The 557,690-nt window shown below is 40.8% G+C and overlaps 5 protein-coding genes, 2 long non-coding RNA genes and 1 pseudogene across 24 annotated transcripts; 2 read left to right on the forward strand and 6 right to left on the reverse strand.

Moving 5' to 3' along the window:
• Positions 1-44,348: 44,348 nt before the first annotated feature.
• LOC140714558 (myosin-4) lies at positions 44,349-74,726 on the reverse strand. The gene is made up of 41 exons (XM_073025849.1): positions 74,711-74,726; positions 74,012-74,062; positions 71,347-71,562; positions 71,101-71,244; positions 70,848-71,004; positions 70,695-70,722; positions 70,489-70,603; positions 69,960-70,052; positions 69,746-69,809; positions 69,543-69,641; positions 68,249-68,352; positions 68,022-68,160; positions 63,972-64,090; positions 63,716-63,865; positions 61,905-62,075; positions 60,189-60,492; positions 60,011-60,081; positions 59,666-59,753; positions 59,339-59,456; positions 59,090-59,213; positions 57,549-57,685; positions 57,193-57,448; positions 54,382-54,624; positions 53,964-54,140; positions 53,734-53,879; positions 53,560-53,650; positions 53,067-53,456; positions 52,858-52,984; positions 52,646-52,764; positions 51,789-51,985; positions 48,795-48,978; positions 48,531-48,696; positions 47,679-47,803; positions 47,258-47,566; positions 46,178-46,381; positions 45,944-46,069; positions 45,693-45,863; positions 45,506-45,610; positions 45,302-45,397; positions 45,054-45,182; positions 44,349-44,493 (listed from the first exon to the last, which is right to left on the reverse strand). Exons 3-41 carry the CDS (start codon positions 71,548-71,550, stop codon positions 44,470-44,472), a joined length of 5,814 nt encoding a protein of 1,937 aa, XP_072881950.1. The 5' UTR covers positions 71,551-71,562; positions 74,012-74,062; positions 74,711-74,726; the 3' UTR covers positions 44,349-44,469.
• Positions 74,727-85,763: 11,037 nt separating this feature from the next.
• On the reverse strand, positions 85,764-104,398 carry LOC140714925 (uncharacterized; annotated as a pseudogene).
• A 57,572-nt stretch (positions 104,399-161,970) lies between these two features.
• LOC140714559 (uncharacterized) lies at positions 161,971-178,030 on the reverse strand. 4 transcript variants are annotated; one of them, XR_012095909.1, is made up of 5 exons: positions 177,852-178,030; positions 177,544-177,677; positions 177,279-177,423; positions 163,182-163,330; positions 161,971-162,102 (listed from the first exon to the last, which is right to left on the reverse strand). It is a non-coding gene; the product is annotated as an uncharacterized lncRNA (long non-coding RNA). The 4 variants fall into 4 exon arrangements; XR_012095908.1 differs by lacking the exons at positions 161,971-162,102; positions 163,182-163,330 and adding an exon at positions 167,203-167,414; XR_012095910.1 differs by lacking the exons at positions 161,971-162,102; positions 163,182-163,330 and adding an exon at positions 169,353-169,828.
• Positions 178,031-233,074: 55,044 nt separating this feature from the next.
• LOC140714560 (protein SCO1 homolog, mitochondrial-like) lies at positions 233,075-254,690 on the reverse strand. The gene is made up of 7 exons (XM_073025851.1): positions 254,512-254,690; positions 247,565-247,690; positions 246,676-246,766; positions 243,403-243,600; positions 238,414-238,506; positions 236,988-237,103; positions 233,075-233,303 (listed from the first exon to the last, which is right to left on the reverse strand). Exons 1-7 carry the CDS (start codon positions 254,677-254,679, stop codon positions 233,172-233,174), a joined length of 924 nt encoding a protein of 307 aa, XP_072881952.1. The 5' UTR covers positions 254,680-254,690; the 3' UTR covers positions 233,075-233,171.
• A 1,945-nt stretch (positions 254,691-256,635) lies between these two features.
• Positions 256,636-286,458, forward strand: adprm (ADP-ribose/CDP-alcohol diphosphatase, manganese-dependent). Of its 5 annotated transcripts, XM_073025854.1 has the most exons (6): positions 256,636-256,704; positions 258,669-258,774; positions 263,045-263,135; positions 271,876-272,522; positions 277,084-277,206; positions 284,971-286,458. In XM_073025854.1, exons 4-6 carry the CDS (start codon positions 271,910-271,912, stop codon positions 285,264-285,266), a joined length of 1,032 nt encoding a protein of 343 aa, XP_072881955.1. In that variant the 5' UTR covers positions 256,636-256,704; positions 258,669-258,774; positions 263,045-263,135; positions 271,876-271,909; the 3' UTR covers positions 285,267-286,458. The 5 variants fall into 5 exon arrangements, with proteins under 5 accessions (XP_072881955.1, XP_072881956.1, XP_072881953.1 ...); XM_073025855.1 differs by lacking the exon at positions 263,045-263,135; XM_073025852.1 differs by lacking the exon at positions 258,669-258,774 and having other exon boundaries at positions 256,649-256,704.
• Positions 286,459-292,986: 6,528 nt separating this feature from the next.
• On the reverse strand, positions 292,987-302,975 carry tmem220 (transmembrane protein 220). 2 transcript variants are annotated; one of them, XM_073025867.1, is made up of 6 exons: positions 302,765-302,961; positions 300,560-300,589; positions 299,055-299,115; positions 296,922-297,045; positions 296,157-296,216; positions 292,987-294,353 (listed from the first exon to the last, which is right to left on the reverse strand). In XM_073025867.1, exons 1-6 carry the CDS (start codon positions 302,882-302,884, stop codon positions 294,224-294,226), a joined length of 525 nt encoding a protein of 174 aa, XP_072881968.1. In that variant the 5' UTR covers positions 302,885-302,961; the 3' UTR covers positions 292,987-294,223. The 2 variants fall into 2 exon arrangements, with proteins under 2 accessions (XP_072881968.1, XP_072881970.1); XM_073025869.1 differs by lacking the exon at positions 292,987-294,353 and adding an exon at positions 294,357-295,464 and having other exon boundaries at positions 302,765-302,975.
• An 82-nt stretch (positions 302,976-303,057) lies between these two features.
• On the forward strand, positions 303,058-315,776 carry LOC140714565 (uncharacterized). 2 transcript variants are annotated; one of them, XR_012095912.1, is made up of 4 exons: positions 303,058-303,594; positions 304,312-304,881; positions 311,545-312,310; positions 313,603-315,776. It is a non-coding gene; the product is annotated as an uncharacterized lncRNA (long non-coding RNA). The 2 variants fall into 2 exon arrangements; XR_012095913.1 differs by lacking the exons at positions 311,545-312,310; positions 313,603-315,776 and adding an exon at positions 305,880-306,728.
• Positions 315,777-322,891: 7,115 nt separating this feature from the next.
• On the reverse strand, positions 322,892-463,101 carry map2k4a (mitogen-activated protein kinase kinase 4a). 9 transcript variants are annotated; one of them, XM_073025859.1, is made up of 14 exons: positions 462,784-463,100; positions 462,317-462,459; positions 409,213-409,245; positions 396,571-396,679; positions 390,409-390,507; positions 376,261-376,435; positions 373,949-374,068; positions 368,960-369,079; positions 368,166-368,217; positions 365,568-365,695; positions 336,591-336,668; positions 336,264-336,412; positions 329,666-329,711; positions 322,892-325,291 (listed from the first exon to the last, which is right to left on the reverse strand). In XM_073025859.1, the coding sequence occupies exons 2-14, from the start codon at positions 462,402-462,404 to the stop codon at positions 325,178-325,180; spliced, it is 1,311 nt and encodes a 436-aa protein (XP_072881960.1). In that variant the 5' UTR covers positions 462,405-462,459; positions 462,784-463,100; the 3' UTR covers positions 322,892-325,177. The 9 variants fall into 9 exon arrangements, with proteins under 9 accessions (XP_072881960.1, XP_072881961.1, XP_072881958.1 ...); XM_073025860.1 differs by having other exon boundaries at positions 396,571-396,676; positions 462,317-463,100; XM_073025857.1 differs by having other exon boundaries at positions 462,317-463,100.
• Between the last annotated feature and the right edge of the window lie 94,589 nt (positions 463,102-557,690).

The following is a 557,690-nucleotide window of genomic DNA, read 5'->3' on the forward strand; positions in this document are numbered from 1 at the left end:
AGAGTTCCAGAACATTGCACCAACGATGAATCAAACACAGTCATCAACATATAACTATTTCTATAGTGGAATGTGCATAAGACATCAACTTCAGTTGCAGCTATGTAACAGTGGCAGAATTTGAAGTCTGTGCAGATGCCAAGATTTGGAATATCCCATGGGGAGAGTTAATTGAAAAGAACTTGAGATTGACAACGATGACCTCCAACTGTTGTTAGCTTCTCTATCCCCAAACATGGACAACTACAGCTGGATGCACTCTGGCTTCAAAGAGCTCTGTTCATGAGCATGATCCTGATGGAGTTACTTGAAATTTCCAAAGGTTAGAGCAGAGGAACTGCATGGGGCAAGAGCAGCTCTCCCATTCACCTAGTGCAATAATTGCAGAAGCACCATTTGTTACGCTCTACCCAGTGAGGGACTGTTGGAAAATCTGAAGTGTAGTAGTGTCAGGAAATGTAGAGGACACTTGGCCCAAAAGAAGAGCAACAGAAACTATTTAGCAGTGAGTGATAACTTTAATATAAGCAGCAAAATAACAAGCTACAACGGCCACAAAATGAGAGAACATTTATTAAACACAACAGGCAACAAAGTAACTGAAGGCTAGGAGCAAATGGTTGATGATGACTGGTTCAATGAGTGAATAAGGACTGTGGCTGAGATCTAGGTTTAAATGGGCTGTAGGTGATGAGTTGGAAATAGGTGGCAGGTGACTCCGGTTAGCTGAGTGGAGATTGAGAGGTGCCTGCCTGTGCAGGTCTGACAAGAACCCCTTCCTAAGGCCAGCACCTGATGGCACAGGACAGTTTGGATGGCTCCAGTGAAACTCCTCAGAGTAACAGATCCAAAATGAAACTAGATGGTATCCAAGACCTCTCCTCCAGACTGTACCTTACACAGTCAAACAAGTACTGCACACCCCTTCCACGATTATGTGAATTCATCAACCAGCGAACTGTATACACTGGACCTCCTTCTACCATCCTAGGTTCCAGAGGTGCAGGCTCAGGTGGGTTGAAAGGCCCATAGACAACAGGCTTGAGGCAGGACACGTGGAAGGTAGGTGTGATCCTGAGTGACGGTGGCAGCTGTAGATGGTAAGTGACTAGATTGATGTGATGTACAATCTTGAACAGACCAATGAACCCAGGCAAAAGCTTGTGGGAGTCAGTGCACAAGGGCAGATGTCTGATGCACAGCTGGACACAGTTCCCAAGCCAGCACAGTCTCACTGAGCAATGACAGTGGTTGGCAGTAGGTGCGGCTAGCAGCTGAGAGGGCCTTTCTTCCAAGCATTCTGGCAGTGATGAACCAGGGCCCTTGTAGGCAAGACCTCCACCTTTGTCTCCTCCTTGGAGAATAACAGGTGTTGGTAGCCATGACGCACTTCAAAGGGTGACCTACACATAGGAAAGGAAACATGCAGATGCTGACAGTTTGGCCCAGAGCAGTTACTTTTTCCATGTGAAAGGGTCAGAGCTGGTGAAGAATTGCAGAAACTTCTCCACTACCTGGTTGGCTCTTTCAGGCTGACCGTTGGTCTGTGGATGATAGCCAGAGGACAAACTCACCCAGGAGTGGAGGAGGGGGCAGAAGACTCGCCAGAATCAGGAAAGGAATTGTGGGCTCTGGTCTGACACAATGCCCTGAGAAGAGCCATGTAGGTAAACTACATGTTGAAGAATGAGGTCCACCATCTCAGTGGCCTATGGAAGTTTGGGAAGGCAATGAAGTTAGCTGCCTTGGTGAACCAGTGCACCACTGTCATGATCACTGTGGTCCCATCGGTTGATGACAAACCCATGATGAACCCATGGCAATGTAGGACCTTAGGCATTGAAAGACTAGTAGGGATCGCAGGAACCCAGAGGGCTGCTGTACAAAGGAACTAGACTGAGAACGTTGACGGCAGGAAGCGGCAAACTGACATACATCTGTGATTATAGTGGGCCACCCAAACTGATGTAACAGAAAATGGTTGTGTCTGAATGGCCAGAGCAGGTTGAAGCACTGGAGTGCTTTGGAGCGCATAAGCCATCAGCACATAGAGGGGTTGTCAGGTGTGTTGGCCAGTGCAGTTTCCTGCTGTAGGCCCTGTCAGATCTGGTTCACAAGTTCGCAGATGAATGGGAGAGGATCTGCAAGGATGGAATGATGCACTGAGAGTCAAACTCTTTATCAGCTGGGTCAGTCTGTCATGTCAGGGTATCCACCCTAACATTCTTGCAGCCATGTCAGTTGAAGATGCTGAAGTGGAACTGCTCGAGGAAAATAGCCTAGCGAGTTTGACGTGGATCGAGTTGGCAGGTCTGTAGAATGGGTATGAGGTTCTGCTGGTCAGTCAAGATCAGGAAGGGCTCGGTATTTCCCACCAGCCAATATCTTCTTTCCTCCAATTAATGATGAGTAGTTCCCTGTCTCCTACTCCAAAACAATGCTGTGTAGAATTGAACCTGTATGAAAAGAAGGCACAAGGGTGTTTCTTGCCATCTGGTCTTCGCTGGGAGAGGATGGCCCTGGCACCTACATCAGATGTGTCCACCACAAAAGCTCTAAAGGGGTTTGGATGATGAAGAAAGGGTAGCGGTGGTGAAGTATCTCTTGAGCTCCTCGAAAACGTGACTGGAGGCGCCAGACCAAGTTATACATGAAATAGGTGATTTGGTGAGGGAGGTGAGGGGACCAGTGATTTGGCTGTAGTTTCTGATGAAACAGCGACAGAAGTTGGAGAAGCCCAAGAAGCACTAGCTGTTTGGGAGAATGCATTTGGGATCATTCAATGACAGCACGCACTTTTTCTGGGCCCTTGCTTATGTCTTTGGGGTGAAAAGACATAACTGAAGGAGGAAACTAATTTATGTGTGGAACTAGCACTCTTTTTTTTAAACTTGCAGTACAGCTGGTTTCCAAGGAGTTGATGAAGGACTGAATGGACAGGGCAGACGTAGTCTTGGGTATCCTTAGAGAAGCTGAGGGTGTCATCGAGGTAGACAAACGCGTCTTGGAGGATCTCATAAATGAAGGCTTGGAAAGCATCTTGATTGTTGGAATATTCAAAAGGCATCAATGGGTATGTATTTGTAGTGGCCAGTGGGTGCTATGAAAGCTGTCTTCCACTCATTCCCCTGGTAGATGCAGATCAGGGTGTACACACTTGTAGATGCAGTTTGGTGAAGATCTGGGCCCTGCAGAGTGTTTCAAATGCGCTATCCATCAAGGGGAAAGGGTAGGAGTTCTTAATGATGATATTGTTGAGTCCACAGTAGTTGGTGAAGGGACAAAGACTCCCATTTTTCTTTTTAACAAAGAAGAACCCTCAACAGCTGGGCACTGGGGTTGTCAAATGACACCGTACTGTGGCATTTCAGCGATGTAGTCATTTGGCTTGGGTCTCAGGATGGGAGAGGTTGAAGTAGAACCTCGGGGAGGGGTGATGCCCAGGAGGAGGTTGATTGCATAATCATGTCATCTGTAAGATGGTATAGTGCTGGCTTCCCTATTACTGAAGGTGATGGCAAGGTCATGAAATTCCTTGTGAGGTTAGTGAGAGTTCTCTCCATCTCCACAGATTTCGAGGATGATTTCAAGTGAGGTTCCAGTCAGGTGGTCAGCAAGGAACTGGATGACCAGACAAAGTGCGGGTCATGAATGGAGAACAAGGGCAATCAAGATGAGAGGAGTGCTGGGTGAGTTTATCAGAAGGAAGTGGATGGACTCGCAATACTTATCTGCATAGGCCATGTGTGCACTAGGACCATCCCAGACCCCAAGGGATGTCCATCAATGGTCATGATGCAGAAGAGGTGAGAGATAGGCTAGGTGGGGAGTTCAGGCAGCACACGGAGTCCAGACCAGAAAGTTGCCAGGTGCTTGGAATCCTCCAGAGCTTCCTGTGCTCTCAGAGCCATTGGGGTGTGGAGGAGGGCAGAGAGAGTGAGTCAGGCTATGGTGCTGGAACACGGGGCCGGAGGAAGCTTACCAGATAGGAGGACACTCGTCTCTGTCTGGTGATAACACTTTCCTGGATGCCACGGGCATGTGGTGGTGTTCAGCTACTCTGCAGTAAGCGCACTAGCTATTTCTCCACCATTGCTCACACTGTTGTGGGGTTAAGGGAGCTAACTCTAACTGCCTAGGTTCTGCAGGCATTACTGATGAGGATCCTGCAGCCTGATGTGGCTCTGGCTGCAGATCTGGATGGTCGCTCCTTAAGATATTTGTTAATATGGAGGGCCAGACTGATGAGGCTTTCAAGATCGATGGGCATCTCCCAGATAGATAGTTTGTCTGTCAAGCTCTCTGAGAAACCGTGATGGTAATTGGCCAGCAGTGATTCAGCATTTCAGCTGCACTCTAGCACAAGGGTCCTAAATTCCATGGGGTGAAATCCAGCACTGAGCATGAGCCTTGATGTAGCTGATCTACTGCCTTCCTCCCACTTCCTGGATAGTCAAAAACCTGGCATATCACAGCAGTGAAATCCTCGTTTTTTTAATGGGGGGGGGTCTTATTGTCCCAGTTAGCAGTGGCTCAGGTGAGAGCTCACACAGTAATGAGAGATGATGAAGGTAATGGTGATGACACAAAGGTTGGAGGTGTTGTGGATAGTGTTAAGGGCTGTCAGAGGTTACAGCAGGACATTGATAGGATGCAAAACTGGGCTGAAAAACAACAGATGGAGTTCAACCCAGATAAGTTTGAGGTGGTTCATTTTGGTAGGCCAAATATGATGGCAGAATATAGCATTAGTGGCAAGACTCTTGGCAGTGTGGAGGATTAGAGGTCACTCAAAGCTGCTACGCAGGTTGACTGTGGTTAAGAAGGCATACAGTGCATTGGCCTTCATCAATCATGGCATTGATGTTAAGAGCCAAGGGGTAATGTTGCAACTATATTGGACCCTGGTCTGACCCCACTTGGGAGTACTCTGCTCAATTCTGGTCGCCTCACGACAGGAAGGACGTGGAAACCATAGAAAGGATGCAGAGGAGATTTACAAGGATGTTGCCTGGATTGGGGAGCATGCCTTATGAGAATAGGTTGAGTGAACTCGGCCTTTTCTCCTTGAGCGACCGAGGACAAGAGGTGACCTGATAGAGGTATACTAAATAATGAGAGGCATTGATTGTGTGGATAGTCAGAGGCCTTTTTTTCCCAGGGCTGAATTGGCTAGCACGAGAGGGCATAGTTTTAAGGTACTTGGAAATAGGTACAGAGGAGATGTCAGGGTTAAGTTTTTTTTTACGCAGAGAGTGGTGAGTGCATGGAATGAGCTGTCAGCGGTGGTGGAGACAGAAATGATAGGGTCCTTTAAGAGACTCCTAGATGGATACATGGAGCTTAGAAAAATAGAGGGCTATGGGTAACCCTAGATAGTTCTAAGGTAGGGACATATTCAGCACAGCTTTGTGGGCCAAAGGGCCTGTATTATGCTGTAGGTTTTCTCTGTTTCTATGTTTCAATCTTGGCCCGGTCTGCAGAATATAGAGATGGCTAGAGCTCAAAGTGCAAGATGCACTGGGACAAAAGGTCGCAGCTTTGGTTTGGGAATCCGTCAAGGTGTTCTGGCACAGGAATCTGGAGCTCTGAGAGAAGATGTTGACTGAGATAGAGAGTTGGTTTGAGATTGGTCAGCAGATGGTTAATGTTTCCCTGCTGCTTCTGGATCGTGTGCTCGTGTCGATGGATGAGTTCCTTTAGGCAAACAAACTCTGCTGGATGCTCCCTCATCCTGTCAGGAAATGTAGAGGAGGCTTGACCCAAAAGCAGAACAGCAGAGAAGACTTGGTGCTGAGCATAACTGCAAAATAATAAGCCACAATGGGCCACAAAACAAATATAAACAGGTAATAGACACCATAGGCAACAAAATAACTGGTGGCTAGGAACAACAGATTAAGGCTGGCTGGTGCATAAGTAAACAAAGACTGTTGTTCTTCTTCTTGTGAAGTTTAATGGCGATTGGCAGACCAACAAGGTACATTACTGCCACCTACTGAGTTGGAGTGTTAAGTAAAGAGACCGTAAATGTTCCCACTAAATTCCCCCACCAAAAAAATCAAATATTTTGAAGTCTAATACTTTTCATTAAGTCAGATATGCTCTTGTATATGTTAAATAGCAGTGATATCCTAACAAACTTTTCATGTTAAACTCTTTGTCCCATAATCACAATTTAGCAAATAGATATTTCCCTTGCACCTTGATAGATAGATAGATAGATAGATACTTTATTCATCCCCATGGGGAAATTCAACTTTTTTTCCAATGTCCCATACACTTGTTGTAGCAAAAACTCATTACATACAATACTTAACTCAGTAATAATATGATATGCATCTAAATCACTAACTCAAAAAGCATTAATAATAGCTTTAAAAAAAAGTTCTTAAGTCCTGGCAGTTGAATTGTAAAGCCTAATGGCATTGGGGAGTATTGACCTCTTCATCCTGTCTGAGGAGCATTGCATCGACAGTAACCTGTTGCTGAAACTGCTTCTCTGTCTCTGGATGGTGCTATGTAGAGGATGTTCAGGGTTTTCCATAATTGACCGTAGCCTACTCAGCGCCCTTCGCTCAGCTACCGATGTTAAACTCTCCAGTACTTTGCCCATGACAGAGCCCGCCTTCCTTATCAGCTTATTAAGACGTGAGGCGTCCTTCTTCTTAATGCTTCCTCCCCAACACGCCACCACAAAGAAGAGGGCGCTCTCAACAACTGACCTATAGAACATCTTCAGCATCTCACTACAGACATTGAATGACGCCAACCTTCTTAGGAAGTACAGTCGACTCTGTGCCTTCCTGCACAAGGCATCTGTGTTGGCAGTCCAGTCTAGCTTCTCGTCCAACTGTACTCCCAGATACTTGTAGGTCTTAACCTGCTCCACACATTCTCCATTAATGATCACTGGCTCCATATGAGGCCTAGATCTCCTAGTAGGAACTGCATTCAAACAATATACTCTACACCATTTCTTGACAAATGCATTCCCTACAGATGCCAGTATCATACATATTAATTCTGAACTGGGAATTATCCAACCTAGTATATCCAATACATAAACATGTAAGTATAACTTCTTCTCTTTTAACCCCATCTTCCAGTTGAGTTCCCACCATCCTTGCAAATTTTATATAAATGCCACCCTTTCTTTTCCTTAACCCAACTTTGTCATCACAGTGGTTGAATAGACTTCTTAGTTATGGCTTTCTTCTCCTCCTTTTGCAAAGGCACCACTACATTTATATCCTTAATTTTAAGTGATTGCTTGTCTCAAATGTCTGTCACCTTGTTTCCTTCAACCCCAATATGGGCAGGAAACTACATGAAATGTATACACACGCCTAGATCCTGCAGCTTTAACAAGTTACAGCAGGAGATAGAAAAAGCATGTCAAAAAAGTAATGTTATGTTATTCATGGAAGATTTGAATATGCAGGTAGATTGGGAAAATTAAGTTGATGCTGGATCCCAAGAGAGAGAATTTGGGGAGTTGCTCTGAGATGGATTTTTGGAGAAACTTGTGGTTAAGCCCACTAGGGGATCAACAATTCTACGTTGGGTGTTGTGTAATAAACCAGGTGTGATTAGGGAGCTTAAGGTAATGGAACCCTTAGGAAATTAGTCATCATTATCTGGTAGAATTCACCCTGCAATTTGAGAGGGAGAAGTTAAACTCAGATATATCAGTATTACAGTGAAGTAACGGGAATTACACAAGCATGGAGCTGGCCAAAGTTGATTGAAAGGGGACACTGGCAAGGATGATGGCACAGCAGCAATGGCTGGAGTTTCTGGGAGCAATTCGGAAGACACAGGATAGATACAGCCCAAAGATGAAGAAGTATTCTAAAGGGAGGATGATTCAACTGTGGCTGACAAGAGAAGTCACAGCTAACATAAAAGCCAAAGAGAAGTCAAGAGGATTGGGAAACTTTTAAAAACAAACAGAAGGTAACTGAAAAGCCATAAGGGGGGAGAAAATAAAATATGCTAGCCAATAATACCAAAAAGGATCCAAAAATTTTCTTCAAATATACAGAGTAAAAGGAAGGCAAGAGTAGATATTGGAATGGACCACTGGAAAATGAGGCTGAAGAGATAGTAACAGGGATAAGAAAATTGTGGATGAAATGAAGAAATATTTTGCATCAGTCTTCACTGTGGGGTGGGGGGGCGGAGAACTACTAGTTACCACAGCCAGCTGTAGAGGCCAGGTCACTGGGTGCATTTAAGGAGGACGTTGATAGGTTCTTGATTAGTCAAGGTGTGAAAGGTTATAGGGAGAAGGGAGGAGAATGGGGTTGAGAGGGAAATGGATCAGCCATGATGAAATGATGCAGCAGAGTCAATGGGCTGACTGGCCTAGTGCTGCTGCTATGTCTTATGGTAATCATCTCAGAGGCAGTGGCACATCCACTTGAACCATAGAACTTGTATAACCTGATAACCTAAAGAAACCCTATCTGGTAATTTTTTTCCATCAAATTTAATCAACACGAATAACTGTATGTTCTAATTCCACCACAAAATCCTTTTAAACATTTAGCATCCACAACTTTTAACCCCACTAAATTATTTTTAACTTGGTCCATGGATACATCTAAAGGCACAACAGAGAATATTATCCAAAACCACTGTTGTTCAATGTAATTTCTTGGTGTTACTTTCCTTCCTCCCACAGCTCTTAACCCCCAAGCTTTCTCACATTGCTTAATATCTTTACAAAACACTAGAAGTGCCCCATCTCTTAAAGGTTTTGTGTCCACAATATCTCCTAATGCTGTTTTCCAATCCTTAGTTAGAATAATTGGATTGAAATCAGAAACAGGGCCTCATTCAAAACTCAAAAAAACTTAAATTTTCATTGCTTTTATTTAACTCCTACCTGCCTTCATAATTGGATGATAAACCACTACTATTCTGAATTGGTTGCTTATTCTTCAGTTTCCCAGAGATTTGCCATTCGTCTTCCTTCGTACAACTCCTATCATTCAATACCACCTCCCAATATAACTCGGAGTCCTGCCATGTGCAGAAGTTCGCTGATGACACAGCTATAGTGGGGTGTGTCAGGAATGGACAGGAGGAGGAGTATAGGAAACTGATACAGGACTTTGTGATATGGTGCAACTCAAACTACCTGCGTCTCAATATCACCAAGACCAAGGAGATGGTGGTGGACTTTAGGAGATCTAGGCCTCATATGGAGCCAGTGATCATTAATGGAGAATGTGTGGAGCAGGTTAAGACCTACAAGTATCTGGGAGTACAGTTAGATGAGAAGCTAGACTGGACTGCCAACACAGATGCCTTGTGCAGGAAGGCACAGAGTCGACTGTACTTCCTAAGAAGGTTGGCGTCATTCAATGTCTGTAGTGAGATGCTGAAGATGTTCTATAGGTCAGTTGTGGAGAGCGCCCTCTTCTTTGTGGTGGCGTGTTGGGGAGGAAGCATTAAGAAGAGGGACGCCTCACGTCTTAATAAGCTGGTAAGGAAGGCGGGCTCTGTCGTGGGCAAAGTACTGGAGGGTTTAACATCGGTAGCTGAGCGAAGGGCGCTGAGTAGGCTACGGTCAATTATGGATAACTCTGAACATCCTCTACATAGCACCATCCAGAGACAGAGAAGCAGTTTCAGCGACAGGTTACTATCGATGCAATGCTCCTCAGACAGGATGAAGAGGTCAATACTCCCCAATGCCATTAGGCTTTACAATTCTACCGCCAGGACTTAAGAACTTTTTAAAAGCTATTATTAATGCTTTTTGAGATAGTGATTTAGATGCATATCATATTTTTTTTTTACTGAGTTAAGTATTGTATGTAATTAGTTTTGCTACAACAAGTGTATGGGACATTGGAAAAAAAGTTGAATTTCCCCATGGGGATGAATAAAGTATCTATCTATCTATCAGTTGCTACCTTTGTTTTCTCTGTCATTTCCTGCCATTTCTACCCCATCCCTATCTTCCAGCCTGAGAGGAAACATCCGGCAGCAAGCTCAGTCCTTTGCTCCAACCCCAATCAGCTTAACTAGTTCCTGTGACGGTGTCTTGACTGTGGCTGTTGAACCATTCGTTCTTTTGAACATGGATTGTGGGTGAGAGCTGGGTTTAAATAGGCTACAGGCGATGAATTGGAATTGACTAGCAGGTGATTTCTGTTAGCTGTGCAGGCCTGACACAAGAATTTCTTCTCACAAAATCTTTGGAAATCCCTACTTCAGATGTAATGAGCTCTCTGGGGCCATGCAGGTAGCTGGAGAATGTTGGGCTACAAGGTTTTTATAGTACATGAATTATTTTAATAGTCATTTTAATGAGGGTTGTTGATCCCTGGTGCTTTCTGTTTAACCTAAGTTTATTTTCACTAGCATGGACTTCCTGGGATCTGCAACTATTTAAGCAGACTTCCGATTAGCGCTTATAACAGGGTTCAAGCTTTGAAAATGCTATGTTGCATGGTCTTGCTCTGTTGAGCTACAGATGCTTTCTTGGAACGCTTATTAATAAACTCTGCTCGTCCTATCCACATGGGAGTCCGTCTTTACTCCCTACTCTGGTTCAGTCATTGTCAGCATAAGCTATGACAGGAGGATCCTGCGGTATAATGGACCTAGCAGAGGTTGTACAGCATCATTTTGATATTGAACAGCTTCCAAGTCTCTCTAGTTCACGTTCAAAGTTTCTCTTGTTTACATTCAAGGCTTTCATCAAGGTTTTCAAGGTCAATGTTTCCATTTTTCCCTATGGCCCTCCGAGTTTCCAAGGACTATTCTGTTTCCGGGATTTATTCCATCTGTCCTTGGTTTATTCGAGGTTTCCAATATTTATTCCAATGTTTCTAAGTTTTATTTAATGTTTCCAAGGTTTATGCAAGTTGCTGAGTTGTATTCAATGTTTCTCAGGTTTATTCAATATTTCCTAGGTTTAGTCAATGTCTCGCGATCACCAGCCCCTCTTGGGCCATCAGGTGCTGGCCATAGAGCGGGAATACAGTAAAGAGCTCTCTAGGCCTGTGCAGGGAACCAGAGAGAGTTGGGGCTCTTAAGTTCTTGCAGCAGCTGAATTTGTTAATTGTTGTCTTAATGTGATTAGATATGGCAAAGTTATTTCCCATGGTTGGGGATTCTAGGATAAGAGGGCACAACTTGAGAATTGAAGGACATCCTTTTAGAACTGAGATGCAGAGAAATTACTTTAGTCAGAGGGTGGTAAATCTGTGGAATTTGTTGCCACGAGTGGCAGTGGAGGTCAAGTCAGTGGGTGCATTTAAGGCAGAAATAGATAGGTTCGTGATTAGCCAGGGCATCAAAGGGTACGGGGTGAAGGCAGGGGAGTGAGGATGACTGGAATAATTGGATCAGCCCATGATTGAATGGCAGAGCAGACTCGATGGGCCATATGGCCTACTTTTGCTCCTCTATCTTGTGGTCTTATCTTATGGTCTGCTCCATTCATAATTCCATCCATCTTTCCCCTCCAAATTCCTCTTGGCATTCAATGACCAATCTTTCTGTTAGAATTCATGGTTTGCCTAAATCTGTAGTTTGGTAATTGTTGATTCCTTCCTGTTCCACACCTAGTGGAGAATCCAGTGCTAGGGAGACTATGAATAGGAAACATGCCATTCAATATTTTGCCTTAGTAGCAGCAGTTACTAACCCAGCCTAAAATGAGGCTTAAGCATCAAGTGAGTCAGACATGGAATCAAACAGTCTGACCACTTTTTTATTTATTGTTTGAGTACTTAAATTGGTGAATATTCCAGTTGCTGATTTCAAAATTATTTTGCAGAGGTTGCTGGGATTCAATTAATTAGACTAATCCACTCCTGAAGGTACATCTATAGAAATTTATGAATGTCTTTGGTGACATATCAATTCTGCTCAAATTCCTAATGAAATATACCCACTGTCATGTCTTCTTTGTAATTACATCAATATGTTGAACCTAGGATACTGTAGATCCTCAGATGCTGACACCTAACAACTTGAAACTGATCACCCTTTCCACATCTGATCCCTCAATGAGGACTAGTGTGTGTTCCCTCAATTTTCCCTTCCTGAAGTCCACAATTAATTCCTTGGTCTTACTGATATTGAGTGCAAGGTTGTTGCTCTGACACCATTCAACCAGCTGATCAATCTTGATCCAGTACGCCTCCTCATCTCCATCTAAAATTCTACCACAATAGTTAAGTCATCAGCAAATTTATAGATGATGTTTGATGACATTTATAGATGCCGCACAATTTTGGGTGCAGAGAGGGAGAGTAAATAGTAGGCTAAGTACACATCCTTGAAGTGTGCCAGTGTTGATAGTCAGCAAAGAGGAGATGTTATTTTCCATCCACACAGACTGTGATCTCCGGATGATCCAGTTGCAGAGGGAAGTACAGAGGCCCAGGTTTTGGAGCTTGTTGATAATAACTGAGAGTATGATTGTATTGAGTGCTGAGCTGTCATCAATGAAATAAGTATTGCCATTGTCCAAGTGATCCAAGGCTGAGTGAAGAGCCAATGAGAATGCATCCACTGTAGACCTATTGTGATGATAGGCAAATTGCAGTGGGCCCAGGACCTTGCTTAGGCAGTAATTTATTCTAGCCATGGCCAACCTCTCAATGCACACAGTAGATGTGTGTGTCATCTTTCCAGACCTACAGAAAAATTCTAGAGACATTCCAAATGGAAGCTTAAAGGATTTGCCACATTTCCTACCAGACAACAACCAATCAGAAAGCAGAAACAAACAAGAAAAAGACACACGGCCTGGCATAATTCTTTGTATTATTTTATAACAAGGAAGTGATATGCTGGCAGATGCTTAAGAAAGATGTGAGGGACTGATTTTAAAAAAAATAAAATACAGCTGGAGGCTAAATTGAAGGAAGCTAATGAAAGACTGGAAGATGAAAAGGGGATAAATGTTGAAATAAAATTCAGGGGGTTACTAGGTAGCACAGCTCGAAGGGCTAGAGGGGCCTATTCTGCACTGTATCTCTATAAATTTTTTTTTAGATGGGGATTGGATGACGTATGGGATTCAGTTCTCAAGTTAGTTAACTCAACCTCTTTATGTGTCCGCCACTGCCTGTTACAGTCCAAGGTCGTACACAGGGTCCATATATCTAAAACTAAATTACCTCGCATTTACCCAGATGTTAATCCCTGCTGTGACAATTCTACGATCTCAGACGTGCAAACATACAACAGTTTATGTGTTAGGAAAATACACCATCTCTATACCAATACAGCTCTGTGGGGATAAAGGTTCTGTTTAACCCTTTTTGCTAATGCAATGATGGCTTGGAGATGGGAATTGGGAGGGGTAGGTCGAGGCAGGGAGGCAACCAAGGCATGATTGTACTATGGGTGCATCTTTTTCATAGATGTGAATTGTACATTTGTTACAAGTGTTATGTACTGCACAAACCTCCTTTGTACTATGCTTTCTTGATTTTAAAAAAAAACAATAAAAATATTCCTGAGAAAAAAATGGGGATTGCAAGCAATAAATGTTTGTAATGGGTCCTATTTAAGGAAACATATTAAAGAATGCATGCATGCTTCCATTGTTGCAAATCTTTATATTAAGGTCTTGCATTCTAACAATTGTTTGTTACAAAGAGGACAGTCAATTACAGATGGGCTATGCTTGCAGAGGCCAGAAAGATTTGAAGGAGCAATTGGCCATGATGGAGTGTAGAAGCAGCTTGCAACAGGCTGAGATCGAAGAAATGAGAGCAGTCTGGAACAGGCAGGCAGATCTCATAAAGAGCTGGTTGACATCAGTGAGAGAGTACAGCTGCTAGACTCTCAGGTTTATTCATAAATTCACATAAATTGGCTGTATAATTTTATTTACAGTTCGCTTATCCTACAAAATATGCCAATAGATCCTTTTCCTGCAGAACACAAGCCTTGTCAGTACAAAGAAGTCGAACTCTGACCTGAATAATCACCAGTCTGATATGGAAAGAACTATCCATGAGACATGAAATGTTGAAGAGAAAACCAAGAAGACTATCACTAAAGTGAGTCAGAGGTTATCTTGATACAGTGGATTCTGGTTAATTGGGGCAGCAATTATTTTGGGACAACTGCTAAAGAACAAAAATTGATGGAGAAAATAGCTAAGCTTCCCTGTGATTATTTGGGACACTATGCCACTTAATTGCGACAGGAGACTGTAGCTGAGCAGTTTCTAAATTACTTCAGTCACATGCACTTATGTGGCCCTTGAACACTATTCCATGCTTAGAATGAACAGTTTTTAAATAGTATATTCGTGTTCCAAAAGCAGCAACTTTTATCACTGACTGATAGTTGCCAAGAAATAAGAGTAAGAAAATTCAGAACTGTTTTGCTCACTGTGGTTTCAAATATTCAGGCTTGGATGCCAGAGATGGCCGGGAGTGAAAATGAAACGTTGTCACTACTTCAAGTACTAACTGCAAAGAATTTGAAGGATCAACAATAATTTCAAATGTTACAATGAAAATGTAGATTTGGAAGATGCAATTGTTGAAAGCATTGTATGAAGGCAGTCCATTATCTGCACTGGATGTTTGCACTGATTTTCTTCATTTACAGTGAATCAGAAGAACACGGCAAAGTACTGTGCACTGGATGAATTCCGTTGGTAACTATTAGGAAATAAAACACTCTCTTACGGCACAGTAATAATATTGACAATGCTCTAATTTGTTCCGTATTTCACAAATGCACATTTTGTTACTCAGTTAAATGTTAGTTTGTCTTTTCTATACTTTTTAGTTATTTCCATAAACTTTGGCTAATTAGGGCCACTGTATAATTGAGCCAATTTGTACCGGTCCTGATGTCTCCCAATTAACCAGAATGCACTGTAATTCATTTATTCTTTTTGTTTACAAACATTGCCTCTCTTTAATTACATTGATAGAATTTCAGTTTTGATCTTGAACAATGATTTGTTCAATGGTGTTAAATTGCAAGGCTGCCATGATGACCGAAGAGCTGAAGGAACGGGACATCAGAGCTTACCTCGAGAGAATGAAGAACTTACGGCAGGAAGTGAAGTACCTGCAGCATCACCTGAATGAGCCTGAGCAGCTGGGAATGAAAGGAGGATGGGAACAACCCAAGAAACTGAGCTCTGCTGCTTCTTTCTTAGATATCTCTTTTTTTTCCTTCCAAGGTTCTTTTGAAGACTCTAACCTGGAGTTACACTCTGACTTGGGTTCCTTGTGGGAATGGGACCCGCTCTCAGGGCCTCTTGACCGGCCACAGTGTGCTCTAAGGGTGACAGATTTTCGTGGCTCTGGAGACAGGCCAATTCTAGTCTTCTAAATCTGTGCCTGTTGTCTTAATCAGATAGCCTGCTTACTTCAATGTCAACCGTGTTGCTCAGCATTTAGAAGATCCGAATCATGTCCTTCAAATTCTTTTGATTCAATAAACGGCTTGAGTTCATCCTCATAATGAAAGAGCCCTAAGTTACCACTGTCCTATTTCACTTTCCTGCAGTATTTTTGCAGTGTCTTAAATTGTGCTGTTTTCTAAACCCCGCCTCAAAACTTTACAGGAATCAGACATTTGATTCTGAGCATAAGGAATCTCCTTTTTCATGAAGCACTCCTAAATGCATTAGCTGGTCTTGTGAAGCATGGAGATTTGTTGGACATGCAACTTTCTATGTGTATTAAAGTAGAAAGAGTGCTGATATGATAAAATAGTTGACCTGCAACTAAATAATGCAAGCCTGTAAGCAAAGAGAGGGAGAGCAAATACAGTGAGATCACAGCCATTGTTGCATCAAAAGACACATATATAGCTTCAAGACTTCTCCATGATTCTATCCACGACTTTCAAAGCAACAATTGCCATGTTCTTGCTATTTTTCCCCATAGAATGTATCAAAATTGTGAGTCTATGAAGCAAAACATTAATTAAAATTTTCCCCAGCTTGACAAAGCCTTGTCATGCGCCTGATGACCTATATCTCCATAATTCATCGGATCAGCATGAATAATTCCAAAAAGTTGCAGTTAGGAAAGAAATTTATCCCATTTTCCCCATAGGTCAGCCTGAAGGCTACCCATCCAACATCTTAAATACTGTGCAATAATCTTAATTTTTAAGACCATAAAATACTTTAAATACTTTCGCTATTTCTGATTTCAGTATTTGCTAGGATAGTTTCCATATGCATTCTCTTTAAGAGGAGCAAGCCAACATTCACTTGCCCGAGTTCAGGAAAGTCTAGCATGAATTAGATGAAGCTGAAGAGCATATGGATATGGTAGAATCTTAAGTCAATGAGCTTGGAGCTAAAAACTGGGATGTTGGTGGCAAAGTGATGCAAACACTTTAAAACTGCATGTTATACCAACATTTCCAAATCAATGCAAAGCCACTTTAAAACAGAACAACATAAAATCAGCAGTGTAATCTAAGAGTTAGATCTCTCATTTGACTCTCAAAAACAATAAAGCAATATTTTCATGCTTGCAATGTGCTCAAGTTCCATTCTGTTACCCCACAAGATGCACTGGGACAGAGCCACTGGGAAATCATTCCATTCAATAAATGCTGGTGTGACACTGATATATTTTTGGGTAATTGGTCGTTCAATCATTTTTAAACACTCCAGGTATTAGTTTACATCAGTTAAAACACTCTAGATATTAATTTACAACATAGCACATTACTACATAGTACAGGCCCTTCGGTCCATGTTGTGCTGACCCTTTAACCTATGATCTAACCCTTCCCTCCTCTATAAACCTCCATTTTTCTATCATCTGTGAGCTTATCAAAGAGTTTCTTAAATACCCCTAATGTATCTGCCTCTGCCACCATCCTTGGCAGGGCGTTCCACACACCCACCACTCTCTGTGCAAAGACCTTAACTCTGAAACTCGAACTCGAATCTCTAGCAAAGCTCCGACAGACTCTGGTCACTGGTGTCATTGCCTTTGTGGAAGAGGGGTTGCTGCTCTGCTTTAAGTTTGTCCAAGGAAGGATGGCTTTTGACTCCCAATATGAACCATCTTGCTTACAAATGCACAGTCTCTGATAAATAAGATTGAAAATCTCACAGTTAGATTGCTTTATCAGAGGGACATTAAAAGCTGTTATGATTCTATTTCACAGAATCTTGGTTATCCCCTACCATTTTGGATGCAGATATACAGCTTGATGGCTTCACAATATACCACCAAGATAGGACTGCTGAGTCTGAAGGCAGAGGGGGTAGAGTATGCTTTATGATCAACTCCTTATGGTGTCGTGGTGCTATCCCAGTCTTGCTCACCCAACTTGGAGCATCTGGTGACCAAGTGTCGTCCATTTTATCTGCAGCAGGAGATTTCAGCGATCGCAGTGTCACAGTGTACCTCCCACCTCAGGCCAACATCAAATAGGTTCTAGACGAACACAAACTAAGCGACGAAATAAACGTACATGAAACAGCACATCCTGATGCCTTTCCCATCATTTTGGGGAGGTTTTACCTAGGCCAGCTCGAAAAAGTCTAAATAATTAATACCAACTGTTCACTTATTGTACCAGGGAAACCAACAGACTGGACCACTGTTACACAACCATCAGCAGTGCTTACCATGCTATTCCACACCCACACTTTGGAAAGTCTGATCACCTGGCTGTAGTTCTATTGTCTCAGTATCAGTAGAGACTGCAGCACCAAGAAGGTATGGACAAGGGAGGCACAGGAATGCTTGCAGGACTGCTTTGAATCGGAAGACTGGACTGTATTCAGGAATTCATCTTTGAGTCTGAATGAGTACACCATGGCTATCATTGACTCCATTATAACCTGTGTGGAAGAGTGTGTGCCTGTGAGAACATACCAAATCAAATGCCATGGATATTCAGGAGGTTTGTAATCTGCTGAGGGCTAGATTTGTGCCTTTCAAGTCTGGCAACCCAGGTTTGTACAAGAAAACCAGGTACAACTTGCGGGGGGCTACGGAACAATTTTGAATGAGATTAGAGGCAGAATCGGATGCACATCAACTCTGGCAGGGTTTGCAGGCTATTACTTCTTACAAAGCGAAACCTAACATCATGAACGGCAATGATGCTTCCCTCCCAGATGAGTTCAATGTCTTTAAGCACACTTTGAAAGGGAGAATAAAACTACAGCTATCAGGATCCCTGCTGCACCTGGTGACCCTGTGATCTGCCTCAGAGGCCAACATCAGGTTGTCTTTCAGAAGGGTGGACCCTTGCAAGGTGCCAGGCCCCAATTCAGTACCTGGTAGGGCTCTGAAAAACTGTGCCAACCAACAGGCGCGAGTGTTCAAAGACATTTTCAATCACCAGAAGTTTGAGAGGAGGGAATTTGACTCAGGACAGTAGAGATGCCAGCAGGATAACTGAATGCTCCTCTGGTGGGATGTGGGAAGGCAGGGAGACCTGCTGTGTCCCTGACCACTACAATTGCGAGAAGTGCATCCAGCTAACAAACTGCATTAAGGAGTTGCAGCTGGAACTGGACGAACTCCAGATCTTTTGAAGGGGTGATAGTTTGGACATATAGAAAAGTAGTTATGCCCAAGATGCAGAACATAGGAAATTGGATGACTGTCAGGAAGGGGGAAGGGGTTAAACAGCCAGTGCAGAGTTCCCCTGTGGCCATCACCTCAACAGCAGGCATATCACTTTGGATGCTGGTGGGGTGGTGGAGGGTTGACCTAACAGAGGAAAGTCAGTGGTCAGATCTCTGGCCCTGATTCTGCTTCTGTGACCCTGAAGAGAAGGGAAGAGAAGAGGTACACTGTGGTGATAGTGGACTTATTACTTAGAGGAACAGACAGAGGGTTCTGTGGGTGAAAAAGAGATTCCCGGCTGCCAGGGCTCAGACATCTCGGACTGAGTCCTCAGCATTCTTAAGTGGACGAGTGAACAGTCAGAAGTTGTGGTCCACATAGGTACCAATGACATGGGTAGGACGAGTGATGAGTTTCTGCATAGGGAGTTTAGGGAGTTAGGTGCTAACTTAAAGGGCAGGACCTACAGGGTTGTAATCTCAGGATTGCTACTCATGCCATGTGCTAGTGAGGCCAAAACTAGGAAGATTATACAGTTTAATACATGGCTAAGGAGTTGGTGTGGGATGGAGGACATCATGGAGTTAATGGATATGTGAGGGAAAGCTTTGTAGGAATATAGAAACATGAGAAGAGGGATAGGCTAATGGGATTGCTCTCCTGAAAGCTGGAGTGGACCCAATAGGGTTGATAGGCATCATTGTGGACAGTCTAATAAGGATAAGAAATAGTAACAATCTATGTCAGCCCCTTGCAAAAATAAGCACTACATAAGCTAATCTTCAAGTAATTTGATTCACTCTAGAAATGACAGACATCACTGGGCCCTAATAGTGTACTGGCATGGTGCTGAATAGTTGTTGTGACACCTCTAGCCAAACCATGTTACTACAGCTATAACATTGGCATCAAAATTGGAATGTGAAAAGCTATCTGCCAGCAGCTGGAAAAATCCATTCTGGACATTTACCATAGCTGAAACCATACCAAATCATCAACAAAGTTAATCAGTGTTATCAAGTGCCCCTTATCTAACTACCAATGCTCAATTCAAGATATAATAATTACAATCCTGGTCCAAATTTGCAAAAAAGTGCTTGATTCAACCGTGAAGTGAAATTAATTCTTCTTAAGATTAATGGATATTGGGTGGGTGGGGGGGGGGGGGGGGGTTGGTGTGGTAGAATTCCCAATAGGTTGGAATTGGGAAGTATTCCAAATTGGTAGCCAGGAAGGAATTTAAGAATGTACAGGAGAGCTAAGAGGGAGCATGAGAAATCCTTGGCAAGCAGGATTAGGGAAAACTCCAAAGCATTCTACATATACATGAAGAACAGGAGAATGACTAGAGTGAGGGTAGAACCAATCAGGTATAAAAGAAGAGACACGTCCCTTGAGTCAGAGGAGGTAGGAGAGGTCCTTAATGAATATTCATTATATTAACCTGTGAGAGGTTCCTTGGCAAATGTAAGGACAGTGTAAAACAGGCTGATATGCTACAATAAGAAAGAGGATGTGCTGGAACTTTCAAAAAACACTAAGAGAGATAAGTCCCTACTGACAGACAGATTATACCTCAGGTTACTACAAGGAGTGAGTGAAGAGATTGCTGTGCCTTTGGCGATGATCTTTGCATCCTCACTGGCTGCAAGGGTAGTACCAGAAGACTGGAGGTTGCAAATGTTACTCCTTTGTCAAGAAAGGTGAAAGGGATAATCTTGGAATTAAACAGCATTAAATTTTACAGTATGCCAATGGTAGGCAAATTATTGGAAAGGGTTCTAAGAGATGGCATTTATGAGCATTTGGAGAAACATAGTGTAATTAGGGATTGCCAGCATGGCTTTGTGAGGGGTAGGTTGTGTCTCATGAGCCTGATTGAATTTTTTGAGGTATTTGCAAAATATAATGATAAAGGTACAACAGTGGATGTGGTGTATATTAGTAAGGCATTTGGCAAGATTCTCTATGGCAGGCTCATTCAGAAAGTCAAAAGACATGGGATGCAGGGAAACTTAGTCACATGGATTCAGACTGGCTTATCCACGGAAGTCAGAGAGTCGTAGTAGGTGGGGCAAATTCTGTCCAGAGGTCAGTGACCAACAGTATTCCATAGAAATCACTTTGCGACTCCTTCTCTTTGCGATTTTTATGTAGGAGTTGGACAAGGAAGTGGAAGGAGAGTCAGTTGACATGAAGGTTGGTGGTGTTGCCAATAGTGTAGATGGTGTCCATAAGTTACATTGGGACATTGATAGAATTCATAGCTGGGCTGAGAAGTGCCAGATGGAGTTCATGTCAGAGAAATTTACACTGATACACATTGGAGGGCCAAAATTGAAAACAGTGTACAGGGTTAATGGTGGGATTGCTATTAGTACGGAACAACAGAGGGATCTTGGGCTCCACATTCACAGATCCCTCAAGGAGGCACATAAGTTGAAAGGGTGGTTAAGAAGGTGTATGGTGTGTTGACCTCCATTAGTTGGGGCTCTTTCATGAGCCATGAGGTAATGTTGCAGCTCTATAATACTCGGGTTAGACCATATTTGGGGAGTATTGTGTGCAGTTCTGGTCACCTCTTTATAAGAGGATATGGAAACTTTAGAGAGGAACAGTGGAGATGCTGCCTGGATTAGAGATCATGTCTTATGAGAATAGACTGGGAGAGCTAGGGCTTTTCCCCTTGCATTGAGGGAAGATTGGAGGTGACTTGATAGAGATGTATAAGTTGTAGATAGCCACAGACTTTTTTCCAGGATAGAAATCGCTAATACAAGGAGGCATAATTTTATGTTGATTAGAGGAAAGTATATGGGGGATGTTAGGGTAGGATTATTTTAAACAGAGTGGTTAAACAGAATATTCTTGCAGGTAGGTTTGCTAGAGAGGCTCCAGTGGATTTAAATTCGATACAAGGGGGGAGGGGAACCAAAGTGTAGGAACAGATGTATGGGAGAAGGAAGAAAAAGACAATAAAGTTCTTTGTACTGTTAGAGATAAACAGAGAGGAAGAGGTGGAGAATGTCTTAAATGCATTTATTTTAATGCTTGGAGCATTGTAAGAAAGGTGGATGAGCTTAGGGCATGGATTGATACCTAGAAATATGATGTTGTAGCTATTAGTGAAACATGGTTGCAGGAGGGGTGTGATTGGCAACTAAATATTCCTGGATTTTGTTGCTTCAGGTGTGACAGAATCAGAGGGACAAGAGGGGGAGGTGTTGCATTGCTTGTCAGAGAAAATATTACAGCGGTGCTCCGGCAGGATAGATTAGAGGGGTCATCTAGGGAGGCTATTTAGGTGGAATTGAGGAATGGGAAAGGTGTAGGAACACTTATAGGGCTGTATTATAGACCACCTAATGGGAAGCGAGAATTGGAGGAGCAAATTTGCAAGGAGATAGCAGATATTTGTAGTAAGCACAGGGTTGTGAGTGTGGGAGATTTTAATTTTCCACACATAGACTGGGAAGCCCATACTGTAAAAGGGATGGATGATTTGGAGTTTGTGAAATGTGTGCAGGATAGTTTTTTGCAGCAATACATAGAGGTACCGACTAGAGAAGGGGCAGTGTTGGATCCTCTGTTAGGGAATGAAATAGGTCAGGTGACAGAGGTATGTGTTGGGGAGCACTTCAGGTCCAGTGATCACAATGCCATTAGTTTCAATATAATTATGGAGATGGATAGGACTGGACCCAGAGTTGAGATTTTTGATTGGAGAAAGGCTAACTTTGAGGAGATGCAGAAGGACTTGGAAGGAGTGGATTGGGACAATTTATTTTATGGGAAGGAGGTAATAGAGAAATGGAGGTCATTTAAAGGTGAAATTTTGAGGGTACAGAATCTTTATGTTCCTGTTAGGTTGAAAGGAAAGATTAAAAGTTTGAGAGAGCCATGGTTTTCAAGGGATATTGGAAACTTGGTTAGGAAAAAGAGAGATAACTACAATAAATATAGGCAGCATGGAGTAAATGAGATGCTCAAGGAATATAAAGAATTTAAGAAGAATCTTAAGAAAGAAATTAGAAAAGCTAAAAGAAGATACGAGGTTGCTTTGGCAAGTAAGGTGAAAATAAATCCGAAGGGTTTCTACAGTTATATTAATAGCAAAAGGATAGTGAGGGATAAAATTGGTCCCTTAGGGAATCAGAGTGGACAGCTATGTGTGGAGCCAAAAGAAATGGGGGAGATTTTGAACAATTTCTTTTCTTCGGTATTCACTAAGGAGAAGGATATTGAATTGTGTAAGGTAAGGGAAACAAGTAGGGAAGTTATGGAAACTATGACGATTAAAGAGGAGGAAGTACTGGCGCTTTTAAGGAATATAAAAGTGGATAAGTCTCCAGGTCCTGACAGGATATTCCCTAGGACCTTGAGGGAAGTTAGTGTGGAAATAGCAGGGGCTCTGACAGAAATATTTCAAATGTCATTAGAAATGGGGATGGTGCCGGAGGATTGGCGTATTGCTCATGTGGTTCCGTTGTTTAAAAAGGGTTCTAAGAGTAAACCTAGCAATTATAGACCTGTCAGTTTGACGTCAGTGGTGGGTAAATTAATGGAAAGTATTCTTAGAGATAGTATATATAATTATCTGGATAGACAGGGTCTGATTAGGAACAGTCAACATGGATTTGTGCGTGGAATGTCATGTTTGACAAATCTTATTGAATTTTTTGAAGACGTTACTAGGAAAGTTGACGAGGGTAAAGCAGTGGATGTTGTCTATATGGACTTCAGTAAGGCCTTTGACAAGGTTCCGCATGGAAGGTTAGTTAGGAAGGTTCAATCGTTAGGTATTAATATTGAAGTAGTAAAATGGATTCAACAGTGGCTGGATGGGAGATGCCAGAGAGTAGTGATGGATAACTGTTTGTCAGGTTGGAGGCTGGTAACTAGTGGTGTGCCTCAGGGATCTGCACTGGGTCCAATGTTGTTTGTCATATACATTAATGATCTGGATGATGGGGTGGTAAATTGGATTAGTAAGTATGCAGATGATACTAAGGTAGGTGGTGTTGTGGATAATGAAGTAGGTTATCAAAGCCAAAGATTTAGGCCAGTTAGAAGAGTGGGCTGAATGATGGCAGATGGAGTTTAATGCTGATAAGTGTGAGGTGCTACATTTTGGTAGGAATAATCCAAATAGGACATACATGGTAAATGGTAGGGCATTGAAGAATGCAGTAGAACAGAGTAATCTAGGAATAATGGTGCATAGTTCCCTGAAGGTGGAATCTCATGTGGATAGGGTGGTGAAGAAAGCTTTTGGTATGTTGGCTTTTATAAATCAGAGCATTGAGTATAGGAGTTGGGATATAATGTTAAAGTTGTACAAGGCATTGGTAAGGCCAAATTTGGAGTACTGTGTACAGTTTTGGTCACCGAATTATAGGAAAGATGTCAACAAAATAGAGAGAGTACAGAGAAGATTTACTAGAATGTTACCTGGGTTTCAGCACCTAAGTTACAGAGAAAGGTTGAACAAGTTAGGTCTTTATTCTTTGATACGTAGAAGGTTCAGGGGCGACTTGATAGAAGTATTTAAAATTATGAGGGGGATAGATAGAGTTGACGTGGATAGGCTTTTACAATTGAGAGTAGGGGAGATTCAAACAAGAGGACATGAGTTGAGAGTTAGAGGGCAAAAGTTTAAGGGTAATACAAGGGGGAATTTCTTTACTCAGAGAGTGGTAGCTGTGTGGAATGAGCTTCCAGTAGAAGTGGTAGAGGCAGGTTTGGTATTGTCATTTAAAGAAAAGTGGGATAGGTATATGGACAGGAAAGGAATGGAGGATTATGGGCTGAGTGCAGGTTAGTGGGGCTAGGTGAGAGTAAGCGTTCGGCACGGACTAGAAGGGCTGAGATGGCCTGTAGTTGCTGTAGTTGTTATATGGTTATATGGTGGGTGCATGGAACACTCTGCCAGTGGTGGTAGAGATATATATGTTAGGGACAGTATAGGGACATTTAAGAGACTCTTAGATAATACATAAGTATAAAAGCAATTTTGAGGGCTATTTGGGAGAAAAGTGTAAGGTTGATTTTAGAGTAAAAGATCGGTACAACTTCTTGAGCTGAAGGGAACAAATACCAAGCACTGTGACAATCCCTTAATATAGTGTTGTAGTCATAAAAATGGTTTAAAATATTATCTTTTGCTTCCTGCCAATAAGCCAAATATGGATTCTATTTGCCTCTTCTCTTTGTATCCCATTGGTATTTTTAATTTGGTGACGAGCCCGCAAGTTGGACGTTGTCAAAAACTTTGCTAAAATCCAGCTAAATAACATCTCTGGCAATGCCCTCGTCAATCTTTCTTGTGTCTTCATCAAAAATATATCCATCAAGTTTTCTTTTTAAAATCTATAATTACTTACAATTTGTCTAAATGAAGATTTACACGATCCCTGAGAACTGATGCCAATAACTTTCCCACCACAAACTGACTTGTAGTTACTCAGTTTAACCATTCCTCTCTTTCCAATCAACGGTGTAATGTTAACAGTGTTCCGATCATCTGGCAACCTGGGAGTATTAAAAATGACAATCACAGATTCTTCTTACAGTCTGAAGTAAATTTCATCGAGGCTTGCTGATTTATTCATTTAGAAAGATACTAAAACCCTTAATACTTCCATCCTTTTTATTCTATCACATCCAATATTACACACTCTTCTTTTTGAACTATACTTGACCACAGTCCCTTTTTAACCACTTTCTCAACTTGGATTACTTTACTGTTCTTAATAGACTCCACTCTTTCTTTAGTTATGATCTCTTTATTTAATTTTCTTCACTCCCAGAAACTATCAACAGAAATGTCAAGTTAATTTTAGAAGGACACAGAACCAGGACCATGGAGCTGTCTCTAGGTGACATCACAAAGAAACCAGTGACCAATCACAAACACGGCATGGGGGGTGGGGGGGGGGAGGTGTGGTGTGACCACATGGCCAAGTTGTGCTGTGCAATCTGAGCATGAGCAGACTTTTTAAAAAAAAATAGAGCATCAATGCCAATATTTCAGGATCTTGAGGAAGATCAATGCTTGAATTATAGCACTGATAATCAGATCATGATAAAATATATACTCTTCACAGTATAAATAAAAAATACTCATATCAGGTACAATACAGGTTAAATAATAAAAGTAAAAATCCTTATACTGTATATATTTCACATTAAAAAAACAACCAAGTCAGGTAATTGATTGCTTAAATAAATGCAAGAAGCTGTTGTTGCATTGTACTAATAAGAACGTCTAGGCCTGTTACAACAATGATGTTCTTGCAAGTATTTATTGATGTCTGCCCTTTTTTTTCCAAATACTCCTTTTAGTTTAACCCCTACACTTTCCATATTCCTGTAATTTTTCCTTTGTAATGGACTCTCACATTAATTCATGTACATCTCAGCATCACATTCTAGCAAGTGATCACCAATCCACATCAAAGGTTGAGTCTGAATATTTATACTGTCCTGCTCCCCATCATCACCTGTGGAAAATGCATTACTAATAGGGTTCTCAGTGGATTGTACAACCTTTCCAAATATTATTGAAGCTCTCTTTAATTTGCTTTCCATGCTAATTGTCTTTTATCCACTTGATTCAGTCTGTTAGTTAAGCCAGATTTTCAGTTTCTATTTGGTATGGTGACAATCGAATTTTTATTTCTCCAGTTTACTCAGATTTTCTTCTTTCAAAGAAGCTATCAACAGAAATACTTCAAATTGATTCAAAATGATACGTAACCAAGGGCATGGAGCCGTCTCTAGCTGACATCACAAAAGAACCAGTGGCCAAACGAAAGCACAACCTCAAGGTCACATGACCAGCCTCTGCTCTTGCTGCGCAATCTTACAGCATGAACAAACTGTATAAAAATAATGTGCATCAGTCAAGGTCTCAGGTTCTTGACAAAAAACCAATGTTTGAATTATTGTAACAATAATCAGAACAGCTATCAAAATCAATATTGGGTTATAGCATCCTCTTCACAGTCTAAACGATAATAATCCATGTCAGGTACTGTATTTCACAGGGATCATAACAAAAGTAAAACTCCTTCTGTATTTCACATTAAAAAACCAAACAGGTCAGGAAAATACTTAAGAACAGAATAAAGCTATGCTGCATTGTACTAATAATCATTTCTAGGCCTGGTACAATGATGTTCTCAGAATTTACTGATGTCTGCCCTTTTCTTTCCAAATACTCCTTTTAATTTAACCCCTACACTTTCCATATTCTTTGTATGTTTTCTTTTGTAATGGACTCTCATATTAATTCAAATACATTTCAGCATCATGTTCCAGTGAGTGGTCACCATTCCACATTAAAAGTTGAATCTAAATTTTTATATTGTTCTGCTGCCCATCAATGGTGAAGCTCTTACCTGTGGAAATATTTCTAATGAGATTGTCGGTTGATTTTGCCTCCTTTCCAACTATTAGTGAAGCTCTCTTTACTTTGCTTTTCATGCTGATTGTCTTTGTCCCATTTGATTTATTCTGTCAGCTCAACCAACTTTTCAGTTCCTATATAGTATGTGACAATTACATTTTTATTTCTCTGGTTTACTTAGATTTCTCTCTGTTCACAAAGCCTATCAAAGCAAATGCTTCAAATTGATTCAAAATGGTAACTAGGGGGATGGAGCCGTCTCTAGCTGACATCACAAAGTAACCAGTGGCCAGTCATTAGCACATCCTGAAAGTGAGCCCCTCTGTGCAATCTTGATGAACGTGAACAGACTGTATAAAAATAAGGGACATCAGAATCAAGATCTCACGATCTTGACAAAAATTGATGTTTAAATTGTTGGAACAATAATCAGAGTGGCCGTTATAAACAATATTGGGTTGTATATCCTCTTCACAATCTGAATAAAGCTCTTCCATGCCATTTCCACAAAGAAAATTTCCTTCTGTATTTCACATTAATAAAACAATGTCAGGTAATACACAGTCTAAATACAGAGTTGCACTGCACTAACAAATGCATTCAAACCTACCACAGCACTGATTATAGAACAAAGATTTCAGAGGATCAGAGAGCACAAGCTATGGTCAAAGGGCCAGGGTCTTTGGCAAAATTTGGCTTGGGCTATCAATAAGGAGTTCTCATGAAAAGGAGGCTCTGATATTCCACTGATCACAAGGGCCATGGGGCTTACTGTAAGTAGGATTTTCCTCTGCTATTGGCATTGAGGATTCCAGGGATAATGGGGAGAGTATCACATCTGATATGGAGAATAGGATTGTAAGGGAGAGGATCAGTAGGGTTAGGTAAGGTATCCGGGAGAGGATCAGTAGGGTTAGGTAAGGTATCAGGGAGAGGAATACCAGAGATTTTGTTGGGAAGATGGATTGGAAAATGCAGTTTGGAAAATGATTGGAAGAAGATACTCAGGCAGATGAAAATGGGGAAATGATGAAGTGGGGCATTGATAGGGTAATGAAAGGGTCAGATAAATTGAAGACAAGGTCAACAAAATGATAGGGGTGTTCTGGAATGTGGGAACTGAGGATAATTGTTGGGTAAGTAGGCAAAGGGACAACTGTAATGATGGAAAGTTAAAAATGGAGGAGACAGACTCCTCATTCCAGGCAGTCCATTCTATCTATGCCCCTCATAATCTTGTAAACCTCTATCAGATCTCCCCTCAGCCTCTAATACTCCAGAGAGAACAACTTGTTTCTCCAGCCTCTTGTGATAGCACATGCCCTCTAAACCAAGCAGCAACCTGGAAACACCTCTTCTTCACCCTTTCCAAAGCCTCAACATCCTTTCTAGATGACCAGAAATGTATGCAATACTCCTTTCTTGATCTTTCTGTTTCCATCTCTGGAGATGGCTTATCTACTAATATCTACTATAAGCCTACGGAATCTCACAGCTACCTGGACTATTCCTCTTCCCACCCTGTCTCTTGCAAAAAATGCCATCCCCTTCTCGCAATTCCTCCATTTCCACCGCATCTGCTCTCAGGATGAGGCTTTTCATTCCAGCGCGAAGGAGATGTCTTCCTTTTTTTAAAAGGGGTTTCCCTTCCTCCACCATCAACTCTGCTCTCAAACGCATCTCTCCCATTTCACACACATCTGCACTCATCCCATCCTCCCGCCACACCACTCGGGATAGGGTTCCCCTTGTCCTCACCTACCACCTCACCAGCCTCCAGGTCCAACATATAATTTTCCATAAATTCTGCCACCTCCAACGGAATCCCACTACCAAGCACATCTTTCCCATCCCCCACTTTCTGCTTTCTGCAGGGATCGCTGCCTACACGACTCCCTCATCCATTCTTTCCCCCCCATCCCTTCCTACCGATCTCCCTCCTGGCACTTATCCTTGTAAGCGGAACAAGTGCTACACCTGCCCTTACACTTCCTCCCTCACCACCAATCAAGGCCCCAGACAGTCCTTCCAGGTGAGGCGACACTTCACCTGTGAGTCGGCTGGTGTGGTATACTGCGTCTGGTGCTCCCGGTGTGGCCTTTTATATATTGGTGAGACCCGATGCAGACTGGGAGACTGTTTCGCTGAACACCTACGCTCGGTCCGCCAGAAAAAGCAGGATCTCCCAGTGGCCACACATTTTAATTCCACGTCCCATTCCTATTCTGATATGTCTATCCATGGCCTCCTCTACTGTCAAAATGAATCCAAACTCAGGTTGGAGGAACAACATCTTATATTCCGTCTGGGTAGCCTCCAACCTGATAGCATGAACACTGATTTCTCTAACTTCGTTAATGCCCCTCCTCCCCTTCTTAACCCATCCCTTATTTATTTATTTCTTTATTTATTGATCTATCGATCTATCTCCCCCCCCTCCTTTTTTTCTCTCTCTGTCCCTCTCACAATCACTCCTTGCCTGTTCTCCACCCTCCTCTGGTGTTCCCCTCTCCCTTTCTTTCTCCCTAGGCCTCCCGTCCCATGATCCTTTCCCTTCTCCAGCTCTGTATCACTTTTGCCAATCACCTTTCCAGCTCTTAGCTTCACCCTTTCCCCTCCTGTCTTCTCTTATCATTCCGGATCTCTCCCTCCCCCTCCCACTTTCAAATCTCTTACTATCTTTTCTTTCACTTAGTCCTGACGAAAGGTCTCGGCCCGAAACGTCGACTGCACTTCTTCCTATAGATGCTGCCTGGCCTGCTGCGTTCCACCAGCATTTTGTGTGTGTTGCTTGAATTTCCAGCATCTGCAGATTTCCTCGTGTTTGCAATACTCCAGATGTGGCCTAACCAGAGTTTTATAAAGTTGCAATATAACCTCTTGACTTTTGAACTGAATGTCTCAACTAATAAAAACAAGCATTCCATAAGCCTTCTTAACCACCTTATTGACCTGTGTAGTCACTTTCAATGAGCTATGAACTTCAATCCTGAGATCTCTCTGCTCAGCAACACAGTTAAGGACCTTGCACTTAACAGCATACTGTCTCCTCGCATTTGCCTTACCCAAGGTGCAACACCTCACATTATCTTGGTTGATCTTCATCTACCATTTCTCAGCCCATATCTACAACTGATCTATATTGTGCTGTATTCTTTGCCAGCCTGCTACTCTATCCACAGCTCCACCAATCTTGGTATCATCCACAAACGTACCAACCCGCCCATCTACACTTTCATCCAGGTCATATATATACATTTAAAAAAGCAGAGGTCTCAGCACAGATCCCTGTGGAACTATACTAATTACAGACCTCCAGCTGGGTTAAGTCCCTTCAACCACTACCCTCTGTCCTCTATGTGCAAGCCAGTTCTGAATTCAAACAGCCAATTCGCCACAGATTCCATGCATCTTAATCTTCTGGAATAGCCCCCCATGAGGGAGTTGTCAAACACCTTACTAAAATCCATGTAGACAACAGCCACTGCCCTACCCTCATCAATTTTTCTTGTCACCTTGTTAAAAAATACAAGCAAGTTAGTAAGGCATGACCTGCCTCGCACAAAGCCAGTTTGGCTCTCCCTAATTAGATCAAGGGTTTCATATATCCTATCCCAAAGGATTTTCTCCACCAATTTCCCTACAACTGATATGAGACTCGGCGGCCTATAGTTCCCAGGATTTTCCTTTGTTCCCTTGTTAATTAGAGATGCAACATTAGTCACTTGACAGTTCTCCAGGATCGCATTTGTGGCTAGAGAGGATACAAAGATACTGGTCATATTGCTTGTCTATTGATTGTTTTCACATTGTTAATCTTAAACCTACCCAATCCTGTTTTATTCTCATCATTATCAGATTTTTCATCAACAGCATGCAGATTAGTGCTCCTTTTGAAACTGCAACTTGACTTTATATCTTTTTCTCTTCCCTGTTCAGTCTATATATTTTTGTCTGCTCAACATGATCTTGCTATGTACCCAATTTTGTTGCATTTTCTGCAAATTTTGCCTTTAAACTGGCATTGGTCTGGCGTATGTAAGCCCTTGACACAAGGGTAACACAGTTTGTTTGGCCAGGCTGCTTTCTGATTAGGCATTACAATTTTATTTACGTTCACTTCATTCCTGACAGCAACTCAATTGCACCTCAGTCTGCAGTTTCCATCGATACACCAATTTCAACTACTTTTTTACATGTGAGAAGTGCTTCAGTTAGGAACCATTTTTAAATGCTTTCCTTAAAGATTCCACAAACTAAACAATCTCTCTGTGCATCATTACTGAACTGACAATGCTCAGATAATCTCTTCAATTCAACCAGATACGCTGAAATGTTCTCTCCTTCCTTTTGATTCTACTTATGAAACCTAAAGTGTTTTGCTATCAGCAATGGTTTCCGTTTTAAATTTTCCTGCATTACTTACACAATATCAGCAAAGGTAATTTTGGCTGGTTTGGTTGGAGCAGTTATATTTCTAAGCAAATGGCAAATGCCAGATGGAATGCTGGCTTTTGCACATAATGTGCTCAGCAAGACTGGCAGATGTTTTTCATTGGCTATTTCATTTGCTTCAAATACTGTTCAATTCATTCAGTATACAATATCCAATTATCTTTTGTGCAATTGAATGCATCTACCTTTCTGATGTAGCCAGCTATTTCTGTTTTTTTAAAATTTATTATTATCACACAGTGCTCACTATTTATGAAACCATTTCACCAACTTTCTGCCACTTTATAATACAACTGTCTCTGTCCCTTCCCAAAGGAGCAGGTGCTTTTTTTTAAAACTTGGAAGTCTCGCTGTGCATCCATATGTGGGTAGTCATCTTGAGTTTATTTAAAACTTCCCCCATTGCCATTATTATGTTTTGTAACTCCAAGAATACATTGAAAGAAAAACACGGGAAAACGGGATAAATGTGTCCTCTTTGTTTTTACCTTTAGGAGACACGTACATATGACATAGTTGCTTAATGATGTATGGCACTCATGTAGTTTTACATATAACCCATAATTAATTAAACAACAAAAAGGCTTTATCAAACAATATATTTACAATACTACTAAAATACGACTTAAGTATTAAATACACAATAGAAACCAACTACAAAATTCCATTTACATATGAACGATTAACTGCGTTTTTGAGCTCTTACTCTAATAATACATCTCAGTTTGATAAAATTAATTTAAAAATCCAGACAAGATTTAGCGACAAAGTTTACTAGGATCCAGAAAATGGCTGAGGAAAAGGAGAAACCTGGAATGTGTGATTTGACGATAAGACCACATATATTGGTTTGATTGAATGTGGAAGTGATTGAGTTAATGGAAGGAGTACAGTCTTTTACTAATTGAAAGACACATGTAATTGGTGATATACTGCGAAAACAGCCTGACAGAGATAGCAACAAATCTAAAAGGCACATCTTTGCATAAAATGAACGAGGGAAAAAAAATAACACTTTAATTCAATTCAATCACACACACAAAATGCTGGAGGAACTTGTGTTGCTCTGCATTTCCAGCATCTGCAGAATCTCTTATGTTTTTAATTCAATCAAAGTACATTGTTTGGGGCTGAGTAACAGACAAACATAGAAAAAACACAACTGCGACTTTGAGTGGGTGGTCCAACAAGTAACACTATTGCTGGTGTTCTGCCCAGGAAAGTACCTACTTCTGAAGCTTCATTTGAGGAATTGCAACTCACATTTGACAGTATCCCGAGACAACGACACCATCTGAACTCTGAGGAATTACTGGATGGACATGACATTGGCTCTACTGTGGCCCCTAGTGACACAAGTGAGGATGACACTGATGAAACAAGAAGAGTTTCAGCTATGTCACAGCTTCCTCCAGTAAGGACCAAGGGAGTGAAGACACACACAGTACTGAAGATGAAATCACTGTCAATATTTTTACTAGCCGGGGAGAGATTCATCCACTATTGCTCAACCACTCATTGACCTGCTGAAGGGCAATACGTGCTCAGACAACCCTAAAACTCTTAATGAAGAACAACTGAAAGTGCGTAAAGGTGACATTATGTACTGCACCTACACTAAGAATCCCTGACACAGGTAAACCATTTACCCTGTATGTTAACAAGAAACACATGATGGCAGTCTTAATTCAAGAACATGGTCTATCATGGAGACCAACAGCATCCTATCAGTTATTACTCTGCCAAAGAACTGTTTCTGAGCACTGATGTCTCCTCAATGACTGAGAGAGGAATTCACAAGATGATATCTAAAACTGAAATGTTGGCACCAAGAAGTATAGCTTCTGTTACCTCTGTGCAATTGAAGTCTGTAAGCTGGCAGAAGGAAGATTAGTTTATATCTACACTGACTCTCAATATATATTTTTTTTTAGTTGCCATCAGAAGTTGTCATATTAAAATGTAAATGTTACTCCAAAGTGATTACAATGAAAAACCATGGAAATACATCTGTGGATGAAGCTGCAAAAATGGCAGCTTGAGAAGAAATAAAAGTATCAAGAACATATGCAGTGAACCCGACAAATGGAGTTATGGAAACAAAGCTGAATTCCGTATCACAGACAAACATGTAAGATATTCAGGAGACGTAAGCTCAATGCTCACCACAGGAAAAATGATTTTGAATTGAGAATCATGGGAAGTTAAACAGTGATGGAGTATGGAGATATGACACAAGCTACACAGTCTGCTTCTCAAACAGTTTCGGCCACTTGGAGTGATCCAACAGAAGGAGGATACACCCCGAGTCCTGGTGAATTGGTCCTGATTAAGAAACTACATAATGAACCACAGGGAGCTAGATGGGAAGGTCTTTCATCAATCAAGTGTTGTTAATTATTAAGTCAACAGTGAAAGTGGAAGGTAGTAATAAGTGGACACATATCAGCCACCGCAATTGAGTTAACGTGGTATCCACTGAAGACAACAAGCACTGTGTTTAATGTGCTGGTAACCGCTTGGTCACTGTGCCTATGCTGCTGGGCTACAGTGAGCAAATCATCAAACTTCCAGAAGATTTCAAGCAAGTTGCCAACCACTGGACATTATGAAGTTTGTTCTAATATTATTAGTTACAATATAATTTTTACCAATTTTCCGTATTCATAATGTGCTAGCTGAGATGACTCATAATATATACATGTATTACTAATAATCAGAAATATTACAATTCAACAAAGCTCCTGTCAAGTAATGCAAAATGGTCTAAGTTTATGAAACAACACATACTTTATGTGCAGAAATGGACTTCTCTTCCATGTAACTGCTTAGGATCTTGCTATATACCCTGATATTTCTTAACCTAAACAGTTTTTGATTGTTTTATACAAAACATAGATACAACTATTTTAGCCTCTGAAATTTCAGACATAATGATTCTTAACGTGTGACTTAGAATTGGGGGCGGGGCGGGGGGGAATGATTGTTGGACCTGACTGTTTAATTTTCAGATTAGACTGTTCAGTTGTCAATTTCTTTGCAGCTTAACAATTAATTATCTGCTTATATTTTATATAATTAGTTTTATAGGAGTAACTGCTTACTATGATTCCTAGTATGTACATATATAGGAGTGTACTATGCTTCTAGTGGCTATATAAAGTATAATTCTGGATGCTTTTTCATTCTGCATTAAGTAAATAAGTGTTTTCTCATTGTTAATTTTTACTGCAGTATTGAATAAGTATTTTCTAATTGGTTCATTATTATCTATAAATTTGAATAGAATTTTTCTTATCTCTACGGATATAAAATAGCTGTTTGTGCTAGGCACCATCCTTGCTCCTTTCTCTCTCTCTCTCTCTCTCTCTCTCTCTCGCTCTTTTCTAGTAGTCCTTATCACTGTTTGTTTCAATTTCCCTTTATTCTATCAACTCATAATAAAATGATCAAGAAACAACAATCTTAATGCCTCTTTTCTGACTGCTAAAAGAACCTAGGATTAAAACATCAAATTCCATCAAGTACTAGAAGGCATTGTAACCTTTTTAATATACAGTATATTTAAAGTTAATCCTTCAAACGCTGGAGAGCTGCAGAGCTAGGCAGTCCGCTTATTTACAAGTATTTTTAAGAGGTGAATCAAATCTCACATCTACAGTGATGAGTGCTTTGAGAGATTGGTTATGGCTAGAATCAACTGCCTCAGCAAGGATTTGGACCCATTGCAAGTCCACAATAGGTCTACAGCGGATACAATCTCATTGGCTCTCCAAGCAGTCTTGGATCACCTGGTCAATACAAATACTTATGTCAGGATGCTGTATATTGACTGCAGCTCATTGTTTAACACCATCATTCCAAAAGTTCTAATTGAAAAGTTTCAGAAGCTGGGCTTTTGTACCTCCCTCTGCAAATGGACACAGAACCCCCTAACCACAATATGTGCGGATTGGTAATAACATCTGTGCCTCACTGACAATCAACACTAGCGCACGTCAGGGATGTTTGCTTGGCCCACTGTTCTACTCTCTCTATACCCATGACTGTGTGGCTAGGCATAGCTCAAATGCCATCTATAAATTACTGATGATACAATCATTGTTGACTGGTGACGTGGGGGCATAAAGGAGCAAGATATAACAGCTATTTGAGTGCTGTCACAGCAACAACCTCAGCACTTAATATCAGTAAGACCAAAGAACTGACTATGGACTTCAGAAGAGGTAAGACAAGGGAGCACACACCAGTCCTCATAAAGAAATCAGAAATGGAGTGAGTAAGCAATTTCAAGTTCCTGGGTGTCAATATCTCTGAGGACCTAACCTGCCCCAATATATTGATGTAGACAGTCAAGACAGTGGCTGTATTTCATTAGGAGTTTGAGGAGATTTGGTATGTCACCAGAAGCACTTGCAAATTTCTACAGATGTACCTTGGGGAGTATTCTAACTGGCTGCATCACCACCTGGTATGGGGTCACTACTGCACAGGACTGAAGTAAACTGCTGAGAGTTGTAAAATTAGTCAACTCTATCATGAGCACCAGACATTATCTTCAAGGAGCGGTGCCTCAAAAAGGTGGTACCCATCATTAAGGACCCTCATCACTCAGGACATGCCTTGTCCTCATTGCTACCATCAGGAAGGAGGTACAGAAACCTGAAAACACATGCTCAATGATTCTGGAACAGCTTTTTCCCCTCTGCTATCCAGTTTCTGAATGGACATTGAACCCACAAACTCTACCTCACTACTTCTTTATTTCTATTTTTTGCACTATTTATTTAATTATGTATATTCATACTATACTTCACAGTTTTTTTCTCCATTATTATTTATTGCAATGTACTGTTGCTGCAAATTTCATGACAAATGCCAATGATATTAAACCTGATATTAAACCTGATTCACCTTAAATTGTATGAAATCAGAGCATTAAAATACAGATTTGTTGCAAAGCATTCCATCACAGTTCTGTTTGTCATTTGAGACAACTAAATTTTAGCCACTTGTAATTAATTCATTATAATAACAGCATTGCTTATTTTTGATTCTATTAATTTTATGCGATAATGAAAATTAGATCAAGGTGATTAATTAGAATTTCCTGCTTATAGATGAATGAATACACGAATGACTGGATGAAGGAATGAACCAGAGCAGTATTCCTACACTGAAGAAATATTGCAAAGGTACGTCCGTTTCTGTCACATAATGATGCTGAATACTAATACATACCTTTATATTGAACAGACTAGATTACCGCAATGCATTTTTACTGGCCTTCCAAAGCAATCAATTGACAAACTTCAACTCATTCAGAACGCCGCTGCTGGGGCTGGGGACTTTTAACTAAAACCAGAAGAAAGAAGCATATCACTCCTGTCCTAGCTACTCTGCATTGGTTTTCTGCTTCTTTTAGAATTGATTCTGAAGTCCTCTTATTGCTTATTTTAAATCCCTTTATGGTCTGGGACCGGAGTACATCACAGTACATCACTTTTGTTTTATAATCCTGCTTGACTTCTCAGTTCCTCTTCCTCTTTGAATCTCTCTCAAAAGATAATTAGGAGGACAGCTTTATTGAACTATGCTCTTAAATTGTAGATTGTAGAACTCAATACCTCAATAAGGGATGCAGATTCAGTTGACACTTTTAAACCTCAGATCAAAACCTATTTATTTAACCTTGCTTTTTGCTTTTTTGATCCTTTTATCTTCATGCTTGCACTTCATCCCATTGTAAAGTACTTCGAACTACAATGAAAAATGACCTATAAATAAGTTATTGATATTATTATTTACACATGAATGGTTAAATATAGGAATGAATGAATGACAGCAAGGCTAAATGCATGAATACATACTGTTAATGATATGAATGAGCGAGTGAAAGCACAAATGAATGAATCTATGATTGAATGGATGATTGTATATGTAGCTGAATTTATGAATGAATGCCCAATCCATTTGATTGATGACATTTTCAGCACCATTACACAGAGTTAGAACCCTTGGTCTTAAATCTTTATCTGGGTTGACTAATGACTGAAAGACTTAAAATTGCTATTTCACTGGTCATAAACTGGGGACTGCTTCATCAAGCACTTCCACTCCATCCTCCACAGATGTTTAAATTCTTATTCCCAAACCTGTTCTGATATGTCGATCCATGGCCTCCTCCTGTGCTGAGATGAGGCCGCCCTCAGGGTGGAGGGGCAACACCTTATGTTCCGTCTGGGTAGCCTGCAACCTGATGGCATGAATATCAATTTCTCCATCTGGTAAACGAATCTCACCCCCTCCCACTTTCCTCTATTCCCCATTCTGACCTTTTATCTCTTCTCACCTGTCTATTACTTATCCTGGTCCCCTTCCTCTTTCCCTTTCTCCTCTGGTCCACTCTGCTAACCTATCAGATTCCTTCTTCTCCAGCCATTGACCTTTCCCATCCACCTGGCTTCACCTATCACCTTCCAGCTAGCCTCCTTCCCCTCCCCCCCACCTTTTTATTCTGGCATCTTCCCCCTTCCTTCTCAGTCCTGAAGAATGATTCGGCTGGAAACATCGACAGTCTGTTCATTTCCATACCTGACCTGCTGAGTTCCTCCAGCGTTAGTGTGTGTTGTTATTTCATTAATTGATTCTATGATAACTCCACAAGGTTGTCTATGTGAATTTGTTCAACCGATTGCTATCTAAAAATACAATTACCTGTCCACTGTTGTTAACATTCTACACAAACTGTGTGAACTCTAGTAGAGGAGTCATAGATTAGACATTCCTCAGCATTTGGAAAAGTGTTTTAAATGGGCCTGGTGCATCATGCCAAGTACTGCTTTCTTCAAGAGAAATCTGGCCAAATTTGTACATAAGGTAAAGAAGGAATTAATTAATTCATCTTTGTCAGGTCAACAAAGGAAACCAGACCTGTCACATGTTCCTGCTGCAAGTGGCAGGAGTGGGTGGAGGGAAGAGAAGTTTAAGCAGAGTGGGGAGTGGGGATTGGGGGGGGGGGGGGGGGTTCAACCAGGAGCTGAGGGATTGTTATCACGCGGAGACCCTTGTAATCGTAGTTGTTGAGGTTAGGAACTCATTCGGGAGCAGGATAAGAGCCTAAAGAGCCACACAGAGGACCCTCACCAGAAGCTGTTCCTGATATCCTGCTCAGGCAGACCAGGAATGACCCAGGCAGCTTTTCATTCTCACATATGGCCTGTGTAACGCAGGTTAATTAAACCCAAAATTGTAATATTGGAAAGTTCTACCCGCGGAGGGATGAAAACCAGGTTTCCCGATGTTTAAAAAAAATTAAAAAACGCTACGGCGAGGGAGGGGTGGGACGGACAAGGAGCTGAAGACGTGAACTGTTAGGAGTAGAATTAGTAGTATCTTTACCCTACTAACTTGAAACCCTTGGAGAAGAGGCAATAGTGATAAAAGATTTATTGAAGCTACAACGAGACAATACCGGCAGAGACGACTGTCCAAAATCCCTGCCGTGTAGTCGGGAATTAGTTCTGCAAAATCATACCAAGGCATTTGGTCAAGCGTTGTACAAGTTAGTGAATTGACTTACTGTGGACGATCCAAGGAACCAAGATGGCGAACCACCCAGCTGAAGAACCAGCGCGGGAACGAAACGTGTAACGACGCGCAGGATTTAATACCGTTTCATTCGAAAAATCAGAATTTGATTTTCTGCAAGAACTGATTATTTTTGCAAAGACTTTGATATGTTACTGAATGAGATTTACTTTGTTTAAGAGTTGTGACGTTAGGAGAATTGTCGTGAAAGGAGTTAAACTGTACATAATTTTTGAATTGAATTTATACTGCCTAGAACTGAAACTAAAGTTAACTATAATACTTGAGAATAGGAATTATATTTGGTTTTCTAACTACTAAACAGGAATTTGGCTTTTGTTGATATCTAAGATTTCGATCCTAAACAGGATGTTTGAATTCTGAATTGTTCTTGCTCATGTAAATATTTTGTACATATTGGTTTTTTTCTCTTATAAACAAAACCTTATCTCCAGAAGTGTGTGGATTTTCTCAAGGAGTTTGACGACTAGTCATAGGCAATAAGACTGGAGAAATAAATACAGGTTCTGCATGAATAGCCCATACCAATCGTGGCTCATCCTTGTGAGAATCTAGTGCATTGCACACTCCTATACATAAGGATCTGCAAGCAAAATCGCTGCTTTTTGTAAATTGCACAGTATTAGCGATAGGTTTGCTGATTACATACTATCATGTGCCATGCAACAAATTGTACACACAATAGGATGTGTAGGCTATAGTTTCCAAATAATCTTTCTTTTATTCACTGAGATATTAGACTACCAAACCCATTTTGCATAAATGGATTTTCTATACCACAACAATAGTTAGACTTCACTGGTATTTGTTTCTGAAGTAATTTTAAGCAACTTACAATGGTGAAACATGATTTATAAATACAAGTCCTTTGTTAATTCTTGCAAAAGAATTGGAAGATGTCAGTGAAGAGAACGCTTGTGAGGAGCAGAAATACTGGTAGTATCTTGCTAATATACATTTATCTTTTCCCTTCTCAGATAAAAATAGAAAATGATTGAAATTAGTGATAAATGGATAAAAGCTTACTAGATTGTAGTAATTTTTTTCATTCGTTCTGTTTAATCACTAAACATATTAAGGTGACATACCTAGGAAAAGTGCAGAATTATTTCAAAGGATATTAATGGAAAGACATCAGCTTTGATAAGTAATTAGCTGGCATAAAAATGATTAGAAAAATGTATTATAGAATTTATTTCATGTTATGCCCTTGGTTCCAAACCATTTTGATCCACAAGAACAAATCAAATTCCCTCAATATGTCCACTTACTAAGTAAATGTTTTGGTCTGTTCAAAGCCAGTTAACAAAACCGATGACCACTGGTTGTCTTGGCCTTCCTTAGCTAATTTATTACAGCCAGAGAAGAAAATATTTATAGATGTTAATTTAGAAAATATTAGAAGAATCAAAATCATTGATTTTCTCTGAGCAGTTGAAATTATTTATTTCATTTTTTCAATTATGGATTTTGATTCTAGCTACACTTATCTGAAGGAGTCATTGCTGTATAATTAAATGCTTATGCTGCTATTGCTGAACAGTCTCTATTAGTTAATATCTTGCTATATTCCAGAGCTTTACCCATGTGCATCCTTGAGTGTATTTTTTTCTTTATGTTGATTCAAGTTTCATAAAATTGCCTCAATTTTGACTTGTGTCACCATTCTAATCTCTGAGAGGTTATATATTCAAGTGTTGCTCCATAGACTTGACTGCAAAACTCAGGTTTAAAATGGTACTCAGAGACTGCTGCACTGTTGGGAATATTTCTTTCTGGATATAATGTTAAATGGAAATTTTGGCACAAATGATCCCATTGCATTAGAAGAGGAAAGAGCAGCTCTTAGCCAATTGCCTGTCTAATATTTATCCAACAAAGATTATCTACAAATTAATGGCCATTTTGATATTGTTGTTTTTGTAGTTTCACAGACTGCTATGTTTCTGCATTACAACAATGACTACACTTCAACCATATTTCATTGTGTGTAAGGTAAACTAGGATGTCCTGATGATATGAAAGGTGATATCAGTTTTTTTAATTTCTGGTGCCTGCCGATTATTAAATCTGGCTTGGATGAAAATATCTTTGAACACAATGTGCGCAAAACAAATATTTATTTGGCTTAAGTCTACTGCTTTGAGCTTCTTCTCTGAACTCCAATCTAAAATCAGGAAACATCCATATCTATTGATTAATTATTTTATTCTAAAATGTACAAACCCTCTTTCATATTTGATACAGTAACCACCTCCACTTATTTATTGAGATATAGTGCTGACAGGTCTTCCAGCCCTTCTAGCCATGCCGCCCAGCAACTGCCAATTTAACCTGAGCCTAATCTCAGGAGAATTTACAATGACTAAGTAATCTACCACTCGGTACGTATTTGGTCTGTGGGAGGAAACCGGAGCACAGGGAAAACATACAAATTCCTTATAGACAGCAGCAGAATTGAACCCCTGGTGCTGGTAATGTAAAGCTTTGTGCTAACTACTGCACTACCATGCTCTTCTCACCCTGTCACCAAAACTATGTTCCAAACCTATTACCTGTTATTACCTAAACCTGTTCTAAGCCTATTACTCCCCAACTTTTCCAATGCTATATTGACGACTGCATTGGGGCTGCTTCCTGCAACCACGGTGAGCTCATCGATTTCATCAACTTTGCCTCCAGCTCCACCCTGCCCTCAAATTTACCCAGTCCATTCTAGACACCTCCCTCTCCTTTCTTGAGCTCGCTGTCTCTATCTCTGGAGACAGTTTATCTACTGAAATCTTTTACAAACCCACTAATTCTCACAGCTATCAGGACTACACATCTTCCCAGCATGTCACTTATAAATATTCCATCCCCTTCTCTCAGTTCCTCTGTCTCTGCCACATTTGCTCTCAGGATGAGCCTTTTCATTCCAGAACTAATGAGATGTTCTCCTTCTTCAAAGAAAGGAGTGTCCCTTCCTCCACCGTTAAAGCTACCCCTACCCACATCTCTTCCATTTTGTGCATGTCTGCCCTCACCCTATTTTTTCAACACCCAACAAAGGATAGGATTACTTTTGTCCATACCTACCACTCGAGTAGCCTCCGCGTCCAGCACATAACTCTCCGTAATTTCTGCCATCTCTAACAGGATCCCACCAGCAAGCACATCTTTCCCCTCCCCCCCCCCCCCCCCCCCCCACTTTCCGCAGGGATCACTCCCTACATGACTCCCTTGTCCATTCATTCCTCCCTTCTGATCTCCCTCCTGGTACTTATCCTTGCAAGTGGAGTAAGTGCTACACTTGCCCCTACCTCTCCTCCCTCACTAGCTTTCAGGGTCCCAAACAGTCCTTCCAGGTGAGGTGACACTTCACCTGTGAATCTGTTGGGGCCATACACTGTGTCCGGTGCTCCTGGTGTGGCCTCCTGTATATTGGTCTGCCAGAAAAAGCAGGATCTCCCGGTGGCCACCCATTTTAATTCTGCTTCCCATTCCCATTCCGACATGTCAGTCTGTGAGGCCTCCTCTACTACCCACAATCAGCTTGAAGGAGCAGCACCTTATATTCCATCAGAGAAGCCTCCAATCTGGTGGCATGAACACCCATTTCTTGAACTTCCAGTAATTGTCCCCCTCTTCACCATTCCCTCTTTCACCTTATCTCGCCTGCCCATCCCCTCCCCCTGGTGTTCCTCCCTCTTCCCTTTCTTCCATGGACTTCTACCCTCTCCTATAAGATTCCCCCTTCTCCAGCCCCTTATCTCTTTCACCTATCAATTTCCCAGCACTTTATTTCTCCCCCCCCCCACCCCACTTTATGGTTTCTCCTATCACCTACCACCTTCATGCTTTAACTTCTTGTCTCTGTTTCCCACTCCTGCTGAAGGGGCTCGGCCCAAAATGTCTCTTTTCCATAGATGCTGCCTGGCCAGCTGAGTTCCAACACAAGCTATTAGCCCTAAGGATGTAATGGTGAGACCCTCTGTACTTGTCATTACTTCAGAAAGAACAGAACTAGAGCTCCCTGCATGCAGATTTCTACAGATAAACACAAGTACCAGAGGTTGCTGATGAGCTGTCCATTGCTTCATAAAAATACACTGAGAGATTTAATATGCACAAAGATAATAAATCTGCTGTATTTACCTGTTATAATGCCACCAAATACATTAGAAACAGTATGGGTCTACACTTATTTATCAGTAAATATTTAATAATGTGATGCATTTAAACTATCAACTAACCTGTCTGAATTTTAAAAAGTTAATGATAGTATAGCCTTCCTTCATATTTTAATTATAGTCAAAAGTAGACTTAGCTTTTTCCATTCCTTATTTTATGACTCTGTGCTTTTCTATGTCATTTAAATTTGCCAAAATGTGCATGAGAATAAATATTTAGATTTATGAAAAAAATCAAAATTTTTGTTCTGCCCAACTTATTAAGGATTTTAAAATCTGATTGGTTGAGGAACAGACTGAAACCTCTTTCACATGCACTACAGACCCCAGTAGAGGTACTACAGAGAGCTTTACTTGCCAGTCAATATCCACAAGTATCTGTGGTTAGTATCAAGTACTGTTACTTATGTAACAGCAAAATCTAGCTCTACATGATCTAGTACACATAGCCAGAAAATTTTACCAAAGTCAAATTACATATAATATTCAAAAGGAGGTTGGATAATTACTTGAAAGGGATAAAACTGCATGGTATTAGGGAAACGGCTGGTGATCAGAACTAATCTGATAACTAAAAAAAACGTGATACAGGAAATATGTGGAGATGACTTCCATCTGTGCTGTAAACAACTACATTGTTCCATGTTTCCAATACACTTTAACTTAAGACAGTCCTTATAAATAATATTCTTACATTCATTTTTATGCTTGCATGTGGTCAGTTGGCCTAGGTTGTGGGGTGCAAGGTCAGTGAGAATATTTAAGCGTCTGGAGGTCACTTTCAAGCTAACACTTTACTGTTTTAACACAAAGAATATTATTTGGTACACTACAGCTGCACTGCAGAGAGAGTATAGCAGCACTGGCTGCGCTCTCCAACATTCACCAGACGATTTTAATGACCTTCCTACTGCAGACAGATTATACTATTTAGTGTGTAATTCAAAATCTCCATAGGCATCTGTCTTGACCACTGGATAAATAACTGAATCACTGCAGTTGGTTGAAAAAATTAGCAACACAGTTGAGAATAACTGTAATTGTTTGTATCATTTTAATAGCTAATGGCACATTTATTGATTTTCTCTCAAATAATTTCTCATTCCAAACAAAATTAGGACATGACAAACCACAGCAGGTTAATACTATCTTTATTGGTAATGCATTACTAACAAGTCAAACTTAATATACAAAAATAAGTTACAAAGAAATGCACATTTTGTGAATTTCTTCGGTGAACTCTTCAAGCTTGTAATTATTCTTCAGCTTTCACTACCATCTGTAAAATAAAAACTTACCACTTAACAACCAAAGGTCCAACAATTGAACACTATAATAGGAAAGTATTTATATCTCTCTACAAATTCCTACTATCACTTCTGGATAACCACTATATTTATAATTGGGATGTGTTCACAATACAAAACAATTTCACCTGTGCAGTCAAGCAAAACTGCTATGCCCCTCCAGAATTGTAGCCTAAATCAATATCAGTGTGAGATTCCACAGAAAGAAATTTCGCATACACAATGCCTGGGATCACAATCTGGTTTACAAATCCTTAGCATTTCAATTAATGTCACCTATCGCTCAACTTTTTAAACAAGCGATTATTTTGTTTGTTTTAGGAAAGAAATGGCTGCGTTTCCCTGTTCCTCTGGCGTCCCAACAATTCCCTCCTGAGCATCATATCCAATTCTGCCTGGTTGAATTCACATTTGAACTACCAGCATAGTTATATCCACAGTTAGGATATGTTGGTCTACATCACATAGACTAATGAGCACAAGATTACCATTTGTTGCAGTATTACTTAACACTATTAAAACATTGAATTACCTTAATATCACGGCTTTTAGCCCTGAGCTTGTTAACCTGGGATTCTGCAATGTCAGCACGCTCTTCAGCCTCCTCAAGCTCATGCTGAACTTTTCTGAATTTAGACAGGTGAACATTAGCCTGTTCTTCCTGAAATGTTATAAAAAGGGTTAAGCTTTGGCATACATTCAAATATATTGCTTTTAATAAATATTGCACTTATTAATAAATACCTAAGTATCTAAAACAAATCACCAAAAATTACTTACAGATTCCTCTGATTGCCTCTTGTAGGCTTTAACCTTCAATTGTAATTTGTCGACAAGATCTTGCAGCCTCAAGAGATTCTTCCTATCTTCTTCAGACTAAAAGTAGTGAAAAGAAGATTGATTGTTCCCTATTGCAAACATATTCAATGGCAAGATATCAGTGCCAATAATTTTCAATGCATTTTATAAATTTGAATTCCCTACCTGATAGGTAAGCTCCTTAACCCTTCTCTCAAACTTGTGAGCACCTTTGATAGCGTCAGCACTACGCTTCTGTTCTGCTTCATATTCACTCTCCAGTTCACGGACCTGAGGTGGGACAATATTGATAAGAGGAAATGAAACCTCTGCAGAATTCGAGTGAGTAAATCGTGTAAATCGTCTTACATACCCTGGCCTCCAGTTTCTGGATCTGCTTCTTTCCTCCTTTCAAGGCCAACTGCTCAGCCTCATCCAGGCGATGCTGCAGATCCTTCACCGTCTGGTCAAGGTTCTTCTTCATTCTCTCCAGGTGGGCACTGGTGTCCTGTTCCTTCTTCAGCTCTTCAGCCATCATGGCAGCCTTACAGTAATTACATGTAATATATTTAGTCATATAATCAGCTTAAATTATCTAAGAGTAACATTCAATATAAAACTTACATCAGTAATTGCTTTTCTAGCCTTCTCATCAGCATTTCTAGCTTCTTGAATAGCATCTTCCACTTCAGATTGAAGGTGGGACATGTCTGCTTCCAGCTTCTTTTTGGTATTGATCAGATTGGTATTCTATTATAAATGGGGGAAAAAAAACACCCTTCAATAACCTGGGAGAAGAATTGATTTTTTTTTTCATTCTTAAACAATGGTGTTCAAATCTGTCAGGCACCAGTGTACCTGAGAATGAAGAAGCTGCACACGCTCACTGGCATCAGTAAGTTCTTGTTCAGCCAGCTTGCGAGCTCTTTCTGTTTGTTCCAAAGCTGCCCTCAGTTCCTCCACTTCAGCTAGAAGAAGATTGTTTCTGCGTTCAGACATAGCCAACTGTTCCTTGAGGTCTTCATTGCTTCTCAAAGCTTCGTCTATATGTAACTGTGCTTCCTTAAAAAAGGGAAAAAATGTTTTAACTAGATGGTAGTTTTGTACACTTTATCAAGCCATTCATTAACACTGTTACTAAGGGGCAGAATTTTCTGCTGGGTTGAGTTATTTACAATATGTTTGCCACTGAGAAACAGATAAAGAATGCACTTAATTTTTGCCTCTGTCTCTATGTTGACTTGCTGATATGTAAATATATAATACAAATTGGAAAAGCCTCATGTGGGGCAAGACCTTCTGCAACCATGCAGATGGGTAAAAACCATCCACCCTTGAATCTGCTGATCTAAACTTCCAAGCCTGAGAGGGACTTTGAATGCTTCTGACTATCCCTGATATTCTTGTTAACTAACTATATTATGAAAGAAGTAAATATAATGTAACTTCTGAGAAAAAAATTGAAATCCTTTTAAATAACACATTAAAACTATTGTAAATAATTGCTATATTTATAATACCTTCAACCTCAAAGTTATACACCCCCTTGCAAATACATGGTTCCAGAGTTCTTGTACCAGCTCTGGCACAGGTTCAACAAGCAGACTCTCCAGCATTACTATTGGGAATTAAGCAAGTTTGCACTCCATTGCTGGACTCTGTAGGGAATCTAACATTGGACTGGATCGGTAAAATCAGTGGCTTAACTCAGCCAGCAAGTGCAGGACCTTCATGTTCAAACAAGAATCTTGAATCTCCTGAAGTTTCTGGTGGAGATGGAGGTAAAGGTTCTGGCAGCTAGATATAGATTTGCATGCATGTTGCAGTAAACTCTAGTCAAATATCTTTTCACCTGCAGAATGCTAATTCAGTTTCAATAGTTATTGCAAGAAGGTGATGCAACGTGATGAAGTAATATGTGCATTAATTTGCTCATACCTTAAGTTGAGCCTGTACATTCCTGAGATGCTTAACAGCTTCTGTTGCCTGACGATTTGCATGGCTCAACTGAATCTCCATTTCATTCAGATCACCCTCCATTTTCTTTTTTATTCTCAGGGCATCATTTCTGCTTCTGACCTCTGCCTCCAATGATGTCTGCAGAGTTTCTACAACTCTCTGATTGTTCCTCTTAATTTGATCAATTTCCTCATCTTTCTCAGCAATCTTTCTGTCAATTTCTGACTTTACTTGACTTAATTCAAGCTGGATACGCAGCATCTTGCTTTCTTGATGTTCAAGAGCTGCCTGCACGTAAAGAAAATGTTTAAACAGTTATTGAAGGCTGCAGATTACACTCTCAACATTTTTCAAAATGATGTAATCTTGTCAATGATAATCCTAACCATTACCAGCATACCTCTGCTTCTTCCAAAGCACTCTGGATTTCAGACTTTTCGGTTTCTGACAACTTCTTAGCCTTTTCCATCTCATGCAATGCTTTACCACTTTCTCCAAGTTGTTCGGTCAAATCGGTAATCTCCTCTGAAGAAAAGAATATTTGCAGTGAAACAGCCATGTCATCTACAACAATCCTTATCACGTGTTTTGGACACATGGAGTTTGTCAGCCGTGGTTGGCAGCTCATCTAGGAGAAGGAAAACACAGATCTCAAACCCTCCACTGCCTTGTGGCTATACCCACTCAAGGGAAAGGCTTCAGGAGTAAACCCCGAGGGAAAATTCCAAAACTGGATTCCCTACATTGAGTTCAATGCCGACTGGCAACTCCTGCGATGCTGCTGGTACCACACTGTATTGGTCTCTTCCATTCCTTTGGTTCATTAGATACGTGGAGAGGGGGAGCTTGCTACATGGGCAACAGCTTGCTCTCCATATCAGACTGCCCAGGCTTCCCTATCTAGACAGCAAGGAATCAATATCCATCATCATCATCTCCAACCGACAGCGGCCCCCACCTCACCTTAACATGTGTTTTAACACAGTGAAATATTCTATGCTTTAACATGATAGTTTCACCAAATAAGATTTGATTCCAAGCAACTTAAACTTGTTTAGTCATGTAGGGTTTAAGTAGAATATTAAAGAAATTAAAGGAGCTAGACAGGCAGGAGACAGATTGTTTATGAAATTAATTAGAGAGCTTAGGGTTTTGTTGGAGACATGGCCAGAAATGTATACATCTACTAAAATCAGCAATACAGAGGAGATTATGATAGCCAAAACTCAAAGAACTTTGGAATATAACATACGTTGAAGATTCTTGTTCTCCCTTTTCAGTGTTTCAAGGTGATCCAAGGATTCTTCATAAGCATTCTTCATTTTGAAGAGTTCAGTACTTAAAGAACGAGACTCCTTCTGAGATGCTTCCAATTCAGACTGACATTCCTCGTATTTTTGTTTCCAATCTGCCAGGATCTGACAGCACACAAGAGTAAACAATTTTCCATTAATCATGGATGAAACAGGATCCAATTTTTCATCTTACTGATTAATTTCAAAAATTTGATTTATACCTTGTCAAAGTTCCTCTGCTTTTTATCAAGAGCAGCTGCAGCTGCATTAGCTCGCTCCACATCAATCATTAGATCTTCAACTTCATTGTGAAGTCTCTGTTTGGTCTTTTCTAATGAGGCACATTTAGAATTCACAGCCTCAATGTGATCCTCAGCCTCTTGAAGTCGCTGGGCAAGTTTTCTCCTGGGAGATATCAATACACGCAAAATTGAACTGCAGCAACATTGCAGAATATTGCACAAACTATTAAAAATATAAGCACTTCTGTTTGTTTGCAAAGAAATTGAATTAATCTTGACTAGACAGAGTAATGCAGAATGTTCTGTTGTCCATTTTAGCATCAAGATGAGGCATAGCAGAAAGTGTAACAAGATTTACAAGAATGACAATAGCACTAAAATGTAAACATCAAAAGCCAACTTGAAGAAATCTCTCTCCAGTTATCATCAACATATTACCTGCAGTCAAGTCAAGTTTATTGTCATTTCGACCTGGTACAGTACACAGTAAAAACAAAACAACGTTCCTTCAGGACCCTGGTGCTACATGAAACAACACAAAACTACACTAGACTATGTGAAACAGCGTAAGGCTACACTAGACTATGTAAAAACAACATAAAAACTGCACTAGACTACAGACCTGCATAGGACTACATAAAGTGCACAAAACAGTGCAGGGCAGTACAATAATTAATAAACAAGACAATAGGCACAGTAGAGGACAAATTACAATATATAACATGCAGCATCAGGGGTCCCAACACACTTGACAACTGCTGTTCTACCATAAGGAATGCCTACCATTCAATCCCTGGACTTCATTTTCTGAAATCAGACCATCTGGCTGTCCCCTCCTACACACATACAGGCAGAGACTAAAGAGCAAGGCTCTAGAAGTAAGGACAATGAAGAGGTTGTCACAGGAGGAGGAGGAGCATCTATGGGATGCTTCAAGTCAGTGGACGTGGCCATGTTCAACGACTATCAGAGGATCTCAATGAATACACCACAGTTATGATGGGCTTTATAAAGTCAATCACAGTGAAGTATGTCCTGTCAAAATCATTTAGAGTCTTCCCCAACCAGAAGGTCTGGATGAAGCAAGAGATCTCAATCTGCTGACAGCCAGATCAGTGACGTTCAGGTCTGGAAACCAAGAGATCATACAAGAGGTCCAGGTATGACCTCCAGAAAGTCACTTCATATGTGATATGACAATTCTGGACTAAAATGGAATCACTGCAGGATGCTCAAGAGCTGTGGCAGGGCTCGAATGCTATCATCTCTTACAAAGTAAAAGCAAGTGGCCTATGTGACAATAAGGTTTTGCTCCCAGATAAGCTCAATGCCTTTTATGCTTGCCTTGATCAACTAAGCATGAAGACACCTTCACACACTCCCACATGTGCTAATGAGCCTGTAATTTCAGTCTCTGAGGTGGACATGAGAGAAAACTCTAGAAAAGCATCTGGCCCAGATGGGGGATCTGGCTGAGTACTAAAGGCCTGAGCTGATCAACTGACTAGAGTGTTAACTGATATCTTTAACATCTCACTTTGGCAGTCTGAGGTACCCACCTGCTTCAAGCAGGCTTCAATTATACAGGTGCCCAAGGAGAACTTGGTAATCTGCTTCAATGACTATCATCCAGTAGCACTTACATCCACAGTGATGAAGTGCTTTGAGAGGTTGGTGAAGAAACGTATCAATTCCTGCCTGAGGACTGAATTGGATCCACTCCAGCCTACATTGCATCACAACAGGTCAACAGCAGATATCATTTCATTTGTTCTTCACTTAAACCTGGAGCACCTGACGGTGAAGATGAATACATCAGGATGCTCTTTCTCGACTACAGCTCTGCATTCAATACTATCATTCCCTCAAAACTAATCAATAAGCTCCAAAACTTTGGCCTCAGTACCTCCTTGTGCAACTGGATTCTCAAACCTCCACAATCACCATCAGCACACATGTACCACAAGGTTGTGAGCTTAAACCCCTGCTCTACTTGCTTTATACTTATGACTGTGGGACTAAGCACAGTTCCAAAGTCATATGTGTTTGCTGATGGCACCATTGCCATTGGCTGAATCAGAGGTGTGGATGAATCAGCGTATAGAAGGGAGATCAAAAATCTGATTGAGTGATGCCACAACAACAACCTTTCACTGAAAGTCACCAAGAACAAGGAGTTGATTATTAACAACAGGGGCAAACCGGAGGTCCATGAGAAAATGAATTTCAGGGTTGTATATGGTTTGAACTTTGAATTTTGTTCAATAATGGGACTTTTTAAATCTCAAAAGCAGAAAACTGAGATGTGAGGATGATGTGCAAAAGATGTTTCCTCTTGTGAGAGAATATAAAACGAGGGGTCATTGTTTATAAGTCAGGAATTGCCCATTTAAGACAGATCAGAATTCTTCAGAATATTTTTTCCCAGAGCAAAAGCAGAGTATCCAAATATTTTTCAAGTAGGAGTGGATAGACTCATGGCAAGTAAGGGGTGAAAGGTTATCAAAGGTAGGCAAGAATAACACAGTCACATTAGCCATGCTCTTAATGAAATGGCAGGCATGAAGTACTTACTCCTGCTCAAACTATGCATGCTGAGAAGTTTGTAAGCTGATTAAGAGATTTGACAACTAGACATAAAGAATTTTCCACTGATGGTAAATCTACAACAAGAACCTGTTAAGTTCCTTGTTATATTTAATCATCAATAAATCTGTAAAATCTGGTAATGCTTCTTCAGCCAGAGAGAACTCAGAAAGTGGATGGCAGGGAATAGTTGAGACAAAAAATCTAGGTAAGTTATTGGAAAGTAAGATAAATACATGAGGCAGAAACTAATAGATACATTGATAGGATCAGATATCTGAAGGTGATGTGCATCTTAAAAAAATTGGCAAAGACTTTGGACTAAATGGCTCATTTTAAGCTGTGTAAAAAAAAAGAAAAGCAAAGAATGGGGTCATTGGAATTTACTTTGCCTCTTCCAGTTCCTCTGTGCGCTGGATTGCATCAGTTTCATATTTCGTTCTCCACTGAGCCACTTCGCTGTTGGCCTTGGACATTCCACGTTGGAGCTCAGCCTTTGCCTCCATCTCCTCTTCATATTGTTCACGGAGCAGATCACAGTCATGGCGGGATGACTGAAGAGCATGTGCCAGAGCACCCTTGGCCTTTAAATAAGTCACAGATACAGGTAAATAACTGAGTGGAAATGTTAAAACAATGTTGTGTTCTCAGAATGCACATTAACTAAAAGTATTTAGGAACCATCATAACCCTTGGGAAAAAGGTTATACAGGTCTTCCCTAGGCTACAAATGTCTAACTTAGATATATGAGTGAGCATTTAGGAAACCAACAGGTTGGATGAGGATGGATTTGTTTGCAGTTGTAGGGCTACAGGCATCTTTTACCAGGTGGGAAAGGGACATTTCTGATCTTCCACTAATTTGATTGTGCTTCTTGTACTTACTGTGAATGCCCGCAAAAAATAATCTTGGGTAGTATACGGTGAGATATATGTACTTTGAAAATAAATTTACTTTGAATTTTGAACTTTGCCAATTCATAACCTGAAAATTGCCTGTATCCATCAATATATTGTAATACATTGAATGTAATAACCTGTGGGTAATAATGTAAGAGTAAAATCAGTCAGAAAAGGCAGACTTCATTGTCTTCACTTAATCATGTCCTGTACTTGCTAATCAACTGATGGCAATAACATGCCAGATTATCCTGGATAAAGCTTGATCATGCACTTGGTATTTCATCTAACAGTTTGCCATTTTATCTCCTGAGCGGAGCAACCAAATTTGCCTGAAAAATTACCTTCATTTCTTCCTCCAGCTGTCTCTTTAGCTCCTCAATCTGCTGAGAAAATGCTTGCTTTGCCCTTGTCATTTGAGAAACCAGGGATTCCTTCTCTTCCATTTGTCGTGCAAATTCACCTGAAAATTAATTAAAATTCAGTTTCAATACAAAAATAAAGGATGCAAATGTTAAGATGTAACTGTTGGAAATTCCTAGTTTTGTTGTGTTACCATTTTCAGTCTGCAGTCGAGCTTTCTGTGCTGATAGATCATTAATTAACCGCACATTGTCATCATTCTTTGCCTTAGTTTCACTAAGTTGGTCCTCTAGGGTACGACAGAGCTTCTCAAAATTTGCCTTGAAGGAAACAATTGTCTATTAAATTAGAGACCTTGATTAATTCTTTATGTATTCAACTCTGAAAGTTTTTAGAACTTACTTTAGCTTTAGATACAGATTCCATATTACTGGTGACATCATCAATCTCCATCTTCAGTTCACTCTTTTCCTTTTCCAGCTTTTGTTTTATCCGCTGTAGACTGTCAATCTGTTCCCCAAGTTCTGCCACACTATCAGCCTGCTTCTTGCGAAGAGCTGCAGCTGTGGCTTCATGCTGGAGGGTAGATTCTTCCAAATCACGCCGCATTTTCTGAAATTCTGCTTCCCGTTTCTTGTTCATTTCAATCTGTACTGCAGTTGCTCCACCAGCTTCTTCCAGTCGCTCACTGATCTCTTCAAGTTCCCGAGAAAGATCGGCTCTCTGTTTCTCAGTCTTAGCACGAACAGCACGTTCAGCTTCAATCTCTTCCTCAAGCTCCTCAATACGAGCCTACAATATATATTTATATGTTTTAATAGCTGCATGATGAAATTTAGTATGGTACACAAAATGCTTAAGATATCCAAAACTTTGTTCTTGTAACAGGACTTGCCTGAAGTTCTTTAATTTTCTTCTGTAGCTGAACACCTAAAACTTGTTCATCCTCAATCTTGCTTAGAAGTTGGCTAATCTCAAATTCTTTTCTGTGGTGCAAATAGATTACGTTAATGTCTTCAGAAAAAAATTATGCAGTGTGGCAATTTAAGCCAATAGCAATAATTCTCACTTTTTCAGCTTCTCTTCTATTTGCTGCTTGTCATTTTCTAAATCCATTATTGTTTCTTGGGATAGTTTCAGATCACCTTCAAATTTTCTCTTAGACCTTTCAAGATCCATCCGAAGCTTCTTCTCTTGCTCCAGAGAACCTTCAAGCTGATTTACATTGATTAAAAGCAAGTTTATATATTCAAAGAAAGTTTGGAAAGAAATGATAGTTCATTTTGAAAAGACACTTACATCATCAACTTGTTGTTCCAGCTTTGACTTGGCTTTGGTCAAAGTGTTGACTTTGTCTTCCTCAGCCTGTAGATCATCCAGGGTCTGCTGGTGGGCCTCTTGTAGGGCCTTCTTTTCCTTTGTTAACTTGACAATGGTTTCATCAAGGCTTGCCATTTCCTCTGTAAGATTCTTGACCTGTTTTCATGACAGTATGTATCAATTAACCCTCCAGCTACTGTGGGTAGAATAGCTGATTAAAGTGAAATATTTTATTGTGAACAAATGAAAAATAATCTTTTTAATCATCCTGTCAAAATTCAGTATTACCATTCATATGCTACAGCACAATAATTAATTATGTACTTTTTTATTACATGGCACACACACACACCTGGAATATGAATATAATTATGTTAAAATTTGATGTTATTTTTACCTTGTTTTCTGTGGCATGTTTCTCCTTTTCCACTTTGGCTAAGGTGAGCTCCAAGTCATCAATGTCCTTCTTCAGTTCTGAACACTCATCCTCCAGTTTCCTTTTTTTGGCCGTGAGCTCAGCATTCGATTCTTCTTCATCCTCCAGCCTTTCATTTGCTTCTTTGAGTTTAGCCTCAAGTTGAATTTTGTTCTTAATGAGCCCCTCACATCTTTCTTCAGCATCTGCTAGAGTTTCACTTTCCTGATAGTGAAAATGTGCATAGTTACTATGTTTTGTAAAGTAAGCATAGATATAAAGCAACCCTAAGGTGTGAATTTTATTTTATACAAGACAAAGCTGAAACATAGTTGATTTGACAAAGATCTGAAAGAAATACAACTTTTCAAATAAACCTATTATACCAATAAATTACTGTGTGTTTCCAGCAACCTGGAAACTCTGTCACAGAGAAATAGGAACTTCTGCAGAATAGCATCTATGGAACAGTCTTAGCTACCTTTGGGAAGAAGACCTCAAAAACAGATGACTGATTCAAAGCCAAATTCAGGAGGTATTCCACCATTCCTCCAACCCCGTCATTGAAACCAGGCATGCTGCCCTCAAACTTTCACCAGTTGAGAGGAACCTATATATTCTCAGGGCTGCTAGAAGTAAAGTTCAGCAAACTGCCAGGCACTATGCCAATGAGTACTAGCTGCAACTCGGTGAAGACATCCAACCCGCAGTACTGATAGGCAATATCGGGGGTGTGATTGTATGTATAATGGCATCAAGAAAGCTCTCAGCCCCTCTCAGAACAAGATTGCTCCTCTCAAATCCATCAATGAGGATATGCTCAGAGACAGGAACAAGTAGATGGAGAGAGCGGTAAAACATTACTCTGACCTCTACTCCAGAGTGAATACTGTTGCCAGCTCAGCCCTGGATGCCACTGAGTGTCTGCTGACAATGGAAGAGCTAGATGCAGAGCTGACTCTAGAGGAGCTCAGCAAGGCCACCAGTAGCGTGGTCTCAGGGAAGGCACCAGAGATTAGTAGGACTCCCTCTCACCTGATTAAGCACTGCATTCCTGCTCCTGTGTACCCTCTGCACGAAGTACTCTGTCAGTGCTGGCAGGAAGGAACTGTACCATAGGATATGAGGGATGAAAAGATCATTACATTCTACAAAAAAAAAGGCGAGAGAAGCGACTATAACAACTAGAGGGACATCTCCTTCTTGAGTGTTGTTAGCAAAATCCTCACCCGAATCTTCTTAGTCCACATATAGAAGTTGGTTGAAGTTGTCTCCCCAGAGTCACAGAATGGCTTCTATGCTGCAAGTTCAGCTGTGGACATGATTTTCTTCCTCTGCGAACTCCAGAAGAAATGCAGAAAACAAAAGAAGCCCCGTTACATTGTATTTATTGATCTCACCAAGGCATTTGACCCAATCAGCAGAGACAGGTCTTTCATATCCTTTCCAAGGTTGACTGCCTGCCATGACTCCAGAGCATGATTGAACCCTTCCACAACAACGTGAAGGGGATTGTGCAGGACAACAGCAGCTCTTCACAGCTCTTTGAAGTGGCGCCAAACAAGGCTGTGTTCTCATCCCAATGCTCTTTGGGATCTTCTTTGCCCTCCCCCTGCATTTGGCACGGCAACAGGTCTCCTTTCACACTAAATCAGAAAGGAAGCAAGGAATTTGGTCCAACTACCAGCCTGAAAAAGACAAGATTGGAGGCACCACCACTCATTACCATTGGATGTTGTTCATCACCTCACACACCTGGGGTCCATCATCAGTGATGCAGAAATCAACAAGCGCATCAGTAATGCTGCAACAACTCTTGCCCGCCTCACCAAATAAGTCTGGGAGAATGCCAAACTCTCAGTCAAAGCAAAGGTGACGGAGTACAATGCTTCTGTCACCAGCACGTTGCTGTACAACAGACGGACCTTGGCAAGTTGGAGAAAATGCTCAACACCTTCCATTTAAAGTACCCTTGTTGCATCGTGAGCATCTCCTGGAGAGAGTACCCATTGCTAAAGTTCTCTCTCAAGCCAGCCTCCCTAACATATACACCTGCTCAATAGGCACAAGGTGGAAAAGCAACCTAAAACCACACTTTAATTCAGATGAGGAGAATTTCCTGAAAGTAGCAGAAGACAACAGTCCCATAGAAAGGAACACAGCAGCTGCAGCAGAGTTGAGACCACTTACAGAAGCGACCTTTGCAACAGAGACTGCCACTCTTGCACTGGTCTCATCAACCACAGATGGTGCTGCACCAAAAACATAGACAGCTAGTATGCAACATCCGTGGTCGACCTTGACCAACAGAGGGACAACTGTGTACTCCAATTGTGATCATTTTCTCATTTTTGTTGCTCAGTGATGTTTAGCTTCTGAGTTCTAAGATCCATTCCACCCACATAGCTTAGATGAAGCAATCTGCAGTTTACCACATTTTTGGAGTCCATGTGAAATGTATTAGTTTTCTTGATCACTCTTCCGAGCCTCATGTAGAATTTCTCTTGGTTTGATAGAAGTTAAAAATACCGCACAAAGGTTTTATATGAATAATTGATATAAAAAGTGGAATTTTCCTATCAGACTACTAACAAAGAAACTGGTCAGTACAAATTAAATGTGATAACTCATTTGGCTGACAATTGGACAAATATATTTCATCTCCTTAATAAGTGCAAAATTATAATAATGTACAGTATTCATTAAATTCAACAAGAACTATTAAATACTGAAATAGTTTATAATGTATATTGTTGATAAATTATTTGCAATAACTTATCCAAGAAAACATACTGCCTGCACTTGAAGAGCCAGGTCATTCTTCTCTTGTACCAGGGATACCATTTTCTCCTCTAGTTCTTTTCTCCGTGCTTCAGATTTGGCTAGCAACTCCTTCGTTTTCTCAAACTCTTCTTTCATGGTCTGCATTTCCTTTTCAGATTCAGCGCTCCTTAGAAGAGGTTTGATCTTGAAGAAGAGTTTCATCCATGGCCAATGCTTGACGTTCATGAATGCACGGATGTTGTACTGCACCGTAAATACTGACTCCCTGGAAAAAGTAGTTTCAAAGTCAATTGCACACCAGTGGAAATTAACATTTATCATTATTTAAAACAAAGCCCATCAACTTGTAGGCAAATGCATTTTACCTTCTCTCCATCATCCGCTTGAATTCAACTCTCATGAGATATCCGCGGCTGACGGCTTGTATGCGAGTCATAAGTAGGGCCAATTTGTCATCCCTCATCTCCTCAAGAGCACCCAGGAGGCCAGCTTTGAAAAATACCTTCAATGGAATGAACAGCTTCAGATTGTGACCAGGTGTCATTTTGTTCATTATAATATAACAGGAATATTTACTTTGTATATTTTTAATTCACATAGTGGATGTGAGTTTCACTGGCACAGTCAGTACATTGCCTATCTCTAACTGAAAAATGTTGATTCACCATTTTCCTGTATCACTTCAGACCTTCTGGTGAAGGTAGAAAGCACTAGAATTCAGACACAGTCTGATTATAATTTCAACTCAATATAACATATGACTTGGAGGGGAACTTGTAGGCACTGGTGTTCCCATGCATCTTCTATCCTTCGCCTCTTTGTGATTAGAGTTTGAGGGAGTTGCTGGCAAGGAAGTCTTGGTGAGTTACTGAAATACATTTTGTTAGTGGTGTACAATTCAGCCACAATACATAGATGGTGAGAGAATTATCATCTCAGATGTTAGATGCTGTTCCATTAAAATAAGATTGTCTGGGTCACTGATATAATTATTGATATTGTTGGAGCTGCATTCAGATGAGTGCAGAGTATTCTACTATATTTTTGATGTGGCTGAAGACTCAGGAAGCGAATCACATGCCACAAGTTCCCTAGTTTCTGATCTGCTTTTGTAACCACAGTTTTTTATGTGGCTGGTCCATTTCTGTTACCATTCAATAGCAACCAACAGAACACCCATGATCAGGAAATGGCTGATTGTAATTAGTGTCTGGCTGTCCGATCTGAGCCTGCCAATGAGTTGGTTTCAGATTGGAGCAGGTGTTAACTCTGATAAATCATTTAGATTTGAGTGCGTTCAGGCAGTAGTAGGGTATATCCTGGACCGGATGATATACTTACAATTAACAGATGTGAATACAGTGCTTGACATTTATGACTGGAGATTTGACAGAGGTATACAAAAGCGTGAGGAGTATAGATAGGGTAAATACAAGCAGGCTTTTTCCACTGAGGTTAGGTGGGACTACAATCAGAAGTCATGAATTAAGGGTGAAAGGTGAAAAGTTTAAGGGGAACAGGAGGGCAATCTTCTTCACTCAGAGGGTTGTGAGAATGTGCAATGAGCTGCCAGCACATGTGGTGCTTGTGAGCTTGCTTTCAATGTTTAAAAGAAGTTAGGTACGTGGATGATAGGGATATGGAGGGCTATGGTCCCCGTGCTTGCTGATGGAAGCAAATGTCCATTAGAAATGTCATTATCCATCATGGAAAGGAGATGGTCATGGCTTGGCACTTGGACAGTATGAACGCACTTGTTTGGCATGCTTGAATGTTACCAAATTTTACCCACATGTAGGTGTGAGTTGTAACATTTTCTGAAGAAGTGAAAATTGAGCACTGTGAAATTGTCAGAAAACATTTCCCACTTTTCATAGATGGAAGACCAACATAAATCACGTCTTACCTTGGTATGACCAAATCTATATTGTGTGCGATCAATATCGATGGAATTCAAGAGTTTTTCAGATGCCTTCTTACTATCGATGAACTGTCCTTCAGGAATTGCACTTACATTCAGAATCCTGTATCTGTTCATTTTAATACAGGAGCATTTAAAAAGGTAAAATCTTAAGCTACAATTCTTTTGTATAATTTTATTAATTTACTACTTGTAACATTTAATAATTCTGTATTTTATTTTAGCAAAACACACCTTTGCTTAAAGTCACCGTAGAGAATTCTGCTTGGAAATCCCTTTCTGCAAATTCTAATTCCTTCCAGCACACCATTGCATCTGAGCTGATGCATGACTAGATGATTATCCATGACACCTAGGATATGCAAAAATTATTTCAAAAAATTGGCTTCTTAAAAATAATAGATTTCCTATGACTTAGACACATAAGTAACATCTAGTAAAATTAAACTGATTTCAAGTTCATTAGTGAACACAAAAAGATCTTGGAAAGGTATCAGAAATACGGCATTTCACTACAAGATATGTTTTTTTTAAAATATTACCATAATCTACTTCAGTTACCTGGTGTTTTTGTTTCATTTGGAATTATACATCGCACAAAATGCGGGTGAGTGGACCTTAAGTTAGTCATCAGTTTATTCAGATTTTCCTGTAGATGACAATACAATTTCAACATTTACTAGCAACTTTATGATTGTATATTATATTGTACTATATTATAATAAATTAATCAATATTCTAATTATTGTTTTAACATTATTAATGCACATAATAAGAAATTTGGGATTATTTAACATGCTTCTTACAGAGAAACACCATTTTCTTTCTTTGGTTAACATACTAACACCCTTGAATCTATTCACCTTTTATCAAAAACACAGAATCCTGATATAAAAATAAACATACCCTGAAAAGAGCAGAGACAGTTTGGAAAGATGAACCCTTCTTTTTCCCTGCTTTCTTGCCACTAGTTTCAGCTGCAAGGAACATTTTCAGAAATAAGTCATTCAAAAATTATGGACAAATTATGTCAATTTGTTAGGATATTCTTCAATACAATGTTTGTGAACTGATCAAATCATACCTTCTGTGGTATGGGTACTGTATAGTGTTTGCAAGAGTTTCAGTGAAGCCTTCTGGTACAGTGTGACAACAGTTTCATTGAGTGGGTCTTTGTTCTTTTCCAACCATCCATTTACATTATACTCTACGGTACCAGCATAGTGGATCAACGCAAAGTGAGCTTCACCCTTTCCTTTGGGAGGTTTGGGCTTCTGGAAGTTGCTTGTCTTTCCAAGATGCTGGTCATACAGTTTATTCTTGAAGGTTATGTCTGTGGCCTTAGGGAACATACACTCCTCTTCCAGGATTGAGAATATCCCCAAGGGCTGTGGAACAAAATAAGCATTTATTGGAACATACAGTCATTAAATTACAAGCATAAGAAGCAGAGTCATCCGAGATTTTACTGCTCTGTGCCTATCTCTTACCAATATTTACCCATTCATATGCAGAAGACTGGGCTGACTTAACCATGAGATTCCAGCATCAAGCAACAGAACCTTAAGTACCTGCAGTGAGGTGGGAATGTCTGAGGAAGCCTTGGAAGCCTTTTAGAATTAGCAAAGTCCTTCTGCTGGTCATGCCAGATGTGAACCACACAGGGTTTATTAAGGTTAGAAGTAATTTGGAATTATTAAAAATGAAGGAAATTACAACTTCTGGAAAAACTTACACTTGGTTTAGGAGTCACTTCTTTGTTTCTTCCTTATGCAGCCCCTCAGGAGTGAGGTTGATACAGCTTTGTGAGATCTGAGACGGCTGAAGGAACCAGTTTGGAAATGACTAAATCTTTCACAGATGGGGACAAACTGGACAGATGAGTGGTTCGTTAGTAAGGTGGAGCGTTCTCTGTAAGTTATGTAGGGATTTTGTGTACTCCCAGTGTAAATCCTCACAATACTCAATATCACCATAATGTTCCTCTCCACCGTGAGTTGTCCTGAGGCAGTGATTGTCAAGAGACTGTGGAGACATTGCAATTCTTCAGTGAAGAATTGAAAATATTCATGAATCTGACCACCTGGTCATCATTTCCCACAACACAGATGAGAATAGAGTGTCAGCTTCAGGGGTCTGGCAGAGGGCATGTGACAGAGGACATGCTAGCCCGACAGAGCCTTATGGTGGGGCGTTATAAATGAGAATAGTTTTAAGGAAAGAGGTTGGAAATTTTAGGGGGTATTAGAAGTTACTCCTTTACACAGAGAGTGATTGATATCTGGATTGTGCTGCCAGAGGAGGTGGCAGAGTAAGATACAATTACTACATCCAAGAGGCATGACTAGAAGGATATGGCCAATAAGGAATGACCAGAAGAATATGCTCCTAATGCAGACAAAAACAATTACTGTAGATGCGCAAAACAGTAGGCATGGGTGTAGTGGGCAAAAAGGCCTGTTACTGTGTTGTACAACTCTATCACTTAATGGCAATTCAGAGCGAAAAGAACCTGAATGCTGGAGAGGCTGCCCAGGAGAGAGCACTAACATGGATTCCTCAGTGCAGCTTGGTAAACTTCAAGCTTCAAGCTTGAGACCAAACTTAAGTTTGGAAATGTCTGGCAGACTTTGGATAGAAAGTTTGGAATTACTGAGTTTGCTGCAAAAACTTACCAACACTTACACTAAGAAACAATGGCAGTTTCTCACAGATCTGCCAGAAATTTCCAGAAATAAACTATGCCTATTGTGCCAATTATTGGCATTACATCGTAAGTACAACACACTTTCTTTCCTACCTTCTCAATGAGTTCAATGCAAGCAGCCAGATCCATCCCAAAGTCAATAAATTCCCATTCAATTCCTTCCTTCTTGTACTCCTCTTGTTCCAGAACAAACATGTGGTGGTTGAAGAACTGTTGCAGTTTCTCATTAGTGAAGTTGATACATAACTGCTCCAGGCTGTTGAACTACACACATAAAGAAAAATATTGCTCTATTAAGTAGCTATTTTTGTTAAAGTCATTAAACTAAATGACTTTCTTCTCATTTTTCTTCAATAGTATAATGGAATCTGGATGAATAGATAGATTTTGTATTTAATATCCCATATAAATGACTCCACCTCCACTGAAGTATCTAGCTGGACTATCTAATGAACTCCATTAAATTTGTAAAGAAATTAAACACCATTTTTTCCATCTTTAATATATTAAATATCCTGTCATATTTTCCCATTTCAAATGCACTCTCATTGTGGAAATTTCCCATGCAAGTATAGCATTCTACAATTGCATCCTGAATATCATACAAGAATATCACCAGCAGGTGGGTACAAATATTGGGTGACAATTCTGACATTATTATGGAAAAAGTAAATTTGTAATTCATGTAAAGCTGATAACATTATGTAGATTGAATAACATCTGAACATGGATTAGAATATCCCTTAGCTTCTGATCTCATTTTAACATAAATTTACTCTTGGTCTTAAAAATATCATCTTCAATAAACAATTCAGCAATGTTTTTCATTAAAAATTCTTATGTCCACTTCTAAAATAAACTGGCAATATAAATTTGCTGACATATGAATGAAATCATGTATTGAATAGCAAATTTCTTGATCTTCTAACAATTCCAAAGAACATTAATCCCATTAAGTTGAGTGTGATTATTGATCTAATGCCAAAAATAAGGCAGACTTTGTACAAAGTCAATAAACAACAAAGGACTAGATAAGAATACGTACACGACACTGGAAGAACTCAGCAGGTCATGCAGCATCCGTGAGAAAAGAGTAGCCAACGTTTCGGGCCAAGACCCTTCATCAGGAATGGGGGGGAAGAGAGGGCCGAAGCCCAGTAAGAGAGATAGGGGAGGGTGAAGGGCTAGAGGCACCAAGTGGAGAACCAGAGGAAGGATAAAGGGGGGAGGGGATAAGCATGAAAGAACTGTAGAGGTAAAGGAGCAGAAAGTTGAAAGGGGAGAAAGGCAGAGAGGGACCTAGGATAGGGGAAGGGGGAGGGGGAGGGAATTACTGGAAGTTGGAGAATTCAATGTTCATACCACCAGGCTGGAGGCTACCCAGACGGTAGATGAGGTGTTGCTCTTCCAACCTAGATAATCTGTTTCCGTGATTTTACTGAGATCATCCCTCAGTCACTGGGGAAAGAAATCCTCTCATTTTCCTTCAATAGTATAATGGAATATGAATAGATAGATCTTGCATTTAATATTCCACCTCCACTGAAGTCTCTAGCTGGATTATCTAATGAACTCCATGGTTCAAAACCAATAAGGATCTGTGAGAGAAGCATGTGAATGGCCATTGAACCATGACCAACACAATTTATTTACAAACAGCATAGCAAACTCCGTGAAGAAACTGAAGAATATAATTCTAGTGAAATTATATTTATGCTCTAATTATAAGATTTTATTACAAATGTAGACATAATAATCTGTAATGAAAATGTTTTTAATCAATAAAAGTAGATGCTTTCCAGCAAAATGAAAATTATTTATGTATTAGCACCCCATCACAAAAGATCATTATCATCATATAGATAGAGAAGGTTAAATATTCCAATAACTGTTTTATCTCTTACATCAAAAATTTCAAAGCCAGCAATGTCCAGCACACCAATGAAATACTGCCTGGGTTGTTTAGTGTCCAGTTGTTGATTGATACGCAGTACCATCCAGAAGAACATTTTCTCATAGACAGATTTTGCAAGGGCACCAACAGCATTGTTCACCTATCAAGATAAATATACATTAGGTGGAAAATACTCGCCTACAGTTTTATATAAATCTGAACAGTTTCAGAAGAATCTCACTTTAGGATTAGGAATGAATAATTACCTGCTGTACTGTCTGGCCCTTTGTCACATATTCATTGCCAACTTTTACTCGTGGGTAACACAAAGATTTGAGCAATTCAGCAGAGTTCAGACCCATCAGGTAAGCAGCTTTGTCAGCCACTAAGTAGACAAAAGTCACAGTCTTAGAATGTTACAACACAAAGAAGAACATCTCTGCCCTACAGGCCAAGTAACTGAAACACTGCAAGGTAGCCAAGATGGTAACACAAAAATAAAACATTACAACTGTTGGAAATGTGAATTAATAAGAAAAAACAACAGAAGTTACTGGAAATAATCAGCAAGTCATGCATCAACTGAAGAGAGAAAAACAGTTAATGTTAAAATCTGAAACACTAATTCTGTTTCCTGCTTCACAACTACTGCCTGACTTCCTGAGTATTTCTAATATTTGGTCTTTAAGTCATGCTACACTTGTACTGATGATGAAAACAGGACAAGGATGTTGACCAAAAATTTGCAGCTCGGTCTAATATCATGAGTGCAAAACTTGCACATATGAGTGATGTTTTGGAAAACATATCTGTCGACTGTAGACATTAATAGAGTGGCAGCGCCGTGGTAATTGGAATTCATTCTGTCGGAATCTGGGGTAGTGCACTTGGTGAGGAGAAAGACACAGGAACATATCTGATGTGGTAGGATACATGACAAATGGAGTGGGGGAAACACAGGTTTCTTTGACTGCAAGGCTATGGACACCTGAACGCAGTGGAATAGCGAGGTAAGACAAAGCACAACCATATTCGTTTACACACCAAATAAAAAAATAAGGAGAATATGCTACAACTGCTCAAAACACTGATAAGGCACAGATTTGTACTCCATAAATTCAGGTCAACATATTGCAGAAATGATATAACAACACTGGAGAGGTTACAGAAGAAAAATGCAAGGATATTGCCTGCAAGTTTAGCTGGAGGGAATTACTGTGCAAACCGTAATTATTTCTTTGGAAAAAGAGTTGTTGAAAAGGACATCTAATTGAGGTATACAGAATTGTTTGATGTGAAGACAAATGGCCTATATAGATCAATAACTCAGGGCCAAAAAAATCAGGGTAATTGATCAAAGGGAGAAAACTGAAGGTAGATATTTTCTGTTGAAGTTCTTGGGGACTGGAATTCGCTGCTTAAAAGGATGATGGAAGCAAAAGCTCTCACCACATTTAGAAAGTGACTGGATGAACATAATAGGTTATATCCTGCAAGACCACAGACCAAGAACTTGGAAGTATATTTAAACAGAATGGTTGCTATACCCAGATGAAGAGTATCCCATGTTGGTAAAAGAAGTAAAAGGAGAATTTGTAGTGGCTCTGACTATAAATTATTTGTCATCCACAGGGATGATTATCAGAAATTATCCAGAATCTATTCTGAAGAAGCATGTAAACCTTCATATATGATGGCACAAATTAATCAGGATCACTGTGGATTTCTCAATTGAAAGTCATTTCTGACTAATGTTCATATTTTTTAAGGAGGGATCGGGGGGTTGATAAGGGTAATGTTTTTGCTTTTGACAAGGCCCTATATGACAGAATAGACTTAAAAGGAAAAGACAATGTGAAACAAAAGGCAAATTAAGTCAAAATTTATGTTAGCAACTTGAAGTAAAGAATAATGGTACATGGGTGTTTCATCCAACTGAAAGATTATTATCAGTGTTTTCCATAGGAAAACAGTGTTTTTATATTCCATGTAGTATCTAATGAAGCACAGCAAAAGCTCCATTATCAGGCACTTCTTTTCAACCAACAGTTAAGAGGGAGCACCAGGAACATATGGGGGCAGCAGTGAGGCAACACCTGGTCCAACAATGGGACAACATTAAGGGAGCAGCCAGACTGGTATTGGGACAGTACTGTGAAAATGCCCAAGCTAGAGAACCCAGGTCAAAGCTGAAGGAGACTCTGGGTTACTATTGGGGCAACTCTGAGAGAGCAGCCAAACTGATATTAGGGCAATAGAAAGGGAGTACCAAAGCATCTTGTGATTTTTATTTTGCCTGCAGGATGGTGCTAATTGCCAAATCACTGCTGAATACTATAGAAAATGTATTTTATTTCTCCTATTCTTTAATATTTAGTATTAATTCCCCATGAATGTCAGAAAGCAAAACCTTAATTTAATATTAATAACTTAATATTATATAATTTAATTTAACAACCCCTAATATAATGTGTAATATAATATTTATATTATAATATAAATATAATTTAATAACCCCTAAATGTGGGGTCAGCGATAAGGAAACATGCAGTGGATACAAAAGTGGTTGGCAGTGAGGAGGAAAGCTAGAGATATCAGATGGTCTGGTCATTTGAGCAGAAGAGTAGCAAATGGAAATTAATCCAGTGAATGGTTAGGTAGTATATTTGGGGAGGTGTAACAAAGCAGGGAAATGTACAATATATGGGAGGCTATTGAGAGATGTGTGGGAGCACAGGGACATTCATTTATACAGTGTATCCGTAGATCCTTAAAGATAGCAGGTTTGGTTAATAAAGTGGTTATAAAGATATATGAATGTTTTCATTTATTAGATATTACGTGGAATATAAAAGCAATTAGATTATGTTAGAATTGTGTATGAATTTAACTGGGCCAAATTTTAAGTCCTAGTCATCACATTACAAAAAAAGATGCTATTGCATTGGAGGGCATGCAGAGGAGGTTTATGAAGATGGTGCTATGAATGGAAAATTGTAGCTTATATGAATCACTCGGTGTTAGTGTTGTTTAATGTGGAACAGAGAAACCTGGGAGTTGGCTTAGCTGAGGTGCAGAAAATTATGAGAAGACGAGGCAAAATAGGTAGAAAGCACTTATTTCATTAGCACAGGTTTGTAAAGCCAAAGGGACCATCAGTAGAAGGACCAGAGGGGAGATGAGGATTTTGCTTTCTACCCAGAGGATCAGAGAGGGAAAGGTGAGTTTCAACTTAATGCCTGACTAGGATCAGAAACCCGCATCTCCTTTAAAAAAAGTACTTAGATGTGTACCTGAAGAACTATGGCTTGTAGTGCTATGGACCAAGTGCTGGAAACAGCAATGAGGATCAATACAACCTTTGTCAACATGGACACGATGGGCATGAATATCTTCCATCTATGTGGTAGTTATTTAATGATTTTGTCAGTCAGCATGATCGTAAGGAGCCAAGAATATCTCTTTTGCAGTACAAGTTAGTATGGTTCTATAATTTCAGGAAGACTAATTGTCCCACCAACCTGGCTATTTCAATTATATATACTTAACCTACTCTTTTTTGAAATTTACTAACAGACCATCTCCCATCATAATTTGTGCTGCACATGACAGATCAGTAAACCTATAGTGCAAAAACAAAGTCTCCTCATTTTACATTACTCTTTTGTTCATTTGCCTTAAGTCTATAATCTTTCATTCTGTGCTCTCTGCCACTAGAAGCACTTCCTCTTTATTCCCTTTAACCAAACGCTTTGTTGCTTTCAACAGCTTTTTCAAATCCCAACTCCTTGATTTGTTTCTACTTTAAGAAAAACTTTAATATGCTGAACATTTGTGGTACTAGCTGTGGACCTTTTCTGCACTATCTTATCATTAACAAGCAGAATTTGTGCAGAAATAGTACATTGACAGCGGAAGTGAAAGAGGATGACATACACTAAATATTTTCTCCTTCTTACAGAGGGCACAGTTATATTCCATTATACCTACAATTAAATTGGCCCAGACAGATGCTGACAAGCAAACATCATTTGTAAACTTATGAAGAATTCTACAGTGAAAATAAAATTGAGGAACAAGAATTGCTAAGCATATGAATTTATTTTAAGATAATAACAGAAAATGCTGGAAAAACTCAGTAGGTCAGACATCACCTGTGGAAGGAGAAAGCACCAAAATCCCTTTTATCAGACCTGAATTGTTGAATCTGTTTCTCATTCCAAGTGACCTGCCAAGTGTTTCCAGCAGCTTTAGTTTTGAGTACTGATTACTAGTATCTGCTGATTTCCATCAAATTGAAATTCATTTAATTTTACCTTCTGTGCCATCAGGCTCAGCTTGTTCCTCCCTTTGCTTTTGCTTGAACTTCAGGTTCCCATAGTGCATTACTGCACCAGTGAGTTTATAGATGCCTATCTTCTCTTCAGCCGTGAAGCCCAAAATGTCAATGGCTTCCTAGAGATCAGAAGGAGCAACCAATAAGTGATAGCTATGCCAGCAAATTGTGGAATATTAAATTCACAGCCATAATTATATAACTTACATCAGTAGCCATCAGTTCCTCACCATCGTCAATACTGGCCACAGAAATCTCCCCTTGGCTAACAAAATGAAAGTCATAGGGATTGTTGGTAATGAGCAGCAATTCTGAAATCAAAGAATGGATTTAGATCGCATGTTTTTCAAATCATGTATCTTATATATATAACACATAATCAACATAATATGGTAAATTAATTAAAAAGTTGTGGACCTGTTTCTTCGTATTAATCCATTGGGTAAAGGCTTAATATCTTTTATTCATTATAAGTTAATGACCTTGAGGTGTGCCCCCTTTGATAAAATTAGAACTGCTTGGGAGCATGATTTAAATATTTCTTTATCAGATGCGGTCTTGGATTCAATTCTTAAGTCAGTTAATTCAACCTCTTTACGTGTTTGCCACTGTCTTTTACAGTTTAAGGTTGTACATAGGGCTCACGTGTCTAAAACTAAATTGCCACAGTTTTATCCTGACATTAGTCCTGTTTGTGACAAGTGTAAAGGGGTGGGGGGGGGAGGCTTCTCTTATCCATATGTACTGGGCTTGTCCTAGTCTAGAGAAATTCTGGAGAGAAGTCTTTTTATCTTTATCCCATATTCTTAATTGCCACTTAGAACCTAATCCTCTGATTGCCCTTTTTGGTACCTTAGGTGAGGCAGACATGCATTTGAGTCTGACTAAATGTTGAACATTATCTTTTACCTCTCTTTTGGCTAAATGCTTAGATCTCCTTAGGTGGAGAGATGTTACCCCACCCACTCATGCTCAATGGCTTAATGATATTATTCCCTGTTTAGACCTTAAAAAAATTAATTAGTCACTTCTCAATTCGGACATAAATTTTCAAAAGGTGTGGGAACCTTTTCTTGAATACTTTCATACTCCCCTTTAGATTAAGTTTATTCTTTTTAACCCCTTACTTTCAGCTTTTTTTTCTCTCTGGAAGTTTTATGGTTTCTTTTTGATGGGAATTACACAATAGTTTTGGTACTAGGCATTATAATTCTTTTTAAAAATTTATATTTACAGCTCTGTGGGGTTGAACTCTCCGATAGATTTTTTAAAACATATTGTAATAGTTGGTCTGGAGTTTTATAGTGGGAGGGTGGGGAGGATACTAACCTTATATGATTTTATTCTGGGTGCTGTTTCCTTATTGTTATGAATTATATAATTGATACGCTTACTTTGCACTGTACTAATCTACACTTTGTAGCTGGGTTTTCTGTTTGTAGTTGGTTTGTAGAAATGCATAAAAAAATTAATAAAAAAAGTTAATGTTATCATTTCTTACCAATAAGTTCTGGTTTCTTGTTACATGTAACCTGATAGAAAATGTGGTAACTTCGTTCAGCTTTGAGCTGGAATGTCACCCTGGACTTTTCCAATAGATCTGTATGAGGCACACAGCAGGACATCAAGAAGAATGTTTTCTCCAATAAACTAACGAGTGTTTCAAATGTTATTATGTACTTTTGAAAGAGCTGAAGCACTTACAAGTTTCAATGTCAGCTGAGGCCAGTTTTCCTGTGGTTCCAAAGTGAATCCTAATGAATTTACCCTTAAAATAAGAATGTTAAAATATGAGTTAGTAGAAATACCTGAGTATTAGCTTGGCAATCGACTATTATTTACTTGTTCTGTAGCTTATTTTATGAGGGTGATATGTAAATGGTTTTAATACTTCCTGTTTGCATTACTGCACACTTACAAAGCGAGATGAGTTGTCATTTCTCACTGTCTTGGCATTACCAAAAGCTTCCAGCAGAGGGTTAGCCTGGATGATTTGATCCTCCAGAGTTCCCTAGAAGTGTCAAGTGCCAAGTATTAGTAGTGAAACATCTGTTCCATCGGATGAGCAAACAATGTATCAATAAAGCCTCGCAGATATGAAAAACTAAAATCACACCTATCAACAAAGGTAACCATGGGGCATTTAGATGACATCAGGAAAATAGGGACCGGAATAAATCAAAATCTCATTTGAACTGTCCTGCAGAGAGGGGAGTCAGAGTTGTGGGAAAGTTGTTTTAAATATTGGAATAGCTGAAGCAGAGACCATCTCAAGGTTTAAAAGTTGCGTCACAATCGGTTAAGTCGCTGGTTAGCGGGAAGTGAGAGATCATGGTCACCACCGACACCGTGGGTCATCATCGTAAGATACAACGGAGCTGTGATTCCCGTGTAATTCTACGCGTAATCTTTTAACGCTGATTCCGCAACAACGAACTTTGGTTCACCTTCAGCGAACTGCTGCTCTGCTCTTTTTTCTTGCTTTCACCACTGGCCGCAATTGATGCGAAGTACTGGATGACACGTTTGGTGTTCACAGTCTTCCCGGCACCGGATTCTCCGCTGGAGGTAGAAAGCAGAGAACTTAAAAAAAAAAGTTTAAAATATATTTCCAGTTGTTAAACAGAAATATGCGAGAACTCAAAAATCTTACGTGATGAGAATGGACTGGTTTTCACGATCTGTGAACAGAAACCCCATGCGTAAGTGATAATACACAATACAACATGCGTTTTGACGAAAGTGAAAGCTAAATCTTCGTGCATTAAGAGGATTTTATGCAATAATTGCAAAGTGACCATGTTACCGGTTGCCATGAACTGATAAGCGTTGTCAGAGATGGAGAAGATGTGGGGAGGAGCTTCCTGACGCTTCTTTCCCCTGTAGCCAACCACGACTTCGGGATTGTACACTGGCAACCACTTGTAGGGGTTCACAGTGACACAGAACAACCCGGAGTAGGTCTAAAGGCAGAGAAAGCAAACGCAACGTTTGCTGTAATATTATACAAAATACAATATTGTGTCTGTGTTTTTTACTTTATCAGAAATTTCACTCACGTATATCATCCAGGCTGCGTAACGCTCTTTGAGGTTAAACAGTACAGCTGGCTCGCTCAGATGGGTCATCATGGCCATGTCCTCAATCTTATCGAATTTTGGGGGGTTCATTGGGAAGACCTGGTCCTCTTTAAGAGTCACAGTCTGCAAGATAACCAATGGATCATTTAATTATTTGGAAACAAATTTGCGATCGCATCTCCACGAAATCCAACCAGAATTAACTTCTCTAACTACTGTACGTGCCTGTTTCTCTTGGGTTTCCACAACCACTTTGCCACCTTCTCTGCTCTTAATGGTGCCCTTAGTGAATTCATTCTTAACGTCGGCGCAGAAGCATGCAGTTTTAGCTTCGAAGGGTCGATTTTGGGCTTCGAGTCTTTCTCTCTCCGGCTTTCGCAGGTATATTGCGGCCTCCCCGAAAACGGCCATTTCAGCGTCCCCACTCATGGTTGCAACTTACTGCAAAAACCGAACAGCGTAAATGTAGTTGTTTATAATGTTCATTAGAAGTGTTTACTTGTGAATTTCAACACGATATGAATCAAAGAAATATAAAAGTTTACTCCCGCGTTTGTCCTTACTCTGGTAGCGAAGGAATGCATTTTTCAACCGCAGTTTGCTACACGCTCCGCATATGCTAACCCCCGTATTAACAGAGCTTCCATATTTGCAATTCTGACACAGATGCGGTGAAGAAGAATGCCCCAAGTGAAATGTATGCAGGTGGAGTTAGTTTGCTAACTGCCAATTCTAATAAACCGCAAAGAGTGGGTTATCTCCAGTGCGACCCTCTTCATTCGAGGTAAAGAGACTGCAGATGTTGGTGTATGGAACACGCAAAATAATGCTAGGAACGCGAGCAAGTCAGGCAACATATTTGGAAGGAGAAAGAAAGTTAACGATTCATGTCGTGTCATTTCCTCAAATTCAGATGAAGAGTCTCCAACCAGAAACATTAAATCCCTTTCCCTTCCTACTATGTGGCCCGACCTTGTTGTGGTTCTCTGATTTTCTACTTTCATTTTTGACTTCCCATATCGATTTTCAATCACGTGAAGTTAGAGCTACGTTTTTGAGGTAGCCTGAACCCACACTATAGAATTGAATGATTATTAATTTGAGATAGACAAAAGGAGAATGGGTGGATATTGTATACTTGGATTTTCGAAAAGCCTTTGACAAGATGCCAAGCCTAAGTTGCATAACAAGTTAAGAGCCCAAACATGATATTCCAGGAAAGATATTAGCATGGATAGGCTGATTGGCAGGAGGCAAAGAGTGGGAATAAACGGAGCCTTTTCTGATTGACTTCTGGTAACTTGTGATGTTCCACAGGGGTCCACTTCTTTTTACATTATATGTCAATGACTTGCAGACCACACAAAGATAGATGGAGGGGCAGGTGGTGTTGAGGAAGCCGGAAGTCTGCAGAAGGACTTGGATTGGGTGAATGGGCAAAGGAGTGGCAGATGGAATACAGTGTTGGGAAGTGCATAGTCATGCACATGGCAGAAGGAATAAAAGCTTAGACTATTTTCTAAATGGAATGAAAATACAAAAATCTGAGGTGCAAAGGGGTTTGTGAGTCTTGGTGTAGGTTTCCCAGAAGATTAATTTGCAGTTTCAGTCAGTGGTGAGGAAGGCATGTTCACATTCATTTCGAGAAGTTTAGAATATAAAAACGAGGCTGTAATGCTGAGGCTTTATAAGGCACTGGTGAGGCCTCACCTGGAGTGTCTATACTATACACTTGGAGCATTGTGAGCAGTTAGAGTCCCTTATCAATGGATGTAATGACATTGGAGAAGGTTCAAAAGTGGTTCAGGAAAATGAAAGTGAAAATAAAAAGCTTATCATATGAGGAGGGTATACTCAGTGGAATCCAGAAGAATGAGGTGGCATCTCATTGAAAGCTATTGAGTGGTGAAAGGGCTCGTCAGAGTGGATGTGGAGAGGATGTTTCTTATCGTGGTGGAGTCCAGGCCAGATGACAGCCTCAGGATAGAGGGGCATCGATTTCGAATGGAAATGCTGGGGAATTTCTTTAGTCAGAGTGGTGAGTCTGTGGAACTCGTTGCCGCAGTCAACGAGGCCAAGACACTGGATACTGGGCTGAGAGATTGAGGCTGAGAGGGAAACGGATTAGCATGATCAAGTGGTGGAGCAGACCCAATGGGCCAAATGACCAAATTCTGCTCCTACATATTATGGTTAGTGTCTTGATTTAAGGGACTAGCAAAGCTGAATGGAGGTCCGGATTTGAGATATTCTAAACCTACAAATTTTTTTGAACAATTGCCCGATTGCGCATGACATGGCAAGATATCTATCTGCTAATGATGTTTCGCGAAGGCTTTGCAATACCAACTATATTGCATCGTGTATCCCTGCACCGTGATTCGTGCTGTATATTCGAGTTCAGACACCAATCAGGGCGGTGCATTTTTCTTAGCGTTGAGGACAACGATGGCCTGTAAGAATGCTTCTCCAACTTACAAAGGGAATCAAACAGCTTGAACATTTTCAGCTATTCTGGGAAACCATCCACATTTATATGAAAATCTTTGTGGTTTTGGATAATTTTAAATGGTCAGTCAATGTGAATAATTCTATCGAGGTTCTTTATAGCGAAATATTTTGGAGAGAGAGAGAGAGAGCGAGTGTGTGTGTGTGTGTGTGTGTGTGTGTGTGTGTGTGTGTGTGTGTGTGTGTGTGTGTGTGTGTGTGTGTGTGTGTGTGTGTGTGTGTGTGTGTGTGTGTATTTTAAAGTACCAATTAGTAGTCATGGAATCTTATCAATAAGAGTCTCTTTTTTAAAATGCTTTGGTTTATATTAAAAGCGTCTCTTTCGTTTTGAAACAAACAAGATTTACTTAAACATCTCATGCATAGACGGTGTAAGAATTACCTTGTTCCGTACAAGTAACTGGATACGTGATTCCTATAAAGCAGCCAGAAGCTGTAACGAAAGAAAGGACAGTAAGTTTCATTAACCAAATTTCGCGAATCATAGCTGCTGAAATTAATCCCTTTCGCGCTCTGTTCAGCTGCCGCGAAATCTTTGGAGCTATGATGTGATCCCGAATTAATGTGTGTTCGCCCACAGACAACTCCCCACCCTCCATAACTTTGATCACGGTGTTTAAACGGTTGCCCTTTCAAGTTCTAACATCTACTGAGCGATATCACCTTAGCCCGCGTTTTAGCTAGTGACTCCACTTTTGTCCAGGTCGAACAGTGTGGTTCACCATGTCGGTGATTTTATTCAGTGCCGCCACTAACGCAGGTAACTGGCACCTTAGCTATCCCTCGATATGTTCGTTAGTGTTTGACCCTTACCCGTCAAGCGAGACATCTCAAGAGAGAAATGAATGGAACCAGTGAAATACGAGGCACTGCGCAAACCATCTTGGAATTTTTCAGAGTGAAAATGTAGTATTGCTTTTTTCAGTCAAAGGGAGATGGGGATTGGGGATCTCATACACTAGAAGGGTGTGTTATTTAGGTATAATAAAGCTCCCGCAGCAGCATTAGTAATTCTAATATTTATATCACGTAACCGTGTTCATTCTATTAGGCATAGAGTGAATGGACCATTAGAACCTACCTTGCCCAGAGCTCACTGGAGGATGCCAAGGGCGCCCGCTACACTCCCTTTTAAAAGAACAATGTTGGTTGCTGAACAGCTGTCTTCTCCACATATGGAAATACAATTGGACCGATTTATCGACCTGGAGAGGTTGTCAACTATCATTTTCACGGGGAAGGGCTATAATTAGTAGAAATGTGTGATTGTATGTAACTCGTGGCCACGCCATAGAAAGCCCTGCCATAAAAGAAAAGACTAATGCCCGCCCACAGAGTCAATCATACAAGGCCGAGAATGATGCTTGCATGAACTTAGCTTGCTAGTGAGATATCTGGAACATTTCATTCTGAATGAACTTGTCATGTGTTAATAATTGCATGTAATTCAGTTATATGCATAGTTAAAGTAAATTTAGTTCTTCAGCAGTTGCGCATGATGCAGTCATACCTATAAATTAAACTTCGGTTTAGTAGATCAGGAAGTTCCCTGACACTGACACCGAGCTGAACTGAATATGCTGGACTCTTTTTAATTTTGTGTTTTATATTCTGCTTATCGCTCGTTTATTTTTTTTTGCCGTTTGAGAGATTTGTCTTTTTTTTAGCGGGGAGGGTGGTGTTGATATTTTTCTTTGAACGGGTTCCATGTTTTTTTTTCTTTGTTTTTTGGCTGTCTGTGGGGAAGACGAACCTCTGGGTTATATACTGCATACATGTTTTGTTAATAAATGTACTTCGAATCTTTATCTTTGAAGATGTCAGGAAAGAGGATTAGCAGTCAAAATTCCAGAGTGACTGTTGTCAATGTGATATCTTGGTTTCAAGTAACTTTACTCTTATACCTTGCTAATGTTTTGATTTAGAAACACAACACTACTTTCGTCTTTGTATTGGATTATTTGCAAAATTACTTGAATTCTATACGTGTTTAAGCTTTGTTGCAAATTTTTTTTCACGTTCAGATTGTAACATGAAAGCAGTTTTTTGCATCAAATATTGACAAGAGTACTGAAGTGCTCAGTAGGGTCTGCAATGATGGCAAAAAAAAATGTTTCATAAGGCATCGCAGCAGAAGTAAGCAATTCGACCCATCAAATCTACTCGGCCATTTCAGTTTTACCTACATACTTTGCTTTTAAATGTAAGAGATCGGGTGAGTGCCACACAGACTCTTTGAAGGATTTTGGATGTGTCTATTGCGAATTCTATTCTTACAAATTCACCGGGACTAACACTGAACCACTGAGATACTAGAACCGGTTTAGAGCAAGAACCAGTTCCAGCACCTCATTCAGTACCTCAGTGAAGAAAACAAAAAGTCATATTAGGACAAAGTTTCCATTAGGATGCGAAGTCCAAAGATTAGGCGACCGCGGAAACCTGCTTTAAGATGCATGTGGAAGCAGGTTTCTATAATTGTCCTACGGCATCAATTTCATTTGCAACTTGAAAGACAAAGTAGCGGGGTGCCCGTTTCGCACTTCGGGCTGCTCGCTTTCCTATAGACTGCCTTCTAGTCTCGATTATTTCTGCCATACTTAATTGCTACTGTATTCGGCTGTACGATTGGCTGTGACGTCACTCAGGTGGGGTAAGTCAATAAAAGGTCCGAGAATTTACCCATTTAGTGTGGTGGCTGAGCTGAAGAGTTGATATTGTCTGTGAATGCAATATAACTTATAACAGATTTGAGGTTTCATTTAAAGGTCGCATTTAAAGAATTTGTTTTATTTCAAGTAAGTAATTAAGATAAAATAGATCATGACAATCTGGGGATAAAATGTTTGAATTTAGAAAGTATTCCAAACTCTGTGATTGCAATGAACGCGATATATCGGTATATCGCTCACAAAAATATATAGTTTCCTTCAACAAATAGACAGAAGTGGAGATGGGTTATCTGCCAATCCGATATACAGCTTCTTTTGTCCCTCGTATAAACAACAAATCGACCTCTAAATACGCGGCTCTGCCCGTTGTGTCGAGTGTTTGAGAAGCAGCCGAGCCGAAACTAAATCCCTCTGCCAAAGTAGATCTCTCATTTCTTAAGAAGCGGGATCAGGCAGATCAAAGCCTTACAGGTCTACCCTTGTCAATGTGAGCAAACAACTGGTTCATTATGAAATTCGGAATGTAAATCTAGGTGCCCGTTTTAAACTAAGCCTTGCTTTGGCGTCGCCGTTCTATTTACCTAAAATCTAATTATAGAAAAAAGTAAAGTACGTTGCAGCTTTAAGTTCCTGTGTTAGTTGCTAGGCGGCTGCCGGCATGCCTCTTGCCTGGTTTCAGTAATTTAGGAAAGATGTTACAATTGCAGAAAATGGAAGAGCAATTATGTTAATTTTTCTCTAATCAGTGATTCATCAGTGAATCTGCAAAGGAAATTTTCATCCCTGTCTCTCAGGATTTTTTTTTCAGGCCAGCCTTGCATGAATATAATCTCCACAATGGTTAAAGGAAACCCCCTAGAGTCTAACTCATTGCAGAGTCGGCATAGAATGCAGAGTGATCCTTAGACCAGAGTTACCCACCCACAAAGCTGAAAGATAGTAGGAGTCTGTTTGTGAGCAAAATCTTTATTCTTATGCTTCTCAAACGGGAGAATTTTCCAGCTTAGATGCCAGTTGCTGCAAAATCTTAGCAGTACTCCATAAAATCCCATCAAATTCAAAGATCCCGTAGCCTCACCAGTCCACATTACAGTCAACAAGTTTTCCAAGAGTTGTCGAAACAGGTGGAAGGGGAAAAAGCAAATATGCTCCACAGAAGTGAGGAAGTGGTCCGGGAAAGATGGATGGGAGAATATGATTGGTGGGACTGATCTGAGAGGAAGCTTGGACTCAACAGGTTGAATGGTCTCCTTGTTCTCTAACTTTTCTGTCTTTCAGTCCTGCACTGTTCCACAAAATCTGATATAAGCTTTTGAAGCAGAACCTTATTTTATCACTAGGCAGGTTGCAATCTTTGAGACCCATTTTAAATTTAACAATCTCAGATAACCAGTATTTCCTGTTAGCATCAGAGTAGCCATTTCTGATATAAATTTCTGTTCGTTAACTCAGTGTTTCTGTCTCCACATATGCTATTTCCAGAAATCTCTTCTGTTCAGATTTCCAGGAACTGTTGTGCATATTACAGTTCCAGTCTGTTATTTTATGCTGTTTTTGATGTATCTAATTGCCATCATTGATCTATTAACTAGATTGCTCTAAATGACTGTGTCATTTGGAGTACCTGGGTCTGCACCTTATCTTAGAAACTCCTTTTCCTAAAGATTATTACATGCTTATATTCACTCTCTGACTGACCTCCCGGTAACGAACCTTGGCATGGACACAACAATGAATCAAGAAAGTGGCAATACGCTTGAGAAGCCAGCATCTGGACATGTTCTTCAGACCTGTAGGTGTGGCTGGACTAAAGTAACATCAATTCGTGATCTTAAAATTCATCAAGGATGGAAGAAATGCTTGAAAATCTCCAACCTAGGGCCCCGCATTGACCAGATTCTGTTAAGAGGAAGGTCAAATCAGTCGGATGAAACTCAGCGGCAGGAAGAAACCCACAGTCCGCAGAGTATCAGCACCCTACGGGATGTGGAAGAAGTTTCAGGCACAAGCAGCAGTCCAAGACACAGCCAGGCACATCGTAAAGTGGAGAACATGCAAGGACGTAAGCCATTGGTGAAATGGCCAAAGTCTAACAGCAAGGAGTGGGAAACCATCAATGCAGATGTGAACCTGATCTTAAGTGGCATCAAGGGATCAGCAGAAAAGAAGTTGGAGAAGATGGGCGACCTAATCTACAGCTACGGAAAGGAGAAATTTGGAGTGAAGGAACAAGTCAGCAGGAAAGATATGCCTCCTCCCCACAAATCCCGTCGTCTCCAGGAAATCCAACAACTTATTAAAGAAAGAAGAGGCCTGAGGAAGTTGTGGAGAAAAGCAACAGCAGAAGAAAGGGAGGGCATCAACCTCCTTCAAGAGGACCTAAAACAGAAGCTCTCGAAGTTGCGGAGAGCAGAGAATTTAAGGAAACGACGCAAAAAGAAGGAAAAAGCTAGAACAGACTTCTACAAAGACCCCTTTAAATATGTGAAAGGCATTTCACAAAAGAGAAAAGCGGATCCTTGAAAGTATCAAAAGAAGAAATTGAAAGATATTTCAGAACCACCCACACCAATGAGCTAAAAGATGAACCGATACTTGTCCCAGCTGACATCCCACCAATCTCACCCCCACAACATCTATTTAACATCAGCCCTTCCAAGCTGAGTGAGGTAAAAAAGGCAGTGAAGAAGGCAAGATCGGGATCCGCACCAGGCCCTAACGGTGTTCCATTATTGTGTCTACAAGAACACCCCGGATGTTCTGAGATTCCTCTGGAGAAACATGAAGGTTGCGCGGAAAAAGCAAGTTATCCCCAAAGCCTGGAGAAGAGCGGGGGGAGTTCTGATCACAAAAGAAAAGAATTCGTCCACCATTGAACAGTTTCGCCAAATAAACCTTCTGAACATAGAAGCCAAGATCTTTTTCAGCGTGTTGGCGCAAAGACTTAACAAAATATCTGAAACAAAACCATTTCATTGACACAGCAATCCAAAAGGCTGGTATAGCAGGCCTCAGCATGCCTTGAACATACCAGCGTCATATGGTACCAAATCCAGACAGTTAAGAAAGAAGGAAAGGATCTGCATGTCTTGTTCCTCAACCTGGCCAACGCCAATGGATCAGTTCCTCATTCCCTGCTGTGGCCTGCTTTTGAATTCTTTCAGGTGCCTGCAACAACAACAAATCTGGTAAAACACTACTTCCAGGATCTGCAAGTTTGTCTCACAACATCAGACTTCACCACAGCTTGGCAACCACTGGAAGTAGGCATCATGGCGGGGTGCACCATCTCCCCATTGGCCTTCACTATGACAATGGAGCTCATTATCAGAGCCTCAAAATGGGTTGCGGGAGGAAAACGGCTACAGTTTGGTCAAAGGTTGCCACCGATACGAGCCTATATGGACGATATAACAATATTGATGACAACTGTCCCCTGCACCAAGAGACTTCTGCAAAAGCTTCATCAAACCATCACACGGGCGAGGAAGAAGATCAAGCCCAGCAAGTGCAGAAGCATCTCCATTGTCAAAGGTCAACTCATGGATCAAAGATTTCATATTGACGGAACACCTGTCCCAACTGTGTCAGAAATGCCAGTGAAGAGCTTGGGCCAATGGTACGATGCTAAGCTCAAGGACACCGAGCAGTTTAAACGACTCAAAAAGGATACCATCACGTACATAGCTCGCATCAACAAGACCTTGCTGCCAGGAAAACTCAAGCTGTGGTGCTTCCAGTTCGGCATACTTCCAAGACTCATGTGGCCTTTAACAGTGTATGAAATCCCCATCAACAAGGTGGAAAAGCTTGAAAGAGTGATCAGCACACATGCGAAACAGTGGTTTGGAATTCCACGATGCTTAAGTCCTGTTGGACTGTACGGGAACGGCAAATTGGAATTACCAATTACAAGTCTTGTGGAAGAATACAAATGCACCAAAGCAAAGTTGGTCATTACCCTCACTGAATCGGAAGATACTGTTATTCGAACAGCGGACCCCCGGGTGGCAATGGGGAGGAAGTGGACCCCATCTGAAGCCGTTCAGAGTGCTAGGTCTGCTCTTCACTTCAGGGATGTGGTTGGCCAAGTCAAACATGGGAGAGCTGGTCTCGGGCTTGTCCCAAAGGCTCCTCAATGGCACAAGGCAACATCAGTGCAGAAGAGATGGCTCGTGGTGGAGGAGGTGAGGAGACAGGAGGAGGCAAAGCGATACGCCAGTGCCGTTTCAATGGCCAAGTAGGGGACAGCCTGGAAAAGAGGAAACTCAGTTGGTGTGACATCTGGGAGATGGAGGGATCTTGGCTAAGTTTTGTCATCAGAGCCACTTATGACCTCTTACCAACACCTCAAAATTGGAACCAGTGGTGGGGAGAAGACCCCACTTGCTCTCTTTGTCAAGCACCTAGATCACTAAGGCACATTTTAACAGAATGCACCATGAGCCTCAGCCAGGGGCGGTATACTTGGCGGCATAACTAAGTTCTCAGACAGCTGGCATCAATCTTGGAACAGAGGCAAACCACAGTAAACGCTCTCCCACAAACATCAGCAGGAAATATCCACATTACACGATTTGTACCAGCAGGCCAACCTCCAGAGCACCAAGTAACATCAAAGGATATAAGCTTTCATGTTGCATGTTGCTCGGGATTGGAAAATGGATGTGGACTTGGAGAAAAAGCTCGTGTTTTCCCCCCAGACATTGCGGTTACAACACTCTGGCCAGACATAGTCCTGTGGTCCACAACAGCCAAGCTGGCAGATATTGTGGAATTGACAGTACCATGGGAAGATGGTGTTGAAGAAGTTTATGAGAGGAAAAAGACCAAGTACTCTGAACTAGCAACTGAAGCTGCTCAGAATGGCTGGAAGACCAAGATTTTCCCTGTAGAAGTGGGATGCAGGGGATTCGGTGCTACATCTATGAACAGTCTATTGAAGAAGATGGGGGTGAGGGGTGTCTCCCTCCAACAAGCAATCAAGTCCTTGTCAAATGCAGCAGAGGAAAGCAGCAATTGGATTTGGATTAAAAGGGAAGATAACAACTGGGCTGCAAGATGAAGACAGGAGGGTACGGAACTGAGGGGGGTGTATCTGGGATGCCAGGTAGCACCGTTGAGTCCTCTGGAGATGTTGTGGGCTTATCAACGAAACATCAAAGAAGGAGGGTGCCCACCTGATGACCCGGATGATGTAGCTACCCTCCTCTCACTACTCCAAGCCACTACCAACATCGAGGGTGCCGACTTTATCATTGGGATTGAAACATCAAGTCCTAGTAGCTCTACTCATACTCCCAGTTCTGATGAAGATTCATTGACCTGATAGCTCTGTTTCTGTCTTGAGCTGTTGAGTATTTCTTGCACTGTCTTTTTCTTTCTGATTTCTAAAGCTGTAGTTTTGCATGATTTTCAAAACCCAATGTTGCCCCAAGTGCTGACATTATTTCCCTCCATTATATTGCTACATATCCAATATCATCGCTAGTTCTTGTTTCTAGAATACTGATTTGCTATGTATATATGTATGTTCACACATTAAAATGGTACTGTGGTGACCCACTTCCCAGAGCATTCGAACCGGCTCACAAAGCAGCACACGCCGGCATCGAGGCAGGTCCCGGAGAGGGCGCCAAGCCTGCTTCACCAGCAAGGGGAAAAGCCCACGCGTGGGACGGGACTGTGAATATACAGCATTCCTACAGCATTCCTGCCCGGGGAGGGCGGGGTCAGGAAGGCTTTAAAGCGAGGCTGCGAAGTTTGAATAAATCTCTTTTGTAACCGCAGCTCACCAACTCCGTGTCGTTATTGCAGCGCTGTGTGTAGCACACTGCTACAGTACTCAATAAAATAAAATACATACTTAGAGTTTTGCAATTTGATCTACAAAATTCAAGGAAAATGCCAAAACAACATTATGAAAAGGGGAATGTTACCTATTCTTACTATGTACGTCAATTATTTTTATATTATTTGTAACATGAACAAACATGCAGACATGAGTTGGTCATTCAGCCCATCAAGAAAGTTCCTCCAGTCCATTTGATCAAAGGTGATCTGTAACTCTTATTCCAACTTTTGTTACTAAGTCATACTTGTTAACAAAGGTGACGATGAAAACAGAAATGCTAAAATATTTATTGGATAATTCTATAGAGAAGATAGATAGATAGATAGATAGATACTTTATTCATCCCCATGGGGAAATTCAACTTTTTTTTTTCCAATGTCCCATACACTTGTTGTAGCAAAACTAATTACATACAATACTTAACTCAGTAAAAAATATGATATGCATCTAAATCACTATCTCAAAAAGCATTAATAATAGCTTTTAAAAAGTTCTTAAGTCCTGGCGGTAGAATTGTAAAGCCTAATGGCATTGGGGAGTATTGACCTCTTCATCCTGTCTGAGGAGCATTGCATCGATAGTAACCTGTCGCTGAAACTGCTTCTCTGTCTCTGGATGGTGCTATGTAGAGGATGTTCAGAGTTATCCATAATTGACCATAGCCTACTCAGCGCCCTTCGCTCAGCTACCGATGTTAAACCCTCCAGTACTTTGCCCACTACAGAGCCCGCCTTCCTTACCAGCTTATTAAGACGTGAGGCGTCCCTCTTCTTAATGCTTCCTCCCCAACACGCCATTGAAACATCAAGGAAACATCATTGAAATTTCAGGTGAAGGACAAAGTGTAGAGATGCATAGCTTTAAGGCAGGTATAGAGTTAGGGAAAGATTAAAGTGGGAAAAGAAATAAAACCACTATTAAGATTTAGGATGATCAGCTGATTGATAGCAGAGATGATGGTGCGTGCCAATGGTAAATAGGGCAAGTAAAGAAACAAAAGTAGATTTGAAAGAAGATATAAATTTTTAAAAATACAAAAAAATTAAACTTATTGTTATGATTTGTTGACCTTAATTTTGAGATCATCAAGCTTTGAAATAACTAGTTAGTACCTCAACATCCATTGGTCTTCATTGGAAATGAGTAGGGCAACACAAGTGGTAGAAACAATTATGATAGAAATCCTATCAATCTTGGTTTGGTTAATTGGTATTGACATAATTGTTTTGTTTACATAACAATAATGAACATTTTTTACCATGCTGATGATACTAACCCTTGCTAATACTGAATTAATGGCTCTAGGATTTTACAACTGAGAGAAATTATTCTGGTGAGCAAGAAAGTGCCAATGAAACTAAACCCATGTTTTTGTGTCTTTAAAGAAGAAAACACACAAACAAAATACTGAAGAGCAGCAAAGATCACAGAAGGGGAGCAGTGAGAGGGGATCTCACTGAACTCCTGTTGAAGAGAAGAAACAGCTCTTTGACATAAAGAAAAATTCTCAGGCTTACAATCTCAGAGAGAAGGGATCAGCTTTTCAGGTCAGAAATAAGAAGACTCTCCCTTACCCAATGTCTTCTGAATTCCTGGAGTTTTCAGCCTAAGAGGATGTTAAGAGTTCAGTCATTGAATATAGTCAAGATAGAAGCCAATAGATTCTTGGATATTAAGGGATCTGAGGCCTCTGATGGTTAGAGTTGACTATGGATATTGCATCTTAGCTTCCTACATGATACACAAGCCAGTATGCAAGCCAGGGCAGGACGATATGGAGAGCAAGCTGCTGCCCATGCGACAGGCTTCCTCTCTCCATGCAGCTGATGAATTCAAAGGAACGACAGAGACTGATGCAGTTTAGGACCAGTTTCCAGTCATTGTTGAACTCAACGTAGGACTGTCTTAGGAATTCCAGATCCAGACTTATCCTTGGGGTTTACTCATGAAGCCTTCCTCATGAACATATATAGCTACAAGGCAGCAGAGGTTTGAAATCAGTTTTCCTTCTCCTAGATGAGCTGCCAACCACAGCTGATGAGCCACATTTGCCTGAAGTGAATGGTTTTAAGACACCAGTAACTTGCCTTTACCTCTTCTCCTGTCAGAAGAACTGATTCCACCAGACTTAGTAGCTATCCACACATCAAGTCCAGGAAATGGACTTGGTTGTCTGAGGCTATTTGAAAAACACACTATTGGGAATATTTAATAGATGGTGGAGCTTATTCCCACTACATTCCCCAGCTATGACAACCTTAAGGAACCTATCAAAGGATATGAGAATCATATAACAGATTGAGGTAAATGATTAGGCATGATCATATATAGCAGTGGTATAGGCATGAGAGACAAATGATCTATTCCAGCTTCTATTTATCTTGTTCTTGTATATTAAAATGTTTATATTCATAATTGATATGCTTCTCAATTTCACTGTCTGACATGTTATAGTTTAGAAAGTTTCCAATTTTGAATTTGAGTTTGTTCTTAAATAAATCTACAACATTTAAGTTTAATTTTAAGAGGGGAGGGAGTGGGAAGCACAGGAGAGGCATTCTGGAATATCAATAAATCAATTGTTTGGAATCAAATGACTTTGCCCAGTGTATCAGGGCTCCTTCTCTGCCACACCCCTCCCAGAGTGCTGCACGCATGCCATTCCAAACATCCTGTGCTCCCAGCCGATTTACTCCACTCCATGTTGACAAATACAATACCGTGCCAGACACCCTAACTATATGCACCCAAGGCTTTTGCACAGTACTGTATCTAATGAACCCTTCGGGATTCTCCTTCTCCTTGTCTGCCGGAGTAACCTTGTGTCTTCTTTTAGCTCTCCTGATTTCCGTCTTACATTTTCTCTCGCTTTTCTTATACTCCTCAAGCACCTCATTTGCCTCCCCTCCCACCTTTTTATTCAGGCATCTTCTCCCTTCATTCTCAGTCTTGAAGAAGGGTCTCAGCCCGAAACATTGACTGTTTATTCATTTCCCTTCATGTTACCCAACCTGCTGAGGTCCTCCAGCATTTTGTATGTGTTACTTTGGATTTCCAGAATCTGCAGATTTTCTCATGTTCATCATTTGTTCCTTGCTGCCTGTATCTGCTCCACACCTCTGTCTTGTTAACCGGGGGCACAATATCCCTCAAAAACCAAGGTTCCCTAAATTTCTTAGCCTTGCCTTTTAATCTAACAGGAACATACATACTCTATACTCTTAAATTTCTCCTTTGAAGCCTTCCCACTTTCCAAGCATCTCTTTACCCATCGTCACACCACCTCTGATTTTAGTTGTTCCATTAATTATGAATAAATAAACCATATTAAATGTATTTCATATTCTTTATCACACACAAGGAATGGCAATCTTTTCAATCATACTGTAGAAACAATGATAAATCCATACATTTTCAGAAACAAATGGAGATTGCAATTAATCATTTTTGTCTAATATTGGATTGTCAATAAAGTTACAAATTAACATCAAATAAAGTGATTAAACAAGTGTATGAATTGAAATGATTTTATTTATCTTTCATTAATTGATAAAGAAATTCACATTATGCTGATTTCCTGGATTCACTCATGAATTTCCATGTTGGACTCACTCTTCACCTTCTAGTAGTTTCTGCAAAGAAAAATTATAAGTAACAATTACATAATGAATAATGTTGCAACTATTAATGATACTTTGACATCTGTTTATAATAATGTTGTCAAAATGAATGAGAAAGATTAAGCTGGGTGTGATATGTGCGTGCACATCAACTATGAAAGAAGGACCACAATAAAATTAATTTCTCCAAGGTTGTTGCTTTAGTTGTTCTTTTTTCTCCCTCAGTTTATCTATTGTCCCTTTTTATTTCTGTACCCAACTAATCCAACCTACCTTCTCAGTTTTTAATATTTCTTTTTACTTATCTTTGTAGTGTCATTGGTTAAGGATTTAGTTCATTGTTATGCTTCCTCAGATCTTAGATACCTTGTTTTTCTATCTAAACCATTATCAGACTGGACTAACCATGTGAGCAAAGGTACTTTGAGATGAATCTGTGGACCAAGTCTAACTTATTGTAGAAACTATTTGCTGCCCAGTTACAGTAAAACCTCGCCAAGTTTTTCTATGTTATTTCAAATCTTTGACAATACTGTATACCATTTTATACAAAGCTATATTGCACCCATTACCTTGCTGACAAAATCACAGCTTTTAGCCTTAAGCTTGTTCACTTGAGACTCTGCAATATCGGCACGTTCCTCTGCCTCCTCCAGCTCACACTGTACCTTCTAGAGTTTGGATATGTGGACATTAGCCTGCTCCACCTGCAAGAGGAAAGAATCATTAAAGATAGCCTACACAAGGAAATCTGCAGATGCTGGAAATTCAAGCAACACACAAAATGCTGGTGGAACACAGCAGGCCAGGCAGCATCTATAAGGAGAAGCACTGTCGACAGGTCCTGATGAAGGGTCTCCGCCCGAAACATCAACAGTTTTTCTCCTATAGATGCTGCCTGGCCTGCTGTGTTCCAACAGCATTTTGTGTGTGTTGCTTAAAGATAGTCTATTGCATTTATGGTTCTGAAATAATTTTTTTTTTAATTTAAATTTAAAGCAGCAACATAAGCTCAAGGAGGAAATGCAATTTTGTAAAGTGACTTTTAGCATTTTGGGGACAAAGATTATACAATATAATTCAACCACTTCTGTATTTAGCAGGGTATAATAATTACTTCAAGAATGTATTCTGAAATCACTTCAGTTTGGTAGTCAGCAGGGCCATATCTTGACCTTCAGCTTTCCAGTGTACCTACATTACAAGCACTATTATAAGGCAGAGAATCAGTCTATAGCAATGTAGCAGCGGCTGCACAAGGTTATCGGGCTGGAATTTATTGGAGAGTTTCAGCATAGCAATGGCATAAGGGCAATTGGTACTATTTTGTTCAGAGTCATGAGTAACTGATACATGTCAAGCTTGCTCTGTCTAGAAGTTAAGCCCCAGTGGTTTTGCTAAACACACTTTATACAGTATTGTCAGTGTGTGACATCCATCTGAAATTCATAGTCATAGATACAGCATGGAAACAGTTCCTTCACCCCAAAGCCGGTCATCAACAACCCATGACACTAACCCAGTCCTTTGATTTTTTTGCTTACATTTTAAAGCAATATAACTTACAGCCTCCTCAGATTGCCGTTAATAGTTTTTAAACTTTAAGTTGCAGCTTGTTAACCAAGTCTGGAAGTCTCAAGTTATTCTTCATCTTCTTCACTCTGTGTAGAGAATTCATTCACATTTCAGTACTGAATAATTGCATAATCTATATACATAATATGCAGAAAGTGTGCATTTGTTTTACAAGGTTAAACATAATTAATAGTTACTCCATTGATTCTGAGCTTTTTTTTATTGTGATATGAAGCAAAAAGATCCTAAATCTTAAGTTGAAGTTCAAGTTTATTTTCATCTGACTGTATAAACATACAACCAAATGAAACAATGTTCACTTGGACCACAGTGCACCCTCACACACAGCACACAACTTAAAATACTACTATCAATAAATTAATAATATAACCCAAAATGCATGCAGTGTGCAGCAGAGATAAACAATAAACAGCTTGCTGTCCTTGTGATGAGACCTCGGTGGTGGCAGGGTATTCATTAGTCTCACTGCCTCAGGGAAGAAGCTGTTACCTTTTCTAGTAGTACTAGTCCTGATGCTTCTGTACCTTCTTCAAGTGAGTCAAGGGGATTGTGGGATGGGTGGTAGGAATCTCAATAGTGCTTTAGGCACCCCTTCTGCAACACTCCTGCTGAACGTCACAAATACTGCGGGAGACATTTTTGATGCTCTTGATGGTTTTTACTATCCTCTGTAGGATTTGTGGTCCAATGTCTTGGAAATTCCATATCACACTACGATGAAGCCAGACAGGACACTCTTGATGGTGCCCTTGTAGAAAGTTGTTAGAATGGGGCAGGGAGCATTGCGCACCTCATTCTCCTCAGATAGTGTAAATGCTGTTGTACCTTCTTGACTTGTGTGGAGGTGTTGTGGGTCCAGGTTAGATCATCTGTAATGTGCACACCAAGGAACTTTGTGCTCTTCACTCTCTCCATGGCAGAGCCATTGATTTGCAATGGAGAGAGGCCATCCTACACCTCCATGAAGTCCACAATCATCTGCTTTGTCTTGTCCACTTTAAGACCTAGATTGTTGTTCTCACACCATTTGACAAGCCTCTCCACCTTCTCTCTCAATGCTGACTCATCACTGTTGCTGATGAGGCCAACCACTAATAACATCAGCGAATGAACTTGATGAAATGATTTGAGCTGAATCTGGCAGTGCAGTCGTGAGTCAGCAGTGTGAATAGCAGTGGGCTGAGAACACAGCCCTGGGAGGCATCAGTGCTCAGCATGATGGAGCTTGAGATGTTGCTGCCAACTCAGACTGACTGGGGTCTTCCGTTAAGATGTCCTAGATCCTGTTTTGGAAAAGGGTGTAGAGTCCCAATAAGGACAGTTTACCTACTGGCCTGAGGGATGATTCTGTTAAATGCTGATCTGAAGTTGATGAAAACATCCTGGTGTACGAGGCTTCTTTTTCTGTGGGATAGGATGGAGTGGAGGGCCGAGGCTATGGCATCTTCAGTGGACCAGTTTGAGCTTGGGTGAACTGGAAAAGGTCCAATGTAGCAGGAAGGTGGGATTTTATACAATCCATTACCAGCTGCTCAAAGCACTAAATTACAATTTTCTCTAAATATTAGCCTCTCTCCATATAGGCTTTTGTTTTACATCTTACTCCTCTCCTAGTTCTGTCTTGTAAACTGCAAACACTCCACTCTCTCTAGTTCTGAGGAATGGTAAATAATCTAAAACATTGCCTGGTTTTGCTTTCCACTGATATTTCTTGTCCGAGTTCCTCCAGTATTTCCGTTTCATTTCTGCAGCAGTTGATTTTGCAAGGGCAATGACCTTACAAGTTAAGGAGACCTCTGCTGTCAAGAGATATACATGAATAATAACTTGAATAGTGCAATATTGCAGGCATTAAGTCATTCTAAACTGCTTGAGGAAGCAGTGAAAGTTGAAAACTGATGAGAAATAGGTAAAATATATGAATTAAGGGCTTTGGATCGGGGATCTCGAAAAAGCAACACTGCAGAGTGCAACATTGAAACAGCAATTTGCTAGCCTCTCCTCTTGCTGTGGCAGGAGTGATATCCCCCTCTCCCTCATTACAGAGAGAGAGGGCCTGTTGGGATGCCAAGGTTTTGGGATGGACACTAGTTTTTGATGGACTTCAAAGTCGCTGGGGGCTTGCTATTGCTTGCATGGTGGGTATGGGGGAACTGATGCTTTTTGATGGCACAAGTGGGGGGGATGCTTTGCTGCCGTTTGTGTGTGGGAGGGGAGTGGGGCTTCGGAGTTCTAATGTTTTTCTGTCATTCATTCTTTGGGGTTCATTTGTTCTCCCTGTTTTGTGGATGTCTGCAAAGAGTAAGGACTTCAGGTTGTATACTGTATATGTTCTGACATTGAGTTGAACCATTGAATCATTGCACCATTGTAGATGGGCCATTCTTTGAAACAGAGTTTCAGTGTGCACCAATCAAGAAAGCCCAAGGTTAAACATTCTACTCTCCTTTTATAACCTCCAATTGAACAGAACAGAAGCTGAAGCTACAAGTTCTCTGTGGCCTTTAAGTAGGGCAAAGGGAACTAAATGGAGTGAGAACCTTTATTCTATGCCCAAAGCCAACTATTAAAAAGCTTAGATTTGTGGATGTCAACCAAGAGCAAATTTGGATCTCAAATGATATGGTTTTAAAAATCTCCAAACCACACTGGGTAAAGTTTCATGAAGAACTGGCACCATTTCAAAAATCATATCCTAGGTGTAATGAACAGTTTTGGAGAAAAATGGGTGGAACTGTACACTATTAATGGAATGAAAAGCAATTCAGCTTAGATCTCACTACCTGGTAGGTCAGCTCCTTGAACTTCCTTTCAAACTTGTAAAGACCTTTATTTGCATCTGCACATTGCTTTTGCTCAGCTTCAAGTTCACTCTCAAGCTCATGTACCTTTAATGAAAATAAATGCATGAAAGCAACTGGAAATATGGAACATTATATACCAGCTTTCGATATTCAGTTAAAAGTTAGCTTCTCTTTAATATCTCATTATTCTTAAGGATAGTAATAGCAAAAGAAAGTAAATATCATTATTCCTTTTATTGCACTAGTTATTTATTATTGTAATTTATACTAATTTTATGTCTTTGCATAATTTCACATTCTGTAAGTCAGTAATAAAGTCTGACTCCGATTCTGTATTTGTTCAAATATCCGTACCCTGGCCTCCAGTTTCTGGAGCTGTTGCTTTTCCACCTGTCAAGGCGAGCTGTTTGGCCTCATCTAGGCGGAGTTGCAGGTCCTTCACGGTTTGATCCAGATTTTTCTCCCCCATTCTTTCCAAATGAGCACTAGTAGCCTGTTCCTTTCTTAATTCTTCTGTCATTATAGCAGCCTTGCAATGACATCATCGAACAATATCATAACTGGCTTACAGTTCAGCAAAGCAATACCCTAAAGTGTTTGAAAGTAGCATCTACTTCAAGTTAAGAATAATTTTATATGATCAATTTCATAGTTTTATGCACTTATAACATTAAAGCAACAGTTTTACATCTGTTATGGCTTTCTTTGCTTTCTCCTCTGCGTTCCTTGATTCTTGAATGGAATCCACAACCTCAGTTTGCAGATGGTTACTATCAATTTCAGGCATCTTCTTTCTGTTAATCAGGTTGGTATCCTGATGGAAGTCGAAAATATTACTGCCCTCTTGTTACCCGAGTATGTAGGAGCTGTACATGTTCACTGGCGTCAATCAGTTCCTGCTCAGCCACTTTGTGAGATCTTTCTGCTTGTTCAATGGCTGCTCTTAGCTCTTCAATTTCTGCAAGCTCCACCTTCTTTCAAGCACAGCCATCTGCTCCTTTAGTTCTTCTTGGCCTCTAACAGCCTCGTCAAGGTGTAACTGGCATTCCCCAAAACCAAATATTAATTGATATTAGCTAATTGCTGACATAATTCTAACCAATAGTATTTTAAACACGATTGGCATCTGTTCCCTTTCTAAAACAATTTCTAGTTTGTCAGTATTGAAATTGTTGAACATATACATTTCTAATACGAGGGAAATTCCATAGGACCATAACATATTGAAGCAGAATTAGGCTATTTGGCCCATCAAATCTGCCCATCATTTCATCATGGCTGATCTGTTCTCTCAGCCTCAGTTTGCTGCCTTCTCCCCATATCCCTTAATGCGCTGACTAATTACTGATCTATCAATTAGTCCATTTTTTGCTAAATGAACCAGATGTCCACTCTTGCCTCTTTTCACTTTATATATCTGAAAGAAACTTATTGTACCTCTTTTACATTACTGGCCAACTTACCTTCATTTTTCATTTTTTCTCTCCTTATTGCTTTTGTAGTTTCCTTTTGTTGGTTTTTAAAATCTTCCTAATCCTCTCAGTTCCCACTAATTTTTGCTGTTATGCATGCCCTATCTTTTGCTTTTATGCTGTCCTTGACTTTTGTCAGCTACCATTATCTCATCCTCACTTTAAAATGCTTCTTCTCTGGACTGAACCAATCTTGCGTCTATTGAATTAATCCCAGCAACTCCAGTCATTGCTGTTGTACCATCATCCCTGTTAGTGTTCCCTTCCAATCATCTTTGGCCATCTCTTCTCTCATGCCTCTGAGGTTACTTTTACTCAACAGTAATGCCAATATATTTGATTTTGTCATCTGTCTGAAACTGCAGCATAAATTTAATCACGTAGCATGTGGAATAATGTAAGAAAGTAGTTATGAGATCTGTTTTATTATCTAGTAGTTAACATAATTAATATAAGTTTCACCTTGGTTTCCTCTTCCAGTTGTCTTTTTAGCTCCTCCATCTGTTGAGTGAATGCTTGCTTCCCTCTATTGAGCTGTGAAATTTGGGACTCCTTTTCTTAAAGCAAATGACTTAGTTCCCCTTAAGTCAGAAGATATATTAGGAAAAGATACTGCTAATAAAGATTAACATTATAGTTCACTGCTGGGGTGCTCTTGGTTCAACTTAATAAGTTCATAACAGTAAGGACTAATGAAAATCATCAATTTTAAATTGCAAACAGTCTATCCACTAACCATGATCCATGCAAGGCACATCTAACTGGTGGATCATGGCAAAACAAGTGACTTGGAAACTGAAAATGATTTAATAAATACAGTAAATGCACGTTTAACATAGAAATATAACACATTTTTCTAGAGACAGTTTTTGTCTAATCAAATTTGTTGTGTTGACATGTCACTCATTAAACGCACATGTTCTTCATGCTGTGTCTTCGTTTCATTCAGTTGCTCTTCAAGAGTTCGGCAGGTCTTTTCAAGAATGGCCTGTAATGCAATTAAGTATCCTTATGATAAATTGCATAAGTTTTGTTAATGGTAACTTGTAGGGGATAAAAATGTAACTTACCTTAGCTTTTGACACTGACTCCATATTGCTGGCAAGGTCATCAATTTCCATCTTCAGCTCACTCTTTTCCTTCTCAAGTTTCTGCTTCACACGTTGCAGTTTGTCGATTTGTTCCCCAAGTTCTGCAACACTGTCAGCCTGCTTCTTGCGAAGAGCAGCAGCTGTGGCTTCATGCTGGAGGGTAGATTCTTCCAGGTCACAGTGCATTTTTTGAAATTCTGCCTCACGTTTTTTGTTCAATTCAATCTGTACTGAGGTTGCCCCACCAGCTTCTTCCAGTCTCTCACTGATCTCTCCTCCAGCTCACAGGAGTGGTTTCCTTCCAATTTTATATAAACATGAATTGGCAGTTGATGATTCTTTTTTATACAAGTAGATGATGTTAAGTCATATTGCTCCAGGAATTGATTCCTAATGGGTTTCTTTTTCTTGTAGGTAGAGGGGTCTTTTTTTGTGTGTGTAAGTTGGGGTTCTCTCTTTTCCTTCATTTCTTTATAAAAAAAATTCTTCATTATCATATATTATCCTTTTGGATAATTTTTTCTCTTCAGCTTTATTACAGTGTATATATATCAACTTGAACTTTTGTATCATTTTATAGCTGAAAAATATCAATAAAAAGATTCCAAAAATGAAAATGAGATCTTGGCTTCTCTGCCTTAGCAAGAGCCATGCGCTCAGCTTCAATTTCTTCAATACAGGCCTGCGTTGTACAGTGGTGGAGATTATATAAATTCTAGCCTTTCTATACCCCACAAGAACCATATTCTGAATACATCTGGTTATGTCTTTTTAAACATAGTTGAAGCTCTTTGATTTTCTTCTGCAGTTGGATTCCAAGAATCCTTTCATCTTCAATCTTACTTTGATACTGGCTTATGTCAAAATCTTTCCTGTAGCACCATGTGATGAAAATACATTATTAAATGCACAAACAATTCAAAAATAAAATCACTCATGCCAAATAAAAGAGAAAATCCTTGACATTTTGAGTAAAAGATCTTTTATCAATACTGGAAAAGAAGATGAGCATGTTCTAAGTTGCAGAGTAGGAGAGGGTTGGAATGAACTTGGAATATCAGTGACAAGGTCCTTTACAGAGTTGTCATGGACTTGATTACTTAAAAAACAGCAATTGATGGAATGACAAAAAACAAATACATTGAAACGGAAGGGTATGGTATTACCCTTGTGGACTCAATAGGGTATTCTGCAAAGCGGTCACTCATTTTGGCTCAGGAACAATGCACAAAATGCTGGAGGAACTTGGCAGATCAGTCTGCATCAATGTAGGGAATGGACAATCAACATTTTGGGTTGAGACCCTTTTTCAGGACTGGAGAATTTGACTGTTCAGTTCTCCCCATAGATGTTGCATGACCCATGTTGCATAAATGCCAAGTTTCCCCAGCATTTTGTATGTCACTCCAGATCTCCAGCAGCTACAGTCTCTCTTGTGTACTGATTCTGTATTTGATCATTTCAAAGTAGAGAATACCGCAATGTGGTCGCTGAGTTAATTTGCTAAATTGGAATACGTGGGGTGTACTTTCACATTGAGGGACTATTTGGGTCCCTGATGGTGGGAAAGGAAGTAAAAGGGCAGGTGTTGACCCTGAGCTTACAATCACTTGTTACTTTAATTTTCTCTCTGGCTCCCACTCTGACTCTCCACTTTCAGCCTCCTTCGATGCTCCAAAAACACCCGGCCCAATCTCAATTTTACACTTTCAGCTAACTGTCTTTATTGTCTTTCCCAGATCTGGCTGTATCTTTCTGGTTCAATTTGTTTCTTTGTACTTCCTTTTTCTACCTCTCGGTGCTGACTTTTAAACTACCTGTTACCTTGACAACATTGCCCTGCACCCTATCACAGACTATCTCTGTGTTCTCCACCTCCCCACTTCCCAGCAACTTTAAACATGCTTTCTTTCTCATTTTTTTCCCCCAATTTGGACAATGGGTCTTTGACTTAAAATGTTGACTCAGGTTTTCTGATCATAGATGCAGCCTGTTTTACTGAGTACTTCCAGCATCTTCTATATTTATAGAATCTGCCTTTTTTTTTGGTCAATTTCTCCTTACTTTATTTTCTCTTCTAATTGCTGCTTGTCATTTTCTAAATCAATTAATGATTCTTATATCAACTTCAAACCCCCTTCAAGCTTCCTCTTAACTCTTTCCAGATCCACACAAAGTTTTTTCTCTTGCTCCAGTGCACTCAGGCTACAATAAATAAGAAAAATCATCATAGTGATCTAGACAAAAATTAGATTATTAAAATGTATATGTTCAGCGACACTGACATCATCCACTTGCAGTTCCAATTTAGCTTTGATTTGGTTAAAGAGTTGACTTTATCCTGTTCAGCCTGCAGATCATCTAAGATTTGCTGATGAAAGGGCTTTCTTCTCCTTTGTTAATTTGACAACATTTTCATCAAGGGCAGACATTTCTTCTGTAAGATTCTTAACCTTTGGTTAAAAACCATTAGCCATTAATTAAACATGCAGTTTTATCCATCAGATTCTACAGATTAAGTCATTTTGTTCCAATGCAAGTGAATACCTTGTTTTCAGTGGCATGCTTTTCCATTTCGGCCTTAGCCAGTGTAATTTCCAAATCATCAATATCCTTCTGAAAAGCAGAGCATTCATCTTCAAGCTCCTGCTTTGTGCTTGTTAACTCTGCATTAACTTCCTCTTCATCCTCCAATCTTTCATTGTATTCCTTCATTTTGCTTCTAATTGAACTTTGCTTTTGATGAGCTGATCACATCTTTCTTCAGCATCTGCTAAGCCTTCTGCCTCCTTTTGGGGATGAAAGGGAGGTTTATTTTAGCCAACCAACACATTGACAAAACATTCAAAACAGGCAACACATTTATGACTTGTTCTTTAAAATATATTTATTTCATAAATACATTACCACAGTTTAAGGAATGTCTCAACCACATGGGAAAGCTACAGCACTAAGAGAATTTATTTGCCTAAAGCATGATGTACTTCCTACATGTAAGATCATATCTTATATACCCTAGTCCAAGAAGGTTAAATGCAAAATAAATGGGGACCTTCAAATGTTTATATACATTGTTTGAGTTAAACCTAAAACTGTAATTTATCAGAGAGGAAAATATCACTTACTCAGCCACCATCTATCCAGTGGGGCAGTTGGCTTGCAGAGTTAACCAAAGTCAACTGGAAAATAGTCAAGTTGTCAGTAAGATGTGAACACTCTGGATTCTGTGATATGAAAGTGTCACGAGCAGGGACAGGAATGGACCCAAATGCAGGACACAGGCACTGAAGTACTAGGGGTGGGTCAGGATGGGGATGCCATGGCATTTAAGGGGTAATGCAGGTGGGGCTCATGGCAGGGCAGGAGGATCCCAGCATTCATGGCAGGGCAGGAGAGCCCCCTGGGGTGGGCACATAATTCCTGGGCAGGGCCACCTCCCAGGCAGGATCACAGAGACCCGGGCAAGACATGGAACACCCAGGCAGGTGTGGGGCACAACCCATAGGGAGCAATGGGTGGAAAGGGTCAGAGTCCTCAGGACAGGCCACATTGATCCCAGGCAGGGCCACCTCCCTGACAGAAACACAGAGGCCTGGGCAAGGGACAGACACCTGGGCAGGAGCAGGCACAACCCATCAGAGATGAGGGGTAAGGAAGGGAACAGAGTCCCTCCACCAGGCAACAGCAAACAGCCTGGCTTACCCAACAGTGGCAAGGGACAGGAAGGGGCAGAACAACCTGCAGGATAACAGCGACAGCCTGGTTTACCCAACAGAGGCAAGGGAACAGAAGGGAGCTGGGTCCAGGGTGAGCAGCAGGACATCCAGGATACACCAGTAAATAGGGGGAAGCAAGCTGACAGTGCAGGCAAGGCAAATACAGCAGGACCAGCACACACAAGAGAAGCAGGAAAAGCCAGACAGAGCAGACAAGAAACAAAACAACCACCCAAGTAGGCTCAGTCCCTGAGCCCCTTATAAACACCTGCCCCCTAATAGGCAACAGGTGTACCTCCTTAAGCCAAGATGATCCAATGGCTCCGGGTGACAGGAGGGCTGGCTGCAAGCCCCGGAGTCCGGAGTCCGCAGACCGGAACAAGCCCCGGAGTCCGGAGTCCGCGGACCGGAACAAGCCCCGGAGTCCGGAGTCCGCGGACCGGAACAAGCCCCGGAGTCCGGAGTCCGCGGACCGGAGCAAGCCCCGGAGTCCGGAGTCCGCGGACCGGAGCAAGCCCCGGAGTCCGGAGTCCGCGGACCGGAGCAAGCCCCGGAGTCCGGAGTCCGCGGACCGGAGCAAGCCCCGGAGTCCGCGGACCGGAGCAAGCCCCGGAGTCCGGAGTCCGCGGACCGGAGCAAGCCCCGGAGTCCGGAGTCCGCGGACCGGAACAAGACCCGGAAGGCGGCTCCGGACCGAACCCCAACAGAAAGATTGCCGAGGTTAACTTCAATAATGAGCTGGAGTATTGTGAACCTATTGAATTCATTATATTACAAGCTATTTGACAGAAGATTGCCAACCTTTAGTGCCTTCTATGCTATAGAAGAGCTCATCATGGCTCTTCTCCAAGCCCAAGGGATAGTGAACGAGCAATCATCCAGCTGCAATTGAGTGCTCAGATGGTGAGCACCGGATACATTTGTTTAGTTCTATTAGCTACCTGTTCAACATCATTTTATTGCAGATTTGGTCAGATGCTTTATCTTGAGTTTACTCCAGCAAGAAAACAAAGAATTCCAATTTACAATGGCAATTAACATTAATGGCAAATAACTTTAATTTCCCCCAGATTCTACCAATCACTTGCACTCGTGGGGCAATTTGCAGTCGTCCTTTAATCCATAAACCCTACAATTTTGGGAAGTGATGAAAAAGCAGAGAACCTAGTGAAATCCTACATAGTCATTGGGAAAACCTGATTGTTTTACCTAAACTGAGCTCAGACATTCAGCTTTCCTTTATAGATTAGTTATTGTAATTTCAGGCAGAGCTTGACTTACAGGTCAACAGTACAAAATGCTATATTCTAAGATGTTCTGAATTACAACAAAATATGACATATAGAACATGAGGAAATCTGTAGATCTGAAAATATTTCTGCCATCTTCATTTAGATCATAGCTAAACTCTATGTTAATTTCCTCCATTTCCTGTAACCATGCATTTGAGAAGGCCAGTTGATTCACTAAGACCATGCCAGCACTCTACAAGAGCAATCCAGTTAATCTCATTCCCCATTTCTTTTCTCATGGTCTTACTTTGTATTTCTTCAAACATTTAATTAAAAGTGCTTTTAGAAAGCCACATTTTAATTTGCTTTGACATTGTGCATTCCAGGCTATAATTACTAAATAAAAATCAAACTCCTTGCATCTCTTTAAATTTTTTTTCTAATCACCCTAATCTGGGTCCTTTGGCTTTCAATCTTTGTACCGTTGGAAACAGTCAAGTTTAATTGTCATTCAGCAACAATACACAGCGTGTGTAGTCACAAGAGCACAAAAGCATGCAGTCAGAGTAACATAATACAGCCAAGTCCCTGAGTGGCATGGGCTGTAGGTTAATGGTACATGGGATGATGTTATGGTCAGCTTGACCTCCACCAAGTGGATACTGGAGCACAGCACTTACGGGAGTAACCAGCACCCCCAACCCGGCAGAGGTTCCAGTGCACCCACAGAGGACTCTGCTCACTCTGGTGTCTCCTCTCCTGGATGGCTGCACTAGGCAACACCGTGGCAGGAGGTCCTGCTCTGTGCAACAACTGAGGCAACACAGCTCCCCTGCCATTGGTCTCACCAATAAACCAGTGAGTCGAACTTGCGGTATTCGACATTACAATGTTCAAGACAATCAGTTGCACTCTTTGCTAGACTGCACACCACCTCTGCACAACAACGGTATGCAACAAATCCAGGTGACAACACAGTACGCAACATGTCCAGCTCCATCTATGTCAAACAACTTGCCAGTGGGGTAGACCTACAGTACTTGATGTTCTTAATTTCTAGCAGTTTTTAGCAATTTTAAATGAAGATGTAAAGGACAAACAATTACACCATAGGTTGGACCCAGAGAGGCCACTATGGCTGTTCCCACCACCATCTTGCCATAAGTATTTCCAGCCATATCCATTTCTTTGATACAATTCCTAATCTATGTCGATTTACATTGTTCAGTCTCTGTTTGAACACTTCCATCAGATTTCTTCAAACTCTCGCTAAGAAGAGCAACCACAGTTTCTCAAGCTATCTATCTAATGAAGACACCAATAGGAGAAAGAGAAGGAGATGGGGATCTGGGGGAAGTGATAGGAAGTTAAAAGGTCAGAGTGAGGAATAGTGGGGAGAGGTGGAATTAATTTACTGAAAGGAGAAATCAATATTCATGCCATCAGGTTGGAGTCTACCAGGAAGGAATATAAGGGGTTGTTCCTCCACCCTGAGGGTGAACTCATCTTGGTACAAGATGAGACCGTCACATCAGAATGGGAATTGGAATCTGAATTAAAACATTTGGTCCTCTCTAAATCCCACTTGTGGCAGATGATGATATAGTGTTTTCTCAGTTTGGTCTGCTAATATCAATTATTGCACATCATTGATTTCTCTTTTCCTACACTTCTCTAATATACCTTGTACATTTTTATGGCCTCAAAAGGTAGAGGATCGCCAAATAAAAGTCCGTCAAGTTCAACTTCCAAGCTCTCAAATGACCTAAACTCAAACATTTTCCATCTCCACTTATGTGAGGTTGTTCTTCCTAACATGAGCTTTCTGAATTAACTCTGCGTCGACAGCAGACCTAGGGGTAGCTTGTTAGATTCATGAAATATTCAGAAACAACAGTATTTTCCACTTAGCTCATCCTTTTCATAATTAATTTGTAAGAGGCATTGTGCATGTTCTATTAATATAGGGTTGGCATTGTGACGTTTGAAATATCCATGTGCTACATAGCAGTCTGAGCCTGTGACTACCCTGTGACTTAAATAAGAAATTCTGGAAACTTAAAGGTGAATGTTAAAATATTAAAAATGAAGTTCATGAAAAAGAAGTGTGCCTACAAGATATTTAATAAAACCTCAATATTTTACCTTCAGTCCCGTCTGGTTCCGCCTGCTCTTCTCTTTACTTCTGCTTGAACTTTAAGTTACCATGGTAACTGTGCCCGTGAGTTTGTATATAGATGCTTTTTCCTCAGAAGAAAAGCCCAGGATATCAATAGCTTCCTGTGGAATTACAGAAATAATGTTTGTTTTTACTATAGCATCCTTAAATCAGTTATTTCATTGTGGCTTTTGAGTCTTAACTTAAATCAGTAGCCATCAATTCCTCTTGATCATTGATATCTATCTAATCTCACACAGTAATCTCACCCTGACTGATGAGTGGGAAGTCGTAGGGATTGTTGGTAGTGAAGTGGAAAAAAAATCAATAGATTTGTAAATTAATTACAAATATCTTTTTTAGAAGATAATCATAAGTTTCAGACGTGTTCCTCACAAATTTCAACAGATAACTTATCGACCCTCAACGATCATAGAAATTATTATTCTGGAGTGTTGAATTAATCATGTAGATACACTAAAAGCTATTTTGGAATGCCAATTAGTTCTGGCTTCTAGTTGGATGTAATCTGGTAGAAAATATGGCAACTTCTTTCAGCTTTCATCTGAAAGGATTTGGTCTTCTAATGTTCCCTAAAATTTGGGCAAGTATAAGCAAGAATATTCACCCAATATCATAAAAGCAGATTAAAATAAATGTTTCAAATTTAGAAGGCTGCGGAAATCTAAGCATTTAAGTAAACAAGGGAATTAATAAGGGGGCATGCACTGAACAGAGAGAAATCCAGAATTTGGCTAGTTTAAGAAGGAAATCAGGAAGCCCATTTATTAATCAAGAGGATATTGGGAATCTGGAATACACAATACTGTGCAAAAGTCTTAGGCACATATATTTGTCAACCTGGAGTGGAGAGCAAATTTGTAAATCTGGTGGAAGCAAAGGATGTTGGCAATGGTAAGAGTGGTGTGCCATGGGAGGGATGTGAGACAGGTGGCAGAGGAGTGCCAGGAGTGGGGAAAGGTGGACAGGGGTGGTGTGAGTGCAAACACATCTAGCCCTGAGACACTAGCCAAAATCGTTTGTTTTCAAACAATTGCTCTGGTGCTTCCTGCTCCCTCCCACCCCCTTCCCCTTTTCCCAACCATGATTCCCCTCGTCCTGCCATCTTCCCACTTCCTGTCCACATTAGAGACCCACATCAGAATCAGATTTATCATTACTCATAAATGTCATGAAGTTTTTTTGTGGCAGCAGTTCAGTGCAATACGTGAAATTCCTACAGTCCCATCCAAGTCTTAGGCACCCTGGCTGTATATATCTGCCCAAGATTATTGCACAGGACTGTAGTCCTAAGAGAAGATATATACATTACTTACACTGAACATTCTCAAAATTATGATGGATTTTTTTATTAAGAGTGTCAAGGAATATAGATCAAAGCTGGACAAATGACACTGAATTATGATTAGATTGAATGGATTACTTGACCCTCAGATGTAAACAGCAAATGCTGAGAATGCTCAGCAGGTCAGGCAGCATCTGAGCAAAGAGAAGTTCAGTCGATACTTCAGGTTAATGACCTTGCATCAGATTGTAGCTGCTGGACCTTTTCCAGACTTCTCGCATCCGCTGTTTTTAAAATGTATTTCCATTTACTTTTGCCCTTCTTCCTCTCTATGTACCATATTTAAGATCTGACTTGATAATTACATGCATTTTAGTGTCTTTTTTCTTGATGGCATCACCACTGACTGAAATTGATGCGAAGTACTGGATGACATGGTTTGTATTCACAGTCTTCCCAGCACCAGATTCTCCACTTGGACAAAAAGCACACAAAGAACACAATTATTTATAAGCCAAATAAATCATTTAAAATAAATAAGCTGTGGTTTGAAAATATAAGATAGTTTTTAAAGGTATTAATTCTTACGTGATCAGAATAGACTGGTTTTCACAATCTGGGAAATAACAATCATATTAAATTGATTTAAAAAAGTCAAAATGACACAATTTGTCTAAAGAGCAAAATGTAAATATTTAAGGTTTCTGGTGTGTAAAGTCAGAAATGTCATTAAAGGATATGTTATTACTTGTTAACCTGAACTGATAGGCATTGTCAGAGATGGGAAAGACATGGGGTAGAGACTCTTGACATTTCTTCCTCTGTAACCATTGACAACGTCAGGTTTGTACACAGGCAGCCACTTGTAGGGGTTTATAGTAACACAGGAAAGGCCAGAGTAGGTCTGTAAAACAAAATATATGCACTTATATTACTTGCATGATTTTGATTTTCCATTAAAGTCATCATTCATAAACTCAAGCAGACTTACATAGGTCATCCAGGCTGAATAACAATCTTTGAGGTTAAACAGAACAGAACATCTCGGATTGAGCCCTCAGGTGGGTTAACATGGCCACATCTTCGATTTTATCAAATTTTGGAGGATTCATTGGGAAGACTTGGTCATCTTTGACAGTTATTGCCTGCACAAAAGAATGTAAAATCGTGTCTGGCTAGATTAAAGTTTGATACACAAGAGATCAATTACAGCATCTACCGATAGACTGTGCAATGTCAGATATTATGTTAGAAAAAAACTAAAAGCAAAAGTCAACGCTAGCTTAACGTTGTCTTGAGATTATAGGTAATCAAATTCCTTACGGAAAATCCTCAAATCCTGGAAATCGGAAATATAAACAGAAAATGCTTAGAACAGTCGGCAAGTTAAGGTGGAAATCTTTCAAGTCGGAGATGCTTTGTCACAATCTTTGACCTGAAAGGTCAAATCTTAATTGCATGGAACACACCCGACTTGCCAAGCGCCTGTGGAGTTTTCTGCTTTGCTTCTCTGCCTCGTGCCCGGTGCCCTTCAAGATACCCAGGGTGGCACAGCGCCTGGTCATAAACACAACAGAAACAGACCATTGCACATATGACTTGGATAAATTACCAAAGGCATCATTTCCACTTTGGGAATAAATTGTATCCAAAATTTCACCTTTTTGAAACTGCTCCCCTGCTTTCTACTCCAAGTCAATGCCGAAGGTAAATACCGGTAGTTCTATGATTCAGTACAATTCGGCTGTACACCAGTGGTATTAACCAATACAAAAATATATCAAGTAGCTAAAGAAACAAACAAAAAACAAATAAATAAACAAAATATATAATAGACTAACAAAACCATCTCAAAGGTGAAATTAGAAATGATATGCAAATATGCAACCTCACTTCATAGGCAAACAGGATTAAATAGATTGATGAACAAATATGGTCCATTTGGCTTAAAAATATTCTTCCTTGACTACTGTCAACATTCAGCAGCATTATATTTTGGTGTCCCTTTTAAAAAGAGTAACATCAAAAAAAAACTTTTATATTTTAACTATTAGTTGTTCAAAGCCTGTTGAATGTTTGCTTCAACTTGAAATCTGTTTCTAGTGTGCTGTTCCTTAAAATACAGCATGGGGGAAATGGAATTAACGTGGGTCAAGGAAATGCAGATAGAATTTAACGTGGACAAAGTGCAAAGTGTTTTAGGATGTTAAACCAGGGCAAGATTTACACAGTAAATGGTAGGACCCTGGAGAGTGTTGTAAAACGGAATGTTCCAGGAGACAAATACATATAGTTTCCTGAAAGTGGTAAGCATGGTGGTGATATACTGTAGGCATCTGGCAAACCTGCCTTCATCGGTGATGGCACTGATTTTCAGAGTTGGAACATCATGTTATGCTTGTACAAGACATTGGTAATGCCATATTGTGTGCAGTTCTAGTCAATGAGCTACAGGGAGTATATTATTAAGCTAAAAAGGGAGCAGAAAAGAAACAAAAAGATAATACAGGACTGGAGGGCTTAGATTATAACATGAGACTAGATAGGATGGTTCTGTTTTCCCTGGAGTACTGGAAGCTGAGGGATAATGTTATAGAAGTTTATAAATTCATAAGGAACATAGATAAGGTGAATGGTCAATTTCGCACCATGACCACCCCACCTCCCCCACCCCAGAGGAGAAGATTCTAAAACTAGAGTGCATAGCTTTAAGGTGAGAGGGGGAAGAATTAAAGGTCAACCTTTTCATACAGAGGGTGGTGGGTATGTGGAACAGACCCTCAGGTATCAGAGGAAGTGGTAAGAGTGGGTACAATTACAACATTTAAAAGACCATTTGGACAGGTATATTTCCTGGTTCTGATTTTGGATCTTTGACCTGATAAATTAATTTTCTTTCTCTTTCTACAGATGCAGCCTGACCTGTTGAATTTTTCCAATATTTTTTGGTTTTATTTTTAGGTTTCTGACATCTGTGATTTCCCCACATACTTCTTTGGTATCAAGTAAGTTTGTTAATTGTTGATCCAATTTATTTTATCTTATCTTTTTATTTCTTGTTTCCACAGTGACTTTGTCACTTTCCCTACTCTTAATTGTGGCTGGAATGTACACTTCCCTTGGGTCAGTGACATAACAGGCTGTTTCGGCATCATGGGTTTATTCTGCGCTGCAATTCGCTTTTGCTCTGAATTCCGGAGAAAAGGAGCAGCCTCCACAACAACTGCCATATCTGCATCAGAACTCATGTTTGTGGTTTAACTGTGTGTGAAAAAAAAGAGCAGATTATCAATTTCAATTTACCCCTTTCTGAATGATCATCACATAACTATTTAGAGTCAAATGAAGTGGGGTGGAAGTCAAGAGACTTGTACTGTTTTCATCTTGTTGCACGTCAAGGTTAGTCTTGCTAACAGTGGTAACTCAAAGTCAAAATTAAGAATGAGTACAAAGGGGCGTAGCCTTGTACATTTTCTCATTTCCCATCCCTGGTTACTGTCGGAAAGTACCTTGTATCCTGCATCACAGAAGGAGGAATGTGAAGGAGCTGATGAATTTCAGTGAGCCTCCATACAGAATTGAGTGCCGTATTTTAAAAAGGATGTGGAGGCACAGCTGAGAGTACAGAGAAAATTTTGTAAGGAAAGCACCAGAAAGGTGCAGGTGTGGAAATCCGGAAGGATAAAGGCAGACAGGTCAGAAAAAGACTGGTTGCTTGGTTGGTTCCTTTGACTTTGTAAGTTGTCCAGGAATAGGCTAGGATTCAATGGGGGATTGGTGGACGCTGTAGCTATAAGGGCCAGAAAGGCCTATTCCATGCTGTATCTCAATAAATAAATTAAAAATAATAATAGATTGTAGCATTTTCCCTACCACTGATGTTAGTTGAGATTGTCAGACTAAGGCGAGGTAGTGGGGATAAGCTCCCACTACCTATTAAATGCTTCTAATGGCGTGCATCTCAAATAGCCTCTGTCAACCAAGTCCAGCTCCTGGCTTCATGTATAGCTTAGTTACTAAGCCCAGTGGAACTGTTTCTACTGACAAGAGAAAGGGCAAAGGTGGGATCCTGGCATCTTACATCCATTCACTTTCAGCAAATGGGGCTCATAAGCTATGGTTGACAGCTCATCTAGGAGAAGGAAAACTCTGATCTGAAACTTCTGCACCTTGTGGCTATACCTGCCTACGTGGGAAGCTTTGGGAGTAAGCCTTGAGGAAAAATCTGGAGTTGGAGTCCCTAAGGCAGTCCTACGTTGATTTCAATGCTTACTGGGAACTCCAGCTACACTTCTGGTGCCAAACTGCATCAGTTTCAGCAATCCTTCTGTCAAGCCCTCAGAGCTTCAGTGAGCCTGTCTTCTGGTTTCCATCCACAGGTCAAGCAGAGTGAGCAAATCGGGATTTGGAAGCAGCACTGCACTGCATTTCCACCAGTAACCTGGCATCCTGGAGCACCCATCTCACTTGGGTTGAGTATGACCACAACTCCTTGGTCACCGCCGCCACCGGTATGTCTCCTTTCGAATGCTCCCTGGCCTATCAACCCCTCTGTTTCCTGCCCACGAAGACGACATCGCTGTGTCTTCAGTTCAGGCCCGTCCTCCGCCAGTGCCGCAAGGTCTGGAGGGATGCACGCTGGGCCCTGCTCTGCTCCTCTGACCACAACCGGAGTCTCACCGATCGCCACCGGATTCCAGCACCCAGCTAGCAGCCTGGTCAGAGGGCTTGGCTCTCTTCTAGAGACATCCCCCTCAAAACTGAATCCAAGAAACTCACCCCTCGTTACATCGGACCATTCGAAATCGAGAGCATCATCAACCCCTCGGCAGCCAAACTCCAACTACCCAGATCCATGCGCGTTCATCCCACGTTCCACGTCTCCCAACTGAAACCTGTGTCTGTCAGCCCTTTGTCCCCTCCTGCCGAAGCCCCACCACCTGCCCGGGTTGTCAACAATCACCCAGATTACACCGTCCGGCAAATACCGGATGTGCGCCACCGAGGCAGAGGTTTCCAGTACCTCATCGATTGGGAGGGATACAGTCCTGAGGAGCAGACCTGGATCCCCCGCTCCTTCATCTTAGACCCTTCGCTCATCCGAGACGTCCATCGTGACAATCCGGGCAAGCCTGGTGGTTCACCTGGAGGCTCCTGTTGGGGAGGGGGGGTACTGTCACAGTGCTGACCGTTAATTCCCCATACTCTCCTAATTCCCTTTGACTGCAGCACACCTGATTCTCATCTAGACCTGCAGCATAAATTTCCCAGCTTTGCATCCACTCATCACCAGATCGTTGGTTTAGCCAGTGTGTTGATTCACATTCCCGGCCGCTTAGGATTATGTATTCTAAATTTTATTTCAGTACTGAGGTTTACCTGTATATCTCTGTCTCTCTCTGTCAAGTATTGCCTGCCGTTTGCCTTTCCACTTGCCATTCAAATTCAGCAATGCTCCGTGTCAAGATTAGAATTGCCTGCCGCCTGTCTCCTGTTTTCTGTTCAGCTCTCGCAACACCCTGTTTCAAGTCAAGTTTTGCCTGCCTCCTGCTTTTCTGTTCGCACTTCTGTTTGCTGTTCAGCTCCAGCCTCGCTCACACCCTCACCTGCATCCTAACTCTATCTCCATGCCAGTGTCCTGCATTTGGGTTCCATGCAACAATACTAACCTATTGGCCTTCAGGGATTTGTGTATAAGCACACCTATTGAACATCAACACTACCCATTAAGCAATGTTAATTTTTAAATATTAGCTTTATTTGTCATATGTACATTGAATCAAATCAGCAAAGATTCTTCTGGACAGGCCACAAATGCTGTCATGTTTCTGGCACCAAAATGGCATGCCCAAGACTCACTAACTCATACATATTTGGAATTTGGGAGGAAACCTGAACACCTGGAGGAAATAAGGAGAATAGGGTGAAATGGGGACACCTGTTTTTCCCTTATTAGGGAAAGAGAGAGCCTGTGGTATGTTGAATACCGGGTGAATGAGTAGTCTTTGGGGTTCTGCAAGTCTGTGTCTTTAATGATGCTTTGCTGCACGCTTGAGTGCTCGGTGGGGGGTGCTGATGCTTTTTTGCTGGTGGGGAGGAGTCGTTGCCTTGCTGCTGTTTGTGCATGGGAGGGGCTTTAGGGTTCTAATATTTAACTGTCATGCATTCTTTGGGGCACTCCTGTTTTAGTGGATGTTTGCAGAGAAAAAGAATTTCAGGATGTACAGTGGCATGAAAAAGTTTGGTCAAAATTTCTGTTCCTGTGAATAGCTAGGCGAGTAAAAGACCTGATTTCCAAAAGGCATAAAGATAAAGATGACACATTTCTTTAATATTTTAAGCAAGATTACTTTTTTATTTCCATCTTTTACAGTTTCAAATTAACAAAAAAGGAAGAGGGCCCAAAGTAAAAGTTTGGGCACCCTGCATGGTCAGTACTTAGTAACACCCCCTTTGGCAAGTATCACAGCTTGTAAATGCTTTCTGTAGCCAACTAAGAGTCTTTCAATTTTCACCCATTTTTCCTTGTAAAAGGCTTCTAGTTCTGTGAGATTCTTGGGCCATCTTGCATGCACTGCTCTTTTGAGGTCTATCCACAGATTTTTGATGATGTTTAGGTCAGGGGACTGTGAGGACCATGGCAAAACCTTCAGCTTGCACCTCTTGAGGTAGTCCATTGTGGATTTGAGGTGTGTTTAGGATCATTGTCCTATTGTAGAAGCCATCCTCTTTTCATCTTCACCTTTTTTACAGATGGTGTGATGTTTGCTTCCAGAATTTGCTGGTATTTAATTAAATTCATTCTTCCCTCTACCAGTGAAATGTTCCCCATGCCACTGACTACAACACAAGCCCAAAGCATGATCGATCCACGCGATGCTTAACAGTTGGAGAGCTGTTCTTTTCATGAAATTCTGCACCCTTTTTTCTCCAAACATACCTTTGCTCATTGCAGCCAAAAAGTTCTATTTTAACTTCATCAGTCCACAGGACTTGTTTCCAGAATGCATCAGGCTTGTTTAGATGTTCCTTTGCAAACTTCTGATGCTGAATTTTGTGGTGAGGATGCAGGAAAGGTTTTCTTCTGATGACTCTTCCATGAAGCTCATATTTGTGCAGGTGTCACTGCACAGTAGAACAGTGCACCACCACTCCAGAGTCTGCTTAATCTTCCTGAAGGTCTTTTGTAGTCAAATGGGGGGTTTTGATTTGCCTTTCTAGCAATCCTACCAACAGTTCTCTTGGAAAGTTTTCTTGGTCTTCCAGACCTCAACTTGACCTCCACTGTTCCTGTTAACTGCCATTTCTTAATTACATTACAAACTGAGGAAACTGCTACCTGAAAACGCTTTGCTATCTTCTTATAGCCTTCTCCTGCTTTGTGGGCATCATTTATTTTAATTTTCAGAGTGTTAGGCAGCTGCTTAGAGGTGCCCATGGCTGCTGATTGTTGGGACAAGGTTTGAGGAGTCAGAGTATTTATAAGGCTTTGAAATTTGCGTCACCTGGCCTTTCCTAATTATGACTGTGAACAAGCCATAGCCCTAACAAGCTAATTAAGGTCTGAGACCTTAGTAAAAGTTATCTGAGAGCTCAAATCTCTTGGGGTGCCCAAACCTTTGCATGGTGCTCATTTCCTTTTTTTCACTCTAAAATTGTACAGAAAAAAAATAATACACTAATCTTGCTTAAAATGTTGAAAAGAATGTTTCATCTTTAACTTTATGACTTTTGGAGATCAGTTCATCTTATACTCACTTAACTATTCACAGTAACAGAAATTTTGACCGGGGTGCCAAAACTTCTGCATGCCACTGTATGCATTTCTCTGACATTAAATGTACCTATTGAAACCTATTGAATGTACAGACTCTTTACAAAGGTGAGAATTGAACTCCAATCAGTGTACTAGCGTAACACAGATTTTCTGCTACATGCACCAAATGGATGGCCTTACATTTTTCTACATTGTATTCCATTTATAATGTTCTTACCCACTCACTCAGCTTGTCCCTATACCTTTGAAACCTCTTTACACCCTCTTCCTCATCCACAGTCCCACTTACTTTAGTATTGCCTGCAAACTTGGAAATATAACATTTCATACTCAGCCAAATCACTGACCAAGCATACATCCGTGTTCAACTCTGCTTGTCACAGCCTGACAATCTGTTCATTCCCACCCTTTACCTCCTGCCAATAATCAATTCTCGATTCATGTCAAAATATTGTTTCTGGTTTCATCTGCTCCAGTTAGTCAACTTCCTGTGTAAAACCTTATTAAAAGCCTTCTCTAAATCTAAGTAAAACACACAGATCTCCCCTGGGAATTTTACTTATTTTCCCACATTCCAAAGATGTGTGGGTTGGTAGATTAATTGGTCACTGTAACTTACCTCTAGTGCAGTTGTTCCCAACCTGGGATCTAATGATTACTTGGTTAATGGTAGGGTCCATGGCATAAGAAATAGTTGGGAACCCCTGCTCTAGTGCAGGTGAATGGTAGAATGTGGAAGGAGCTGATGAGAGCATGGGAAGGATAAAATGTGATTAGTGTAGGATCAGAGTAAATGAATGCTTGATAGACTCAAAGGACCACTGGGTATGGTTCTGTACAGACTAACTATGATATGTAATTGAGCGCTGACCAGCGACCAATCCTGACATCAGAAGTGTGAGAGGAAGGGATTTCAAACGGATAAGATCTTTGGCGACAGTAGAAAAAGGCCGAGGAGGATCGTGGAAGTGTAACTGAGCTCTGACTAGCGACTAATCAGTGTTTGGGATTGATTAGCAACAGCAGGGCCATCATCACAGTAGCCATCATCAGAGTGGGCAGACATAGATTGGTGATCTTGAGACTTCAGCTCTTTGAGGCTTCAAAGAAGAGAGGCTTCAGTTAGAGAAAGCAAAAAAAAAGAAAAGCTCTTGATAAAGTTTTTTTTCCTTCTCTTCTTTATATCTGTTCAGTTAGAACAGTAGATATGTCAGCCAGGGTAGTGAAATGCTCCTCTTGCAGGATGTAGGAAGGCTGGGAGACCTCTACAACTACAACTACAAGAAGTGCATCCAGCTGCATTTGCTAGCTCTCTAATAAGGAGTTGGAGGTGGAACTGGATGAACTCCTGATCATGTGGGAGGCTGAAGGGGTGATAGATAGAACACATGGAGAGGTAGTTACACCCAAGTGCAGAATACAGGAAACTGGGTAACAGTCAGGAAGCAGAAAGGGATTAAACAGCCAGTTTAACAACCAGTGCCCCTATGGCCATCCCCCTTAACAGCACGTATGTTATTTTGGATATTGTTGTGGGGTGGGGGGGGGGGGGAATTACTTAACAGAGGAAAGTCACAGACTCTGTGACTCAGAAGGGAAGTGGGTGGTGGGGTGAAGAGATGTGGTGTCGTGATAGGGGATTTGTTAGTTAGGAGAACAGACAGAAGGTTCTATGGGCAAAAGTGAGATTATGATTAGTAGGTTGCCTCCTAGATGCCGGGGTCTGGGACATCTTGGATTGAGTCCTCAGCATTCCTAACTGGGAAAGTGAACAGCCAGAGATTGAGGTCCAATGACATGGGTAGGATGAGTGACAAGGTTCTGCATAGGAAGTTCAGGGAGTTAGGTGCTAACTTAAAGGGCAGGACCTCCAGAGTTGTGATCTCAGAATTGCTACCTGCACCACATGCTCCTGAGGCCAGAATTAGGAAGATTATACAGTTTAACACGTGACTAAGGAGTAAGTGTAGAAGGGAGGAAATACAATTTTTGGATCTTTGGGCTCTCTTTCAGAGAAGGTAGGACATGTACAGAAGGGATGGTGTGCACCTAAACTGGAGGGAGACTAATATAAGGTTGTTATAACAGGCGATATTAACTTTCCACATATTGACTGGGAGCCCCATACTGTAAAAGGACTAGATGGGATAGTTTGTCAAATGTGTTCAAGAAAGTTTGCTTCATTAGTACTTGGAAGTGTGAAACTGGATCTACTATTAGTGAACGAGACAGGGAAGATGACAGAAGTTTATGTAGAAGAACACTTTGCATCCAGTGATCACAATGCCATTAGTTTCAAAGTGAATATGCAAAAAGATAGGACTTTTTCGCAGGTTGAGATACTAAATTGGAGAAAAGTTAATTGTGATGATATCAGAAACGATCTGGCAAATATGGATAGGGACAGGTTGGTTTATGGCAAAGTTGTACTTGGAAAGTGGGTGGCCTTCAAAAACAGAATTTTGAGAGCACAAAGTTTGTATGTGCCTGTCAGAATAAAAGGTAAAGATAACAAGAGTAGGAAACCTTGGTTTTAAGAGGTGTTGAAGCCCTGGTTAAGAGAAAAATGGAGGTGCATAACCGGTGTAGGCAAGTAGGGATAAATTAGGTGCTTATAGTGTGTTGCCCTTCAGGCATTTATTTAACTTTATTAAATTGCCGCTTTAAATAACATATTTGTAACTATTTCTAGCTAAAGTTAAAGGTTGATAACTACATTACTGTTTCACAAAGGTAAAATTCATTGTCTATGATATATCACGGCATGTGGGTAAGTTCTGGTTTGGAAAAACAGGAAGGTGGGGGCCTGCACATGCGGGACCAACGCGAGAAGCTCCATTTCTATCCACAAAGAAACATCATAGAAGCAACACCGTAAGTTCATATGACAGTTGATATGTTGAAGTAAAAATATTAACACTGATTCTGTTAAAAGAAATGACGGTTGACGAGGATAATTTTCTTGTGCCATTGAAAGCACTGCTGGAAAAATTGTGTTGGAGTCTACCTAAAACTGTTGATGGCTTAAGCAGATTCTGCCTGTATATTGTACTTTAATGAGACTTAAATGTAATACAGTTTGTTCTAGTTTTATTTTTACAAATATTTATGATGCAAATGTGGTGTCAAGAAGGAAACAGACACTGTATATGTTTTGTATTATTTATCAACAGTTTTCACCATACGACGTCAATGTGGAAGAGTGAACAGTAAATGGTTAATCTTATTGCGACTCTGTCTTCATTGGCTCCAATTTAACTTGGTGTTTAGTCAGGGTTTTAACCCACTGCACAAGAACACTACATATAAGAGTGTTCTTATACCTTCCAAATTCATTTAACAGTGGCGTATATAAGAGATGCAAGAAAACTTAAGAAAGAAATCAGGAGGGCTAAAATAAGGCATGAAGTTGCTCTAGCAGACAAGCTGAAGAAGAATCCCAAGGGATTCTACAGATATGTTAAGAGCAAAAGGATAGCAAAAGACAAAATTGGTCTTCTGGAAGACCAAAATGGTAATCCATGCGCGAAGCCAAACAGATGGGGGAGATCTTAAGTGAATTCTTTGCATCTGTATTTCCTTAAACCATGCTTCAGTAAAATGCTATGATATCATGTCTGTGTGTGCACCTTGTTTATTCAATTTATTTTCTTGACTTCTTGCGTTGAAACTTGTCCATTGCAAATTTTCATCCTTTGCTTTGTCTACCTTCCAAATTCATTTAACAGTGGCGTTTTCACAAACCAATTTTAAACAACCATGGTAATGCTGTAGCAACAAAATCTGGGATCCCTTGATACTCTTAATATTTAAAGTCAAGAACCATTGGTTACTTTAGGCAATCCATGACAAAGCTAAGCTTTAAATAGGTCAGATATCTGCTCTATAATATTATATAAGGATAGATGTTATCGTTTTTATGTATGTTTCACAGGAGTTTATTCCACATGCTGAAAAATGTCAGATTCCCTGTGATGAACCCACATATCTCAAGAGATAACTTCTATTTTGCTACGTTAGGTGAAATGTATATGAGTGAGTAGAATGAAGGTGTAATAACTCCATGGGAGATTTTAATATGTGGGTAAATAGAAAAAAGTTCAGATTGGTGCTGAATCCCAAGAGAATAAATTTGCAGAATGACTCTGAGATGGCTTTTTAAAGCAGCTTTTGTCAAGCCCACTATCCAAAAGGAAATTCTAGATTAGGTATTGTGTAATTTAACAGATTTGATTAATGAGCTTAAGGTAAAGGAACCCTTAAGAGACAGTACTCTCATAATATGATAGTATTCACCTGCAGTTTGGGAAGGAAAATCTAAAATCAGATAGATTGGTAATACAGTTGAGAAAAGGGAACTACAGAGGCATGAGAGAAGAGCCGGCTAAAGCTGATTAGAAGGGAATACTAGCAGGATGATGGCAGAGCAGCAAGGGTTTGCATTTCGGGAAGTACTTCAGAAGACATAGGATTGGTTCATCCTAAAGAAGTATTCCAAAGAGAGGATGAAGCAAACATTGCTGACAAGGGAAGTCAAAGACAGCATAAAACAAAACGGCATAGCAAAATATTGGAAAGCTGGAGGATTGCAAAGTTCTTATGAACTAACAGAAAGCAACTAAAAATGCAATAAGGCGAGAAAAGATGAAATATGAAGGGAAGCTAGCCAATAATATAAAAGAGGATGTTAAGCAATTTTTCAAATGTGAAAGAGTAAAAGAAAGGCAAGGGGGCATCAGACGGCTGGAGAGGTAGTAACAGGAAACTAAGAAATGATGGATGAACCGAGTAAGTATTTTCAGAATCGGAATCAAAATCAGGTTTAATATCACCAGCATACATCATGAATTTTGTTGACTTTGTGGCTGCAGTACAATGCAATACATGATAATAGAAAAAACTGTGAATTGCGGTAAGTATATATGTATTAAATAGTTCAATTAGTAAGGCAAAAATATAAATGAAAAAAGTAGTGAGGTAGTGTTCATGAGTTCAATGTTCATTCAGAAAACAGATGGCAGAGAGGAAGAAGCCTTTCCTGAATCATTGAGTGTGTCTTTTCACACTTCTGTATCTCTATCCTGATGGTAGCAATGAGAACCTGGGTGATGGGGGTCCTTAATGATGGATGCCACCTTTCTGAGGCATCACTCCTTGAAGACATCCTGGATACTACAGAGACTGGTGCTCGTGATGGAGCTGACTAAGTTTACAACTCTCTGCAGCTTATTTCAAACCTGTGCAGTGCCCCCCCATCAACCAAAACAGATGGCGATGCAGCCAGCTAGAATGCTCTCCACAGTACATATGTAGAAATTTGTGAGAGTTTTTTGGTGATATACCAAATCTTATCAAACTCTTCTTGAAATATAGCCGTGGTCATGCCTTCTTTGTAGCTGCTGTATGTTGGGTCCAGGATAGATCCTCAGAGATATTGACACCCAGGAACTTGAAATTGCTTCCAGTTCAGATCCCTCTATGAGGACTGGTGCATGTTCCTTCTTCTTACCCTTTCTGAAGTCCATAATTAGTTCTTTGGTCTTACTGATATTGAGTGCCAGGTTGTTGCAGTGACACCACTCAACCAGCTAGTAAATCTTGCTCCTGTACGCCTTCTCATCACCATCTGAAATTCTGCCAACAATGGTCGTATCATCAGCAAATTTATTGATGGTTTTTGAGCTGTGCCTAGCTACGCAGCTGTGAGTGTACAGGGAGTAGAGCAATGGGCTAAGCACACATCCAGTGCACCAATGTAACGTGGAGATGTTATTTCTGATCTGCATTGATTTTGGGCTTCTGATTAGGAAGCTGACCATCCAGTTGCAGAGGCCTGCATTCTGGGCTTTTCAGTCAGAACTGTATGAATGATTGTGTTAAATTCTGAGCTGTAGTCACTAAACTGCAGCCTGATATAGGTAGTTGTGTTTTCTGGGTGATCCAAGGACATGTGAAGAGCCAATAAGATCATATCCAGCAGAGATCTATTGTGCTGATAGGAAAATTACAGTGGGTCCAGATTCTTGCTGAGACAGGAGTTAATTCTGGCCACAACCAACCTCTCAAAGCATTTCATCACAATAGATGTGAGTGCTACTGGATGATAGTCATTAAGGCAGCTCACCCTGCTCTTCTTTGGCACTGGTATAATTGTTGCCCTTTTGAAGCAGGTGGGAACTTCTGACTGCAGCAGTGAGAGGCTGAAAATGTCTTTGAACACTCCCACCAGTTGGTTGGCACAGGTTTTTAGAGCCCTACCAGGTACTCCATTGGGGCCTGTCGCCTTGTGAGTGTTCACCCTCTTGAAAGACAGCCTGACACCAGTCTTCACTGTGGAAGACACCAGCAGCATGCCAGAAGTGAGTGTAGTCACTACTACTAAGGAGAAGGTGCTTGGGAAGCTTAAAGGTCTGAAGGTAAATACAACATCTCGACTGAATGGACTACACACCGGGGTTCTGAAAGAGGTGGCTGAAGAGATTGTGGAGACATTAATAATGATCTTTTAAAAATCACTTTCTGGAATAGTTTTGGAGGACTGCAAAATCACAAATGTCACACCACTCTTTCAGAAGCAAGGCAGGCAAAAGATAGGAGATTATAGGCAAGTGAGCCTGACTTCAGTGATTGGCAAGATGCTAGAGTCCATTATTAAGTATGATGTCTCAGGGTACTTGGAGGCACACAAGAAAATAGGCCAAAGTCAGTCTGGTTTCCTTAAGGGAATATTTTGCCTTACAAATCAGTTGGAATTTTTTGAGAAAGTAACAGGCAGGATAGACAAAGGAGAGGTAGTGATTGTTAGTTACTTGGATTTTCAGAAGGCCTTTAACAATGTGTTGTTTACATGAGCCCATGCTATTACAGTAAAGATACTAGCGTGGACAGAAGATTAGCTGACTGGCAGAAGGCATAGAGTTGGAATAACGGGTGCCTTTTCTGGTTGGCTGCCAGTAACTAGTGGTGTTCCACAGAGGTTAGAGTTGAGTCTTTTACTTTTCATATTATATGTGTAACCCTCTCACCGGGCTTGTATACAAACTTGGCTCAGTAGCTAACTTGGCTAACAGCCACATGACTCAGCAAAGAGAAGGCCATCTTTCATAAACAATTTATGTCTAGTGTTGGTATGAATTGGGGTCCAACCAAACAGGAACTTTGTGATTTTCCGATTAAAGAAACCTCGATTTGAGTGAATGCTGTGTAAATTCTACTCGTACACAATTATCGGTTGACAAGAAACAACAGATCGTATACCACATAAAATTATAAAGGAAGTGTATTTATCAACTTCAGCTTTATCAAACAGTTAATAGGACAAAAGAAGAAAAGAAAAGAAAAGAAAAGGGTCCATTACAGTTAAACCAGTCCAATGTGCACATAACTGTTGGAACTCATACTGGAGTATTTGGGGGTGTATCTCTGACTCACGCATTGGACTCACAGTCTGCGTGAAGACACCAGCCACATTCTGAACTTCCCTCAAAGTCCATCTCAAGCAAACTGGTCCTCTCTCTCCAGAGTATTGCCTTTCCTCCTTGCAGCCATTCATCGACACAAGTACTTCCTGCAACAGGGACTCTCCTTCCAACTGCATTCTGCGGCATCTTCCCTTCTGTCCCTCACCGCAGCTCCTGCCAAAAGACCCCAAACCAGACCACTGTCATTCAGAAAACTCTTCCTCACAGCTCTCCAGAACCTTCTCTCACATCCCACAGTCCTGATTGGCTGACTCACATTCCTAAGCTGGACAACATGGTCTTTATCCTAGCCGAAGCAAAAACACGCTTTCTAGCATGGCACACTGCTATTACAGAAAACTGCTGATATAGACTATCTCACAGCATAGCAGTAGAAATCTTAACCAGGGAATTACACTCTTCCCCCCCCCCCCCACCAAAAATAGTTATATCCTCATGACTTTGGAACTTATTAAAACATTCTTAATGACACAGTATTCAAATGAATTTCATGATTTCAGGATCCCCCCCCCAATCCATTTGTAAATGGAAGAAACATATCTCACTATTGGGATGGACGCAACACACTGTTTCTCCGGTGCATCATATGCCAGCCTATCTGGGGGTTTCCTGACTCTCTGAAACCTTCTTATTGCATTGTCAGTTTCTTAAGCTTCAGGCGCTTCTTGTGACCTTACCTGTCTGCTAGAGGATGCCTCCGCTACATATCACTCATACCTACCCTCAGCTCAGGTCTCCCTGCCCTATGGCTTAAGCAGGTGCAGCTGAACATCTTCAACCTCTGCTGGTGCTAGCCAGTGAAACCTCTCTCTCTCAGAAAGGTGTGTCCTCTGTCGCTCTAATAGTGTGGCAAGTACCCTTGGAGCAACCAACATCAAACTGGTCGGTAGAAAAGACATCTTCACATTCCAACATCTTCTCAGTTAATCTCCATTTCTATCCCTTGGGTATTGGCGAATCACCAAAGTTGAATGAGTTTGATGCAACTTCCTCAATCCAGGAGACTGTTTTTCTTCCATTTTCCCTGGAACACTAGACACTGCCATCACAGGAAAAAGATGGGCAATGGGTATTCCAAGTCTGAGGGTAACATCTCTTCCTGAGGTGTTCCTAATAAACACTATCATCCTGACATTCATCTGATGGGTGATTTGGTTAGGAAGATTTTCATCAATTTTGAAGTCAAGAAAAAGATGAAAAGATTTTTTTTTACAACAGATGATACATTGAATCATGGAAATTTACAGCAGAAGAGACCATAAATTTCTGTGATAGTTAACATTTATTTTTTACTGACACGAGGACCTTGGTAATTTTCGTGGCAATATTGTAAAAAAAATGAACCCGATAAAAAACATAGGGAGAATGATAACATATGTGAAGGGATTATCTTTGGGTGCCTCTAGGTAAGAGACAGTAGAGAAATAATGGGTAAATGGCCTCTTTCCATGAGCTATGGTTTGAAAGGAGGTATAAAGGAGGAAAGGAGGTTCAGGACTTCAGGAAGGGTAAGACAAAGGAACACATACCAATCTTCATAGAGGGATCAGAAATGGAGAGAATGAGCAGCTTCAAGTTCCAGGGTATCAATATCTCTGAGGATCTAATCTGATCCTAACATATCGATGCAGTAATAAAGAAGGCAAGACAGCAGCTATACTTTATTAGGAGTTTGAAGAGATTTGGCATGTCAACAAATGCACTCAAAAACTTTTTTAGATGTACTGTGGAGAGCATTCGGACAGACTGCATCACTGTCTGGTATGGGGGGGGGCGGCGACGGGCTACTGCACAGGACCAAAAGAAGCTGCAGAAGGTTGCAAATCTAGTCAGCTCTATTTTAGATACTAGCCTACAAATAATCCAGGACATCTTCAGGGAGCAGTGTCTCAGAAAGGCAGTGCCCATTATTAAGTCTCTGGTTTAGTGAGTCCTTGTCCAAGTTCCAGGTTCCTAGTTCCAAGTTCCTAATTTCTCGTCCAGGTCCCGCTTTCCTGGTCTAGTCCTAGCCCAGACCCTGTATCCTAGTCTCGTCCAGTGTCGTTTCTTCCCTCTTCCCTTGCTTTCTTGACACACCTATTCCTGTCCCTTGTACTGCAGTGTCTGTGTCTTGCATTCGGGTCCATTCCCAATGCCCTCACCTATGACACGTTGAATGTGTAACTATCACTTCAGATGATCCATATGTGGATTTTGTTGGAGTATCCTGTGGAACCACTTTGGGTAACCCTTACCTGGATTTGGGTGTGTTATGTGGTAACCACTTGTGTGAAGGGATATTCCTGTGACTGTCAACTTGTGATATTTCTATGTGGATTTCGGAATGACTCGACAGATAAGATCTTCGGCGACTTTTACCTCGTTTACCCAGCATGAAATTTGTGAAATTCTTTGTAATTGCCTTCTTTCTACACTTTACGGTGGATTTACAAATCTCTCCCATCATTTATTCCATGGATTACTGGAACTTTTCTACTTTGCCTTCTTCATCTTAGACTTTAACAACTGTTCCTGAACTTGACTGTTTGGGAGCCAAACACACACACACACACACACACACACACACACACACACACACACACACACACACACACACACACACACACACACACACACACACACACACACACACACACACACACACACACACACACACACTACTGTTAACTTCTGTTTATTTCATTTATTTTCTTATATTATGAGTAGATACTAATAAAGATAGTCGTTTTAACATCAAACCCTGACTCAATGTGTGATCTATTGCTTCTGGTACGTTACAAAATTGGGGCTCGTCCAGGATATGAACAAATTGAAATTTATTGATCGATTATCGATCTCATTCATTATTTCCTATTTTATTGACGTGTAGAAACCAGTAGCAATGGATATTGAGGAATTTCTGGCATCGCCAAACACTGAGGCATTAGGGGATGCCAGAAAGGATGACTTGTTGGCCATTGCTAAAAAGCTGGATCTTACTGCAGTAAAGCCGGCTATGAGAAAGGCAGAAATTCAGAGCAAATAGCTGAGCACTGTATAGTTATGAATATGTTTGAAGAGGGGGTGTTAGAAATGTTTCCTGAAGGGGAAACTAGGTGAGATCCAGTTGAACCTGGAACAAATAGAAGTTAGAGAAACTTAGATTAGAGATTGAAAAACAACGAGGACAGCTAGAGGCTGCCGAAAGAAAAAACGAAAGACAAAGGTGATTTGAAGTTGTGGAAAAAGGCAAACAGGGAGGAAGCGGGAGAAAAAAGGAGGTTTGAGCTAGAAGTTAGAGAAACTACAGCAAAGGGTGGTCCAGCGTCTGACTGTGGTGATAGGTTTGTTGTCAGTCGGGAAGTTAAATTGGTGCCTTCATTTGATGAAGCTGAGGTTGATAAATACTTCCAGCATTTTGAGAAAGTAGCTCGGAGCCTAAAGTGGCCAAAAGTTGGTTGGCCTGTCTTGTTACAGAGTGTAATTAAGGGTAAGGCCCAGCAGGCTTATTCTGCCCTATCAGTTGACGATGCAGCTGATTATGAGACAGTAAAACAAGCTGTGTTTAAAGCTTATGAGCTAGTTCTAGAAGCCTATAAGCAAAGATTTAGGAATTTGAAGAAATCTGTGAACCAGACTCGTGTGGAATTTGCGTATGAGAAGTTTGTGTTTGGAACGATGATGCACATCCAAAAACGTGGATGGTGATTCTGACGAACTGAAAGAGTTGTTTTTAGTTGAAGAATTTAGAAGGTGGATCCATAATGACATAAAGATGTATTTAGATGAGAAGGATGCTGCCACCTTGCAAGAATCTGCTAAATTGGCAGATGAGTTTGCTCTAACCCACAAGGTTAAGTTTACCCCAAGTAAGGCCTTCCAAAAGAGTAGCACGGATAGTCGGGGTAAACTAGAAATTAAATCTGGGACTAGTGAAAAAGGTAAGGATGAAGGAAAGCAGTTAAAGGAGAAACATTCTGGTCTCACTTTTCACTATTGTAGGTAACCTGGTCATGTTATAGCTAACTGTTTCCTCTTGAAGAAGAAGGAAAAGGAAGTAGTTCTAGATGCCTGTATTCAGCACTTTGAAATATCTATGAACCCACAGGGTTCTGGACCTTCTGATGAAGTTCTGGCAAAGGCTAAGACGTCTGACCTAGCTAGGAAAGAATTCATTCATTTTATGTTAGAGAGATTTGTTTCAGTGAATAAAGGGTCAACCCCGGTACCAGTGAAAATTCTTCAAGATACTGGGGCTTCTCAGTCACTCTTGTTAGAGAATGTTCTAAAGTTTAGTGATGAGTCTGCCACTGGTAAGGTAAATCTTATTCAAGGCATTGAGGATGACATAGTTTCTGTGCCTCTGCACAAGGTAATTTTGAAGTCAGAGTTAGTTTTAGGACCAGTTAAGTTAGGACTATGACCCAGTTTACTGATGCAAGGTGTTTCTTTGTTAGAGAATGACGTAGCAGGTGGCAAAGTTGTTCCTGCAGTGCAGCTGACGACTATGCCAACCACTGATGATCTAAAGGCGGATTCTAACATGTATTCATCCTGTGCAGTAACTTGATCTATGGCCAAGAAGCTTGCCAATGTGGATGGTTCTGTGCAGAATGCTTCTGCTACCCATGATAGCCTAAATCAGGATTCAGATTTTGATGACTTGTCAGCGACTTTCCTTCCTTAATTTTTGACCAGGACCTTTGTGTTAGGACTGACAACAAAGATTTTTCTCTCTCCAGGAAGGAGTTTATAGCAGAACAGACCAGAGACCCTGAGATTACAGCCTTGAGAGAAAAAGCTCTCCCAAGTGATGAGATTGAGAAAGTGTCAGTAGGGTATTATTTCAAGAATGGAGTGTTAATGAGGAAGTGGAAACCACCTGATATTCCTGAAAATGAAGAATGGGCAATTGTTCACCAGGTTGTAGTTCCTAAAGCCTACAGGAATGAGATTTTAACTTTGGCCCATAGTATGCCCTTGGCTGGCCATCGAGGTGTGAATAAAACTGTGAACAAGGTTTTGAAACAATTCTTCTGGCCTAGTTTGAGGAAAGATGTTGTGAGATTTTGCCAAACTTGTCACACTTGTCAGGTTGCGGGTAAACCTAATCAGATCACCCCAGTAGACCCACTGCAGCCTATTCCTGCATTTGGTGAACCCTTTTCTGAAGTTATTGTGGATTGTGTTGGCCCATTGCCAAAGACCAAAGCTCACCATCAGTATTTGCTAACCATCATGTGTACAGTGTCTAGATTTCCAGAAGCAATACCTCTCAGGAATATAAAAGCCAAAACTGTGTTGAAGGCTCTCATTAAGTTTTTCCCTCTATTTGGTTTGCCTAAAGAAATACAATCCGATCAAGGGAGTAATTTTATTTCAGGATTATTCCAGCAAGTAGTTCACAAACTGGAAGCCAAACAAATTACGTCATCTGCGTACCATCCAGAATCTCAAGGTGCCTTAGAAAGATTCCATTCTACCCTCAAGACCATGATTAAGACATTCTGTATTGAAAATGATAAGGATTGGGATGAGGGAGTTCACTTGCTTCTATTTGCAGTAAGGCAGTCAGTGCAAGAGTCCCTAGGCTTTAGCCCCTTTGAACTCGTGTTTGGCCACCAGGTCCGAGGACCTTCACAGTGAACTGCATATTAATTTGCTAGACTATGTTTTGAAATTCAAGGACAGATTGAAAAGGGCTTGCGACTTAGCAAGAGAAAATATAAAATCAGCCCAGGAAGGAATGAAAACTTTGTATGATAAACAAGCTAGAAAGAGGTCATTTGTGCAGGGGGATAAAGTCCTTGTTTTATTTCCCACACAAACAAAGCCTTTGCAAGCTAGGTTTCATGGTCCTTATGAGGTTGTGTCTAAAGTCAACAATGTGGATTATGTAGTCAAAATACCAGATAGACGAAGGCCAACACAGCTTAAACATGCTTAAATTGTACCACGAGAAATTGTTGTCAATAACAATGAATCTGACCTCTCTGGGAATATATTAGCTGATCCACCTGAGGCCTATTTTAAATCAAACATTATTTCAGTCAGATTGACAAACTTGGCTATTTTAGAAAATCTTGATGAGAAATTGGCTCATGGCAGTAAATGAGGCAGTTAATTATGAAATTTAGGGATTTGTTACCTGATGTCCCAAAAAGAACCACAGTAGCCTCACATTATGTAGATGTCGGGTTTACCGATAAAACAACATCCATATTGCATGAATATTGAAAAATGTAGACTTGCTAAACAAGAAATTGAGTATATTTTAGAAAATGGCATTATTAAGCATTGTACTTCAGATTGGAGTTCACCTTGTGTTATGGTACCTAAACCAGATGGTAGTATCAGGTTTTGCACTGATTACAGAATGGTGAATGCTATAACAAAAACAGATGCTTATCCCATCCCCAGAGTGGATGATTGTGTAGACAAGGTTGGAAAAGCTAAGTTTCTTACAAAGGTTGATCTGTTAAAAGGGTATTGGTGTTTTCCATTAACAGATAGAGGTAGACAAATTTCTGCATTCGTAACACCTTGGTTGTATGAGTACAATGTTCTGTCACTTGGAATGAAAAATGCTCTAGGAACATTTCAGAGAATGAATAATTCTGTAATTCAAGGGTTACAACACACAGATGCCTATATTGATGATTTGGTCACAGGAAATGACACATGGGAAGCCCACGTCTCTGCAGTGGAAAAGCTGTTTGACAGGCTCTCAAAGGCCAATCTTACAGTTAATTCAGCTAAGAGTGAATTTGGCCATGCCACTGTGACCTATCTTGGTTATGTTGTAGGCCAGGGCAGGTTGGCTCCTGTTCAGGCAAAAGTTCAGGCGATTTATGAGGTTCCCATTCCAATCAGTAAAAAATCTCTTAGAAGATTCCTGGGAATGGTCAGATATTATCGCAAGTTCTGTAAGAACTTTGTTGATGTTGCTCTCTCATTGACTAACCTCCTGAAGAAGGGCGAAAAATTTGTTTGGACAGAGCCTTGTCAGGAGGCATTTGATAAATTGAAAGCCATCTTATGTCATCAACTTGAGCTCAGGTCACCTGACTTAGCAAAACTGTGGATGACAGTGATGAAGCTACAGGTGTAGTGTTATTACAAAGGGATGATTATGAGGTTGACCATCCTGTGGCTTATTTTTCAAAGAAATTCAATGAGCACCAAAGAAATTATTCCACCATCGAAAAGGAATTATTATCACTTATTTTGGCTTTGCAGCATTTTGATGTGTATGTTTGCCCAGCTCAGAAACCACTTGTGGTTTATACAGATCATAATCCATTGATGTTCTTGAGTAAAGTGAAAAATAAAAATAGAAGGCTGTTGAATTGGAGTCTGAGTTTGCAGAAGTATGATCTCATGATAACACACATTAAAGGCAATGATAATATAATTGCCGATTGTCTCTCTAGATGTTAAGTTTGCAATGTATTTTTAATAGTGGAGTGGAATTTATTATTTGTATATGCTTCTGCAATATGTTGTATAGTCTGTAGTATGCTATATGGTAACCGTAAATGTATTGTTTCACATATTGTAGTTTGCAGTTAAAATTTTGCTCTTACAGATCAAAATTTTCCCTTTTGGGGGGCAGGTGTTATGTGCCCACCATTTCGTACTGTGGGTGTCACTTTAAGAATGCTTGGATGAGGCAGGACTATGTCATCAGCATAACAAGCTGCGACAGACTGCTGGAACCTTCGGGGGGTGGGGGGGGAGGGAGAGAGAGAGAGAGAGAGAGAGAGGGAGGGAGAGAGCGAGGGAGAGAGAGAGAGAGAGAGAGAGAGAGAGAGATTTAGTTAGTTAGGCCTGCAAGCTACTGGCAGTAGTTTGGTATGATATGGGTAAAGTCTGATACTTCCCCATTCCCAAAAGATTGGGCTGATCAATGGCACACCGTGCACATTGAATGTGTGACTGTCACTTCGGATGATCTATATGTGGATTTTGTTAGTGTATCCTGTGGAACCACTTTCAGTAACCCTTACCTGGATTCAGGTGTTATGTAGTAACCACTTGTGTGAAGGGATATTCTGTGACTGTCACCTTGTGATATTTCTACATGGATTTTGGAACAACTCGCTGGATAAGATCTTCGGTGACTTTTACCTCATTTACCCAGCGTGAAATCTGTGGAATTCGTCATAATTGCCTTCTCTCTGCATTTGAACATGGATTTACAAATCTCTCCCATTTATTCTGTGGATTACGGGACCTTTTCTACTTTGCCATCTTAATCTTATGACTTTAAGAACGGTTCCTAAGCTTGACTGTTTGGCACGCATGCGCACATCTACAATCTTCTGTTTTTGTTTAATTTCTTATATTATGAGTGGTATCTAATAAAGATAGAGGTTTTAACATCAAAACCTGACTCAATGTGTAATCTATTGCTGCTGGTACATAACAATAGTATTTCTGTTTTTGCACTTTTTTTTAATCTATTCAATATACCTAACTGATTTACTTTGTTTATTATTGTTAATATTTTCTCTTTGCTAGGTTATGTATTGCATTGAACTGCTGCTGCTGCTAAGTTAACAAATTTCATGCCACATGCCGGTGATAATAAACCTGATTCTGATGATTACGGTCTGTAATGAGCCGGTGGGACTCCGCAGCTTGCCGAAGAGTGTTGGACTTCTTGGTTTCGTGAGCACCTGTATTTACTAATTCTCATCTTAACAAGAGTGCTTTCTGATTAACGTGGTCAGTTAATTGTGACTGGCATGGGTTTCCCACATTCTATGATTATTTAAAGAGAACTCCTGTTTAGTTCCGCAGTGGAGTCATTGTGTTGGAGAGAATGATTTGGCTCACAGTGTCACTCAGCCATTCCTCTGAAGTTCTGTTGGTACCCCTATGTCTTGTTTCTGTCTCCTCATGGGGAATGTGCTGCCCTCTGATCCTGGGGCTGAGTCATTTTCAGTGCTCCCTCTGATGAGGCCGCCTTCTGCCACACCCGGATTGAGTCGGTGCCAGCAACTGTGGAGGCAGAGAGAGCCTGCTGTACTTCTGTACTTGGGTCCAGTCCTGCTGCGATCACACACCATGGCAGGGTCCACAAGTAAATTAGTCATTCAGCAAGCAGTAACAAAGTAAGATCAGTGAAACTACAGTGAAATATCCTATTTTGGATCTGACCTTTCCACCTTAGAGAAGAGTATAAAGCAATAAGGTTATGTGGCTATGTTAAGAGCTGTGGGAGGTTGGCAAGACTATTATTAAGGTGCATCTAGTCCTCCCTGTTAAATTTTGTGTGTTATTGCATACTATTCAGGTGAATAAAAAATGCTTTGTTTACTGCTTCATAAGATGTTTCAACTCCATGTTCACCTCTTCATAGAAAATTTGTCTGAACGGTTCCATTTCCTGTATATGGTATTGATAATTACATTCCTCATGACAATGATACTATTTTATTGCCTCTCTCCATCTTTCTGAACCCCATGGTACACTTTAACACAGTGAGTCACACTACCCTGATCCAAAGTTTCTACTCCAATTTCAAAATCATTGGAACTCCTCTCACTTTATTTTGCTCTTTATCTATTTGATTGCATCCAGGCTTATTTTATCTCAATTATTTACTTAACAGCTTCACACCATTCTGGATTTCAGCAGATATTCATCACAAAGGTCCACTTTATGAGCTAAAATTTAACACTGCCGCTTTTTCACTAATTTCCTCTCTCAGGACAGCATCATTCTTTAAAATTTTGATCATCCTGCATGATGAATCTAAGTTGAGAGACAAAACAACATCCTGTCCATTTTCATTTCAGAATGTAACAATGACCCTCGATTCTGACCATACCTCTCCTACCTGCCTCTGGAACCTTTCCACTCCTTACAGATATCAGCCCCAGTTATTTCAAAGCTCTTCTGGTCAGTTTCCCATCTTTCTCCCTTCAGAAACTTCACCATATCCAAAATGTTGCCATTTGTACTCAATCCTATAATATTTTCTCCTCAACCACCATTTCAGAAACATAACTCAACCCTGCCATCCTTCTGTTTGAACTTTATTCCCTATTTATATAGCCCCTGCAGTGCAAGCTCCTGCCATCCCTGAATACCTTACCTTGATAGCTTTAGATTGTTCTCCAAAATCTTTCCTGTCATCCCATTAAAAATAAGTACTCAAGCTTGAATTCTGTTGGGGGGGGATAGCCTACCTGGGGGAAGCAACTGGTAGGAGTCTGTGGCTCAGAAGGGTAGGGAAAGGAAGAGGATGGCAGCATTGATAGGGGACTCTATAGTTAGGGGGTCAAACAGGTGATTCTGTGGACGCAGGAAAGAAGCACGGATGGTAGTTTGCCTCCCAGGTGCCAGGGTCTGGGATGTTTCAGATCACGTCCGTGATATCCTGATGTGGGAAGGAGAACACCCAGAGGTCGTGGTACATATTGGTACCAATGACATAGGTAGGAAAAGGGAAGAGGTCCCGAAAACAGACAACAGGGAGTTAGGAAGGAAGTTGGGAAGCAGGACTGCAAAGGTAGTAATCTCAGGATTACTGTCTGTGCCACGTGACAGTGAGTATAGGAATAGAATGAGGTGGAGGATAAATGCGTGGCTGAGGGATTGGAGCAGAGGGCAGGGATTCAGATTTCTGGATCATTGGGACCTCTTTTGGGGCAGGTGTGCCCTGTGCAAAAAGGACGGGTTGTACTTGAATCCCAGGGGGACCAATATCCTGGTGGGGAGGTTTACAAAGGCTATCAGGGAGTGTTTAAAGTAGGATTGCTGGGGAGTGGGAACCAAAGTGAAGAGACGGAGGAAGAGGTGGTTGACTCACAAATAGAAAAAGTTTGGAGACAGTGAGAGAGGGAGGATAGGCAGGTGATAGAGAAGGGACATGCTCAGACCGATGGTTTGAGATGTGTCTATTTTAATGCAAGGAGTATTATGAACAAAGCGGATGAGCTTAGAGCGTGGATCAGTACTTGGGGCTACGAAGTGGTGGCCATTACAGAGACTTGGATGGCTCAGGGACAGGAATGGTTACTTTGAGTGCCAGGCTTTAGATGTTTCAGAAAGGACAGGAAGGGAGGCAAAATAGGTGGGGGCATGGCATTGTTGATCAGAGATAGTGTCACGGCTGCAGAAAAGAAGGAAGACATAGAGGGATTGTCTATGGAGTATCTGTGGGTGGATGTTAGGAACAGAAAGGGGTCAATAACTATACTGGGTGTTTTTTATAGACCATCCATAGTAACAGGGACATTGAGGAGCGGATAGGGAGACAGATTCTGGAAAGGTGTAATAATAACAGAGTTGCTGTGGTGGAGGTTTTTATTTCCCAAATATTGATTGACATCTCTCTAGTGCAAGGGGTTTAGATGGGGTGGAGTTTGTTAGGTGTGTTCAGGAAGGTTTCTTGACACTGTATGTAGATGAGCCTACAAGAGGAGAGGCTGTACTTGATTTGGTATTGGGAACTGAACCTCGTCAGGTGTCAGATCTCTCAGTGGGAGAGCATTTTGGAGATAGTGATCACAATTCTGTCTCCTTTACAATAGCATTGGAGAAGGATAGGAACAGACAAGGTAGGAAAGCATTTAATTGGAGTAAGGGGAATTATGAGGCTATCAGGCAGGAACTTGGAAGCATAAATAGGAAACAGATGTTCTCGGGAAAACATATGGAAGAAATGTGGCAAATGTTCGGGGGATATTTGCTTGGAGTTCTGCATAGGTACATTCTAATGAGACGGAAAGTATGGTAGCGTACAGAAACCGTGGTTTACAAAGGCTGTTGTAAATTGAGTCATGAAGAAAAGAAGAGCTTACAAAAGTTAAAAAAAAAACTAGGTAAAGATAGAGATCTAGAAGATTATAAGGCTTACAGGAAGGAACTTAAGAATGAAATTAGGAGAGCCAGAAAGGGCCATGAGAAGGCCTTGGCGGACAAGATTAAGGAAAACCCCAAGGCATTCTACAAGTATGTGAAGAGCAAGAGGATAAGGCTTAAGAGAATAGGACCAATCAAGTTGATAGTGGAAAAGTGTATGGAACCGGAGGAGACAGCAGAGGCACTTATTAAGTACTTTGCTTCAGTATTCACTACAGAAAAGGATCTTGGCATTTGTAGGGATGACTTACAGTGGACTGAAAAGCTTGAGCATGTAGATATTAAGGAAGAGGATGTGCTGGAGCTTTTGGAAAGCATCAGATTGAATAAGTCACCGGGACCGGGTGAGATGTACCCTAGGCTACTGTAGGAGCTGAGGGAGGAGATTACTGAAACTCTGGCGATGATCTTTGCATCATCAATGTGGACAGGAGAGGATCAGGAGGATTGGAGGGTTGTGGATGTTGTTCCCTTATTCAAGAAAGGGAGTAGGGATAAGCCAGGAAATTATAGACCAATGAATCTTACTTCAGTGGTTGGTAAGTTGATGGAGAAGATCCTGAGAGGCAAGACTTATGAACATTTGGAGAGGCATAATATGATCAGGAATAGTTAGCATGGCTTTGTCAAAGGCAGGTCGTGTCTTACGAGCCTGATTGAATTTTTTGAGGATGTGACTAAACGCATTGATGAAGCTAAAGCAGTAGATGTAGTGTATATGGATTTCAGCAAGGCATTTGACAAGGCACCCCATGCAAGGCTTATTGAGAAAGTAAGGAGGCATGGGATCCAAGGGGGCATTGCTTTGTGGATCTAGAACTGGCTTGCCCACAGAAGGCAAAGAGTGGTTGTAAATGAGTCATATTCTGCATGGAAGTCAGTGAGCAATGGTGTGCCTCAGGGATCTGTTCTGGGATGCCTACTCTTCGTGATTTTTATAACCCTAACCCACCTGGACAAAAAAGACACGTACGTTCAAATGCTGTTCATAGACTTCAGTTCAGCATTCAACACAATCATTCCTCAGAAACTGATTGGAAAGCTGAGCCTACTGGGTCTGAACACCTCCTTCTGCAACTGGCTCCTAGACTTCCTGACTGGGACACCTCAGTCAGTCCGGATCAGGAGCAGCATCTCCAACACCATCACACTGAGCACGGGGGCTCCCCAGGGTTGCGTGCTCAATCCACTGCTGTTCACTCTGCTGACCCACGACTGTGCTGCAACACACAGCTCGAACCACATCATCAAGTTCACCAATGACACGACCATGGTGGGTTTCATCAGCAAGAATGACGAGTCAGCTTACAGAGAGGAGGTGCAGCGGCTAACGGACTGGTGCAGAGCCAACAACCTGTCTCTGAATGTGAACAAAACAAAAGAGATGGTTGTTGACTACAGGAGGGCACGGAGCGACCACTCCCCACTGAACATCGATGGCTCCTCAGTAGAGATTGTTAAGAGCACCAAATGTTTTGGTGTTCACCTGGCGGAGAATCTCACTTGGTCCCTCAACGCCAGCTCCATAGCAAAGAAAGCCCAGCAGTGTCTCTACTTTCTGCAAAGGCTGAGGAAAGTCCATCTCCCACCCCCATCCTCATCACATTCTACAGGGGTTGTATTGAGAGCATCCTGAGCAACTGCATCACTGTCTGGTTCAGAAATTGCACCATCTCGGATCACAAGGCCCTGCAGCGGATAGCGAGGTCAGCTGAGAAGATTATCGGGGTCTCTCTTCCTGCCATCACAGACATTTACACTACACACTGCATCCTCAAAGCAAACAGCATTATGAAGGACTCCACACACCCCTCATACAAACTCTTCTCCCTCCTGCCATCTGGGAAAAGACATGAAAGCATTCAGGCTCTCACGACCAGACTATGTAACAATTTCTTCCCCCAAGCTATCACTACCCAGAGCCTGGACTGACACCTTACTGCCCTATTGTCTTGTTTATTATTTATTGTAATGCCTGCACTGTTTAGTGCACTTTATGCAGTCCTGGGTAGATCTGTAGTCCAGTGTAGTTTTTTTCTGTGTTGTTTTTTTACGTAGTTCAGTCTAGTTTTTGTACTGAGTCATGTAACACCATGGTCCTGAAAAAACATTGTCTCATTTTTACTATGTACCATACCAGCAGTTATGGTCAAAATGACAATAAAGGTGACTTGACTTGACTTGAAATGACCTGGATGAGGAAGTGGAGAGATGGGTTAGTAAATTTGCTGCTGATGATACAAAGGTTGGGGGTGTTATGGATAGTGTGGAGGGCTGTCAGAGGTTACATTGGGACATTGATAGGATGCAAAACTGGGCTGAGAAGTGGCAGGTGGAGTTCAACCCAGATAAGTATGAGATGGTTCATTTTGGTAGGTCAAATATGCTGGCAGAATATAGTATTAATGGTAAGACTCTTGGCAGTGTGGAGGATCAGAGGGATCTTGGGGTCTGACTCCATAGGACACTCAAAGCTGCTACGCAGGTTGACTCTATGGTTAAAAAGGCATACAGTGCATTGGCCTTCATCAATCATGGGATTGAGTTTAAGAGCCGAGAGATAATGTTGCAGCTATATAGGACCCTGGTCAGACCCCACTTGGAGTACTGTGCTCAGTTCTGGTCGCCTCACTACAGGAAGGATGTGGAAACCATAGAAAGGATGCAGAGGAGATTTACAAGGATACTGCCTGGATTGGGGAGCATGCCTTATGAAAAGAGGTTGAATGAACTCGGCCTTTTCTCCTTGGAGTGACGGAGGATGAGAGGTCACCTGATAGAGGTGTATAAGATGATGAGAGGCATTGATCATGTGGAAAGAGAGGCTTTTTCCCAGGGCTGAGATGGCTAGCATGAGAGGGCATAGTTTTAAAGTGCTTGGAAGTAGGTCCAGAGGAGATGTCAGGTGTAAGTTTTTTTTTTAACTCAGAGAGTGGAGAGTGTGTGGATTAGGCTGCCAGCAGAAGTGGTAGAGGCAGATACGATAGGGTCTTTTAAGAGACTCCTGGATAGGTGCATAAAGCTTAGAAAAATGGAGGGCAATGGGTAACCCTAGGTAATTTCTAAGGTAAGGACATGTTCGGAACAGCTTTGTGGGCCAAAGGGCCTGTATTGTGCTGTAGGTTTTCTGCATTTCTATATTTCTTCTACCTGCCTTTCTTCTTTATAGATTGTCAATAGCAAACCATAAATATAACAATTTTTAATCATTCTTTTTTAATATCTCTTTATTTAACTGAATGCAGATATCTTTTGATAAGTACCTTGGGACATATTTCTAAGTAAAATCTTATTTCTTATATTTTGTGTAGAAGCTGTTGGTTCATTCCAGAAGGGAGGTGATTTTAATGCTGACTATGAAATTAATTTGATTACTGAGCTGTGCAATCATACAGCAAAAGCTTGAAAACCTTGAAGGAAGCTGAAAGAAGATTATACAAAAATGATAAGAATGAGCAGTGTAAATGAACACTGTGCAGCACAAGACATTTTATTTACCTTATCAATGTTGATATACAAGTGAAGGCATTCTATCTTCTGACCTCTACCTTTTGTGATTCTGCCAGTTATATCAAAGTAAAAACAGCCTTATACTTGTATATTTAAATCCTACTATGCTAAACAACTAAAATACCTTTTTTGAAGAAACTGAGTGCATATAACATAGTACTCAAACAAGAGAAACTAGTCCTGCTAAAGAGTCTCGGCCCAAAACGTCGACTATACTCTTCTCCGTAGATGCTGCCTGACCTGCTGAGATCCCCCAGCATTTTGTGTGTGTTGCTTGAATTAAGGTCCTGGTTAGAGTTTTACAGTTCAACTATTACAAGGTAACAGGAGAATATTTTTTTATTCTGAGAATGATAATCACATTTCGGATAAACCAAGACTCTGACTCAAAAAAAACTGTTACTGTAGCCTAGAGTTTAATTGTAAAAATATATCAAATTGAGCTTTCTTTACTGGCTTTATCTACAGCATTCTTCTTTACCTTTGCCCATCTGTATGTTTTTATTTTAAAAGCATGCCAACCATCCAAGTGTCAGTGTAGTATGGGTGGCAGTTTCCATTTATGAGACAGCTGCTAGAACATTTTTGTATCAGCTGTTCTGGATACTTCCTGACTGGCCAAATGCAACAACTTTCTCTTCTGTCTGCAAACTTTGACATGGTTTTCACATCATCCAACTTCAACTTCTGTCCATAATTGGTCACCTCACTAATTAGGTGGGACCATCTTCACCTAGTTCCATTAGTTATCCACAGAATTACCTCAATAACTTCTCTTCCATTCTTACTTCTGGTGTTTTCTGTGGATCTTTTCCCCTGCCCTCCTGTCTTTCATCCCATTTTCTGTTCCTTAACAAAATCATCTGAAAATGCTGGACATTTCCTATGATCTGTGTTTTGCAGTTGTTGTACATTCCTTTGTTTATTGGTCATTCCCTCATTAACCTATCTTTCTGTTCATCTCTTCCCCTTTCCCTCTACAATGTAATGAACTTGTCTTTCATTTCCAGTTTTAACCTACAGTCCTTGACCTGGAACTTTAACACCATTGTTCTTCTCACCGATGTTGCCTGAACATTTCTAGTATTTTCTGGGTTTTATTCCTACTGAAATACTGTCAGTTTCCATATTGGTATCAGCATTGGTATTGGTTCATTGTCATGTGTATCAAAATATAGTGAAAAACTTCCCAAATGGTGCCAACACCCATCTCAACTTCACTGCCCAGATATTTTAACTTGTAAGACTGGTCATCCAACATCCAGCCTCTTCCCTATGGCTGACCAGAATTAACAATTTAAGTTTAAGGTTAGGTAAAAATAACCTTTAACCAGTAAAATTCCATAAAAGGAATGTGTTTCTGCAATGTCACCGATATCTTTATAAAGATGGCAGACTGTTCATGTGATTCATTGTCCCATTCACAATGTCCCATCCACCCTTTGTCCCTCTGCTTACTGGGCTCCTGGTTAATGAAAGATTTGTCCAAAGCACTTGTCCTCAATCAGTGGTGCTAACCGCATCATCCAGCATCAGATACTCTGCTTCCATTAAACCCAACGTGAGAAGCAAAAAGAAAACATGAGCCATCTATTGTATCTTGCACTCCGTTAGATACATGGGTTATGACCGAAGAAAAAAATGCTGGAGTTGCTTAGCACTTTGGTGCAAGGATGCTTATTAGTTGCATCACAATTCGATCTTACAAGATATAATGAAAATAGTGAAAAGAAAACTGGCAATATTTACAAAAAGATAATAGTTCTGCACTTATACTTGGCCAGTATGAGCTTCTGGCAGCCCAATCTCTCTCCCCTACTGAGGGTGATCAGCTCCTTTTCTAAGGCTTGAGGGCATACCATCTTTTAATTACCAACAGTTAACTTACAGTAAGACTACACATGAATTAGAATATATGCATCCCACAATGTAGTTACGATCGTATTATTAAATCAACATAAGTTTATTAAATGCAGGATACAAACAGCATGTACACATTTACGCATCATCATTACTAAAGAAATGGAATATTCCGCTGTGTATGGTAGCTAAGTTCTAACCCACTAATTTGTACACATGCTTGTTTTCAAATCACCTTGTGATCTTCTCCTTTGTAACTCAATACTTTCCTTCATCTCTGCTCTTCTCAGCTGAAACCTTGGTTATCTCTATCTTGTATGTTATTATCAAGAGCTGAGTCTGAAATGCCCTCCTTAAACTTGTCCATCTCATTTTTCCTCAAAGACACTCTTCACCAAATTTTTTGTCCTCTGCCCCATGTGTGGCTTGGTGTCAAATTTTGTTCATAACTCCAATATGAAGTACTTCGGAACATTTTGAAAATTTAATGGCATTACATAAAGATATGTTGGCCTTGCTTCCTGTTGTTGCTCCTGAGGTGCAGCAATAATAATTGCAGAACAGTCAGAAAGGATAATGGTCTGAAATTTAGCATGGACTTGATTTCTATGTCAAGGTGTATTTGATTGGTATAGATGAGTGCAAGCACAGGAGACTTGAAGATGCTTACACCTAAAGCAAAAAAAAACATCCTACTGGAGGAACTCAGTGGGTCAAGACCTCTGTCCTGGACCAGCTTGTTCTTCCACTGAGCAAATACTGGAGAGCAGCACTGAGTGAACACCAGGGGGCAGCTCTGAGCAAACATTCAAGGGCAGAACCAACAGGAGGGACCAGCCCCAACCCAGTATGGATTCCAGCGTGTCCATAGAGCCCTCTGCTCTCTACCACACCTCCTCCCTGTGCAAATGCAACAGGCAGCTTCGCAGCATGAGAGCCTAATCTGCACCACAACCAAGGCAACGCATCTCCCCCACCGTTAGTCTCTCCAATGAATCAGTGAACCGAACTTGCAGTATTCTGTATTACCAAGGTTCAACAGCTCTTACAATCCAAAGAAAGACATTCAAGACTTCCAAAGCATTCAAATCATTCGCACCACGCACTGCCTTGACTGAACACCAGTACGCAACAAATCCAGGCGACAGTACAACAACGGTACGCAATAAGTCCAGCTCCATTGCTATCAAGCTACTTACTGATGGGACAGACCTGCAGTACTTAATGTTTTAATACCCAGCAGATCATAAAAACAATGTAAAGGACAAACAATTACACCTTTGGTTTGACCCAGAATGGCCGCTGCATCTGAGCACACCTCCATCTCACCAGGAGCCGAAATGTTTAACAGCAGGAGTCCTGTAAAACATCATCATTGCTGAGACTGTACAGGAAGATGCCTACTTTTTGAGGCCCATGCTGACATGAGTAGATGTGTAAGGGTTCTAATCATGGAAGGCAAGAAGAGGAGTGTTGCAGATTGCAGCAAGACTCCGCTAAAGAATGGCACTGTGGATATACTGACAGTTAAGAGTTAAGAATGTAAAAGGGTGGCAGGAAATGAGATAGGGTGCATCCTAGTTCTAGCAAGCTGTGCAATTTGTTTGCACTCTGATTCTTTCAAGGGGGACAGATGTGTTTTGGGGTGAAGTAGGGAATGGTGTTTTCTGGATGCCCAGTGCCTATACAAAACATTTCCTTCTTTCTGGACAAGTAGGACTGCTGTAACATTCTTAGATCATAGACTCACCCTTTCTTGATAAACTTGAGGCCTTAGAAACTTGACCATCTGTAGGTCAAATAGAATTAATGTTAACATGATCACAGGGATGAGGAACTTTAGTTATGTGGACAGATTGGAGAGGCTGGATTTATTCTGGTTGGAACAGGAAAGGTTGTAAGGGGAATCTGATAGGAGTATTTGATGTCATGTACAGATAGAATAGATAAAGAGAATCTACCCACACTGGCAGAAGAATCAAAATACTAGGGAACAACAAATGAAAGGGACTGGTAAAGTACCCAAAACTAACAAAAGTTTTTTTTTTTTGCAACTGGTTAGGACTTAGAATGCGTTATAGATGTTGATTTGAGGCAGATTCTATTGCGGCATTCAAATGGGTCTAGATAAGTATTTGAAAGGAAGGAAGGAAATGGGGAGAGGCCAAGGAAGTGGGACTGTCTGGGTTACTCTTACCAAGATCTAAATGAGCAGACAGTGTCCTTCTCTGCTGTAACCCTGCTGTGATTCTGTTGCTGGGAATGATGGTGATGCAATGGTTGAAGAGTTCAGGAGCACAGAGAAAATGGAAATAAATTCATATTCCAAGGTTACTCTAAGAGAGGCATGCTTTCTGCACCTCCCTCCTTGGGTTTCTAAACTGATGTGGTGTAATTCATTGGAAGCAGGGAGATTACACACTGTTACTGAACTTAATTGTCCTTTTGCATATGTGGGTGATGCTGGGGTTACTTTTGGAAACACAGATAACCTTAATCCTATTATCACCCAAAATGATCATGCCTGTCCATTGTGCTGGTATATTGCAATGTAAAAAGATGGATAATTGACCATTGGCACGGACACAGTAGGCTGAAGTGTCTAATTCTGTGCTATATGGTTCTATTACCAAGATGTCTTAGGACAAGATCATTGTAATGTTTGTTCCTGGACTTTGCCCAGGAGTTCGATGTAGAGCATTCGCTTCACGGTTCATTAGACACGTCTAATGGTGTGATTGTCTGAAGTGCGTTTTGAAGTTGTAGGGTGTCAGCCAAAAATTGTAAGTAAAACTGATCCCGAAGGGACGGAAACAAAAGTGAAATAGAGTAATGGACTGTAACTGGTCTGCCAGATTGACTGTGATGGAAAAGTGAACACGGTAGGATGTTTGCAAGGCTATCTGAATTATATCGCTGCTCAGCAGACATTTCTGATGGAGCCAAATAGTCTAGATTGTTTTCTGTTAAAAAAAAACAGTAAACACCAGCATTCAAAAAAAAAGCTTGGAAATAAATTACTTGTCAAGTTAATCTCTGACCTAATCCCAGAGGCCAAACCTGACATTTTCAATTCATCAAGATCAAGCCTGATTTCCTCAATCTTAGCATATAAATATTTTATAGTAACTATGTTGCAAACACCAGCAGCTAAAGCAGGTAAAAATCTGTTACTAACTTACCTGTTCCACTCATCAGCTGACCTGGAAGCTAAATATTAGGAGGACTATGAAACAAAGAATGCAGCAAATATGAAAATGCTTTCCTCATTCCAGAAGGCACCATGAAAAAGAAAACTATATTTTTTGCAAGGTAACACTAAAGCTGTCACTCGAAGTAGCCTCATGTGACAGAAAACCACAGTCAACTATATCTCTAATATAATGTCTTTAGTCTTTCAGTAGTCTCTGGAGCCTATAAAATTTGCTTTATGTTTACGTGTCAAAGTGATTTGACAAACTGTATCCCAATAAGATACAGTAGATTAGAGAATTGACATCATTTAATATAATCATATTCACACAGAATGAGTTCTCAGAATCTCTTTCCCTCAACAGTCTCGGCTCATTGCAGTGTTCAAGCTAGGGAACTCTTATTCCCTTACAATCATCTCAGTATCCTATGACTCCCCACATTCAACCCCCCCCCCCCTTTACCATGGAACAATGCTTCCTCATGAATCATTTCCTTTTTACTCCCAGCTGTCTGATGTCCGCTTTCGACATGGCACACGCTCTGCCTCCCACAAAGTAAATCAAACAGGACAAATTGATTGATTAAAGAACAGCTTGGGCTGGTTTGACCCAATATGCAATATTGTTCAAAGCCAACCCATTTGGTGATTTAAATTTTATTTGCCTACTTCAGGCAAATGCATAGATGGACAGGCTCCTCTCAGTCTCCGGCCAACTAACAGGAGTGACTCCAGGGCATTTGTTTCCAACTCATCACCTGCAGCCTATTTAAACCCAGCTCTCAGCCACAATCCTTGTTCACCCATTGAACAGCCAGCCTCTGCCAGTTGCTCATAGCCTTCAGTAACCTTAACGCCTTGTTGTGCTGTTTTCTGTTTCCTCTTGTTTTGAGGCCCCTTGTGGTTTATTATTTTGCAGTTTATTAGTAAAATGTTGTTTACTGCTAAATTGTCCCACTGCTCTGCTTTTGTGTCAAACCTCCTCGACAATTCCTAACAGGATGGGTGAATCGGCAACATTTACTCACTTAAAAATGGTGTCCATCGACAGAAGCACACGATCCTGAAGCAGCAGGACACCAGTGACCATCTGCTCGTTTATCTCCACTAACTCTCTGAATCGATGCAGCAACCCACACTACTCCCCTCAAGCCCTGGATTCTGGTGCCCAAACCTGTTGATGGATCCCCAATCCAATGCTGCAACCTCTTTTCCCAGTGCATCTCACACTTTAAGTTCTAGCCTTCTCTGTATTCCTCGGACGGAGCCAGGATTGCCTTCGTCGTCTCTCTCTTGACAGGGCAGGCTCTGGCCTCTGGCCATTGCTGACTGGGACAATAAAACCATCATAAGACCATAAGAATACATACACTACGCTGGAAGAACTCAGCAGGTCAGGCAGCATCCATGAGAAAAGAGTAGCCAATGTATCCCGAAACGTTGACTGCTCATTTCAACGGATGCTGCCCAACTTGCTGAGTTCCTCCAGCTTGTTTGTACGTGTTGATTTGACCACAGCATCTGCAGTGTACTTTGTGTTTACTGATGTCAGGCTAACAGGTCTATAGTTTCCTTTCTGCTGCCTCCTACCCTTCTTAAATAGTGGAGTAACATTTGCAATTTTCCAGTCATCCGGTACAATGCCAGAATCTATCCATTCTTGAAAGATCATTGTTAATGCCTCCGCAGTCTCTCCAGCTACCTCCTTCAGAACCTGAGGGTGCATTCCATCAGGTCCAGGAGATTTATCTACCCTCAGACCATTAAGCTTACTGAGCACCTTCTCAGTTGTAATTTTCACTGCACATACTTCACTTTTCCAACACTCTTGAATGTCTGGTATACTGCAGATGCCTTTCACTGTGAAGACTGATGAAAAATACACATTCAGTTCCTCTGCCATTCCTGTGTCTCTCATTATAATCTCTCCAGCATCATTTTCTATTAGTCCTCTACCTACCCTCAACTTTCTTTTACCCTTTATATGCTTAAAAATGCTTTTAGTATCTTCTTTGATATTAGTTGCCAGCTTCCTTTCATAATTCATCTTCTTGTTCTGAATGACCATCTTAGTTTCCTTCTGCAAGCTTTTAAAAACTTCCCAATCCTCTATCTTCCCACTAGCTTTGGCTTCCTTGTACGTCCTCTCTTTTGCTTTTACTTTGGCTCTGACTTCACTTGTCAGCCACGGGAGTGTCCTTCTTCCCTTTGAAAATTTCTTCTTATTTGGAATATATCTGTCTTGCACTTCCCTCATTTTTCCCAGAAACTCCAGCCATTGCTGCTCTGCTGTCTTTCCTGCTAGTGTCCCTTTCCAGTCAACTTTGGCCAGTTCTCCTCTCATGCCATTGTAATTTCCTTTATTCCATTGAAATACTGACACATTGGAATGTAATTTCTCCTTCTCAAATTTCAAAATGAATTTGATCATATTGTGATCACTATTCCCTAAGGGTTCCTTCACCTTAAGCTCTCTTATCACTTCCAGATCATTGCACAACACCCAATCCAGCATAGCTGATCTCCTAGTGGGCTCAACAACAAGCTGTTCTAAAAAGCCATCTCTTAGACATTCTACAAATTCTCTCTCCTGAGGTCCAGTATTGGCCTAGTTTTCCCAATCCATTTTCATGTTAAAATCCCCAACGATTATCATGACTTTGCCTTTCTGACACAACTTTTCTATCTCCTGTAGTAATTTGTAATCCACATCCTGGCTGCTGTTTGGAGGCCTGTACACAGCTGCCATTAGGGTCCTTTTTACCTTTACCATTTCTTAACTCAACCCAGAGAGACTCCACATCTTATGACATCCCTTTCTAATAATTTAATATTACTTCTTATACACAGGCCACACCACCCCTTTGCCTACTAACCTATCTTTTCGAGACACTGTATATCCTTGGACATTCAGCACCCAATGGCAGCCCTCCTTTAGCTAAGTTTCAGAGATGGTCACAATGTCATACTTGCCAATCTATAGCTGAATTTCAAGATCATCCATTTTATTTCTTATGCTGTGTGCATTCAAATATAACACATTCAGTCCTGTATCTGTTGCTTTCTGTTGTAAATCATCCCACTGGCTGTGACTATGTCTCATCTCCTGCCTGTCTTTCCTATCATCTCTGTTGCACACTATCTTTGATTTATTTGTTTTCCCCTTCCTCAGCCCTATCACCCTGGTTCCCATCCCCCTACCAAATTAGTTTAAACACTTCCTAACGGCTTTAGTAAACCTGACTTCTGGGATATTGGACCCATTTGGGTTCAGGTGTTACCCGTCCTTTTTGTACAGGTTGTACCTCCCCCAGAAGAGGCCCCAATGATCCAGGAACCTGAAGCCCTGTCCCCTAAACCAGTCTATCAGCCACACATTAATATGCCTGATCATGGTATTCTTGCGCTCATGTGGCACAGGCAGCAATCCTGAGATTACTACCCTGTACGTCCTGCTTTTCAGCTTCCTTCCCAACTCCCTGAATTCTCTCTTCAGGATCTCCCCCCTTTTTCTACCTATGTCATTGGTACCAAATGAATCACTCATTTCCAATTCATCACCTGCAGCCTATTTAAACCCAGCTCTCATCCACAGTCCTTGTTCACCCATTGAATGAGCCAGCATCAACCAGTTGCTTCTAGCCTTCATTTACTTTGTTACCTTGTTGTGCTATCTGTCCTCTCTTGTTTTATGGCCCCTTGTGCCTTGCTATTTTGCCATTTATTAGTAAAATATTGTTTACTACAAAATCACCTTGCTGCTCCTGGGTCAAGGCTCCTCTACAACTCCTAACAATTAGTCTATGGTAAAAATACAAATTGTTGGAAATCTTCAGCTGTAATTGTACAGAAATATTTAGAAATCTGATGGGTTTTAAGCCAGGAAAAGCGGGTAAAAGTTGAGAAGATCAGAGATAGAATGCAAGGTAGGTGGGAAGAAAAACAAGAAAAGGGACAAAGGCTGTGTCAATAGGAAGTAGGAATGGCAAGAGCATTAATCATTACGTTTTGCTTCTGACAAATTAAGAGTGATTATAATCTGAATCCAAGAGGCTATAAAGTATATGGTGAGTTGCTGTCTTGGATATACCATTTTAGCAAGGACAAGAAAGGTCAGAATGAAAGTGTGCCAGGGAAATCATGTAACAAGTAGGAAACTCAGAGTTATGCCTTTGAACTGAACAGAAATATTTGACAATCCAATTACTCTTGCTAATTTTGGTCTCCACCTTACAGGGTAAGGAAGACAGCATATTATATCGAGATTTCTTCGTGATTATTTCATCCAGCACAAAATAATCATGAAATAAGCACTTTACATCCTACTGATGTTGTATGCATCAAATATGGGCAGTCAATTGTGGCAGTATATTTTATTGTCTCTTACTAACTATCACATTACTTAGGACATTCACATCAGTGGCAGTTTTGAAATTATACCCAGTATATCTAGCCAAGTTATCATTTTTTAATCAAGAGAAGCACTGGTCAAAACAGCTAATATTAGTGACTCTTCTGTATTATTTCATCTTTTCAGGAAAAAACAACTTTCACTATTACAGTGTTTTTTGCCGCTAAGATATTCTGTAATCATTTAACTGATGGGGTTTAATTTTTCTGAAAAGACTTTTACTGTTGAACAATTTTTGAAAGCTTGTGCAATTAACTTAATGATATTAGTTAGCACCTGTCAGGGACTTTTGTTATTAATTGCTCATTTGTCTTTAACCACTTCGTATTAATTTTCACTTAACATCCTTTGTTTTGATTACTAGCAATTAATTCTGAATTTGGTATTGTCTCTCAAAATTATTCAATATTGACTGTTATCTATTAAGTGGGTTTACCCCGCTCTGCTTTTCTATGTGATGTAATTTGTTTTTATTCCTCTACCTCTTTAAAACAGCACAACTTCCAAGGAGAATTGAAAGTTTGTGATCAGAATCTCTAAAATTTACAAACAATAGTCTGGAATACATATCAATAAAACTATGACTTTTTAAATATGTTGCCAGTTCCTTGAACCTTCTAATTTAAATAGACTAGATACACAAATGCAACCTAATCATGTTCTTGATTTTGTAGAATTCTATTAAATATATCATCATCCATATTGTCTTAGTTGTTGCTAATTAAAGTGATACATTCATAGTCTTTAAGAAACTGTATTAAAAAGTAATATCATTATAATTCATGAATTCATTGTACCGTTTACTTCAGTGGTAATCTTTAGTGCAATTATTTTCTCCAGATCAGAGCCTGTGGGGGTAAGAATCAGATGGTTTGGCAGAATAAGGTGTGGCTGAGCAACTAGTGTGGGGAGCTGGGGATCAGATTTCTGGATCAGTGGGATCTCTTCTGGGGAAAGTATGACCTGTATAAAAGGGACAGTTTACACCTGAACCCAATGGAGACCAATATCCTTGCAGGCAGGTTTACTAGAGCTGTTTAGGTCAGAATGGGAACTGGACTGAAAGGGTTGGTTTACAAACAGAGGCAGTATTTAGTGAGACTGCTAGCAAAGAGAGGCTGATGATAGGGTAAAATTACAGTGAATGGGATAAGTTGCAATGTAAAAAGGTGATGAAGGTGTTATATTTGAATACCCACAGTATATGGAATAAAGTAGAATTGTAGCACAGATAGTTTGGCATTTATGATGTGGGCATCACTGTATCGTGGCTGAAAGAAGATTATAGCTGGGAGCTTAATGTCCAAAGATACACATTGTTTCAAAGGGACAGACATGTTGGCTGGGGGGGGGGGGGGGGTAGCTCTGTTGGTAAAAAATGAAATCAAATCTCATTAGAAAGAGATGACATAGGTCAGAACATGTGGAATCATTGTTGGTAGAGCTATGAAACTGCAAGGGGTGGGAGTTAAATACAGACCTCCAAACAGTAGTAAGGATGTGGTGTACAAATTACAATGGGAGTTAGAAAATGCATGTCAAAAGGGCAATGTTACCATAGTCACGGGGGATTTCAATATGCAGGTAGATTGGGAAACTCAGGTTGGTGCTGGATCCCAAGAGTGGGAATTTGTAGAATGCTTACAAGATGGCTTTTTAGAGCAGCTTGTGGTTGAGTCCCCTTGGGGATCAGTTATTTGGGATAGGGTGTTTTGTAATTAACTGCAATTGATTAGAGAGCTTAAGGTAAAGGATCGTAATATGATTAAAATCCCCCTGAAATTTGAGAAGGAGAAGCTAAAGTCAGATTGTTCAGTATTAGAGTGGAGTAAAGGGAATTACAGTGGCATGAGAGGAGCTTCCCAAAATTGATTGGAGGGGAACACTTGCAGGGTAAACAGCAGAGCCGCAATGGCTGGAATTTCTGGAAGCAATTCGGAAGGCACAGGATAAATAAAATAAGTCAAAGCCAACATAAAAACCAAAGTGAGAACACAAAAGAGCAAGAGTTTGTGGGAAGATAGAGGATTGGGAAGCTTTTAAAAACCAACAGAATGCAACTAGAAAAAGTCATAAAGAAGGAAAAGATGGAATAGGAAGGTAAGTAAGCCAGTAATATTAAAGAGGACACAAAAAGTTTCTTCAGATGTATAGAGTGAAAAGAGAGGCAATGTAGATATTAGACCTCTGGAAAATTATACAGGAGAGGTAGTAATAGAGGACAAGGAACAGATTCTGGGATGGTTCAGGAGGATTGGAAAATTGCAAATGTCACTGCATTCTTCAAGAAGGGAGAGAGGCAGAAGATAGGAAACTATTGGCCAGTTAGTTCAAAAATCTGAGGTGCAAAGGGACTTGAGGGTCCTCATGCAGGACTCCCTAAAGGTTAATTCTGCAGGATGAGTCAGTGGCAAGGAAGGTAAATGTGGTGATAACATTCATTTCGAGAGGGCTAGAATATAAAAGCAAGGATATAATGTTGAAGCTTTATAGAGTATTGGTGAGGACTCATTTTGGAGTATTGTGAGCAGTTTTGGACATCTGATCTAAGAAAGGATGTGCTGACTTTGGAGAGGGTTCAAAGGAGGTTCACAAAAAATAATTCAGGATTGAAAGGCGTGTCATATGAAGAGCATTTGATGGCTTTCGGCTTGTGCTCCCTGGAATTTAGAAGAATGGGTTGGGGGGGGGGGGGGTCCTCATTGAATCGAAATGAACAGTGAAATGCCTCAATACAGTGGATGTGGAGGATTCTTATGGTGTTGGAATCTAAGACCAGAGGACACAGCCTCAGAATACAGGGATATCTATTTAAAACAGAGATAGGGAGGAATTTCTTTAGTCAGAGAGTAGTGAATCTGTAGAATTCATACCACAGGTAGCTGTGGAAACCAAGTCATTGGGTATATTTAAGGCAGAGGTTGACAGATTCTTGATTAGTCAGAGCATGAAGGGATACGGAGATTGGGACTGAGAGGGAAATGGATCAGCCAAGATGGAATGGCAGAGCAGACTTAGAAACATAGAAAACCTACAGCACAATACAGGCCCTTCATCCCACAAAGCTGTGCCGAACATGTCCCTACCTTAGAACTACCTAGGCTTTACCCATAGCCCTCTATTTTTCTAAGCTCCATGTACTCATCCAGGAGTCCCTTAAGAGGCCCTATTGTTTCTGCCTCCACCACTGCCCATTCCACACACTCACCACTCTCTGCGTAAAAACTTACCCCGACTTACCCCCGACATGAGGAATGAGATTCAGTCCTTTGCAAGGGGGGACATAGGGTCAGGAGAAGTAGAGTCTGTGTGGATAGAACTGAGGAACAGTAAGGGCAAAAGGACCCAAATGGGTGTTGTCTACAGGCCACCAAACAGTAGCATGGATATTGGGTGCAAGTTGAATAGGGAGTTAACATTGGCATGTGGCAAAGGTAATGTCGCAGTAGTTATGGGGGATTTCAACATGCAGGTGAACTGGGAGAATCAGGTTGGTGCTGGACCACAGGATAGGGAGTTTGTAGAGTGCCTACGGGATGCATTCTTGGAACAGCTTGTATGAGAGCCGACCAGGGACAAGACTATTCTGGATTTAGTGTTATGTAATGAACAAGATTTGATAAGTGATCTTGCAGTAAAGGAGCTATTAGGAGGTAGTGATCATAACATGATAAGTTTTTATATGCAATTTGAGAAGGATAAGGGCAGATCGGAGGTGTCAGTGTTGCAGATGAACAAAGGAGACTATGGAGCCATGAGGGAGGAGCTGGCCAAAGTTGACTGGATGGATAGCCTAGCAGAAAAGACAGTGGAACAGCAATGGCAGGTATTCTTGGGAATAATGCACAAGGTGCAAAATCAGTTCATCCCCCAGAGAAGGAAGGATTCAAAGGGGGGAAAGGGGCCACAGTGGTTGACAAAGGAAGTCAGAGATTGCATAGCATTAAAAAAAAGGAAGTATGTCAGAGCTAAGGTGAGTGGAAGGACAGATGATTGGGAAGTTTTTAAGGAACAACAGAAATTAACTAAAAAGACAATACGGGGAGAAAAAATGAAGTACGAACGCAAGCTAGCCAGGAATATAAAGGAAGATAGCAAAAGCTTTTTTAGGTATGTGAAGAGAAAGAAGATAGTTAAGAACAATGTTGGGCCCTTGAAGAATGAATTGGGTGAAATTGTTATGGGAAACAGAGAAATGGCAGAAGAATTTAATGAGTACTTTAGATCTGTTTTCACTAAGGAAGACACAAGCAATCTCCCAGATGTATGGATGGGCCAAGGACATAGGGTAACAGAGGAAATGAAAGAGATTGACATTAGGAAGGAAACAGTGATGAGAAGACTGATGGGACTGAAGGCTGACAAATCCCCAGGCCCAGATGGTCTGCATCCTAGGGTACTAAAGGAAGTGGCCCTGGAAATTGCATTGGTAATCATCTTCCAATGTTCCTTAGATTCAGATTCAGTTCCTGAGCATTGGAGAATGGCTAATGTTATCCCACTTTTTAAGACAGGAGGGAGGGAGAAAACAGAGAACTATTGACCTGACAGCCTGACATCGGTGGTGGGGAAGATGCTAGAGTCCATTATTAAGGATGAAATAGTGGCATATCTAGATAGCAGTGATAGGATTGGGCCGAGCCAGCATGGATTTACCAAGGGTAAATCATGCTTGACTAATCTGTTGGAGTTTTTCAAGGATGTAACCAGGAAGTTAGACGGGGGAGATCCATTGGATGTAGTGTACCTCGATTTTCAGAAGGCATTTGATAAGGTCCCACATAGGAGATTGGTGGGTAAAATCAAAGCTCAGGGCATCGGGGGGAAGACATTGACATGGATAGAAAACTGGTTGGCAGATAGAAAGCAAAGGGTAGTGATGAATGGGTGTTTCTTGGAATGGCAGGTGGTGACTAGTGGGGTGCCACAGGGCTCGGTATTGGGACCACAGCTGTTTACAATTTATGTCAACGATTTGGATGAAGGCATTAAAAATAACATCAGCAAATTTGCTGATGATAGTAAGCTGGGTGGCAGTGTGACATGCGATGAGGATGTTAGGAGAATTCAGGGTGACTTGGATAGGCTGGGTGAGTGGGCAGATACTTGACAGATGACGTTTAATGTGAATAAGTCTGAGGTTATCCACTTTGGGAGTAAGAACAGGAAGGCAGATTATTATCTGAACGCTGTAGAGTTAGGTAAGGGAGAAATACAAAGAGATCTCGGAGTCCTTGTTCATCAGTCACTGAAGGTGAATGAGCTAGTGCAGCAGGCAGTGAAGAAGGCTAATGGAATGTTGACCTTTATTACAAAGGGAATTGAGTACAAGAGCAAGGAAATCTTTTCCATTTGTACAGGGCCCTGGAGAGACCACATCTGGAGTATTGTGTACAGTTTTGGTCTCCAGGGTTAAGGAAGGACATCCTGGCTGTAGAGGAAGTGCAGCGTAGATTCACGAGGTTAATTCCTGGGATGTCTGGACTGTCTTACGCAGAGAGGTTAGAGAGACTGGGCTTGTACATGCTGGAATTAAGGAGATTGAGAGGGGATCTGATTGAAACATATAAGATTATTAAGGGATTGGACAAGATAGAGGCAGGAAATATGTTCCAGATGCTGGGAGAGTCCAGTACCAGAGGGCATGGTTTGAGAATAAAGGGTAGGTCATTTAGGACAGAGTTAAGGAAAAACTTCTTCTCCCAGAGAGTTGTGGGGGTCTGGAATGCACTGCCTCGGAAGGTAGTGGAGGCCAATTCTCTGGATGCTTTCAAGAAGGAGCTAGATAGGTATCTTATGGATAGGGGAATCAAGGGATATGGGGACAAGGCAGGAACCGGGTATTGATAGTAGTTGATCAGTCATGATCTCAAAATGGCGGTGCAGGCTCGAAGGGCCGAATGGTCTACTTCTGCACCTATTGTCTATTGTCTATTGACTTCTCCTCTGTACCTGCTTCCAAGCACCTTAAAACTATGCCCTCTCATGCTAGCCATTTCAGCTCTGGGGAAAAGCCTCTGACTATCCACATAATCAATGCCTCTCATTATCTTATACACCTCTATCAGGTCACCTCTCATCCTCCATTGCTCCAAGGAGAAAAGGCCGAGTTCACTCAACCTATTCTCATAAGGCATACTCCCCAATCCAGGCAACATCCTTGTAAATCTCCTTTGCACCCTTTCTATGGTTTCCACGTCCCTCCTGTAGTGAGGCAACCAGAATTGAGCACAGTACTCCACATGGAGTCTGACCAGGGTCCCATATAGCTGCAACATTACCCCTCGGCTCTTAAACTCAATTCCACAATTGATGAAGGCCAATGCACTGTATGCCTTCTTAACCAGAGTCAGCCTGCGTAGCAGTTTTGAGTGTCCTGCGGCTTGGATTCCAAGATCCCTCTGATCCTCCACACTGCCAAGAGTCCTACCAATAATGCTATATGGGCCAAATGGCCTAATTTGGCTCCTATATCATATGGTCTTATATATGAAGAAATAATCCTTGAAAGGCCTACTATCTTATATAGTTCAATCATGTTCAGACAGCAATGGAAGCCTGCAAAAGAATTTTTCATCAGTCCTTCTCAGCTGAATTCTTCTCACAGTGTATAAATAGTGGAGAAGATTAAATTCAAAGTCAAAGCTGTGCTTTTAATATCTAGAAATGTACTAAGAACATAAGCACTGAAATTTAATTAAGTGACAGAAGAATGAGTACAAGATGGCCATAAGATTTGAAATTCAAACTAAATTAAAAGGCATGAAGATATACTGCTGGAAAGAGAACTAGCCCTGTTCCTTTGGTGACTAGTTTGAAAATGTGGCACCAAGTTAACATTCCTGAGGATCCCAAGTTTTACTTCTGTTGATGAGTAACATTCACAACAGGATGTTCAGAAAGCATTAATGGAGAGGAATAAAGAGCTGACATTTCATGCTGAAACCTTTCATCCAGACTGGAAAGGAAAGGGGATGAAGCTAGAATAAGAAGGTGGGAGGAGGAGAAGAGTACAAACCAGAAGGTGATCGGTGAACCAGGCGAGGGAGAAGGTAGGTAGGTGGGGGAGGGGTATGAAGTGAGAAGCTGGGAGGTGATAGCTGGAAAAGGTAAATGGTTAAAGAAGAAGGAATCTGATAGGAGAGTGGACCATGGAAGAAAGGGAAGGGGAACCAGAGGGAGATGATAGGCAGGCGAGGAAAAGAGTAGGGTCAGAATGGGAATGGAACATGAGAGGGAGGGGAAGGGAGTGAGATTAATGGAAGTTGGAGAAACCAACGTTCATGCCATTGGTTTGGAGGCTTCCCGGACAGAACATGAGGTGTTGTTTTTCTAACCCGAGAGTGGCCTCATCGTAGTACTAGAGGAATCTATGGAGTGATCTGTTGGAATGGGAAAGGGCAGTGGAATTAAAATAGCTGGCCACAGGGCAATCCTGCTTGTCACAGATGGAGTGAAGCTGCCCCGTAAAGCAGTCCCCTGATCTACATCAGATCTCACCGATATCGAGGACACCTCACTGAGAGCATTGGATACAGTAGATGACCCCAACATACTGGCAGGTGAAGTGTTGTCTCAGCTGGAAGGAACGCTCAGGGCCCTGAATAGTGGTGAGGGGTTCCTTCAGCATTTTGTGTGCATTATTCTGGATTTCCAGCATCTGCAAACTCTCTTATCTTGTTGGTGAGACTAATTTAGACAAAGAACTGTTATGGTACAGTCATACTGAAGGTCCAATCAAGGGAATTGTATTGCTTCAGTCAACAATAAGGAGAATGTGAAAAAGAGAGAGAGAGAGAGAGAGAGAGAGAGAGGGTGTGAGTGTGAGTTGGTCCACATGCACAAATGCACAATTGAAAAATTTCACAAAGTTCCTGAATCATCAATGTCAGGAAATAAATCAAAGGAGCAATGTGCCAAGGTCTTTTATATCTATGGTTTTACATTTTAATTTTTATTTACCATGTATTGCAACCAACACAACTACAATCACTTTATGAACTATCTTTCATATAAATTCATATATGATAGTGAAAACTATCAAATGTGCATTGGCATGGCTTCAATCAATCTACTTATTAATAATATAACAAAACAAATAACAAAATAAAATTAGAAGCTAAAACTACATTTGTAAATACGTGAATAAAATCATTTTGAATTGAGAAAAGCAACTCATGCAGTATTTCTTTCGTGATACTAAGACCATATTCAAGGAGTGTGACGGTATGATATAACTGAACCAGTAGGTGGGTGATCAAATTTATTTGCTTTAAGAATGTTAAGACTTTAGAACAGTTGAATATTAACAGCATGATATGACAGCTGTGGGATAAATATGACTTTAAAGATCTTAAGATTGTTCTATTTTAAGAGAAGACTTGAGTTCTGGAAGCAAGTAGCTTTGAATGGTCAAGTTAAGACTTTAACAGCTTTATACCACTGACTAATTAATTCATTTTAATTATCCATGCAAATATCATAACTTTTGAAAAAAATTGTGAATTTGATGTTTATTTAAAGAGCATTTGATCCTTCACTCCTTCAAGGGAAATTAACCTTGAGGAAACTTTTCAACAAAAATCATGTCCCCACATTTTCTTATAATAATAAATCAGGTCATATTGCTATTCATTTACCCAATTTTAGTAAATTATAGTAGCTAAGTCAGGGCTGCAAAAGACTAAAAAGTGAAACTATTTATATAGTGTTTTGTTTTCAATCTGGAAGAGAGACTTCCCTAAAAAATATCAAAAATGTTGATCTGATATGAATCTATAAATTTACAAGGGGTGATTGATAAGTTTGTGGCCCAAGGTAGAAGGAGTCAATTTTAGAAAACCTAGCACATTTCTTTTTCAACATAGTCCCCTCGACATTTAGACGCTTAGTCCAGCGGTCGCAGAGCATACAGATCCCTTCTTTCTGGAAGTCGACGTCTTGGACCTCCAGAAGTGGTTGATAAGTTCTGGGCCTAAGGTAGAAGGAGATGAGCTATTAACTTCAAACTTTCTGCAAAATCACTCAAAGTGTTGAACTCCACGTGCATGTAATGAGAGCTGTATAACTCATCTCTTTTTACCTTGGGCCTCAGTGAGCTGCAAAGTACCAGAACAGACCAAACGAATGCAAATTAGTTAAATGTTACAATGATCACAAATAAGAGAAAATCTGCAGACGCTGGAAATCCTAGCAACAGACACAAAATGCTGGAGGAACTCAGCAGGCCAGGCAGCATCTATGGAAAAAAGTCCAAAACAGCAACCGTACCCTTTTCCATAGATGCTGCCTGGGCTGCTGAGTTCCTCCAGTATTTTGCATGTGTTGCAAAGGATAATTAGACTTTATCAAACCATCATCGCATTAGAGACCAGATATTTTATTCTAACTGCACAAACTTAATGATTACATACCTGGTCGAAAAACGTGCTTAGATATTATGCAGAATATTTGTGTTATTTAAATAAAAGAATGGGTGGATATCAGGGAAAAGAGTTCTTCCAGCATTTTGTGCGTGGTGCTTTGATTTCCAGCATCTGCAGATTTTCTCTTCCTGGGTGTACTGTTTAGTATGGGATCCATAAGCCTTTACCAAGTGACTTAAATGGGATAAATGATGGAATTCTGTTGGATGTTCTGAAAATGGAATTGACCTTTGTAGATTTATGGAATGTTCATGCTGCCAATGGTCCATCAGTAGAAAATGTTTGGACGGTTATTTATGCTGGTAAAATAATTAAATACAAGCAAACAAAAGTAACTAAACCCCTTTTTGCAAATAGATATCAATCTGCTTTCAATATTTCTTAAAGATATTTCTTTCCAATAATTACCTCTTCTAAAAGGTAAGTACTTCTTGGGCTTCTTGGTCTGTATGGTGAATCCAACATTTGTGATATTAATTTTCTCCAAATAGTTTTTTATTTAATCTCCTGGTTGACATGTGATGAAATGTATTACTATCCTGAACCAATTATACTTCTTGTTCTTTTTTTTTGGCAAATTTACTATTCTTACTTTGGAAAAGCATTTAAAATAGTGTGCACACCAATATTACATTATAACATGCCCAGAGGGCATTAAGACATGGAAACTGAAATAACACAATCTAATTTAGGGAAATTTGGAAGTATTTCCTTGTCAGCAATATTCCTTTGGGTAACTTATTAAGGATCAAAGGATCACTTTACATGAACATCTTAAGTGCTTAGAGGTTAAAGCTTGGAATGTCCCAACAGCACAGCAAATTCTCCAGAGGGCACTGCAACTGGATCTTAAGAGTCAATGACCACCTGTCACTTACTGAGTGAAGACAGTTGTCTCACCTTCCATTTAGAGCCAGACCGGCAGACGGTCGTTTGGTGAGTCAGTTTCTAATTCAGCCTGGTCATGTTTCTTCAAAACATACTTCATCCCCGTCTGGTTTCCTGCCGATGCTTTGCTTGAAACTAAAAGATTATACTTACAAGTTCCCAATTAGTGTTTTTTTTTTGGTATTGTATATTGGTGACCATTTAGGAACAGAACCAAACTCAATCAAGTAACTGGTTCAGTCCATGTTTAATAACACTTTAGAGTGTGGTTTGATTTCTTTGGAATTCGAAATACGCCTGTGTTAACCAGCTGGAAACACTCAGAAGGTCAGACGTATCTGCATAAAGGGAAGCAGAATTACTGCTTCAAGTGAAAAACCTTCTGACCAAGAGTCTTCGACCTGAAATGTTAACTCTTACATTTGGTGCTTGACCTGCACAGTACTTCCAGCAATTTCTGCAGTACGCTAGCGTAGTGGTGAGCACGTCTTGCAGTACCGCCGATCTGGGTTCAATTCCCACCGCCGTCTGTAAGGAGTTAGTACGTTCTCCCCGTAACATTCCTCCCACAGGGTAATCAGTCATTGTAAACTGGAAATCGGGGATTTCTGGGCGGCGAATTTTTAAATGGCCCTCACGTTGAAGGTAACGTCCATCACTAAATAATAAATGAAATGATATGCACGTTGAACTTGCAACTGGCCTCCCGGTAGGTTATGTGCTGATGGGACGTGTTGCTTCCTTTCCTCGTTTCCGAGTTCTGTCGGTTGAGCGTGTTATTGACAAAATATTTTACCGCTGTTGCGCGTATCCATATTTGGAAAATTGAAATACCCCAAATAACAGGTTAGGCGTGAAGGCAGCAGTCAGAGTTTTCCCATTTACTAAAATTATTTCTAAATATAAAGACCTGGCGTGCACTTTAACTGCCGACCTTCATTTTAATGATGGTTAGAGCATAAAGGGGCAATGTAACTGGTTGAAATTAATTCCCAGTGCTGTGATGTCGGCACGGTATGAATCAATAGAGGGCACTTCTAATCGTTTGCTAGCACCAGCAACTCAGACTCGCTGAGTTTCATGGGGCTGCGTCAGCAGCTCAGCGCCAAGGCAGTTAACGGAGACTTTGGAGATGCAAGGACCTTAAAAGGAATCTGGAAGATTAAGACACAAGAAACTGGAGCGTCGGGGATCAGCCCTGTCACGTGGAGTGTCTGGACTTGTGAAGCTTCTCGTTTGCTGAATCTCATTGGAAAATAATGGAAACTGGGTTGTGTATGAAATATATCATAGTGTGAAGTGTTTGGGTCATTTTTATGTATTAATCTTGCAAGTAAATTATGTTTTTGGTTGACCGCAGTTTGAAGTCCGTCGGCACAAAACTCACCTGGATTAAAGACGAGCGTTTTTACTTGGGACTTCAAGCGGCAGTTTTGAACGCCCGAGTCAATTAATCCGCTTGTTTAACTCTTCCCCCCGCGGGATATTTACTGCTCTAATAGTGATGCAAAGAATGTGGCAGGACTGTGCCTCGGTCTCATCTCCCGTCAAATTTGTGAATGAGCCCGGTTTGCCAGAACAGCCTCTAACGACTGCAACGTGGGGAACCTAACACGGGCATATAATCATTATACTACCCAAGGGACACTGGTCATTTATTTTTGCGCCATTAAGACTATTCCCACATTCAGATCTCTTGAGATGCTTAAGAGAATGAGCTAGAAATGACTGCTGCATGTGATAAACTGCAGATGCTGAAAATATGAAATTAAAAAACGCTGGAATACAGCATTTGCGGGAAGAGAAACGACGGTATTTATCTGAAGGGAAGACGCAGAGGACAGAACAGCGGGAATATCTGTGATGGCTGAATGTGCGTCTCACCCCTCCTTTGTTCCTCCCCCGCCCTCTTGGCAACTTAATACTAACTTGTTTTCTCTTTCACAATTCTACTGACGAGAGCTTCCGGTTTTTTCTGCAAGTGGTGTAAATTTACCGCCAGGAGCGCTAGGCAGTGATATTTGTACCGAGCGCAATAAATGAGCGCCGTTACTTATTTTTATTGACCAACTCGGTGCGCTTAAATTGTAAATATTCCTTTTGTTGGCTCCAGTGAACAACTGGTGATTTAAATACTGAACTTAACAGTTATGACCTTATACCGTACTTTGTCACAGCATCAATGTCATGAACATAACCTGAACGTCTGCGTGAAAAGTTTTGAGCTATTTCTTATGGAATACGATGCACGGTTTGGCGTTAACTATTAGCTATTAAGCTACCTGTCAGACTATTTCCACTTTATTTTGATATTTTTTTTATCTAGTCGGTTTTGTGTAATCGGTAGTATAAGTAGTCAGGCGCAGTAGTGTAACTGAGGGAGCCGCTCCCTACCAGACGACTGGAGTTTAACCCTGACCTCTGGGGTCAGTGTAGTTTATGCGTTTATTTCCCCGTTTCCAAAAAAAAATGCAGGTTAGTAGGTTAATTGCCCAGTGTGAATCTTGGGGTGAGGTGATTATAATGGGAAGGGGAGAATAGAAAGGTAATTTATGTCGGATGAGTGTAAATATGCATGATATTTGAATGCGGACTCTGTACCTCATGCGCGGCTCTATGACGATAATTTACGAACTCTGTTTATCCGTATAACGGATTACTTTATTACACTTCTGTTCAAGAACGTTCAGGTGCTGAGGTTGTAGTGTTTTCAATACGTTTAGTAAAATTACCAAGCAATTCGCCTTCAGTTTGTCGTTCGTTAAGTGCCGTGTCGTATGACGTGACCGATCGCGACCTTTCCGCGACCATGATTGCTCTTAGAAATTTTGTTCCATAGAAGTGGTTTGCCATTGCCTTCTTCTGGGTCGTGACTTTACAAGACGCGTAACCGCCCCCCCCCCCCAAGCCATTATCAATAATCTACAGAGATTGTCTGGCGTCAGTGGTCACGTAACCAGTACTTTGTGATATGAATCAGCTGTTCATACGACCACCCACCACCTGCTCCCATGGCTTCACATGACCCTGATCGAGGGTGGAGTGGGGTGCTATACCTTGCCCTAGGGTGACCTGCGGGGTGAAGGGGCGCCTTCCATCTCCACTCTGTCACTCCGTTGAGTTTATAGCCCTCCCCTCGTAGATAACGTTCCTGTTAGAAGGCAGCAGTTTGTGTTTTTTCATGCTCCCATGTTACCAACGATTCCAATCTTCTTAAAGAAACTCACACACAGCTTGATTTTTGTCATGGTGAATACTTTATTGTCACCACTTACCTTTTCCTCGTGTCCTTCTGCACGGGCCAGAAAAAGCAGGTTGGTCCTTGGTGTGGCGATCAACCACATTTCCCGCGCCCCCATTGTTTAAAAAGGGAGGGGGGACATTCTGTTGGAAAATACAACGAAAGCAGGGAATATTACGCACAGCACATCAGGCTGCGTCTGTGGGGGCGGGGAGGGGGGTAGTGAACGGATTATTTCCAGTCAGATGGTCTTACGTTGCAAAAAACTCTTTCTCAATTGATGTCTGTTCCGCTAAGTGTTTCCAGCATCCTATAGCTTTGTTTATAATCACAAACGGCACGGCGGTCACACTCCACTTAACCACTTCAGAGTATTCATTGCTAAATCGGGTTAAGGGCCGAGAATCCTTCCGCCAAAACCTTGTGGTTGTTCCTAGCGTATTGCCTGGGCCTTATTAACATAGAATTGATGTTAATGACTGGACGAACACGTTCCCAGTTCAACACTGAACAGAACGTGCCGAAACCCGGCTTGGTGAGATTCGTAAACTTGCACAGGCAGTCAATAGATTGAGCTGCAGTGAAGCTAACATATAGGATAAAGATTTTTTCATACAGATGAGACGTAGACCTGCCTGTTAACGTCTTATAAACTACATGGCCGTGACAAGGATGACATATTTACAACATGCGAGGTCGGAAAGCAGCAGCAGGACGTGGTTTGGAGACGATAAACTGGCCGACGGAGGCGAAGGTTATTTTGTACCTTGAATTCAAAGAAATATTTACCGATGCAGCGCCAGCCAGCATCCCGCCGATATAACCCTAGCTTAATCAGGGGACAATTTGTAATGGCTAATTAACCTACTAGCCGGTACATCTTTGGGTGGAAACCGAAGCGCCCGGAGGAAACCCATGCCCACACGGCAAGGAATATAGGCTAGAAAGTTGCCTACAGTGGACTCCCGAATTGAACTCCGACCCGTCGAGCTGTAAGAGCGTCGCGCTAAGCTAATCGCCACGCTACCGAGGCGCCCCTAACTATTCCACATTTAAAACAAAGGAACGACCACTTGAGCTGTAACCGCCAGTGCCCCTGATCTCAAATGGTAAAAGAGACTGTAGATGTTGGAAATCTAGAATTAAATGCTGGAAACACTCGGCATGTAAAGCGGCTCCTGTGAAAAGCTAAACATTGGACGTTTCGGGACTGGAACCCTTCAACAGAACTGGGGAAGAGAGAAAACAGAATCAGTAAAGAGTGTCGTTAAAACTTTGAGCCCAGAGGCTCCAATCGAGCAACGCCGATGGACCTTTCTAGCCGGGATATCCGGATGTTGTCGGAGCCCCTCCTGTAACAGAATGGCTGCAGAGAAGATGCCAAGCTTTCCTTTAACATTAGTCGAGCCTTAACAACAATGAACGGCGAGAAGGTGAGGAGTTAGCTGTGGGGCGTGCGCAACTTCAGCAGTGGTGTAAACGAGCAGCATCAGAACACCCTTCCACAGAATGAAGCTTTCGTATATTGAAATGCTACGGTCCTCGGATGCTGAGCCCCCTGCTCGCTGCAAGTTCCCTGCATCGGAACCGTGCGCCAAACCCGCAAAACCAAATCTGTTGATCGGCAGGGCTCCCCGCGTTTCCAGACATTAGTTGGATGTTTAAATTTTTCCCGCCGCTTTTGAAATATTCATGAAGTGTTTTAATAAAAGCAACGTCCTTAACGAGTCGTACTGCAAACGGTTTTCGATATTCCCCTCTGACTATTGGCGACTAAACGGTCGATATTCCATTACCGGAACAATGGGGCGATGTAAAGCACCACCGGTAGTAATAATACTCGTCAGTTTCATCCGATGCAAACGAGGGGATTTGTACCGCTAAAGTCGTGATTTACAAGATATCTGACGCATCGCGGGACTCCTTACCTTTCTCTCACTTGACAGCGTTATCGAGGACTTCACTGATTTAATTTCTGAAACCCAGAAAACGCTACACGTTTTTCCAGAACGGTTAAACACCATTGACCCTCGCCCCTTCAAAACCATCCCGTAGTTCTCACCTCCTCAAAGCACACCCATTCAAAGCCAGTGAAGTACTTTCCAAAAGAACGGTCCGTGCACCAATATGTGAAAGATCGGCAGATTATAATCATCGCCAGCTTGTACAAACACCGAACTGAAAGGGTATCTTCAGAGACAATAAGTAGGGGGAAAGAGGTTGTTCTAAGGGCTGGAATACTCAAAGGACCAAACCCCCCCCCCCCACATGGAGAAAATACAATAATGTGTTTTGGGGATGGGAAGACTGGGAGATACCTGTACAGTACTCCAGAATAATGCTGATTTCCTTTAAATACTACAATTGAAATTCCTACATTGGTCTGAGGGAATGGAATAGAAGGGGCAAGAATCCTAATTAATGTTTCAGTTCAATGAACTTTTATCAAAAGTTGGAAAAGATAGAAATCGTGGATGTTTAACTTGAAGAGAAGGGGTGCAGAGGACAGGCGGATGTTTGCAATAGGGCCAAATGGAATATTTGCTGAGGAAAAGTGAGTCTGTGTAGTCAACTACGTAAAAGAGTCAAATAAAAACCCTGTCACAGAGAGGAGCTGATTTTCTCAGTGAACATTCCTGAGAAAGAGCTGAATAGTGACTATGATGAAAAATATTGCAGATGCTAAAAACCTGAGAGAAAACCAGAGGGCGTGCATTTAAGGTGAGAGGGGAGCAGGTAAGTTCAAAGGACATGTGTGGGGCTTTTTTACTTTACACATTGAGTGTTGGGTACCTAGAATGTGCTGATAGGAATTGGAGGCAAATATGATAGAGACATTCAAAAGGCTCTTAGATAGGCATATGAATGTGCAGGGAATGGACGGATATGGACATTATGTAGGCAGAAGTGATTAGTTGAGCTGGGTATTTGATTACTAATTTACTTATTTCAACACAACATTATGGACCAAAGGTACTGTTCCTATGCTGTATAGTTCTCTGTTCTTAAACAGACAATGTTGGATCTACTAAGAATTTTGGGAATTTTAACATTTTGTAATTTTGACAAGTCACTGACCTTAAAGATAAACTTTATTTCTCTCCCACACTGATGCATATTTTCAGCACTTTGTTTTAATTTATATTTTGATCATATTCCATGTTTCAATTTTAAATTAGAAGGGCCGTCAATCTAATTTCTAATCAAAAGACAAACATTCAACAGTTCACAACACTACAATGAAATAACAGCCACTGTGTGTACTTGAACACATACCTCTGACTCGGGCATGAATGCTACAAACACAGCCACAGATGACACCATCAGCTCAACTGCATTATTAAAGTATTGTAAAATAAATTGACACAATGTGATAAATGTAATTTCTCCTTGCTTAGCATTCTCCGTCTGTGCTATATGGTAATCACACCTCTTACTGGATGGGATCACACTCTCTTGGCTTTATTTTTACCTGTGCAGTCCTGGTCACAGAATTGTCTGTCCTGCCCCTTCTCTGCTCCTATTCATCAGCAACATCATAGTGCCAATGTGCATGAATGACATCTGGATCTGCCTCTTCTCCTGCGCTGTCACACTGTTCCATCACTCCAGGAAGTTACTCCAATTAAACATAGTGAAGAAAAAGCCATTGTCTTTCATGGCTGCTTCTAACTCTGTTGCCTTGCCATTGCTCCTGTCCTCCTGTCATGCATCTCATGGAACACTAATCCCATTTCCCAGCAATCAATCCTTAGCCTTCTATGCCATTGACGTTTCAAATGTTCATCTGAATATTTCTTAAATATCCTGAAAAATTTACCTCCTCCATCCCCTCAGGCAATGAGTTATTGGTTACAACAGTTCTTAAATTCAAATCCTTTTTAAATCCACTCCCTTACCTTAATCCTCTGATCATAGGCACCTCTGTAAAAGGACAATGTTCCTCACTGTCTATTTGATCTATCTCTTTTATAATTTGTATATATCATTCTGGCTCTTAGCTTAATCTTCTCAGCTCCAAAGAAAGCAAGCCCAGCCTATCTGGTCTCTCCTCACAAAACAAGCAATTCAATATAAGACTATAGGAGCAGAACTAGGCCATTCAGCCCATTGAATCTGCCTTGCTATTCCTTCTTGGCTGATATATTAACCTTCTCAACCCCATTCTCCTACCTTTTCCCAGAACTTTTGATACCTATATTAATCAAGCACCTATCAATCTCAGCTTTAAATATGCACAATGATTTGGCCTGTACAACCATCGGTGACAATGAATTCCATGGATTCACCATCCTCAGGCTAAAGAAATCCCTCCTCTGTTCTAAAGGAACATTCTTCTATTCTGAGGCTATGCCGTCTGGTCCTAGATTCTTCCACTATAGGAAGTATCCTCTCCATCTAGGCCTTAAAATATTCTGTAGTTTTCACTGAGATTATCCTCCCCCCCCCCACCTCATTCTTCTAAACTCCAGCAAGTACAGGCCCAGAGCCATCAAGTTATCTTCACTAATTAACTCTTTCATTCCCTGCATCAATCTTGTGATCTTTGTCTGGACCCCCCCCCCCTCCAATGCCAATGGATCCTTCCTTAGATAAGGGCCCAAAGCTGCTTACAATACTCCAAGGGCAGTCTGACCAATGGCTTGTAAAGGGTCATCATTGAATCCTTGATTTTATATTCCAGTCATGTCAAAATGCATGCTGAAAATATCTTGAATCTCCTTTGCACCTACCCAGTACAATCATATCCTTCCTGTATTTCTGCAACCAGAACTACACACTTCCCTCTGGCAACTATTTGTGGCTGAACCAGATTGTTCACAATTTTAAAGCCATACTTGATTCTGGATGCGATTTAAACATTCGAAGCATTATAACAACGATCATTTATTATCACCTGAATCAGCCTTGCCTCAATCCATCTGCTAAAGAAACACTCGTTTATGCTCTTGTCACCCCTTGGCGTGAAGGTTCAAACACATTTCTAGCTAACTCCTATTCTCCATAAACCTCTGGTCACCCAAAACTATGCATTTCACTCATAGTTCCAATGCTTACTCAGTTTATGGCTTATGTTCAAGCAATGCTGAATTAAATACTCCTGAATAAGAGTCTCAGCCTGAAATATCAACTGTTTACTCTTTTCCACAGATGCTGCTTGGCCTGCTGAGTTCCTCCAGCATTTTGTGCGTGCTTCCTGGACTTAAGCATCTACAGATTTTCTCTTGCAATGTAATCATTTAGTGCTTATTCCTGCTAACTGTGTTTGCAGTACTCTTTTGGTGGCTGGTTAACCTTGAATTTTACTAGGGCACAGGAATTACTATTAATTAGTTCTCTTTTAATATTGAATTATGGAAAACAGATTAATAAATGGCATATATGATGAAAGATCACACACTTGACTTCAATGTCTTTGAGTGGCAGATGATCTCATAACTTCCAACTTTTTTTGCCACTTCTCTCATCTTGACACTTATTTCACATTTATATAAAAGTGGTAATATAACTAATATTTTCTGCTGTCAGAGCTTTCTGATCAGAGAATTCATTCATGCAAACCTGGCACAATTCCTGCCTCACATCACTGCCAAAAAGCCTTCCTTATTCTGTCACATTTTCTAACGTTAAAATGATTTCAAAGTTGAGATCAATATTGAAGTTAGAAGTGTCCAAAGCAGTTCAATTTAACTGCAGCCAGGTACGAAGCCAAGAGGTTGTACATCAAAAATAGTATTGGACCTCTGGAAAAATAATGCACCGTTATGTGCTTCCACCACTAACCAAACACACCCACTGCTGATATAAAAACTGAGTACAGCCTTACCTCGTACAGATGTACCAACAGGCCATGAACTGCACAATGCAGTGAGGTCACAGGCGGGTAGCCGGGTGTCAGGAGGAGGGTGGGGATTTAATGTTAGGTCCATCAGTGAAGTGGGATGGGTGTTCAGAGAAAGCTATCCTCATTGAAACAGTTAAAAAAATTCAACAGTCAGCAAAGCTACAAAGGATTTTAAAGACTAGTTATTTCACTGTTCAGTACTATTAACCAATCAGGAAATATTAATTAAATAGTCTTAAAATTGTTAAAGCACTGCTTCAAAGTTTAATTAAACTAAATTAATAACAGACACTGACATCACAGTTCGACAATGAAATACATTAAGTCAAGCCTTTAGTTAAAAAATGCCTTTGTGCTTCTCTTCTATAAATGAGGGGGAAGGGAAAAAAAGAGAATGACAAACCAACTGGTCTGACATCAGCAACAGGGAAACTGATAGAAAGTATTATTAAAGAAGTTGTACCAGGCAATGTATAAAATAATTAACAGGTTTGAACAGAGTCAGAATGGACTTATGAAAGGGAAATGAAGATTGACAAATCTATTGAGGATGGAACCAGCAGAATAGGACTGTTGATCTGTTGTATTTGAACTTCCAGAAGGTCTTCGATAAGGCACCAAATATCAAGCAAATCCAGAGTCCAGGATATTGGGAGCAATGTATTGGTATGGATTTGAGTATTGGTTGTGGGACAGAGAGTAGGAATAAACAAGCTAATATTGTGTTGCGAGGCTCTGACTAGTGGGGTTCTGCGGGGACTGATGCTGAGCTTCCAGTTCCAATGGCATAGATTAGGTGCAATATATCCAAGTTTGATAACAGTTCAAAACTAGTGATTTCAAGGATATTGACAAGCTAATTGAATGGATGAGGACATTACAGATGTAATATAATGTGGAAAAATCAAAATGGACGATGTTACATCAAAAATCAATACTGCAGCTTTTGTTCCCAGCCGATTGCCTTTCAATAGAGCTTCAGTGGTGAAGAATAAAGTGTACTGTTTAAAAACCTGACCACTACTGGCATAGCAAACTGCCCACAATCAATATTTATTTTATCATTTATTTTCAGGAGTGGGCATTATTGTCGAGAAGGCCAGCATTTATTGTCCATCCCTAATTTCCCCTGCAATATCTTTTTTTGTCTCAATTTAGAATTACTGCATTTGTTTGCCATTTTTATCTGGAAGAAAAACATGACAAATATTCAGAATAGAATTAGAATCAATACACCTTGCTGTCCAATCTCCACCCTAACTTATTTATATTTTTCCTTACCTTACCCACTGAAGAAAATACAAGAGGAGGGTAGACTCATTCCTATGGTGTAGGAGAAATCACCAGGAGCCAGAGTTATCCTTTATCCTATTATCTGATATAATAGCAGAAAAACACCAATAAATACAGCCCGGGTAAGCTCTTACCTTCCAGGCAGGGGGAAAAGTTTGAATCATGATGAAACCTAAACAGGAGGAGGAAAACAGAGAAAATAAAAATCAAGCAGCTAACATTATAACTGAAGACATAAATCAGTACTTTGTTTTTTACAGAGTGAATAAATCTACAAATACAACTTGCCATATTGTCTACTCTTGATGCAAAATTTGAGAAGTTTATATTACATGCATTATGAAATAAAATTTGTTGGAAATAGCTTCAAAACAAACATTTATTTTTAATATACTAAACAAGAATGCATGCACTCCTAAAGCTGTAAACTTCACAGCATTGATACATGAATTTCAGTCATGAAATACACTCAGAGCTTATTACAACACTATAGTGCATTTGTCTGTTTTTGCTAATAAATACTATTCATTAGATAACTTATGGAACTTAGAAAACTTGCTATGGTGCAACAGAAGTTGAAATGCTGAGAATAGAGGAGAGCAGATGTGAAGTTACTCTGTACATACGGTAAATAAACATTGCATAACGTGGACACAAGTAAAGTGCAACCTTCTCATCTGCAAACCACCATCTTCTAACTAAGGAGTAAATTCCCACAAAAATTTGAAGACGTGTGGTAAACTATGTGTATACCTGTCTGGACACGCCCCTCTGCTGACTGCTCCTGTGGCTCCTCCCACAGACCCCAGTATAAAGACGATTGGAGGCACTGCTCCTCCCTCAGTCTCCAAGATGTCATGGTCACGTTTGCAGCTAATAAAAGCCTATCTTTTGCCTCCTGTCTCCGAGAGTTATTGATGGTGCATCAACATGATTATACATTTTATTTTACAGTATATTGTGCATTACATTAATGATACTTTTTTAAAATGCTTAAGATTTTGGTTGTGCTGAAATAGCAGATTCTTTGGAATTCTGGGTGTGATTTCAGTTACACTGCTTAAAGTAACTTTTTTTAGATGTTACACAGTATACTGTAATAAACATTTCAGTGAACCAGGAACATTGGAAGAAAGTGTAGAAACCAGAGCTCCAGTGAGTGGAAAGAGAGTGTGTAAACTGAAACCTGGGGAGGTGGGAAGGGAGTGGAACGGAAGCTCATGAATAGACACACAGTGCAGGAAACAGTACCTGGTGAGCCGCATACCAAAATACTGGCAACTCCTAATTGTCAGATAACAGATTATTGGAGTTTTACTGCACGTGAACCAACATCAATGAGAAATACCGCGTTGAGCAGCACACAAAATGCTGAAGGAACTCAGCAGGTCAGGCAGCATCTGTGGAAATGAAAAAAAGAGTTGATGTTGCAGACCAAGACCCACGTTGAGTTACATTTCATATTCTCTTGTGCTCATGGAAGCATTGATGTTAACAGTGAAGAGACTGCACATGAGTGTGGGAGAGATAAAAAATAATTAAAGTGTGTATAAGACCAGTAAATACAATGCTGAGATGTTCATTGTGTCAGGAAAAAATTACACCTTTTGTCTTTTTTTTTTAAACAGAAAATAGTAGGATTAAGTAGCTTAAAAAACCATTGCAAGAACCAAATGTTTCAGGAGAAAATAAAAGGGTCAACCTAATTGATGAAGGTTTGTAGATACACATTCATCAGACAATAGCTTTACATTTTACAGCAATCTGGTTGTCACTTCTAATGATGCAGATTAATATAGATCCCCTTGTTGCTGAGGTGAGACTGAACTCGTGATCAACCGATCGAGGTAGCAATTAGAATGTTACTTCCCAGGAAGTCTGAGGTTAGAGGGATGCTGTCTACATTACTGGAGTCATTAGGAGAAACTAGATTTTGACTTTTGTAAAAGTACATCTAGATGATTAGAGCCTACAGAAGGTAATGCTAAATTAAAACAAAATACAGGAGACCTAAAGCAAGGAAATAATGTTTAAATACCAATAATCTTAACTCAAAGAAAACTACTTATTATAGTTAGAGAAGAAGATATGTGGGAAATAAGGATTTGAAATCCTTGGAAATGAATGACCTTAAGTCATAGAAGAATTAGGCCATTCAGCCCATTGAGTCTGCTCCTCCATTCGATCATGGTTGATTTATTTTTGCCCTCTCAACCCTTCTGCACTGTAATCTTTGACACACTTGCTAATCAAGAATTTATCAACATTTGCTTTAAATATACTCTATGACTTGACCTCCACAGCTATCTGTGGAAATGAATTCCATAGATTCACCACCTTCTGACTAAAGAAATTCCTCATTGCCCCTGTTCTAAAGAGATGACCTTGTTTTCCAAGACTGTGCCATCTAGCCCTAGTCTCTCCCACTACTGGAAACATTCCGTCCAGTACTTTCAATATTCACTGCAGATCACCGCTCATCCTTTAAAACTATGCTTAGTAACGAACCAGAAGCATCAAATACTCATTATATGTTAACCCTTTCATTCCAGGTTTATTCTTGTAATCCTCCGCATCCTCTCCAATACTATCACATGCTTAGACATGAGGCCCAAAACAGCTCACCATACCCTAAATATGGTCTGATAAATGCCTTACAAAGCCTCAGTATTACACCATTGTTTCTATATTCTAGTTGTATTGAAATAAAAGCTAACATTGTACTTGCCTTCCTTACTACTGACTCGACTGGCAACTTAACCATCCTGCACCAGGACTCCCAAGTTCAAGCTGAAGTTTATGGTCATCTGACTGTACATATATACAACCAAATGAAACACAGTACACTCTCAATACATATATCACACACAGCACATAAAACAGGTTATTACCACAAATAGGGTAATAAAATATAATGCAAAATGCATGTGAAGCACACAGCAAAGGTGAACAGTAAACAGCTCGCTGCTTTGCGTATGAATTCACTCACATTTAGAAAAATACCTACATCGTTATTTGTTCCACGACAGTGCATGAACATATAGTTCCCTGCACATTCCATCTGCCACTTCTTTGCTAATTCTCCCAAGCTGTCCCTTCTGCAGATCCTCTGCTTCCTCAGCACTACTCCTCCTCCACCTATCTTTGTATTATTTGCAAATTAGGCCACAAAACAATCAAATTCATCATCTAGATCGTTAACAGGTAACATAAACAGTAGCAGACCCGACACCAACCCCTGCAGAACACCACTAGTCACTGGCAGCCAACCAGTGAAGGCCCATATCATTCCCAATCATTGCCTCTGCTAGTCAGCCAAACATCTTTCCATGCTAGTACCTTTTCTGTAATACCATGTGCTCCTATCTTCTTTAGCAGCTTCATATGCGGCACCTTGTCAAAGGCCTTTTGAAAAATCCAAGTCAGCAACATCAACTGACTCTTCATTGTCTATCCTACCTCCTATTTCCTCAGAGAGTTCCAACAGATTTGTCAGGGAAGATTTTTCATTAAGGAAAACAGAATAACTTTGACCTGTTTTATTGTGTGTCTTCAAAACCTAATCCTTGATAATAGACTCCAACATCTTATCAACCACTGAGGTCAGGGTAATTGGTCTATAAATTCCTGTCTTTTGCATCATTCCTTCTTAAAGAGTGGAGTAACATTTGCAATTTTCCTGCCCTTTGAACCATTCCAGAATAGAATGATTCTGGAAATGCCACTACTAATGCCTCCATAATCTCTTTAGCAACGTATTTGAGAACCCTGGGGTGTAGTCCATCTGGTCCAGGTGACTTCGCTACCTCAAGAACTTTCAGCTTCCCAAGCACCTTCTCCTTATTGATAGCAACTGCACTCACTACTGCCCCAACACTCTGGAATTTCTGGCATACGGATGCTGTCTTCCACTTTGTAGACTAAAGCAAGATACATATTGACTACATCCACCATTTTCATGTTTTCCATCGTTACTTTTCCAGCATCTTCTCCTGCAGTCTGATGTCCATTCTTGCCTCTCTTTTTACTCTTTACATATCATATTATTGGCTAGCTTACCTTCATACTTTATCCTTTGTCCCTCTTTGCTTTTTAGTTGCCTTTTGTTGTTGTTTCTTTTTAAAGCTTCACAATCCTCTAACTTTTGCTATATTCTATGCCCTCTCCTTTGCTTTTATTCTGTCTAGGATGCTGCTTCTCCTTCAGGATGAAGGGACCTTGCAACACCCAAATTTCTCCCAGAATCTCCTGCCATCATCCCCGCTTTCCTAGCAACATTAACCAGCTCCTCTCTTAGGTTTTAGATTAGACTGGTTTTATTTGTCACAGATGCATCAAAACATCGGAATATACAGTATAGTGAAACATGTTGTCTGTAGCAATGACCGGCACAGTCCCAGGTCGTGCTCTGGGCATCCTGCATGTGTCCCTATGTTTCTAGTGCCAATGCAGCATGCCCACAACATACTAACCAAACCCATACATCTTTGGAATGTGCGAGGAAACCCACACGGTCACAGGGAGAATATATAATCTCCTTAGAGACAGCAGTGGGAATTGAACCGCTGTCGCTAGCACTGTAAAGCATTGGTTAGCTTTCCTCAATTGTAATACCGATGCATCTGGTTTTAGCTTCTCACTCTCATATTGCAAGGTGAATTCTATTATATTTTGATCAAAGGGTTCTTTTATCTTAAGTTCCCTAATCAAATCTGGTTCATTGCATGCCACCAAAGTCATAACTGGCTTTTCCCTAGTAAGGTCAACAACAAGCTGCACAAAAAGCGATCTTTAATTCTATAAATTCCTTCTCCTGGGATCTAGTGCCTACCTGATTTTCCCAATTTCCTGCATACTGAAGTCTTCTATGATCACTGTAATATTGCCTTACCTACAGTATATATCCTTTTTGAAATTGGAGAAACTGTAATGCACTCAATATTCTTTCAATCAGAAGGCTTTGTCAACAGCTTATCACCATACCAGTCCTGGCACTGTTCCATCAGAGACATTTGCTTACCACCATCACTGCAGTTTAGTGCTAATTGGATTTCTTTCTTTCCCAGTCTTTGATCTGAATCATTAATTATGTCATGCTCTCCACAAATGCTACCCAACCTGCTGAATGTTTCCAGTATTTTGGGTCCAACACCTACATTTTTTTAAACTTTCTTTTCCACCTCATGATATTGCTCAGTGTTGGACATGTTCAAGATCTGCTATTTGCTATTCTTTTGACACGAGGAGGCACACAGAACAAAAAAAAAGGTGAATTCTTGATTTTTATTCCCATTTTCTCAGGGTTGAAATTGGACCATGTGTTATCGATAGAACATGTGGTACGGTCTCAAATTTATTGATATGAAACTTCTCTGATTACAAGTTAAACAGCTGGCACCCTCTACATGGCTTCTAGGATTGTGGATTCTGCAATCAACTGGAAGTCTCCTTAACAATCAGAGTGGGGAGTGACCAGTTCAGCATCTAAGCCAAGAAATATAAAGTAGAATTTAATATCAAATTAGGTAAGGAGAATAAAACTTAGGAAGACAAAAAATATCTTAGTTAAAGACCAAAAAAAAATGTGAATAAAACTGAAGAAAGGTCTCAGCCCGAAAAATTAACTATCTATTCATTTCCATAGATGCTGCCTGACCTGCTGAGTTCCTCTGGCATCTTGTGTGTGTTACTGTGAATAAAACTCATCTTTAAATCTCCATCAATAACTAAAATGTTTAAGCATCCATGAAAAGTTTACCTATACTGAAAAGTACAAAGGACAGGCTCTGACTCTGTTTACTGAGTTAGTTTGTATGTAACATGCAAATACAAGAGCTTTTATGTTGCACTTAAAGAGAGAGCCGAGCAGAAAGAGCAGCCTTATGTCTCAAATAGAAATTTGGATTTTTGTGATTAACTTTACATTAGCCCTGCCTGGTTATTATACACTCAGTGGCCACTTTATTAGGTACACCAGTACATCTCCTCGATAATGCAAATATCTATTCAGCCAATCATATGGCAGAAACTGAATGCATAAAATTAGGTTCAGTTGTTGTTCAGACTAAATATCAGAATGGGGAAGAAATGCGATCTAAGTGACTTTGACCATGGAATGATTGTTGGTGCCAGATCCGATGGTTTGAGTATTTCAGAAACTGCTGATTTCCTGGGACTTTCATGAACAATATTTTTGGAGTTTACAGAGAAAAGTGCCAAAAACAAACAACAAAAAAAATTCAGTGAGCTGAGGCTCTATGGACAAAAATGCCTTGTGAAGGAGAGAGATCAGAGGAGAATGGCCAGACTGGTTCAAGCTGGCAGGAAGGCAATAGTAACTCAAATAGCCACAATTTACAACAGTGTTGTGCAGAAGAGCATCTCTGAATGCAAAACTCATTGAATTTTGAAGTGAATGGGCCACAATAGCAGATCATGAACACACCTCCTGTACCCGATAAAGTGTATAATTAGAGTGTTTAATCTGTGCATAAATAATTTCAAAGTTTCAGAGTACACTTACTATTAAAGTATGTATATTGTCTACAACATTTACTATTAAAGTACGTATATTGTATACATTTACTATTAAAGTATGTATAATGTATTAAATCCTGAGATTCATCCTCTTGCAGGCAACCACAAAAGCAATAAACATCACGGAACCTATTTAAAGAAAACATCAAACTCCCAATGTGCAAAAAAAAACAAAAACAAATTGTGCAACAGCAAAAAGTGAGCAAATAACACAAAGAATATTAAACATCAAACTGCAGAGTCCTCGAAACAGTCCAGGAGCCACAGCTACTGATTCAGATCAGTTTAATGCTGTGTCGATCACTGCAGACCTCAGCCAATTCTGCGCCAAAGCACCTCGATCAAATTGCGTAAATAGCAAAGAAAAAGGTAACCAGAAAAACATGGAACACGAACAGCAAAGTCCTCCAAAAATGTGTCCACAACTGTGGAGTGCATTCAGTGCTGAGGGCATTAAACATCAAACTGCAGAGTCCCCCAGAAGAAGAATCCTACAGCACATACTACACCAAGGCAACTGAGCCAGCAGCTTCCTCTGGCAACAGAGACAGAGGGAAATCGGTCAAACACAGGCAGACACTGCTGAACACTCACTCCTCTTCCGCTCTCGTCCTCATCAATTTCAATCTCGTTCGATGCATTAATTGGCAAGGATTAACGGAGCCGACCATGGGTTTGCATTCTGCCATTAGGAAACGATAGCCACACACTCTGCACTCAACGTCACCCAATTCCCCCAGGAGATGGCAGAAGCACCAGATCACTTAGCTGACCCAAAAGTACATAAACAAAATGGAAATTATGGGCTGTAGTTGCTCGCAGTTCAGGAAAAGAAGCATATTTAAAAGTAGTTTAGTGAACTGTCTGCAGGATACCGCTGCTGGTGCCATCTTGTCAAGCCATTCTTTTAACTATTTAGTCACCAAAACAGATTAATAAGGATCAGCTACTAAATTGCATGGATTCTAAAAACATACAAGTTATAGTTTTCTGAAGCTTTTGAAGAAAATGAAACTACCTTACTCCACTACAATCTCTGTACACAGTTGCGAAAATTAAAAATCTTAAAACAAAAACAGCTAGACCTGAACTGTGCCGCTCTATTTCATTGTAGATTGGATTGACACTACACCTACCACCAATCATCACCACCTTCCACTTATTTACACATCTGCAACATGATTTGATTCTGTTCCCACTTAAGGCTGTTAAGGATTTTGAGTTCCCTGTTTTGTTCAAAGAAGATAATACTGTATTACAGATAAATAGGTGGTCATTGATGATGGGTGATAGAAGTAACTTGAAGTCCACTTGCATCTGTTACATCTGTTTGTCTTGTTTTCCATCAGTGGTGTTCGGAACTGAAAGATCAATGCACAAAATATAAAAGCCCCTTTCCCCAATTCTATCATTGGTGTCAAGAGTTTTCAGTCATATTGACACTCAACTCTGGGAATCTGGTTTAAACATCAAAGATAGCTATTCTTTACTTGCAGAAACATTCTGGTAAAATAATTGGAACATTAGAAATAGGAATAAGAATAGGTGGTTAGGCCCCTCATACATATTTGGAGGTCAATATATTTGAAGCTGATCCAATCTTGTCAGCTGACTTTCCTACCTGTTCCCCATAACAGCTGGCTTCCCATTAGTGTAAAACATGTTTCTCCCAGTCAGTTCTGCTTGCTTCTCCACAACGTTTACTCGGCTCCACACTGAACTGAGGATGGTCTGTGTCTGAGAGGGCTCCACAACGTTTACTCGGCTCCACACTGAACTGAGGATGGTCTGTGTCTGAGAGGGCTCCACAACGTTTACTCGGCTCCACACTGAACTGAGGATGGTCTGTGTCTGAGAGGGCTCCACAACGTTTACTCGGCTCCACACTGAACTGAGGATGGTCTGTGTCTGAGAGGGCTCCACAACGTTTACTCGGCTCCACACTGAACTGAGGATGGTCTGTGTCTGAGAGGGCTCCACAACGTTTACTCGGCTCCACACTGAACTGAGGATGGTCTGTGTCTGAGAGGGCTCCACAACGTTTACTCGGCTCCACACTGAACTGAGGATGGTCTGTGTCTGAGAGGGCTCCACAATGTTTACTTGGCTCCGCAGTCAACTGAGGCAGAGACTATGACCTGCTTCATGACTGAGGACTCACTTTTGTTCTGAATGCTATTTGATTACTTTTATTGTTTGCATGATTTGTTTTTTTTTCTCTCTGCACATTGGGTCTTTGATAGTCTTTTTTATATGGGTACTTTTCTTTGTTTTATGGCTGCCTGTAAGGAGACAAATCTTGTGTAACGTATATATATTTGATAATAAATGTACTTTGAACTTAAATACCTTAGAGGAATGATCCTCTTAGGGTAGAAAATTCCAAAGATTCATTGCACTCACTGAAGAATTTTTTTTTCATCTCAGTCCTGAATAACAGATTCCTTACATTAAGGCTACGACTTCTGACTCTAGACACCCCAGTCAGGGGAAAAATCATCCCTACATTTACCTCGTCAAGCCACATAAGGATTTTGTATGTTTCTTTGAGATCATCTCTCATCCCTCTGGATTTGAATGAGTCTCAGCCCATTCTCCTTAACCTTTCCTCAGAAAGGTTCCATCTCAGATCAGGTGCAGGTTACTCTCGAGAGGGAGGGCAAGAACCCAGATTTTGTGGTCCATGTAGGGACCAACAACGTGGGTAGGATGAGTGAGGGGTTCCTGCATAGTGACTTCAGGGAGTTAGGTGCAAAGCTGAAGGGCAGGACCTCCAGGGTAACAATCTCAGGATTGCTACCTGTGCCACGTGTGAGTGAGGCAAGGAACAGAAGGATTAGGCAGATTAATACGTGGCTGAGAGGATGGTGCAGGAGGGAGGGCTTCAGGTTTTTAGATAATTGGGCTTTGTTCCAGGGAAGGTGGGATCTGTTCCGACGGGACGGTTTACACCTGAACTGGAGCGGTACTAACATTCTTGCAGGAAAGTTTGCTAGTGCTTCTCGGGGGGGGGGGGTTTAAACTAAATTTGCAGGGGGCAGGGATCCAGAATGCGAGAGAGGATAGCAAGATGAAGAATAAAGGACAGGTGGGGACTACACGGTTCCGGAATATTAAGTGTGTAGTAGAGGAAGGTGGGGCGGAACAAGTGATAAGGAGGACACATGTACAGAGGGATGGTCTGACGGAACATGGAGTTAAATGTGCAGAAAGAATAAGTAAATTTAGGAATGACAACAAAATTCAAGGGGCGTATAGCCCGATGGGAGTTCGGGGAGCTGGGTTAAGCACAATAGGCAGCGATTTAAACAGAGAGAGGAGAAATGGGCTAAAAATTCTATATCTGAATGCACGTCAGAAATAAGGCGTATGAGCTTGAAGCTCAGGTGCAAATGGGTAACTATGATGCTGTTGGGATAACGGAGACATGGCTGCAGGGAGATCAGACCTGGGAAATGAATGTACAAGGGTATACGTGCTATTGTAGGGACAGAAATGTGGGCAGAGGGGGTGGGGTGGCCCTGTTGGTGAGGAATGCAATTCAGTCCTTTGCAAGGGGGGACATAGGATCAGGAGAAGTAGAGCCTGTGTGGGTAGAACCGAGGAACAGTAAGGGCAAAAAGACCCTAATGGGTGTTGTCTACAGGCAACCAAACAGTAGCATGGATATTGGGTGCAAGTTGAATAGGGAGTTAACATTGGCATGTGGCAAAGGTAATGTCGCAGTAGTTATGGGGGATTTCAACATGCAGGTGAACTGGGAGAATCAGGTTGGTGCTGGACCACAGGATATGGAGTTTGTAGAATGCCTACGGGATGCATTCTTGGAACAGCTTGTACGAGAGTCGACCAGGAACAAGGCTATTCTGGATTTAGTGTTATGTAATGAACAGGATTTGATAAGCGATCTTGAAGTAAAGGAGCCATTAGGAGGTAGTGACCATAAAATGATAAGTTTTTATCTGCAATTTGAGAAGGATAAGGGTAGATCGGAGGTGTCAGTGTTGCAGTTGAACAAAGGAGACTATGGAGCTATGAGGGAGGAGCTGGCCAAATTTAACTGGACGGATATCCTAGCAGAAAAGACAGTGGAACAGCAATGGCAGGTATTCTTGGGAATAATGCATAAGGTGCAAAATCAGTTCATCCCCCGGAGAAGGAAGGATTCAAAGGGGGGAAAGGGGCCACAGTGGTTGACAAAGGAAGTCAGAGATTGCATTGCATTAAAAAAAAGGAAGTATGACAGAGCGAAGGTGAGTGGGAGGACAGATGATTGGGAAATTTTTAAGGAACAACAGAACTTAACTAAAAAGGCAATACGGGGAGAAAAAATGAGGTACGAACGCAAGCTGGCCAGGAATATAAAGGAGGATAGCAAACGCTTTTTTTAGGTATGTGAAGAGGAAGAAGATAATTAAGAACAATGTTGGGCCCTTGAAGAATGAATTGGGTGAAATTGTTATGGGAAACAGAGAAATGGCAGAAGAATTTAATGAGTACTTTAGATCTGTCTTCACTAAGGAAGACACAAGCAATCTCCCAGATGTATGGATGGGCCAAGGACATAGGGCAACAGAGGAAATGAAACAGATTGACATTAGGAAGGAAACGGTGATGAGTAGACTGATGGGACTGAAGGCTAACAAATCCCCAGGTCCAGATGGTCTGAATCCTAGGGTACTAAAGGAGGTGGCCCTGGAAATTGCGGATGCATTGGTAATCATTTTCCAATGTTCCTTAGATTCAGGATCAGTTCCTGAAGATTGGAGAATGGCTAATGTTATCCCACTTTTTAAAAAAGTGAACAGAGAACTATCGTCCTGTCAGCCTAACATCAGTAGTGGGGAAGATGCTCGAGTCCATTATTAAAGATGAAATAGTGGCATATCTAGATAGCAGTGATAGGATTGGGCCGAGCCAGCATGGATTTACCAAGGGCAAATCATGCTTGACTAATAGACAATAGACAATAGGTGCAGAAGTAGACCATTCGGCCCTTTGAGCCTGCACCACCATTTTGAGATCATGGCTGATCAATTACTATCAATACCCGGTTCCTGCCTTGTCCCCATATCCCTTGATTCCCCTATCCATAAGATACCTATCTAGCTCCTTCTTGAAAGCATCCAGAGAATTGGCCTCCACTACCTTCCGAGGCAGTGCATTCCAGACCCCCACAACTCTCTGGGAGAAGGTTTTTCCTTAACTCTGTCCTAAATGACCTACCCCTTATTCTCAAACCATGCCCTCTGGTACTGGACTCTCCCAGCATCTGGAACATATTCCCTGCCTCTATCTTGTCCAATCCCTTAATAATCTTACATGTTTCAATCAGATCCCCTCTCAATCTCCTTAATTCCAGCGTGTACAAGCCCAGTCTCTCTAACCTCTCTGCGTAAGACAGCCCAGACATCCCAGGAATTAACCGCGTGAATCTACGCTGCACTTCCTCTACAGCCAGGATGTCCTTCCTTAACCCTGGAGTCCAAAACTGTACACAGTACTCCAGGTGTGGTCTCACCAGGGCCCTGTACAAATGGAAAAGATTTCCTTGCTCTTGTACTCAATTCCCTTTGTAATAAAGGCCAACATTCCATTAGCCTTCTTCATTGCCTGCTGCACTTGCTCATTCATCTTCAGTGACTGCTGAACTACTGGAGTTTTTCGAGGATGTAACCAGGAAGTTAGACAAGGGAGATCCAGTGGATGTAATGTACCTCGATTTTCAGAAGGCATTTGATAAGGTCCCACATAGGAGATTGGTGGGTAAAATCAGAGCTCATGGCATTGGGGGAAGATATTGACATGGATAGAAAACTGGTTGGCAGATAGAAAGCAAAGGGTAGCGGTGAATGGGTGTTTCTCGGAATGGCAGGTGGTGACTAGTGTGGTGCCACAGGGCTCGGTATTGGGATTACAGCTGTTTACGATTTACATCAACGATTTAGATGAAGGCATTGAGAATAACATCAGCAAGTTTGCTGATGATACTAAGCTGGGTGGCAGTGTGACATGTGATAAGGATGTTAGGAGAATTCAGGGTGACTTGGATAGGCTGAGTGAGTGGGCAGATACTTGGCAGATGACGTTTAATGTGAATAAGTGTGAGGTTATCCACTTTGGGAGTAAGAACAGGAAGGCAGATTATTATCTGAACAGTGTAGAGTTAGGTAAGGGAGAAATACAAAGAGATCTAGGAGTCCTTGTACATCAGTCACTAAAGGTGAATGAGCAAGTGCAGCAGGCAATGAAGAAGGCTAATGGAATGTTGGCCTTTATTACAAAGGGAATTGAGTACAAGAGCAAGGAAATCTTTTCCATTTGTACAGGGCCCTGGTGAGACCACACCTGGAGTACTGTGTACAGTTTTGGTCTCCAGGGTTAAGGAAGGACATCCTGGCTGTAGAGGAAGTGCAGCGTAGATTCACGAGGTTAATTCCTGGGATGTCTGGACTGTCTTACGCAGAGAGGTTAGAGAGACTGGGCTTGTACACGCTGGAATTAAGAAGATTGAGAGGGGATCTGATTGCAACATATAAGATTATTAAGGGATTGGACAAGATAGAAGCAGGAAATATGTTCCAGATGCTGGGAGAGTCCAGTACCAGAGGGCATGGTTTGAGAATAAGGGGTAGGTCATTTAGGACAGAGTTAAGGAAAAACTTCTTCTCCCAGAGAGTTGTGGGGGTGCAGAATGCACTGCCTCAGAAGGCAGTGGAGGCCAATTCTCTGGATGCTTTCAAGAAGGAGCTAGATAGGTATCTTATGGATAGGGGAATCAAGGGATATGGGGACAAGGCAGGAACCGGGTATTGATAGTAGATGATCAGCCATGATCTCAGAATGGCGGTGCAGGCTTGAAGGGCCGAATGGTCTACTTCTGCACCTATTGTCTATTGTCTAAAACTACTTTTGTAATCTAAAGTTCAACTCAATCACAATGCCTTCAGCTGCGTCCCTTAAATAAAGACCATTACTGAATAACATTCATTTCCAACTCCTGTAGTCATATTCAGCTGAGAAACAATTGGCTTAGTGCAGGGGTTCCCAACATTTTCTATGCCAAGAAACAACACAATTAAGCAAGGGGTCTGTGGATCCCATGTTGGGAACCCTTGGCTTAGTGCAAATGTTTTGGACTTTAAAGAACAAGAATGTATAAAGAAGAGTGAAATCCTGATAACCCATTGATTTTAATTTACATCTGTTATTATTATTTATTACTTTATCATTCTTATACCAACATAATATTTCCTTCTGTGGATCAGTTAACTGAAAGTCACCACATTTTAAACTGGTGATACAGGACAAAAAGCATTGAGACATTAAAGTCAGGCAAAAGTGCTGAAGTCACAGAAAGTATATTAGGGCAAGTGGTTTGAAATCATTTCTGGGAGGTAACGTTACACCATTTCAACTTCTTGCAGCCTGAAATATAATTACAGCAAATGCAAAGCAAGATTATTCAAACTTCCCAGCTGATTTCAGGCACAGTAGAAAGCATTTTAAATGTCACTTCTGCATTTTGTTTTTAAAGAGTGATAGTAGAAGCCTGTTCTGCTAATATCATGATGTTATCAGCATTTAGATAATACATAGTGACACTTACATCACACTGACAAGGACAGATATACATTTCTCCTCCTGATGAAATGGCCAACAATACAGCAACCTGCAAAATCTTCTCTACATTGACCAGATATCATCTCCAAAAAGAACTTGTGGCACAATTTTGTCCTAAATCAACCTCCTTTAATTGTTAAGCCCTTCCGGAAGAGGCAAAACCCCACGTGAAATTTTTGGGGTCGTCCACTGTACCGGGTGCAGCCTCCTTACATTTGTGAGATCTGACATAGACTGGTGGACTCTCTTGTCGAGCACCTCAGCTCCATTCACGAAAAGCAAAATTTCCTGGTGGCCAACTAATTCAACTCCTATCCCCATTCTTGTTCTGACATGCCAGTCCTTGGCCACTTCTTCTGCTATGATGAGGCAACTCTCAGGTTGGAGGAGCTACACCTCATATTCCACCTAGGAAGCCTCCAATCTAAAGGCATGAACATCGATTTCTCCAACTTCCATTAATTTTCTTCCTTCTCCCCCTTCCCTCTTCTTCATTTCCCCATTCTGGGCTCTTACCTCTTCCCACTTGTCTAACACCTCCACCTTCCCTTTCTCCCCTTTCTCCACTCTCCTCTCCTATCTGATTCCTCCTTCTACAGTCCTTTGCCATTTCTACTTACTACTTACCAGCTTCTTACTTCATCTCCCCCTTCTCCGTGTGGCGCCTGGCTTAACCCATATTTACGCACGCACACGCACACATCTTCACCTGTCCTTTCCAGTACTGATGTAGGGTTTTGGCCAAAAACATCGACAGTTTATTCACCTCCGTTGAAGCTGCCTGACCTGCTGTGTTCCTCCAGCATTTTGTGTGTGTTCTTTCTTTCATGTTTGTTTTCTTGCTACAGTTTATTGGATGACTCAAACTAGTATAAATTGTCAGAGGTAATCTGTTTACTGTTCTAGTACTAAATGGTGCATAATACTCGCTGCATCATTAGCAATTTAAATAAAATTCCCAATATGCAACAGAACTGATATTAGCAGTCGTTTCAAATATAAACAATTATAACATTATTAGTGGGGGGTTGCCTAATAATGTGGTCAACATATGTCTGAAGTTTAAGCAGCAGTGGGAGAAATGTTATATTAATAATGTGCTTCTTAGTTTTGTCAATAGTACATTTTAGCCGAATATTTATGTTTTAACAAATTCACTGAACGTCCCAAGAGGAACTGGTATTTTACCGTTATACAAGCCACGTGTTTCGCATCGTTGTCGGGAATGCTGAAAATCACAATGTTGCTGTTAGTCATCGAGTCTCTACATCAGCTGCAAAACGCATATTCTGTTATTTGGGGTAATGTTCAAGTGCATCTGAACATTTTCCACCTAGAACAAACAGGACAATATTAATATTCGATTTAATTTGCTTTTTCGAAAGTGCTGTATAACTTATACTTCGTGCAGTTCTCTAATTAGAGTTCATCACACACACACACACACACACACACCTTGTCTTTTGAATTTCGAAGAGATTTTCACCCACACACATGGTTCCAGACACATTTCGCGGCCCCTGGAGACTGCAGACAACCATCGAACCTGATGTCGCATATGGCTGAGGTACCCCAGCTCGCCGGGTTCTGTTCAACACAAATACGAGAACATTTTATTAGCTATACGTTAGAAAGCCCTGACAAAAAAGAAAGTTTCTAACCAATTCACTTCTGACTGGCGGATCGCAGTTTCGTGCAGCGTTTAAATCAACAAAGCCCGAGATAGCGCAACACGTCCTTAAAATATCTTTAAAAACTCACACGTCCCCAGATTCAGTGTTCTTAATCACTTTCCCCGCATCATTTGGCAATTAGGTAATTATACGTTTACTTCAGCACTTCCTCGAGCTGTGATTCTCAGCGACAGCATTGGTCTTTTCCCAGATGCCGTCTGTATTTTCCATCAACCTGTTTAGTCACATCTCATGTAACCGAGTGGAGACTAATCTCCTCGCTTTTCGCATGTACAGCAAATTAACCCTCTACATATGGTAATAAATAGGTTTCGATTATCAACGAAGAAAAACAGATGTCATATTTGTGCCTAATACTATTAATAGCTTGTCAAATATCCACTAATTCAATTAGCTACTATATCTGCCTAGGAAGGACTGAGAGAATCATATCGTGTTTCCAATGTAAGACTCTTAAAATACTTATTGTCCAATGTCCATGTCAATATGAATGTCAAATCGATTAAGTTTAATTAAATAAATGATTTTGTCAACTCTGTACATCATCATAACATTATTTTATCTGTGTGTGTGGGGGGGGGGGGGGTGGATTCATTGTTCACACCGCCTGAAATTGCCCTGCACAAACTAAACGGCGGAACAGATTGGCTTCGTATGTATGCAATCAATTCTAAAATGCATTCACCGCTTAGGAAAAGGAACGTGTAAATGAATGTACGCTTTCTGTGGCACAGTTTAACGCTTTACAGTAAGATCGCGTTTCAGTCCCCGCCGCGGTGTGTCCTTTCCCTGCGTGACCGTGTCGGTTTCTCGCGGGTGCTGCGGTTCCCAAAGGGCGAACGGTTCGCGTTGGAATATTGTTGGCATGCGCGGACTTCCCCCGGAACATCTCGCACTGTCGGTCAATGACGCAAAACAAGGCACGATGTGCCTGTGACAAACATAGATACAGTCCTTAGGTCATGGGTTCAGGGAGAAAGGTGAAAAGTTCATTCAGATGGCCGTAAGAGTGTGGAACGAACGGCCAGCGCAAGTAATGCATGCGAGGTCGATTTCAACGTTTGAAACAAGTTAGGATAGAAACATGGACGGCAGGGCTATGATCCCCGTGCAGGTTGATGGGAGCAGGCAGTTTAAATGGTTTGGCACCGACTGGATGGGCCCAAGGACCTGTTTCTTTGCTGTACACCGTAACCTTAAATCTTCAGTCATTTCTTTTAAAATGGATATGTAACTCGTGTTGCAAATGGAGAGGCTTCATCAAGCCGCAAAGCTGTATTCTTGCTTGCAAGTGAACAGGTACCAACCCAGATAAATACAATCCCTATTACCTCCAACATTTACATTTAAAATATTTCTCCCGCCTTCCCCAGAGGATAGCACTGATCACCACCCCCATGACTTTTCAAAGTAAACTTGTTGCTTTGATATTGAATGTAAATTATAACCTTCGACTGTAAACCTAGTTTTAATTTACTACATTAAGGTGTAGTAAGTAGGATAACCCAATTTTGATCATTTAGACACTCCTAAAGATAATCTTTAGTTCAATTACCAAACTCGGGATTTGGTTAAAAAAAAACAACAAAATGCATTGGAAATGACGTAGCATGCCAAAGGTTTAAAAAAGAGAGGAATTTTTCAACGCTCTTTTTAAATCGAAGCAGGAGGCTGAGAGTGAAGAACTAAAGACATCTTGGAGAGAAGCCAATTTTTTTAACTGATTGGGGAAAAGAGGCTAGACTGCGCAGGCGCGTGACGTAGCACGCCAAAGGTTTAAAAAAGACCGCCATATACAGCGGCCATTGTCAGAGTGGACTGAGTCAGAGTGGACTGAGTCAGAGTGGGACAGCTTTGGCTCAATAGGCTTCAGCGTGAACAGGCAGAGGCGAGGGTAGGTTCCAGTAAGTTTTATTTTGTTTGTTTAGAGTAGAGAGAATGCCAGGCAGAATGTTGGAATGCTCCTCTTGCAGGATGTGGGAAGTCAGGGAGACCTCTGGTGTCCCCGACAACAACACCTGCAAGAAGTGCATCCAGCTGTAGCTCCTAACAGACCGCATTAGGGAACTGGAGCAGGAACTGGATGACCTCCAGATCATTTGGGAGAATGAGAAGTTTATAGATAGTAGCTAAAGGGAGGCAGTTATGCCAAAGGAGCAGTGCACAGGTAATTGGGTTACCATCAGGCGAAGGAAGGGGAAAGGGCAGGCAGAGCAGGGCTCCCCTGTGACCATTCCCCTCAACAACAAGTATACCGATTTGGATACTGTTGGGGGCGATGACTTACCTGGGACAAGCTGCGGAAGCCGGATCTCTGGCACAGAAGGGAGGGGGGTAGAAGAGGAGAGTCGTAGTGATAGGCAACTCGATAGTTAGAGGTACAGACAGGAGGTTCTGTGGTCGTGACAGAGACTCCCAGATGGTTTGTTGCCTCCCGGGTGCCAAGGTCAGAGATGTCTCTGATCGTGTGCACAGCATTCTGAAATGGGAGGGTGACCAGCCAGATGTCATGGTACACATCAGTACTAAAGACGTAGGAAGAAATAGTGAGGAGGCCCTGAAGAGTGAGTATAGAGAGCTTGGTAGGAAGTTAAAAAGCAGGACCGTGAGGGTGATAATCTCAGGATTGCTACCTGTGCCACGTGCCAGTGAGGGTAAGAATAGGATGCTCTGAAGGATGAACACGTGGCTGAGGAACTGGTGTAGGGGGCAGGGTTTCAGATTTCAGGATCATTGGGACCTCTTCTGGGGCAGGTGGGACATGTACAAGAGAGATGGGTTACACCTGAACTACAGGGGGACCAATACCTTGCAAGGACGTTTGTTAGTGCTATTGTGGGGGGGGGGGGGGGAGAGGGTTAAACTAGATTTGCATGGGGATGGGAACCAGAGTGCCAGAGCAGATAGTGGAGCAGAGGTGAAAATAGATTATGTTAAAGGTTCATGCAAAGTCACAAATAGAAGGGTTGTGTGTGGTGGTAATATTCTTCTGAGGTGTGTCTTCTTCAATGCGAGGAGTATTGTGGGGAAGGCTGACGAGCTGAAGGTGTGGATTGACACATGGAATTATGACATTGTAGCCATTAGTGAAACTTGGCTACAGGAGGGGCAGGACTGGCAGCTTAATGATCCAGGGTTCCGATGTTTCAGACGTGATAGAGGCAGGGGGATGAAAGGTGGGGGGGTGGCATTGCTAGTCAGGGAAAATGTTACAGCAGTGCTCAGGCAGGACAGATTTGAGGGCTTGTCTACTGAGGCCATATGGGTGGAGCTGAGAAACAGGAAAGGTATGACCACATTAATAGGGTTGTATTATAGACCACCCAGTAGTCAGCGAGAATTAGAGGAGCAAATCTGCAGAGACATAGCAGACAACTGCAGGAAACATAAAGTTTTGATAGTAGGGGATTTTAATTTTCCACATATTGATTGGGACTCCCATACTGTTAAAGGTCTAGATGGGTTAGAGTTTGTAAAATGTGTTCAGGAAAGTTTTCTAAATCACTATATAGAGGTCGACTAGAGAGGATGCAATATTAGATCTCCTATTAGGAAACAAGTTAGGACAGGTGACGGATGTGTGTGTAGGGGAACACTTTGGTTCCAGTGATCATAACACCATTAGTTTCAACTTGATCATGGATAAAAATAGATCTGGTCTTCGGCTTGAGGTTCTAAACTGGAAAAAGGCCAAATTTGAAGAAATGAGAAAGGATCTAAAAAGTGTGGGTTGGGACAGGTTGTTCTCTGGCAAGGATGTGATTGGTAAGTGGGAGGCCTTCAAAGGAGAAATTTTGAGAGTGCAGAGTTTGTATGTTCCTGTCAGGATTAAAGGCAAAGTGAATAAGAATAAGGAACCTTGGTTCTCTAGGGATATTGGAACTCTGATCAAGAAGAAGAGAGAAATATATGACATGTATAAGAAACAGGGAGCAAATAAGGTACTTGAGGAGTATAAAAAGTGTAAAAGAATACTTAAGAAAGAAATCAGGAGGGCTAAAAGAAGACATGAGGTAGCTTTGGCAGTCAAGGTGAAGAATAATCCCAAGAGCTTCTACAGGTATATTAAGAGAAAAAGGAATAAAATTGGTCCTTAATAAAATATTAAGGAATAAAATTGGTCCTCTTGAAGATCAGAGTGGTCGGCTGTGTATGGAACCAAAAGAAATGGGGAAGATCTTAAATGGGTTTTTTGTGTCTGTATTTACTAAGGAAACTGGCATGGAGTCGATGGAAATAATACAAACAAGTAGTGAGGTCATGGAACCTATACAGATTGAAGAGGAGGAGGTGCTTGCTATCTTCAGGCAAATCAGAGTAGATAAATCCCCAGGACCTGACAGGGTATTCCCTCGGAACTTGATGGAGACTAGTGTTGAAATTGCAGGGCCCTGGCAGATATATTTAAAATGTTGGTATCTACAGGTGAGGTGCCGGAGGATTGGAGGATAGCTCATGTTGTTCCATTGTTTAAAAAAGGTTTTAAAAGTAATCTGAGAAATTTTAGGCCGGTAAGTGTGACGTTGATAGTAGGTAAATTATTGGAAAGAGTACTAAGAGATAGGATCTACAAGTATTTAGATAGACAGGGACTTATTAAGGAGAGTCAACATGGCTTTGTGCGTGGTAGGTCATATTTAACAAATCTATCAGAGTTTTTCGAGGAGGTTACAAGGAAAGTGGATGAAGGGAAGGCAGTGGATGTTGTCTACATGGACTTCAGTAAGGCCTTTGACAAGGTCCTGCGTTGGAGATTAGTTAGGAAGATTCAGTTGCTAGGTATACATGGTGAGGTAGTAAATGGGATTAGACATTGGCTCAATGGGAGAAGTCAGAGAGTGGTAGTGGAGGATTACTTCTCTGAGTGGAGGCCTGTGACTAGTGGTGTGCCACAGGGATCAGTGCTGGGTCCATTGTTATTTGTCATCTATATCAATGATCTGGATGATAATGTGGTAAATTGGATCAGTAAATTTGTTGATGATACAAAGATTGGAAGTGTAGTGTACAGTGAGGAAGGTTTTCAAAGCTTGCAGAGGGATTTGGGCCAGTTGGAAAAATGGGCTGAAAAATGGCAGATGGAGTTTAAAACAGACAAGTGTAAGGTGTTGCACTTTGGAAGGAAAAACCAATGTAGAACATTCAAGGTAAATGGTAGGACACTGAGCAGTAGAACAGAGAGATCTGGGAGTACAGATACATAATTCCCCAAAAGTGGTACCACAGGTAGAAAAGGTAGTAAATAGAGGTTTTGGTACATTGGCCTTTATAAATCAAAGTATTGAGTATAAGAGTTGGAATGTTATGGTGAGGTTGTATAAGGCATTGGTGAGGCCGAATTTGGAATATTGTGTGCAGTTTTGGTCACCGAATTACAGAAAGGATATTAATAAGGTTGAAAGAGTGCAGAGAAGGTTTACAAGGATGTTGCTGGGACTTGAGAAACTGAGTTACAGAGAAAGGTTGAATAAGTTAGGACTTTATTCCCTGGAGCATAGAAGAATGAGGTGAGACTTGATAGAGGTGTATAAAATTTTAATGGGTATAGATAGAGTGAATGCAAGCAGGCTTTTTCCACTGAAGCTAGGGGATAAAAAAACCAGAGGTCATGGGTTAAAGGTGAAGGGGGAAAAGTTTAAAGGGAATATTGGGGGGGCTTTTTCACACAGAGAGTGGTGGGAGAGTGGAATGAGCTGCCAGATGAAGTGGTAAATGTGGGCTCACTTTTAACATTTAAGAAAAACTTGGACAGGTACGTAGATGAGAGGGGTATGGAGGGATATGGTCCAGGTGCAGTTCAGTGGGACTAGGCAGAAAATTGGTTCAGCACAGCCAAGAAGGGCCAAATGGCCTGGTCTGTGCTGTAATGTTCTATGGTTCTATGTTCTATGTTACTATGTTTCAAGACAATGTTTTATTTTAATTTACCTTGTTGCATTTTGATTTTAATAGCTTTCCCAATGAATGAATGTCCCAAGAATGACCTGTCTTTGAAATATCTGCTACTTATAATAAATTATTAATCATAATTTTTGCACAGATTGCAAATGAAGCAAAATATTTAAAAAAAACATTTCATTGACTTCCTAAAACCATTCTATCTGAATGGACTGAGACTATCTGAGATTCATTTTTACAATTTATTATACCGAACATTATATAGAGAAATAAAGTACCCTTCTACCACATCAATACATAGAACCCTCGGTATCTCAACAGCCTCAAATCCTTATTGTTATTTATATTCCATAACCTAATGGAGCATTTTAATTGAGCTATACTAGTATTCAGGATTGTTCATCTCACTTTGCTTGCAATACAATTTTATAATCCAGTTAATATAATTATTGAGATGAGATAAGACCATAAGATATAGGAACAGGCTTAGGCCATTTGGCCCATCGAGTCTACTCTGCCATTTAATTATGGCTGATCCATTTTCCCTCTCAGCCCTAATCTCCTGCCTTCTCTTTGTATGCCTTCATGCCCTGACTAATCAAGAATCTATCAACCTCTGCCTTAAATATATCCAATGACGGCCTCCACAGCCACCTGTGGCAATAAATTCCACAGATTTGCCACTTGCTGGCTGAAGAAATTTATCTTCATCTCCAACATTTCCACCATTTGTTAGAAGTTGCCTGAAACACCTTCGACAATTATTTTAATCACTTTATAGCTCTTTTTTTCCATCTGAAACAAAACCAACTACAATTTTGGTCATCTACTTCATCCTTAAATGGGTGGGGGATGCATTTGGGATAAGCTATTACCTTTAAAAATGTGCTATGTGGAAGTTGTTATTGAAGAATCCTTAATCATTTTTATAATAACACAGGAGCTCCCAACCTTTTTTATGCCATGGAGCCTTACCATTAAACGAAGGGTCAGTGGACCCCAGGTTAGGAACCCCAGCAGTAATGACTTTCACATTTTTAGTGAATGGCATGTTTAACAGCTCCATCAACACTATCAGGTTGACCTTTTATTTGGGTAATGTTGGCCTGGATCTCATGTTCAGTGTTTTAGCAATAACCCTCATCGTTGACCCCGGAGAAAGCTTCACACAAAAGTCCTGAAAACTTTATGCCATATGCTTTTTTAATGTTAAGCATCAGGTTTAATGGACTTTTGATATTCTGCAACAGTGAATACTGTGAATAGTGAATACAGTGATATTCAACCACATGAATTGGAAAGAATGGCCCATACACCCCCTCAAGCCTCATCTACAATTTAGGAAGATCATAGTGATCTGATATCTCACACTGTTAATAGTTAATCAATATCATAAGCTCTTGGCAATTAAGATTCCTAGAGATTATAGTGAAGATTGATGAACATCAGATATGGAGGGGTTATTCATAATCTGTCCTTCTACACTCCAGAGCTTAATGTAGCAATGGTAAACACAGTCAGTTTCCATTGAAGTCTTGTTCCGAGCATTTGACAGAATTCAATTAACATTGCATGTGCAGAAATACTAACTTGATGATCAGTTTAAAATAACAATTTATGAGATTCTTGTAGCTAATTTTATTTTTTGTGTTCTGTAAATAATGTAAAATGTGTAATTTTCTTCAGAATCACCAATGTAGCATTAAATTAATAACTAGCCCACATTATTTAATAAACTTCTGTAAGTATTAAAGGGTTACATGTGCCAATGAGTTCAATTTACAGTACTGGAGTAGAATTATCTGATGATAATTCAGTTTGTTAGAGTAGGACAAATCTGTAAATCACACTTTAAAATCAATTAGATTTTAAATCTAATTGATTTAAAACAGTGCTGTTCTTGGATAACTTTCAGTGTTTACTAGACACATTGGAACATAATCAAACATTTGTGTTGTATTTCGCTTTCCGAATATTGTCCTTTTCAAATAATACAACTATAACTTTTGCTGTGTTAGGTGTGATGATTGGCAAGAGACTTCATTCTGTGAAGAAAACAAATGCTTGTCAGCAGCACCATGGGCGCCCATTTATAGATATGGCATGAAATTCTATTTATCATTGCTGAGATTTTTGAATGTTATCCAACATGTAAAGTTAAGACACAAGGCATATCAAAGATCCAGTGGAGCTGCACACAAACTGGACTTTGGCACTCAGAAAGTCCACATTAGCTATTAAGAATCCATTTTTTAATTTGAAATAGAGCATGGAATTGATCTTCTGGTCCTTCCAGCTGCACCACCCAACAAATCCCTCAGCTTCAAACAATATGCAATGGCCCATTAACCTACCAAACACTATGTCTTTGGACTGTAGGAGGAACCCAGAGCACCTGCAGGAAACCCACACAATTCCAGGGAGAATGTAAAAACTCCTTACAGACGGTGGCGGGAAATGAGCCTGGGTCACTGGTACCATAAAGTGTCGTGCTAACCACTACACTAAAATGCCGCCATTTATAATGACTCAATCCTAATCCTAACTTATTCTCTCCAACTCCACCCCATCCCCATATTCTATCATACACCTATACACAAGAGGTAATTTACTGCACCAAATTAGCCTACTCACCTGTACATCTTGGGAAGTGAGTGGATACCAAAGCACCTGGAGGAAACCCACACATTCAGAGAATAACTCCACAGACAGTACTGGAGGTTAGGTCTGAGCCCAAGTAGCTGGAACAGTGAGCTCTAATAGTTGCATCTCTGCTCCAGAGATCTCTGAGCAATATGTCAAATATGAAAGCATGAAAACTAAATTCTAATATTGTGACACACACAAAATGCTGGTGGAACAGGAAGAAGTATAGTCAACGTTTCAGGCCGAGACCCTTCGTCCTGACCCTCCTGACGAAGGGTCTCGGCCTGAAACGTCAACTGTGCTTCTTCCTATAGATGCTGCCTGGCCAGCTGCGTTCCACCAACATTTTGTGCGTGTTGCTTGAATTTCCAGCATCTGCAGATTTCCTCATGTTTGCATTTCTAATATTGTGATTCTTTTCAGGTCAACCAATAAGCTTACAACACATAAAATTTTGGAAATATTCAATACTTCCATCATCATTTGAGGAAAGCAAAACAAGGGTTAATTTGGTGACTCTTGCTAGGTATCAAAGGGAGCCACCATTATTCAGCTGTTCCCACACAAACTAGACCTGGACTTCGACAAACCTGCTCCAAGTTTATGATATACTGTGACAGGTGGCGTGCATCAATCACTGTCCCTGTTGGTGGACTGCTGATGAGACACTACACAAGCTATAACCCGGAATAGGATTGTAGGCTTGATGTCTATTAAAAGGGAATCCTGACCTGGAAAATCATTTAAGAAGGATATTTTTAATACAAGCTATTTAACCAGTTCAATATCTTTTAATCACTTAGGTTTTTAATAACTTTTTTTATTTTTCGGTTTTTATCTTGCTATTATTTACATGGGTTTTTAATGTCTTCATAAATCAGATACATCTTAAAACCATAAAAAAAGCCTTTGGCAGGAGTTTTTGCTTTTGGCAAAGACTGTCACGATTTCTAAGGGGCAAATCAGTCTATGATTTCTCAGTGCAAAATCACAAAGAAGAGGGGTCCCAGAACAGATCCCTGTAGAACACCACTGGTCATCAACTGCCAGGCAGAATATGAACCATCTACAACCACCCTTTGCCTTCTGTAGGCAATCCAACTCTAGATGCACAAAGCAAGGTCCCCTTGGATCCCATGCCTCCTTACTTTCTGAATAAGCCTTGCATGGGGAATCTTATCAAATGCCTTATTGAAATCCATATACACTACATCCACTGCTCTACCTACATCAATGTGTTTTGTTACATCCTCAAAGAATTCAATCGTGCTCATAGACTTGCTGACTAGCCCAATTCTGGATATTTGTCTTTAAATATTGTGCAAGCAATCAAATGGAAACATTTGACTTGCATGTTGTTAATAATAAAACAGTAATTTAAAAAATGCATGAATAATTTATGACACAATTAATTTTTTTTTCTCCAGTACTCTTCATTGATGATTATACACCTGTGTTCTGGGTATTACTGACAAAATTTTAGTGTTAGAAAACAAAATCAGAATGTTTTAATTAGTTTTGTGTAAAAATTGCATTTATTAATGGAAATATGTACATTAAACTAAGTAATTTGGAGGTAGACTTCAGCACTACAGGCAAAACTTTGTGATAACTTGATTATTGTTAACTCACATTACATATTTTCATTTATAATTAGTAACATGCAGAATGATTTTACCTCCTAGGTTGGTAACAATTGATTTTTTTTATTGGAAATCAATTTAATAGGTTTTTCCCCATAATTACTTCTATTCCTTCATGTTTTCTTCATAAAGAAATATTGAACTCAGATATACATACACACACACACACACACACACACACACACACACACACACACACACACACACACACACACACACACACACACACACACACACACACACACACACACACACACACACACACTATATGCATATATATTTATTTATTTAAAATGTATATAAAAATATATTAAAAATTCTGTTTAATTCCGGGATCAAACAAACTTGAATATATTTCGACAACAGAATTCATTAATTTGATTCAAAAGCAATCTTCTTTTAAGTAACAATTAAATGCCATATTCCAGTATAAAACCCAGATTATATCATTATTGTGGGGTCAAAGTTAGTACATTACGAGATGTGCAATACAACACAAATGGCAAATGTATTTGGTTGAAGTTATCTACTCCTGAAAGCTTTGACTTGAGGATTGTCCCTTGAAGTACTAGGAGCTAGAAAGTATCAAGAAACTTAGAGGAAGCTTGACCCAAAAACAAGCAGTGGAGATGAATGCATGATGAATGATAACTTTAATAATAGATGGCAAAATAACAGGTCATGGGGGGGGCAACAAAACAAAGACAGAAACTAAACACTAGGCACTGAGGTAAATATTAGGCAGGGAGTGAAAGCTAGGATCAACTGTTTGAGTGTGCACAGTTGAGGCCCATTCAACAACAGGCATTCTCCCTCTATGTCCTTGTTTATGCCTTGGGGTGAAAGGATGTAACTCAGGAAGGAGATGCCTGGTGTGTGGACCTGGCACTTTCCTAACTTGCAGTATAGTTGCTTTTCAGGAGATGCTGAGGGACTGAACAGATGTGACCGACTGATCTTGGGGGCTCTTGGAGAAGCTGAGGATGTCATCACGGTAGATGAGCATATACGTTTGTACATGTCTTGTAGTACCTCATTAATGAAGGCTTGGAAAATGGTTGGAAAGTCTGAAGGGCATCACCAAGTATTTTTGGGGCTAATGGGTGTTATGAACGCCGCCGTCCACTTACTCCCCTGGTGGATGTAGATCAGGTTGCACGCACTCTGTAGATCCAGTTTGAAGATCCGGGACCTGCGGAGTGTTTCGAATGCACTATCCATCAAGGGGAGAGGGTAGTGGTTCGTAATGGTGGTTTTGTTGAGTCCACCGTAGTCAATGAAGGGTTGAAGGCCTTCAGCTTTCTTTTTCACAAGGAATCTTGCAGCAGCTGGGGACTGGGTGAGTGATGTAGTCATTCATGGCTTGGGTCTCAGGAGGAGAGAGGGAGAACAGGGAGGCTGCTGCCCTGGAAGGGATGAGGAGATTTTGAAGGGGTGAGAGATAGATTCAGTAGGGAGTCCAAGCTGCACACCCAGTGTCTGATCCGGAAAGGGGTGTGTGTGTGTGTGTGTGTGTGTGTGTGTGTGTGTGTGTGTGTGTGTGTGTGTGTGTGTGTGTGTGTGTGTGTGTGTGTGTGTGTGTGTGTGTGTGTGTGTGTGTGTGTGTGTGTGTGTGTGTGTGTGTGTGTGTGTAGAGCCGTTGGGGTGTGGGGGAGGACAGAGAGTGTGAGACAGCCTATGGCGGTGGAACTAGGGGCTGTAGAGAGCTTGCCAGATAGAAGGCACCCTCGCATCTACCAGTATCTGCTCATTTCTCAAGCGCTGAGAGGCTATGATTGTAATGGGCCAGCAGTGCTTTTGCATTCCAGCTGCAATCTGCTGCAAGTGTCCCGAATTCCAGATGTCATCCAATATAAAGCCTGAGCTTTGATGTAGGCGAAATATCAGATCCACTTCCCAGATGGTCAGAAACCTGGCACGTCTCAGTGGTGAAATCCTCATATTGAATTGACTTGATTTCTTACATCCTTCACATACATGAGTAAAAATCTTTATGCTACATCTCCATCTAAATGTGCAATGTGCAATTTATGCTAATTTGTAATAAATAATATGTACAACAGGACAGTCAATATAGTATAGAAATACACTTGTATCAGCGTGAATTAATCAGTCTGATGGCCTGGTGGAAGAAGCTGTCCCAGAGCCTGTTGGTCCTGGCTGGATGGTAGCAGCTGGAACAGTTTGTGGTTGGGGTGACTCAGGTCCCCAATGATCCCTCGGGCTCTTTTTATGCACCTGTCTCTTTAAGTATCCTGAATAGTAGGAATTTCACATCTATAGATGTGCTGGGCTGTCCACAAAACTCTCTGCAGAGTCCTGCGATTAACGGAGGTACAGTTCCCATACCGGGCAGTGATGCAGGCAGTCAGGCTGCTCTCGATTGTACCGTTGACCCATGTCAGAACTCACCCAGTCGAGGGAGACGTGGAAGGTGATCTTGGCCCAGTACACAGAGTAGAGAGATGGCTGGAGCTCGAAGTATAAGACACACTGGGACAGGAAGTTGCGGCATTGATTTGGAGACCCATCAAAGTGTTCAGACAGAGGAATCCAGGGTTCAGAGGGAGGAGGTGGACTGGGATTGGGAGTGGCGGGTAGATAGTCAATGGTTTCCTGCTCCTGGATCCCATACTCATGTCAGCGGATTAGGTGAGCGTACTCTGCTGGGTCAGTCATTGGTTCACACATCCTGACAGGAAATGTATGCAAGGCTTGACTCGAAAGCAGAGCGGTGGAGCCGATTCCACAGTGAATGATAACTTTAACAATTGACCGCAAAATGACAGGCCACATAGGGCCAGAAAACAAGAGGGGACAGAAACTAAACAGAACAGGCAGCAAGGTAAACTTGGGCAGGGAGAGTGGAAGCTAGGAGCAACTGGTCAAGGCCGTCCAGTTTGATGAGTGAACAAAGATAGTGGATGAGAAATGCTGTGCAGGTGATGAGTCTGGAATGAGTGGCAGGTGAAGACTGATAGGTATCTGCCTGTGCAGGCCTGACAGAAAGATTCCCCAAAAGAATGAGTTTTCCCTATTCTGTATTATGGGCCACTGCACCAGGGTACCTGAGCCCGTACACTGAAATCTGGTTTTAATGTTAGTGATGTGTTGAATATAGATCAGCACTAATCATGTCAATATACAAAATGATGTATTTTGTGACTAGGAGTCTAGAGCCTTAGAGTATGATTTGTGTAAGCATTTGGCCACTGAGACTTGCAGGAGTTAATGTCTTGGGACTAGTTTTTGCCCATTTGAAAAACCAATTGTAATGCAGGTTAAAAGCCAAGTACAAGTACGAAGAAATGCTGCAATTTTTTTCTGATTAGCAGTCAAACCAAAGAAGCTGATGTATCCTCATTATCTGTAAAATCAAGCTCATGATTTGAGTGGGTCAAGGACAATCTGATGCATTGCAAGGTGAGAAATCTGATAGAAATTTATAAAATAATAAATGCCATTCATAGTGTGGTCAGAATCTTATTTTTCAAGGGTGAAAATGTCAAGTATGAGAGAACTTGGGCAGGGAGATTAATGGAGATGTACAGGACAAGTTTTTTGGACACAGAAATTGGTAGGTATCTGGACTGGATCACCAGGGGAGGTAATGATGGAAGCAGATATGATAGCTCAATGGTTCCGTTTAATGTCAGAAAAATGTCTGCAATGTACATCCTGAAATTCCTGTTCTTTACAGACAGCCACGAAGACTGAAGAGTGTCCCAAAGAATGAGAGTTAAAATGTTAGAACCCCAAAGCACCCCCATTGCCCCCATGCACAAGCAGCAGCAAAGCAATGACCCTCTCTGCCCCCACCCACTTCTGCAAAAAAGCATCTGCACCCTCCGAGCATTCAGTAGCAAACTCCCCAGTAAAGACCATGATCTGCAGCGTAACAAGAATGAATTGCTCAGCCGACAACTCAACATAGCTCTGTTCCTATAAAAGGAATAAGAAGTGTCCCCTTTCACAGTGAGAGGGGCGACATAACAAAACAACACTGTGCTTAACAGACTGTTATAAACACAGGAAAAAACCAGGGAATGGAGAGGCAGAAGAGGTTTAATTTAATTTGGTATTGCTTTCAGCACAGATATTACGTGCCATAGGGCCTGTTCCTGTACTGTATTAACAGTCTTAAAAATCAATTTATTAACTTATTAACAGTCTTAAAAATCAACAATTCCATAAAACAATTTTGAATGGATATTTTAGTTTTAAAATATTAATTTTTGAGTAATATGGTAGTAAACTGCTTTGCTTTAATTCTCCTTCACAGTGACAAACCAGCTTTGCTTTTACCAATTAGATTTTCTTAAGAAATCATCAGGATTAGGTTTTTCTAAAAGTTCCTAAAAAACCCTACCAGTTCTGTGTCTACAATTTCACATATGCATTTCAGGATGTTTGAGATTCTTGCCTGAATGCAGTTGTCCAAGATTTCCTGGCAGTTGCTCACTGTGACATCAGCAGCTATGTCCATTGCTGGACTCCTCATAGAGTCGTGTCGTCCAGCAGTTTCCCAATACTTCAGCTGGGGAATCTACCCTCTAAAGCTCGGGTGGCACAGTGGCATAGCTGGTAGAACCCAAAGTGCCAGAGACCCGTGTTCATCTCTGACCTTGGGTGCTGTCTGTATGTTCTCTCTGTGACAAATGCACTTTCCTTGAGTGCTGTAGTTTCCTCAAACAACCTATAGATGTGTGCATTGGTAGATGAATTGAGGCCCTCCATTGGTCATGGATGTTACGTCCTAGCTGTCTGCCTGATAGGTAAGCCAGGGCAGGACAATATGGAGAGCAAGTTGTTGCCCATGGAGCATGGTTTCCCACTCCACACAGCTGGTGAATCCAAAGGAATGGCAGAGACCAATACAGTTTGGCACCAGCAGCGTCACAAAAGTTGCCAGTCAACATTGAGCTCAATGTAGGACTGACTTAAGGACTCTGGCTCCAGGTTTTTCCTCAGGATTTATTCCTGAAGCCTTCCCGATGAGTGGGAATAGCTGCAAGGCAGCGGAGGTTTGAGATTAGAGTTTTTCTTCTCTGAGATGAGCTGCCAAGCCTCACCTGCCTGGCGACTGGTTTTAAGCAGCCAATAACTCACCTTTGCCCCATCTCATTAAGGTTGTCATAGCCAGCAGACATAGTGGGGTTAAGCTCCCACTACTTTATTAAATGCTCCCAATGGAGTGCATCTCAAAAAGCCTCTGACAACTGTGTACAGCTCCTGGGCTTCATGTGTGGCTTAGCTACTTTGCCCGGCGGTAGGTTAATTGGTCACTGTAAGTTGCCCCTGGTTGTGTGGGTGAGTGATGGAATCTGAATAGAAATGATGAGAGAAAGAACGGGTTTAATGTAGAATTAATGTAAATGCGTGGGTGATGGTCAGCTTGAAATTGATGGGCCAAAGGGCCTGTTCTCATGATGTATCTCTCCCTGAAACTAACCAATGCAGTACACCCATAGGCAGGTGACCTGTGATGGCAGGAAGTTCAGCACAACCAGGAAATTCTGGGCCAACGTGATCACAAGTAATAAGATTTTTCCTGTTGTTTTAGAAGCAAATATAGCCAAACCTCCCTCAACGAAAGTTAAGAGGCTGCAAAGAGATAAACGTTGAGTTATTCTGCTCTTTTTTGTGTGATTGATGATTAATGCAATTTGGCCAGCTATACCAACCCCAAATCTCCTTAATCCCCCGCTCTTGCGAGACCCAGTACCTCATACTGCAATCACGGAATCAAGCTCATACACAACAAATTGCTCTGATCTGGACTACAAAGTCAGAGGATCTTCAGTAATGGCTTTCAAAGGAGATTGGATTAACATTTGGATGGTGAAAATGTGGCTGTGTTCTGGGGAAACAGAAGGGAAGTGTATGAACTAGAATATCCCACAAAAAAATTCATCCCAGGCACAAAAGCACCTGCTCCCCACTTCTATGCTAGTTTAGCATGGACTGTGCAATGAAAACTGATCCTAATGCTCCAGATTCTTGGCCATTGATCAAGGCTGCCACTCTTCACTTGCTGTTGAAATTGTGGCATGCTTTACATCAGTAATTTAGTTATCTGGTTCAGTGCCATGTAGAACACAAGATGGTATTGGAGTTTTAATTAAATAAACCAACTAAAATCAATTTATACGTGAAATATTAGCACTGGATATTGCATTATAGATTCCTCCTCATCAATGTAAAATACTTCCCATGTATAATAATAAATCATCACAATAATGAGTTACTTACCTTTCCCTTCTGTATCTTTAGCATATTTGGATTCAGATTCATATTTACTTATCATATGTGAGTGAGGCCTCCATTGGTCAGGGCCAACAGCGTCCTAGCTGTCTAGATATGAAAGCCTGGCTAGTACAATATGGAGAGCAAGCTGTTGCCCATGTAGCAAGTTCCCCCTCACCACGTATCTGATGAACCCAAAGGAACGGCAGAGACTGGTTACAGTTTGGCACCTAAAGTGTCGTAGGAGTTGCCGGTCAGTGTTGAACTCAACGTAGGACTGCCCTCAGAGTTTTCTCCTGACGCCTTCCCCATGAGTGGGTATAGCTGCAAACCAGCAGAGTTTCAAGATCACACACAAAACGCTGGTGGAACGCAGCAGGCCAGGCAGCATCTGTAGGGAGAAGCACAGTCGACGTTTTGGGCCGAGACCCTTCGTCAGGACTAACTGAAAGGAAAGATAGTAAGAGATTTGGAAGTAGGAGGGGGAGGTGAAATGCAAAATGATAGGAGAAGACCGGAGGGGCTGGGGTGAAGCTGAGAGCCGGAAAGGTGATTGGCAAAAGGGATACAGAGCTGGAGAAGGGAAAGGATCATAGGATGGGAGGCCTAGGGAGAAAGAAAGGGGGAGGGGAGCACCAGAGGGAGATGGAGAACAGGAAGAGTGATGGGCAGAAAGAGAGGGGAAAAAAGGAGGGGGGGGAAAACTAAAAATATCAGGGATGGGGTAAGAAGGGGAGGAAGGGCATTAATGGAAGTTAGAGAAGTCAATGTTCATGCCATCAGGTTGGAAGCTACCCAACCAGTATATAAGGTGTTGCTCCAGCCGGTATATAAGGTGAGTTTCAAGATCAGAATTTTCCTTCTCCTAGATGAGCTGCAAACCACAGCTGATGAGCCCCCTCTGCCTGAAGCGATCAGTTTTAAGGCACCAGTAACCTGCCTTTGACCATTCTCCTGTCCGGAGAAACAGTTCCACCAGGCTTAGGAGGTTGTCAGAGGCTATTTGAGGTGCACACCATTGAGAGCACTTGTAGGTAGTGGGAGCTTATCCCCTTACACAAACATTGAAACAAAGTGAAATTACATCCAACAAAGTTATGTTGAGGGTAGTCTGTGAGTGTTGCCACACATTTCAGTGCCAACATAGTATGCACAAAATACTCAGTACAACAACACAGAACACAACAAGCAACAATACAGCAAGAGCAAAATAAACCCCTTTCCTCCCTCCCACCCACCTACACATGAACAGTCCTCCAACCCCAGGCCTCCAGTCTCCAGGCTTTGGACATCGGGCTTCAACTTCCAGACTTCCAATCCACCTTCGGGCTTTGGTCTTCAACATCAACTCCCAGACTAATTGATGATCCCAGTCTCCAGGCTTGAGCTTTGTGTGCACCAATCCACCAGCCCTCCTGCCTTCTTCCGAGACGAAGATCTGATCCCAGGACCCAGATTTGTCACCAAAGTAAACAGTTGTCTGGTTAGAATATGATATGAATTTTTTTTTTCAGATTAGTGTTCTTGGTTAGTTCATGTTTACTAAGTACTTACTTAAATAAGTTAGTTGTCAGAAACAACTGAAGTGTCTTTCTCTATTGCTTTACATCAGAACATCAGCTATTTTCTGATATTGTTTGAAACTAGTTGGTCAGAAGTGGACGTAGATGATTTCATTTAATGAAAAGGTAAGAAATGATAGCAGAATCACTGTAGCACTCCTCACAGGGTAGACTCATTGTAAGAGAGAGCTGAGCAGTGGATATGGGAATCTGCAACAGTTGGTAGACACATTAACATTCATCGTACAGCTGAGATACTCAAGCAAGTGGCTGAAATTTCCCTGCCGCTTTTGATCTGTCAGTGTAAATCAATCTGCTTTCCTTTTAAATATGACAAGAAGAATAGAGCTGAAAATGGCTTATTCAATATACTTCTAGTGACCAGGAGCTGTTTAGCCAGCTTTCTAAACGATGCAGAAAATTAAGTCTAAGACACGTAGAATTTTACTGCATGCTTTGGTTGTGTGTAACTTCAAAACAACTCTGATACTGTGGATTAGATGGACACCTTTAATCTTTTTTCACCGATAAATGTAATGATTTTGGTGATAATAGTTCAGAATTGTTGGATGTAATGACAATGAAGTGTCAACATTCTCTTCTACTCTCGAGCAAAACTAACATCTTCCAACGTCGGCACTTGCAGAGTTAAATATGGAAATGTTGGTTGATATCACTGAGTCACTTATATCCTGCTCCTTGACAGGATGCATTATTATCACAGGGTCCACAGATGCAGTCAACACTTCATCAGTGATTTGGTGTGAACTTTCCATGCCACATTTGAGCCCACTGAGATATTAAATCTTGTTGAATGAGATAATAACTGAGCTTTTATGTGTATGACAACATCATTATTAGTGAACGTCCTGTCCTTAATACATTAGCTCCATGTCATAGGCTCATAGTGTAAGTAAGTGCATTTAATACGTGCATTTATTATCAATTATTTGTTAATTGGGTTCTTTGGGTTTCTTGCTTTGTGACTGCCTGTAAGCAGACAAATCTCAAGGTGCATAATTCATACGTTCTTTGATAAAAATCTACGTTGATGTTGATGTTGATACATGCAAGATATGTTCCGTAAAAGTCTAGAACTTTTTCTGTAAAAGTCTGGATCAGATGGACTTTTTGTGTTGTTTTGCTCTCTCTGTTCTAGCATTAAAATTATAAAGAATTTTAAAGGAAATCAATGTTTTTTAAAAACTATTTCTAATGACTTTTATTTATATAGTGTTACACCACGAGTATGCCCTCCAGCCTCTCGTGCCACGAGCCCCAGCAAACCCCGACAAAACTGATTAACCCTAACCTAGTCACCGGACAATTTACAATGACCAATTAACCTACCCGGTATGACTTTGAACTGTGGGAGGAAACTGGAGCCCCTCGGGAAAGCCATACATTCCACCTGGAAGACATACAGACTCCTTACAGACAGTGCTGGAATTGAACTTCAAACTTCGATTTCAAACTTCTGGTTTCTGCCTTAATCACAACCGTTAATCACTTTCTGAAAATTAAATTAAACATGGATTACCCATGCAGTTCATATTGCTGTGGGTCTTCTTGTTCGTAATTTAGGTCTGTGGTCACTCGAATGTTTGAAATAGCTTCTTATGAATCAGAGATATTTCAGTAGCATTCAGGTAATTTATTGCTTTCACAGCTGGCTATGCTGCATGGCCAGTTTTACTGAGTGTGAAAGCTTTGCTGGAAAGGTCCAGGTGAAATCTCGGCTCAGTACAGACTAATTACCATTTGTGCCACCTCAGTGGACCCAAAGGTGCAGTGGGACCATGAAAGAGGATATTCACCTCCAGCCCTGGCAGGTGTGACATGTAGTCACCAATTCTAGGCAGAGGACTCGGTCCAGCTCCTTGGTAATGTGGATTGGTTTTAAATTATGGGTGTCGCACTTCAATGAACAAGCAGACCTCAGATAGTTGGGATGTACAACTGCTCCTCCCTCCCCATCGTTCTAATCATGGGTGCCCACCAGAGCTGCGTGTTGAGCCCATCGCTGTACACTCTGCTCACACGGCCAAGCATCCGAGCAATCACGTCGTCGAGTTCTCTGGTGACGTGACAGTGGTGGAGCTCATCGTCAACAACAACGAGATGGCTTACAGAGAAGCGATAGAAGAGCTTGAGGCTGGGTGCCAGGCAAAAAACCTCTTCCTTAAGTCAACAAGACAAAGGAGATGGTAATCGACTTCAGGACTACATTATTCACACCCCTCTTTGCATCAGCAGAACAGTTATGGAGACTGCAAGCAGTTTCAAACTCCTGGGAGAGTACATCATATGCAACCCTGCAACCCCTTATGGTCCCAGAATGTATCCTACACAGTCAAGAGAGCCCACCAACGCCTCCTCATTCTGAGGAGTCTGAAGAGGGCTGGACCTTGCACATCCATACACATGTCATTCTACAGATATGCAGTTGAGTGCAGCCCAACAAGCTTCATCACTGCCTGGTACAGTAACTGCACTGCACCCCACAGGGAGGCTCTGCAATGGGTAGTCCAAACTGCCCAGTGCATCTCTGGCACCAGCCTCCCCTGCATTAAGAACATCTATCCAGAAAGGTGCTGGAAAAGGGCCGGTAATATCATAAAGGATCCCACCTACCCTGCTCATTGTCTGTTTGCCCCATTCCCATCAGGGAGGAAGCTATGTAGCATCCATGCCAGGACATCCAGACTCAAAAACAGTTACAGTGCCTATAAGAGGCATTCACCTCCCCCCCCCCCCCCCGCCCGGAAGTCTTCATGTTTTATTGTCTTACAACATTGAATCACAGTGGATTTAATTTGGCTTTTTTGACATTGATCAACAGGAAAAGACTCTTTTGTGAAGAGTCAAAGTGAAAACAGGTATCTATGAAGTGATCTAAATTAATTACAAATATAAAGCACAAAATAATGAATTGAAAAATATTCCCCCCCCCTTTAATATGATGCACCAAGTCATCAGTACAGCCAGTTGGTTTTAGGAGTCACGTAATTAGTAAAATGGAGATCTGTTTTTGGAGAACTGTCTACAGTCAAGGTGTTTCAATTGACTATGATAAAAATGCACCTGTATCTGGAAGGTCCAACAGCCAATGAGTCAGTATCCTGGCAAAAACTACACCGTGAAGACAAAGGAACACTCTAAGCAACTCTGCGCAAAAGTTATTGAAGAACATAAGTCAGGAGATGGATACAAGATCATTTGCAAGTCACTGAATATCCCTTGGAATACAGTTAAATCAATCATGAAGAAATGGAAAGAATACGGCACAGCTGTAAATCTGCCTAGAGCATGCCATCCTCAAAAACTGAGTGACTGTGCAGGAAGGGGACTAGTGAGGGAGGCCACCAAGAGACCTATGACAACTGTGGAGGAGTTACAAGCTTCAGTGGCTAAGATGGGAGAGAATGCACACAAAACTGTTGCCCGGGTGCTTCACCAGTCACAGCTTTATGGGAGAGTGGCAAAGAGAAAGCCACTGTTGAAAAAAAAACTCACATGAAATCTCAGCAAGAGTTTGCCATGTGTAGACTGAAGTCAGCTGGATGAAGGTTCTATGGTCTGATGAAACCAAAGTTGAGCTTTTTGGCCATCAAACTAAACACTACCTTTGGTGTAAGCCAAAATCTGCACATCATCAAAAGCACATCACCCCTACTGTGGAGCATGGTGGTGGCTGCATCCAGCTGTGGGGATGCTTCACTGCAGCAGGCCCTGGAAGGCTTGTGACAGTGGAGGGTAAAATGAATGCAGCAAAATACAGGGAAATCCTGGAGGGAAACCTGATGCAGTCTGCAAGAGAACTGTGACTTGGGAGAAGATTTGTTTTCTATCAAGACAATGACCCCAAATATAAAGCCAAAGCTACACAGGGGTGGCTTAAAAACAACAAAATTAATGTCCTGGAGTCAAAGTCAAAAGAGGCCATGCAAGAGCTCTGGAAATAGTAGTTCTTGAAGGTGCACAGCATTTCAGGATGTGGCTGAGAACTTGACTTCTGTCTTTACTAAGAGCAGATTATCAAATAACTTTCTGCAGTTGTTCAAACAAACACTGATTGACTAAAATAATTTGCACCTTGCAATGTCTGAATGTCAGACATGGAGGTCAGAAATCCATTTTCACATTTCACTTTTACAAACATATGCCAATGGTGCATTAATTTTGTACATAAAGTGAGTAGGGTGGGTTGGAAGCAAGTAGAAGTAAAATAAAGTGAAACATGATAAAAATTACTGCTTTATTTAAAATATTAAATGACCTGAAGCTTTTAACATACACTCAGAGACCACTTTATTAGGTACCTCCTGTAACTAGTAATATGACAACTGAGTGTCTTCTGCTGCTTTAGCCCATCCAGATCAAAGTTTGATACTTTGTGCATTCAGAAATGCTGTTCTGCATGCCATTGTTGTCAAACATGGTTACTGTCACCTTCCTGTCAGCTTGAACTGGTCTGGTCATTCTCCTCTGACCTCTCTCATTATCAAGATTTTTTTGCTCACAGAACAGATGGGTCACTAAGATGCTTTTGTTTGCTTTTGGCACCATTCTTTGCAAACTCTCGAGACTGTTGTGCATGAAATTAGCAGGAGATCAGCAGTTTCTGAGATACTCAAACCATCCTGTCTGGTGTCAACGAACATTCCACGGTCAAAGTCACTTAGATCATGTTTCTTCCCCATTCTGATGTTTGGTCTGAGAAGCAACCGAACCTTTTGCTTTTCTGCATTGAGTTGCTGCCGCATGATTGGCTGATTAGATATTTCCATTAACGAGCAGGTGTGTAGGTGTACCTAATAAAGTTGCCACTGAGTATACTTCCAAATGCTTAAACCATTAAACATAACATAAATAATTAAAGTTTAACCTCTTGCATTTATTGCCCAGAGTCCTACAATTCCCAGTGGAATCCAAGGGATTGTAGTTCTTGCAATGGATTGCAATGATTCCCTAGTATAAATGCTGGGCAAACTCAGAAACCTAGCGCTTGACCACTGGGAGTTCAAAATGTGCCAGATTTAAAAAGGCAGGAATATGCTTGCCTTGCTTCCTGCTATGGTGTTATCTCTGCAAGTGGTTGTTCTCAAAGGGAACCGCTTGCTGAAGTAATGAGTTTGAATTAGACTGTCTTCTTTAATTACAGCAATTTATTAGCTATCTTTACAGAGCAATGTTGTCAAGTATGTAGTACATGCTTGCTGATTCCTCTAATGGCACGCATCACATATCGTCAGCCAAAAACACTGCCAACTACTGTTAAGCTCAAAATATCTGAGCACGTGTAGAGGCCCTGGACTTTCTGGTTATCTACGTTGTTTTGGGACTTTATTATGTTCAGGTTTTCTCTAAATGGACCTGTTCCCAATTAGTCAATATGTTTAATCCAATTCTGTAAAACAAAATTCTTGAGTTATGTAATGTGGAGAAGATTTCTTGTCACCCAGTGAGTTTCCAATCCATTATGATGTTGATGTTTCAACATACCAAGTGCATATTACATGAAGGTCCAAGCAATGAGTAAAAAATTGCTAGTTATTGCTGAGTTAGCAATGATATTTGCCCTGTGCTACCTTACAATTCCCCTCTCAAGAGCTCACCAATAGAATGAGAGGCCTTTGTTCATCTGAGCCCGGTGAGCAATCGATTTATGGGCTCTGCTCACCCCAAACCTCTGTCCATTGTCGAACAAACAAACAGCCAAAAGTCAGACCTCACTCTTCACCCCTGACAGGCTTGCTGTTGAGTCCATCTGTGAAGTGCTGTTGTATAGGAGAGAGGACCAGATAAACTTCATTACCTGTCCCTCTGCTTTCTGACAGGGAGGAATTGTGTATTGAAATGAATGCTTCACTCGATTGAGAAGTATTGGAAACTTCTGAAAATTAGTAAGTGCAGATTGTTTTGAGTTACTTTGCTTTATTTTAATGTTATCTTATATGTATATTTAAAGTCTTTATTGGAAATCATTCATAAAATGTGTAGCTTGGGTGTTTGATGGGTGGGTTGAGTTGTACCGCAAGCTTGGCAATTTACTTGCAAAAGTTTCGTCACCATACGCCTAACAGAACCAAACCACGGAAGTGATCCTTCAAGCATGGAAACCAGGGCGAGGATCAACACTAGCAGTAACACCTACACACTAGATGGATCAAAGACCTGGTAATGTGGTGTAATATCGATTGCATCTTTTCCTTCATTCTAATACAGAGGTGGGTGGAGGCTGTACAAGTTTACTATTGATTACCTAAATTGCAAGGCCTCACAATTTGTACAGAATATTTGCTGTCAAGATGTGAGATAATGTGAGTGACGGACTTGGGGTCCAAGGTTTTCACTTGACCTGAGAGCGTACTTACTGCCCGTTTATGCCTCTGACGATTAGGGCAGCAATAAAGATCCGCCATTTCTGGCAGTGTTCAGTTTCCCTTATAGTGTCAGTAGCTTCTTCTTGGTTTTCACTACTATCAGTCATGCAAGTTCGAGGTGTATAAGATGATGAGAGGTATTGATCGTGTGGATAGTCAGAGGCTTTTTTCCCCAGGGCTGAAATGGCTGCCACAAGAGGACACAGTTTGAAGGTGCTAGGGAGTAGGTACAGAGGAGATGTCAGGGGTAAGTTTTTTACTCAGAGAGCAGTGAGTGCGTGGAATGGGCTGCCAGCAACGGTGATGGAGGCGGATACGATAGGGTCTTTTAAGAGGCTTTTATATAGGCACATGGAACTTAGAAAAATAGAGGGCTATAGGTAACCCTAGTAATTTCTAGGGTTTGGCATATTTGGCACAATTTGTGGGCTGAAGGGCCTGTATTGTACTGTAGGTTTTCTATGTTTCTATGTTTAAGACATCATCAGCGCTCTGTTAATTGTGGTGTCCTCCGAATGCTTGGCCTTTATAGACTCATCAATCAGCTGATTGGTCATCATTACAGAAACCCAATTGTAATGTAGGGAGAGAATCTCTTCGCTGACTGGTTGCATGGCAACCTTTGTGCATTGTGGTCTGGAATTTTGCCCACACTGCCTCATAAATAGGATCACGGTCTACACGTCTGTTTACTGAACTGTTTGCGGAAAACCATGGTACTAGGGACTCGCTTGCATGCTGTGTGTTTGCTTGCACCATGACCTTCACTGATGTCCAGCTGAAAGCCTTTATAGTTTTCAAAAATAACTTTTAGAAGCTATTGAGATCTAATGGAATGGCCTTGGCTTGTTTCAATGATCAGAGATATTTCAAAACAAGTTCTGGCGGTTGGAAAATTGTCAAAGGCAGGTAAGAGTCTTAACCCCTTCAGACACGAGGCTTGTCTTATTACCTGAAGAGTGATGGCAACAGATGATGATAATGTTTATGAGGCCATTCTGCCTGGCCCACAAGATTGCAATCAACAGCCAGCTGATGGGCTCAGCCTAGAAAAGAAGAAGAAATAGAAGATGTGTTTAGAGTTGGCATTTTGTTTCAGGCAGATCAGGTCTGGAGGTGACATCATGTAGCCTGTGCATTAGTAGATTTTGTAGAGTGGGAGGCAGCCTATAATCAAATGCCACTTTTGGACTTGCAGGGATAACCAAACAAGTTATCATACAACCACGTACAAACAGATTAACTGTTTGCGAAACTTCCCTTGATAATAAGCAGCAGCAATCTGTGGATCATTCTTAGTGAGGTACTAACCAGGCAATTAATTGTACTGCAACAGAGAGCTCTGTTCTATCAGAATAAAAAAAACTTTGATCAAATAAAAATTCTTCTCCATCAGGCAATTAAGCAAAGTTCTCTGCAGGTATTAAGACTGAAGAATGTTCCATCCCTTTTGAATGTAATTCCAGATACACTGAAGAAACTTCAAGATTCAAGATTATTTCTTGCACACAACTGTAAAAGAGAACAAAATAATTGTTATTTCAAATCTAATGCAGTACAAATATCCCCACAAAAAATAAAGAACAAAATAATAATAAATAAGCACAATACATATAAATATACAGTATAATTCAGCTTATATACAGAGATGGATTGGATGTCCATAAGCTGTGCTCTACATAAGATGACTGACAGGAGTGGAGTTGGTGGGTGGAGGTGTCAATCAGCCTTACTGCTTGGGGAAGGTACAGTGCCTATAAAAAGTATTCATCCCCCTTGGAAGTTTTCATTTTTTATTGTTTTACAGCATTGAATCACAGTGGGTTTAATTTAGCCTTTTTGACACTAACCAGCAGAAAAAGTCTCTTTTGTGTCAAAGTGAAAATGGACCTCTACAAAGTGATCTAAATTAATTACAAATGTAAAACTCTTTCCTTTGTGTTTCTCATGTAGTTCTGGAGATTTTACATGGTTACCATGAATGTCCAGGATTTGGTTTGTTTATTCACACATCACCTTGCACTCGGACTCTGCACAATCCTTCCTGGACGGAAAAGATATTGACATTATTTTGAGTCAATGGTTATGAAATTCCTACCGTGTTCTGAGATACAGTGGAAAGCTTATCTTGCACACTGTTCATACAAATCAATTCATTCCAAAGTGCAATGAGGGAGAACAGCTGAAATTCTTAGTGTCAGTGAATTTAGATTTTTTAAATATTTTTATTGAAGGAATGACACAATACAGAATCCATAATGGATTACATTTTCCTCCATTTTGCTTTTATATCTTACCCCTAAACAAACCTCCCCTCGCCCTCCCTCCCCAAACATACCATGGCAGCTAATGTATTTACAATATAACAATTCACAAATACAAGTACGGACATTTCACAGCCATACCCCCACACTACTTCAAGATGAAGACCCACACACATCCACAACATGTCAGATGATCCAGAATACACTCATATTACAATTCATCAGCCACCCTGTGAGGTAAACCATATGCGTGTTAGAAGCGAGGCAACTTCCCAAGTACAATCAGATGCCCTCAACTAATAGGTAATTCCTTAAGACTCCCAAAATATGACAAGAAAGGTCCCCATTTTGAATAGAACTTTTTCACAGACCCCCTCAAAGTGAATTCAATCTTTTCTAATTTCAGAAAAAACATTACGTCCTCTAACCAAGCAGCAGATGGGGGAATGGCAGATTTCCAGACCAGCAAGATTCTCCTACAGGCCAAAAGCAATGTAAATGCAACAATATCTGACTGGTTTGCATTTAAACCCAAAGCATCATCCCCCACACCAGATACAGTTATAAGCGGGCAAGGTCTCAGTGTCACCCCCAAAACCTCACTGGTAATTTTAAAAACCAGTGCCCAATAGCAAGACCAAAATGCATGCACTAAACCAGCCGGAGAGAAGGAACACCTGTCACAGCCAGTGTCTGTCCCGGGATATATGTCAGCAAGCCTGGCTTTACTTAAGTGTACCCTGTGTAAAACTTCAAATTGTATGAGCCCCAGTCTAGCACATGATGACGAGGAATGAACCCTATTCAATGCTTTTGCCCAATATTCCTCAGCCATACCAAGGTCATCCTCCCACCTAGTCTTAGTTTTGTTTAAACCTTGAGCTTCCAAAGACATCAGCTGAGAGTATAGTACAGAGATCAGCCCTTTGTTATTAAAGCTAAGAGTGAGTTTTTCCACAACATAGCAGGTGGTAGATCAGGAAAAGAGGGAAATTTTTCCTTGACAAAGTGGCAAATCTGCAGATATTTAAAAAAATGATTATGTGGAAGGCCATATTTACTGCGCAGGTTATCAAAACTATCAAATATATTACCAGTGTACAAATCCTTAATGCGCAGAAGCCGGTTCAAACCCCAATGTCTAAAAACTGAATTGAGTGTGGAGGGAAGAGATAGATGGTTTCTATGAATGGGACCCAAAACTGAAGCTGATGTGAACTTATAGTGGCAGCGAAATTGATTTAAAATTTTGAGAGTGGAGAGCGCGACTGGGTTAGATGTGAATTGAGAGGATTTCAATGGCAAGGAAGAATACACTAAAGCTGGGAGGATGAGGAATGGCAAGACCGTGTCTCAAGCAGGCACCAGTTTATATCTAGCCGGTGAAGCCAAAATAATACCTTTTGAACGTTCGATGCCCAGTAATAATGAATAAAGCTAGGAAGGCCCATTCCACCTACGTCATGACCTCTTTGGAGAATGTGCTTATTAACCTTTGGGACCTTATTTTCCCAAATAAAGGAGGTTATAGCTTGGTCAAATGATTTGAAAAATAACTCAGATAAGAAAACTAGCAAGCACTGGAACAAGTAAAGAAATCTGGGAAGTATAGTCATTTTCATTGATTGAATTCTCCCAGCTATAGTAAGGGGTAAACTGCGCCATCTCTCAAAATCAGCCTTCATTTGACTAACCTGAGGCTTGTAGTTAGCTTCAAACAGAGATGTAAAAGAGCGAGTAACGTGTATTCCTAGATATACAAAACAATCTTGAGATAAAGGAAAAGGCAAAGATTCCTGTCGGATCTGTAGGGCCAAGTTATTAATGGGAAAGCGTTTGCTTTTTTGACGGTTCAGTTTATAGGCAGAGAAGGCTCCAAGTTGAGCTAATAATGACACAATAGCAGGACTGCTACTTACAGAGTTGCTAACATAAAGTAAGAGGTCGTCAGCACATAGGGGTGCACAGTGTTCCATGTCCCCTCTCCTAACGCCTTGAAATAATGTAATTGACTTAAGTGCAATAGAAAGAGGCTCAACGAGTGCCACATGGTAATGGGAAATAGTCAGATCGAAAATAATTTGTCTGTACACACGCTAAAGGCAAGTGATATAATAGCTTAACCCAGGCTACAAATAGTCTGCCAAATCCAAATTTCTCCAAAACATTAAACAAGTATACCCACTCCACTCTATCAAACGACTTCTCCTGAAATTAGATTTTAGGAGGTTGAACAATCATAATAGAAGTAATGAATGGATTTTCAGGGAGCAGCTTACAAGTCTCTACCTATTATAAAACTATTGACTGATTTCCTTGTATTCTTGACCTCATGATCTATCTCATTATGATCTTGCACCTTATTGTCAACCTGCAAGGCGCTAATTCTGCTTTCATTATTGTTTTATCTTGTACCATCTCAATGCTCTAAGTAATGCTCTAACATTATGCAATGTGAACCTTTCACTGCACACAGTTACATGTGACAATAATAAACCATTGCCAATTCCACTCCACACATTTTCAAATACTCTACAACTTCTCCACATCAGAATCCTGATCTCACCCTATCAGATATTCCCTTTACCCTATCCATCACGTCTTAACCTTCTCTATAACTTAATACTAGCTTGTTTTGGCTCTTTTTCAGTTCTGGCAAATGGTTTTCAATCTGAAGCATTATCCCTGCTTCTCTTTCCATGGAGGCTTCCTGACCTACTAGATATTTCAGCATTTTCCATAATTAGACCAAAATTGTGCATGATTGAAAAATAAAGTTGCAAGATACCAATCAAATGCACAAACTTTCAAGAAAGTTGAAAATGATTGCATATGAAACATGCAAAAAGTGCTGGGGAACTCATCAGGTCAGACAGCATCTAGGGAAATGAACGAACGTTCTTCATCAGGACTGAAAAGGAAAGGGGACAAAGTCAACATAAGATGATGGGGAGGGGTGTGGAAGGCAAACTAGAAGGTGGTAAGGTGAAGCCAGGTGGTTGGGATGAAGTTAGAGGCTGGAAGGTGATAAATGGAAAAGGCAAAGGGCTGGAGAGGATGGAATCTGATTGGACAGAAGAGTGGATCATGGAGAAAGGGAAGGAGGAGGAGGAGCACCATGGGGAGGTGATAGGCATGTGAGAGGAACAGGTAAGAGGCCAGGGTGGGGAAATGAAGACGAGGGATGTGGGATGAGTAAAAATTACCAGGCATTGGAGAAATCGATGTTAATGCTATCAGGTTGGAGGCTACCTAGATGCAATATGAGGTGTGCTCCTCCAACCTGAGATTGCCTGCATCGTGGCAGAAGGGAGGCCATGGACCGACATGTTGGGATGGGAATGGGGATAGTTATTGAAATGATTGGCCACCGGTAAATTCCAAATTTTGCAGATGAAGCTGAGAACGCTCTACAAGGTGGTCCCCCAATCTACACCAGGTCTCACCAGTGTAGAGGAGGCCACATCGGGAGCACTGGACACAACAGACAACCCCAACAGATTCACACGTGATGTGTTGCCTCACCTGGAAAGACTGTTTGGGCTGATGAATGGAGATGAGGGAGGAGGTGAATGACAGGTGTCACTCGTCTTCCACTTGCAGCAATAAGTGCCAGGAGGGGTCAAATGTGAAACATGCATAAATGTATGAAACATGAAATAAAATGAAATAAAAGCTCTTCAGATCAGTTACAGACAGCGGAAGTAATGCCAAATGTGAACTTACCTAATTCTGTTCATTCTTTCAAACATCCTTAGCAAACTTATTCAAAGGAATGAGCCCTGAGATATTGCATCAGGTCTAACCTGACGCAGCGCCCAAACACTGAGTCACACCTGCTGCTCTACTACCAGACTTCATGGGGCTCCCTCTGCCGGCAGAGTGCAGTGAAGAAATGGCTCTGTGAGTCTGAGAACTTGGCATTCACATGAATATCCCGAAAGCTACGAACCTGAGAAATACCAGCAGTTCTGCGCTGAACTGTTGGCAAAGCGTAGGGTGAGGGTGGGGGGAGGGGAGGGGAGGGGAATGCGAGCATGATAATGTATATTACAGCAGTGAGAAAGCAAATGCATTTAGCCCCCTCTCCTAGCAACCAGTAAAGAGAAGTTGTACATGTTTGCGGAAATATTTGTGCACGTGCAAAGGCAACACGGCAGACATTACAAGCGAGCTTTCTGCCCTGTATAGCTTCTACTTCACACAGTGTATGAAAGAAAGTACTTGTTTGCATTAACTTCAGTGGTTAAATGGTATAAAAGAAACAAATCACCATTTAACTGTAACAAAGTATGTATTTAAATGAAATACAGAGCACATTAGAACAGTACCAATGCCTCTACTCTACCACAATACTGTGTAATAGTCCCCATTAGCCATCAACTCAGGAATTCATCCGCTGTGTTCTTTTGATTGACTGTAAAGAACAAAATCGGCATAGACACCTGGTCTGCCTTCACATAAAAGTTTTAGATGATTGCATCCTCCAAATCTTCATCTCCATTGCAATATTCCAGATGATTGCCAATACCTTCATAATTCCTAACTCGTTGAAGCATTGAAGTCTTTTCAGTTTCACTCCCGCCCGTTTCTGGCATCTCCAAGTCCGAATGCTTGAAACCGCAGTGAGCGAAACAGTTCCAAGTTACCTTACTGCTTATTTCTTGACAACTATCAGTGACAAAAACCACTGCTTCTCGAACACAAACACGTGCAACTGACGCTTTAAAATTTGATCACTCCAAGCACGGGGTCATGTCCAACAGCCATGCAAGTGAATGTGACTGATCCTAGTTAGAAACTGTTTGGTAACAGCATCTTATCCCAATTAAGTGGCACAACATCCCAAATAAACAAATGGAAATCCCAGCTATTTTCTTGGTTTAGTTTTTGCTCTTTAAGAGATGTCCCAAACAAATGGCTGCCCCAATTAACCAGTGGCCTAATTAACCAGAATCCACTGTACTTGATTTTCATTGGGACTCTTCCTCCAATGCCCAGTGACCTCTGCTGGGAAATGCACGCAGTTGAAATCCAAGAGGAAGGCTTGCAGTTTCTGAGACCTCCTGGTGGTCAAAACTCAAACAGCAGCTCCAAAGGCAATAAGCAACAGCAGTCCCAAAATCCAAGTAAAAATATAAAATGCAGGAAATTAACCAAGTTTGATTTTTTTTAGTGTGTAGGGTACAGTCTGATCCAGCACTTCATGAGAAGTACTCTGAATAAAAACAGCAGTAACATCAAATCCTGAATAAGGGTGTCAGCCTGAAACCTCGATTGTTTATTCATTTCCGTGGATGCTGTCTGTCCCTCCAGCATTTTGTGCGTGTTGCTCTGTATTCCCAGCTTCTGCAGAATCTCTTGTTTGGCAACATCAAATTTGTTCTCAGAATCAACAATCTGCTGGAGGAACTCAGCAGATTGGGCAAAATATGTGGGGATAAAGGAATTGTCGACATTTTGGGTCGAAGGCCTACATCAGGCAAGACTATTATAAATTCATTAATATACTCTAATATTCTTTAATTATCCTTTAATATAATTTTTCCATTCTGATCCCTCAGATCACTAAGTATTACTGAAACAACCAAGGATGAATTCATAATTAGCTTTCCTTGGAAAATAGTTTATCAACAATATATTTTACAAGCAATAGTGAGTGAGGCTTCCAGCAGTCAGGATTGACCCTGGATGTAGCGTCTAGATACCCAAGCCAGGGCAATACAATATGGAGAGCAAGGTGTTGCCCATGTAGCAAGCTCCCCCTCTCCACACATCTGATGAATCCAAAGGAATGGCAGAGACCGATACAGTTTGGTACCAGCAGCATCGCAGGGGTTGCCAGTCAGCATTGAACTCAATGTAGGACCGCCTTTGGGATTCCAGCTCCAGACTTTTCCCTCAGGGTTTACTTCTGAAGCCTTTCCCATGACCTCTGGCTACAACAACCTTATACATATATGTAATCTGTAGGATAAATAACTGATGTTGAATGTATACGGAGACATGAGATCAAAATGGTCAACGAGGAAAATGAGCATTAGATTGCTTTCTGCCTTTAGCTCTGATTCAGGAGAAAGGGGGCCTGATTTGGGGCTGAGGAGAAACAAAGGAGCAGGTTCGGAACAGCAGTGCACATCATCAAGAAAGTTCACTCAGCATTCAGGCAGGTTTGGCAGCTAAAGATGTAAAGATGGCCAATTAATGGTTTTATTTTAGTTTGAGAAGAAGGGGAGTGTCAACACAACTCCATTGTGAAAATGCTTTGAACTCAAGTCATCACCATAGGAATGAACACTTTTTATAAAGTCTGTAACATTCAGGTCCTCTAATGAATCAAACATGGCCTATATCACTGACTCAAAGCAGTCCTTTAGCCACTCCTCTGCCTCCTGTGGTCAGCTCGTTGTTGTCAGTATCACATTCTTTTTATCCCAATTCAGTTGTTTGGTCTGAACAACAACTCTTGACCACATCTGCATGTTTTTATGCATTGAGTTGCTGCCACATGATTGGCTGATTAGATATTTGCACTAGAGAGCAGGTTTGCAGGTGTACCTAATAACGTGGGTCTAGTGAAATATGCAGTGAGGAGTGTTTCTTACTGGCAGCATCAGCTGAGGGAGACCTCTGCTGTTCAGTAACAGTGATATCAGCAAGTAAACTGGCTACAAATTCGAATAAATGCAGATGCTAATAATCCAAAATAGAGCAGAAAGCAGTGGAAATAGTCAGCATGTTGGGCAGCATCTGTGGAAAGAGAAACAGTATCTGCCAGAGGTTTTCTTTAACTTTCACTGAAAATGGTTATTTCCACAGATCACGGGGAGGGATGGAAGGGACAAAGGAAATATGTATGTTAATGCCCATTTGTACTTATTATTGATCTTATTTTCTATTTGGTTCAATCTCATCAGATTACAGCCAGGAATCTTAGATTAAAATTACAACTAAACACCTTCTCATCAATTCTTTGTACCTGGTCAAAGCCACCATTTGGCGTTTGTGTCTTTTGTAGTTATGACCATTTCTAGCAATCTCATATTATCATTTTGGAAATAATGGCCACAATTAACAGGGCACTTCCCCACATGATCATTCCACAGCCATCAGAGTACACTCTGTTCTTAAACCATTTAGTGAGTAATTTGTCACTTCCTTTGGTGAAGGCTTTGATTAGATTTGCTACAATGCTCTTCTAAGTTAATGATGAATAAATAGCATCTCACTAAAGTTCTCTATCTTTAACTATACTGACTGTTCTAACTTGTTTGATATATGCCTCATTCTCTGATGCCTTTCCCAACATCTCAAGGGTCCTTTCTCTCCACTTTGTCCTCTCTTTACAACAGTAATGCTTTCTGGCTATCATTCAGCCTTATCCACTTCTCATTTAAGTCAAAGGTCCCAATGAGCAACAAATACTGATTGCATGAGAGTTATTTTAACAAATTATCTGTGCCAAAAATGGAGTAGCTGCTTTTTTCAAAGTTGATTCATTTTGTCTGTCTTCCATGGAAAATAAAATTATTGTCATTAGTATGGATGGACCATGCAATCCTCAGAAGGGGATTAGATGAAACTGATCCCATTTTGAGTAATCTCAAAAATACTCTTCAACATGTCAGTGAAAATGCATTTCCCTTCAACTTCTCAAATCAATAAAGATTTCTTAGTGAACTGGTTACCTATCAAACTGGCAAAGTTAACAATATGTACAAAATGAAAAATAAATCTGATTGAACAACAGAGGAAATGTTTGCATCTTTATGCAGTCAACATCCTGCCTTTGCTATTAATCTGGCAAGGGTTTTATCTTCCTGCTTTAATGATAATCAGGAATTTTACCAATCAAAAAGGATAGCTCTATGCTTTGTTTCCAGTTTATCCTTACAACACTTCAATTTTGCTGCCTTCATGATACAAAACATGATAAAGGTTCACTTTGTGTGCAACTCTTTACATTTCTGTGGTGCTACTTTTTTAAGCTCCATGTACCTATCCAAAAGTCTCTTAAAAGACCCTATCGTATCCACCTCCACCACTGTTGCTGGCAGCCCATTCCACGCACTCACCACTCTCTGAGTAAAAAACTTACCCCTGACATCTCGTCTGTTCCTGCTCCCCAGCACCTTAAACCTGTGCCCTCTTGTGGCAACCATTTCAGCTCTGGGAAAAAGCCTCTGACTATCCACATGATCAATGCCTCTCATCATCTTATACATCTCTATCAGGTCACCTCTCATTCCCCGTCGCTCCAAGGAGAAAAGGCTGAGTTCATTCAAACTGTTTTCATAAGGCATGCTCCCCAATCCAGGCAACGTCCTTGTAAATCTCCTCTGCACCCTTTCTATGGTTTCCACATCCTTCCTGTAGTGAGGCGACCAGAACTGAGCAAAGTACTCCAAGTGGGGTCTGACCAGGGTCCTAGATAGCTGCAACATTACCTCTCAGCTCCTAAACTCAGTCCCATGGTTGATGAATACCAATGCACCGTATGCCTTCTTAACCACAGAGTCAACCTGCACAGCTGCTTTCAACATCCTATGGACTCGGACCCCAAGATCCCTCTGATCCTCCACACTGCCAAGAGTCTTACCATTAATATTCTGCCATCATATTTGACCTACCAAAATAAATCACTTCACACTCATCTGGGTTGAACTCCATCTGCCACTACTCATCCCAGTTTTGCATCCTATCAATGTCCTGCTGTAACCTCTGACAGCCATCCACACTATCCATAACACCTCCAACCTTTGTGTCATCAACAAACTTACTAACCCATCTCTCCACTTACTCATCCACATCATTTATAAAAATCATAGTGGCCTGGGGTACATCTCATCCGATCCCAGTGACTTATCCAACTTGATGCTTTCCAAAAGCTCCAGCACATCCTCTTTCTTAATATCTACATGCTCAAGCTTTTCAGTCTGCTGCAAGTCATCACTACAATCACCAAGATCCTTTTCCATAGTGAATACTGAAGTAAAGTATTCATTAAGTACCTCTGCTATTTCCTCTGGTTCCAAACACACTTTCCCACTGTCATACTTGGTAGGTCCTATTCTTTTCACGTCTTATCCTCTTGCTCTTCACATACTTGTAGAATGCCTTGGGCTTTTCTTTAATCCTGCCTGCCAAGGCCTTCTCATGGCCCCTTCTGGCTCCACACAAATATCTCCTGAACATTTGCCACATTTCTTCTGTACTTTTCCCTGAGAACATCTGTTCCCAGTTTAAACTTCCAAGTTCCTGCCTGATAGCCTCATAATTCCCCTTACTCCAGTGAAACGCTTTTCTAACTTGTCTGTTCCTATCTCTCTCCAATGCTGTTGTAAAGGAGATAGAATTATGATCACTATCTCCAAAATGCTCTCCCACTGAGAGATCTGTCACCTGACCAGGTTCATTTCCCAATACCAAATCAAATACAGTTTCTCCTCTTGTAGGCTTAGCTACATATTGTGTCAAGAAACCTTCCTGAACACACCTAACAAACTCCACCCCATCTAAACCCCTCGCTCTAGGGACATGCCAATCGATATTTGGGAATTTAAAATCTCCCATCATGACAACTCTGTTATTATTATACCTTTCCAGAATCTGTCTCCCTATCTGCTCCTCAATGTCCCTGTTACTATTGGGTGCTCTATAAGAAAATACCCAGTAGAGTTATTGACCCCTTCCTGGCCCTAACTTCCACCCACAGAGATCCATAGATAATCCCTCCATGTCTTCATCCTTTTCTGCAGCCCTGACACTATCTCTGATCAACAGTGCCACGCCCCCACCTCTTTAGCCTCCCTCCCTGTCCTTTCTGAAACATCTAAAACCCAGCACAAGAAGTAACCATTCCTGTCCCTGAGCCATCCAAGTCTCTGTAATGGCCACCACATCATAGCTCCAAGTACTGATCCACATTCTAAGCTCCTCCGCTTTGTTCACAATACTCCTTACATTAAAATAGACACATCTCAAACCTTCCGTCTGTGCACGTCCCTTCTCTATCACCTGCCTATCCTCCCTCTCGCACTGTCTCCAAGCTTTCTCTATTTGTGAGTCAGCTGCCTCTTCACCAGTCTCTTCAGTTCCTACCCCCTGACAATGCTAGTTTAAAATGCCCAGTAGCCTTAGCAAACCTCCCCGCCAGGATATTGGTCCCCCTGGGATTCGTGCAACCCGTCCTTTTTGCACAGGTCACACCTGCCCCAAAAGAGGTCCCAATGATCAAGAAACCTGAACCTCTGCCCTCTGCTCAAATCCCTCAGCCACGCATTTATCCTCCACCTCATTCTATTCCTACTCTCACTGTCGTGTGCCACAGGCAGTAATCCCGAGATGACTACCTTTGCGGTCCTGCTTCTCAACTTCCTTCCTAACTCCCTGTAGTCTTTTATCAGGACCTCTTCCCTTTTCCTACCTATGTCATTGGTACCAATATGTACCACGACCTCTGGCTGTTCTCCCTCCCACCGCAGGATATCTTGGACGCGATCAGAAACATCCTGGACCCTGGCACCTGGGAGGCAAACTACCATCCGAGTTTCTTTCCTGCATCCACAGAATCACCTGTCTGACCCCCTAACTATAGAGTCCCTATCACTACTGCTTTCCTCTTCCTTTCCCTGTCCTTCTGAGTCACAGGGCCAGACTCTGTGCCAGAGGCAAGGCCACTGTTGCTTCCCCCAGGTATGCTGCCCCCCCAAAAGTACTCATACAGGAGTACTTACTGTCAAGAGGGACAGCCACAGGGGTACTCTCTAATACCTGACTCTTGGTATTGAGAAACCAGGTGCTGATTAACAGTCATCCTGGGAGTCTGGAGTGTGGGTGCAAAGAAGGAGATGTGAAAATTGCATGTAATTCAAATGAAGCATTGTAAATATAGAATTGTCCTTTGATATTCAGCACATAAAATGTCGTAATGTTGGGCAAACAGACCCCTTCCTCCAGGCAGTGTCTCATTTTGTCAAATAAAAGTCTGATATTATATCTAACAGTGGCATTTCCCTGGTGACTTTGTCCACATTACAACAGATACTTTATGTTTATTGATGTCTTCGCTCTTCTTTGCGAGGTTTCCATACAACTTTGAACTTCTAATTTATAGCTCAGCTCCAATTCAGTGCCACGTAGGATGCAGGATGTGAGAAAAACTCAGACCAAACAGTTCATACACTAGCATTACTATTTTATGGTCAAAGTTTGTAGGTTTGAAATGGGTTTACTATTGTTAGGTATTTCTGGTCTCATCAAGTTTAGATGATACTTTTTCATTTTAAATGCATGTTTAGCACTCAGGCTGCTAGGAAGCCTTATATAGATCATCCGCAGATTATGAACACCCAACTTACAGACACCACCTACATGTGAACAAGCTTTCAAAATAGTATTAAATTCAAAAATTCAACATGCCTGTTCATATGTTTACTCCTACAAGTGGTAAACTGGTTTCATCTCTTGTTCTTCCCAGTTTTAGTAATGTTTTTTTATCAGTCGTCTTTCAGATGCCATTCATTGAAGGTGTGGTCACCACATTTCATGATTTTTGTGTATTTTCTGGCTTATCGATAAAAGCAACTTCTGTTCATCTGTAAAAACCTGTGGCTCACTCAAGGTCAGCCTATAAGCAGAGAGCAGCTTGAGTAGATATGGACGACGTGAATAAATTAGAGGAGACCAGATCTTTGCTGAACTGGAAATGTAGCAGGTCCGCAAGTGAGCTGGTGCAGTGTAGGCAGTGGTGTAGCAGGTAATATTATTTCTAATAAATTCAGGAAACTTGACAAGACCATGCTGACAATTGTTGTACTGCTGTTAGATGGCTCTAGATGGCACTGTGTCTCCACTAATTTTCATAGTACCTGTAACCCTTTCCCCACCCTCTCTTTGATGGAGTCTTACCTGCACTGAAAGCTCAGTTCGATGAGAACTCCCATTGCATTAGTTCATGAGCAGGAATTCAAACAGGGATGTGATATTTTGATGCCAAGCCAGAGCTCTGTTTAACTTGCTCTACCTCTCTCAGGTGGTGCTCATGGAGTCCATGTGCAGAACCAGAGCATTTTTTGGAGAATCCTGAGATCAATCAAGGCCAGTTTAGAAAATCCATGTAAATAATTAGCTCACTGGTGAGAACACACGTTTGCCAAAAAAAAAACAGCAACTAGCTGGCCTTTTCTATATCCAATAGAATGTCGGCACACTTTGAAGCATACATCAGATGAGTACATCAAATCACATCTTTTATATATAATAAATGAATAATTTAGCTCTTATTTTGGCTTAGGTACTAATTCCATATTGCTGACAAGGCCATCAATTTCCATCTTCCACTTTCTTTCTCAATGTTGCAAATTGTCGATTTGTTCCGCTAGTTCTGCAACGCAGTCAGCCTGCTCCTTGTGAAGAGCAGCAACTGTGACTTCATGCAGGAAGGTAGATTCTTCCAGATCATGGTGCAGTTTCTGTAATTGGCCTTCTCACTTCTGATTTATTTCAGTCCGAGCAGCAATTGCCCCACCAGCTTTTTCCAGTCTCCCACTGAACTTCTCAGGCCTTTGCTTGCTGCCTTAGCAAGCTCTGCTTGCTCACCTTCAATCTCCTGCTCATGCTCTGCAGACTGGGCTGAAAATGTGAACAAGTTAACTGAGCTCAAACACGAGGAAATCTGCAGATGCTGGAAATTCAAGCAACACGCACAAAAATGCTGGTGGAGCGCAGCAAGTACAGTCGACATTTCGGGCTGAGACCCTTCGTCAGGACTAACTGAAAGAAGAGATAGTAAGAAATTTGAAAGTGGGAGGGGGAGGGGGAGATCCAAAATGGTAGGAGAAGACAAGAGGGGGAGGATGAAGCTAAGAGCTGGAAAATTGATTGGCAAAAGGGATACAGAGCTGGAGAAGGGAGAGGATCATGGGACAGGAGGCCTAGGGAGAAAGAAAGGGGGAGGGGAGCACCAGAGGGAGATGGAGAACAGGCAGAGTGATGGGCAGAAAGAGAGAAAAAAAAGGAGGGGGGAAAAAACTAAATATATTAGGGATGGGGTAAGAAGGGGAGGAGGGTCATTAACGGAAGTTAGAGAAGTCAATGTTCATGCCATCAGGTTGGAGGCTACCCAGCTGGTATATAAGGTGTTGTTCCTCCAACCTGAGTGTGGTTTCATTTTGACAGTAGAGGAGGCCATGGATAGACATATCAGAATGAGAATGGGACGTGGAATTAAAATTTGTGGCCACTGGGAGATCAGTAACTGACCTCTTCAGTTTGGCCATCCCAAAAAATATATATACGAAAAACGTTGATTAGTTCAAATTTTCTTGCCCACATTACCAATAGAAAAGCACTAAATGACATGTTAGTGTTCATATCTTGTAATTGCTGGGAATCCAGCATTATTACAATGCTTTTTTTGATATTGTAGCTTTAACATTTTAAAATATCACAAGAACCTCACAAGTGTCCAGAACATAGAAGACTCGCTACAACAGATTTTAAGGATTATCTTAAAGTAAGGAAGAGTTCAGGAAGTGGAGCTGTGGCCTTAGACTATCAGTTACTCAGGCTCAACCCTAAGCTCCAGTGCTATCTTTGCAAAGTTTACATATTCTCCCTGTAACACGTGGATTTCCTTCAGGTGCTGCATTGTGCTCCCATGATGCAGGAACATGTAGGTTGGCCACCAGTTTGTAGGTGAGTGGTAGAAGAAGTGGGAGAAGGCGGAGAGTTGTTGCTAATATGAAAAGAGTAAAATGTGATGAGTGTGATCAGTGATGATCAATGCCAAGAGGCCTTTACTCATATTTATGACTGATACGCTCACTTAACCAGAACAAGCTAGCTTTCACATTTAATAAAATAAGCCATTAAAGGGATATCCATTGTCAGAAGCTTTATTCCACCGCACATTTCTTGTTTTTTAAAAATATACTATAGATTATATAGCAAATTAACCGATAACATGAATTGATAAACAATCAGAGATGGAGAAGCTGTGGGAAGATCTGTTGTTCCTTCCCTTAGTAACCAGCCAGTCTTCACATTGTACATTTTCAACTTTTGTATGGCCCGAGGAAGGGTTTCGGCCCAAAACATCAACTATCTATTAACTTCCACTGATGCTGTGTGACCTGCTGAGTTCCTCCGGCATTTTGTGTCTGTAACTTTTGTACGGCTTCACAGTGACAAAGAACAAGCCGGAAAAGTCTTAAATGGAAATAAGAGTTGATCAATAAGAGAACTTGGTGATGTTAACTCTGTAGTGCTCTGTGACAAATACAACAGATATGCTCATTCAGGTGAGTTGTCAGTATTAACATATTTTGGAGGATTCCTTGGGAAAACTTCAAGAGGTTTCACAATGACTCTCTGAAATATTTAACATAATTAAAGTAATTATTTTTTGTTTTAAAGCTGGCATGCAAACCGATTTAACTTGTTGCAGTTCAGTGCCATATTCATTCACTTTTTCCACTTCTAATGCATGGCTTTTTTCCCTTTCATGAATACTGCACTGGGGTCAGTTTGAAGTCAAAAATATTCTGGCATCAACAGTTTGCTCTGTACTTCAGTCTGTTCCTTCTCACACTCGTTGAGTTCTTTAGAATAGCTACTCCTAAAGTTTATCGATGCAGCCAAAATTCATGATGGCTGTGTAAAATGGAGTAAGATGGATAGTTCTGACTGATGATGAAAATGCAATGCTATTCATATTCAGTCATTAAAAATGTTTAGATTTTATAGTTGTTTTCTCTAAAAATATCAATATAATTTGTGCAGTCAACCTGATAGCACAAATCATCAAGGACCAGACTTTGTAGCAAGCCAGCAGCATGACTGTAACATGAACCAATAGTATTGTCAGTTGTGCATCAGGTGCCAACCAAATTTTGTGCATATATCTTCTTATACCCCTGTCAATCCATTGGTGCAATCCACTCTGTACCACTAAATATACATGTTGGATTCCACTGTCTGCTCATATTCAGTAAGGGAATGAGCCAAAATGGAAGTCAAATTACTCAGGAAGGACATTGGGGTACGTGAATGAGTGCCTGTTTCCACTGTGTTATAGATACTGCCATGTATACTCCCATGGCCAGCCAGAGTTACCAGGGTCCTGTGTTGTCAAACTGTCACATTTGCTTCCCAGGCACTAACTAGCAGGAAAGCATTACTTTAGACCCAGGGCACTCCTGTGGCGATTCCCATCAATAATAAAAATACTGATTTGGATACTGTTGTGGGGGATGATCTTCCAGGGGAAAGCCATGGAGACCAGGTTACCGACACTGAGCATGGTCCGTGGTGCAGAAGGGAAAGAGGAAGAAGAGGGGAGCAGTAGTGATAAGGGACTCTGTAGTCAGGGGAACAGACAGGAGATTCTGTGGATGTGAATGAAATAGCCAGATAGTGTGTTGCTTCCCAGATACCAGGATCAGGGACATCTTGGATCGTGCCCACAGGAGGAGAGGGAGAGCTGTCTTCTTACATATTGGGTCCAATGACATATGAAAGAAAAGCAAAGAGGTCCTGAAGAGGGAATTTAGAGAGCTAGGCAGATAGCTGCGAAGCAGGACCTCCAGGGTAGTTATTTCTGGATTGCTACCTTTGCCATGCGCCAGTGAGGGTAGAAACAGGATGTTTTGGCAGATAAATGTGTGGCTGAGAAGATGGTGCAATGGGCAGGGCATCAGCTTCCTAGATCAGTGGGATCTCTTCTGGAGGAGGTATGACAAGTATAAAAGGGATAGGTTGCACCTGAACCCAAGGGGGACCAATATGCTCATGGGCAGGTTTGTCAGGGATGTTGGGGAGGGTTCAGACTAATTTGGCAGGGGGTTGGGAACCAAAATGAAGAGGCTCAGGATAGGACAGATGGTAAAAAAGCAAAGACAGTGTGCAGTCAGACTGTCAGGAAGGGCAGGCAGATGATAGGACAACATTGCAGCCAGCAGGGTGAGTTTCAGTGCATTAGAGATGCAGAATCAAAAGCATAGCAAATAGAGTACTCAGAGTGTTATATCTCAACGCACAGAGTATCAGAAATAAGGTGGATGATCTTGTTGCACTTTTACAGATTGTCAGGTATGATGTTGTGGCCATCACTGAATCATGACTGAAGGATGGTTGTAGTTGGGAGCTGAATGTCCAAGGTCACACATTGTATCGGAGGCATAGGAAGGTTGGCAGAGGGGGTAACATGGCACCGCTGGTGAAGAATGGCATCAAATCAGTAGAAAGATGTAACAGAGGATGGGAAAATTTTGAAACCTTATGGGTTGAGTTAAAAAACAGCAAGGGTGAAAGGACCCTAGTGGCAGTTATATACAAGCTTCCAAACAGTGGCTGGGATATGGACTGCAGATTACAACAGGAAATAGAAAAGGTGTGTCAAAAGGGCGATGTTATGATAGTCATGGGAGATTTTAACATGCTGGTAGATTGGGGAAATCAGGTTGGTGTTGGATCTCAAGAGAGTGAATTTGTTGAATGCCTTTGAGATCCCTTTTAGAGCAGTTTGTCATTGGGCCTGCTGGGGATCGGCTATACAGTACTGGATTGGGTGTTATGTAATGAACTGGAGGTGATTAGGGAGTTTAAGGTAAAGGAACCCTTAGGAAGCAGTGATCACAATATGATTGAGTTCAACTTGAAATTAGATTGGGAAGAAATGAAGTCTGACATAGTCAGTATTTCAGTGGAGTAAGGGAAATTACAGTTGCATGAGAGAAGAATTGGCCAACATAAATTGGAGGGAGCTGCTGGTAGGAATGACAGCAGAGTAGCAATGGCTTGAGCTTCTGGGAAAAATTAGGAAAGCACAGTGTAACGTTCTCCCCCGGGTGTAACGAACCCGAATTAAACGTCGAGTTAAACCGGAGTCAATGAAAACAAGGTTGCAGTAAGATTAATCATTTACTGTTCACTCTTCACATTAACGTATGGTGAAAACTGTTGATAAAACAATACAAGATTGGTACAGTGTTTGTTTCCTTCTAGATATCACATTTACATCGTGAATACTTGCAAAGGTAAAACTACAATAACTACATTACATTAAAGTGCAGCATACAGTCAGAATCTACCTGCTCCATTGACTGCTTTAAATACACTTCAACACAAACTATCCCGACTCTTTAACTAACAAAAACATAAACCTTATCGACCGTCGTTACTTTTAACAGAATCGGCGTTAACATTTTAACTCAACATATCGATTATCTAATGACTTACAGCGTTGCTTTCACTGTGTTTTTGGTGCATAGAGAAAACTTAACCAGCGCTGTGGCGCCACATGTGAGCGACCCCCACCCTTGCGTTTATCCCAAACCGGTATTTTCCCACAAGACGCGGCGAACCCGGATGTGACATCATCGCAGCCGCGATATATTACAGACAAATGAATTTACTTAAACAATCCTAACTTTAACTAAAAATGCTAACAAACGAATTACTAAGCGAAAATATTATAAACTAAATAACTGCCATAAAGGCAGCACACACAAGATAGAAATATTCCAAAAACAAAGAAATACTCAAATAGCTAAATAGTACAACTGTGTCTGACAAGGGAAGTCAAAGCTAGTCCAAAAGCAAAAGAGAAGGCATACAACAATGCAAAAATTAGTGGGAAGATGGAGAATGGGGAAGCTTTTGAAAGCCTATAGAAAGCAACTAAAAGAATTGTTAGAAGGGAAAAGATGAAATATGAAAGCATGGTAGGAAACAATGCTAAGGTGGATAGAAAAAAGCTTTTCCAAGTATATAAAAAAATAAAAGGGAGATGAGAGTGGATATAGGGCTGCTAGAAAGGTGCCGAAAGACTGGAAGATAGATAATACACATCACCAGGCTCAGAGACAGCTTCTTTCCTGCTGTTATAAGGCTCTTGAACAGACCCTGATCTCATATGATAAAGATGAACTTTTGACCTCAGTCTACCTCATCATGATCTTTGCACTTTAATTATCTACTCTGTAACGGTGAGTGTAACTATATTCTACATTCTATTATTGTGCCTCCTGATGTACTTACGTTTAAAAATAATTTGTATGGACGGCATACAGAACTTACATTGTAACTTGTACATATGACAGTAATAAACCAATTACAATGGAGTTAAATCGGGGCTACCCACGTGCCAGTGCAGATCCTTCCCTGGTTATGAAGTCTTAACTTATGCACAGCACGTCCATAAGAAAGCATTTGGGAGATGGGCATGGGAGCGTAGTGATTAGCACAAGGCTTTACAGTACCAGCGACTCGGGTTCATTTCCTACTGCTGCCTGTAAGGAGTTTGTACATTCTTCCTGTCATCGCAGGGGTTTCCTCCAAGTGCTGTGGTTCCTCTACAGTCTAAAGATGTGCTGGTTAATAGATTAACTGGTCATTGTAAATTGTCCTGTGATTAGGCTAGGATTAAGTTGGGGGATCGCTGGGAAGCACAGCTTGAAGGGCAGGAAGGGCTTATTCTGTACTGTCATCTCAATGAAAAGAAATAAAAAGGATGGGGTTGCCCTACCGCAGGACTGCAGAGATCTCCTGCTATGGAGAATTCCCGTCTGTAGATGCAGTTCATAGGAAATGGACCCTTTTGCATAGCCCGGGAAGAGCTTGTTGTGTTCAAGTATTTCCATAATGTTACTAGATTTTTTATACATACACACACACACACACACACACACACACACACACACACACACACACACGTCGTACATTATTACTAGGCAACAGAAATCACAGTAAATATCTCAGAAGCAATAATATAAATGTTAATCCAAAGTCCATTTTTACTTCTTGGAAATGCTCCCATGTAGATGAAACTCACCATATATGCCACTCAGATAAGTCACATTGAAGACCATTGGATTTTTCAAGAGCTTGATGTCTTCTCAGACTCTCCTATCTCTATACTCAATCAGCTGAGATACAACTGCTGATAATACTTTGATTGCATTCTCCCAATTATAACTAGATATTGAATTTAAATTCCAGTAGCAGACCAAGTAGTACACGTCTTCCAAAGATGTAATGGAGGGCCAAATCTACCATTGTCTATAAGAGATATCACCAGAACATTCTTAAAAAGAGCATAAACTTCAGTTCTTGAAAGGACAAAAACCTCCCCAGTGATGAACTTCCTGAATTCTAGATCAATGTGACAAATGCATAGGCCTTTATTACAAAGGGAATTGAGTACAAGAGCAAGGAAATCCTCTTGCATTTGTACAGAGCCCTGGTGAGACCACACCTGGAGTATTGTGTACAGTTTTGGTCTCCAGGGTTAAGGAAGGACATCCTGGCTGTAGAGGAAGTGCAGCGTAGATTCACGAGGTTAATTCCTGGGATGTCTGGATTGTCTTACGCAGAGAGGTTAGAGAGACTGGGCTTGTACACGCTGGAATTAAGGAGACTGAGAGGGGATCTGATTGAAACATATAAGATTATTAAGGGATTGGACAAGATAGAGACAGGAAAGATGTTCCAGATGCTGGGAGACTCCAGTACCAGAGGGCATGGTTTGAGAATAAGGGGTAGGTCATTTAGGACAGAGTTAAGGAAAAACTTCTTCTCCCAGAGAGTTGTGGGGGTCTGGAATGCACTGCCTCGGAAGGTAGTGGAGGCCAATTCTCTGGATGCTTTCAAGAAGGAGCTAGATAGGTATCTTATGGATAGGGGAATCAAGGGATATGGGGTCAAGGCAGGAACCGGGTATTGATAGTAGATGATCAGCCATGATCTCAAAATGGCGGTGCAGGCTCGAAGGGCTGAATGGTCTATTTCTGCACCTATTGTCTATTGTCTATCACAAGAGACTGCAGATTGTTATAGACAGAGCCAATTGCAACATGGGCTCAACATATCCCAGCATTCAGCACATTTGCCAGAGGACAGTGCCTCCAGAAAATGCCATCCAGCATTAAGGACCCTTACCATCTCAGACATGCCCTCTTCTTGTTACTACCATCAAGAAGAAGGCACAAGAGTCTGAAGACCAACACCATAACTTTCTAAATGGTTCATAAACCCATGAACAATATGTCATTTTTAACTGACAGAAGTTGAATGCTTCTAATTTATAGATTTGCCTTTGCACTGTGCAGCTGCTGCTAAACAACACATTTTGTGTGATAATGAATCTGTGTGTGTATTCAGTGTACAGATTGATAGATTTCTGATTATTAAGGGAATCTGATGTTGTTGGAATAGTGCTGTAAATGGTACTACGCTGAAAGATTAAGCCTAATTATAGCGGCAATGACTAATCCAAATCAAACGTGGTGCCCTGCGACTGCCACGGGGTTGTTATGCTTGCATGATGCACCCTCAGCTCCAATGCAGTGATTGTCCCAAAGAGTCAAATTCCTTACTTTGATTCTTCATTAGCAATTGGCAGGCATACAATCTGAAGTGATATTACATAGTTAGCAAAGGTATGACCTCTGCCAGTCCCAAGCCACAAACTGCCATGAAATAAACAAGAATAAGCAACATATTCTCTTTGCTTTTACCACATTCCTACTCATGTGACTGGTTACCAATAAACATGCAACACAGAATGCAGAGCAAATAGAGAACGGATGCAATGGCTCCAGCACCAGTGTTATTAAGTGGTGGAACAGGTTGGAAGTGCTGGGTTGCCTATGTGCACTCCTATTGCTTACGTTCTCGCGCTTTTCAGTTTCCGTGTCACGTATTTTACAGTCGACAGCAAATTGAATCTATGTTTGGTTCAAGGATCTCCACAAACTATTTTGTGGGCTAATGCACAGCAAATGCCCTGGGTAAGTAGAGACCTCCTTCAACATTGTCACTATACAGGGAAATTGAGATCATTGCTGTATGGGCAAACAGCATTGGTGAGATTTAACTTCAGATTAACATACAGACACTCCCCTGCTCTGGAATTTGTCTCTGTTATTAAGGAAACTTGGTTCTTCTTAATCCACTCTTGGCTCCTCCATTAAATCACTCCTTAGCCTTTGATCTAAAGGCAACACTAGCATAGCCAATCTTTCCTTGTCACCAACATAATCTTGGCTTTCTTTCGTGGTATCTGCACCAACATCCATCATCAGATACCCACTGTCTGGGTTATACCATCTTTTCACAGTTATCATTTAGCAGGAAGTACAGAAGCCTGAAGTCCCACACTACCAGGTTTAAGAACAGCTACTTCCCTTCAAATCTTGAGCCAACCAGCAATCTTAATTATTACAGTTTAGCAACAGTATGACCACTTTAATTACTTGTGCTAAAATGGACTTTTTTGTTCAAATTATGTTCTTTATTGTAAAAAAAAAGTTAGTCTTGTGAATCTGCTTATATAATGTTATGTGCCTATGATGTTGTTGGCAAGTTTTTCATTACACCTGGGCATACATGTATTTGTGTACTTGACAATGAACTCAACTTCGACTTCTGACTTGATCATTCCTGCAATATTTAAAATGAAGGAGGTATCACACACAGGTCAAATATTTTAAATTACCATTAAGGATGTTTCAATTTCAAAATCTGCAGGCAATTCCAGACTGGTAGCCTAACTAAAGAAAATACATTGGAAGACAGTAGACCACTTGCAGACTGCATGGTTTACTGTGAAATGCCAATTAACAGATGAATGCAAAGTTGTGTGTTTGAAACAGAATTACCTCCTATGCTACAGAGAATGAAAGTCTGAATAAAATATAGGAGTAAATGGCTCTTGGGATACAGACAAGTAAATGATTAAAAGCCACATTTCAGCTCAAAAAAATTCCGACAAAGTAATACTCATTTCAAAGCCTACATGTGCAAAACCCGCCATGCCAGTAGTGGAATTTAAATAATCATTAAATAAATCTGAAATTAGCAAATTTTTCAAAAGTGTGAATTTTTTGTGTTTATTGTATGCTGAACACAAATATTATTTCAGACTATTTGTATCATGTAGGAATTTGGAGAAATCTGATTTTAATTTGTTGGAATATAATGCATTTAATTGCAAAACAGTGCTGACAGTTTGCAATTGTAATCAAAAGCAGTGAAAGTGGCCCATATTTTCTAGCCACCAAGAAAAGAACAATGTTCACATTTCACAGTGCTAACAGGTACCCACAAAGTTTAAAGAACGAGGACAAACTAAGCATCAGGTAGAATGCAGTGTCTGTGGGTATCTTCACCAGAGCAAGTGTTTTCAGACATTTAGGCTAAAGTATCCTAAAGTGCCTAAAGACTGGCAGTAACATCTCAGTCTACCAATGCATAACTTAAGCTTGCACTAAACTGAGACAGGGTATTATATGCCACACCCTCAAAATGATGGAGGAACTCAGCAAGTCAGGCAGCGTCTATAGAAATGAATAAACAGTTGACATTTCGAGCAGAGACTGAAATGGAACGGGGAAGAAGCCAGAATAAAAAGGTAGGGGAAGGGGAAGGAGGCTAGCTGGAAGATGAAAGGTGGAACCAAGTGGGTGGAAAAGGTAAAAGACTGGAGAGGGAAGCTGATAGGAGAGAAGAGTGGACCATAGGAGAAAGGGAAGGAGGAGGGGACCCGGGGGAAGTGACAGGCAGGAGAAAAGAGGTAAAAGGCCCAAGTGGGGAATAGAAGAAGAGGGGAGGGGGTTTGTTAAAAAATTTCCAGAAGGAGAAATCAATATTCATGCCATCAGGTTGGAAGACAAGGTGTTACTCCTCCACCCTGAGGGTGGCTTCATCTTCACCTTGGCACAAGAGAAGGCCATGGACTGGCCTGTCGGAATGGAAATGAGAATTACAACGTTTGGCCACCAGGAAGCTCCACTTTAGGCAGATGGAGTGGAGGTGGCCGACGCAGCAGTTCCCCAGCTCACGACGGGTCCCACCAAAGTGGAGGATGCCACATCGGGAGCACCAAACGCGTTAGACGACCCCAGCAGATCGGCAGGTGAAGAGTTGCCTCACCTGGAAGGACCGTTTGGGGCTCTGACTGGGGGTGAGGGAGGAGCTGCTGGGCAGGTGTGGTACTTGGGTCACTTGCAGGGGTAAATGCCGAGAGAGGGACAAACGGACATGGGAGTCATGGAGGGGGCAATCCCTGCGGAAAACAGAGCAGGGTGTGGGGGGCGGGGTAAATATATGTTTAGTGGTAGAGTTATCATAGTCCCCTTTGCCAAGAATGACCAGAAGAGCTTGCGTTGACTGTGCAATATCAATGACTACCTGGTACGTTCTGCACCTTTGGAGTTCTATCATTTTCCAAAATGAAAGTGGATTCTGTTTTCCAAAGATGCAGTTCATCGTGATGGAGCCATTGCCACAGACTCCTCATTCCCCGCAATGTGTGCTTGCACATCAGCATCTGAATTTAGGTCTTAAGACTTCATTGATTCAAGCATACCCAAAGACCAGGGACTCTCCAAGTACTTATACACTCAATGCTACAACATGGGAGTAGAGGAGCAGTAAATTTGCACCTGATGTCCAAGAGCTGAAATGTAGCAACTCATGTAACATTGCTTAAAGCTGCTAATGTGAGACAACAGGTAGCCTTGGAGTGCCTCATCATTCTGGGCTGCAATCCAATTTGATGCCACGTCTTCACAAGAGAGAAAAACTAAAGAGAAGCAAACACTAAAAACGTTATCGGGGCATGACTGCGTAAGCGCGTGGATGTCAGCCAGTGAGAACAGCGAGAAGAGTTTAAAAGCAGACATCTTTATAGAGCAGGCGTCAGAGTAGAGAGAGACAGAGTAGGAAGGCTTTGGCTCAATAGGGCTTCGGTGATAATGGGTTGAGGTGAGGTAGGTGATCTGTGTAGAATACAGACAGGAAGTATGAGTGTGAGGCCGGTGTTCTGTGCTCGGTGTCAGATGTGGGAAGTCCGGGAGACGCTCAGCCTCCCGGACAGCCACATTTGTGCCAGGTGCATCGAGCTGCAGCTCCTTAGGAACTGGGTTAGGGAACTGGAGATGCAGCTCAATGACCTGAGTCTCATCAGGGAGAGTGAGGAGGTGATAGATAGAAGTTACAGGCAGGTAGTCACACTGGGGCCTGGGGAGACAGGTAAGTGGGTAACAGTCAGGAGAGGGAAGGGCAGGAGTCAGAGGCTAGAGAGTACCCCTGTGGCTGTACCCCTTAACAATAAATACTCCTTCTTGGGCGGCCTACCTGGGGGAAGCAACAGTGGCCGTGCCTCTGGCACTGAGTCTGGCCCTGTGGCTCAGACGGGTAGGGAAAGGAAGAGGATGGCAGCAGTGATAGGGGACTCTATGGTTAGGGGGTCAGACAGGCGATTCTGTGGATGCAGGAAAGAAGCACGGATGGTAGTTTGCCTCCCAGGTGCCAGGGTCTGGGATGTTTTGGATCGTGTCCATGAAATCCTGAAGTGGGGAGAGGAACAGCCAGAGGTCGTGGTACATATTCGTTCCAACGGCATAGGCAGGAAAAGGGAAGAGATCCTGAAAGCAGACTACAGGGAGTTAGGAAGAAAGTTGAGAAGCAGGACCACAAAGGTAGTAATCTCAGGATGTGACAGTGAGTATCGGAATAGAATGAGGTGGAGGATAAATGCGTGGCTGAGGGATTGGAGCAGGGGGCAGTGGTTCAGATTTCTGGATCATTGGGCAGGAGTGACCTGTACAAAAAAGATGGGTTGCACTTGAATCCCGGGGGGACCAATATGCCGGTGGGGAATTTTGCTCAAGCTATTGGGGAGAGTTTAAACTAGAATTGTTGGGGGGTGGGAACCAAACTGAAGAGACGAGGAAGAAGCGGTTGGCTGACAAATAGAGAAAGCTTGGAGGCAGTGCGAGAGGGAGAGGCAGGTGATAGAGAAGGGACGCGCTCAAACCGATGGTTTCAAATGTGTCTATTTTAATGCAAGGAGTATTATGAAGAAAGTAGATGAGCTTAGAGCGTGGATCAGTACTTGGAGCTATCATGTTGTGGCTATTACAGAGACTTGAATGGCTCAGGGACAGGAATGGTTACTTCAAATGCTGGGTTTTAGATGTTTCAGAAAGGACAGGGAGGGAGGCAAAATAGGTGGGGGCATGGCACTGTTGATCAGAGATAGTGTCATGAACGCAGAAAAGGAGGAAGACATGGAGAGATTGTCTACGGATCTCTGTGGGTGGAAATTAGGAACAGGAAGGAGTCAATAACTCTACTGGGTGTTTTTTATAGAGCACCCAATAGTAACAGGGACATCGAGGAGCAGATAGGGAGACAGATTCTGGAAAGGAGTAATAATAAGAGTTGTCGTAGTAGGAGATTTTAATTTCCCAAATATTTATTGGCATCTCATTAGAGTGAGGGGTTTAGATAGGGTAGAGTTTGTTAGGTGTGTTCAGGAAGGTTTCTTGACACAATTTGTGGATGAGCCTACAAGAGGAGAGGCTGTACTTGATCTGGTATTGGGAAATGAACCTGGTCAGATTGAAGACAGATGTTCTCAGGAAAAAGTACGGAAGAAATGTGGCAAATGTTCAGGGGACATTTGCCTGGAGTTCTGCATAGGTTGGCGGCTGGTGGCATAGTGGCATCAGCGCCAGACCTCAGAGCAAAGGCTTCCTTGCACGCTTTCCATCCGTGCAGGGTTGAGCGTCAAGCTCGGCTTCGTAAAATAAGAAAGCCTGCTAAAAAAAAAACGCTGTCATGAGAGCAGCGTTAAGGACTTTCTTCTTCTTCTCTGCATAGGTACATTCTAATGAGACAGGGAAAGGATGGCAGGATACATGAACCGTGGAACTGTCATAAATCTAGTCAAGAAGAAGAGCTTACAAACAGTTCAAAAAACTAGGTAAAGATAGAGATCTAGATGATTGGAAGGCTAGCAGCAAGGAGCTTAAGAAAGAAATTAGGAGAGCCAGAAGGAGGCATGAGATGGTCTTGGTGGGCAGGATTAAGGAAAACCCCAAGGCATTCTACAAGTATGTGAAGAGCAACAGGATAAGAATAGACCTGAGAGAATAGGGCCAATCAAGTGTGACAGTGGAAGTGTTTATGGAACCGGAGGAGACAACAGATGTACCTAATGAGTACTTTTCTTCAGTATTCACTACAGAAAAAGATCTTGGCAATTGTAGGGATGAGTTACAGCAGACTGAAAAGCTTGAGCATGTAGATATTAAGAAAGAGGATGTGCTGGAGCTTTTGGAGAGCATCAAATTGGATAAGTCACCGGGACCAGACAAGATGTACCCTAGCATACTGTGCAAGGTGAGGGAGGAGTTTGCTGAGCCTCTGGCACTGATCTTTGCATCATCAATGGGGACAGGTGAGGTTCCGGAGGATTGGAGGTGGTGGATGTTGTTCCATTATTCAAGAAAGGGAGTAGAGATAGCCCAGGAAATTATAGACCAGTGAGTCTTACCTCAGTGGTTGGTAAGTTGATGGAGAAGATCCTGAGAGGCAGGATTTATGAACATTTGGAGAGGCATAATATGATTAGGAATAGTCAGCATGGCTTTGTGAAAGGCAGGTCATGACTTATAAACCTGATTGAATTTTTTGAGGATGTGACTAAAACACATTGATGAAGGAAGAGCAGTAGATGTAGTGTATATGGATTTGAGCAAGGCATTTGACAAAGTACCCCATGCAAGGCTCATTGAGAAAGTAAGGAGGCATGGGATCCAAGGGGACATTACTTTGTGGATCCAGACCTGACTTGCCCACAGAAGGCAAAGAGTGGTTGTAGACGGGTCATATTCTGCATGGAGGTCGGTCACCAGTGGGGTGCCTCAGGGATCTGTTCTGGGACCACTACTCTTCATGATTTTTACAAGTGACCTGGATGAGGAAGTGGAGGGATGGGTTAACAAATTTGCTGACGACACAAAGGTTGGGGGTATTGTGGATAGTGTGGAGGTCTGTCAGAGGTTACAGCAGGACATTGATAGGATGCAAAACTGGGCTGAAAAGTGGCAGATGAACTCCATAAGTGTGAGGTGGTCCATTTTGGTAGGTCAAATATGATGGCAGAATATAGCATTAATGGTAAGACTCTTGGCAGTGTGGAGGTTCAGAGGGATCTTGGGGTCCGAGTTCATAGGACAATTAAAGCTGCTGCGCAGGTTGTCTCTGTGGTTAAGAAAGCATAAGGTGAATTGGCCTTCATCAATCGTGGGATTGAGCTTAAAAGCAGTGAGGTAATGTTACTGCTATATAGGACCCTGGTCAGACCCCACTTGGAGTACTGTGCTCAGTTCTGGTCGCCTCACTACAGGAAGGATGTGGAAACCATAGAAAGGGTGCAGAGATTTACAAGGATGTTGCTTGGATCGGGAAGCATGTCTTATAGGTTGAATGAACTCGGCCTTTTCTCCTTGGAGCGACAGAGGATGAGAGGTGACCTGGTAGAGCTGTATAAGATGATGAGAGGATTGATCATGTGGATAATCAAGACGCTTTTTCCCAGGGCTGTAATAGTTAGCATGAGAGGGCACAGTTTTAAGGTGCTTGGAAGTAGGTCCAGAGGAGATGTCAGGGGCAAGGTTTTTTTAAAAACACAGAAAGTGGTGAGTGCGTGGAATGGGCTGTCGGCAGCGGTGGAGGTGGATATGATAGGGGCTTTTAAGAGACTCCTGGACAGGTACATGGAGCTCAGAAAAATGGAGGGCTATGGGTAGGCCTAGGTAGTTCTACGTTAGGAACATGTTGGGCACAGCTTTGTGGGCCGAAAGGCCTGTATTGTACTGAATGTTTTCTATGTTATCATGCATCACTTTCACTCAGTCTCTTCTGTGCTGCTGAATCAGAGGGCTACAGGTTCAAACTCCAAAGTAGGTTCAAGCACACAGCGAGTTATAATCGAAGCCCTGTTTTTAAACTTACCCGTTTAGAAAAATGGCTGATTGGCAGGAAAGAGTAGCTATGGTGGCAGGCATTCAAATCATCTGGATGCAAGAACAGGTATCAAGTAAGGATTTGTACTTAGACTGAAACCATTTGACTAGACAAGAAGTAATCTGACACCGCGACATTTTTATGTTTATAATAGGTTCAGGAAACAAAGAGAGAAGCAGCTTCATTCTGCTAGTTGAAGAGACAATAAGAGGTCACAAGTTCATCCAGGTAATGGGAGATATGGGAATTCTCTGCCAGAACCGATAATCACAACAGAGCCATCCTTTCATTTAAAAGCAAATTAAGTGTTCATTTGAAAAATTAATTTCAAATGAGGGCAAAGAGAAGAATTCGATGAGATATATGGGGCAGCAGAGTAGCACAATGCTCTACAGTACCAGCGATCCGGGTTCAATTCCCGCCTGCCTATAAGGAGTTTGACAGTTTTCCCTGTGACCTCAGGGTGCTCTGGTTTCCTCCCACAGTCCATTGGTAGGTTAGTTGGTCATTGTAAATTGTCCTGTTATTAGGCTGGGGCTAAATTGGGGGATTTCTGAATGGTTTGGCTCGAAGGGCCTATTCTGCGCAGTATTGCAATAAATAAATATTCATGTGGTGGTAACACTGGTGAAACATTCATTGGGACATCTGAACCGTAACCTTTGAGCCCTGATAAAGGAAACATACTTGAAGCATCATATTTTCTCTTTGCTGATATTGACTTTTTATAATTCTTATATCATTATCCAAATTTTATCTTTGATCCACATTTAAATTGCCATAAACAGGAGGCACATGTATGAACTTACATTCCAGCCTAAAGAACTTTGCATCATTTATTTTTAATAGAAATACTGCACACATTTACAGAAAATGCAGAGTCTGGTTTCAGCAGTTATTAATGCAGCTAAATATTTGCACTACTGAACTTTAAGTTTTCTCATATATGAAGCTATAGAGGCAGAAATCTCAGTACTCTTCTTGTTCTGACCATAGTAGTCCACAAATTCTCCACTGGGGCTGATAAGATACATAATTATTGTATGGTCAACCTGAAACAGACAATAGAATGACAGGTTAAAGTGATTTAAGCAGACTTAAGCTTATTTCTTAAATAAAATCTAATAAACAGAGACATGATGATCTTGCTAACTTGCATAAAATCTCATTTCAAAAATGTCTGAAGAATCATCATTTGGAGGTAGGAATAGGGTGCACTGTTAAAGCAATCTACAAGGGCAAAACTTATCACCCATTCCCCTGGTGGTTAAATGCACTATTAATTGTGGAACTGTAAACCATGGAGATCTAAGGTGAATCCTGTAGCATGAATTGATCTCTATCACGCGTAACTGTGTTTTAAAAACATGCATATTGCTCCCTCATTGGCCTGTGCCTTCCCATACTATGTGTCACATATAAGGTAGAGGTCTTCAAACATATTCTACAGGGAATTCAAACACATTATAAAACAAGCACTGCCTGATGAATCATATTCCAAAGTGATCCCAGCCTCCTAAAAACACTTAATGCTATAGATTAGAACAGTAAAGACCCTTCAGCCCACTATGTTGTGCCAACCCTTTAACCTACTCCCAAGATCAATCTAACCCTTCCCTCCCATATAGCTTTCCATTTCCCTTTCATCTATGTGCCCAGGAGCTTCTTAACTGTCCCTAATGGTGGATTGGATAGTGGACTACTTGACAGATAGACCTCAGTATGTGCGGTTGGGAGACTGTAGGTCTGACATGGTGGTCAGCAGCACAGGAGCACCGCAGGGAACCGTACTCTCTTCGGTCCTGTTCACCCTGTACACATCAGACTTCCAATATAACTCGGAGTCCTGCCATGTGCAGAAGTTCGCTGATGACACGGCCATAGTGGGGTGTGTCAGGAATGGACAGGAGGAGGAGTATAGGAAACTGATACAGGACTTTGTGATATGGTGCAACTCAAACTACCTGCGTCTCAATATCACCAAGACCAAGGAGATGGTGGTGGACTTTAGGAGATCTAGGCCTCATATGGAGCCAGTGATCATTAATGGAGAATGTGTGGAGCAGGTTAAGACCTACAAGTATCTGGGAGTACAGTTAGACGAGAAGCTAGACTGGACTGCCAACACAGATGCCTTGTGCAGGAAGGCACAGAGTCGACTGTACTTCCTTAGAAGGTTGACGTCATTCAATGTCTGTAGTGAGATGCTGAAGATGTTCTATAGGTCAGTTGTGGAGAGCGCCCTCTTCTTTGTGGTGGCATGTTGGGGAGGAAGCATTAAGAAGAGGGACGCCTCACGTCTTAATAAGCTGGTAAGGAAGGCGGGCTCTGTCGTGGGCAAAGTACTGGAGAGTTTAACATCGGTAGCTGAGCGAAGGGCGCTGAGTAGGCTACGGTCAATTATGGATAACTCTGAACATCCTCTACATAGCACCATCCAGAGACAGAGAAGCAGTTTCAGCGACAGGTTACTATCGATGCAATGCTCCTCAGACAGGATGAAGAGGTCAATACTCCCCAATGCCATTAGGCTTTACAATTCTACCGCCAGGACTTAAGAACTTTTTAAAAGCTATTATTAATGCTTTTTGAGATAGTGATTTAGATGCATATCTTATTTTTTACTGAGTTAAGTATTGTATGTAATTAGTTTTGCTACAACAAGTGTATGGGACATTGGAAAAAAGTTGAATTTCCCCATGGGGATGAATAAAGTATCTATCTATCTATCTATCTAATGTATCTGCACCTCCCATCCAAAGAAAAAAGCCCTAGCTCACCCAACCTAACATCATAGGACATGCTCTCTAATCCAAGCAACATCCCGGTAAATCCTCTGCACCCTCTCTAAAGCTTCCACATCCTGCATATAATTTAATTTTAAATTGATCTGTTGTAGTTACAAAACCCTAACCATCTGGGATCGAAGGGAAAAGTACTTGGCTCCAGTTGAAGAATACAAAACAAATCTCTGCCTATTGCATGCAGTTCTCAGTACAAACTAACTGAGTACTGTATGTGAAGGGGTGAGGTGGGCAAGAGGCGTTATCAAAAGTTTCCTGACACAATATGTAGATAAGCCTACAAGAGGAGAGACTGTACTTGATTTGGTATTGGGAAATGAACCTGGTCAGGTGTCAGATCTCTCAGTGGGAGAGCATTTTGGAGATAGTGATCACAATTTTATCTCCTTTACAATAGCATTGGAGAGAGATAGGAACGGACAAGTTAGCAAAGCGTTTAATTGGAGTAAGGGGAAATATGAGGCTATCAGGCAGGAACTTAGAAGCATAAATTGGAAACAGATGTTCTCAGGGAAACATATGGAAGAAATATGGGAAATGTTCAGGGGCTATTTGTGTGGAGTTCTGCATCGGTATGTTCCAGTGAGACAGGGAAAGGAATGTAGGGGACAGGAACTGTGGTGTACAAAGGCTGTCCTGGAATACTCTCTGAATAAGCACTGCCGAGAACAGCTGCCACGATGCTCGACACCACCCCGGATAAAGCAGGATCGCTTGATCGTTCACTACTTTAACAATTCATTTCTCCACTTTCCGTAGCGTGCAAATTCACAATATGCACTGCAGTTACCCAACCAGTTTCTTCCAGTACCACACCCTCAACATCAAGGACACTGACAGCAGAGAACATCTGCATGTTCCCCTCCAACTCGCATGCTGTCCTGACTTGGAAATATATCACTGCCCCTTCATCGTGACTGGGTCAAAATCCTGAAGCTAGTCAATCATTACTATAGGACTGCAGAAGTTCAAGCAGGTTGCTTACCACCCTCCTAAGGGCAAGTAAAAATAGGAAATAAATGCAGGTATTCCCAACAAGGCCCAGATCCCACTGAATAAAATAATGGACAGTCTATATTGAGTAAATAAATGTATATTATCACCACAATGAAGAAAATAATAAACTTAAAATTATTTGGGCAGCAGTAAGAATTACGTTATCTCAAAATTACCGTAAATGCTCTTATTGGATCCGCTGAGGGAAAGTAGGCGCACAAGAATAACAGAGCAAGGAAATTGCCTTGTAACCTCACCCGTATCCAGGATGGAGGGTTTACCCATTACCCATAGGTCTCCCCCTTTCCTGTTGCCACCCTTTAATTTATTATTTTAACAACCATTCATTGGGGACACAGGAAAATTTTAACAAAAATGGACTCCAGCTGACAAACAACAAAAAACCAGTACTTTACTATTAAGTAATCAAAAGCAGTTTGCTTTTCAAGTAGGTTGCAAAAGCAGTGGGGAGGAAACAGTGAGAGGTTGCTCAAAGTGCAGGCAAACAAGCCCCCTTGCTTCAGGCCTAAAAAGTTGTGGTGCAGAAGTGATCCAGCCAGCAGGGAGAGTACATGCAAACCAGAAACACGTGCCATTCTGTGAGACAAGCTCTTGTCACATCTGGCCCTTTACCACCTTTGTTGCCCCAGCTGTAGACACTTTGAGGATTATCACAACAGACTCGACTTCTTGAAAGGAGCGTCTTGTGATAACATCCAGCAGAAACACACAAGGATCAGGAAGAACACTGTAGAGACCAGCGACTGGAGGCAAGACTTACCTTTCTGCACTCACGTCCTGTTGCCATTGGTGTTTATTTCCCAGCACATGACAGGAATTGGGCCCTTGGAGCATATACTCTACATGCTAATAATTTTCCTACATTTTTTTAAAACAATAAAACAACCAACTGCCAATACAAAAAAATTTACTTACAATGTAATCGTTGTCTTCATCTTTGGGCCCTTGGCTATAGTAGACTCTGTAGGCCTTCGACACCTGGTTTATTTGCTCTTGGGAGCCTGTCAGGCCAATTAACTTTGGAGAAAACTCTGCAGAAGAATTAAATACTTATTTTAATCACTTACAGCATTCATCCTTTTAAAATCAAAAACTAGTATGTTGAAACAAAGAACTTGCACACAGACGCTTTTCATATCCACAGGATGATTAAAGTGTTTTAGTTTTACAAATTCACACATTAAGAAACAAATCTGCTCATGCAAGGATGGAGAAAAATGTACTCGTCTCAATTTTTGAGCAGAAGATGTTAGAAATGTGAAACTGGAAAACCAGCATTTGTATTTAAAAGGCAAATGTGATTGTTTTTCACATCCTTAGTATTCAGTTGAAAGAAAACACAGAAACTTTAAAAGTAGTAAACTCAAAGTATGGTTACTATTGGAACACCATAGTAGTTTTTACAGCTTTACACTACGTCTTCCAGCACAGTAACACTACATGTCCATGAAACCTCAACAGAAGAGAAAAGCTATCACATGGGTCACTAATGCAACAATCCCTCTTGCCTTCTCTCCCAAACACTGGACGAAGATTATCACTTAGAAGTTCTTTAAGAATGCCAATTAACTTTAAGCAACACATAATATTTTTAATATTAAAATTTCTCCAGATCCTGCTTATTTACAGTTCAATCATTCCAAAAGCACAGAAGACCAGGGGATCGATCATGGAATGAAGATTTTGATGGCATACAGTAGGTATTCTATCTCATGGAAATAAAAATGAAAATGCTCTAAATACTCAGCAAGTCAAGAGTATCTGTGAAAAGAAAAAACAATTTTAGATCCAAGACATTGGCATAACTGGGAAAGAGAGAAAACAAATTATTTTTTAGGAGTAGACAAGGTAGGGTAGTTTGGGTGTAACAAGCAGAATATGTTTGATAGAGTGAGAACAAACGAATTAATGTGGAAGTTAGAATCAAACAAAGAAACATAACTTCTTTATTAACTTATATGGTCTCACCCTATCAGGAGTATTCCCATTCTTCCATCCAATTCAACCACAACCTTCCCGACTACTGAAAACTAACTTGATTCTTCTCTCTTCTAGTTCCGACAAAGGGTCTTGGTCTTGAAACAGTTAACTGGTTGTCTTGCCAGATAGTGCCTGATCTGTTGAGTATTTCTACCATTTTGAGGAGATACTGTAGTTTTTTTTTCACCTAACTTCATGCCTGTTTTATTTCTTCAGATCTCCTCAACCAGCAAGTGCCAATTTTCAAAAAAAAAAATGGAACAGCTGTAAAGAGAGCTGATATCAGAAACATTAATGGCTGGCTTGTCTGTTATCTAATCCCAGGATTTTAATTTCTTCAAAAAAAATCTAACCAACTTACCTTCGACATATCTTGCCATGGCCTCGACATTATCTCGGTCTGGATCAATTGTGATCAAAAGAGGAGTGAGATTTGGTAAAGATGGGATCCTGTCTGTAAAATAAAATACAGAAGAGGTAAACTTGCTGCAAACTGACATGCCTATAACTGGATTAAGAAAGGGACGAGAGGTAATAGTGGGAAGCTAAGTTGGGAGAAGAACTTGTGCTTTGGAAGCTTTGGCCTGACAGGACCATCACTTATTTATTAATGAACTTCTAGCCCTGAAAACTGTAAACAGGATCAGGTATCAAGATCAGGCTTGTGGGGAGGAGGGGGACTGTAGAACATCTTGCCACCAGTGGATGGGAGAGGGATCTGATAGAGCAGGAATTTGAGTGATGGTCTAAAAGGAGTGCTATTAGTTGCTCAAAAAGATCTTAACATATAGAAGCAGAATTGAGCCATTTGGTCCATCGAGTTTGTTCCAGCATTCAATCATGGCTGATTTATTTTCCCCTTTCAACCTCATTCTCCTGCCTGCTCCCTATAACCTTTGAAGTCCTTACTACTCAAGAACCCATCAACCTCTGCTTTCAATATGCTCTATGACTTGTCCTCCATAGGCATTTGCGGCAATAATTCCACACTAGCCTTTGGCTAAAGCAATTTCTCCTCATGTCTGTTCTTTTTTTTTTGTAATTTAAATTTTATTGAAGTTCATCATCAAACAAACATTTCCATAAGATGTATTTCAAGTATTGTATGCTGTGCCTTCTGGTCCTAGCCTCTCCATGCCCACTTTATCCAGGCTTTTCAATATTCAGTAAGTTCCAATGAGATACCCCCATCCCCATTTTTGGGAACTCCATGAGTACAAGCCCAGACCCATCATTCATTCCCTCTATCATTCTGGTAAACCTCTTCTAGACCTTCTGAAGTGCCACCTATTCCTTTCTTAGGTATGAGCTCTAAAACTGCTGACAATTCTCCAAAGTCATCCGATCCTATACAAGACACCAGCCCCTGCAGAACGGTGATCAGCAGCCAACCAGAAAAGACCTCCTTTGTTCCCACTCTTTGCCTTCTGCCATTCAGCCAATATTCTGTCCATGCCATTACCTTTCCTGAAATTCCATGGGCTCTCATTCATTTAGCAAAACTGTGTGCAGCACCTTGTCAAAGGCCACTCTTACCTCTCTTTTACTCTTTATGTAGCTGGGCAAAGAAAAGCATCCCTTCCCCACCCCCACAACTTTCCTCCGGGCAACAGCAATGTGGTTTAACCAGACACTTCTAACTCCACTACCCAATTAAATTGGGAAATTGGCTCCTAGAATGTTTACCTACACACACGGCCTCTCTCAACCCCAATAGAGTTCATCAGTGCCTCTTCAGTCAGTTCTTTGATCTGGAACATTAACACTTTGCTTTCCACAAACGCTAAGTGTTTTCCTGCTGAGTGTTCCCAGCTTTTTTTTAAATATACTTGATTCACTTATTATATCTCTGCTACAACAAAAGGTTTTATTTAATCTGGTGCTTCAACTCTAACATTTTAAAGTTGGTTATTCACCATATCCTAGTTTTTAATTGCACACTGGCAGTCAATGAGTCAGACGTGGTGACTGTATGTCCAGACCAACAGCAAACAAAACTAATTAATGTAAAAAAAGTCTATTTTTTAAAAATGAGGAAACCAAGCTCAAAAATAAACGATGATACCTGCTCCTGACAAATTCACCAATGAAGTGCAGAGTTTATAGAATAGTTGACTACAAATGATCTGCTTTAGTTCAATCTCAGCTACTCAGGGCTTTCCAGACAGTACGGAAGTGCGACTGTCAGGCAGCATGGAAGCAACCCTTCGGCCCAACTCCTTCTCACTTACTTTGTCGCCCAGCGAGCCAGTCGTATTGCCCTCTAAACCCCTCCCATACATATACATATCTAAATGGCTTTTAAATATTGCTAATGTGCCCCCGCGGCTATTGGGTGACCCCGTGTTTGGATGGTGTCGCAGTGAGGATGCAGATGGACACAGGTGCTGCAGAATCACTGGGGTTGGAGACCGTTTACAGGGAGAAATTGCAGCATCTCACCCCAGAAGGAGCAAGATTGGTTTTACAGACTTTCTCTGGTGAGGTTGTTCCAGTGAGGGGAGTAGTACATGTTACAGTGGAGATCAACGAACAGAGAAAGAAACTTCCACTCTACATTGTTACAGGTAGTTATCCAGTGCCTCTGGGCTGCTCGTGGTTGGAACAGCTCAAACTCAACTGGCATGAAATGCACTTGATTGTTGGGAGCACTCGTCTACAAGAGGTATTGAAGAAACACACAGAAGTATTGAACAGAGAACTGGGTGGTAGGAATAGAATCACTGCTAAAGTGGTGGTTAAACCATCAACACCCAAACGCCTGAAGGCAGGACCTGTTCCATCTGCCCTCAAACCACAGGGAGAGGCTGAATTGGAAAGATTGGTCTAGAATAAGGTGTGAGGAAGTAAATGGGCAACTTCAGGGATGAGTCAACAAGGCATTGTGGAGAGTTCAAGGCAACAATTAATTCGGTTCTTATCCTCACTGATAATTTTTTTTAGCAGGATTGGTCGAAGGACAGACATTTAGCAAGGTTGACGTGTCAAGCATACAGTACTTGCAGATGTGACTTATACATCACTGGGAAAAATGAGCATTAACACCTACAAAACTTGGATGCTACAAGACAAAGACACAAGGAGTATGGGCAATGGGAACAGAAAGACAAGTGTGAGTTCTTTTGACCTTTGGCTGAATACTTGGTCTACGTGATCGACAGCTTCGGGCTTCACAAGGCACCATCAAAGGTGAACACAATTGTGGAAGGCTCCATCACCAAAGAATGTAAGTCAATTGCAATCATTCTTAGGTTTACTAACATACTAAGCAAAGTTTATTTCTAATCTACCACTTCATGAGATTTTAAATTAAGCAATACACCGACACTGTAAAAGGCCAAAACAGCTTTCTCACATTCTGAAGCACTCACACACTTTTACCCGTCATTGCCCATACAGCTGCCCTGCGACACGTCACCCTATGGTGTGGGGGCAGTAATCTTACATATCATGCCATTGGATGAAGGGCGTTCAGTCGCTTTTGCACCATAGACATTACGCGAGGCAGAAAGCCACTATGCCTAGACTGAGCGGGAAGCGCTCACGATTGTCTTTGGAGTTAAGAAATTCCATCGAATACCCTTTGGGTGATGATTTACACTGCTGATAAATTATCGCCTACTGACGTCAATTTCTGACTGCTAGTTGTATACAATATTGAGCTCAGGATATTGTACTGATCTGCATAGTAAAGCACAGGAGGTCCGAGCACTGTCTGAATGCTGACAGACTGCCAAAACCTCCCTTAGCTGTTCAGCTCCACAGCCATCGCTGAAAGAGATCTTTCACTTCAAGGAAGTAACTACAGCGCTACCGTGTTGTCATTCCTCCACCATTAAGAAAGCAAGTGCCTGATGAGCTATATGCAGGACGCTGTGGCATAGTGCGCGTGATAGAAATTGCACGCAGCTACTTCTGGTGGTTGGGACTGGATGTAACCATTGAAGAGAAAGCCAAAGATCGCCCACATTTTTAGCCAGTGCGAAATGTTCCTCAATTTGTTCCTGTGCATCCATGGGAAATGCCTGAAGAACCACGGCAGAGGATTCATATAGATTTTACAGGACTTGTGGAAGGCCACACGTTCCTGGTTGTAGCAGGCACACACGACAAATGGCTCCGGTTGCCATCATGAACACCACTTTTGAAAAATACTTTGTGGAGCTACAGTCCATTCCACCTTTAGCTGTTCTGTGCTTCCTCAACACCTTGCAGGTGACAGCTTTGCATCAGGCTTGACCTGCCTCGACCCCCAAATATTAAACAGCCTGTGCGAAATGAACAAAAACCCAAGCACGGAGACGTGCCAAACTGCAGTACAGAGGTTTCACAGCAGGAGAGAGTACTTGCCCAGATCTACATTTCTGAAGTAAAGAGGATACCTGTGATGGTGGTGCCATAAACTGGTCCTGTGACATACACAGGGGAAACTAGTCACCACAACATCTGGAGAAAGCACGCCGATCAGCTGCTGCCCACTTCGAAAGCTAATGAAAACCAACACAACCTGGCCAATTCAGATCCAGTTGTAGAAATGAGACGACGACTGCAGAATCTCCGTTACGATCAAATGACAGAGCCAGTACTTTCCCCATACCTGTGCTTTCTGAGGTGCTCCCTATAGACAATGCAGTAACCAAGCCAAGGTCGATACATACCTAGAAAATAACCTCACAGGAACAGGCAGCCTCCAGACAGGCTGAATCTCTAGTTGAGTGAGTAACCCTCAGCACATGGGCAGAATAATCCCCAGGGTTATGTCTGGGAATAGGAGCAGTTGACTCTCTTTCTGTAGTTTAGGAAAAAAAATGTTTTTTTGTTGCTGGTTGAATTTGAATGTTAATAGTTCAGCAGCTGGTCTGTGTAGGGGAAGGGGGAGAAATCTTTAAAATAAGGGGGAGAAGAGGGACATGTTATGCATTCACGTATATTTTGACCTTTACAGCTTGCCGTCAAGCCTCCCTGTGTTGTGTACTGAACATAATGTCAGAGGGCACTCTGAGTAGATGACTTACAAGCAAAAATAAATAACAGCACATTTGTTCCTCACCTCTCCATCTCTTGTGTGTGTTACTCATGGTCACCCAGCTTCCCAGTGCCAAAAACTTAACAAAAACTATACACAATACTCCAAGTACAGCCTCACCAACATCTTATAGAACTGCAACATTCCAACTCCCATACTCTATGCCCTGTGCTCTAGCACGGGCAATGGAATTACAAATTCATTTATCTGGGAATATGATCATCTCTAATTTGCAGCTCATAAAATAAAATCACTTGGAACCGTAGTGCCTTTTTAGACCCCCGATATACACTTCAAATCATTTTGATAGGCGGAAATTTTTACCTATTTCATCCACGACAGCAATCATCTTCTCTAGTTCTTCGGGACAAATGTCTGGACAGTGCGTAAATCCAAAGTATATCAAGACCCACTGCCCGAGGTAGTCTTTGTCTGTCTTGGGTTGCCCTTTGTGATCAACCAGTGAAAAGGGTCCTCCAAGTGCTGCCTTTCCAATGCTACGAGTCCGCTCCTTCTCAATCTCTTCACAGTCAATTAAAGAAAGATTAACACATTATTACATCATCTCACAGACTCAATTAGCTACATTTGTATACTTTCATTATAGAGCTCAATTATTTTAAATAACTTTAAACAATTCGTGTAACAGCAAATGAAACAACACTAACATTAAGGAGTATTGAGACTGTGATTGCTTTAGAGGACGAGCATGGTTACGGGAACCAACTGGCCTACTCCTCCCGTCTTATTTCAGTGTTCTAACTGAATGTGATTCTGTATCATATTGCAACCACTCTGCTCACCATTTATTAAACATTATTTATTTACATCCTCAGGAGCAAATACACAAGCTTTAGAAAAATTGCACTTAGATCCCCCAAGTTGTTAGGATGGGAATTCCTGCTGACAGGATCCACATCTTTACATCACTCCTGCTCTCCTCTTAATCAGAAATGAGATATTATCAGTGATATCAGGTAGATTCTCAGGATCTCACTATCACAACTTGTACAAGGCAGGGAACTCAGATTGTTTAAAGGAGTCAAGCCCAGATGTTTAACATCAGTACATACCAAGATAGCAGCATGGCAATAAAGATCATATTGTCAAAGGAATCTCATTTCTTTGTTTTGAATTCAAGAGTACATCTCTGTATACACTATTTATGTCTGATAGGATCATGGCAGATTTGGCATTCAACTCCAAGTCCATCCGTTGCTTCAAATAATTTAATCCCTTTGTTTAATATCAGACTTACATCAATTCCCATTTGTAATAGAGTTCCCTTTGTCCATACATTTTTCACAAAGAGGCGGGTGTAAAGTTTGAGTTGAAATTACTATCTTGGGTTTCCTGAGGTGCAGCCAGTAGAAATATAGTCATTCTTTATCAGCTGGAAACTACAATTATCTTTAACTTGAATTTTCAGGAATGGAGTCCTACACATGTAATCCCTACACGATTTAACCTTTAGCATCCAAGTGTCATTCTGCTAAATCCTTTGCTCTGCTCCCTCTAAGACCACCACAGCCCTGCTTCAGGTATAGTGCTCAGAAATAAACAACCTAGGCTAATTGATTCCCTTATCAAACTTAGTATCTCATTCTCCTGACTGATTCTGATTTGTGACTGGATCCTCAATTTCCCCACTTGCAGACCCCACTCTGTTGGGATTGGCAAAAACATCTCTTCCACGATCACCATCAGCACAGGTGTACCACACGGCTGTGTGCTCAGCCCCCTGTGCTCTACCAGCTTCACACTTATCACTGTGAGGCTATGCACAGCTCCAATCCACATTTAAGTCTGCCGTTGGCCAAATGAAGGGTGGTGATGAATTGGCGTTTGGGAGGGAGATTGAAAAATTGGTTCAATGATGCCACAACAACAATCTCTCACTTAACATCAGCAGAACAAGAGCTGATTATTGACTACAGGGTGAAGAAGCCAAAGGTCCATGAGCCAGTCCTCATCAGGGGATCAGAAAAGTCAGTAATTTTAAATTCTTTGGTGTTATCATTTCAGAGGATCTATCTTGGGAACAGCATGTAAGTGCCATTAAAAAGAAAGCACATCAGAGCCCCACTGTCTTAGAAGGTTGTGCAACTTTGGCCTGCCATCTAAAACTTTGACTACCTTCAATAAATGCACAGTGGAGCATATCCTGACTGGTTGTATCATGACCTGGTATGGAACTACCAAAGCCCAGGAATGGAAAACCTACAAAATGTGACAGATACAGCCCACTCCAACACAAAAAAAGCATATCCCACCATTGAGCACATCTACAAGGAACGCTGCCACAAGAAAGCAGCATCCATCATCAAGGACCCCCACCATCCAGGCCATCGTGCTCTCTTCTCACTGCTGCCATTAATAAGGAGGTGCAGGAGCCTTAGGTCCCATCCGTCAGGTTTAGGAACAGTTATTACCCTTCAACCATCAGGCTCCTGAACCAACATGGATAACTTCACTCACCTCAACACTGAATTAGTTCCACAACCAATGGACTCACTTTCAAGGACACTACAACAGGTTCTCAATACTATTCATTATTTATTTATTATTATTTGTGGGGTGGGTCACATTTGCATAGTTTGTCTTCTTTTTGCACATTGGCTTTTTGTCAGCCTTTGTGTGTAGCTTTTCATCAATTCTATTGAATTTATTTGTTCTACTGTGAATGCCTGCAAGAAAATGAATCATGTTCACAATTTACCTTGAACTTTCATGATTCATGTGTAAGGAGTTTCTTCTTTTATGTCACTGCTAAGGCTAATAAAATGGCTTCTTTGGTATGTTATAATAAAATGGCTTCTCTGTACTGTTAACTGCTGTTACAGTGGTTCTCTATAGCAGCTTGTTTGGGTTGTAATTACTGATAACGGGAATTGTATTCATTTGCTAACCAATTGGGATAGATGTTATTCTTTATTGCGCGTGAAAGCTATTGTTTCTCGCGGGCTTTGGGGAGAAGGCACGATGGGGACAGAGAGAGGAGACGCGACCCAAGAGATGCTGTAAGCTGGGCGACGGAACGGACCCTGAGCGGGAGTCCGAGACCCAGGGTCTTCCGCGAGGAGAGGAGACACGGGACTTGAGTACAGCATTTGGTCGATCACTGAAGGTGGTCCCATTCGAGGGTCGGCGGAGTTCGGAGGACATCGACTGGAGGAAGGGGGACCTGGTTCTGTAAGAGCTCCAACGATGTGTGCACAAACTGGTTAATAATAATGGCCCTTTTTCTTTTCTTTTAAACAGTTAAACAGTTCTTATTTTGTTCCTTTACTATCTAGTCAAAGAAAGAGTTATAAAGCGTAATCATTTAATCGCATATGTCTGTTATTTGGCGTGGTGGGGTATATCACACAGCATCTACACAGACTCGATTACAGAGTTTGGCGGGGTCGAAGGCTGCTCCCATTAGATGAAAGCAAACCTGAGGCTTACCAGGAGGCTACACATGTTTAATAATTTAATGTTTTTTTGTGAATACACCTCATGTCTCTGTCAAGATCCTCCGTTTCATTTCTCTCACCAGTTTAGAAGTACTCTAATGTACCATTTCCAGTTCCAATGTGGTATAGGAATGCTTACTTTCTTCTTTTTCTTTCTTCATGTATCTCATGACGACCAGCAGTGCTCCTCCTACAGCAAAAGTGACTGCTAAAGATTTCCATGTGACAGGCTACTAAGAAGGAAAAACAATGTCTCAGAAACAAAGACATTGAACAAATTATAAACAAGACAGGTTTTAAATTGTTCCTGTAAAAAATGAGAGCATTTGATGGCTCTGGGCCTGCATTCACTAGACTTCAGAAGAATGAGGGGTGACCACATTGAAACCTATCAATGAAAGGCTTTGATAGAGTAGAAGTGGAGAGGACGTTTGACATTTGGTGGGAGCGTCTAAGACCAGAGGACACAGCCTCAGCATAGAGGGGCAATTCTTTTAAAACAGAGATGAGGAGGAATTTCTTTAGTCTGAGAGTGGTGAATTCGTGAGCAGTGAGTTCTTTGCCACAGGCAGCTGTGGAGGCCAAGTCTTATAAATATATTTAAGGCAGACGTTGATAGATTCTTGATTCGTCAGGGCATGAAGAGAAACAGGGAAAAGGCAGGAGATTGGAGCTGAGAGGAAAATTGGATTAGCCCTGATGAAATAAAGTGGAGTGGATGGGCCAAGTGGCTTAATTCTGTTCCTATCTTATGGTCTAAATAAATGTGATACAATACCACACATTGGAACATGGGCTCAGTTAGAACCATTATGTTTTAATATTAGGTGACCACACAGTAACTGAATAGTAATGTAGTAAACTGTTACTGATCTGTTTCTCAATAATATTTGGTAATCAGTCTTAATATACTATATAAATAGAGTGAAACCATTCCTTTCAAATACTTGGCACATCCTCCTCCTCCTCCTATGTTGCTACAACTATTAAAACATTCCTACTTTACTCATTAACACTGAATTACTTACCCCATCCTTCTTGGTCCTAGGGTTTGTTTTCGATCCCGTTGGTGGTGGAGGCATTGTACTGAAGTAGTGGAAACTGGTGTATTTGGGCAAAGATATTGCCCAAGCTGGGCAAAGATCATCCCTTAACTGTTCCAATACAACAAGAATAAACTTTGAATTAGTAAGCACAGTAAATTATTGTCAAACAATTACTCTGCAAGTGAAGTACCTGCTGTTCTACATTCAAATCCAGATGTGATGAGAGAATGAAAAAGTACTGATAATTTTAAAGGATAAAAACTTGACGCAGTAAATAATTCTTTAAAGAGTGTTTTGAAAATTTTCCCTTTCATTTTACCAGGAAGACTTCAGTTTAAACCTTACAAGAGAGACGGCACCTCTAATTATGCAGTAAACAGGAGGAAATCTGCAGATGCTGGAAATTCAAACAATACACACAAAATGCTGGTGGAACACAGCAGGCCAGGCAGCATCTATAAGGAGAAGCACTGTCAACGTTTCGGGCCGGGACCCTTCGTCAGGACGAATTATGGTCTAATTATGCAGTGTTTGGTTTTGGAGTCACTACCTCTGTGGTCAAGCCTTGAAGCAGTTAAGAGTCATTTAACACAGAAATGGGACCTTTGGCTCAACTGGTCGCTGCTGACCAATATTCCGATCTATACGAGTCCCACCTGCCAGCCTTTGGCACATATCCTTGTCCAACAGATCTGAGATTTTTGCTCCCTGTGCAGATGAGAGTGGGGGCATCAGGGAGCATGAGCAACCAAACCATGGTACCCCATTTCAAGAAGCCATTCAAAGGTGGGGGGGGGGTGAGAGAAGATGAACGTAGTTGTAATTGGGAACAGTATAGTCAGGGGAATAGATACAATTTTCAGTTGCAAAGAATGAGAGTCTCCAAGGCTGTACTACCTGCCAGGTACCCGGGTTTGGGACATCTCATCTGACCTGCAGAGGAATTTGGAGTGGGAGGGAGAAGACTCAGTTGCCATGGAAGGTACGCATGTCTTGGAAGGACTACAGGTTTTGCTGAAGGAATTTGAACAGCTAGGGACTATGTTAAAAAGCAGAACCAAAAAAGTTAATAATCTCCGAATCATTACCTGAGCCAACTATGAATTGGCACAGGGTTAGTAAGCTCAGAGAGGTAAATCATGGCTCAAAGATTAAAGTGGGAGAAGTAGGTTTGAATTTGCGGGACATGGGCTGTAGTATTGAGAAAGGTGGCGCAATGTGATGGGGTGAGTTTCGCCTGAGCCATGTTGGGGCCAAAGTCCTGGCGAGTTGCATAACTTGGGCTGTGGATAGAATTTTCAACCACTTGGAAATGAAGGATAAAATAAAAAAAGAGAATGCAGGAGAGGTTACGGACGTCTCGAGAATGAAGTAGAAGAGAGAAAGTTTAGAAAGGGATAAGAATTTATCTTCATGAGGCATGGAGACTAAATTGAAAAGGGCAGTAAATACAGGACTGAAGGAGTTATTTTTGAATGCATGCAGTATATGAAATGAGGTAGAAGAGCGTAGAGCAAAGCTATATCCTTCAAAAGAAGTGACATAGGATCAGAAGATGTAGAATCCTTGTGTGTAAAGTTAAGAAACTGCAAGGGTAAAAACACCCTGATAGGAATTACGGTAGTCAGGTGGTAGAGTACAAATTACAATGTCCCCTAAGATCCTATCAAAATTCTCCCCTCTCACCGTAAACCTATGCCCTCTCGTTTTTGATTCCCTGGGCTAAAAACTGTGTGCACTGACCTATTTTCCTCACGATTTGATACCCCTCTACAAGATCATCCCTCATTTTCCTGTGCTCCAGTTCAAATAGTCCCAACCTGCTCAAACCTTTCTTAGTCCCTCAAATCCCCACACAATCCTTGTAAATCCCTTCTGCCTTCTCAAATCGATAATGGGCTCATCAGGCTTATTTGGAAAAAGAGATACACACCTTCAATATATGCTAACTACCACATAGTATATATTAATGCAATTTTGTTAGCTAACCAGACAGATAAACATTTCCTTCCTAAGTCACGACCATTGGAAACAACGCTACATGCCAGCCAGTGAGACGGAATTTGAATTCTCAGTTAAACCAAGTCACTTTTTAACAACGTAATTGCTTCTCTGAAAGTAAACTGGTATAAACTGATGGGTAAAATGCCTATTTCTCGAAAATTAATCAACATTCCACTTATATTGTATCTCTTGTTTATGATAGATAGATAGATAGATACTTTATTCATCCCCATGGGGAAATTCAACTTTTTTTCCAATGTCCCATACACTTGTTGTAGCAAAACTAATTACATACAATACTTAACTCAGTAAAAAATATGCATCTAAATCACTATCTAAATCACTATCTCAAAAAGCATTAATAATAGCTTTTAAAAAGTTCTTAAGTCCTGGCGGTTGAATTGTAAAGCCTAATGGCATTGGGGAGTATTGACCTCTTCATCCTGTCTGAGGAGCATTGCATCGATAGTAACCTGTCGCTGAAACTGCTTCTCTGTCTCTGGATGGTGCTATGTAGAGGATGTTCAGAGTTTTCCATAATTGACCGTAGCCTACTCAGCGCCCTTCGCTCAGCTACCGATGTTAAACTCTCCAGTACTTTGCCCACGACAGAGCCCGCCTTCCTTACCAGCTTATTAAGACGTGAGGCATCCCTCTTCTTAATGCTTCCTCCCCAACACGCCACCACAAAGAAGAGGGCGCTCTCCACAACTGACCTATAGAACATCTTCAGCATCTCACTACAGACATTGAATGACGCCAACCTTCTAAGGAAGTACAGTCGACTCTGTGCCTTCCTGCACAAGGCATCTGTGTTGGCAGTCCAGTCTAGCTTCTCGTCTAACTGTACTCCCAGATACTTGTAGGTCTTAACCTGCTCCACACATTCTCCATTAATGATCACTGGCTCCATATGAGGCCTAGATCTCCTAAAGCCATTATCTAAGCCATTGAAAGATGCTTCACAAAATTTGACACCAAGCCAGTAGGGCAGGCAACCTAAAAGTTTATTTCGTTATTTATTGGGATAGAGTGTGCAAATGGCACTTCCAGCTCGTCCAGCTGCACAGCCCAGTGACCCCCGATTTAACCCTAGCCTAATCATGGGACAATTTACAACAACCGATTAACCTACCAACCAGTACATCTTTGGGAGGAAACCCATGCACTCACAGGGAGAACATACAAACTCCTTCCAGGCAGCAGTGGGAATCGAAGGCAGGTTTGGAAGCAAGTTTCAAGGTAGACTCTCATAGTAAGGAGAAAGGGAAGAATAATTAGGGAATTCTCCAGGAACAATGGCGGAGGATTAAACAAAGCCAGAATTGGAGAAAAGGCTGTTGCATCACTGAACTGGAGATATTAATTAGAGTGAAGATGTCAAGGATCTGAAAACAAAGCAACACGCTGCTCATTGGAAATTTGTAGGTCAGCAAAGGGGTTACAGATGAATAGATCTTGGTAAAAGTTGGAATTCAGGCAACAGGATTTTAGATGAAACAGAAAACAATGGGACCAATTTGAAAAGAATGATCAGGAGAGCCAGGATTCAACTAGCCTGAGCATAAAGCTCTGAAGATATCTTAAGAGACAGTTTGATCAAAAACAAAGAATTGGTTACTGAACAGAAGGCAAACAATGAGAATAAATGCGCCTTTCTCAGATTGTCAATCTAACACAGTATCTTGGTATCAAAGTTTGGGACTCAGATACTCATACATCTTGGCTAAGAAGATGAAATACCATTTTTCCAAATTTGCTGACGATATTAAACTGGTTGACTGTGAGAACAGAGGAAGACCAGAAGAGACTTCAAGGGGATCTGGACAAGCTGAATGAGTCAGGAGGAATTATGGTATAAGTTGTGTAAATATGTTTTGATGAATATTACAAAATCACAGTTCAGCCATCAGAGATTAGGAAGTGTTGATCTTCAAAAGGATCTAGTGAAGGCCAACCAGCAACTAAAAGTGATTAAGAGGATAAATAATATCCAAAGCCTTATTTATAGAGTTCGATTACAAGTCATACGTAACGCCCTGGGAAAGGTTTCACTGCTATTGTGATGGTTGTTCTGTAGCAGCAGTGACTAGAGATAACGGGGGCTTTGGAACGCTTGCTGTCCAATGAAGGGAGTGTTTTTTTCTTCTTGTGTGCCTGACAGCGAGTTGTTTTGTTCGGCGGAAGATGAAGAGAGAAGATGCCAGAACGGAGAGGTCGTAGTCACCAGAAAGGAGTGGATTTGGAGTGGGGCCGGCAGTTAACGATGCCCAGGGGAAATCAACGGAGGACTAACGGACGGGAAACCGTGAGCTCCAGCATGCACATTAGACAGTTTCATTAAAATGGCCCTTTTCTTTTTGTTTTACTTCACTAACCCTTTAGTCAAATGAAGAATTGTAAAGCTAAATCGTTTTATTGCATATGGTGTACTGTCTGCTATTGCATAGTACTGATCTGTAACAGGTGACACATCACGCAGCTTCCACCCAAACGGGAGGTTGTGCAACTCAATCTCATATGTTTGGTGGGGCCAGAGATCGCCTTTCCTCGGCTTACGCAGCCGACAGAACCTGGGAGTTACTCATTAAATTGCATATGGCCATTGTAAATGGACATTGTGTATAGTTTTACACTTTTAACACAAGAATAGATGTTCTTGCAATAGAAAAGTGCAGTATGATTGTGTAAACCAGTTCCAAAGACTGTGCATTTGCTATACATGGAGAGATGACATTCTTTGATGTTCAGAAACTTTTTCAAGACTCTTAAAAGAGATTAACAGCTAAGTGCAGGGAAAGTGCCACTCCTGACTGAAGAGTCACGGACAAGAAAACAAAGTGAAAATAATAGGTGGGCTGTTTAGGAATGAGAGGAAGGAAAAATATTCTTCATTAAAAGAAGCAACCATTTGGAATTCTCTAACTTAGACAGCTGTGGAAGCTCCATAATGTTCATTCAACATAATGATCAATACATTTCTATACATTACTATATGGAATACCACTGGAAAATTGTATAACAGTCAAAAATGAGCTACAATTTTGCTCAGTGACAGAACAAGTTCTGCGGGCTTACTGGCCTGCTCTTACATCTTAAGGTAAAAACAATCGGTGACTTTAAAGATCAAATGGAGGAGTGCAGGGGATCCAGCAACTAGCAGATAATTACAATGTCTCTGGCCCAAGCTTTCAATTCCCCTCCCAATGTTCACCAAAAGCAGAGGATGGTAAGCAGGAAAACTTCAAAGAACTCCTTATCTGAGAAGCTGTCCTTGACCACATTCCACAGAATAACTTTGTCATCTTAGTCAACAAGATGTTGAAGAAACTTGCATATCAAAAAACCACAAGGCCTCTAGTATAGACAGTACTGCTACTGAGGTTCAACTGGAACTTAAGTCACAAATCCAACCTCACCTCCCTCATCTGGGAAGACGACGAAGACATGCCACAATTGTGACCACTTATTGCCAGGGTCTTTACTTCTGTTTTATTTTGTTGAGATACAGCACGGAATAAGCTGTTCTGGCCCTTTGATCTATGCTGCCCAGCAAGCCCCCAATTTGATCCTAGCCTAATCACAGGAAAACTTACAATGACCAATTAATCTACCAGCCAGTAGGTCTTTGTTCTGTGGGAGGAAACCCACGTGGTCATGGGGAGCTGTACAAACTCCTTACAGGCAGTGGTGGGAATTGAACCTGGATCGCCTGTACTGCAAAGCATTGTGCTAACCACTACATAACTGCGCCACCCAGGCCTTCTTCAATAACTTCCTCCCATACTGAAGAGCTGCTCCCCACATCGGATGCCTTCAAGGGGCATAAGAAAAGCACGATCTTCACTGCCCGACAACTCCAAGAGAAATGTATTGTCAACAATACATTGCCTTTTGTGACCTTCCAAAAGCCTTTGACTCTGGTCACCATGGAGGGGCTACTTACAAACAAAATCTTTCTCAAATTTGGCTGCACCCCAAAACTCAATGCCATTCAAAACCTACATGAAAGCAAGCAAACTTTGATTCTGGATAATGGGTCCAGCATAAACCCACCCCAGGGCAGTGTGGGATCACGCAGGGCTGTATTGTTGTCCCAACCCCTTTCTCAGTCTCTCTGGCTGCAATATTGTCCCTTGTATGTTGTAAACTTCTCACAAGTAGGAACTAAACTTAGCGGAGGTATGGAAAACAGCTCAAATTCAATCCTGTAAACTCCAAGTCTGGCCATTGATCCGCAATGTAAGGAAAACATTAACACTTCTGAAACGTTTTCAACTCTTCTAAAACAACAGGCCTATGTGGAACAATAACAAAAATTTCTGCAGCAACATATCCCTACTGTACAACATCACACACACAATAAAAGAAACACAATTTGACTGGAAAAAGGTGAACTATTTTCCACGTACAAAATGTTGGAGGAAATAGTCGGGCTGAGTGCTCGATACTGCCTGACCGCCTGAGTTCCTCCAGCATTTTGTGTCTGTTGCTTTGGATTTCCAGCATCTGCAGAATTCCTCCTGTCTGCCACCATTTTCCATCTTTTGGGTGCTAACTCTGAGTGAAGACGGCCAGGCTTTGGCTGTCTGTGGAAACTGAAGCTCAAGGCCTGCAGCCAAGCACCTCCCCTGCTGGGCTTGGTGTACTCCGACACCGAAGTTCGGGAGCATTTTTTGTTTCATTCTACCCCGGAAATAACTGGCGAACCGCAAATCAGCAGGAAAGCTGCTGGGCAACTTGTGATCGCCATTCAGGAATTGTCTGGAGACTGTCAACAATACGTGAAGTGTGCGTTAAGTGTTTTCCACATCCCAAGTGGGGCACCTGAGCCCGACACCCAGTGCTGAATGATAACAAATCACTTCACAACTCGTTCACGATGCCGTGTCCGGTCTTAGTGAAGCCGGCATCGCGCAACTCACCGGCGCCCCGCATCGCGTCCCTGCTGGCCGCACCGCCGGGTAGTTACAACGCCGGCCCGTGACACGCCTGGGGACCGAGATCGCCCCGGCCCCCTCGCACCAAACTTCCCGGCTGAGCCCCCGAGGAAGGGCAGCAGTCCGGCTGCACAGACGCACCAGCAGCGCCATCAAAAGCGAGATCTGACCTTCCCTTAATACATCCGGAACGAAAGCCGAGTCCCCGCCTTCACATCCTCGGATCTGAGCGCTCCCGATAACAACGTTACTTTACCCTCCTGTCGGCAGTACACGTTTCCTCGTAGAAGGGTGAAATTTGTGGATACTGCTACTGCAAATTAAATTCCCAGACCATAAAACACATCACTACAGGCCGCTAAACATTATGCTCATATTCCACACAGTATTTGACTGTAAATGCAACGCTTAATGTGAATTCTGCGAAACATGACTGAAATGCGAAAGTAGATCTCCTACTACAAAAGATTAACGCCGCCTTTCCTCCGGATAGGGTCCAGTGGGGAACCACTCACATCTTCAAAACTACTGAATTAAATCGAATTGTTTTACTGCTTTGGGTTAACCACAAGCTGCATTTAGATATACGAGCAGCGGGAATACCAGTTCTAAACGTACAGTACAGCAATCGAGATCACAAAGCTAGGGAAATCACCAATTATACCTCAGCCTAAAATTCTCAGCCTACTGGCTTAGATACAAGTATTGTGGCAACAAGTCTCCCTTCAGTAACCTTAGCAATTATGACAAAGACCCAAAAAATATAATTTATTTGCTTTATTCCCATTCTTTTGATCATACTACAAATTGAAGGAAATGGGGAAAACGAGGTTTTATGGGAAATGATCGATCATGTTTATCAAAAGGTGAGGAACATGTTCCACAAGAAATGAGATAAACACATCTGTTTTTAAAAGAGAAGAAATTAGTAAGCATTAAATTCGTATTTATTCAATAAATATAGCAAGGGTCTTGCATTCCCCTCAGTATCTTTTCATCATTTCCTACAGGAACTTAATTATTGATGCATTCTATTTTCTTTAAACTGGCAATTCCAGAACCACACTGTATTGGTTGTGGTTAGGGACATAGAGGTCACAGGTAAAACAGATGTTCTCCAAAAGTTCAATTATTTCTCGTAATATAATCCCCTTTATAGAATCTTGAATTTGAGATTCTCCTTTTACTGCTTCTCTCTGGACAGCCAGCGTTGAAGCCAATTGTACCAACATGACTGAGTTGAGTCAGGAATGTTTAGTTTTGTAAAATATATTTCAACATTGGAAATAAAGATAACCAGAAATCAAAATGCCTAAGAAACCTTTAATTGTTCAATGTGATGCATATCAAAGTTCCATTATTACCCAAACAGGTTGGGAATAAGAGCTAACTAATCCCAAAATGGCTAATGTCCAGAAATTACCATAACCTACCAATTAATTCATGGGATGGCATTAACAAACTAATATACAAAAGAAAGCTTCTGCCTAATCCACCTATTAACCAAGCAATTATGAGATTATTCATTATTTTACCATTCATAAATGTTGATATTAACTCACTATTCTCAGAAATAACTGCAAGCTTTCTCCTTTCACCACGAATAGTCATAAAATATTTTTCTTCTGGGTGTAGTCAGTTAACTTCCCAGACATAACTGCAGGAACCAGAAGAAGTCACATGTATTATCAATTCCCAGTTAAACAAAAAACACAAACCAGAAACAATTCACACAAAATTCATACAGGAAGTCAGGAAGCATCTATAGAGGGGAATAAACAATCAATGTTTTGGGCCGAGATCCTGGAATCACCATCTTGTGTGAGTTGCCTAAGATTTCCAGCATCTCCAGATTCCCTTGTATTTATAACCTGAAGCAATTACTTGCTGCCATCTATCATATGAGATATTCATTAGTCATGCATTCCCAGAAGTGACGTTCAATCAATAACTGAACCCAAAAATTACCATAAGCAAAAAATGTGAATCTTAATTCAAAGAAATGCTTGACATCATCTACAACGAGAAATGCACGCAGAAAAAGGCGAACGAAAACACAACATTATTCCCAAAAACAATTAAACTCGGAAGTAACTCGCAGACGCTGACGTCACATGTCACGTGGGCCGATGCCGGAAGTGACTCGGGGAGGCGGATGGTGCTGCGAGCGGGCTCTAGGTGAGTGAAGCGGGACGGCTTTATCCCGCTGTGTCCAGGCGACCACGGAGCTAGGCCTCGGACACGCTGTCTGCGGCAGAGTGGGGATGACTGGGTAAACCAGCCCGGGTACCACGCAGCTGAGAGTGGGTGGAATGGGTGCAACTATCTGCAAAGACTGCACTGCTTGCTGGCTTCAAATACTATTTAATGAGTAAATTGTTACACAGTGGTTAACGTTAAATCAATAAGACACAGAAACGGACCACTCAGTAGGGCTCACTCTGTGGTATTGATGTGACTCGGACACCGCTGTAGATTGAACAACCACGTTTATTCAACAGATTTCCATTTTCTTTAAACCCCCCCCCGTTCTGACGTCATAGGCACTCTGACCTACGAATACTCACACAATACATTACATCCCCCTTCTCAAGATTTTTTTTACAACACTGTGAATTACCAAAACAATGCCTTTCTTACATTGCAACAGCCATGACATAAACTAAAAAAATCTTAACTTATACTGTATTCTACATTGTATCTTACAATACTAACAGCAGTATATTTTCTTTTACTAACATAGACTAATAAACCTTTTATTTCACACCTTGGAACTTATAACATGTGTGACTTTGCCTCAAACTGTGAGACTGTAGGTAGATCTAGTCTCTGTATCTAGCTGGAAGTTGGACGTCTCCCAGACTGTGCGATACAACTGTGACTGTGCTTGTCCTTCATCAGAGTCAGTCTCTCGAGTGACCTCTTGTGTCTTTGCGGTCTGCATTCTCACCTCAGTTGGCCTGGTGAGAACCTTCACCTTCATTGCGTCGTGGGGTTTCGTCGTGTCCCTCACTCTTGGTGTCGTTTGTTTCCATGTCTGTATCTGTGGAAATGTCCTGTGCATCTGTACGTGGAAACGCCCTCTCGCCTGTCTTCAGCAGATGCTTCCTGTTCCTCCTGTAGACTCTTCCATCCGGCGTGCGAACTATGAAGGATCTTGGTTGCTGATGTCTGTTCACAACCACAGCTGGCTGCCAAGTGTCTCCTCTCTGTATTCTGACATATTCACCTGTATGCAGATCTGGCAACTGCCTTGTATGTCTGTCATAGTAGCTCTTTTGCTTTATTTGCTTGTCATGTACTTGAGCATTACCTTCAGGAGTCAGTAGAGTTGTGGATGTTGGTAGTTTGGACTTCAGACGATGTCCCATCAACAGCTGCGCAGGAGAGAACCCCACACCCTCAATCGGTGTGTTGCAGTATTCAAGCAGAGCAATGTAAGGGTCACCGTTGCTGCTTTGTGCCTTCTTGAGCATGTTCTTCACAGTTTGTACAGTTCTCTCTGCTTGTCCATTAGACTGAGCGTGCCCAGGACTGGAAGTAACATGTTGAAATTCCCAGCTTTCTGTGAACCCTCTGAATTCACCACTGGCATATTGTGGACCATTGTCACTAACGACAATATCTGGAATACCATGTCTTGCGAATGTCGACTTCATTGTGGTAATGACACCTTGACTGGACATGTCACTTAACTTGGTGATCTCCGGATATTTTGAATAGTAGTCCACACAAAGCAGATATTCTGCACCATTGTAGTGAAAGAGATCTGTGCCAATCTTCTCCCATGGTCTTCCTGGTAGTGGATGGGGAAGCAAAGGCTCTCTTGGATTGCTGTTTTTGTTTTCATTACGGACAGCACACTGAGACACAATGTCCTCTGTCTGAGTTGACATACCTGGCTAATAGAGAATGTCCCTTGCTCTTTCTTGACATTTTACTATCCCCAGGAGTGACTCATGAATTCTGTTGAGCATTTCCTGTCTCATTTGGTTTGGTACGATGAGTTTTGCTGCTTTGAACATTAGTCCTAATGCATAGCTGATTCCCTCTTTAAATGTCCAGTATTTCTGCATTTCTTTTGGAACATCTTTCTGTTGGCCATCCATTCATTGTAATGTCTCTTAGCATTTGCATTTCAGAATCTTCTGCAGTCGCTTTCCTGAACATGTTCAACTTCTCCTCAGAGATGGGTAGCTGAGGTGTAACCCAGTTGACCTCCAGCTCTCTTCCTAGCAACTCTTTGAGGTAAGCATGGCTCAAAGCATCAGCAATGTGCAGTTCTTTTCCTGGCTTATAGGTGACTGTGAGAGTGTACCTCTGTAGCCTGAGAAGCATCCTTTGCAGCCTCATAGGAGCTTGGTGGAATGGCTTTTTGAAGATGCTCTCAAGCGGTTTGTGATCACTCTCAACCTGGATTTCTTTGCCATATACATACTGGTGGAACTTCTCACACCCATAAACTATGGCGAGTAATTCCTCCTCGATTTGAGCATATCAGCGTTGACAGTCTGCAACTAAATATGTCAGGGATGGGGGAGGAGGGGCATTAACGGAAGTTAGAGAAGTCAATGTTCATGCCATCAGGTTGGAGGCTACCCAGCTGGTATATAAGGTGTTGTTCCTCCGACCTGAGTTTGGATTCATTTTGACAATAGAGGAGGCCATGGATAGAACTGAGAAATTCTAAGGGTAGAAAGACCCTAATGGGAGTTATCTACAGGCCCCCAAACAGCAGTCTGGATGTAGGGTGTAAGTTGAATGAAGAGTTAAAATTGGCATGTCGCAAAGGTAATGATACAGTTGTCACGGGGGATTTCAACATGCAGGTAGACTGGGAGAATTAGAATGGTACTGGACCCCAAGAAAGGGAGTTTGTGGAGTGCCTCCGAGATGGATTCTTAGAACAGCTTGTACTGGAGCCTACCAGGGAGAAGGCAATTCTAGATTTAGTGCTGTGCAATGAACTGGATTTGATCAGGGACCTCAAGGTAAAGGAACCTTTAGGAGGTAGTGACCATAATAGGATATGTTTTAACCTACAATTTGAGAAGGAGAAGGGAAAATTGGATGTGTCAGTATTACAGTTGAACAAAGGGAACAATGGAGCTATGAGGGAGGAGCTGGCCAAAGTTCAATGGAACAATACCCTAGCAGGGAAGACAGTGGAACAAAAATGGCAGGTATTTCTGGGAATAATGCAGAAGGTGCAGGATCGGTTCATTCCAAAGAGGAAGAAAGATCCTAAGGGGAGTAAGGGGTGGCTGTGGCTGACGAGGGAAGTAAAGGGCAGTATAAAAATAAAAGAGAAGAAGTATAACATAGCAAAGATGAGCAGGAAACCAGAGGACTGGGAAGCTTTTAAAGAGCAACAGAAGATAACAAAAAAGGCAATACGTCAAGAAAAAATGAGGTACGAAGGTAAACTAGCCAAGAATATAAAGGAGGATAGTAAAAGCTTCTTTAGGTATGTGAATAGCAAAATAATAGTTAAGACCAAAACTGGGCCATTGAAGACAGAAATGGGTGAATTTATTATGGGGAACAAGGAAATGGCAGATGAGTTGAGCAGGTACTTTGGATCTGTCTTCACTAGGGAAGACACAAATAATCTCCCAGATGTAATAGTGGCCAAAGGAACTAGGGTAAAGGATGAACTGAAGGAAATTTATATTAGGCAAGAAACGGTGTTGGATAGACTGTTGAGTCTGAAGGCTGATAAGTCCCCGGGACCTGATGGTCTGCATCCCAGGGTACTTAAAGAGGTGGCTCTAGAAATTGTGGATGCATTGGTAATCATTTTCCAATGTTCTATAGATTCAGGAACAGTTCCTGCTGATTGGAGGGTGGCTAATGTTGTCCCACTTTTCAAGAAAGGAGGGAGAGAGAAAACAGGGAATTATAGACTGGTTAGCCTGACGTCAGTGGTGGGAAAGATGCTGGAGTCAATTATAAAAGAGGAAATTACGACACATTTGGATAGCAGTAGAGGGATCAGTCCGAGTCAGCATTGATTTATGAAGAGAAAGTCATACTTGACTAATCTTCTGGAGTTTTTTGAGGATGTAACTATGAAAATGGACAAGGGGGAGCCAGTGGATGTAGTGTACCTGGACTTCCAGAAAGCTTTTGATAAAGTCCCACATAGGAGATTAGTGGGCAAAATTAGGGCACATGGTATTGGGGGCAGAGTACTGACATGGATTGAAAATTGGCTGGCTGACAGGAAACAAAGAGTAGTGATTAACGGGTCCCTTTCGGAATGACAGGCTGTGACCAGTGGGGTACCACAAGGTTCGGTGCTGGGACCGCAGCTGTTTACAATATACATTAATGATTTAGATGAAGAGATTAAAAGTAACATTAGCAAATTTGCTGATGACACAAAGCTGGGTGGTAGTGTGAAATGTCAGGAGGATGTTATGAGAATGCAGAGTGACTTGGACAGGTTGGGTGAGTGGGCAAATGTATGGCAGATGCAGTTTAATGTAGATAAATGTGAGGTTATCCACTTTGGTGGCAAGAACAGGAAGGCAGATTACTATCTAAATGGAGTCAAGTTAGGAAAAGGGGAAGTACAACGAGATCTAGGTGTTCTTGTACATCAGTCAATGAAAGCAAGCATGCAGGTTCAGCAGGCAGTGAAGAAAGCTAATGGCATGCTGGCTTTTATAACGAGGAATTGAGTATAGGAGTAAAGAGGTCCTTCTGCAACTGTACAGGGCCCTGGTGAGACCCCACCTGGAGTATTGTGTGCAGTTTTGGTCTCCAAATTTGAGGAAGGACATTCTTGCTATTGAGGGAGTGCAGCGTAGGTTCACAAGGTTAATTCCCAGAATGGCGGGACTGTCATATGTTGAAAGATTGGAGCGACTCGGCTTGTATACACTGGAATTTAGAAGGATGAGAGGAGATCTGATTGAGACATATAAGATTATTAAGGGATTGGACACGCTGGAGGCAGGAAGCATGTTCCCACTGATGGGTGAGTCTAGAACTAGAGGCCACAGTTTGAGAATAAGGGGTAGGCCATTTAGAACAGAGATGCGGAAAAACTTTTTCACCCAGAGAGTGGTGGATGTGTGGAATGCTCTGCCCCTGAAGGCAGTGGAAGCCAAGTCTCTGGATGCATTCAAGAGAGAGTTAGATAGAGCTCTTATAGATAGTGGGGTCAAGGGATATGGGGAGAGGGCAGGAACGGGGTACTGATTGTGTATGATCAGCCATGATCACAGTGAATGGCGGTGCTGGCTAGAAGGGCCGAATGGCCTACTCCTGCACCTACTGTCTATTGTCTATTCTATTGTCTATTGACAGTCTGTAAGTGCTCATGATCCATACGCCACAGGCCTCCCATCCTGCAGTATAACAGCTCCTATTCCTTCCGAACTGGCATCCACAGACATCGTCACCGGTTTATTGACATCATAGAACTTGAGTGCTGGTGCATTGGTAACCAACTGCTTCAATGTGTCAAAACTTTTCTTTTGTTCGTCTTCCCAATGCCATTCAGTGTTGCTCTCTAGTAGCTTTCGAAGTGGAGCGCTGACCTCTGATAAGTTGGGAATGAATTTGGCAAGATACTGTATCATGCCCATGAACCTCAATAGTTCTTGCTTATCTTTGGGTGGTGGTAGCTGTACCATAGCCCTGACCTTTTCATTATCTGGTTTTAGCCCATCAGCGCTGAGTATGTGACCTATGTATTTGATCTCTGTAGTTCTGATCCTACATTTACTTTTGTTCAGTTTTAGGTTGTATTCACGTGCTCTCTCCAGGAGCTTCCTCAGTCTCTGATCATGTTCCTCAATTGTGTCACCTCATACCAGCAAATCATCAATGATACTGACCACACCGTCCAGGCCTTCAATCATTTGTGCCACGGACCTCTGGAATACCTCTGACGCAGAAGAAATCCCAAAGGGTAGACGCGAGGAAACGATATCTCCCTATTGGCGTGTTGAAAGTGCATAATTTGGAACTTTCCTCATCCAGCTTGATCTGCCAGAAACCTTGATTTGCGTCTAATACTGAAAAGAGTTTCGCATTAGGCATGTGGGAGACAACCACTTCAACCATGAGCAGCGGATAGTGCTCTCTTTTGATGGCTCGGTTGAGATCTTGTGGATCCATGCAAATCCTCATCTTTTTTTCTGTGACCACTGTCACCATACTATTCACCCAGTCAGTCGGTTCTATTTGTCTCGTTATGACTCCCATCTGTTCCATTGTGTGTAGCTCCTCCACTACTTGATCCCTGAGAGCTACTGGAATCTTTCTCGGGGCATGCACGACTGGTTCAATAGTTGGATCAATCTGGATATGGTGTTTCCCTGGTAAACATCCTAATCCAGAAAACAAGTCGGCAAAGTCTTTGAGAAAGTCATTTTCTTTTTCCACACCATAGATTCGCTTCACCAGGCCTAGCTTTGTGCATGTTGCTTTGCCCAGTATTGCTGGAACATGTTGCTGTACTATCTCAAACTCTATCTTGTGTTTTTGTTCTTTGTACACACAGGTGAGTGGTTTCTTTCCCAATGGCGCCGTCTTGTGGCCGAAATATGCAACAAGCTTGCAGGTGGATTTTCTCAGTCTTCCTCTGATGTCCAGTGAGTTGAATGTTTCTGCTGACATTACATTGCATTTTGCCCCAGTGTCAAGCTTAAATGTCACATTCCTCCTGTTTATTATCAGATCTTGAGTCCAATCATCTTCATCCTCCATCTCTGCATTGTCAATATTCTTGATGCATACCTCCTGTTCCACAGCATTCATTTTCCTTGCTTGCTCCTGCGATTTGCACATCTTTGCAAAGTAATTTCTTTTCTGGCATAACTTGCATGTCTGACCAAAGGCTGGACATTTTCTGTATCCATGTTTATAACGACATCTGTTGCAGTTAACTTCCTTTTGATCATCCTGTGGAGCTGGCTTTGTCCTACTCTTGTCAGTTTTCACAGTTTTTATTTTGTGCACTTCGTTCTCTTCATTGAGCACCTTAACCTGGCTTGACGTGATCTCACTGGCACGGCAAACATCAATTGCCTTTTCTAATGTAAGCTCAGCCTCTCTCAATAGCCTGCCTCTCACTTCTTTCTTTCTCAATCTTTTTATTATTGTTATTAATATCAGCAAAATAAAATAATACATAGATAATGGGATTACAAACATACTTTCAAACTAAACATAAGAGAATACATAAGCAATAATTACAATATAAATGAGTATTCCCAAATCATAAACAATACAATATACACATAAACAAGTCAAACCAAGGTATATCATATATTTTTTTAAAAAAGAAAAAAAATTATGCAAAAAAAACTAATCTAATAATCTAATAGCTAATAGAGAAAAAAAAGAAAAAAGAAAAGAGAAAAAAAAGGGCTGTTTATAATATCTCACAACAATAGAAATTCATCAATGTCGTCAACTCCGATCCTCTCAACATATATACAATCGAAACTGAAAAAACAAATAGGCTTGGAACAGGGTCATTTACATCATATGAAAATATTGAATAAAAGTTCTCCATATCTTATCAAATTTAATAGAAGTATCAAATACCACACTTCTAATTTTTTCTAAATTTAAACATAACATAGTTTGAGAAAGCCAATGAAATACGGTAGGAGGATTAATTTCTTTCCAATTCAACAAAATAGATCTTCTAGCCATTAATGTAAGAAATGCAATCATTCGACAAGCGGAAGGGGATAAATGGAGTGAGTCCATCATTGGTAAACCAAAAATTGCAGTAATAGATGAGGTTGTAAATCAATGTTCAATACCGCAGAAATAATATCAAAAATATCTTTCCAATATTTTTTCAAAAGCGGACATGACCAAAACATATGAGTTAAAGACGCTATCTCAGAATGACATCTGTCACAAATAGGATTTATATAGGAATAAAAGCGAGCCAATTTATCCTTGGACATATGAGCCCTATGCACAACTTTAAACTGTATTAATGAATGTTTAGCACATATAGATGATGTATTAACTAATTGAAGAATTTTATACCAATTCTCAATAGGGATAATAAGGTTAAGTTCTCTTTCCCAATCATTTTTAGTCTTATAAAAGGGCACTGAACGTATCTTCATAATTATATTGTAAAGTTTTGATATTAGCCCTTTCTGAAAAGGATTTAGTTCAAACAAATTTTCCAAAATACCTGAAGACACAAAATTTGGAAAAGTAGGAAGTACAGTATTTAAGAAATTCCTAATCTGTAAATATCTAAACAAAAATGAAATCTAGGCAAATTATATTTATTAGATAATTGCTCAAAAGACATAAAACAATTATCTAGAAATAAATCGGAAAAACGTAATAATCCTTTAGTCTTCCAAGCTGAATAAGCTTGGTCTATAATAGAAGGATAAAAAAAGCAATTGGATACAATAGGAATATTTAAAACAAACTGAGTCAACCCAAAAAATTTCCGAAATTGAAACCATATACGTAAAGTATGTTTACCTATCGGGTTGTCAATTCGTTTCGGCAATTTAGAAAGAGCGAAGGGAAGAGAAGTCCCTAAAATAGAACCCAATGCGAATCCTTGTACAGAATTAATTTCCAAGTTCACCCAATGAGGGCTAAAAGACATATCCCAATCCTTTAACCAACATATCAAATATCGGATATTAACTGCCCAATAATAAAATCTAAAATTAGGCAATGCCAATCCACCTTCCTTCCTTGCCTTCTGTAAATGTATTTTACCTAACCTAGGATTTTTATTCTGCCATATATATGAGGAAATTTTTGAATCAACATTAGAAAAAAAAGATTTCAGAATAAAAATTGGTACTGCTTGAAATATATATAAAAACTTGGGTAAAATAACCATCTTAATGGCATTAATCCGACCTATCAAAGATAAAGATAATGGTGACCACTTAGTAAACAAACATTTAATTTGATCAATTAAGGGTAAAAAAATTAACCTTAAATAAGTCTTTATAGTTTTTTGTGATTTTAATCCCTAAATAAATAAGAGAGTCATTAACTAATTTAAAAGGTAAATTTCCATAAATTGGAACCTGTCTATTTAAAGGAAACAATTCACTCTTATTAAGATTTAATTTATACCCGGAAAAATCACTAAATTGAACCAACAGTGATAAAACTGCAGGAATGGATTTCTCAGGATCAGAAATAAATAATAATAAATCATCTGCATATAAAGATAACTTATGTATATCTGTCCCACGCTTAATGCCAAAAATGTTCTGTGATTCTCTGATAGCAATAGCCAAGGGTTCTAAAGCAATATCAAATAATAATGGACTAAGAGGACAACCTTGTCTAGTACCCCGAAATAAACGAAAAAAGGGAGATCTTAGATTGTTAGTAAGCACCAAGGCTACTGGAGTATGATATATCAGTTTAATCCAGGAAATGAATGTTGGACTAAAATTAAACTTCTCAAGCACATAAAATAAGTATGGCCATTCAACTCTATCAAATGCTTTCTCTGCGTCTAATGAAATAACACATTCTGAAGTGCTATGTGAAGGAGTATAAACAATATTCAATAATCTCCTAACATTAAAAAAAGAATAGCGATTTTTAATAAAACTGGTTTGATCTTCCGAAATAATTTGGGGTAATACTTTCTCCAACCTGGATGCCAGTAACTTGGAAAAGATCTTGGAATCTACATTCAATAAAGATATTGGTCTATAGGATGCACAGTCAGTAGGGTCTTTATCTTTCTTCAGTATTAAAGAAATGGAAGCTCTATAAAAAGATTGTGGCAAATTGCCCAACCTAATTGCTTCTTCAAAAACCCTGCATAACCAAGGAGAAAGAGTAGCGGAAAAACATTTAAAGAATTCTACTGTATACCCATCTGGACCTGGTGCTTTCCCAGAATTCATAGAGGAAATAACCCCTTTAATTTCTGCATCCGTAATAGGAGTTTCTAATATTGAAAGATCATCTGATGATAATTTTGGAAAATTCAATTTCCCAAGAAAATCACACATGGTATTACGATCATTAGGGAATTCGGAATGATACAGGGAGGTATAAAAATCTTGAAATGATTTATTTATCTCATCATGGTTAACTGTCAGATCCCCATTCTGCTGGCGGATCTTAGTAATTTGATGTTTAACCAAAGTATTCTTCAATTGACTAGCTAACAGTTTACCTGATTTATCACTATGTATATAAAAATCAGATCTGGTTTTCATTAATTGATTTTCAATCGAAGATGTAAGTAATAAACTATGTTCCGTTTGAAGTTCAATCCTTTGTTTGTAAAGCTCCTTGCTAGGAGTAATCGAATATTTCTTGTCAATCTCTTTAATTTTATCAACCAATAAAAGAGTTTCCATCTTGATGCGTTTTCTCAGACCAACAGAATAGGAGATAATCTGTCCACGTATATATGCTTTAAAAGTGTCCCAAAGTGTTCCGCAAGAAATATCATCCGTGGAATTAGTTGAAAAGAAGAAATCAATCTGTTCCTTCATAAATTTAATAAAATCCGGATCTTGCAATAAGATAGAGTCAAATCGCCATTGTCTAGCACTTAGAAGCTGTATCAGTAAATTTAATAGAAAGTTTTAATGGAGCATGGTCAGAGATGGCTATAATATCATAATTACAACCAATTACTGATGGAATAAAACAAGAGTCAATAAAAAAATAATCAATTCTCGAGTAGGAATGATAAACATGTGAGAAAAATGAAAACTCTTTGTCCTTAGAATGCCGAAATCTCCAAATATCAAAAATTCCATTATCAGTCAAAAAGGAGTTAATACAAGTGGCCGACTTATTAGGTAAAGTCTGAGTAGATAAAGATTTGTCCATCAAAGGATTTAAACAACAATTAAAGTGACCACCCATTATTAACTTATATTCATTTAGATTAGGTAAGGAAGTAAATAAGGACTTAAAAAAATCGGGACAATCAACATTTGGAGCATAAACATTAACCATAGCAACCTTTTTGTTGAAAAGTAAGCCAGTAATTAACAAAAATCTACCATTCGGATCCGAAAAGATATCATGTTGGACAAATACAATAGAGGAGTCAATAAAAATTGAAACTCCCTTTACTTTGGCATTCGAATTCGAATGATACTGTTGACCCCTCCAAAACCTAAAAAAGCGATATTTGTCCTCTTTCCTCACATGAGTTTCTTGTACAAAAATAATATGAGCATTAAGTCTTTGGAATACTTTGAAAATCTTTTTCCATTTAATCGGATGGTTTAAACCTTTAGTATTCCAAGAGACAAAATTAATATTCTGAGCCATATTTCTGAAATCAACCCTTTGGTATATAAAGGGTTAACCAAATTATGAACTCATATACCCGGAAGAGGAGCAAAAATAAGGGGCGGACCCGGAAGTGACGACATAGCGGACATTTTTGTAGTTCAAAATCAGCCCAAATGAAAAAACTAAAAAAAACTAGAATAAAAACCATAAGATTTAGAAAAAGACCTCCCACCCCCCCACCCAAGAAGAAAAAAAAGACAATCTCAGCCAGAGATAGGCCGAGAAAAAGAAAGAGTGAAACTAACTCTACCCCCATGTCAGTAGAAGACAACTCCAGATATAAAGGATAAAAAAAATCCACCCAAACTCTAAAGAAATAATAATCACTATACTAAAACCAAACTTCTTAATATAATTAATCGTAAAAGAAACCAAAAAGAATATAATCACTAATAACTTATAAATCGGGTTAAAAACCCAAACACCAAAACAAATTTAAACTGTGATAAGAGGTGCATTATAGGAAGGAGACGAGAGACAAAAAAATGGCGAAATCAAAAAAAAAACAAAAATATTTTAGAGAAGAAACTGCCATCTTAGTAAAAAAATAATTGACCTTCTAAGGATTAATAATAATAACCAAAGATAAAGTACAGTGGTTGATGTAAGTAAAATAACAAGATTAGTAAGTCAAAAAAAAAACTTTAACTAGAGTATAAAATATAAAATAAACCTACATCAATAGCCAAAAACAAGACTGTTTTTGGAAATAAAAACCATCTTGCACGATCAAACTCACTCATTTATTAGGAATGAGGATCCGTAGCAGTAGGGAAGTTCTCATTCAGAAATCTTCTTGCATCAGATGTTAAAAGAAAGACCTGGCGTGGTGCATTCGGAGGCGATATTCTGAGCTTCGCGAGGTATAAGAGCGCAGGCTTTAGATTTTTCTCATAACATTCAGACATCAGAGGTTTAAAAAGAAGCCTTTTCTTCATTACCTCTGGACTAAAATCTTCTACCAAACGGAAATTGTGATCTTGAAATTTGACCATCCCTACACGCCGAGCCACACGAATAAGTTGCTCTTTAACATGCACATAGTGAAATCGGACAATTACAACTGGTGGTTTAGCTGAAGTACTTGTTGATTGACGCATAATTCTGTGAGCACGGTCGAGTAGCGGCGGACTATCTGGAAATACGGAAGGGAACGCATCCTTTAAAAGTTGGGCAAAATACTTCGAGGGGTCCCCTTGTTCAATACCTTCCGGGAGACCAAGTATGCGTAGGTTCTGTCTTCTGTACCGATTCTCAAAGTCAACACTCTTGGCTTTAAGTGTTTACACTTGTTTAATCACCGAAAGTAAGTTCTGCTCCAGTTTTTCAATTATCAAATCTCGCTTCCGAGTGTCTTCTTGCAGAGATGCGATTAGAACTTGCTGCTGGTTAACTACTGAATCCGTCTTATCCATATAATCTTGAAAAGCCTTTATATCTTGTTTAAAAATTAGTCGTTGTTCTTCAAATTTTTCATTTAAGACCTCCAATAACAATTCATAAGTTAATTCCGTACATTTGGCTTTTTCCCGTTTCTGTTAGGATTTTTCCCAGTTTCTCGCGCTTTAGATCTAAGAACCATTTCTTCAAGAATTCACAATAAATTCTTAAGGATAAGTCCAAAAAAGTAGCAAGAATCTTTTGGTGTAGGTAAAAATAAGTTAAAGAAGGGTGATCATAGGTTAAAAAAAGTAAAAGTTATGGAGCGAATCTGAAAACAGTGCTCACTCCATGAGCGTCTCCTGCTGACCCCGCCTGCCTCTCACTTGATCATCTCGTGTGCCGCATACAATCCTGTCACGTATTAAAGAATCATGCAGTTGTCTGAACTCAGTCTTTTGCCTTGTTCTTCAAATCTGTTACATAGGCGTCTGTGGTCTCTGTCGGTCCTTGAGCCCTCGTGAAAAATAAGTGTCAGATGTACGATAGGTTTTTTCTCGGTTCGCAGTAATCTTGAAACTTTTTCTTCAACACTTCAACTTTATCTTGCTCATAGTCGTGGAAGACAAATGTGTGCAAACCTTTATTGCCTCTGCCCCCGCCGCATGCAGAAAGCACACTGCACTTTCTCCGTCTTTTCCCCTACACTGCTAGCGGTGCAAAACACCTCAAACTGCTGGATCCGTACTTTCTAGTTCTCAGCAAGATTACCTCATAGGCTTAAACTCGACGGTGGCTGTAACTGTGACATCTTTTACTCCTTTTTTCTCTTACAATTACTTCTGACACCATGTGGTATTGATGTGACTCGGACACCGCTGTAGATTGAACAACCACGTTTATTCAACGAACCTCCATTTTCTTTAACCCCCGTTCTGACGTCATACGCACTCTGACCTACGAATACTCATACAGTACATTACAACTCTTACCCTAACCCATTTTACTTTTCCCCTGAGGTTCTATCACTCACCTATATAACAGGAAGTTTAATTGACAGGTAACCTACTAATCTAAATATTTTGGGAATCTGGGAAGACACCTTGCACTGCTGCAGGGAGGGCATAAGATTCACGTAGAATCGAAGGTCAAGATTGAACCCAGATTGCTGGTGTTGTGAAGGAGTGGCTTTAGTAGCTGCACCACTTTACTACCCTTAAGTCATTGCCTTAAATGAAATGGATCAGAGATGAACATCACGATTCTACTGTGACCATAGGTGCCATGAGATGGTCTAGCTTAGTTTGGTGCACTCCCAGTTGAGTCAGAAGTTGTGTATTCATCCCTTTCTAAATATTTGAGTGAAAATTCTGGTTTGATACTCCAGAGAGTGAGCTCTAGTTCTGTTTATGGTGAAATGTAAACCAAATTTCCTCTCTGCTGCCATAGACAATCCCATTGTGATGTGTAAGATACCTGCATGGAGTTGTCTGTGTCACTGTCACATACCAACACCATCCTTCAACAAACAGTATTGAACCGTTAACTTGCCCCTGTCATACACCTTTGATGAGTTCCTGCCTGTTTATACCTTTCATTCAATAAGCTGTGTGGCAAAGTGATTTCATAATTGTAAAACAAGTTAGTGCAACACTATTACAGCTCAAAAGTTCAATTCTGATATCACTTGTACGGGGTTTTTACATTCCTCCCTGTAACTGCGTGGGTTTCCTCCACATTCCAAAGAGAGACCAGTTAGGCTAGTTAGTCGCTGTGAGTAGACTAGGGTTGAACACGTGGGTTGTCGGAAGGGCCTGTGTCATGCCGTAACTCTAAATACAGTAGTTTCAGGTTAAAGTGGGCCATTGTTTAATCAGGACAGCCGCTTATTCGGGACAACTCTTAAAGAACAAAAGCAAATTGAGAAAATAACTGGGATTCCCTTCATTTCTCTGCGACACTGTGCCAGGAAAATGTATCGTTTCAGTTTTGTGCATGTCGTGTGGCCATTAAATACCACACTGTGGCGAGAGTGAAGAGTTTATAAATAGCATACTTAAATTGCTGGAGGACTCGGCAAGCCAAGCAGCATGTATGGAAATATTTATTCTAATTTTAAATAGTTGGTCATATTTAAATTCGAATAGCATATGAAACTGCATAGCAGTAGTGGAAGATGAACATAATAATGTTGTGATTGGTTTGCAGAGACAACTATTTAAAATTAAGATGCAATGTGTAATAATTTATTCTGTATTTCATTTAAATATATAATTTATTACTCAGTTAAACGGTACCTTTATACCTTTTCAATTCTTTCCATGAAACTTTTTGCTGTTTGGGGCAGCCACTTAATTGGGTCAAAATGTACTGTCCCTCTTAACCAGAATCCAAAATTTGTATACTTTTTTAAAAAAAATGTCATAACAAGTTTGACATTTTTTCCACAATGGAAACAGTGGCTGCATTTTTCAATTTCTTGGAGCTGTGTTTTGGTTTTGCCTAATATATCACAAAGGTCTTGAAATGATCTCATAATGAACAGAAATCCATGGAATATAATTTTGAGGTTCTCCAGACTGCTGTGACCTTGCACTACAGTTGATACCTTCATTGATGTTAAATCCAAATCACTATTTGCACAGTATGTTTTTATTTTAGGTGGTGGACATGTGGAAGTGAAGTACTTAAGAGAATGGAGACAGAAGCAACTGAAAATAATCTGTACTTCACTTTTGGAGTCATAGCCGACATTCAATATGCAGATGTACCGAATGGCCAGAACTATACAAGGACAAGAAACCGTTACTATAGAAACAGCCTCCGTTTGTTGCGCAATGCCATCAAAGAATGGAATGAAGAGCCTGTTGCTCCCAAGTTTATTCTACAGCTTGGTGATATAATTGACGGATGCAATTCACAGATAAAGGCCTCAGAAGAAGCACTTCAAACAGTAATAAATGAGTTTACAAATTGCCTGTCTCCAGTGCATCATATCTGGGGAAACCATGAATTTTACAACTTTGACAGGAAGCAATTACTGAAATCTGTTCTCAATAGCAAGCACCTGGAAGGTGACATAGTACTGGGTAATGTGCCTAGTATCAATATTAAGACTGAGATTAACCCTGATGATTCTGAGGCATTTTATGGCTATCATTTTAGTCCCTTTCCAAAGTTTCGGTTTGTAATAACTGACGCATATGACCTCAGCATTCTCGGGAGGAGAAGGAACAGTAAGAAACACAATAAATCCGTACAGATCCTGAAAGCAAACAACAAAAATGAAAACCCCAATAGCCCAGAAGGTAAGACATTATTGTGTATCTTTTGTTTTACATTGTCTGTTCCCTGTCTATTTTTCCTGTTTCACATGTTGGTTGGTCATATTTTAAATTGGAATAGCACATGAAATATACCTGTCTTGATGCCGCTGCATAGCAGTAGCAGAAGGTGAACGTATTTACACTGTGAACATAAATTGCTGCCAAGTTACAGTATATTTGCATCATCATCGTTATGTGCCGCATCTATGACGAAGGCGATAATGCTCTTCCATCTATTGTTCTGAGTCGTTTCTCTATCCGTGACCATGGCCGTTCTTTGCAAATGTGGTTTGCCACTGCTTCCTCCTGAGTAGTGTCTTTACAAGACGGGTGACCCCGGCCATTATCAATACTCTTCCAAAATTGTCTGACTAGTCGCATAACCAGGACTTGTGATATGCACCAACTGTTCATACAACCATCCACCACCTGTCCCCTTGGCTTTGTGTGTCCCTGAATGGGGGGGGAGGAGGTAAGCAGGTGCTACACCTTGCCCAAGGGTGATCTGCAGGCTGGCAGAGGTAAGGGGCGCCTTACCTCCCTTGGTAGAGATTTAACTCTACCCTGCCACCCAATATTTGCATACTCTGATCTGTTTATCTTTGCTTTCCTTCAACATCACATGATGTCGCAACCTGTATTTGCAACAGTACTGGAGGTGCTCTTGTTCAGTCTAATACTGGGATAAGACAGTTAACTACCAGTTTCCCAGTCCCAATATGCAAATTGTTACCTATTGGCACTAAAGGCTACCATCAAGGACATCACAAAAGACTGCCTCAAGAAGGCAGCATCCATTATTAAGGACCCTTACTATTCAGAGAACATGTCCTTTTCTCATTACTACCATCAGGGTGGAGACACAGGAGCCCGAACATCCACACTTCAGCATTTTAGGAACAGCTTCTTCCACTCTGCCGCTAGATTACTGAATGGTTCATGAACACTGTCTCATCAGCTTTTGGACATCTCCAACCAAGAGTCTTTCATGATCGTGACATCTGAACAGACACCAAAATGTTAGTGTACAAAGTAGTGGTAATCCCAAAGCTCCTGTATGCATTAGAAACCTGGACAACATATGGACGACATCTGAAGGTACTTGAAAAGTTCCATCAATGCTGTCTTCGAAACATCTTAAATATCAGCTGGGATGATAGAAGAACCAACGTCAGCGTGCTAAATGAAGCAAAAACAACGAGCGTTGAAACCTACGTCATCAAGAACCAACTAAGAGGGAGCGGTCATGTTGTTCAGATGAAAGACGAACCTATGCCGAAACAAATCTTCCACTCCCAGCTTAAAGAAGGCAAATGTAAAAGAGGCGGACAACAGAAGAGATTCAAAGATGTCTTAAAAGCCAACATGAAGAAATGTAACATTGACATCAACAATTGGGAAACCAATGCCAAGAACAGGACACTCTGGTAAACCATCATATGAGAAGGAACAGCAACTTTCGAAGCCAATAGATGTGCAGAATTAGAAGAAAAGAGAAGAAAATGGAAAGAGAGGCAGAAACAACCAAAGCTGATCTGCCATCTGGAACTACCTGTGCTGAATGCGGAAGAACTTTCAAAGCCAAGATTGGACTCCTAAGCCACTTGAGAACCCATAAATAGATCAACAGAACAAAGACCATCATCCTCGACCTCGAGGGATAGCCACGACGACGACAAATTAATTATTCATTTATTTTTAATACTAACCAATAGTAATTTTTACGTCTTGACTGTTCTGTTTCCACAAAACAATTTTTACAATATATGTCAGTGATAGTAAACCTGATTCTAATTAAAGATTATTCCCAGAGATTAGAGGGGGAAAATAGATAATCTTGACGAGATTATCTATAGGACTCGCACCACCAGGTTCAAGAACAGTTATTACCCCTCATCCATCAAGCTCTTGATCAAAGGGATAACTGCACTCCCTTGTTCATCCATTGAGTTATTCCCACAAGCAATGATCTCACTTTAAGAACTTTATTTCATGCTCTCATTTTTATTGCTATTTATTTATATTTGTGTTTGCACAGTTTGTTGTCTTTTGAACACTGGTTGATTTTTCATTGATTCTGTTATAGTTACTATTCTATAGATTTGCTGAGTATGCCCACAAGCAAATGAATCTCAGGGTTGTATATGGTGAGCTGTATGTAAATAATAACATTTATGTTGAACTTTGAAATGCTACAACTTTGAAATTGCAGTTTTTGGAAGCCTGTAGAGGTGCAGAGGCAAATATTGTCTGGTATAGGATAAGCTTTTGCTTTACAGACTAACTGCATTTAATTTCACGGCAGTATTTCATGATTGTCTGGGTAACGTCTTTATTTTAAGCAAGCTATACCTATCAATTTTCCCAATTTCCATATTTGTAGTCATCTCCTTTATTTCGCATTTATGTTTCATTATGAAATGTAAAATGCTAGAAAATACTTATTTATCCATGTGTTTGCATTGCTGGCTTGTTATGGCTCTGTCATTTTCCTGATTATTACAGTTGTACGTGGCTGGTAATAAAATGCTTAGGAAAGTCAATGTGGAATATAATTTTACAAAGTTTTCACTATCATAATTACCTAAAAGCTCATTGAAAGATTCTATTGCTACTATAAATCACAAGTAATGTAAGGATTATTTAAGAATTTATTTCTAGACCCAGAAATTAATTTAATAGGTTTCAATAGGTACATTTAATGCCAGAGAAACGTATACAAAATACATACAGAAATTATTTTTCTTCGCAACCATCCAAGAAAACAGAAAACCATCCAAAGAATGAATGACAGTTAAACGTTAGAACCCCAAAGTCTCCACTCCCCCAGATCACCCCTCCCACGCATAAGCAGCAGCAAAGCAACGACTCCCCCCACCAGCAAAAAAGCATCAGCACCCCCCACCAAGCACTCAAGCGTGCAGCAAAGCATCAATAAAGACACAGACTTGCAGTACCCCAAAAACTACTCGTTCACCCGGTATTCGACATACCACAGGCTCTCTCACTCTCTCCCTATTAAGGGGAAAAGAGGTGTCGCCGTCTCACAGTGAGAGGGGAGACATTACAAACAACTGGCTGATTTATGATGTTAAAAGTCTGTTGTGTCACTTTCTCCAAGCTCTGCATGCAGAGAGTCGGCCCCAGAAAGGCTCAGCTCTCTGGACACATAGCCCAGGGCATCAGACCCGATGTTCCGTGTTCTTCCGCAACGCCTCAGTCAGGGGCACCGGCCTAGAATCAGCCCGTCTCCAGAGCCACGAAAATCCAGCACCCTGAAGGCGTGCTAGTCTTCCAGACTGTGTCCTTGGGGCATCACACAGCCTGAAAGCAGGTCCCATTCCCGCAGAGAACCAAAGTAAGAGGGTAAGTCCAGGTCAGGGTCTTCAAAAGAACCTTGAAAAGGGAAAAAAGATAGAAATAGAACTGTTTCCAAAGATGCAAGCAAAGGAGTCGCCATTTAGCGCCATCATCACTTCACTCCGCCTTTCCTTCATAAATTACAGCATTACCAATCAGCACAGTACAACCAGAACAATTTTGCCCAGTTGGTCTGTCACATGAATTTGCTTCTAGAGAATAATTCAAGGATAGTTTTAATCTGCAGGTGATACAAAGATTGTTGGTGGTGTTGATGGTGTAGAAGATTGGCAAAGAATACAGCGGGATGTAGATCAGTTGCAGATATGGGTGGAGAAATGACAGATGGAGTTTAACCCACCAAATGTGAAGTGTTGCATCATGGTAGGCCAAATGTAAAGAGACGGTACACTGTTAAAGGCAAGACCCTTGACGGTGTTGATGAGCAAATGGATCTTGGGGTCTCCCTGAAAGCAGCTACACAGATTGATAAGGGGGTTAAGAAGGCATATGGCATGCGTGCCTTCATTAGTCGAGGCATAGAGATGAAAAGTCGGGAAGTTATATGGCAGCTTTATAAAACTCTAGTCAGGCAGCATCTGGAATATTGCGTGCAGTTCTGGTCACCCCATTATAGAAAAGATGTGGAGGCTTTGGAGAGAGTGCAGAAGGATGCTGTCTGGATTCGAGGTCGGACAAACTTGGGTTGTTTTCTCTGGAGTGGTGGAGGGTGAGGGGAGATCCGATAGAGGCTTATAAATTTATGAGAGGCATATTGTGAGTAGGCAGGCAGTACTTTTTTTCCCAAGTTGAAATGTCTAATACCAGAGGGTAAGAGGGGGTAGGTTCAAAGGAGATGTGAGGGGCAAGTCTTTTACACAAAGAGAGTGGTGGATGCCTGGAATGCACTGCCTGAGGTGGTGGTAAAAGCAGATACATTAGGGACTTTTAAGACAGGTTTAGACAGGCGCATGAATGCGAGTGAAGTGGAGGGATATGGACATTGTCTCAGCAGTAGAGATTAGTTTGGTTGACCATTTGATTATGAATTTAATTGATTGGGCACAACATTGCTGAACGGCCTATTCCAGTGCTGTACTGCTCTGTGTTCTATGTATGTATAGATGTCTTTCGGCACAGCTATACTGTACCAAGCTGTATAATAATTCCTCTTAATCCACAGGCCTTGCTGGACTGAATATTCGCTTTTTGGGATTTAACGGAGGTTTCAGTCAAGAGCAACTAGAATGGCTAAATGCTGTTTTAGATTTCTCCGATCAGAACCAGGAAAAGGTAACAGTCATTGGTAAGTAAGTGAATATAATCTGTTCTGGTTGACTCCTCCTCAAAAAAAAAGAGCATAGAGATCCACGTTAGAAAAGGGTAAAACACCAGTTAGGCCATGATTGGAGTAGCTGCCACACATCGGAAGAATGCGATAACCATAAGAAATAAGAGCAGAGTTGGGCTATTCAGCCCATCAAATCTGCTTCATCACTCAATTGTGACTGATGTATTTCCCCCCTCAACCCCCTCTTCTTGCTTTCTCCCCTTAATATTTGACACATTTACTAATTAAGAACTTCTGTACTTCCACTTTAAATATACCCAATGACTTGGCCTCCACAGCCATCTGTGGTAATGAATTCCACAGATTTGGGTGAAGAAATTCCACCTCATCTCTGTTCTAGAGGGCTGTCCTTCTATTCTGGGACTGTATCCTCTGGTCTATTGGGAGCATTTACTCCACATTCACTCTGACTGGGCCTTTCAATATTCAGTCGGTAAGACAGGAGTGCAAAGGAGATTCATGAAGATATTGCCAGTCTGAGAGAATTAGTTCTGAGGAGAGATTTGGAAGATTGGATTTATTTATTTGGAATAAAGATGGCAGAGCGGAATTGATATGCATAAACATGTGAAGCAGAGATCAAGTGTACAGGGAAGGCTTGTTACCTTTAGCAGAAAGATCACCAACCAAGGGATGTATATTAAGGGAACTGGTAGGGTTAGAGTTAGTTTGATGATTTATTGTTGTGGAACTTTTTCTTTGGAGAAGGTGTAGAAGATGGTGTCTGGATTAGAGGGCATGTGCTGTGAGGAGAGGTTAGACAAACTTGGGTTGTTTTCTCTGGAGCAGTAGAGACCCGATACAAGTTTAATAGATTATGAGAGGCATAGATAGACAGCCTGTCAAAATATCTAACACTAGAGCGCATGCATTTAAGATAGATACTTTATTGATCCCAAGGAAATTTACTGTGTCACAGTAGCATCACAATTGCACAGACTTACACGTATTAGAAGAAAAGTAAGAAAGAATAAGTTACTTTAAAAATAAGATGTACGAGATTTACAAGTCCAAGACTGCAAGATCACTTCCCTGGCTGTAGGTTGACGTGTTATAGAGCCTGATGGCTGAGGGTAAGAATGACCTCTTTGGAGAAGCACAGTTGTCTGTCTGTTATTGCAAGTGCTCCTCTCTTCAGCAAGGTGGCATGCAGGAGGTAAGAAACATTGCCCAGGATTGCCTGAATTTTCCAAAGGGTCCTTTGTTCTTCAAGGTGAAAGGGGTTAAATTCAAAAGAGATATGTGAGGCCAGATTTTGTTTTTGTTTTTTTACATAGTTGTGGGTGTCCGAAATGCACTGCCAGGAGTGGTGGTGGCAGCTAATATAGTAAGGCATTTAAGAGGCTGTTAGGTAGGTTCAAGAATGGGCAGAGAATGGAGTGATATGGGCTGTATGTAGGTAGAAGGGATTTGTTTCAGTGGACATTTAATTCTAGAATCAATACCCCTTATGTGAAATTCCAAAATCTGAAACCCTCCGAAATCCAAAAATTTTTTTGGAAGCTGACATGATGTCACAAATGGAAAATTCCAGAAGATGCTGAGAAGGTTCCCAGACAATGCACAGGTAATCTGAGTAGTGAGCTCACATATGTAATGAACAAAAGTTAATGAACAATAGAAAAACAACGCATAAAGCAAAAAATAAAAAACTTGATTGTGTATTGAAAGAATGGATTCATCAGCGACGGAGTGAACATACACTGCTTAATGGTATGCTAATCAGGAAATGAGCAAAATTCTATATGAACTGAACATTGAGGGTAATTGTGGTTATTTAGCAGGCTGGTTGCAGAAATTTAAGAAAAAGATTGGGACCGCTAATTTTCACATTGTTTGTCATTGACTTAGATAGTGGAATTTTTGGCATTGTGGCAAAGTTTGTGGATGATACGAAGATAGGTGGAGGGGTAGGTAGTGCTGAGGAAGCAATATGATTGCAGCAGGACTTGGACAAACTGGAAGATTGGGCAAAAAAGTGGCAGATGGAATACAGCTTTGGGAGATGTATGATAATACATTTTGGAGAAAGGAACAATAGTGCAGACTATTATCTAAATGGGGAGAAAATTCAAACATCAGAGGTGCAGAGGGACTTAGGAGACCTCGTGCAAGACTCCCAGAAGGTTAATTCATGGGTTGAGTCTGTGGTAAAGAAGGCAAATGCAATGTTGGCATTTATTTCAAGGTGAATAGAATATAGAAACAAGGAGATAATGCTGAAGCTTTATAAGACACTAGTCAAGCTGCACTTGAAGTATTGTCAACAGTCTTGGGCCCCATATCTCAGAAGGGATGTATTGTGATTGGAGAGAGTCTAGAGGAGGTTCATGAGGATGATTGTGGGAATGAAGACATGAAGAGCATTTGGCAGCTTTGGGCCTGTGCTTGCTGGAATTTAGAAGAATGTGTGAGGATTTCTTTGAAACTTACCGAATGCTGAAAGGACTAGATAAGGTGGGCGTGGAGAGAATGTTTCCTCTGGTAGAGGTATCTAGAACTAGAGGGTACAGCCTCAAAAATTGAGGGGCAATCTTTTAGAACAGATGTCAGGAGGAAATTTTTTTAGCCAAAGAGTGGTGAATCTGTAGAATGCTCTGCCACAGACAGCAGTGGAGGCCAAGTCAATGGATATATTCAAAGCGGAAGTTGATAGGTCCTGATTGGTCGGGGCATCGGGATATGGTGAGAGGGCAAGTGTGTGGGATTGAATGGGATCCGGGATCAGCCATGATGTCATTGTGGAGCGGACACAATGGGCTGAATGATCTAATTCTACTCCTATGTCTTATGGTCTAAGCAGGTGTTACATCTTGCCCAAGGGTGATCTATAGACTAGTGGAGGGAAGGAATGCCTTGCACCTCCTTTGGTAGAGACGTATCTCCACCTCACTGCCTATAGTAAAGGAGTCTAAAACTAGAGGGCATAGGCTTAAGGTGAAAGGGGGTAAATGTAAAAGGGACTTGAGAGGTCAATTTTCCATACAAAGGTCGCTGGGTATATGGAACAAGTTGCTAGATGAGGTGGTAGAAGTGGATACAGTGTTTAAAAGATATTTGGATAGGGTAATTAATACAAATGGTTTTGAGAGATTTTGGCCAAAAACAGGAAAATAGGACCAACTCAGAAAGGCATCTTAGCAGGGATGAGTTGGGCTGAAAGGCCTGTTTTAGTCTTACACTATAAACTTCAGATACTGTATTGTACTACACAATTGCCAGACTACAAAGCAACTCAAATCCATTATCTTTATCTGTACCACAAAACCTATAGTCATCCACTTCTAAATGTGACAATGAGGTCGTACATAGGAGTGGGTACCCAAAAGAAACAAGTGTTACGAACCCCGTAACTGGGTCACTTACTAACAAAGATGGGGACGTCCGTTGAAGTCTGATGATACTATTTTTAACAGTATTTATTAGTAAAAATACACAAAAATAATATCAATGCAAATATACAGAGAATATACGTCAATACTAAATCTAAAAGTGCGGGTATAATAATAATAAGAAATAAGCTCTATCGTTGTCTAGGAGATAATGTATTGTCCGATGGAAATATAAAGTTCACTCAGTTCATGCAGGCTGCTGCCGTTGGGGACCGCTGTGTTGCAATGGTTGGAGAGAGAGAGAGATTTGGAGAAAAACTTGCTGGCTTTCCTTTTATGATTTTGATCCATCAGGAGTCTCGTTGTCGTGGCCGTTCACTTGCGGCCTCTCCTTTAGTTAAACCGTTCTTCCGTGATGAGCCCACCACCCTGGCAAGGGAGGACGTACACGAGCTCTCACCGGCCTTCGCTATAAAACGCTATCACGGGATTTCTAGCGTTTCTCCTGGTGTGTCTAAAGGGGTTGTTCCCCAGACCCTCTTTTATCCTTACTCACGGGGTCTCAGATGTCAATCAGGTTGGGATGATGCAATCCCTCAACCAGACCACTCTGGTCATCCCCTGAGAGTTTTCAATGAATAGTACAGTACTCAATACACAATTCGGTCTCCAAGAGCCGTTATCAGTGGTTCTGTTCCACTGAGGCCAGGGCACATTCCAAATCTTGTGTATTCTGCGTGTCTCTCTCTCATTTCCTGGGTCCCAGACCCAAAATGGCGCCGCAGATGGCGGCCTCGGTGCCGAGCTCTCTGGCTTTTTGTGTGTTTTTGTGTCTTTTTATTGTTTTTGTTCAAGCGGATCCAGTCATATTCAGCAGGGATGAGCTCCTGAACACCAGGCAGATCATTAACAACTACCTTCCAACTTTCCACTCTGACCCGAATAGTTTTTCTGAGATCTTGGTCGGCGGAGCAGCGGTTCTGTATGGATTATGGAAGAGTCGTAAACGAGGGAAGAGAGCCGGTGTGCTTGTTAAACTGAGACTGCGGGGATTCCGCTCCGCGCTCCCAGCGATACACCTCGCCAACGTTCGCTCTCTTCCTAATAAGATGGACGAGCTGCTTCTTCTGACCAGAACCAGCAGAGACTTTGTGAATTCTGCGGCTCTTTGTTTCAGTGAAACGTGGCTCGGTGATTCCATTCCAGACGGAGGTCTGCACGTCCCCGGCTACCAGCTGCTGCGAGCGGACCGCGTCACGGAGTTATCGGGGAAATCAAGGGGTGGTGGAATCTGCTTTTACATCCATGAAGGCTGGTGCACTGACGTTAAGGTTCTTCACAGACACTGCGACCCGAACCTGGAGTTTCTCGTTCTGAACTGTAAGCCTTTCTATTCTCCGCGAGAGTTTTCCTCATTTATCCTTGTCGGTGTTTATGTTCCACCTCAGGCCAATGTGAGCGAGGCCGTTCAGTGGCTGGCTGATCATATTATGCGTTTAGAACGGGAACACACAGATTCGCTGTTGATCATCCTACGAGATTTCAACAGAGCTAAACTGAATTACGAACTCCCGAAATACAGACAACATGTTAACTGCCCCACCAGGGACAGTAACACTCTGGACCACTGTTATACTATCCTAAATAATGCTTACCGTTCTATTCCCCGTGCAGCCTTAGGACTCTCTGACCACTGTCTGATCTACCTCATCCCAGCCTGTAGGCAGAGACTTAAATCTGCTAAGCCTGTGGTGAGGACAGTGAAGAAATGGACCAGTGAGGCGAAACGGCAACTTCAGGACTGTTTTGACACCACTGACTGGGGTGTCTTTGAAGCTGCAGCCACCAATATACATGAACTGACAGATACTGTGACATCCTACATCAGTTTTTGTGAGGATGTATGTGTACCCACAAAAGCTTTCCGGACCTTCGCCAACAATAAGCCATGGTTTACCCCCAAACTCAGACATCTTCGCCAAGCTAAGGAGGATGCCCACAGGAGTGGGAATAGGGCCCTGTACAGGCTGGCCAGAAATGCACTGACCAGAGAAATCAGAGTCGGCAAGCGGTTCTACTCCGAAAAGTTGAGGAGTAATTTCTCAGCTAACGACTCATTGTCGGTGTGGAAAGGCCTGCAGGAGGTCACTGGCTACAGGAGACGCCCTGCCCCCCCGCTGAGGTTAACAAAGCTTTGGCTGACGACCTTAATACCTTTTACTGTAGATTTGAGAGGGTCCATCTTACACCTGTCCCTCCCCCCCTTCGGTCTCTCTTCCTGCCTTCCCTCGACCATCACTCACTGGCACTCATCCCCCAATTACGGCAATCACCTCCCCACCATCTCTGCCCAGCCCCCCTGGATCACAGCTTAGAATCAGCGAAGGAGAAGTATGTCGACTGTTCCAGCGACTTAAGACCCAAAAATCTCCAGGCCCAGATGGGGTCTCCCCCTCCTGTCTACGAGCCTGTGCTGATCAGCTGGCTCCCATCTTCACTCAGCTCTTTAACAGATCTCTGGAGCTGAGTGAGGTTCCGACTTGCTTCAAGCGCTCTACCATCATCCCGGTCCCCAAGAAACCCACCATCACAGGACTGAACGACTACAGACCTGTCGCACTGACATCTGTAGTCATGAAATCCTTTGAACGCTTGGTGTTGAACCACCTGAAGACCCTCGCCAGCAGCCTGCTGGATCCCCTGCAGTTTGCCTACCGGGCAAATAGGTCAGTAGACGATGCAGTCAACCTGGGACTGCACTATATCCTGCAACATCTGGATCGTCCTGGGACCTATGCTTGGATGCTGTTTGTGGATTTCAGTTCGGCGTTTAACACCATCGTCCCTCATACCCTCTGCTCCAAATTGTCTCACCTTACTGTGCCACCTGACCTCTGCGATTGGATTTACAACTTCCTGACCAACAGAAGTCAGCAGGTAAGGATGGGACAGGTCACCTCGGATATTCGAATCACCAACACCGGCGCCCCCCAGGAGTGTGTCCTCTCTCCACTGCTGTTCTCCCTCTACACCAATGACTGCACCTCCTCCAACCCCTATGTGAAGCTTTTGAAGTTTGCAGACGACACTACCGTCATCGGACTCATCCAGAATGGTGATGAATCTGCATATCGACAGCAGGTGGACCAACTGGTACTCTGGTGCAGTCGGAACAATCTGGAGCTGAACACGCTCAAGACAAAGGAGATGATAGTGGATTTCAGGAGACATCCCCCCGCTATGTCTCCCCTCACAGTCCTCAGCAGCCCTGTGTCCACCGTGGAGAACTTCAGGTTCCTGGGAACCACCATCTCTCAGGATCTGAAGTGGGAGCAGAACATCAGCTCCATCCTGAAGAAGGCCCAGCTGCGGATGTATTTCCTGCGGCTCTTGAGGAAATACGGTCTGCCTCAGGAATTGCTGCTGCAGTTCTACACTGCAGTCATTGAGTCTGTCCTGTGCACCTCCATCATTGTGTGGTTTGGAGCCGCCACCAAGCAGGATAGAACCAGACTACAGCGCACAGTGAGGACTGCCGAGCGCATCATTGGAGCCTCCCTGCCCTCTATTGTGGACCTATACTCTTCCAGGTTGAAGAAGAGGGCGGGGAACATCATAAAGGACTCCTCCCATCCTGCGCACGGACTGTTTGATCTGCTTCCGTCTGGTAGGCGCTTCATATCCCTCCAGACTAAGACTATAAGGCATTGGAGAAGTTTTTTCCCTACTGCGGTCACTTTGCTGAACAGTTAACTGCCGGTTAACTGTCGGCTAACTATTACTTGGATTGCACTACCTGTATGTATAATCTATATTTTCATTTATATTTATCATTATTATTGTTATGAGCAGAGAGACAACATCTGCCGGAAGTAAATTCCTTGTATGTGCATAGGTACTTGGCGATTAAAGTCTGATTCTGATTCTGATTAATAGCGATCTTGCGATTCTCAAAAAGGAGGGGGCAACTTTGTACCCTTTGGCCCCTCAGAGTTGCTTCACATTCATAACACGAGCAGCAAGCAGTTCGAATTGGAAAGTAATGAGGGTTGTTGTAAGGTTTATTTGATGTCAGAGCTTATCATTTGTTAAAAAGTAAACAAGGAGTCACGTGGTGTGGATGGGAGGCAATGTACTGAATTCATGTTACTCTGTTTTAGAGTGTCAAAGTACAAGAATTATCAACTTTGCAATGCCCTGCCAATCTCAACTTATCATTATAATGTAGATGCAATATCATCTCATGGCATTGTATTGCCTGGTTTGACTAAGGTAGTGAAAAAATGGACATTATAGTATTCTACTTTTCATATTTTAAATATAGAAAAATTCAGTTGTTAGAAAGGATGAAAAGAACACATAACTGTAGACTGTTTTCTTACTGCAGGTCACCTTCCTGTCCACCCAGACTCTACGGATCCAGTGTGTGTTGCCTGGAACTTTAATGAGATGCTTTCGATGCTCCAGGCACACACTAGTGTGGTATGTTTCATAGCAGGACATGATCACGATGGTGGCTACTATTTGGACAGCTGTGGAATTCATCATCTTACCTTTGAAGGCGTGATTGAAACATCAGCAGACAGTCAAGCATTTGGTACAGTTCATGTATACGAAGACAGAATGATCCTTGAGGGAAGGGGAAGGATTCCAAGGAGAGTTTTGTGGTACAGAGAAAGATAAATTAATGGATTTGTGTTGCTTTGTAGTCTGGCAGTTGAGTGGTGCAATGTAGTATCTGCAGCATTGGGCTGGGATGGCCATCTGACATTTATTTGCACAAATTTACCTTGATTTATTGGCTGCAATTTTTAACCAAACTCAAACACCTTAGCACTGCATTAGTTATAGAAGACATTCTCCAAAGGATAATTTTTACAAGGCCTTTAAATTTCCACAGGGTTAAATAAAAGATAGGGAAAACCTGAGCATTTACACCTTTTATGATTTCTGGAATTTGATTCAATTTGAGTTTGCATCACTGTGAATTCCGGGTGTCATTTTGGATTCCTGAACTGAATTATTATATCAATTTCTTTCCTAAAATGTTTTATAGTCAATGAAATCTTCATGGTGTAATTTGGGAAACAGAGAAACCATTTCCATTTATCAGCAATAGGATCATCTGCTTTTTTTTGTGATGTTAAAGAAGGAATATGTTTTTGCCAGAATACCTTTGATCATGACTTCGCATATTTACGTTGTTCTGAGGAGAGTTTTGGATAGAGCAGGGGTTCCTAACCCTTTTCATGCCATGGACCCCAGGTTGGGAACCCTTGGATTTGAGTGTTAAATGTTATCTTAATATATTGATTTGGATAACATTATTGGTGTTATATGTTTAACATTCAAATGCATCGGTAAAGCTAGCCATGATGTTCACGGCAACACAACTCCGCATCATATTAAGTGTATTGCAGAATTTCAAAACATTTTTCCAAGATTTTACAAAATATTTATTTAAGATTGTGTAATTAATTATAATGAAGTACCTTGTGTTACAGCTGCTTTTGCACTTTTAACGATTTTACACAGCATTTGACTCATGCTGGTGTTGTCTCCCATCTGTATAACTTGATTGGAACAGTTTTGTGGTTTCTTTATAAACGTGCCTAGTTTGCCCTGGCCCTGAATACCACCCCCCCCCCCCCCCCCAACACCACATCCACTTTGACTCTGCACAAAGGAATTCTAGTAATTAATGCAAATATCTTCCCTTGTGATTTTCCCTTCCAAACCCTTGTTCATGTCTTATAGCCTATGCACGCTATCCCAAATGTGATGAGCTGTGGTGAAGGGCTGAGTAGGTCCTACTCTGACATATTGTAAAGCCTGTTAAGAAATAAAGATAATATAAATTGTGTCCTTAAGATAATCTTATTTGTGAATGTATTTGTTTTTGAAGTCAGAGGCAGAAGAGACTCTCGGTTTTGGAATCTGGAGCAAAAATACAAACTGCAGGTTGAAACTCTGTAGAAACAGCACAGTGCTGATGCAGGGTCTCAGATGATGCAACGTCAACTGTCTCTCTGCCTCCACAGATGCCGCTTGACATCCTGAGTTACTGCAACAGTACTTTGCACCTTCAGATTAAAGCCTGTTTTATTTGGATTGTTTTAAAATGATTCCATGAAGCATGCTGGGTAGAATTTTAATCAGTGTTGGTCAGTCAGGAGTTAAATGCCTATCTTTTAAGGTACTGCTGTCACATTATTCAATATGAATGTTGAGAATAGAACCAAAGAAATGTGAGTAAACAGTCATTAAAAGTAATTTGTTCTGTTTAAAAAAAAGTTTGTGGATATCTTAGCACCTGGTGAATTTTCATGCATAAGACATAAATTAACAAGGAAGATATTTTTAAATTTTGAACCTGTGTGTCAAAGGTAAGCACAGTATTTATTGCCCTTCTTGAATGGCACTTGAGCTGGTGGTGGTGAGCTGCCTTTTGACGTGCTGCAGTCCTTCGGCAGAGGGTAGTCTCGCAGTGCTATTCGGTAATGAGCTCTAGAATTTGGATCCTGCAACCACAAGTCAACGTGGCATGTAACTTGAAGAACCTGCAGCTGGTGATGTTCCATTGTCCTGCACCTCTTTCCTTGGCGATAGGTGCAGCTGGAGTAGCCTGCAGTAGGTTTTGAGGGTGCCACATGGTGTAGTGCTGGTGTGGATGGGTAATTTATGTGCTTGACCCTAGATGGTGAGGGTTGTTAGCGCTAAACTCATCCAGGCAAGTGAAGAATATTTCGTAACACTGGAGATGGTGAAAAGATGTTGGTATCAGGAAGTGCAGGTTTTCCAGCCTCCATTATGCTCTTGTAGCCACAGTGATTCAATGGCTGTCCAGGTGAGTATTGAATCAATGGTGCCTCCCACAGTATGGATGATTGGGAACTTGATGATGACAAAGCCTTTGAAAGTCTAGGGTAGTTAATTAGATTCTCCCTTGCTAGAGACGGTCATTATCTGGCACTTCTGAGGCTTGAATGTTCTTGGATCACTTCCTTCACTGAGCCGTTGCAGATGGAATTAGACTCTGTGCATACTAAGGGTGTCTGCACTAATATCAGGATGCACTTGGAGCTCAGTGCAATATCAGTATACTCTGGGCAGGCTCATAAGATCCCACATCAGTAACACCTGATACTGTTGAGTGTTAAAAAAATCACTTCAAGATCTGTGAACAGCTGAAGTAATTTCTATCGAGTACAGTCGACGTTTCGGGCTGAGACCCTTCATCAGGACTGGAGGGGAAAAAGATGAGTATGAAGGTGGGGGGAGGGGAGGAAGAAACATAAGGTGATGGGTGAAAGAGATACAGGGCTGGAGATGGGGTATTTGATGGCAAAGAACAGAAAGCCTGGAAGAAAAAGGGGGAGGAGCACCATAGTATGGACAGGTAAGGGGATGGGGAATGGTGAAGGGGGTGGGGTGGCATTACTATAAGTTAAAGAAATCGATGTTCATACCATACGGTTGGAGGCTACCCAGATGGAATACAAGGTGCAGCTCCTCCAATCTGAGTGTGGCCTCATTGTGACAGTAGAGGAGGCCATGGACTGACATGTTGGAATGGGAAGTGGAATTAAAATGGGTGACCACTGGAAGATCTCAGTTTTTCTGGCAGATGGAGCACAGGTGCTTGGCAAAGCTGTCTCTCAATCTATGTTGGATCTCACCGATGTACAGGAGGCCACACTGGGAGCACCAGATACAGTAGATGACCCCAACAGACTCAACTGGAAGGACTGTTTGGGGCCCTGAACGATAGTGAGGGAGAAAGCATAGAGGTAGGTGTAGCACTAATTCGGCTTGCAGGGATAAGCGCCAGGAGGGAGGTAAGTGGGGAGGGACGAATGGACAAGGGAGTTGTGTAGGGAGCGATCCCTGCGGAAAGCATAAAATGGGAGGGTGAGTTAGAGATGTACTCGGTGGTGGGATCCCATTGGAGATGGCGGAAGCTACGGAGAATTGTATGTTGGACAGAGACTGTTGGGGTGGTAGTTGAGGACAAGAAGAACCCCACCCCTAGTGGTGGCGGGAGGATGGGCTATGGGCAGATGTGCGCAAAATGGAAGAGATACAGTTGAGAGCAGTGTTGATGGTGGAGGAAAGGAGGTCCCTTTCTTTGAGGGAGGAGGACATCTCCTTAGTTCTGGAATGAAAAGCCTCACCCTGCGAGGAGATGCAGCAGAGTTGGAGGAACTGAGAGAAGGGGATGGCATTTTTACGAGTAACAGGGTGGTAAGAGGTCCAGTTAGACAATAGACAATAGGTGCAGAATTAAACCATTCGGCCCTTCGAGTCTGCACTGCCATTTTGAGATCATGGCTGATCAATTCCTATCAATACCCGGTTCCTGCCTTGTCCCCATATCCCTTGATTCCCCTATCCATGATACCTATCTAGCTCCTTCTTGAAAGCATCCAGAGAATTGGCCTCCACTACCTTCCGAGGCAGTGCATTCCAGACCCCACAACTCTCTGGGAGAAGTTGTTTTTCCTTAACTCTGTCCTAAATGACCTAACCCTTATTCTCAAACCATGCCCTCTGGTACTGGACTCTCCCAGCATCTGGAACATATTTCCTGCCTCTATCTTGTCCAATCCCTTAATAATCTTATATGTTTCAATCAGATCCCCTCTCAATCTCCTTAATTCCAGCGTGTACAAGCCCAGTCTCTCTAACCTCTCTGCGTAGGACAGTCCAGACATCCCAGGAATTAACCTCGTGAATCTACGCTGCACTTCCTCTACAGCCAGGATGTCCCTCCTTAACCCTGGAGACCAAAACTGTACACAATACTCCAGGTGTGGTCTCACCAGGGCTCTGTACAAATGCAAGAGGATTTCCTTGCTAGCTGTGAGAGTCAGGAATATTGCACTCTGTTAAGCTTACTTTTGTGGAAGTAGGCTGTATCCAGATTTTCTACAATAAAACACTGAACCAAATGACCAGACTGGTTGTAGATTGCTTTGCTAGGAACCAAGCTCACAAAAAAAGTATTTTCCCAGAAATCATAAAATGGTCACAAGGCCTCACTGGCAAAATATATTGATCAATAGTTTTGTGGCATTTACAAGATTCCCTGTGAACGTGGCTGGAGTGCAGAGTGGAAACCCTCATCAAGCAGCACAATAGGTGCATCTGTTTGGGTTTCCTGGAGAAATCGACAGTAGCAGAGCACTGCATTTCCAATGGCCATAGGATTTACTTTGCAAAAACTACTGAGCTCTGCCAATGGCTTTTGGGACTGCCTAGTGAAGGAAGCCATTGAAATAAAAGGGAATTTTAACAAAGACAAAGGTCTCACTCTAAGTAAGAACTGGAATTTGATTGTAAACAAGGTGGGACAGCAGAAACCTGATTGGATAAGGACTGACCAATCAGGAGGGTGCACAATGGTAGTACATATACCACCTGACTAGACATGCCCAGACATCATACCTGATGAAGATGGCAGTGTTTGTCATTGAAACATTAGTTAAAATCGATTTCTGGACCCAGCTGGAAGACTGAGAAGAGTTTATTTGTCGTATATGCCACTATTTCATCCTTAATAATGGACTCTAGCATGTTGCAGTTGAACAGGGGAAACTATGGAGCCATGAGGGAGGAGCTGGCCAAAGTTGACTGGACAGATAGCCTAGCAGAAAAGACAGTGGAGCAGCAATGGCAGGTATTCTTGGGAATAATGCACAAGGTGGAAAATCAGTTCATCCCCCAGAGAAGGAAGAATTCAAAGGGGGGAAAGGGGCCACAGTGGTTGACAAAGGAAGTCAGAGATTGCATAGCATTAAAAAAAAAGGAAGTATGACAGAGCTAAGGTGAGTGGGAGGACAGATGATTGGGAAGTTTTTAAGGAACAACAGAACTTAACTAAAAAGACAATATGGGGAGAAAAAATGAAGAACAAACGCAAGCTAGCCAGGAATATAAAGGAAGATAGCAAAAGCTTTTTTAGGTATGTGAAGAGAAAGAAGATAGTTAAGAACAATGTTGGGCCCTTGAAGAATGAATTGGGTGAAATTGTTATGGGAAACAGAGAAATGGCAGAAGAATTTAATGAGTACTTTAGATCTGTTTTCACTAAGGAAGACACAAGCAATCTCCCAGATGTATGTATGGGCCAAGGACATAGGGTAACAGAGGAAATGAAACAGATTGACAATAGACAATAGGTGCAGAAGTAGACCATTCGGCCCTTCGAGCCTGCACCACCATTTTGAGATCATGGCTGATCAATTCCTATCAATACCCGGTTCCTGCCTTGTCCCCATATCCCTTGATTCCCCTATCCATAAGATACCTATCTAGCTCCTTCTTGAAAACATCCAGAGAACTGGCCTCCACTACCTTCCGAGGCAGTGCATTCCAGACCCCCACAACTCTCTGGGAGAAGAAGTTTTTCCTTAACTCTGTCCTAAATGACCTACCCCTTATTCTCAAACCATGCCCTCTGGTACTGGACTCTCCCAGCATCTGGAACTTATTTCCTGCCTCTATCTTGTCCAATCCCTTAATAATCTCATATGTTTCAATCAGATCCCCTCTCAATCTCCTTAATTCCAGCGTGTACAAGCACAGTCTCTCTAACCTCTCTGCGTAAGACAGTCCAGACATCCCAGGAATTAACCTCGTGACATTAGGAAGGAAACGGTGATGAGAAGACTGATGGGACTGAAGGCTGACAAATCCCCAGGTCCAGATGGTCTGCATCCTAGGGTACTAAAGGACGTGGCCCTGGAAATTGCGGATGCATTGGTAATCATCTTCCAATGTTCCTTAGATTCAGGATCAGTTCCTGAGCATTGGAGAATGGCTAATGTTATCCCACTTTTTAAGAAAGGAGGGAGGGAGAAAACAGAGAACTATCGACCTGTCAGCCTGACATCGGTGGTGGGGAAGATGCTAGAGTCCATTATTAAGGATGAAATAGTGGCATATCTAGATAGCAGTGATAGGATTGGGCCGAGCCAGCATGGATTTACCAAGGGTAAATCATGCTTGACTAATCTGTTGGGAGTTTTTCGAGGATGTAACCAGGAAGTTAGACGGGGGAGATCCAGTGGATGTAGTGTACCTCGATTTTCAGAAGGCATTTGATAAGGTCCCACATAGGAGATTGATGGGTAAAATCAAAGCTCAGGGTATCGGGGGGAAGACATTGACATGGATAGAAAACTGGTTGGCAGATAGAAAGCAAAGGGTAGCGGTGAATGGGTGTTTCTCGGAATGGCAGGTGGTGACTAGTGGGGTGCCACAGGGCTCGGTATTGGGACCACAGCTGTTTACAATTTACGTCAACGATTTGGATGAAGGCATTGAAAATAACATCAGCAAATTTGCTGATGATACTAAGCTGGGTGGCAGGGTGACATGTGATGAGGATGTTAGAAGAATTCAGGGTGACTTGGATAGGCTGGGTGAGTGGTCAAATACTTGGCAGATGACGTTTAATGTGAATAAGTGTGAGGTTATCCACTTTGGGAGTAAGAACAGGAAGGCAGATTATTATCTGAATGGTGTAGAGTTAGGTAAGGGAGAAATACAAAGAGATCTAGGAGTCCTTGTTCATCAGTCACTGAAGGTGAATGAGCAAGTGCAGCAGGCAGTGAAGAAGGCTAATGGAATGTTGGCCTTTATTACAAAGGGAATTGAGTACAAGAGCAAGGAAATCCTCTTGCATTTGTACAGAGCCCTGGTGAGACCACACCTGGAGTACTGTGTACAGTTTTGGTCTCCAGGGTTAAGGAAGGACATCCTGGCTGTAGAGGAAATGCAGCGTAGATTCACGAGATTAATTCCTGGGATGTCTGGACTGTCTTACTCAGAGAGGTTAGAGAAACTGGGCTTGTACACGTTGGAATTAAGGAGATTGAGAGGGGATCTGATTGAAACATATAAGATTATTAAGGGATTGGACAAGATAGAGGCAGGAAATATGTTCCAGTTGCTGGGAGAGTCCAGTACCAGAGAGCATGGTTTGAGAATAAGGGATAGGTCATTTAGGACAGTTAAGGAAAAACTTCTTCTCCCAGAGAGTTGTGGGGGTCTGGAATGCACTGCCTCGGAAGGTAGTGGAGGCCAATTCTCTGGATGCTTTCAAGAAGGAGCTAGATATCTTATGGATAGGGGAATCAAGGGATATGGGGACAAGGCAAGAACCGGGAATTGATAGTAGTTGATCAGCCATGATCTCAAAATGGCGGTGCAGGCTCAAGGGGCCGAATGGTCTACTTCTGCACCTATTGTCTATTGTATATGTCGGGAAAGCACGAGAACCTTTTTCATCTCATGATCATTCTTGTAAGTAATGCAGAATTCTGGCCATTCTGTTGCAGGTATGTTTTTATTTCCATACATCACCAATGTGGTTCAGAAGAAATAAATCCCAATAGTGTTATTAAAGTTGGATAATTTGTTTAAAGATCTTTAATGTGTTTTTTGAGAATCTATTTTCAGTATAGTTTCACTCTGGGGATTCCTTCCCATTCTCCACTTTTCATGTAGTAATTTTTCTCATTCTGTTATGTAATGATAAGTCTATTCCTAATGCAACCATTACAGATAGAGGATGTCCATCAAATTTAAATGGAGAAATATCCAGTTATGGATCAGCCTTTATAAATTTATTTGCCAATATGAAATCTAATTACAAAAAATTGCTAATAATTATAAATAATTTCACATTCCAAATCCCCAAAAGCAAATACTCCCCTCTCATTGGCAAATACAGACTATGTAATGTTTGGACTTCAGGGAATAGTCACTGGTGCATTTGTGCAAAAACTTTCAAACTATAAGATATACAGAAACAAATCTTAAGTGTGTTAGATCGAGTCTGGATGTGAAGATGATCATTTCTTTCAAAGAATAATCTATTAGTATGAGCATACTAATCCTGGCAACACTTCTTAGGCTGCATAATCCTTACGTGGTCCTAAGAATTTCTGCATAAGGGTGCACAGTAGCATAGCACCAGAGATCATGGTTCGATACCTGCTGCTTCCTGTAAGGAGTTTGTATGTTCTCCTCATGACAGCATGGGACCCCCGCCCCCCCCCACCACAATACCAAAGATGTAAGGTTAGGTTTAATGAGTTGTGGGCAGGTTACATAGAAAACCTACAGCACAATACAGGCCCTTCAGCCCACAATGATGCGCCAAACGTGTACTTACGTCGGTGCCCAAAGTGTGGTGGCATTTGTGGGCTGCCCAGCACAATCTTGATTTGACACAAACAATGCAGTTCACTGTTTGTTTCAATGTACATGTGACAAATAAAGCTAATCTTTTAAATAATTATATAAAAGTGCAATTGCACTTGTTAAATAAATGTTTGGTCCTTAAAATTCAAATCATGTTTCTCCCTAGATTCAAACCTCAAGACCAAAACCAGGACTTCAATTTGGAATCTGTCTCAGATGTCAAAGTAACAAATCCATTATCCAATAACATAGTTGTGAGTTATTTCATCCAAATTATATAACAGAAAATTGTGTTCAAAATTACATCTATCACAACCTCAGATTGTCCACAAAAACAGCTCTAAATGAATAGCCCTATATAGCAGCTCATTGAATTCACTTCAGTTCCATGGCCCTTTTTCTGGTCCCACTATTACGTTGCATCTGGACTAAATGGTGTTCTTGCAGTGCTCTGGCCAAGATGCCCGCAGCTCTTTATTGATGTAGTAATATAACCACGTTACGAACGGCAGGACAGTAATAAAAACTGCAATAGAAATTTTAAAACCACCAGGATACCTGGAAAATTAAAAAACATTTTAATCACTAACTGAGATCAGCAATTGCTCAGTACCATTCAGTTAAGAATAGTTCAGTACTATTTGAAGAGATTTACTGCTAACTTGTATTAATGCCAGCTAACAGTAGTATGCCATGTGATGAACACTTGCATTTTAATATTTTGACACACCAGCAATAACAAGCTACCTACAGGCATTAAAAATGAATACATGTTAGACATCATTGTATGTTGGTACACAAACCAGAGGGACAGAATGCAAGGTGATGGGCAGGACCAGGTGAGAGAGGGGAGTGAGGTAAGAAGCAGGGGTGGTGATACTGAATGTGGAAAAGGTAAAAGCCTGAAGAAGGAAGCTAAAAGAAGAGGATGTTGATCATGGAAGACAGGGAAGGAGGAAGGGAACCAGAAGGAGGTGATGGGTGGGTGAGAAGAGAAGGGTGAGAGGGTAACCAGAATTCAATTCAAGTTTAACTGCCATTAACCATACATGAATGCCCATGAGCACAGCCAAACGAAACAGAATTACTCCAGGATCAAGGTGCAAAACGCAGTACCAACAGTAATACACAATGCAAGGTACCTATGGCACATATAAGATAACAAACATACACTGTATAAGATATCAGTAAAGTACAGTCATCAAAAAAATGTACTGCAAGACCCTTAGTCCAGGAATGATGTAGCAGTCTGTAGTCAAACTAAATACGGCTTGCCTTCTGCCAAGCGAACACTGGAGAGCACCAACGGCAGCCTGGTCACCATGCCACGCTGCCCCCACTGCTCGGGTGGAGCACACCGGCTCCCAACTGCAAACAGGCGACACCACGGCTGGTGGCCAGACCTCCGTGACCAAAGCCACGCAGCTCCCTCGCCATCAGCCAATTGAACTTGCAGCAGTCCACATCAATGGTGTCCAACAGGGTCTTGCGATCACAAGAAAAGGGACCAGGACGACCACCTGCTGTTAGACTGCACAGCGCTTTTGCACACTGACTTCACGCCTCTCTGCTGTAGGCAGCAGCATGTTCCACATCTCATCCAGCTCCTTTGGCAACGAGCAGCCCATAGACATGCAGCACTCCCAAGTTCTCAAATGTCCAGCAGGGTCTTATGATCAAGAAAAATACGTTTACAAAAGATGGTAACACCTCTGGCTGGCCCAAAAAACAACTAGAATGGGGGGAGAAATTACTGGAAGTTAGAAAAATTAATGTTCATTCCATTGGGTTGGAGGCACCCAGACGGAATATGAGGTGTTGCTCCTCCGACCCGAGTTTGGCCTCATCCGTGGATGGACCTGTCTGAATGGGAAGGGGAAGTCAAACTGAAATGGGTAGCCACTGGAAGATCCCGCCTTCATTGCTGACAAGGTGGAAGATGTTCGACGAAGCAGTCTGCCATTCTGCAACGGTCTATAATCTATCTACCTGCCAGCTTCTACACTTCCACCACCCCCCACCACCACCTTACTCTGGCTTCTGACTCCTCCCTTTCTAGTCCTGATGGAGGCAGCAACCCGAAACTTCAATTTTTGTTCCCCTCTGTAGATGCTTCCTGGCTTGCTGAATTCCTCCAGGATTTTGTAAATATTGCTCAAGATTTACAGCATCTGCAGAATCTGGTGTTTGTAGTATGGAAAGAACGTTTTTGGAGGTATGCTGCAGAAAGCAGACTGAAGCCTGGATTATTTGCACCATTTCTTTGATTAAATATGCAAAAGAGTTGGAGAAATATTACTCAATACCCACTTTCCTTTGATTAAATATGCAAAATAGTTTGAGAAATATTACAATACTCACTTCCCTGAATTCTGGCAGAGCAGCATCCAAATAATGATTATTACTAATCCCAAAAATTCCCTGCAAAACAAAATAATCAGTGTGTGAAAAACAGTCTTTTACCACAAACTTCAAACTGGCAAAAGGCCACTGGAAAGGCCCAGGAACAGGCCCTGGGGTTTTATCACCTGAGTGCTAATGACCATTTGTGGATGGATTATCTTTGCAGGATGGCCAGAGCCATGAGTTATCCACTATGCATAGACCCACAGCAGCAGTGTGTAAAATGAATGCCCTGCTAGGAATAACAGAGTTTGGCCTTTGTAATTATCTCAGTACTCCTAACACAAAACCAGATAAAACGTCTCACAGAGAACCACAGGATCTTTTACATCTGCCTAGCCTTGCTTCAGTGTCTTACCTGAAAGGCAACATCAGCCCCCTGTAATGCTGTATTAAAGGCTTAATCTGGAGTAAGGCCTGACCCCCATTTTGATTCAGAGGTTCAAGCCAGCCAAACAGAACGTATCTGGGTCAACCTCATACACTGACAAGTGCTCAGGGCAAAATCAGCTGGGGTACAAGTGCCAATAGCATCTAACACCATCCAACCTCATGGAATAGGAACAGTGAGTGGTGTGAAAACCCGTCAACAGTGGAAAGTTATGATAAAAGATCAGCACAAGGACACGTCACAACGTGTACAAATGAAGAAACGTGCAGGCTTTTAACACAATTAAGAGATACAAATGCATGAATGATGCAGTTACAATGAACGGTGCATACCGGCCCTCCTCCTCGTGGAAGATAGTGCTCTTTGCATGTCGATGAAGATACCAACCCCAGAGTGTGGCCACCATGAAGCACATGGACATGTGCATCAATGAGAGGTGTTTCCAGATGAAGTTATCTAAATAAAAAGTTCAAAGTGTTCATAAAGAGAGCAAAATAATTCAGACAAGAAATATCAAATGACCAGGCCCCATGGGATTTTCTTAAATCTCAGTTATTATACTTTACCATATTTCTTTCACTTGATGCTAAATGAATCCAAAAAAGGGATTGTATTTATAATGTCATTCAGGAGTTCAAGATATCCAAAAGCATTTCACCACTACAACATTTCTGGGGAAGTGCTATAAGCCTGCTTATATTAATAGCTGCAAATTTTGCTCACAGATGGTCCATCCTAGTGAGGTGTAATTGGGTTAAAACTGTTCAGGTTTCTGGAGTGCAACTGAACCTTACATCTTCTGGCAAACAAACAATGCTACCACTGAGACAAGGCTGTCACAAGAATCCATTGCCAGAAGAATCACATTATCTTTCACTCCTCTTAAGATTCAGTATTCACATTTCCAAAAACTAAAGCCAGTGCCAGCAAACCGAACGACCAACATAAAATTCAGGAGTGGAGTTACAAACTCGGGAACCCGGGGTGTCAGACTTGAATGAGCTCCATAATAAAATTAGATTCAAATATCCTACATATTGGGTAAACTAGTTCCTCTCTCCAATTTTATTAAATACTTTTTCTCATTAGTGCTCATTTGTTAGAATTCAACTTAGTGATAATTGACTCCTGGATGTTTGTATAAACAGAACTCACTGACGGCATGTTCCATTCGCAAAAGGTTCACAGAAAACACGGATCACTTCTCACTCTAACCTGCCTGGGGCTTCCTACACCTGTGTAACAAAGCCTAGTCAAGGCTGAGGAACAGTAACATCTTCCAACTGGGCGTGCTGTGTCCTGCAGGAGCACATAAAACAGGTCACTCTCTGCATCAGAACTAGCTAGTTCAGCCCTAGGCCATCCATCTGTAACACTGGCTCTATTTGTCTCCCTCCAATGAACACACACTGACCTGCTGGTAGATTACTAATTTGCAATTGTTTACATTATCTATTTTTCCACTCACCAGTCTCATTTCACAGGTTTTATATTTCCCTATTTGTTTCCCCTCCAACTAACTTCTTTCATTAGTCTATCAATCTCGTGATGTCTAACACTTTATCCTCATGGCAACTTTGGTTTCACCCCATCAGTGATGGCTTCTTTAACTTAGTCACCTTTCCCCTACTCTACCCTTTAAATCAAGACTAACACGATTTTCCTTCAAATTCTGACAATTCATCCTGAAAGTTTCTATCCAGAAAAACTGCCTGACCTTTTGAGTGTTTCTAACATTTTCTGTTTTCACTTCTAACCTTCAACACTTTCAATTTTTTGGTTTTGATTCCTTATATATTCAGATCTCCTCTGCATGAAGACATTAATGAATTTTACTAGCCTTCTGTGCCCCATCACAGCCTCTGGATGGCTAATGAGAAGATCAAAATCCATTGTCTACCGGAAGCAGCGATGCCTGCCCTGTAATGTACTTCTGGGATTTGGTTACCTACAACAGAAACTGGGTAGATACCACCAGTACTGCTCTACAAAGCTCTCTGCATACACTGGAAAGATAGGCAGACCAATTAAACGTCCTTTCCTGGGTCAACATCCCCAGCACTAAGGTCATCATTACACTTAGTTGGCAACATCGCCTGCATACCTGCTACTCTGTTCTGAGTTCTTTCATGATGTGAGCAAATGAACTGAGGGAAAGATTCAAGGATGTTTAATCGTATTATGACAAGTATTAATCAGTGGAACTTCACCACAGGCTGTCCAAAGGAGAATGCAAAAAGAGGATGGGTGGGCATGGACTAGCAACTCCGTCCTGTAAAAGCCCAACTCAAAGCCCTCATCCCTGGGAAAGGAAGGATCTTCGAAGACGGGCTACATCTGGTAATAATTGAAAGACTAGGACCCTGGCGAGCTGCTATCAGCAGCATCTGCCCCAATTGGGGTGATGGGCTTAAGAAGAATTACTCAGTGGGTCGATACCAATTCAGTGACCATGTGCTTTGCACCTGTGACTAGTGGATTCAGGCCAACGAGGAAGGATAATACAGCAGGAATTAAGTAGACTACCTGTAAAAGAAAGGACATCAATTAAGCAGATGGAAAAATACAAGGAAAAGAAACTCAAGCCAATGAACTTTCCCTCTTGCTCCGTCATTCAAAAAATTAGTGTTAATCTTTTACCTGAGTGCCACTTTCTGCACTAACACCATATTCCTTTAATATCCAAAATCTATCAATTTCTGCCTTGCATTTGACTCATTGAGGCTTCACTGGCCTTCATAGTCTTAGATGACACCCCTTATTTTGGTACTGTCACCCCTCATTTTAGACAAAGCATCATCTTTTCATTTGCCTGTCAAACTCACATTTACATAGAAAAATACAGCACAATATAAGTCCTTCAGCCCACAAAGCTGTGCCGAACATGCCCCTACCTTAGAACTACCTAGGCTTTACCCATAGCTCTCTATTTTTCTAAGCTCCATGTAGCCATCCAGGGTCTTAAAAGACCCTATTGTTTCTGCCTCCACCACCGCCGCCGGCAGTCTGTTCAATGCACTCACTACTAAACTTACCCCTGACATCTCCTCTGTACCTACTTCCAAGCACCTTAAAACTATGCCCTCTCATGCTAGCCATTTCAGCCCTGGTAAAAAGCCTCTGACTTTTCACACGATCAATGCCTCTCATTATCTTGTACACCTCTATCAAGTCACCTCTTATCCTCTGTCGCTCCAAGGAGAAAAGGCCAAATTCAATCAGGTCACCCTGTCATTCTCAACCCAAGAGATTATGAGCTGAGTCTTCTCATACATCAGATCTATCATTCCAGATACTCATCTGGTAAACCTTCCTTTTACTCCCTCAACCATAAGTATATTCTTCCTTGGACAGGGAGACCAGATATTTTTACAACATTCAAGATGCCTTATATAGGGGAGTAAGGGCCTCATATAGAGGAGTAAGATATTGACACATTTTACTCAAATCCCTTCACAGTTTAACTGGTTGCCTCCTAATTGTTTACTACATCATCAGCAAACTTGGATATATTGTATGTGCCCTCTCTAATCAAAATCACTGATACAGATTGAGAACCCAACACCAATCACTGCAGAATCACACTACTCAGAGCATTCTTACTCAAAAACAGTCCGTTTATTCCAGCATCTGCAGATTTCCTCATGTTTGCTGTTTATTCCCGGTCTGTTTTCTCTGCCTGTTGATAAATTTTCAATCCATGCAAGTACATTTTCTGTAATACCATGCACTCAAAATTTTGCTTAATAATCTATTGTTTGACACCTTATCAAATGATCTTCTGTAAGTCCACTTCGTGATTGAAAATGAAAAAAGTGTTTGTCCAACTACTGACATTTCAGCTAAATGTTACAAATCTACTCCAGGGGATCCCAACCTGGGATCCACAGACCCCTTAATAAATGGTAAGGCTCCATGGCATATAAAAATTTGGGAACCCCCGATCTACTCCTTGATGAAACATACTTACAGTCCATATTCCTGCATCTGGATCATTAATCTGTGGACAATAAAAAAAGGTTATGTTTATTAAAAAAAATTAAAACATTATATTCAGAATTGGTTTGTTGATCAAGCAATTTCATTGCCTCACACCCTCTCCCCACTGAGAATTAAGTATGCAACAGGTGATTAGTTGCATTTACATTTAAAGTGAAGTCCAACACCACACTTGTAGCTATTTCCCTTCTCAGGCTACATCGTGGAGGCTTGCACTTTGAGCAATTGTATGAGTGTGGTTTAAATTAAGAAATAAAACACTTTACAAATGTCTGCTAACGGAAGACTTCCTAGCATGTGCACACAATTACTAACAATCAAAAGGTCAGCTGCAAGGATCTGATGCATGAAGGGAAGTGATAGGGTGGACACTTTTCCTTCATGTGGAAACCCCTAATACCATTGTGCCCTTTGCTGGTAGTCGTTGGTATTTGATGTCAATGCTATTTTAATTTTAATTTTGACTTCTGGAATTTTGCAGGACTTCTAGATACCTATGCCCCTCACACTCAGTCTCCTCTCTGGATTACTGAAAATAAGTTGGAGCAAGAGTTATTAAGATTGGGATGGACAAGGAAGGGTTCAGGTGAAGGGTCCTGGACCTACAATGTTCTCTTTCTATAGATGCTGCCTGACCTGCTGAGTGTTTGCAACATTTTCTGCTTTATTTGAAAAAAAGATTTGAAATGATGGATTTTTATAATGGGAAATATTAAAGGATACACTTACAATTATAAATGTTACAGTATACTAAATATGTAGAATTAATTGCATGTAACATATCTACAGCACATTTTAGAGATGATACAGATGAATTGATAGTTCAATATTTAGTTTGGAAGCTCTCTCTCTATTCATACTTTGAACTGCAAATATTGCTTCTGAATGACTGTACAAGTAATTCCTTCTTCAAAATACGCAACTGAATAGATGGCTTGATGTAGCCAAAACTGGCATCATTTTGTTCCCAATTCCAGCGCCCAACATTATGCCAATATATGGCATTAATTACAGTTCCATTTTTTGACTTTGCAGTAAAGCCTGAGAGTTTTTCCATCGAATTCTAACAGGCAATTACTTTCCATTAGACATTTGTGCTCAGTTAACCAAATAAATTTCCAAACACATTTACATGGGCAGCTCTATAAAACCAACTTTAGATTTTGTTATTCTCCTGCTAATACTTATTGGCAAGTTCCAGGACAACAGAGGGGCTACTATAACACAGTCAAATGATTGCATGATGTGTGGGAGCAGTTTCAGCTCAGTTCCATAAAGCAAAATTGTAGAAACACTTTAACAATAGTTACAGTGCCATCAAAGTTCGACAGCTGAACTACACTGGGGAATGAGAATAGTCAAAAGTTACAAATAGTGAATGGGGTTGTAAATAAAGGAAGGCCAAGGGCTTTAAGAACTTATAGAATCTTTGATCTAATTTGCTAAATTCACAGCCAAAAATTTTGGGGTGATTTTTTTTTTTAAAAAAAAGCAATTTGAACTCAAGGAACACAGACATCACATAAAGCTCGAGGAGTGGAGGAGCAGTAAAAGGGCAAGGCTTAAACAAAATAATTTTTAGGCAGTTGGTGCAAGTCAAGGTAGGAGATCAAGGAAAGAAGAAATGTATGAATGGGATTAGGCACAAGTTTGGACAGGGACGCATCCAGTGAGATCGAGTTTGGATATTAATGGGAGCCAAACTGGTTTAAAATGAAGCCAGAGACACTTGCCCGAAAAGTGAGCATTGCCTTATTTACAATGGACGAGCGTTGAGCAGGTAGAAACCTTCCAATGTACGCGGCAGCTGCCCTGTACTCGAGAGGGTGTCAGCTCACCAAACTTTCAAAAAATGTAAACACTATCAGAATTGCTCAATCTGTTGGTTTAATATTTACAGCCATTAAATTTCAAGTTCTCTCCTGTGTCTGGCCACCAGCTCGCTGGATACTGTGGTCACAAATCTGTTGAGACAAGCCAAGCAGATGCTAATTACATAGTCACAATTAAAAAATACTAAGCCGGGCTGATTTCCCGCCCCCCCCCCCCCCCCAAACACACAACTCGTGAGTCTGGAGCATCGTCGTAACACAAACGGAACTGAATGTTGGACTTTAACCTGCTTTTCTACGTCTGCTGTGCGGAAACTGCGGCGTGCGGGTAATAGGGAACCTACCTGAACGTAGGCGGCAAGCGCGAAAAAGAAAGCCATGCAGATATTGCAAACTCTCCAGGACTCGAGATAGAACCGCGGAGGAGAAGACGTACTGAAATTTCGTCCCGAATGCACGTCCATCTCCCTCTGGCTCCATACTCTGCCAGTCAGTTTGACTCTTAACCCTCCCCTTACGCTTTACGTGGCGGCAGGGGAAATGTTGAAAGTACAGCATAGTGTAGCTTCGTCCAATGAAAATGCGATCTAACATTTGCTGCATGAGCTTGAAGTACTTCGGTTTCGGAAAGGCAGATCCAGAGAATTAAATCTGAAAACAAATGCAAGCACCATTGTCCTGGCATAAACCAGCAGAAGTTTTTATTACTTGAGGACGAACTCTTGACATTGCCGATATCTAATTATCAAGGGGAGCTCAGCGTTTAAATGAGATTTTACAAACTAATTTGGAAGAAGCGCATTTTATTGCTACCGTATTCTCAGTTTTATTTTAAAACAATCTTGTTCCTTGATCTATGAATGTTGTGTAATGTTGATCAGTGCAACACACACAGAATGCTGGAGGAACTCTGCAGACCAGGCAGCATCTATGGAAAAGAGTTTCCGGCCGAAACCTTTCGGCGGGACTGCCAACAAAATTGTGAAACGCGCCATTAGATCGCATGCACAAGTGGTTGGAAACTACCACTAGAAGAACACTACTAAATCACTGCCAAGTCGTGGAAAGGACAAGAGGATCAGAAGTGGAGAGAGTGAGCAATTTCAAGTTCCTGGGTGTGAATATCTCTGAAACCCTAACCTAGATACAACATACTGATGCAACTATAAAGAAGGCAAGACAGCGGCTATATTTCATTAGGGGTTTGAGATTTGGTTTGTCAACTAAAACCCTCGGAAACCTACAAACGTACTGGGGAGAGCGTTCTGACTGGCTGCAATCCCTCTGGTTTGGCGGGAGGGGGTGGGGTGCTACTGCACAAGATTAAAGTAAACTGCAGAAACTTGTGTAAGATTAGTCAGCTCCATCAGAATCAAAACCACCGGGATATGTCGTGAAATGTGTTAACTTAGCGGCAGCAGAACACTGCAATGCATGATAGTATAGAACATGATAGTCTCGGCCTTTTTGTCCTGGAGGAACCCTTGAAATAATTTTCAAGTCTTAGGGAATCCCTCCGTAAAAAAAATTGTACCTACAACTCACGGTACGTTAGCATGATCAATAAGTTGTAGATATAATACTCCAAAACTAATTGTCAGTGCTCTTTTGAATAGAGAATGATTTTTTAGTTTACCTTTCTTGAAATTAATCTTTCTTTCCCTTTCATAATTTTTTTAAACTTATAAGGTGAACATAATAAATTTCTCATTTCTGGGTCGAATTTGAGATAAGCACACACGGATTTCATCTTCAACTGAAATGAGACAAGTTTTATCCTTGTTTTTGATGCCTGTTAAACAGGAAAAAAACTTGCTCGACGTAATAAATTGAAAACTGCAGCAAAATGTTCACTGTTTTCTATTAATGGCAGGATACTCTTCTTTCACAGAAACCCAGACCATCTTGAGCGCACAATCTGAGTGTAGCTCAGGAAGTTTTTCCTCTTCTCTCAAAGTCAAGTTCTGAGGCCGAGCAGAAGATGCGGAGAAAAGGTCCCTCGACCGGTCCTACATTTGTGTTGAAAGGGAAGAAAATAGTTTAATTTTGTTGTGCACAAGTTGGGCGAATCCATTCAATGCTCAGAAAACGGACTTCACTCTCTTCAACAGCCTACCATCCTCCCCTCCCCGCAGTACGACGCTCACCAATTATCACCCTCTGTGCAATATAGCACTCACCAATTGAACCATCTCCCTATCTCGTGTCAAAAACTGAGAATGGACTCAACCAAATAAACACGGTCCCGCTGGCACGGCCATGCTGGACTGAGACTGTTCACGGGGCTGCTTGGTCACCGCCCACCACTGTGAGCGTTAGCATCGAAAAACAATAACCACCTTTGTCTCAATCACGGTCTCTCACGGAACGCATAGCGACCTCTCACAGAACTCTAGGGTTCCATGGAACCCTGGTTGAGAAAGCCTGATATAGAGGGGAAAAAATAAGTAAAACAATAACAGTAAGTATATTTATGTATATAAAATGGTTAAATTAAAAAGTGTAAAACCAAAAATTCTATATAAAAAAGTGTGGCGGTGTTCATGGGTTCAATGACCGTTTAAGAATCGGATGGCAGAGGGGAGGAAGCTGTTCCTGAATCACTGAGTGTGCGCTTTCAGGCTTCTGTATCTTCTTGCTGACGTTAACAGTGAGAAGAGGTCATGGCCTGGGTGATGCGGGTCCTTAATATTGTGTCTGCCTTTCTGAGACACCGCTCCTTGAAGGCGTCTTGGATACTACAGATGCTAGTACCCAAGATGGAGCCGACTAATTTTACAATATTCTGTAGCTTCTTTCAATCCTGTGCAGTGTCCCCCCACCCCTACCAGACCGAGATGCAGCCAGTCAGAATGCTCTCCGGGGTACACTTGTAGAGTTTTTGAGTGTTTTCGTTGACAAACCAAATGTCCTTAAACTCCTAATGAAGTATAGCCACGATATATCTCATTTAAATCTTTAATAAATCAGAACTCCTCTATGCATGTTAAAATTGTAAAGAGCTATGTCTAAATTTAAGCACGCATCATTATTTTTTAAAAAGGTTCAGAGGTTCAAAGGTGGTTTAATGGCAGAGAAATGTATACAATATACATCCTGAAATGCTTTTTCTTCACAAACATCCATGAAAACAGAGAACTGCCCCAAACAATGAATGACAGTTAAACCTGAGAACCCCGAAGTCCCCCCCCCAGCTTCCCCTCCCACATGTAAGCGGCAGTGAGCAACGATCCCCCTCCTCCCACCAGCGAAAATATAGGCACATCGGTACCATCACTGAGCCCAAGCGTGCTCTAAGCAACAGTAAAGACACAGACCAAAGTTACCTCAAAAGCTTTGACAACTCACAGGTTCTCTCCCTCCCCGGCAAGGGAGAGGGAAGTGTCCCCCATTTTCACAAATTAAAATAAACTGTGTTTAAACTACTTCATTGGATGAAAAGTATCTCCTCCTTGGTAGGGAGGGTGGACCCACCAATCAAGCAATGGATATTGGACGCTGGACTTTGCTGAGAAGACTACCGATGGAGTAAGCTAATCCTTGAAGAGTTGGTGGATACACTATAACCTCCCTACCTGGAGCGTTGCTGTAGATGTCTCTGTCAGATGGGGCTTAAAATCTTCTTTTGGGTTCAGGGGTTTGCACACAGAGAAACCAATACCATCACAAGACTGAGAGAGCTGAATGTCTTTCTTCCATCTCATAAAGAAATACAGAAAGATCTTTCACCAAGTACTTATTCAGCTGATCCAACATGTGGTTCTGTATCACATTTTGCTCAATGCTCCTGGAAAGTACTCCAAGGCATTTTTCACCTCATTTGTATCATGTAAATATAAACTGCTTCTGTTAGTTTATATAATAATCTTACAGTTTGTGATTCCTTCCATTGCTTTGTCTCAATTGACTTTAATTATATTCCAAAATGACCAGACTAGCTGACTTTGTACTGCCCAAGTTCACTCTGCAAAAAAAAACACAACTCCAGCAAAAGTGAAAGCAGAGAACTGCCTCAGAATTCAGAAACCATTTGAATATCTACTTTAATGGGAAGGCAAATAGGATAATGGTAGATGGGCAGTGCAGTTGGCATGGATGAAGTGGGCTAAAAGGGCCATATGATTCAATGAACTTAAGATGTTTCATTATCTGCTGAATCAGTGCCACAACCAATGCTCTCAGACTATTCAGTGACCTTAAAAAGAGCTCCAGTGACTTTCTGAAAGCTAATTCCAATTTTTGACCAGCTACTAATAGGTCTTAAGCTGTTTAGAGATTAATCATTGATACCTCTTTTGGAGCAGAGCACTGAAAACTGAAACCACTCAGTGGGGGGAGTTGTGCAGGGGAGGGGGTTTGGGGATTGATTATCATGTTGCCATTCTCTTTTGCGCAAGGGGTGGGTTTGCTGTTACTCTCTGAACTGACATTCATGGATTTTCTTGATTTCAAGACTATCTGGAGAAGAATCTCAGAGTTGTATTCTGCATACATACTTTGATAATAAATTAACCTTTGAACTTTTGTACACCTGTTTTAAAATACAGTGATTAGAAATACCACGTTTATTCTTCAAGACTCAAGATTGCTAATATCATTTCCAGTACACAAGTGTAAAGGACACTTGCTCTCACAGGAAGAAATTAGTTAATTTAAAATAGCAGAAGAGTCTAATAACTAGTGAATTTAATTACAAAAGTTAATTGGCCAACAGTTCAACCTGGTGATTTCCTCATTTAGGTAAGTTCTTGTGTGTTTCTTACATTGTTTCAATATAGCTGCAGCTATAATCAGCTTCACACCATTCTCGATGTCGACTGCCTATGCTATCCACTCTCTCATCCATCCCAAAGGGGAGCAGGAGTATTGTGGGTCCAATTAAAGACCTATGATCAGGTACAAATATTTAGTTATAAGTACTTAATATCCATTTTGGAAAACATTATTTGAATCCCATAACAAATATACATACAAGGAATGAATCCTGACCTAGAAGCATCTACTACAAGTTATTTATAATACTAAATTGCTTAATACAAGAACATTTAAAAAAACTGACATCCTTTCAGTTGCAGTAAACCATAAACACAAGAAATTCTACAATGCTGGAAATCCAGTGCAACAGACACACAAAATGTGTGGACTGACATGCTGAGTTTCGTAGAAACATAGAAAACATACAGCACAATACAGGCCCTTCAGCCTACAAAGTTGTGCTGAACATGTCCCTACCTTAGAAATTACTAGGCTTACCTATAACCCTCCATTTTTCTAAGCTCCATTTTGGGCATGCATAAACCTGCTATGCACCTCCATTTTTTTTTCTTAACCATGGTTTCAAAATCTTTTGAAAAACAATGTTCCCTAAACCTGTTATCTTTATTTGACAGGCATGTACAAGGTTCGTACTCACAAAATTTCAAGTTTGAAGGCCTCCCTCTTACCGAGTACACCTTTGCCAGGCAACACCCCATCCCAATCCATGCTTGTCAGATCCTGTCTGATACCATGAGAATTGGCCTTTCTCCAATTTAGAATCTCAACCTATGGACCAGACCTAATTTTAGCATATTTATTTTAAAATTAATTGCATTGTGAAAGCTCAGTGCAAAATGTTCCCTTACACAAATTTCTGTCACCTGTCCTGTCTCATTCCGTAATAGGAGATCAAGTATCATGCACTCTGTCATTGGACTTCTGCATACTGATGAAGGTATCTTTCTTGAAAACGTTTGACACATTCTATTCTATCTAGTCCTTTGACAGCATGCTGATCCCATTCAATACGTGGACAGTTAAAATCACATACTATAACAACCTCTTGTTTCTAGCAACAGTCTGCAATCTCTCTGCAAATTTGTTCCTCTAAATCCCTCAGATTATTGAGTGGTCTATAATATAGCCCCATTAACGTGGTCAAAGTGTTTCTTACTACTCAATTCCACCCATAACACCTCTCTAGAGGGGTTCTCCAGTCAGTTCTGACTGAGCACTACGTGATATTTTCCCTGACTAGTAATGCAACCCCTTTTCATTTAATCCCTTCCATGGTCATGTCTAAAACAATGGAACTCTGGAATATTGAGATGCCAGTCCTGCCCCTCCTGCAGCCAAGTCTCACAAAAGGCTACAATATCATAATTCCAGGTGTTGATCCATGTCCTGAGCTCATCCACTGTTTTTTTTTTACAATATTTCTTGCATTGAAGCGTCTGCAGCTTAGATTAGCTGCACCATGGTCAACCTTTTGATTCCTGACTTTGCCTGAGGTCTTAACGACATTGGTCTCCACAGCCTCTCCACTATCTGTTTTGGCACTCTGGTTCCCATCCCGCACCCCATGCAGCACCAGCAAACCTTACCGCTAGGGTATGAGTCCCCTTCCAATTCAGGTTCAAACCATCTCTTCCGTACAGGTCCCACCTTCCCTGGAAGAGAGCCCAATGATCCAAAAATCTTATGCCCTCCCTCTTACACAAAAATACTTAGCTATGTGTTAAACTGTACAATCTTCCTATTTTTTGTCTCCCTAGCACATAGTATGTGTAGCAATCCTGAGATCAGAACCCTTTAACCTAGCACCTAACTCACTTTTCAGAACCTTGTCACTCTTCCTCCCTATGTCATTGGTTCTCGTGGTATTCCCATGCCACTCCAACACAGGAGGGGGTTCACATGCCGGCATTATTAATAAAGTTCAGCTGAATATCCTGCATGCTGGCCTTCTGGTGTGTTCAAGACAAGTCAAGTTTATAGTCATTTCAACCATAAACTGCTGGTACAGTACACAGTCAAAACAAAACAACGTTCCTCCAGGACCCTGGTGCTACATGAAACCACACAGAACTACACTAGACTATGTGAGACAGCACAAGGCTACACTAGACTACATAAAACAACATAAAAGCTGCCCTGGACTACAGACCTGCACAGGACTACATAAAGTGCACAAAATTGTACAATGATTAATAAACAAGACAATAGGCACAGTAGAGGACAAATTACAATATAATAATAAATGATGTAGATGTCAGTGTAGACTCCGGGTATTGAGGAGTCTAATGGCTTGGGGGAAGAAACTGTTTCACAGTCTGGTTGTGAGAGCCCGAATGCTTCGGTACCTTTTGCCAGATGGCAGGAGGGAGAAGAGTTTGTATGAGGGGTGCGTGGGGTCCTTCACAGTACTGTTAGCTTTGTGGGTGCAGTGTGTGGTGTAAATGTCCATGATGGCGGGAAGAGAGACCCCGATGATCTTCTTAGTTGACCTCACTATCCGCTGCAGGGTCTTGCGATCTGAGATGGTGCAATTTCCGAACTAGGCAGTGATGCAGCTGCTCAGGATGCTCTCGCTACATCCTCTGTAGAATGTGGTGAGGATGGGGGGGGAGGGAGATAGACTTTTCTCAGCCTTCGCAGAAAGTAGAGATGCTGCTGGGCTTTCTTTGCTATGGAGCTGGTGTTGAGGGACCAGGTGAGATTCTCCACCAGGTGAACACCAAGAAATTTGGTGCTCTTAACGATCTCAACAGAGAAGCATTCAATGTTCAGCAGAGAGTGGTCGCTCTGTGCCCTCCTGAAGTCAACAACCATCTCTTTTGTTTTGTTCACATTCAGAGACAGGTTATTGACTCTGCACTAGTCTGTTAGCCGCTGCACCTCCTCTCTGTAAGCTGACTCGTCATTCTTGCTGATGAGACCCACCACAGTCATGTAATCAGCAAACTTGATGATGTGATTCGAGCTGTGTATTGCTGAATAGTCATGGGTCAACAGAGTGAACAACGGTGGACTGAGCACACAGCCCTGGGGGGCCCCTGCACTCTCCCAAAATATCAAACACAACATGGTCTCATAAGTGGTTGATTGTCAATAAGTTGGTGCTACAGCTCAAGTGAGATCCCCAACAAGGCAAATATTTACAGTAAGACTGTTTAGTTCACATATATCTATGAAAAATATCCAAGAATTATCAACCTAAACTGTCTATGCTAGTTTGCTAAGTTGTATGCACCATGAGGCTGAGTTGAGAACTGACTAGGGTTGCTAGGCAACACCTTCAAGCTACACTGAAAAGTGGCTACTTTGTAACAATCTGTGGGCCACTAGCCTGGAGCAGCAGAGCAGTCAGTCAAACACTCAAGAGAAAAGGTTTTGTGATGGACACTGGTGGGGATTGTGGTCTTTTCGGCAGGAGATGGAGAGAGAAAACAATCGAGAGAACCGGGCCATAGGATTCGACCCAGCTGGAATGGGTGATTCGATGGAGTACAGGATGGGAAGGTCTACTGGTGATTGGTGTATAGGAGCAGCACTGTAAGAAGAGACACACACACAGCTTTTGGAAGATATGAGGTCCAACCTGATGTACATTTAACTGGTTTAATTATAATGTGACCTTTTATTTTTTCCTTTTTTTAAATAACTATTTGAATATGCTGAGATTCATAACTACAGCTTTACAGTTGTATGCGGTGTATGATCTGATATTTCTTGCCGACAGATAATTGCACATAGGCAGTATTTACACAGTATTCGTTCAGATCAGGGTTCGGGTGGTCATAACATCCCAACTTTGCGATTTGGTGGGACCCAAATCATACCGATCCTAGACATATGGATTTTGAGAAAGGTGGGTTTCTCACCACTGAGTCCGGTGGCCATAGCGAGTTGCTAATGAGCTAAGAAGCCTGGTAAAAGGGGGTTTCACCAACATGTACTTTGCTCAGGCATGTGAAAGATTTCCTGCATCACAGAATAAATGGGATAAAATTTGCACTGAGTTGTAAAAGAATCAACTCTGCAGCAAGGTCGTGCAATACAGTGAGAATGGATGGCCAGTTGTTCCAAAAGGAGCTCTCAAACTCAGTCCTTATTGGCTTGAGAGAAACGCAATCACCATTCTTGTTGGTTTGCTGCTAAATGGCTCCAGACACATCATTCCTGTTTCTCTGCACTCCAATATCAGTCAGATCCACCAAGGGCGTCAAGACATCAAAACTCTGCCTATGAGCAAGGCAATCTGTGTGATGGTCTGCTCTGAGCACAGAGATGAGAGATTTTGTAAAGCAATGCGAAGCTTACAGGAAACAGTACAAAAATCATGCTGAATCCCTCTGTTCCACAGAATTCCTGGACTTTCCATGGCAAATTGCAGGCACAGATATTTTTGCATCGAAGAGACAAATATCTTCTCACTATGAATTACTTACTCACTGAATGCTGAGATGTCCAAGCTGTCCTCTGCATAATTAGCAGATGTTATCCAGCACCATTAAGCTATATTTGCTCACCATGGAAAACCAGAGTGTCAGACAACGTTCCACAATTCAGCTGCTCAGTCTTTGCTAGGGACTATGAGTTCAAACACCAGACAAGCAGTCCATGGTACCCACAGGCAAATGGAGCAACAGAAAGAGCAGTGCAAACTGTTAAGAGCCTCCTACTGAAGACAAAAGAACCTTACAAAGCTCTGCCAGCTTATCGCTCCACACCTCTTGCAAATAGCTACAGTCCATCAGAGTTGTCACTAGGCCAGAGACTGAGAACAAGCCTGCCTGTTCTTCCTGCCCTTCTCCAACCTCACTTACAGGACTTAGACAAAGTGAGAAATTTTGAGACACCACGACATGAGAAAATGCAAAACATGCATGAACTCAAGACACAGAGCAAAATCTTTGATACTGCTCGGGAGTAGTGAAGCTGTTTGGGTTTCAGACCAATTCACCAAAGTAACAACAGTCTGGCAGCATGCATGACGATTGTTTGTGATCAGAACATCACAAGGTGAAATCACACAGAACAGGCATGCGCTCGTGCACCTTCAAAGTCCACGAGAGGTAGAGGAAGAAATAGAATGACCTGATCCTTATGACGAGGACAACATACCTGAGGTGAATATCTGTTATATTTGCACTATTGTTTTAAAATGGTGGATGCAATGAACTGTGCAATTATGGGCTGGTTATTTAACTTTGGAGGTGTGCAAGTAATTGGAATCAATTCCAAGAGAAAATATTTAGTGAGGTACAGGCTAATTAGGGATAGTTAGCATGGACTAAAACCCGACAATGCAGGAAAACATTCAGCAGACACTAGTTGGAAAGAAAGGCAGCCAAAGTTTTAGGTTGGAAATCTTTCATCTGAATCAGAAAATGAGAAAACAAGACAGTTTTAGGTCATGAGAGCGCGAGGAGAGATGGTTCAGAGAAAAAACAAATACATCTGATACATGAGGCCAAATGACAGATTGCTGTGGTGATGCATTTTGTGAAGGGGCTTTGTTGGTAGATTAATGAAGGAAAGTGGGGAGAGGGAGAAGGGGAGAGAGGGAGAAGAGGAGAAAGGGAACAAAGTGACAGGTAAAAGCTGTGAAATGCAAGTCATATATATTGCAGGAAATAGAAAAGGAAAGATAGCAAACATCCAGCATATCTGGCTAGATCCATGAGAGGGAAAGTTGTGTTCATATTACAGACCGATACCCTGGTTTGAGAACCAGACAGTTCTGAAACAAGTTGAGAAAGAAAGTTACCTGAAAAGGTCAGATATGCCCAGATGGAAGATGAGATAATGTTCTTTGGTCTTTCTGTACAATATGGTCTTGTTGGCACTGTGTAGGAAGCCACAGACAGATTAAGTCAGAGTGAGAACTGGACGAAGAATAAAAGTGACTGGAAGTTGGAAGCTCAAAGTCAGTCTTGCAGATGAATGAAGATAGGCCACAAGACAGTCACCCTATCTCTACCAGATCAAGCATTAAACGTAATACACAAGATTGGAAGTAGCTCCATGAATTGCAGCTTCATCTTGAAGACTATTTAGTCTCTAGATGGTGGGAGAAGGGAACTTCAACCAGTTGCATAGGAATGTGCCATTTGATGGGTGGTTAGATGAGATGGAAAAGTGGACCTAGGAGTTGTGAAGGGAACAGTTCCTTTGAAATATTTAAAGGTGAGGTGAGGTGGAGATGATTCTGGGTGGTGGTAACTCACTGAAGGTGATGGAACCTAAGCTTCCAGTTGCCTGTCACTGCAATTATTCCTATATTTAAAGTAATTGATGCAAATATTGATGAAGAAAACTAATTTTGTCTAGAGGATTGTCAGTGTGTGGAATTCAGCACCTGAAAGGGTGGCAGAACAGAAAAAAAAATCTCACAAAATGCTTGGATTTTTTCTTGAAGATCTGCAGAAAGACTGGGGACAATTCCTAGATGATGGAATTGGGTTGGGCATCACTTCTTCAACTAGCATGGACACTCTGGACCCAATGGCGCCCTCCATGGTAAATGTTCTGATTTCTGCCCATCGAAGGACCTGCCATTTAATTGAGACTTATTACAAGACAAAGAATTGTGCAATGTTGTTCATCGAGTTTACTTTCTTCATAATTGCAGTTATGTGTTGGGCCCGGTACAGGTCCTCCAAAGTGGTAACACAAAGGAATTTAATGTTGCTGACTCTCTCCAACTCTTGTTCTCCAATAAGGACTAGCTCATGGACCTCTGGTTTCCTCCTCCTGAAGTTCAAGTTGGCTTTAACTTCCTGGCAATTTCCGTCATATGGCTGAGTTAACATAAGACCATAAGATATAGGAGCAGAATTAGACCATTTGACCCATCGAGTCTGCTCCACCATTTCATCATGGCTGATCCAATTTTGCTCTCAGCTCCAGTCTTCTGCCTTCTCCTCATATCTCTTCATGCCCTGACCAGTAAAGAATCTATTAACCTCTGCCTTAAATATACACAAATACTTGGCCTCCACAGCTGCTTGTGGCAAAGAATAGCACAGATTCACCACTCTCTGGCTAAGAAATTCCTCATCTCCGTTCTAAAAGGACATCCCTCTCATCTGTGGCTGAGCCCTCAGGTCTTAGACTCTCCCACTAAAGGAAACATCCTCTCTATCAAGGCCTTTCAGTATTTGATAGGTCTCAACGAGGTTGCCCCTCATTATTGTGAATTCTAGTGAATACAGGCCCAGAGCCATCAAACACTCCTCATATGACAAGCCATTCAATCCTGAAATAATTTTTGTGAGCCTCCTTTGAACCCTCTAAGTTTCAGCACATCCCTTCTAAGGGCCGAAAACGGTTCACTGTACTCCAAGTGTGGCCTCTTCAGTGCTTTATAAAGTCTCAAAGTTACATCCTTGCACTTATATTCTCGTCTTCTTGAAATAAATGTGAACACTGCATTTGCCTTCCTCACCACAGACTCAAACTGCGAATTAACCTTCAGCAAATTCTGCACAAGGACGCCCAAGTCCTTTTGCACCTTAGTTTTTTGTATTTTCTCTCCACTTAGAAAATAGTCAACCCTTTCCCTTCTTCTACCAAAATGCATGACCAGTCACTTCCCAATACTGTATTCATTCTGCCATTTCTTTGCCCATTCTCCTAATCTGTCTGTCCTTCCGTAGCCTCTCTACAAGGGATGATTGAGAAGTTTGTGGCCTAAGGTAGAACACATTTATTTTTCAACATGGTCCCCTCCTACAGTTACACACTTAGTCCAGCGGTCGTGGAGCATATGGATCCCCTTTTCATAGAAGTCAGTGTCTTGGAGCTCCAGAAGTGGTCCACAGCAGGGGTGATTGACAAGTTTGTGGCCTAAGGTAGAAGGAGATCAGTTATTAACTTCAAACTTCCTGCATTATCACTCAAAGAGTTGAACTGCATGTGCACGTAACGAGAGCTGTATAACTCATCTCCTTCCATAATAATATATAGTACTCCAGGTGCCGTCTTATCAGCCACACCCCTCTGTAAAGTTGTTGCAAAATGTCCCTTGGTTTAATATGTACCACATCCCTAACAATAAAGGCCAACATTTCATTGTTTCCCAATTATGTTAGCTTATTGATAGAGCAAGTAATGCTTGAATATTAAAAAACAAATTTACAAACTATCAGGAAGCACATGTGGAAACAGAAATAATCAATGTTCCAGGTAGAAGACAAAGAGTCAACTCTAACAATAGGATCTCAATCTAAGTGTTAACACTGTTTCTCTTTTTACAGATCTTTAGCAGGATGAGCGCTCAAATGATTTATATCTGTTCATAGCAATACACTGCTTGTTATAATATGAACTCTTGTGGATTCATGCCACAGTTCATAGAGAATCATGACTGCATATCCTCAGTTAGTATTTTTGTAGTGTAAGAGTAATTTTCCAGTGGAAGTGGGGTCATTGGCTCAATCGTTAATGCAAAGTTGCATCAGCCTTCACTGGAAATGAAGAGGATCACTACTCACACGGAGTAGTGATACCACTTTATGACTGTATATTTTAAACTGTTATCAAGTAAATCCTTCAGCATAACTGGCAACTATAAATAATATGGCTTTAATATATAACAAGTTTTTGATGTTTGATTTTTATAAAATTTATTAAATTTGCTTTGAAGAGCTTATGTACAAAAATGAGGTAAGGTCTCATTTATTTCAATTTAAACATCTTCAGATCATCTTATAAATCCTGAATTACATAAAAATATTAATAATTTATTTGGATTTCTATCTGTCTTAAAACAAAATTCAAGTCTCAATGCCATAACTTCTAGCACTGGGTGAAATTCTTTCTAGAAAAAGCTCAAACAAGAACAAAGTCAGATAGCTTCCAGACTACTGCATTTCATTTAACTATGAATTCCACAAAAGGCACATGACTGTTGGGTTATGCTTATGGGTGCAAAGTTTAATTTGATGTGGTTTCATGCCAAAACGAGGAATAAAGTAAACACTATGAAAATATACTTAGATGCCAGCAGGGCTGGTAGGATGTTCACTGCCAGCTTTTAAATGTTGATTGATTCAAAGCCAAACACTGCAGTGTATCCAAAATGCTTGCTCAAATCCAAATATAAAAATGGATAACTGGAATGAATAACAACAGGACAGGAAAAGCCATTATATTCAACTGAAAATATGACGATGCTGCAATATTAATCCTTAAAATGAATTTGTTTGTTTTTGCTTGCATGCACTCAGGGGCCACTTTCATAGGTACAGGAGTGGAGTCCAGTGTGTGCTCTGCTGCTGCTGTCAATCCAGTTGAAGGCTCAATGTGTTGTGCATTCGGAGATGCTCTTCTGCACACTACTGTTGTAACACATAATATTTGCATTACTGTTGTGTTCCAACCAGCTTAAACTAGAATAGTGCAAATACATAAAATTACTGTAAATTACAAATAATGAGGCAGCATCCAGAAGAGCCACTGACATGCCTTCTATGGGATCAATGTGTTTGACCCAAGGTTCGATCCTTCGAGATTTTGAAATCCATAAACTTGAATTTGCTCACCCTTTCCACAGCTGACCCCTCGTGAGGACTCCTTGTGTGTTCACCTGACTCCTATTTCCTGAAATCCACTATCAATTCTTTGGTCTTGCTGACATTGAGAGTAAGGTGGTGGTTGTGATACCACTCAGAAAGCTAATCTGTCTCATTTCTGTCCACCACTTCATTGCCATCTGAGATTTAACCAAGAAAAATGGTGCCATCTGCAAATTTATAAATGGCATTTGAGCTGTGGTTAGCCACAGAGATAACTCTAGAGCAGAGGGTTAACAATAGATTCTTGAGGTGCACCGCTGTTAATTGGCAGAGAGATGATGTTTCCAATAATCTGTGATGACTAGTCTCCCAATGAGGAAGTCAAGGATCCAGAAGCAGGGGGAGGTAGAGAGGCCCAAAGAAGAGTGAGATTGTGTCTGCTGCAGTACTAGGTGAACCAGAGTCCAGTTCTTGCTCAGACAGAAATTAATTCTACTTGTAACCAATCTCTCAAAGCATTATACACCCTCAGTCTATGTGGCAAGAGCCAGATGGCAAAAAGGCTTCAGGCAGCATAGTACATAATGGGTAACATTTAATTAAAATATAGGAAATACTAAAACACATGAAAAAATTTTAAAATAGCATACTTTCTTTGTATTCTAAACTAAAGGCTTCCTATCTCCATTAAATTAACCTGGGGTAGAACTAGAGTGGTGATTCCACCACATAATGCTGTATAATTGCACGTCTCTGTCTTATTACCATAACCTTTAGGGAGTCCAGCCACTGTCTATTTGTCATGCATCTATCAATATGCAAGTCTTAACTTCCACATTCAGAAACAGTTCCTCCACCCGACAAGATTCTCCCCAAAACATCTAAATGGAGATAACAAGGAACTTAATACAAACAAAAAATCACTATATTAATAACTGAGATAAATATGCCTACAACAAGAGCAAGCCAAGCAGCAGAGTTTAATTCAGGAAGGATACAGCTGAAATGTACATTAACAAATCTTGGGTGGATTATACTAGCAGTCCTGTACAGAGTTCTGGCAGATAAAATATTAACACACAAACTGCTGGAGGAACTCAGCAGGCCAGACAGCATCTAAGAAAACAGTACATTTTGTTCTTGAAGTAGTTACAATTTCTAAGGCAAACACGAGGAAATCTGCAGATGCTGGAAATTCAAGCCACACACACAAAATGCTGGTGGAACGCAGCAGGCCAGGTGGACGTTTTGGGCTGAGACTCTTCGTCAGGACTGACAGAGACTCTCCGCCCAAAACGCTGACAGCACTTCTCCCTATAGATGCTGCCTGGCTTGCTGCGTTCCACCCGCATTTTGTGTATGTTGCTACAATCTCTAACAGAGTTTTAAACCCCTGGTATTTCAGTTCTCATTAATTATTAGTTTGTTTGCATAATAATTTCAGGTAAGCTCTGCAAGCACTTCAGAAGATTACAGAATGAGGAGTGGAAGACAAGAGTCATATTCAGATGTGTGAAAGCTCACATCAAGGGCATCCTGTGTGTACATGTGGCTTAAAGCTAAAACAGAATATTCCTAGCAGGCACAGCCATGCCTGAAGAACTGTATTTAAAGGTGACTGACAAGTTCTGAATTCAATGACAACTCCCAAATTAAGTGACAGCTCTAGAAACCAACTATTGCAGAAGGTTACTCTGGAACACCCATGTTTGGGATTGGGTTACAGAGTAAACCTGAGGACCAGTGTACAATCAACATCATAGCTAAGTAGCTGGTGTATGCATTATGAAAAGAACCAAAGTAAACACAGTGAACTATTAAAAAAGAATGTATTTGCATCTCTGTGATCTGACATGTTGGGTCCAGAGGAATAGGCCAACATGAGCATTTCAAGCTTCGCTGCAAATACACTCCTCTAAAGTACAAAGTTTCTTGCCCAATAACAATGAACATATTTTAGTACAATGGTAACTTGTATATTTCACAAGCAATGATTTGAGTGCTTGCTGAGTGAGACACTTTTCTTGCCGAACCAATTACTTTGTGCATATTTTCTGGCACCAAGGAACAGGTCAAGCAAGTGAAATTAATGGACTTTACCTTTGACATTACTGAATGACAGCAGAGATTTTAAGCAGCTCCATTACCTGCACTTATTCCCATTTCTTAGGTTTTAGAGATGTTGAGCTATGGTGGCCAATTATTTTATGCAAATTTATTCAAAATAGCTCACACTTCCATCTTCTCAAATTTATCTATTAAAATTCTCCCTGCTTTCAAACTTAATATACTTGTAGCATTATGTCTCTAAAGTAATTCCAACTAAGTTTAATGCCAGAAATAAGCACCTCAACAATTAAAATTTAATATGGATTTTATTTTTTTCTGTTTGATTGGCAGATAATTGCTTCGCTTCCAAGAGCATGTGTGTTCAAATAAATAGAAACTGTGGTTGAGATAGTTATTTCATTCCTTCTTTAAGACGTCTCTTCATATAAAATGTGGAGTGTCAAGTTGATAACATTTTACAAAATCTGCAGTCATGTGGCAAAACTACCAGGATAGATCTCAATCTTCTGCAGAGTGCTAGATAACACCAAAGCAGCTTTTCATTTTACAGGGAAAGGAAGAGGACAGCAGAAGTGATAGGGGACTCTACAGTTAAGGGGTCAGATAGACAATTCTGTGGACGCAGGAAAGAAACGAGGATGGTAATTTGTCTCCCAGGTGCCAGAGACCAAGATGTTTCCGATCAGGTCCACGATATCTTGAACTGGGAAGGAGAACAGCCAGAGGTCGTGGTACAACTTGGTACCAACGACATAGGCAGGAAAAGGGTGGAGGTCCTGAAAAAAAGACTACAGGGAGTTAGGAAAGAAGTTGACAAGCAGGACCTCAAAGGTAGTAATCTCGGGATTACTGCCTGTGACTAGTGACAGTGAGTATAGGAACAGAATGAGGTGGAGGATAAATGTGTGGCTGAGGGATTGGAGCAGGGGGCAGGGATTGAAATTTCTGAATCATTGGGACCACTTCCGGGGCAGGTGTGACCTGTACAAAAAGGACGGGTTGCACTTGAATCTGAGGGGGATCCTTGCGGGAGGGTTTGCTAAGGCTACTGGGGAAAATTTAAACTAGAAATGCTGGGGGTGGGGTGGGAACCCAATTGAAGTGACAGAGGAAAGGGAGATCGGCTCACAAATAGAGAAAGTTTGGACAGTGCAAAAGGGAGGATAGACAGGTGATAAAGGCCGCACTCAGTCCGATGGTATGAGATATGTCTATTTCAATGCAAGGAGTATCATGAATAAAGTGGATGAACTTAATGGAGGGAGGCAAAAGAGGTGGGGATGTGGCACTGTTGATCAGAGATAGTGTCACGGCAGCAGAAAAGGAAGAAGTCATAGAGAGGTTGTCTACAGTGTCTCTGTGGGTGGAAGTTAGGAATAAAAAGGGGTCAATAACTGTACTGGGTGTTTTTTTTTAAATAGACCATCCAATAGTAACAGGGACATCGAGGAGCAGATGGGGAGACAGATTCTGGAAAGGTGTAATAATAACAGGGTTGTTGTGTTGGCGGACAGGATTAAGGAAACCCCCCACCCCACCCCAAGGCATTCTACAAGTATGTGAAAAGCAAGAGAATAGGATGTGAGAGAATGGGACCAATCAAGTGTGACAATGGAAAAGTGTGTATGCAACCGGAGGAAATAGCGGAGGTACTTAATGAATATTTTGCATTTTGTATTCACTACGGAAAAAGGATCTTGGCGATTGTAGGGATCACTTGCAGGAGGATTGGAGGGTTGTGGATGTTGTTCCCTTATTCAAGAAAGGGAGTAGGGATAGACTAGGAAATTATAGGCCAGTGAGTCTTACTTCAGTGGTTGGTAAGCTGATGGAGAAGATCCTGAGAGGCAGGCTTTGTAAAAGGCAGGTCCATGCCTTATGAGCCTGATTGAATTTTTTGAGGATGTGACTGAGCACATTGAAGAAGGAAGAGTAGTAGATGTAGTGTTAGTGGATTTTAGGAAGGCACTTGATAAGGTACCCCATGCAAGGCTTATTGAGAAAGTAAGGAGGCATGGGATCCAAGGGGCATTGCTTTGTGGTTCCAGAACTGGCTTGCCCACAGAAGGCAAAGAGTGGTTGCAGACGGGTCATATTCTGCATGGAGGCTGGAGGCTGGTGACCAGTGGTGTGCCTCAGGGATCTGTTCTGGGACCCCTACTCTGTGATTTTTATAAATGACCTGGATGAGGAAGTGGAGAGATGGGGTAATAAATTTGCTGATGACACAAAGGTTGGGGGTATTGTGGATAGTGTGGAGGGCTGTCAGAGGTTACAATGGGATATTGATAGGATGCAAAACTGGGCTGAGAAGTGGGAGATACAGTTCAACCTAGATGTGTGAGACTCTTGGCAGTGTGCAGGATCAGAGGGATCTTGGGGTCCGAGTCCATAGGACACTCAAAGCTGCTAAGCAGGTTGACTCTGTGGTTAAGAAGGCATACGGTGCATTGGCCTTCATCAAATGTGGGATTGACTCTAAGAGCTGAGGGGTAATGTTGCAGCTGTATAGGACCTTGGTCAGACCCCACTGGGAGTACCATGCTCAATTCTGGTTGCCTCAGTATAGGAAGGATGTGGAAACCATAGAAAGGGTACAGAGATTTACAAGGATGTTGCCTGGATTGGGGAGCATGCCTTATGAAAACAGGTTGAGTGAACTTGGCATTTTCTCCTTGGAGTGAAATAGGATAACAGGTGACCTGATAGAGGTGTATAAGATGATGAGAGGCATTGATCGTGTGGATAGTCAGAGGCTTTATCCCCAGGGCTGAAATGATTGCCACAAGAGGACACAGGTTTAAGGTGCTTGGAAGTAGGTACAGAGGAGATGTCAGGGTTAAGTTTTTTAAGCAGAGAGTGGCGAGTGTGTTGAATAGGCTGCTAGCTCCTGGATGGGCACATGGAGCTTAGAAAATAGAGGGCTATGGGTAAAGCCTAGGTAGTTCTAAGGTAGGGACATGTTTGGCACAGCTTTGTGGGCCAAAGGGCCTGTATTGCACTGTATGTTTTCTACATTTCTATCTGTCCCATTTACTTTCAGAGGGAAAGAAATGAAAATGTTGATACACCAGGTATGTGGAGGACTAGTGTGGCTGGCTGGGGGAGGGAGAGAGGCTGAAAAGAACAACAGTGGTAATGAAGGGGTAAACAACAAGTCATATTAAAAGAAATTTGTGATAATGGTTCAAAAATCTCTAAATTAAGCACAGGAAACGGTGGAAACACAGCCTGTCAGGTGGCATCTGTGCAACAACAAAGTTGACCTTCTTTGGGGTCCAAGAGTACTCCTCTCCTGTCCTGCATCTTCACATGCTGCCTGACCTGCTGAATTTTTCCAGCATTTTGTTTTTATTTTAGGTTTCTTATGTCTACAGTTTTTCCTTATTTTCATCTTAAAGTGGAAAATAAATAGGAGCCTAGGAATCAAAACAGAATTACTGGAAATATTTACTAGATAAGGCAGCATCTGAGAGAAATTATGATTTGTCTCTCCATAGTTGTTTAATCCATTGAATATATATATATATTTACAGAATATTTTGCTTTTGATTACAAAGCAATCACTCGACGTTGAAGAGAGTATTGTGTAGTCAATGAAGGTATACTAAATTGAAAATAATACAACTGAATTTATGCTTGACACAGGTTAAGTTATTTAGAGCGCAGGATAATAGAATTGCATTATTACCAATCTGTTCTTGCATGGGTAGGTGCCATGGAAAGATTTACACAACAGCACAGTCAGAACACATTTCTATTTCAGAATGAGCATATACAATGGTCTTTTTTCAAAGTTATTCATTTGACTCAGAATCACTGTAAAGCTAAGCAACAGTTATTTCAAAAGGCAACTTTCACAAGGACTCAAATGCAATTGAACTGTTTGTTCGCCACCACAGAACACATCAGCAAAGAGGTATTAAAGCCACACAAGTTTTCTTTCTCGCATGGGAGTCTCAGGTTGTTGCATTATTCACCCCAATGGAAATGAAGATGTTGACATTTAAGCAGCATTGAACAACATACTTAATAACCAAGTTGATTGCAAATTCCTCAATATACAAACCTTAGATTACGATAAAAGATGCTGTCCTTAAGGCACATCAAGTTGTACACTTTTTCCAGTATTTTAATTTGGAGTTTATTTTTGCAATTGTGTGTTTCAGACCTTACAAAACAAGAACAAGGTCACAGTCACGTTCTAGTTTTATTACAACTGACCTGCAGGCAAGAGTATAGAACTATTATATGAATATTTAAGATTCCATTTATAATGTTTTAAATATAGGAAGAAGTCAAACCAGTATACAGGATAAGAAATATCCACGAGCTCTATAAAATAACGCTATGGTGATGTTACTCAGCGAGCTCCATTTTCACAGACAAGTAAGGCGATATCCCTGCACATCAGCTTTGATATTTTTATACATTTTCTATGATACAGGAAAGAGAAATTAACCAAAGTTCACAATGTACAGTTCTTAGTCTATTTTCACAGTTTGTGACCATTATACACCTTTTTAAAGATACACTGTAATATATTCCTCACCCTTAATAGATTATAATCTAAGATTAATATACGTATAAACTGCCAATTTTACAGGCATTCCACTCGAGAAGTTTGAAGAAAAGTCCCTTGACCTTTTTTGGAAAAAATCAAGTTAATTTCTCCACCAGTAGAATTGAACACAATGAACTGAGATGGGAGGTTGAGGGAAGGGGAAGCATGTCTTAAATTATGAAAGGAGGATAGAGGAACACAAATTTTGCATATTTTTTTTAAACTTCAGTGACATTTTGATTTACAAAGGAGATGCTTATTGGGTTTACTTGTCCATTACAAAAGCTATCACCTGTCCTCAAACAAAACTAACATTCTCTCCACAGATGTTGGTATGAAAAATAGAATCTTACAAGGAACCCTTTCTTGTATAGCGCAAGTCCTGATTCATGTGTAGCTAAAATTAAAACTTTTTTATAATTATCTGAAACAATAAAATTCTTCCAGACTTGCAGCCCCTCTGGAGCTGGGTAATCACAATGATGTCAAACTAAATGGAAGACTCTGCACCTAACATCCAAACAGTTTAATTTATTTCTCTTACCATTAAATTGTATTTTCCTCATCAGACAAGTACAACCAATAATTAAACACATAGCCAAATGGTGTCAATATACTACTGATAAACCTGGAGGACTTTTTGTTTCTCGAAGTTTTCAGCAGTCACAGGTATACATTTATTTTTGCATAAATAATTTGTCATTAAAAAATAGCACGTTGAGCCACAGTATGAGCTGTCGGTGGGCAACATTTAAGTACATCACTGCTAGGTGCTCACTGCATAATCCATATATAGCCTGCTTTAGTCTAAAATCCTAAGACATCAATGTGTACATTTACAGACTGATAAACAGGAAAACATTTGTTGCTTCAATCCAGCTTATTTTTTTCCCCAGCATGCTTTACTCAAAGCATGCTGGTCAAAGTTACATGATAGCCCAGTGTCTTTACTGTAGATTTTAATAGTCAATTAAGCAACTTTTCTCAGATGAGTTGGCCAATTTTCCCAATGGTTACAGCTAATAGATAATGAATGTCATCAAACTCATATTAAAGTTTGATTTTAGGGGAATAAGTCAGCTTTTTTTGCATCAAACCTTTCCTGTATCAATTTTGTTTTCATTGCAAACCTCAGTCCACACTTTTTTTGGTGAAAGACATGCTGTTCAATTTTGCACTTATTTAAAAAAAAATCATTTCAACTTTATTAACAGTAAAATACAGATGAATTCATTCCTCCATGATATACACTAACTATAAAGCAACAGAATTAAAATCAGTAAATCTATTGCACTTCGTTGAGCAAAATTCAAACTTGCTTGACTGCACTGGAATATTGTTCGAAGTATCCTGTTCATGTCGAGGTTTCCTTTTACTGAAGACAAAGCAGAACTCTTAAGAGTCCTTGAGGGTGCTGCCTAAAATATTCTATGCAATGGAGGGAAAAGCTAGTCCAAGACAGTCTTTCCAAAATTGTACTGTGATAATGCTGCCAGCATTTGTTCTTTTATTTGTATTGAGTCAACTCCTTTTTTCAGGCTCTTCCCAGCGGTGGCTAAGTAATGTCCCAGCAATTTTCTGATTTGTGAATACCCTCCAATGTTTATACCAAAAAGGCAATAAATACTTCAGGTCCAGTAAAATTCTTGTGATGACTTGGATACAATGAGAAGGATGCTTCGAATGGACAATTGTGGGCAGACACAAGGAAAATGGAATAACCAATTTTTATTGCACTGTTTGAGCAAGTTAAAAATAGAAACACTGCAATGTGTCATAAAACAAATCTTTACACCTTGATTTCTCTCAGCCATATTAAGGCCATCTTTTCAGCAGCAAAATTAATCAACGTACATTGGGGAAACAGGAGTAGGGGGCATTTGATCCAAGATTTTGCTAACATAACTTGCCACGTCCACCCTGCGCTCCTCATACATCGAGATGAAAGAATGTTTCTGAAATGAGAATAGTAACATATTTTGGATGTATACATCACATCTCTCCAGAAATTAGATTACCAGCAAGTGCATGATTTGATCTCTCAAACTTTCATTACTATTTTGCATACAAAATAAATACTTATATATGAAAGCTTTTAGTACTAGATTTCTCCATTGAGCATCAAACCATTAACTTTGCAAAACTATAGTCCAGATAGCAAATGCAAGAACTGGAGCATGGTTTAATATTTGAGTTTCAGAACACTTTTACCAAAGTGAAGTCTTAAAATGCTAAATCAGAAGACTTGAAATAAAATTGATCAGAATGAAATTTATAGCAGCATGCAGCAAGAAACTTAAAGAGACTATTTCATACAAACCAGGAGCTGCAACTGAGAATATTAGTATCAATAGTATCATCATAAAAAGATAATGCACAAAACCCTTCAGCACATGGTGTCTAGCCAATTTTTTAAAATCATCCCAGTTCTACCACTCTCTTGCCTTTCTCCCCATAGTCCTTAGAATACTTGCTCATGTCTTGACAGTATGACAAATACTGTCATACTGCCTTTCATTGTTGTCCCCAAAATCAAGCACCTCACATGGCTCACGTCACCAGACTAATTTCCTTTACTGTCTGCCCACCTACCAGTCCTCCACAAACACAGACTTTGTCTTCAATATTCAAGCTTGGACCATTAACATAAGGAACAAGAGTCTTGGTCTAAGTACTAATCCTTGAGATCAGAGTGTGGGATTAATGATAGAATCATCTATACTATTCTGCTATGGAAAAAGTCCTCTAACCATTACTGCTTCCTGTTCCTTAATTTGCATTCACCCTTTGCCTCTCAGTAGTCCAGCTTTATAATGCAATTTTATAATATTTATTCAATGAATACATTATTTTCTCAATCTAAGCTAGAGATTTTGGTATGAAAAATATTCAAAATAGTAATCTATAAAAGTAAACAAAATAGAATGTATTAAATTCTCTCCCCATTGATTCTGAGTGGAATACATGGTTATAGAGTCCAAGCCAATGATACAATTGTACAAATACCATTTAATTTTGCCTCATTCCTCTCAACTACCTTAAGATATTGTCACTTAAGTATACATTAGGGACAATTTATAATGGCACATTAACTTAATTTGTATATTTTTGGATGTGGGAAGCTACAACATCACAGGAGCAAAATGCAAGCTTCACAGAGATAGCAGAGGTTGCTACGGAAACTGGATTACTGGAGTCATGAGACAGCAGCAACAGCAGCTGTTTAACAGTTCTGTGCATGCTGCCTCTTACAAATAGGAGCATTTTGCTTTACACACATAATAAGTGGAATGTGCACCAATTTGTAAAAGGTTGTGCAAAATTTTCTGGAATTTGTGGCTATTAGTATTTTTCAGCAAAATGATGCACAAGATAATTAAAGAAAATCTAATGAATATAGATATGGTAAATGCACCTCTGCTATAACTACTAAAAGTAAAAATTGTAGAAACATTCATCACTTCATGCATGGTTTGTGAAAGGCACAAATATTTTAAACTCACTGACTTTCAATGATTAACTAGTCACAAAAATGCACAGAAAAGGTTGATGAATTTTTGTTTCAATTGGGATAAGGTGATTTGGAAAAGGATATTGATGAAATGGTTAAAGGACTTGTGGAAGCTAATTTTATTAACATAATGGCTGACTTGGCAAAGGGTTATTGTGGGTATCTACTTGTAGGAAAGTTTAAATTTGCATGGTGGGAAATAATGGAGAAACATCAAGAGTTCATAAGAGTAAAAGTTGGGGTAGCAAGTACAGGGACCTCTGTATGTTGAGGAATATTGAGAGTTTAATAAACAAAATAAAAAGAGGCAGTGAACTAATGACGGGGAGGCCCAAAGTAATAAAAAAAAATGGAAGGTGGTGCTTAAATTTGAAAGGCTAAGATGGGTCATAAAGATTACAGCAGACAAGTTTAACTTAATTAAATCTGAAGGCATTCTGTAAGTTTAAGGGCAAAAGAACAACCAGAGGAAAAGTTGGGCCCATAACGGACAACAGGCACATTCATGTGCTTGGATCTAAAAAGGTTTAGAGGTCTTAAATACATTCTTTACACTGGTCTACACAAAAGAACCAGAATTCAGTGAAGTTAGTGAAAGTCTTGTGGAGGACTTTATAAATGAAATAACTCAATATCTTATCAGGCTTTAAAGTGCATCAGCACTGGACTGCATGGGATTTATTCCAGGCTGCCATAGGAGATATAAAGGGAAAAGATTGTTGGGGCTCTTGCTGAAAACATGCTGCTGGTCAAAAGGTAACAGATGTGGTAGCAACCCAAAAAGTCAGCACATGTAGACTCCTTAAGAAAGGCAGCAGGCAAAAGCCTGGAAACTATAGACCTGTCAGCCCATCAGTGGTAAGATAGATACTGGGAAAAAAATTATTAGGGAGAGGATTAATGACCACTTGGACAGGCAGAGACTAATGAATGGCTGCAATATGATTTTCATGAGGGCAAATCCTGAGTGACAAACTTTAGGTTGAAGAGTTAACAAAGTATATTGATAAGGATAGGACAATTGATTTTGATTTAGAGATGGGATTGAGGCCTTTGACAAGGTCCCACCTGGGAGACTGGCTCAATGGTTCAAGCTCACAGAATCGAAAAGTGGCTTGGCAAAGAAAGATACAAGGATGATTTTGTGATTGGATGCCTCTGACTAGTGGTGTCCCACAAGAAACCATGCTGGGACCCTTCTTACTAGTAATAGAACATGAAAGACTTTGCAGTGGATGTAAAAGGCACAATCAGTAAGTCTGCAAATTACATAGAGATCTGTGAAGTTGATAGTTGTGTGGAAGACAGCTTCAGGCAGAGACAATGACATATTGGTGAAATGGGCAAAATAATGGCTGATGGAGCATAATTCAGATAACAGAGGTGATGCATTATGGGACTACTAATGAGGTGGATTTGAGGGAGTTCTGAGGATCTGATGGTCTTTGAAATACTGTAGATCCTCGAAGGTGGTAATGGAGGTCCTGCAGCTAACATGGTTAGGAAGGAACATGGGATACTGGCCTTCATTAGTAACAACACTGAATACAGACATAGGGAAGTTATTCTACGACTTAAAAATAAAAACATTTGATCAGACCTCAGCTTGGCTCCTCCCTACAGTTCTGGTCATCATGCTATAGGAAGAATATGATAGTGCCGGAGAGGACATTCAAAAGCTATCCACAAAGTATTTTGCAAGGAGCACCTTGTTGGACTGGAGAAGCTAAATCTGTTCTTCCCTGGAGCTAAAGAGTGGCATGTCTGAGGTATATAAAATTATGAAGAGTATAGATAAGACGAAAGGAAGCCTATATCAAAGGATCAGAGGTAGCTAGGGTTTAAAGACACGGATTTAAAATATGGAGAAAGAGATTTAGAGGAAATACAAAGGGGATTTACTTGATCCAGAGAGTGATAAGCACCTGGAATCCACTGCCTGAGAGTACGGTTGAAACTGGGTCACTAACAGCACTTAAGTGTCCAGGTAAGCTCTTAAATAGCCTGGGCATTTAAGGGATAGACCAAATGATGGGAGATGGGATTAATACAGAAGGGTATCCACTGGTCTGTGTGAACAAATTTGACCAAATGGTCTGTTCCATGCTGTGCAGCTATATGACCTTACCAACTGAATAATGTTGTCTCTTCAAATTTTACTAAACACTCTTAATTCAGCCAGCTAGCTTCTTACAAATAGTTCAAATTAAGTGACAACTTCAAACCTAACATCTCAATACTTTGTTAAATTGTGTCTGATCACTCTCATGAAGTATCTTAGGACTTTTAAACATAGAAACTAATAATAAATGTGAGTTAGTCATTAGCCAAATAAAATAACTACTTCCTGAGAATTTTAATGGGCATCTCCTGGGAAAATAAAAATTGGTAAGTTTGGTTTAATAAGATTCTCATGTGCCATCAAAAGAATGATGGTTTTGCACAAGACGTCTCATCTCTAGAATTAAAACTGAGATTATGGTTACTGCAATGGTTCTCTAATTCATTATCAACATGCTTTCTCTAAGAGTTGTGTTGTTTTTCAATTAGGACTGAATTGAGACAGAGACCATGTGCAAATAGCTTCCGTATTAACAATCTTAAATCAGCAACAATATAGATGAAATGAAATAAATGTTGGCATCAACAGCCTGAAATCAGATTTTTAAAAAAGACAAAATTACAAACATTGTTGTTATCAGTGGAGGTCATTCAATATTTTAAAAACATGCATGCAAAGAATACATAAAAATATTAGATACAGTTAAAACAAATGTAAAGTTTTGGCAAAAGTTATGAATTAACAAGCTGAACTCACCAGAAGCTCTTTATACTTTGGCCTTTTGGACTCATCCTTTGTAAGGCTGAAAGAGGTAGAAGATAAATTAAGTATACAGATGAACAACGGTAACTCAGCTTCAAATGGAAGCTCGGTAGCATAGAGAGTTTTAACTGATTCCCTCCTCTCTCCTTCATGAAAATTCTTCCCTCCCCCTTTGCGGGTAATAATTTTGCTTCTTAAGATTAGCAAACTTGTCAAGTAAGCCATCCTCCATGCTCATGATCAAGAATATGTTGACAGGTACTGAGGAATAAAGTGGATTCTTTGACAGCATTCCAGAAACAAGTTGCTACGAGGAACTGGAAGATAAGTGTAGTATGTTTAAGGAATATGATATGCTCCCAAAATTCAAATCTGGACATATTATTTCCTTCATCAGAACTTAGCAGTTTTTTTATTTTATTAGGATAGCACAGGCATGGGCAAACTACGGCCCGCGGGCCATATGCGGCCCGTTAAGCTTTTTAATCCGGCCCGCAGAATTTGATGAAATTATATTAATAAAACTTGTTAACACCTCAGATCCATCCTAAGAATCGCCACAACAAAACTAAATCCAGACTTTGATGCGCTGGCTAAAAAGGGAGACCAACAACACTGTTCCCACTGAAATTAAAAATAAGTTTCTTCGTTGTGTTATGTAAAAAATGCATTTGAAAATATTTTTTTCAATAAGCCTTACATGTTACATGTCATTTCTGTTAAGTGATGGACATGAGTAGTGCGCAGGTGCACGTACGTTCTCAAAATAAAAAATGCGCTCCAGATCAAATAATGCGCTCCGCATACTGGCGCGCTGTCACTGTTCTGTCAGTGACACTGGTCGTTGTTGAGTTTTGGCACAGGGGACAATTGAATAAGAAGGAGCAGGAGAAGTAGACCTGCATCTCCTACCGTTTTTGAAATAAAGACAGTCAGGAGGAGAGTGATGATGATAATATCTTGAAGGATAACAGAATTTTCAGTGCTTTAAAATAATAACTGTTACTATTAAAAAAAGCTGTATTTTATTCATTTAATTTTCAGTGTTTTAAAAGTCATTTCAATAAATAGCTAAATACCATGGGACTTCAAAGACAGATATTTTGTTGTAATGCATTTGTTCATTTTCAATTGAAATTAAAGCACATGTTTTCTACATATCCCATGATATTTTATTTTCTCTTATGAGGTGTATTACCAAAACACTCCGTCCATCTGCTCCTGGTCCAGCCCCCCTGTCAAATTTTAGAACCCTTTGTGGCCCACAAGTCAAAAAGTTTGCCCACCCCTGGGATAGCACCTTTACTGTATGGGCCACAGCAATTCAGACCCAAGAATGATCCATTTACCAGTGCATCTAATTTATCAAACTGATTTGCGCTTATTGGGGCAACCTACATAGAGAGCTAAAATATTACAAGGTGATTTCTTTTTCTTTCCACTTTTTGTATCTTCCTTAAACAATGGAATGGATAGTACAATGAGATTGACAGCAATTCTTTATTCAGACATTAGGAAGACACCAGCTGAAAATGGCAGCTGTTCAGAAAAGCTGAATTAATATGAACCTCAACTCTTCTCCACAATGTCTCATGCTAAGAAAACACACACAATTGAGAGTACAGAAACAAAAGGTTTTCCTAAAATATAAACTCTTTATTAAGTATGATTGGTCAGTGGTGATTTTTAAGAATGGATTATAGAAAAGCACCATACAGCACCAAAAGGTTTTTTCTTCTAAAAGCAAGCAAGATCAGACCAGAGATGAAAGAATTAAAAGAAACTATCTTCAACACTGACAAAGAACTATTTTTCAAATGAATTCTTGAAGTACTTTGATTGAAAATATGTTCCCAGGAATCAGAGAAATCAATAAATTAAAATCCTTAACAAGTTTTGCAGATAATCATTGAAAGTAAACTGGCAATGAAATATACACTTTATAAGATCAGCTTGAACTGAATATTTTCATTACTGCTCAACGAATCCAAACCCCAGATGATGTTTTGCACACTTTAGAGATAGATAGATAGATAGATAGATAGATAGATAGATAGATACTTTATTCATCCCCATGGGGAAATTCAACTTTTTTTCCAATGTCCCATACACTTGTTGTAGCAAAACTAATTACATACAATACTTAACTCAGTAAAAAATATGATATGCATCTAAATCACTATCTCAAAAAGCATTAATAATAGCTTTTAAAAGGTTCTTAGGTCCTGGCGGTTGAATTGTAAAGCCTAATGGCATTGGGGAGTATTGACCTCTTCATCCTGTCTGAGGAGCATTGCATCGATAGTAACCTGTCGCTGAAACTGCTTCTCTGTCTCTGGATGGTGCTATGTAGAGGATGTTCAGAGTTTTCCATAATTGACCGTAGCCTACTCAGCGCCCTTCGCTCAGCTACCGATGTAAAACTCTCCAGTACTTTGCCCACGACAGAGCCCGCCTTCCTTACCAGCTTATTAAGACGTGAGGCGTCCCTCTTCTTAATGCTTCCTCCCCAACACGCCACCACAAAGAAGAGGGCGCTCTCCACAACTGACCTATAGAACATCTTCAACATCTCACTACAGACATTGAATGACGCCAACCTTCTAAGGAAGTACAGTCGACTCTGTGCCTTCCTGCACAAGGCATCTGTGTTGGCAGTCCAGTCTAGCTTCTCGTCTAACTGGACTCCCAGATATTTGTAGGTCATAACCTGCTCCACACATTCTCCATTAATGATCACTGGCTCCATATGAGGCCTAGATCTCCTAAAGTCCACCACCATCTCCTTGGTCTCTAATACAAGTAGGTACTGCAATGCCTACGTTTACTGGATGGATTAAGAGCAACAAATACAAAAGCTAAAAGCTCAAGGCACATTGGAATGTCTGCAAAGAAATTTGTTGGGATTTTTGTTTAAAGAGTACAAATCTATTCCAAGAGGAAAACAAAGTATTACATCTCAACCTCACTACAATTAAAACTCCAAACCAAGATTATTTTACAACTCAAAGAACTTCAATATACCTCTTGTTTAAGAAAGTTGACTATTTCTTGCTCCACCTGAACAATGTAAAGAATTGTTAATAATTACCGTAGATTCCGGACTACAGAGCGCACCTGATTTTTAGCCGCTGGCACTAATTTTAGAAATAAAATCATTTTTTTAAATGTAAAGGCCGCACCGGATTTTAGGCCGCAGGTGTCCCACGTTGTAATATGAGATATTTACACAGAAAGATATTACACGTGAGGATTTTTTTAACTTTTAATTAAATCCATATGGTAACAAAAACAAATACATATTGCAAATGCTTTTTTTCGAACCGTGCCCGTACGCGGCTACTTTTAAATATACGTTGCGTATACTTCTTTACTGAACAACATTCCAATATCTCCTAACGACTGGTAAAAAATATATATACTGCAGCCTACCAGGAAAAGTTATTGATACCTTTAACTTAAAAGCAGATTTCGCTCGGATCCAAAGCCGCTCGCGGAATCCGCTCCCCCCTCCTTTCCGTTTCATCGCAAACGGCATTTAAAAGCAGAGTTCGCTCGGATCCAAAGCCGCTCGCGGAATCCGCTCCCCCCTCCTTTCCGTTTCATCGCAAACGGCATTTAAAAGCAGATTTCGCTCAGATCCAAAGCCGCTCCGCCGCTCGACCCCCTCCGTCCCGTTTCATCGCAAACGGCATTTAAAAGCAGATTTCGCTCAGATCCAAAGCCGCTCCGCCGCTCGACCCCCTCCGTCCCGTTTCATCGCAAACGGCATTTTCCCACAAGACGCCGCGAAACCGGGTGTGTCGTCATAGCATCCCGCGATGTAGTACAGAAAACAAATATAGTTAAAACTAAGAGGGTAGGTAGCACAATGCTTCGAGTGTTTTCCATGTTGATGAGGGTGAGTACAAATGACTGATTTACAATAATTTAATTGTGAAAGTGCGCTTGATTTATCGTACAATTTCATTGGACCTCTGTGAACTACTCATCAATTTTATTGGTCTACTGTTACGAGGCAAAATGTTTACGAGGCGGCATGAAAAAAACTTTGCATTAGCCGCTCCGGATTATTGGCCGCAAAGTTCAAAGCTGTTCAAAATGTGGGAAAAAAGTAGCGGCTTAAAATCCGGAATCTACGGTAAATATTTCAAGTTTCAATTAAATATTTAAGTAAATACAGAAATAATGCACTTGGTTTTAAGCAGGCCATCAGTGCCTAACTCACCATTTTGTTCACTATCATTAGATTATTTGCTTTATTCACAATGTCAGATGTCAACATGGCAGTTGCAGTAATCTCGTAAATTACATTCGGTAGAAATAAAACAAGCTAGCTTTTTTAGTGGAATATTAGAACAAGCAGTTCTCATCTGAACTGAAGGTTCAAAATTGGATTATGGTACAAAAAAGATCAGCGTACACAACACAAGAATGAAGATAAAGGGAAGATTGTAGTTGCAGTGCACATTTTGAGCTATGTCACATATAATAATCTCCAGGGTTAACTGAAGTGCAGAGAATGTTCAGAACAGGTGGTTTGACAGAACAAAAGAAATGTAATTGAAAAATACATAGCTGAACAAAATAGAACTTTCTGTATTTTGCTGACACAATTTAAGTCAAGAATTAATGACTTTTTTGCCCCAAAGTTCCAGAGTAGCTTTTACTGCTTATCCAGGTCGATTCCTGTTGCTATCTGTAAAGAACTTGCATGTTTTCCAGTGACAGTGTGGGTTGCCTCTGGGTGGTCTGGTTTCCTCCCATATTCCAAAAATGTACAGGTTATGGTTAGTAAGTTGTGGGCATGCTATGTTGGCAACTGAAGCAACACTGTAGCTGCCCCTAGTATATCCTTGGACTGTGTTGGTCCTTGACATAACTGATGCATTTCACTATATTCTTCAGTGCTATGAAGTTTGTGAACCTTGTAGAATTTTCTCTATTTCTGTATAAATTACTTAAAGTGTGATCAGATCTTCATGCAAATTCAAAAACTAGATAAAGTGAACTCAAATGAGTAACAGAAAAACATTATTCTAGTTCATTTATTTATTGAGAAAAAGGATCTAATATTACATGTACTTGTTGGGAAAAAGTATGTGAACTTTTGCTATCAGTAACTGGTGTGACCCCCTTGTACAGCAATAACTTCAACCACAGGTTTCTGGTATCCGTTGATCAGCCCTGCATATTAGCTTGGAGGAATTTCAGGCATTCCTCCTTACAAAACTGCTTCAACTCTGGGATGTTGGTGTGCTTCCTGCATGAACTGCTTGCTTCAGGTCTTCCCACATTTCTTTAGTATTAAGTTCACGACTGTGACTCAGCAATTCCAAAACACAAATTTTATTCTTTTTAAACCATTCTGTTGTTGATTTACTCTTGTCTTTCGAATCATTGCCTTGTTGCATTACCCAACTTCTACTAAGCTTCAGGTGACGGACTACTACCCTGACATTCTCTTGTAAAACATCTTGATACAATTTTGAATTCATTGTTCCCTCAACAATGCACCCTGAAGCAGCAAAGCAGCAAAGTAGCCCCAAACTACGATGCTCCTTCAACCATGCTTCACAGTTGGGATGAGGTTTTGGTGTTACTGTGCAGTGCCCTTTTTCCCTCCAAACATACCAATGTGCATTTCTGCCAAGAAGTTCAACTTTCGTTTCATCTGTCCACAGAACATTGTCCCAGAAGCATTGTAGGTGGTCTTTTGCAAACTTGAGACATGCAACAAAAGCAGTGGTTTCCTCTGTGGTGTCCGTACAGGAACACCATTCTTGTTCAGTGTTTTTCTTATAGTGGAACTGTTGCAAGTTCTAGAGATTTCTGGAGGTCTTTTGCAGTTACCCTTGGGTTCTTTTTCACCTCCTTCAGCATTGCACGTTGTGCTCTTATTGTGAGCTTTGTAGGATGATCTTTGTAGGGAGAGTAGCAACCTCCATTGTTGGACAATTTCTCTTACTGTGGACTGATAAACACTCAGGTCTTTAGAAATGCTTTTGTGCCCTTTTCCTACTTCATGCATCTCTACAGTTCTTCTTCTACGATCCTCTGGAAGTTGCTTTGTCGAAACATGGTGCATATAAACAGATCTTTGAGAAGAGCAGACTCTGTCAGCCACTTGCCTTTGTGTATCTTTTTAACCTCTACAACGCATACCTTAATCTCTTCTCATTAATTGGAACACCTGACTCCAAATAGCTTTTGTAGAAGGCATTACCCCAGAGGTTCACATACCTTTCCCAACAAATGCATGCAACATTGGGTCATTTTTCTCAAAAATAAATAAGTATAATGTTTTAGTAATATTTATTTAATTGGGTTCTCTTTATCTAGCTTTGGGATTTACATGAAGATCTGATCACATTTTAGGTCACATTTATGCAGAAATAGAGTAAGTTCCACAGGGTTCACAAACTTTCTAGCACCACAGTATGAGAAATAAAGCACCTGCACCAATACTAGAGTGTGACCTTGGAGGCAAGTTGAAAAGCATAAACTACTACGGTTAACAAAAACAGGAGAGGAAGAAAAGTGAAATGTGCCAAAAAGATATTTTAATTGTAAAAATTTGAATAATTCTTACCACAAATTAACAAAGTTGATGAAGCTGGAAGAAAACTCCCTCTCTTCAGAATTGCTGAGTTGTGGAGGATCACCTTTTACTACCTGGGTTAGCTGATCAAATACACTGTTCCATTTTGGATATGGGAATCGTCCAGTGGCTAACTCATACTAGAGAATAGAATAAAAAGGGTAAACTTTATTAAACAGATAATTCTTAATTGATTGAGATCATCACTTTTATTCAAATCTTTTAATGATGATCAGGGAAATTTAAATTTTACACATTAATGTTTATTTTATTTATTTTCCAGCACATTTACTTACAATATATTATAACAGTACTTACTAATGTGATTCCCAAACTCCAAACGTCTGACCGCACATCATAGCCTTGTCTTGAAGCACTTGGATCTATTCTTTCAGGCTTTCAGGGGTGGAAAGAAACCCAAGAAATACATTTTACTTAAACAAACTGCAGCAAGTACTCATGGTCAAGCTAGGAATCTCAAACAAAATTGACATACAATTTCTGAAAAATATAAATGGTATTTTTTCTTAAACCACATTGTTATCCTGTTTTTTTGCCACTGATCTTTGAGAAAACATACTGAAATGGATACACAAAGTATATTCTGAAGACTTAAATACCCCTTTCCTTTAATTTTGATTCTATCTAGCAATTTTCCTAAAGAACTGGTCAAGTTTACAAATGGTCTAGGAAAAATGGAATCCAAAATTTGTTGGCTCAATAAACTTAAGTCAAGATATTCAAAGAATCTAAAAAATGAAATACATTTTTCAAGGCTCAGGTTAATAAGCAGTGTTTCCACTGATCATATTTTAAGGAAAAATTTACAGATGACACGTTACTGAACTTCAGATGTCACCTAGATCAACTTAGCTACTACATATCCTTGCAGTAAAGTATTACAATTGTGCACTGTTCTCAATTATATAAACCTCAAGCATATTCAATACATTTTTTGACTGACAAAATAACAAATCTAAGGATACACTAGCTTTAAATATAAAAATTCCCTCGAGACAACTGTAACGTTCGTAAAATGGTACTTAGAGTCTGTATAATATTTTCAGTCCTCATACTATGATTCTGTCTATTAATTTGCTTCTATTTATGCTATTCCACATCAATGAAAATTTTATTTCAAACTTCAGTTTAAGTTTATGATCTAACATTTTAAAACAGATTCATATTTGGAAGAGGCAGACCAATAAATCGACCTACTACATAACTAGTACAAAAATTAAATGGAACCTATGCATGCAAAGCCACTCCTAAAACTTTGGGGTATTTAAGAAAAACAACACTGCTCAAGGAACACAGCAGGTCAGGCAGCTTGTGTGGACAGAAATGGACAGTTGATGTTTCAGGGTAAGACCTTTCACCTGAATTCCTCCAGCAGCTTATTTGTTTTCTCCAGATTCCAGCATCTGCAGCTTCATGTCTCCGAATTAAGTACTTCATTCAGATTGCCAAAAAGAGTGGAATTAAGCCATTCCAAGCACAAATAATATTTTGGATTTTATTCCCCCTCACCCAATTACAATTACTGGCTAGGTTTCAATTGTAACATACTGCAGTTACATTATTTACCAAGCACTTTGATTGCATAGCTAGTGCTCCTGATAAATCAGTAAAACTGTGAAACATTTTATAAACAACATTATATCTGCAGATGCTGGAAATCCAACACACATAAAATGCTGGCCTGCTGAGTTCCTCCAGCACTTCATGGGTGTTGCAAATATTTTATAAACCATATTTTAACATGCTCCAGTTTTATGCTAAGCAAAAACAGAAAATAAAACTCTACTCTGTGCTGCAAATATTTACCTTTCCTTAAAAACTAGAAGATCTCTTAGATTTTTCATTTTGGAGTCAGTGTTTTACAGCACAAGAGACAGGCACTTTGACCCACTGCAACTATTTTGTCACGTTTATTGATACTATTTCATACCCCTCCCCGCATCATTCCTGTCTCCTTTACTACCCATGACGGCACATTCCAGATGCCAGCTTATTGAGTATGTGGTTACCCCTCAAATCCCCTTTAAAATCCCTCCTCTCATCTTAAACCCATGCTAATTTCAGACACCTACCTTGACAACCAACCATTGGCTAGCTACCTTGTCCATACCTTCCAAATCTACACATTTCTATCTTGTCACCACTTGCTTAACTCTAGGAAAATAAACCTAACCTTTCCAATATCTCTATAACTCAAGGTCTTCAATTCAGGCAACATCCTTGTGAATCTTGTCTGCACTTTTTCTGGTTTAATTACATTCTTCCCATAGGGTGACAATTAAAACTGCACACAATATTGCAAGTGCAACATAACTAATGTTTTGCACAAATGTGATATGATGACTCAAACTTTATATTCAGTGCCTCAGATGGGAAAGCAAGCGCGCCTTGTGTCTTCCTTACCAGCTGTCTACTGTGCTGCCACTTTCATGAATTATACGCTTTTACTCCAAGGTGTCTCTGTTCAACAGCACTCTGGGGCCCTGCCATTCACTGTGCACATCCTGCCCTTGTTTAACTTCCCAAATTGTCAGAGTTACTACTTTCCTTTGACCATTTCCCTGCTGGTCGATATCATGTGGTAACATCAGGTAACCTTATTCACTGTTCAGCAATTTTGGTGCCATCTCTATTGACATTCACGTTGTTAATATCCGTGGCAAACAACAAAGGACATACCACTAGTCATAAGCCTCCAATCCGATAATCAACCTTCCATCATCCTCTTCTGCCACTAACCACCAAGCCAATTTTGTATCCAGTATGCTACCTCAACCCAAATCCATGAGTTTTAATGTTCCAGGCCAGCTGGCCATGTGAATTTTGTCAAAGGCCTTGACAAATCCCATACAAGACAAGATAAGACTTGCCCTTTTCAGTCCTCTTAGTCCCTTCAAAAAACGCACCACCAAATTCATGAGACACAATTTCCCAGTACAAAGACATCCCGACCATTCCTAATCAGTCTTTACCTTTTCAAATGCAAACAAATCCTGCTCCCTCAATTTCTCTGCTGCCCTTAAATAAAGGCAAACATTAATTAACCTGCAGCTTAGTCCCTTATCGTTTGTTCAAGATACAAAATTTTTGCGAAAGCTCCAGCAATCCTCTTCCCTGCTTCTCACATCTTAGGATACACCTGATCAGACCATAGGTACTTCCCATCTTTGAGTTTCAAAATCTTTAACACTGGCTCCTTCATAATGATGATATTCTTCAGAATACTGCAGCTCCCTCCACTGAACTACTAGCTTCCATGGCTCTTTTTAGTGGGCTGCAATCAACCCGTGGTTATTCCTTGGTGATACAGCACAAGGTTTAAGAAGAGTTTTGGTGCTTTCAGCTCTTTTCAGCGGGCTGCAATCAGTGTAGGGACAATCAAAAGAAGGGAGGCGTAAGTGAAGCAGCTACTGTATAAATGGCCCGTGTTAGAGTGCCAGGCTTTGGCTCAACAGGCTAAGGCAAGAACAGGTGGTGGTTCTAAGTAAGCAAGTCTCTGCTGAGTTTTTTTTCTGTTAATACACAACTAGTTTGCTGAAAATTAGTTTGGAGGTAGTGGTATGCTCTGCATGTAAGAGGTGGGAACTCTGTGAAACCTCTAGTCTCCCTGATAACTACATCTGCATGAAATACACCAAACAATCCGGTTAGCAAACTTGTTAGGGGTCTCTCAACCCAGTATGCAGTAGGACCATGTTTATTTGGTTGAGTCCATTCTCAGTTTTTGACACAAGATAGGGGAGGCCAGATGGGGGCTGATGACGAGCATGAAGTGCGTTTTCTGAGCATTGAATAGACTCTCGCAACTTGGGCTGTGATGTCAGCCTTTTCCTCCCGAATTACCTAGCAGATTTCACCTGCTAGGCCTATTTCTGAGCCTGATTATGTCACTTTAACTGTTAAAGTGTAACCTGGGGCCAAATCAAAAAGGTATCGAATACAGAACTGAATGTGTTATATTTGAATGCACACACTATATGGCATACGGTAGATGATCTTGTAGCGCAGTTAGAGATTGGCAGGTATGATGTGGAGTAGCTGACCAAAGGTGATTGGAAGAACACTAGCAGTGATGATGGCAGAACAGCAATGGCTGGCGTTTCTAGGGGTAATTCAGAAGTCATAGGAAAGATACATTCCAAAGGGATCAATAGGAATACTGGACTGATGAAAAATGATGCTGAAGAGGTAGTAATGGAGGACCAAAAAATGGGAAATGAATTTAATAAATATTCTGCATCAGTCTTCATTGTGGAAGACATGAGCAGTATGCCAGAAATGCAAGAGTATCAGGGGCAGAAGTAAGTGTTGTTGTTATTACTAAGGAGAAAGTGCTTGAGAAGCTAAAAAGTCTGAAGGTAGCTAGGCCACCTAGACCAGATGGACTACACCCCAAGGTCTGAAATAGGTAGCTGAAGGGATTGTGGAGGCATTAGCAATGACCTTTCAATAATCACTAGATTCTAGAATGATTCCAGAGGACTGGAAAATTGAAAATGTCACTCCACTCTTCAAGGGAGGGAGGCTGAAGACAGGAAATTATAAGGCAGTTAGCTTGACTTCAGTGGTTTGAAAGATATTGGAGTCTATTAATTAAGGATAAGGTTTCAGTGCACTTGGAGGCACATGATAAAATAGGCCAATGTCAGCATAGTTTTCTCAAGGGGAAATGTTGGCTGACAAATCTGTTGGAATTCTTTGAGTAAATAACAGGAAGAATAGATAAAGGAGTGTCAGAAGGCCTTTGACGAAGTGCTGCGCATGAGGCTGCTTAACAAGGTAAGAGCACATGTTATTACAGGATAGGTAATAGCATGGATTGGCTGACAGGCAGGAGGTAAAGATGGAATTAAGGGGGCCTTTTCTGATTGGCTGCCAGTGACTAGTGGTATATTGCAAAAGTCAGTGTTGGGACCACTTATTTTCAAGTCATATGCCAAAGATTTGGACGATGGAAATTAATGGCTTTGTAGCCAAGTTTCCAGATGATACGAAAATAGGCAGAAGGGCAGGTAGTTTTAAGGAGTCAATACTTAGATAGGGGAAATCGGTAAAGAAGTAGCAGAATGTAGTGTGGGGAAGTGTATGGTCATGTACTTTGGCAAAAGAAATAAAAGTGTGGACTTTTTTTAAAAAATGGGAAGAAAATTCAAAATCAGAGGTGCAAAGGGATTTGGGAGTCCTCCTGCAGGATCCATAAAAGTTAATATGGAGGTTGAGTCAATGGTAAATACAATGTTAGCATTCATTTTGAGAGGACTAGAACAAAAAAGCAAGGAAGTAATGCTGAGGCTTTATAAAACATTGGTCAGTCCGCACTTGGGACTACTGTGAGCAGTTTTGGTCCCTTTATCTAAAAGATGTGCTGGCATTGGAGAGGATCCAGAGGAGGTTCACAGGAATGAAAGGGTTAACATAGGAGGAGCGTTTCATGGCTCTGGATCAGTATTCGCTGGAGTCTAGAAGAATGGAGGGTGGTTAGGAGAGGAAAATGATATCTCATTGAAAAGTTTCGATAGAATGGATGTGGACAGAATGTTTTCAATACTGGGGAAGTCTAGGACCGGAGGCCAAAGCCTCAGAATTGAGGGACATCCATAGAGAACAGAGACTAGGAAAAATTTCTTTAGACAGAGGGTGCTGAATCTGTGGAATGCATTGTTACAGAGAGTTGTGCAGACCAGTTCATTGGGTATAATTAAGGTGGAGATTGATAGGGTCTGGATTAATCAAGACATCAAAGGTTATCAGAAGGCAGGAGAATGGGGGTTCAGAGGGATAATAAAACAGAAATGAGGGGATGGCAGAGCAGATTTGATGGGCTGAATGGTCTAATTCTGTTCTTATGTCCTTCTCATGCTAAATACCAATGTGAAATGTTCATTTAAGGTCTATTATTTACCCACAACATTTCAGGAGACAAGATCCACTTTTTATCATAACGGTGGTGCTAACATTTTCAAGGTAATATCAAAAACATTATTGAAAAATATATGTTCCTTCATAAATAACAAATTCAAATATCATAATCATTAGACCCCTCTCCTTCTGAGTAACAATTCATATTCAAAGTGAACCAATTTGGAAATTTAACAGGAATAATGCCAAACATGGACAACAAAGTGTTCCCATCTCATTTGTCCAACATTAAACACCAACTCTATTGCATGCATGTCCAACCATATTCTACAACTATCATTCAAAAAATAAGTTGCAATTGAAAATGCTTAAATCTTTAAGAATGGAGGAATAATTTCAAAAGCCTTCATGCTTTTAACGAGATTTTGCTAAAGTGCAAGCTTCTTTTGAACTAACTACTCATAAAAAGCAGTTTGTTGGTAGCCTTGAGTCATTTCTAAAATTCCCCAAGCTGGCAGCTCCAACTTAAACTTTAATTTCTATAGAAATATCTTTAATAATAAATATCCCTGGACGAGCTTGCCTGCAAACTAGGTTTGAAAAGCTGGGTGGGTGGAGGGTAAGAACCGAAAGCAACTTGAGTGGATTGTTTCTGGCATTTTGCTAACTCCAAGATACCCATTTTTAATAGGACAGTAAATAGCTAATCCATAACACACAGTTAACAGGACTGCACATTAGTTAACTACTACCATCATACCAAGATATTCAAATCTGGAATAACTATTGCAAGTAATAGTGAATTGACACAGAATAACTAAAATTGAAGAAATATATTTGTCACCATCATCCACAGACACAAACAAACCTGAATGACTAGTGGTGTTCTGCAGGGATTGGTGCTGGTATGGCTACTTTTTATGCTGTACTTTAATGATTTAGATGATGGAATAGATGGCTTTGGTGCCAAATTTGCAGATGAAACGAAGACTGGTGGAGGGGCAGGTAGTGTTGAGAAACAGGCTGCAGATGGATTTAGATTACAAGAACGGGCAAGAAAGTGGCAAATGAAATATAATGTTGCAAAGTGCCTGACTGAATTTTTTGTGGATGTGACTAAACACATTGATGTAGCATATATGGATTTTAGCAAGGCATTTGATAAGGTACCCCGTGCAAGGCTTATTGAGAAAGTAAGGAGGCATGGAATCCAAGGGGACATTGCTTTGTGGATCCAGAACTGGCTTGCCTACAGAAGGAAAAGAGTGGTTATAGACAGGTCATATTCTACATGGAGGCCGGTGACCTGCGGTGTGCCTCAGGGATCTGTTCTGGGACCCCTACTCTTAGTGATTTTTACAAATGATGTGGATGAGGAAGTAGAGGGATGGGTTAGTAAATTTGCTGACGACACAAAGGTTGGGGGTGTTGTGGATGTTGTGGAGGGCTGTCAGAGGTTACAACTGGACATTGATAGGATGCAAAACTGGGCTGAGAAGTGGCAGATGGAGTTCAACCCAGATAAGTGCGAGGTGGTTCATTTTGGTAGGTCAAATATGATGGCAGACTATAGCATTAATGGCAAGACTCTTCCTTGGCAGTGTGGAGGATCAGAGGGATCTTGGGGTCCGAGTCCACAGGACACTCAAAGCTGCTGCACAGGTTGACTCTGTGGTTAAGAAGGCATATGGTGCATTGGCCTTCATCAATTATAGGATTGAGATTAATAGCTGAGGGGCAATGTTGCAGCTATATAGGACCCTGGTCAGACCCTACTTAGAGTACTGTGCTCAATTCTGGTTGCCTCACTACAGGAAGGAGATGGAAATCATAGAAAGGGTGCAGAGGAGAGTTACAAGGACGTTGCCTGGATTGGGGAGTATGCCTTATGAGAATAGGTTGAGTGAACACTGCCTTTTCTCCTTGGAGCAACAGAGGAGAGGTGACCTGATAGAGGTAGACTAGATAATGAGAGGCATTGTTCGTGTGGACAGTCAGAGGCTTTCTCCCAGGGCTGAAATGGCTAGCACGAGAGGGCATAGATTTAGGGTGCTTGGAAGTAGGTACAGAGGAGATGTCAGGGTAAGTTTTTTTTTTACTCAGAGAGTGGTGAGTGTGTGGAATGGGCTGCCGGTGGTGGAGGCGGAAACGATAGGGTCTTTTAAGAAACTCCTGGATGGATACATGGAGCTTAGAAAAATAGAGGGATATGGGTGAGCCTAAGTAGATCTAAGGTAAGGACACGTTTGGCACAGCTTTGTGGGACAAAGGGCCTGTATTGTGCTGTAGGTTTCCTATGTTTCTAAATTGGTAGTAGAAAAGATGTGCAGACTATTTTCTAAAAGGGGGAAAAAATCCAAAAATATGAGCTGCAAAGGAACTTGGGAGACCTTGTGCAGAACACCTTAACAGTTAACTTGGAAGTTCAGTCAGTGGTGACGAAGGCAAGTTCAATGTTAGCATTCATTTCAAGAGGTCTGGAATACAACAGCAGGGATGTGATGCTGAGGCTATATAAGGCCTCACCTTGAGTACTGTGAACAGTTTTTGGCTTCTCCATTTAAGAAAAGATCTGCTGGCATTGGACAGGGTTCAGAGACTGTTCACAAGGATGATTCCAGGAATGGAAGGGTTATCATAGGACGAATGCTTGATGGCTTTGAGTCTGTACTTATTGGAATTTAGAAGGATTAGGGAGCATCTCTAATGTGTGAAGAGTGAAAAAATGGCGGGGGAAGCACTGGAGGATCTGAAGAGAAAATAGGGAGTTGCTTCAAGGAGTAGGACTGCACAACAAGTTACTTGCAAGTCTGCTCTTTCCACTGAATATTTGCTTTGCATTGGTTTGGGAACTTAAACTAGCTTGAGGAAATGATAGCATCTACTCATGTTCTTTATACAAACCCTACAGCATTCGGTAGGTTTCTGCACAGAAGATTAATTGCAAAAATAGAACTGCATGAATTGATTTGATGATCTGGGCTGGTAATTATTTGGACATCAGGATCAGAGGAAGGGTAACGAGTTTACTCTCCAAATGGTAGCACTTGTCAAGTGGCATTTCCTAGATATTTGTCTTCAGGAGTGTTTCTTATTATACATTTCTGAAAGGGAAGAGATTTCCTCAGAACTTGAAAGAATTATAGTGTATGTAGTTAATAGAATTTCTCCAAGAACAGACATAATTAAGACAGTTCATTATTTGCTGAAAAATATATTTATCAAATCCCGAGTGTTTGATACAAGCTAAAAATGTCAGTATCTTGTACTATAATTAAAGCATTCATAGTGTGAAAATCAAGAATTGTTTAGATGGGGATCCACGAACAACTTGGTAGATGAAATGTTCAAGTTTTAAACGTAAACAATTGAGTTATTTTTCTCAGGTCATCTGGCAACACTGTCTTGATGTCTATTCAATTTCATTTAAACATTCTAATTCTATTGACTATCCTAATCCTATTACTGTGCAGTGGATTTAACTCTCAACCTTTCCTTAGGAAAACAGTGATGCAGAAGTGTAGAATGAGTCTGAAACAAATTAGAATGGAGTTATGCTTAAACATCTTGAGGTCCAATAATCCAATCACTGACAAACCTTTTCATTCAAAGATGTCTTGCTTCTTCCCTGTACTTTGTCCCTTCCCAACAAACCGTAATCAAGGACAACACCAATAATTCTTTGAAAGTTATTAAAAGTTATTATACAAGACTACAAGATAAAGGTGCAGAGAATTAGCAAATTTGGCCCATCAAGTCTGCTCCACCATTTCATCACGGCTGATTCATTTCCCTCTCAACCCCATTCTCCTGCCTTCTCCCCATTACCTTTCACACCCTGATTGATCAAGAACCTATCAACCGCTGCCTTAAATGCATCCAGTGATCTGGCCTCCACAGCTGCCTGTGGCAATGAATTCCACAGACTCACCACCCTCTACTTTGAGGCTGTGCCCTCTGCTCGTACTCTCACCACACCCTCCAAAGAAAACATCGTCTTCACACTGCTCTGCCTCAGCCTTTCAACAATAGGTTTCAATGAGATCCCACCCCCACATTCTGCTAAGTTCCAGAAAGTATAGGCCTAGAGACTCTGAACTCTCTCCAATGTCAGCACAGCCTTTCTTAAATAAAGGGCCCAAAACTGCTCACAATATGCTGTGAGGCCTCATTCAATGTCAGCAGTGAGATGCTGAAGATGTTCTATAGGTCAGTTGTGGAGAGCGCCCTCTTCTTTGTGGTGGCGTGTTGGGGAGGAAGCATTAAGAAGAGGGACGCCTCACGTCTTAATAAGCTGGTAAGGAAGGCGGGCTCTATCGTGGGCAAAGTACTGGAGAGTATAACATCGGTAGCTGAGCGAAGGGCGCTGAGTAGGCTACGGTCAATTATGGAAAACCCTGAACATCCTCTACATAGCACCATCCAGAGACAGAGAATCAGTTTCAGCGACAGGTTGCTATCGATGCAATGCTCCTCAGACAGGATGAAGAGGTCAATACTCCCCAATGCCATTAGGCTTTACAATTCAACCGCCAGGAGTAAGATATGTTAAAGTGCCGGGGTCGATTGTATTTAATGTATTTAAGTAAACTACTTAAGAACTTTTTAAAAGCTATTATTAATGCTTTTTGAGAGAGTGATTTAGATGCATATCATATTTTTTACTGAGTTAAGTATTGTATGTAATTAGTTTTGCTACAACAAGTGTATGGGACATTGGAAAAAAAGTTGAATTTCCCCATGGGGATGAATAAAGTATCTATCTATCTATCAGTGCATTATACAGTCTCAGCTTTTATATTCTACTCCTCTCGAAATGAATACTAACATTGCATTCACCTTCCTCACCACTGATTCAACCTGAAAATTAACCTTTAGGAAATCCTGCAAGAGGACTCCCAAATCCTTTACTTTTATTCCTTCTACCAAAGTGCATGACCATACTCTTCCCAACACTATTCCATCTGCCACCACTTTGCCCATTCTCCCGAAAAGAGGATGCTGTCCAAGTTGCGTGCCATCTTGGACAATGACTCCCATCCACTTCATAATGTACTGGTTAGGCACAGGAGGACATTCAGCCAGAGACTCATTCCACCGAGATGTAACACTGAGCGTCAAAGGAAGTAATTCCTGCCTGTGGCCATCAAACTTTACAACTCCTCCGTTGGAGTGTCAGACACCCTGAGCCAACAGGCTGGTCCTGGACTTATTTTCACTTGGCATGATTAACTTATTATTATTTAATTATTTATGGTTTTATATTGTTATATTTCTACAATATTCTTGGTTGGTGTGGCTGTAACGAAACCCAATTTCCCTCGTGATCAATAAAGTAAATCTGTCTGTCTAATCTGCTTAATTCCTTCCACAGCCTTTCTGATTCCTCAACACTACCTGCCTGTCCACCTATCTTTGTATCATCCACTAACTTGGTCACAAAGCCATCAATTCCATCATCCAAATCATTGACATACAGTGTAAAAAGAATTGGTTCCAACACAGACCCCTGCGGAACAACACTAGTCATTGGCAGCCATTTCACAAAGGATCTCTTTGGCCCCATTCTTTGCCTCCCACCAATCAGCCAGTTCTAGAATCTTTCCTGTAACACCCTGGGCTCTTATCTTGTTTAGCAGCTTCATGTGCAGGATGCAGATCAACTTGCCCTTCAATTTGAATATAATTTTGAAATTAAAGTGCTACCTTAAACACATAGCAAATGCACAACTGAATCAGCATTTTATCACACTTCATTAAAATATGATTACATTTAGAACCATAGAACACTACAGTACAGGCTCTTCAGCCCTCCATGTTGTGCTGACACATATAATCCTTAAAAAAAGTACTAAACCCACACTACCCCATAACCCTCCATTTTTCTTTCATCCATGTGCCTGTCCAAGAGGTTCTTAAATATCCCTAATGTTTCAGCCTCCACCACCATCCCTGGCAAGTCATTCCAGGCACTCACAACCCTCTGTGTAAAAAACTTAGCCCTGATGTCTCCCCTAAACTTCCCTCCCTTAATTTTGTACATATGCCCTCTGGTGTTTGTTATTGGTGCCCTGGGAAACAGGTACTGACTATCCACCCTATCTATGCCTCTCATAATCTTGTAGACCTCTATCAAGTCCCCTCTCATTCTTCTACACTCCAAAGAGAAAAGTCCCAGAAGTCCCAGCTCTGCTAACCTTGCTTCATATGACTTGTTCTCCAATCCAGGCAACATCCTGGTAAATCTCCTCTGCACCCTCTCCATAGCTTCCACATCCTTCCTATAATGAGGTAACTAGAATTGAACGCAATACTCTAAGTGCGGTCTCACCAGAGATTTGTAAAGTTGCAACATGACCTCTCTACTCTTGAACTCAATCCCCCTATTAATGAAGCCTAGTATCCCACAGGCCTTCTTAACTACCCTATCAACCTGTGCAGCGATCTTGAGGGATTTATGGATTTGAACCCAAGGTCCCTTTGTTCATCCACACTCAAGTAACTGACCATTAATCCTGTACTCAGTCTTCTGGTTTGTCCTTCCAAAATGCATCAACTCACACTTGTCCGGATTGAACTCCATCTGCCATTTTTCTGCCCAACTCTGCAGCCTGTCTATATCCTCTTGTAACCTTCGACCACCTACAGCTCCATCCACAACTCCTCCAATCTTCATGTCATCTACAAGCTTACTCACCTCTACATCCAGGTCATTTATAAAAATCACAAATAGCAGGGGTCCCAGGACAGATCCCTACAGCACTCCAGTAGTCACCGACCTCCAGGCAGAATACTCTCCTTCCACAACTACCCTCTGCTTTCATCCTTTAAGCCAATTTTTTATCCAAACAGCCAAGGTTCCACTTATTTCATGCCTCATGACTTTCTGGATGAGTCTTTCGTGAGGGACCTTGTCAAATGCTTTGCTAAAGTCCATGTAGACCACATCCACTGCTCTACCCTCATCAATTTCTTTTGTTACCTCTTCAAAAAACTCAATCGGGCTCGTGAGGCACGATCTTCAATTCACAAAGCCATGTTGACTATCCCTGAGTAGACTGTACTTCTCCAAATGCTCATAGATCCTATCCTTAAGAATCCTTTCCAGTAGATTGCATACCACCGACGTGACTCACCGGTCTACAGTTCCCAGGTTTCCCCTTATTACCTTTTTTAAACAAGGGAACTACATTTGCCATTTTCCAGTCCTCCGGCACTTCCCCTGCAGCCAAAGAGGATTCAAAGATCATGGCTAATGCTCCTGCGATCTCTTCTCTCAATTCCCACAACAACCTGGGGTGTATCATATCCGGTCCTGGGGATTTATCAAGCTTAACGTTTTTAAGAAGATCCAGCACTACTTCTTCCCTAATCTCCACACTGTCCAGCACACAGATAGATAGATAGATAGATAGATAGATAGATACTTTATTCATCCCCATGGGGAAATTCAACTTTTTTTCCAATGTCCCATACACTTGTTGTAGCAAAACTAATTACATACAATACTTAACTCAGTAAAAAATATGATATGCATCTAAATCACTATCTCAAAAAGCATTAATAATAGCTTTTAAAAGGTTCTTAGGTCCTGGCGGTTGAATTGTAAAGCCTAATGGCATTGGGGAGTATTGACCTCTTCATCCTGTCTGAGGAGCATTGCATCGATAGTAACCTGTCGCTGAAACTGCTTCTCTGTCTCTGGATGGTGCTATGTAGAGGATGTTCAGAGTTATCCATAATTGACCGTAGCCTACTCAGCGCCCTTCGCTCAGCTACCGATGTTAAACCCTCCAGTACTTTGCCCACGACAGAGCCCGCCTTCCTTACCAGCTTATTAAGACGTGAGGCGTCCCTCTTCTTAATGCTTCCTCCCCAACATGCCACCACAAAGAAGAGGGCGCTCTCCACAACTGACCTATAGAACATCTTCAGCATCTCACTACAGACATTGAATGACGCCAACCTTCTTAGGAAGTACAGTCGACTCTGTGCCTTCCTGCACAGGCCCGCTCTACTTCGACCTCATCCTGATCAAGATCCTTTTCACTTGTGAATACTGAAGCAAAGTATTCATTTAGGACCTCCCCAAACTCCTCCGCTTCCAGGGACAAGTTGCCCTCTTTATCCTTTAGCAGTCCCACCTTCGTTCTCGTCATCCTCCTATTCTTCACATACGCATAAAACGCCTTGGGGTTCTCCTTAATCCTACATGCCAAGGCCTTCTCATGCCCCCTTCGAGCTCTCCTAAGTCCTTTCTTTAGCTCCTTCCTGGCTACCCTATATTTCTCATAAGACCCTCCTACTTCCTATATCTAACATATGCTTCCTTCTTCCTCTTGACGAGTTGCCTCACGTTTTGTCAGCCACGGTTCCCTTTTCCTACCATTTTTTTCTTTGCCTCAGTGGGACAAACCTATCCTGACCCCAGCTCAAGTGGTCCCTAAACTTATACCACATTACTTCTGTGCTTTCCCCTTTGAACATGTTTCCAATTTACTTTCACTAGTTCCTGCCTCATCCCTTCAAAGTTAGCCATTCCCCAGTTAAGCACTTTACCATTTTGTTTGATTTTATCCCTTTCCATAGCTATGCTGAAGCTAAGGGAGTTGTGGTCACTCTCACCAAAATGCTCCCCCACCAAGAGGTCTGTCACCTGACCAGGTTCATTACGCAGAACTAGATCCAGTATAGCCTCTCCTCTCGTAGGCCGGTCCACATACTGTGTCAGGAATCCTTCTTGAACACACCTGACAAATTCAGCCCCATCTATCCCCCTTGTACTCAGGAGGTGCCAGTCAATATGAGGGAAGATGAAATCACCCATAACTACTACCCTGTATTTCCTGCTCCATTCTAAAACCTGCCTGCTTATCTGCTCCTCGGTGTCCCAAGGGCTACTTGGGAGCTTATAGACTACTCCCAGCACAGTGATTGATCCCTTCCTATTTCTGACTTCCACCCAGACTGACTTCGTTGGCACTCCCTCTGCAGCGTCCTCCCTTTCTATAGCCGTGATATTATTCCTGACCAGCAATGCCACTCCCCTCCTTTCTACCTCCCATCCTATTCCTTTTAAAACACCTGAACCCCGGAACCTGCATCATCCAATCCTGCCCTTCCTCCAACCAAGTTTCAGTAACGGCCACAACATCGTAGTTCCACGTACTAATCCATGCTCCAAGTTCATCCTCCTTGTTCCTAATACTCCTAGCATTGAAATAGACACATTTCAACCCCTTTAACTGGCTACAGTTATGTTTTGTCCCCTGACTGTCCTTCCTCATCAACTCCGAACTCTAAGCATCATGCCCTTGTCCTTCTACCTTAATCCCTGCACTCACATTCTGATTCCCACCCCCTGCCAAACTAGTTTAAACCCTCCCCAACAGCTCTATCAAACCTGCTCGCCAGAATATTGGTCCCCCTGGGATTCAAGTGCAACCCGTCCTTTTTGTACAGGTCACACCCACCCCAAAACAGGTCCCAATGATCCAGAAATCTGAATCCCTGCCCCCTGCTCCAATCCCTCAGCCACGCATTTATCCTCCACCTCAATCTATTCCTATTCTCACTATCGCATGGCACAGGCAGTAATCCCGAGATTACTACCTTTGAGGTCCTGCTTTTCAACTTCCTTCCTAACTCCCTGTAGTCTTCTTTCAGAACTTCTTCCCTTTTCCTACCTATGTCATTGGTACCAATATGTACCACGACCTCTGGCTGTTAAATTTATTGTTATGCTATTGAGCAGGTATATACAAGTTATTATGGAATGCAATATGATAGCATAATCCTTTTCAAAGAATTGTAAATACATTACAGTCAATCTTTCAAGTTTCAGAAAGACCATTTCTCATTACCTATTCTTCATAGTTCTCTGCAAGGATTTCAGTGCTAAATATAGTTAACCCATTACTTTTTAGCTTTTGTGAGCAGATTATAAAGTTACTTTGTGCTGGCAGTCTGTAATTTCCTGCTTTCCCTTCATGAGAAACAAAATTGCACGCTGGTGAGGACAGAGGAAAATCTTAGCCAAGAGCTCTTACAACAATCTTAGCATTGCCCTTGATGGATTGTTAATGCTTTCCCATTTTAAGCCGAAACTCCAGTCTAAAGTCATTTCAATAAAAAGTACTTTGTGCTCAATGGTAATCACTATCCATTGAAGCAGGCAGTTACGGAACATGCCTTGAGCATTTCTCAATTGGCAAATTTCCTAAACCTTAAATGACTTCAAGTAAGGAGAAACCATTCAACACAATAATCACCTGGACTTGCACAAAATGTTACTTATTGAACACGATGTTCAGATTTTTTTTAAAAACATGCTTCAATCTGTTATTTCAATGGTTAAAGCCAAAGTCAGTTAAAAGTTAACATAGTCCTGCTAAGAATCCAAGTTATCAATGCTAAAATTATTAACTGTGGCTCCAGGAGACTAACCAAATCATGGCATGAAAAACAGTTAGTAATAAAACTGCTGCAGACCTCTCTCCAGATTCTGTTTCTTTCAAAATAGACTAAAGTGGCACATTATGGCTTCAGTTTCTTGTTTTCCTTTCTTCAGCCTGATTACATCTCTATTATGTGTGCATAAACAGAATTTTAAATTTGTATGCCTGTAGGTTATAGTTCTTAACTATTCACATAATGGTGAGAAATATAATAATGATTTTTTATATGTAAACCTGAGGTTAAAACTTACTGCTATTTCAGCAAAGTCAAGGAACTAAGTGGTGCGAAGTTACTGAAATTTCAATGCAACAAATGAACTGAGAACTTGCATCTTCAAAAGCAGAGCTGTACCTTTTAAAAGTTTCCCTCATCTTTCCTTGTGTGGTTACATAAAAAATAACAGATAACCAAGATTTCCACAACCTACACAAGCACTGTGACCTCAATTAGTTTTCAATCTTAAAATTAATGGTACCTGGATTAAAATTCTATGTGCTTTGAATTCTTGGGAGGGGGAAGCTGGGATGAAATAGTCCGCCTTTCAGATATATGCATTTCTGACCTAGTTAGTAATTAAGTATAACGGAATCATTTCACATTATTTAGTGTAAAATCCATGATTTGAACAATGTTGTGTCAAACGTTTCAAAATTGGCCTCAGCATTTCCAGATTTCCATAGTTATATAAAGGATATGTTAAGTGGAGTCCTGATCAAGGTCTTGGATGGTAGATCTATTCTTTGTTCTGGATACTAAATCGATTTTGAATTAACAAGTAACTAGTTCAAAATAGTGAAATTTGATGTTGATAAATTTAGGTCACAACTTGACTACATATTTTGATGGGAAGTACTTTGACAGAGGGAACCAATGATGGATGAAAAACACTAGAACAAGTAAGAAAATGCTCCTTTTCATAGGAATTTGGTAATATAAGAACGTAAGAAATAGCAGCAGGATTATGGTCTGTCCAGGGAGAGGGAGCATCTTCGGTGAAGGGGCTTTTAATGTCCAAATCTGGGGCAGCTCACTGGCCTTTGGTCCTCACCAGTCACTCAGCTCTCACCTGCATCTCCAAGTAGCTGTTTGCATGCAACAGCAACCTTACCCCAATACACTGTTTGACTGGTAGACTAAACCAAGTGAGGGTAGCCAGTGGACCTCATAACCAGTGAGATAGGAAATGCCTGCCCTAGCATCTTGAACTGGGTGGATGAGATCTAATAGTGAGATCCAACAGCAAGGAAGGTAGTTCTGCATTGTTCCGCAAAGAGCCGAGGCCATGACAAGGCACGGAAGCAGTTATGGTCACCCATTGCAAACTACTTGTACCACTGAACCCAGACTTCTGAGGTTGAGAGAGTAGAACTACCTCAGTGCAAAGGATTTTCCACATTAAAAACTCTCTCGTACAGGTTTCCTGTCATTTTCAGATATAAAGGACAACCGTCAAATCAACAAATTCAGCACAGACACCCCAGTGCAAATAGACTGCCTTCACACAATGACTTCGATGATTGTATCCCATTTTCATTGTAACATTCAAGATGATTGTCGATACCTTCAAATTCTTCACAGTTCCTAACTTTAAGTAGTCAAATCATTTCAATTCCACTCCTGACCATTTCCAGCATCTCCAAACCTGAATGCTTGAAACTGCAGTGTGTAAAACTATCAGTGAGATATACCACTGCTTTTTGAACATAAACACATGTAACTGTCACCATTTAAAAACTGTTTGCTCTAAGCAAGGTGTAGTGTCTTAATGACACTAGTGCCTGTGACTGATGCTAGTTAGAAACTGTTTGGCAGGTCTTCTGTCCCAAATAAACAAAACAAATCCTGGCTATTTTCTCAACTAGTTTTTGTTCTTTAAGAGTTGACCCAGTTAAGCTGTTGCCCTGTATAACTAATGGCCCAATTAACTGGAATTTAGAGATCCGTTGGGTAAATGTCAGTATTGTAGCAATTTGGCCAGATGTGTAGCTGGTTCTGGAGTGTAGGTCACCAGTACTATGGCTGAGATGCAACCTTTGCTTTGTGCTATCACATGGAGTGAATTAAATTGGCTAGAGGCTGACCCATGAATGCAGGAATTTTAGGAGGAAGTTAAGGTAATCAAATTTTGGTAATCAAATGGTTGCAAATGCTTCAGCCATTTCTCTGGCACTCACATGAAGCCATTTGAGGATAGGGATGTCTTACAGTCTCTTCCTCTCCATATTAGCTATGTAGTCATCCACCACCATTTATGACAAATTGTGGCGGAACCGAAGAGCATCAAACTGATTGGGAAATTCTTACTTAATGTATCGTATGGTGTTTTTGCAGTTTTAGAAGGCTAGGGTGTGATTAGTCCTAATCCTGATCCACGTGTGACCTCCTGCAGTGTTCATTGAATAAGCTTAGGACACCTGGTAATGATGGGCTGGGCAGTGTATGCCCCCATTCTCTTTGAGGCAAGGGATCTGTGAGAACATAAGCAGTCCAAATACAAACAAAGCAGGTAACTCTACAGCAAAATAAGGAAGGGCAATGATGGCAAGGAACCAGATAGAGGAACAGAATACAAGTTTAAAGAGTTGGCTAAGAGGAAATCCTATTGCAAATGCAACAAACTGCTCACAAAAGAGTACACTTGCTGCCCATAAAAGTGTTGGTGTGATATCACTTGGAGGAATCAGACATAGTTGTGGTAAATTAGAATTGAGAATAAGACATCATGGGGTATATTTAGAACAGGAGGTGGGGGGGAGGAAGAGGAAGGAGGGTGTAGAGGGGAAGGAGACTAATTAACACCCCTTAAGGTCACAATGGCAAGAAAATAAGGCAAGTGATCATAAGACAAATTAAATGAAAACCCAAAAAGTAATGGAAATACTCAGGTCAGGCTGCACCTGTGGAAAGAGAAAGTGTAAACTTTTCAGATCGAAAATGCTTTGTTTTCAACCCGGAACAGATGTTCTGATTTTATTTCACATTTACAACATTTAAACTGAAATCAATATGAAATCTCAGTTATATAGCATAGAAAAAGCCCTTTGGTCCATTAAGTCCATTCCAAACATCAAACATCTATTTAACACTAACACTATTCTACACTAACCCCATTTTATTCTCTCCACTTTTTCCATCAACTCACCTCATATTACACTGCTCACCTACACAGAGCAATTTACACTGGTCAATTAACCTAAAAACCTACACTTCAGAATGTTTAAGGAAACCGCAGCACCTCAAAAAGAACTTACGTGGTTACATAACAACATCCAGATTTCACACAGACTGTAGAGGTCGAGACTGAACTGGTCTCATGGGAGCTTTGAAGTAGCAGCTCTATTAGAGTGCCACTGTGCTATCAGATCTCTAAAGAGGAATAAGATGGTTAAAGATCAATAACCTTAATAAATATAGTTTCCAGACCACCTAACAGGGAAAGTGAGATGGAGTAAATATGCAGACAAAATAGGGAAATAAATGAAAAAAAGTAATAGTGGCAGAACTTGAATTATCCCAGTATCAATTAGGTAGAAAAAGGAAACAAAGATTTAGGGAACAGTTTCTTCACTACACACAAGATCCGTTCAATATGTAAGGGTTCCCTTTTTGGTTTAGTAATAGGAATGAACCAGCAGAGAGAAGCAGTAGTAGAGGACCATGTGGGTGGTGAACCATGATTTAATACAGTTCAAAATAATAATGTTGAAAATATGACAAAATCGATTAATAGTTGTGAAAAAGAACTGAGGGTCTGAGGACTAGGATGAAGCTGGCAATAAAAAATGCCATATAGCAGTGTAGGACAAAAATGGGGGAGCATATTAAGCTACTTTAAACAGTATGTATGGAAAGAACAAACTAAACACTCATGAGTGTCCTTAGATGAATACAGATATCAGTTAAGAAGTGAAGGCAGAGAAAAGGATGCATTGAATACGTAAGTGAAGGAGGGCATGACAAGAGAATGCCAAGAGTTGCACCAAGGAACTTAAGTTATCAAGGGATAAGATGAACTACTATTTTACAATTATGTCAATAAAGTTAAAGCTATTAACATATAAATATGCCATCATTCCCACAGCTCTGATCGATAATTTACAGACCCTGAGCCTTGGTAACTCCCTCTGCAATTGGATCCTCATCTTCCTAACCGGAAGATGACCATCTGTGCGGATTGGTAATAATATCTCCTCCTCACTGACTGTCAACACTGGTGTACTTCAGGGAAATGTGCTTAGCCACTGCTTTATTCTCTCTATACCACAACTGTATGGCTAGGTATAGTTCAAATGCCTTTATAAATTTGCTGATGATACAACCATTGTTGGCAGGGATTTCAGTTAGAGATGAGAAGGAGTACAGGAGCAAGATATACCAGCTGGATGAGTGATGTCGCAGCAACAACCTTGGACTCAACGTCAGCAAGACCAAAGAGCTGATTGTGGACTTCAGGAAGGGAAGCCGAGGGAACACAAACCAACCCTCATTGAGGGACCTGAAGTGGAGAGAGTGAGCAATTTCAAGTTTCTGGTTGTCAAGATTTAAGGCGCTCAGCGATTCAAGAATAGCTTCTTTCCCTCTGCCATCCGATTCCTAAATGGACATTGAACCCGTCAACTCTACCTCCCTACTTTCTTTATATATATTATTTCTCTTTTCTCACTTTTCTTTAACTATTTAATATACTGTAATTGCTTTACTTATTTTTTTCTATATTATCATGCATTGCATTTTACTGCTGCCACTAGGTTAGCAAATTTCACAACACATGCCAGTGATATTAAACCAGATTCTGATACTGAAAGAGAAAAACTAGAAATACTAAACAGTTTCTCTTGTTGTTCCAACACAAAGCACTGTAGGAACTCAGTAGGTCAGACAGCATTTATGGAGGGAAATAAACAGTCAACGTTTCACTATGGCTACCAATCTGGCTATGTCTACTCTTTCTTTCCATTCCACATGAAGGGTTTTGACCTAAAATGTCAACCATCCACTTCTCTCCATGGATTCTGTTTGACCTGCTGGATTTTCCAAGAACACTGTGTTGGAACAGATTCCAGCACCTACAGTCTCTAGCATCTTCACTTTCTGATTCACCTTTTTGGACACTTTGAACCATCACTCTTTCAATGTTAGGGACTGGGTTAAACACTATACAGGATCCTCCTCATTCTGGATCCATTATCTGGCTCATCACCAAAACCATCAACTTCCATCTCTACAATGCAATCCTTCTTCATCAAACCAGCACCAAATCTCCACTTCAACTAAACTTTCTCTGCAAACTTCTAATACATTAATTGCAACGTATATTTTGTTCACAATATTATATTATATCCAATGCCATCTGTTCTCAAATGACTAAAATTTTCATATCTACTTTTTCAGTATGACCAGACCTTGCTTACCAACATAACCTTTGCTGTAATAATTACATTATCTCTGGTGCAAGTCATGAAATTTGTTGCTTTGCAGTAGCAGTACAGTTAAGCCAAGCCTAATGACCAGCACCACTCAGAATCTCTTTTTTAAATTCTGCCTATTGTTGTCATCATCTCAACAATAGACATTGTTCAGTATTCTGCTACATTTTAGAATTCCCTTCCAAGCCCAAGTATTGCTGTTTCCCCACCTCCACAAAAGTCTCAAGCCCACTCACCTTCAAATGATTGTGAAATTTATCAGGCTCTTAATCTTGTGATGCCACTCAAACCAACTACTACTGTACAGCATGAAAACAGGAATCATTTCTGTACACATCCTCACAATTATCACTAAGCAAAATTGTACTTGCAGAGTTCTAGGAAAATAATTCTGGTATCACATACAGCTGAATAACAGTACCAATGTTAAGGAAAGAAAGAGTAAGTTGCCTAAATCCAGGATACAAAGCTGTCTTCAAAATACTGTCAAAGCAAGTTTTGAAAATGTAGCACTTCACACCCACATTTTCTATAAGCAACCTGAAATTACTTCCATAAATAACTGCAATTATCTGAAAGTTTAAAATATTTACTCACTTTAACTACTGACTGAAGATTGTGGACTTCAATCATTAGCTCTTAACTGCTTCTTTCTCTCCAGAAAAAGGAAAATTCCAGAAGAATTGGCTCACTAGGGGACTGACTATTGAATGTTATTCTCTTACTGTTTTAATTCACTTGCTTTATAGGTTACATAGTGCTGTAACAAATTTCTCGGTGAACTTAGTAAGTTTAAAGGGAGTATAGGAGGTGGGGCCCGATGTGTCAGAAGTATGCGTGGAAATTTGGGACTCAGTAAGTGGAAGGGGAATGTAGGACCCAAGGGCCCCCATGGATCAAAAATGAACCCTACCAACATTTCCCTTGAACAAGATACTGAACCATCAGGAATTGTGTTTGGTCAGATCGTGTATTATTAAGAGTTTTACCATACAATCTAAAATGTTAGGCATTTCAAGTAGTCAGTACTTCTATTCCACGCCCACCTTGTAAAGTCTGCAAGCTTGCAGCTGATAGCTTTATAAAATGTGTAGTTCAAATCTATGTTACTGCTAAATACATTTCACATGACACAAAATATTCAAATAAAACTATTCATTTCTGAACAAACAATATTTTCAGAAATTAAGCTTACTAGCAGCCAATATTGCATGACTTTTCCATAGCAAATGTAGGCAGCATGGCTCTAATCCACATTGCTGACATCATCATAGTACACAGCAATTCCTGAAATTTTAATGCTCTGAGCAAAAGCTACTTTATCAAAGAGATGCCAATGATGTCACCTCAATACTTGAGTAGTTCAAGATGAAAAAAAAATCTCTGTTCACTCATTCAGAAGTTGAATAGAGCGAATGATGTCATCTCAGTTTAGGGCTTCTACTGCCTAAACTTAGAACATTACATCAGTTGGTACTGAGCCCACTATAAAGTACTTAGTTCCAAAGCTTAGGTCATGTCTACACTTAGTAAATACAAAGCCGATTTAGCCTCAGCAAATAATAATTCTTCCAACAAAATGAAAATAACACAATTACCATGCTTACTACATGTAGAAAAATAAATTAACATATGCCATTCAGCTTAGGTTGAAATATTAAAAGAATTATGTTTGATTATATTTGCCTAAAACTCAAAGATCGATAGAAAGTGTCAATTTCACATGCAAAATTTATTTCCTCACATTGGTAGAAATTTTAAACAAAGCATAATCCAGGATAGATATTTAGTGTCAAACAGGAAGTAGCATATTATAAGGGACACATGCCTTTTTTCTGAGCTCACTTGGATCGGGAAAGCTGCATAATGAACACTAAAGTCACTTATTCAGTCGGCACAAATGCAAAACCAAGAATGACCTCCAAAAGGTTACCAAATTTAGATTGGAAACCAAGGGTCAGCCATTGAACCAAGTCATAGTCTGCATGCTTTAATAATACTATTTACAATACAAAATATTTCTTCATGAGATCATCAAGACCTTTTTTTAAATAGCTACAAATACTCCAGATTAGCTGCCTGATTACAAATTTAGTACATTCCATTCAAAATATGACATTATTACTATGTCTGAACACAATAATACCGTACTTGAAGCCACAAAATGTTCTAATTTCATCAACATGGGGAAGAAGGCCCAAATCCTCTGAGTATGAAAAATATTAACAGTGCAGCTAGTTAATTCTTCAATTTTAAGATAGCAAATTTAAACGCAAAACTTTCTAACATTCAAACCATTTAAAGCAGTAAAAGCACTTCAAAGAAAATTACCATTTAACAATGTACACAGCCACACGGAATTTCAGCAAATTAAGAAATCAACAGCATAAATCTCAATGAATTAACATTTCCTTGAAGAGCAGTATTAAGGGCAACTATCACACATCTACCAAAATCTTCAGCAGGAATTCTAGAGACTTATCAGCCTGAGAAGCAATTTTGAAGCAATTGCATTGTATAACCAGCTTCTGATTGTGCAGTTATGTTCCCTTGCTTGTGACTCCCTCACTAATAAAAACATCGCAATATCTACAGCTTCAGGCTCCATCAATAAGGTCATTCCTCATTCATTTAAACTCCCAGACTGCAGACCAAATTATCTAGCTTTTCTTGACAGAATTAGTCTGGTGAATCTTCCTAGAACTGCTTGTAATGCTACCATATCCTTGTTATCTGTGCAAGGAAACCTCACTCTGCACAGTATTTTAGGAGTGGCCTGATAAATACTCTGTACAAATGCAATAAAATCTTCCTTTTCTTAGATAGAGCCCAACATACCATTTGCCTTGATAATTTTGGGATTCGAGCACTAGGAACACCTAGAAAACCCTCTGAACTTCATTCATTTGCAGCCTCTGTCCATTTAGATAATAAATTAATGAAGGGCTGATAAAACACAACTATTTTAAAAATAGACAGAATCTGAATCTCATCAAGACAAAATGCTTGGGCAAGTTCAGTCAACAAAACTTTCAATTTCCTCAACTGCTTTTTAACAGAATGTTTCAGAGATTTTTTTTGATTTAAGTTATTATATGCAGAAGTACTCACAACCCTTGTTAACTGTAGCAAAAAAATCTGCATTTCACTACTCTATCAATATCTTTTGTGGCACAAACTTTTGCATTTAACTTATCCTGCTTAAATAGCAATGATTAAATTCATAGTTGTAACTGAACTCATTATTTATTGATTCAACTTTGTAGACAACATTAAGTATGCTCCTCCTGAAATGGTGGGAACAGAGTTTCAAGTACCTTCCCCATGGAATACTCTCACTGCTAAAAGGCAAGCAGCAATGAGGGAACATGCCACGGTATTCAAACCACACACGATACTGATGTCAAAATCATTCAACATTTTGATTTTGTACTTAGTATTTTAACAAGAATGGATATGATCATGCCCAAGATCTTTTTTTCACACCAGTTGGGAGTGTACAACAATGTTCCTACATTGTGTTATTACAGTTAAAACAATGATAAAATACAACCATTTGTGACATTCAATTTTAGTAGAAATTGCAATTTATAAATTATTCTGGAAACTTGTGGAGTTTATCTCTACACAGGGTTGTGTGCTGAGCCCACTGCTGTACACTCTGCTCACACTGTCAAGCTCACCTATGACATGACAGTGCTGGGGCTCATTACCGACAACAATGAAGCAGCCTACTGAGAGGACGTGGAAGAGCTCGAGGCCCTGGTGCCAGGCAAATAACCTCTTCCTCAATGTAAAACAAAACAAAGGAGATGGTTACTGACTTCAGAACTCACACAATTCTTTACATCAGCAGCACAGCAGTGGAAACTGAGCAGTTTCAAACTCCTGGGAGTGCACATCTTGCACAACCTCTCATGGTTCCAGAATACATTCTACATAATCAGGAAAGCTCACCAACGCCCCTACATTTTGAGGAGGCTGAAGAGCGCTAGAGACTATGCACATCTATACTCGCGTCATTCTACAGAAATTGCACTGTGGTGGAGGGGAAGGCCCTGCAACAGGTAGACAAAACTGTTCAAATCATCACTGGTACCATTCGACCCACCATCAAGGACATATATAGAGAAAAGTGCAGGAAAACAGCCAGCAACATAAGAGGGATTCCACCCACTCTGCTCATGGACTGTTCATCCCACTCCATCCCATTCTGCATAGCATGCATGCCACGACCAGCAGTCTCAAAACAGCAACTTTACCAAAAGCAGTAAAGTTGATCAAAAGCTCCACCCATTAACACACCCCTCTACACTCTCAACCAGCACTACTTCATTATTTCCTGTCAATCACCTTATATCCAAACATTCCTGTGCCTAGCATCACTTTATGGACATAAAATATATGTATATAAGCTATCTTATGTATTTGCATTTCTTATTATTGTGTTTTTTTAATGCTACATCGGATCCAGAATAACATTTATTTGGTTCCCTTTTACATTTGTATACTGGAATTGACATTAAACAATCTTGAATAGAGACCAGGATAATCTTTGTTTGTGATTATCTAAACAGGGAAAACAAGAGTGGGAAACACTGCTCCTAATCATTACAAAGGATCAGTCAAATATACAGTACTCCATAATTAACCCATGCTTAGCTTGATTTCATCAACTTTGCCTCCAACTTCCACTCAGCCCTTAAATTTACTTGGTCCATTTCTGACACCTCCTTCCCCTTTTTCGATCTGTCTCCATCTCCAGAAGGAAATTGTTAACCGCCATCTTTTGTAACCATACTGATTTCCACAGTTATTTTTGACTATACCTCTTCTCACTCCATTTCCTGTAAAAATGTTATTCCCTTTTCTCAGTTCCTTCATCTCCATCACATCTGTTCTCAGAATGTGGCTTTCCTTTCTGAGACATCAGAGATTTCCTCCTTCAAAGAATGGGGTTTCCGTTCCTCCACCATTGATGCTGTCCTCACCTGCATCTCCTCTGTTTCCCAAATATCCACACTCACCCCATCTTCCTGCAACCTTAATACTGACAGAGTTCTTCTTGTCTTTACCTACCACCCCATGAGCCTCCGAATCCAACACATCATTTTCCACAACATCCACCATTTCTAAAGGGATCTGACTGTCACGTGTATCTTTACCTCCCCCATTCTCCATTTTCTGCAGGGGTCAGTTCCTCTAATTCCTTTGTCCATTCATCCCTCTCCATTAATCTCCTTCCTGGGCCAAAATGCCGCACCAGCTCATTTACTTCTTCTGCCACCTCAATTCAGGGACCCAAACTGACCTACCAGATGAAGCAACACTTCACCTACAAATCTGCTGGTGTCATCTATTGTGTCCAGTGTTCCTAATGCAGCCTCCTTTACATTGGTGAGACCCATCATAAAATGGGGGGGATAGCTTTGTCAAGCACCTCTGCTCCATCCACCAAAAGCAGAACTTCTGGTTGTCAAACATTTTAATTTCAATTCCCATTCTGACATGTCGGTCCATGGCCTCCTTTCGTGCCATGATGAGGCCACCCTCAGCATGAAGGAGAAATACCTCTGGGTAGCCTCCAATCTGACGGCATGAATATTGATTTCTCCTTCCAGTAAAAAAAATCCCTCCCCCCTCCCCTTTTCTTCTCTTTCCCACTATGGTCCCTTACCTCTTCTCACCTGTCTGCCACCTCTCCTGGGTCCCCTCCTCTTTCCCTCTCTCCTATGGTCCACTCTCCTCTACTATCAGATTCCTTCCTATCCAGTCTTTACCTTACCTATCCACCTGGCTTCACCTATCACCTACTAGCTATCCTCGCCCCTTCCCCAAACCTTTTCATTATGGGGTCTTCCTCCCTTCCTTTCCAGTCCTGAATAAGGGCCTTGGCTCAAAATGTCAACTGTTTATTCATTTCTATGGCTGCTGAGTTCCTCCAGCATTTTGTGTGTGTTGCAATAAATATCCACAGCCTACTTTAGAATTCTAATCTTATAAATGAAAACATTTCTCACTCATTTGTAAGTAGATAACCCTTTATTGAGACCATGTTTCCTTTCTCTGCACCCATCACTCAAGTACATCTCAGAATCTATAGAGGGGTTGTACAATTAAGCGTTTGGTTTCCAGGTATATATCAAGTATCTGGACTCATTGGTATAGGTCATGGTGAAGAACAGTGCAGACTATGGCAAAAAGGAAGATCAGTGATATAGAAAGTTATAAATTATAACAAAAAAGTATCAAGTAGGCCCTTAGATGGGCAAAAAAAGCAACATGCATTCAAAAGAAATTCCAGTTACTAACATGTGCACTTCCCTTTTGCCTTCTCTACCTGATTTATTCTGTCAATCATCCATCCATATCCCCTCCCAAAAAAATACCTAGTTGCATAATACAAACAGAATGCTAGTAAAACTACAGTCAAGATGAAGCCACACTCAGGTTGGAGGAACAACACCTTATATACCGGCTGGGTAGCCTCCAACCTGATGGTATAAACATTGACTTCTCTAACTTCCGTTAATGCCCCTCCTGCCCTTCTTACCCCATCCCTGATATATTTAGCTGTTTTTTTTCTCTCTCTCTGCCTATCACTCTGCCAGTTCTCCATCTCCCTCTGGTGCTCTCCCCTCCCCCTTTCTTTCTCCCTAAGCCTCCCGTCCCATGATCCTTTCCCTTCTCCAGCTCTGTATCCCTTTTGTCAATCACCTTTCCAGCTCTTAGCTTCATCCCACCCCCTCCTGTCTTCTCCTATCATTTTGCATTTCCCCCTCCCCCCTTACTTTCAAATCTCTTACTATCTTTCCTTTCAGTTAGTCCTGACGAAGGGTCTTGGCCCGATCCATTGACAGTGTTTCTCCCTATAGATGCTGCCTGGCCTGCTGCATTCCACCAGCATTTTGTGTGTGTTGCTTGAACTTCCAGCATCTGCAGATTTCCTCGTGTTTGCTAGTAAAATTCAGCAGGTTTAAGCAGCATCTAAGGAGACACAAACTGCAAACTGATGTTTTGGGTTTGAGACCACATGCATCAGAACTGAGAAGAAAGAAGAAAGATTGCCAATATACAAGGGAGGGGCGGGATAGAGACTAGTAAGTGATAGGTGGAACCAGGGCCAATACAGGAGAAGTAGAAAATATGGATAAGGAGGCAATGGAATACTTGCCTTTTTCTGGATCAGTTCAAGGTCAGCAATCATACCAAAATCTAGGCTATTACTAGGGTGTACAGATCTTGTCATTACACAAGAATTACAGTACTCGAGGGAGCATAGAAAATTATGAGGATATTTCTGGGGCTGAAGATTTTTGGTTATGAGGAGCAAGTGACTGCACTGTTAATTGTTTACTCAGATTATATCTTCTTGCCTCACTGCTTCTAAAGTAATTCAATTCTGAGAGGAAGAACCTAATTCCCTCAGAAATGGGCCTTGTGAAGTTTAAAAACAAAAATACATTTAGCTCAAATTATCAATAAAAGGCTCTATTGATTAGGAATATCAAGAAACAATATTTTGGCTTACTGCCATGTATGGTCGGCATCCTGCATCCCTTGTTTTGGCAATAGAATCTACTAGCTGTCCACTAATACCAAAATCACAGAGCTTAATATTGCCATTTCTGTCCATAAGAATATTGGAAGGCTTGATATCTGTAAAACAAACATTTTGTTAGTACATTGCAATAATATTACTGTCTTTAATAATATTGCAGGAAAGACACTTGTCAGAAATAGATGAGAATCGAATCACTGCAGAGCGTACATACACCAATGAATACTTAATACTGCTCATAACAGCAATACCAAGGCAACTAGTCAGTGAAACTAAGCCCTTCCTATGTTAAATTTTCTAATTTCATACCTACTGGCCATTTTCAATTCATGTAGTGTTAAATTGTCTGCTCGTAGGCAAAATAACCTCGTTCTCCCTTTTAGTCCATTTAATAATGTTATAAATCCAAGGTGCAAAACAGAACAGAGCAGTACTATTAATGAATACACAAAATATAATTTAAGAGTAGATCACATGGTCCCAACCCACCTCATCTATTCAACAAGATCAAAGCTAATCCTGCACGTCACGTCATTTTCCTATCCAACTGACAGATCCCTCATTTTCACTGTACCAAAACATGGATCGGTCTTAACCATGAAGGTACTCCACAAACAAAATATCGACAGCCTGCATTAGAATTACAAAGATTCTGAATCCTCTAAACGAAAAAAACTCACTTCAGTGCTAATTGACCCCATAGACAGCATGTTTCCTTTCTCTGTATTCTTCATCATGTATCACCTCAGAAACTAACCTGTTAATTTCTCTTAAAATTCCTTGTCTCCATGATATCTTACCCTTGTATGAATTCAGTGTACATGATCATTTTCCTACCAATAACTTGGTGTTGGTACTGCTTAGTATTTTGTACTAAGAATCAACCTAGTGGATCAATGTTGTGCCTTTGACAGAATTCAAGATCAAAACTTCACTCACTACTCTAGGTTCAAATTCAAAGACTTAGATGAGTTCACTATGCTTATACTCCATTTTCCCTTGTAATAATTTTCTATACACTATTTGTTTTCAACCTGCACACTGTTGTGGCACCATATTCTATAACCTAGTTCATTTACATTTCTATGATTTCCATACTCTCAGTACATTCATCACTTGTTTTTAAAAAGCATTTCCAGAACAAAATTATTTTGGCAATTGTAGCATTCTAAGTAGAGTTCCTCCAGGGCGGTTGAAAGAGACTTAATTAGGACTCCCACATGACTGGCATCATTCCACAATTAGCATGTGAGCAGGAATGTTTCAGAATACTCAGTCTAACCACATTGAAAATGGCAGATTTGGCCCAGAACCTTCAACACCACTCACCTCTAAATCAACATTTTAAAAACGGTTTTGTTCCTTAAAGCTGATTTTTGGAGAAATCTTAATTTTAATATTTTCACCAAAAACTTCAATCAAAATACCTTCCTCAACTAACAGTCTGAATCATTCAAGAACTAAAGGTTGGTAAATCTCTTTGAATGAATGTCCAATATCCTAGATGTAATGTAGTGCTTGCAGATAACACATGAATTTAAATAGATCTAAGTTCTCTAGATTCTGGAATGATGACTGATTTGCAAGAAAACAAATTCAAGCCTGACATTGACTGCTAGGAAGGTACTGGAAGCCATTAAGGTAATGATGACAGGGCACTTTGAAAATTACACAAATAGGCAGAATCAGTACACTTTTATGTAAGGGCAGTAGCTACAGACAACACTGAGATTTATAACTAATCAAGCTGATAAGGGAGTACATCAAATATAATTGATCAGTAATTTCATAAACATCTGACAAGGTGACATAAAATAACTTAATTAAAAAAGGCTTAGAGTGATGAAGACACATACAAAGACAGAAGACTGGTTAAAAGGCAGAAGCCAGTAACAGGTAAATTTTTAGTTTTAAGTATTAATACTGAGGAGCCCAGGCACCAACTACTCCACTGGTAAAGGAACAAAGAAGATTAAGTGAGTCAAGAGACTAACATATGCATGAAGTGGAAAAATGCAAGGTTAATCATTATGGTAGGAAAAGAATAATAAACTTTAAATAGTAATTAATGGGGGCACAGCTTTAAGAAAGAAAGGAAGTTAACATGGAGGTAAAACAAGCAAATGGGAAAGCCAATTGCATGTTGGAATACCGAAGTGAAGAAATCCTTCTGCAAGTATAAAGGCTTCAGGTGAGGCCTCATCTGGAGCAACTCAACCATCAAGTACTCATTTACATAATCCTACAGTGCCATTTTTCCTACATTCTATCAATCAAACAACCCCAGATTCCACTTCCCACCTACATACTAGGTGCAATTTGCACTGGCCATTCACTTAGTGACCTACATATCTTTAGCTTGGGGAGTAAACCAGAGCACCTGGAGGAAACCACAAAGTAACAGGGAGAAGGTCTAGGCTCCTCACAGAAAACAAGCAAGGTCAGGATTGAACGAGGATGTCCGGTGCTCTGAGGTAGCAGCTCTAGTAGCTGCATCACTGTCCTCCACAACAACTGATGCCTTAGTAATGCCCATGCTTCTTTTTAAGATATGACCTAAACACTTACCTCGGTGAATTATTTTCAAGTTTTCTTTTAAATAGTTAAGTGCTTTCACAGTCTGAAAGAAACCAAATAAATATCAGAAGAAAGCAAATGATTGTGAAAGATTGTTGGAAAATATTAACATTAATCACAGTCATAATTAACAAATATCCCACATTACAAGAGATTACACTTCCTTTTTATTAGGTCAACCACAGCTCTCAACAAAGGCACCAATATCAAAATAAGCAATTTGTATTTCTGTCATTACCCAAGTTGTCTGAAAAAACTTCAAAGGTTGCTTATACTATCTAGCTGATTAAATATCTGCAACAGCTAGCTAGGACGAACTGTAAAACCCTTTGGGATTTCTGCACTGTTCTGGTTCTGGGCTCCCTCATACCCATGATTTAATTACTCCATTAACTCAGAATTTTTGATCCTAGTCCCACTTTCTATCTTTTTTCCCCCCTCTTCAAGAGACTCCTCAAAAACCAAAGAGAAGATATTTTAATCACTTATTAACTTGACAGTATTTTTAAAATTTTTTATTAAAATCATACCCCATGAAGCAGTTTGCTGCTAAAAATGCTAAATGCAAACTGCTATTTTAACAGTTAAATATAGATATTTTTTCTTAAATTCCTATACAGGGAAGGAAGCAAACTGATTTCTGGCAAACTAAAGCGCAGGCTGACATTCAATCAGAAATAAATCAATACATTTACTAGCTGATGAAGTTTTGTATTCCATCATGGAACAATAATTGCAGCAATTATACTTATAACTTCTTTAAAACTAAACACCAAGTTACTTACAGCTAATGTGATTTTGCCTAAAATTTCCTCTGGGATAACATCATCTAATGCACCATATACATATTTGTAGAATTTGTCAAATGAGGTAGACATGAGCTCCATACATATCCAACAATCACCCTGAAAAGAAAGTTAATAATCAGATTAGATCTTCTGAAAATTGACCATTTGGCACAGAAACTGTTTTTTTTTGGGTTTGGGTACTGACTGAGTTAAAATGCACACCTTCACATTTGCACAAGATAGGGTATGTATTATTACAATGTTGTAACATGTCTTTAAAAAAGAAACCACAGCACAAATAGCATTTTATGATAATGCAATTTGTCTTTAGCTAATTTACATATCTTCAGAATATAATCATCAACTAGCTCAAAAAAAAAACAAATATGGAAGCAATGTGAACTAAGTATCGGCAACCGAAACTTAACTCGGGCGAGGTGAATGTTAAAACTCAAAGGTTTCAGACAGAAGGCACCAGCGAGAACAGGTAAGCTTTATTTTTTTTTAAATTATCTATAAATCCTTAGCCCCAAGTTCAGTGTAAGCAGGATGGTTAAGGTGGTGGAATGTTCCTCCTGTGAGATGTCGTATTTCAGTGTACCTGACAGTGTCCTTGATAACTACATTTGCAGGAAGTGTACCTGACTTCAGCTCCTGACTGACTAGGTCAAGGAACTGGAGCTGGATGTACTCAGGACCACCTGGGAGGCTGAAAACCTCAAATTAAACTTTTAGTAAGGTGGTCATTTGCAGTCTTCAAATATAGATGGGTGATCACCAGAGTAAGTGAACAAGCAGTCAACGTTGGGTTGCCCTGTGGCTGTTTCCTACATGGCCCAGCCAGGCCAGTGGCACTGAGGCTCAGCAGGGAAGGGTAAAGTCAAGCAGAGTTAGTGATAAGAGACTCAAGAGTTAGGGAGACAGACAGGAGATTCTATGGCTGAGAAAGAGATGCCAAGATGGTGTGAAGCCTCCCAGGTGCTACAGACCAGCATGTCTCAGAGCAGCTGCGGAATATTATCCAAGGGAGGGTGAGCACACAGAAGTCATGGTGCACATTGGCACTACTGACATAGATAGGAAGGGGGAAGAAGTCCTGTACAGACAATGCAGGGAGTTAGGAAAGAGGCTGAAATGCAGGACCTCTAATATATTCAGGGCAGGAATAGAATAATACAGATGTATGAGTGGGTGAGGAACTCAGGGGGTAGGGTTTCAGGTTCCTGGGTCATTTGAACCTCTTCTGGAAAACAGGTGACCTGCAGAGCAGTCCTGTACAGGAGGTGCAGTTTGTAGCTAAACTGGAGGGGAAAAAATATTCTAGCCGGGGGGGGGGGGGGGCTTGCTGGCTCTACTTGGGAGGGTTTAAACTAGTTTGGAAGTGAGATGGAAAACAGAGCACCAGGTCAGAAAGTGGAAGTATATTAAGGAAAGTGTATGTGGATGAGGTCCTTAATGAGAATTTACACCAGAATTTACCAGGGATGTGGAGGATAATGAGATCAGTGCCAAGACTATTAATATACTACAGCATTTCAAAGTCAAGGAGGAGGTGGTGTTGTGTCTCTTAAAAGCATTAAGGTGGACAAGTTGATGGGATATACCCCTGGCTATTGAGACAAGAGAAGGGATTGCTGGGGTCTTGAGCAATATCTTTGTCTCCTTTAGCCACAGGCAAGGTCCCAGAGAACTGGCAAGTAGCTAATGTTGTTCTATTATTCAAGAAGGGAACCAGAGAAAGGATGTCCCCTCAGAATAGAGAGGCACCCTTTCAAAACAGATGTGAAGATTTAGTCAAAGAGTGGTGAATTTGTGGAATTTATTGTCACATGCAGCTGTGATGGCCAGGTCGTTGGGAGCATTTAAGGCAGAGATTGATAGGTTCTTGATTGGACTTGGCATCAAAAGTCACAGGGAGAAGGCTGGATTGAGGAGGGGAAAAAAAAGTATCCGCCATGATTAAATGGCAGAGCAGACTTGATGGCCTAATTCTGCTCCTATGTCCTATGGTCTTATAATCCTGGACAGTATTGACTGCTGAGTCTCACATCAGTGATAGGGAAATTACTGGAGAGAATTTATGAGCATCTGGAAAACCATGGCTTAGTTAGGGAGAGCCAGTATGGTTCTGAGCAAGGCAAGTCATGTCTTACTAACTTAGTTGAGATTTTTTAATGAGGTGACGGGGTGATTGATAAAACTAGAGCTGTGGATGTTGTCCACATGGATTTTAGTAAAGTGTTTGACAATGTCCCTCAAGGCAGGCTCATCAAGATCAAAATGCATGGGATCCCTGGTGAATTGGCCTTTTGGATTCAGTACTAGCTTTCCCAGAGAAGACGGTGGTGGTCGATGGGATATTTTTTAGCTGGAGATTTGTGATCAGTAGTATTCCACAGGGAACTGCACTGGGATATCTGTTTGTGGTGTATCTAAGTGACCTGAATTAATATGTAAATTAGTGAGACAGTAAGTTTGCAGATGATACAAAGATTAGTGGTGTTATGGATAGCTTAGATGGCTGGCAGAGAATATATCAGGATATAGATAAGTTGCAGGAATGGGCAGAGAAAAGGCAGATGGACGTTAACCTGGTCAAATGCAAAGTGTTGCACCCAAGTGGGTCAAATGTAAAGAGACAGTACACTGATAAGGGCAAGACCCTTAACAGTGTTGAACAGAAGGATCTTGGGGCTCCCGAAACCTTTACGCAGGTTGATAAAAGTTAAGAAGGCATATGGCATGCTTGCCCTTAATGAGTCAAGGCAATGAGTTCAAAAGAAAAGAAGGTATTTCGCCGCCCTACAAAACTCGAGTTTGGCTGCATACAGTTCTGGTCACCCCATTATAAGGATGTTGAGGCTTTGGAGAGGATGTAGAAGAGGTTTACCAGGATGTTGCCTGGATTAGAGGGCATGTGCTACAATGAGAGGTTGGACAAACTTGGATTATTTCCTCTGGAGTGTCAGAGGCTCAGGGGAGATTTGATAGAGGTTTATAAGATTATGAGTGGCATAGAGTAGACAGACCATACCTTTTTCCTTGGGTTGAAATAGAACATAGAATAGTACAGCCCATTACAGGCCCTTCGGCCCACAATGTTGTGCTGACCCTCAAACCCTGCCTCCCATATAACCTCCCACCTTAAATGTCTAATACCAGAGGGCATGCACCTAAAGTGAGAGGGGTTAATTTCAAAAGAGATGTGCAAGAGAGTGGTGGGTGCCTGGGATGGTGATAAGAGGCAGATACATTCAGGACTTTTAAGAAAAGTTTAGATAGGCACATGACTGAGGGAAATGGATAGATATGGACATTGTGTAAGCATAATTAGTTGGCCATTTGATTACTAATTTATTTGGTTCAGCACAATAGTGGGGGCTGAAATAATAGTTTATCATAGTACTGTTGGATTTAATTATTACAAGAATAACTACTATACATAATCACAATTACCACAAGATGAGATGTTGGGAATGAGAATGAATTTGCTTATAATTTATCCAAAATACCAGACAATTAAATAAATGCCGATCTTCAATTTTTATAACATTGTTCAAACTCACTCTTCCTCTCAGAACCTAGCTAACACTTCAAAGCTGTCTGTCTGCTTTAGCAGTGAATGGCAGGTATGACCTAAACCAGCATGGAAGGATGCAGCCAAGAAACATTACCTTCACCTTCTATGCCAATCTATGAGACATCAGCCCGTGCAAGGGCTGGTCATGTGATTTCCCTACAAGTAGCTTGAAGTGTATGCTAGGGTCCATCTGTCGAACTCAGGGTCAGCAACCATTGACATGTGGCTATAAACCATTGGGGAGTTGTGGTATGGCTGGATTATCTAATCAATTTATACACATCAAATGTTAGGATATTAACTCCAATATAAAAACCAAAAACACTGGAACACTTGACAGATTAGGAGAATCTGTCAAAATACAAAAGTTGAGCTAACCTTTTGGACAGAAGATGAAAAGCTCAGCATTTTGTTTTTATTTTAGATTTTGGCATCTGCAATTTTTAATATTCATTAAATCCAACGTGTCTGTCGGACTCAAAAAGAGTCCCTGATGTTGTTGTTCTGGTTATTCTAAAAGTTTTACTGGATTAGATATCTCTCAGAATGAACTGCAATATTAACAATGATTTAAAGATAAATGCAAGGCTTTCCATTATTGGAAATAGGGTTGTATCTTGTCTTCCACTGCTGTGTATTGTAATGCTACTATTTTCATCAGCTGTCAAATGCACCATATTCATAATCCTTCAATTTAATCACTTATGAATATTTTTGACTTTTTTTAATGTTTATTCAGGTCATTGGATAGAACATTTTAGCATGCCTCATTTTGTCCAAATTAATTTCAATATCTAAGAAATAGGTCAGAATTTTACCAAAAACATTATCTGTTCTTCCCCTTTTACAGTTGCAGTGTAACACTGTTACAGCTCCAGTGATTGGAAGATCAAGGTTCAATTCCTGCTGCTCTCCATAAAGAGCCTGCACATTCTCTGACTGCATGCGTTGCCTCCAGGTGCATGGTTTCCTCCCACATTCCAAAAAGATGTACGTGTTAGGGTTAGTAAATTGTAGACATGCTATGTTGATGCCAGAAGCATGGTAACACTTACAGGCAGTCCTCCAACACATCGCAAATGATGATGCAAACTATGCATTTCATTGTGTGTTTCATTATTTAAATGTACATATGACAATTGAAGATGATCTTTAATCTTTAAAATGTGTTTGTGGGATTTTGAAACAAAGCAATAAATTGTTCTGATCACTATTATTTGCATTTACAATGACTCAACTGTAAAATCTAGGAGCTTATTTAGCTATATATTATTATACCTTTTCCAGTGTCTACAGGTGAACATTTCCTCATTGGAACACCAGTTCAATTTGATGTTACAGAAAAAGCTCTCCCTTAAGAATCTGCACAAATATCCAAAGAGGACATCTCATCTCAATTTTCTCACCTCTCTGAAGAGTGCACCATAGAACTGAACAATATATGGACAATCACTACTCCTCATTACAACATCTAAATCCATCAAAAGCTGTTTCTGCTCTTTCTCATCCACCGTTGATCGAATTCGCTGTAAAGAACAGAAAACATTAGAACATTTGTCACAGCAGAGATTTCTATGTAGCTAGAAGATGCTCCATTTTTCTTTAAAGAAAACTGCCATGACCTCCTGCAACTTAATATCTATACTTTTGGGTAGATTCTATTTTCCTTTGTAGTTCTATATGCTTTTTCAGCCACGTATACAAAGTTGGGCATTTTAAGGCAAATTTTATAATATGGAAAATGCATATACCCGGTACTTCAGTGTTATTCAAAATAATCTGTATTTTGTTCTCACAGTTGTTTATGATTTTTCAACTGATGAAATAATGCTGTTTCTCCTATAAACATTTTTTGGGTAGCTTTACTAGTGAAGCAGTAAGGAACAGGTTATGCCTTAAATAGTAAATAATATTAATACATTTCAATGACTTTTCATATTTGCTGTCTTATAGGGGAAAAACAAGTTCTGTTAATGAATCCATCAAAAATGTAACAGAAACACATTAATTATTAAGTTGACAGAGAGAAAAAGCACAATGGTGACATACGATATATAAGCTCAGGTTCAGCTGCTGGTGTCTAAGGTCAGTCTCCTGCTAGTTTTCTTTTGGACAGTTCTGCAATAATGTCACCAGATAACACTAGACTACACTGGAATAGCCTGCATTGCAAACTATAATTGATACCAAGTAGCAAGCTGAGTGCCAAACAACCTCTCCTGCCAGGAGTATCTTTAGGCATTAGTTTGTCATAGGATTACAAGGAGCATATTAATCACAGGCTTAAGATGAAGTTAACAAAATGACCAGGATCACAATAAGCTATCAATGTTTGTACACTATGCAAGGCATACAACAGACCAATAGCCAAAACAAATTTAAAACATCCTGGTCTCATTAAATCTGTTGCTTTAAGAATTGTAAAAATCATAAAGTGAAAATCATGCATAAAGTCAAAAAATAAACAATCTTTTGAACATGAAACTTACTACCATTTGAAGTTATTAAAACAAACAGCTGGTGTGCCTTTAAATTCATCTTTGTCCACAAAGGAAAAGGACATGCAGGTAAGTAGATCAAATGAAGTTAAGTGAAAGGCAGCTTAACACTGGCATGAATGGTTGGATTGGCTATAAATTTTATGTAGTTCCATGTGATACATGCCTTCTTGGCAATCAGCTTTAGTGAGCTCTGATGGTTTGTCGTCTGCCTGCAGCTTCCTCTAAAACCTAATGTCATAGGCACAGATCTCAAACCACATGAAAGGGAGGACGTTGGTAATGCAAACTGGCAAAGGGGTGCACTGCCAATTGAGATGCATACAGAGCATATAGAGTTTGCTGAATAAATTGAATATATTTTCATGAAAAGGGAATGTTGGAAATATCAAGAGACTTGTACTATAAGATTTGGAAATCAAACTCAATTGAAGTTAAGTATGAAATGCACATCAGACTATTTAAATGCAAATTTATGTGCATTATTATCTAGTTTTAACTGCACTGAATCATCAGGGTATCAGAGTGAATGAAGCTCATAAATACAGTAATTTAGGATGATGTGCCCAAAAGGCACTAAACTCCTGTTGATGCTACAATCAGTAGTTTAAGAATGCACATAACCTATTAGAGTCAAACTGAAAAAAATTCTTCAGTTACAACTAAACTTACCAGGGCAAGCAAATTAGGAATCTGCTAATACTACATTTGTAGCTTGCACTATGTTAAATGCAGTTTTCCTTCTCATACCAGTGGGATGATTGTGTGGATATTCTGGTGGGTTTAATGTCCGAAAGGATAGTTTCCACCCTCTCCTTGTGAAAGCATATCCAACGTAACATTCCACCCACACACTGGTACAAATTTCTGAAGGGTTACAAAAGATTTTTTTTGGAAAACTCTGGTGGCGGGTTGCACAGGGATGGAAAACACAATTGGAATAAGGACATTGCCTTAAAACTGAAAATAAGCTGTGGGAATGGAATGGAAATTGTTTCTTAGTGCCTGATTTTACTTTATCAAAGTTGGAAGCAACTCAGATACGGCACACTCATGCTCAATGCATAAGATGTAGTTAATAAGAAGAAAAAGTTTTGAAAGAAACATTAGCAGCTTTGTTTTCCGATTAGGTCTTGTAAAACTGATTTTAATAAATGGATTTCCTATTTATCTTGCAGCAGCATGTCAAGTTTATTGAGATTTACTATTTTAATGCTTACTTTCACTGCCATAACCTGCTCACTTGGGTTATGGACCATTTTGTTCACAGAACCGTAGGCTCCACGTCCTATTTCCCCAAGGTCCTTGAGATCATCCGCAGTAAAATCATACAACTGTTCTGGAGAGATCTTCAATTTCCCTGAGGATTCAATGCTATGAGTCCGCAGCCTCTCTCTGAAAAAGGATGTCAAGAATGTCATTGGTCTTCAAATTTTCAGAAATGTAATCCTCAGTAAGAATCCACACCACTCCTTTAATCAACTTCCTCTATTGTGGCTGATATTTAGAAATATGTTTACATACTTTGACTTCCTGCAAAACAAAATGATAATAGATAGAAATCTGTGCATTTCAATTGTGTAATCATCCATTCCTATTTGCTTTTTCTATAAAAACTAGTACAAAAAGTATAGTTACGATGGGTTTCAATACTGCTTCCTCTGATTTAATGTGAAGACAACTATTTGGGCTGACAGGGTGCTTTTGATATGATGCCAAAATGCTCAACCTCCTCCTTGTGCTGCCAACAGTGCAATTGTTTTCAATATTTTGACATTCTCCCAGCACCTCTGTGAATTTTTCTGTGATAACAGTGATCAACATTGCTTAGTGTAGCCAAGAGTGGTCTAAAAATTTAATGCTAAGTCAGCACAACCCAAGTAATTTTTAATTCCGTCTTGCCAAAAATATTGAGATTGAAAATATTGAAATAGGAGCAGAATTAGGCCATTTGGCTTATCGAATTTGTTCTGCCATTCCATAATGACTGATTTATTATCCCTCTCAAACCCATTCGACCTTTTTCCTGCAACTTTGACATCTTTACTAATTAAGAACCCATCAAACTCCACTTTAAATATGCCCAGTAACTTGGGCTTCACAGTGGCCCGTCACAATGAATTTCAAAGATTAACCACCTTTTGACTTAAAAAAAAATCTTATCTCTGTTCTAAGGGACTGTCCTTCCACTGAAGTTGTGTCCTCTTCTCCTAGTCTCCCCCACAATAGTAAGCAATTGGGGTTTCCACACTTTCTAAGCCTTTCAGTATTTGATAGGTTTCAATGAAATCACCCTCCCCCACCCCCCATTCCTCTGAACTCCAGTGAGTACAGGATCAGATCTACTTTTCAGCCTCCTAGATCCCCATGTGCATAAACCTGGCTCATCTAAACACATTTTATAAATTATACTTCTCCAATTTCAAAACCAGTCAAGCAAAATTTGCTCTTTTTTAAAAAAAACTGCTATGTCAAAATTATATTTTTTTACATAATTAATAGTATTATCACTATTAAGATCCCATACTTTTAATCCATTGATCTACACTCATGTACTCCTCATTCTGGGAAAAAAAACCCTTGTTGGGCTTCCTTGTATATTAATTTGTGAGTCCTATACATATTGTCCAATTTGTTATCCCCTTTGTCTATATTTTTAAAAGTCACAGAATTATACATGTACATGGGTCATTTGCCTAAACTCATCTAAGCAAACTAGTGGGCACCTTTTGTAATAATACCATTTCTCAGCATTTTGCCCATACCCTTCTATACCTCTGCATTCATCCAGCTATTTCCTAAACGTGACCCAATTTCAATCATGTTCTCCAGGTACTTAGCGTTCTTTGGCTGAAATCTCTTATATGCTCCCTAAATCTCTTTTTCTAAATCAAGGTCCTCTCTGGAGAAAAAAGTTTCCTGCTTTATGGAACTCATTCACATTCCCTCGTAACCTCCTCTATTCCAAGGAGAGCAGATAAAGACTCTCCAGTCTCTCCCATAGCTAAACTGTTCCATTCCAGGTAATACGCTGGTGTATCTACTCTGCACCTACTTCAGTACTAACATGCTCTTCCTCATGGTTATCCTAACTGGATGCAGTACTCCATCTAGAGCTGATAATGGTTTCATAAAGTTGTAGATTAATCTCTCTACTTCTGTATTCTGTGACAAATATCAATGAAAAATAGTCATTTTGGACCCGAACCACACTTTCTGGTTCATCAAGCAGATTTGTCGAGGTTGTCCTAAAAAAAGGCTCTGATTTTTCTTTGGTATTCCTTTGGCCTTTTTGAATGCTTTCATATTTAACTTCATCCTATCTGCCAATAAATTTTCAGGATCCTCTTGGCCTTCCTAATTCAGCTCCTTCCTGCACCTTTGATGGAGAGGCCCATTAAGAGTATTAGTTCTTTATACCTGTCATGATTCCTTTATCTAATCTTCATTACCCTTTGATATCCAAGGTTCCCTGTACTTGTTATCCCTGGCTTTTATCCTTACAGGAACATCTTGGCTGCGTATATTGCTATTTCCAATCTACCTTTGCCAGGTCCTCCTTTAGGCTAATGAAATTGCTCTTTCCCCAATTTCAGACCTTTATTGCCAGTCCACACTATTCTCTTCTGTAGGATTTAGGATAGGTTTTTTTTAAATATACAGAGCAACAAATTATCTGCTAGAGAAACATTGATGCAGTTTTCAACCCAAAACATGGACAACTCCTTCAAACCTCAATTGCTCTCTCCCAACATATATTGCACAACTCACTGAATTCTACAGGAGGTTGCTGTTGCTCCAAATTCCAGCATGTGCAGTCTTTTGTGTGTTGACTTAAAATATACAGTTATGGTCACCATCTTCAAAACGATCCCTCAGTTACACACCCTTCAATTGACTAGACAGACTTCAAGGTCCAATGACCTTTTGTCCCTCATTAGTTTATCCACACAAGACATCAAAAAACTCTCCTGGATATCTATCTACAAATCTGTTCCAGTCAAGATCGCACCAAAATGAGGTCTGTTAAGGTTGCGGCTCAGCTAAGCTATTGTTTAGGTTTTGGAGGCAGCATAGGGAGTTAGGGAACAGGTTAGGGTTTAGGAGCAGTGATAAGGGGAGATAGAAGTCAGAGCCAGAAGCTGGAACTCTTTGCGATAGAAGGCCAATGATCTCCATAAATGGATGTCAGGTCATCTGGCGCTGAGACAAAGACTAGTGATCCCTGTGGTTAATGACTGAGGTTAATGGGCCCTGTGAATGAATGACTCCTCCCAGGTTAGTGGTGAGTCCTGGGGTCAGAGGTCCAGAGTTTGAACCCTGAAGTGAAGGCCTGATATTGGTGTATCTGGCAGTTTGCAGCCCAAAGTCGGTGTACCCAGAAGTCCAAGGCTGATGTTTGCAAGTCTATGAGCCCAGTCGAGGGACGAAAACCCTGGTTGGCAAGTTGCAGGTTTGGAAGCCTTTGTGACTATGGAATTAGAGGCCAGAGTTCAAAGTCCCATGATATGTAGGCCCTGGGGTTGACCAAAGATCAAAAATCCAAGTTACCCAGTTAAGAAGTCAAGGTCCAATGTTCAAGACCCTAGACTGGCAAGTCTGGAAGACGAAGCCCCACTCTGCAAGTCTGGGCCAACAATTGCAATTTGGAGGCCCAGAGGAACCTGTCCTGGGGTTGGAGATGTCTGTCTGTGTGTGAAAAGGGGCTGGCGCTGCTGTTTTATTGCTGTGGCTTATGTGATTCTGCTGAACACTGCGGGCATGCTATGTTGGCACTGGAATGTGTGTTGACATTTGCAAGCTGCCCCCAAGCTCATCCTTAGGTTAAGTTGGTTATAAACACAAATGCATTTCATTGTGTGTTTCAATGTATATGTGATAAATAAATGAATCTTAATCTCCTGTTGACTGTTGGTATGTTTGTAATATAACCCCAGCAAAGTCTGAGGAGCTTTCTAGGATATCCTCCTTTAATACTGAAGTAAAGTAAATACTAACAATGCAATATCTCCTCCACTTTTACTATCATCTTGCCTGAAAATTCTATACCCTGGGATATTAAGTTGCCATTCCTGCCCATCCTTAAACCATATCTCATTTATGGCAGCAATACTGAGAGTCTATGAGGTTATGCAATTTTTAGGCAAGGCAGTGTGATACATTAAAAAAAGGATGGTGGGTGGGGGAAGAAGAGACAACACTGTAGATTTGTCTCACTGTAGCAACAAAATCAATCCTGATGCACGGCTTTGACCAGAAATGTCAACAATCCTTTCTTCCCACAGAGTTCTTCAAGCAGATTCACAATAAAAGGGAACACCTAGTTAAAGCATTACCCCTAGGCATATCAGCTGTCAAAGGTACCAAAGGACTAAATGTGAAATGTTCCTGATGTGCAGAGTTGTTCAAAAATTGTTACCTATATTAAAATATAAAAAATAAAAATGTTTGAATACTTCAAGACATTAAGAAAAATAAAACCAAATACATATTAACTAACATAGTAAAATTAATGAAAGCACCATGTAAGCTCCTGTCCAAAATGAAATCTATTAAAGTTTGTGCTCCTGGTTAGACAGAGAAAGAGTAATTTTCCCAAGATCAAGGATCAGCCAAGCACAAAGTTGACTTCAACCTCTGTATGGGCAAGTCCTAAATTTCTACATAGTACATAAGTGAAAGTTGTCTGCTCCAAAGTAGAACTTCTGACTTTTAATCTGAAGGTGAAGGCGATCATCTTGTCTCTCTCCACACTCACTGACAGTGTGTTATGACCTTAAATACCTCCCAGTTGCAATTTTTCCATAGGGTTGTCTCTCTCAGTCACCCACATTGAGATAGATTGCTCAGAGGCATAGTACTGCTTGTGTTTTCCTGTTTTAATATAGAAAATATACAGGCCTATTTTAAATTTACATTTAATAGAAATTTATTCATGTATTTTCCAAATACCTTTTTACAATATACTCCCTTGTCACTTGCACTTCCCTTAGTTGCTTTTCCCTAATAATTTATAAGGTCTTTGACTCCACCTCCTTTCTGTAATGAGTGGCCAGGCAGATGAACTGTTAAACCAAATATTCTGGTTCAACAATCATAATGCAAACATTAATCAAAGCAATGGCAATAGCAATAGCATCATGCTGGATTGTCATGCATATATCAGAAATTAAAACACATGGAACAGCCTTCACACCTCCAAAAATAATTATAGGTCTGGTATTATTGACTTCCCACTGCAGTCTAGAAAATGGAAGGGAGACGAAATACATTCAGACCTATTCATGCAGGTCAGAAAAAATGCACACATGCTTTACTCTCGCCTTGAGAGAAGAATGGTCAAGAAAAGGCTGAAGAAGCAAATCTGCATCAATAACGATAGAAATGCATTTCATAAAATATCTAGCACTCTTAAAAATGCACTATTTTGATCTGGTTTGAAATATACCCTCAAATTATTCATAAATATAATCACAAAAGTCTCATGATATCAATGTTTGACAAGATTATACTTGACACCAGGAACCAGGGTCTCCCCATGTCAATACTGAACTGATCAGAATATACTGTCCTGGTGCATGGTATTCTAGATGATACCCAATGTGCAAGATGGCAGCGTCTAACAGTACAGTGAGAAAGTTCCATGCTTAACACATCCTTGAAAGCTTTGAGGACAGACAAAACTCCATTCCCAGGCTTTAGCAATGTTGTAATTTGAATTACTATTGTCACATGTATCAAGGCACAGCAAAAATCTTATCTGTTCACATAGATCAAGTCATTACAGTGCATTGAAATAGTGCAAAGTTAAACAATAACAGAATAAAGCCACAGAGAAAATGCAGAACGGATAGGCAATGAGGTGCAGGATCATAATGAGGTAGATTGTGAGGTTAAGAGCACATCTTATTGTATTAGGGACCATTCAATATTCTTATAACAGTGAGGAGCCTGGTATTATGTACAAAATTTCAGATGTTGATGAGGAGGCATACAGGAGCAAGATAGATCAGATGGTTGAATGTTGTCACAGCAACAACCTTGCATTCAACGTCAGTAAGACCAAGAACTGATAGTGGACTTCAGAAAGGGGAAGTCGAGGGAACACACATCAATCCACAGAGGGTTCAGAAGTGGAAAGAGTGAGCAGTTTCAAGTTCCTGGGAGTCAACATCTAAGCATCTATCCTGGGCCTAACATCTTGATGCAACTACAAAGGAGGCACAACAGCGGCTGTACCTCTTAAGTAGTTTGAGGAGAACTGACATGTCACCAAAGATGCTCACAAGTTTCTACAGATGTACCATGGTTGCACCACTGTCTAGTATGGAGGGTCTACTGCACAGGATCAGAAAAAGCTGCAGAAAGTTGTAAACTCAGCCAGCTCCATTATAGATACTTGCTTCCCCAGCATCCAGGACACCTTCAAAATGTGATGCCTCAAAAAGGCAGCATCCATGATTAATGACCCCTATCACTGAGCACGTCTTCTTCTTATTTCTACCATCAAGGAGGTACATAAGCCTGAAGAGACGCTCAATGTTTCAGGAATAACTTCTTCCTCTCTGCCATTAGATTTTTGAATGGACAATCAATCCATGAACAGTTCCTGTTTTTCTTCCCCCTTTCCTTCTCTTTTTGCACTACTTATATTTTTACATACATTTCTTATTGTAATTTACAGCATATTACGTTTAATATGATCTATAAAACGACAAATTTCATGACATTCACCAGTGATATTAATCCCGATTCAGATTCTGCTTTCAGGCTTTTGTATTTTCTGCTTGATGGACAAAGAGAGAAAATGTCGGGTGGGCGAAGTCTTTGATTATGCTGGCTGCTTTATTGAAGCAATGAGAAATATGGATAGAGTCCATAAAGGGGAGACTGATTTCTTGATGTGCTGAGCTGTGTCACAACTCAATGCAGTTTCTTGTGGTCACAGCCAGAGCAGTTGCCATACAAGTTGCAATGTATCCAGATATTGTTTTCTGATGCTTCAATAAAAATAGGTAAGGGTAGATGTATCCATGCCAAATTTTTGTCAAAACTAATTGCAGCAAATTGTAAATACCTAAACATGTTTGCAAATAACACTAAGGCAGACTTAAAAGCAGGAACTTTACTTTCCCCTTACCTCAATGCCAGCAGTTGCATTCAGAAAAGAGATCCAGCACAATTGTACATTTGACAGTACATAATAGAATTTACTTTTCTAAAAAAGGAACTTCAGTTCTCAGAGTTTGATGGTAACAATGGACTTCCATTAATCCCATAATTATTCCTTTTAGATTTAGCAAGTTTGCTCATTTATCACTTTAAAAGAATCTTGGCACTCAACAAATCAAAGCAGGAAATGAATTAATGACTCATTATGATGCTTAGTGAAAGCAAACTAATGAGATATACTGAATGTTAGGAATTTAAAAACTGTAGGTAATCCTTGGACTAGGTTTTGCTTTCAAAAGATTACCACAAATTACCAAAATAGTTGTTGACTTTACATCTAGCATAACAATTATTTAATCTATTTGTCCTTTTTGAACAAGTCCCTTTACAAATGCGTTTTGCATTTCACACTCTTTAGGTATGCTACATTTCCCAAGGTTACTTTCCATCAATGTGCCAATTAAGAGGCTTAGGCAACTAAAATTCTTCACAGTAATCTAATCCAGTGGTTCTCAGTCTTTTCTGTTTGTGGCTCATTTGTGACATTCATTTATCTCTGTGGCCCTCACCTTCCATTGTCTGTTAGTTACTTAAGTTTCTATTTGGTCAACTGTATTATTCTAATATACTGTCAATATTTATGGTTCAACAGGTTATAGGCATTATAAAATATTAAATATAATGTCACACATATATATGGAAAAAATTCTAAGGATAGAATTTTTGAATTTTTAAAATTCTGAATAGGATACTTTGAGAAAATTAGTAATTCAGTATTGTGGCTGAATTATAATAAATATAATCGCATGTGGAAAAAGTACCAGTTTTGAATATACATGTAAAAATAAAACTAACTTATTAGGCAAATGTTTTTAAAAAATAATATATATGGAAATTCTATGTGGCAATAAAGGGTGTGTACTCACCAAGAGAAGTGAATTGAACTCTTTTCAAAATATGGTAAGTATCAGGGATTTAATGGAAGTTGCAGTGGTAGAGAGGGATGCAGTGTAACTTCACGTTCTCACCACTCTGAAGTTTAGCCATTTCTAGCAGATGACTCCACTGGAGTAACTGCAGCCTTCATGCCACATACACATGGGTCAGTGGAAGGCAAACAGAACTAGGCTCCTGTTGCAAATTTGCTGACTGGCCTTGCTGCAGATAGCCCCGCCTGCAGTTTGCAATCTGGGGGCGAATGTGGAGCGGGACCCGTCGTACAGGATGGTCAAGCAGGAGCAGAGAATTTGCTGCAATCCCCGTGCCACATTTATGGCACAGCTCAGTTGAGTTACTGGCAGACTTGATACATTGTACAATTTTGGCACAGCATGACAAAATTCAAGTTCAACTTTACAGTCTTTAAATCTAGGAACTTGATAAGTAGCTTGAAAGATATTAGAAACATAGAAAACCTACAACGCAATACAGGCCCTTCAGCCCAAAATGCTGTGCCAAACATGTACCAAGATCGATCTTAGGTGAACAGGTTTTGACAAATGACTTTATAAAAACAGAGGATATAAAATATGGTTCACTTATGTTTAAAATATTACAAATGACAAATCACTCCAGCTTTAACATGTTCCAGCAGAACTTCAATTATGTTGATAAACTCTCAAAATAACTTTGGGCCGCAGACATGCAGATGTGCAATTTAAATCCACCAGAATCTCTGCCGTTAGAAGAACTAAAAAAGAATGCTTCATCTGTTTCCCAATAACTGAGCAGGTGTTTTAATTGAAACTAATTGTTAAAATGAGTAAACTTGACAAATATGAGTTATGCAGAGATAAAGCATGTTATTGATACGTTCACTTTTACCACTGAGATTTATATGCTTCTCATTTTAACATGGTGGGGCTAGATATGGAAAATCCTGACTAGGCTTTCGACTGTTGAGAGGCCCCAGCTTTGACTGACTGCATCTGCTCTTCCCCAAGGAGCTATTCTCTAAAATTCTCAAGAGCCCTGTCAAAGAAAAGCATACCCAAAGCATTAAGGCAGATCTAATCTAATTGAAAATTTGCATAGGTAACATAACACTCAAATTTTCCTTTCCTTTACCTGAAGTGTAATTGATTTAACATATGTAAATGTGTTGCATACTAGCACCTTGCTTACTCTAAGTTTTTGCATAATTATCAATTGCATTTAATATTCAGCAGATTAAAATATATATTGTCATAAGATCTTAAATGGAAAGTTATTTTAAACAAACACTAGGTCAGCAGCCACCTCCACAAGCTGTTCAGTGCAAGATTACTAAATACCCAAAGCATAACAGAACTATTATAACAAAAAGCACAACTTACTTTCAGAGATCACTGTCACCAACAGAAATATAATTAAATTACTTTATGCTAAAATTGTTATTGTAACTGGAAGCTGTGCTGTTGGCTGCCCCCTGCTTACAGTTGCGAACTAAAACTGATGGCATAACTAACTGAAGCAAAAATAATTCCACAAACAGAAACCTGACAGATTTCAACTCTGATGATAGGCTTTCCTTGAGACTGACAAAACAAAATTACAGACTATGTCTTTAATTTCAATGTTGTGCTCAACAGAAACTTGCTGCAAGATGGTGGCTATTAATTCAGCTTTGGACCTACTTCCAAAATAGTGGATAATTAAATAGATAGAAGAAAAACAGATTTAAATGTTGTGGCAGAGAAAAAGAATAGCAACATAAAATCAAAGTGAACTAAAAAAGGGGAAGACAGGAAAAACCAAACACTACAAGCTCAGAGAATTTTAATAAATGCTTTTGTTATTATTACAGTGCAAACCAATGCAGTTTAGAAAAGGGAGCCTCATCTTAAAAACTGAAACAAGAATAGTGAATAATTTGCATTCTTCAAGAATTAAGGCATTGCACTTAAATTGTAAAACAATTAATGTCAAATAATTCCAATTAATGCAGAACAATATTACAAGATAACATTCAGTGGGATTTGAGAATTCAGTCTTAAAACATTCAGTTTTCATATTATGTGAAACTAATACTATGATAACCCAAATACTATGGTCAAGAATTGAGGAAAAACTGACAGTAAATTTTCAAAGCTATCCCAAAGTGATGTACACAATGACAAATAAAACAAACACTGTGTCCAACGCACAATACCACCAACAAGGTTATTAATAAACAGCTTTAAAAGAATAAAAACTTCCAAAAGCACTAACAGGAGGCCAATCAGACAAAAAGACAAGGTTTAAAATCAAATTAAAAGCTTTGTCATGCAGTCAGGAGGGAAGTAAAGCAACAAATACAGGAAGTGGAGGTGCCTTAGCATCTGAACACCAGAATGAGAATTAAGATAAGCAGCTGGTGAACCTGCAGCTAAATATTACTCATTCAACACATGATGTAAACAGAATAGACCAGCTCAAGAACTGAGCTGCAAGATTCTGGATAAGCTTGTTTAAGGATAGAAGGTCGCAGAATGGTGAAGTAGTTGAGGCTGAAGAGAACAAGGAGGAGCACTTGTAAATAATCTTTGGTACTACAATGGAAATATGCAAGCATCTGAAGCAATCTATGGTTTAACCGAGTTGACTTATGAGGAAAAATAAGGACAAGTTGTAGTACTTCAATTGCAAACTATCCTTGTATTACAATCATGCTCAAATGAGTAGCATTTTGATGTATGAATTACTTAATATTTAATGATCACAGAAATTAATGTCCACCTGTAGTGAATCTGCAAAATCCTCCTGGGACCATTACTGTGTGCAAGTTTTATCGTTGGGTATCAATCTATAAATAACTAAATTGAGTTACCATTTTAGTACTTTAGTCACTCCAATATTTGTTTTATAGGCATTTACAACTATTCAAAATCATTGTGCTTAAATAGCTTTTGTTAAGTATAGTGAATAAGGCTAACTTCACACTATTTAACCATAATAGACTAAAATTCGAAATTAAAATTAGAAAATTACATTGTATCTGGGCATACAATAAATTTACACATTTTTTTCACGAACCTAAGTCAACCATTAAAGTATTGCAAAAGAAAAAAAAAATCTACAGATGCTGGAAATCTGAAATGATATCCCCCAGCATTTTCTAGTTTTAAGCAACACATCTACTGTCAATGACCCTTTATTAGAACTGACCATTGACTTGAAATGACAACTTCTCCACTGTCCATCTGTATGTTTACCCCAGCACCTAATGAAGTACATCAACGAAAAGGGATGGAAAGTGCCAGAGCTTTGTTAAAGAAGGCTACACTTTTGATAAACAATGCCATAATAGAAAATTGTCATTTCATTTCAGAAATTCAGAAATCCCAGGAAACAGGTCGAGTTACCTTTCTATTTACCTTAAGCCTATAACATGATATGACGCAAGCTGGCATGGATCATTCACATTAGTCCCTTTACCTTCACCATATTTCCCTGTGGTATTGCAACTTCTTCCCTTACACACATGCCAAACTTCTATTTGATTCCTCTTTAATCACTGAACTACACCAAAGGGAAATCACCAATCAGCACCTCTTTGCTTAGCTAACAAAGACTATTCATACACAGCTTAATAAACAAGAATGAAGTTTTGTTGTGTGAATGACTAAGTATTTTCCCTTTTATCACCAGCACAACCATAATTACCCTGACATTGTAAAATAAATACACTATTAACAATTAATACACAAAGCACTGTATGTTACATGACTGATTTAGAGATGGGGAACAATAGGTTTGTGGAATATGCTTTCAATGGATCTAATACCTTTTAAGGCATTTTTGAAGCAATAATTATCAATTAATTTAAATATTTGGTAGTGCTGTAGCCTTTCAAGTGACCCAGGTTCAACCCTGATCTCTGGTGCTGTCCATATCGAGTTTTCATATTCTCTATGTAATCACACAGTACGTAGGTTTCTGTCATATCCTGAAGATATACTGTTTGGTAAGTTAATTGGCTATTGCAAATTATCTCTGAGTTACAGGGAAAGAATGAATTGGTCAGGAATGCAGGAGAAAGAGGGGAGATTTAATAGAGGGATAGTAAATTATGAAAGGTCTAGATAAAGTAAATGCAAGCAGGCTTTTTCCACTGTGTTTTGGTAAGACTTGAAGTAGAGGTAATTGGTTAATGGTGAAAGAGAAATGTTTAAGGGGAACTACGTCACTCAGAGGGTGATGTGAGAGTGGATCGAGTTGCCAGTGGAAGTGATGGCTGTGGGTTCAACTGCTACATTTAGAGAAGTTTGGATAAGTACATGGATGGTAGGGATAGTAAGCATTATAGTCCAAGTGTGGATCAATGGGTCCGGGCAGAATAACAGTTTGGTATGGACGGGATGGGCTGAAGGGCTGTGTTTATGTGCTGTACTGTTCCATGACTATATTATAATAATGACAACTGATTTCAGTTAGCAAGGTCCCACAAACAGCAATGTGATAATGATCAGATGCTGTCTTTTTAGACATGTTGACTTCAGACTGTCCAGGGCATCAACGATAAATGCCCTCCAATTCTCAAAGTAGTTGTTTGGAACTGCTTAGGCTTGTTTAATGGTGTAGTTGTAATTGGGGTTTTATGCCTCATCATAAAGACAACGCTATTGACTATGAATGAAGCATTCCTCCACTGCACTAGCACAAGTTTAAGAATTTCATGCTCAAGACTCTCAAGAGACTTTAATCCACAACTTTTAATTGAAATAAGTCCTAGAAACAAATGGCAAAAAAAAGCAAAGTCTGATGCTGAAGTTGGAGATAATTGAAAATCAGTGCAGATGAAGTACAATGTCTTCTTCTGGAATTCCATGGAGTTATAAAGGGAAATGCAAGTTGAATCACATCACTTCTTAGACTGAGTGACACTTGGTTCATAAAACCATTAGGTGATTCTGCTCTCATCTCTTTCCTCCACTTCTCATAATCCCAACCTTAATTTACCTTCCTCACCTACTCCTCCCTTTTCCCTCCAATCATACACATACACCTTCTCCTATGGTCCACTCTCCTCTCCTATCAGATTCCTTCCTCACCAACCCTTTTAGCTTTTCTACCCACCTGGCTTCACCCATCACTTTCTAGCTATCCTCCTTCCCCTACCCCCAACTTCTTATTCTGATGTCTTCTCTCTTCCTTCCCAATCCTGAAGGATGGAATCCACTGAAACATAAAGTGTTTATACATTTCCATAGATACTGCCCTGACCTGAGTTCCTCCAGCATTTTGAGGGTGCTGCATCAAGTTCAAAAACATGGAACCAAGATACTGAAAATGTAACAATAATGTGTGACAATTGGACCATGCTGTTTATGGTAATGTACAGAGTTTCATGTCAAAGGCTGCATTGTATTGAAAATAAAAAAGTACTAAAGAATGTGAAACCATGGACCTAATCGGATATACCTTAAGACTTCAAAAATAAAACCAGCATTTCATAAATAAATTGTACGATACCATCCAGTAGCAATGTTTCCATTTTAATAGCCAGGCAAGACAATTGACTTATGTGCAGGTCAACAGGTAGCTAGGAGAGCTAACAATGTTATCACAGCCTGGGGAACTGAAGTTAAAGGAAATCACATTTCTTTTCTCAGGACATTAGAGAGAGATCACATCTGAACTTTTGTAAAGCCTGGACTTACCAGGAATTATAGTTTCCTTCTTTAAGGAAGATGTTAATGCAGTTCAGGTTTATAAATCTACTACCAAGAATGCATGGTTTGTTCTCAAGGAAAGTTTGGATGGCCTAGTTCTGTACTCACTTAGAAGTGCAACATAACAGACCTTTTGACACGATGAATGTGGAGGGAATGTTTCCTCTGCGTGTCAAAACTAGGAATCATTGTTTAAAAATAAGGTGTGACCCATTAAAGTTAGATGAAGAAATTTTTGTGCAATGCTTGGGTCTTTTCGTCAGAGGGTGAGTTTGAGTATTTTTAAAAGCAGGGTGCTAGATAATAAAGCAAAGAGGGATAAGGGTGAAAGATTACTGCAGGTAAAAGGAAATTTAGGCTTCAAGCCTGAATTAAGTGCCCTACAATTCCTAATGCATAATAAAAGGCAATCAAATTTTCCTCACTTTTCTCAATGTATCTGTTGGTTACAGAATCTGAGCTTCACAAGCTACAAATATAAACATAATTCAGATTAATTGCATATTCAATAACAGGTCCAATAATTACAGTTCTATGTTTCACATTATGCAAATCCAAACAAACCTTGTTCGTTTCATTTCCAATGATATGAAGTCTTCATCCACAGGAGCTGAAAGTTCCAAAGATCCAAGGTCTGGGCCCTGTTTTTGGGTGGGCCTGGACCTGCAGAAAATATCAGTGTAAAGTCTAACAGACTAATTGAAAAAGTGGCAAACGTTAGCACTGCAAGTTCAGTTTTTTTTAAAAAAGCTAATGGAAATAGTTGTCAAAAGTTAAACCTGATGGCTCTAGTACAATATTGACCTTCCAAACCAAATTTTAACAGTTTTAGGAGGTTCTATGAACTATACATTCCCAAGAGATTTAAAACAAAACACCTTTACCACACTGTTAGATGTGAATACAAACTCTGAAAAGCCCAACCCAGGAGATAACCAGTGGAAAATTCTAAGTCACACTAATGAAACTATAACAAAAAAAAAACTGACGAGAATCTCAGATGATTATTTTTCATCCTCCAGGCAACCTCAGAAATATTATCAACACTAATATACTAATAAGCCAAATACCTCCAGCCTTTTCTGCAATTCCTGGCTATTTCATGATCTAACTCCATATACTTACCTTTATCTCATATTGCTTGGTATTTGTTTCATGGGTAGCTTTGCATAAACTACAATTTGTTGAAGAATACTCAAAAATTCCACGAAACTACTCAAGTGGACAAGTAATTTCCCTCACTTGATTCTTTTGAGATCTGGCTTTAAATTTGAATTGGGAGATTGTAGATATCCTTAAAAAATATTGATAAAATGACTGAGATTGAAAGGCAATAACTCTCAAATGGTTTCCTTCCATTTCCTACATCCTTCAAAACCTTATTTTGATCAAATCAACTCATAACCTAACTTAGGGGGAACTGGAGCAGACTTCACATATGGCCTCACATCAACCCTTTGAATCCAAGTTCCTGTTAGATCTGCACTGCATCTATCCAGGACAAATCTAAGTGTGATGCCTAAATCTGCTCTCAATGCTCCTGATATGGCCACAAGGGGGTTAACATTGTTAGAACTCAAATGTATAACGGAGCCCTCAGGAACAAAGGCCAAAATTCCATTGCTGTTTTGATTAGTTTTGCACCTGTAAGCAATTCACAATGGAAGAACATAGACCTCCAATACTTCAAATGTTCAGTTAATATTCTTTATTAATCCCGAGTTTGCACAAAAATAACAATAAGCTGTCTGTTCTGTAGAAAACAGTCACACTTTTCTAATTTTTGGAAATCTCACGCTCAGCTTTTTAATTGCTTTAAGATGTTACTTAAAACTGACCCTCATATCCTTTTAAGTCATGTGGCTTGATCCAATTTTGGCTGGCACCATTATCAAAAGCCACATATAAAGATGCCATGTTAATGTAATTTGTTCACCAGTCAAACAAACTATAATGCCAAGCTTACACATGCTTAGAATGGCATTATTACAGCTCCCCAATGGCATTTCTCTTACAAGGATGTGGGCATCCAGTGTAATCTCTGACCAGAGTAAAATCAATATCCTTTCAGTGTTTTGTTGAATATTTCTTGGTGTTTTTAAAAGGGGATAGTGAAATTTCAACAAATAAACGATTGAAGATTATTGTCAGGCTATAGAATCAACTTAAAAAGGAAAATGGGTTTTGCTGGAGAAACTTCTACAAGAATAAAGAACAAAAGCCATTATATACCCATTTGATTCAAAACTCAAAGGATAATTTGTTCAAGGACAGATTTTTGCACTCTTTATTCAGAGTAAACTTGAACCTGTCAATCATTTCAATACATGACACAGGAGAAGCCAAAAAACACAACATATTGCAGGTTCCAGAAAGGAAAGCACAAATGAGTATGAATTGTTACGAATCTCCCCTTTTAGGTTACTGATTTTTTTCCCACTTTTCTAAATGGATAGAAAATGCTTCTCAAAGCAAGTAATATTTACAGATAAGTACACTGGGATTCTCTTCAATGCCTCCTAATGGGTAACTGGAGTTGCTGAGATTTGCAGAGTGTCTTCTCAAAGATCAAAGTAAATTTATTATCAAAGTACATATATGTTACCATATACAACTCATATGTTTTCTTGCAGGTACACTCAGTAAATCCAAGAACCATAATAGAATCAATGAAAAGATCACACCCAACAAGGTGGACAAACAGCCAATGTGCAAAAGCCAACAAACTGAAAATACACAAAAATAATAATGATAATAATAAATAAATAAGCAATAAATAGAGAACCCGAGATGAAGAGTCCCTGAAAGTGAGTCCATAGATTGCCAGAACAGTTTAGCGATGGGGCAAGTGAAGTTATCCCCTCTGCTCAAGAGGCTGACGATTGTGGGATAAAAACTCTTCTTGAACCTGGCAGTGTATGTCCCGAGACTCCTGGACCTTCTTCATGACAGGGTCCCTGATGATGAATGCCACTTTCCTGCAACAGTGCTCCACTGTAGATACACTCAATGATAGGTAGGGCTTTACACGTGATGAACTAGGCCGTATCCACTATTCTTTGTAGGATTTTCTGTTCAAGGGCACTGGTGTTTCCATTCCAGGCTGTGATGCAACCAATTAACATACTTTCCACTACACATCTGTAGCAGATTGTCAAAGTTTTAGATGTCATGCTAAATCTTTACAAACTTCTAATGAAATAAAGGTGCTGCCGTGCTTTCTTTGCAATTGCACTTAAGTGCTGGGCCCACGACAAGTCCCCTGAAAAGGTAACAGCAAGGAATTTAAAGTTGCTGACCTCTTCACCTCTGATCCTCCGATGTGGACTGGCTCATGGACCTCTGGTTTTCTCCTCCTGAAGTCAATAATCAGCACCTTGATCTTGCTTACACTGAGTGAGAGGTTGTTGTAGCACCATTCAGCCAGATTTTCAATCTCAAGTGACAGTCAGGCAGTATCAGTACATATGACTTTCGAGGTCACGGAAGGGGCAGAAATTATCCAGTTCAGACAGACAGTTCAAAATGAGAGACAGTGGATGACCTGATTTTTTGGGTGTCTGTTCACAGAACTGTCAGGGCATTAAAGGGTGATTGAGACTATTAATACAAAACAAAAACTTTTGAAGAGTCAATTTTATAATTACAAGGCTTCAAAAAGCTAAATTTTGTCATTTTAAAATAAAATTGCAGCCAATGAAATAAAATTGTGTTTATGCAATATAAGTTAACTAATTGTTTAAAGCAGTAAGGCAAAAAAGTATCCAGCCTTTACAGAGAACAAATGCGCTGTTACTTCATCTATCATACCAACGTGGGTTTGAATTTTCATTTTATAATCAATAATAGCTAATTCCCTAAAATTTACTGCAATTATTTTAAGGGCTTATAAAACATTCAATATATTTTTAAATGTCAGAAAACCAAATAGTGAAAATGTAAGCAGACTGTCAACTTTGAATTGTCAGGTAATATAATAACTTGCAATTTAATTGCTTTTTATCATAGAAACAGTTGATAATTTGCTTTAATCTTCTTTTCCTCAGTAACTCTTGCTAACTTGACAAACATTAGAACTAAAAATAAATCAATTTAAAGTCATCAAATTCTAACTATAATTCAACAGCATCAACCACACATGGTTACTTTAAAATTGCCATTAAATGAAATATTAAACCTTCAAAAAGCTACAATTTTCATAATGCTATATAATATGCAGCTGTTACCATTAAAAACATTTCTTTCGGATGCCACTTGAGCATTAAAACAATTCCAACCTTCACATTTCAATTCAAAACTCTTTGCTTTCATTTCAACTGCACACACCCTCCCTCAGCCACACAGTTATCAGTTGGCAGGAATCTGACATTCAGTGCTAAAAAGCAATTCAGATACCAAGGACATCTTGATCCCATCTACCTCCATCCTAGCTGAGAATGACAGTCACAGATCAATACTCGAAACCACCTCTCTTCTTAAATATAGTTATACAGAGCATCCTTCACACTGCTCAGGCCAAAATTTTTAACAGACCATACATTAAATCTGCTGCTACTTGCCAGGTTTGATTTTGTTTGGAAGCAGATAGTGGTTTTACCTATTTAAAATCATTGGAATAATTTTAGCACCACTTTTGTAATTGAAAACAAAGCATGTTAAGCACAAGTTATTCATAAATATAGCTTAACTGTCAATGTAATAGTTACATATTTTATTTTATAAACAAATTGGCTTTACATTTTTAAAATAAAGAAATATAATACAAAGGATATTCAAGGACAAATCTGCACATTTTCCTGTCATTTTACAATGATGGAATGATTCCTGAATAATAATTAAAGTAGTGCAAAATACAAGTTGCTGATTCAAATTAAGTATGACAAACACCTCTCCAAGGATAGATACCATAAGTTTCCACTCTGATTTGTAACTTGACTCACTCTACATCCTTTAAAATGTGCCACCCTTCCAAGGAAAAACATTTCACTACATGTTTCTCTGCATTACACTCAGCTGCCATGTACATCTGCCCATTTCATTGCTATTTGCCTCATCAGAGAGTTTCTGATTTGTTTCATATCTGCTAACAATGAAGTCAGTCCAGGCGCCACAGGAAATTAAGATGTGAAATATTTAATGAATTTACTGGGCTGCAACTGAATCCCAAAATAATGTTACTTTAAGATAGCAAGCTTTTACAAGTTCAAGATAAAGCTAAAAAAAAGTTCTGCCACAAGTAGAAATCCTATTAACTAATCTTGTATCACAGATTAACTATACTGGCATATCAAAAATAAAAAAAAATAATTTGAAATGCTAATCATACAAAGGACTATGCACTATTCAAAGTATGTATGCACTAAGGTTTTGGCGAACAGATTTGCAACTGAGCAGACATTTCCCTCATGCCAAATTCAAATTAGATTTTTTGAAAAAGCTTAAACAATGATCACTAAACATGGAAATTTCACAAATGACATAGCAATTATCTCTGAATTTTTCAACTTGGCTAAATGAACTCAGAGTACCTCCAGCATTTTTTATTTTATTTCCAAAGTTTAAGATTTCAGTGTGACTTAAGTGAGTGACAGAAAATACAATGCAGTCAGCAGGAACTACCTTCACCAATCACCATTGCATTTAAATCTTTGAAAATGGTTACATAGCCAATATTACTGCCAAACAATAAATAACTTTACACAAAACACAGCCAATGCCAGAAATCTGAAATTACAAACAGAAAAATGCAACAATATTCAGAAAACCAGGCAGTCATTCACAGAAAGTTAAATGTACCAGCCTTCCATCAGATCTGATCACTTTCACAGATTCTATTTGAAAATATATGATCTAAGCTTAGTAGGTCTTCGAAGGTTCTGTTAAACTGAGCTGATATTTGATTCTATGGGATTCAAGATTGACAAGAATCATTCCACATATCCAGTTGTCCATGGGTTATACAAATGCAAATATTCCCAAAAAATATTTTACACTACTATTTACTGCAGATTGTAATGCAAATCATGGGAAACTCCATTTGCAAATAGCACAGAGCTGGGATTATGAATGTTAAACAAACAGAAAAATATTTTCCAAAGATTGCTAACTGAATTGATAATCACAGGGTATGTGCATCTTTGTATCAATTACATTCTTATTCATTTCTTACATTTATTGTTATAAAATATTGATAGTTCATTCCCTGGCAAATAAAATAATCGAATTGAAAAAACGATCAGCTGAATTCGTATCTCCTAACTCAAGCCTCTGTCATGACATGTCCACAGTTCAAACTGCTGGCCATCAACTGATCAAGCATTACAGACTGAAAAGGTAACTAACCAATAACAGCAATGGGTCTTGGACTGCACTACTACTCTTGACTAAAAGGTTAAAAATTGAGAGCTTTAACAGGAAACATTGCTGAAGGTTACACAAAAGGAGATTAAAACAGCTTCAAAGTTTACAAGAACAATTTAAATTCCCAGCAATTACCACAAATGTATGAAATGTAAAGTGCTGGAGACACTCAGCAATTCAAGCTCCATCTGTGAAAAAAGAAATAAACTTAACACTTAAGGCAAAAGGTTTCATATGTTCTGATTAAAAATGCTCAACTTGTTTCTTTCTTCAGAAATGTAGCCCAACTTCCTGAGTGTTTATGATGTAGAGAACATACAATTTCAATATTGTTTTTGAAAGGTTAAATTAGAAAACTCCACTCACATGTGTGGGTTCTGAAAGTGAACTCCTCCTGTTGGATTTAATGTGAGCCTTGCTGTTGTCTTGAAGGCAGGGTTGGCAAAATTCAACTTCAACGCTTTGCGTTTAACTGCTTTTTAAACAAAAAAATGACAAAAGGGAACAGAAAGATATGTTAAGTCACACAAACCACTGCACCTTGGAAATTAATTTCTCAAAACCTAGTAACTAATGGCAATTGAAAACAAGGAAATATCACAAACAGTTTTTTATGAAAAGTTAAAAAATATGCATAGGCTTTCTTGCAGGTTTAACATAACTGCACTAAGCAGAAAAGGAAAATACACCTGTAATGTACATATCAATGCACCATCTACTTTGCTTTTTATATTTAAATGCCAAATGCTCTGCAGAATACAACTGTACATTTCAATTCAGGAAATCAAGATATTAACCTACAAAATCATTTGATTTTGCAATACATAAAGGAAATGAATCTGTTACTGTTCAAGGACACAAGTAAATAGGAAGTACAAAAAATCTACATTAAATCCTGTATGAATTCCAAAGTTCTTTAGAATTAAGTAAACAAAAATTACCTTTTTATTCAACATTTAAACATGAAGTGATTAACTAATTTTAACAAGATCCTCCATGCATTTTGTGGAAGTTTGAGTTTTCAAAATATAATCCTGACTTAGAATGCAAAGTAGCTGGTAATTACAATTCTGCAGTTCTTTTTTTAAACAGCAAAAATGAGCCAGAAGGTAGATGAGTATTTTTAAGCATACAGTACCAAGCTTCTCACCCAATATGGTTCAAGAAAAAAAAAGACCAGTTAAATTTGTATCTCCTAACCCAAGAGCTTTCTGGTAAATTTTAGCATTAATTTTCCATAACTTCAAAATGCTTGGTCAAATAAATCTAAATTAGGAAATCAATCCAAGGACATTCTAATGTAGGTGGCTCAGTTTCTGAGGCCATACTCTGTTGCTCTTGCCATTCTTGGTGACAGAAATTGTAGGTTAGGACTGACAATTGCAGATCACGCATGTACCTAGGGTAGTAGATGAGGTAGCCAATAAAATTTTTGATTTACCCTGGGTGTTATCAAATTCTTGAGTGATGCTGGAGCTCCTTTCAAAGTGTAGAACAGTTGATTACATTTCACACTTGTGTGCTGTTGACCACTTTTCACAGCAAACTAATCTGACTTGCTCTTTAGCCACGTTACTGAGGCAAATATAGCTAACAACAGGCAGCAACTGCCAGCATTCAACTGTTCAGTTGTTAATTTGCATAGATTAGAGCTACCATTCATTTCCAATGGGAATTCTTATTGCACAAAGGGAAGATTTTTTTATTTGTATACATTTTGCTTATTAAATGTTATCGTTTTCCAGGACTGTCCAGGTCCTCAGGACTAACAACTTTCAGATCACTGATAAACGATCTGATAAACCCCAGGATATCAATGGTGGGAACCAGCAAAAATTTTATTTGGTCTGGAAACGAGCCTGGGAAAATGATATTGGCTTCAATGAACTGAAAACTTTTCACCACAAGCTACACATTAAACTGCACAGGTTGAGATGACCATTTAAGGACAATGTTATTTTGCTTTGCAAAAAACAAAGAATGTAGTATAGCTCCAAATAGCAAATGTTTAATTGTCTGCATCTTGACTTCAGCAGCAATTAACTGAAAACCTGAATGAAATAACTACTATTACATTATGAGCTACACACCCTTTACTGAAGTCATTGATGCATGACTACAGCAGTATTTCTATTTTCAATGTTTCACTTGGGAGCTGAAACTGAACTCCAACTGTTTTATCTGGTTTGTGCCTATTTAAACTTTAAAAAAAAGGAGAATGCTAACAAAATCTGAATGCTTACAACAAACAAGTTCACAGTGGCAAGCTGCATGAAAAATAACATTTCCATGACACTTCCTCTAAGTTTTATTTTCCAAACTGTTTTATTAAGAAATAAAAAGACAGTTTAGTAAATATATATTTACTCTAAATGCTCTACTTGCTCAATTTCCTTTTTAGTAGGAGAAAAAGGGATTCACCATATTTCCATCTGCTGTATCAGTCACTGTGAAAAATGCAGTCAGCTGGTCTCCCTGCAACATCAAGCCCTGATAACAGAAAGCTGCCTATAGAAAGAACTACATTATGAAACTGAGGTACTACTTCAGACTAATCCTCACTCCACCCCCCACCAAAGGTGTCATGGAACCATGCAGAGATCTCCAGAGTGACAAAATCTGGGCAATCCTCAAAGTAAAATTAATTTTTAGTAAAAGACCTACAGTATGTGAAAAGATCTTATGTTTAAAAGGCTCAACACTGTATTGGTATGCTATTGTCTTTCACTTGTTCCATATTTCAATCATTCTTCACACTTATAGAAAGAATATCTCTCAATAAGGAAGGTCTCAGGGATCACTAACATACAAACCAGTGCTTCAAGTTTTGCTTTAATATCAGATGAGATGGTTAAATAAAATGGTTATAAAACTGTTAGAAATAGTGTACGTTTGCCATTTTCTTTTCTGGCAATACACAATTTTATCATGGTGGGAAAACTATTCAATTTTTTGCTAAGATCAAGAATAGAAGCTCCAGTGAGAAACAATTTAGTACAAATAAAAAAGAATAGTCAATTATCTTATTGCTGTGCTGTAGCATTAAAAGGCAAACAAGCAGTAAATAATTCAAGTTAAACTTTGTCAAATATAAAACTGATACAAAAATCAATGCATTTTTAAAGACGCATATCAAGAGTACAAAGTACAAATAACTATTTAAAATGGCACTTGGCATTTTTTGAAGACTGCAGAATTATTCTGACAGAATGCCAGTTTGTCAAGGCTACGACAGCTCTCAGAGCAATTCAGTCAGTCTCATTCCCTTGCTCTATTCTCCACAGCCCTGTAAATAATTTTGCCAAACTACCTAACCAGCTGGTTCTTGAAAGCCCAGATCAACTTCATTTCTACCACTATCATAGACTGATTCCAAAAACTTCAGTTTATCATTTTAAATTCATGTAATTGTCTCAATTTCTTTTAATTTACTCTGAATTTAGGATTTTGCACACCTCTATCAAATAGCTTTTCAGCCTTCTTTATTGCAAGAACAATTACTTCAGTTTAAACAAACAAAATCCCTTGAACACTTCCAGTAAAGTTTTTCTATACTCTCTCTAGAGTCAAATCTTTGCTTAAGTTTGATCATGTGAATTAGTTGCAGATGTTATTTCTCTCCACACATCAGGCGGCAACCTTGCCGTTTCTTAAACATTTGTCTTGTTTTTTTTTTAATGAGGCTAAGATGCTAGCTCAGCGCTCAGCCCAGCACAGATGTTAAGCATGCAAGGGGTCGGCCAGATTCGAACCCAGGACAACTCACCTGGAAGTCCCATGCAGATGCACTACACCTCTGGCCGGTGAGAATTTAGGTGTAGAACCCCACTTATAATCTACCCTGTTACATTGTCTTTGAGATGTAACATGGAAGCAGGCCCAACAATACAACAACCTACATTTTTGTCTGAAGCCACTAATAATAAAATTCAAGATCTCAAATGCATTACTCAAGATTTATGTGCACTTTCATTTAAACCCCTGTCCTTGTGCAGCCTTATGTCATCAAGTCTTAAGCATCTGCCCTGACTATCTTTGCCAAATTGCATAAATCCACATTTGCCCAAGGTTTTAGTCCACACATAGTGTAAGTGGATTCCAGTGAATTGGATCACATTGGGACCAGTCTGTTTTGGCCAAGTGACTGCTCCAGGTAACAAAGTTGATGGAAATAGTTTGAAAAGATATTTAAACCGCTACCATTTAACTGAATGACAAATTAAGAAATGAAATACAAAAAAATTAGAACATTGCCATTCTACAACAGTACTATAAAGTTTTATCAGTTCATAATAGTTAGAGGAATTCATACAGTGTACACTGCCGTGTTCATTTGATTGACTGTAAATGATCAGTGCAGATAATGGATTACCTCCAAACAATGTTATCAACCATTGTATCCTCCAAAGCTTCATTTTCATTCTATCATTAAAGATGATTATTGATCCCTTCAAACTCTTCCTTCTAACTTGAAGTAGTGAAATTGTTTCACTTTCACTCCCAGCTTGAATGTTTAATACAGCAGTAAGCAACAGTTCTGATTGCTTATTTCTCACTAATTATCTGTGACAAAAATTACAGCTATCTGAACACACAAGTGACACTATTTAAAAATTATTCGCTGTAAGCATGGTGTAGTGTCTTACGGCCACACGTGAATGACGCCAGTTCAAAACTGTTCAGCAACAGTCTCCTGTCCCAATTAAGTGGCACCGTGCCCAAATTAAAGAAAGGAAATCCCAGCTATTTTCTCAATTAGATTTTGTTCTTTGAGATGTCCCAAATAAACTGCTGCCCCGATTAAACGATGGTTCAAATTAACTGGAATCCACAGTATATAATATACACACACACGCTTATATCCCCTGTTCATCACCATTTCCAAATTATGTGCCATTTTCACATTCTGAACTTCTCCTGCATTCTCATATTCAAGTAGTTCATAAAATGATAGTTGTAGCCCTGACACAAACCCAGAAGAAACACCACTTGTCTGAAAAATAACCATCCACCAAGACCCCCTATAGCAGGGGTTCCCAACCTGGGGTCCATGAACATCTCAGCCAATGGTAGGGGTCCATGGCTTATCCTATCACCTGCCATTAAGCCAGCGTCTTAACCATACAGTCATTGAGCTGTGGACCTTGACTTTATGAAAATACAATTTATGTGGGACTTTGTTAAAAGCCTTTTGAAAATTCAGATGTTTACTGCATTCCAATCAACATTTATCACATAAGATATTGAATCTGTTTAGTCAAATGATTTGCAAATGAATGGCAGAGTGATGGCTTTATTAATTCAAGCTGAACTATCCACATTTAAAAAGAAAAACAATTTTCGGCGTAACTAGCCTCACCAAAAATTCAATAAATTTTCACTCCACCCATTATTTCTATTATCAGTTGATACTTTGCCTGCATTCTCTTCCTTAAAGGGCTTATTCTGGTCCCCCAACTTTAATAGTGTAATTTAACTGAGTATGGCACCATGGAACCCTGATTAAAGCAAAGTGAATAGGAATCTTGGAGGGGGGGTAGAGGAGTAGGAGAATACTCTTGCTAGTTGGAATCATTACTCAGCACAAAAGAAGGCAGTTGCAGTAAATGGAGGTTGATCATCTCAGCACTAGTTTCTTAAAGTTGTGTACAAGGCCCAATCATCTTCAGCTGCTACATCAAAATTCCCTGCTTTGGACTTCAAACAAAGCCAGAAGCAAGGATGTTTGCTGATGACTGCACTTTGTTCACCCTCCCAGTCATAGGACATACTGAGCAACCCACACTAACTGCTGGAGGAACTCAACATGGCAGACAACACCTATGGAGGGAAGTGGTCAGCTTCTGAATGAGACCTTTCAAGTTGTCAAAGTTCTGTAAATTCTCTCCATTTTTTTCCTTCTCTGCTTGTTCTAAACTTTTGTATACAGAACTAGCTAACTTCCTCTCTTCATATGACAGCCCACAATCTCAGAAATCAGTTTGGTGTATTTATACTTTATTGAAGTACGTAGACTAAAACTGCAGCTAACACTACAGATGTTGTTTCACCAGAAGCCCAGAGAGAAGGAAGGCACCGTTGTTCATAGACACAAAACCTCATGAAGTCAATCTGTCCACAGTACTCTACAGTACCTCCATCAGAAGAACTGCAGAGAGTTAGGAGCTGGCATACCACCAGCTAAATAGTATGGGATAGGTAGTAAATGGTACTATTAGTAGGACCCTTATTCCATGGGAATTAAACACTCAAAACTAAAGCTTTGCAAGTGATGATTGAAGTGTATAATTTAGCTGAATTGCAATCATGTCTACATAATGTTACCAGCAGATAAACAGGAAGAACGTGACCTCTTGGTACTGCTCATTCTCCAAAAAAATTCAAGTCAATAGATAAATATTTAACCAAATTAAACATTTGTTAAAATTCAATGCAGTTAAGGTTCTACTGCAAGAATTCTGATAACTACATTCTAAATTATATTCAGCCAATATACTGTACAGCTCTAAATTATGACTAATATGACTAAAACATGCATTATCTTTCGCTGGGCAGAAATAATGAAGAAAATGGCAAACAGTACATGCTATTTAACTTCAAATGTTAGGCACTTTTTTCTTAAACTTCTGCTGATAACCATAAGTCCTTAAATAAGAATAGTACAGCCAATTTTAGATGGGTATTCTGAAAAACAGTATTTTGGGTCAAATGAATTATCAGAACATTTGCACAACAGAAATCTGAAATAAAAAATGCTAGATATACTAAGTCAATTTCTTTATCTTGCCCCTTCAAGTACAGTTTTGATTACCAATTTTTCTTTGTTTTAGTGAAAGCTAAATTGTAATCATGCAAACCTGATTAACTCTGGTCTCCTTTTGAAAATTCAACAACTGGATAGTTGCTTAACTAGGTCACAAAGTATACAGGACTATTTTGTGCTTATTCCAGGGCTTGTCTGGAGTTTGGAAAAGACAACACTCAAAATATACACAATTACCTTTAGCACAACAGCATTATTCAACTTCCCCATTTAGTATGGTGTGAAATAGATCAGCTAATAATATTTTGATTCCAATCTGTCCATCTGAAAACAAGTTTTTGGCTGGCAGGTTTTGACAAAACAAATAATTTTCAACTGTTTACATTAGGAATATTTCAATTCACTTTCAACTTAGAATACTGCAAATATTTTTGCATTGGCTTTAGATAAACTTTGTGCTTGAGTACCACATATGCAAATACTTACAAGATCCAGTTCCATTAATTTCAACCAACAAATGCCAATTATGTCTCTTGATAGGATAATAATTCCAATTTTGTAGCTCAAATACAGGTAAAAGCAGTGCCTAATTAAAGAACTAGTGAATTTACCTTTATATAAAAAAGCTATCTTTTCTAAAATGTTCAAGTTCCTGGAAATAGCAATTTAGTTTTTGCCCATCTTGTATGAACCACAATAGTTAATAAATTTTTGCCTTACTAATCTTTGTATAATATAAATGGAAACCCAATTATTCTAAAATTTATCTAACAACCAGTATTCAAGGATGTCAAAGTGTACAAGGATGTTGTAAATTTGATGCAACTGGAAGATTTGTTCAAAACAATTATTGGTTACAAGGCAATAATCTCTATCTCCTGAATACCTTGTTGCAGAAGAAACTGTATGAAGTTCAGGTAGAAGAGTAATAAACATGTACTAGTCCTAAAAGTGTCACTTCCACTGGAAGAGCACTTTTTTTTAAACCCACACTTTCCCTGAGAAGTGAGTGGGAGAAGATAGGAAGGGCAAAAAAAAAGGTTAAAACCAGGAGGAAACAGAATCCTCTTCACCAGCATTTGCTTTTATTTCATGGATGATCTGGATAAAAGTAACAATGATGTACAGGTTTTGATGTAATCGCTAAAATATCAGATTATATTTCTAAAATCAAGCTTCCTTGAACTACTGATGCAATACCCCAAGTTTTCTAAACATACCTAATAAAAAAATATGCTAAATCAATATCTTTAACAGGAATTAAATATAATGGGCAAATAACTATTATATCTTTATTACATTGCAACTCACAACATGTCAATTACAATTGATATGGATGAGTAAAGAATACTGAGAGGCAACCTTCAATCACAAGCACTCATCATTCATCAACTTATTATATAGATTTCACTGTGTATTACTGATAACTTCTGGTAAGTATAGCACAATCATTCAGACACCTCACTTCCGTTGTCTGGTGAATCCTGCTTGCAATGAGATGAATGGCATTTTGTCTTATACAAGTAACTAGTGAAATATCAGGTACACCTGGAGTGCAGAACATGCAGCCAGAGCTGGGGTTCTCCAGTAGGTTTCAGTAAGATCATCCTTCATTTTTCTTGAATTGAATTTCTTACTTGCATCCTTCACATGCAATGTGCAATTTATCGTAATTTGTAATAAATAGTATGTACAACAGGACAGTCAATATAGCATAAAAATGCAATTGTTTCAGTGTGAATTAACCAGTCTGATGGTCTGGTGAAAGAAGCTGTCCTGGAGCCTGCTGGTCCTGGCTTTTATGCTGTGGTACTGTTTCCCGGTGGTAGCAGCTTTGTGGTTGGGGTGACTCGGGTCCCCAATGATCCTTCGGGCCCTTTTTACACATCTGTCACTGTAAAAGTCCAGAATAGTGGGAATTTCACATTTACAGATGTGCTGGGCTGTCCGCACCACTCTCTGCAGAGCCCTGCATTTAGGCAGGCAGTGATACAGCCAGTTAGGGTGCTCTCAATTGTGCCCCTATACTTTGAACTAACCTGTTCAGTCTCTCTTGGAATAATTATCCTCTTATTACACAAATTAGTTTGGTGAATCTTCTTTGGTCTTCTTCAAATGCTACAATAATTCTTGCCCACCATACAGACCATGCCCTCTTTTTACAGCTACCATTAGGCAGGAGATACAGAAGCCTGAAGTACCACATCACCAGGCACAAGAACAGTTACATCTTTTCAACCAGTTAATGAAACAACCAGCAAAACCCAAATCACTACAGTTCAGCAAAGCTATGAACACTGATCAACTTGCACCTGAAGCAGACTTGGTTCTGTTCTAATTTTTTTCATTTTAAAGAGTGCATAATTTGTTATGCACAAAAGGCAAGGTGATCTTATTGAAATATGTAGAGGGCAGCTGGTCAGGCCAAATGATGCGGGAGACTATAGTCCAAGTTTAAGAATAAGGAGCAACCTCTTAAAATTGAGAAGGAATTTCCTCTTAAAGAATTGCAAATCTGGTACTCCAAATTGAATACTAAAATTAAATATATTCAAGGCTTCCTATGAAGGGTCAGGAGTTATCAGAAACAAGGAGTGAAATGGAGCTCAAATGATGATCACATTACTCCATTATCTCATTCAATAGTACAGCAGGCTATAAAGACAATTGGCCTGGTCTTATTTCCAATTAGGTTCTTAAATTTGGAAGTACTGTACTTAACCAACCAAATTTAAAAATCTTCCAAGTCCCGTACCTGAGTATTAATTAGGTGAAAGTCAATCCTATGATAGCATAAAATAAAATGAAGTTACCAGTCTGAATAATCAGACCAGCCGTAGGTTCAAGGAGAAAACCAGCTTGTACTTCAGTTATTTGCATTTGTTTGCAAGAATAATCAAACACTTTTGAAATGACAGCACAAGCGCTGTTTTAGTTATATTGGACTCCAAGTCACTGGCATGAAAATTTAAAAGTTCTAAGTGCAGTTTCACTTAAACAAATATTAAATATAAACACTAAATGCTATACTTAATTAATATTGTGCATTCTGTTTAATTGGGACACGTCAGGACTAGTATATTTTGGCTCTGTCAAAATCAGGATCGGGGGGCTAAAGACAGGTATAGGAGGAAGCTTGAGTGGAAACTCCAGCAGAACAACATGAGAGAGGTCTGGAGTGGGATGAGGACCATCACTGGGTTCTGGCAAACCAGCAACACAGGAGCTGAAGGCAGTGTGGACAGGGCCAACGAACTTAACCTGTTCTTCAATAGATTTGACACTGTGGCCCCTGCCCATCCCCCACATGATTCATCTGTTGTCGGTCCCCAACCAACACATACTCCACTCTCCCCTCCTACCCCTCCTCATAGTCCCCCCACCCTGCTCTCATGACTACACCCCTCCCTCACCTGAAACCACCACGGTGGGCCTCACAGCTGAACAGGTGAGAAGACAGCTGAAACATCTCCACCCAAGCAAGGCTGCAGGCCCGGATGGTGTCAGCCCCAGGATGCTCAAAGCCTGTGCCCCCCAGCTATGTGGAGTACTTCACCATGTCTTCAACCTGAGCCTGAGTCTCCAGAGGGTTCCTGTGCTGTGGAAGATGTCCTGCCTCGTTCCTGTACCGAAGACACCACGCCCCAGTGGCTCCAATGACTACAGACCGGTGGCATTGACCTTCCACATCATGAAGACCCTGGACAGACTTGTTCTAGAGCAGCTCCGGCCTATGATTAGGCCACACTTAGACCCCCTCCGGTTCACCTATCAGCCCCGACTAGGAGTTGAGGATGCCATCGTCTACCTGCTGAACCGTGTCTTCGCCCACCCGGACAAGCTGGCAAGCACTGTGAGGGTCATGTTTTTTGACTTCTCCAGTGCGTTCAACACCATCCACCCTGCTCTGCTGGGTGAGAAGCTGATGGTGATGCAGGTAGATGCTTCCCTGGTGTCATGGATTATTGATTACCTGACTGGCAGACCACAGTACGTGTGCTTGCAACACTGTGTGTCAGACAGAGTGGTCAGCAGCACTGGGGCTCCACAGGGGACTGTCCTTTTTCCCTTTCTCTACACCTCGGACTTCAACTACTGCACAGAGTCTTGCCATCTTCAGAAGTTTTCTGATGACTCTACCATAGTTGGATGCATCAACAAGGGAAATTACGCTGAGTACAGGGCTACGGTGGGAAACTTTGTCACATAGTGCAAGCAGAATCATCTGCAGCTTAATGTGAAAAAGACTAAGGAGCTGGTGGTGGACCTGAGGAGGGCTAAGGCACCAGTGACCCGTTTCCATCCAAGGGGTCAGTGTGGACATAGTGGAGGATTACAAATACCTGGGGATACAAATGGATAATAAACTGGACTGGTCAAAGAACACTGAGGCTGTCTACAAGAAGGGTCAGAGCCGTCTCTATTTCCTGAGGAGACTGAGGTCCTTTAACATCTGCTGGACAATGCTGAGGATGTTCTACGAGGCTGTGGTGGCCAGTGCTATCATGTTTGCTGTTGTGTGCTGGGGCAGTAGGCTGAGGGTAGCAGACACCAACAGAATCAACAAACTCATTCGTAAGGCCAGTGATGTTGTGGGGGGGGGGGGGGGGGGGGTGGAACTGGACTCTCTGACGGTGGTGTCTGAAAAGAGGATGCTGCCAAGTTGCATGTCATCTTGGACAATGACTCCCATCCACTCCATAATGTACTGGTTAGGCACAGGAGTACATTCAGCCAGAGACTCATTCCACCAAGATGTAACACTAAGCATCATAGGAAGTCATTCCTACCTGTGGCCATCAAACTTTACAACTCCTCCCTAGGAGTGTCAGACACCCTGAGCCAATAGGCTGGTCCTGGACTTATTTCCACTTGGCATGATTAACCTATTTTATTCAATTATTTATGGTTTTATATTGCTATATTTGTTCACTATTCTTGGTTGGTGCGGCTGTAACGAAACCCAATTTCCCTCGGGATCAATAAAGTATGTCTGTCTGTCTGTAAAGCAGCTGGCCCAATTAGCTGAAGTTTCACGGAAATAGTAAAAAAAAGTATAAAAAAGACCAACTATCATTCAATCGAGTAACAAATTATGTATTTAAATGAAATACATTATAAATTAGAAAACTATCAAAACTACATTGTACTATAAAACTGTAGTAGTTCCTAATTGTTACCTTTGGAGGAATTCATTCAGTGTACACTGATGGGTTCTTCTAATTGACTGTAAATTAACAAAGTCAGCGCAGGCACCCTAGTGCAAATAGTGGACTACCTTCAAACAGGCTTGACGACTTCATCCTCCAAGCCTTCATTTTAATTGCAAAATTCAAATAATTGTTGGTACCTTCAAATTCTTCATAGTTCCTAATGAAGTTCTGAAATTGTTTCATTGTCACTCCCAGCCGTTTCTGGCATGTCCAAGTCCAAATGCTTGAATCCACAGTGAGCAAAACAGTTCTGAATTGTCTTAGTGCTTACTACACACCAGCAACTATCAGTGACAAAATTACTGCTTTTTGAACACAAACACCCAAATGATGCTATTTAAAAACTGTTCGCTGTGGGTGCAATGTCTAAGGGCCACATAACATGCACGCAACTGACACTAGCTAGAAAACGCTTAGCAACAGTGTTCTGCTCCAATTAAACAGCCTGGTGTGGTAACTAAACACAGGGAATCCCTGCGACCTTGTTTTTGTTCAAGAGTTGCCCCGATTAACCAATGGCCCCCATTAACTGGAATCCACTGTATTCCAATCTAATAATCTTTTCAGTTTACCAGAATGAAACAAATACATTTCTATGGGGACATGGTAATCCCACAGTTAATTGATAAGACTTCTAACACTTTTGAAAAGGAGTGCAATGGCAGACCTTTAATGGAGTAATTGCACTGCTCTTCAGCTATAAAGCTAAATATTCTTTCTTTCAGTTTTTAAATACTGGAAATTGTATATATTTTACAATTAATCTTCACCTGCCATGAAACAAAATATCCAAGTTTCAAATGGCTACTGGTACACAATTTGACATAAGTGCCAATTTCAGAAAGAAACTGACAGTTTGCACTTTGCACTGAAAATAAAGTCAGTCTTGGCATGTTACCACATTACTTAAGGCCAGGCAAGTTGCAGAAAAGAGAAAGTGCTTGCTGAACCAAAGTTAGTTGAAATGGCAGCAGACAGATACCCACTACCCAGTTATCAGTCAGAAACAAGTATCATGAAATAGGAGCTTACTTTGCTCTTTTCCACAGACGCTTAGCTGAACTCCTAAAGCAGAAAAAACAAAAACTTCTTTTAGAAACAATTGCAACAGCGAATTTCCACAGCTACCATTGTACCTGTTTGAGAGATCACTGAGGTTCTTGCCATAAAATCTGATTACCTCAACTGAAACACAACTGCTGGCATTATCTGGAACAGGGGAAAGATCAGAGTATTCAATATACAGCAGACCACTTTCCATGTTACAAGTTAATGGCAGAACAATTGTTCAAATTGGGTAAATTATTTTAAAAATACTTCATTATATTAATGAATCTACGAAGAATGAATATGGAATACAGGTTTCCCCCACTATCCGAAAGTAGAGCGTTCCTATGAAACCTTTCGTAAGCAGAAATGGCATAAAGCAAAGAAGCAATTACCATTAATTTGTATGGGAAACATTTCTGAGCGTTCCCAGACCCAAAAAATAACCTACCAAATAGCACATAAAACCTAAAATAACACTAACATATAGTAAAAGCAGGAATGATATAAATACACAGCCTATATAAAGTAGAAGTAAAGTATGTACAATGTAGTTTTACTTACCAGAATCGGGATTTAGCCAAAAACCGATTTGTAGAAAAAAAACCGGCACGTACACGCACGCGTACACACCTGCCCATGCAAGGCTTCATGGTCATGGTAGTCTTTCTCGGGGTAAACACAAGTTTAAAGTGGGTGCCTTTTATCGTAAAAGCGAAAATCCTCTACGGATTTCTTTTGGTTAGCAAAAACAGGTACTAATGTAGGTATTTCGTAAAAGTGAAGTGGCGTAAAGCAAGCTTTCGTAAAGCGGGGGACACTGTATGTTGCAAGTCTCATGCTTTAAAAATGTAACTGCATTTTGACCTGCATTGTGCAGTTTTTATTACCATTCAAAATAGTTGATAAATTATCAATTCATTATGCATAAATCAATTATCTTTGGCGTATTTGATACATGGTTGGTAGCTAATGAATCATCATTCATTAATATAAAATGTCTAATTTTATGCTGGTAACCATTCATAATGCGAACAAATCATTTCAAAGAATACAAGCACTATTCCGTTCTAACTCCAGTTATATTGTTTAACAGAATCTCAAATTAATAAATTCATATCTGTACAAGTTTTTAAAACATTACAAATCAACAATTTGAGACAAATGCAAAATGAAAACGTGACAATGGAACGCCAATGTATTATTCACTAACCATTCCCATACACGTATATTAACTTTGTTGTATTTTTAACATGGTCAAAAGGGCGAAGGCTTATTACTTACAGAAGTTGAGGCACAAACTAAAAAACATAATAGGACAGGAGATTGGGAAATTGAACTTTGATTTCTGGAACGTGCATTCAAATCCAGCATATCTCAAAAGGTATACTGGGTAGCTCCATATATCAATATACTCTATCCCTGTGAACAAGTGATCGTGGCACTAATGATCCAGAGAAGAACTTAAGTTTACACAAGTCTTAAGAATAACTTCATGTTATATCTCACCTTTAATCAATGCAGTTCACTTAGAAAAAAGCTATTACAGTTGGCCCTCCTTATCTGCGGGGGATTGGTTCTGAGACCCCACGCGGATACCAAAAAACATGGATGCTCAAGTCCCTTATTTAACTTGTCTCAATGCAGTGGGTCTTTCGGACCCAGCGGAACCCTGGACCTTATTTAACCTGTCTCAGTGCGATGGACATTAGGACCTGGCGCAGCTCTGAATCCGCAGGGTTTCTGTTCACGAAAATAATCACGATCACGATTGAAAATAAAGTGGAAGTAATAAAGCGATCAGAAAGAGGTGAAACGCCATCGGTCAGTGGAAAAGTGTTAGACTACAGTTGGTCAACGATTGGAACAATTTTAATGGAGCATTTGAAAGGCCCTGCCCCAATGAAAGCTACAATTATTACTAAGCAACGCAGTGGTTTAATTATTGAAATACATATGTTTAAGTGTTTTATATGCATAGAAAGGTAAAATATATTATGACAAACGTTTTACTAACTGAGGCTACATTGTACTGGATGTACTTGTCCCGACTTCAAATCCAACTAAAGGATGGACTCAGGAACGGAACTCGTTCATAACCTGAGGACTGCCTGTACTTTTAAATCATCTCTAGATTACTTATAATACCTAATACAATGTAAATGCTATGTAAATAGTTGTTATACTGTATTGTTTAGGGAAAAATGACAAGAAAAAATGCTGGAGAGAGAACTTCTAGGTTTTCCTGATCCACGGTTGGTTGAATCCATGGATGTGGAACCCGTGGTTAAGGAGGGCCCACTGTATATTGGAGTTTAAACACATGGCAAAGTGATGACCCTTAATCAATATATTCAAGAACCAGGAGGTAAAGAAATTTGGCCTGAATTACAGAACTTGAGTCCTGGAGTTCTTGTTTTAAGATTGGAGACAGCAGAGAACACAAGGTCAAGCAGTAATCTGGAAGAGATGCTTAGAACATGGGGCCATTGAACTGGCAACGAATATAACTAAGTAAACAGTTGTGAAGGGCAAACAGAACATGGTGTTTTACACAAATTATGAGAGGTAGGTGTTTTTTTTTTACAAGTATGGAATAGTAATCTAGATTGTAGATCACTGGATTATAATTCTTGGAAATTTTTGGTTTAAGTTAACTAACACTGCTCATTTTGGTTATTTAACATCAGCAAAATCAAAAACCCTCAATTGTTAAAGTATTTTCAGGGCAGAATAAAATTTTGCTTATTTTTGTTAATGATGTGCTCCAATTATAAATGACTTTAGCCATCACCAAAATAAAATGTACCAGCACTTTCAAATCACAGTAAATTGACCTAACAAACGTAGGTAAGGGCTTCTCTTTTGCTAGATCATTGGAGCCAGAGAAATCCAGCATGGAAGCATACTCTTTGGCCCACCAAGTCCATTCCAACCACTCACCACCCATTTAATCCTACATTAATGCAAACTGAGTTTGTATTAAATTGGCACACCAAACAATGAACTTTATTGACAATACATGTTCATTTCATAGGATCCCTCTTTGGAGCACAGTACATTACCAGGCTACCATTAAAATTCTTTTCCAAATGACAATACCTGTTGTAATCAGTCTGAGAACCTTTAGTTACTAAAAATACCAAATACAGCAAAACAATTTCTCACAAATGCTATGTACAAGTAAAATATGTAGTTGTGTACAAATCTAATTATTTGTTCACTTTATAAGGAAACTACCATGCTCTCAATAGTCAAAGTACCTTCAGAGTGCAGTTTTAATTCAACTTATTATAAGTACCTTGGATGTCAGATATTGAGGTTCAAAAGGTTCAACGGTTCATTTATTATCAAAGTATACAACTCTGAAATAATTCTTCTCCAGATAGCCATGAAACCAAGAAAAAGAAAGGCAGCACGATCAGCAACCTCCAAATCTCCCTTCCCCGCACAAAAAAAACGAGAAGGATCAGGTGAAAAACACAGAATATGAAAAACTAAGACAGGAAAAAAAGTCTATCATCCAAGTCCATATCTGAAATACAGAAAACCTGGGTAACATTCACAATCAGCCTAACAAATCTACCCGAAAGCAACGTAAAGCAATCACTGGACAAGATTTGTTATCATTCCAAATATGGTTAAAAATTCACTTCTGACAAACATCCTTTAATAGATCAAAGGTGCTATTATATATTACTCTTGTATTCCATAAAGCTATCAGAGTGAGTACAAAAATTAGATTAGGCTTCAGTTATACTGGCATTGGTGAAATAACACATATAGAACTATGTAAAGCATTAATAGCCTTCTTGCATAAGGACATGATACATTGGAAACTGTTCAGAGAAGTCATTTTTGAAATGGGCAGGTTTCCTTAGGACAAAAGGTGATGCTTGCGTCTGCTGGAGTTTAGAAAATGACTCAAGGGGTGAGTAGTTTATTTTTGCTCAAATGTTCATACGTTACTTTTTGTAGAGATACGTCTATATGGTTTGAAGGACTTTAAAAAATATATTCTCATAAATTATCAAACATATTGGTTCTTACAATAAATCAAATCCATGGCACATTTTGTCTCATTCAGCAAATACTGAGGTTGGGTTGGGGGAGGGGGTATGAGGCATTCAAAAGAGTGGATACGGAATGGGGATCTACCAACCAGTTGAAATTAGAAATTTTGACCATATTTCAGCATCTAATTAAGCTTGTGGAATAAAATTTCAGCAAATCTGTTAAAAGAATCTTTATAAATGGTAGCAGAGAGTGTAGTAGACATCTCTAATAATTCGTTTGAAAATACTTAAGTATCAACATTTGTCAGATCTATCAATTTTCCTCAGTGGCATCAGGGATAGACAAGTAGTGAAAGTGGCTATTGGGACACAGGCCTTCATCAGTAATGCATCAAGTAGGGAAGTTAAGTTACAGCTGTAGAACACACTGTTGAGACTACATTTGGAATATTATGTTCAGTTTTGGTCACCCCACATTAGAAAATACGTTGTTAAGCTCGAAAGAGTGCAGACAAGATATGAGGATGCTGACAGGACTCAAGGACTTAATTATAGGAAAGAGGTTGAGCTGCCCAGAACTTTAATCACTGAAGCATAGGAAAATGAGGGATGATCTGAGATGTATAAAATCATGGCAATAGAGTGAATGCACATCATGTTTTCATCTTCACCCCACCCCACTTCCCCCCCACCTTCCATGTTAGGGAACCAAGAACTAAAGGGTATATGTTTAAGGCGAGAGGGAAGATATTTAATAATAAGGACCTGAAGGGCAACTTTTTCACTCAAAGGATTAGATGGAATGAGGTTCCAAAGCAAGTGGCTGAGGCAGGTAAAAGGCACATGCATGGGAAAGGTTAAGAGAGATAAGGGTCAAACATAGGCAAATGGGATAAGTCTAAATGGGCATCTTGGTCAACATAGACTGGCTGGGCCAAAGTCCCTGCTTCTATGTTGTATGACTATAACAGATCTGGCATTTGTTCACACCGTTCAAAGGAGAGAGAAAGTACTTTTCTGGGGAGCAAAGTATAAAATTAGTTTGGAAAAAAAGCAAGACAAAACAGAAAGAAATAAAAATGAAAAGGGAAACTTGCTAACCAAACTAAGGATCTTTTTGCGAAGACAGCAATGATATCTAGACTTGGGTGACATCTAGTAAGGTTTTACCCATTAGATTAATGAATAAAATTTATAGCATGCAGCAAAATGAATGCACAATTCAGTAGAATATAGTGGTAAATAGTGCTATAGATTGTGACAGAAGGAAGAAAATGGGGCTCACACTGAAGCACATTACAATACAATATTAATAACTATCTTGGAATGGTCATTTTATTGCCTAATAAATTTCATTTCCCATAAAGCATTACAATTTAAAGCATACAATAATTATATGATTGCATACTACTTGAAAAGTAATAACATAATTGTGACAGAGAAGCAAAAGATCTGGGCATATAATATACCAATCACTTCCATTTGATAGATGGGCTAACATGGTTGTAACAAGAGTACTTCAAGCAACAGATTTTAATTTCAGAGCGATCCAATGGGTAAGAACATTTCAAAATCAGATTTAATATCACTGGCATATGCTGTGAAATTTGTTAACCTTACAGTAACAGTTCAATGAAATGGAAAAAAATAAATCTGAATTACAGCAAATATATATATGTCCATTAAATAGTTAAGTTAAAATAAGCTGTGCAAACAAAAAAACAAAAGTAGTGAGGTACTGTTCATGGGTTCAATGTCCTTTTAAAAAAAATCAGATGGCAGAGGGGAAGATGTTGTTCCAGAATCACTAAGTGTGTGCCTTCAGGCTTCTGTACCTCCTTCCCAATGGTAACAAGGAGAAGAGGGCATGTCCTGGGTGGTGGGGGTCCTTAATGATGGATGCAGCCTTCCTAAGCCACCACTCCTTGAAGATGATTTGGATACTACAGAGGCTGATATCCATGAAGCAGCTGTCTAATTTTACAAGTTTCTGCAGATAACTTTGATCTTGTGCAGTAGCCCCACCTCCCACCTTGCGTACCAGTGATACAGCAAGTCAGAATGCTCTCCAAGGTATATTTGTAGAAGTGTTTGAGTGCTTTAGGTGACAAACCAAATCTCCTCAAACTCCTAATGAAATACAGTTGTTGTCTTGCCTTCTTTAGAGCTACATCATTATGTTGCATTTAGGTTAGGTCCTCTGATATTTACTGACCCCCAGGAACTTGAAATTGCTCAACTCTCTCCACCTCTGATCCCTCTGAGGGTTGGTTTGTGTTCCCTCATCTTAACCTTTCTGCAGCCCATAATCAGCTCTTTGGTCTTGCTAATGTTGAGTGTAAGGTTGTAGCTGCGAAACCACTCAACTGGTTTATCTTGCTCCTATATGCTCTTTCGTCACCATCTGAGATTCTGCCAATAATGGCTGAATCATGAGCAAATTTATAGATGGCATTTGAGCTATGCCTAGCCACACAGTCATGGGTTTACAGAGAGTAGCGCAGTGGACAGTGGAGCAGTGGGCTAAGCACATGTCCCCATGGTGCTTTTTATGCTAAATGCATCAAACATGTCAAACAGGCTAGGTCTCTTTTCTATCAAAAAGATGGAACTGACTTAAAGCAGCTTAAAAATAATTTCAAAATGACTAAAATGGAAAAGTAACCATTTCCATACAGTCATTATTTTTTAAAAAAAGTGCCAGAAGAAACTTCACTTAAACTTGTGAGAATGTGGAACTTGCTGTCCAGGGAGTGGTGAGGCAAAGCCTGCTGATGCAGTTAAGGATAAGCTAGATAAGCATGCAAGGAAGCAGCAAACAGCATGTTTATCCTGATTGGGTTGGATAAGAAAAGAGGCTTGAAAGAAACAAATATTGGCAAGGACGGGTTGTCTGAACTCAGCAGTGTTTATTGTGTTGTACATTTGATGTAATTTCAGTATGTTTAATACTAAGTATAAGAAACGTATTTTTTAAGGCTTAAAGTGTTTGTGAAGTTTAATACATTTAGACATGAAAATTATTGCCCATATTCTGTATATCTGAGTTTAGTAATACATTTTTCTATTATTGGATTTAATATAGATTTAGAATAACAGCTTTCTCAGGAAAGGAAATTAAAGCGCAAAGGTACAATGTTAAAATGAAAGCCACCCATCAGGATTTAAATAAGCATATTGTAAAAATCAGTCCTCTGACTAAAAAAGGTATGTATATTGGATAAACAAGAAATTCTGCAGATGCTGGAAACCCAAAACACCACACACAAAATGCTGGATGAACTCAGCAAGTCAGGCAACATCTATGGAAATGAATAAACAGTTGACATTTTAGGCAGAGACACTTAAGAACTACAAAGGAAGGAGGAAAGATGCTAGAATAAAAAGGAGGAAGGAGGATAGCCAGATGGTGATACGTAAAGCGAGGTGGGCGGGAAAGGTCAAGGGTTGAAGAAGGAATTTGACAGGAGAGAAGAGTCGACCACAGGAGAAGAGGAAGGAAGAGGGACCTAGTGGGGAGGTGAAAGGCAGGTGAGAAGAGGTAAAAGACCAGAGTGCAGAATAGAAGAGTGGAGAGGGAGAGAACTTTTTTTTAATATACCAAAAGGAGAAAAGATGGTATACACGGTGTGTTTTTTAAAAATTATTTGAGATACAGCACCAAAAAAACTCTTCCACTCCTTTGAGTCACACCACCCTGCATCCCTGATTTAACCCTAGCCTAATCACAGGACAATTTACAATGACGAATTAACCTATCAGACAGCATATCTCTGGATTCTGGGAGGAAACAGGCACACCTGAAGGAAACCCACGCAGTCACGGGGGGATTGTACAAACTCCTTACAGGCAGTGGCAGGAATTGAACCCCAGATGACAGGTATTGTAAAGCATTGTGCTAACCAGTACACTATTCCTCTGCTCCTCCACCCAAAGGGTGGCCTCATTGTGGCACAAAAGGCAGTCATGGACTGACATGCCAGAACAGGTCTGGGACTCAATTAAAATGTTTGGCCACCAGGAAGTTCCTGTAAAAAAGACTATTCACTTTTCTCAGTTCCTTCATCTCTGTCGCATCAATTCCCAGCTTGAGATTCTCCTTTCCAGGAGATCAATGTTGTCCTCCACTGTCAAAGAACTGGGTTTCCCTTCCTCCACTATTGATGCTGCTCTCATCTCATCACTTCCATTTCCTGACCATATGCGCTCATCTCATCTTTACACTGGCTTAATGGTGATAGCGTTCCTCTTGTCCTTATCTCCCACCCCATGAGCCTCCACATCCAACTTCCACCATCTCCAAAGGGATCCTAGCACCAAACATCTTTACCTCGCCCTCTCTCTGCTTTCCACAGGGATTGGACCCACTGGGATTCCCTTGTCCATTCATCCCACTCCACTAATTTCCATCTCTGCACTTATCCCTGCAGAGACCAAAGTGCTAGACCTGCCCAATCATCTCCTCCCTAACCTCCATTCTGGGCCCCAAAAAAGGCCTTCCAGGTGAGGCAACACTTCCCCTGCAAATCTGTTGGGGCCATTTAATGCATCTGGTGCTACTGGTGCAGCTTCCTCTACATTGGTGAGACTCGTCATAAATTGGAGGATCTGCTGCACTCCATCCACGAAAAGCAGATCTTCCCAGTGGCCAATCATTTTAATTCTGACTACCATTCCAACATGTAGGTTCATGGTCTCTTCATGCCGCCTTCAGGGTGGAGGATAACACTTTATATTTCATCTGGATAGCCAACAAACTAATGGCGTGAATATCAAATTCTCCTTCCGGTAAAAAAAAATCCCTCCTCCCCTCTTCCCATTGGCCTATCAGCTCTTCCTTCACCCCCCTCCCCCAGGTCCCCTTCTTCCTTTTCTCCTATGGTTTACTCTCCTCTCCTCTTCTATCAGATTCCTTGCTCTCCAGCCCTTTACTTTCCTACCTATCTGGCTTCACCTATCACCCTCCAAGTCATCCCCCCCCCCCCCCCAATCTTTTTATTCTGGTGCCTTCCCTCCTTTCTTTCCAGTCCTGAAGGGTCTCCGTCCAAAACATCAACCATTTGTTCATTTCCATAGATACTGCCTGACCTGCTGAGTTCCTCAATTATTTTGTATGTGTTGCTATGTATATTGAGTAGCAAAATTGGTATTTTACAATTGAGATGGTGACTCATTAGGTTAAAAACTAAAACAGGCAAAGGAACTGAGCGACAGATGATTGAAAGTGTAATGGAATGGAAGAACAAGTCATTTAGTAAAATTAAATTTGGAAATTAGGAATAAAAATATACATAGCTCTCTGGGCCAGAGCAGGCCACTCCTACTCCCAATTGAACAGGTTCACTCTATATTTTGTAAGAATTTCTCACAACTAAAGCACCTTTATTCAATTTATCTACAATCAAAACTCAAACCACAATCTAAAGAGACATACATAAGGACATGTATCACCATGCATTCAGTAACTATTACAATTTTAAAATAAATTCTTTAAAATACACAGTATTTGTCTAAGTTGAAGTAGACTATATTCAAGTATAGCTTAAGATACAAATTAGTCTGTATTCTAATAGACAGTCTAATAATGCCTTATCTAGGTTGAATGGCATTATTTAAAAGGCAGGTAACATGCAAATTCATTTTAAGGAACATATTAAATTTGAGAATTTCTTGTTAAACATAATGAAGTCAGATTACTGTAAAATTATTTTGATAAAGTAATAACCTGCATGGTGCTCTGATCTTAAAATCCAACAGTTTTGAAGTAGTCAAGGTATCTTACAGAGTGTAGTCTTATCCACATACAAATGAAAGTATCTCCACTTTTGATATTGCAGAAATCAATGGCATTATCTTCAACATAAATGATTTCATGTTTTCATTTATTCCAACAGGATGAACTACAACATTTTGCAAAAACAATGCCATTTTTAAAAATAGGAACTCTTCAAATATGTCAACTAGCTGCTAAGTCAAGTTCAGTATAAAGAGAAATATATCACAATAAACTAGCGTGGAGCAAAATAATTGACGACGACAGCAAACGTGATACATCTATGACCAATGCAAACAGTTGTTACACAATAGCAATACATCCAATAAGTTCTCATAAGAATGAACATTTCACAATAATTGTCACTGACATGCACAACAAAATGCAACTTGCAAATTGGCTTTCCTTTCAGAAAGTCGATTATAACAGTGATACTGATGCTTATTAGTTTAATAATAATGGAACTTCTAGGATTTGCACCATTATAGACATGCCAATTTCATATCCCACAACTTATTGTCTATGCAATTCTACAGAATTGTGATAACTTGGATCAATTGATACATTACCCTTTTTAAACTATGCCAACCAGTGCTACAATTTAAAGGAGTTAAAGCTTAGAGATTCAAAACCTGTGTTGGTCTTATCCATAGAGTTAGAAAAATGTGCATTGAGTAGAACATAACTTAATTTCATCATTACCAGTATTTTCATCAGTTTAAGTTGTCAAGGATTTTCATTTCACATCAACATTAAAGACACTCAAGGCCTACTCATTACTAAAACTAATGAGTACTGTCATGGAAGGTGTCTCATACTATTGACAAAAATGTTATGTTACACTATTAATAAAAGTCTGCAAATTTACTGACATTTAATTTACATATTGGGATGGGTCTCCCAAGTTGGTGTTCTAAGTAATTATACTATTGTACCTAGAGCCTACAAATACATTTAACCTCCTTAAACAAGATAATTCACGTTCCAACAATGAAGGCAGAAAATGGAGTAAAACTGAACAAATTGCTTGCTTTGAGTGTCAGCATTATAGCCGTAAGTGCATGTACTCCTAAACTGATAGCTTGACTTTTCATGATCATACACAAAAAAGAACAAAAAATACCCATAAAAATGTTCAAATGAAAAAAAAATTGCTTCTTTCTAAAAGGATAATACAGCTATTATATCTTACTAGCTTTGAGAAGCTTTAAGCTAAACAAGACCACCAGATGTAAAATCGTGAACTTTACTCTTTAGAAAAAGACATTCTTAGGAAAGCTAAGGTCAGTCTTTTGAACTGGTCCATCATTCTCGTTGATCTCGGCCATCTCCATAACTCATAACTGCAGAGAGACTTCAATTGGACAAGAGTAGCCGTTGTTTTCAACTTCAACAAGACAGTTCCAGATTCCAACTAGTTTCCAATAATATGCTCTTGCCCAAAGATGTCTTCTATTTCTACTCATAAATTTACTTAATCATCTTAATCTCCAATCATCCCTTCATCTCCTATAATCGAGCTTTTTAAAAATGCATAAACATGACTGCTGAAGAAGGGTTTTTGCCCAAAACAGCGACTGTATACTCTTTTCCAGAGATGCTGCCTGACCTGCTGCATTCTGTGTGTTGCTTTAAAAAAATTGTAACTTTTTTGAACGTTTTTTTTCCTCACTACCAGACTTAAACTCATACTCTCTTATACTGGGTGGTGACTTCAACTGTTGGTTGGATCCTAATCTGGATCGATCATCCTCTGTTACCAGATCACCTACTAAATCTACTTTAGCTATCCAATCGTTTCTCTCTAATTTTGGTATCTCTGATATATGGCATTTCCTTCATCCTACGGAGAGAGATTATTCTTTTTTCTCACATGTTCACCACACCTTCACTAGAATTGACTATTTCTTACTCGATAACCAACTTATTCCATTTGCCCACTCTTGTGACTATCAGAGTATACTGATTTCTGACCATGCCCCAATTACTCTCTCTCTCTCTCTCTGAACTTTCCTGGTCTCCCTCAGAGGAATAAACAATGGCGGTTTGATTCAACTTTATTATCGGATGATGATTTTTTAAAATTTATTAAGGATCAGATAACCTTTTATTTTAACACTAATACATCACCTGAAGTGCCATCCCAGATTGTCTGGGATGCCATGAAAGCATATCTGAGGGGTCAAATAATCTCTTACACAGCAAATCTCAACAGAAGATCCCGTGCAGATCGATTAGACCTCATTAACCAGATTAAAGAATTGGATCAAATATATGCCCAAACTAAGAACCCTGAATTATACAAGAAGCGTGTTGAACTCCAAACTAAATTTAACCTTCTGTCCACTCAACCTGTCGAACGCCAACTTCTCAAAAGCAAGAGTCGCTTTTACATTCATGGGGATAAGTCTGGTAAATTCCTAGCCAATCAGCTGAGGCGTTCCAAAGCCAAACAACATATTACAAAGATCCGGAAGGAGAACGGAGACTTTACATCGGATCATTTAGAAATTAATGACGCATTTAAAAATTTTTATTCTCGGCTTTATTCCTCTGAATCTCTGAATGACAATATCTCTGTTGATCAATTTTTACAGAATCTGAATATCCCCTCACTTTCATCTGATTTCAAAGCCAAACTCAATGCACCTATATCATCAGAAGAAATATCTTTTGCAATTTCTGCACTGTCCTCAGGGAAATCTCCTGGACCTGATGGGTTCCCTGTAGAATTTTATAAATTATTCTCTTCACTTCTTTCTCCTCAGTTACTTTCAGTATTATCTGACTTGTTTAATTACGGCAAATTGCCACCCTCTTTCAATGAGGCATCTATTATTCTTCTTTTAAAAAAGGGCAAAGACCCAACAGAGTGTTCCTCGTATAGGCTGATCTCTCTGCTCAATGTTGATGTAAAGATCTCAGCTAAAGTTTTGGCTCATAGATTAGAAACCGTTATTCCCTCCATTATCTCTGATGACCAAACAGGCTTTATTAAAAACCATCTCCCTTTTTTTAAACATTCGGCGTTTATTTAATATCTTATACTCACCTCCAACTGGGATTCCAAAATGTGTTATTTCCCTCGATGCGGAGAAAGCATTTGATCGTATAGAGTGGAACTACCTTTTTGCAGTCTTAGAAAAATTTGACCTCAGCCAAAGTTTCATCTCTTGGATCCAATTGCTGTACCTGTGTCCTACTGCTTCTGTTTTAACTAATTTTCAGAAATCCCAAGTAGTTAATCTCAAACGTGGCACCCGTCAGGGATGCCCCTTAAGTCCCCTTCTCTTTGATTTGGCTATAGAACCTCTGGCGATAGCATTTCAAAACTGTCCTGAATTGACCGGGATTTGGAGAGGGGGTGTTGAGCATAGTTTCTCTCTATGCTGATGACTTATTACTCTTTCTCTCAAATCCGTCTACATCCTTACCTCTAATGTTTTCACTTCTTGACCAGTTTAGCCAGATCTCTGGCTATAAACTTAATTTATATAAGAGTGAACTTTTCCCAATTAGTAAAGAAGCATAAGAACTAACATTTCGTGATCTCCCTTTTAAAGTAGTCCATAATCAATTTACTTATCTTGGAATTACAGTCACAAGGAAGTTTAAAGATCTCTTTCGTGAAAACTTTGTCAATCTTTCATATGCTATAAAACAGAGTCTGGTACAATGGTCACCTCTATCTATGTCTTTGGTAGGTCGTATTAATGTTGTTAAAATGTATGTTCTCCCCAAATTTTTATACTTATTTCAATCTATCCCAATTTTTATTCCTAAATCTTTTTTTGATTCCTTAGACTCTATTATTTTGTCATATCTGTGGCAGAATAAGCGCTCTAGAATTAATAAAATCCATCTCCAAAAATCTAAAAAAGAGGGTGGCATGGCTTTACCTAACTTTCGTTTATATTATTGGGCAGCTAATATACGTTGTGCTACCTTTTGGTCTTTCTTCCACGGCCAACCCGAGTGCCCTAACTGGGTGGCAATGGAGTTGAGCTCCACTAAAGAATTATCTATCTCTGCACTTCTTGGCTCTGCACTCCCTAGTAGTCTGCCCAGATCAATAGCTAATCCTCTTGTTAGACACACTTTGCGTATATGGGCTCAGTTCAGGAAATGCTATGGTTTCCAGGGGTTTTCCGTTTCCAGCCCTGTTGCACATAATCACCTTTTTTTTTACCTACTACGTACGATTCAGCATTCCATGTTTGGTATAGGAAGGGCATTAGACATTTTGAAGATCTTTTCATTGATAATCGCTTCTTTTCAGCAGCTCTCTGTTAAGTTCAATCTGCCTAACGCTCATTTTTTCAGATATCTCCAAATCCGACACTTTATTGCTCCTTTAATTCCTAACTTCCCTGAAATGCCTGCGAAAAAAGCTATGGACCTATTTCTTTCCATTAATCCACTAGGTAAAGGTTTAATATCAATTATCCGAGATAAACTAGCAGCCTTACGACAGGCCCCTGTGGATAAAATCAAAATGGCCTGGGAGCAGGATTTAAATATCTCCTTATCTGAGGAGAGCTCAACCTCTCTTTGTGCTCGCCACTGCCTTTTACAGTTTAAGATTGTTCATAGAGCCCATATGTCTAAACCTAAACTATCTCGATTCTACCCTGGCATTAGTCCGCTCTGTGATAAATGCAAGAAGGGCGTGGCCTCTCTCATCCATATGTACTGGTTCTGTCCTAGCTTGGAGAAATTCTGGAAAGATGTCTTCACTATGTTATCGTGTATTCTGAATCAGCACCTAGAACCAAACTCCTTAATTGCTCTGTTCGGTTTTTGGGGCGAGACAGATTTATGTCTAGGTCCGACCAAATGCCGAATATTATCCTTTGCCTCTCTCCTGGCTAGACGCTTGATCCTCCTTAGATGGAGAGATGTTGCCCCGCCCACTCATGCGCAATGGCTTAACGACATCATGGCCTGCTTGGACCTCGAAAAAATTCATTATTCAGTTCTCAATTCGGATCTAAAGTTCCATAAGGTCTGGGGACCTTTTATCGAGTACTTTCATAACCTTCCTCTCGACTAGGTTTTTTTTTCTTTTCGGTCCCTTGCTTTCAGCTCCCTTTTTTTTCCTGGTAGAAGGCATTATTATTCTCTGTTGCTAAGTGTATTCACAGTCTGGGAGTTTGGCTGTCCTGACTTATACTCTCTATATTGTGTTGTGGTTGGTCTGGAGTTGCTGTTGTTTTTTTCTTGTGTTGTGGGGCTTGGGGAGGATACTAAGCTTACTTGTCTTTAATTTAGGTGCTTTTTTGTTAAATTCTCTTCCTTTGTAGCATATTGTTATTGTATGCTTAATTTTGCACTGTTTTAATGTTCCTCATTGGGATTTGGGGCTTTTAATTTGTAAAGTGTTTTGAAAAACTAATTAAATTTTTTTTTTTAAATTGTCTGCATAACATGTCCACATAATTTAATTATTTTATTTTATGCAGGAAATTTGATGTTTGCCCCTTCCTTATCCATTACATTCTTCCCAAACTGTGGTGCTGGCAGAGCTGAATACAGTATTTTCAAAGTTTGAAGTAAATTTAATACCTAAGTATATATACACATCACCATATACAACCCTAAGATTCACTGTCTTAAGGGTACACTCATGACATTCATAAAATAACCCCTAACAGAATTAATGAAAAGCGGCACCAACTTAGACATTCATGCAGTGTACAAAAGACACCAAACACTGCAATATAAAAAAGGAAATAATTAAAATAAATAAATAAGCAGTAAATACTGAGAACATGAGATGAAGAGTCTTTGAAAGTGAGTTCATAGGTAGTGGAAACATTAAGGATGGGACAAGTGAAGTTACCATGATGGTTGAGGGATCATAACAGTTTCTGAACCTGGTGGTATGAGTTCTGAGGCTCCTGTAACTTCTTCCTGATGACAACAGCAAGAAGAGAGCATGTCCTGGGTGGCTGGGGTCCCTGGATGCTGCTTCCCTGCAACAGCATTTCATGCTCAATAGTGGGAAAGGCTTTAACTGTGATTAACTGGGCCATATCCACAAATATTTGTAGGATTTTTTGTTCAAGGGCATTGGTGTTTTCATACCAGGCTGTGATGCAGCCAGCCAATATACTTTCCACTACTCATCTATAGAAGTTTGTTAAAGTTTTAGATGTCATGCCAGATCTTCGCAAGCTCCTAAGGAAGTATACGTGCTGCGTGCTTTCTTCATAATTGCACTTACATGCTGGGCCCAGGATAGGTCCTCTGAACTAATAACACCAAGGAATTTAAAGTTGTTGACCCTCTCCACCTCCAATCCTCCGATGAAGGCAGGCTCAAGGACCTCTGCGTTCCTTCTGAAGTCAATAATCAGTTCCTTGGTCTTACTGACATTAAGAGATTAGGCAACACACACAAAATGTTGAAGGGAATCAGCAGGACAGGCAGTATCTAATGGAAAAGAGTAAACAGTTGACATTTCAGACCAAGACTCTATCAGGGCCTGAAAAAAAGATGAGACTCATCGCCTACAACAGTGGTGTCATCAGCAAACTTGAATATGGCATTGGAGCTGTGCTTAGCAACACAGTCATTAGTGTAAAGTAGAGTGGGGTGCTAAGCACACAGCTTTGTGGTGCACCTGTGCCAATGGAGATCATGGAGATGATGTTCTCCATCTAAACTGACTGTGTCTGCAAGGAGAAAATCGAGGATCCAATTGTGCAAGGAGGTACTGAGGCCACTGGATTATTGACTACTTTTGAGAGGATGATAAAGAGCATCCAGATGTATGCATCTTTGCAGTCCAGATGTTCCAAGGTTGAGTGAAGAGCCAGTGAGATGGTATCTGCTGTGAACCTGCAGCTCTGGTAGGCAAATCGGACCAGATCCAAGTCAATTCAACTCCTGCCTGAAAAATGTTTCATCACCAATCTCTCATAACACTGCATCACAGTGGATGTAAGTGCTGCTGGATGATAGTCATTGAGACAGGTCACCATATTCTTTTAGGCACTGGTATAATTGAGAACTGCTTGAAGTGTCAGACTGCTGAAGCAAGAGGTTAAAGATCTCAGTGAACACTCCAGTCAGTTGATCAGCACGTGTCTTTAGTACTTGGCCAGGTACCTCATCTGGGCTGGATGCTTCTCATGGATTCACTCTCCTGAAGGCTGCTCACACGACACCCTCAGAGTCTGAAATCACAGGATCTTAGGGGGCTGAGGGAGTTCATCATGGTTCCTCCATGTTTTTACGGTCAAAGTGAGCATAGAAGACACTGAGGTCATCTGAAAGTCCTGCTGTCACCAATGTCACTTTATAAGAGGTGATAGTAAAGGGAATAAGAGTTTTTCCAATATGACTGCCATATAGTTTATTTCAATTCCTACAAAACACTAAGCCATAACATGTTACATACTAACATCACGAAATTAATATTTGAATGCATCTAAGCCATAGTCTTAAAAAGCTCTAAAGTGATTAAAGCACAGAGATTATATTCAGAATAAATATATACTGCCTTTATTTACAGTCACTCCATTTAAAACTCTCAATATCCCTGTAACTGCTAAGACTGAATTGTGTCCAATAAGTTTGATTAAGTGATCTCTATGCATTATTTTTTTTTTCCTTTTACCCTCACCACGTACTCTCGAATGCACTTTCAATGTCTATAGTTAAACCTGAAAAGTCAGATACCATTCTCTTTAAGAACTTGCATCATTAAAATCAAATTCCCCTAAGCTTATGAACTGATGATTAATTTGATGCCAATATTGCATTTATATGTGCAACTAATTTTCACATATTAACTTATCCATTGATCAAATTCAGAATACTATTTTCTCCATGAGTACCCCTATTTACTCACACTATCTTGTATCAATCATCTTGAGCAAATCAGTGACCTCACCTTAGTTGAAGCTGAGCAATAAGGGTTAAGATAATGTATGTCATTCACCAGAAGTGCAGTAGTCCTCATTTTTTTAAGTTTTCCACCACAAAGCAACTTTACCACCCTCAGGATCTTTGTCTGGACTAAAGAAAGATTTCTGTTTGAATGATTCAATTTAGTAAAACAAAACAAACATGTAATAAGGACAATTTTACCCTCCAAAGAGGCAAACAGGGTAGCTGCACTTTCATTACAGAAGAGATAAAGAAAGCTTCTTTTATCTTACAAATTATCAAGATAATTAACAGCTCTAGATTTCACTAGCAAACTGCTCTACCAATAACTGACAGAGGCACGATTGCATAAAACAGGAATTAGGAAACTCATATGGGATGATGCAACATTGTTTTAAAGACAGACACGGTAAAATCATGGAATTTCTCCAAAGCCGTAAGTCACATATGTTGGATGGAAACCTGACTCCAAAGGTTTTGGTGAGGGGGAGGGGAGCGGTTAGTGGGGAAGAGCTCCCGCTATTTAATGCTCCAAATGGAGTTTGTCATAAACAGCCTCTGACAGCCAAGTCCAGCTCCTGGCCTTCACATGTGGCTTAGCTACTAAGCCCAGCTGAACCACTTTTACTGGCAATGAAGGGGGCAAAGAAAAGCTACAAGTGCCTTTAAACTAGTTACTCAGGGTAGATGGGGTTGGCAACTCACCTAGAAGTAAAACTCTGTTCTCAAATCTCCACTACCTTTCAGCAATACCCACTCATGAGAAAGGCTTCAGAAGAAAACTCAAGAAAAATCCAGAGCTGACACTGCTGATGCCTGTAATGCCTCCTCCTCCTCAGCAACTATGATTAATTCAAACTTAACCACTGTAAAGTCATCAGGCTTAGTCATCATATAAGCTCCACTAAAAACTTAAATCAGTCATTAAATCAATCAGTTTAGCCTCATCTATCCCATCACTGTCACATTCTATAGTTCAGAATCCTTCAAGTTCACCAACTCAACTATTGTGCATAGTTCCATCCATATAGCCATCGTTTTCTTTATAGCACTGGCCTTATACTTCCTATTCATTGGCTATCAATCATCTTAAAATACTTTTTATTAAATTTAATGTCCCTCTAGCCATTTTTGAGTTATAGAAACTAAAATTGATCTTTAGATCTGTGAACACCACAGCCTTCATTAGCTTCATTAAATTATTTTAGAGTTCAATGCATTTCCTCATGCCACTGAAGTATCACAGGACATTCTCTACATTAAAAATACATATTAATGTAAGTAGTGATGTCCATGAAGCCGGCATGACAATTAACAAGTTTGGCTTGAGCTGAAGCTTAGTTTGCAAAGCACACCCACCAAACTGAAAGGAAAAATGGTTTGACATGCGAGGGGTGATTGATAAGTCAGTGGCCTAAGGTAGAAGTAGTTCAATTTTAGAAAACCCAGTACATTTATTTTTCCTACACTTACACACTTAGTCCAGCGGTTGCGGAGCATACGGATCCCTTCTTTGTAGAAGTTGGCATCTTGGACCTCCAGAAGTGATCCACAGCAGGGGTGACTGATAAGCTCGTGGCCTAAGGTAGAAGGAGGTGAGTTATTAACTTCAAACTTTCTGCATTTTCACTCAGAGTTGAACTGCACGTGCATGTAACAAGAGCTGTATAACTTGTCTCCTTCTACCTTGGGCCATCAACTTATCAATCACCCCTGCTGTGGACCACCTGGAAGTCCAAGACGCTCTCATTACATGCACTTGCAGTTCAACTCTGAGTGATAACGCAGTAAGTTTGAAGTTAATAACTCATCTCCTTCTACCTTAGGCCATGAACATCAATCACCCCCTGTGGACAATTTCTACAAAGAAGGGATCTGTATGCTCCATGACCACTGGACTAAATGTGTACATGTAGGAGGGGACTATATTGAAAAATAAATGTGCCAGGTTTTCTAAAATAGACTCCTTTTATCAATCACCCCTTGTACGATGGAAAAATATTAATATACAGAAGTTATATTTTTTTTGAAAATTCTCTTTAAAAAGTCAAATTGAAAGGGAGCCTTCTGTTTTAAGAAACTGAAGATCTAAAAATTCCCAATACAGTCAATGCTAACCTTAATTCTCCATTAATTTGAGAAATGAATCATACCAAGTATTCAAATCCAGTAGTTTTTCTCATAAATAAATCAAATATATTTTGAGTTTTCTCTTAAGTTTTATATAATGAGAATCTTCAATACATACCTTGCAGTAGCCAAAGAGAAATTAAAAGGAATAACATTTTAATAGTAATATAATGCATTAGTTAGATTAACACTGGATGGATGAATTAATATTAATTTGACAATTCTTATGAATGCTAAAATATACCTTTGTACATTTGATTCAACATTTGGTGACTGTTTTCATTTTCAGAAGGGAACATGGTTAGTCAGGGGGTCCACAGACCCTTGGTTCATGGCATAAAAAGGGCTGGGAACCCCTGGGTGACAGCTTTCTACCAGTAGTGATTTTGCTTATTAAAAAAACAATGCTCCCAAAAATATTTAAGCACTAAAAATTCTAATTCTGGTGCAACCTGCATGGTAGCATTATTTATAGATTATCAACAGCCTTCAGAACCAGCAAAATCATCAAATGATTGAGCAGCCAACGAGACCAATGAATTCGAAGTAGAAGAAAACAAAGAGAGAAGAAAATTTTTTGAGCAGAAAAGAGTTAATTAAAATTGAGCCACCAATATTCAGCATTAAGTTAGGACATTAAATGCACCTTTAGAAATTTTAATCAGTATTTTAGACATGGAATGGTAGGAACAGTGTAATACACACATTAAGAGTAATTAACAAAGATAACAAATTTCATGACATAAGCCAGTGATATTAACCCTGATTCTGGATTTATGCAGGGCCAGCGATTGTATGCTACTTTAAAAACTTCAGCAAGACTCAACTTCTTGTTGGCATGAAAGCCACGTTAAAAGCTTGAAGTACACATCAAACCATGACTGCAACAGCAAATCTTAACAAGGAACAGATTATATGATTCAATTATTGTATTTAATGGCACATAACTAGAGTTGGTTTCATTTTCACACGATGGCGATGGCAAGTCTCAGCACTATTCTTAATTGCAAATTGCAGACCAATGCGTCTTTTATGATGGGACTAAATTATTGTTTAGAGCTAGGTGTAGGCTGGTTTCCTACAATGAGAATTTTGGATACATGATAGGTATTGATTATTAAGTACAGCTCACTCAGTGGTTGTATCTGGTGAAACCCCACACAAGTTACAAACATTCAATATTCTTCACTTGGTAAGTAGAAATGTGCTGTCAAATAAAAAACAGCCTGCAGTAGTCTTGTGTGCCTCTGATGCTTTTCAATTTGATTTGATTTTCCAATTTTGCATGCCTATAGCAGAAGCTTGATACGATTCTAAATGGGCAATGCCTGCATAGTAATCATTCTTCAGCATCACTGTATTGGAATCTACTAAAAGATAGCTGAGGTTGTGTTGCTTAGTTTAAATTTTGTTCTGGATTGTCACTGAGCATTTTGTCAATGCTTAAAAAATTGCAAATTTCCACCCATGCTACAATACTTTGTAATTGAAAAGACAACGTTGAAAGGACACAACTTCATCCAGACTATATGTTGTTACTTACCTGTGATTTTTAGTGATGATACTATCAAGTAGCACAGATGCCTCATTGGTTACAATTTGATGAGGATTCAGTTTTCCCATTGGACTACAAGTACATTTGTCACTGTGCATCACAGTTCAAAGTCAAAGAGATTCTACTTCAAAAGCTTATTTACCTTGCACTGGCAAAAAGTTGTGGTTTGTTTGGGATATCCTCTATCTGAATGGCCAAGCTCAACTTTTTAAACAAAGGGGGACAAGTTTTAAAGAAGTCTTTTCGATAAGGTTCATTATATACATTTGAGAGGTTTTATCTTAGTTGCTAAAAAGTAGAAATATTGAAAATGCAGCTGTGTCAAAAATCATTTAACATTTTAGCTCAACAATTCTTCCTCAGATTCCAGCACTTACAGATTCCAGCACTTACAGATTCCAGCATTTACTCTCTCTCAGTTGCTGCCTTTCAAACTTTGTAAAGCCTCTGGTGTTTGTAGTTTAACCTTCAATGCCACACACCAGCCCTTGCATCTCACATCTCTCAAGTGCCTTTAGATCTTAAACCGATCTGACAGATCTGGTTTTTTTGCCCCAAATAAATAATTTTCACTAAAGTTTGAGTCTGACATTAGTTAATGTGAATCCCTCAATTTACATTCAAAAATCATAATACTTTTAATTCCTGAAAACCACATGCTCTTCTTGGGTTCAATATCAGATGTTTTCCTGAAAGGAAGTCAGCTTTTGAAATACTTTACCCTTAAAAACTAAGTAAACCCATTTCCTTAAACAAGGCACTGTATGCATCCCTTTCTTCAACTAGTCTTTGCAAGTATAAATGAACTGATATCCAGGAATTTTGAAAGCAATTAATTTGCATTAATTATTGATCACATTTATTTTCATTTTGAAGCCACAGATTTTAGCTCTGAGAAAAAGTAGTTAAATTCATTCAATGTGTAAATCTGATCTCACCTAAATTTAGAGAAATTGGCATCAGAAGAACAATGATAATTCAGTGTTCTATTGCAATACATGGAGTGATCAATAGATCTGGAAGATTCAAGTTTGACTCTCTTATTTCAGTTGATCTTAGTTGGTGTTATGTTCTAAAATTAAGTTAGCAGCCATGTATTTTGGCCGAGAAATGTATCTGCTTCGTCATTTTTGTAGCACACAAGAACAAAATTAAGTTTAGCTGTTTTATGCTCTATGGTTAACTAACATATCAAGACACATTGTCATAGCTCTCAAATAAATGATGGCTGCTCGGTTAAAGTGCTGGACTGTGCTTCAAGTTTACGTAACTGCACCTTGGTGAAGACACCGACTCCATAGCAAAGATATAAGAAACAGCAAAGGTATAAGAAACATCTGCATTCCAGAATCACTCAGAAGTGAAAAAGGAAAAAGCTGAAATTATAAATACCACATGTAATAATTCACAAAACAGACTTCTGGTCTATGTCAACGAACCTAAGGCAATTCATTTTCTGTATTCTCACAACCAAAGCTGGAGAAACCAAATAAAACAGCCATTGTCCCTGTAGTTTCAATCCTGCCATAAAATATATGGGACACACTTGGAAAATAAAATCAGGCAAGTACATTGAAGCTCTTCACTGTCTGAACATTCTTTTGATACATGAAGAGCAGGCAGCGAAAAGAGCAGAGAAATATGGAAGGAAATATTTAAACAAACAGAAACAGATAATTCAAACAAATAATTTTGTACATAAAGTTGTTTTTGGCCTTACATGTGCTGAATTTTCCTGAAATATTTAACTCAAGTTTCAGCATTTAGCCAAAAACTGCTAACTATACATTCTATGGCTCAGAACTACAGCCTTCCTTACAAAGTTAATTCATTTCGATAATAAAGCAATTTAGTTGATAGTGACAAAGAGGTAACTTTATACAAGTCTCAGTCAGAGGACAATTTATTAGTTACATCATAGTAGAGAGTTAGAAAGGTGAAGTGTCATGAACTGAGAAAAATATTGGAGGAACACCATCAAAATACCAGAGGTCATTTTAAATTCCATTGGAAATCAAGGAATAACTGCCATTCATGAAACTGCATTTAACCGACTCATTGTCCTCATCAGCTTCTGCAAATCCACTCAGCTCTTAGCGACAATGGATTCAAATATTGGTGCTTATATTATCCAGTATCTGCTTTTCGAAAACCCAATGTAAGCACATATGCAGCATGTGAAACAACAGATCACATGAACACAAAGTAATAGCATAATAAGCCTCCCCCATGATTACTGATTTCAATCTACATACTGTTTTTCTAAAATTTACTAATACTTTCCTCCATGAGAGAGAATGCACAAGGTAAAATTAAACAGACAAATTAAGAGCTGGAACATCCTCTGGAAACAATTCTTGTGTGGGAAGTGCTTCTTCAAGCACTGATGTCCTTGCTCAATTTAGTTACAATTGGAAAGGGAATTCAATCTATAGGAAGCAACTGTTATACTCAAATACAAACTCAAATACTCAAGTACTCAAACACAATTCAATCCAACATCTCTAGAAAGATAGGCTTTTGAGAAAAATTGCTAAACAAAATTTCATTACTGATATCGGAAGTATGCAACTTAGCAATTGGGTAAGCATCAAAACAGCTGTTCTAAAAAATAAATTAATGCCCATATTAAATGTAGATTTACTCAATGGACATTTATCCAGATTAGGAAAACACAATTTGGTTATGTAAAAAATCTAATAAAATGAATTAAATTAATGTGTCAATGATACTAGTACACATCAAGTAAGTGCTCAAGAAAGTGTATGACTTAAATTTTTGCTCTCCCCATTGAAAAGATTTTGGTGCTTTTTTCATCTCCTATTACAGACGTAAAATTGAATTAAAATAATTTGTGTTAAAGTGATCAAAATACGAAAACATTGATTCTGTTTCTTCTTAAAGGTATTCAATCTGTTGTGTATTTGCATGATGTTATTTTTATTTCCAGCCAGAATTAAATGTTTCATCATTTCAAGACTGATGACTTACACCCCCAGAAATGACTGAGACTGATGTTAGGCACACAAAATGTGTGTAACTATCTTTCAGCCAATGCACTGCACAGGCAAAATTACAACTTTTACTGGGAGGCTTTGCTGCCACAGACCAAGGAAAATTATTGAAGCTATTTTGGTGAAAGGAGAGGGAGGTAGGGAGGCGAGGGAGATGGGGATGCACCAGGACAGAGTCAGGGTACAAACGACAGCGATTGAAAAAATAGGATGTCGGAAAGATCATGCGAACAGTATCATTGGGACTTTACAGCCATCTTTGTGCACGCTAAATCTATGCGACATGCCAAGATCTCCAATTATTTTACTGTTTTGCCATGGCATTGGGATCTTGCCGTCTAGGCTGTGTTTCTGGAGCTGCTGTGCAACAGTCATCCCATGTTAAAAGGCACCTAACAATCTTCAGAACCAGACTAGAAGCAAATCACCCCAAGGTGAAAAGTGTTCTAAAGGCCTGGAGCTAGTTATTTTTTTTACTATTTTCCCCCTCCCTCCTTGTACTCCACAATCTCCCACTCTGATCATTTCATTTTCATTCAATAATGAAAATTATTGAATTACTATAGAATACACTGCCCTTTATTCAATTGATACCATTATGCCAAATAGCATTGTGTGCAACAATATTGCACTTTACCCAAACTTCTGAGTTTTTGTCATAGTGAGGCCCAAAATGAATCACTGACCCAGATTTTGCCAATGAATCACTTTAAGTCCAAGACATCTACCTCATGATAGCCAGACAAGTCAGTTAAAAAACAGGAACCCTACCTGTCAAGGGCTGCAACCTGCCAACATTTCTTAGTCTTGAAAAATAACCAGGCCTTAGATATTACGGCCCAGGAATCACAACCCTACCTATTTCAACATGCAGGGAAGAGTTAAGCAAATTCCTTTATTTGAAAAAATGATGTATAATATTCATAATTATTTGGACCTCCAAGTATATTAGCTGAGTTAAACAAATCCTTTCACTTGTTTGTTAAAAGCTGAACCTTTATGACTTATTCTGCTGGTAAAACTGGGAACAGTGTTTTTGCAGCAGTCAAACTTGGCATGATGTTGTGGAAGTTGTGGTAAGGCAAGCATTAAAAGACAACATTCAGCCAAGGTTAACCTGGGGCAGATATAGTCAAATGAGACTTTTGAAGTGAAACCGCTGGAGCCACCACTGCTTACTACAGATGGAATAGGTGGGATGTGACTGAATAAGTGAGTGCCCACTCAAGCCAGAAGAGTAAGGTCATTGTAGTGAGACTTCTCTGTAAAGATGTTCCTAAAATATAGCATCCTTTTACAGAACAGGGGATGCCAGAGACAAATGACAGATAATGGAAGGATGTGAAGCCCATCCAACAACTAAAGGACAATTATTTAACTAATTTCAAAATAGCATTAGTTAACTTGAAGTTTTGATTGACTCTTAACACTATTGTGAATGGCAAATGATTTTGCAAGTATAGAGTAAACAAATACAATTTACCAAATGGTCAATAGCCGTAAAAATGCCAATTTTGTATAAAAATAGCAGCTTTCTGTCTGGCTTCAGAAGAGTGTGGATGACAGGGGCCATGCTGTTCTTCTTGCGCACAAGTAAAATAAAAAGAATGTTTAGGCACAAGAGTGCGCATATTCTGGACACAGTTATTTTAGTTATATTTTGTTATATTACCCGTGATGACAACATTTTGAAGAAAGGTCTTCTGTGTTGCAGCTTTGAAGGCCTCATCGTCACTTTTGCTACACCGTAGTGGTCTAGAAAGTTTCCATCCAGCAACTAGGACACATCCGCAGCAGGTTAATTACAGACATGAGGTCAGTAAAAGCAACTCCAAATCCACTACATCAACCTCTCTGTGGCAACCAGAACAAGCCATTAATTGCATGGCAGTTGGGACATTCATACTTTGGTTGTCTGCTCCTAACACCAAGGACATCAGCAACAAATAGACAATAATAATGGTGCTCCAGTTACTACAATTAAATCTGCATTGACCACAGATGAATGTGAAGGACAATATATAACCTTGCATGCAAAACTACTGCAAATCAACTAAAGTTAATTTTATTAACTTTATTTCAAAAGGAACACAATTTCAAATACTAGAACTCCTGAAGACATTTACAATCTCCAAAGATTATTAAATTCTTGTCTCCCTATCCATACATGCTGCCCAATTTGCAGTTCTTTTTATTAACCTTTAACAATAACTGATTCTGAAAAAGATTTGCATGCCTTTAGAATAACGGTCACCAACCTTTTTAAGCCCAAGATCCCCTACCTCGGCCTCAGTGAAAGGTGAGATCAACTCCAGATTGATTAGTCACACGCATGCACACTGGGGGGAAAAGACCAGAAGTAAAACCCCACAACTCGGAAATAGAAATAATGTCCACCCTTTTCTTGCACCACAGACTGGTTTAGTATTGACAATATTCTTGCGGATCAGCCGACGTGGGGGGGGGGGGGGGTGGTGTTAAACACGACAGGAATACAGCGATATTTGAAGCAATTTAGTTTTCGCGGCTCTCGGCACTTAGTTGTTGTCCCGCGCTGCTCACATTTTTTTCCACTGAAAAAACTCACCATGTTTGTCTTTAAGTGCGGGATGCATGGACTCAGGATATCGAAGCAGTTTTGAGGGCTTCATTAGACAGCCTCCCAGCCCGAACTCCAGCCTCTGCCCGCCTGCCGCCAGACGCCTTGGCCAGGTGCGGCTGTTTGTGGGTGGGGTGAGAGGACAAGGTCAGGGCCGGAGGTCCACGTACCGGGGCCGCGGCATTCACAGTCCGTAGAGCGAGTGAGGAGAGCGACAGGTTCACGCCCGCCCCCCTTGTAGGATCTATCGGCCGAGAAAAGTTTGTTTCATTAGATCGCAGCGAGGTAGCTGCTCTGATACTTACGAAATCTTGAGCCCGAATTAGGTCGTCTGAGAATATTTTAGCACCAGGTTCCCCACGAACATTCGGTGTGCTAAACGGGTTCAGAGGTGGCACCCATCTGTCCGTGCTTCGGGCCGGTAGCATCGGCACTTCCCGCCGGCCGAGCTCCAGGCCAGTAGCATCAGTGGCTCCTGCCGGCCGCGCTCCGGGACAGTAGCATTGGCGGTTCTCGCCAGCCGCGCAAGGCGAACACTGGCGCAAGGGTATCACTGCGGTTAGGCAACTGATGATGTCGTGAGTGTTCAAGTTCAACAGTGGGCCTACCAGGGAATGAGGAAAGGTGCAGCTGACTCATTGTTTCCTCGCCCCTGAAGTACACAGTGTAGTACGGGGGAGCTATGCACATGTGCAATGGGCAGAAAGAACGGAACGAAAACCCCGCAATCCGGAAACAATCTCTCAACAGTATTTGTGTATTTATTTTTCTTTTTTTTTGAGACCTACTGGGAAAGATTGACCAGTTGATCGCGATCAACGGGTTGGCGACCACTACTTTAAAAGATAACATTTTTCCAAATTATATCCTCAGATTGCGTATAACATGCAAACAGAAGTACATAGTATAAATTATATTAAATAAGCAAAAGGACAATATCATATCGCTCATCTTTTTTAGTTTCATTACATAGCAATGAATCATTACATCAGTGTTAATGAATCAAGGAACTCTGTATGTATGGGAGCTCCAATTAACATGGCAATTTTTTGTTGATTTCAGTAGCACCTCATTTTCAGATAAAGAATGTTTCCTTAGGGAAACATGCTAAATTACATTCAATTTTTAAGTAAAGTTGACTTTTAGAAAACATTTTTATTACCATCCTCCTTGAAAAAAGTTTAGAAATACACTTGTTGATTATTACTCACGACGAGATAAATCTTAATCTTGCAAACTAACGATCAAGTCAGACCCATTTCCACACTAGTCAGTTATCTTCATGTATTTTCATGGGGTATAAAAGACATCTTCCTAACATGCAACTAGTTAAAATATTGCATGCAGTAATGACCAGCAGCAACTTATTCATTATCTACCAGAGCTGAAATCAATTGAAGCATCTATTGAGACAAATAAAGATGCAATTTCTATGAATATTAGCATGATTAGTTCAAGCCCCCATGCACAACTTATGAAGCAACTACAATCACCTGATTATTTTTCCATGTCAATTGTGCATTTAGTTACTTTAATACAATCACTATACAAATTGTCTTCTAATCTCAGCAAGATTTTAAACCTTGAGATTGCAGTTTCTACATGTCATCAGAAATGCAAATATGTTGTGAATCTACACAAGATTGCTCAAACAAATCCACGTTCTAAGCAACATAAAATCATCACATAATATTTTTGCAAAATTCCACTGTGTCCAATGGATCTATACCCATATTTCAATATTCATGTACATTAATTAAATGTAGGTACAATACAAAGTAAAATCTTCCAATATGTTGCACTTGTAGCCACATTGCTCTATTGCAAAAGGTCAACTCAAGGAAGAATTCCTGAACATTCCAAGCATGAACAATCTTTTGTATCGAAAACCTTACAGTACAAATATTAATACAAATACATAATTGACAATAATTCAACTTCAGACAATAATAAACAGTCAATCATTTTGCCAAATTAAATTCCCAACTAACAAAACAACTTTGATGGAATCTCTCAGCTTTTCAAACTCATAATATTGGGAAAGAATCAATCCTGGTGATCTGTTAATAGCTGTCAGCTGAACCACAAGATGGAGCACCTTCCTGCAGCATAAAACTACTTTAAAAATTAATCAGTAATTAAACTCATTAACGTTCACTACCTACACATAGTGTACCTTTGAGTTGTCAATAGTAATGTAAAAATAAAGGGGAGGCAAATCTGGTCAAATAATTAGTACAAGGGAAAAACCCAATTAACAATTCAAAAACAATGGCTATAAATATCATTAAATACTGAAAAGATCTGATGCTGCAGATTCCACAGAATCAGAGTCCAAAAAAAATGTCTATTTACCATTTTGGATTTTGATTTACTCAGAATTTATGGTTAGGAAGGCAGATAGAATACAAGTCTTCATTAGTCAGGACACTGAATACTTAAGTAGGAAGATTATGCTCCAACTTTATAAAACCTTTTGCAGTTCTGGTCAACAACGTATCAGAAGGATTTGACAACATTGAAGAGGGTGCAGAGGAGATTCATCAAGGTGTTCCATGGAATGAATCAGCTTACATTAGGAGAGATTAGAAAAACTGGGTCTATTCTACATGGACCAGAAGACTTAGAGGAGGCATAAAAAATTAGGGTATAGTAGTACAGAGTCCAGGAAGCATTTTCCTGTATCAGGGAAGAGATAAAAAATAAAAGGATGAGGAAAAGATTTTGAGGGAATACAAGAGAGTGGTAAGTACCTGGAATGAACTGCTCAACAGTAATTGAAGTTGGGTCACTAATAATATTTAGTATCGTGAGGAGCGCTCAAATTTCTCAAGCACTGGATAATGGGTGCCCACCCACCATTTGGCATGATTAAGTTGGGTGAAGTGGCATGATTTTCTGTTGTACAGGTCTCATGAGTCAATTTGCCAGCTTAACAACCATGCAAAACTTACACTACAGTGCTTCATTTTGTGTATTTTTGAATCTGTTCGCACAAAATTGTATGCAGGTTGAGCAACCCTTATCCAAGATGGTTTGGGCTGGAAGTGTTTCGGATTTTGGAATGTTTACATCTATATAATGAGATTTTGGGGGATTAGGATGGGACCCAAAGCTAAACACATTCACATTACAAATACAGCTTATGTACAGCTGGAGTGAAGCTCAGAGTGAACAATCCGCAGTCAAAGCACAGTCTAACGTGATGGAGCTAGGTCCTCCATAGACTGTCAGTGTTGAGTAACTACCCCTGACCATGACTATCACAGGATTCCAGCACAGCGATTGACTTCATATCTGCCACCGATTTCTAAAAAACTGCCCATTCCACATCAACGATTGTTATGAGTGCTGAACAGACCTGATGGAAATGGGGTGCAGAGTTGACCATCCCCCCCCCCCCTTTTGAGAACTATGAACTATTGCTATTGCTATGCTGCTAATGAGAGAGAGAGATGAAGCACAGAGGCAGGAACATCTGCTACAGATAAGAGAGAGACACAGTTGATTTATGTATTATGACTTCTTCCTGGATTGTTTACCTTTCACTGCAAGGACGTTACTTTGCTCGTTAACATTCCTAAGGATACAGCAGAAGTGGCCTGATTTGATGGACATGGTCATTTTGAGTTGATGGATGGCTGATACCCCGTCAATGGGGATAAAAGACAGGTGTGGGGATACACCCCTCAGACACACCAGTGGACACTGACCGAGTGTTGTGCATCCACAGGAAGGTGGGGGCTTCGAGGACCGAATCAGGAGATCGGTCAACAAAGCTCACAGTGTGACGGCAGGGCTGGTGGGGACTTGTGTGTGTGTCCACTCATGCCAGAGTGACGAGTCCACCACAGAAGAACGGTCTGGCTGAGAATGGAGGGGTCATAACCGAATGACCACAACGGAATCAGAATACAACAGGTGGTTTGCTGGCTGCAGCTGCTCAATCTCTCTCTCCAACAACTTACAATACAGCAACCGCAACTACCTCAGCACACATGAACTGAACTCTATATTCTCTTATGACAATTCATTTACCCCTAGACATTGATAGAGCTTGTTTATTATTGTTGATTATTATTCCTACACTTCGATGTTTATTATTGCTAACCTGTTTTATATGTATATTTGCATTTTTGATACTGTATTGTGTAGTTTACTAATAAACACCTTTAGTTTTCAGTACCACCAGACTCCAACGGATTCTTCTATGTCTGCTGGTCTATAAACCCAGTTACGGGGTACGTAACACTATAATGGAGGGGAAAGTTTTATAATATCTTAATAATTCTGTGCATGTAACAATTACTTTCAAGTTTCAATTTGTGATACAGTCAGCCCTCCTTATCGAAGAGGGATGGCTCTGGGACTCCATGCGGATACCGAAAAATGCAGATGCTCAAGTTGGTGGACTTCAGGCCCGACGGAGCTCCGGAGCTTATGTAACCTGTCTCAGTGCGGTGGACTTTAGGACCCAGTGGAGCTCGGGACCCACCGCCCACAGTGTTTCTGTTCCGGAAAACAATCACAATTGAAAATAAAGTGGAAATACTAAAGCGATCGGAAAGAGGTGAAACATCATCAGTCATTGGAAAATGACAAATGTTTGACTAACTGATGCTAAAACCGGAAGTACCTGTTCCGATTTGGAGAACTTCTGTTTTTTTTTCTATTCCCAATCCACAGTAACCTATGCACATCCTCCTGTATACTTTAAATCATCTCTAGATTACTTATAATACCGAATACAATGTAAATGCTATGTAAATAGGTGTTAGACTGTATTGTTTAGGGAATAATGACAAGAGAAAAAATGTCTGCACATGCTCAAACAACAAGTTTTGGAGAGAACTTCTGGGTTTTCCCGATCAATGGTTGGTTGAATCCGTGCATGCGGAACCCGCGGATAAGGAGGGCTGACTGTATATCTTTGCTTGTTTCATAATCAGCATACTATTAAACAGCATATGTCCACTCTAACACTGACAAATCCACTCTTTCAACATGTCAATATCTTCATTTTTCACTTTATGCAGTGCTTTTCTATCATTAACTTCTGTTCATTACAAATGCAAAATAATTTCTCAGACCTACCTGTAGCCTGCAGAGAACTGAGCATCACCTGGGAACCTTCCTAGTGCCTAGTGGAATTTTCCATTTGTGACTTCACGTCAATGCTCAAAAAAATTTCGGAATTTGGAGGTTTATGGATTTTGAAACTTCAGATAAAGGATACTCAACCTGTATTTGCAATTGAATCTTTAACTAGACATTTCAAATTACATCACAAAAACCAGGCCAGATGTTTCTGAGGGACAGCAATGGTCCAGAAGCATTTTTATTGTAACCACTGGTTTCACTGCTACATTATTAAAGCTATATTTTAAAACTGCAAATAACTTAAAATCACCGTCTTCTAATACCTTCAATTTGATACTTCAAATCTAATACTGCATAAATTTTGTCCAGGTTTCCAATTTTTTTCTGCACATAAATGTGAGTACAAGTGTAGAAACACAAGGTATTAATATTACAAGTACCACGAGGAAAAGAGTGTGATGTTTCATTGCAACTGTACTTCCAGCTCTCAGAAAACACAAGAAAGGTTATGCTCCAACTCTATTGACTTAATTACAGTTGGCCCTCCTTATCCGCGGATTCCGCATGCGTGAATTCAACCAACCACGGATTGCGAAAACCTGGAAGTGCTCTTCCAGCACTTGTTGTTCGAGCATGTACAGACTTTTTTTCTTGTCATTATTCCCTAAACAATACAGTCTAACACCTACTTACATTGTATTAGGTATTATAAGTAATCTAGAGATGATTTAAAGTATACGGGAGGATGTGCATGGATTATCTTGCATCTGGATCGAAAAAATCGGAAGTTCTCTTAACTAGGTAAGTCGGAACAGGTACAACCGGTATTATTTAGCGTCAGTTAGTCAAACATTTGTCTTGGTATATAGTATATTTTTTACCTTTCTATGCATATAAAACACATAAGAACGTATGTTTCAGCGCCAGGCTTGGGAACGGAAGTTCTCGGGACTCGGGACAGATGGCTCCCAAGTGCAATTTCCACCATACCGGGTTGATGAGAGGATCAAAAACCCAAAACCCAATAATTAAACCACTGTGTTGCTTAGTAATAATTGTAGCTTTCATCGGGGCAGAGCCTTTCTCACTTTATCCTTTAAAATTGTTCCGACAGTTGACTGACGTAGCCTAACGCTTTTCCAATGACCGGTGGCGTTTCACCTCTTTCCGATCGCTTTATTATTTCCACTTTATTTTCGATCGTGATCATTTTCGTGAACAGAAACCCTGCGCATTCTTAATGTCCACCGCACTGAGACAGGTTAAATAAGGTCTGGAGTTCCGCTGGGTCCTAAGGTCCACCGGATTGAGACAGACTGCAAAAGGAACTTGAGCATCCGCGAATTTTGCTAACTGCGAGGGGTCCCAAAACCAATCCCCCGCGGATAAGGAGGGCCGACTGTACTTCAAATCAAAATTGGAACAAAGAACATAGGAACACACTTAGCTCAAGGAGATGTATAATTTTAAAATAAAGTGTAATAATTTAGACTCGCAGTATCATTGGATCAACACTTAATGATAATTAAATTAAATGAGAACACAATGTTTTCTCCTATCTTGGTGATAGCATGGGAGATCTGATGAACTGAAATCAAAACAATTATCAACTGCACAAGTTCAAATAAATTATCAGATTATCATTTGTTTTTATAGCTTGATGCAAAGTAACAAAGCACATGTGCAAATGCCAACTGATAGATTTTTGAACCAAAAAAATTTACTAAGCATTGGACTCAATGTGAGGATCATGCTTTTTGTACTGCCTTCAATACCATACAGCCATCATTGCTGAGGAAAAGCTCCATTCCACGCGGGCTGGCACTTCCATTGTATCCTGGAAAACGGACTACCTAACTGGCAGACTACAGTTGAGCTGTGTGTCATACACGGCTGCAAGCAGCACTGGGCCCCACAGGGGATTGTACTGGCTCCTTCCTGTTTACCCTGTATACCTCAGACTTCAGAAACAACACTGAGTCATGTCATCTGCAAATTCTTTGATGACTCAACAGTTGGGTGTACAAAGACAGGACAGGAGGGTGAATAGAGGGCCTTGTTGGAGGACTTTGTTGAATGGTGCATACTGAATCATCTGCAGCTCAACATCAGTAAGACAAAGATGATCGTGCTGGACTTTAGGAAGATTAAGCCTGCACTGCTCTCTGTTACTACTAATGGTGAGGACGTGGATCTGGTGAGAACCTACATGTATCTGGGGGTGCACCTGGATGACAGACTTAGTGGAGAACCAACACAGAGGCCGTGTACAAGGGCCAGAGTCACCTCTACTTCCTGAGGAGATTGAGGCTCTTTGCAGTTTGTAGGCCTCTCCTTCACATTTTACCAGTCTGCTGTCACCAGTACAATCTTCTATGCAGTGGTGTACTGGGGCAGTGGCTTTCAACATGAGTGATGCCAACAGGCTGAATACACCGATTTGAAAAACTGGCTCTGTTATAGGAGTCAAACTGGACATACTGGAGGTTGTGGTAGAACAAAGGACCCTCCAGAAAATCCTGGCAATTCTGGGCAATGTTTCTCACCCCCTGCATGCCACCTTGGCTGATCAAAGGAGCACTTTTAGCAAATAGACTAAGACAACTATCCTGCTCCAAAGAGCGTTATATGAGGTCATTCTTACCCTCGGCCATCAGGCTCTATAATGAGGCAATCTATAGCTGGGGAGTGATCTTATAATCTTTGACTTGTAAATCTTGTGCATTTTTTTAAGGTAACTTATTTTTATTCTTTCTTAATTCTTTTCTAATATTTGTATATCTGTGCGCTACTAATGCTACTGTGAACTGTAATTTCCTTTGGGATCAATAAGGTATCTATATATCTACCTATCTAAATTAGAAAACAAGTCTTCAAATGCTCAGTTTGTGGCCAAGTCCACTTTCATGCTAAATTCCCTAATCTCAGTATGGGCCATGATGACAGTTAATCTCAGTGGGCCTAGTTGATGATGTAGAATTCAGCAAAAGCTGGAAAGACATTCATGGAAGACAAGTTTGAGGAGATTATGGTTCAGTCATTATATCCTAATCAACAAAGTAACCTGCCTGCAATTCAAAATACATCATACCTTATAAACGACCACCTAGGTGAAATTCTGTGTAATTGTTAATACCTACTGAATCTTGCCAAATTCTAAATTCTGTTCCTCAGTGTGAGAGAAGAAATTTTAAAAAAAAAGACTTATGGTCTTAACCACTATGAATACTATTTGAAATCAGCAATTTGAGTGCATATTTCTTAATCCACATATGAGTGCTTGGTCATTCTATTATGAAAACAAACACAAGTAATCACTAAGATGGATGAAGTACGAAGTATCATAGGAAACAATAGTTTATTCAACTGGAGGAGACTATGATGATTTCCTATAGAAGCTAAAAGACAATGAAAGTTCCATATGGTATCACTTATTTCCATAGCTCAATGGGATTTACGGAAGGATAACAAATGTCAGCCCTTTGTACATCCATTAGCACCATCTGGCTTGCCAACATAGATCACTCAGGCCTTTCTTTTCTGCCAAGGCAGGATAACACTGCAGGATTATTTTGCAAGATGTGGATATGAACAGTTACTTCCTAAGTACCAATGTCTGCTTAAACCCTGCACGTTACACCTGTCCATGAATAAATAAAGGCCAAAATCTTGAAAGCTTTAAGGGCTTTGAGCAAGCTTCAACGTTCACCCACTATAGATTTTGTAGCTGATCATTTAGCTTAAGCTTAGTCATGTTGCCTCTATTCTACCTCCCAGAGCCCTAACATGATAATCAAGGGAACTATGCAATTCTCTTACATTTGGGAATTATGCACAATTATCAGGTGGAAAGTGAAATTTAATTTCTAGCCCCTAAAACTAATTACAGTTGTTTTCCAGCAACAGACCATTACTTAACAATCAAGAAAAGCTAATTCTAGCAATGAAATTGCATTATTCAAGATCACATTAAAGATTGTGTAGCTCAGTAATTAACTTTTATAAATATTAAACATACAAAACTTATTACCACTGTATATTAAGAAATTGAATTATAGGAGTTGTAACAATCTCATAACACAGGTGAAACAGTTGTTTTAATTACTACTGCTTTAGTAGAGTTTAATACAAAAATATTCCAAACTATAAAATTAAATGTGGAAAAGAAAAGAATAATCATTCAGAAAATTAATTGTTGCCCATATCTCCAAAAGAACATTGTTTTCTGATTCTAGCTTTGGGTTGCAGGTGTTTATACATTTAAAAACCAGCACCAATAAAGGATTTACACAAACAAAAATAATGAATTTATAAATGCTAGACTGCTGAGACACAACATTGTTCAAAGAAAATTATGAAAGTGGGACTTGGTACAAGATACAAAAAAAGCATATAGATATGCTAGAACAAAGAAAAAATGTAGGTCAGTCAGGAGAGCATCAAAACAGCCAAGACTCAAGATAACAAATACAAAGATCAGCACTTCTGGTGCAGAGGTGCCAAGGCCTGGATGGAAGCCAGTAACAAAACAGGCTCAGCTAAACTCAATGGTGAGTAATTATGACAATGAAAGGAGGACTGAAATCACTGGTGAGGGAGGTGGCATTTATAGCAGATACTGAAGACAAAAGTTAAGTCATCTAAGAGTTCAAATGAACGAAAGCAGATAAAAAAACTGAAATTAGAAAAGCAGAAGCATTTGAGAAAATGAAACATGCCGAAGTACAATTTAACAACGCCAGCCTGAATGTGGAAGTTGAATGTGGAAGTATGAGGAAAAGGGGATCAAAGATAGATTCCTAGGGCATGCTAAAAGCAAGATCAGTGAGAAGCTTGAGTTACAACCTACAGAATTAAGACCTGGTCTTCCTTCTGACCAGCACAATGCAGCTAGAGCCACCAAAGGGGAATGAGGCACTGAAGGCTAAACTTAGGTTGAGATAAAGGCACAAAAGGATTACAAGAAAAAGATTAATAAAACTGAAGGACTGGGTGGCAAATAAGTCATCAAGGAAGAGTATGTGAATAAAATTTGATACAAGACTGGATGTAAGCATCACATTTTGAATGTTAAGTTTACAGAATGAGAAGAGATAGCAGGAAACAGCCTGGAAATGGACGAGACCAAAAAATATGGCCATTGACCCAATAGGCTAAAGAGTTGGATTGCGGAATATCCACAGAAATCACAAAATTTTTTGGAAGTACAATTTCAGCATCAAGTCAGATGGAGAATCTTACGTGTAACTGAAATAACTAGCTCCAGGAAAAGTGAAAGCTAATTCACAAGCAGCCAAATTACGAGACTTGAACTGAAGGAAGGTCAGAAACTGGACACCTCTTTGAGAGCAAGAATTTGGAAAGTGAGGATGATGATACACAATTGGCCACTTATAATGACATTTATCGCAAGGACCAAAAGAAAACAGACAAGGATTGAAGCCCCTGCAAAAAGGCAACCAACCTGAAGACGTGCCTTCAATGCACAATAGGAATAACCACTGTCGGAGTCTTGGTTTAGTTAGCATGTGAGAAACCCAATGTCAAAGTAAATTTATTATCAATGCATACATCACCATATGCTACCTTGAGAATCATTTACAGGAAAATATGAAATATAATAGAATTTATGAAAACCAGTAAGGATTGGCAAACAGCCAATGTGCAAAAGACAAATTTTGAGTCCTTGAAAGTGAGTCCCTAAGCGTGTGCATGCCATACTCTGCCAGAGCCTCGGCGACCACTTATTTTTTCAAGTGGTTGTCTTGGGGGAAAGATTCTGTGAGTGGTCCCTCACGTCCTTCTCACAGCACAGTGTTGTTTTTTTTAAACGAGACTGAGTTGCGAGCTCGACACTCAACCCAGCACAGATGGAAAGCATGTCCGGGAGCGGCCCGACTGGATTTGAACTTGGGAACCTTCGCTCCGGAGTCCGGTGTTGATGTCACTGCGCCAGTGGTGGAATCAATTCAGAGTTGGGAAGAGCGAAGCTATCCACATCAGTTCAGAAGCTTGATGGTTGTAGGGTAATAGCTGATCCTAAACCTGGTAGTTGGAAAGATAAAGCTCTTGTACCTCCTCCTTGATAGTAGTGAGAAGACGAAATGGCCTGGATGGTGGGGATCTTTGATAATCGATGTTACAGTCTTGCTGTAGCACTCCTTGTGAATGTGCTCAATGGTGGGGAGAGCATAGCCTGTGGTGGACTGGCTAGATCCACGATTTTCTGGAACTATTTTGTTCTTGGGTACTAATGTTTCCATGTCAGGCCATGATGCAACCAGTTAGGCTACTGTAGGATACTCTCCACTGTGCATTTATAAAAGTTTGCCAAAGTGTTGGCGAGTTGACGCAGACTTTGAAGAAAGTAGAGATGTTGTCATGCCTTCTTTATGATTCTTCACTCCTACTTGCATTCTGCTCCCTGCAGAGATCTCCTAATACCAAGGATTTAAGGTCACTGACCCTCTCCATCTTTAGACCTCCGATAAGGACTGGCTCATGAACTTCTGTCTGCTGCTGCCTGTAATCAATAAACAGTTCTTTGATTTGCTAAGGTTGGGTGAGAGGCTGCTATTGTGGCACCAAACACATTGTCAATCTCTCTCCAATATGCTGATTCATCATCAGCTTTAATTCAGCCAACAACAATGGTATTATCAGCAAATGTTGTCATTTACATTGCTTAGTTTTGCTTTGAAGGAAGTGATGGCATTCAAGCCCTCCCACAGCTGCTGAGCATCCTTCTGTTATTCAAGTTAGCCCAGAATCACCACCTCGCATATGAGATAGCTTTCAGGTCATACCTGGACCTCTTGCACTTTAATAGGTCACCAGCCCTGAATGCTTCCAATCATATCCTCAGCAGATTAAGAATCTCTTGGTTCATCCAGTGCTTCTGTTTGGGGAAGACTGAATCATTTTGTAGGGACATACTCATCCACGAGTGTCTTTATAAAGTCTGTGATAACTGTGGCAAATTCATTCAAGTACTCTGATGCAGTCAGCTGAAACTGTTCAATAAATGGGTTCACGTAATAAGCTGATAAGGAAGGCGGGCTCTGTCGTGGGCAAAGTACTGGAGAGTTTAACATCGGTAGCTGAGCGAAGGGCGCTGAGTAGGCTACGGTCAATTATGGAAAACCCTGAACATCCTCTACATAGCACCATCCAGAGACAGAGAAGCAGTTTCAGCGACAGGTTACTGTCGATGCAATGCTCCTCAGACAGGATAAGAGGTCAATACTCCCCAATGCCATTAGGCTTTACAATTCAACTGCCAGGACTTAAGAACTTTTTTTTTTAAAGCTATTATTAATGCCTTTGAGTTAGTGATTTAGATGCATATCATATTATTACTGAGTTAAGTATTGTATGTAATGAGTTTTTGCTACAACAAGTGTATGGGACATTGGAAAAATGTTGAATTTCCCCATGGGGATGAATAAAGCATCTATCTATCTATCTATCTAATTATATGCCAAGGACATACTTGCATTGCAGGTTGGAAAGGAAGATAAAGGAATGTTGCTCATTTTCGAGTTTAAACAGGATACAAATGTCACGAAAGTTAGCTTATTGCAGCAGAGACACAACACAGAGCTGAGAGAGATTTAAACAAACTAGGAAATAGAGGAGTAAAGGCTAATTTATACTTGTGCGTTGTATCGACACCATAGGTAACGCGTACCCTACACTGTTGGGTGATGTGCACCTCTCCAGAAAAATATTACTCACGCGTTGCAGTAACGCAGACCGCAACAACTGTGATCGGTCTGCTTGGTAGCATCACATTTCCTCCTACGCATTTCCAGTTGCTTCTTATCCGCCCATGTCTGCAGGCTGTGCGTACACCGATGCGAAATAGATGAACCAAATTGTCAAATCTACCTGCCGACACGCGAAAATGTTTGAAATCCATTGCCTCGTCCATGTCTCTCACCAAGAAACTCAACATAGTGGCATTGAAACCCCACCGCCAACTAGCATTTTGGCGCTCACCAATGCATGCTTGATATGGCGTAGAGCGACACAGAAGTGAAAATCAGGGTTACGGTGTAGGCTGCGGCATAGCCCATACGCACAAGTATAAATCAGCCTTAACTGTCCATATCAGCAATCTTCAAAATAATTCATGAGTGTTGACCAGTTTTGAAAGAGTAAAGCATGTTTGATGCAGGCCAGCTTGTCTGGTAACTAATGTTTAACATGCTATACGCCAGTCACATTCAAAGCTGCAAAAGTAGAGGCATACCAAGGCAAGATATTATTTGGAAGGACTAAGACAAAAGTAAAAGGCAAGAGGTTTGTCAACAATCGAAAGCATTGTGGCATTAGGAATTTGGAATGGAAATGGCAAAAAACTTATTAAAAAGGTAAAATATTGCACATATTTGTGTCATTCCAGATTAAACAATAGTTATATGCAAGTGAATAACAATGAATCTTTCTAATATAGCATTGTTCACATTGTCTGAATATTATTGGAAATAAACATTTGCAAAGGAGATCTGAAGGAAAGTGGGTGTTCCCTGACTTGAACTACATGTCTGAAATACCAAACAGCCAAATTCCAGAAATAAGGTGAGTGTAACTGCCTTTGACATTACCACGTGCCAATTGTGGCATCATAGAGAGCAGGTAAAACAGAACGCAAAAGAAGTACAACTGGGAAACTCTGCAAACACTGCAGTAAGAGTTTGTGAAAACTAATGTGTGGCTGATCACCAATCTCAGCCCAGAGTACCGTTGGCAATCATCAGGGCAATTCATGGGCCCAGCAACTTCAGTAACCTTCCTTCCCTTAGGTCAAAATTGGAATGACTCCTAATATTTACCATGCTCAATTCCATTTGCAAGGCCTTGGGAAATGAAACAGCTTATTCCTAAGCACAGGAAGATATCAATGAAGTATGGAATTACAGGCTACAAACAAGATGCACATTCTAAATGCCAAGCATTGCACATATTCCAAAGTAAAGCAAATCTCATTATCTGCCCAACTGAACCCCGTGATCAATCCTGGGCTAGCCAGACAAATACAGCAGCCACTGAATAAAGCAGAGTCTGGGTTATATATGACAAGATAATTTAGGAATCTGATGGTACCAATGACATAGGAAGGAAAAGCAAAGAGGTCATGAAGAGAGAATTTAAGAGAGTAAGACAGAAAGCAGAGAAGCAGGACCTCCAGGGTAGTAATTTCCAGATTGCTACCTGTGCCACATGCCAGTGAGGGTAAAAACAGGATGATTTGGCAGATTAGTGCATGGCTTAGAAGGTGGTGCAGGGCTTCAGGTTCTTGGATCATTGGGATCTCTTCTGGAGGAGGTATGACCTGTACAAAAGTGACAGGTTGCACCTGAACCCAAGGGGGACCAATATTTTCAACAAACAATAGGTTTGTTAGAGTTGTTGGGGAGAATTTAAACTGATTTGGAACGGAATGGGAGTGAAAGAATTCAGGATAGGACGGATGGTAAAAAAGCAAAGATAGCATGCAGTCAGACTGCCAGGAAGGGCAGGATGACAGAACAAAATTGCAGCTAGCAAGGTGAGTATCAATACATCAGGGATGCAGAATCAAAAATGGTAGCAAACCCTGTACTCAAAGTGTTATATCTCGGTACACAGAGTTTAAGAAATAAAGTGATGATCTTGTTGCACTATTATAGATTGTCAGGTATGATGTTGTGGCCATCACTGAATCATAGCTGAAGAATGGTTGTAATTTGGAGTTGAACATCCAAGGTTACACTTTGTATTGGAGGAATAGGAAGGTAGGCAGAGGGGGTGGTGTACCTCTGCTGGTAAAAGTTGGCATCAAATCAGTAGAAAAATTTTACATAGGACCGGAAGACGTTGAATCCTTGTGAATTGAGTTAATAAAATGCAAGGGTAAAAAGACCCTGATGGCAGTTATACACAGGCCTCCAAACAGTAGCTGGGATGTGGTCCACAGATTATAATGGGAAACAGAAGACATGTCAAAAAGGCAATGTTATGAAAGCCATGAGAGATTTCAGCATGCAGGTCTATTGGGAAAATCAGGTTGGAAATGGATCTCAAGAAAGTGAATTTGTTGAATGCCTACAAGATGGCTTTTTAGAGCAGTTTGTTGTTGAGCCTACTAGGGGACCAGCTATATTGGATTCAGTGTTATGCAATGAACCGGAGGTGATTAGGGAGCTTAAGGTAAAAGAAGTCTTAGGAGGCAGTGATCACAATATGATTGAGTGAGTTCAACTTGAAATCTGACAGAAAGAAAGTAAAGTCTGATTTCAGTGGAGTAAAGGAAATTGCAGTGGTATGAGAGAGGAGTTGGCCAAAATAAATCGGAAGGAGATGCTGGCAGGGATGACAGGAGAGCAGCAATGGCACAAATTTATGGGAAAAATGAGGAATGTGCAGAATAGATGCAATCCTTAAGTGAAGAAATACACATATTGCAAAATAGTACAACTGTGGCTGACTAAGTCAAAGCTAATATAAAAGCAAGAGAGTGAGCAGACAAGCAAAAATTAGTGAGAAGATAGAAGACTGGGAAGCTTTTAAAAATCTACAGAAAGCAACTACAAGAATCATTAGGAGGGAAAAGCTGAAATATGAAAGCAAACTAGCAAACAATACCAAAGTGGATAGTAACAGCTTTTTCAAAAAAAAATATTTAAAAAAAGAAATGAGAGGGATATAGGACCACTAGAAAATGAAGCCAGATGAACTAAATGAGTATTTTGCATCAGCCTTCACTGTAGAAGAGTGCAGTTACTATCACAACAAAGAAGGTGCTCAAAAAACTGGAAGCCAGAGGACTAGAAAATTGCAAATGTCACTCCATTGTAAGAAGGCAGCAGAAAAGAAATTATAGACAGACCAGTTAGCTTGACCTCAGTGGTTGGGAAGATGTTGAAGTCAATTGTTAAGGATGAGGTTATAGAGTACTTGGTGACACAGGACAAGATAGGACAAAGTCAGCATGGTTTCATCAAGGGAAAATCTTGCCTGACGAACCTGTTGGAATTCTTTGAGGAGATTACAAGTAGGATAAATAAAGGGAATGCAGTGGATGTTGTAAATTTAGACTTCCAGAAGGCCTTTGACAAGGTGCCACCCATGAGGCTACTTAACATGTTAAGAGCCCATGGTGTTACAGGAAAGTTTTGGCATGATTAGAGCATTAGTTGACTGCTAGGAGGCAGCAAGTGGGAATAAAAGGATCCTTTTCTGGTCGGCTGCCTGTGACTAGTGGTGTTATGCAGGGGTCGGTGTTGGGACCACTTCTTTTTATGCTATATATGAATGATTTTGATGATGGAATAGGAAGCTTTGTTGCCAAGTTTGTAGATGATATGAAGATTGGTGGAGAGGGCCGGTAGTGTTGAGGAAAAAGGTAGGCCATAGATGAATTTAGATTAGAAGAATGGGCAAGAAAGTGGCAAATGAAATACAATATCGGAAAATGCATGGTCATGCAGTTTGGTAGTCGAAATAAATGTGCAGACCATTTTCTAAATGGTGCATCAAAGGTTATGGAGAGGCAGCCAGGGAGCAGGGCTGAAGAGGGGGGAAAAAGGATCAGCCATGATCGAATGGCAGAGCAGACTCAACTGGCCAAATGGCCTCATTCTGCTCTTATGTCTTATGGTCCTAATGTCCAAATCTACTTCATCATGGCCTTTGCATTTCTGTCTTCCTCCACTTTTGCCATAATAGCATATTAAGTACAGGTTTCCCCAACAATCCGAAGGTAGAGCGTTCCTATGAAACTGTTTGCAATCTGAAATGTTGTAAAGTGAAGAAGCAATTACCATTAATTTATAAGGGAAAATTTTTTGAGCGTTCCCAGACCCAAAAAAAACCTACCAAATCAAAGCAAATAACACATATAACCTAAAATAACACTAACATATAGTAAAAGCAGGAATGATATAATAAATTTACACCCTATATAAAGCAGAAATATTGTAGGTACGGTGTAGTTTCCCTTATCAAACTCGGGAAGGTAGCGAACCAAAATTGATTTGGAGAAAAAAAAAAATCGGCATGTACATGCATGCACAAACAATTGCCCGCACAAGGCTTCACAGTCATTGTAGTCTTTCTCAGGGTAAACACACATAAAGCGGGCATCTTTTTTTTCGTAAAAGCGAAAATGATCTTTGGTTAGCGAAAACAGTTACCGTAGATTCCGGACTACAGAGCGCACCTGATTAAAAGCCGCTGGCTCTAATTTTAGAAATAAAATCAATTTTTTAATTGTAAAGGCCGCACCGGATTTTAGGCCGCACCGCTACTTTTAAATATACATACGTATCGGTACACAAATTACGTTGCATATACTTTTTTACTGAACAGCACGAACAACATTCCAATATCTCCTAGCGACTGGTAAAAATATATATACTGCAGCCTACCAGGAAAAGTTATTGATCGCCTTTAACTTAAAAGCAGCGCTTTCGCTCGGGTCTGACGCGCTCGGGTCTGATGCGCTCGCGTAACGCGATCGGGTCTAATCGGGTCTGATGCGCTCGGGTCTGACGCGCTCGCGTAACGCGATCGGGTCTAATCGGGTCTGATGCGCTCGGGTCTGACGCGCTCGCGTAACGCGATCGGGTCTAATCGGGTCTGATGCGCTCGGGTCTGACGCGCTCGCGTAACGCGATCGGGTCTAATCGGGTCTGACGCGCTCGTGTAACGCGATCGGGTCTAATCGGGTCTGATGCGCTCGGGTCTGACGCGCTCGGGTCTTGCTTTTCTTCGAGTGTTTTCCATGTTGATGAGGGTGAGTACAAATGACTGATTTACAATAATTTAATTGTGAAAGTGCGCTTGATTTATCGTACAATTTCATTGGACCTCTGTGAACTACTCATCAATTTTATTGGTCTACTGTTACGAGGCAAAATGTTTACGAGGCGGCATGAAAAAAAACCATGTATTAGCCGCTCTGGATTAAAGGCCGCAGAGTTCAAAGCTGTTCAAAATGTGGGGAAAAAGTAGCGGCTTATAATCCGGAATCTACGGTACTAATGTAAGTCTTTCGTAACAGCGAGTTGTCGTAAATCAAACGTTCGACAAGCAGGGGCCACCTGTACTGTTTTTTTTACCACCTCTAATTATTATAGTTAATAATAATCAATGCACAAGTTCAGCCAAAATGCCTCTTACTCCAACTCTGCAAATAGTTATCTAAGAAAAATTACTGAAGTATTACTTTAAGAAAAATATTGAACCAGTGGTGAACCAAACATTGGAAAATAAGTGTAGACTTCTGAAAGAAATAAAGATATTTATACATTAGTAGGACTAGATATCTAGAATTCCAAGATTACACTAAGTTTGTAGAACCCCTTCACAAATTACTGTTCATCAGAAGACCCAACAAGTAGCTATTAACAAAAATACTTTTCCCTGCTACTTCCTTTCAAAATTCAGCCAAATTTATTCTTTACTTTGGCAAGTTTGTCTTTTCTCTGCTCCTCACAAATATGTGCCTTTCTTCCCAACTAAAAAACCATCACTTTTCTTTTGTCACTCATTTTTTAAAAAAATATTTTCCAAGCACAACAAAAGTTCATTCCAAGAAGCACATCTACAGATACGCCCTGAACTAAAATAGTAGAGATATTTCTTCACATACATGTTGGAATCCCAAGTCAGTGGTTCGATGGAACTGTAGGGTCAGATATGTAAGAACATCTATTTACAATGAATCACCAAATGTCTGGGAAGTAAATGTTGCAATGAAGCAGCAGGATATAGGAAGATGCTGAGTGAAAGAACTTAATTTGATTAATTGCTCTTTTGCAGTTTCCTTTGGGACTAAGGATGACTTGCTTCCACTATAGATTTAGAGGCGATTGATGAGGCCAATGTAAGAACTGTAGACAACTACATACATGGGTAGGTGGTGTGCTCTTTCCACTGCTGATTCAGATTTTCTGTGCATTCCAAACGCAAGGGCTCAAGATTCTTAACACCATCCCAAATGCTACTCATCCATTTTTATACAATAATTTCCAGGCGATAGAGAGAATGTTGCAATTTTGTTTTAAAAGGGGGCTTCAAGCACATCTTTTGAGTCTTTTCACCTGATTACCCAGTAATCACTTTTGTTGACAGCTCATAATAGCTTATGTTTTGGCAGTCTGATATCAGACATTGTAATAACATTGCTTGTCCAACACAGTTGACTTAGCTTAATTGGTGTCTTCAGCTTGGGATATTACCCCAGGAGAGGACACTGAGTTACTTATTGACCAATAGATTGGGAGGGATTCTACAAAAATATCATTGGTATATTTACCGTGCTTTTCTGGGTTTCTGAAACATATAAGCATAGGAATGACTGGTACCTTTAAGAGCATGAGTATTATATCAGGTCAGATGTCACGACATTCAAATACATCATTTCTTCAACTGAGGAAAATTTGTGATATTGCATTGGATAAAAAGCTAATTTCTTCATTGATGAATGGCATAACTGGGAGCTGGCTCACAAGGTAAAAGAAATAGTTCACATTTTCCAGTGTTTTACCATGATTCCTCAGCAGAGGGAAATGCTGAAGGAACACACTAGCAGGGGATCAACTTCTATAAAACTCATCCTTCCATTTACATCAATAAACGATTCAATAATGGCTTAGAGCTCAGCCTCTGAGCAAATAATTGCTAGTGCAACCTGCATACTCTAGTCAACAGTGCTCAAGATCCACAAGCTAGTAGTGTGTGGAAGTAAAGTAAATCAATGGAGTCAAACTTATTTGCATTCATAAAAACTATGAATTTATACCTATGAATAAAACTATATGGACTGTTAAGGTTTTAATTACATTTTAATGAATTTAATTAATTTGCAAGCAGGCTCAAAATTGCAAATATGGAAGGTTTTCTTTGGTACATTTGTAGATATCAAATATGAAAAGGGCATTTTAATTTTCTCTACAGGGATGAATGTTGCTGGCAACACTGGTAATTATTGCCCATTCTTGTTTCGCTAATAAGGTTTAGTGGGTTGTTCTCATTAAATCAGACAACTCCAGTATCACAACCATATAGGGAACAGCAAACATCGAGAAATAACCAGCTTAGGTGGTTTCCTTCCGGAAATAATATTTGAGAAACAATTGGAGCTATGGAACAAATCTGCTTATTTCATAGTCACTTTTACCAAAACCAGATTTTACTGCAAGATTTAAACAAAACTGAAATTTTCAAATCACAGCGACTGAGGAACAACAATCTACAAAATACAGACCAATGTGGAATGTACTAACAGCCCTTAAATAATTCTTAAGTGATCTAAAAATGCACTTGACAAGGCAGTACATCAAATGACTGGTATGAATAGGCAATTTTGATTACAAACTGACACAAGGTGCAAACAAAATCATTAACCATTACTTGTTGCTAATTGGTCACAATAAACCTATAGTCATCCACCAATGCCACCCTACAAAATACATCAGCAACAAGAACAGATGACAATCTATGTTACTAATTCATTGGTTGCCGCTTCAAACTCCTTCTGAAATTCTGAGACAAACACTTTATAGAAACCAAATTTCATCTTATGCTAATTAAAATAGCTTTTCACACCTGGCCTTTACTGATAAGGTCACACTATCTGCCTACCCATGGATGTCCTTGGAAAAACTAAGGACAAGCCATCTATGCACATTGCTACAAACTATGCAGTGGGTGTGCACACACAATATTTCCTATGGGAAAAAAACAGAAATATTCCCAATGACAATGAAGGGACAGCAGTATCCATTTGTCAGAATTGTCTGCCACTTTGGTATCGTGATATTTCCATTAACTTTTACTTGAGTCTTCCTGGGTTACGGAGATTGCAAGTTCAATGATGCTATTGAGAAAGCCTTGATGAGTTTGCTGTAGTTCATCTATTATATCATACATAATGCAAACATTTTGTTTATGGTATCAGATGCACAGGCTTCTTTATCAAATGGGTTGCATTGCTTTCAGATGGTTTAAAATTCTGTAACTGCTTGCATCTAAGTAAATGAAATATATTCTGTTATCTTCTTGCTGTGTTGATGGTGGGTAGACTTGCTGATTTCTTCTGTGATCCATTGTGCAGGATTATCAGTCTCTGTCCTGAAGAGTGCTTTGATCAATTCCCACTAACTTGTTTTACTAAGATTCTCAAAACCACATTTTGCCAAAAGCCTGAAGCTCAGTTAAGATTCTGTGCATCACCAGATTCCCACAATAAGTTGTTCTTCAAATCAACCTTGCACAGTGTGGAATTGAAATATTCAATCTCAAAAGTGGACTCAGTTTAGTTGGGCTACAAGTTATTTTGCTAAATTATTGGATTACTCAGGAGAACTCAAGATGAGGAGAAGCTATACTGCTTATAGAGATGTTCAAGTCTTTTGTTCCCATTTTCATACTGTAACAACCCAGATTTATCAAGATAACTTTTGTTGTTCTACAAGATGTCCTGTTTTCAAGAAAGCTCAAGTCTTGACTTTTTTTGGGGGAGGTAGCATCGCTAAGAGCATTGGCAACATGCCAAAAGGAGCATTATGTTACACACCCAGCTAGTAATTGCCAAATTCAGTTAACGCAGGTGTGGCCCTCCTGCATCCCCAGGCATGAACATTAACTTCTATGAAAGACAGTCATACAGCTTCCAACAGAACCTGAGTTAGCAGCTTCAAAAGCAAACCAACTACTCAACTACTTATTTAACAGATGGGAAAAAAAAGAGATGGCACATCCTTGAATCTGGAGTAACAAACAAAATGCTGAAGGAACTCAGCAGATCAAGTAACATCTGTGGAGATAAAGGGACAATTGATGTTTTGGGTCAAGACCCTTCATCTGAACAGAGATAGAGGGGAGATAGCCAGTATGAAGGGGTGGGGAGAGGGGTGGAGCAAAAGCTAGCAAGTAATAGGTGGATCCAGGAAAGTAATAGGCAGGTGAAGTGTAATACTGGAAATGTAGGCTAGGAGGTGATAAGAGAAGGGAAAAAGGTGCTGCAGATGATGGAATCTGATAGACATGGCAACAAATAAGGAAGATGGGATTAGAATTGGTTTATTTTCACATATACTAAGATAATGAAAAGCTTTGTTGCATACAGTTCATACAGATAAAATCATTACACAGTGCAATGTAGTAGTTGAAGGTAAAACAATAAACAATGCAGAATAAAGTGTAACAGCTACCGAGAAAATAGAGGCAAACAATAAAGTGCAAGATTATAATGAGGGAGCTTGTGAGGTCAAGAATCATCTTATCAAATTAAGGAACCAGTTAATAGTCTTATAACCACAGGATAAAAGATTTAAGGGACCCAGCAAGACTTTGTGGAAGATGGAAAGATGGAGTATATTAAGGGGAAGGAGAAAAAGAAACAAGGTGATGGGGGCTAGAATGAATGTAGGGATGGGGGAGGGGGAGGGGAAAACCTGAAATTGGAGAATTCTTACAGCCAAACTATTCTTACAGCCTCCACGTTATTCTATTTCTGCTTGATGCATAATTTCCTCAGTTTTGGGAGACAAACATGAGCATTTGTCTACTGTGGGAGAGCACCAATAAAGCTATCCAATTCCTAATAGTAACTTCATTGCTCCACCACCTTACATGACCTGATGGCCAGGCTACAGCTTTGTTTTGCTCAGTTTTAACACGCCACAGCTTCACCTTGTGGTTTCACCAAGCTGGCATCTCATTTGATGCTGCACTGACATACATGAAACATATTGAAGTCTCCCAGGATTTTGATACATCATCTGAAAATAACCTGGCTTGAGCGCGATGAAGAACTGAAATAAATCCTGGGTTATAAAATTGTTGACCGAGATGAATACAACTCTGCTGATACAGATGGCCGGCAATACTCCATGGATGCCTAATTCAAGCCGCAAGGAGTACATGAAATAAAATTCATTAGAAGCCCCAAAGAGACAAGTTTTTAAAAATCTTTTATATTCATCTTAAAGGTCAGGCAGGGAATCAAATTCAACATCTCAACTGAAAAGATTCCAATGTAGTGCCAAATTCTTTAAAGCAGAACAGCAATATCACTGCTCAATGAATATGCTCAAATCTCCCAAGGGGACTAATGCAGACAGTTTTCAAACTTAGATGCAAGATTGTCCACTGAGCTGCAACTGACACCATGTAGTGTGGTAGTTCCACAATACACAATGCCATCTGTTATGTGACTTGGTCTCCGCAAGGACACTAGTCACAAGCAGATGCATCTGTGATGGATAAGATTGGCAAAGACAAGGTCAAACAGGTTAAACCATTTAGTGGCAGCTCAGTTCAACAACTTGGCTTGGTAGGCCATTTCAGAGGCAGCAAAAGAGCAAAGTTAATGTAAGACACCTGTATGATAGGCTCACAAATGTCAGGTTTCCTTCTCCAAAACAAAGGAGTTTAGCTTTAAGACAACCTGGGAACATTACACTGAATACACCATACACACAAATAAAACTAGTAGCTAGATGATAAAAAAAATATCTCCTCCATTAACTGGACTTGAACCAAGGAACCAGTTACTCTGGACTTGATTGGTCAGTGAGCTAAAAAAACATCAGTTGCATTTCCTGGATCCCCATTAATGTTCCCCATCCAATATACAATTCTAAAACCTAGGATGCAGTTGGAGAACCAGAATCCAATCATAAAGCAAATAGCTTTCATTCAGATGTGCAAAATTAGAATAAAGATTCAGTTGGGTTGGAGAACAGAGCAAACACAAATCAGTTACCGAAGGTTACCATCCACACTCATGAAAATACATAAGGTTTAATAGGTTTGCATATTTTGTTGATATTCAATATTATGAAAGATTCCATTCACTTGTTCTACAAATTATAACCAAGATCAACCACAACAAATTCAGTCATTTATTAATCCAGGTTTATACAGTATTACATACAAAAGTATTACAATATTGTGCAAAGAAACTAGTAAAAGTCCTTAACTAAAAACATGTTCAAGAATTACCCTCTGGAAATCAAAAACAAAATTGCAGTTTTAATTTCATGGGTTCCTACAAATTGATAACTTGTGGAATAATTTGAAAATGTCTCGATATTGGCTAGTGTTTACAATGCAGCAAAATATCATTTAAAATGGCCATGTCAGTTCATAAATATAGCACCAATATTTAAAAAAAGATTTGTTTTCTTTACAAACTTTTATCCGAATGCCATGGTATCTACACTATATGTGTAACATGAGAAAATCTTTATGCAAATTCAGTTCAGTAAATTGTTAATTCTGCCTTTAATTATAAGGAGAGGTTTATAGATTATTCTCAATGGAAGTAAAAGGCTGAGTGCAGAAGGGTAACCTTGTAGAGGTTTATAAAATCACAAGGGCCATAGATAGGATAGAAGACCACAATCTTCATGCTAGGGTACAAGGGTCTAGAACTTGAGAACGATGCATAGATAGGCACAGTCCACGTGGATGAAGTGAGCCTTTTTCTCTGTTGTATCATTCTATGAAAACACTGTCATGTGTGCAATTGTAAAAAGATCTAAACAAATCCATCACACAATTGCATGAGTGTGTATACTTTTTTTTACCAAACAACTACTGAGGACTGATAAGTGAAGTAGATGCTTTTGTGATTCAAGGGGTAAACTATGAGCTATTCAAGTACACCAAAATGTAGCAAGACTAGTACAAACTGCAAATGCGCTGAGTGCATGCAAACCACCCCAAGAGCACACGCATACATCACAGGATGAAAATGGAAGTAAAGCTTCAAAAGTGAATCAAACAAATGGTTGGCTGACTTAAAGTTATCTACAAATCTCTATGTTAAAATTCTGAGGACAAACCACAACAGCATAACTCTATGGTTCAAGGATAGCACAAAATTACAACTAGATATTTGCAATAAATCCTTCTAGAAATGTTACTTCTTCAATGCATTTACTATGTTGACTAATGGTGGCAGCAAGATATAGTTAAAAGGTTAATAAATCAAAATGGATGAAAGAATACAGTGCTCCTTATTTATGCTATTTTTACAACAGTACCAGGAAAATACCAGTCTTATCGGACATTTTATCCGTTATCAAATTATATAAGCCTCATGCTGTATATTATAAGAAATATTAGTTCAAATGAAATTATCTGACAAATGTTAGTCTACATATCAAACTAAGACAAAATATTTAATAACTGAATTACATCTGCCTGTATTATTTTGGATTAACCCAAAATACAATACCTACAAATAATGTTAGCTTTAATATAAATGGGCAAGGTGAATTTTTTCCTGTAATGGCTACTTCTTTATGATGTATTAAATTGTATCAGTTAAAACTGAAAGAGAAAACAGAAAGAGGATCTGAAAAGTGGATTTTCTAAAAAGGAAATGTAATTTCACTCAAGGACCATACTTCAGGGAAACAATGTTACTACAGGAAAATAACAACCATACAACACAATTCCAAACTGTTACCCAGTTTATTGCATTTTTATAAAGTTAACCATGTAATATTTTTCATTTACCACCGGAGGAAAAAAAAGTATGGACGTTCTCCAACCATAAAACAACCACCCTGCTTCTCTATTCATACCAACATTTCAAAGTAATTCAATGTGTAAAACAATTTGAAATAACTCGGTGTGCAAGATGCATCATTTAACTGCAACTACCTTCTTATTTCTTGAGAAATAAAATGCAAGATAGATGATATCGATGAGCCTGAAGTTTTCAGAAAACAAGATACTATACACAATGACACCCCATAATTTTACAATTGTTGCAAGCATAAAACTTGGTTCCACTTAAATAATTTCTTGAATAACAGATCAAAAGCAGAGTGAAATCTGAACTATCTAACCTGAATCCACACCTTACAAATCCAAGCCCAATGAAGAGACTGTCTGCAGCGACAATATGTACACCAAGGTATTAACAGCCCATAGCAGAAAGAATATAACTTAGACATTGCAAATAGCATTACACTAAAGTGCTGTCCGATGACTTACCCTGCATGCAGGTGGTTGTGTTTTGCTGCTGACTCTGTTGCTGCTGTGCTGAGCTGCTGGAGTTGTTGCTGTAGCTGGGAGTCGCCATTGCACAGATAATATTCCAAAGGGGGCTGCAATGCAGCAACTCGGTCACTCGCTTCCTTTTATATATATATATATTTATGTGGAAAAACACAACACACACGCAAAACACTTGCACCCAGTCGCTTAATCAAATGAGGACCCAAACCCACACCGTCGCCGTCAGGAAAAACGTTTGAAAACCTCTTGCAGTTTTCTTTCAAGCATCATATCACAACCACACACACACACACAGAATTTTTTTTTTAAAACTTGCTATATAAATGAATTTTTTTCAGAAAAAAGTATACAAATTTATAGATTTAAGTCAAAATAAAAAAAATCAGACGGCGAAGGTAACGCGCCGCAACGGTTCCCAGAGGAAAGTCCAAATAGTTTCTAACCGAATTAATTCTTTAAAGAAAAACAATATTTAAAACTAGGAACTGCCCGAGTGCCTGGAGGCGCCGCCACCGCAGCCTGACAAAGAAGCCATGGAAACCCGCTGCCCCCCTCCACGGCAAGAGAGAGTCCCTCTGTGTGTGAGAGATTTTTTTTAAAAAATGAAATCTGTGTGCAGCCCGAGGAAGATGTAATCAGAGAAAAATTCGGGAAAATCCCATTAAGAATGCGTCTCTCCTGGCGTCACATCTGTAAGTGAGGGAACAAGATGGGAAAGGGAAAGGGAAAGAGAGAGAGCGAGAGAGGGGGGGAGGAGGAAGGCAAGGACGACACTTCACACTGCGCAGTCGCACGCCTGCGACCAGGCGTGCTGGAACCTGTAGTTCCACTCCGTGGGGCAGCAGGCTTCTTCACCGGCGAAACTGTCGGTAAACAAACTACAGTTCCCAGGGTTCGCGAGGCCAAGGAGGGAAATGGGGGTGGGGAAGCGAAACTTGGGTGAAGCATTGGTACCGCCCCTGGTGTTGCGTCGATCGTGACGCAAGCCAGAGACGCTGCGTAGGCAGTTGAGCTGGAGTCAAAGTTGAGAGTTGTGTGTGCTCAGCCTGCAGGCTCTTGCGTATCTCAATTTATTCCTTCACACACGAACCTAAGGCCTTTGTTAATTTGGAACGCCTTCTGGCTTTGAGTAAAGTTGTAATCACCGTATTCCTAAAGAGTCTTGCCTTCAGGTTGATTTTTTATTTTGCTTCTGAGTTTGACGTGGAAGTGTTACGGTACTTACCAGTTTATTTCTATTAAAACGGGAACACTTTTCAAAACTCATGCCCCCACTAAATCTGAAATGGTGATGGCAAAGCTGGAATCTACAATCTTCTGAATTGGTAGCCACCTCAACTCCCAAACCAACTATATCGTTCAGTAACAGCGTGGCAGATCAGTTTGTAATCTCAACTGTCAACCTGCAGTAATTTCTCACCCCCTCATTAATCAAGTGCATTTCTTCTGCCTTTAAATATTCACCACCCTTTTTGAGTTTAAAAAATGCTTTATCACTGTCCTAAAGGGACAATTAATGTTAGAGCAAACTCGAGGAAATCTGCAGATGCTGGAAATTCAAACAACACACACAAAATGCTGGTGGAACACAGCAAGGCCAGGCAGCATCTATAAGGACTTTTCGACTGTCGACGTTTCGGGCCGAGACCCTTCGTCGGGGTTAATGTTAGAGATGGGTCTTGTGCTGAACTTACAATCTTATTTGAAAAATTGCTCAGGAGAAGTCACAAGAGCTTCCCCGTTATTGAGAGGTTGAACACATTTGATGGAATGTAAAAACCTTCTGATACTGGAAGTTTAAAAAAGTATAGAAAATAGAGAAAGCACAGTAGGTCAGACTGCATGTGTGGAAAGAAAAACAAAATTGACAGAAGACCTTTCGTCCTGAAACATGGGGCCTGTTTTATTTTCCATAGATAGTTCCCTGTTGAATGGCTTTAACTTCTTGTGCTTTCATCCAGCCTTTCTACATTGCTAAAATGCTCAGTTCTTGGCACCAGCCTTCTAAATCGCCTCTGTACCTTCCTCGGTACCATCACATCTCTCTGGAACTGTGCAGTACAGAATTGTATGCCATAGTACTGAGACACAACTGCAAATGCTGTAATCTTGAGAGAAAAAAAAAACTACCAAAGGAACTCAGAGTCTTGATGTAAAACATCAACTGTCTCCACAGATTCTGCTTGACTTTCTCAGATCCTTGATCAGCAGTTTGTTGGCTTTGTAGTCATGTGACATTGCCTACAGTTCCTACACTGCCCCACTGCTGTTAACACTAAGTCATTAATATATATCCTAAAAAGAAAGGAACTGACTATTGAGCCATATAGAAATGCTCTGGCAAGGGCATTCCAATCACAAAAAGCAGTCAACCATTATCTTGTTCTTCCAGCCACTGAGCCAAATTTGTAACCTTGTTGGCAGTCTCTCTTGGATGCAATAAGATTTTACCAAATTCTTTGACCAATCAGTCAAAGCAACTTGTTAAAAAACTTGCTGAAATCCATACAGTTTATTTAAAAAATATTGTCCTCATTTATCCATCTTGTTACCTCCTCAGAAAGAACAATTGTAAGTCTGACAGGAATGATCCTTGTCAAATCCCCACTGACCATCACAAACTAACCTATGCCTTTCTAAACAAAGAATCATACTGTTCCTCCAAACTACTTCCAGTAAGTTGCTCACTACTAGGGGTAAATAACTGCCTATGATCACTTCATTCCTTTCTCCATTTTAAAATATGACATAATATAGCCATCCACCAATCCTTTGGCATCACTATGATAATAAGGGACAAGTGCTAAATAATGATTGGATCCTCTGCAATGCCTATGTTAACAACCTGGGATACATTTTATCAGGGCTTGGAGAATTTTTCACTTTTTAAAGGGGTTAACCTCTTCTCTATGTATTCACTATGCTTATTTAATATGATAATTCACAATATCTTGTAATGGTAATTGGGGATAGTATAGTCAAAGGAATAGCCAGAGTTCTCTGTTGTTGAGGATAGAGCATCCTAATAGTTGTGTTGCCTGCCTGGTGCCTGGGTTTGGGACATCTTATCTGACCTGCAGAGGAATTTGCACTGGGAGGGAAAAGATCCAGTTGTCGTGGTCCATGTGGGTACCAACTACACAGGTAGAATGAGGAATGAGGTTCTGCTGGAGGAATTTGATAAATAGGGACTAAATTAAAAAGCAGAACCAAAAAGGTAGTAATTTCTGGATTACTCCCTGAGTCACGTGCAAATTGGCATAGAGTCAAGAAGATTAGAGAGTTAAATGCATGGCTCAAGGATTGGTGTAGGAGAAGTGGGTTTGAATTCATGGGAAATTAGCACCAGTATTGGGAAGGAGGAAGCTGTACCAATGGGATAGGTTCCACCTGTACCATGTTGGGATCTGGATCCTAGCAAATCTCATAACTAAGACTGTGGATAGGGCTTTAAACTAAATAGTAGGGGGGGTGGGTTCAACAGGTTGGAGAAGTATGGACAAAGTAAAAGAGAAAATTGTGGATAAAGATAAAGTAAAAGCAAAAGATAAAAAAGAGAAGAGTGGAGTGAAGAAAAGTCAACTGCAAAAGAGAAAAAGATTACAAAATTTTAAAAGCACAATGAGTATAAGGGCACTTTATTTGAATGCCCATAATATTCAAAAGAAAGTCTGTGAGCTTGTGGCACAGATCAGTACAAAACAGTATGATTTAGTGGACATTACAGAAATGTGGTTGCAGGATGGAGAGGACTGGGAATTAAATATCCAAGGATATCAGGTAATACAGAAGGGTAGGCTGGAAAGTAAGGGAGGTGGGGTAGCACTCTTAGTAAAGATGAGATCAGGGCAGTAGTGAGAGACGATATAAGATCTAAGAAGCAGAATGTTGACTCCATCTGGGTAAAGATTAGGAATAGTTAAGGGAAAAAGCCACTGGTGGGAGATGTCTATCGGCCACTGAATAATAAAATTACAGTGGCACCGGCACAGAGAAATATCTGAGGCATGTAAGAATGGAGCAGCAGTATCATGGGGATCTTTAACTTGCACATAGATTGGGTGAATCAAGTTGGTCAAGGCAGTCTTGAGGGGGACTTCATAGAATGCATCCATGGTAGCTTTCTTGAACAGCATGTTACTGAACCTACAAAGGAACATGCTATCTTAGATCTGGTCCTGTCCATTTCCAGAAGGCGTTTGATATGGTGCCACATAAAAGATTTACTAATAAGATAAGGATGCATAGAGTTGGGGGTGATGTATTAGCATGGATAGAGAATTGGTTAACTAATAGAAAGCAGAGAGTTGGGATACATGGGTGTTACTCTGGTTGGCAATCAATGGTGAGCGGTGTGTCACACAGGTCAGTGCTGGGCCTGCAACTGTTCACGATACACATTAACAACCTGGAAGAGGGAAGTGAGTGTAATGTATCCAATGTTGCTGATGACACTAAATTGAGTGGAAAAGCAAATTGTGCAAAAGCTATGAAGAGAGATCTAGATAGGTTAAGTGAATGGGCAAGGGTCCGGCCAATAGAGTACGATGTTGGTAAACGTGAGGTCTTCCAGTTTGGAAGGAAAAAATGGAAGATCAGATTATTTAAGTGGTAAGTTATTGCAACATGCTACTGTGCAGAGGGACTTGGGAGTGCTTGTGCACGAATCCCAAAAGGTTGGTTTGCAGGTGCAGCAGACCATCAAGAAGCAAATGGAATGTTGGCCTTCATTGTTAGAGAGATTGAATTTAAGACCAGGGAGGTTATGCTGCAACTGTACAGGGCACTGGTGAGACTGCATCTGGAGTTCTGTGTGCAGTTCTGGTCTTCATACTTGAGGAAAGATGTACTGGCTTTGGAGGCGGTTCATCAGGTTGATTCCAGAGATGAGACTATGAAGAGATATTGAGTTGCCTGGGACTGTGCTCACAAGAATTCAGAAGAATGAGAGGAGATCTTATAGAAACATATAAAATTATGAAATGGATAGATAAGGTAGGAAAGTGGTTTCCACAGGTCAGTGAGACTAGAACTAGGGGACATTGTCTCAAGATTCGGGGGAGTGGATTTAGGACAGAGATATGGAGGAACTGCCTTTTCCAGAGAATGGTGAATCTGTGGAATTCTTTGCCCAATGAAGCAATGGAGGCTCCCTCAGTAAATATATTTAAGCCAAGGGTGGATAGATTTTTGCACAGTAGGGGAACTAAGGGTTATGGGGAAAAGGCAGGTAGATGGAGGTGAGTCCATGGCCAGATCAGCCATGATCTTATTGAATGACAGAGCAGGCTCAATGGGCCAGATGGCCTACGCTTGCTCCTATTTCTTATGTTCTTACATCCTCCCAAACTTAAAGTTCAAAGTAAATTTATTATCAAAGCACAAACACACACACACACACAATCTATGTGATGTGTGATTAATTTTATTTATTTATTGACATACAGTATGGAGTTGGCCCTTCCAGTCTTTTGATCTTCCCCACCCAGCAAACCCCCAGTTTAATCCCAGCCTAATCATGGGACAATTTACAATGACCAACTAACCTACCAACTGGCATATCTTTGGAATGTGGGAGGAAACCGGATCATCCAGAGGAAATCCACATGGTCATGGGGAGAATGTACAAGCTCCTTGTTGGCATTCACAGTAAATCAAAGAAACACAATAGAATCAATGAAAAAAATGAACAAGTAAACAGCCAATGTGCAAAAGGTAACAAATCATGCAAATATAAAAAAGAAAAAAACATAATAATAATAATAATTTTCTTATCTAAAAGAAATCACATCAAAGTATTGTCCTATTATTTGATAACATTATATCATCATATGTCTCACAGCTAATCACCACTCACTTAGGAAACAACAATATACATACAGGAGAGCAGAAAGGATGACGTAAGGGTATGAAAGGATGTAAAGAACAACTGGTTCAGTAATTCTAAATCAAGCCAGGAGGAAAAGCAGAGATCTTTCATTTGTTATATTGACTACCTAAAAGCATTTGATTCTGCCCCACGCTCTTGGTTAATAGAAGTTCTTATTATCTATAAACTACGCCCAATATTTGTGAACTTCCTGCAACATTTGGTGAAACATTGGTGTACTATAATCACCCTTCTATTAACAACCAGATCAGAACAAAATCTGGCAAACAGAGCTTAATAGTAAAAATAGAACAAAGGAAATAAATGCTTTTGCTATATCTATATTAACATATTCTTTTGGCATAATATCTTGGTTCCAAACCAATCTGGAAAATTTACAAAGGAAAATAAGAACTGAAATGATAAATTTTAGAAAACACTATGCACACTTAGAGTAACACCACTGGGACAGAAGGAGGAAGAGGAATACCAGACATTAAAAAAAAAATCACACAACAGTCAGATAAAATTCCAACAAAAACAGGATTCAGCACTCTGTGCAAGCATATGCAATTCTGAGAAGAAGTGCACACTACTAAACTTAAAAGATAGCACAACCCGGAAAAATAAAGGAAGTTTCACTATTGAAGAAAATGTTTACCACTGAAAGTGCATGAGTCTCCATGGAAGATATCCCCATGATCTGAGCAGGCTAGGTGTCGACAAAGAAGCTTTGAATGCCTGGCTCAGAGTTGGAGACCTCTTTCCAGAAACAGAGGGGTTTCATGTGGCAATACAGGACCGGGTGTTTAACACAACATATATCAAAATGCATAACAAAAAAACCAACAAACTCAAGATAATAGATAAAAAATGCAGAAAATGTCAAGAGAAACCAGGAAAAATCTAACCACATTACAGGATCCGACAGCAGTTTAACTCTATCTGATTACTTACACAAGCACAATCAAGTGGCAAACATCATTCACCAAAACCTTTAAAATACAACTCATAAAAGATGCCATACCTTACTATAAATACAAGCTTGATCTAGCTTTAGAGTCAGCATCCTACAAATTATATCACGACTGATCCATTATTACAGATAGGACAATCCTTACTAACCATCTGGATATAATATTACAGGATACACAAACAAGAACAACTTATTTAATAGATACAGGCATTCCGAACACACACAACTTACATAAATCAATGTGAAAAACACCAGAAATATGCTGAACTAAAAGGAAATTGTAAGACTATGGAGCATGAACAGGGTATGCATTGATCCAATAGTAACATCTACAACTTTCATCATCCTAAAGTCACTACACAGTGGCATTAAACAATTAGGTCTACACAGCAATATTTATGTAAACCAAACACCGCTTGAAAAGTCTAAAAGTTCCTAGCAATTGAGAAATGGGTGTGCTTATCTATGCCCATATCTCAGGTTTTACCAGCTTGAGCTGAGAAAAAATAGAAATATAATAATAAATAAGTACTGTAATTAACATTGAGAACATGAGGTGTAGCACCTTTGAAAGTGAAGCTATAGGCTGTGGAAGCAGTTTGGTGTTGAGGTGAGTGAAGTTAACTACTCTGATTCAGGAGCCTGATGATTGAGAGGTAATAACTGTTCCTCAGACTAATGGTGTGGGACCTAAGACTCTTGTACTTTTTTCCTGATGGCAGCAGTGAGAAATGAGTACAGTCTGGATCATGGAAGATGTTGCTTTCCTGCAAAGGTACTCCTTGAGAGGTTCTCCGAGTACCAAAGTAGCTGTAAGAGAGTGTTGAGGGAAGTGGCCCCAAAAAAGACTGAAACAAAGATTGCTAATCTAATTTCTACTTGTATGCAGTAACCCGCGGTTTACTTTTATAAATGAACTTGATATTGGCTCTTTGTAGGACAGAATGGTCCTCCCATTGGTTCCTTTCAGTAAAGTTAAGTCTGAAATCGAGAATTTGTACTGATGAAGCCTGAAATCCCATTCCACTAGGTCAGGAACAGTTACTATTCTACAACCATCAGATTCTTCAACCAATTTGCTCAATCCTAAACCTACCTTAGCAAAGGAAAACTACAGACCACCTTTTGGACTACCATGACCTTTCTGTTAATAATAATAATACTGATAATAATATCTTATTTAAAGAGCACTCTTCATACAAACGATACAGTTCAAAGTGCTTTACAATGGGATAAAGAGCAAATATGAAAATAAAAGACAAAAAGATGTTTGTTAAAAACAAGATTAAATGAACAGGTTTTGTGCTGGTGTTTAAAAGTGCCAGCTGAGTCTGCATCCCTTACGTACTGAGTTCCACAATTTAGGAGCATAATTTAAAAACAGCTGACCTGCCACTTACCTTTTGAAGGAGATCGTTTAAATGTAAGAGACCGGCAGAAGGAGACCTGAGAGCTCAAGCAAGGTTATAATATTTAGTCACGTCTTTGTTTTCTTTTGCAATATGGTTTTGTTTTTTCATGGTCTTTTTTTCACTGCATGGTATACTTTTATGTATAACTTATATTCTATGTGACATCTATGATGCTGCTGCAAGCAGGGTTTTCATTGTTCTGTACCCCAGCATACTAATGCACAGGGCAATAAGCTCAACTCAAGCTTGACTTGACAATAATGTATATTATTTCCATATAACAGTTATAACAATATAATCCTGAGAATGCTTATCACTTGTCGAACTTAATGTAAGGCGGAATTTATTATCAGAGAGATAAAGCAAAACTGACAGCCCTTTAAAATCAGTAATGACTTTTAAATTGGTTTCAATAATAATTTTTCAAGATTTGCATATTTCTTCATCAACCGTATTTAAAAATAAATTATTATTTTACAGATTTAATTCTTTTAGTAGCAGCTATCTATCAACTGAAATTTGGATTTCATATGGAGAATGTCAATGATACAATTTTACTTGTAATCTAGTTGTGTGGGAAAGCTGAGTGATTGGCATGAGGGTTAAAATTGAAATGAGGGTTATTTTAGTAAATAAATAAGTTACGCATCTTACCAAAACTGGGTCATCCTCAATTATTTGTTTTTTTTTTCATAATTTTACTATTCTCAGGGTTTGGATCCATATTTTTCTTTCTAATTTTGCAATGGTGCATATTCCCCAAGTATTATTTTCTCTCAGAAGCTAGTGTACCTGTAGAATTCTCTACTCTGGAGGGTTGGAAAGCTAATTCACTGGAGGTTTTTATAAAAGGAGCAGATATCTTTTTGAAACATCAGAGAACTGAAGGTTATGGGGTACTGGCACAGGAGAAGTATCAAGTCCAAGGCGGATTAGTCATGATAATATTGAATGATTAGGCTGATTTGAAAGGGCCAGGTACTCTGTTCCTCTCCTATTTACTTGTGTTTTCGTGTATGTGTCCTCATGCCCCTCCTGTTTCTCAATGATATGGTAGCCTTTGGCAATATCATCTGAACAGACACTGAAAATGTCTGAATGTCTGAAAAGACCAATGAAAATAAATTTACTCCTATTAAATATTGGGAAGACCAAAAGCATTGTCTTCAGTTGCTCTGTCAAACTATAATCCTCATCACCAATACCATTCTCTTCCTTCCACTGGTTTAAACCAGACTCTTAGCAGCTTTGTTGTTCTATTTGAATACACAATGATCTTCAGATCACATATGTGAAGCATAATTAATTACTATTTCTGTAATATTACCCACTGTCTGCTGTAAGGCACATTACCTGCTGCAAAAGTGACCCATGCCATTTTTACTTGTACATTTGACTATTCTGGCCACTGTGTGCCCTACTGATCATAAATTTGAAATCATCTGAATTTCTGATGGCCAGGTTCTAACCCGTCAACTTTCACCCATCATTCTTGTGCTTGCTACTGTCACCTGAGTCTGGTTAGTTAATGACATATCCCAAAAATTTTTGCCCTTTCATAAATTCCTCCAAAGACTTGCTCCTCGTTGCCTCCGTATTCATTTTAAGCATTATCATCTGATCTGCTTTATGCTGATCTTTACTGGCGGGTCAGTGATGGTAGGATAGTAGTTATGGTATGGTTCTATCAATTGGGTAATTAGGAGCTGAACTCTTATCAGTCAAATTCTGATAATTTAATTTAACAAATCTGATCATTGGCAGGCCATCTCCAGAAAATTAAAGCTATCTGGAGAATTACAAATGTACTCTAAAAGAGATCCTGGCACTATCATGTATGATTCTAGATGGGTCTTACCCTATACAAAGCAAGCTGTGGACAAAAATTTACCATATCTATCAGTTCTGCTTACTTCAAAAAGTATTTATAACCTATTGTTACCTGCATTTTCACCCCCTATCAATTGCGAGGCAAATAGAAAACAGTCTCAGGTACTGCCCCGCCTTGTACTTAAACACAGGTCTTCGTCCCTTTGATAGACATGAACCAAAACCTGCATGGCAAAAAATAGATTTTTAATACAAATTTTGATTTATACTAATGTATGCACAGGACAAAAATATATAAAGAGATAAATTCTGGTTCTTTTCTGGACAATAAATTTCACTCTTCTCATATATACTTAGAACCTTTTTTAAAATAACCATCTAGATTTCTTAAAATAAAAACGTGGAAGAGCTCTGAATATTTTCAAGTCAATACATAAATGAAGATACTGTCCAGTGTTGTCCTATCTGATCTGAGTTAGCAATGAACTATCAGGCAGTTTTGTTACTTCATGTTTTTTTCACAATTATTGTCCTTCTTCCTAATTTCTGCCAATTTATAAATTTTAAAAAAAAATGTTGTTTATGCTGGCTTTGTTGAAAACCAGGAGGTGTCTGACGTCGGTATTATCATTTTGGATAGCATCAATGGTGTATGAGAAACCAAGCTTTGTCTTAAAATGGAGGGAAAAGTATGAAGAAAATGGTAGTCCAAATCTTTTTCAGTGCTACCCTGGTCCTACAAAGTTATTCCATCATTTTAAACTTGCTAACAATAGCAAAAGACACAAAATGCTGGAAAAACTTAGCAGGTGAGGCAGCATCTATGAAAATGAATTAACAGGCAACTCTTCATCAGAACTGACAAGGAAGGGGGAAGAAGCCAGAATCAAAAGGTGGGGGGAGGGGAGGGAGGACAATCTAGAAGGTGATGGGTGATGCCAGGTGGGTGGGAAAGGTAAAGGACTGGAGAAGAAGGAATGTGACAGAAGAGGAGAGTGGGCCATGGGAGAAAGGGAAGGAGGGTCACCTCTGGCAGGTGATAGGCAGGTGAGGAGAAGAGGTAAGATGCTAGAGTGTCAATATAACAATATAACTCAATTTAATTTACTTCAATAGTCTAATCCATATTAACATTTTAAAGGCAGAAGTAGCGAGTAAATGTTTTGTAATGTTTTGTTAGATATTACTGCACAGAAATGAAGCACTAAAGCCCATGTTTATTCTTGGAGTATTTATATCTCTCCATTTCCCATTGCTTAGCTGTTTCCATTTTTTAAGTCTTTTTTAAGTTTTTTTCTAAGTAAAAATCAGGAAAACAATTCTCTGGTAACTCTCAATGACAACTGCAAATAGGAGAATAACTTAGTGTGATTCATCCTCTTCTGACCCTGCTCTAGATAGGTGACTCATTCCCACTCAGTTCGGGTGAATTAGGATTTCTGGCTATGAGTATCTAAAGCCTACATCCTGCTACCAAATATGGACAAATTTTAACTGGACAGAACGTGGTTCAAGGGGATGTTATCATTTCATTGTCACTACTAGATATATTGTTTTTTTTTACTGCCATTAAGTACAAAATAAAACCTCAGGGAACCATTCAGATTTAGATTCATTAATTCATCACAAGTACATTGAAACATACAGTGAAATGTGCCATTTGAGTTAGTAACAAACACAAGCTAAGGATGTGCTGTGGGCGGCCCACAAGGACACCACACATTTCAGCACCAACTAGGCGTGCCCATCACATTCAGCAGAACAATACAAGCAACAACAAACAACAGAACAAAACGCCCGTGCCCCCCCCCCCCACACACACACACACACACACACACACACACACACACACACACACACACACACACACACACACACACACACACACACACACACACACACACACACCACCACCACCACCACCACCACCACCACCACCACCACATCCCCCCCGCCCCAACTCCAACTCCAGGACAAGCCACCTCTGGGCCTCCGATCACCAATCCTAGGCTTGGACTGTCAGACTTGCAGACAAATGGCCCTCTAACCTGGCTTCAACCACCAGACTTTTCTGACCTCTATGTAGGGCTCACCGATCACAGGACTTTGACCTCCAGGCCTCAACTTCTGGGCTTGCATGGGCCTCCACCTGAACATTCCAGTAACTCACTGGAATTTAGAAGATTGAAGGGGCTTATTGAAACGTATAAAATTCTAAAGGGATTGGATAGGCTAGATGCAGTAAGATTGTTTCCAATGTTTGGGAAGTCCAGAACGAGGGTTCACAGTTTAAGGATAAAGGGGAAGCCTTTTAGGACCGAGATGAGGAAAAACTTCTTCACACAGAGAGTGGTGAATCTGGGGAATTCTCTGCCACAGGAAACAGTTAAGTCAGGTTCATTGGCTATATTTAAGAGGAAGCTGGATATGGCCCTTGTGGCTAAAGGGATCAGGGGGTATGGAGAGAAAGTAGGTACAGGGTTCTGAGTTGGATGATCAGCCATGATCATACTGAATGGCGGTGCAGGCTCGAGGGGCTGAATGGCCTACTCCTGCACCTATTTTCTATGTTTCTATGGGGTCTTACTGGCCCTTTAGCCTCCTGCCTGCATGGACCTCTGACCCCAGACCTTACTAACCTAGGGGTTTCGGCAACCCTCATCCATGGGGCCCGTTGACCTTGGTCATTGACCATGGGGATCATGGGTCTTTGTTCTCAGCACCTGCTGACTTAACATCCATCTGCACGGTTTACTGGCCTTTGACCACGGAGCACTTAACTTGGACTCCAACCACCAGTTCCTATCCCTGAATCATCATTTACTGTCTCTGACCTCTAAATCCCCCTCATCTTTGTCCCTAAACACTAACCCATCCTTTAACTCCCTGTGCTGACCCCAAACCATCCCACAAACCTGGAAAACAGCTATGACCTCAACATCTAGACACATCTAGACTATGCACGCAGTCAAAGACGAGTACTTGGCCACTGTGTTTCTGCTAGAATGGGGAAATTAAATTGAGGAAAACTAGATTACTGATCTAGTAGTTTATTGAATTATTTAATATTTCTGGAGGTTTTTTTGTCATTCATTCCATATTCCAGACTCATAACTAGATTATGAATGATCATATCCCATTAGTCCTGGATTTCTTTTGTATGCTGTTCTTTTACACACATTTAAATAGAAATACAAAACTGTAATGATATTTTATTGAGTATTTTAAGATTTTGGAAAGGTTTTCTTCAGGAAAATCTTGAGATTGTCCTTTCAGTGGTATGACTGATATCTGCGGAATAGATCCCAGGGCAAGGGGAAAATACAAAAGAAGTTCTCAAGAAATAGTAATTCTTTGAAAACTTGATAATTATGGAAAATAATTATACAGAAGGTGGACATTCAACTATGCCCCCCCCCCCTTCACCATTCCCCATCCCTTTTCCCTCTTTCACCATATCTCCTTACCTGCCCATCATCTCCCTCTGGTGCTCCTCCCTCTTTTCTTTCTTCCATGGCCTTCTGTCCTCTCCTATCAGATTGCCCCTTCTCCAGCCCAGTATCTCTTTCTCCAGTCAACTTCCCAGCTCGTTACTTCAGCCCTCCCCTCTCCCGGTTTCACCTATCACCTTGTTTTTCTTCCATATGCCTCCCCCGCCTTCTAACTCTGACTCCTCATCTTTTTTTTCTGCAGTCCTGGTGAAGGGTCGGCCTGAAAAATCAACTCTTTTCCATAGATGCTGACTGGCCTGCTGAGTTCCTCCTGCATTTTGTGTGTGTGTTGCTTGGATTTCCAACGTCTGCAGATTTCCCCTTGTTTGACATTCAGCTCATCATGACCATACTGGATGAAAGAACTTCTTGATCTCATCCCGCCTCAGTACTTAGTCCTTGGTCCTGCATTTCAGTCGTCCTTTCAGGTATTTCTTAGGTGTGGTCAGGGTTTTGAACACCAAGTTCTACGTCACTAATACACCCAAGGTAAAGTTTCTTTTCCACATCTCCCCTCTAATCCATCCACCAACATTAAATCAATATCCACTAGTTTTTCACACCTCTTTTAGGGATTTTAGAGCACAGAAACAGGACTTTTGATCTAACTTGACAATGCTGAACAAAATGTCCATCTTAGCTAATCCCATTTGCGCAGACCGGGTCCATATCCCTCTAAACCTTTCCTAATCCTGTACCTATCAGAATGTATTGTGTTTTGATGAACATGGAGTAGTGGATGGGCTGCATGTGGATTTTATTAAGGTGCTTTACAAGGTTTTCCATTAAAGGCTCATCCAGAAAGTCACAAGGCACGGGATCAATGTTCCCTCTTAGGTGTACGTGTGTACGCGTGCACACATCTTTTGCTACTAGTGCACAAAGGAATTTAAACTGCGCACATAAGGTTGTCACCTTCTACCTTGCTGGCATGTCAATTATATTTTACCATCGTACACAATCATATTTCCTTTTCCGGTTTCTGATGCAGACAATTTTGGCAAAGTGGAGTTTGTGATGACTTGTCTGCAGATTTTAGAACTGGCTTATTTATACTGTTTTTATTGAAGAAATTATTGACTCACTATGTCGAATTCCAAAGAAGCAAGGGGCACGAAGCACAAAAGAACTGCTCGTTCATTTAAAGTGGAATGGTTTAATGAAACAGTAGAAATTGCACAGCACGAGATTTTTGCACATACCGATCATTACAAATTAGAGAGAAGATTGTATGGGATCCATGGAAACTTGGTAGTGTGGATTTGGAATTGGCTAACCCACAGAAGGCAGAGGGAGATAGTAGACGAAGTGTATTCTGCTTAGACATGTGTGGCCAGTGGTATGGTGAACGGATTTGTTCTAGGACCCCTATTCTTGGTGATTTTTATAAATTACTTACATAAAGAAGTGGCAAGGTGAGCTTGTAAGATTGACACAAAGATTGGATAGTGTAGAAGGTTGTCATAGGTTACAATGGGATAAAGACATGATGCAGAGCTGGGCTGAGAAGAGGGAGATGGCGTTCAATCTGAAAATTGTGGAATGATACACCTTGGACAATTGAACTTGAAGGCAGTGTACAAGGTTAGTGGCAGGATTTTTATCAGTGTGGAAAAACAAGGAGATCTTGGGGCTCAATTTTATTGATAGTCATAGCTTCTCTGCACATTCATTGGGCTGTTAAGAAGGTGTATGTTGTGTTGACCCTCATTAGTTGGGGGACTGAATTCAAGAGCCTTGAGATGATGTTGCAGGTCTGTAAAACTCTGGTTAGACCACATTTGGAGTATTGTGTTCAGTTCTGGTCAGCTCTTTATAGGAAGGATGTGGAAGCATTACAGAGAGCGTAGAGGAGATTTACCAGCATGCTGTTTGGATGAGAAAACACATCATAAGATGGAAAGCTGAGAAGATAAGAGGCATCTAGACAGAGGTGTGTAAAATTATTAGAAACAGAGATAGAGTGAACAGCCAGTGCTTTTTTTCCCCATGGTAGTAATGGAAAATACAAAAGGCATCCTTTAAAAATTATAGTACCATAAGACTTAGGAGCAGAATTAGGCCATTCAGCCCATTGAGTTTACTCCACCATTCCATCATGGCTGATTTATTTTCCTTCTCATCCCTGTTCTCCTGCCTCCTCCTTGTAATCTTTGAAAGCCTTTAATAATCAAGAACATCAGCCTCGACTTTCAATATACCCAATGACTAATCAGTAAACCTCAGGTCCTTGGTCTCAATACCTCCTTGTGCAATTGGATCCTTGATTTCTTCACTTGTGGACTATAGTCAGTTCAGATTGATAACATGTGGTAAACCATGTATATCTGTCTGGACACGCTCCTCTGCTGACTGCTCCTGTGGCTCCTCCAACAGACCCCTGGGTAAAGGTGATTGTGTCACTGCTCCTCCCACTGTCCAGAGCAGTCACCCGGCATGGACGTGCTCCATTTTACTGCTAATAAAAGCCTTTCAGTATTTACTCTACTTCCAGTCTTTTGGAGTTATTGATAGTGCATCATAACAACATCTCCTCTACAATCTCTATCAGCGCAGGTGCACGACAAGGCTATATACTTAGACCCCTGCTCTGCCCTACATATGACTGTGGTGCCTAAGCAAGTTCCAATGCCATTTTCAAGTTGGCTGATGATATCTTCATTTTAGACCAAATCAAAGGTAGCAATGAATCAGAATATAAGAGGGAGATTGAAAATCTGGCTGAGTGGTGCCATAACAACGACCTCTTACTCAATGTCAGCGAGACCAAGGAGCTGATTCTTGACTTCAGGCGAAGGAAACCAAAGGTCCATGAAACAGTCCTCTTCGGAGATCAGAGGTGGAGCGGTTCAGCAAGTTTAAATTCCTTGGTGTTATTATTTTGGAGGACGTGTCCTGGGACCAGTAAACAAGTGCACTTGTGGATAAAGCAAGGCAGCACCTCTACTCCCTTAGGACGTTGCAAAGATGCAGCATGACACCTAGAAATCTACCAAACTTCTATTTATGTGTGGTGGGGAGTATATTGACTAGCTGCATCACAGCCAGGCATTAAATCTCCAATGCTGTTGAACAGAAAATCCTACAAAAAGTAGTGGGTATGGCCCAGTCTGTCATGGGTAAAGCCCTCCCCACCACTGAACACATCGACTCAAAGTGTTATTGCAGGGAAGCAGCGTCTATCATCAGGGACCTATCACCACCCGTCACGCTCTCTTCTCGCTGCTGCTGAACATACAGGAGCTCTGGGACTCAGCCCACCAGGTTCAGGAACAATTATTACCCCTAAGCATCAGGTTCTTGAATCAAAGGGAATAACTTCACTCCACTTGCCCCATCATTGAACTGTTCCCATAATGTACGGACTCACTTTCAAGGACTAGTCATCTCATGCTCTTGATATTTACTACTTATCTATCAATCTATTTATTTATCTATCTATCTATTTATTTATGTATTTATGTATGTATGTATGTATGTATGTATGTATGTATGTATGTATGTATGTATGTATGTATGTATGTATGTATGTATGTATGTATTTGTGCAATATGTAGCATTATGCACACTGGTTGAACACCCAAGTTGGTGTGGTCTTTCATTGATTATGTGATGGTATTACTCTGTCATGGATTTATTGAGTTTGTTCACAAGACAATGAATCTCAGTGTTGTATATGGTTATATATATGTACTTTGATAATTAATTTACTTTGAACTTTGAACCTACCGGCCTGGCAGCAAGAATACTAAGTCTGATGCTCTCTCCCGCCAGTTTGATGTCAAGGACAATGCCATCTAGAGCCCACCCTTCCTCAGTCTTGCATAGCTGTCCTGGTGAATTGTGGAATAGAAGCAAAGGTGAGGGCTGTCCAACAGTCGGATCCAGGTTCAGGTGAGGGCCTCCCAACTGCCACTGGGAGCCCCAGAGTGTTGGAGTGGGTTCACTCTTTCCATCTGCTTGGCCATCCAGGGAGTCAACAGACCCTGGAATTTACAAAGTGGTGATTTGATGCCCACGACTTCATCTCTGCCCACCCCACTTGTGGCCAGAACACGATATCACGTCAGCCCTCTGTTTGTCTGCTCTGCCTGATGCCTATGCCTCACCGCCCCTGGTCCCACCTCTCGGTGGATTTCATCACTGGCTTGCCTCTGTCAGATGAAACACTACCATTCCAGTAGTTGTGGACCAGTTCTCCAAAGCTGCCCACTTCAGTTCTCTCACCAAGATCCCAGTGACTCATGAAACTGCTAAGCTCATGGGTCAGCATGTACTCAGGCTGCATGGCTTCCCTCAGGACATAGTGTCTGATCTATGTCCCACTTTTAGAATACTTTCTGTTCTCTTTTAGGAGCCACAGCCAGCCTCTCATCAGGCTTCCACCCCCAGTCTAGAGAAAACCCTGCACTGCGTTGTCTCTTCCAACCCCATGACCTGGAGTGCCCAACTGGTTTGTGCAGAGATTGCCCACAATAACCTCCAGTGGCATGTTCCCCTTTGAATGCCAAAAAGAATTCTAGCCATCACTCTACCCTGACCAAGAGATTGACAAGGAAGTTCCTGCAGCTGAACAATTGGTCTAATGCTACAAGCACACGTGGGTCCGGGTTCCTTAGCTGCAAACACAGAAACAATATGCCCGGCAGGCTGATTGGCTCTGCCGATAGGCAAGGCCTTTCATGCCAGGAGAGAACACTTAGCTGCCATCTAGAGACCTTCCTTAAAATTTGAGAGCCACAAGTTGGCCCCACACTACATGAGACCATTCATAGTGGAGAAGGCTATCAACCAAGCCTCCTACAGATTGCACCTACCATCATCGATAAAGATTTACTGTGCTCCATGTTTCCAAGCTCAAGTCATTGACTACCTGCCCCCGGCTCCGCTCAATCCCCTTCCCCTTCTCGCTGCTTGGTGGATGGCTCCACGGTCTATATTCTGCTGTGCCTCCTGGCATCTTTCGGGGTGTGGGGCTGGGTATAGTATCTCATGGACTGGGAGGGGTGTGGACCTGAGGAACATTCTTGGGTTCTGACTGGGGACATCCTGGACAGGTCTCATCCGGGATATCCAATGGTCACAAGTCTCTGAACCTTGGGAACTGTGCCTGTGGCGGTGGGCCTTGTCACAACCGTAGACTCTGCCGTGAAGTCTGGGTGCCCTCATAGGCGGCAGATGAGCGGGCTTGCCAATCACGTTCATGAGTATGCACGTTCCAGCTAATTAGTGTTTCAGGTGGTTGTACTTAACTCCCTTCCCTTCAGTCTTGTCAAGTCTTGACTAAACGCAGTGGTGGCTACACTCCCCCGTTTATCTTCGTCCTCAAACTGGGAAAGAAGACTACAGCTAAATTGACACTGTAAAGGAGTGGAATCAATTTAGTATTAAGTTACTGAAAGCCAAAATGTCAATTTTAGCTCTAGTTAATGGCCCCGTTGACTGAGCATTTATTATTTTTCCTTTTGTTCTGCCCAGTTCTTATTAAATTTTAGTGAAATGTTCAATCCTCTGCACTTGGGCCATCATCACACATCTCTGTCACTTTCCCACCTGCATCAATATCCCACCAATGCATTACTCCACCTTGGACTATCCTCCAGCTTCTGTACTCCATGCTGAATTGGACGGGGAGTAATCAGCTTACTACTTCTGCTTCTCAATCTCTAATTGTTTTAAGAATTACTTGCCACACCTCAGCCTCTTTTATACCCTTGGGTGGTACTGACGCAGACCATGTCTTTTGTCTGTCCACCTTTATCTTTCAGGGTATTTGGCAGCCGCTTCATGATTTCCTAGACTCTGCCAGCAGGAAGGCAACAAATGATGTTGAGTTGTTTAGAATTGGAGATATTTGATAGGGAAAGATAAATGGTGGTGTGAGTGAATTTTGGTCAAAATCCCATTGAAACAAGACTGGAAGCAGAAACAACTGAAGGTAAACAAGGCAAAATGGACAGAGAAGGACTTCTGATCTGAAACATCATCTCTGTTTTTTTCTTTCCACAAATATTGCATGACCAGCTAAATTCTTCAGATTTCTAGAATCTGCAGTTTTATGGTTACTCTGGCAACATGCCATCTTGAAAATATGCCTGGCTGCCTCCTGCCTATAAGAATATCTGTAACTATTGTTGTGTGACTGTTTCCCCCCTTCTTTGTATAGCTGAACAACAGATGGTACCGTGTCTTAACTCTAGCTGTACTCCCAAAGGGAAACATTCTCTCTTTGGCATTTAAAGGACAGGCTGTCATCAAAGGTATCCTGAGCCACCTACCTCTCCTTTTTGTTCACGTAGCTAATGCTATTCCCTCTCTACCTGCACCACTTGAGCTGTGCAGTGCCTACCTAAAGCGACTGTGCCACTGTTCCACAGAGAACGGGCAGTACACTACTCAGCCTATTTGAAGCAGTGAGTAAAGGTCTCCATGCAGGTTTCATCCTGGTTGAGGTGTGTAAGGTTATAAAAGGGATAGATAGGGTGCCAGCCAGTGCATTTTTCCCAGGGTGGCAATTCCTTTAAAGGGAGTAGAGAAAGATCTAGAGCAGATGTGAAAGGTAGGTTTTTATCACAGAGAGTGATAATGCACTGCCCGGGGTAGTGGTTGAGCCGAATAATTAGGGACATTTAAGAGACTCTTAGATAGACACAAACATAGGTAAAAGGAAAAAATGGAGGATTATGGACTTTGTAGGGGGGAGGAGTTAGACTGATTATGCGGTAGGTCTGTGGAGGTGGGGCCAACATTGTGGGCCTAAAGGCCTGTACTGTACTATGTTCTGTGTAATTCCATCTCATAACCATCCCCAGCCCTTCAGTGCAGCTGGTCCTGACTATTGCCAGCCTTCTGCTCTCTGTTACTCCTTTCACTCAACATGTGGCAGACATTCACTATGAAGTAGGCAGTATTTCCTCCCTCAGGGTTCCATTTCCCACTTCAACCATACTGGCTCAATTACATCTTCGCTCATTTCAATGCTTCCTTTCAAAATTTCTCATTGTGCGTTTCTCCCCCCACGTGTGTCACTTTACCTGGTTATACAGATATACAGTTGTTTCTTTCAACGATGCGACCACATGAAGTGATCTGTAGTCAGCAATTAGTCCGGTTTAAATATACAGGATTTTAAAAAAAAGAGATTTTTTGAAATGTGATATATAAATAGCAAATACTCACCATGTAGAGCACACCACCTGACTGATTGAGGAGGCGATTTGCTGATTTAGAAACCTGTTACACAATCCTTGGCCTGAAGATCACATGAAAGCTGATGTTCAGGAGCTGACAGACTTGTAGATTGCTTTCTTTTCTTTTCCATGATCTCAGTTTGAGCTCAGGAGCTCATCACCTTATTGTTGTGTGGTGAACTACATATACCTGTCTGGACTGCTCCTGTGGCTCCTCCCACAGACCCCTGTATAAAGGCGATTGAGGCCTGAGCCCAGCCTCATTCTCCAGGATGTAGTGTTGTTCATTCTTCCAGTCAATAAAAGCCAATATCTCGCTAACAGGGACAAGTGTGTGTTCAGAACCACCCGACTCGCTATCCTTGGGTATCTCGTGGAAAACGGGGTTATTGGCCCTGACTCCGACCTTGTGCGCCCCTGTTAGAGCTCCCTCTTCCCACCACTCTCAAAGCCCTCAGACGGTGCCTGGGTTTTTTTTTCCTATTACGCCCAATGGGTCCCCCATTACGCAGTCAAGGCCCGCCCCCTGGTCAAGTCTACCACATTTCCCCTCTCTGCCGAGGCCTGCGCGGCCTTCAGCTGCATTAAAGGGGACATTGCCAAAGCAACGATGCATGCGGTGGACGAGACCATTCCCTTCCAAGTAGAGAGTGACGCCTCTGACTTCGTGCTGGCTGCTACCCTCAATCAGGCAGGAAGGCCGGTAGCGTTCTTCTCTCGTACCCTTCAGGGCCCTGAAATTCGGCACTCCGTGGTGGAGAAAGAAGCCCAGGCCATAGTGGAAGCTATTAGGCACTGGAGGCACTATCTCACCGGCAAAAGGTTCACCTTGCTGACCGACCAGCGCTCGGTTGCGTTCATGTTCAGCAACCAACAGCGGGGCAAAATCAAAAATGATAAAATTTTGCAGTGGAGAATAGAACTCTCCACCTACAATTATGATATCCTGTACCGGCCTGGCAGACAAAATGAGCCCCCTGATGCCCTATCCCAGGGAATGTGTGCTAGCGCACAGCTCGACCAGCTATATGCCCTTCATGCACATCTTTGCCATCCGGGGGTCACCCGATTTTACCATTTCGTTAAAGCCCGGAACCTGCCGTACTCCCTGGAGGACATCAGGACGATGACCAGGGACTGCCAAATCTGCACTGAGTGCAAACCGCACTTCTACCGTCCTGACACGGCGCAACTTGTCAAGGCCACCCGCCCTTTTGAGCGACTGAGTGTTGACTTTAAGGGCCCCCTTCCCTCCACCGGCCGCAATGTCTATTTTCTTAATATTATTGACGAGTACTCGCGATCCCCCTTTGCCATTCCCTGCCCCGACACCACTACCACGTCCATCATAAAAGCCCTGCGCCAGCTCTTCACTCTGTTCGGATATCCCTGCTATATCCACAGTGATAGAGGGTCCTCCTTTATGAGTGATGAGCTGCGCCGGTACCTGCTAGCTAGGGGCATTGCTACTAGTTGAACCACGAGTTACAATCCCTGGGGGAGTGGACAGGTGGAGAGGGAGAATGCCACAGTGTGGAAGGCCACACTTTTAGCCCTTAAGTCAAAAGGGTTGCCGGTCTCTCGATGGCAGGAGGTCCTCCCTGAGGCACTCCACTCTATCCGCTCCCTGTTATGTACATCCACCAATGCCACCCCTCACGAACGCCTATTCTCTTTTCCCAGGAAGTCTGTCACTGGGACCACCCTACCAGTTTGGCTGACATCCCCGGGGCCAGTGCTGCTACGAAAACATGTGAGGAGTAATAAATACTCCCCGCTGGTCGAGAGGGTTCACCTTTTGCATGCTAACCCCCAGTATGCCTACGTGGTCTTGCCTGATGGGCGGGAGGACACGGTCTCTGTCCGCGATCTGGCGCCCGCAGGAGCAGCAGACCACTACCCCGTACACTCCATGGTAACTATGAACCCTGTACCCGAGGTGACACCGCGCACACCGTGCCCCACACAGACTCCTCACGACGCTTATGTACCAGGCATCTCGTACACGTATATTCCGTGCGCCTCGCACACACGTGAGGGATCCCTGACACCTTCAGTTAGGCCAGAACCAGCACAACCTCCGTCTCCTGTGCAATCACCACCTCCGGCACCTGTGCAATCGCAGCCGGAACTACGTAGATCGCAGTGACAGATTCGACCACCTGATAGACTTAACCTGTAAATATACTTGTAAGAAACTTCGCCACCTGGGGACTCTTTTTAAAACAAAGGGGGGGGGGGTGAATGTGGTGAACTACATATACCTGTCTGGACTGCTCCTGTGGCTCCTCCCACAGACCCCCGCTGACAGCTCCTGTGGCTCCTCCCACAGACCCCTGCTGACTGCTCCTGTGGCTCCTCCCACTGACCCCTGCTGACTGCTCCTGTGGCTCCTCCCACTGACCTCTGCTGACTGCTCCTGTGGCTCCTCCCACAGACCCCTGCTGACTGCTCCTGTGGCTCCTCCCACAGACCCACTGCTCCTGTGGCTCCTCCCACAGACCCACTGCTCCTGTGGCTCCTCCCACTGACCCCTGCTGACAGCTCCTGTGGCTCCTCCCACTGACCCCTGCTGACTGCTCCTGTGGCTCCTCCCACTGACCCCTGCTGACTGCTCCTGTGGCTCCTCCCACTGACCCCTGCTGACAGCTCCTGTGGCTCCTCCCACTGACCCCTGCTGACAGCTCCTGTGGCTCCTCCCACAGACCCCTGCTGACAGCTCCTGTGGCTCCTCCCACAGACCCCTGCTGACAGCTCCTGTGGCTCCTCCCACAGACCCACTGCTCCTGTGGCTCCTCCCACAGACCCCTGCTGACAGCTCCTGTGGCTCCTCCCACTGACCCCTGCTGACTGCTCCTGTGGCTCCTCCCACAGACCCCCTGCTGACTCCTCCTGGCTCCTCCCACAGACCCCTGCTGACTCCTCCTGGCTCCTCCCACAGACCCCTGCTGACAGCTCCTGTGGCTCCTCCCACAGACCCCTGCTGATTGCTCCTATGGCTCCTCCCACAGACCCCTGCTGACTGGTCCTGTGGCTCCTCCCACAGACCCACTGCTCCTGTGGCTCCTCCCACAGACCCCTGCTGACTGCTCCTGTGGCTCCTCCCACTGACCCCCGCTGACTGCTCCTGTGGCTCCTCCCACAGACCCCTGCTGACTGCTCCTGTGGCTCCTCCCACAGACCCCCTGCTGACTCCTCCTGTGGCTCCTCCCACAGACCCCTGCTGACTCCTCCTGGCTCCTCCCACAGACCCCCGCTGACTGCTCCTGTGGCTCCTCCCACAGACCCCCTGCTGACTCCTCCTGTGGCTCCTCCCACAGACCCCTGCTGACTCCTCCTGGCTCCTCCCACAGACCCCCGCTGACTGCTCCTGTGGCTCCTCCCACAGACCCCCTGCTGACTGCTCCTGTGGCTCCTCCCACAGACCCTGCTGACTGCTCCTGTGGCTCCTCCCACAGACCCCTGCTGACTGCTCCTGTGGCTCCTCCCACAGACCCCCGCTGACTGCTCCTGTGGCTCCTCCCACAGACCCCTGCTGACTGCTCCTGTGGCTCCTCCCACAGACCCCCTGCTGACTGCTCCTGTGGCTCCTCCCACAGACCCCTGCTGACTGCTCCTGTGGCTCCTCCCACAGACCCCCTGCTGACTGCTCCTGTGGCTCCTCCCACAGACCCCTGCTGACTCCTCCCACAGACCCCCTGCTGACAGCTCCTGTGGCTCCTCCCACAGACCCCTGCTGACTGCTCCTGTGGCTCCTCCCACAGACCCCTGCTGACTGCTCCTGTGGCTCCTCCCACTGACCCCTGCTGACAGCTCCTGTGGCTCCTCCCACTGACCCCTGCTGACTGCTCCTGTGGCTCCTCCCACAGACCCCCTGCTGACAGCTCCTGTGGCTCCTCCCACAGACCCCTGCTGACTGCTCCTGTGGCTCCTCCCACTGACCCCTGCTGACAGCTCCTGTGGCTCCTCCCACTGACCCCTGCTGACTGCTCCTGTGGCTCCTCCCACAGACCCCCTGCTGACTGCTCCTGTGGCTCCTCCCACTGACCCCTGCTGACAGCTCCTGTGGCTCCTCCCACTGACCCCTGCTGACAGCTCCTGTGGCTCCTCCCACAGACCCCCTGCTGACTGCTCCTGTGGCTCCTCCCACTGACCCCCGCTGACTGCTCCTGTGGCTCCTCCCACAGATCCCCCCCTGCTGACTGCTCCTGTGGCTCCTCCCACAGACCCCCGCTGACTGCTCCTGTGGCTCCTCCCACTGACCCCTGCTGACTGCTCCTGTGGCTCCTCCCACAGACCCCCCCGCTGACTGGTCCTGTGGCTCCTCCCACAGACCCCCTGCTGACTGCTCCTGTGGCTCCTCCCACAGACCCCCTGCTGACTGCTCCTGTGGCTCCTCCCACAGACCCCTGCTGACTGCTCCTGTGGCTCCTCCCACAGACCCCTGCTGACTGCTCCTGTGGCTCCTCCCACAGACCCCTGCTGACTGCTCCTGTGGCTCCTCCCACAGACCCCTGCTGACTGCTCCTGTGACTCCTCCCACAGACCCCCTGCTGACTGCTCCAGTGGCTCCTCCCACAGACCCCTGCTGACTGCTCCTGTGACTCCTCCCACAGACCCCTGTATAAAGGCAATTGAGGCCTGAGCCCGGCCTCATTCTCCAGGATGTAGTGTTGTTCATTCTTCTAGTCAATAAAAGCCGATATCTCGCTTCTTACGTCTCAGTGTGAGTTATTGATGGTGCATCATGTTGTGAGGTACCAGTCATAAAAGACAAAGGAATTATGATCTGTGGATGGGACTTCACTGGGGACTGAGCATCTCTTTGGTATGGAGAAATTTACATTAATGGGGGAGCGGGGAGAGGGGGGAAGATCAATAATCTACCTCATCTTGTAACATTGTGCCCTGCATTCTCCAAATGCATGGGATAGTGCACAGAAACCTTGTGTTTGAACCACTGAGTCGAACAACTGGAAAAGGTTATACACAGGTTGTGTTGGGGGGTGGGAGAGGTATATTTCAGGTGATAAAACCTGTAATGTGGGGTATTTTTGCATACTGATGAGCCTTTAAACTTGAGAAAAAATAATTAAGTAATTTATAAATTTCAGAAGCTATATTTAAGTTGATAATAAGAAACAGAAACTGGTAACCCTTTTGTGTGAACTCACATAGGAGTTTGTTCACATCTAATTTACAAGAAGCAAATTTACATTATTTACTATTTACATTATTCCACCCTCTTCTTTGAGTTGATTAGTTCCACATTTAAGGTGTTGAATCTCCTGTGCACAGCTGTTTCTGTGGTGCGTATTAGATTTGACTTTTGATGGTCATGTTACCAGCCACATGTGTACCCAGCATTTTAACAAGGTTAAGGCAGATATCAGCCTGAGTTACTTCAAGCACTAAAGGAGATGCACTGTGCATGTCCAATCCAAATCTAAAATTTTTGCCTGTTCATAGCACCCCTCCTCAACTGTGAATTAAACTGCTATTGGTACTCAACAACACTTTAAATTTAAAGGACAGAATGCACTCTGTTATAGCAACCAGTTACTGAACAAACTGATAACTTCCTCAAGACCGGCTAAACCAACATCATAACTCATCAGGACTGTATGTTCTGAGGAGAGTGGCTCATCGCTACTCACCAGTGTCTCCCCATTGCTTACTTCTGAGTGAGATGGGAGTCTGATAGAACTGGACAGAACTCTATTTAAAACTGATGGAGCAGCTACAACAAAACAGCAAATGTTTCCATGTAGAAGCAGTTTGCTTGTTTGGCAAAGCACCCATCACCTTATCCTCTGGGGCACGTTCATCCTTTCCGTGCCTTGTGGCACATTGGATGGCGTCTTTGCCGTTTCCGTAGCGTTTGACTGTTTTTTACGAGGCTGAGTTGCTAGCTCAATGCTCAACCAGCACGGATGGAAGGCGTGCATGGTGCTGACTGGATTCAAACTGAGGACGATTCTCCTTGAAGTCTAGTGCTGATGCCACTTCCCACCAGCTGATAACGTATGTGACATACACCTGTGCAACAACAGGTATACATGAACACTATCAATTTCAAACTCAAGATTTCATTCTTCTTTGATTGCTGTTGGGTCAAAATCCTGCAATGCAAGACCTTGCTAATTGCATTATAAGAATACACAAAGGTTTTGTTTATACAGAATTCTGTGCACAGGAAGTTTTGGTAAAATGGAAGAAATAAGTGAATGCATTTATAAAAATGTGTGATTAAGAGGGCAAATCAGTCCCTTGTTCATCACCAACCAACCCTTGTACTGTACTCCTGTTGCACCGAGCCAGCCTGGCCTCTGGGTCCAGGAGTGCGACGTTGATGAGCTGGGTGCTGGGGATCTGGATTTAGAAGTGGGGTGAAGTTGAGTTGAGCACCACATTTCTTGTCCTGGAAGTAAACTGTGCGCTTGGCTTTTGGGCCTGGAATGGAGCTGAAAGTGAGCTGGGTGCTCTTGTGAGAAGAAATACAGTGCTTGCACTCCTTCGATTGATTCTGTTTTCCATGTGACCTTAACACTGGAAAATTAACTAACAATATACAGGAATAATGCCGAAATTGCACCATTCTGCGAAATACGCTTAATAAATTTACCAATATTTAAAGCCTCATGCAATCTATGTATACATTTCCCTTTTCAAATGCAGTAGTGCAAGGAAGACCAGCACCACTATCCACTAGAAGACACCTAAGGATGGAGGATGCACTGGGAGACTGGTTACAACATGTGATTCGAGTACGAGGTGAGAACAAGGAAATGCTCAGATGGCCAGATATTTAGGAAACATCAGGTCGATTTGGTCCAGTATGTACAGGCCCCATTCACCTGTGCTTTATTCTTTAGCACCCTCTGTAAAGCCCAGTCAGTCTTACTGTTATGCCACATTAGGGTTTGTTTGACATTTATTTATGAATCAGTTATTTTGCTAGTTGCTTTTTCTAAGAAGTCGCACCAGAGCAGCGCTGAAGCACACCTGCTCCTTCTGAAATCAGTTCAGGTAAACTGAAAATTCAAGTGATAGTGGGAACTCAGACTGGGACTGAGGAGCTAATATAACTGTTGCTGGACGCATAGAGAACCGAACTTAACAGTATTTTATCTTAGAGAGAGAGAGAGAAAGTGCCCCTCCTGGTATGTAAAACTCCTTTTTAGCCATCTGTCTAAATCTCCCTTTTCAATTGCTTCATTTTGAACCGTGTAATTGGTTTCATATTGGATCTCACGGTCATTGGAGTAAATTAGCCGAATAGCATATTGTGTGTTGTGTTGTGATAAGTGGTCATTATGACATTACAGAAAATATATGAAAATTGCACATATAGTGTTCCTCACTTAGTTTCTTTTAAACCCGGGAAATCCAAATGAAAACACATTATTTTAGTTATGAAAATTCTATGAATATGTCAATTTTATTGTGTATTAAGAATAATGTGTTACAGTGTAGAATAAAGTACAAAGTAGTTTTTTAAAGCGTTTATACAAAAATGTTGTAAACAACACTGGAAATACTTAGAATTTGGGTATCACATACAAGGGAAGAAAGTAAGATTAATGTTTCATGTCAATAATTATTTATTCCCTCATAGTGAGGAAATATTATTTCCTTATTGTTAGGTGACTGATGGGGTCAATGTCTTTATCTGCTTATCCTTCCAATAAATTCAATGGATTTGGAGAATTATATGGCAAAACTGCTGTACTCAGGGGCATATGGGAGGCTATGAGTATAGGTACCTGGTAGACTATGCGTTTTGTGGGAGTTCACAGGTCCTGTTCTTCAAACACCCTGTCTTCTCTCATTGGTCAAAAAACTATACTGACACGTTGAAAGTGATGGTGAATTTCATCATTAATGTCTCCCTTCAGCAATGGGTTGTTCCTGAGTTATAGGAACTGGTCTACAGTTTCCTGGCTCTTTCCCTGGAGCAGGTAGGTAAAGGTCTGGTGTCTTGTGGATGCCCCATGGGCTCCGATGTACAAGTTAGTGATGGTTTGGAGCTTGGTATATGCACAGGCTTGGGCATCATCTACATATTGCAGCCCCATTGCAGAGCTTCAGTTGTCATTGGTTCTGGAGTGAAATCACTGTAAGTCATAAAGATTTATACTGCACAGAAAAAGGCCCTTCACTTCACCATATCCACACTGAGCTTTATACCCATCTATACCAAACCTATGTAATGCCCTGGTTCACATCTTTACTGTTATGCTGTAAGTATTTCATTTAGCATCTCTGTAAGAACTGCTGCTCTGTTTTCAGCCTGTTTGGGTTATTGTTGAAGATAAGGGATGATGTGGAACGTGCGCCATCCAGTTAGTGGGAGGTTTTCTTGGTGAGAGACGATAATGTTGGGCTTGGGATTTTGGTCGAGGGGAGATGGAGAGAGAAGACGCTGGGGAGAACCAGTTGTAGCGTACGATCCACTGGGAGACCCGTTTGTTCGAGATGGATCAGCTTCAATGATATTGAACTGAAGCCTGCAGGTATCCAACTAAGGGCTTATACTAGAGAAACCATAACTTCAGTGGCAATGACATCTGTAACAATGAGCTTGTTTGTGGTAAAAACAGGAGAGCCAGCATTGTGGGGCTGTGATTGGGTGAGACAACTACAACTTGATTGGAGATTCATCCACCATTTGCATGCCACATCCCCTGCAAAAGAGTCAACTGAAATTGAATTAAGAAAGGTACGGGATGATGCCTCAGCAGTGTTCAAGGATGAGACTGGAAAACTGAAACATATCAAGAGTAAAAAAGAGTTAAATGAAAGTGCTACACCCAAGTTTTACAAAGCTTATCTAGTTCCTTATTCCACCTATGATAAGATATCCAGTGAGATAGATCACATGGAGGCTGAAGCAATGAGTGGAGCCATGGGCAATGGCAATGATCCCAGTAGCCACTGTGGTGATTTTAAGGTCACAATCAACCCAGCACTGTAAGTAAATATATACCCTCTGCCCAGGATAGAGGAGATCTTTGCAAACCTTTCTAGAGGAAAGCACTTCATAAAAGTGGACTTAGCTGAGACCTACCTATAGATAAGGGGTTCCCATCCTGAAATCCACGGACCCCTTGGTTAATGGTAGAGGTCCATGGCATAAAAAAGGTTTGAAACCCCTGCTGTAGATGGAGATGGAAGAAGAGTCCGAAGTTCTTCTCACCATAAACAATTTCAAAGGGCTTTATCACGGTAACAGGCCTATTTTTGCAGAAATATCTACACCTGCACTCTGACAGAAAGCTATGGACCAGGTGCTACAAGGCTGCCCAGGCACTCAGTGTTACCTGGATGACATCATTGTTACCGGTAAGGATGGCTAGGAACATCTCCAAGACTCAATACAGTGCTAAAAAGATTAGAAGCCTATGGGCTCAGAGCACAATGCAACCAGAGTGAACTCTTTAAGCCAAGCATCACTTACTGTGGTCACACCATTGCCTCATAAGCGTTACACAAGTGTGCTGAGAAAATTCAAGGAGTGACGGATGCTCCAAGGCCAAAAGACGTGTTACAGTTGTGATCCTTTTTAGGATTTGTCAATTACTAGAACAAGTTCCTGCCAGACCTGACTACTGTGCTCCACCCTACAGATCTGAAAGAAATGAGTGTGAGATGGCTTTCAAAAAGGTAAAGGAAATGGTGACGTACTCACACATTATGATACATATTGTCCAGTGAAGCTTGCCTGTGATTCCTCACCTTGTGGTATTGGTGCAGATATGTCACATGATATGAGTGATGGATGTCAATGCCCTTTCACCTATCAATTATGTTCCCTTACCACTGTGCAGAAAAATTACTCACAGATTGATAGAGAGTCCTTGATTCTGGTTTGGGTCATAAAACGTTTCTATCAGTGCTTGTCTGGGAGCGAGTTAACCCTTGTTGCTGATCATCAACCATTACTGTCCATTTTCAATCCACAGAAAGGTGTTCCACCAGCAACGGCAGCACAAGTGCAGAGATGGGCTCTGTTTCTTGGAGGACACAATTACAAGATAGAATTGCAGAGGATGACTTATCATGGAAATGCTGATGGATTGTCCCGTTTACACTTGGAAAAGAAAATACCTGAAAAATTTACAAAAGAGGGCACTCCTCTTGAGGACACTCCTCCTAATGAAAATTGATAGTATCCCTATTATGGCAGAGATGATCGAGAGCAAAAACTAGAAAAGACTCTGCACTGTCTCAAGTTTACATTGCAACTTAAGATGGCTAGAATCTGCAGAAGAAACTCCAGTTAACCTATTTTTACCCCTGCTGGGATGAACATGCCCTTGATGGACATTGCCTCTTGTGGGGATTGAGAGTTGCTGTATCATCCAAGCTGAGAGCTAAAATGTTGGAGGATCTACGTGTCAGTCATCTCGATGTGGTCAAAATTGAAGCGTTGGTCTGAAGCTTGGTCTGGTGGCCTGGGATATATCAGCAGATTAAGCAGCTTTCCATGCACTGTACTTATATATATGTTGAGCTGCATTCTGTATTGAGTTGGAGTTTGTAGCTAAACAGGGAAGAATGCTGTGTATTTAGTATTTCAGTAATATTTGAGTGTTATTGTAAGTATATTTGATAAAGCATTCATTGTTGTTTGCATAATTGATTATGTGTTATATGTAAAATTACGTAACTGGTATCTGTCATCACACCACCATATCATATGTGTGCGTCTCGCTAAAGTAAAAACAACAATATGCACCCATTCTGGGCTCTATTTTTTTTTGCTTTCAGATGTATAGGAGATGCAAAACATACCAATAGGCATAATTATTTCATGGGGATCCAATACATATTTGCAAGATTGATATCTGGGATGAAAAGATAGAATGGATGCATGTTTTCTGAAGTTCAGAAAGGTGAGGTGAGTAAAATTCTTAGAAGGTATAGGGAAATAAACACTGGGTTGATATTTTCTCCATCCTGAGAGTGAGGACTGTGGTATTATATGGTTTTAGGATTAGATGACTATAATTCTCCAAAGGACTGGCCTTCACAAAGTACCTTCGTGTGATGTATTTACTTGAATATTGGTTTCGAGAACCACACAGCAAAAGCACTGGGTAAAATCTTATCATGTTTCTCTGATAGTTGGTTGGGGTCATAAACTACTGGAAAGGCTTGAATGGGAAGATCAGAATGGACAATGAGAGAAGTGAATGTCTAACTACAGGACAGATGAGCTTGTGAGAAGAGAGCTGAGGCCATAGCTGGATATCACTGAAGAGTAGGTGGAAATAGCAACGTGGGAGTGGGAAGATTAAATACCATTGTAGTCAAACTCCTAAAGCATGCAGCACATTTTCAACTTGCTGTTTGTGGAGGGTGCATTGTGTTGGAAAGGAAGGTCTCCATTAGGCAAAGTAGCACATTACTTGGCCATTATGTGGCCATTATTCTATGAAGTGAGACAAACATGCCTATATAACCTGCAAACACGAGGAAATCTGCAGATGCTGGAAATTCAAACAACACACAAAATGCTGGTGGAACACAGCAGGCCAGGCAGCATCTATAGGAAGAAGCACTGTCAACGTTTTGGGCCGAGACCCTTCGTCCTGACAAAGGGTCTCGGCCCAAAACGTTGACAGTACTTCTCCCTATAGGTGCTGCCTGGCCTGCTGCGTTCCACCAGCATTTTGTGTGTGTTGTCTATATAACTTGCTTACTTGAGATGCCTATTAGATTAGCACACCTTTCATTTGATATCCCTTCTGCCTCCACATAAAACTTAAAGTAAATGATATTTTTGAGATACCAGAACTGCTTTAACACTTGGAAAACTCGATCAGAGCAGGCTCCTTATCAAAAGGCCTAATTTGGAACTGGTTTGGTCTGATGAAATAACCCTATCTAACACATAGTATGTTGTTATTTTTAAGCATCACTGGTTCTTAACACTGTCTCCGAAATATTCTCTTGTACCAAATCAGACCGCATGAGGTTCAATGACTAGTCCTCAAAGAGCCACAACCAATGGATGCAATCCAGTTTCAAGAAACACTTAAAAAGTTGTGGCAAGTTTTATTATTCCTGAAACAACATAGCCAAAAAATAGACTCCAGAGGAATCAGAAAGCCACCAATGTGCTTCTAAGAACAAGGTCTCGAATGAAGACATTAAATAAATCAATTTTCTGTGAATGCTGAATGTCCAGACTTGTTTCAGGCACTGAGAATGCATTAAGAGTGCATCATAAAGAAAAAAATATTGGGACTAAAACCCTAGGTACTTAATTGGTGAGCACAGTCCTGGGAATAGCATAGAGAGCTTCTGAACCACATCATGAAATGCATTGCTTGCCAAATTCTTAGAAAACTTTTACATGTGAATCTGGCCACAAAGGTTCACAGGCACAATAGTAATAACTTTAATATTACTGTTGAATAGAAATAAGAATCACCTGAGTTAACAGTAGTATTGTGACATCAGTTTTTAATGCATTATAGAATATTAACTAATCAGCAATGGAAAAATGTCACTAGGCATTGGGGGAAGTATCAATCGTACTGGCATTGTTCAGTAAGACCTGGTGGAGCAGTAATGCAGTTTAATCTGCTCTCTGAATAGTTTCTGTGATCTTTCTCTGTATGTTAACTGTGTTGAGGAAAGAGTCATTACACTTCATTAGGAGTTATTAGTATAGTGGCTATACTTTATTAGGAGTTTGAAGAGATTTGACATGTCACTCAAAAACTTCTATAGTTGCACCGTGGAGAGCATTCTGACAGGCTGCATCACTGTCTGGTATGGAGGGGCGACTGCACAGGGCCGAAAGAAGTTGCAGAAGGTTGTAAATCTAGTCAGCTCTATCTTGGGCACTAGTCTACAAAGTACCCAGGACATCTCTAGGGAGCAGTGTCTCAGAAAGACAGCGTCCATTATTAAGAGCCTCCAGCACCCAGGGCATGCCCTTATCTCACTGTTACCATCAGGTAGGAGATACAGAAGCCTGAAGGCACACACACTCAGCGATTCAGGAACAGTTTCTTCTCCTCTGCCATCCGATTCCTAATGGGTATTGAAGCTTTGGACACTACCTCACTTTTTTTAATCTACAGTATTTCTGCTTTTGCACATTTAAAAAAAATCTATTCAATATACATAATTGATTTACTTGTTTATTTATTATGTTTCATTTTATTTATTATTATTTTTTCTCTCTCTGCTAGACTAGGTATTGCATTGAACTGCTGCTGCTAAGTTAACAAATTGCACGTCACATGCCGGTGATAATAAACCTGAATCTGATTAATCATGACTAAAATGGGCCACATTGAGTTTCCTGTTTTATTCCATGTGTAGATCACTAGCCTTTACCCAGAAGATAAATTTCAACACCCTCTCAGAGATCAATCTGACTAAATAAATTTGATGCCAGTATTTCACAAGAAGACATTTGCCAGGAAAATAATGTACGCCAAAGGTATTTCAGAAGGAGGGATGTCAAACTTACTAGTGAACATTGGGATAGGTGCAAGTCAAAGTCATGATCAGTGGAAGGGGGAATTACAGTCATGATCAAGGGAGGAGGGGTGGTATCAGTGAGGCTGTGTCACTGTTGATGAGGTGAAGACCAGGAGCATTGGCAGCAGAATGTGTTGGGGAAAGGGGCTCCAGGGTTGAGGAAGGACATACTGGCTGTAGAAGAAGTGCAGCGTAGATTCATGAGGTTAATTCCTGGGATGTCTGGACTGTCTTACGCAGAGAGGTTAGAGAGACTGGGCTTGTACATGCTGGAATTAAGGAGATTGAGAGGGGATCTGATTGAAACATATAAGATTATTAAGGGATTGGACAAGATAGAGGCAGGAAATATGTTCCAGATGCTGGGAGAGTCCAGTACCAGAGGGCATGGTTTGAGAATAAGGGTAGGTCATTTAGGACAGAGTTAAGGAAAAACTTCTCCCAGAGAGCTGTGGGGGTCTGGAATGCACTGCCTCGGAAGGTAGTGGAGGCCAATTCTCTGGCTGCTTTCAAGAAGGAGCTAGATAGGTATCTTATGGATAGGGGAATCAAGGGATATGGGGACAAGGCAGGAACCGGGTATCGATTATAGATGATCAGCCATGATCTCAAAATGGCGGTGCAGGCTCGAAGGGCCGAATGGTCTACTTCTGCACCTATTGTCTATTGTCTATTGTAGTGTTGAACATGTTGGCGTAGGGAAGGGGATGTCACAGAGTCACACATCGCAGAAAAAATGCCATTTGCCTCACTCAATCCACGCAGTCCATGAAGCCCTCATTTTAACATTAGTTCATCCCCATGACCCTCTCCGAGATTCCACTGCTCAGCTGCCCATTTTGAGCCATTTGCAGCGGCCAGTTTTCTAACCAAGCCACATGTCTTTGGGATGTGGGTGGAAACTGGAGCAGCCGGGGAAGGGAAATCCCACACAACCATGTGCGAACTTCTCATGCACAACACTCAAGTTCTCTGGCATTGTAAAGCAGCAGCTTTATGAGTTATGCTGTAAATTGGACATCCTTGGAGGTCAAGGGTTGGGTTAGAGGGGTTTTAATTACTGGAAGTGCCATTCACTCCTAGTTCCGGGAGTTTAGAAGTGGTGGGGTTGCATTGGCAGTGATGATTTTCATTTGCCTTCATTGTCCATGGCAGAACTGCACGATTGAGAACACGTTCTGCCAGGAGTGGCCCAGGACAATATGGTCCAAATTCCTCTGCAATTGACACTACCTGGTAGAATTTTGTGATATGCACAATTTTCTCAGGTTATGTCAATTTTCAGTCACAGAGCATCGATAAAACAATGGTACATGATAAAAATTCACAACTATTTATATTACAGTATGTGATTTCTTCACTCAGTAAACATAGGTCACTGTACTCTGTCTCAGAAACTGACAGTGACATTTAGCTGCCATGCTCTCCCCTCCCCCTAACCAGAGATACACTGATATGATGCACTTCCAGAGTTCCCTTGCTAATGCACAGCTACCATCAGAAAAAGGAAAGAGCTAAATTGAGTTATAAATTTCTGTATGTAAAATAGATGTAACACAAATCGTAGCTAATGAAAGACCCCATGGCTTGAAGTGTTAACTCTTTTTTCCATTTTGCAGACACTACCTGATCTGCCGAGTGGTTCCAGCATTTTCCTTGTTCATCTCAGATTTCCAGCACATGCATTCTTTTGATTTTCATACACAGTGAACGTGTTGGCTGCAGATTGCAGTTTGACTAAAGGAAATTCAGTTCTACAATGAACTGGGGCTTTGTAACTTCTTTACTGATGGTTAACTGGAAAAGGATGGATTCAGGACAGATCGATCAAGGAGATTCAACCCTGAAGAAGGCTCAAAAAAGAGATGATAGAGTTCATGGTTCAGTCTGGATGATCAATAACTTTCCAGAATTAATTATATATGTATCTTATATGGCACTGAAACTGGTCTATGCAATTCTATCACTGTGGTATCTTGAATCTTCCAGTACTAAAGAAACTGAATGATGCAGAGATCTTCACTGGCTTTGGCTTTATATTCCAGCCTGTTAGAAGGTGACAACTATCTTCTAATGCCACAGCCAAATTTATTTTTTTGTTAGAGAAGTTGCAGTTTGATTGGCTGTCATTAGCCTATGCTTTTAACTTTAATTACTTAATTCTCTTTCCTCAGATGAACACCCATGTGAGTGCAGACATTAATGATCTTGCACTTTCCCCTCAGCACATTGATCCAAACATCAGAATCTCAGGGCCATAAACCAATAGTCTTTTAATAATTGATTGAATTGAGCTTTACTATTCTTCACATTATTAGATGGAGCTAACAGTGGAGGTCATTTAATAGGGACGCAGTGGCTATCAGAATCCCACATCAACTGCCTTGCCAATCCTCTGACAAAGTGGGATGAAAATTTGGGTGAGGAAAAATCATTCTGTGATCTGTTCGGAAACAGATCCTTCATGAAACCTTCATAAATTTATGCAGCCCGGAGTGCTCAGAGCTATAAGGATTCTATTGTATCATATATCGTGAAGATGCTAGAAATCTAGGTGGTCAAGGAATTCGCTGGGATCTCTGGAAAAGAAAACATTTTGACTTAGCTTGGTAAATGGCAATGGTGGCATGATAGATAACACCATGCACTGAATCAGGTCTATGTAATTTTGTCACTAGTGGCATTTCAAATCTCCCAGTGCTGAAGAAATACATTGCAATAGTGATCTTCACTGGCATTGGCAGTACATTCCAGCCTATTAGAAAGTGGTATACTTGTCTGGCAACTACCCTCCAGTGCCACAGACATTTTTTTTGTTTATTCAATGGATGTGGGCTCTATTGCCATTTATTGTGCATTCCTGATAAATGTCTCCTTGATTCAGGGATAGAGTCAACTGCACAAGTAGTCTAAAGTCACAAACAGGCCACAATGAGTAACGATGGTCTACTTCCTTCCCTGAAGTGAAACAAATGTCACTTATGACAATTTAGTGATTTCATATTGGCTAAATTTATATATATATATTAATTCCAGTATTATTTATTTAGTTGACCTTGAATGGGATCCAGGGTAATATTTCCAGATGAATAGGCCAAACATTTGACTGTTGGTTTATTCCACTTATAATTAAGTTCCATATATTAAAATAGAAAGTAGAAAGTAGTACAGCTTACAGGGAGCTGCAGAAATACATGCTACCTCAACTCAACAATAAATGTTTTCTTTATTCAAGCAAATATAGGAACTGGAGATGCATTAACTAAACAATTTAAGCCTGAATGTATTAAAAGTCAGCTACACGTTTTGAAAGTCAGTATCACTTGGTGTTTATCTAAAATCAGATTGCTCCTTGAAGGTGGTGACAGCTTTTTGCCAGCTATTATATTTCACTGATTTGAAGTGATAATCAGCTGCGCAAGCAGTTTGAATGAACTATTCATAAAGCAAGCAAATAGGTGGGACCTTCAGTCAATTTTCTTTGAAGGGTGAACTTTCACCTATCTTTCTTTGTACCCACTACTGTTTGTTAATTATTTTTAAAAACCAAATTGTTCATGAATATCCATTACATAGTGCTGTTGCATAGTTTCCAAGTTTTGGCTTTTTAAGTTACTGACATGCAAAGCCAAACATATTACTGGCAACACATGTGAAATAATGATATTAATTATTGATTACATCAAGAATTGCAATCTTATTTTCATCCTTGTTTCTGTGGAAATTTTTGGTAGTTCTTTGCTCTTTGGATTGCATATAAAAGATGCAATCTTTGGTTTACAGATGAAAGATGTAATCTTTTATATGTAATTGTTGGATCCTGAAGTTTTTGATCTGAGGTTCTTCAAAAGTCAAGAATGAGGAATAAAACTTGTTGCTCATGGCCGCTTTTATTAAGTACTAAAAGAACAAAAGAAAGAGGATGGGGAAGATCAAAAGCAGAGCTTCGTCGTGAGAGGAAGGCAAGGACAAAAAAAGACCGATCCAACATTGTCTGGTTTTATTGTACCAGATTGCTCATTCCATTGAATTGCCATTGACAACACTGGACAACAATTTTTTTCGTAAGCGTTGCATCCTCAGAGTTTTTCTTTGGTTATGATAGACCACTTGAAGCTGAACACAAATATAATTTCAGACTACTTGTATCACGTAGGAATTTGGAGAAGCAAGAAATTAACTTTTATTGAATATAATGTTTTTAATTGCATAATGGTGCTGATCCATTGTAATAGTTCAACTTAGTTAAAAAAGTTCTGTTGATGTTTTTTGTTTGTTTTCAGTGTCTGGGACTTCTCGCTTAAGTGTCCAACGATAACCAAGTCAGTTCCATCTGGAGCCCATGAAGAGGAGAGTCATCAGTTGCTGGCAAAATACTCCAGAGTCTTAGTGCTCTTTAGAGAAGAAAAGTGGCCTAAACCCTGCTCTTGATCCTAGTTCTTGTGATTTTCAATGTTTATGAAGTCATTATCCTGGACAGCAAATGTTTTCAAAAGAGTTGCTTTCTCAGAATTTTTTTTGTTTATGATAAACCATTGATAGCTAAACACAAATATAATTTATGACTACTTATATCCCATAGGAATTTGTAGAAACAAGAAATTAACTTTTATTGAATATAATGCACTTAATTGCATAATTGCACTGATGCTTTGCAGTAATTCAACTAAGCTACAAATGTTTTGCTGATTATTTTCATTTGTACTCAGTGTCTGAGGTTTCTCATTTAAGTGTCCAACAATAATCAGCTGGCATTGATGGATTCCAGTTGCCCTGATACGGTTTCTCCATCACTGCAATTTCCTGGTGAAATCTTTCACCATGCTCATCAGTGACAGCGCCAAGATTTGCAGGGAAGACGTCTAAATGGGAATGCAGAAAATGAATCTTTAGGGACATGATGCACATCATGGTTTTGTATGCTTGAAGTAAGTTGTGAACTAGCTACACATAGTTTGGTGCTCTGTAGTTGCCAAGAAATTCTTCAACATCTTTAAATGCCTTCCATGAGGTTTTCTTCAGTCCCTCTAGAACTGCCTGTCATTGATTACCTGTTTGATTTGTGGACCAATAAAAATGCCTTCCTTAATCTTGGCATCAGTTATTCTGCCTTGAATTACGAATTGAAACAACAATTACAAGTGATTTAAAAAAATGATGTGTGACAGTCAAGGTGATTTTCATCAGCAGCAGCCCAAAATCCGGAAGATACACCCAAAAGTATTCAGGAAGCAAAATCTTTGTTGTCCAGTGTAACAGTCAACCAATAAAACAGCCCTTACTGAAGTAATTCGATACCCACCACTGAAAGCAAGAAGTTCTGGAAAAATACAAAGGAACTGTAACCATGAGAAACTCCATTGAATAATTGCATATATGTAGGTAATTATATAAAAATACAAACAAGTGTAAGAAAGTTAATCTGCAAGGGAAATTATAATTATCCATCCCAATCCAGCATAATCTAAAGATTATGCCCCCTCTTCACCATTCCCCATCCCCTTTACTCTCCTTCACCTTATCTCTTTGCCAGTCCATCACCTCCCATGGTGCTCCTCCCCCCTTTTCTTTCTTCCATGGCCTTCTGTCCTCTCCTATTAGATCCCCCCTTCTCCAGCCCTGTATCTCTTTCATGACTCAACTTCCCAGCTCTTTACTTCACCCCTTCCACTCCCAGTTTTCCCTATCACCTCGGGGTTCTCCCCCTCCTTTCCTCAACCTTTTAAATCTACTCCTCATCTTTCTATCTCCAGTCCTGCTGAAGGGTCTTGGTCTGAAACGTCGAGTGTATACTTATCCATAGATGCTGCTTGGCCTGCTGAGTTCCTCCAGCTTTTTGTGTGTGTTGCTTGGATTTCCAGCATCCGCAGATTTTCTCTTGTTCGGAATCTAAAGAGCATGTTTGTTAGTCATGGATGATGCAACAATCGTTACTTTGGGGATTCTACCAGCGTATTTGCCGAAATGAAGTTTGGGTACTGTGTTGGGTTGTCACAGTGGCGCTGCTGCTTCACACATGCAGGGACTTTGCTTCAATTCTGACCTGGCTGGTGTACTGGCAGGGTGTGCAATTTCTCTCCGTGACTGCGCCAGCTTCCTCCAGGTAGTCCAGTTCCACCCCATTTCACAAAGACATTCTGGTAGGTTAATTGACTATTGCAAAGTACCTCTTAGTGCATGTTAATGGCAAAAGAGAATCAAAGGAGATAAAAACACAAAATGCTGGCAGAACTCAGCAGGCCAGACAGCATCTATGGGAGGAGGTAATAACGACGTTTCAGGCCGAAACCCTTCATCAGGAGTGAAGTAACATGGGATGGTTGAGGGGGGATAAGAAGTGGGGGGAGGGATGAAGTAGAGAGCTGGGAAGTGATAGGCTGGAGGGAAATGGGCTAGAGGGAAGGTGGAGAATTATGGGAAATAAAAGAGAAAGAAAGGTAGGGCTGGGGGTAGATTATAGTGAGGGGAGAAAAAGAGAGAGAAAGAGAACCAGACTAAAATTATAGATAGGGATGGGGTAAGGGGGGGGCAGGGGTATCAACGGAGGTCTGTGAGTTGAATGCTCATGCCGGCAGGTAGGAGGCTACCTAGGCGGGAGATAAGGTATTGCTCCATCGACCTGCGTGTGGCCTCATCTTGACGGTAGAGGAGGCCATGGACAGACATGTCGGAGTGGGAGTGGTCTGTGGAATTGAAGTGTGTGGCCACAGGGAGATCCCGCCACTGCTGGAGGACTGAGCGCCGGTGTTCGGCGAAATGGTCTCCCAGTCTGCGGCGGGTCTCCCCAATGTATAAATGGCCACATCGGGAGCATCGAATACAGTTTATCACCCCAGTTGACTTGCAGGTGAAGTGGTGCCTCTCCTGAAAGGACTGTCTGGGGCCTAGGATGGTGGGGAGGGAAGAAGTGTGGGGGCAGGTGTAGCACTTCTTCCGTTTGCAGGGATAAGTGCCTGGAGGGAGGTCGGTGAGGAGAGATGGGGGGGATGAATGGACAAGGGAGTTGCGTAGGGAGTGATCCCTGCGGAAAGCCGAGAATGGGGGGGAGGAGAAGATGTGTCTGGTGGTGGGATCCTCTAGGAGGTGGCGGAAGTTACAGAGGATTGTACGTTGGATCTGTAGGCTGGTAGGGTGATAGGTGAGGACCAGGGGGACTCTATCCCTGGTGGGCTGGCGGGGGGGGGGGATGGGGTGAGGGCAGAGGTGTGTGAAATTAGGAGACGCAATGAAGGGCAGAGTTTATAGTAGGTGAAGGGAAGCCCCTTTCTTTAAAAAAGGAAGACATCTCCTTTGTCCTAGAATGAAAGGCCTCATCCTGAGAGCAGATGCGGTGGAGGCGGAGGAATTGAGAGAAAGGGTTAGCATTTTTGCAGGAGACAGGGTGGGAGGAGGAATAGTCTAGATAGAATCAAAGGAGAGTTGAATAGGGTGTCTGAGAGACAGTACGTTGGAAAGATGCAATGAAATAAGGAAAGAAGAATGGGACTAGAGAGGTTGCTCCCCTGGGAGCTGATAAAGACCTGATAAACTGAATGGCTTCATCCATGTTCCTCTACCTGACTAGCAGACCAGAATTTGAGTGGCTTCAGAGCTGTGTGTCAGACATGGCTATAAGCAGCACTGGGCCCCACAAGGGACTGTATCATCTCCCTTTCTGTTTACCCTGTATACCTCAGACTTTAGATACAACACTGAGTCATGTCATCTGCAGAAATTCTCTGATGACTCAACAATAGTTGGGTGCATAAAGGGAGGACAGGAGGACGTAGGACTTAGTCAAATGGTGTAAGATGAATCATCTGCAGCTCAACATCAGTAAGTCAAAGCAGATGGTGATGGACTTTAGCCTGTACTGCTCCCGGTTACTATTGATAGTGAGGACATGGATGTGATGAGGACCTACAAGTATTTGGGGGTGCACCTGGATGGCAGACTTGAGTGGAGCACCAACACAGAGGCTGTGTATAAGAAGGGCCGGATTCACCTTTATTCCTGAGGAGACTGAGGCCCTTTGGAGTATGTAGGCCTCTCCTTCACATGTTCTACCAGTCTGTTGTCAGCAGTACAATCTTTTATGTGGTGGTGTGAGGAGGCAATGGCATCTGCACATGTGATGCCAACAGGCTCAATAAACTGATTAGAAAGGCTGACTCTGTTATAGGAGTCAGACTGGACACACTGCAGGTCGTGATAGAACAAAGGACCCTATGGAAAATCCTGGCTATTCTGGACAATGTTTCTCACCCTCTGCATACCACCTTGGCTGAACAGAGGAGCACTTTTAGTAAAAGACTAATACAGCCTTTCTCAATCTTTTTGGCCTAGAGGAAATCTTGAAATAATTTTCAGATCTCAGGAAAACCCTGCATAAAAATGAGTATATCTACAGTATGTTAGTCATAGTGATATAGTAAGTTATAATCCAAAAATAATTGTCAATGCTCTTTTGAGTAGAGAATGAATTTTTAGCCAACCTTCCTTGAAAAAAAGTTAAGCTTAGCTTACCGTTCTTGAAATTAATCTCTTTCGTTCCCTTACATAATTTTTTAAAACATATGGTGAAAAGAAATAAATTTCTTAATTCTGGGTCAAACTTGAGATAAGCACACACAGAGTTCACTTTCAGCTGAAATTTGATGGTTTCTATCCTTGCTCTTGATGCTTCTTAAACAAAAAAAACTTGCTCACACATGTAAGAAGTAGAAAACTGCAGCAAAATGTTCATTGCTTTCCTATGAATGGCGGGATACTCTTCTTTCACAGAAATCCAGAACTTGTCCAGGGGCAGGTCAGTAAATCTCACCTTGAGTGCACAATCAGATTGTAGCTCAGAAAGTTCCTCTTCTCTCAAAGTCAAGTTCTTAGGCGGAAGGCTCAGAGCCAGGTTCCTCACCCAGTCATATATTTGTGTTGAAAATTAGGAAAAATACTATTCAGTTTTGTTCTGCAATCCCTGCAGGTGGTTTTCAATAAGACTTGAGACTTTCTGATATCCTTCCTCACTCTCAAGCCCAAGCAGCAGTGGAAACATTTCAAGATTTCCTTTTGCAATATCATTTTTCCAAACATTCCATTTCCTTTAAAATCCAAGAATCTTGTCACTTGAAGTCAAAGCTTTTGCTCCAGTGCCTTCCATTGACTTATTCATATGATGAAAAATGTCTGCTAAGTAGGCAAGTTTCTGCAGCTAGTTTCTACTATTTTCTTGAAAGTATGTCTGCAATTCACTTTTCAGCTCAAACGCCCTGTTGAAAATGCTTCCTTTATTAAGCCACCTGATTTCTGTCTGTTGCAGGAGATTGGTGTGCTCTTTCTCTAGGTTTTCACACAGTTTTTAAAACATTCTCGAGTGAACTGGTCTTGAAGCCACTGAATAACTTGCTTCCCAGGTCTTTTTACTGACTGCGTCTTTACTTCAAAAGCTTTAATCTGCTTGTTTTGAGATTCCAATAGTTGTTTAAAATAAGCTGCACTTTTACATGCCGGGTGGCTGCGATTGGTAGTTAAGTGTCTTTTTTCAATTTTGCTGGAGCCATTGCCGCATGTGTGAGTTGTTTGCATAGACTGGGCACAGTGGAACAGGACAACTTGGATCACCAGTCCATGAAAATCCCATCGATAAGTAGCTTTCATTTTAAAGACAGACTTTTTTTTGCATCCGTTGTTGCACTAATGCAGTGAAATGACTCCAAAGATTGTAATTCTTCATCATTAACCTTATCAGAATTGTCCATAGAACTAGGCCTAGAATCCTCATCTTCCATCTCACACCTCCCCTTCAAACGTTGCCACACTGGACTGTCCTTAGAATGAAAATTTCCCTCCAATTTTCTACTACACTGGTAGTTGGTTCACTCGCATGAGTCAGTTGGTAGGGCATCAGGGGAAGTTGGGGTAGGTAATTCGGGAGGGACAGGCTGACGTCACAGCCCTAGTTGGGTGAGTCTATTCAATGCTCAGAAAACGCACTTCACGCTCGTCATCGGCCTACCGTCCTCCCCTCTGTGCAATACAGTGCTCACCAATTATCAGCGGTCTCCCCTATCTTGCGTCAAAACTGAGGACAGATTTAACCAGATAAACAGAGTTCTACTGTGCTCTGCCATGCTGGGCTGAAAGATCTCTTATGAGATTACTAATGGGGCTTTTCGGTCACTGCCCACCACTACAAGCGTTAGCATTGCACGTTGTGCGAAGTTCAAAAAATGATGTTTATTTTTATTAATCACGATCTCTCACAGAACCCCTAGTTACCTCTCATGGAACCCCGATTGAGAAACCATGGACTAATTCAACTGTGCTGCTCCAAATAGCGGTATATGAGGTCATTCTTGCCCCCGGCCATTAGGCTCTATAATGAGTTAATCTATGACCAGGGAAGTGATGACCCCCTCCTGTTAGTCTGTTTGAGGTAACTTATTTTTTATTCTTTCTATTTCTCTTCTAATATTTGTACATTTGTATATCTGTGCAATTATATTGCTACTGTGACACAGTAATTTCCTTGGAATCAATCATCTCTCTCTCTCTCTCTCTCTCTCTCTCTCTCTCTAAAGCAAAATTCATCACTACTTTAAATATTTTGTTTCTTCTGTCTCCCCAGATAACACATGGCTTGCTCATAATTTATATTCAGATTATTTTTACAATTATACCATGAAAATTAACCCTAAGGATTATCTTGGAGATTCTTTAGCTCTCCTAAAACAGCATAGTCAACCTTTCATGATACTTTTGTTTGATAAAAGCAATGTGAAACTGCAGAATGCAAATTTAAGGTCTCAAAACTGTGCTTGCTAATTTCACAGAAGAATGTAAAAATGCTACTGTTAATTATAGTCTTCCCCCACCCCACCAACCAACATTAAAGAGGAAATTCAGCCAGAGGTAATCTGGAACGATCTGCTGGAGTTCTCAAAACACCTTCCTGTGTAGGGATGGGGATTTGTTAACATTTTGAACAGATTTTTTTGGACAATGCCTGGATCCACAAACAAAGCACTGGAGGGTGGTGGATATCTACAGGGCTGTAGCCCACTATAAAACAAAAGACGGAGGAAAAAGCAAAAGCCAGCGAAAAGGTTGTAAAAATAATAATTTCATTAATAAGTTGCAGCTTTGATGTTCTTCTGGAAAGGAAGATGGAAAAGAAGAAGCAAGCAAAACAAAAGAAACAGACTTGTTTTCTCATACTTTATCAAATCCAACCGGGGCATCTCAAAGCTGCTTTGTGAGAGTGAATGTTGTTTTGTGCCAAAATAGAACAGCTGTTGTATGCACGCTATCATCCTACTAGTAGCAGAGAACATGGTAGTGTTGCTTAAGAAATAACCTTGAGGAGGAAGAGGAGCAATTAAGAGCTCCTCTCCAAATAGTGACTTGGAATGTTTCAACACACACCTGAACAAGAAAGCACACACTGACCTCAGTTTAGTTCTTCCGTTAAGGGGTGGCATCATTCTTTTTATTAATTATCTTGAGTTTTTAAGTTGCTGTTAATAACACAGAATACACTTACTGAAAAGCTATGATACATCGGGAAGTTTATTTTTCATAGGTTCCAAAACTGGGCAGAATCCAAGTTCAAAGTAAATTTATTCCCAAAGTACATATACAGTATATCGCTATATACAACTCTGTGATTCATTTTCTTGTGGGCATACTCAATAAATTCGTAATAGAACATTAAACATTAACCATAACAGAATGGCGCCAACTGGGTGTTCAACTGGAGTTCAAAAGGCAACAAACTGCAAATACAGAAAGAAAGAAATAATAATAATAATAATAATAATAATAAATAAATAAGCCATAAATATTGAGAACATGAGATGAAAAGTCTCTTACATATAGATAGATAATTCTCCTGAATCTTCTCTTGTTACTGCATCTGGATGATTCAATACACCCAGGCACATAGTCTGCAGCTAGGTATACACAAAATTATTAAAATATTTTTATGCACCCATCACATTCAAATCAGCATCTACAAGTACATCTTGCTGTGCTCAGAATATTAATGACATTCCTCTAATTCACTGAGCTGTCTCCTGTGTGGTTTCACTGCTGGAACCTGACATGTCACCATTATTAACTTAGTGCTCACAAGCAGCTGTTTATCGAGAATTCTTATCAACACTTCATGAGACAGTAAACACAGTTTGTCAGCCTTGTATCCATTAGCGTTTGACTTGATCCATTCCAGACGCAGGATTCCGAGTGGGACATGGCTCCACAACAGTACTTAAGTGTCAGAGCAGAGATATTTGAAAAAAAATGTTCAGTGTTCTTTTGTGGTCTATGTCAACTGAATTTGCTGGAGGAACAAAATGTAATCTTTGATATTTACCTTGCAACCTCATATTCTGAATGGAGGATTATTTTATAGGTCTCAGAAATGCATGTGGATTTATCTCTTGTTCTCATTAACTTGTCCACTAGGCCAAATGGATGCACAATAGCATATAACCCTTACAGAGGAAGAGTTTGGTGCTATTGTACATCTATGCTAACAATTTTGATTTCATTGGGAGATAGCAGAATCTGTCTCTTCAAAGGTTCAAATGTTCATTTATTATCAAAGTATACAACTCTGAAAATCTTCTTCTCCAGATAGCCACAAAACCAAGAAAGAAAAGAACAGCAGCACAACCATCAACCCTAAGTCCCTCTTTCATGCACAAAAAATGGACAAAAATGGAACAGGCACATTGACCCCCAAACCCTCCTCTACCACACACAAAGAATGAGAAAGATCAGGTGTAGAATATAAAGAACTCTAAGACTGAAAAAGTCTTTCTTTATTTTAGAATAACTGCTTCGATTGCAGTGTGAATGACGTTAACCCTGTTTGTGTTTCACATTGGTAAAATAGGCAGCAAAGTGTTTTGCCTATGGCATTTCATAATGGCAATGCAGCACTTGTCACAGTGCTAAAGAAAGAATTGAAGATATTTTGGCTACATATATTACTCAAGTGTTGAAACCTTGAGAAAGAGCCAAAGGCTGTCAAAGGGCCTTTTCCATGCATTCTGTGGAATATACTTAGAGTGAGTCTTGGTCCAGAAAGTGAAGAAACCTCTTTTAGAATTGTTATTTAAAATGTTCAGGTGAGACGTGTAATAGTGTTTCTCTCTAGTGCCAAAGTCTATCATCCCTGACCACTCAAATAACAAGAGGAAATGCTGAAAATATCCAAAGGACAGACAGCATTCGTGGGATGAAATCTCACAGATGATGTGTAAGCTGCTGAGTTCCTCCAGCGTTTTGCATTTTTTTGCTTCATATTTCCTGCATATCCATTATTTTTCAGCCAATCTACTTGCTTTGCTTTCCACCCACACTTCTTTCCAAATACCTCAAATGATCACTGTCTATACTAATTGCCCTCAATCCTGTTTGTACCCTCTCTCATAACTGTTTCTCTCCTTCCTGGTTGTCTTTTCACTTCTGAATCACCTCTGGTTGACTAGATTGTTATTCTCTCTTCCTGATTGTTCTCCCCTTTTTCATCAATCCCTTTGCACTGGTCTCCCTGGATCTTCATGCAATTCACTGCTGATGATGTAGCAAGTAAAAAGTCAATATGCTGGTGGGTTTGCTTAATAATTGGGTACTGAGGTTATTCCTTGCAAGCAGTTTCTAACCATAAGGTCTATGTATACCAGACTCTCAGACATTAACTGCACATCATTCACAATCCCTGCTAACCATTTTATGTTTGTAAATGACTTTAGTCTCTGCTTTTCCTTTTCTCCTGCTCAAGGCACCAACTCAACCCAAGGAAGAGCAAGCCTGCAGATCTTTGACATCAACACAAGAGATCCTCCAGAGTAACACATACAAAATGATGGAGATACTCAGCAAGTCGGTCAGCGTCAATGGGAATAAACTATCGATGCTTTGGGCTGATCTTTGACACCTTACCCATCCTTCAGTGTGATCTTGAGAGGAACAAGGTCAAATGATAATCTGAAAGAAATTATGACCAAATCACATGGTTGCATGCTTTTACTTTTCAGAAGAATAATGGTCAGCAACAGGAGCTGGATAGAGTATCTCTGCATTTAATCCAGCCACTTCAGTAATATCTAGAGAGTTAACATTACATATTCCTCCATCATATCAGCGTCACTCAAGATATTTACAAGCTAAACTGCCAAAATAACTTCTTGACTGATATTTTTAAAATCATGCTTGCTTGGTGAAGGGTAAGTCACATCTCGTTTATTTGACACAATAGCCATTTGGCAGTCTATTCCAGCATTGCTGAGGAGATGCTGAAAGCTTCTGGTTCGCATTAAAATTCAGTTCCATGATTAGCTGATGCAAGGTTCGTCTGTTAGCAAATAAGAAGTACTTTGATTAATATTCCCCACCTGGAATTTTCTTAAAAGCTCGCATCCATCAAGGCAGAAAAAAAGCTTTTTGTCATTCGAATATGATGGTCTGTTTGTGAAAAAGTAAACAAATCACTAAAGTATGAAGGGAGAAAGTGTCAAAATAACTGAGAAGCAGGAGACAAAAAGAAACGTTCAAAGCAAAAGAAAAATACTGAAGGAGTGGATATCTGCCAAACAGATGCTTCTTTTGACATATACAGTTCAATATGCATTTACAGTTTTTGAAAGTAAGTAGAACAAATAATACTTAGCAAAGAACACATCTTTTTAGCAATTCCACTCCACTTTGTCTATGTTTTACAACATTTGTGAGTGACTGAAGACTGCTAAACACATGTGAAAACAAAACGTTGTATGAAACCAATCTGTGTGAACATTGCCAGTAATTTACTAATGAAGCAAATGGCACATTTAAACAGCAGCTGTGCCTATAGAAGTTTCTGGAAATAATCCAAACAGATAGAGTTTTTCTAGAACAGTTACGAATTATCAAACAGTATGTGAGACATCAGTTTAAGTATTATTCAGAAGGTATCTCATTTAAATATGGCAGATTGTCTTATTAATTTTTATAGTGAGTGTTAAAAAGTTCAGGATGGATGATGATAGATAAAAAGCAGATCACATCTTCAAAGAGGTCCACCAATAGTGGAAGAGGATTGCTAAAAGATGCATTGTTTTCCCCAATGTGTCAGTAACTTTGTAGAATCTAAGTGCCAGATGAAAAATAATACTCTGGCATGGAATCCTGTTTTGACCTTGGAGTGATGTAAAGGATCTGAACAGTTTTATTCAATTTTATTCCTGTAACCTACACTCCCATTTTCAAATCAAGTATTCGCCTAAAACATTTTTTAACTAACAGATTTAATCAATGTGAAAAATTCCCTCAGCAAGCTACATACAGCAAAACTATAAACTTGTTTCTTTGAAGAGGGCATATAATTTTGTTGCACAAAGAATTCTATCAGATAATGCCATGGTTATAAAATTAATTAGGCTGAATTTTTTGTAAGTACTTCATTCTGTTTGGCTCAGAAAACGTTATTCCAATCTTTTAGTTCATCTAAAGAACACTTGTTTTATATGCTTCAGTCCTATATGAAGTTAAATCTTCTGCATTTTAAAGGTTTGTATCTTTTCCTCGACTAAATTTACTTTTATTTTAACCCATTGTCACCATTTAAATATGTGAATCAGAATGTGACTTTTTCTGAACTTTTTAAAATTCCTTGGTGTCCTTTGGAAGGTAAAATGCCTGGTGTGTGCAATGTTTCAGTAAATTATTCATTTAGAATTTTAAATTTATAATCAATGGTACTCCTTTGATGTGTCTCAATATTGACTTGGTGGTCAATCTCTTTGCCTCATCAGGACACGTGCATGGACTTGCATCTTTTTCATCTTTGTCACTCAACATTATTCTATCATGCATGTAACTTTTACACTGATGGTATCATCTCTGATTGAAACAGAGGTATCTGAATGCACAATAAGCTAAATGACATGAGCTTACAGGGCACCTTGAATGAGAGAGATAGGGATTAGTGGCAACTGGTCTTTGGTCATCATCAGTGACTAAAGCTGAGGGTCTCGATGTAAGCACAGATATTAGGAAATGGCTGACATCCGGTGTGGTTGACTCCTAAGTGACCTTTCAAATAGCCAAACAAAATGTGAAGTTCCTATGGCCATTGGAGACTGAGTGCTGGCTTTACCAGTAAGGTCCAGATCCTGCAAATGAATATGAAACATGCTCTAAGAGATTTGCTTAAAATAAATCCCTGCCTATCTAATGGGCTAAAGGTATTCTGGAACAGAACCCTGAAGTAGAAGGATGTGCCCAGTTTGTTGGGACAATGCACTCAGCACATTGCCTTGCTTTGTGATTGGCCTCAGTATTGATGGGAAGCTTCCTCTTATTACTATGCCACAAAGTATATTTATGTAGAACAGAAGCAGGAATCTCTTACCTTTGCTGGCCAGTCTGACTATTTATTCCTTCATGGAAAGAGGATTAGCTGCTTTGAAAATAGAAGGTTTCAGTAGGTTTACTCAGCTTCATTTTGTCTGTAAGATACTTACGTTCATTTTGTTAGTACTGTGGGAAGTAATTAGAAAATTCAGGTTTCAAGCATATTCTGAATAAGTCCAGTACCACTTACAGATTTAACTGAATGAAGCTTGGTTTCCTTCAGTCCCAAACAGGGTTGTCTGAGTGCCTTTCAGTCCTTCTTTGAAAAGAGGTCCAAATGATCTCCTTCCGCCCTTATTCCCTTTTTCCTGGTTCAACATGTTTCCGCTTTGAGCATTTAAGGAGAGAATAAACAAAAAAACTGTTGATCTGTTGGCCTGCCATCAGTTGTGGAGAAAAATGTGAGAATCTATAATGAAAGATGTATTAGCAGTATAGCTCAGCGAGAATAATAGGATTACACACCTTCATGAAACAGAAATCATTGTTGATTAAATGACTTCAGGTCTCTGGGTATGTGACTTGTAAGACAAATAAGGGTAAACCCTTAATATTATGACATAGATGCCATTTTGACAATTGAATTTACGGACAACCAATATCATCATTTTCATCTTCCAACCTATTTTTCTGTAGCCTATTTCCTCTCATGCACCAACATCCCAATACAAAGTTAAAGATTTAAACATTAACTTTGTCAGGTGTACATTGGAACACACAGTGCAATGCATCATTTGTGTTAAATCAGACCAGCGAGGATTGTGCTGGGCAGTTCACAAGTGTCACCATTTGCTGTGGTTCTGGAGCATGCCTGCAGTTCTCTAACCCTAACCGTATGTCTTCAGAACATGGGAGCAAATTGGAGCACCTGGAGGAAACCCATGTGGTCATGGAGAGAAGGTATAAACTCCTTATAGACAGCAGCAGGAATCAAACACTGATCTTACAATCGGTGCTGTAACAGAATTAGACTAGCCATGATGCTATATTCTGGCCAGTCAATATTCAAGCTGGCCAAGCAGTCATTTACTATTAGTTTACCACACATGGAGATCATCTGAGGTCTGGGTCACTGGAGTTAACTCGTGGTCTACAGTGGGGCATATTATTTTTGAAAAGATCCCACAGAGGAAGTTGGACAGTGGGATTGAGAACCATTTTGTCAGACAGAAAGCAAGGAGTGGCAAGCTGTGACATAGTCTACTCCAGTGATCTGAACTTGAGCCCCAGATTTTCATGACCTTTATCAAAGGTGAAGCCCAGAGCACAGAATGTCATACTTCCAAACTGACAGATGATACAAAATATGAAGCATTGTTCGAAGAGGAGCATGTAAAGAATCGCCAAGGGGATATAGACAAAATAAATGAGTGGGTAAGAGCATATCAGAGGGAACATAAAGTGGAAAAAATTATTCATTTTGGTGCAAAAATGACAAGAGATTAGAAAATGCTGATGTTCAAAGAAACATGTCTATCCTTGTGATGGCTTGTGTGAAGGTGCCATAGATAATTATGACGGCAAATGATAAATTGGTCTCTCTGTGGATGTGGTTGAATATTTCAGTTTCAGTTTAGTCTGCTGTTTATTCTTCCTTTTGCCTCAAAATGATGATATTTAAAGTTGCAGCTACTTTGACAGCTTCCCTTTGTTGTCTTCACCACCTTTCCTGATTTACAACTGATAAGCTTGTTTTCGCTTTTTTTTACAATTTTGAGAAGAATGACCAAAACACTGACTCTGAATCTCTTCACACAGCTGCTGCTAGGTTAAATGGTGCCCAATTCCAGAGTTAGTCATTTATAATTTGGATTTCCAGAATCTACACTTTTTTTGCTCCAATTCACTAGATCTCCCTCTACTGGAATTGAAATTGGAATTGGCTTATTATTGTCACATGTACTGAGATACCGTGAAAAGTTGGTCATGCGTACTCTTCCTACTTAGTGTACTGAGGTAGAACATTTACTTTATTTAGAAAAGTCTAATTTTGCACCCTATCAACATTGTACTAACTCATCAATAATTCCAAAATTCAGTTTCAAACAAATTGGATTATCTCTTCAATATCATTTGAATGATGGACATGTCATTAAATTCACCTGAAATTTGAGAATCAGAGGCCCATTTGTTGGTCTTTGTCCCATTCCCTTTCCATGTAAGGACCAGACTAATTGGGGAAAAAAGGTGTTGAGGAGAAAGGAAAGAAAAGGCAAAGAACAAATTAAGGTAATTTATAATCTGTTAACAAACATTTTTCCTCAGAGCCAAATATTTTGCGTTCCAGCTTTTCAACAGAAAAACAATCAGTGTTGTGGAATATGGTGTCTATACATGTGCACTTGTTTTAATGATGTAGCTTCAATCTTATACCTTATCTCCAGTTCTAACAAAAAGGTCACCTCTTGCATAGATAAATAAGGATGTTATTACCATGTGACTGTAAGGAAAAAGAAAAACATTCTAAATTAGTTGTTGCTTCATGAATTTGCTTCATATCATTGCTCTTTGCAATACCCATGAAACTCAAGTTATTGGGGATAGCCAGTGTACAATTCCTCCATGAATCTGAAAGAAATATCTGCTAAAATGTTCAGATTCCTGTAGCATGAAGCTTGTAAAACAAAGCTTGTCTTCCCATGATTATAATTCTTTCTCACAGAATCTGAAATGTTAGCTTACTTAATTCTGTTGGGATCTTTTTCATGCAAGAAGTGCTACTTCTTATCAAGAGGAAGTCTGAAGTCACGCGTGATAGAACAAGTTCACTTTGATGACTACATTACAAACTATCAACCTTAACCATAGTTACTCTAGTCTACCTATACTACCAGACTGTGCTCCCATTCGATTTTGGGTTAGATACTCTTTAGGAGAGTGCATTGGTTGCTCCTAGTAGATACAATAGCTTCCTTTAAATTATTTATTACCGCATACCATTTCATCGTTAGCCTGCTGAATACCCAAACACCTAAGACTACATTTTGCTGGGGCTTCTTACTTTGGCCCCTCTAGTTCAGCATGGTTTTGTCCAGATGCTCTGAATAGGCAGACCTGCAGGCACAGGAGAACTTTAGCTACATCCCGAGGCCATCCCTTCCTTCATTGAAAAGTTTTCCCATCATCCTAGATTTTCGATCTCCTGCCAGCATCCTGTCCCTATCTATCCCAATCACAGTCCTACACCTGACTTAACAATTCTACACAGCTCTCCCTGCCATACCCCATCTCATTCCTCAACATCTTGAGGTGACCTCCATTCCTGTTCTCCCCCCACTTTCTGATTCTTCTATCACCTAAAAGTGTTGTCGTGATCCCAAAACACTCACTCACACTTGATATTTTGCCCTCCTGGCCACATGTGTAATTACTCCAATTTTATTGCAATGGAATATCATTCAAAATGGTTATTCTCCCACCATTCATATACCATTCCCACATCTACCCACTGGTGCCTTAGGATCTCTAGGCAAATCTCCCTGCAAGTTTAGGTTAATATGAAGGTAATGCCATTTGGTACAAGCTGACCAAATGGAAGTATCTAACACAGCTGGCAGTCTCCCAAATCAACTCTATTCTTTCAAATACTTCCTGGGGCCACAGAAGACATTTACAACATCAATAAATCCACAGAAAATAGAACCTACCCGCTGTATGTTCACCAGACAATTAATTATAATCTGTTCACTCATGAAAAAGCAACCTAGTTCAAGTGCACAGCTATGTCTTTATACAGCAAGATTCTCTGAATAACCAACCCTTTTTAGCCATCTGTGCCTTTGGACCCAGTCACAAACTGTCACTCGACCAGTGTTTTGACTACATGCAAAGAAAAAAATGCATGTTAATGTAACTTTACAAGTGGTAGTCCTTTTGCATTATTTATTTATTTGAGTTATAGTGCAGAATATCTCCTTCTGCCCCTTCAGGCCGCACCACCTAGCAATCCCCCGATTTAATCACAGGACAATTTACAAAGATGAATTAACCTACCAACCGGTATGTAGGAGGAAACGAGCGCCTGGAGGAGACCCACATGGTCACAGGGAGCACTTAGACGCTCCTCACGTGCCGCAGTGGGTATTGAACCCACGTAGCTGATACTGTTATCTAGCATGATGTTAACCACTACACTACCGTGCCATCCCTTTTGCTTGTTTTTTTTTGTAAGGATGTTTCTGAGCAGACTGAGGCTTTCATTGACATCACAGCTAAGGAAATTCTTTCAATACACACTGTTAAGTAGGTCCACCTTGACAGCAGATGGGAATGAATGGCTTATTTATAGCCTTACTTATGCTTCAGATGAAAGGTTGACTCAAAATGTTAACAATTCCTCTCTCCCCACAGATGCTGCTCGACTAATTAGGATCCCTCAGCAGATAATTTCTTGCTTCAGATTTCAACATCTGCAGTCTCTTATCTATGAATGACAATTTTAGCTTGAATTTGTAGGTTGATGACAAAATAAAGCTTTTTAATATGCAAGAACTCCAGAACTCGAGTGTACTTGCCCATAAACAAAACAACTCCAAGCAGGCTTCAATTATACCAGTGCATACGAAGAATGCAGTAACCTGCCTCATTGACTATTGTCCAGTAGCACTTACATCCACAGTGATGAAGTCTTTTGAGAAGTTAGTGATGAAAAATATCAACTCCTGCCTGAGAAGTGACTTGGATCTGCTCAAATTTGCTTAGTGGAGAACCAGGTCCACACTTCACTCAACCTGGAACATCTGGACAACAAAGAATGCATACATCAGCATGCTTTTTATAGACTACAGCTCAGCATTCAATATCATACCTTCGAAACTCATCAATGAACTTCAATATTGGCCTCAATAACACCTTGTGCAATTGGATCCTCGATTTCCTCATTTGCAGACCGCAGTGAGTTCAGATTGGCAACAACTTCTCATCCACAATCCTCAACAGTACAGGTGTACCACAGGCTGTGTGCTTAGCCCCCTGTCTATTTGTTTTACACTTACAACTGTGTAGCTAAGCATAGTTCCAATGCCATATTCAAGTTTGCTGAAGACACCACTGTTGTAGGCCAAATCAAAGGTGCTGATGAATCAGCATACAGGAGGAGACTGAAAATTTGGCTGAGTGGTGCCATAACGACAATTTGTTACTCAATGTCAGTAAGACCAAGGAGCTTATATTGATTTCAGAAGGAGGAAACCAGAGGTCCATAAGCCAGTCCTCAACTGAGAATCAGAAGTGGAGAGGGCCAGCAGCTTTAGATTCCTCAGTGTTATTATTTCGGAGGACATGTCCTGGGCCCAGCATGTAAGGGCAATTATGAAGTGCAATTGTGCCTCTACTTACTTAGGATTTTGTGAGGATTCAGCATGACATCGAAAATTTTAACAAACTTCTACAGATATGTACTGGAGAGTATATTGACTGGCTGCATCACTGCTTGGTATGTAAACACCAATACTCTTGAATGGAATATCCTTACAAAAAGTAGTGGACACGGCCCCGTCTATCACAGGTAAAGCCGCTCCCATCACTGAGCACATCTACAAGAAACTTTGTTGCAGGAAAAGCAGCATCCATTTTCAGGTACTCCGCCACCCAGATTATGCTCTCTTCTCACTGCTTCCAACAGGAAGAAGGAACAGGAGCCTCAGGACTCACACCACCGGGTTCAGGAACGATTATTACCCCTCAACAATCAGGCTCTTGAACGTGAAGGGATAACTTCACTCAGCCCATCAGTGAAGTGTTTTCACAACCTATGGACTCACTTTCAAGGATTCTTCATCTCATGTTCTCAATATTTTCTGCTTATTTGTTTATTATTATTATTTCTTTTTGTATTTGCACAGTTTGTTGTCTTTTGTACACTGGTTGAACACCCAAGGTGGTGCAGTTTTTCATTGATTTGGTTGTGGTTATTATTCTATTATGGATCTGTTGAGTATGCCCACAATAAAATGAATCTCAGGGTTGTATATGGTGTCATATATATACTTTCATAATAAATTTGCTTTGAACTTTGTACTGAAGACTACTAGAGCCAGCTGATTTGGAAACTCTTTAAAAATGTTATTTTCTTTGGACATTACGGTAATGCAGTTTGTTGGGAGGAAGACACCCCTAGATATTTTGCCTTCAAGGCAAGAGTACCACTGAACCGGGCAGCTGAAGAATCTGGAAATATAACAGGAAAGGTGTGACCCCTCAAGAAATATACTGAAATAAATCAACAATACTGATCAAACTGTAAAGCATCTGCTTCAATGTACATTTATACAATCTTAAAAATCCTTTGAAATTATTTTAACTCTCTATGGCGAAAGATGCTGAACAGCAACAGGTGACTGAGCTACACTTTTTTCCATAATAGAACTATGACCGAGTGCAGTAAATCTAATTCTGACAATGGGTCTTCAACCAGAAACTTAATTCTTTTCTCTGCCCATGGGTGCATCCTAAAGTGTCTCTGATTTTTCTGCATTCATTCCAGATTTTAATTCTTTGTGAGGCCAAGAGGGTTTTGTTCCAAGGGATTGAGGAAGATCTACGTTCTGGCTACAATAAGGATGCCATACATAGGATCACATGGCTTTCACAATACGAAAAAGGATTTTCCAGGGCACATCACATGGTTGTACATCGCCTGCCTATGAGTTAATGAGTTAATAATAATTTAGGGCATAAAATTTCCCAAAATGCACAATTGGCATTATTGCAAAGGTAGGTGTGGAAAATATTTTGCATTCAAAAATTTTAATATGCTGAATATCTGTATAATTGTACACCTGTGTGCTGTTTCAGCAATTATTTTTCAGACTTCTTGCTCAATTCTTTTGAATGGTGACCTATCGCTGATGAGGTCAACGGAAGATAGATCAAACCATTTATTTTATTGGGATTGACTCTCAGCTTGCCAAATGGGCCTGGTATTGTGGAACCGCCACCTAGGACAGAAACCAATTTTCAATTCCATTACTATCAATGGAATAAAAATCAGAATGCTTATTTACCAGAGAAAGAATCCACAAAAAATTATTTAGTGCCTTAGACCAAAGGCAGCCAGCAGAATATTGTGTCCTTACCACTGATTCATGGTGAAGCTCATTAAGATCTAGGAAAATATGAATGTAATTATGGTAAAGATTTATTATTAATATATCAAATAACATATAGTCTCTGGCACTTATGTTCACACAAGCCAGATTCCAACCCTGCTCATTCAATTGTATCAGTGATCAAATCTTCTTCAGACCACTTAGCCATGCATTTTGGTATATGTTTGGAGTTAATTGATCTTGGAAGAGTGGGGAGGTTTGGAAAGCAGATACATGTGGGATTATATGATGTATGCAATGTTCTGAGAATATACTGTACTTCTTCCTTAATCCTACCATGGCTATCTGTTCTATGGTATCAACACTAGAATGATAATGTTGGAAATCATGCCTAAAGCCTTCCCTTTAAATATGTTGACAGATGCTGTATCCTGTTGTGGGGAGCATGATCTAGCATAACTTTCATGGCAAGCTCAACTGCAAAATTCTCTTTGAGTGGAATTTTGGACGTAGTCTTTATCGATGATCCTTTGAGACATTTAGCTCAATTTTGCTGTGCAAACCACCATCTCACAACACCCTACTTTCTAATCACCAGCACTTCTATGTGCACCCTAGATGATAATGCCTTGAAATTGGAGTTCAGACTTAGTTAGAGAAATTGAGTCCGATGTTTAGAGCTAAACCAAAATGAAGGGATCCATTAACCCTCCCTCAAGTAAAGAAATCACAGAATTAGGAAAATTCAGCTTTCTAATATTTTTAGATTAATTTTCACCCTGATTGTTGTGTTAAGATAGCACTTACCCAGTTACCAAAATCAGCGACCACAGCCTTTATTCCTAGGGATCATAGGAATTGGGCATAAAAGGCTGCTGAGAAGACAAAGGAAATTGCAGGGAAAGAAGGGCGGGGCATGAATTTTAAGTCTGTCCACCTCTAGCTATCAATGAAGATCAATGAAGATAAATTCTTGTGAATAGCCCAAGTCCGATCAGACAAAGGCTGTACATTCTGTAGAGAATCAGAATCAGAATTAGGTTTAATATTACTGAAAAAAGTCATAAAACTTGTACCTCAGCTCACAGTTTGTGGGACCTGGCAATGAAGGGTGTGAAATATAGAGGGTATTAAGAAATTAGTCAGGTAAATGCTAACAAGTAGATATGTAGACTTAAGTAGATGTTGTGATAAGCAAGTAAGAAATAGCTGTATATTGAAATTCCATTTGGGACCCTTTAATTCATGTGCTCTAATCATGTGCTTCGTGCTTTTTGGAAATTAAAAAGCAAAGTTCATAGCTTGCTCTAACCTCAGAAATAAATCAAAGAAGAACATTATGCACATTGATTAAAAGCATGAATAATGTCGATGAAATGTCATCTGTGGTGAGATGAATCATACCCTGGAGAGTGTGGTTCAGTTTTGTAATGGGTGGGATTTCAACTGGAAACAGTCATTACCATGTTAAAAAGTGCATAAACCAACCTAAAATATAATTTTCAAACTAACAGCCAGCTCCTTCTCATCCATTTCTTGAGGCCTCACACTGTAGAACACTGGTCCAAATGCAGGACGCAGTGTCCCTCACCATGACATGAATCACAGTGATGAAAGCTGAACAGATCATGAAGAGATTCAATGGTTTTGACCACCAATGTCAACACAAACATAATTAAGTAAAAGGATACCCTTACAATGTAAAAGTTAGGCAGACAACAGGAGGCACACTAATCTTTTATATGATACAAAAAACCTGCCCGGGGTGTCTATAATCTCCTTGCCAAATATGATGCTTGGTCTATGAAGCTTAGGGGAAAATGAAGTCCTGATTCTGAATAGAAAGCTTCAGTGGGTCTCCTTGGAGCATCCATCAACACTAGAGGGTGCAGCTGCATTGGTCAACAATTAAAATGTATATATTTTTGTTAGACTATTCCCTGTAGGACAGAAATTGAAAAGAAGGAAGTAGTCTGCGAAATATAACTACTTTGTTAATAGGTAAAAGTAACATTTTCAACTGAGGTTCATGAACTTTCAGCTGGAAATTGGCTTGAGCCAGTACTTAGAAGACCACTTGAGATGGCCTCACATAAGTTGAGTTTATTTGTGTAACTGCACGTTCCAGTTTCTATCTGCTGCTCATTTATTACATGAGAACATAGGCATGAGCAAGAAAGTGACAGCTACAGTTATAAGAATGACACATCGATAAAATTAAATTTTGGCAGATTTAGAAACTCACAAAGGAACAAAAAAAAAGGAAGAGTGGGGAGGGTGTCTTAGAATAGTAGAACAATATTTGCATCATCTGTCAACTGCTGATTCTACCTGATAAAAAATGATGTGCGCAAGATTTGTACTAGAATAACTACCAGCTGAATGGCTGTTTTGGAATTGTAATTCTGAAAACACAAAGCAATATTATTGCCCATCCCAGAATATAGAAAGTTAAAGCACTTTTACTTGAAAGTTATAATCAAAATTAGGTGAACAAATGGCTTGTAGCTGTAAATTATGTGTGATTCATAAAGAGAAACACCTGAACGGAGCCCTGGGACTGTCTGCCAGATCTGATGCCGTCGTGTGTCTTCAAGACTTTGCCAGATTCCCAGATGGAACTCTTCGCACTAGAAAATCAAATGTACCTGGAGAAAGAACTGGGGACTGAGTAGCATCTCTTTAAGCTCCTAAGGAATGATAAAATCCTTATCAGAATAGTGTCGTCTTTTATTTGTTTTTAAAGCATTTTTGCGTAACTATTCACAATGACATTTATATTTGCATATGTATACATAATACATCCGCGGTGAAATTAGGAAATTGCTTTGTGGGTGAAAAATAAAAGGGAAGTTCTAAATTGGAAAGACAGAAAATTATATGATCTTTAGAAACTTGTTCAAAGTAGCCTTGGTGTTGCAGGTTATTCCAAATCTAAATGGACAAAGCGCTAAGCACTGAGTGACAAGTGTAAATGAGAAAGAAATTTGTGGTGGTAGTTGTTTTGCTTTGTAACTCCAGAAACAACAAATTTTTAATCAAACAATATATTTACAATGTTACTCAAATATTATTGAAATATGAAATACACACTTCTGCCGGCATAGCTATAAAATCCAACTCCAACTCTAATATAGAGTGCATCTTAACTCAGATATGAAACACACACACACACACACACACACACACACACACACACACACACACACACACACACACACACACACACACACACACACACACACAATATAACTACTATATTGATATTCACTGCATTGTGAATTTTAAGTTGTCCCATTTAGGCCTACACATTTAAGCGCTGCAGAAGATTTCTCACTCTTGTGGGATAACAACTTTCCTGAAAAAGTTGTCACTCTGCTTGGCAGGTGACAAATACGGCTTTGTAACTATCTCCGGTTCTGGTGGTTGTATGTGTGAATTGACCCTGGGGCTATAGGAAGTAGTTCTGACAGCTCTGTACCTTTCTTCTCTAACAATTCGCTCTGGTATCCTCAACTGATTGAAATGTTATCTCCAGAGAACATCGGATGCAATCTCCGCTGTGCAGGAGGGTGGTCCAGTTCTGTCCTTAATCTTTCCAAGTACTTAGTTTTGATCACCTCCAGTCATTTTGATATACTGTACAATTGAAATTAATTTCTATCCACATCTAATCCCTTCGCATGTATTGGTGATTACATAGGACAATCTGCACCAGTAAGTGGTACAGGTAGATCAACAAGTTAAATATAACATACGATCAGATTGTCCCTCCCACATTTTAATAGATCAATGTTCTCTTGTGAAAACTGTTTGTTTTGATGCCTTTCTCAGTTTTTTTTCTATCCACGAACCCAGCTTATACCTTGTAAGTGAACAGTAAATTTAAAGAAGTAAAGGATAAAATAAACTGGATTCTTTCACAAATTGTAGCTATCAAAAACACACTACAACAAGAAGAGGGGATAGTAATCTCAGATATGTTTCTGCAAAGCCCCTGGGCTGATGATGACATTGTGGTGGACTGTGTATTAGTTTCAGGGAAATTTCCCTGAAAGTGGCATCACAGGTAGATAGATAGATAGATAGATAGATAGATAGATAGATACATTATTGATCCCAGAGGAAATTACAGTGTCACAGTAGCATTACAATTGCACAGGTATACAAATATACAAATATTAGAAGAGAAGTAACAAAGAATAAAAAAAAAGTTACCTAATTTGAACAGGAGGTGGTAATCACTTCCCCGGCTATAGGTTGACTCCATATAGAGTCTAACAGCCGAGGGTAAGAATTACCTCATTTAGCACTGTTTGGAACAGGACAGTTGTCTTTGTCTATTAATAAAGGTGCTCCTCTGTTCAGCCGAGGCAAATGCAGAGGACAAGAAACATTGTCCAGAACTCCCAGGATGTTCTGGAAGGTCCTTTGTTCTACCACAGCCTCCAGTCTATCCAGTCTGACTCCTATAACAGAGCCAGCCTTTCTAATCAGTTTATTGAGCTTGTAGCATCACCCTTATAGATGCCATTGCCCCAGCACACCACTGCATAGAAGATTGTACTGGAGACAACAGACTGGTAGAACACGTGAAGGAGAGGCCTGTGTACTCCAAAGGGCCTCAGTCTCCTCAGGAAGTAGAGGCAAATCTGGTCCTTCTTGTACACAGCCTCTGTGTTGGTGCTCCATTCAAGTCTGTCGTTCAGGTGCCCCACCAGGTACTTGACCACATCCATGTCCTCACCATCAATAATGATAGGGAGCAGTGCAGGCTTAGTCTTCCTGAAGTCCATCAATATCTCCTTTGTCTTACTGATGTTGAGCTGCAGATTGTACCATTTGACAAAGTCCTCCACCAGGGCCCTGTATTCATCCTCCTGTCCTCCCTATATACACCCAACATCAGAGAATTTCTGCAGGTGACATGACTCATAGTTGTACCTAAAGTCAAAGGTATACAGGGTAAGTAGGAAGGGAGATGATACAGTCCCCTGTGGGGCCCAATGCTGCTTAATGCCACGTCTGACACACAGCTCTGAAGCCACACTATCTGTGGTCTGCCAGTCAGGCAGTCCATTATCCAGGATACAATGGAAGTGCCAACTTGCATTGAATAGAGCTTCTCCCCCAGTGATGAGGGCTGTATGGTATTGAAGGCACTGGAGAAGTCAAAAAACATAGTGCTGCCCTCCTTACCCAAATGGGGGAAGGCTCTGTTCAGTAGGTAGATGACAGCATTGTCGACTCCAATCTGCAGGGGATTGAGGGCTGATCTGATCTGAGGGCTGATCTCAGAGCTGAGCCAAGACCAGCCTCTCTAGGTCTTCATGATGCATGAGGTTAGGGCCACTGGATGGGCCATCGAGACTTCCAGTTGGCCCGTCTTGGATACTGGGACCACACATGATGTTTTCCACACAGTCGGGACCATCTCCAGGCTGAGACTCAGATTGAAAATGCGCGGGAGAACTCCACACAGCTGCACAGTGCACTCCTTCAGTACCTTGGGGTTCGCACCATCCGGTCCCAATGCTTTGCTGTATCTGAGTTTCCCAAAGCCTGCAGTGTGGTGTAGGTGGCATTTGGCATGCTGGCCTTTATCTATCAGTGATCTGAGTATAGGAGTTGGGATGTGTGTTGCTGCAGGAAAGATGTCACAACCCACCGACTCGGCCACAGGGTCTGTGTGCCCTTGCAGAGAGGCTGTGGATGGGTTCTACAATCACGCTCAAGAGTATGAGCATTCCAGCCAATTAGTGTTTCATTGAGATGATATTTAACTCAATTGCTCTTCATTCCAGTCTTGTCAAGATTTTACCAAAAGCAGGGCAACATTTATACTCCCTGCTTACCTTCGCCCTTGTTCCGTGATCGATTGATGCTTTAAAGGAGCAGTATTCATTTAGTAATAAGTTACTGCTTCCTGGCCACAGTGTTGACATCAGCTTTCCATTTGAGGGATTTAGTTAGCCACCCTGTTGACCTAGCTTTCATTCTTTTTCCTTTTTCCCTGCTCAGTTCTTATTAAAAGCCAGTGAACTGTTCATCGACTTCAGTCTCTCTCCTGCACTTGGGCCGTAACCTCACATTTGTGTCGGTGAACTAAAATGGACTCAGCAGAGAGAGAGCAGCTGATATTGGCCCTGAATTCTGTTGGGCAGGTAGGAGAGAGGCCAAAGTCAGCAGAGGCTGGTTTGGCTGATGCAGCTTGTACGGTGCGACTACTATTTGCAGAGTGGCAAGCCCTGTCCAAGTCAAAGTTCATTGGCCAGGTGGAGGAGAGGTTAAAGAGAATGGAGTCTGGGTTGGCTGAAATGGCTAGCACAGTGCAACAATTACTTTCAGAGTGGCAAGCCCAGAATGAGCAGGAAGAACAGGCATCAGCGCTCACCGTGACGGTTTGGCAACTCAGCAGTCAGTCAGAATCAGGTGGCAAGCTTAACTGCTCTCACAGCCATGGTTCAGCAGGTCACTACTGATAGGCAGAATCTGGTGGCAGCCATTAGTGCAATGCAGTAGTAGCAACCTTCAGCCAGAACAGCTTCACTCCCCATATCGCCAACATCTTCCCCTGTTATGGTCTCATCAGCCTCAGCCACTAATTCCCCGATTCCCTTCACAGTTCTGAGTCAGAGCTGAGTCCTCCACCACCAGGCAGACACTCTGGTGACCCCAGTGGCTGCAGGAACTTTATTACCCAGTGTGACTGATTTTCCAAGCCAGCCAGGTTGGTTCGGTGATGACGTGTGTAAACTTGCTTACACCGTGAATCTCTTGGATGGATCCCTACTCAGATTGTTCAACACTCCAAGAGAGCAAGGAATCCCTGCAGCCCAGTCCTTTCAATAATTCGTGGGTGAGTTCGAGAGGGTCATGTTCTTCCAGTATGGGATCAGGAGACAGCCTATTAACTTCTGGACCTGTGCCAATGGAAAGTGACCATGAGGGAATTCATAGTAAAGTTTCACGTGCTTTCAGTTGAGATGGAGTGCAGTGAGCATTTCAGTCTGGCTGAGAACACCCTGAGTTTCCTACTCTTTGGATCACAGTCTGTCTTCACCCACTCTCTCTGCCCCAGTAGGCAGTGCATGGACGAGTCTATGCAGGTGAGGCATATGGGCCTATCTCAGGACGAACGGGATTGGCACAGGATAACAGGCTTCTCCCCCTACTGTGGTGATCTGGACATCACGTCCCAAGTGCCCGGTAAAAGAGTACAGCCATCATCAGGAAAGAGAATATGGATGGGTCAATTCTCCCTCCAAGCATTGTTTCCCAGCTTCCTTGTTGTGGGCTTCCCAGACCCCTCAGCTTCAGCCATTTATTGACACTGGGCCAGCTGGGGACCTCATGGACATTGACTTCTTACGCAGTACTAGCTCTCCCCACAAACAGGAGAAAATCTGCAGATGCCGGAAATCTGGGCAACACACACAAAATGCTGGAGGAACTCAGCAGGCCAGGCAGCATCTATGGAAAAGAGTACAGTTGACATTTTGTGCCGAAACCCTTTGGTAGGACTGGAGAAAATGAAAGCTGAGGAGTAGACTTAAAAGGTGGCGGGGGGGGGGGGGGGTGGCGGGAGGGGAGAGAAGCGCCAGGTGAGAGGTGAAACCTGTAGGGAGGGGATGAAGTAAAGAACTGGGAAGTTGATTGGTGAAAGAGACAGAAGGCCATAGAAGAAAGAAAAAGGTGGGGTCAGGGGAGTTCCAGAGGGAGGTGGTGGGTGGGCAAGAAGATAAGGTGAGAGAGGGTAAAGGGGATGGGAAATGGTGAAGGGGGGGGGCTGTGGGGCATTGCTAAAAGTGTGAGAAATTGATGTTCATGCTATCAGGGTAGAGGCTACCCAAACGGAGTATAAGGTATTGTTCCTCCAACTTAAGTGTGGCCTCATCACAACAGTGGAGGAGGTCATGGATGGACATATCGGAATGAGAATGGGAAGTGGAATTAAAATGGGCGGCCACTGGGAGATCCCACTTGTTCTGGCAGATGGAGAGTAGTTGCTCAGTGAAGTGGTCTCCCTTTCTATGTTGGAACTCACCGATATACAGGAGGTCACATCGGGAGCACCTAACACAGTAAATGACCCCAACAGACTCACAGGTGAAATATCACTTCACCTGGAAGGACTGTTTAGGGCCCTGAATGATAGTGAGCGAGGATGTGAAGGGGCAGGTGTAGCATTTGTTCCAATTGCAAGGAGGGAGATCAGTGGGGATGGACAAATGGCCAAGGAAGTCACATAGGGAGGGATCCCTGAGGAAAACCGAAAGTGGGTGGGGGAGGGTGAGGGAAATATGTGCTTGGTGGTGGGAGGTGGTGGAAATTTCAGAGAATTATGTGCTGGACACAGACGTTGGTGGGGTGGTTGGTGAGGACAAGAGGAACTCTATCCCTGGTAGGGTGGCGGGAGGATGGGGCAAGAGCAGATGTGCGTGAAATGGAAGAGATGTGGTAGAGGGCAGCGTTGATGGTGGAGGAAGGGAAGTCCCTTTCTTTGAAAAAGGAAGACAGCTCCTTCATTCTAGAATGAAAAGCCTCATCCTGAGGGCAGATGCAGTGGAGATGGAGGAAGTGAGAGACGGGGAGGGTGTTTTTACTAGCTCTCCCCAGTTTGACTCTTTACCCTCTCTTGTTCTGAATTGGTGGCCACTGGACGATAAGTCAAGAAGGCATTGGCCTGAGGATTTATCCATTCATCAACCTTGCCAGCAGCTTCTTTTTTGTGAGCAAGAAGGATGACAAGCTCCACCCCTGCTTGCCTCTGTGTTTGAACATCTCCAAGGAGCAAGCCTATTTTCCAAGGTAGAGCTGCATAATGCTTACAACCTGGTTCATACCTGAGAAGGGGATGTGGAAGATGCATTCAACAACTCTGTTGGCCACTATGGGTACCTCATGATGCATTTGGTCTGGCTGACACCCGGCTGTTTTTCAGGCCCTGGTCAATGATGTGCTCCGGAATGTGTTGAATCTATCTGATTTTGTGTACTTGGATGACATTCTGATCTGCTCCCACTCATGCCGGGAACCCGTATAGTATGCCCGGAGGGTTATCGGATGACTCCTGGAGAATAACCTTTTCACCAAGCCAGAGAAGTGTAAGTTCCATAGAGAGCAGGTGTCGTTTTTGGGCTATACACTCACCCTTTTCAGTGTTTGAATGGACCCATGTGAAGTTCAGGCAGTCATGGAGTGGCCCAAACCATCTTCATTCAAACAGGTGCAGAGCTTAATGGGGTTTGCAAACTTGTATTGCCAATTCATCAGAAATTTTAGTTCTATCGCAGGCCCCATAAATGCGCTCACCAGGAAGACTTCTGCAGCATTCCATCGGACAAACGAAGCAGACCAGGCATTCTCGGAAGGGAAGTGAAGCTTCACCATTGCCCCAGTGCTCCAACTCCCTGATCCATCCCAGCCATTCTTTGTCGAGGTGGATGCTTCAGATGGAACTGTACTCTCCCAGCGCTTTTCTGCAGATAATTAGCTGCATCCCTGTGCTTTTCTTTCCTGTTGCTTCACTCTGGCTGAGTGTAACTATGATGTCAGGAGCCATGAATTGTCAAGGAAGACCTGGAGGTATGGTGACACCAGCTAGAAGGGGCAAGTATCCCTTCTTCATATGGACAGATCACAAGAATTTGAGACATTCAGAGACTCAACTCACGTCAAGCCCGTTGTGTTCTCTTCTTCACCTGATTTAACCTCACCCTAAGCTACCTTCCCGACGATAAGAATGTGCCAAGGAAAATGCTCACTCCCCTCAGTTTAATATGCTTGAGGACAATGCCAATCCAGATCCCATCCTTCTTCACTCGTGCATTAATTCTATAGTAATCTGCGGTATAGAGGTGGAGGTGAGGGCTGTCCAACAGTCGGATCCAGGCCCATTTGGGGGACCTCCCAACCAGCTGTTTCTCCCTGCCACGGTGGACCCGTGAATGTTGGAATGATGTTGGCCATCTGGTTGGCCATCCAGAAATTCAATGGATCCTGGAATTTATCAAGAGGTGATTTTGGTGGCCATCTATGTCCACAACCTTGTCTCTGCCTTTTCCCACTTGTGATCAGAATAAGACATCATGCCAGCACTCTGCAGATCTGCTATGTCCTCTGCATGTGCCTACATCCCCTGGTCCCACTTCTCAATGGACTTCATTGCTGGTCTGTCCCCATCTGAGGAACACAATACCATTCTGGTAGTTGTGGACTAGATCTGAAGGCTGCTCACTTCACTGCATTCTCTACGCCCCTGTCGGTTTGTCAGCCTGCCACCCTCATGGTTCAGCATGTGCTCAGGCTGCACAGCTTTCCTTAGGACATAGTGTCTGATTGAGGACCATAGTTCACATGCCGCTTCTGGAAGGTCTTCCGTTCTCTTGTGGGAGCCACAGCCAGCCTCTCATCTGGTTTCCACCCCAAATCTAACAACCAGACTGAGAGTGTGAATTAGGAGCTGGAGACCACCCTGCAGTGTCTTCCCTCTTCCAACCCCATGTCCTGGAGCTCCCAACTGGTTTGGGCAGAGATTGCCCACAATAACCTCCAGTTGTCCTGCACTGTCAAGTCAGAATCTTAGAATGCCAGAAGGAATTCCAGTCACCCCTTCCCTCAACAAGAGATTGATGTAGAAGTTACTGCTGCTGAAAAATTGATCCAATACTTCAAATGCATGCGGAGACAGGCCAGGGCTTCTCTGCTCTATGCTCAGAAATGACATGCACAGCAGGCTGATCAGCTCTGTTGACCTCTCAAACCAAGGAAGAAAGTCTGGCTGGCAGACTTGAAAGTTGAGAGCCTGAAGCTGACCCCATGCTGCATGGGCCCATTCGTAGTAGAGAAGGCTGTCAACAAGGTCTCATATAAATTGTGCCCACCATCATCAATGTGGATTCACCCAGAGTTCCATGTTTCTCTGCTCAAGCAGATAAGAACCTTCCCCCTTGCTCCAGTTACCCCCGCTCCCCCTCCTCCCTGCTTGGTGACTGGGTCCCTGGTCTATTCTGTGCGGCACCTCCTGGCATCTCACCAGATGTGGGGCAGGGTCCAGTACCTTGTAGACTGGGAGGAGTATGGCCCTGACAAACGACCTATGAAATTCTGGACGAAGTTCTTAACCGGGACTTCCAGCAGGCATAGGTCTCTGGCACCTTGGGAGTCGCGGCGAGGGTGGGGTGCGCTGTCACAACAATGGACTCTACTGTCGTACCTGCATGCCCTCATAGGCGGGCTGCGGAATGGGTTCAACAAACACTGTCAGGGGTATGCACATTCAGCTAATTAATGTTTCATTGAGGTGGTACTTAACTCACGTCATCTCATTTCAGTCTCTGATAATGAAAAAGTCTTTTTTTTCTCGCAAGCTTAATAATCTGGTCTTTGTCTCTGAAATGGAGAAAATGCACAACAATATGTCTGTTTTTACCTTGATCCAAAAATTTTAAAGTGCTGATTCTGTGAGCCATTTCGATATCTGAAGGCTGTAAACAAACCTCCGGAAATAAAGACTGAAACATTTTTGCGAAATAATCCAGAGTGTCGGCCGATCCTGATTTCTCTTTTAATCCGACAATTTGAATATTGTTCCGACATTGGATCACGTCATTTCAGTCTCATTGAGTTTTGACCAAAAGTACAGTAACGTTTATGCTCCCTGCTTACCTTTGTCCTTGTTCGAGAAAGAAGACTACTGTTTTGATGGAAGCTGTGAAGGAGCAGTATACAATTAGTAACAAGTTACTGCTTCCTAGCCACAGTGTTTGTGTTAGCTTTCAGTTTGAGTTGTTACGTACCCCGTAACTGGGTATCAGACCAGCAGAGAAAGAAGAATCCGTTGGAGTCTGGTGGTACCAAAACTAAAGATGTTTATTAGTAAATTACACAATACAGTATCAAAAATGCAAATATACATAGAAAACAAGTTAGCAGTAATAAACCTAAAAGTGTAAGAATAATAATAAGCAATAATAAACAAGCTCTATCAATGTCTAGGGGTAAATGAATTGTCATAGAAAAGTATAAGATTCAGTTCATAAATGCTGAGGTAGTTATGGTTGTTGTATTGAAATTGTTGGAGAGAGAGAGAGAGCGAGTGAGATGTAACAGCAACAGGTGCGGCAGGCAAACCTTTTGTGGCTTTCTTAATCCGTTGTGGCCATTCAGTTATGACCCCTCTGGTCTTCAGCTAGACCATTCTTCTGTGGTGGACTCGTCACTCTGGCATGAGTGGACACACACACAAGTCCCCACCAGCCCTGCTGTAACACTGTGAGCTTTACTGACCGATCCCCTGGTTCGGTCTCCGAAGCCCCCACCTTTCTGTGGGTGCACAACACTCGGTCAGTGTCCACTGGTGTGTCTGAAGGGTGTCTCTCCGATCCATCAACTCTGAATGACTGTGTCCATCAAATCAGACCACTCTTGCTGTCTCCTGAGGAATGTTAACGAGCAAAGTAAAGTCCTTGTAGTGAAAGGTAAATAATCCAGGAAGAGTCAAAATACAATAGATCAACAGTCTCTCTCTCCCTCTTATCTGCAGCAGATGTTCTTGCCTGGGCTTTATCTCTCTCTCTCAATAGCAGCATAGCAACAGCAATAGTTCATAGTTTTCGGGGGGGGGGGAATGGTTAACTCTGCACCCCATTTCCATCAGGTCTGTTCATCACTCATAACACCCCCATCCTTCTGGGAATTTTCACCAGGGTGAAAATTAACTAATAAAGCTAATAAACTAATAAACTAATAAAAAATAAACTAATAAACATTACTGAATTACAGAGCTTAACAAAATACAGAAGTGGTCTTAACTACAAGAATAATACAGATACACTTTCAAATTAACATCTGGATAAACAATCAGCAATTACATTATCACTCCCCTTTACATGTTGTATTTTAATATCGAATTCCTGTAACAACAGACTCCATCTTAATAACCTCCTATTTTTATTTTTCATGTTAGCCAAAAATACCAAGGGATTGTGTTCTTAGCTTAGGTGTATATCACAAAGTGTGAACCAATACATGTGTGATCATAATGCAGTACATTACAGAAATTTGTGCAAATACTAATCTCTATTTTACTTTCAAACTTAACATTCAATCTTCTATGATGTTGTCTTTATTATTCACATTCTTTGTTCAAAAAAGAATCAAATTCCCGCAAAACCAGATCCTGTTATTCAAAGTGGCATTTGGTCAACCCTTGCCTCTTTTCCACTTAACTCTCATGTGGTTAGCTTGCTCACCAGCTTGGAACAGGCCTTCACAGACTCCTTTCACAGGAGCTATCCTATCACCAGCGTTTTCCAAACTAAGCCCATTTGCTGAACTTCCACACCACTCATTAATTTTAAGCAGGTCATTAATTTCATCTTCAGGATCTTTAATTCTGTTAGTGTCCAGTTTAACATCTGCAGGTGATCCCTCTTGATCAAAACAACACTTTAAGTTCTGTCTCTCCAAATCACATACTTGAACAACATCACCAAGTTGTTTATCCTTAAATTTCAAAACAAACTGTAATTGACTCACAGGCACCTTGTTAACAAGCCATTGTTCAGTTAATGGTCCCTTCACTTCTGTCAACAGTTCTGACACCAAACTCGACTTTAAATTTCCTTTATTCAAAAGTTTAGGAACAATACTTTTCCCTTTCCCTTCAATAATATTCACATCACCAGCTTTCATCTCATTACTAACTTTTAACACAAGTGACTGAGAATTCTCACTTTCTCCCGGTGCCACAGTTAACCCTTTCTTCACTGAACCACGTCTATCTGACCCAAAAGGATTGCATTCCTTTTCAACTAAATCAGATACCTCAGACTTTTCCTGTGCTTCAAAACTAGGTTCAGTATCCTGTGACTCCACATCCTTCACATCCTGAACACAAGCAAATGGGACATCTGCCTCTCCTAGGCTTTCAATACCAGTCCCTTTTTCAAATTCTAAATTCCCCTGATCCTTCCAGTTACTCTCTGGGCAACTCCCCTCCGGAGTAAACTCAACCTTGCGGGTTAAAACAACCTCGTCTGCTAACCCAGCCGACTCCCTCAAGGTAGCGGCATCCTTTTCATCTAGGACTGCTCTCATATCATCGGGAACACACTTAACTTCTTCAACCGCAAACAGCTCTGTCAAACCAGATAGATCATTCGTGTCCAACCCTGGACCTTCTAACTGCCTCATCTGTTTTTCATCTTTACTCTGTGCCTCCATAACCTCCTTCCTCACTCCCAAGTGTCCACCTCGGGGTATCTTATGGGTCAGGTTCAAAATTCCGTTCCTTGACAACACTAAATTTGCTTCGTCTCCCTTACTTTCCTTAGCTCCACTATTCTCCGTTTTACCATCCTCTAACCTCTCCTGGTACAAGATTGGTAAAAACATCTCTGCTAAATCAACACTGGACTCATTTAAACTGGTTCCTGTCTCAGCCGCCTTTCTAGACATGCTGCGAGTTATTGCGCATGCGGGATAAATCTTGGAATCTATTGGCGGGTCCTCAGCACTTACAGGCTTACTTGTCAGCTTCACTGCTGAATACACGTCACCACCTGCCAGATCGTTACCAAGTAGGACGTCCACACCGTCCATCGGTAGTTTCGACTGCACCCCTATTTCGACTGGTCCAGATACCAGGTCACATTTCAGAAATATCCTGTGTAAAGGTACGGCCTCGGTCCCTTTTCCAATACCTCTTAACACAACCTCACCAGTCTCAGTCTCAGGACCGAAGTTTAACATCTTCCTTAGAATCAATGACTGATCAGCCCCAGTATCTCTCCAGATCCGCACTGGAACTGGGGTTTCTCCTTCCTTCACAGACACTGTCCCTTCCGAGATAAACTTCTCACGCCCCTCTTGTGCTCTATCTACCTTTGCCTTCCTCATCGATCTGCTGACCGACTCAATGCAACCAGTCGGGATTGCCGTTTTCTCTCTTCCTGTCTCCTTCTTTAGAGCAAAGCACTTAGATGCTATATGTCCAGCTTTCCCACAATTATAACACATAAAGCTAGGAACCTTCCTGCCAGCCTGTTTTTCCTCCTCCTCACCTTTTCCACTAGCTCCCGGCTTATTCTCTGTCTCAGCCGGTGGGCTTTCCCTGCCATCCCTATTGCCTCTCTGGTAGCTCTTATTTGAGGAAAACTTTGTCTTGTGGGTTAAGGCATACTCATCTGCTAACTTGGCAGTCACAGACAGAGTCTCTGTCTCCTTCTCATCCAAGTATGTCTTCATACTCTCAGGGACACAACTTTTAAATTGCTCAATGAGCATCATCTGTTGTAGCTTATCAAAATTTCCATCGACCCCTTTTGAGGCGCACCAATGCTCACTATACATTTGCATCTCACGGGCAAACCCTAAATACGTGTGGTTCCATGGCTTTCTCAAGTTCCGGAACTTCTGCCGGTATGCCTCTGGCACCAACTCGTAACTCCTCAGTACAGCCCCTTTTTACTTCCTCATAATCCTCAGACTCATCCATAGACAATGCCAAATATGCTTGTTGAGCCTTCCCCCTAAGTACACTCTGTAACAGAACAGCCCATTTCCCCTTAGGCTAGTTCTGATTCACAGCCACTTTCTCAAAATGGTGGAAGAACTTATCGACATCCATCTCCTCGAATGGAGGTACCAACTGGATCTCCTGACCAATCTTGAACCCCTCATTTGGGTTTGCTGCCCAGTCTCTTCCCTGCGATGCCTTTAACCTCTCCACTTCCAGCTCATGCTGCCTCTCTTTCTCTTTCCTCCCTCTGCTTATCAGCTTCTTCTCTCTGCCTTGCAGCTTCTATCTCCTTTATCTGGAGCATGCTCCCTTTTCTCCTTCTCTAAAGCCAACCTTAATCTTTCTATCTGTAACTGAACCTCACTCTCGGCTGGTTTCCTCTCAGGGAACAGGTCCAATACATCTGACGTGAACACACCCTTGGATACATAATGCACAGCTATTGGTCTCTGTATATCCAACTTTCTCATCAATGATTTCACTGCCGAGAGATTTAATCATTTTGCAATGCTCACCAATTCCACCTTCCTGGCATCCTCTAATGCCCCCGAAGTCAGGTCTTTTAACAATTTGTCTATTTCCATCTCTGCCGGTTTCCCGTCTGGTTATCCACACAACTAGATCAGATAAGGGACCTATCCCGATTCACTGGCCCCCCAATTTGGTAATCAAATCTCAGATGAGCCCCCAATTTGTTACATACCCTGTAACTGGGTGTCAGACCAGCAGAGAAAGAAGAATCCATTGGAGTCTGGTGGTACCAAAACTAAAGATGTTTATTAGTAAACTACACAATACAGTATCAAAAATGCAAATATAGATATAAAACAAGCTAGCAGTAATAAACTTAAAAGAGTAGGAATAATAATAAGCAATAATAAACAAGCTCTATCGATGTCTAGGGGTAAATGAATTGTCATAGAAAAGTATAAGATTCAGTTCATAAATGCTGAGGTAGTTATGGTTGTTGTATTGAAATCGTTGGAGAGAGAGAGAGAGCGAGTGAGATGTAACAGCAATAAGTGCGGCAGGCAAACCTTTTGTGGCTTTCTTAATCCGTTGTGTCGTTGTGGCCATTCAGTTATGACCCCTCTGGTCTTCAGCCAGACCGTTCTTCTGTGGTCTACTCGTCACTCTGGCATGAGTGGACACACCCAAGTCCCCACCGGCCCTGCTGTCACACTGTGAGTTTTACTGACCGATCTCCTGATTTGGTCTCCGAAACCCCCACCTTTCCTGTGGGTTCCCAACACTCAGTCAGTGTCCACTGGTGTGTCTGAAGGGTGTCTCTCCGATCCATCAACTCTGAATGACTGTGTCCATCAAATCAGGCCACTCTTGCTGTCTCCTGAGGAATGTTAACGAGCAAATTAAAGTCCTTGTAGTGAAAGGTAAACAATCCAGGAAGAGTCAAAATACAATAGATCAACAGTCTCTCTCTCCCTCTTATCTGTAGCAGATGTTCTTGCCTGGGCTTTATCTCTCTCTCTCAATAGCAGCATAGCAACAGCAATAGTTCGTAGTTCTCAGGAGGGGGGGTTGGGAATGGTTAACTCTGCACCCCATTTCCATCAGGTCTGTCCATCACTCATAACAGAGTGTTGTAGTTAACCGCCCTGTTGGCCTAGCGTTTATTGTTTTTCCTTTCCCCTGCACAGTTCTTATTAGAAGTCAGTGAACTGTTTGTCTGCTTCAGCATCTCACCCTCTGCAATTGGGCCACAATCACACACTTGTGTTTTGTGAGCCTACAGGGTGACATAATAGAGGCTTATAAAATCATGAAGGGATCAGATAGGGTGAATGACACTGTTTTTTCCCCAGGTAAAGGGGACCAAAAATTAGAGGGCATTGATTCAAAGAGAGGGGAGAAAGATTTTAAAAAGAATTGAGGTGCCGCATCTTCATGAGGAGGGTGTTGCATACCTGGAATGAGCTGCCAGAGAAAGTGGTTGAGGGAGATACAATAACAACGTTTGCAGGCACAGACAGGAATATGGATAAGACAAGTTTTGAAGGTCGTAGGCCAAATATGATGTGCTCAGATCGTTATCTTGGTTGACGTGGATGATTTCAGCTAACAGGTCGGCTTGTGTGCAGTCATATAACCCTATGACTTGGCGTTCTCTTGCTCATTAATTCCTAAACCTGAACGAACCACATTTAACACTGGTTTCTCTGGCATTACTCTGTAAGATTCCAAAATAATGGTGCTCAGTTTACAATTAAATACACACAATTGTTAATTGTAGTCAGTATCTCCTTCAGCTGCACGGTATATACATACTTGGGTTCTTTACAATCAGCAGTGACGGTTAGTTTACGATTCAGGCTAAGAGCTCCCTCTCCCGGTTAGCTGGGGGTCGGTTTTAGATTTCATATCTCACATTCAGCTGGACCTGTCGGGTATGGCTCTGCCTTTTTTGCCTCTTTCCAACATTGCAGTTCTTCAGAGTGCTCTGGTATAAGGGATAACTTTTTGAAGTTTTCAGTAAATTATCACAAAACATAAAAACAGATGGAAAATGTGCTTATATAAACTGAAAAAGTCGTCTAAAGTGCACAAAGGACCCTCAGAAGATGAGGACGATGAATTAGTATTAGGCAATGCGGAAATGACTGAGGCTTTGAATGACTATTTTGCATAGGTCTTCCGAATGCAGCCAGTCAACAGCAGCCTGACATAAGTATTGCTGTTGACCAAGTGATCCACGTCCAGGTGGACAGCCAGTGAGATTGCATCGGCACCTTGCAGCAGGTCCAGGGTCTTGCACAGACAGGAGTTAATTCTAGCCATGACCAGCCATCCAAAGCACTTCATCACAGTAGATGTGCGTGCAACTGGGCAATAGCCATGGAGGCAGCTCACCCTGCTCTATTTGGACACTGATATGATCAAAGCTGTTTTGAAGCAGGTGGAAACCTTTAAATACAGTAGTGAGAAATTGAAGATGCCCTTGAACACTCCTGCTAGTTGGTTGACACAAGTTTTCAGAGCTTTGCCAGATATACCATTGGGTTCTGATGCCTTGCAAGAGTTCACCCTCTTGAAGGATGTGATGACATCAGCCTCTGAGACAGATATCACAAGATCGCCAAATGCTGCAGGAAATTGCACAGGTGTAGTTTTATACTTCCTTTCAAAGCAAGCATAAAAAGCATTCAGCTCATTGGGAAGTCCAACATCACAGCCATTTTGTTTGCACCTGATAGGAAATAATGCCACACAAATCCCGCCATTGCAGATGTGGATCCAATTATATCTCTAACTTCACTCAGAATTGTTTTTTCACTCAGTAATAGCTCTCCATATGTTGTACTTGAACTTCTTGTAGACTTCTGGATCACTGGTATTGAATGCCACAGAACTATACCTCAGCAGTTTGAATCTCCTGGTTCATTCATTCATTCATGATGAGTATGATTATCATACTGGCAATGCTTCTGGTTTGGGGAGATGACCTTGAAGGTTCACATTCATCCACACATGATGAAATTGCTGACAACTGTGATGTATTTATTCAGATCCAAAGATGAATTCCTGAATATGGTCCAATCCATGGATTCGAAGCTTTAAGTGTTCCTCTGCCTCCCTCACCACTGGTGCTTCAGTCCTCAGTCTCTGACTGTAAGCTCAAAGTAGTACACACAGGATTTGCCAAAGTGTGGGCGTGGTATGGCACGATAAGTGTTCTTGACGGTGGTGTAACAGTGATCAATTATTTTAGCTCCTCTGGTTCCACAGGTGATACGTTGGTGTTAGTTGGTCAGAAGCTTCTTCAACCTGGCCCGGTTGGTCCCCTGGTATGAACTGGAAGGCATCAGGGTGTGCTCTCATGACCACTGATGACAGTTCTCAGCTCCCGTGGTGCCTGTCTGACAGAGGCCAGGAGTGGAAGGCCGGCAGGGTGACGGTAGAGAATTTTACCGGCAGCCTAGCTCAGCGGCTACACTTCCTTAAGACAGACAGACAGACATACTTTATTGATCCCGAGGGAAATTGGGTTTCGTTACAGCCGCACCAACCAAGAATAGTGAAGAAATATAGCAATATAAAACCATAAATAATTAAATAATAATAAGTTAATCATGCCAAGTGGAAATAAGTCCAGGACCAGCCTATTGGCTCAGGGTGTCTGACACTCCAAGGGAGGAGTTGTAAAGTTTGATGGCCACAGGCAGGAATGACTTCCTATGACGCTCAGTGTTACATCTCGGTGGAATGAGTCTCTGGCTGAATGTACTCCTGTGCCTAACCAGTACATTACGGAGTGGATGGGAGTCATTGTCCAAGATGGCATGCAACTTGGACAGCATCCTCTTTTCAGACACCACCGTCAGAGAGTCCAGTTCCACCCCCACAACATCACTGGCCTTACGAATGAGTTTGTTGATTCTGTTGGTGTCTGCTACCCTCAGCCTGCTGCCCCAGCACACAACAGCAAACATGATAGCACTGGCCACCACAGCCTCGTAGAACATCCTCAGCATCGTCCGGCAGATGTTAAAGGACCTCAGTCTCCTCAGGAAATAGAGACGGTTCTGACCCTTCTTGTAGACAGCCTCAGTGTTCTTTGACCAGTCCAGTTTATTGTCAATTCGTATCCCCAGGTATTTGTAATCCTCCATGTCCACACTGACCCCCTGGATGGAAATTGCAGTTGCTGCTGATCTGTAGTCCACAGTCTGTCCATTATAAACATGGATTCTTTTTAATTGTCTTGTAACAATGTCACCTACCTAAGAACATATGACTGTGACTGTAGCATTCAGCTGTAGTAGTTCTAACTGGAAATAATTTATAATTCCCTTAGCAACTGCATACAGAGAGTTGCCACTCTCCTGCATCATTTTGGGTCCGAGAGGCAGTGTGAAAATGAATTAATGGGGGATCAGAAACTTAGGGTTACTACCGGGGACAGAGTGGAAGTGCTCTGCAAAGCGACCACCCAAATTATGTTTGGCTTCTCCAATGCAGAGGAGACCAGTCGCATTCAGGAACTTTTACATCATCCAAGACAATGCTGTCCTTTGCTTGGCAACCTCTGGAGCACCACAGAATTTCCCTAACTTCTTCACAGATGTTGCAGTGGGTGCCATTCATTGAAGGACCAGGACAGCAGATACATGCTGTAGAGTAGATGAGGAGAGCAGATGCACAGGAATGTCACCACCTGAACGTGACTCTCCTATTGCCAGTATCCATTATGACAGGGCTGATATCTTTAAACTCTCTGTAGGAGCACCTCACCACCATGACTTCAGTGATTGATTAAGCTGACTTTAGAAACGTAATTTTAATGGGCAATAATTGCTTGATTTGTCAATGTAGCCGGCAGCCTGTTTATGAGTAAAATTATAATAACCATTCATTTCATTTAAAAATTGAATTGATGTCCATTTCCCTTCAGGCAGTTATCTGGAACACAAAAAACAAATTCTTCATATGTCCTCTAAACTATTATCACTGGTCTCTGGTTTCTTTTGTTTGGGATCCTTTCAAACAGGAATGCAGTAAAATTGATTTGCTACAAATGTGAGTGGACAGATGTGAGTACATCCTACTCAGTTATTTAGTGTTACCACTTTTCTATCCATCAGCACTGAGCTAATCATAAAAACCCATCTTCACGTATGAAGCATTAGATTATTAAATTAATTCTGTAAAGCTGGCAGGAATTTTCAAAATGATTTCAATGCATTTGGTTCCAAAATGCATTACCCAAGATGATGTTTCATGGAGACTGATGCAGTATCAACATTATTAGGCTATTCATAAGCACGAGCTTCTGCAGATGCTGGAAATCCAAAGCAAACGTGCTAAATTTTGGTGGAACTCAGCAGGTCAGGCAGCATCTTTGGAAATGAATAAACAGCCAATGTTTCAGGGTGAGACTCTTCAACAGGACCTTCTGCCTGACACTGCCTGTTCTGCTGAGTTCCTCCAGCACTTTGTGTGTGTGTGAACTATGCTATTGATGTGTTCCCTTTCTAGACACTCTTCTGCAACCGAAGTGAAACAGCATTTATCCTTATGATTTGATAATGCTTAGAAGGGTATATTTATCTTTTTATAAAAGCAGTAATTCACCATACATATTTAGATCTGTACCCTCCATAGATGCTGCCTAATGTTTTCAGAATTTTCTGCTTTTCTTTTAATTAAAAAAGTCTTTTCTGTCTGACATTTTTTTCAGTTATTGATTTAGAATTTTGATATATACCTCAAGAATAGTTGAAAAGAGATAAATATTTAATGAATATACTGTTGGTGGCTGGTAAAAAGACTCTTACTAGGAAATGATTATCACAGGAGAACCCAACTTTAAATTCATGGATGGAATTTACAATGGACATTTACAAAATAGAGAAGATAACAGCATCTGTTAATCATAAGCTGGAACAATTTGATTCATACTGGGAAAAATGGTTTAACTACATAATGCCTCATAGGCCTGATTTTGTTCTCACAAATCAATGAATATGTTGTAAAAAGAAGATCACTCCCTAATTGTACATAGTTCTTTCCTTTTGCTTGTTTTTTCTTTCCACTCTTTTCTTTAAGTGTATACCCTGTTATGAGTGATGAACAGACCTGATGGACAATGGGGTGCAGAGTTAACCATTCCCAACCCCCCCCCCCCGAGAACTATGAACTATTGCTGTTGTTATGCTGCTCATGATAGAGAGAGACAAAACACAGGCACGAACATTCGCTGCAGATAAGAGAGAGAGAGAGACTGTTGATTTATTATGACTCTTCCTGGATTATTTACTTACACTACAAGGACATTACTTTGCTCATTAACATTCCTCAGGAGACTGCAGGAGTGGCCTGATTTGATGGACACAGTCATTCAGAATTGATGGATAGCTGAGACCCCGGTAGTAGGGATAAAAGACAGGTCTGGAGAGACACCCTTCAGACACACCAGTGGACACTGATTGAGTGTTGGAACCCACAGGAAAGGTGGGGGCTTCGGAGACTGAACCAGGAGATCAGTCAGTAAAACTCACAGTGTTACAGCAGGGCCGATGGGGACTTGCGTGTGTGTCCACTCATGCCAGAGTGATGAGTCCACCACAGAAGAACGGTCTAGCAGAAGGACAGAGGGGTCATAGCTGAATGACCACACCGATACGACAGATTAAGAAAGCAAAGGAAGGTTTGGCTGCTGTAGCTGTTACCTCTCGCTCTCTCTCTCTCTCTCTCTCTCCAACGATTACAACACAACAAGCATAACTACCTCAGCACTCATGAACTGAACTGAACTTTATACTTTTCTATGACAATTCATTTACCCCTAGACATCGATAGAGCTTGTTTATTATTGCTTATTATTATTCCTACACTTTTAGGTTTTTACTGATAACGTGTTGTATGTATATTTGCATGATTGGTATTGTTTTGCTTATTTTACTAATAAACACTTTTGAATATAGTACCACCAGACTCCAACGGATATTTCTATCTTTGCTGGTCTGACACCCGGTTATGGGGTACGTAACAAATTGGGGCCTCGTCTCGAGATTTGATTACCAAATTAGGGGGCCAGTGAATCAGGATAATAGTCCCTTATCTGCTCTGGTTGTGCGGATAACCAGACGGGAAACCAGCAGAGATGGAAATAGACAAATTTCTAAAAAACCTGACTTCGGGGGCATTAGAGGATGCCAGGAAGGTGGAATTGGTGAGTGTTGCGAGATGATTGAATCTCTCGGCGGTGAAACAGGCGATGAGAAAATTGGAATTACAGAGAGCAATAGCTGAGTATTATGTATCCCATGGTGTGTTTCCGTCGGGGGCATTGGACCTGTTCCCTGAGAGGAAACCAGCTGAGGGTGAGGTTCAGTTACAGATGGAACAGTTAAGGCTAAGGAGGACAAAAAGAGGGAGCATGAACTCCGGATAAGGCAGCTGGAGGTAGAGAGGGAGAGGGAGGTGGCTGCAAGGTGGAGAAAGGAGGCTGAAAGGGAGGAAGAAGAAGCTGAAAGGCAGAGGGAGGAAAGGGAGAAAGAGAGGCAGTTTGCACTGGAAATGGAGAGGTTAAAGGCATCGCAGGGAAGAGACTGGGCAGCAAACCCAAATGAGGGGTTCAAGATTGGTCAGGAGATCCAGTTGGTACCTCCATTCGAGGAGATGGATGTCGATAAGATCTTACTCCATTTTGAGAAAGTGGCTGTGAATCAGAACTGGCCTAAGAGAAAATGGGCTGTTCTGTTACAGAGTGTACTTAGGGGGAAGGCTCAGCAAGCGTATTCGGCATTGTCCATAGATGAGTCTGAGGTTTATGAAGAAGTAAAAAGGGCTGTACTGAGGAGTTACGAGTTGGCACCAGAGGCATACCGGCAGAAGTTCCGGAACTTGAGAAAGCCGTGGAACCACACGTATTTAGAGTTTGCCCGTGAGATGCAAATGTATTGTGAGCGTTGGTGCGCCTCAAAAGGGGTTGTTGGAGATTATGATAAACTATTACAGTTAATACTGATGGAGCAGTTCAAAGGTTGTATTCCTGAGAGTATGAAGACGTACTTGGATGAGAAGGAGACAGAGACTCTGTCTGCGACTGCCAAGTTAGCAGACGAGTATGCTTTAACCCACAAGTCAAAGTTTTCCTCAAACAAGAGTTACCAGAGAGGCAGGAGGGACGGTAGAGAAAGCCCACCAGCTAAGGCAGAGAATAAGCCGGGAGCTAGTGGAAAAGGTAAGGAGGAGGAAAAACAGGCTGGCAGGAAGATTCCTAACTTTACGTGTTATAATTGTGGGAAAGCTGGTCATATAGCATCTAAGTGCTTTGCTCTAAAGAAGGAGGCAGGAAGAGGGAAAACGGCAATCCTGACTGGTTGCATTGAGTTGGTCAGCAGATCGATGAGGAAGGCAAAGGTAGATAGAGCACAAGAGGGGCGTGAGAAGTTTATCTCGGAAGGGACAGTGTCTATGAAGGAAGGAGAAACCCCAGTTCCAGTGCAGATCTGGAGAGATACTGGGGCTGGTCAGTCATTGATTCTAAGGAAGATGTTAAACTTCGGTCCTGAGACTGAGACTGGTGAGGTTGTGTTAAGAGGTATTGGAAAAGGGACCGAGGCCGTACCTTTACACAGGATGTGTCTGAAATGTGACCTGGTATCTGGACCAGTCGAAATAGGGGTGCAGTCGAAACTACCGATGGACGGCGTGGACGTCCTACTTGGTAACGATCTGGCAGGTGGTGATGTGTATTCAGCAGTGAAGCTGACAAGTAAGCCTGTAAGTGCTGAGGACCCGCCCATAGATTCCAAGATTTATCCCGCATGCGCAATAACTCGCAGCATGTCTAGAAAGGCGGCTGAGACAGGAACCCGTTTAGATGAGTCCAGTGTTGATTTAGCGGAAACATTTTTGCCAACCTTGTATGAAAAGGGGTTACCGGATGAGGAGGAAAAGGATAGTGGGGTTAAGGAGAGTGAAGGAGAGGAGGTAGATCTACCATTAGCAAGGAGGGATTTTATAAAGGAACAGAGTCGTGATGAGGAGCTTGTGGTGTTGAAAGAATCAGCTCTTTCTGAAGTAGAGATTGATAAAGAACCAGAGGGTTACTACCTGAAGGACGGAGTGTTAATGAGGAAGTGGAGGCCGACCACGGTGCCAGTCAATGAGGACTGGGCGGTGGTACACCAGGTGGTGGTTCCGAAGGTTTATCGGGATGAAATTTTGAACTTGGCTCACAAGGGACCTCTAGGTGGACATTTGGGAGTAAGGAAGACAGTAGATAGGGTTATGAAAGATTTTCATTGGCCAAACATGAGGAAGGATATTGCTGACTATTGTAAAAGGTGCCATACTTGTCAGGTGGTAGGAAAGCCAAATCAGGTTATTCCTAAGGCACCCCTCAGACCCATACCCGCCTTTGGGGAGCCTTTTTCCCGAATCATCGTGGATTTTGTGGGTCCTTTGCCTAGAACTGTGAGCGGGTGGCAGTATGTCATGACCATGATGTGTGCTGCTTCTCGATTCCCAGAGGCTGTGTCCCTGGGGAATATTAGGACTCCTGCGGTGGTAAAGGCACTCATTAAATTTTTCACCACGGTAGGGTTACCTAGAGAGATACAGTCAGATCAGGGGAGTACCTTCACATCCCATGCATTTCAGCAAATGTTGACACAGATGGGAGTTAAACAAATTCTAGCCTCTGCATACCACCCGGAATCTCAAGGAGCATTGGAAAGATTCCACGCGACTCTAAAGACTATGATTAAAACTTACTGTCAGGAAAACACTCGAGACTGGGATGATGCATTACCACTTCTGTTATTTGCAGTGAGGGACACGGTTCAGGAATCTCTGGGGTTCAGTCCATTTGAGCTCGTTTTTGGTCACAGGCCCAGAGGACCTTTAACCTTACTCAAAGAAAAATGGTCTAGTCCAAATGTGCAAGTCAATGTGATTGACTATGTTTTGAGGTTCCGTGAAAGGCTCCATAAAGTTTGTGAGTTTGCAAAGCAAAATCTTAAAGACTCCCAGACTAAAATGAAACAATGTTATGATGAACGAGCCCGAGAGCAAGAATTTCAAGTGGGCGATAAGGTTTTGGTCCTGTTCCCTGTAGTTACCAACCCCCTACAGGCAAGGTTTCAAGGGCCGTACAAAGTGATTAAGAAACTAGACTCGCTGAATTATGTGATCAAAACACCAGATAGGCGAAAGCCGAGTCAGTTGGTTCATGTTAACTTGCTCAAAGGTTATCATGACGTGACCCCCACGGTGGTCGGTGTTGTCGCGAAGACCGATGAGGCAGAAAGGATTGATAAGGAGGGGCCTGAGCATTTTGAAAAGATAAGCATAGTACCCACCAGACTAGAGAACTCTGTTACTTTGGCCAACTTTGCCGATAAAGTCAATCATTTGGAACCTGGACAAAGAGAGCAGCTGACACAGCTAATTAACCGGCATGCAAATTTATGCCCAGATGTTCCCAGGAGGTGCAAAGTAACAGAGCATGATGTTATTGTTACCTTGGCCTAGCCGATTAAACAATCCCCTTATCGGATGAATTTGGAAAAGAGCAAGCTAGTGGAAAAAGAAATTGAGCATATGCTAGCTGCTGGTATTATTCATGAATCTTCCTCTGCATGGGCATCTCCATGCGTGGTTGTACCGAAGCTGGACGGTAGTATGATATTCTGTACAGATTACAGGAAGGTGAATGTCATCACACAAACAGATGCTTTTCCTATCCCCAGGGTGGATGATTGTATTGATAAAGTGGGTAAAGCGAGATACATCACTAAGATTGACCTGCTAAAGGGATACTGGTGTGTTCCTTTAACTGACAGGGCTCGAGAAATTTCAGCCTTTGTTACACCATCAGGGTTCTATGAATACAATGTGTTGCCATTTGGAATGAAAAATGCTCCAGGGACATTTCAGAGAATGATTGACGCAGTGATTAGAGAGTTAACAAGCACAAAAGCTTATATTGACAATGTAGTGGCCTGGAGTGATACATGGGATGAACACCTTGAGGCTGTGGAGAAGCTGTTTAAAAGAATGTCTACAGCCCATCTCACAGTGAACCTCGCAAAGAGTGAGTTTGGCCATGCCATGATCACGTACCTGGGGTATGTGGTAGGACAGGGGCAGTTGGCTCCTGTGCAGGCTGAAGTACAGGCTATTTCCGAGGTTCCTGTCCCAACAAATAAGAGGGCATTGAGAAGGTTTTTGGGCATGGTGGGGTACTATCGAAAATTTTGTAAGAACTTTGCGAATATTGCCCTCCCGCTTACAAAACTCCTACGGAAGGAGGAAAAATTTGAGTGGAGCAGTCCTTGTCAGGAAGCTTTTGAGAAGTTGAAAACCATACTGTGCCATCACCTTGTGTTAAAAGCACCTGATCTCTCGAAACCTTTCTCCCTGGCGACTGATGCAAGTGATGAGGCTGCAGGGGCAGTCCTATTGCAGAAAGCTAGGGATGGAGTGGAACACCCAGTGGCGTATTTCTCTCAAAAGTTCAATGTGCATCAAAGAAATTACTCCACGGTGGAGAAAGAATTGTTGGCACTTATCTTGGTGATACAGCATTTTGAGGTCTACATTTGTTCAGCACAGAGAGCATTAATTGTTTATACTGATCACAACCCCTTGGTATTTTTGGCTAACATGAAAAATAAAAATAGAAGGTTACTAAGTTGGAGTCTGTTGTTACAGGAATTCGATTTTAAAATACAACATGTAAAGGGGAGTGACAATGTAATTGCTGATTGTCTATCCAGATGTTAATTTGAAAATGTATCTGTATTACTCTTGTAGTTAAACCTGCTTCTGTAATTTAGTTAAACTCTGTAATTCAGTAATATGCTTTATTAGTTAATTTTCACCCTGGTGAAAATTTCCAGAAGGATGGGGGTGTTATGAGTGATGAACAGACCTGATGGACAATGGGGTGCAGAGTTAACCATTCCCAACGCCCCCCCGAGAACTATGAACTATTGCTGTTGTTATGCTGCTCATGATAGGGAGAGATGAAACACAAGCACGAACATTCGCTACAGATAAGAGAGAGAGATACTGTTGATTTATTATGACTCTTCCTGGATTATTTTCTTACACTACAAGGATGTTACTTTGCTCATTAACATTCCTCAGGAGACTGCAGGAGTGGCCTGATTTGATGGACACAGTCATTCAGAATTGATGGATAGCTGAGACCCCGTCAGTGGGGATAAAAGACAGGTCTGGAGAGACACCCTTCAGACACACCAGTGGACACTGATTGAGTGTTGGAACCCACAGGAAAGGTGGGGGCTTCGGAGACTGAACCAGGAGATCAGTCAGTAAAACTCACAGTGTTACAGCAGGGCCGATGGGGACTTGTGTGTGTGTCCACTCATGCCAGAGTGATGAGTCCACCACGGAAGAACGGTCTAGCAGAAGGACAGAGGGGTCATAGCTGAATGACCACAACGATACGACAGATTAAGAAAGCAAAGGAAGGTTTGGCTGCTGTAGCTGTTACATCTCGCTCGCTCTCTCTCTCTCTCCAACGATTACAACACAACAAGCATAACTACCTCAGCACTCATGAACTGAACTGAACTTTATACTTTTCTATGACAATTCATTTACCCCTAGACATCGATAGAGCTTGTTTATTATTGCTTATTATTATTCCTACACTTTTAGGTTTTTACTGATAACGTGTTATATGTATATTTGCATGATTGGTATTGTTTTGCTTATTTTACTAATAAACACTTTTGAATATAGTACCACCAGACTCCAACGGATACTTCTATCTTTGCTGGTCTGACACCCGGTTACGGGGTACGTAACAACCCCAGATAAATACTTTGTGGAGATTTTGTGATATATATGATTATATGATGTATATGTACAATGTCTGAAATACATCTTATGGAAATGTTTTTTGATGAACTTCAATAAAAAAATAAATTACAAAAAAAAGAATGCTGTCAATTGAAATCAGGTTTGAAATGTTATGAGACCTGCTGTAGTTAAGGGGACAGCTGTGGAAATCACACATACAAAAAAAGGTCAACTGACCTCATCTGGTCAATAAAATTACTAACAGTAATGGATTTTCATTCAGTTAGAGTATTGTGCAGTGCAGAAACAGGTCCTCACAGTCAACATCTCTATATTTACATTAATCACATTTGCCCGCATTAAGACTATCTATCTCTCTCTACTTTCCTATCCAAGTTCTTGCCAAAATTACTTTTAAATATAGTCATTGCATTTCCCTCCATCACCTCCTCCAACAGCACATTCCAGATAAGTTTCTGACTATCCATCCTGTCTAACCCCACACGATTTGATAAATCTCTGTAAAGTTACCCCTCAGCCATCTTTGCTCCAGTTTTCTGGTCAGAGGTGCTTAATTCTGACCTGGATGAATGGTGTCCCACAATGATAGAGTGATTCCTGTGGTGTAGATTTATTCTTCTGCTCTAGCTTTCAGGGAATGTTCTGGAATGCAATGGTTGGGATATCCGCAAACTGGCAAATTATATAAGGAGATCATATAAATCGCTAATCAAGAAAAAAAATGAGCATATCTTCAATTATGCTTTACCATTTTATGGAGAGTCAAATAAAATTTGATCAAGATTAAACTAGATTTTGTGGTTAAGGGAGTGGCTGTTGTATGAATGGGCCATTGTTAGAGGGGGAAGTTGAGGTTTTTGCTCATCAAGGCTTCAATGAGGATAGGCATAGGCCATAAATAGATTTTTTTCCATTATTTATTTTTAAAATTTCTTATTGCACATTTAGAGCAGTGGGGATGACATGCAGGATAGTTAAATGCGCTCCTTTCTGGATGTGCAAAGGCATGGAGACCTCCAGTGTCCCTTACAGCTACACCGGTAAAAAGTGCATCCAGCTGCAGCTGTGAACAGACTGTGTTAAATAGATGAACTCCGGATTATTTGGGATGCTGAGTGGTTGATTGACAGGGAGGTGGTTACACCCAAGGTATAGGACACGTAACTGGGTGACCATCAGGAGGGGAAAAGGGATAGGCAGCCAATGCAGTGTACCCCTATGGTTGTTCCCCTCACCAACATTTTGGGTACTTTTGGGGGATGGGGGCATGGCATACAGAGGAAAGCCACAGTGGTCGGGTCTCTGAGTTACAGAGTCTGGTTCTGTGGCTCAGAAGGGAAGGGGGAAGAAGAGGCAAGTTGTAGAGATAGGGGGTTTGTTGTTAAGGGGGTTTTCTGGATGAGAATGAGATTTGTGGATGGCATGTGCTGGGGTCAGGGACATCTCGTATTGTGTCCACAAATTTCTTAAGTGGGACGGTGATCAGTCAGAAGTCATGGTCTATGTCGGTACCAATGACATGGGTAGGAGGGGTGATGAGGTCCTGCAAAGTGAGTTCAGGGAGTCGGGTTAAGTTAAAGGACAGGACCTCTAGGGCTGTGATCTCAGGATTGCCACCCATGGCACAGTGAGGCCAGAAATAAGAAGATCATCCAATTTAACACTTGGCTAAGAAGATGGTGCAGCAGGCAGGGTGTCAGATGTTTGAATCATTGGGCTCGCTTCCAGGGAAGGTGGGACCTGTACAAAAGGGACAGTATGCACCTGAATGGAGGTGGACTAACATCCTAGAAGTAAGGCTTTCCAGTGCTGCATGGGGGTAGTTAACCTAGAGCTATAGAGCGACAGGGACCAGAGTGACAGAGCAGATAGTGGAGCAGTTGTAGGGAAAGACATGCAAAGTCAGAAATCAAAAGATTGAGAATGGTGGGTCTAATGTTCTGCGTTGTGATTATTTCAATGCAGGGAGTATTGTAGGGAAGGCAGATGAGCTCAGGACATGGATCGGCATGTGGAATTGTAGTGACACTTGGCTGCAGGAGCAGCAGGACTGGCAGCTCAATGTTCCATTGTTTTAGACATAATAGAGTGAGACGGTTTAAAGGGGGGGTGGCATTACTAGTCAGGGAAAATGCCATGGCAGTGTTCAGTCGGGACAGACTGGAGGGCTCCTTTGGTGAAGCTTAATGTGTAGAAATGAGGAATAATAAGGAATGACAATGTTAGTGGGATTACATTACAAACTTAACCAACAGTCTGCAGGATTTAAAGGAGCTAATTTGTAGAGAGATCGCAGACTGTTGCAAGAAACATAACTTTGTGATGGTAAGTGATTTTAACTTTCCACATATTGACTGGGACTCACGTTGACTGGTGGCAGAGGTTTGTGTAGGGAAGCACCTTGCATCTAGTAATCATAATGCCATTAGTTTCAAAGTATGATAAAGGGTAGTTGTGGTTTCTGGGTTGAGACACTGAATTGGAGAAAGGCCAATTTTGATGGTATCAGAAAGGATCTGGCAAGTGTGGATAAGGACAGGTTGTTTTCTGGCAAAGGTGTACTTAGTAAGTGGGAGGCCTTCAAAGGTGAAATTTTGAGAGCATGGAATTTGTACATTCATGTCAGAATAAAAGGCAAGGATAACAGGTTTAGGGAACCTTGGTTTACAAGAGATATTGAGGCCCTTGTGAAGAAAAAGTACATGGAAGGTACAGGAGGTAGGAACAAATGAGGTATGTGAGGAGTATAAAAACAGAGAGAACAGGAAATCAGGAAGGTTAAAAAAAGGCATAAGGTTGCTCTAGCAGATAAGGCGAAGAAGAATCCTTAGGGCCCTACAGGTATGTTAAGAGCAAAAGGATAGCAAGGGACAAAATTGATCAGAATGGTAATCTATGCGTGGAGCTGAAGGAGATCTTAAATGCATATTTTGCATCTGTATTTACTTGTGAGGCAGATACAGAGTCTCTAGAAGTGAGGCAAAGCAGCAGCAAAGTCAAGAACCCTATACAGAGGAGGGGGTGTTTGCTGTCTTGAGGCAAATTAGGGTGGATAAGTCCCCCCGGGTCTGATGAGGTGTTCCCTTGGACCCTATGGGAGGCTCTGCAGAGGCCCGAGCAGAGATCTTTAAGTTATCCTTAGCAAGGTACCGGAGGACTGGACGATAGCTAATGTTGCTCAGTTGTTTAAGAAAGGCTCTAAGATTAAGCCAGGAAATTATAGTCCAGTGAACATGACATGGGAAAGCTATTGGAAGGTATTCTAAAGGAGCAGATATATAAGTATATGGATAGACAGGGATGGATCAGGATAGTCAACATGTTTTGTGCATGGTAGGTCACGCTTAGCCAATTTTATAGAATTTTTTGAGGAAGTTATCAGGAAAGTCGACAAAGTGGACTTTAGCAAGGTCTTCGAGAGGGAGGTTGGTCAAGAAGGTTCAGTCGCTCGTCATTCAGGATGAGGTAGTAAACTGGATTAGACTTGGCTTTGTGGGAGAAGCTAGAGGGTGGTAGTTGATGGTTGCCTCTCTGAATGGAGGACTTTGACTAGCCTCAAGGATCAGTGCTGGGTCTGCTGTTGTTTGTTATTTGCAGTATATCAGCACTCTGGATGATAATGTGGTAAAGAGGATCAGCAAACTTGCAGATAACACCAAGATTGAGTGTATAGTGAACAGCGAGGAAGACTACCAAATCTTGCAGCGGATCTGGATCAGCAGGGGAAATGGGCTGAGAAATGGCAGGTGGAAGTTAATGCAGATAAATTTGAGGTGTTGCACTTTGGGAGGACCATCCAGGATAGGTCTAACACACTGAGCAGTAGGGCACTGAAGAGTGTGGTAGAACTGAGGGATCTGGGAAGACAGATCCATAATTCCTTGAAAGTGGCGCCTCAGGTAGAGAGGGTCATAAAGAAAGCTTTTGGCATCGAAACTGAGCAGTTATGCTGAATTGTGTAAGACGTGGTGAAGCTAAATTTGATTATTTTGTGCAGTTTTGGTCATCCATCTACAGGAAAGATGTAAATAAGTCTGTAAGTGTGCAGAGAAAGTTTACAAGGATGTGTCTGCAACTTGAGGATCCATGTTATAGGGAAAGGTTGAATAGGTTAGGACTTCACTCCCTAGAACCTAGAAGGTTGAAAGGAGATTTGACAGATTTATACAAAATTATGAGGGGTATTGATAGGATAAATGCAACCAGGCTTTTTCCACTGAAGCTGGATGTGACTTCAACCAGAGGTCATGCATTAAAGGTAATAGGTGAAAAGTTTAAGGGGATCATGGGGGGAACTTCTTCACTCAGAGGATGGTGTATCACTCGGTTCAGATATGGTCAAAGTGCGGAGAGAGAGAGACACTGAAGCGGCTCCATAATTCAGTCTTTAATACGAACAGAGGTTAGAGGAAAAAGAAAACAATAAACGCTAGGCCAAACAGGGCCGTTAACTAAAACTCTCAAATGGAAAATAAGGCCTACACTGCTGCTGAAAAGAACAACAAAATATAAAACAAATACCGCTAGTTTTCAGAGTCAGTTGACTCGACTGTCTAATTTCTCAGACAAGGCCGAATGCAAACAGGCAGCAAAGCATGGCTGTGCTGTGTCCAAGTCCAAGCACTGCAACGAAAAGAATGGAGTTAGATACTATCACAATAAGATAATAATTAGCTGACACGTGCATATTCACGAGTGCAATTGCCGTATCTGCTGCACTGGTTGTGACATAGTGAGTGTGTGGAATTCACTGCCGGTGCAAATAGTGGATGCGGGTTCAATTTCAGCATTTAAGAGAAATGTGGATAGGTACATGTATGGGAGGAGTATGGAGGCTATGGTCTGGGTACAGGTCGATGGGACTAGTAACTTGGCCTGTTGGCTATTCATCAACTGAAAGGTGATAGTTGACTTTTGGTAGAATATTCAACTATGGAAGGCGATACTAGCACATATCCACTTCCAAAGTGATAGGACTAGACACTGTTCAAAAGTGGAAGGATTGCTTGATTTCTACCTGTCCCAGTACAGGAGGGTAACGTTCAGTTGGAGCTATGTAACTGTCTGGTGAATTGTGGGATATTTTATATTGTAGATATTAATGTAAAGTTAGTCTGGATTTGGTTCACAAAAAGGTCATTGGGATGAAAGCTTTGTGTATCAACATAATGTACACATTGTCTTTCTCATCTCCATATTTAAAGCAATTATTTTAAATTTCAACTGACTTGAAAACAATATCCTTGAGTTCTGCTCAAGTATAATAAAAAGTAATAGAATTCTGAATACACAAATAAATCAGCCACTTCCAAGGAATGTAATTATTTTCTTAAAAAAAACAAGATGTTAGATGCGGAAGCAATTTAACTTTGCACTGATTGGTAGACAATAAGCTGTCGTTTAAGTAATGGTTTTCCATTAATTGTATAGACAAGCAGAAGAGTGCCCCACAAACAGCAATAAACTGCATGAAGGGAAAGTCTGCCCGTCAGAAAAAGTGGGATCTCCCAGTGGCTACCCCACCAGTGATAGGGTTGCTCTTGTCCTCACCTACCACCCCAACTGCCTCCGTGTCCAGCACATAATTCCCTGTAACTTACTCCATCTCCAGTGGGATCCCACCACCAAGCACACCTTTCCCTCCCTCCCCAGCTTTCTGCTTTCTGCAGGGATCGCTCCCTATGCAACTCTCTTGTCCATTTGTTCCTCCCACTGATCTCCCTCCTGGCAATTATCCTTGAAAACAGGTGCTACATCCGCTCCTACACCTCCTCCCTCATTACAATACAGGGCCCCAAACAGTCCTTTCAGATGAGGCGACACTTCACCTGTGAGTCTGTTGGTGTCATCTACTGTATCCAATGCTCCTGGTGTGGCCTCCTGTATCTCTGTGAGACACAAGGCCGATTGGGAGACTACTTCACCATCGGCCAGAAAAAGCAGGATCTCCCAGAGGTCACCCATTTTAATTCCACTTCCCATTCCCATTCCAACGTGTCAGTCCAGGGCCTCCTCCACTGTCGCAGTGAGGCCACATTATGGTTGCAGGAGCAACACTTCATATTCCATCCGGGTAGCCTCTAACTGACTGCATGAACATCAATTTCTCAAACTTCAAGTAATGCCCCCTTCACCAATCCCTATTCCCATTTCCCCTCTGACCTTACCTGCCTGTCACCTCCCTCTGGTGCTCCTCCCCCTTTTCTTTCTTCCAGGCCTTCTGTCCTCTCCAATCGGGTTCCCCACTTTAAGTTGATATGAGTAAGGATCTTAGGGCCATAAGAAATAGGAGCAGACATAGGCCAGTTGGCCCGTTGAGTCTGCTCTGCTGATTATTGCCCCTCTCAGCCCCTGGAAATCAACAGTGTAATGTTGAAGCAGGTTCACACATTAGGCTCATGAGCACTGACTGAAAATAAATATACTAATCATTTATTTATAAACAGTAGAAAACTTGACTGAACATTTAAGTTCCCCCAAGTTACACAAGCTATAGAACTAAATATTCAACAAATTCTTGGTTCACAGTTCATGCAGAGTATACCTTCTGACGGTTTTGGGGACAAAGGGAAAAAGAGAGCCAATCTTTCACAGATGTTATTCTTTATATCCCTGAGGCATTTGAAACTAGATACTAGGTGCCATGGCATACAAGCCAACCAATGGGAAAAGACAACAACACACACAAAATGCTGGTGGAACACAGCAGGCCAGGCAGCATCTATAGGGAGAAGCACTGTCGACGTTTCGGGCCGAGACCCTTCGTCAGGACTAACCAAAAGGAAAGATAGTAAAAGATTTGAAAGTAGTGGGGGGAGGGGGAAATGCGAAATGATAGGAGAAGACCGGAGGGGGTGGGATGAAGCTAAGTGCTGGAAAGGTGATTGGCGAAAGTGATACAGAGCTGGCGAAGGGACAGGATCATGGGACGGGAGGCCTCAGGAGAAAGAAAGGAGGTGGGGGGGGGAGCACCAGAGGGAGATGGAGAACAGGCAAACAACTAAATATGTCAGGGATGGGGTAAGAAGGGGAGGAGGGGCATTAACGAAAGTTAGAGAAGTCAATGTTCATGCCATCAGGTTGGAGGCTACCCAGCCGGTATATAAGGTGTTGTTCCTTCAACCTGAGTTTGGATTCATTTTGACAATAGAGGAGGCCATGGATAGACATATCAGAATGGGAATGGGACGTGGAATTAAAATGTGTGGCCACTGGGAGATCCTGCTTTCTCTGGCAGACAGAGTGTAGGTGTTCAGCGAAACGGTCTCCCAGTCTGCGTCGAGTCTCACCAATATATAAAAGGCCACACCGGGAGCACCGGACGCAGTATACCACACCAGCCGACTCACAGGTGAAGTATCGCCTCACCTGGAAGGACTGTCTGGGGCCCTGAATGGTGGTGAGGGAGGAAGTGTAAGGGCAGGTGTAGCACTTGTTCCGTTTACAAGGATAAGTGCCAGGAGGGAATTTGGTGGGGAGGGATGGGGGGGGGGGATGAGTGGACAAGGGAGTCGAAAAGCAGAAAGGGGGGAGGGAATAATGTGTTTGGTAGTGGGATCCCGTTGGAGGTGCCGGAAGTTACGGAGAATTATATGTTGGACCTGGAGGCTGGTGGGGTGGTAGGTAAGGACAAGGGGAACCCTATCCCGAGTGGGGTGGCGGGTGGATGGGGTGAGGGCAGATGTGCAGGAAATGGAAGAGATGCGTTTGAGAGCAGAGTTGATGGTGGACGAAGGGAAGCCCCTTTGTTTAAAAAAGGAAGACATCTCCTTCATCCTGGAATAAAAAGCCTTATCCTGAGAGCAGATGCGGCGGAGATGGAGGAATTGTGAGACGGGGATAGCCTTTTTGCAAGAGACAGGGTGGGAAGATGAATAGTCCAGGTAGGTGTGAGAGTCTGTAGGCTTATAGTAGATATCGGTAGATAGGCCATCTCCAGAGATGGAGACAGAAAGATCAAGAAAGGGGAGGGAGGTGTCAGAAATGGGCCAGTTAAATTTGAGGGCAGGGTGAAAGTTGGAGGCAGAGTTAATGAAGTCGACGAGCTCAGCATGCGTGCAGGAGGCAGCGCCAATGCAGTCGTTGATGTAGCGAAGGAAAAGAGGGGGATGGATACCGGTATAGACTTGGAACATGGACTGTTCCACAAAGCCAACAAAAAGGCAGGCATAACTGGGACCCATGCGGGTGCCCATGGCTACACCCTTGGTTTGGAGGAAGTGGGAGGAGCCAAAGGAGAAATTATTGAGAGTAAGAACTAATTCCGCTAGACAGAGGAGAGTGGTGGTAGAGAGGAATTGGTTAGGTCTGGAATCCAAAAAAAAGCGAAGAGCTTCGAGACCATCTCGGTGGGGGATGGAGGTATATAGGGACTGGACGTCCATGGTGAAAATAAGATGGAGGGGCCAGGGAACTTAAAATCATTGAAAAAATTCAAAGCATGAGAAGTGTCACAAACATAGGTGGGAAGAGATTGAACAAGGGGGGATAAGACAGTGTCAAGGTATGCAGAAATGAGTTCAGTGGGGCAGGAGCAAGCTGAGACAATAGGTCTACCTGGACAGGCAGGTTTGTGGATCTTGGGTAGGAGGTAGAAACGGGAAGTGCGGGGTGTGGGAACTATGAGGTTGGTGGCAATGGGGAAAGAGCTTTGCAGACTAAACAAGCCAATCACTGACCAGCAGGATGGAAGTGGCTTTTGACCAGCAAATAAGCTACACCACCGCAGGAAATATCACCCCTTGAAAGTCACGACATCATGACAATTCGACCCTCAGACCAGTATGACCATTGCTTACTCC

This window comes from Hemitrygon akajei, chromosome 22 (genome assembly GCF_048418815.1).
Source record: "Hemitrygon akajei chromosome 22, sHemAka1.3, whole genome shotgun sequence".
NCBI classification, from domain to species: domain Eukaryota; kingdom Metazoa; phylum Chordata; class Chondrichthyes; order Myliobatiformes; family Dasyatidae; genus Hemitrygon; species Hemitrygon akajei.

Bases quoted from the DNA above. Each gene is read 5' to 3' on its own strand.
- LOC140714558 (XM_073025849.1), bottom strand. From the start codon at position 71,550: ATGAGTGGGGACGCTGAAATGGCCGTTTTCGGGGAGGCCGCAATATAC. The intron at 53,880-53,963 runs GTAAGTGTCTTT...AATGTAAATCAG, and splicing joins TGGAACAACAAGTTGATGAT to CTTGAAGGTTCTCTGGAGCA. The intron at 47,567-47,678 runs GTATGCTGGTAA...CTTTACGTGCAG, and splicing joins GTGCTTTGGAAGAAGCAGAG to GCAGCTCTTGAACATCAAGA.
- adprm (XM_073025852.1), top strand. From the start codon at position 256,656: ATGCCGGAAGTGACTCGGGGAGGCGGATGGTGCTGCGAGCGGGCTCTA. The intron at 272,523-277,083 runs GTAAGACATTAT...CTTAATCCACAG, and splicing joins AAACCCCAATAGCCCAGAAG to GCCTTGCTGGACTGAATATT. The intron at 277,207-284,970 runs GTAAGTAAGTGA...TTCTTACTGCAG, and splicing joins GGAAAAGGTAACAGTCATTG to GTCACCTTCCTGTCCACCCA.
- LOC140714560 (XM_073025851.1), bottom strand. From the start codon at position 254,679: ATGGCGCTGCTGGTGCGTCTGTGCAGCCGGACTGCTGCCCTTCCTCGG. The intron at 243,601-246,675 runs GTAAGCATTCCT...TTGACTGTGAAG, and splicing joins GAAGAAAGAAAAAGAAGAAA to AGATTGAGAAGGAGCGGACT. The intron at 233,304-236,987 runs GTAAGTAAATTT...TGTCTGTTTCAG, and splicing joins ATGAAGACAACGATTACATT to GTTGACCATACAATAATTAT.
- tmem220 (XM_073025867.1), bottom strand. From the start codon at position 302,884: ATGGACGTGCATTCGGGACGAAATTTCAGTACGTCTTCTCCTCCGCGG. The intron at 300,590-302,764 runs GTAGGTTCCCTA...TATTGTCCACAG, and splicing joins CGCTTGCCGCCTACGTTCAG to ATTAATGATCCAGATGCAGG. The intron at 294,354-296,156 runs GTGAGTATTGTA...TTAATTTTCCAG, and splicing joins CTCTGCCAGAATTCAGGGAA to GTATCCTGGTGGTTTTAAAA.
- map2k4a (XM_073025859.1), bottom strand. From the start codon at position 462,404: ATGGCGACTCCCAGCTACAGCAACAACTCCAGCAGCTCAGCACAGCAG. The intron at 365,696-368,165 runs GTAAGTGTTTAG...TTTGTTTTACAG, and splicing joins CTTGAAAATAATTCACCGAG to ATATCAAGCCTTCCAATATT. The intron at 325,292-329,665 runs GTGAGTTCAGCT...TTCTCATTTCAG, and splicing joins CAAAGTATAAAGAGCTTCTG to AAACATTCTTTCATCTCGAT.